This window comes from Anomaloglossus baeobatrachus, chromosome 3 (genome assembly GCF_048569485.1).
Source record: "Anomaloglossus baeobatrachus isolate aAnoBae1 chromosome 3, aAnoBae1.hap1, whole genome shotgun sequence".
Lineage (NCBI taxonomy): Eukaryota > Metazoa > Chordata > Amphibia > Anura > Aromobatidae > Anomaloglossus > Anomaloglossus baeobatrachus.
Window position 1 is genome coordinate 565,749,900 of NC_134355.1, and position 576,716 is coordinate 566,326,615.

The following is a 576,716-nucleotide window of genomic DNA, read 5'->3' on the forward strand; positions in this document are numbered from 1 at the left end:
GTTTCCTCACTGAGGCTCCATGCCTGATGGGATTTCCTGTTGCTGTGAGGAATCCTCTAGTCTGCCAGATAGTGCCAAAATCGTGCACAATGCCATGTGCATAGGCTGAGTCCGTGTAGATGTTCGCTGTTCGTTCTTCCAGAAACTCAATTGCCCAAATGAGGGCAAGAAGTTCTGCTTCTTGAGCAGATATGCGTGGAGGTAGCGGTTGTTTGGCTAGGACTGCATATAGAGTCACTACTGCAAATCCGGTGTGGAACTTGCCTGCTTCATCAGCGTATCTGCTACCATCCACAAAAAGTTCAAAGTCTGGATTTGTAAGCGGTGTTGCCTGAATATTGTGCAGGGGCTTTGCCTCATGTTCAATGAGTTCCTGACAATCATGATCAAATGGTGCGCTGGCACGTTTGTCACTCTCTTCTGTCCTCTCTTCTGTCCCCCCTTCTAAACTTGTGAAGATCAGCAGATCAGCAAGGTTTAGACTTGTAACTCGAGCAAATGAGATGTTTGGGGGTAGCAACAGCGTGCACTGGAGTCTGACTTGTCTTGCCATGGAGAGATGTTTCAACTGCACTTGATTGAGAACAGCATAAATGTCATGGCTGGTAAGGATGGTAGTCGGGAAATCTAGCGAGATCTCAGATGCTTTCTGCAGTATGTTTGAAACTGCTGTAATAGCACGGACACAGGTTGGTGCTGCTCTGGTAACGTTGTCGAGTTGAGAGGAGTAGTACCCGATTATGTGATGTTTGTCCGTCTTCTGGGTGAGTACTCCTACGGCAAATCCTTGAAGCTCTGCTACGAACAGATTAAAGGTGAGATCATAGTTTGGGAGTGCCAGAGCAGGTGCATCAATCACTAGTTCCTTGAGCTTTTGAAAATTTTGTTGAGCTTCTTCTGTGAGGGAGAAAGGAATATTCTTTGTGCAATCATACAGCGGTTGCATGAGTAGCGATGCATTGGGAATCCACTGTCTGCAGAAAGATATTAGCCCTAAAAATCCTCTGAGTTGTTTGAGATTTCTAGGAATGCTTGCTTTCCTGATAACTTCTTGTCTGTCCGGGCTGAGATGTTTTTGTCCCGCAGAAAGGCAATGGCCCAGGAAGGTGACCCTCGTTTTGCAGAACTGCAATTTATCTCTGCTCGCTTTGCATCCTACTTCTGCCAGAAAGGTAAGAAGACTTATTGAAGCCGTTTTACATTTTTCTTCACTAGGGCAACACAGTAGTAAATCATCCACGTACTGAAGAAGGACACAGTGCTCAGGGGGTTCCCAGCCCCGAAGTACATTGCTCATTGCCTGAGTATATAGCGTAGGAGAATGTTGCATACCTTGGGGCAGGCGTGTCCATGTATATTGATTTTGCTTGTGCGTGAATGCAAAGAAATCTTGGCATGCTGGGTCCAGTGGTACTGAGAAAAAAGCATTAGCAAGGTCTATGACCGTGTAATGGGTGGATGTAGCCGGCACCTGTGTAAGCAGCGTATGTGGATTTGGTACAACAGGGGTGAGGGGCTCCAGTATTGAGTTCACTGCCCTCAGATCGTGTACCATCCGGTACGTAACTGGATCACCTTTTTTTACTTGTCTCTTCTTAACAGGAAACAACGGAGTGTTGTAAGGAGACTTAGTAATTCTGAGGGCTCCAGACTTCAACAGTTCTTTTATCTGGTAATCTAGGGCAGCTTCCTGTTGAACATTAAGAGGGTATTGTCTCAGCTGCGGTGGCGTAATTCCAGGTTTGACTGAAACTTTTTCTGTGGGCACGGATAGTGTGCCGAGGTCAGTTTTTGATGTGGACCAGAGTTTTGTAGGAACTTGTAGAAGTACAGGGTCCGTGTTTACTTTACGTGTAACATCAGATTCTGGTTGATCTTCTATCATCTGGAGGGTGCACAGGATTTCTTCTGGGATATCTTCTGGAATTTGCAGGATAGCAGATCCATCTTCATTGTAGACAATCTGAGCTTGTAGTCTTGATAGTAGATCTTCTCCCACTAGGGCATCTCCACCCAGGGGGGACACTAAGAATTTAGACACGAACATGTGTGGTCCCAGTTTCACCTTCAGTGGATGTGTTATTGGGATTATCTGGGCTTGTCCATCAAATCCGGATACTACTGTAGCTTCAGAGGAGATGGATCCTTCAGGCACCAGATTCTTGGGGAGTACGGAGCGAGAGGCTCCTGAGTCCACTAAAGCTCTTATTTCCTTGTTGCCAATGTGAAGGGGGACATGTATAAATGGACCTCTGGCATCCCTATCCCGTGCTGCCGCAAGTCAGGCAGTCTTCTCCTCCTGACTCTCGGGTCGGTTTTGAGTGTCCCTCTTCTTCTTTCTACAGTCTCTGATCACGTCCTCTGACTCCCACAATAGTAGCAGGTCGGTGCCTTCCTTCTTGTACCTTCTGGCTGACCGTCCACTGCTGCTATGAAAACTTTCTTGTTGCTCCTTTTATCCTTTGCGTCGGTTTCTAAGCCACTTGCTTTGTTGACTAGAAGATCTATGTCTTCCATGTTTCTCCATTCTGGGCAGCACGCTTTCAACTTATCTGCCAGAGGTGCATGTATTCCATCCATGAAGGATCTTACCATCAGGCGGCGTATTGCACCCGCTTGTAAGTCCAGCCCTTCATCTGCGAATGACTGCATCAATCTGTAGTAAAATGAGCTGACATTCTCCACAGGACCTTGATGCACTGGTCCCATTGTGCCCTTAGTTCTTTGCTCCTGGGCGCAGAAGAGATTGAGTCTTATCATGAAGTCTTGTCCCGATTCCACATTACGGGTATCGTCCGGAGCATGTCCTGTCAGGTGGGCAGTGAGTTTGGCATACAGTTCGGGAGACATTTTAACTCTACACAAACCTTCCATGTCCAACCAAGTGCTTCTGTAGGAGACCTGTATTTGGTTCAGGTAACGTGAAAAACTGACTGGGTTTCTAGTTGGATCTGGAGCATTTTGCAGAAAAGCCATCTGCTCGGCTGGAGTCCAGGGTACGTAGTCTTCATATGTACGGGGAACTGCATCTCTAGGAGCATCTGGGTTTTGTGGATTAACAGGTGGTCTTATCAGGACTCTTCTTTCCACTACGGGATAAAGAGGCACTGGTGCTGTGGCTTGTAGCTTGTGCTGTGGAGCTCCACAGGCTAGGCATTTTTCACTCCAGTCCGGATTTTGTTGGTCACAGTTTGTGCAGGTCCATCCCTGGGATCCTGCTATTTTTGGAGTCGTTCCAGGAGTAGCTGACAGCTACGGAGGGGGCTGCGGATCCTTATTAGCTTGCTTCCCAGCTTCTTCCCATGTGTCTGATTCTTCATGGTATATCGAACCTTGATCGTGGGCTGTTTTTGCCATGTCAGAAAGAGTTCTGATCAGTTTAGTCCATGATTTATCTGCTATCACTCCTGCTCTAGTAGCTGTTATTGTATTCCATTTGTTGGGGTCCAATTGATCCTTCCCCTTCAATCCAAATGTCTTGAAAACTTCCTTGGACTGACTGGCTGTTCTTTTGCCATGATAACACGTAATGAGATGTTGCAGGGTGCATCCAGCTCTTCTGTCTTTTGATATTCCTTGTCCCATTCTTCGTCTATCTTCTTCAGCTTTTAGACCCTTGAACGTCCTTTGGACTAAACCTACCTATCCTGGAGATACTCAGAGACTAACTCCTTTTGTATTCCTACCTAAGGTGAGGTCTAGAACCACCTTTCCTGGAAATACCCAAAGACTGATTCTTGATGTGTATTCCTACTGAAAGGTGGTGTCCTAACTTCAGAGGGGGCTGAGAATGTTGAATGGCGCTGGGTTACCCTTCTTGTAACAGAGATACACTCTATATCCGATAGCAATGGCAAACAGGGCTATTCCCACTAACACTAGGGCAGTGAATATCACATCCATTGAACAGAGCAGGTACACTATTCCCTTTCAACACTCACTGATGTATGGGATCTATGACAACCAACAAGGACAACAGCACAGAAGTAAAGCGCAGGAGAGCAGACACGCGACACACGGAGAGGCAGAGAAACACAGAGAAACAAACAACCAAACAAAGCACAGAAAACATCAGCTGGCAAGGCTCTCTCAGAGTTCAGTAGAAACCCGCCAATAACCCAGTATCTACTCACAGTGTACCATTTTGCGCGTTGAGGAGAGGGGAGATCAGATGTGGGGAGCATAAAGAGAAGAATAAGGTTCAACTCTTACCTGGCCAGGTGTTTCTGGTCCCCACGTCTGATCCACTCCTCCTCTGAATGGCAATACAGTCCACTGCGTCCTGGGATTACAAACACGGGTCCCTGCTTTTCGGGCGCCAGATAATGTTAGGTTGACCTAACGGTCACAGCTATTGCCAGCGATGCCCAAATGAGAGAGGGTACCGGTGACCCCCCTCTGCCCTCCCTTTAGCCTTCAATGAAAACAGGCAGACACCGTTATACACGTAAAGGCTAGGAGACGTGCGGCTCCCAAAAAGAAACTGTATTGGTATTGTTTACATTACAAAGTTATACAAAGTTGATTAGGGCGTAACTATGCAACATACATATTCATTAATCTACATTCATTAAGGCGTGGATTGCATATTCCCAGCAAGAGAAATTAATATAATGACTTATACTCCCATAATAGTCTATTCCGCCTCTCATTCTCATAACAAGATGTTTGTCAGTCATTTCTAAGTCAAAACATTCTGCGTCCTTGAAGTTGGTCTCATAGTTTATTACGCAAATAAGTCTGGTTCGGTCTTGCCAGGGAGAATGAATTTCTATTATTTTCTAAGTCAGTGAAAAAGGTTAACTCTTTCCTCACATTGTTTTGATGCTGTTTTCCCATGTGGTTTTTGAAGTCGAGCAATTGGTGCATAGTAATATGCAGGAGAGATTCTCTTTCTCTGTTACATCGGCCATGCAATTTTGAAATTAAAAGGATAAGATCTCACAAATGTATAAAAAGTCGTCGCTGTTCTATCCAGAAAACTGCAGCAGCTATTAATAATTTACAAGACAATTTACAGTTTCCTATGGTGAAGTATTGCAACCTATCCATAAAAAAAAATGATGCTATACCATGGATATGTATGCCATCACATTTTTTTTGCAAACCCATAGACTTAAATTGGCATGTTTCATCCCAACACTCAGAAGAAGGCTTTGATTTTTTTTTCACATGCAGATTCAGTCAAGGAAAAAAAAATCACTCATCTGCCCTAATCATTGAATAACATTGGCCTTAGATCTGTCTGTGGGGTGTCCGTTTTTTCACGGACCGAAAATATACTCATGTGAACTTGTGGCCAAATATCGTTTTTTAGGCAAGGCATGCAGCCATTGAACAATCAGATTGAAAAACCACATACACTGCATTCCATCATCAATTTCAGCCACATCAAGGCCATGTCCCTTTGACCTCATCTGGTATTACCCTAAATTATCTGATGACATGTTAGAGATTCTTCAGATGGGAAGCAAAAGAGTAAAATCAATTCAGCACTTGACAATCTATCCAAACTATTTTGTGCTAGTTTTAGCTTTGCTCAGCTTTGGAAAGGTACCTAAACCTCTATATTGTAAAAAGACCCCACCAGCATCCATGGCAATACTAAACAAACTCATAGGCATTAATTTAATTACGACATACCATGCCTTTGTCCAAGCTTACCGTTTTTGACCAGTTATTCAAACATATATTTCTTATAAAAACTAAAGAGTGTGACATACCTGAATGCCATCCTTTTAGATATCCCCTCACTAATCTCTACTGGGCTATAGCTGAAGCTTCTGCTGACCACAACAACTTGACCACTGAGCAGTATTGGCTGGAGCAGCCTGTCACACGATGTCTGTCTCAAAGCTCGCCAAGTGTCAGTGTGACGCCCTGGCACCGCCAGTTGGTCACAGAGGAACACTACACCCCGCATAACATCCTAGCCACCCCCCTCAGGGTAGGAAGGACACACCAGTGGGCGGGACCAGGCGGATTGGGAGCGCCCACCTAGGGGTCTTGAGGATCCGGGGGCGGGAACCAGTAAGTTCTAGTTGGGAGTTGGAGTTTGAAGTTCAAGTTGGAGGAGAGTGAAAGCTGAGCCGAGTGAAGTGTAGCCCGGGTAGTGGCCCTGGTCTACTGGCTAGGTGGCAAGCAGTGGTCCGTGTCCAAAGGCGACAGGAGTCCAGTCGTGGGAAATCCAAAGTGGACCGGCAGAGAGTTGGAGCCCGCCAGTACCGACAGCGGAGATCCGGTCTGGAAACCGTGCACAGGTGGGGTACCTGGACCCTAGTTAGAAGACGGTTGCAAGCCCCTTCTCTAATTAACCAGGCCGGGAGCAAGGTTCCAGACGTTGTTCCAAAGTGTTAGCCCAGATAGAGCGAAATGGCAGCCCACCACGGGGGATAGGGTATCTGCAAACACGCACCGAAATCCCAAGGGTCAGTTTTCGCGGGCACGACTCCCAACCACACCAGCACCTGGAGTGGACTTCCTCGTTCCATATGGGATTGTCCAGAATTGAGAAAGTCACAGAGTGCCGGAGGAAGGGACATCGGTACACCAGCCGGGGGTCGGACCCGAGTACACCCAGACTTGGCAGCCGGCCACTGACACTTTGGTTTACCAACAGACTTGTGTGCAATTATTCAACAGTGAGTACACCAACATTCCCCGGTCCGGCCCGGCGCGCCACCTCCGGCCTGCATCACTCCCCGTGTCCTGGACAGTGATGCTGTTTTTGAATTGCACAGACAGGCTTGAGCTTCGACAAGCTGTACTCTTGTTAGTATTCGAGGTTTCAGAAGATAATTTTTGCTAGCCTGTGGATTACTGTTTGAGTCACATGTTTCAGGAGACCTTTCACAGTCGTCTCCGCTCTTTGTAAGATGGTGGAGCCTGGTCTCTCATGCTGATGATAGCCTTATGCAATCCTGGTCCTTGTGCTTTGATATCTACTTGTTGGTGAACTTCTGTGTGCTGTTTGATGTGTTTTGGAAATACTCTTGGTTTCTGATTATTTCCTACCTTCCTTTAGTTTCCTCCTGATCAAGTATGCTCTATACCTCTGTGAGTGATTGCTGTGAGTTTGAGTTTTTTCCCAGTCTGTTTATTTGTATGGGATTAATCACTCCTGTCCCGGCCCTCTCCTGGGTGGAGGGAGGGGAGTCACTAGACCAGGATTGTACAAGAACTAGGGTAAGGAAGGCGGCCCAAACATCGTCACCATCAGATGTATCTTTGGGATCAGGGTCAGCCAGGGTTCCCTTAGTCTGACGACCAGTTTGAGCTCCCCTGCTCCTAGTGATCCCGTCACACCCTATGACATTATCATCTCCCCCAGTTTAAAATTCAGCATAGACCCCGGAGCCTCACTTTTGAGACAGTTGCAGGTGCTGTCCCTCCTGGTGGCGGAATTAAGGGGGGCTGCTCAACAACAGGTTCAGTCTGCTGCCCTAAAGCAATCTATGGTGTTTGCTGCCAGAACCCAAGCTGCCACTCCCAGTGAGGTTTTCAGGGGATCGTAGATGGTTTGTCACCTTCAGGGAGGTATGTAAATTGTATTTTCGCCTGCATCCTCACTCCTCTGGGAGTGAGGTGCAGCAGATGGGTATTGTGATTTCGCTGCTTAGTGGAAACACACAAGCATGGGCTTTTTCCCTGCCTCCTGAGTCACCTGTGTTTGTGTCAGTGGATGGGTTTTTCTCCATGCTTAGCCTTATCTACGACGATCCAGATAGGGTATCGTTGCCTGAGTCTGAGATCCGTACATTGCACCAGGGAAATCAGCCGGGAGAGGATTACTGCTCTGAATTCCGGCGCTGGTCTATGGACACACTCTGGAATGACCCTGCTCTCAAAAATCAGTTTCTTCAGGGCATGTCCGAGAGGTTAAAGGTGGCATGGGTCATGTATGAGAGTCCTCCCTCTTTTGAGGCAGCTATGTCCTTGGTAATCCATATTGATCACCAGTTCCGTTAAAGGTCTCATAACGCCAAGACTCTCTAGGAGCTGGTGGCTGTACCTGCATTACCATCTGAGGCCTTGCCTCAACCCATGTAGCTTGGTGGGACGTCTTATGGGAGGAGAGAGTCCTCTACTCCTAAAAGGGGAGATACTTGCATTTACTGTAGTAAAAAGAGACAATTTTTTAGTACTTGTCCTTTTTTGCCTACAACAGATCGGCCATTGGAAAGCTGTTAGGTCCAGGGGGATTATGGGATTTCAAACTGGGTCTATGTATTTACTCCACCATGGTGTCTCAGTTCTTTTACCTGCCAAGGTTAAAATAAAGTGCCAAGAGATCACTGTTAAGATTTTTATTGATAGTGGCTCAGGGAAAACATAATTGACAAACAGTTTGCGCGCTCCTCAGGGTTAGGCTATGTTTTCACTGGGTGTTTTTGCAGCATTTTTTAGCTACAGATTTGCCTTGTTTTTATGCAAATCCATGCTAATAAAATGCTGCTTTTTACAGTCCCAAAAAAGTCTTTGAGATTTCTGAAATCCCATGGACACACGCAAAACACGTCAGGATTTTTTCTTGACTGTTTTGTAAACCACCTGCAGTTTTGCTGCATTATGAAAAGAATGAACATGTAAATTCTTTTCAGCGCTTTTGCCACGGTTTTTCAACCTGACAGGTGGACTTGCAGATACCCTGGATCGGTGGGTCTAACCGGGTTAATAAAAAACCCGGTTAGGCCCGGAATTGATCTAGGGTATCTGGCCAGCACTTAAAAAATGGTGGTGGGGATATGGAGATTGGAGAAGGCGCACTATATTTACCGAATCACCAGCGCGGCTGTACGCTCTTGCGGCTCCTCCACTTCCCCGCTCATTACATATTCACTGCTTTCATCTGGGATTGGTTGCAGTCAGATGCGCCCCCAGCATCTGACTGCAACCAATCACAGACCTGGTCTGCGAGTCTAGTGTAGAGAGAATGAGTGAGCCGCTCATTCAGCGGTGACCTCACTCAGGCTATTTATGGTCATAGGTATCGCCAGCTGTGACCGGAAATCATCTGAGTGAAGTGACCGTTGATCATGAGCCCATTCATTCTCTGAAGCTCACAGCGTGCAGTCTTGTTCTATGGCGCCCGCTGTGATCTTCAGATGTAGCAGAGCTGAATCGCCGTTATGACTCGTGGATTATTTCGGACCTGCAGGGGTGTGATTATGGAGTTAATAAAGTGGTGAAATAGGGGCTTTTTTCATTTTGTTTCAAATAAAGGATTTTTCAGTGTTTGTGTTTATTTCTTTTCACTTAGAGATTGGTGTTGGGGGGGTCTCATACATGCTTGCCATTACCAATCTAGGCTTAAGAAAAGAAAGCTAGGCACTGCAAGCCCAGGTGTGTACTCACTGATCTGTGGTTTTCACGTGGAACACTGACCTCCAGCCAATCTCCGTGGTGCTCTGCCAACAGGTGAGAATCCAAAAAGAGCTTCAAAAAAGAAGGAATGGCGGCAACTCACTGGTAGTTATGAAATGGCAAATTTATTGCACAAACTGCGGCATTGTTACAGCAAACACGGGGAGAGGGGGAGTGCACTCCCCCCTCCCCGTGTTTGCTGTAACTATGCCGCAGTTTGTGCAATAAATTTGCCATTTCATATCTACCAGTGAGTTGCCGCCATTCCTTCTTTTTTGAAGCCAATCTATGCTTAGTCGCAGCTATTGATACTCACTCAAGATAAGCATACAGCTGGGGGCTGCAGCCTGTAGCTGTAGGCTTTATCTGTGCTGGGCATCATAATATGGGGGGACCCTACGTCATTTTTTTTTTTTATTTAGTTATTTATTTTTTACTCTACGATAGACCCACAGACTCCAGGGGGTAAGGAAGCAGTGAATATGCATGAGGCTAATGAGCAGCAGCAGAAGTAGGAGGGAGCGCGGGAACAAGTACGGATGAGCCTAAAATGTATGGGCTCCTTCCAGGTTAGTGGGCGTGACCAGCTGGGTTAGTGAGTGTGAACGGCTTGGTTAGTCAGCTTGGCAATGTTTTCTTCCTTCCACTACAATCATCCTTTGCCCCCTGCCCCCCATGTAATAGGGGCCTGTTGAATGACGTCATACATGGAAGGAGCCCATACACTCTAGCATCTACCGGAGACTGGTAACTATAGCGCTTGCTTTACTTTTTTTTTTTCTTTTTACCTTTTTTTTTTTACTACCCGAGTGTCAGATCCAGGTCAATCCCGGCCCAGCCCAGCACTCGGGTACTCTTGAACCCTTGCTGGTTTTGACATCACAGAAAAAAAACGCTGTAAAAACGCCACCAACTGCAGATGACTCCCAGGAGACAATCTGCCACAAGATCAGGTTTTGATCAGGTTTTGGTCAGGAAACAAACGCTGCAAAAACGTCTTGAGTGAACATAGTCTTAAGAGTGCTTTACACGCTGCGACATTGCTAACGATATATCATCGGGGTCACGGTGTTTGTGATGCACATCCGGCGTCGTTAGCGACATCGCAGCATGTAACACCTCTGAGCGACCTATAACGATCTCAAAAGAGGTAAAAATCGTTGGTATTGGAGAGGTCGCTCCAACCCCAAAAATCGTTGCCAGGTGAGTAGCGAGGTTGTTCGTCGTTCCTGCGGCAGCACACATCGCTATGTGTGACACCGCAGGAACAAGGAAACTCACCGTACCTGCGTCCCGCCGGCAATGAGGAAGGAAGGAGGTGGGCGGGATGTTTGGCCCGCTCATCTCCGCCCCTCCTCTGCTATTGGGCGGCCACTTAATGACGTCGCTATGACGCCGAACGAACCTCCCCCTTAGCAAGTAGGCGGTTTGCCAGTCACAGCGACGTCGCTAGGCAGGTAAGTAGCGTGACGGGTGTAAGTGATGTTGTGCGCCACGGGCAGCGATTTGCTCGTGTCGCACAACCGACGGGGGTGGGTACGCTCGTTAGCAATATCGGTACCGATATCGCAGCGTGTAAAGTACCCTTTAGAGTTAGACAAATGATGCAGTCCTATCCTGATCTTTGCTATTGACAGTTCACCTTTTTCCCAAGGAGTATTTAGGGAATGTGCAACAGGGTTAGAGCTCCGCGTATGGGTACTCCATTCAAAGTGCATTACTTGCTATGTACTCAAATACCTTCCTGCACAAATTGTGTTAGGCTTCCCTTGGTTTACATTGCATAACCCGGTTCTAGACTGGAAGACCCGTGACATAACTAAATGGAGCCCATTCTTTAACCAGCAGTGTTTTGGGACCTGTATCTCTGCGATAACCATGAGTATTCCGAAGCCTTTTTCTCAGTTCTGTGATGTTTTCTCTGAAAAGAACTGCCAGGAGCTGATAACTGCACCATAAGGTTGTAGCCATGGGCCACATTACCTAAGTGCAAATTGTATAATTTGTCAGAATCTGAGACACAAGCTCTCAAGGACTATACACTGGGTGCAGAATTATTAGGCAAGTTGTATTTTAGCTGTTTTTGTTTTTTTTTAGATTTGGCTATCTTTTGAGGATATCTGTTTGTGCAGGTAAATATTACAGTGCAGACTTATTAGGCAACTTAATGAAAACCAAATATATTCCCATCTCACTTGTCTATTTTCACAAGGTAAACCAATATAACTGCACACAATTTAGAAATAAACATTTCTGACATGAAAAAACAAAACCCCAAAAAATTAGTGACCAATATAGCCACCTTTCTTTATGATGACACTCAACAGCCTACCATCCATAGATTCTGTCAGTTGCTTGATCTGTTTACAATCAACATTGTGTGCAGCAGCCACCACAGCCTCCCAGACACTTTTCCGAGAGGTGTACTGTTTTCCCTCACTGTAGATCTTACATTTTATGAGGGACCACAGGTTCTCTATGGAGTTCAGATCAGGTGAACAAAGGGGGCCATGTTATTATTTTTTCATATTTTAGACCTTTACTGGCCAGCCACACTGTGGAGTAGTTTGATGCATGTGATGGAGCATTGTCCTGCATGAAAATCATGGCTTTTTTTAACAATACCGACTTTTTCCTGTACCACTGCTTGAAGAAGTTGTCTTCCAGAAACTGGCAGTAGGTATGGGAGTTGAACTTCACTCCATCCTCAACCCGAAAAGGTCCCACAAGTTCATCTTTGATGATGCTAGTCCACACCAGTACCCCACCTCCACCTTGCAGGCGTCTGAGTCGGAGTGGAGCTCTCTGCCCTTTACTGATCAGCCTCTGGCCCATCCATCTAGCCCATCAAGAGTCACTCTCATTTTATCAGTCCATAAAACCTTTGAAAAATCATTGTTAAGATATCTCTTGGCCTAGTCTTGACGTTTTATCTTATGTTTCTTGTTCAAAGGTAGTCGTTTTTCAGCCTTCCTTACATTGGCCATGTCCCTGAGTATGGCACACCTTGTGCTTTTTGATACTCCAGTAACGTTGCAGCTCTGAAATATGGCCAAACTGGTGGCAAATGGCATCTTGGCAGCTTCACGCTTGATTTTCCTCAATTCATGTGCAGTTATTTTGCGCCTTTTTTGCCCAACACACTTCTTGCGACCCTGTTGGCTATCTTCCATGAAACGCTTGATTGTTTGGTGATCATGTCGCGGGCGGGGAGGAGGGTGTCAACGCTGCGCTCTCCCACTGCTCGGGTCCGGCCGCCGCTGCTCTGCGGCTGCTGCTGCTGCTGCTCGGTGACTCGAGCGGCGCTCCTCGCCCGTGAGTGAAAGGGGTTGATTTGTTGGTGGGGGGATTTGATTAATGTCCGTGACGCCACCCACGGTTGTGGTGATTGTGTGGACACCACCGCTGCTCTGTCTGGGGATCCCGGGAGTGGTGGTATGGAGCAGCTAGATGTTGGTTTGCCCCTCCGTGGGTAGGGGAGTTTGGTAGTCCCGGGGCCCGATGATGGGGAGGTCAGGATGGTGGACAGGCGGGTTATGGGGCCTGTGGAGGTGCAGGGACACAGGGGCAGCGCTGTGCCATACGGCACGGAGGTACTCACTCAGCCCAAGGATGATGACACAGTTCACGGTAAACAAACGGCTGGTTGGACGGGTCCCTCGGACGGCTGCGGTGCTGATGTTCCCTGCAGTTAGCGGTGACGGTCACTTCCTTGCACCTAAGTACGGTTCTTTGGTAGCGATGGATTCCCACCGGTACCCCGCTCCCCAGCTTGGATATGAGCCGGAGGAGCCCCTCTCTTGCCCGCAGGCGCTGGCCATGGGAAACTGGTGCCTTGGCGGTGGCGGTGTCTCCCCTTCACGGTCGGACTGTTGCCTTCAATCGGGACTTTGCTGCTGGGAGACCCGGAGGTCCCCTTCACTGACGGATTTGGCAAATTATGGCGACTCCTAGCCTTGCCGGGATCCGAAAGGCCCCTGCCACTGGTGCTGGCTTCTCTTTGTATACCGCTCCGGTACCGCCGGGCCACCACCTGTCCACGGTCCTTTCGGCAACCTCCGATCAGCCTCTCCTGCAGACGGTCACCGCCGTCTGCCAACCTTGCTGTCTCAGTCCGGGGCACACACCCGGACCCACTTCAGGCTTTCAAACTGTCACTTTTCTTCTCTCACTTCCACTCCTGTCACTAGCTCCACTGCCACTTCCTTCTCTCTCAAACTCAACTCTCCGCTGTTTACTCCTTCACTTCCCTAGCTTGACTGCTGGTTTTCCCGCCTCCAGGACTGTGAACTCCTCGGTGGGCGGAGCCAACCGCCTGGCCCACCCCCTGGTGTGAACATCAGCCCCTGGAGGAGGGCAACAAGGATTTGTGTTCTGACCTTGGTGTTCCTGCAGGGAATGTGGGGTGCGTGTGGTGTTGTGACCTGTGACCCCTGGCTTGCCCAGGGCGTCACAATCACGCTTCAAAAGTTTGACAATTTCAAGACTGTTGCATCCCTCTGCAAAACATCTCACAATTTTGGACTTTTCAGAGCCCGTCAAATCTCTCCTCTGACCCATTTTGCCAAAGGAAAGGAAGTTGCCTAATAAGTATTCACCCCTTATATAGGGTGTTGATGTTATTACACCACACCAATGCTCATTACAGAGATTAACATCAATTTACTTAATTGGTAGTTGTCTCTCAAGCATATACAGCTTGGAGTTGGAGTAGGACAACATGTATAAAAATTATCATGTGATCAAAATACTCATTTGCCTCATAATTCTGCACACAGTGTATAATAGAAAATTTGGCTAATGGTCACATTAAGCTGTCTTCATCCCCTGTAGCTGCAGGGGTGTTTTGGCAAAAAGAAGGGTGGTGGAGTGCGTCAGTGTCTGGATTTACGCAAGTTTAACTAGCTTATGGTTTGCGACTCATATCCAATGTCACTCCTTTCAACCCTATTTAACCAGATTTCTGGTGCCACATGATTCTCCAAACTCAATCTCATGGGGGTCAATAATCTAATTTGGGTCCAAGAGGGAGATAAGTGGAAGACGGCATTCAATACGCCGGAGGGTCACTTTGAGAATCTAGTGATGCCTTTTGGTCCGACTATCGTGCCTGTGGTTTTTCAACACTTTGAATGATGTATTTACTCACCTATTGGGAACATTTTTATAATTTATTTTGATGATATTCTCATTTATTTGCGGGATTTTGGCTTACATTTGAAACATGTCAAACAGGTTTTACAGATCCTCAGGGAGAAAAACTTGTATGCTAAATTAGAGAAATGTGTATATGCCATTCAGGAGTCTCTGTTTCTGGGTACATAATTTCCACTTCTGGTTTTAGGATAGACTCCTCTAAGTTGTAAGCTATTATGAAATGGGACCGTCCTGAGAACCTGATAGCGCTGCATCTTTTTTAGGGTTTGCAAAATTTACAGAAAGTTTATTAAAAAAAATTTGACCATTGCAAGAGCTCTGACGGTGATAATGAAAAAAGGTACAGACTTTTCTATTTATTCTCAGGGTGCTTTATATGCTTTTGATTGTCTTAAAAAATGTTTCGCGTCAGCACCGATGGAGACACAGCCGGATGTATCTCTTCCCTTCATCGTGAAAGTTGACGGATCATAGGTGGGGATGGGAGCTGTATTGTCTTAGGGTCCATCTATTGGCAAACTATGTCCATGTGCATTCTTTTCTAAAAAAAAATCTCCAGCTGAACGTAATTATGACATTAGTAATAAGGCGTTACTCGCTATTAAGTTGGAGTTTGAGGAATGGTGGCACTTTTTTTAGGGAGCTAATCATGTGGTTACTTTAATTACGGACCATAAAATTCTCCTTTCCCTTGAGTCAGGAAAATGTCTCACACCAAGACAAGTACAGGGGTCTTTATTTTTGAATAGGTTTAATTAAATGGCCTTACCATTATCATATAAGATCCACAATGTCTTCCACAAGTCTCTGTTATAGAAATTTGTGGGTTTCTGAACACATCTTCCTGTTCCTCCACCTCAGGTCTTAATTGATGGTTCTTTAGAGTTCCATTATCGAGAAGTGTTGATTCTCAGCTTGTCCGTCGCTCGCTACAGTACCTAGTTCATTGGCAGGGTTATGGTCCTGAGGAAAGGACTTGGGTGCCTGCCACAGGTGTCCATGCAAAGTGTCTGGTTAGGGCATTCCATCGCCTGGTCCTGAGGGTTCAGAGGCCCCTCTTAGAGGGTGGGGTATTATCACATTGTATCTGGCTCAAAACTCGCCAAGTGTCAAGACTACTTCTGATGCTGTTCACACAGCAGAATTAGACACCCCAAACAAAGCTGCTTCTGAGTTGCACAGACAGACTCGGGCATTGACAAGCTGTGCTCTTATTAGTAATCAAGATTTCAGGAGTTAATTTCTGCTAGCCTGTTGATTACTGCTTGAGTCACATGTTGCAGGAGACCTATCACAGTTGCCTCCGCCTTTTTTAAAATGGTGGAGCCCAGTCTTCCCTGCCAATGTTAGCTTTATGCGATCCCGGTCATGTGCTTTGATATTCAGTTTCTGGTGAACTTCTATGGGCTGTTTGATGTGTTGTGGAAATACTCTTGTTGTCTGATTATTTCCTCCCTTCTATTAGTTTCCTCCTGATCACGTATTGTCTATACCTCTGTCTGTTTATTGGTGTGGGATTAATCACTCCTGTCCCGGCCCTCTACTGGGTGGTGGGAGGGGGGCCACTAGACCAGGGTTGTTCAGGAGCTAGGGTAAGGAAGGCAGCCGAAACATTGTCACCTTCAGGCATATCTTTGAGATCAGTGTCAGTCTATGTTTATAGTGATCCCATCACACCCCTTGACACCACCGGGGTTGCTGCTCAGAAAATACTATAATAGCCAACCACTGCAGTTGATATCAGTTGTTTCTTTTTTTGGGGTCTGACACAGCTTAGTAGATTAAAGCGAGGGAATCTCTGAAATTACAGCATTCTGGTAATTAAAAAAATTAAGAGCCTGACATTATGTGCCAATAACTACATTTAGGTGAACTGTAGATGGAAAATGGAAGTATTAAAAAATGAACAAAAAATAGTCTTTAAAGGCAATCTGTCTGTTTTTGCTACCCCATCTGAAAGTGGCATAATGTAGAGACAGTAAAATAAAAATTCTGGCCATTGTAAAAACATAGTGAACTAAAATCTGTGGCAGATAAAGACTTAAATAGGGGCAAAACGTGTTAATGATCAATAACAAGAAGAAATTCTCCACAGGTGAGGTAGTGATTGAACTGCTTCATTCAATGCCTCTCTATTGATCTGTGCATCTACGTATATTTGTTTCCTATAGCCCTATAGCAGTAATAAATGGAGGTGTAAAAGCTACAGGCCATTTATTTTTTCTTTCATTGAAAAAACATGATGACATATGGTAAGTATAGCGAGTGAACACTGCATGAGGCATTGTAAGGCTGCTTTCACACCTCTGATTTTGCAGAGCCGGCCAATCCGGCTCTAAAACCTATGCAACGGATGCGGCGACAACTCCGCATCCTTTGCATAAGTTTTTTACATGCGGCCCGTCCGGTTTTTGCCGCTTGCGGCAGGCTACTGAGCATTCGCAGTGGAAAAAAATGCATGCGGCGGCCGGATGCGATGTTTGCCGCAGGACGCTGCATGCGGCGTCCATAGGCATGCATTGCAAATCGTGCCGCATCAGCTAGATGCGGCGCGATGCGGTTTTTTTGCCGGACAAAAAAATGTGCCAGGCAACGTTCCATCCGGCCGCCGCATTGGCTAAATCTGCCGCGTGCGGCAAAAAACGGACTGAACGCAAGCCCATGCGGCACAATACGCCACTAATGTAAGTCTATGCAAAAAAACGCAACTGGCGGCAAAAAAAAAACGGTTGCGGTTTTTCTGCAAAGCGCCGGATTGTGCCGCACAGGAAAAACCGGATGTGTGAAAGCAGCCTAAGCCGCCTTCTTCTTAAAGGGGTCTCCAGCTACTTAATAAAAAAAACACCCAGCATTCTTTAAACTAATTTAATAATTAATACTCAAAAAGTGTATCCCTCTTGCTACCATTCCAATGTGGCTTAGGTCCGATCCTTTATCCCAATACCCCGGTCTTTACACTTGCGGCTCATTGAGGCCAATGGTTGACTGTGAAAGTTACAAGCCTTTTAAACTCTAGACATAATTGGAAGAAAAGAGAATGGTAGGGAATGTAGGCATCAAGGAAACAGGAGTGGTGGGTGGTTGGTTAAATGACTATTTGTCACGAGTGTGTCTTGTCCACATGATACATTTAGGGGATCTGGGATCAGGATGTCTTAATACTTAATTGATCGCAGGTCCTCTGTGGAGTCTACAGATTATTGGAATGGATTTCATATCATTTCATGCTGTAGGGGTTAAGGAATATTTCCTTACTCGCTAAAATTACTCTTAAGGGTGCTTTACATGCTGCGACATCGCAAACGATATATATCGTCGGGGTCACAGTGTTTGTGACGCACATCTGGCGTCGTTAGTGTCATCGCAGCGTGTGACAGCTAGGAGCGACGATCAACGATCGCAAAAACGTCAAAAATCATTGATCGTTGACACGTCGCTACTTTTTATAATATCGTTGGTGGTGCATGCCGCTGGTTGTTCATCGTTCCTGCGGCATCACACATCGCTATGTGTGACACCGCAGGAACGACGAACATCTCCTTACCTGCGTCCACCGGCAATGAGGAATGAAGGAGGTGGGCGGCACATTCCGGCCGTTCATCTCCGCCCCTCCTTTGCTATTGGGCGGCCGCTTAGTGACACCGCTGTGACGTCGCTGTGACGCCGAACGCACTTCCCCCTTGAAGGAGGGATTGTTCGGCGGTCACAGCGACGTTGCTGAACAGGTATGTGTATGTGACGCTGCCATAGGGATATTGTTCGCTATGGCAGCGATCACCAAATGTCGCACGAACGACGGGAGCGAGTCCTGTCGCTCGCAACATCGCTAGCAATTGCTAGCGATTTCGCAGCATGTAAAACACCCTTTAGGCTTAATCACAGCAGCATTATCTTATCACTCCCTTCTACGATATTTACCCACTCCTGGCTTCACTCCATGTCGATGATCGATCATCACTGACCACTTTGTAGGAGCCTGTCTTTGGGTCTTTGGAGAAGCTGCTAGAAGCTGGCTGGGGGTGACTCTGTATTAATCAGGTCTTTCCGTATTTCCGTAGGTTCCCTGGAAATATACGTGGCTTCAATTGTGAATCCAGGATCTGATTCATGGTGCTGTGGTTTGGTCAGCATGAATCAGCTGACCAGTTCCCTTTAAAACATTTTTCCAAATCTCAGAAAGTGTCTTTAAATAAATTTTTTTTTTTTTGTTGTGTTAACATGTTATTTTTTTAATACAAAACTTTACTTATAAAGCAACATTTTTAAAGGGGCAAATATATTTTCCTCATACACTAAGTTGATAATTAGGCGTTTATTGAATAAGTGACCAGAACTTTCGATCTCATACTAGAGCCATTGTATAAATCATCGGTTACATCCCGGCAGAAGTGACTGTTACAAGAACAATAAACTTCAGTATTTGAGAACTTTGCAGTTAGATAAGACGTAGGATGTGTGGAAATGTGTGTGTCACATTAATGATGGGCTTGAAACTCCTTATCACACACTGTAGTGTCTGACCAAAGAGCAAAGGTAGAGCGGTTTAATCTAACCGGGAAATCCGTGATGGGAAGTCGTCTCTTTCATTTCAGAAAATCTTAACTCATACATTTACTCAAGGTTTTAAGGTTTTTTTGGGTCATTTTTGTATTTGGTATCATGACTACTGCCTTGGAATTGGTTGGATTTTGTTTGGGCTTGGTTGGAAGTTTGGTAACTGGAGTCACCTTGTCAAGTGAAAGGTGGAAAACGTCCACTGTAAGCGGCAGCGTGATCACCACCAACATCGTGTATGAGAACTTGTGGAAGAGCTGTGCGACGGCTAGTACTGGAGTCACCAACTGCAAGACGTTCGATTCTCTGCTGAATCTACCTGGTGAGTTCACTATTATATGCTTTCCTTATTGGTACCAGGCTTATATACTTCCCATAGATTTCACTTAGGTCTAGGTGCTATCACTGAAATCTATCCTATTACAGTCTTTAGAGCTGTTCAACTTCTGCGTATTTTTGCAGACCCAATGATCCCTGTAAAATCAAGGAGACATGTCCGATTTTGATCCGAGTAATGGATCAAAGTTGCCAATGTAAGTCTATGGGTTATCATTGTGCCATCCAAGTGCTGTCCATTTTTCATGGTCAGTTTGCTAGATGAAACCTGAGAAACCTCCATGACATTTGTTTTCTGAGAAAAAGTAATGAAACTCTCGCAAAAATGCTGATTAAAAAAAAATAAATCACTGAGAACTAATGTATAACATTCCACCTTTAAAATGTTTAATTATACTTTTGTCTCTGAGCCATAACAAGCAGAATATCATATTTTTTCTTGTCTCAGAGAAATAAGTATTTTTTCATGCTACAAGAATTCCTCTATAAATACAATATTATAATACTATCAAAATACACAGAAATGCTCTAATATTGCTTGAATTTAGCTAATTTTGCACATTGAAAAAGCTTCTACGTAGGAAAGAATATTCCCTAGTTTGAAACTTTGCTGACTAATAAATCCTAAGGGAGTGACCGACTTACAGTTGCCATTTTATAGTCTCCATTGGGTTGTCACATGTGTACCAGAAACATTATTTTTAGAATGTTTCTATAAAGTGAGCTGAAGTAGGATCGATTAGCTCAATTTTTGAATATAGGTGATCCCTGAGATATATTACTGGTGACCAAATTCACATAGGTGTCCTTTATAATAACTCCGAACCCCCCCTCCGTAAGAAAATGCAATACATGTGCACCCATAGTTACAGTACGTTCTCGGAGTCTGTACAAGAAGTCACTGTGACACCACAAGACAAAGCTGCAGGCATTTCAAGGTCTGTATGGAGGATTATTAAGGAGACATTGAGCCAAATTCCTCATTTGTGTTTTTTCTAAAATGAATTTTATTTTTTGTTGTCTTGTCTTGTGCCAAATTTTTCAAAATGTTTCATGCTTCTAATCAAAAATGAAAAAAAAAGTTTTAGTGACTGCTTTAGTATCAATAGTCGCAAAATCATTTAAAAGTCACACATTTATCTAAAAATGTGCCGAATTGAAAACTCCTCTGGAAACATTACTCTAGGCAGGGACTGGAGTCAGATGCACTATCCTAAAAATGTGACATTTGGTAATGGTTAGGGATGATCGAATATCACAAAAATTCGGCAATTTTCGATTTCGCGAATATCTGACGAATAGTTCGCCGCTATGCGAATATTCGATGTGCAATGTAAGTCCACGGGAAACCCGAATAGTTGCTATTCGGCAACTATTCGGGTTTCCCATAGACTTACATTGTGCATCGATTATTCACAAATAGTCAATTAGCAGCGACCTATTCGGCAAATATGGCCGTTGCCGAATATTTGAGGTATTCGATCATTCCTAGTAACGGTCACATTTCATGTATCTATCCAGTACATCTGGAAGTCAATTAGAAATCAAAAAAGACAGAAAATTTAGACAATTTAAATAGTGCTGCAAAACATATAGAGACTAATGTACAAATACCACTAAAAATAAAAAAAAAAATATTCCAGAAAAGTGGAGAAACCACAATGAGGAATTAATTCCTTTTAGAATCACCGCGATAATTCGGCATCCGAGAGAACCTGCGACATTTTCTGTTGGTAAAAAATGTAAAAGACAAAATTAAAGGCCTCGTTTTACTGAAGATTATATAATATAACTAGGTTTTATCATAGAAGAAAAAAAAATTCTCATTGCTCATTAAGTTTGCCTGTAAAGTAAGATGGGTCTAATATTTTAACCAAAAGCATTAGACACCTATGTTAGGAACTACTTGGAGAAGCGTGGATCAATCTACGCTACTGTAGATAAACTGAAAGTCCAATCCGTGAAGTGAATGGAAAGGTGCTTTATTTTCGGAGTGAAACCTCACTCCTTCTTCAGAATAGGCACCGAATTACAACATATAGACAGTGGTATGGTTTAAACAGACAAGGTATAGTGAAAAAAGCGCCAAAGGAACACATGACGTCAGAGTCCAAAGTTATTGGTGGACCAACTGTCATAGTCATAAATACAACAAAACTTTTATTAAAAAATAAAAATTGAGCTTATGAAGCAGAGCGATAGAACAATAGGCCAAAAAAAAGAAAGAAACAAACAGGAATAGAGAACGAAAGATAGAAGAAATAAAAAGGGGAAAGGAAGAGATGGGGACAGAGAGAGGGAGGGAGGTAGAAGGATGAGAAAAAAAGGTTTCGAACCTTTGAGAGTGTTAACAACTATTGATAACGCAGCACCTAGACCAGTATACTGTAATGTCTAGATCTTGGCACAGTAGATAATAGTAGGAGACCAGGTGTCACGCCGCGCTTATCACCAATTCACATCCCAAATAATTATTCCATGTCTTTTGTATAAGCTAGTTACAGGCCAACGCGTTTCAGCAGTCGCAGCCCTCTTCCTCAGGACATATAGCAGTGACAAGGATAATGTCTATATGTCCTGAGGCAGGGGGCTGCGACCCCTGAAACACAAAACCTACAATTTTGACCACCAATCAAAGAAAGAGACCATAACAACAAAAGAACAACCAGGTAGTTGCTCAGTGGGAAATCAATACCTATAAAACTACCTAGAAAAAAATCCAATTGATTTTAGATCAAAATAAATCTTTATTACAAAAAAATACAAGAATACACAGCATTATAAAATGTAGAAATGAGTATATGGCACATGAAAATAACTGATAGTCATATAATATGCACAACTGTCAACGTGAATTTTGAACCATCATAGGTATTTTACATGAAAGCTGACAGTGTGCAATAATATTCACAATCACCCAACAGTGGGAATAATAAACATATCAGGTATTAGCTGTGAAATAAAAAAGAATGGTGAAACCTACATAGTAAGATGACATAGGCATAATATGTTAGCAATGTGGAACAATGTAAAGATCAGTAAGATGGCAAATGAAAAAAAAAATACAAAATAATGGATATGTCAGGGACAAAAACCTGATACAAAAGTAACTAAACTGCCAAATGCTAATAGATGATTATACCACATTGCTACATATTAATAAAGCCTTACCAATGGGAAACCCTGACGCGTTTTGCCGTGGCTTTTTTCAAGGGCATAAGCCACGGCGAGACGCATCAGGGTGTCCCATTGTTAAGGCTTTATTAATATGTGATTGTGAATATTATTGCACACTGTCAGCTTTCATGTAATAATTACCTATGATGGTTCAAAATTCATGTTGGCAGTTGTGCATTGTGTGACTATCAGTTATTTTTATGTGCCATATACTCATTTCTACATTTTATAATGCTGTGTATTCTTGTATTTTTTTGTAATCAAGATTTATTTTGATTTAAAATCAATTGTATTTTTTTCTGGGTAGTTTTATAGGTATTGACCCCTGAAACACGTTGACCTGTACCTAGCTAATACAATAAAGACATGGAATAATTATTTTGGATCTGAATTGGTGATAAGAATCAGCAAAAACATTAGTGCATGCCCTCATCATCTCCCGCCTCGACTACTGCAACCTCCTGCTCTCTGGCATCCCTTCCAACACTCTTGCACCCCTCCAAGCTAACCTAAACTCTGCGGCCCGCCTAATCCACCTCTCCCCCCGCTATTCCCCAGCCTCGCCACTCTGCCAATCCCTTCACTGGCTTCCCATCACCCAACGACTCCAGTTCAAAAGATTAACCATGACATACAAAGCCATCCACAACCTGTCTCCTACTTACATCTGTGACCTTGTCTCCTGGTACCTACTTGCACGCAACCTCAGATCCTCACAAGATCTCCTTCTCTATTCCTCTTTTATCTCCTCTTCCCACAATCGCGTACAAGATTTCTCCCGTGCCTCCCCCATACTCTGGAACGCTCTACCTCAGCATATCAGGCTCTCCCCTACCGTGGAAAGCTTCAAGAGCAACCTCAAGACCTACCTCTTCCAACCAGCCTACAACCTACAATAGCCCTCAGTCCAGTAGACCACTGCGCAACCAGCTCTGTCCTCACCTATTGTACCATCACCCATTCCCTGTAGACTGTGAGCCCTCGCGGGCAGGGTCCTCTCTCCTCCTATACCAGTCTGTTTTGTACTGTTAATACCCTCTTTCACTTGTAAAGCGCCATAGAATAAATGGCGCTATAATAATAAATAATAATAATAATAAGCGCGGCGTCACACCCGGTTTCCTACTATTATCTACTCTGAATACTTTGAGGCTGTAGCTATTTCACCTGGCTACCACGTGTATATAGGAGTTGTGACTGTTGCAACCCCTATAGGTGAGTGCAACTTATTAATTATTATCCTGATTTTTATCTGGTAAGAACCTATGCGCTTTTTGCTCCCCAACTCTTGACTCTCCTGATAGATCTTGGCACAAACAGAATGAAGCAATATTCAGAATCGAATGGTGAAAAATAAGTATAGTATGGGTTAAGATAATAAAAGAAATGTAAAAAATAAAAATTGTTTTTAGCAACAACAAAAATACTAAATACGATATAAAAATAAAAGTATAACAAAAACACTTTTTGTTCCTTAGTTTTAAAAGGTATTTCTATATGTGCATCAGAAAGTAAATATGTGTAAAGATTGGAATTTATAAATGTGAGAAAAATTAATACTGTAGAAAAATAAATGTGAATAATGTGTTCTTCATAGCAACAAAAAGAGAAAGTAAGATGTGACGATAATATAAATATAAATAAATAAATGCACTTTATAACGCTCAAAATATCATATACTTTAATTGCGAGAGAATGAATACTCTTCATCGCCTGGCGACTAATGTGAGTCAAATGGGAATCAAACCAAGGTTTCCAAGCCTTATAAATTATTTGATGTCTATTTTTGTATACCACCCTCCTATAGGAAGCTGCAGTATTTATCATATTGACCCTGTGTGAAATTTGCGGGGATGTTTTATCCATCCATCTCATGGTGATAGCCTTATGAGACAAAAAACATGTTTCCTTGAGAAAAGTGGAAGGGTAGCGAGGCCAGATCTCCTCATCAAGGATTCACAATAAACACACCAAAGGACAGGGTGGTACTGGAGATTGTGTGATCTTGATGAGGATAGCCATGACCACAACACCACAAAAGGTATAAAATCTTCCACCTCTGCCCCACACCTATGGCAATCAATAAAGAACATTTTTTTACTTTGTGCAAAGTTCATGAACTGGGTTAACTATTTTAAAAAATTTGACGAAATAAACAAAAAATACCACAAAATCTGTAAAACTGGCTGATTTCGACTATGTGTGGAATAGGATTTGAAATCCACATATACTGTAATCCATATCAAATATCTTTGCCAATTTTGCCATCTGTAAATATGACCCAAATGTGGATGAACTATTAACGCTCGGGCTACGCGGTGATTTTGGCCATGATGCTGGTTGCAAAGTCAAAATCGCTTTAAGCCACTGCTACTTCACATAGTAATCCATGTGAATGGGGTCATATACAAGTTACAAAAAAATCTAACTGGTTCTGGCTTTTTGCAAGTTGCTTGTTGCCATTACATTATATTGAGTGCTACAATGTGACTGCATTCACCAGCATCATGCTGCGATGTAGCTCACCTTTCACCAGCAAAGATACACAACTTGATCCTCTGCTAGCTTCATATTCATCTTCGATCCTGATCTTGCTGTGCTGGCTAGGCTCAATGCAATCAAGTCTGGCACAGTAGCATCCAACCCTACATTATGCCGTAAGGCCCAGTCAGCACCCGAAGATCCATATCAATGACCGATATGAAGCTAGCGGAGAATTGGTTGGGACGAGACAGATGAGGGACAGGTGAATAATCTTTTATTCATTTTTACTCCTTTCTAGCCCTATAACGAATACAGCAAAATATAGAATTTAAATTTGTAACAAATTTGATTAATTTGGGTGTTGTCTAGCAGACTCCCCCATTACTAACCCAGTAGTTGAAAGGAGAATAAAAAAGTTTATTTGAACAAAAATCCCCAGACTCCAGGACTTGTTCATCAATTTATTTGTTTTTTAAAGATAAAAAAATACAAAAGGTCTGCTGTAATCCATGATGAAGTCCCACGACGTTCCCCAAAAGCGGACCTGAAAAGACATAAAAAGAGAAAATCATTCAATAAATAAAGACAAGAGACAACCTCTTTTCCATTTTATTTCCCTGTCAAAGTCCTAATCCTGGTCCGCCGTAATCCAATTGGGGGGCCCACGTCGATTCCATACTGCTGGCACATTCAATGGAGAACAGAACATTTCCCATTGATTGTGAGAGCAGCCCCTATAGGTACACACACTGTTGTGTGTGCTTCTCTGCAGTAACCTGGACCTCAGAGGGTTCAGCCAAGGTCACGCATGGGCGCCCTTAGCAGTGTGTGTGCGGCCACAGCAGTGATGTCACAGGTTCATGGGTTCATCAGAGTTCACAATGAACTCTAATGCCCTCCTGACGAAACCCCGTCACACCCGCGCTACAGCAGGTGTCGCGGCAATAACGTCACAGGTTCATCGGAGTTCACAATGAACTCTGATGTCGTGAAGTCACTGTCGCGACACCAGCAGTAACGCGGATGTAGCGGGGGTGTCATCGGGAGGTCATCAGAGTTCATTGGATACTCCAATGGACACCCGCTGTAGCGCGGTTGTCACGGGAGTGTTGTCAGGAGGTCATCAGAGTTCATCGAATACTCCGATGACATCCTGACATCACTGCACACACTGCTGGATACTCACCTGTTCCGGTGATGCAGTCCCTGGCACTGCTGCTTCCGGCCCGCGGTGCAGTGCATATGTAATGAACTTAATGAGCGGGGTCGGAAGCAAGTGACAGCAGTGTCGAAGACTGAAGCACTGGAGACAGGTGAGTATAGAAAATCATTTTATATTAAAGGCACATGTTTTCTCTGGTACATGTCACACTGATGTCACACGGAGCACATCAGTGTGAGGGCCGTGTGATATCAGTGCTGCCGGAGAAAAAACAGACATGTCTCCTTGTGTGCGTGCGGGGCCACACGGTGTGTGTGAAAACACGCATATGTGAGTTAGCCCACAGAATAACATGGGTACGCGTGGCATCCGTGTAAAGAACGAATGTCACACGTACCTAATACATGGACGTCTGAAACCGGTCTAAAGGGTACTTTACTCACTGCGATATCGGTACCGATATCGTTAGCGAGCGTACCCGCCCCCGTGGTTGTGCGACACGGGCAAATCGCTGCCTGTGGCGCACAAAATCGCTAACACCCGTCACAGGGTCTTACCTTCCCTGCGATGTCACTCTGGACGGCGAACCGCCTCCTTTCTAAGGGGGCGGTTCGTGCGGCATCACAGCGACGTCACACGGCAGCCGTCCAATAGCAGAGGAGGGGCGGAGATGAGCGGCCGGAACATACCGCCCACCTCCTTCCTTCCTCATTGCCGGTGGACGCAGGTAAGGAGATGTTCGTCGTTCCTGCGGTGTCACACACAGTGATGTGTGCTGCCGCAGGAACGACGAACAACATTGTACCTGCAGCAGCAACGATATTAAGGAAATGAACAACGTGTCAACGAGCAACGATTTTTCACGTGTTTGCGCTCGTTGATCGTCGCTCATTGGTGTCACATGCTGCAATGTCGCTAACGGCGCCGGATGTGCGTCACTAACGACGTGACCCCGACGATATATCATTGGCGATGTCGCAGTGTGTAAAGCACCCTTTAGACTGAGTAGTGTGAGCGTACACTATGTCAGTCTTAATGAATCGGAAACTTGAGCAGTTTTTTTTATTCGGTCTGTTTGAGTGCTGGACTTTACTTTTCTCTCAGCATGGCTCTAGATTAAAATGCTTTCTTAAAATTTACCCCCGTTGTTAGAGCTGGACTCATAAAATGCTCATCTTACTATTTAGATTATATAGCCGATCTCTCATGGATTTTCAATCTAAGCACACCAGCCTCATGAAGTTCTAAGAGATTTATTTAACCCCTTAAGGACTGGGCAATTTTTCATTTTTGAGCTTTCGTTTTTTTCCTCCCCTTATTCAAATAGCCATGCTTTTTTATTTTTCAGTCAATATAGCCAACTGAGAGGGTTTTTTTTGTGGGATAATTTGCACTTTTTAAATGATCCCATCCATTTTAACATATGATGACATGGTAAGCGGGGAAATAATTCCATGAGCAAAAAAGAAATTCTGCAATTATTTTTTGGGCTTTTTTTTTTATTGAGTTCGCTTTACCATAAAATGACCTAGCAGTATGATTCTCCATGTCAATACGATTATGTAGATACCAAAGATGTATAGTATTGTTATTATTTTTTAAATAGTGCAAAAAAATTCAGAAATTTCGAAAACAAAAAATGTTGTGCTTGTGTCGCGACTTTCCAAGAGCCGTAACATTTCAATTTTTATGGATGTGGAGATGTGTGAGGCCTTTTTTTGCACCCCAAGCTTATGATTTTATTGCTATTATTTTGGCGTATATACAGAATGTTTTGATAGCCTGTTATTTTTTTTTTTCAGTTGATACACAGCTGAAAAAACTGCAATTCTGGGGTTTTGATTCTTTTTGGCACGCCGATTAAGGGTCATAAAATAGTGTTCCCCTGTCAATGAGCATAAAATGCTGCTGTCAGAGATTGACAGCTGCATTTAACAAGTTACCAGCTGCGTGCGCAGCGTTGTTCCACCCGCGGCTGTTTGAGGCAGATGCCGGCTGAATAATTCAGCCTTCATTTGCAGGGAAAGATGCAGGCTCAGCGTGCGAGCCCACATCAAAGTCAGGGAGATGTCTAATGACGGCCATAGTATGTCATTAGTTGTAAAGGGGTTAATCTATACTGTTTGTATTGGGAAATCTAGTAACAGATCAAGCAGAAAGACTATGCACAGGTAATGGCAACACCTGTCATCATGCAACATAAGACACTGCTTCACATAACAACTGGCCAAAACTTTTCGTAGAACTGTGGCACACCAGCAGCACGTACATGGTGGAAGTCTGACTGTGTGAACATAACCTATCACTTGGCCAATAATCAGCCAAACAATTATTCACTAGAACACTCATTAATATTCATTGGACTGTATAAATATGCAGCCGATCCGCACCTAATGCACAGAACGCTCATTAGTCGGCTGTTTGGATTATTTATGTGAGACTCAGTCTAAATCATAGTTGTTGGCTTCACATATCCTCGAGTATACAGGGGATATCTTAGTGACAATATACATGCTGTTTGTGAATGATGAAAGTAACAATCGTTCTGCCCCTTTAAAGTTTACATCAGCCCGTGTGAAATGACCTTTGTATCAACTTGTTATATCTCAGATCAGTGCTCATAAATGTACATACGCTGCAAATGTTTTAGCAGATGTGGAAAAGATGCAGGATACTAAGAATACTTTTAAAATTGTTAAAGTGCTAATAGTTAATTTTTTATCAATTGACAAAATGCAAAATTAATGGAAAAAAAAGAAATTTAAAACAATATTTGATGTGACCGTCCTTTGTCTTCAAAACCGCATCGATTGTTCTTTGTACACTTCAACACAGTTTTTGAAGGAACTCAGCAGGGAGGTTGTTCCAAACATCTTGGAGAACTAACCGCAGATCTTCTGTGGATGTAGGATTGTGCAAATTCTTTTATCTCTACATGTAATGCCAGACAGACTCAATCATGTTGAGATCAGAGCTCTGTGGGGCCATATAATGGGGGCCAAGACGATGGGTAGGCACCCGCCTAGGGCACTACCTCCTGCCTCCATGAGGAGGGCATATTTTGGGGGAGTGACATTATTGAATGCCTGCGGCCGCCTGGTTTATTCCTGCGCCCACAGGCATTCACCACAGTGATGGCAGGCCCAGAAGTGAGCAGTGTCAGTGACACAGCTCACCCGTCTCTATGCCTGTGCCTTACGATCTTCACTCTCTCCCTGCACTCACTTGTATTTGTGGCTCTAAGCTGTAAGCACCGCCCGGGACAAGAGTAGAGGAGCTAATCCTGCTCCATAGAGAACTCCAATAGAATGCAGGCTATGCAGGCGTCTGGCCTGCACCCACCTGGAGACTGTGCATGCAGGGGACGTCAGATGGTGCAACGCAGTGACGTCATTGCACACCATCCAGCGACCACAACTATACAGGATGGAAGAAGAAATGCAGCTGCACTAGATGGCAGCCAGGATTAGGTGGGTATAATTTTTTTTTCCTTATGAATGGAGAGATTGCTAGAGGGGCTGCCTGTGGACATATGAGGGGCTAGCTGTGGAGACATGAGGGGCTGACTGTGGAAACATGAGGGGTTGGATGTGGTAGACATACATGTGACAGGCTAGGAGATATACATGGGGCACCCTGTGGAGATATGAGGTACTGGCTGTGGGACATATGAAGGGCTGCTAGATGTGGTGACATACGTGGGGCAGGCTGTGGGGACAAACATGGGACAGGCTGTGGGGACATACGTGGGGCAGGCTGTGGGGACATACATGAGGCAGGCTGTGGGGACATACATGGGGCAGGCTGTGGGGACATACATGTAACTGGCTGCGTAACATATGTGAGGCTCACTGTAGGAACACATAAGAAGGGTTAGCTGTGGGGATATACTTTAGGTACAGCTGGCTGCAGGTGTCGCGGGCGGAGGAGAGGACGCCGCGCTCTCCCACTGCTCGGGTCCGGCCGCCGCTGCTGCGGCCTGCTGCTGCTGCTCGGTGGCTTGAGCGATGGGCCAGATCCCGGGGACTCGAGCGGCGCTCCTCACCCGTGAGTGAAAGGGGGTTTTTGGGTGTGGGGATTGTTTATTGTCCGTGACGCCACCCACGGTTGTGGTGATTTGTTAACACCACCGCTGCTCTGTATGGGGAGCCCGGGAGTGATGGTATGGAGCAGCCAGTTATTGATGTGCCCTCCGTGGGTAGGGGTTGTGGTGCTCCCGGGGCCCAGTGATGAGGTGGGTGATGCAGGGCTTGGTGGGGTGCAGGGACGCGGGGGCAGCGCTGTGCCTTGCGGCACTGTGGTACTCACTCAGCCTGAGACGATAACACAGTTCTCGGTAAAACACACGGCTGGAAAGACGGTTCCCACGGACGGCTGCACTTGCTTTTCCCCAGTAGGTGACGGTGACGGTTCCTTTTCCTGCACCTAAGATGATGATGGTTGCGATGGGTTCCCACCGGTAACCCGCTCCCCGACTTGGATATGGGCAGGAGGAGGCCTACTTTGCCCGCAGGCGCTGGCCCTGAGAAACTGGTGCCCTGGCGGTGGCGGTGTCTCTCTGTAACGGTTGGACTGTTGCCTTCAATCGGGACTTGGTTGTTGGGAGACAGTCGTCCCCTTCACTAACGGATTTGGCAAATTCACGGCGACTCCTAGCCTTGCCGGGATCCAAAAGGCCCCTGCCATTGTTGCTGACTGTTCTTCGTATACTGCTCCAGACCGCCGGGTCACCACCCGTCCGCGGTCCTTCCAGCAACCTCCGAGCAGTCACCCCTGCGGACAGTCACCGCCGTCTGCTGACCTTGCTGTCTCTCAGTCCGGGGCACACACCCGGACCAGCTTCAGGCTTTCTTACTTTTACTCCTTCACTCAAGCTTCTCTCCTTTGCTCCTCTACCACTCCACTTCCTTCTACTTCCACTAACTTTTCTTATCTGCCTGGTTCTCCCACCTCCAGGGCTGTGAACTCCTCGGTGGGCGGAGCCAACCGCCTGGCCCAACCCCTGGTGTGGACACCAGCCCCTGGAGGAAGGCAACAAGGATTTTAGGTTAGCCTAGATGTTCCTAACTGGGGTGTAGGGTGTGGTGGTGTTATGACCTGTGACCCCTGGCTTGCCCAGGGCATCACACAGGGACATGAGAGGAGCAAGCTGTGGGGACATTTATGAGGCAGGCTGCAGTGGTATACATGAAGAAGGATGTGGGGACATACTTGGGGCAGGCTGTAGGAACATATGTGGGGAAGGCTGTGGGGACATAAGAAGAGCAGTCTGTGGGGACATACGAGAGGCTGGCTGTGGGGACATATGTGGGGACATCATATTATATAGAAAACTGTGGGGAACATTATACTGGAGGCTGTGGGGGACATTATACCTGGGCTGTGGGCACATTATACTGTATAGGGGTCTGTGGGGGACATCACAATGCATAAGTGACTGTTGGGGACATTATACTGGGGGCTGTAGAGACATAATACTAAAGTAAAGTTAACAACATTATCCTGTATAGGGGACTGTGGTGACCATATTGTATAGGGGGTTGAGGTAGATATCATACTGCATATTGGTGGGCTGTGGTGAACATAATACTGTATGGTGGGTTGTAGTGGACATTATGCTGTATATTGGGGGGCTGTTGTGAATATCATACTGTATGAGTGACTCTGGTGACCATCATGCTGCATAGGGGGACAGTGTGAAGAGGGGGGGTCCAGTTTGGAGAGGACAACATGGTGACAGTAGGAAGGCATAGTGTGCAATGGAGGCACAGAATGAATATGGAGAGGGGCAGTGTGAAATGGGGCCAAGTATGGAGAGAGATTAACAAGGTTGGGGGGCCGTGTGGAGATATAGAGATTGTAACTGAAAACAGTGGAGATGCAACTGTAACGCCCCTGCAACTGGGTCGTTACAGGGTATTAAATGTTACCCCATTTTTTCCCGGGCAGGAGGAGTGAAGTCCACACACACACTCACATCACGCTGGCAGGAAGGAGTTAATAGCTTTTGCAGCATGTAGTTTGACTCATCCTGTCTCCTTAATGAGCAGGTGGCTGCACACAGGCAGGTTTCCATGACAACTCAAGGGGAGGGGGGCCTGAATAGGAGTGAGTTTAGTGCAGAACACACAGAAAGTTTAGCAGAACGTCAGAGGCTGCAGGAGAGTGCAGACGTCCACAGGACAGCTCCTGTTGAGGAGATGCCACGAGACCAGGGCTGATAACACCTAGAGGAAGGGAATGGAGCTGAGGACTGGGGATCCCTGGAGAAAGTTGTACCCGGTGGCGGTTGGTGGTGTCCGCTACCGGGATGAGAGAGACAGGGAGGCGGCGAGTTCCCAAGATGCTCCATGCCACTGGGAAGGCACTAACGCACACGAAAGGGAGAGACCGCCCGAACACCTCACCGGACCCCCCTTCCTCCTACCTGCCCGGGACCGACCAAAGGCTACAGGCGGCGAGGACCATTACCCGGGTGCGATGTGGAACGGACTTTAAATAAAGTACAACTGGAACCGCACTCCGTGACTGGTGTGAGTAATGCCGCCGCCCTGTGCCCCTGGTGTCCCTGAGGACTGCTGCCCTGGTTCTCATAAACCTCCCGGGACTACCTTGCTCCACCCGTGGGGAGCAATTCCATCCGGCTGCCCGTAACACCTGCCCCAGAGAGAGACTGCGCAGCGGCGGCTGAACACCTGGCCACAAACCATGGGTGGTGCTGCAAGCATCCCCCGTCCCCGTCCCGTACCGTTTCCTGGCGGAGAGCGATGGCAAGCTCCCCAGGAACCCCGTTATCCTACTTCCATCCCCCTTGTAACACTGGACTGACTTTGGGACTTTCCTTTTATTGAAACCCGCCGGGTGTCACGGAAGTCGGGTCGGGCCACTCACAGCCTGACCCCGAATACCACCGGCCCGGTGACCATGCGAGCCCTGCAAGCCCCGGTGCGGGCGTTTCACAACAGCCAAGGTGTGGTTCATAAAGGCAGACGGTGTGGCGGTTATAGCTGATAATGACAGACAGTGGGCCAGTAATAGCTGATAATGGCAGACAGTGTTGTGGTTATAGATTAAGGCGGAGGTCATATACCATTTGAGGCTAACTTAGGTCATAATATGGACAGATATTGTTATGCTGTGGGCATTTTATTAACACTATTATTTTTAAGGGCACTGTTTGAGGATGTGTTTCAGAAGACCAGAGCTAAGGAAATCTGGAGATCTCCCACTATTTGGACTGGCTGTTGAGACCCCTGCTAGCCCATATCCCGTCTTATGTTAAAGACAGTGGGGATTTTGTGTCACTCCTCAAAGAAATAACGTGGCAGGAGGGATACAATCTAGCCACAATCGATGTGGATAATCTATACACACGGATTCCACAGGCTTTGGGGGTAGAGGCAGTAAAGGACATTGTCACACGTAGTGGCAAAAGTCCTTTATTTTGTGAATTTGTTGGCGAAGCGCTGGAATTTGTTTTATAAAAAAATGCCTTCATGTTTCTAGACACACTCTCCCACTATTTGGACTGGCTGTTGAGACCCCTGCTAGCCCATATCCCGTCTTATGTTAAAGACAGTGGGGATTTTGTGTCACTCCTCAAAGAAATAACGTGGCAGGAGGGATACAATCTAGCCACAATCGATGTGGATAATCTATACACACGGATTCCACAGGCTTTGGGGGTAGAGGCAGTAAAGGACATTGTCACACGTAGTGGCAAAAGTCCTTTATTTTGTGAATTTGTTGGCGAAGCGCTGGAATTTGTTTTATCAAAAAATGCCTTCATGTTTCTAGACGGGTGGTATGTACAATGCGGGGGTACTGCAATGGGTACCCCTGTATCATGTGCCATGGCCAACATTTTTTTGGGGCAATTTGAAGGCAAATATGTATATACAGTCAACAACCCATTTTTGAAACACATAAAATACTACTTAAGGTATGTCGACGACGTGTTCATGGTGTGGGATGGGACAGAGAAGGATTTTTCCGACTTTGTTTCCTATCTGAACACCACCAACACCATGAACATGTCGTTTACCTCTACCTTTGGAGGCAATTCCATAAGTTTTTTGGATGTGGAGGTTGGAATTAGTGATGGAGTAATTACAACAAAAATTTACAGAAAACCCACAGCCTCTAATTCTGTTTTACATTATGAAAGCGCCCACCCGCAGCACACAAAAACTGCCTTACCGTACTCACAGTTTTTGAGGGTAAAAAGAACGAACAGTACCAGTGTGACCTTTGAGGAACAGGCTTTTGAATTAAGAAATAGACTCTTGCAACGGGGTTATCCCGATACTATTATCGATGTAGCATATAAAAAAACTAAAAAAATTACAAACGAGGATGGTCGTCTCTGTCCAGTAGCCGACTCAGGAGGGGTGAAAAAGAGGAAAGAAAAGAACACTAGTAACAGGTTCACCTTTAGTTTCAAATTCGGACCCATGTTTGATATTATAAGAAAAACGCTTAATGAGAACTGGCACATCCTAGAAAGGGATCCTGAATTGAAAAATATGACAGTTTCTAAGCCATTAGTTTCCTACAGGAGATGCCACAATTTGAGGGACTTGCTTGTTAAAAACAGATTAACCAGCAAAAATACATGGTTGGAGAAACAGTCTCCTAATGGCAACTTTAAGTGTGGCCAATGCAGGTTTTGTAGTCTACGTTTGACTGGCAAGTCCGTAAAAATTGGTGCACATACACATTATGTTAACCAGTTTATATCGTGTAAGACAAAATTTGTAGTCTATGTAATAGTGTGTCCCTGTGGGAGATTTTATATAGGAAAAACTATCAGATGCCTATATGTCCGATTTAAGGAACACTATAATTCAATCCTGACAGGAAAGGGATCCCCAAGATTGATAACACATATACGTGAATCGCACAATAGCTGCCCTGATGTCCTGAATTTTGCCGGTTTGGAAAGGGTGTCACTCCCATTACAAGGAGGGGACCACCACAAACTGTTGTTGCAAGTGGAGGCAAAATTAATTATAAAATATGGAGCACAGGGCGCATTGGGAATGAATGACCGCAATGACTTATCAGTCTTTTTGTAATGGTTTTTTTTTCGCAAAAACAGGGCATGGTAAAATAGTTGTATATGTTTTATAATTGGTGGGATTATTAACAGAAAAAGATCCCAGATAAGTAAAATCGAGTTGTAATTTTTATTGCATATATAAACCATGTATGAATTGATTTTTGTGAATATTATAATAATTCATACCTCTGTAATATTGTCCGATTTTGTATTATTCACAATGATTGTTTTTATTATCGGTACGTGAAATATATATACATAGTACCTTTTATTGTATTATACACTTCATTTACACTTTTTTTATGTGTGGGGAGGTCACCTGGATGCATTGTCCTATTTAGGGAGGGCTGATCTTACCCCACATGTGGACCCGTGGAAGCCTAATTACAGGCGAAACGGCCGTCGTCCATAGTGAGGGGCCGCATCCAGGTCTCCTCCACCCGCTGATCTTCACACACCTTTTAACTATGCTTATGGAATAAAGATCCGGAAAAAGACATCAGCAGTGGTGCGGTCTTATTTTTTTTTTTTTTTTTTTTCTTCTGTATGAAATCTGGAGAGAAAGCTTTGGCTTTGAAAATTCATCATGTTGTCTGAACAAGATGGAGATGAAAAGAAAGAAACGACTCAATCAGAAAATATGTCACCTATATTGTACCTGGATGTACACTGACAAGCAAAAGGGTAACAATGTGTGAAACCTTTGACTTTCAGGCCCCATATCTCACTATCTACTAGAGTTTTGAGTGTTAGACCTTCATTTTGTAGACAATAATCTTGGCAATTTCATACATAAATTTGACTTGCAACTATTTAGCATATGATTAGTTATGCAAATTCTTGTCATGTAACTGCATTGTTACTGTTTTGCTCCTGGTGTTTGAAAAATCTTTATCTTCCTGTATACTATAAATCACATCCTGATAGCTCAGTGTGTTATTAGGTTGATTCCAAAGTGAAAAGTCACTGATTTGAATCAAGGAGCAACCATGAAGAAGATTTCCCAAGAAAAGAGAAACAGCATCTTCCAACTGATTGATTGCATTCCCTTGGCCAAGAAAATTGCCAAACTGCATCATGTGAGTGCCATTATAGTTGGAAGCATATAAAATGAAGTGCGTCTATTAATTCAAAAGCCAATAGGTGGACGTCCAGACAAAATATCGCAGTCAACAATTCGGCTCATCACAAGGTCTGGCTCGACAAACACGACATTGGAGGTGGATTGTATGCTTCATCATAGTGAGATCATAGACATCCATGCAAACACCATGCAATGCACATTACATCAGTCTGGAATGGTGGCCCAAATAAAGGTGAAGAAGCCATCATAAGAAGTGTCGGCTTGAGTTTGCGTAACAGTACAAAAGTGGAAAATAGAAGATTGAAAAAAGGGTGATTTGGAGCCATGAGATGAAAGTCAATATATTAGGCTCTGATGGTGAAAATGTGTCTAGAAGAAACAAGGTTAAAGAGGGTGCTAATGGACTGAGAAATTGAAGGAACTGTCAAGTTCAGTGGAGGAAGCCTGATAAAATGGGGTTGTTTCACAGCCAAAGGCATTGGATACTTGATCATGATCAATGTTGGTCTCAAAGCTGAATTATATGTGAGCATCCTACGAGACAAGTTATTTCGTACACTCAAGTGCCATGGGTTTGAAAAAGAAAACAAAGCATATGTTGAGATTGGCAAAGAAATGGTTCAATGACAATGAAGTAAAAGTGCTGTATTGGCCACCACAGTCCCCAGACCTCAACCCAATCAAACACTTGTGGGTAGAGTTGAAGAAAAAGCTGTATACATACCCAAGTGAGTTGACGAGTATGCACCAACACTTGGAACATGTAGAAAAGACCTGGGAACAGATTTTGGTTGAGCTATGGTTGTATCTGATCAAGAGCATGCCCAGAAGGATTCAGGCACTGTTGAAACCAAAGGTGGATTTACTAAATAATAATAAAAAATTGAAAATAAAAAAGAATCTACATAACTAATCATATGCTAAATAGTTGCAAGTCAAATTTACGTATGAGATTGCCAATATGATTTGTCTATAAAATGAAGGTAGTCTTGCGTTCAAAGCTACAGAGGATAGTGAAATATGGATCCTGAAAGTCAAAAGTTCAAAACATTGTTACCCTTTTGCTCTTAAGAGTAAATATTTACCTGTGAATACTGACTATGTCTCATCAGTATTGTGGTTCCTGTATGGTCTGCAGTCTGATAAGTTTTGATAACAATTCCCAGCATCTCCTTAGCGCTGTTAAGGACATACTGGGCTCATGATCCTTCCAAATTCCCTTCTGTAAATTTTAAAATGTACATTTTGGCAGGGGTAGGCTCTTTTGATTTACTATTGTATATAGAGTTTGCGTACCCTTAAGGGTGCTTTGCACGCTGTGACATCGCTAGCGATAGCGTGCGTGATAGCTCCCGCCCATGTCGCTGTTTCGTCATGGGGTGATCGCTGCCGTAGCGAACAGTATCGCTACGGCAGCATCACACACGCATACCTGCTTAGCTATGTCACTGGAGACACCGAACAATCTCTCCTTTAAGGGGGAGGTTCGTGCGGCGTCACAGCAGCGTCACTAAGCGGCCGCCCAATAGCAGAGGAGGGGCGGAGATGAGCGGCCGGAATATGCCGCCCACCTTTCTTCCTTCCTCATTGCCGGTGGACGCAGGTAAGGAGATGTTCGTCGTTCCTGCGGTGTCACACATAGTGATGTGTGGTTCCGCAGGAACGACGAACAACCAGCGGCATGCACCACCAACGATATTATGAAAAGGAGCGACGTGTCAACGATCAACGATTTTTTACGTTTTTGCGATCGTTGATCGTTGCTCCTTTTAGTCACATACAACGATATCGCTAACGGCGCCGGATGTGCGTCACGAACACCGTGACCTCGACGTTATATCGTTAGCGATATCATTGTGTGTAAAGTACCCTTTACTGTCATGCATATGGGGCTTATGTTTGCTAGCCCTTGTTCTGTTGTGGTCTGTTTATAAATAAAGGATTTAAAAAAAAAAAGGGACATGCTGGGAATTGTAGGTTCATGAGATACAAATGTAAATGGGTCTGACTTGAAATTACAATTGATTGCTGTACTAAGCTTAAGCTGGTGTCACACTAAACGACAGCGACAACGACGTCGCTGTTACGTCACCATTTTCGGTGACGTAACAGCGACCTTGTAAGTCGCTGTTATGATCGCTGCTTAGCTGTCAAACACAGCAGAAGCAGCGATCATAAGGTCGCTGTGCTACATGTTCAGAGAGCAGGGAGCCGCGCTTAGCGCTGGCTCCTTGCTCTCCTGCAGCACACATCGGGTTAATTAACCCGATGTGTGCTGCAGCTACATGTCACAGTTCAGAGAGCAGGGAGCCGCGCTTAGCGCTGGCTCCTTGCTCTCCTGCAGCACACATCGGGTTAATTAACCCGATGTGTGCTGCAGCTACATGTCACAGTGCAGAGAGCAGGGAGCCGCGCGCACTGCTTAGCGCTGGCTCCTTGCTCTCCTTGCTACAGTATACATTGGGTTAATTACCCGATGCATACTGCAGCCACATGTCACAGTGCAGGAGCCGGCGCTGGCAGCAAGAGCGGAGGCTGGTAACCAGTGTAAACATCGGGTAACTAGGGAAAGGTCTTCCCTTGGTTACCCGATGTTTACGCTGGTTACAGCTTACCGCAGCTGCCAGTGCCGGCTCCTGATCGCTTCATTTCGTCGCTCTCTCGCTGTCACACACAGCGATGTGTGTGTCACAGCGGGAGAGTGACGACCAAAAAATGAAGCTGGACATTCAGCAACGACCGGCGACCTCACAGCAGGGGCCAGGTCGTTGCTGGATGTCACACACAGCGACAGCGACGGGACGTCGCTGCAACGTCACAGAAAATGGTGACGTAGCAGCGACGTTGTTGTCGTCGTCGTTATGTGTGACACCAGCTTTAGTGATGAATTAATGTACTAATGGTGGTTCTAGTCTTCTATTTATTTAATGATAGTGCTTCTGGTGATGTATTCAAGTACTGATTGAGGTTCTGGTGATGCATTATGGTATTGAAGGGTGATTCTAATGCTGTACCCATTTTCTCATAGTGGTTCTAGTGACCTATTTATTTACTGATTATGACTCTGGTACTGTATTAATGTACTATTTATAGCTTTGGTGTTTATGTACTGTGGAAGATTTTGGTTTCATATTCATGTACTGATGATAGTTCTGGTGATGACAACATCAACAGAGCCATCCTCACTACATGAATACATCACCAGAGCCATCAGTAGTACATGAATACAGCACCAGAACAGCCATCCTTACATGAATACATAAGCAGAGCCATTAGTAGCAAATGAATATAGTGCCAGAACAACCATTACTACATGAATACGTCATCAGAACCACCATTAGTACAGGAATATCACACAAAAACACCATTACACCTCAGCATATGAAAACAGCTAGTTACCTGACCCATCAGAACGGAGATTGGGTGTGTTAGATGTCCTTTTAGCTTAGTCTCTGACCCATTTCTTTACTTGGAAGCTGAAGGTTCATCGAGAAGGGCGCATGTGCGGGTGGTTTTTGCACTTTCCTCGCGCCTGCACATTACCATACTTTACTTTGCCCTCCGCCGTGCAGATCAAAGTGTGCATGCGCAGGAGCACAATGGCAGTCTCTCTGGGTGGATGATGCCGAACGAGTCATACACACGAGACTGGAAAGGAGGGCGGCGACTGCACACGATGGAGGAGGCCCCGGACTAAGAACACCACACCAATCGGACCAGATCGCCCCCCCCAGGTGAGTATTAAAAAAATGTTTTTTGTGTTCTACAGAAAGCGGCCTGGGATCTTATATACAGTATTCTGGAATGCTGTATATACGAGCCCACTGGTGGTGGCTGCAGGTTATAAGGGAAATACCTGGGGACAGGTTCCCTTTAATGAATTTGGAGTATGCTATTTCAGCCTACCTCTTAAGAAGACTGCTGTACGCAATGTCAGTCTTAATGAATCTGCGGGCAGTGTGTTGCTTGGAGAAAGTCACCGTTAACCCTGAATTAGGTTTTAGGATGCTATCAAGAATTCTTTCAGATGGGATATTTTTTTAGATGTTTTAGCTCTTCAACAATAATGGCTTCAATGACAAAAACACTTAAATACTTGTGAACAATGAAAATGATGTGCCAATGAGAGAAAATCACCTGTATGGACTCACTAAACTGCTGTCTTGTTTGTCTCCCACAGCTTATGTCCAGGCATGCCGTGCCTTGATGATCATCTCTCTCATCCTAGGACTCTTTGCTTGTGTAATCTCCTTATTTGGACTGAAATGCACAAAATTTGGAAGTAGTAGTGAACACACCAAAGGGAAGATAGCTCTTTCTGGAGGACTGGTCTTTATTTTAGCAGGTACTGTATTTGGTCTACCTATCAGCTGTATTCTGACCAGGGACGGACATATCATTGGTGCAACAAGCTTAGCCGTATAGGGTCCCAAGAGGTTGGGGGCCCATTTCCATCTCCAAAACAGGTGGAATTGTGATTTTTAATGAGCTTTTGGGCTGCGAAGGGCCCAAATCTTGTCATTACACAGGGACCTCTTCTGTCTGTGTCTGCCAGTGATTCTGACCACATCATCAAGTTTAAATTAATTCTTAAAGGTTAATTAAAGAAATTATCTGGGTTTTCAATTGTTTCAATAAGGAAATTCTGAATTAGTAGAAGGTGCAGGGTTCATTGCTCCGGACCCTCTAGTAGCCAGAGCACAACTAGGATTAATGTCTCTTTCTCTGAATTACATAAACAGCTCATCGTTTTGAACAGAAAGCGTACACTGCTTCAGATTTCCAGAGGAGGCTTTACAGGAGCATTTAAGAATTGTTTCCAGGGTCCTCCACAGATTGTAGCTGGGATTCTCAGTGTCACAATATTTGTGATTCCAAGGGGTTAAACTGAATTTGTCAGCAGGTTTTTGCTACCTCATCTGAAAGTAGCATGATGTAGGCAAAGAGATTCTGAATCCAACGGTGTATCATTAGATTACTGGGTGCAACCGTTCTGACAAAATTTGAATTTTTAGCTTTAGTCATGTAAGGGATCCCAAAAAGCTGTCCCACCCACACCAGGCTCTCTATATAGCGGGGGACGTGTTAAACTGCCATGCACTGAGTTTCCAGTCATGTATGCTAAAACAAACATAGCAAATAAACAAAAGATTGGACTGTGACAAAACAGGCATGAATGAACTTGCTGTGTTAACCCTTGCAGCATGCTGGCTTCAGCTTACATAGCAAAAACCTGCCGACAGATTCCCTTTAATGTCTTGAAGGTTAAGAAAAAGTAAAGAGAATTATAACACTGGGGAACAATTTGAAAAAAAATTCTGTTGATTTAGGTTTTTGAGCTGATTTATACTAAAATTGGCATGCTGATTCCAAAAATGTAGTTAGTTTTTTTCTATCACGTCAAGTTTTTCCTCCTCAACTTACCTGCCATAGAAGCACAATTGCACTGATTTCTGTAATAAGACTTGTTATCTGAGTACAATTCGACTCATATAGAGCTACGTGGCAACTTGTAAGAGTAGTCACAACTGAGACAGTGTGGTGAGAGGTGTGTGCAGCTCCCATGTTCATATTTGTACTATTTAAAAAAAAAAACAAACACTTTTTAGGTACAGTAGTTTACATATTTTTGAGAAGACAAAAATCCTATAGTTCAAAAACTTGACGTGATAGAGAAAAACTGAGATCATTTCTGGATTCAGCATCCAAAAATTAATTAAGAACAGTTGTCTGACCTAACTCCTAAAAAATTGCGTTCCCCAGTGTAATCTAATCAACGTCTGGGAAATTAAATATGCAAATTATCTAGAATTCTCTAGAACCCGGCTGTAATAAGACACCAAACCACTAGGTGTCGCCAGGCACACTAGTGGAGAGGATCTTCTGGGTTTGTACACTAGGTGTCGCTAGACACACCTAGTGAGGGGCAGTCAAACAAGCCGGGGTTAAAAGCCAGAAAATAATGTAAATAATAAAAGGAGCGAGCAAAGCTAGAGTCAAGGGACGAGTCTGGGTCGGTAAACAGAGAGGTCACGTAAGTACAAGGGAGCGAGCAGAGTTGGAGTCAGGGGACGAGCCAAGGTTTAGGAGTCAGGGAATCAAGTCAGTTGGGAAATGGATGGGAGGGGAACAGAGGAACAATGTAGTGGAACAAGATCAGGTCAGATTCTTGCTGGAACCAGAAATGTTCACTGCAAAACAGGAACTATCACTAGCAGCATTCTGGGTAACTCAGCTCCCAGATAAAGCGGAGCAATCACCCGGAACGAGGCTTCAAAGAACAGACCCCTCCCACTCCACACAAGACCAAGGAAAAATATGAGGCTCAGCATAAGCTCTGCAGGAGAGCGAAGCACCGCTGAGCAGAGTCATGACACTTACCCTGGCTGCCACTCTCCACAAGGCGAGACATTACCCCTGTCAGAGGTATCTTATCCAGCCAAATCAGATTTCTTGCTTTGCACTGAGGAGAGGAAAACATCCCAAAACGTGTCACAAATAGTGTCTAGTTTGACAATTCTCTTAAGCTACGTGGCAAGGTTTGTTAAAGGGTTAATATTGCATTTTAGGACTGTTACTTCCAACGAGGTGGCACTAGTTTGAGTTCTCTTCCTCTCTGAAGAGACAATTTGAATATTTGTGATTACCTTATTGTCTGGGGGCCTTTTAACAAAAAGTGATTGTCTAAAGTGGACAACCCTTTTAAAACATTATTGGCATAAAAATTATTCTAAGAAGAAACATAATTGTTGCTCAAAAGAACAAATCAGATCCCAAGTCAGCTTACAGCATAGTAATACGTGACAGGTTGAGGAACCGTGGCCCACCCTGGACCACCAAGAATTCCTTTTTTTCTTTGGTTACTTTGGAACAAATAGAAAACTTTCAAGAAGCTTTATTATAAAAGTAGAGGCAGAGAATTTATGTCTGCTGTAGTCTATCATACCATGCCCGACTCCTCCAACCGCTCGGGGTTTATGAATACTTTAGGATTTATGTTTGTTTGAGCCCCGTGACAATGCCATAAATTACAGATTATACACAAATAGGACTTTGCAGGAGAAAGTAGACTTTGCTGACTTTGTGAATGATTTAAGTCCTGGATACAGCCTGTGCCAGGTAAACAGAGCTGAAAAATGCCTGATAAATATTAAATAGAACAAGAAAAAACAGCATTTTGGATCTATGTATTCGTTCAAGTCTGTATTTGTTAACACAAACAATGTCAGCTCAGAATTGTATTCCAGTGAATGGGGCTGAGCCGGAATACTAGATATTGCTCATGCACAATCATAGCGCTATGTCTCTAAAATACAAAATGAGGATGTTTTTCTTTTCAAATCCAAGTATCCAGGGGCAGATTAAGAGTAGCCAGGGCCCCGGGCAGTTTAGAAGGCGAGTGCCCCCCAGCCCCGATGTATCATGTGATGTCACACGATCCATCTTGATAGATATTGTGATAGGTCACGTAATTAACGCACAGGCACGCATCTGCAGACATAAAAAGAGAAAGACAGCAGCGCACAATTTTTTTTTCCTTTATGTGTAGCGTTATACATAACATAGTTCTATACATAATAGAGAAGGGATGGGAAACTCATTTTCCCAATGGGCCACATGATACAGTTCCTTGCAAAAGTATTCGGCCCCTTTGAATTTTTCAACCTTTTCCCACATTTCAGGCTTCAAACATAAAGATAAAAAAATAAAATTTTATGGTGAAGAATCAACAAGTGGGACACAATTGTGAAGGTGAACGAAAATTATTGCTTATTTTAAATTTTTATAAAAAATAATAAACTGAAAATTGGGGCGTGCAATATTTTTCGATCCTTTAAGTTAATAATTTTTAGCGCCACCTTTTGCTGCGATTACAGCTCCAAGTCGCTTGGGGTATGTGTCTATCAGTTTTGCACATCGAGAGACTGAAATTCTTGCCCATTCTTCCTTTGCAAACAGCTGGAGCTGAGTGAGGTTGGATGGAGAGCGTTTGTGAACAGCAGTTTTCAGCTCTTTCCACAGATTCTCGATTGGATTCAGGTCTGGACTGTGACTTGGCCATTGTAACATCTAGATACGTTTATTTGTGAACCATTCCATTGTAGATTTTGCTTTATGTTTTGGATCATTGTCTTGATGAAAGACAAATCTCCGTCCCAGTCTCAGGTCTTTTGCAGACTCCAACAGGTTTTCTTCAAGAATAATCCTGTATCTGGCTCCATCCATCTTCCCATGAATTTTAACCATCTTCCCTGTCCCTGCTGAAGAAAAGCAGGCCCAAACCATGATGCTGCCATCACCATGCTTGACTGTGGGGATGGTGTGTTAAGGGTGATGAGCTGTGTTGCTTTTACGCCAAACATATCGTTTGGTATTGTGCCCAAATAGTTCGATTTTGGCTTCATATGACCAGAGCACCTTCTTCCACATGTTTGGTGTCTCCCAGGTGGCTTGTGGCAAACTTGAAACAACACTTTTTATGGAAATTTTGAAAAATGGCTTTCTTCTTGCCACTCTTCCATAAAGGCCAGATTTGTGCAGTGTATGACTGATTGTTGTCCTATGGACAGACTCTCCCACCTCAGCTGTAGATCTCTGCAGTTCATCCAGAGTGATCATGGGCCTCTTGCCTGCATCTCTGATGAGTCTTCTCCTTGTTTGAGATTACATTTTTGAGGGATGGCCGGGTCTTGGTAAATTTGCAGTGGTATGATACTCCTTCCATTTCAATATGATCGCTTGCACAGTGCTTCTTGGGATGTTTAAAGTTTTAGAAATCTTTTTACTTCTCTACAACAGTATCACGGTCCTGCCTGTTGTGTTCCTTGGTCTTCATGATGCTATCTGTGCTTTAAACAGAACACTGAGACTATCACAGAGCAGGTGCATTATACTGAGACTTCATTACACACAGGTGGATTATATTTATCATCATCAGTCATTTAGGACAACATTGGATCATTCAGAGATTCTCAATGAACTTCTGGATTGAGTTTGCTGCACTGAAAGTAAAGGGGCCGAATAATATTGCACGCCCCAATTTTCAGTTTATTCTTTTACACAAAAGTCAAAATAAGCAATAAATTTCGTTCATCTTCACAATTGTGTCCCATTTGTTGATGATTCTTCACCATAACATTAAAATTTTTATCTTTATGTTTGAAGCCTGAAATGTGGGAAAAGGTTGAAAAATTCAAGGTGGCTGAATACTTTCGCAAGGCACTGTAGGCTGTGAATGTTGGGGAGGGCTGAACCAAAAGGCTGAAATTAATCCTGCTCAATATTAATATAAACATAATAATTATAGTTTTTATTTTATATTAATATTAATTCTATCCCTCAAAATTGAGTGGAATTAAGTAAACTGACACCCCCTATAAGCCCTCATATAGCTCTATATATAGTTTGAGCCCCCACATAGCCTCTAAGCATAAACCCCACTTAGCTTCCTATATACAGCATGAGCCCCATACATAGCCTCCTATACAGTGTGTCCACCGCCATTAACTTGAGAATAGCGGCAGCTATAGGCATAAAAGTGGTGTCTTGGTATAGTAAAGTAGCCATGCGCTACGCAATGAAACCACCTATAGCGCCACCTGGTGGAAAACAACGGCGTTAGCATTTTTATCTTGAAAACGGAACGAGATAGAGAAAAAAAGTTAATTACAAAGTTGTAGGGCATCATCAATTCAATATGAATCGATACTTTGCATACAGAAATGCTATGATTAGAATGTGTAAAACTCACAAGGCTGCGGACGTAAAGCGATACCTCATAGAGACGTTCTCACAAGTCATTGTGTATGGTGGCTGCGTGGAGTGGCCTCCACGCTCACCTGACCTGACCCCATTGGACTTCTTTCTGTGAGGTCACATCAAACAGCAGGTGTATACGACCCCTCCACCAACATTGCAGGACCTACGACGACGTATCATAGATGCTTGTGCAAACGTGTCACCTACCATATTGCACAGCGTGCAGCAAGATACAGTATGCTGTCCAGAGTCCAGATGTGCATTGCAGCTGACGGTGGCCACTTTGAGCATCAAAGTTAAATGAGCGCCATATGCGTGACCAGCATTCAATGTTTTGGGGGGGAGGGCGGGTCATTGGTTTCATATCATAGCATTTCTGTCTGCAAGGTGTCGATTCGTATTGAATTGATGATGCCCTACAATTTTGTAATTCACTTTTTTTCTCTATCTCGTTTCATTTTCAAGATAAAAATGCTAACTCTTTATTTTCCACCAGGTGGCGCTATAGGCATGAGCCCTCACATAGAATTCTATGTACACCATGAGCCCCTATATATAACGTGAGCCCCACATATAGCCTCCTATATAGAGCATGAGCCCCCACATAGCCTCTATAAACAGTATGAGCCTCCACGTATCTTTCTACATACAGTATGAGTACCCACATAGTCTTCTATAGCCAGCATAAGCCCTCACATAGCCTCCTATATACAGTTTAAGCTTCCACATAGCCTCCTATATCCGGTATGAGTCCTCACCTAGCCTTCAATATGCAATATGAACCCCCACATATGCCTCTATATATAGCATGAGCCACCACATAGCCTCATATATATATATATATATATATATATATAGTAGGAGCCCCTAGATAGCCTGCTATATACAGAAGGAGCCTCTACATAGCCTCCTTTATACGGTAGGGGCCCCCCAGATAACTTCCTGTATGCAGCAGGAGCCCTCATATTGCCTTCTATATACAGTATGAGCTCATCCATATCATCCTATATACAGGATGAGCCCTCACATGGCCTCTTCAATACAGCGTGAGTCTCCACATTGCCCCATATATACAGTATGAGCTCCCACACATACCATGCACATTTAAAAAAATAAAAACAACACATAACCACCTCTCTTTCATTCCCATGGGTCTCCACTTCTTGTTGTTGCCGACGCATACATGCTGGCGCCAGCGTCAACCCTGGCTATTGATGTCATTGCGCCGGTGACGGGAACTCTCCTGGAGCTACAATGACTTTACGTATTGCCGGCAATGTAGTTCCATTGAAGCTTCTTGCTTGGAAATGTGCGCCAGAGGAACAGTTGCGAGGTGAGTAAGTGTTGCCACATAAAACATCATAATGAGTGCAATCTGGCCCTTGGCCACCCCAGAGCTATGGGCCCCGGGCCGTAGCCCAGATTGCACTCATTATAATCTGCCTATGCAAGTATCTTTTCTAAGTTTTGGAACAAGCACAGTTAGGGCACGTGCACAGACTTTTTTCAGGTGGTTAAACACTATGAGTTTTCTAGAGGGAAATATTCTTTCTTTGGGGAGTTTTTGAAAAAAAATTTAGATTCCTGAAATGTTTTTGAAGAGTTTTTCCAGCATTTTGAAAAGGTTTTTTTTGTCTGAAGCATTTTTGCAGCCTCATGATTGGACAGTGCCTAGTTTAGAGTGGATTCCATCAAGAGTTTCTACAAGTGAAAAGAATATAGGAAAAAAATTAACTTACTGGAAAAAATAAATAAAAATTGTCATGTGGATATATATTTACCCCTTTTGCTATGAAGCCCATAAAAAAATTCTGGTGCAAGCAATTACCCTCATAAGTCCCATGCTTAGTGAGAGGAAGTTCACCTGTGTGCAATGTAAGTTCCCCGGGAACTGACAGTATATACACACCTTTTCTGAAATGCCACAGAGGCTGCAACACCGTTAAGCAAGAGGCAACACTAACCAAACAACACCATGATGACCACAGAGATCTCCAAACAAGTCAGAGACAAAGTTGTTGAGCAGTTCAAGTCAGAGTTGAGTTCTAAAAAAATATTCCCATTTCTGATGATCCCCCAGAACACTATCAAATCCATTATCATCAAATGGAAAGACCATAGTACCACAATAAACTTACCAAGAGAGGGTCGCCCACCAAAACTCTCATCCCAGGCAAGGAAGGTATTAATCTGCTGGCCTCAAAAATGCTTATTTTAATATGAGGATTATAAGGCCAATATGACATGGAATTTCAAAGTAATCATACAAGGACTAAGTTATTTATTTAGTAAAGTACACAGCTTGTATTGTGAAATCTGGTAACAAATCTTTCATTATTCTCTGCTTGTTGGTAGCTACATAGATGTTGCTCTTGTGATTTCTATTCTAGAAAGTGTAATTTTTACATGTGTAAAGTAATCTGATGTAGGAAAAATGTTCTCTCTTTAGAACTGTCAATGCACTCATCTTCCTTTTCTGAAAATGTTATGATCATGTCGAGCACTCGCAAGATACTTGATTGAGTACCGAGCATCTGGAGCACCCTGATACGCGATCGAGTACTAAGCGTCTGGAGCACCCTGATGCTCGATCGAGTACTAAGCGTCTGGAGCACCCTGATGCTCTATCTAGTATTGAGCATCTGGAGCACCCTGATACGCGATCGAGTACTAAGCGTCTGGAGCACCCTGATGCTTGATCGAATATTGAGCATCTGGAGCACCCTGATACTCGATCGAGTATTGAGCATCTGGATCACCCTGATGCTCTATCTAGTATTGAGCATCTGGAGCACCCTGATGCTCTATCTAGTATTGAGCATCTGGAGCACCCTGATGCTCTATCGAGTATTGAGCATCTGGAGTACTCTGATGCTCGATCGAGTATTGAGCATCTGGAGTACTCTGATGCTCGATCGAGTATTGAGTATATGGAGCACCCTGATGGTCGATTGAGTATTGAACGTCTGGAGCACCCTGATGCTTGATCAAAAACTGAGCGTCTGGAGCACCCTGATACTTGATCAAGTACCAAGTGTCTGGCGCACCCTGATGCTTGATCTAGTCCCGCGCGTCTGGAGCATCCTGATACTCAATCGAGTACCGAACATCTGAAGCACCGATACTCGATCGTGTACCGAGCGTCTAGAGAACCCTGATACTCGATCGTGCACTGAGCGTCTGGAGCACCCTGATGCTCTGTGTACCGAGCGTCTGAAGCACCCTGATACTCAGTCATATACTGAGTGTCTGGAGCACCCTGATGCTCGATCGCACACCGAGCGTCTGGAGTACCCTGATGCTCTGTTGCGTACCGAGCGTCTGGAGCACCCTGATGCTTGACCAAGTATGAAGAAGTGGCGAGCATGCTCACTCATCACTAGTTACTACTCGCATAATGCCACAAGAAATCTCTACTACTACCATATAATTAGAAATCATACATATATACACATACACTGACAGGTACATAGAAACACAGTGATATAAATATACTGACTGACTATACACACAACTCCATAACCTAACACTATGCTCTATTACTATTGTATACAGGACTCTGTTGCCTGGTGCCCGTATCCTGGTATGCAGCCAGTATCACTCAGCAGTTTTTTGATCCTCTCTATGGTGGAATAAAGTGAGTGTGTTTTATATTTTAATAAATTAATAATATAATGTTGTATTATAATGCAAGCACACATTGATCCATAAACCGGTTTAGGTTATTAAAATAGCATAAAAGCGAGTTATTTCCATCCATAAAACATGGGGTATATAGTCTTGTAGAAAAGTTGTCTGTTGGAAGTACAGAAAACGTTGCTTTCTGGAGTATAGGCTGGATAGATGATAGATCCCGTTGTAATAAAAACATATTCAAGCTCCATTGAAAATTATTTTCATTTTATTAGCAAAATGTAACAAATTTCTACTGTTTACAATACACCGATAAATTAAGAATAAAGTAAAACACTCAACAACACTACTAATACAAGTGGCTTCTCCAAATGCAACACAAAATGCCACTTTTACTGACTACTGCGCTCTCAGAATGACTCAATCCCTTCATGACAACTCAGTCGAGCTCCGTCAGCTGTTATGACTGCTGCAGATGTGATCTATAGTCAGACACAAGCTTCAGGCAGACATCAAGCTGGGTTTCTGATGATGCTTATCCCATTCCTATCCCATGACCGCTAGTTCAGTAATATTCTTGGGTTTGCATACTGCAACTGACTTCTTCAAACATTTTCTATGGAGTTAAAATCTGGATAGTCCCGGTAGTACAGCCATTGTTCCTAGAAATTCAAACTTGATGAATATTTAAGAGCAAGGTCAAGATGCAGCACACAGAGGAGGAAGACACAGTGGTTACTCAACTCTATTAGTTAAAATACCAACAGGGGTTGGGAAATAAAAGGCAGGGGAAGGTTATCACAAGGGAAAAATAATTCAGCTTCTGGTTACACTAGAAAGTAACAACAAAGCAGCTCATAAAGATTCAGTCTAACAGAGGCAGGGGAACAAACACGTTAATTCTTGTAGGAAAAAGTATAGATATGTCAAAGCCTCCATCCGTAGTCCCCAGACTCTATACCTTCCGTCTCTATAGGTTACGGTCACTGAATTGCTCAATACACTAAGCTTAAACCACTATCAACACAGTCCCCCACATCAAGTATCGCACGGCTGGGAATAAAGCAACAGCCCGGCAGATTCGAGTCACCCACAGATGGCTATCTTCACTGGCGACGTTTGCGACTTGACCACGTAGTCCGGTCCAGGGGTCTTGACAGGCGAAGTTGGGTCATGGAGGTCTTCACAGCCGAAGTCTGGGTTTTGACAGGCGTAGTGGGGGGTCTTGTGGGTCTAGACAGGTGAAGTCATGGTTTTGACGGGTGTAGTGGGGGTCTTGACAGGCAAAGTTGGGGTTTTGATGGGCTGTCTTCAGGGGCTTGCTGGGCTGTGCGGGGCTTGGAACTTGCGGGCCTTCTCCAGGGGCTTGCTGGACGGTGCGGCGGCTCGAGACTTGCGGACTACCTGTTTCAGTCTACTCCGGAGCTGTCTCTCTGCCGCTCGACTCTTCTGCAGGGGAGACTTCTTTCTTCCCCTCAGCCTACACGTCTTTGTGCTGCCTCTTTTTCACTCCAGAACTCTCCTTCCGGTTGTTTCCCAGTTGCCTCAATCTCCTTCCTCTCTCCTTCCCTCTGATTGAACCGATCCTCCTCTCCAAAGCCTCTCTCCAGGAACAAAAAGATCGCTTTTTTGCTTCCTAGGTAACTCTAGTTCTCTGGCCAGCAGAGGGCAGTGTCTCATCACTAATTCTGCAAGGTTGTACAGACTGGGTCCATATTTCTACAAATATACCACCACTTGATCTCTCGGAACATTCAATGTGTTTGCTATATGTAGATAATAGATATCCTTTTCCTTGTTTGTGAAAGGTAATGATCTCATTTACTAATTTTTTGGACTACTCTCTTGACAATCCAAGGATATTAGTAAACTAGAGGCAGGCATGTACATAGAAATAACAGACGTTTTAATTGGGTTCTCCCCCCAAAAAAATTATTGGCAAAATAGGCAGAGCCATATCTTCCAACTTTTATAGATAGGGAGACAAACAAGTCTTGTGCCATGCAAATGTGAAGCCCCGCTAGTATGTGTCGGTGCAGTACCTTCAGGGACTCCACGTGGATGGAACAGTCTGGTCACAGGTAGGGAACCTTCTTTTAGGATTGTCGTGACGCCACTCTCAGTATTGCGGTCAGCGGGGACCGCCACTGCAGATTAAGGGATGCCTGGGGCTGATGGTGGGTGCAGTCAGTATATTAGCCCCCTGAGAGTGAGGCAAGCCCCAGGCCCCGGTGTATGTGTGTGGGACCACAGGTCGCAGAATGACTCAAACACAGTCCAAGAAGTCTTTCAACGTGTTTACTCACTGTTTGGAGGTCACGGTGAGATGCCCGGGCGACACTGTGATAACCAGGTGGAACCAGGAATTCCAGGAGGCCGTTCTGAGGGTAGCTGTCCACTCGCCTTCCTTGCACTCTTTCTGTTTTAGGAGGATCCTTTGCTTGAAGCGTGGTAGGACCCCTCCAGGGAAGCTGTTACCACCCTGCTCCCCTCTCTCTGGCTCGTCTGCCGGCAGCGTGGCCTTGGTGGGATGGCTTCTGGCCCTGTCCCCTTATGGGCCCGGAGATTGCTGCTTGGCTCAAGCGCTGTGTAGTTGTGGTGAGGGCATGAAGTACCCCCACCTGTAGGTTAAGCAGCTCTGGATGATCTGCTGCCTGTACTGGGGATCTAGTTCCCCTTGTGTGCTCGGATACCGGGATCTCCGTACTCAGCCACCCTTCTCTCTCTGGATGGTTTTCAGGCCGACCCACGGTACTCCTTTCTCCCCCGCTTTCAGCTACTGCACTCCTCAGGACCTGTCTCACACTCTAGAGCTCCTCTGCCCTGCTTCCTCACACTTCAACTTCTTCCTCCAGACTCCCTCCTTCCTCTCTCTCTCTGCCCTGCTTCCTAGCAACCAGCCCCTGAACACACCCCCAGCTGGGAATTGAAAGTTAACTCCTTCTGGCTACTCAAGGGTCCCCTCTGGTAATGTGGGAGGCCTGATCACTATATGTTTGTGTGTGCACCTCATCCTGGCCTTTGGAGATTACCTGGAAGCATTGCTCCCGCATGGGTGCAATACTCTGTGGTGCCTGACCAGGTCAGGGGCGCCACATTCCCCCTTAGTTATCATCAGCACGTCCTCGGGCTGCAAAGACAAGAGAAAGAAAAAGGTAAATACAAACTTTTCCCACACAGGGGCAATTATTTACATTTAAACATACCAGGTACCATTCCACCACCAACCACCCACATGTCCGAACCCCACCCAAAAACCTCCAGGAGGTAGGTCGCCGGTCCTTTTGGTGACCAGGTCTGGGCCATCACATTCCCCAGACCTTTCCTCCAATCTTCCTCTCCTGAGGGGAGTGGTGTAAGGTAGGCCCCATAAACAGGCGTACCCGCTTCCGAGTGTTGGAGGGCAGGCCCCATAAACAGGCGTGCCCCCTTGTTGGTGCAGAGCCATGCCCCTCAACAGGCAGACTCTGTGGTTGATACCAAGGAGGTAACTTTTTACAATGCAAAGTTTGTGGTTAAAGCCAGTTCATAACCAGTGGTCTAACATTTTAAGGAGGTCTCACAATAGTCCTTGTGGGCACATTTCGCTTAAACGTTACTTAACTGTAAACAGGTTAAACATTACATTTCATACAGTCACTTTGAACTAAACTGTACTTTCTCTATAGCGTAATGGGAGCTGACCAAAGTTGCTGCGGGTTGATCTACGCAGTACTATACTGTCATCTGTCTGAGGTTGTGTCCTCCCACCCGATGTATGTGTCTCAATGTGAATAATAGGTGTGCTAGGTATTGATGCCAGTGCATGGTCTTCTGCTTCAGCTACATTTGGCTCTTCCAGGTTCTGAACAGGTTCTTCTGGGTCTCTTACTTCTCTAGATTGAGGGAATGTAATGACTGGAATAACTACTGCTCCATTGTATTGAGGCCAACTTGCTGGGAAATCTCCAAGTACAGTATGGATCATCTTTTCTTTTGGTTCTTGAACTGGCAAAGGGTTGGGAATTTCTTCAGGGATTCTTAGTTGTTCAGGACATTTCTTTAAGCGATCTCTAGAAACGACAGCTGTTGTTTTTCCTCCATCTTTGCTGATAAGGCATGTCTTTTCATTGCTAAGCGTCGATGGTAACACAGTATAGGGTTCTTCTTCCCAGTGATTGTCAAGTTTATGACGTCTTCTCTTTCTTTTGAGAACTATATCTCCTGGCATCAAAGGAACAGCAGGTGCTTTTCGATTGTAGGCTTTTTCTTGTTTCTCACGCTGCTGAGTCAGGCTTCGCTCCACACACTCTTGTACTTTCTTGTATTGGGCTTGGCGGTTGGAATCCCAATCAGCACCTTGTAGATGGTCTTCAGGGGTCTCAACTCCCATTTCCAGATCTACTGGCAATCTCCCTGGTCTGGCCCTCATCAGGTATGCCGGTGTGCAGTTCGTGGAACTCACAGGGATGTTGTTATACATGTCCACTAGATCGGGCAGTTTTTCCGGCCACTGACTTCGTTCTTCTAGTGGGAGAGTCTTCAGAAGGTCGAGAATGATGTGGTTCATCTTCTCACACATGCCATTGGTCTGAGGATGGTAAGGCGTAGTACGGATCTTCTGGCAGCCGTATAGGTTACAAAACTCCTTAAACACTTCAGCTTCAAAGGCTGGTCCTTGGTCAGTGAGCACTTGATCTGGATAGCCATGTGGTCGACAGAAGTGTGTCTGGAAAGCTTTGGCTGCAGTTTGACCTGTCAAGTCCTTGACTGGTACTACCACCAGGAATCTGGAGTAGTGGTCAACCATAGTGAGAGCGTAGTTGTAGCCTTGTCTGCTGGGTGCCAACTTTACATGGTCCAGGGCCACGATCTCCAAAGGCCGTTTAGTTTGGATTGGCTGGAGTGGTGCTCTCTGGCTGTGCTGGTCTTTTCTTCTAAGATTGCAGGGCCCGCAGTTTCGACACCACTTCTCTAGGGCAGATCTCATGCCCACCCAGTAGAATCTTACTTTAAGTAGGGCCTCCAGTTTCTTCCAACCAAAGTGGCCTGCACCATTGTGATAGGCTTCTAGCACCATCCTCGTATCCTTCTGTGGTACAATCACTTGCCACACCTTCTCATGCGTCCTCGGGTCAATGATGCTCCTGTAAAGTTTGTCTTGATAGATGAATAATCGACCCCTCTCCTTCCATAGGTACTGTGCCTCAGGTGGGGCTCCTTTGTCAAGGCTGGCGCCCGGCTGGCTGATCAGTTTCTTTACCAAGCCTACCGCTGGATCATTTTCCTGGGTCTCCTTCCAGTTGTAGTGAGGTAGTGGGTTCAGGGTCACCTCTTGGCGGTTGGCACGCGACTGCCGACACTGTTTTGCTCCATGGCGATGGAACGCTGGCAGCTCAATCTCTTCAAGATCATCTTCATCTTCACCCTCGTCTGCTAGGTGAGGCATCCTGGACAGAGCATCTGCGTTGCCGTTCTTGCGGCCAGCTCGATACTTGACAGTAAAGTCATAATTCGCCAGTCGGGCTACCCAACGCTGCTCCATGGCACCCAATTTAGCAGTATCCAAGTGGGTCAGGGGGTTGTTGTCCGTGAAGACAGTGAATTTGGTGGCTGCCAGGTAGTGCTTGAACCGCTCTGTGATAGCCCATACCATGGCCAGGAACTCTAGCTTGAATGAGCTATAATTCTCCGGGTTTCTTTCAGTAGGCCTGAGCTTCCTGCTGGCGTAAGCAATCACACGCTCTTTGCCTCCCTGCACCTGTGAAAGCACTGCTCCCAGTCCCACATTACTGGCATCGGTGTACAGTACGAATGGCAGACCGTAGTCAGGGTAGGCTAGGATCTCTTCACCCGTCAAGGCCCCTTTCATTTGTCTGAAGGAGTGTTCTTCTGCTTCTCCCCAGTGAAATGGCGGGCCGGAGATCTTTCCTTTCTTCTTTGGGTGGCCTACCAGGAGCTCTTGCAAAGGCGCTGCCATTTTCGTGTAGCCCTTGATGAACCTTCTGTAGTAGCCTACCAAGCCAAGGAACTGACGTACCTCCCGGACGGTAGTAGGTGTGGGCCATTCCTGGATGACTGTGACCTTCTCTGGGTCCGGTGCTACTCCTTCTGCACTGACCACGTGACCTAGGTACTGGACCTTTGGCTTCAGTAAATGGCACTTGGATGGTTTCAGCTTCATTCCATATCGGGATAGTGCTTCAAAGACTTCAGCCAGGTGTTTCAGGTGGTCCTCGTAGGTCTTGGAGTACACGATGACATCATCCAGGTAGAGCAGGACGGTTTCAAAGTTGAGGTGCCCTAGGCAGCATTCCATAAGCCTCTGGAAGGTCCCGGGGGCATTGCAGAGTCCAAATGGCATGCTGTTGAACTCACAGAGGCCCATTGGGGTGGTGAAGGCCGTCTTCTCCCGATCTTCTTCTGCTACAGATACTTGCCAGTAGCCACTAGTAAGATCTAGGGTAGAAAAGTAGTTAGAGGTTTTCAAGGCAGCGAGGGATTCCTCTATCCTTGGCAAAGGGTAGGCATCCTTGTGTGTTATCTGATTTATCCGTCTGTAATCCACACACATCCTCATCGTGCCATCCTTCTTTCTTACCAGGACCAGGGGAGCCGCCCAGGGGCTACAACTGTCCCTTATGACGCCTGCCTCCTTCATGTCCTTCAGCATGTCCTTTGTGCGCTGGTAATGGGCTGGTGGAATAGGCCTATGTCTTTCCTTAATGGGAGGATGACTGCCTGTGGGTATGTGATGTTGCACCCCTTTGATCCTACCAAAGTCTAGTGGGTTCTTACTAAAGACCTGCTCGTATTCCTGCACGACCCTGTAAACCCCATGTTTCTGGTAGTCGGGTGTAGAGTCAGTCCCCACGTGTAGTTTCTGGCACCAATCCTCTAACTGCTTTTGGGAGGTCTCGCCCTCTGTTGAGTCAGCTTGTGTCAGGGGACCTACAGGTGTTATGGCGTCATCTGAGCATGTAAACAGTTTGGCTATGGTAGCGTACCTTGGTAGTCTGGCTTCCTCCTCCCCACAGTTCAACACTCGTACAGGCACTCGTCCCTTGTGTACATCAACTACCCCCCTGGCTGTCAGAATCGTGGGCCAGTGGTCTGAATGAGTGGGCTCTAGTACAGCCTGGTAATCTTGTCCTCTGAGACCTACCGCTGCTCTACACCACATCATCATTTCACTCCGTGGGGGTATCACAATGGGGTTTGCATCCATCACCCGTACACTACCAATCTCACCGCCAGTCTGTTTTACCTGTTGCTTCCTCAGAATGATTCGGATCTCCTTTTGCAAGGCTCTTTGCGACCTGCCCTCAGCACCTTCAACAATCTGGTGAAGCAACAACAACACTTCCCCTAGGCAATTTTCTACGACATTAGTGCCTAAAATCATTTGCGGGTTCCTTTCTCTAATATCAGTGTCCACAACAATCAGTCCTTGTCCCTTCATTTCCTGCCTTCCCACCTTTATGGTTACCTCTTTGACCCCGATCTGGTCTATAGGTTGTCCGTTGGCAGCATAGATGGTGAGGGAGGGGTCCGGTGGTCGGAGATCGTCGTCCGACCAAAACCTCCGATAAAGGACATACGGGATCGTGGTGACCTGAGAGCCGGTGTCCAATAACGCCGGGGTAGGGATCCCGTCCAGGACGATGGACAGGACAGGACGTCCACCCACGTACTGATCACAGCAGCGACTTGGGCCTGATCTTCTTAATCCTGAGGACTGGCCCCCGGCCCCAGGTTTGGCTCGTTTAAAGGCCAGGCCCTTGCATAGTGTCCTGCCTCCTGGCAACGACGACAGATGGGTTGTCCAGATGAGTCATAGCGATCACTGCTCCTGCCTCGGGTTGGGGGACCTCTTCTCCTCCGCATCCAAGGGACGTCCTCTGGGCTGTCAGCTAGCAGGATCCGATGAGGGACTTTGGTTTCTGAGGGCAACTGCATTGCTTTCAGGATTTGTGCGACATCCTTAGTGAGCTGTTGCACCTGGGAGGATAGTGTATTTATAGTCTCTGCTGGCGCGTTGAGTCCTTTTGCAGTTACCAGGGACTGCGAGGAGGATTCCGCTCCTGCAGCCGTGGAACTGGCAGGCCATGCTGGTGCGACGGGGTCTGTGTCCACAGGAGGTTGGAGTGCTTTCACTGCCCTGTCTTTCAGAATGGCAAAGTCCACGTCAGGGTGTTCCAGGGACCACAGCTTCATCTGCTTCCCATCCTCAGGAGAGCGCAGGCCCCGCAAGAATTGTTCCTTCATCATCCGGTTTCCTTCCTGATCACTGACAGGGTCCACCAGCTTGAGAGCCCGTAGTGCAGCCTGCAGCCTGAGGGCATAGTCTCTTATGCTATCTTGGGGCTTCTGACGGCAGTTATAGAAGTCCGTCCTCAGCTCTCCCTCTGTGCGGTGTTCAAAAGCAGCTGCTAGTTTGGCAAAGATGGTCTCAACAGAGCTCCGGTCATCATTGGTCCAGGACTCAGCCTCCAATTCTGCTGCTTCAGTCAATTGTCCCAGCACCACAGCGGCCCTCTGCTTACCAGTCATCGCGTGCATGTCTAGCAGGGTGTTGATCTTCTTCTTAAACCCGGTCAGCGTGTCTATTTTACCGGCGTATTGGGGCAGCCATTGCGCTCCTGGGACATACAGTAAGGAAACTGGCATTATGGGGGAGATTTCGGCCGGCGCAGCTGCGACCGCGGCACCGGCACCAGGCGCTGCTGCGTCCAGCGCGACGGGGGCTGGCATCGCTTGGGCTGCGTCGCCCTGACCAGGGGCATTACCTCCTGCAGCGTCCATTTTTCTTCAAAAATCTGCGCGCGCCCTTTTCACTTCCTGGATCAGAACGCTCTCTGAATTGTGGGGATTCTGGGGCGGCCACACCTCTTCGTGGGCGGTGCTCTTCTCCCTCGCGCGGGCTGCAGCGCGCGCTTTTGAAGATGGCAATATGGCGGCGGTTCAATTTTTGCGGTCGGACCTCTGAGGCACACGGTCACCTGTCTGAACAGGTCTAGTCCTTATCCTGTTCGTGACGCCAGAAGTTGTGAAGCCCCGCTAGTATGTGTCGGTGCAGTACCTTCAGGGACTCCACGTGGATGGAACAGTCTGGTCACAGGTAGGGAACCTTCTTTTAGGATTGTCGTGACGCCACTCTCAGTATTGCGGTCAACGGGGACCGCCACTGCAGATTAAGGGATGCCTGGGGCTGATGGTGGGTGCAGTCAGTATATTAGCCCCCTGAGAGTGAGGCAAGCCCCAGGCCCCGGTGTATGTGTGTGGGACCACAGGTCGCAGAATGACTCAAACACAGTCCAAGAAGTCTTTCAACGTGTTTACTCACTGTTTGGAGGTCACGGTGAGATGCCCGGGCGACACTGTGATAACCAGGTGGAACCAGGAATTCCAGGAGGCCGTTCTGAGGGTAGCTGTCCACTCGCCTTCCTTGCACTCTTTCTGTTTTAGGAGGATCCTTTGCTTGAAGCGTGGTAGGACCCCTCCAGGGAAGCTGTTACCACCCTGCTCCCCTCTCTCTGGCTCGTCTGCCGGCAGCGTGGCCTTGGTGGGATGGCTTCTGGCCCTGTCCCCTTATGGGCCCGGAGATTGCTGCTTGGCTCAAGCGCTGTGTAGTTGTGGTGAGGGCATGAAGTACCCCCACCTGTAGGTTAAGCAGCTCTGGATGATCTGCTGCCTGTACTGGGGATCTAGTTCCCCTTGTGTGCTCGGATACCGGGATCTCCGTACTCAGCCACCCTTCTCTCTCTGGATGGTTTTCAGGCCGACCCACGGTACTCCTTTCTCCCCCGCTTTCAGCTACTGCACTCCTCAGGACCTGTCTCACACTCTAGAGCTCCTCTGCCCTGCTTCCTCACACTTCAACTTCTTCCTCCAGACTCCCTCCTTCCTCTCTCTCTCTGCCCTGCTTCCTAGCAACCAGCCCCTGAACACACCCCCAGCTGGGAATTGAAAGTTAACTCCTTCTGGCTACTCAAGGGTCCCCTCTGGTAATGTGGGAGGCCTGATCACTATATGTTTGTGTGTGCACCTCATCCTGGCCTTTGGAGATTACCTGGAAGCATTGCTCCCGCATGGGTGCAATACTCTGTGGTGCCTGACCAGGTCAGGGGCGCCACACAAACATTAATTACAATCTATTGAAACTCCTAAGTTCCTTAGTGTTTTCAGCCATGATACCACTGTCATCGCCATTATAGGCTATACTACTCACATAAATGCCTTATGCCCACACACACAGAGTATGAAATATACGTGAATCTCTACTCAAAATTGCACCCCACAGTCCCCCCAGATATTTAGTATGATGCCCCCACAGTGCCCTCAACACAGTATAATACCCCACAGGATGAGACCCCTTAGGTGCCCCCCCCCACAGTATGATATCCTCATAATCCTCTACACACAGTATTATTGGCCCCATACAGTATAAAGGCCACCACACAGTATGATGGCCCACACAGCACTATAATCAGTTATAATGTCCCCTACACAGCATTATGCTAACTCAATATGATGCTCTCACAACCCCCACTAAGTATGATAGCACTTCACTCAGTATAATGAGCCCCACAGTCATTTACTTAGTATGATGTCCCCACAGCTTATCCCCCACTCAGTATGATGCCCCACAGCCACTCACTGAGAATGATGCTCCCACAGCCCACCCCCACTCAGTATGATGGCTCTTACAGTGCTTCATTCAGTATGATGGCTCCTACAGCCACTCCCCACTCAGTATGATGACCTTTACAGTGCTTCATTAAGTATGATTCTCCCACAGAATCTCATTGAGTATCATTGTTCCCCACAGCTCTTTACTTAATATGATGTCCCCACAGCCTACCCCCCACACAGTATGATGCCCCCACAGCCCACCTCCACTCATAATGATGGCCCTTACAGTGCCTTCATTCAGTATGATGGCTCCAACAGGTTCTGACATCATATGGTGGCCCATACAGACCCTCACTTAGTATGATGACATCACTGCCCATCCAATACTCAGTATAATGCCCCCCACACCTTCTCTCTTAGTATGATGGCCCTCAGTCAGTATGATAGCCCCACAGTTACTCCCTCAGTATGATGGCCCCACAGCCCCTCACTCACTGATTGTTCCTACAGCCAGTCACTCAGTATCATGCTCCCAAAGCCCCTCACTTAGTATGATTGCCTCCACTCAGTATGTTGGTCCCCACAGCCCCCCACACAGCATGTTGGCTCCCAGTGCCCCTCACTTAGTATGATTCCCCCCAGAGTCTCTCACTTATTAAAATGGCCCTCATAGTCTCCCACTCAGCATGATGGCCCCTATAGCCCCTTATTCTGTATGATGCCCTCCACAACCCGTATTCGATATGATGACCTTACAGCCTCCCACTGAGTATAATGGCTTCTACAGGAACCAACATTAAGGGAAAAAAAACATTGCTCACCTACTCTAGTTCCCTTGGAACTCTGCTTTGGGCTGTGCATTGTGAAGACTGAAGCTCCACACTGCAGGCGTGATATACTGTAGTGATATCTCTGACTCGCATGTGCACGTTGAATGGATCATGGAGTCTTTGGCTACCTGATCCACTATTCTCTTCAACGATATTTCCATGTGATCTACTTCTATGGATGGGATGCCATAGCCTGTGAGGAATGAGTTAAGATTCCTCAGGAACGTTGACAAAAATTGGTATATGCATCACATTTGCAGCAGGACATAACACGCAAAGGACACTCTGCTAAATCAAGATGCTCATCATGAAGGGGTTAAGTCTGAGACTACAGTACTCATTAAAAGTGTCATCTTGCATTGAATTTGGAGAAACCACTTATATTAGTTAAGTTCAGGTATTTAAATTGTTCTTATTGGGAAGAGAAATAGATTGTCGGTCTGTCTGTCTGTCTGTCTGTCTATTGATCAGCCAGATCATGAATAATCTGCAGATACAATATTAATACCATATTTCCCTATCAGGTATGAGCTTGGCACTGCGCTATATATTGGATGGACTGGATCGGTACTGGCTATTCTTGGTGGTTCTCTTCTCTGCTGTTCTTACAAGAAACAGCCAAAACCTGGGAAAAAAGGGTAGGTACAATAAGCACAGAAATATATGTATACATGTGTGTGGTACTCTTGTAAAAGAATTTTATCTCAAAAAGAAGAGCACCATAACAGAAGAAAAAAGATTTAGAGTACGGTAAATGTACAGTACATGTTGTGGTCATATCATGGCAAAGAATCGCGATATATATAATTATGTGTATATACTCTCTCTGTAAGCAGTGCCAGCGTTAGGGTCAGGGGGGAGACTGGGAAATTGTCCAGGCCACCACTCAATTGAAGGCCCCAAGGCCGTACAGCAGGAGCTACACAGAAATTAGCATTAAAAGAATAAAAAATACACATATTTGGTATCGCTGTGTTTGGAAACGTAAGAGCTATCAACATATAAAGTAAATTAATCAGATCGGTAAACAGTGTAACGAAAAAAACCCCATCAAAATTACAATTACATTTTTTTTCCTGCCACAACATTGCACTAAAATGCAAAAAGAGGCAATTAAAACATTATATCTGCCCTGAAACGGTATCAGGGCCCTCAGGCTTCAGTCTTCAGATGTTCATGATGGGTTTACTAACAAACATAAAAATAATCATATCCATAAAATGTAATTAGGGTTCAGTAGCTCCGTAACTCCTGTAGGCAGTTATCAGGCAGGCAGAACTTACAAGGCATTAAGTTCCTCTTACTCAGACTCCAGTTTGTAAAACCTATGTTATTAAATATTTCTAGGTGCTCAGAAACCCCATCTCTTGGTCAGAGTGAAAGTCGTTACAAAGAGTGTCTCTCCCATATGTCTGTGCCTCTGTGTGTGGTTGAGTCTAGAATGTACGGACTCTTGGTGGTGCATGTATATATATATATATATGTGTGTGTGTGTATATGTGTATGTATATATATATATATATATATATATATATATATATATATATATATATGACACAGTGCTGGCCAAAAGTATTGGCACCCCTGCAATTCTGTCAGATAATACTCAGTTTCTTCTTGAAAATGATTGCAATCACAAATTCTTTGGTATTATTATCTTCATTTATTTTGCTTGCAATGAAAAAACACAAAGAAAATGAAACAAAAATCAAATCATTGATCATTTCACACAAAACTCCAAAAATGGGCCAGACAAAAGTATTGGCACCCTTATGCGGGCGTAACACGAGACGATATATCGTGTGATAAGTCGGCGGGGTCACGTCGTAAGTGACACACATCCGGCATCGTTTGATATATCGTAGCGTGTGACAGCTATGAGCGACGGTGATCGAGCAAAAATACTCACCTTATCGTTGCTCGTTGACATGTCGCTCATTTTCAAAAAATTGTTTACGTCCCGCTCATCTCCGCCCCTCCGCTTCTATTGGCCGGCCACTCCCTCCCCTTCAGGAAGTGGATGTTCACCACCCACAGTGACGTCGCTCAGCAGGTAAGTGCGTGTGACGGGGGTTTAAAGACTTTGTGTGCCACGGGCAACTAATTGCACATGACGCACAAACGACGGGGGCGGCTGCGATCGCACGATAGATCGTCTCGTGTGATGCCCGCATTAGCCTAATGCCGGCATCACACGAGACGATATATCGTGCGATCGCACCCGCCCCCGTCGTTTGTGCGTCACGGGCAATTCACTGCCCGTGTCGCACAAAGTCGGTAACCCCCGTCACACGTACTTACCTCCCACACAACCTCGCTGTGGGCGGCGAACATCCTCTTCCTGAAGGGGGAGGGACGTTCGATGTCACAGCGACGTCACACAGCAGCCGCCCAATAGAAGCGGAGGGGTGAAGATGAGCGGGACGTAACATCCCGCCCACCTCCTTCCTTCCGCATTGCCGGCGGCCGCAGGTAAGCTGCACTTCATTGTTCCCGGGGTGTCACACGGAGCAATGTGTGTTGCCTCGGGAACGATGAACAACCGGAGCAGAGAAGGAGGACCGACATTTTGAAAATGAATGATGTGTCAACGAGCAACGATAAGGTGAGTATTTTTGCTCGTTCACAGTCGTTCGGAGGTGTCACACAGTATGATATGTCACACGATGCCGGATGTGCGTCACTAACGACGTGACCCCAACAACATATCGCCCGATATATTGTACCATGTGACGCCGGCATAATACTTGGTTGCACAACCTTTAGCCAAAATGACTGCGAACAACCGCTTCCGGTAACCATCAATGAGTTTCTTACACTGCTCTGCTGAAATTTTAGACCATTCTTTTTTGGCAAACTGTTCCAGGTCCCTGAGATTTGAAGGGTGCCTTCTTTAAACTGCCATTTTGAGATCTCTCCACAGGTGTTCTATGGGATTCAGGTCTGAACTCATTCCTGGCCACTTTAGTAGTCTCCAGTGCTTTCTATCAAACCATTTTCTAGTGCTTTTTGAAGTGTCTTTTGGGTCATTGTCCTGCTGGAAGATCCATGACCTCTGAGGGAGACCCAGCTTTCTCACACTGCACCCTACATTATGCTGCAAAATTTGTTGGTAGTCTTCAGACTTCATAATGCCATGCACATGGTCAAGCAGTCCAGTGCTACAGGCAGCAAAGCAACTCCAAAACATCAGGGAACCTCCGCCATGTTTGACTGTAGGGACCATGTTCTTTTCTTTGAATGCCTCTTTTTTTCCCCTGTAAACTCTATGTCCCCAAAAAGCTCTACTTTTGTCTCATCTGACCAGAGGACATTCTTCCAAAACGTTTTAGGCTTTCTCAGGTAAGTTTTGGCAAACTCCAGCCTGGCTTTTTTATGTCTCGGGGTAAGAAGTGGGGTCTTCCTGGGTATCCTACCATACAGTTCCTTTAAATTCAGACGCCGACGGATAGTACGGGTTGACACTCTTGTACCCTCGGACTGCAGGGCAGCTTGAACTTGTTTGGATGTTAGTCGAGGTTCTTTATCCACCATCCGCACAATCTTGCGTTGAAATCTCTTGTCAATTTTTCTTTTCCTTCCACATCTAGGGAGGTTAGCCACAGTGCCATGGGCTTTAACACTAGAAGTCCCAGAGAGGGATCGTTAAACATTTCTACCATTGGAACCCTATGGAGCTCGAAATTCCTGGGACTTCTAGTGTTAAACTTCTTGATGACACTGCGCACCGTAGATACAGGAACTTTCAGGTCTTTGGAGATGGACTTGTAGCCTTGAGATTGCTCATGCTTCCTCACAATTTGGATTCTCAAGTCCTCAAACAGTTCTTTGGTCTTTCTTTCTGTTCTCCATGCTCAATGTGGTACACACAAGGACACAGGACAGAGGTTGAGTCAACTTTAATCCATGTCAACTGGCTGCAAGTGTGATTTAGTTATTGCCAACACCTGTTAGGTGCCACAGGTAAGTTACAGGTGCTGTTAATTACACAAATTAGAGAAGCATCACATGATTTTTCAAACAGTGCACCCCCTTTTTTATGTTTGGTGTTGCATTATATCCAATTTGGCTTTATGACATTTTTTTTTTCTTCATTGAAGACAAAGTAAATGAAGATAATAATACCAAAGAATTTGTGATTGCAATCATTTTCAATAAGAAACTGAGTATTATCTGACAGAATTGCAGGGGTGCCAATACTTTTAGCCAGCACTGTATGTGTGTGTGTGTTATCAGTGTATATATGTGTACATGCTACGTGTGTATACAGCTGAAACTGAAAGTTTACATTCACTATCTAAAAAGATACATCTGCATGTTTTTCTCACTATCTAACATGAAATCAGAATAAACCTTTCCCGTGTTAGGTAAATTAGGAACCAAAATGATTTATATTTGCAAAATGCCAGAATAATGAGAGAGCGCGAGAGAGAGCATGTTTTAAGGCATTTTTATTAATTTTTGAAAAGTCAAACGTTTACATACATATCATATTTGGTACCATTGCCCTTAAGCTGTATAACTCAGTTCAAATGTTTTGGCTATCGTTCCACAAGGTTCTCACAATAGTTGGTAAGAATTTGGACTCATTCCTCCTTACAGAATTGGTGTAACTGAGCCATGTTTGTATGTTGCCTTGTTTGCACCGGCCTTTTCTGCTTTGCCCATATATTTTCCATAGGAATGAGATAGGGGTTTTGTGATGGCCACTCCAAAACATTGACTTTGTTTAATTGAACCACTTTCTGACCAGTTTGGCAGTATGGTTCTGCTCATTGTCCATTTGGATGACCCATTTATGCCCAAGGTTTAAGTTCCTGGCTGATTTCTTGTGATATATCGTTTCAGTATTGCCACATAATCTTCTTTCCTCATGATGCCATCTATTTTGTTAAGTGCACCAGTCCCTCCCGCAGCAAAACAACATCACAACATGAAACTGTCACCCCCATGTTTCACAGTTGGGATGGCGTTCTTAGGCTTCAAAGATTTTCCCTTTTTCCTCCAAACATATCGACGGTCATTATGGCCAAACAGTTCAGTTTTAGTTTCATCAGCCCACAGGTCATGTCTCCAAAATTAAGGTCTTTGTTCCTGTGTGAATTTGCAAATATTAATCTGGCTTTTTTATGTTTCTTTTGGAGTAATGGCTTCTTCCTGGCAGAGTGGACTTTCAGCCCATGTTGATACAGTACTCATTTCACTATGGATAATGACACAATCTTACCAGCTTCCGCCAGCATCTTCACAAGGTCTTTTGCTTTTGTTCTTGGGTTGATATCCACATGTCTGACCAAAGCACGTTCATCTCTGGTACACAGAACCTGTCTCCTTCCTGAGCAGTATGATGGCTGGATATTCCCATCTTGTTTGTACTTGCGTATAATTGATTGCAGAGATGAACGAGACACCTTCAGGTATCTGGAAATTGGGACAAGGATGAACCAGACTTGTGCAAGTCCACAATTCTCTTCCTGAGATCTTGGCTGCATTCTTTTGACTTTCCCATGATGCTACACAAAGAAGCAGTGTGTTTCAGGTGTGCATTAAAATACATTCATAGGTGTGTTTCTAATTAATTCAGATGTTGCCAATAAACCTATCAGAAGCTTCCAAAGACATGACATCATCACATTGGCTGTGCCCATATTGTTTATAGGCATAGTACTCTTAAGGCCGCTTTACACGCTACAACATCGCTCAAGCGATCTCGTTGGGGTCACAGAATTTGTGACGCACATCCGTCCGCTTTAGCGATGTCGTTGCGTGTGACACCTATGAGTGATTTTAAATCGTCGCAAAAACGTGCTAAATCGCTAATCGGTGACATGCCCCCCTAATCTCGATTATTGTTGCTGCTGCGTGTACGATGTAGTTCGTCGTTCCTGCAGCAGCACACATCGCTATGTTCACAGGAAATTCCCATGATGTCTGCTATTGCTTTAGCTGAAATTCGTCAATTCTTCAGTATGAGATTGTGCACAGCATCAACGATCTCTGGAACAACACCCACTCTCTGTCGTCCAGGATGTTCCTCGTCATTGGTGCGGAAGTGGCCCGTTTTAAATTTGGCAACCCAGTTCTTAATTGTGGAATATGAAGGGCATTGATCCCCCAATGTCTGTGACATATTACCATGAATATGCATCGTGGACTTTCTTTGCAGAAACAAGAATTGTATCACTCCTGCTCTCATTTGCTGTGAATATCGCATTAGACTTCGCCATTTTGTTTTCCCTTGTGCATAGAATACTGTTGCCATAAGCAACAAAACACAACATTTTTAAAACGTATATTAGACAAATAAGGTTTTCATGGGATGTAACACTCGTTACCATAGAAACAAAAAAGAAAATCACAAAGTCAAAGACTTATCAGCAGCCCCTCGTACTACCGTGTATGGAGACAGATTGATCTAATAGTGATCATTCTGTGCCCATCATTCTTTGTCATCCTGTGTAAGGAAGCCAGGAAACAAGCACCAAAGGACTGGAATATTGTTGATTGCACTCAGAATACAACTTGTTGGCATATGTGTGTTGTGTAGCGTATATCAGGTTGGCATATGTGAGTTGTGCAGAGTAAAATCAGGTTGGCATATATAAGTTGTGCAGAGCACACCAGATTGGCATATGTGAATTGTGTAGAGCACACCAGGTTGGCATATTGTAGTGCCAGCGTCCCAGCACTGCAGGGACACTGACTAAGGGTACTTTCACACATCCGGATTTTTGCTCTGCGGCACAATACGGCGTTCTGCAGAAAAACCGCAACCGGCTTTTGTAACGCCGATTGCGGTTTTTTTTGCATTGACTTACAATTAGTGCCGCATTGTGCCGCAGGGGCTTGCGTTCGGTCCGGTTTTTGCCGCATGCGGCAGATGTAGCCGATGCGGCGGCCGGATCGAACGTTCCCTGCAACGTTTTTTGCTCCGGCAAAAAACACCGCATCGCGCCGCATCCGGCCGCTGCGGCGCATTTTTCAATGCATCCCTATGGAGGCCGGATGCGGCGCGATGCGGAAAAAACCGCATCCGGTCGCCGCATGCGGTATTTTCCACTGCGCATGCTCAGTAGCATGCCGCAACCGGAAAAAACCGGACCGGCCGCATGTAAAAACTTATGCAAAGGATGCGGTGTTTTCACCGCATCCGTTGCATAGTTTTCACAGCCGGATTGAGCCGCAGGGCTCAAACCGGATGTGTGAAAGTAGCCTAACTCACCCCTGCGGCCAGCCCGCACCACGCTGCCTGATTACCCCATGATCCTCCACTTGGGTGTCCTCTGCTTCTCCCTCTCGGGCTCTGTGCAAGCTGCACAGGTCCTTCAGGAGTGCTCCTAGGGCATGATCGCCCACCGCTGAACTTCTCTTAAAGGGCCAGCATGTCATTTCCTAAAATACTTAAGGCACTCTCCCACTAGGGAAGTAGCCTGAGCCACATGATTAGCTAGTAGTTTGTTCCCTAGCCACCTAGTTGTCAGGACCTCTTGTCCACTGTCCTAGCCATTGTACATTGCTGTACCCCTGCCCTGCCGATACCCTGTACTTGTCCGTCCCTGCAGTGCTATTAGCCTCAGTCGTCCTGGTGGTTCCTGTAAATACTAGTGACTGTGCCTGTCTGCCCAGGCTGAGCTATCATCCTCAGCCGTCCTGGTGGTTCCTGTCTATACTCGTGACTGTACCTGACTGTCTGGTTGTGCTACCTGCCTCAATCATCCCAGAGGTCCCTGTCTATGTACCGCCCCGCGCTCGGCTGCAGCCGAGCCGCTCGGATCCGGGCTCGTTGGTGGGTGGCTCGAGCGCCTCCGGACCCAGGGTCACTTCACTCTGAAAGGGGGTGCTGGCGCTTTTGGATGGGGGTAGGTAGGTGCACGGCTGGAGCCATGTTTGAGTTTGTGACGCCACCCACGGGTTGTGGTAAAGTTGGACACCATTGCTGCGATTACTGGGCACCCCGGGGGAGATAGTAGTGCAGAAAGATGTTAACGCCTCCGTGGGTAGGGATGATGGCCCTGGGACCCGTTGGGGATAGCTGGGTGGTGCAGGGCGGTGCGCAGCCGGATGGCACTGTTGTACTCACGGTTATTGACACACACAAGTCTCTGGTAAACCAAGTTGATGGTGGTCGGGGCCCGCAGCCGGCTGTGTCTGGTCCCCCACCCAGTTCGGTGGTCTTGGCCTTTCTCCTGCACCGTGTTGTGTACTTGGGCTGCCTGCCCTTCTGACTCGCCCACCCCAGGGCTATGGGACACCCGGTGCCGGGCCGGACTAGTCCGGAGTTTGTCAGTGGTGGCTGGGCCCGACTCCGTGGCCCTGGTGGGGTCAATTAAGATGGCTTCAGTGGGGGTGATTGTTAAAGTTTATAATTTTCGTGACGCCACCTGTGGTTTGCGGCTATTAAGCTGCTGCTGCTGTATGAGGCCTCCGGGGTGATGGAACGGCAGCAATGGTGGTACTGCTCCCCACAGGTGGAGCGGTGCCCCGGGGCAACAGTTGGTGCTTGTAAGTGTCTATGGTGATGTTGGTGTGAATCATACGGTGCAGGGCCGACAGGCAGTGAAAGAAACAGTCACAAACAGTAGTCTCTTTACCTTCTCCTCTTTTACTTTGAGAACAATCCAGTCCTGGGAGACCGTTACAGGTGGTAGAGGGCTCCAGCCGGCCTGGAAGTAACTGAGGTATCTTTTTGGCCAGATGAGTATGAGGCCTACTCCTGTTCTTTCTTTGCTGATATAGGACCCTGCACTCTGGATTAGCAATGGCCCTCTTGCTGCTGGGACCGATGATACATCCCTCTCCCTGTATGGTAGGCTGCGCAGGCCCTCTGTGGTGCTTCTCTGCTGGAGTCCACACCGGGCCCTGGTGATGCAGCTGTACCTTCAGGTTGTTTATGGGCCAGGTGCTTGCAGCTCTCCTGCCCTTCGGATTCAGCTACCAGGGAATATTTTAGGCCCTGGTGGCCACAGACTCCGATGTCCAAGCCTACTTCTTTGCCTCTCTGCAGCTCTGGCCTCCCTGGGCTGAGCTAACCAGCTCCAGCCCCAGTTCACCAGACTGCACACTCTGCGTCTGCTTTCTCTGCTCTCTCCTCACAGACTGAACACTAACTCTTCCCTCAGGTCAGACTTGAGGAATTCTCCCTGGAACTCCAGGTTCAGAGCTCCCCCTGCTGGCCTGAGGGAGAAACTGTGTTGGATGTTGAACTTACTGGCCAATAGCCCTCCCAATTACCTCCAGGCTCAGCATTAACCCTTTGGACGGGCAATGCTGTTGTGGCGACCAGGTCCTGGGGCGCCACACTCCCCCTTAGTTAAACTCAGTACTCCCGGACTGAAGAAACAAAAAAAACAAGGCATAACATGTTAGAACATTTCATCCCATGGTGGGAGGCGCATTTCTTAAACGTTACAACTTAAATAACTATACGAGTCTAGTGTGGCTCCCTGCCGGGGGTCCAATACACTGCTCCATGGGGGACCCACCGCGATAAAACCCCCAACGTAGGCTCTGGGCGTGCGTCAGAGCATTGATGACCCCACTCTATGCACGCCGGACGGGTTTTTCTTCAGGGGTGCTGAGCTCACTGGTGCTAACTATGTACAGTTAAAGTGTTGGCCACCCATAGTCCAGTGGCCCAATTGTCCATTTACTTAATCACCTAAAACAAAAAGCATTTTATACAAGACATTTTAAATAACTATATACATTCTAATAGGTACTTTTTCTTTTTACTCTCTATACCTCGGAGGGGGCTGTCCCCGAGTGCTGCGTTGGGACCTGCGTAGCTCTGGTGTTTGTCCCTGACTACTTGGTGTATGCACTACCTCAATGCTACTGGTAGGCCTAACCCTGATAGGTATACGTGATGGTTGCCTACGTGGTCTGAGATTCGCCGAGGGTATGACAGGTTCACCACTGGCAGGCGGTTGATTCTCCTGTTCCACTGCTGGCGGGACATCTATTGTTGGGACCGACTTGTCTTCAGGTGGATCCGGGACCTCTTCTGCTTTTGGCTCGACCAATTGCGGGAACGTCAAGACTGGTATCACTATAGCATTATTTATTCGGGTCCAAGTTTTGGGGAATTTTCCAAGTATTGTTTGGATCATCTCTTCCTCTTTTTCTTGAATTTGGGGACTTTCTTGTACTTCCTCTACTTCCTTTTGGATTTTGCACCGTTCAGGGCACGCTTTCAGGCGGTCTCTAGAAACTGCTTGATAGGTCTTGCCTTCATCTTTGCTTATGAGACATACTTTACTATTGTCAAAGTTGGAGGGAATAATGGTGTAGGGGTCATTCTCCCACTAATCATGTAATTTATGCGCTCTCCGCTTTTTCTTGAGGACCTGTTCTCCAGGTGCTAAGAGAGTTGCTGGGGCTGTTTGATTGTAGTTATTTTCTTGTCTCATTCTTGTTTGGGACAGGCTCTTTTCTACGCATTCCTGAACTTTGCGGTACTGCTGTTGTCGCTCTGTATCCCAATCTTCTATCTCTTGAACTGCTTCAGGTGACACAGTTCCCATCTCCAAGTCTACAGGTAACTTGCCAGGTCTTGCTCGCATCAGGTATGCAGGGCTGCAGTTGGTCAAGTTTACTGGGATATTATTGTACAAGTCCACTAGATCTGGTAACTTCTCTGGCCATTGGTTTCTTTCTTCCAGAGGTAGAGTCTTGAGCATATCAATAACCACATGGTTCATCTTCTCGCATAATCCATTGGTTTGAGGGTGGTACGGTGTTGTTCTTATTTTCTTACAGCCGTACATGTTACAGAACTCTTGGAACACTTCTGCCTCGAATGCAGGGCCTTGATCAGTCAATACTCTTTCAGGATATCCGTGAGGTCGACAAAAGTATGCCTGAAATGCTCGAGCTGCTGTTCTGGCTGTCTGGTCTTTCACAGGCACTACTACCAGGAAACGGAAGTAATGGTCCACAATGGTGAGGGCGTAAACATAGCCTGACCGGCTTGGTGTTAACCTCACGTGGTCCAGGGCCACCAACTCTAGGGGCTGCTTCGTGACAATTGGCTGTAGGGGAGACCTCTGGCTGGTATCATCCTTCCGCCTCAGGTTACACGGACCACAGTCTCGGCACCACTTCTCGACTGCCTTTCTCATGTGCACCCAGTAGAACCGATCGCGGAGTAGGGTCTCCAACTTCTTCCACCCGAAGTGTCCTGCTTTATCATGGTAAGCTGCTAGGACCATTGGAGCATCCGTCTGTGGGACCACTATCTGCCAGACGAGTTCATTTGTTTGCCAGTTGACATATCTCTTGCATAGCTTGCATTGGTAGGTGAACAGTCGTCCCCTCTCCTTCCACAGCTGCTGGGCTTCTTGTGGAGCATCTGGACCGAGATGGGTCTCAGCTTGTGCTAGCTTTTTTTTGACCAATCGCACGGCCGGGTCACCGTTCTGTGTCTCTTCCCAAATATGGTGGAGTAATGGGTTGACCGAGACCTCGTGCTGGCTGGAGCGCTTCCCTCCTACAGCATGCTCACACTGGGAGACACCTTGGTGATGGAAAGCTGGTAACTCTATCTCTTCGAGTTCATCCAGGTCTTCTCCAGACTCGGGTAAGTGAGGCATTCTGGACAGCGCATCAGCATTGTTATTCTTCTTGCCAGCCTGGTACTTGATGGTAAAGTCAAAGTTAGACAGCCGGGCCATCCATCGCTGCTCCAACGCACCTAGCTTGGCTGTTGCCAGATGTGTCAACGGATTGTTGTTCGTGAAGATGGTGAACTTGGCCGACGCCAGATAGTGCTTGAAGCGTTCAGTCACTGCCCAAACAATAGCGAGGAACTCCAGCTTGAAGGAACTGTAGTTTTCTGGATTGTTTTCTGTGGGACGAAGCTTCCTACTGGCGTAAGCTATCACCTTCTCTCTGCCTCCCTGCACCTGGGACAGGACTGCTCCCAGTCCCACTTTGCTGGCGTCTGTGTACAGTACAAATGGCTGGCTGTAGTCAGGGTAGGCCAGAATTTCTTCTCCCGTGAGATCCCCTTTCAGCCGGACAAAAGATGTTTCTATTTGGTTGTTCCATTCAAATGGAGGGCTTTGCTTCTTAGCCTTCTTTGGCTGGCCCACCAGGAGATCTTGAAGAGGCGCTGCTATCTTTGTGAAACCATCAATGAACCTTCGGTAGTAGCCCACCAGCCCAAGGAACTGAAGCACCTCCTTTACCGTGGTGGGTCTTGGCCAGTCCTTGATTACTGTGACTTTCTCCGGATCAGGTGCCACACCTTCTGCGCTGACCACATGACCCACGTACTGTACCTTTGGCTTCAAGAGGTGACATTTGGACGGCTATATCTTCAGGCTATACTCCGACAAGGACTCAAACACTTCTGCTAAGTGCCTCAGGTGGTCTTCGTAGGTCTTGGAGTAGACTATGACGTCATCCAGGTACAATAGCACGGTTTCAAAGTTGTAATGGCCCAAGCAGCACTCCATCAATCTCTCAAATGTCCCTGGGGCGTTGCAGAGCCCGAACGGCATACAATTGAACTCGCAGAGACCCATTGGTGTCGTGAATGCAGTCTTCTCCTTGTCCGCCTCTGCCACGGGAACCTGCCAATACCCACTGGTGAGATCCAGGGTGGAGAAATAATTAGCTGATTTTAAGGCTGTTAGTGACTCTTCTATTCTGGGTAGTGGATAAGCATCTTTTATGTGTAATGCGGTTGATTTGTCTGTAATCTACGCACATTCTCATTGTACCATCTTTTTTCTTTACGAGCACTAGTGGAGCTGCCCAGGGGCTACAACTATCATTGATAACCCCAGCCTCCTTCATTTCCCGTAACATTTCTTTGGCACGCTGATACTGTACTGGGGGTACGGGGCGGTATCTCTCTTTAATGGGATGATGGTCACCAGTGGGGATTTGATGTTTAACCCCTTTTACCTGCCCAAAATCTAGGGGGTGTTTGCTGAAGACCCGCTCGTATTCCTGTACCACCCGGTAAACCCCATGCTTTTGGTGTGAGGGGGTGGAGTCGGTGCCCACATGTAATTTTTGGCACCAGTCCTCCAGCTGTCCCTTGGAGCCATTGTCTTCCGCCTGGTCGGACGGGATCAAGGGTTCCACTGCTTTGATGGTATTGTTACTGACAGTGTACAGTTTTCCTACGGTGGCGTACCGGGGCAATTTGGCTTCCTCCTCCCCACAATTCAGGACACAGACGGGCACTCTTCCCTTGCGGACGTCTGCTACCCCTCTGGCTATCAGGACTCCAGGCCTGCTGTCTGAATACACCGGTTCTACCAAGGCCGGGTAATCCTGACCCTTGAGGCCTATTGCTGCCCGACACCATATCAACATTTCAATGGGGAGAGGGTCACTTACCCTCACACTGCCAATTTCTCCTCCGGCCAGCTCTACCTGCTGCCTCCTTATCAGGGCTCTGATTTCCCTCTGTAGGGCACGCTGCTGCCCGTAGCTGGCAGTTTCAGACGCCTGCTGCAACAAAATTATCACTTCAGCAAGACAATATCTACAATTATCATCCCATGACATGGCAATTCTACCCGCCCCACTTTAATGGTTACCTCCTTATACCCAATTTGAGGCAAGGGCTGACCATTACTGGCCACAATTGTTAAATCATCATCCAGGCCATGGTCAATGTCTGAATCAGTCCAATATCTTTTGTACAGTTTATAAGGGATGGTTGTTACCTGGGACCCCGTATCCAGGAGGGCATTCAAAAGGATCCCATCCAGCACAATAGGAAGGACCGGTCGTCCTCCCACATACTTGCTGCGACTGGGAGTTGAGCCGGGGTTCCTTACACCTGGGGGTTGGCTCCTGGCCCCAGGTTCGGCCCATTTAAAGGACAGTGTCTTGCAATGTGGCCCGCCTGGCTGCAGCGGCAGCAGATCGGTTGTCCAGTTGAATCATACCGGTCTGTGTCTTTTCCTCGGGTCGGCGGAATCCTCCTTTGCCGCATCCACAGGACGTCATCTGGACTGAAGGCCAACTCGATTCTTGCAGGTGATGGGGTCACTTGCAGAGACTGCACTGTTTTTGCGAGGGCAGCCACTGTCTTGGTCAGTTCCTGGACCTGCTGTCTGAGCTCTGCAGTGGGATCCTTATCCAGGGACTGCGCCTCAGCCCCTGCAGCGGCTCGTGTTGCAGGCACCACCTCTGGGTACGTGATAGCAAGAGGCCGGAGGGGTACTGTGTCATTCGGTGTAGATTCTCTCAGTACCCGGATGGCCTGGTCCTTAAACTTTGCAAAGTCCAGAGCAGGGCTCTGCAGGACCATGATACGCAGCTGTGTCCTGTGGGCGTCTGACAGGAGCCCTTCTATGAACTGCTCAGTTAGGAGTTTGTCTTCTTCACGTACACTCTCTGGGTCCACCTGTTTAATTGCTTTCAGGGCCTCCTGCAGGTTTAAGGCATAGTCCCGTATGCTGTCTGTGGCCCGTTGTTTGCACCCAAAGAATCTCATTTTTATTTCTGCTGCGGTGCGGGTGTCAAAAGTACTCTCTAACTTGGCCAGTATCTGGGTTGCTGTCTTTTTATCTGTATCAGGCCAGGACTTCACTTCACGCTGGGCCGCGCCGGCTAGCTGCCCCATTAATATGCCCACCTTCTGGCTCTCAGTCAGAGGATACACTCTAAACAAGCTGTGCAGCCTTTCTCTGAAGTCGCTCAGGGTATGTGACTCCCCGGAGTACTGCGGCAGCCATTCTGCTCCCGGGATGTACGGCATTGTGAGTGGCATTACCGGCGCTACAGCGGGGGCTGGGGCGACGGCGACTGGGATTGCTTGGGCCGGTGCTGCGGCGTCTCGGGCTATGGCAGCCACCTGCTCTCCCTCTGTGTCGAACATCTTCCTCCCCCTTAGTGGACCTTACCAGGCTCCGTTCACTTTTCAAAATCTCTGCAGAGTCGCGCAGGGTTAACGACCCTCCGCTCTGATGGCGCGCTCCCTTCGCGCTCTTTTTCGGGCACGCCCCCTTTCTTCCTGCACTTTGCAAGCGGTAATGGCGGCGGCAGTTTTTCAACAGTAAAACACAGTCTTTTCAGGCGCACAGTACCCGGTGGGAGCCGGGCACGTTATCTTGTTCGTGACGCCAAGATTGACTCGCCCACCCCAGGGCTATGGGACACCCGGTGCCGGGCCGGACTAGTCCAGAGTTTGTCAGTGGTGGCTGGGCTCGACTCCGTGGCCCTGGTGGGGTCAATTAAGATGGCTTCAGTGGGGGTGATTGTTAAAGTTTATAATTTTTGTGACGCCACCTGTGGTTTGCGGCTATTAAGCCGCCGCTGGTGTATGAGGCCTCCGGGGTGATGGAACGGCAGCAATGGTGGTACTGCTCCCCACAGGTGGAGCGGTGCCCCGGGGCAACAGTTGGTGCTTGTAAGTGTCTATGGTGATGTTGGTGTGAATGATACGGTGCAGGGCCGACAGGCAGTGAAAGAAACAGTCACAAACAGTAGTCTCTTTACCTTCTCCTCTTTTACTTTGAGAACAGTCCAGTCCTGGGAGACCGTTACAGGTGGTAGAGGGCTCCAGCCGGCCTGGAAGTAACTGAGGTATCTTTTTGGCCAGATGAGTATGAGGCCTACTCCTGTTCTTTCTTTGCTGATATAGGACCCTGCACTCTGGATTAGCAATGGCCCTCTTGCTGCTGTGACCGATGATACGTCCCTCTCCCTGTGTGGTAGGCTGCGCAGGCCCTCTCTGGTGCTTCTCTGCTGGAGTCCACACCGGGCCCTGGTGATGCAGCTGTACCTTCAGGTTGTTTATGGGCCAGGTGCTTGCAGCTCTTATGCCCTTCGGATTCAGCTACCAGGGAATATTTTAGGCCCTGGTGGCCACAGACTCCGATGTCCAAGCCTACTTCTTTGCCTCTCTGCAGCTCTGGCCTCCCTGGACTGAGCTAACCAGCTCCAGCCCCAGTTCACCAGACTGCACACTCTGCGTCTGCTTTCTCTGCTCTCTCCTCACAGACTGAACACTAACTCCTCCCTCAGGTCAGACTTGAGGAATGCTCCCTGGAACTCCAGGTTCAGAGCTCCCCCTGCTGGCCTGAGGGAGAAACTGCGTTGGATGTTGAACTTACTGGCCAATAGCCCTCCCAATTACCTCCAGGCTCAGCATTAACCCTTTGGAGGGGCAATGCTGTTGTGGTGACCAGGTCCTGGGGCGCCACACTTCAGCATCAGGAGTCCACTCCCCGGCTTGGTAGATGTCGGGAGAACACTTTTGCGCGCAGACACTGGCCCATGGGATCTCTCTGCCTGTGCGGTGGCTTTCTATCCCCCTCGGTGGGCTGTTGTCTTCAGTCGGGACTTGGGTGGGAAAGGACCTATAGTCCAGACCGCAATCAGTTAATTAACTCAGTCCAGTGGATTCTGGACCTCGTTTCAGGGTCTGAGTACCCCCCTTTGTGCTCCAGTTTCCGAGTCGGTTCCCCGGGTCGGTACCGGCCACTACCCTGTCCCGGTCCACCACAGTTCCACCGAGCTGTCTTCCCAGCTCCTGCACGCTAAGGCCACCATTTGCCTCCTAGCCAAGGTACCAGGGCTCCAACCCTGGCACCTGTCAGACTGCTGCAGACCTGGGCACAGGCCTGCTTCCACTCTCCTTTACTCCTGTCAACTCCTCTACTAACTACCAACTCGCTGTTTTCCCGCCTCAGGCTCTCTGGACTCCTCGGTGGGCGTGGCCAACTGCCTGGCTCCGCCCCCTGGTGTGTCCATCAAGGTGTGCATACCTTATCTCCCCATAGTGATGTTTTTTAGGTTTTTGCACCCAGTTCAGACTTAGAATGGTGTTCCAAACGTTATTCCTTATTTGTTAGTAGTTTTTCGTTTGTGAACCCTCCCCAACCACACCTATTGCCAATCCATATCATACGCATAAATAGCCTGGGTCTCAGCTTCCCATACACGGTAAGTTTTTTAACTGCATGAGAGGACACACACAAGCTAGGGACCCCAACGTAGAGAAATACTTTGGCGTAGTGTTGGGGCTCTATTGCATTGATCAATTCAGTAGCTAAATTTCTCTTGATTCATATGTTCATGGCAGTAATGCAGATTCCATTTTTCACATTTTCACTCTTACATATAGCTATTGGATTTTTCAAGTCAGTATTCACACAGCAGTTTCTGCTATTCCATGTATTCCCCTTACATAGTCACTGGTGTGCATACCTTATCTCCCCATAGGTTTTAAAGTTTGGCTGATGACACTTTATTTGGGGACAGGTGTAGTGCGGGGGTCTATCTGTGACTACCTGGCTAGTCCAGGACGTCACATTTACACTAGAGACTCTGCCTGTTTGCATCTGTGTCTGTCCTTGCCCTGGAGGGGTCAGATTCCACAGTTCCGGTTACTGCCTTGTGAATGGCACCTGGCGTCTGCCTTGCGGTGGGCGCTTAGTCAAACCCCTCCCACTAAAGGTTAAGCCTGGGGCCCCCCTGTGGTCTAGTGGGTCCACTTCTGCTCGCCAATTTACCATCTCCTGCGGCGAGCGTTACACATATGTGAGTTGTGTAAGATACATCAGGTTGGCATATGTGAGTTGTGTAGCATATATAAAGTTGTACAATATATCAGAAATACATTAAGTAGTCCTTAAAGAAGTGGCACACTTTGAAACATTCTTTCATACATGAGCCAGGTTTTTCAGGACAGGTTTCGCAATGAAAAATCGTGTCCTTTCTTATTCGCCTTCTGCAACACACTTTGCACCATTTTTGCGACCTTCCTTTCTTTCCAGATTGGGGGACCTCACAAGGGAAATATTGCCCGGGTACTACATGGGTATCTTCAGTTCCAGAGATACTGGGGCCCTCTCCTTCCTGATTTCCAAATGCTAGGATCTTGATCAATACTTCCTGAAACTGAAGGATTGTGCCAGTCTGGCCTTTCACATTGTGATAGCATGTAGGCATTATACATTGCCATCTGAGGTATGTGTCTGCCGCCCCCGTGCCAGCAGCCGGCGCTGCTCGGGTCCGGACCTTCAGGGTTGGTGGCTCGAGGGTCTCCGGATCCGGGGGTCTCACGGACACGCCAAATAAATGGGGGGACGTAGATGTACGAGCTAGGCCGTAACAAGTTCGTGATGCCACCCACGGTGTGTGGTGAGGTGGAACACCACCGCTGTTGTTATGGGGCACCCGGGGGAGATGTTGTGCAGCAAGTTGTTAACCCCTCCGTGGGCAGGGATGGTGGCCCCGGGACCTGATGGTTCGGTTCAGGGGATGGCGACCGCAAGGGGTGCTAGAGTACTCACGATTAGTAACACACACAAGTTTCTGGTAAACCAAGATGGTTGTGGCTGGTGCCGCAGCCGGTTGCGTTCGGGGTCCCCCCACCCGGCTGGTGGTCTCTATCCTTTTCCTGCACTGCTTGTGTAAGGTGGACGTTCCTAGTATGAAACTCAGGAGTCTGCTCCCGGCTGGATGTGGCCTAAGGAGACGCTGGCCCGTGGGATCTCTGGGCCTTGGCGGTGACCTCTTATCCCTAATTGATGGGCTGTTTTCTTTTATGAGGGACTTTGGGTGGGACAGGACCTCTAGTCCTGGCCTCAATCGGTTAATTAACCAGTTCCAGTAGGTTCTGGTGCTGGCTTCAGGGTCCGAGTACCCCCCTTTGTGCACTGTTTCCGGTTGGGTCCCCGGTGTAGGTACCGGCGGGCTACAACCCTGTCCCAGTCCACCTCGGTTCTGCCGAGCCATCTTCCTGTCTCCTGCTGACGAGGACCACCGTCTGCCTCCTAGCCAGTGGCACCAGGGCTCCTACCCTGGTACTGTTCAACTTGAACTTCACTGCTAGAGCTACCCCTAGCTCCAGCCCACACTCCTCTCCAAACTGAACTCCAAGCTAGACTGTCTGTTTTCCCGCCCCGGGCTGTCTAGACCCCTGGGTGGGCGTGTTCCAACCGCCCGGTCACGCCCACTGGTGTGTCCATCTGTCCCTAAAGGGTATTTTGCACGCTGCGACATCGCAAGCCGATGCTGCGATGTCGAGCGTGATAGTCCCCGCCCCCGTTGCAGCAGCGATATCTTGTGATTGCTGCCGTAGCGAACATAATCGCTACGGCAGCTTCACACGCACTTACCTGCCCTGCAACGTCGCTCTGGCCGGCGACCCGCCTCCTTATTAAGGAGGCGGGTCGTGCGGCGTCATAGCGACGTCACACGGAAGGTGGCGAATAGAAGCGGAGGAGCGGAGATGAGCGGGACGTAAGCATCCCACCTTCCTTTCGCAGAGCCGGCGTTAAACGCGGTGACGCAGGTAAGCTGATGTTCCTCACTCCTGCGGCTTCTCACACAGCGATGTTTGCTGCTGCAGGAACGAGGAACAACATCGTACCTGTCACTGCTGAAAAATTATGGAAATGTCGAACCCTACACCGATGATACGATAACGACGCTTTTGCGCTCGTTAATCGTATCAAAAAGGATTTACACACTACGATATCGACTGCGACGCCGGATGTGCGTCACTTTCGATTTGACCCCACCGATATCGCACCTGCGATGTCGTAGTGTGAAAAGCCCGCCTAAGGGGAGGTGACTAGGGTTTCTGGTCGGCTTTGTGTTTCCTTGTGAGCGAAGGTGTTATGCAGGGGCCTACCTGTGACTACCTGTTTTTTGCCAGGGTGTCACATGTTTATGGCCAGCTTCTTGTACCACACCTTAGCATTGCGCATGGCACTGTGGGGCTGGAGGGCTTTATCCAAGAGATCAATTCTCCCCGTGTTCTTATTGTTGTACCCCAGGACACAGCCATGTATTGGGCTCACGAAAAAGACATCCCTCTTGTCCTACTTGACCACCAGCGTGTTGTCGCTACATTGGGCTCTGCTCTCACCTTTTCTGAACAACTGCCCCTTAGTGTCCTAGGAAATCCTCATTGGTTTATGCGCACAGTACCAAAAGCTGTGATAGCTGTGGCAGAGAGGGATTTTAAGAGGGGGATGTTGGTTTAAAATTTATGTGTGTAGAGGTGATAACCCTGATCAAGCAGTGGGTGCACCAATTACCACACAATTTTCTCACTCACTTCCAGGGAAGGGAGGTATTAAGGGTGTTGAATCCGGGTGTCTTCCCCTTCATAAACCTTACATCTGTGAGTGTACCCCGACGTAATCTCGTACAGTTTATACAATTTTAATCCGTAACTGGCCCATTTACTGGGCAGGTAATACCGGAATTTAAGTTTCCACTTTAAGTGTATTATGGACTTATCTGCGCAGATATCCCTTTGGGAAATGTACATCTCAGCAAATTTGTTGCTGAAGGGATTAATGACTTTTGAAAAGTGGTCAAAGTTGGGGTCATCTCAGGGTGGATACTGCACTATCGTTGAAATGCAAAAAATTTGAGAATGGCCTCAAAGCATTTCCGGGTCATAGCCATAGGAAAAAACTGTAGTTTTATATAAAACATCAACACTTCAATGTTGCCGAATTTCTGGCTTCTTCACTTTACCACTGTGAAGCACAAGCCCTCTCCCTTCCCAACCTTAAACAAAGGCTCCAAATCTTTGGGTGTGAGATCCATAGGAGGTCACTAGCAGTGGCTCATTAGCTGTTCTGGGGCATCTGCATAGACGTCCATTATCACTGAAGAAAGAAGAGGCGGAAAAGGAGTAAAAAATAGAGAAAGGTGGCATCCTCTCCTTCACTATCAGTGTCGGAGGCAAGCAATTTATAAGCCTCCTCGGCTGAATACCACCTTTGGGAAGAGCAGGACATTTTATTTTTCACATGGGTGGTGTGTGTCTGTTGTGCTTTTCACTAGTCTGTGTGTTGGATATCCACACTTTATTTAGGTGTGTATTTGGTGTAAACTTTCTTTTAAAATTACACTTAGGATAGAATGTAAAGAAAAGGATAGAATAAAGAATCTGGAAATAAAAAGTTAACAATAGAACAAAAAGAATATAAAAATTTGGTGTAATAAAAAAAGTTACTAACTGATCAACAGTCAAAACAATTACTGAGCGCTCGCCACTAAATTATGCTAGCTGTATTTTGTATTCAGTACAAAAACTGTAGCATAATTACTACATGAATTTTCCACTAAAATTCAGAAACTACAATTACTAAATGGATGTCAGTAAAATAAATTACTGAGCACCCACAACTACCGTGTTTCCCCGGAAATAAGCCCTACTGGGAGTTTTTGGTCTTTTTGGAACATGCTTAAAATATAAGCCCTACTCCAAAAATAAGCCCTTTTTGCAGTTCGATAATAAAGTATCCAGCCAGCTAACAAAGTTAAAAGATACAGCAGGACACTTCATTAAAGAAAGCAGACACCCCCAAAGAAAGACAGCCCCAAAAGAAAGGCAGCCCCAAAGAAAGCAGACAGACCGGGGGAATTGCCGCGCTCACCAGAATCCGAGCAACTACGGCTGGCAAGTGCCGACAGTGGATGGGCTCTCCCACACGGATCTACGTCACTGTGAGGTCCCTCGCTGTTCCGCTAACACACAATCCCATTGGGTCCAGTATCTATCAGCTCGCATGCACACATATCAGGTACCAGTATTACTTCACTCTCACACACACATATCCTATCGCAGTATCACTTTGCTCACACACACACACACACACACACACACACACACACATATCAGGCACCAGTATCACTACACTCTCTCACACACACACACCCATTGGGTCCCAGTATCATTCCGCTCTCACACACACATCCAATCGCAGTATCCCTCCTCTCTCTCACACACACACACACACACACACACACACACACACACACATATCAGGCACCAGTATCACTACACTCTCTCACACACACACACCCATTGGGTCCCAGTATCATTCCGCTCTCACACACACATCCAATCGCAGTATCCCTCCTCTCTCTCACACACACACACACACACACACACACACACACACACATATCAGGCACCAGTATCACTACACTCTCTCACACACACACACCCATTGGGTCCCAGTATCATTCCGCTCTCACACACACATCCAATCGCAGTATCTCTCCGCTCTCACACACACACACACACACACCCACACACACACACACACACACACACATATATCAGGCACCAGTATCACTACACTCTCTCACACACACACACCCATTGGGTCCCAGTATCATTCCGCTCTCACACACACATCCAATCGCAGTATCTCTCCGCTCTCTCTCTCACACACACACACACACACACACACACACACACATATATCAGGCACCAGTATCACTACACTCTCTCACACACACACACCCATTGGGTCCCAGTATCATTCCGCTCTCACACACACATCCAATCGCAGTATCCCTCCGCTCTCTCACACACACACACACGCACACGCGCACACACACACACACACACATACACAGATTAGGTCCAGTATCCCTCCGCTGTCACACACACAAATATCGGCTCACAGAATCACTCCTCTCTCACTAACTTTGCACAAGTATTACTGCTTCCAGCCAGTAGGGGAAGCGACCACTATGGAATGCAGGGGGAACTGACAGCGACACACGATTTCTGGGGTCTGGTAGGTATGATTCTCCTGGGGGGTGTCTGCCTTCTTTTGGGGGTAAACTTAAAACTGTTTCCTCCAAAATAAGACCTACCCTGAAATTAAGCGCTGGCGCATTTTTGAGGGCAAAAAAATATAAGGCACTGTCGTATTTTCGGAAGAAACATATTATCTAACACTAATTCTGATTCTAGATATTAGTAAAAAAAAAAATTGTAGTTTAAGTGCTACAATGATTTTCCACTAATATTCTGAAACTACAATTACTAAACAGACATCAGTAAAAATAAAAGTTATTTAACGTCCACAACTATCTGACGCTAATTCTGATTTTTTAGTAAAACATAATGTAGTATAAGCCAGTTACTATAGTATATTTTACAGTCCCTAATCTAGCCGACCCACTAATCTAAATGATTTTTATTTGATTCTGTTTTTACATAAAAAAAACAAGAACCAGATGCCAATCAGTGATGGACGTCACTAATCAGTGGCTCAGTGGCTGCAGGATGCACGCATGGATGCGATGCCAAAGGTGGAAAGGAATGGACAGGAAATAAAGTCCTGGTCAAAAGTGATTATGGACGCTGATCACTGATGTGTGTCACTGATCAGTGCTTGGTGGCTGCAGGAGACCCAGAGGTGTTGAAGAAAGAAAGAAAGCCCCAAAACTTCCAAAAGTCGAGCGATCAACTACTAATCAGCACTCAGTGGCAGAAGGGGGGTTGGGAAAGTGGTTGGAGGGGGGGGGAAGAAGGAGAGAGGGATTGGGGTGGATTAGAAAAAAGGAGACAGGAACAGGACAGGAAGGTCTTCTTTCTTCTTTTGTTCATTTGTTCAGTCAGTAACCGCAGCAGAAGTGGGACGCACAGGCTAAAATATTCTGTGGCACCACCAATCCCAGCAGACCCACAGCACACATCTCAAAGTTAGAATGAGGTAGTGCAGAGTGGTGTCACTATGACCTCACTGATTGGTGCGATCGAATGCCACTTCTCAATGATTGGTGCAATCAGATATCATCTTCCGATTGCTCCAATCAGTGCTGGGGCTGATGACGCTGTCATTGCCTTGCTCCAGCCTATGATCGGTGCTGATTTAGTTGGACTTCAGTGTTTCAGGCAATTTCATTTGTCAAAACATTGACATCACTGTGATTGGCTGTTCAGAATTCAACAGCCAATCGTAACTGGAGGGAGAGGGGGGCGGCGAAAATCCCATGGCAATGAGCAAAGGTGCCTTGCTGTCAAATTCAGCAGGCACCTTCCTCTCAAGACTCGGTGACAGGAGATTCCCATCATGTAAGTTTACGTCATAAATTAAGAAGCGGTTAATAATATATTCAAAAAGTTGCCCTACAGCAGGGATTGTCATAAAATTATAAAATAGCTTATATTAGGTCCCCACCGCTCTAGCGCTGCAGCTCCAGTGGTCCTCGATGGTAGTGCAGTGATGAATTCACACACTGTATGTCAGTCATTGTAATACATGCTTGCAAGTATCACCACTGAGGCCTGTGAGTGTCTGCAGCGGTCATGTAAATGATGTCCATGAAATTATCACTGCAGGACCAGTGTGCACCAGTCAAATAACCGTGCTGAAGCAGAGGGGAACTCAATGGCTGAGATCAATTATTTTCTAAAATTTTTGCTATTGAGCAAACTTACCAAACACCCTGGACGACCCTTTTAATTTTACATTCTGCACAATCCATTTTACAGTACTTCATTCAGTATAAAATGTCATCCAGCAGCACATATCTCCTGTTTCCACTCAGTCTCCAACATCACAGTAGCTTCTCCCGGCTCAGAGGCAGGAAGTATCACAAAGCTGTCAACACAGTGAGACAGTGGAGAGCTGACTTCACCCCAGTCTCCAGAATCTCAGCTTTTATTGCTAAATCTTTAAGGCTATGTGCATACTGAGCGTTTTTCGCTGAGTTTTTGCGCATTTTTCGGGTGCATTTTTGGCCTCCAAAATGCATAACTTCACTTCCCCAGCAAAGTCTATGACTTTTCATTTTTGCAGTCCGCACACAACTTTTATTATTAGCTGCGTTTTTCAGCTAAAAAAAAAAATGGACATGTCAATTCTTTCCTGCATTTTACTGGGGTTTTTACCCATGCAATGCGTTGGAAAAACGCAGCAAAATGCAGCCAAAAACGCACTGAAACGAGGTGAAAATGCAGCGTTTTTACCGCTGCGTTTTTGCCGCAGATGCGTTTCTCTGCGTTTTTTGCGGCCAAAAACGCGACGTTTTTGAGACGTGCAAAAACGTCCTAGTGCGCACATAGCCTTACTTTTCCTAATTACTATATACAGTACAGACCAAAAGTTTGGACACACCTCATCTCTAGAACAACTATTGAGAGGAGACTTTGTGCAGCAGGCCTTTATGGTAAAATAGCTGCTAGGAAACCACTGCTAAGGACAGGCAACAAGCAGAAGAGACTTGTTTGGGCTAAAGAACATGAGGAATGGACATTAGACCAGTGGAAATCTGTGCTTTGGTCTGATGAGTCCAAATTTGAGATCTTTGGATCCAACCACCGTGCCTTTGTAGAAAAGGTGAACGGATGGACTCTACATGCCTGGTTCCCACCGTGAAGCATGGAGGAGAAGGTGTGACGGTGTGGGGCTGCTTTGCTGGTGACACTGTTGGGGATTTATTCAAAATTGAAGGCATACAGAACCAGCATGGCTACCACAGCATCTTGCAGCGGCGTGCTATTCCATCCAGTTTGCGTTTAGTTGGACCATCATTTATTTTTCAACAGGACAATGACCCCAAACACACCTCCAGGCTGTGTAAGGGCTATTTGACTAAGAAGGAGAGTGATGGGGTGCTACACCACATTACCTGGCCTCCACAGTCACCAGACCTGAACCCAATTGAGATGGTTTGGGGTGAGCTGGATCGCAAAGTGAAGGCAAAAGGGCCAACAAGTGCTAAGCATCTCTGGGAACTCCTTCAAGACTGTTGGAACACCATTTCTGGTGACTACCTCTTGAAGCTCATCAAGAGAATGCCAAGCGTGTGCAAAGCAGTAATCAAAGCAAAAGGTGGCTACTTTGAAGAACCTAGAATATAAGACATATTTTCAGTTGTTTCACACTTTTTTTGTTAAGTATTTCATTCCACATGTTTTCATTCATAGTTTTGATGCCTTCAATGTGAATCGACAATTTTTAGAGTCATGAAAATAAAGAAAACTCTTTGAATGAGAAGGTGTGTCCAAACTTTTGGTCTGTACTGTATATAATATGTTTGAAAAATGCTTTATATTTTGGTCTCCTGAAGTGTCTCAGGATGTAATAAATCCTCTTTACAGTCATGTGCTTATTACAATGGATTGAATTTTTAAGCTACTACAGAGATATTGTCACGGCCGGGCGGTCGGGCAGACCCAGGAGGTGGATCCACTGGACCGAACTCTCTGAGATGGTGGTAGGGAGTCCGGCAGCTGAAGCACTGATGGGCAGTAGAACAGTCCGTGCAAGAGAAGGCAGCGGAGGAGTCCCAGGGACCACGGAGTCACAGAAGGTGGTCTTGGTGACGTAGCTCAGGTTCGGAGGCCGAGGTGATATCAGGCGGGGTCCGGAACCTCTGGAGCAAGATGACGGGTCACCGCAGGGATCCGGGATGGTACGGACTGTCAGATGGCAGACGGACAGCGTGCAGGGATCAGGACACGGCAGACTGGATGGCGAGGCAGGTACGGCTCTACAAAGACAGATAGGTGAGTACAGGCACATAAACACCAAGAGACCTGACTCCTAGCTCAGGGAACACGAAGATCAGGCCCCGCCCCCTTGGACAATGACCCCCTATATACCCTGTACCTGTGCAACCTCATTTCCTGTTAATGGACGCTGGCCCTTTAAGAAAGGGTCAGTGACCGCGCGCGCGCCCTAATGCGCATGCGCGCCGCCCGGGTGCCAGAAGCCAGGGAAGGAGGCTGCGAGGAGGACGCAGGGGAGCCGGCCAGGTCCAGGGAAGCTGTCGGGCGCCGGGATCGGGGGCCCGGAGCCCTGGGACGGACGGAATCCGGTGACTGGGGAGCGGAGAGCGTGGCAGGTGAGCCGGGGAACGGGGGTGAGGACCCGGGGAGCGTGACAGTACCCCCCCCCCCACGCCCCCCTCCCCGCAACCGGGACATGAAGGCACGGATAAGAGGAGTGCCCACGTTCTCCCTGGGCTCCCAAGACCTATCCTCAGGACCATACCCTTCCCAGTCCACCAGGAAGAACTGTCGACCTCGTACGGTCTTCATGGCCACGATATCCCTTACCGCATAGATGTCATCATCGGCAATAGGAGGAGGGGCCGGACTGGCAGCAGCGGAGAAGGGACCAAGGACAACCGGCTTGAGCAGAGAGACGTGGAAGGAGTTGGGTATCCTCATCGTGGCCGGGAGCTGTAGCTTGTAGGATACCTCATTGATCTTGCTGAGGACCTTAAACGGCCCGATGTAGCGAGGACCCAGCTTGTAGGAAGGTATCTTCAATCGGATGTACTGGGAAGCAAGCCAGACCAGGTCACCAGGAGAGAAACACGGAGGATCCAGACGTCTCTTGTCAGCGTGTTTCTTCATCCGCTGGGAAGCGCGCCCAAGGGACGCTTTGACAGAGTCCCAAATGGTAGCAAAGTCACGAACTGCAGTATCAGCAGCCGGAACATCCGATGAAGGGGATATAGGCAATGGGACGGCGGGCTGGAGTCCATAAACAACATGGAAGGGAGATTCGGAGGATGACTCACTGACGTGGTGGTTATGGGAGAATTCAGCCCAAGGCAGAAGCGAGGACCAGTCGTCGTGATGGGCGTTGACATAGTGACATAGGTATGAGGTCACGATTTGATTGACCCTCTCCACTTGGCCGTTAGACTGAGGATGGTAAGAAGAAGAAAAGTCCAGAGTCACTCCCAGATGTTTGCATAGAGCCCTCCAGAAGCGGGAGGTGAACTGAGTTCCTCTGTCGGACACTATGTGGGATGGAAAGCCATGCAAGCGGAAGATGTGATGTATATAGGCTTCCGCGAGTTCCTGAGCAGAGGGCAGTCCGGCCATAGGAACGAAGTGGGCCATTTTGGAGAATCGATCAACCACGACCCATATGACTGTGTGCCCGGAGGATAATGGCAAGTCCGTAATAAAGTCCATTGCTATGTGTTGCCACGGGACTGAGGGTATCGGTAAAGGCAGAAGACGGCCATGGGGCAAGTGTTTGGGCGTCTTGTTCCTGGCACAGGAGGAGCAGGCAGAGACAAAAGCAGCGACGTCCGTGCGAAGGGATGGCCACCAGTAATGGCGTACAATCGCACCCCATGTTCTCTTCTGACCAGCATGCCCGGCTGTTTTTGAGGCATGACCCCAGTGTAACACTTTTTGCCTGTCGGTATCGGAGACATAGGTCTTCCCGGGCGGTATCTGGGCTAGGGTAACAGGGGCCACCGGAATGATGTTGCTAGGACAGATGATGGGTTGGGTAGTCTCTTCCTCCTGCTCCATGGGCATGAAAGACCTGGACAAGGCATCAGCGCGTACATTCTTGTCCGCGGGTCGGAAGTGAAGCTGAAAGTCGAACCTGGCAAAGAATAAGGACCACCTGGCTTGCCGTGGGTTCAGTCGCTGAGCGGACCGCAGGTATTCTAGGTTCTTGTGGTCCGTGTAGATGATCACGGGATACACTGCACCTTCCAGGAGGTAGCGCCATTCCTCCAGTGCCAGTTTGACTGCCAAGAGCTCTCGGTCCCCGATGGTATAGTTGCGTTCAGGCGCTGAGAAGCCCTTGGAGAAGAATCCGCAAGTCACCATCTTCCCGGAGGAGGACTTCTGCATGAGCACTGCTCCGGCTCCTGAGGAGGAGGCATCCACCTCCAAGGTGAACTGGCGGTTCAACTCCGGACGGTGAAGTACAGGCGAGGAAGCAAAAGCCCGCTTCAAAGAGCCAAACGCGGCGTCGGCCGCAGGCGACCAGTCCTTTGGATTTGCCTCTTTCTTAGTCAAAGCGGAAAGTGGAGCAGTCAGAGCAGAGAAGTGAGGGACGAATTGGCGGTAGTAGTTGGCGAATCCCAGGAAGCGTTGGATTGCCTTCAGTCCAGAAGGAGGAGGCCAGTTGAGAATGGCGGAGACCTTCTTGGGATCCATCTGCAGTCCAGTCTCAGAGATGATGTACCCCAGAAAGGGGAGAGAAGACTGCTCAAAGACACACTTCTCATACTTTGCGTACAGACGGTTCTCTCTTAGTCGTCGTAGAACCAGCTGTACGTGCTCTCTGTGGGTTGGGAGGTCCGGAGAGAAGACAAGGATGTCATCTAGATATACTACCACACAGGTGTAGAGGAGGTCTCGGAACACGTCGTTCACCAGTTCTTGGAAGACGGCAGGGGCGTTACACAGGCCGAAGGGCATCACGCAGTACTCATAATGTCCATCACGCGTATTAAACGCGGTCTTCCATTCGTCACCAGAGCGGATGCGCACCAGATTGTAAGCACCCCGAAGATCCAGCTTGGTGAACAGACGAGCTCCTCTAAGCCGGTCAAACAATTCGGGGATGAGCGGCAGAGGGTACTTGTTCTTAACAGTGATCTGATTCAGACCCCGGTAGTCGATGCAGGGACGTAAATCGCCCTCTTTTTTCTTGACAAAGAAGAAACCTGCTCCAGCAGGAGAGGAGGATCTCCGAATGAATCCCCTAGCCAGGCTCTCTGAGATGTAAGTCGACATAGCCCTTGTTTCGGCTGGAGATAAAGGATATATCCGTCCTCGTGGTGGCGTTGTTCCAGGGAGCAGGTCGATGGCACAATCGTAGGGGCGATGTGGCGGCAGTACCTCGGATTCTTTTTTATCAAAGACATCAGCAAAGGACCAATAAGCCGAGGGCAGCCCCGGTAGGTTCTCAGGAACCGGAGGTCGTCGGATGGGTTGTGTGGATTTTAGGCATCTCTCATGACACGAAGCACCCCAGCGGGTGATTTCGCCAGTGCCCCAGCTGACTGATGGTTCGTGAGTCCGTAACCATGGAAGGCCCAGCAGGATCTGATGGGACATGTGCGGTAGGACGTAGAAGGCGATGTTCTCGGTGTGAAGAGCACCGATGCGCAGTTCAACCGGCCTGGTGGTCCAGGAGATGGTGTCAGAAAGGGGTCTCCCATCCACAGAGGCAATCACCAGGGGCTTGTTGAGTGGGATAACAGGCACCTGGTATTTGTCCACGGTGGCTTGCTGGATGAAATTGCCTGCTGCCCCGGAATCAAGATAGGCCTCAGCCGTGAACCGCGTCTCTCCCGTTGTCACTTGCACGGTCCATGTGACCGGATCGGAGAGAGTCCCAGCACCTAGGGTGGCCTCTCCTACCAACCCTAGGCTTTGGAGTTTCCCGGCCTTTCCGGACAGGAACGGAGGAGGTGTGTGCCCTCACCGCAGTAAAAGCAGAGACCCTGGGCAAGCCGCTCTGCTCTACGTTGTGCAGACTGACGCACTCGGTCAATCTGCATGGGCTCGTGGACGGGACTCCCAGCTGTTGATGACTGAGGTACGGAGGGCTTCTGAGGAGGAGATGAATGCCGTAACGGGCGTCTCTCACGAGATAGCTCTTTGGAGCGCTCCTGAAAACGTATGTCCACACGAGTTGCTAGGGCAATCAGGGCATCTAGGGTGGAGGGCACGTCCCGACCCGCCAACTCATCCTTGATGCGACTCGAGAGTCCCTCCCAGAAGGCGGCTGTTAGGGCCTCATTATTCCACCCGAGTTCTGAAGCCAAAGTGCGAAAACGGATGGCGTATTGGCCCACCGTCAGTGTTCCTTGACGTAGGCGGAGGAGTGATGAAGCAGAGGCAGAAGCGCGTCCCGGCTCGTCAAAGGTGCTGCGGAATGCCTGCAGGAACTGTTGAAGATCCTTGGTCATGGGGTCCTCCTTCTCCCACAAGGGGTTCATCCACGCCAGCGCCTCGCCCTCTAGATGGGACATTATAAAGGCGACCTTGGCTTGGTCGGAGGCGAACAGATGTGGCAGCTGCGTGAAATGAAGGGAACATTGATTTATGAAGCCCCTGCAGGTCTTGGGATCTCCAGCATAACGAGGAGGTGACGCCAAACGGAGTCGGGAAGCATCTGACGAGGTTGCCACTGGTGCGGGGGCCATGGCTTGCCTGGCGGGGGACCTGGGTGCCGCAGGCGTCATTGATGCTTGTAATGTGTACAGGCGGGTGTCCACGGAGGTCATGAATTGCAGCATGCGGGTCTGGACTTCACGCTGGCGTTGGAGTTCCTCTTGCAGAGCCATTAGTGCTGCAGCGGGATCCATGGCCTGATCTTACTGTCACGGCCGGGCGGTCGGGCAGACCCAGGAGGTGGATCCACTGGACCGAACTCTCTGAGATGGTGGTAGGGAGTCCGGCAGCTGAAGCACTGATGGGCAGTAGAACAGTCCGTGCAAGAGAAGGCAGCGGAGGAGTCCCAGGGACCACGGAGTCACAGAAGGTGGTCTTGGTGACGTAGCTCAGGTTCGGAGGCCGAGGTGATATCAGGCGGGGTCCGGAACCTCTGGAGCAAGATGACGGGTCACCGCAGGGATCCGGGATGGTACGGACTGTCAGATGGCAGACGGACAGCGTGCGGGGATCAGGACACGGCAGACTGGATGGCGAGGCAGGTACGGCTCTACAAAGACAGATAGGTGAGTACAGGCACATAAACACCAAGAGACCTGACTCCTAGCTCAGGGAACACGAAGATCAGGCCCCGCCCCCTTGGACAATGACCCCCTATATACCCTGTACCTGTGCAACCTCATTTCCTGTTAATGGACGCTGGCCCTTTAAGAAAGGGTCAGTGACCGCGCGCGCGCCCTAATGCGCATGCGCGCCGCCCGGGTGCCAGAAGCCAGGGAAGGAGGCTGCGAGGAGGACGCAGGGGAGCCGGCCAGGTCCAGGGAAGCTGTCGGGCGCCGGGATCGGGGGCCCGGAGCCCTGGGACGGACGGAATCCGGTGACTGGGGAGCGGAGAGCGTGGCAGGTGAGCCGGGGAACGGGGGTGAGGACCCGGGGAGCGTGACAGATATACAGCCTCTACGTCATACAATAGAGACCCTATCAGGTGCCATATGAAGATGTGCATATAGGGATATACATTTAGTATAGCATACATGGTATACATATGGCTGAGCATGGCATGTTTTTTTTATATGTGAATAGAAAAATCTTGGAGGTAATAATATTACAGGCTCATTGAACTTGAATGGGCTCCTCAGCTTTGTACAAAACAGCTGTAATATGGCAGTGTGTATACCTCTACTGAGAATCTGCATTTACACCCACATGTATTTAAAGCATTTTTTTTTGCTTTCTTGCAGGGGCCCAATATACAACTACAACAAGCCACCTGACGAGTTCATGCAGTTCAAAGAAATGAGAGAAAGTACTTCAACCTCTAAAGCCTATGTCTAGCCCTCGATCAGTAGTCGCTGCAGGAGCCGCATTTAACCATTTTATACTGAATCTTTTTGTTTTTAATATGAGGATCTATGTGTTGTTTTTTAAGTGCTCACCATTGTTACGGGTACACTACATAGGAAAGATAAGAAAAAAGCCACATGTTTGAGATAATTCAGCAAAACTTAGCATTATGTTTTATACCTGGCGAATGTTTCTGTATTTGTATGACATTGTGCATATTGGGGACCAGTAAACATTTTAATGCAGATCAATGATGTTAGCTTCATTATTTATATCAACAACCATTGACTTTATATACGATTTCCATGACTAAAAGCAGAGTTTAAAGTGAAGACCATCCTCAAGAAGTGAAACATCACATACATGTTCCTTACTTTTTTGTTCTTTTACTTGTGGCGGCGAATAGCTTTATGTTTGTGGGTCTTATTCAAAAAATCATACTTGTCAACTGTCCCAGAAGGTCTTAGAGACTCACCGAGAAAAAGGAGCTGTCCTGTAATCCTAAGGCGGGCTTTGCACGCTGCGACATCGGTAACAATGTGTTACCGATGCTGCAGCGATAGTCCCGCCCCCGTCGCACGTGCAATATCTAGTGAAAGCTGCCGTAGCGATTATTATCGCTACGGCAGTTTCACACGCACATACCTGCCGTGCGACGTCCCTCTGGCCGGCGACCCGCCTCCTTCCTAAGGGGGCGGGTCGTGCAGCGTCACAGCGACGTCACACGGCAGGCGGCCAATTGAAGTGGAGGGGCGGAGATGAGCAGGATGTAAACATCCCGCCCACCTCCGTCCTTCTCATTGCAGCCGGCGGCAGGTAAGGTGAAGTTCCTCGCTCCTGCGGCTTCACACACAGCGATGTGTGCTGCCGCAGGAGCGAGGAACAACATCGCACCTGTCGCTGCACCGGCATTATGGAAATGCCGGAGGCTGCAGCGATGATACGATAACGACGCTTTTGCGCTCGTTCATCGTATCAAAAAGGTTTTACACGTTGCGATATCGACTGCGACGCCGGATGTGCGTCACTTTCGATTTGACCCCATCGACATCGCACGTGCAATGTCGCAACGTGCAAAGCCGCCCTAAATGTGTTGGCATATGTAGTGGGTACCAATAAAGCCTGTCTAATAGTGATGGACGAACCAGAAATGTAAAGTTCGGGGTCTGTACTGGACACCTAGTGTCCGTGCATGAACCCCGAACACAGACTTCTCAGGGAAGTTCAAGTTACAGTTCAGGTTCGGCCGTCCGAATAAAAAAAGGAAAAAAGAAGCAAAATGGGGATTAAAGCAGGACAATTATACTTACCAAGTTTCTCCTTAGCTGTCACACTGCTTCTGGGTCCGCTCATTCATTTATTCATCTCATAAATATTTACTGCTTCCTCCACCCATCCTCTGTGACAGCATCTGTGATTGGTTGCAGTCAGACTGTCAGAGTGCCGGTGTCTGTGATTGGTGCCCTCACACTAGCTGTCTAGGTCCCCGAAGTGGAGTGTAAAAATAAATACTTGGAAAAAATGGCATAGGGTCCCCCATTTTTTGTTATTTAGTGCATATAAAGCAGACAGCTGTAGGTTACAGCCCCCATCTGTCAACTTTATTTTGGCTGTGTATCAAAATACCCAAGCGGGGTTTTTTACAAAAATTATTTAAATCAAATTTTAACAAACGGCGTTCTGTCCCCACCCCCAATTTTTACACCCAGCCAAGATAAAGCAAACAGCTGGGGGCTGGTATTCTCAGGCTGAGGAGGTCCATGCCTATAAATAGGACCTCACCCCAGCCTAAAAAAGGAGCCTGCAGCTGCCCCAGAATTGGCTCATCCATTAGAGGCTCCAATCCTGGTGCTTTACCCAGCTCATCCTGATTGCTCTGGTGCAGTGTCAATCAGGGTAATATAAGGGTTTAATGAAAACTGTGATGTCAAGAAATTACGACTGTCATCAAGCCGAGGGTTAGTAATGGGAGGTGTTATGATCTGGCAACCGTGGATAATCACAAAAAATCCCATTAATCAGGAAAAAACAAAACCACAAGAGTAGTAGGAAACTGAGCTGACCACAATCCCCTATCTAATAGACAACACTAGAAGTAGCAGTGGGATGTTCCTAACACACCTAGACACCTCGTCACTGCCTTAGAAACTTGCTACACCTCAAAGATAGAAATGAGGAATCCTAACTTGCCTCAGACCAGTCCCCAAAGAAATAGCAAGCCCCCAACATGCAACAACGGTGATGTAAGAAATCACAATACACAGATAGAAAATATAGATTAGCAAAGGTGAGGCCCGACTTACTAGACACAATAGAACAGGACAGATAACTGATAGTGGCCAGCAAAAAACCCTGCAAAAACTACCAAACTCCTGATAGGAAAAAAATACTAAGACCACACGGTCTCTCCCACTATATCAGGTACTCCTGTGCCAGACACTTTAAACAGAACTGCAGATATAGTGGGAATGAACAAAATCACAGAGCAAATAATATTCTAAAGTGCAAATAATCCAAACATGAACAGGGAGCAAGCTCCCTTTCTTGCTGGAGGAACTGCCCTGCTCACAGAAGCAGAAAGACAGATTCTCACAAACAAGAAACCAAACACAGAACCAAATGGAATAAGCAGAAACAACCTTAAGTGCAATTTCAGCAATTAAGCAAAGAAACTAGCAAACTTATCTGGAGTAGATTCAGGCACAGAAGAAATGGGAGATACTGAAAGGAAAACTCACAGACCTCTTCAGAAGCAGGCACGAAAACATTGTCACCGGCGGCCGCCATGCAGAAAATGCTCTCCTAAATACACTAGGCAGATTTGCAATAAGATTTCCTGGATTCCCAATTAACTCCAACACCTGGCTGGGTCACAGATTCAGACTCAGCTTCATTACCATTCCTGGCCACCATAGGGAGCTCCACACCAGCACCCACTCGGATGACATTCACAACAGGGAGGAATCTATGAGACCCCCCCATTACTAATCATGTAAGTAAAAAGAAATAAACACAAAACAGTAAAAAAAATCCTATATTTAAATAGAACAAACTAAACACCCTCTTTAATTTATTAACTCCCAAAACACCTCTGCATGTCCGACGTAATCAACACCATGATGTCTCACGATGATTCTGGGTCTGCTACATCCTGAGGTCATGCTGTGCAGTCACATTAGAAAACATGACCGAGAATTCAGGCATCAGGGACACACTTTCGGAGCCCAGCTGTGAGAGATGTGATGTCAGTGAGGTCACAGCTGTTGGTTTCCACGTTGGGGAGGGTCATTTTGATTTTTCCTAGGGGCCCCATTGTCTTCAAAATATGGCACTATTTATTGCAAATCTGTGTTCATGGCAGAGGTGAATCTAGGTTTTCCTGCACCCAGGACAAAAATTCAGTTTGGTTCTTCCTCCTATACAGAGTTCAAGCGGTTTGAGTAGTCATCATGTAACCGCACAGATAAAACCATTAAAAGTTCTTTATTTGTATTTCATTAAAAACCAGGTGAGCAGAAAATCTGACACGTTTCTGGTACACAACATGCCCTTAGATCTAGAACTATCTATATATTGGTATTTATCATCATCAGGATCTGAAAGACCCACCACAATATGGTTCCAGGGATTTTTCATTTTATTATTTTATATAAATGTGATAAACTCACTCTTCTTAACAACACCAGAACAGAAACACCATCAATACAGGAAGAAATCACTACAACCACCATCAGTACATCAATATATCACTGAACATAGTACAGCGATCAGTAATGTCAGGACAGCCCCATATCACATAAACCTACAACTAGCAGTATGTTCGTAACAAGGGAAAGGAGATATTATGAGTTGTTAACAGCCAATATTAGACTACAGACCATGCATTAACCACAGACTGATGACACGTAATCAGGGTCACAAGTAGGCAATAACATCCAGCTACCTTACAGATTTCTCAACCATACTGCCCTTTCACATTATTCTCCAGCATTCTGTCCATTGACACTTTTGCCTTCTTATACTGTCCCCTCACACTATCCCCCCCACCATACTGCCCCTTCACATTTTTCTTTTCCCATACTGCCCCTCACATCCCCCCCCATATTGTCTCAGTATTTTCCCTATACTGCCTCCTCACACTATTCTCACCATATGTCACCTCACACTGTTGCCCCCTCATATTGTCTCCTCCCACTATTGCCCCATATTGTTTACTCACACTATTCGTCCACATACTGTCCTCTCACAGCATTACCCAATACTGTCCCCTTACATTTTTCTTCCCCATACTGTCTCTTCACAAATTTTTCCCCATATATTGTCCTCTCACACTACCCCTTCATATTGCCACCTCACACTATCCCCCATACTCACCCCTCACTTTATTCTTACATTATACTGCCCTTCACACTATTGACCCCTCATACTATTATCCCCTTATACTGTACCCTCACACTATTCCTTCATATTGTTCCCTCACACTTTTTTCTCCCATGCCATACCTCCCAACTTTTGAAGAATAGAAACAGCAACAAATTAAGTAAATTTTGACCATGCCCCTAGCCACATCCCAAACCACACCCATTTACATTTCTTTCTACCCTGGCAATAAGGGACATTCAGAAAACACCAGAGACTGCAGGGCATAGACCCAACTCTGGGGCTGTCTGCTGTATCTGGGATGGCTAGGACTAAAGATGAGTGGATCGAATTACAGTGCAGTGTTCAGAAGTCTCATGTGACGCCCCTGGACTATCAGGTCGTCACAGGGTATTGTACAATCTGCCCTCCAGTGCAACATCCACCTCCTTCTTGATTATGGGTCCCCAACTACATGGTGTTGCCTTCATCAGCTAATCAAAATCCTAGGCACACTCTGCACCACACCCACCAGACACACCAGTGAACGGCCTGAGTGGAATAGGGTCGCCCACTTGGGGGGTTGGTTAGGGGAGGTCAGGAGTGTCAGGAGTAGGGAGTTGAGTGTTGGAAGTGAAGGAGAGAGGCGGTCAGGAGCCGGGCTCCTAGGAAGTTATCTAGGTGGCAGATGGTGGTCTGGGCCTAGAGGAGGTGGACCCCTGGTCGCAGGGAATCGTGGCAAGGGGCACGGAACTGTCAAGGAGGACAGCCGGTGGCCTTGCACCATCAACGGGCTGGGACCAGGGCAAAACGGGGTATGTGGCCCCTAGGTCAGGGAGTAGCTTCAGGCAACTTGACAATTTACCCGACGAGAACGGAGCCTTCAAGATCTACTCTCCACCCTCTCCAAAATCAGGGTACTAGCGCAACAAGAGGGATAGGACTTTCCACTAAAACGATCCAGAAAATCCCAAGCGTGAATCCTGAGAGCAAGCTCCCACACTTAGCCATAGTGGGGAGCGGGATCCAGGAAGTTCCATACTACCGGAACCAAGAGAGAAGTAATCTTAGTGCCAGGAGGCAGGTCACGGATCACCAGGCAGAACCATTGGGGACGGAACCCGAACTAGCTCCCCACAGCGGCAGCGGTATCCAGAACTTTGGTTTATCCAGTTGTCGGTGTCAGCTTAATGGACTGAGTGAGTATGCAAGTGACCCCTCTGCACCCAACAGCACTCCCCCTCAACATCAGCGAGTCCTGGGGTATTCCCCCTACCCGTGGAGGGTCATAACACCTTGCTGCCCCGCTCCATCATCCCCGAGTACTCCCCACTGCAGCTGTGGTACTCCAATTACCACATACCACGGATTTCGTCATGAACTCTATCACAATCCACTGTAAATACCCCCTTCATTTGAGTAGCCGCACTACTCCCGGGTCCGGAGACCACTCGAGCCACCACAGATCTGGATCCGAGCAACTCAGCTGCTGGCACGGGGGCGGCACACTCACAAATCTCTTACCTTCCTGAATCCCTACCACAACGTCATCTGTGCATCTTGCTCATCTCTAGTTATGACTTATGGATTAACTTTTTGTTCATTCGTTAACAATGAACAGCCAAAACGTTCTCATTTTTACGTAAGCTTCACTATATGACATTTGGTTTTTAGCTTCTGTAAGGCTGTGTTCACACATTAGATACATACTGTGTTTATTTTTGGGTTTTCTGCAGGATTCTACATGACACTACACTGACAATCTTCTCTGGTTATTGTAATTTGGCTGCTTTTCTTATGCCTTTTCGCTCTCATTTGATGTTTTTGTGCCGCACCTGCAGCAGATCGAACCGCTCGGATCCGGGGGTGATTATTCGTGGCTCGAGGGTCTCCGGACCCGGGGGCTAGGGGCCACATTCGAATGAAGAAAGGGGGGGGCTATTTACAGGGGAGATATTGTTCGTGATGCCACCCGTGGTGTACGGTAATTGGAAGTACTGCCGCTGCCGTTGGGAGCACCCGGGGTGATGGAGTGGGGCAGATAGATGTCGTCACCCTCCAAGGGTAGGGGAAGGCCCCGGGACTCGGGATAGTGGGATGCAGGGTTACTCAGGTACTCACTCAGTCAATATCAGACGCTGACAACCGGGTAAATCAAATCTCGGGGTATCGCTGCCGCTTGAGGGGAGTTCATCCGGGTCCCGTCCCCTATAGTGTTGCCTGATGATCCATGACCTGCCTCCTGGCACTAAGTTTAACTTCAACGTGGTGGCCATGTTGATGGTCTGAAACTTGCCGGGCCCCGCTCCCCACTGTGGCTAAGTGCGGGAGCCTGTTCTCAGGACTCACGCTTGGGATTTTCTGGGCCGTTTATTTCTGGAGCGGGTGGAAACAGATCATAAAGGCTCCGTTCTCCTCAGGTAAATTATCTGGTTGCCTGAAGCTTCTCCCCGACCTAGGGTCCGTGTACCCCGCTGTGCCTTCGGTCCCGGACCGGTGACAGTGCCAGACTGTGTGCCTGGTGGGTGTGGTGCAGGGTATATCTAGGATTTGATTTGCTGTTGGAGGCAACACTATTAGATAGGGACTCAGAACCAAGAGGGATTTGGAATACTGCACGGAAGGGCAGCTTGTGCAGTAGCCTGTGACGACCTGATAGTCCAGGGGCGTCCCATTTTTGGTGCAGAATTAAATTTTGAAGTGTTTTCATGGTATAGAAAAACTTTGATTCTGCACCTAAAAAAGTAACTGCAGTGTTTTACCTGTGTTTTGCATTTTTTTTAGGCTCCACATAGATGTCTCTAGTGAACAAAAAAGGACCAAAATCGCACAGTTCAGTGGCGTCTTTAGATGCACAGTGGTAATTGTTTTCGTGAAACCACATTCATTTTACTTGGACTGTTAAATGCAGCAGAATTTCAGTGCAAGAAAAAAAAAACAGCAGAAAAAATGCAGCATTTACCCTACAAGTGAACACAGCCAAAATGACCATTCAAAGTGGATGTGATTTCATGAGAACTCCAACCTTGGTGTAAAGACGCTTCTGAAATGGCCCCTGACACTTTTCCCCATATTGTGTTGAGGGTACGAATTGGGTAACCTGAAATACCTAGTTCAGCCATTTCACAGACCCGAATATGTATTTTAGTTGATGTAGCCTAACATACATTTTTATGAATGCTTTTGTTTTCTACTAACATATACAGTATATAAATATATTCAGTGATTTTCCTTAATACAAAATGCCAGCTGTAAACCCTCTTATCCCGGGAAAGGTTTTGGGAGAGCCCATCCCACCAGGCTGATGTCTCCCTGGCCTAGTCTGCTGAGCACTGGCAGTGACACGCAAGTAAAGGGGGCTTTATACGCTACGACATCGCTAATGCGAACTCGTTGGGGTCACGGAATTGGTGACGCACATCCGGCCGCATTAGCGATGCCGTTGTGTGTGACACCTATGAGTGATTTTGCATCGTTGCAAAAACGTGCAAAATCTCTCATTGGTGACATGGGGGTCCATTCTCAAAAATCGTTACTGCAGCAGTAACGATGTTGTTCCTCGTTCCTGCGGCAGCACACATCGCTCCGTGTGACACCGCAGGAACGAGGAACCTCTCCTTACCTGCCTCCCGGCCGCTATGCGGAAGGAAGGAGGTGGGCGGGATGTTCGTCCCGCTCATCTCCGCCCCTCCGCTTCTATTGGGTGGTGGTTCAGTGACGCAGCTGTGACGTCGCTGTGACGCTAAACGAACCGCCCCCTTAGAAAGGAGGCGGTTCGCCGGTCACAGCGACGTCGCCGGGCAGGTAAGTATGTGTGACATGTTTGGGCGATGTTGTGCGGCACGGGCAGCGATTTGTCTGTGTCGCACAACAGATGGGGGCAGGTACCCACGCTAGCGATATCGGTACCGATATCGCAGCGTGTAAAGCGGCCTTTAATGTCTCGCCTTAGAAACCAATGGACCTGAAACAACTGAAGCAGGGAGCGGCTGCCATTCTACCCATTATCTCAGAAGGCTTCTCTGAGTCAGCGCTTCAAACTGTTCACATGAAGCCTCATCACGCTTTGGCTCTTTATCAAGAGCAAATCACTAAGATTCACAAGTCGGCCCTGGATGGACAAGCACCGACCAAGTATCTTCCTTCTCATTTAACATCTGAAAAAGAACCACAGACAATCTGTAGCAGATGTTTTTTGGTTATGTGCTGACCTCAAGATAAGATCTAGACTCAAACTTCCTTGGTCAGGACAATGTTCCTTAATGAAAGTAATTATGCCAATCCTAATAGCCCCTATAAATCATGGGGTTACCCTCGAACAGATAAAACAGGTATCCAAGGCTGGAGCCAGAACCCGTAGAGCTGTGTCAAACAATGACCTATTGGAAGACCCCATCTACATATAGATGTAATTGGAGTCCCAAGGTGGGTCCCAGACGAGTATAAGGTCCAAGAACGTGACTAGCACGTATCGATATATTGTAGCGTGGAACGTAAAGTTTCCCTGGGAGATCCCTCGATTTAAGATAAAGGTAGATAGATAATCTTATTAAGGGGGGACTGTGAGGGCCTAGGCTATGAATCAATTGACCAAAATAATAAGATAATATGTCTTTGTATAACCATTGCTTAATTGCTATCATGTATACAAGGGTGCACATCCTGGATTGTAATATTGAAACTAATCATGTTAAATTGAACAAAGCAGGCTGTTGTGAATACATTTTTCAGTTTGGGGTTCCCTCTTGTGGTCAGTGCTGGCAGTGCAGTTGATTTGTTGAATGAAAGCCATACACCTGTGGAGGACTGGCAATCAGGTCTCTCAGATTGGGCTATATAGCTGAGTAGTTTTCTCCTATTACTTGCCGGTGCTTAATGGGTATCCTGTGTGTTAAGGACATTCAGAAACCAGCCCTGCTCTCTACCAGAACTCCTCTCAGATAAGTTAGTCTTGTACCTCTGCTTATTGTTTTCACTTTCTTGTTGTTTTTTTTTCTGCTTTGATTCAAATGCTTGATTCCTATTTTGCCTGTGTGGAGTTCCTGGTGGAATTGGATCATTCCCTGCTGTGAGTGTCTGTATACCCAGCTCCATGATTCTGCAATGTATTGTGTTTTGTCATGCTTGGTATTAATTCAGTCCCTCATCTATATTAGTGTTTTTGGATCCCAGTAACATCAGAGTGCTGATATAGTGGGGGAGTGGCCATTTGTTCTCAGGGTTTTGCCATATCAGACGTGCTGGTATTTTTTAGGGGTTTTACGGCTGTAGACAGTACTTCTTTCTATCCTTTCCTATAAAGATAGTTTGGGCCTCACTTTTGCTGGACCTGTTTTTCTAGCTTTGCATTGTGTTTACCTATATCACCGTAGTCTTTACATATGGGGGGCTATCTATATCTTTGTGGATTGCTCCGAGGCAGATTAGCTTTTCTTATATTTCTATCTGCAAGAATATTTAGTTCTCCGGGTGTGTCGAGATGACTAGGTCATCGTAGGCTCGTCCCACGGCTACTTCTAGTTGTGTGTTAGGATTAGGTCTTCAGTCCGTTAAGGTTCCAGCCACTCTGGTTACTTTGTGGGTTTCTGCATTTTTTGATCCTCCTCGGTCCCTGAATCATAACACAGGCATTCAGGGGGCTAGCTTTGACTGGTCTCTTGAATGTCAGTAACAAGCTGCTGACATATGCACATAGACTTTTGCTTATCTCCAGGTGCCTTATCAAGGACAGTATAGTCTTGTAGGAAATTCTAGCCAAATAAGAGAGTAAAGGCCCAGTCACACACAACGACTTACCAGCGATCCCAAAAACGATGCTACCTAATAGGGATCGCAGGTAAGTCGCTGGGAGATCACTGGTGAGATGTCACACAGTCAGATCTTACCAGCGATGCAGGAACTATACAGGTCGCAGTAGCGACCTGTATAACGATCTCAGCAGTCACTGTGACCCTGTCACACAGTGTCAAACACAGCGATGTGTCCTGCCCAGCAGGACATCGCCTTTGAAGAAAATGGCCTGGATCATTCTGCAACGACTAGCGATCTCACAACAGCGGCCTGATCGCTGGTAGGTGTCACACATAACGAGATCGCTAACGGGATCGCTATTGCGTCACAGAAACCATGACTCAGCTGCGATCTCGCTAGCGATCTCGTTATGTGTGATGGTACCTTAAGTGAAATCAAGTTAGATAATTGGTCAACAGCAATACAAATGTACTGAATGAATTGTATAACTGTGATTGTTTTACAATATACGGGTTAGAAGAGCATTGAGCTTCTCCTGGATAGAGATACGTCTCTGTGTGGTCATTTTTTTTCTGATTCATATACATCTGCACAGTTCTAATCTGGAATCCTCCTCCGAGACCCTGAGAGACCCCTTAGAGGTCTCCCCCAACAGCTGCACCCTCACAATTACTCTCCATACTCTCCCCACACACTACCCCCATACTCTCCCCTCACACTTCCCCCACATACTGTCCCCTCATGCATCCCCTCCCATATTCTGTACCCTCACATTCCCCCATACTGTCCCCTTACGTTCCACCAATAACACTCCTATTTTTTTTTGGCTCTATTGGAGTGCTTACCTTACCACCTTCCAACTACTATGCTGTGCATGAGTAGCATTAACAGTGTGATAAGTTGACATGATTACACTTGTAAACCTCATTGCTAGTGGTCTGAGCTTGTACTCATATCTGGGAGTCAATATTTTACAGGTTCTCTGAGTTGGCTGTAAGTTTGACAAACGGTTCACCGAATGACCAAATCCCATGCTTGAGGGCAGCAAAATGCCACTGCCTGCTAGACACCTCGAACTCCTTAATAAGGCTACTCAATACTCCACAATCTGGTTGCGCCCTGGCCAAATGCTCCGCCTGATCTCCTTCCCAGTTACACCCCTGGTTCATACACCCTTATATTGATAAGCAGAGTCTCTACAGCTCCATGATACAAACCCCTTTTTAATCCTTTAACAGCTTTATAATATAACCAGTTAACTAAAATATTCTCCCCCACACCTAAAAGAGTAAAGATCAAAATTATAAAACAAGTTCAAATGGTAAATATGAAATCCATCCATTCTAGAATACAGAAGAAGCCTAGTATATTATTCCCCCCCATTTATAAAAACACAGCCTTTGTACAACGACCTTAAGGGTGCTTTACATGCTGCAAAATCGATAGCGATCTCATTAGCGATGTGACACACCAGATCGCAGATAAGATCTGCCGAGATCGCACATAGGTCATTTTGTAGCACCGGTCACATGTGCGATCTTGGCAAATCGTATGTGCGATCTGGCGTGTTATATCGCTAACGAGATCGCTAGCGATGTCGCAACGTGTAAAGCACCCTTTAGTCCAAAATATTAAACACAATACAATTAAATACTGAGGGATTGTATTTGATTTTATTTTCACATTATTAGAATAATCCAGGACTAATTATGATGACAAGCTTGTTAGCGCTACGCACATGTGGAGAGGCATAAATTGAAGCATCTGAAAGCCAATAAAAAAACAAGGACCCCCCCGACCAGCATATACCATTTACAGTACTGATATTTTACAGAAATGATTGTGATCCATTTAAAAACTCAATAAAGGACACCACTCATATCTGGTAAAAGATTGATGGTAGTCTTTCTCCAGCTAGACCTCTTCTTCCAATGGTGTTTCTGGTTGTTCAAGTCCTCTTATGTTGGTTATACTATAAAACAATTATGGACTCAACAGCTTTGTTGTAAAGATTTTTCATATGATTCCAACTGGCACCAGAACCCTTCATTTGGTTCTATGGATGGCCGTACTGCTTTAACCGCCTAAAAGAGAAGAAAAAAAAATTGTATATGTACATGAAAATCTTAAGTGGTTGTCCAGTCTTCGCAAAAATGACTCTACTTGGCTGCAGACTTCTGAATCTTGACAGTGAGAGTGTGCATGCTGTCACATTCACCAGCATTGTTGGTTAGAGTAGGTGAGCTAGTGACCGCAAATATGCATTTTGCATATTTCCAGCTATATTCTGACTAGATGTGACTGGCTTCTCTCAAAACAAGTGAATTGAGAGAAGCTGAGCGTATATAATCAGCACGTGAGGGCATGTATGCAAATCATGTATTTGCATTCATGTGACTACCCGTTCTCGCTAACAATAATGGTGAATGATGTCATTGTGTACATCGCATGTTGTCAGGATTCAGAAGTCTGCAGCCACATAGAGGGGATGACCTGGTATAACTTATCCAACCCATGTACTGTTTTTAGTATATATATATATATATATATATATATAGTATATTATATAGGGAGAGGAAGGATCCGGCACTAGTTTCCATAAAATCCATATTCATTGAGAAATATATAAAAAGAGGGCTTTCATTCAATAGAACCAGGAAAACGCAATAACAAGAGGAAAATCCTTTAGCAACAAACAAACGCGTTTCGGATCTTCAAATCCTTATTCATTGTATAAATCAAGGCATGTGTCCTCGGCGTTTTACATCATATCCTGTCTGTCACGTTTATCAACCACCAGTCACCGAAAAGCCTCAGACTGCACTTGTATAAAGTTAAATTCAAATGCATAAATAGCAATACAGATTTATATTTAAATGCATTCATCAGAATATTAAAAGTCACCAATTAGAGTTCTCCGTGTTTGGACAAAGTTCTAGTTGACTTTCCACCGGATCTGCATTCATATAATGACAGTGCAATATCAAAGATCTTGCAAATTATTGACATCCAATATTGTCCTGTATATATCAAATTCATTTGTAGGAGCAAATGATAACCCCTTAGAGAATCAAATGTAAAGTGGAGGAGCAGAGAGAGGGTATCACTGTGCTGCCCTTTACAGGAAAAATACAAAAATTTTGTATAATAAAAGGAGCGATTTTATTTCTACATGTTTCAGGAATTTGAGCCCCCTTCTTTAGGAAAAGAATCACTCATCAGAGTGATTCCTTTCCTGAAGAAGGGGGCCCAGATTCCTGAAACGCGTAGAAATAAAACCAAAATTTTGTATTTTTCCTGTAACTCTGCTTTTCCAGTCTACATTTGATATCTCAGAGGACTGCTGCAGCCTGGTTCATTGAGTTTGATTTGGGCATTGTGACTTTCTCACAACCTTAACAGGTGAGCGTGCTTAGCTTATGTCTACTCTGGTTTTGTTGAAAGTTAAGATGCCATTGAACCTTTTTGTTTTCCAGTTTTTCTATTTCAGAATTATAACCCCTTAGAGAGCAATTGTAATTGAGATTCAGAGATAATTTAGCTCGACACATCTCGTAATCTGCCTGATCTCTTTCAAATTCCGTTTTTTTAAGGTTGTAGTATGATCTTCCAATCTATCAATTTTGTCCTTAATAATCTCATCCCACTCCTTATACTCTTTAGAATTAGAAAATTTGGAGACCGCGGTTTCAATGTCCAAAATCTCTTTTTTAAGGTTCTCCAGGACAATCTTTTCCTGCTCCACTATCAATGATATCAGCCAAAAGGAACAATCATTTAAAACATCCATCCATTTTTGTTAATATTCAGCTGAATAAACTGAAGTGGCCATTTTTTTTAACACGAAGTCCACGTGGGATCATTATATTCTCCAAATAGGAACAAATAGTCGTATAATCCCACCACCTTTTACATTCCTTAATCAATAGATTTTCCAAAGCTCTCATATCTTTGTCTAATTCTGAGGCTGATTGACTTTCAAGGGATTTACTTTTACAAAATATCTGCGCTGCTTTCAACCTCCTGGTATGACAATCCACTCCTCCTGGGTTGGAGGCATGATCTCCAGCAGCATTAATATTATCCTCTTGGAAACTTTGCGACGTTAGGAATGAAAGTGTCTACAATACGTGGGCTGCATGTCAGGGCCATTGAAAGTCAGTATCCGCAGGCATTTGTCCTATGCAGTAAAGAAACGTACAGTCAAATGTTCCGCTATAACCAGACATTTTTCGACTGTACATGGGGAGATACTAGTATGTGCAAAATTCAAGGAATTGAGAAAGTTAAATTACCCGTACGGGGAGGTGATCTTGGTAGAATTTTGCTTAATCGGGAGTCCTGGAGGATTTACTGCTTACAAAGTAGAACACCGCAGGGACTGAATAAAAGGCATGATATTATATTACATTATGATTAGAATAATCATTTTTAATATTCTTATGAATGCATTTAAATATAAATCTGTATTACTATTTATGCATTTGAATTTAACTTTATACAAGTGAATGTTCCAGGACCTGTGGTTTGAGGGTTTTTGGTGATTGGTGTTTGAAACACATGTGATTGACAGGATATGATGTAAAACGCCGAGGACGCATGCTTGATTTATACAATGAATAAGGATTTGAAGATCCAAAACGTGTTTGCTTGTTGCTAAAGGATTGTCCTCTTATTATTGAGTTTCCTGGTTTTATGGAATGAAAGCCCTCTTTTTATATACTTTTCAATAAATATGGATTTTATGGAAACTAGTGCCGGATCCTTCCTCTTCCTATTTACCTCCAGCAGACACAGCTGCCTTCTGTTGCACGGTTCCATGGTGGATGAGTGAGCTGACATTTTGTACTTTTCTGCCTCTATATATATTATATAGCATAGTATATACTGTATATACAGTATAGTATATATATATATATATATATATATATATATATATATATATATATATAAAACAAATCACAAAAGTGAGAACACCCTTCACCCCTCACATTTTTGTAAATAGTTAATAACTATCATGGGACAGCACTGAAAATATAACACTTTGATACAATGTACAGTAGTCAGTGTACAGCTTGTATAACAGTGTACATTTGGTGCCCTCTAAATAACTCAACACGCATTAATGTCAAAACCACTGGCAACAAAAGTGATTACACCCCTAAGTGAAAATGGCCAAATTGTGCCTAATGCCTAATTAGCCAATTTCTCTCCCTGGTGTCATGTGACTCATTAGTATTATAGTGTCTCAGGTGTGAATGGGGAGCAGGTGGGTTACATTTGGTGTTATCACTCACAGACCCTCTCATACTGGTCGCTGAAAGTTCAACATGGCTCCTCATAGCAAAGAATTCTCTGAGGTTTTGAAAACAAGAATTGCTGCTCTACATAAAGATGGCCGAGGCTATAAGAACATTTCCAATACCCTGAAAATGAGCTGCAACACAGTGGCCAAGACCATAAAGTGTCCACTGAGAACAGACCTCGCCATGATCGACCAAAGAAGTTGATTGCACTTGCTCAGCATCATATCCAGAGGTTCTATTTTCAATATAGATGAATGAGTATGTGCCACCCCCGTGGAAGCAGCCGAGCTGCTCAGATCCGGGTTCTTAGTGGCTCGAGGGTCTCCGGACCTGGGGGTCGTGCGGCCACTCAAATGAAGGGGGTATTTACAAGGGATTATAGAGTTTGTGACGCCCCCAGTGGTGCGCGATAACTGGGGTGAATACCGCCGCTGCCGTTGGGGACTTCCCGGGGTGATGACGGGGGGCAGAGAAGTGTTGTGACCCTCCATGGGTAGGGGGAATGCCCCAGGACTCGGTGTGTGGATAAGGCCGTGGGAAACAGGGATCACTCTAGTACTCACTCAGTCCATTAAGCAGACACCGACAACCAGGTAAACCAAATCTCTGGACACCGCTGCCACTGATGGGAGCTAGTTCGGGTCCCGTCCCCAATGGTGCTGTGGTGCTGCCTGGTGATCCGTGACCTGCCTCCTGGCACTAAATTTACTTCTCTGGTGGTCCCGGTAGTGTGAAACTTGCCGGGTCCCGCTCCCCACTGTGGCTAAGTGTGGGAGCTTGATCTCAGGGCTCACGCTTGGGATTTTCTGGACCATTTTGGATGGAAAGTCCTATCCCCCTCGGTATGCTAGTGCCCCGATTTTGGAGCGGCTGGGAACGAATCTTGAATGCTCCGTTCTCCACGGGTAAATTATCGAGTTGCATGCAGCTACTCCCCGACCTAGGGTCCACGTACCCCGTCGTGCCTTGGTCCCGGACCGATGATGGTGCAAGGCCGCCGGCTGTCCTGCTCGACAGATCCGAGCCCCTTGCCACGATCCCCTGCGACCGGGGGTCCGACTCCTCTAGGCCCAGACCACCGTCTGCAACCTAGACAGTTTCCTTATGGGAGTCACCGCTTCCGACTTCCTCAGAGCTCCTCACAGCTCGAGGGCTACTCTCTCACCACCACTCACTACTTCACTCTACTTCAGACTACTACTCACTGACTACACTCCTCACCTCCCCTCCCTGACCCCCAGGTGGGTGACTCTATTCCACTCAAGCCGTCCACTGGTGTGTCTGGTGGGTGTTGTGCAGGGTGTATCTATGATTTGATTTGCTGTTGTAGGCAGCACCAATTTGGTTAGGGACCCATAACCAAGAGGGAGGTGGATACTGCACGAGAGGGTAGATTGTGCAATACCCTGTGACGACCTGATAGTCCAGGGGCATTACAAGTACTGCCAGCATTGATGCAGAGGTTAAAAAGATGGGGGGTCCACCTGTCAGTGCTCAGACCATACACTACACACTGCATCAAATTAGTTTGCATAGATGTTGTCTCAGAAGGAAAGCTCTTCTTATGATGATGCATGGAAAGCCTACTAACAGTTTGCTGAAGACAAGCAGGCTAAGGCTATGTGCCCACGTTGCGTCGAGGCAGTTGCAGTTCTAAACGCATCCTTTGGCAGAAATGGTATTTGCCAAAGTTGGTTTTGACCACAAAAACGCTATAAATATGCTTGCATTTTTACCGCGTTTTTACCGCGATTTACATACTTTTTCATTGCTTAAAGTCAGATGCGTTTTGATGACAAATACACTACTAAATAAAGTTTTAACATTCAAACACTATAATGGAAAAAAAATGATAACAAATATCAAGATTATAATCATAAACAAAATAGCTGATTTTAATAAAATGATAAATGTTTGTTAATATTTATGTATAAAATAATGTTAAATTAATGTTTTTCTTAATTTTAATTGTCGGACTATGTGTGTGTGTAAAGGGACATATGCCTTTAATATAATGTCTAAAACGCAGGCAATTAAATTGTCAAAAACACTTGTTTTCTGCATCCAAAAAGCATGTAAAACGCTAGGATTTTGATGTAGAATGCGTTTTGCATCTTCTCATTGACTCTAATGTTATCAAAACGCAGCTCAAATGGCAAAAACAATTGACATGCTGCTTCTTTAAACGCTGAGTTTTTGCCCAAAAATATGCAAATTAAAAGCAGCGTTTTGAACAGCATGGTGTGCACAAGAAATCCCTATTTCTCATAGACTGCTTGGAAATCAAAACGCATGCATTTTGGCATTAAAACGCTGCAGTTGAAAACGCTGCGGAAAAGCATGTAAAAACGCAACGTGGGCACATAGCCTAAGGACATGGATTACTGGAACCATGTCCTGTGGTCTGATGAGACAAAGCTAAACTTATTTGGTTTATATGGTGTCAAGCGTATGTGGCTGCAACCAGGTGAGTACAAAGAGAAGTGTGTCTTACCTATTGTCAATCATGGTGGTGGGAATGTCATGGTTTGAGGCTGCATAAGTGCTACCGGCAGTGGGGGCTAGAGTTCATTGAGGGAACCATGAATGTTAATATATACTGTGACATATTGAAGCAGAGCATGATCCCCTTGTTTTGGAGACTGGACCACAGGACAATTTTCCAACATGATAATGACCCTAAACACACATCCAAGACGACCACCGCCTTGGTAAAGAAACTGAGGGTAAAGATGATGAACTGGCCAAGCATGTCTCCAGGCCTAAACCCTATTGAGCATCTGTGGAGCCTCATCAAATGAAAAGTGGAGGAGCGTAAGGTCTCTAACATCCACCAGCTCCGTGATGTCTTCTTGGAGGAGTGGAAGAAGATTCCAGAGGCTCCTGTGAAGCTCTAGTAAATACCATTGCCAAGAGAGTTAAGGCATTGCTTGAAAATAATGGCGGCCACACAAAATATTGCCACTTTGGCCACAATTTGTCCATTTTCACTTAGGGGTTTTATCAATTTTGTTGCCAGTGGTTTAGACATTAATGGCTGTGTGTTGAATTATTTAGAGGTCACCAAATTTACATTGTTATATAAGCTGTACACTGAGTACTTTACATTGTATCACAGGGTCATATCTTCAGTGTTGTCCCATGAAAAGATATAATAAAATAATTACAAAAATGTAATAACAATAAAATGTTGGACTTTCATCTTTCACAGTTAATCATGAGATTGCTATACCTGCAAGGCGTCCTTAAGTGACATATTCCTGCATTTTATCAGGTAGGCAATACAGATTGTGGCAGAACGACTTCGCCCATGTTTGCAGTAGACCAGGCACTTCCCACCACTTTTTATAGTAGTGTCTATCAGCTCCACACATTGATCAAAATAATCAGAGAGGTTCTGCAGTGGATGATCAAACACAGGGATACGCAAGGAGTGGACATCACAGTCTGGGAACGGCTGTCTCCTGGAAATGTTGATGCAGCAAGTCACCCCTTCTGAAATGAGAAGATCCTTTTTGCAGGCCGCTCTAGCATTGCTGATCATTAAGGAATCTGTCACTTTAAAAAGTTCTGACATCTCTGAAGGCTTATGTGGAATACGTCAAAAGAATTTTCATGTAAAGATCATGATACCGGAGTCGTGAAAACTACAAATTCTTCCTGGTCCTGTCAATGCACCACTGACTCCGGCTATCTCCTGTCTGAGTATACTGGGGATATTTTAAGATCCTGACTTCTGACAAGTGATCTCAGCTATGGAGAAGGAGTTACTTACTTAATGATAAATATAGACAGCAGGACAGTCTGTACACAATGCATACTGCCACGGTGCCAACTCAAAGTATAGTCCCCACACTTCCTTTTTACATGGCCAATTCCGAATTGCTGCTATGGTGTTTGCGCTGCTGCAGTGTCGTCCATGTGCTGTCTGTGTGCAGTTGTAGTGTGTTGAATAAATAGAACGAAAAAATGTTCATGTTCATGTTCATAAATATCTTAAATCATACTTCAGCTTCATGATGGCTATATTCTACTGCTCTTGTGCACCGGAGTGGCTTTAGAAACATCTGTGCAGATCTCGCCTGATCGGCAGATAAGTGACCACCTTACCAATTCCAGTATTGCCTTGTCCTCTGCTTGCTGTTTCCAGACCCTGCTTCTTCTTTCTTACTTATCATCTTGGCTTTGTCTCCAAATTATGTACCGCCCCGCGCTCGGTCGCAGCCAAGCTGCTCGGATCCGGGCTCGTCGGTGGGTGGCTCGAGCGCCTCCGGACCCGGGGTCACGTCGCTCTGAAAGGAAGCTGGCGCTACGTAGGGGGTTGGTAGGTAGGTTTACGGCTTGGGCCATGGTTTGGGTTAAGTTTGTGACGCCACCCACGGGTTGTGGTGAATGTAGACACCACCGCTGCTGTTTACTAGGCCCCCGGGGACAGTGTTGCGCAGCTAGGTGTTGACTCCTCCGTGGGTAGGGGGATGATGGTCCCGGGGCCCGGTTGTGAGGGTGCGGAAGGATTGGTGTGGTGCGGGGCGGTGCGCGGCTCGAGGGCACAGTTGTACTCACTCTGACAGATACATCGGAGTCTCTGGGAAACCAAAAAGATGGTGGTCAGTGCCCGCAGCCGGCTGCGTCTGGTCCCCCACCCGGTTTGGTGGTCCCCGCCTTTCTCCTGCACCTCGTTTTGTAGCTGTGGACTGCCTGTGCTTCAGCGACGGGAGTCCGCTCCCCGGCTGTGTGTGTGTCGGGAGAGCCCATTTGCCCGCAGACGCTGGCCCGTGGGATCTCTCTGCCTGAGCGGTGGCTTTCTATCCCCCTCGTTGGGCTGCTATCTTCAGTCGGGACTTGGTTGGGGAAGGACCTAAAGTCCACACCTCAATCAGTGAATTAACTTAGTCCGGTAGATTCGGGACCTCGTTTCAGGGTCTGAGTATCCCCTCTGTGCTCCGGGTTCCAGTCGGTTCCCCGATTCGGTACCGGCGGGCTACTACCCTGTCCCGGTCCCTTACGGTTCCACCAGGCTGTGTTCCCGGCTCCTGCAGGTGGCGACCACCGTCTGCCTACTGGCCAAAGGGTGTCCAGGCTACGACCCAGACCCCTGTCAGACGTTTACTCCTCTCCCTTTCACCTCCAAAACTAATCTGCTCTGTCTTTCCCGCCTCAGGCTATCCGAACTCCTCGGTGTGCGTGGCGAACCACCTCGCTCCGCCCCCTGGTGTGAATGTCAAGACCTGAGAGGGGTGACCAAGGTTTTTAAGGTTGGCTGCTGTTACCTTTTTAGGGGGAGGGGTGTTTGTGCAAGGACCTGTCTGTGACTACCTGGCTAGTCCAGGGAGTCACATTCCCCCTTGGTTAAATGCAGACCGTCCGCGGGCTGCCCGACCACCACCGGTTTATTTTTGTAACTGAAAAAATAAAACGGGAAAAAGGTCATGATCCGGGTGACCCATCGGAAGGTGAGGGTAAACGTTACTCCGGGAGACAAATATTTCGGCCTCCAGGCCCGGTTCAAAGATGAACCCCCATCCACGCCGGGGGTCAAACTGCCGGACCTGGCCTTCATGGGTTGGGCCCCGCACCCGATAGGTGGCACTGCGGAGATTCTCTTTCTCCCGAATGGTTCGGGCCAGCACCTCGGCCTTTTGCTTTTCTCGGGCCGCTATCTCCCGGCCCAGCTGGCGTTGCTGCCGCTCCCAATACGGAGTGTCTACCTGCTCCGGGTCTCTCTGTGCGGGGGTTGGGCCCAGACGGAGCTCCCCCGTGCCGGCAACTACCGACACCCTCCTTGGGGAACCCCGCTGTGTCGTGGCCGGCTCTGCTGCTTGGTAGCGGCAACCCCGCAGGACCTCATCCGAGGCCCGGGACCTGGGAGCGGCCAGCGTTACCTGCTGGGCCTTCCTCCGGTCAGCTTCCATCTCCGCCTTGGCCGGGCGGACTGCTGGGGCCTGGATCTCCCGGGGTGCGGTCACTTTTGGGACCAGCGGGTCCACTCCAGGAACGGGCATCTTCCGAGGACTGATCTTCCACGGGAGCGGGATCGGTGCAGGCCGTCCGAGGGCTGCCTCCACAGTCGGGTCCTCACGGGTGGATGGGACGGACTCTGCTGCCGGTGTCGGAGGCAGTGGACCGAGCGGGGAAGCAGCGGCAACCAATACGAGTGGTGAGGGAAGCAAATAATGGTAATAAGTGACGTATGCTCCACCAAATTCACATAAATAGCCGAGCAGAGAGGTGTAAAAAAATGTGGTAACAATTAAAATGTAACCTTTAATAACTATTGTTTAAAAATATAAACCACACAACATAGACGGTTGTAAAACCAACCCAAAAAAAGAGCAGATCTCAATCTCCTAATAATGCCAATACAGGACAAATTCCACATAAAGAGGGGGAGGGGCGGATTCCTCCCTCCATGGTGATAATAATAGAGACAACACTAAACAGGTTGTCAGACACAATTGTTCAGCAGGGTCATATAGACAGAACTTACTAATATCTCACTAGGAAAGAGAGAAACAAAACAATGTTGTCCAATATATAGAGGGGGGAGCCAAAATTATAGCCACACATTACCCCTCAATTGGTAACCATCTGACCTTAGATGCTCCAAGACCTCCCAACGCGTTTCATAATTCGCTTATTCCTCAGGGGATTGTGGTCATGAGGGAGCTGTAAGAATGAGCAAAAGTAGTCAGAGTAGTAACTGAACCTATATAAAGAATCTAGCACATATTGTAAAAGAACGTGTGTCTTTACCTTTAATACAATGGACCTCCAGCATGGTGTGTCTGGGCCTGGCATAAAGCGCAGAGCTTTCAAAAAACCGCCCTTAAATGTCATATGAGTATGTGGGGGTGGCCAAGCCTGACCCAATGAGGTAAAGTGCACACCCCCAGCTGGGCGGAACTCCCAGGATAAAAGACCCAAAGCATGTAAGAGGGATGACACCCCCCTCAATGACGTAGTCATGCTAACGCCGGCATACCGCCCGTCCAAACAACCTCAGGGTGGAGAGTTTAAGGACATCACCGCCCCCAACGGTGACGTCCAATCAATAACATGTGCGCCCCATATACACGCACTTCTGGTCGCGCGATAACTAAGCACAACGCTATGCACAGTTGCCGACCGGATGTGCGGACCACGTGTGCCCGGTCACGTGGCGCTCCAGGAGATCACGCGACCACAGCAGAAGACAGATACACAGCGACGCCCACCACCAGCGTCACGCGCTCAGTGACAGCTGATGGTGCGGCCCCTTTGGAGTGCACACGTGACTCAAAGGGAACACAAGACGCACGTGGGGTTAAACCCATCCTTCACGTTACGCGTCCAATGTGATTACATCCAGTGACATGGATGCGAAAGGATGCACCCCTAACAATGAAGGAGGTGCCAGACACATAGGGGATTCACCCTTTATAGTGTTGCCCAACCAAACAAAGTAATGTTATGCAAATACTTCCCATGCAATAGTAAAGCGCCCCAAGCTACATAGCTCCTATAGATGACACTAAGTGCACGGACTCATGTTAGAGGGATGGACAGGTAGGGGCTGATATAATGTTAATTCAATAAGTTTAGATAATGGTATTAAATCATCCGATGAACAGAGGTGTATTAGGCTTAAAACAATAAGGGCTGAAATAAAATAATACAGTATAATAAGGACGGGAGTTATTTTTACATTTGCAAAGGCCCCATATTAAGCTGAAACAGTGTCCACAATAAGGGATAAATTACAACATGTGCTAGACAAGACTTGTCCTACAATTAAGATCACTAATGGACACAAATGGATGGAATTTAAGGCAGGTATCCCCGAGGGTGCCATCACTGGAACACGGGGAAGGAGACGAATGTACACCTATAATAAGGACAAAAGAAGGGGGACAAAAAAGCCTCGAGATAAAAATAGATACCTAAAAGACCCCTATAAGACCCTAAGATGACTCCTGCCTACCGATGGAGTGTAACAACACCTTAAGGTACCGGGTGCCCCCGTTCCACGGTGGTTATCCCTAGAATCCCTAAAGAGACCCTCAAAACTACAGAAAGCAACCAAAGGTAAGAATCTCATTGAGACCTAATGGTGTCTGCATCTTAAGGGTATGGATCCATCTACACTCCCGTTGGAGAATTTTTCAATCCCAATCTCCACCTCGGGCAGGGTAATTAATCAAATCAATGCCCATAAATGTAAGGCCAGAAATATCGCCATTATGGGCAATTTCTATATGTTTAGCCAGGGGGGTGTCTCTCTTATTGGCTATGTCACGGAGATGTTCTCCGCCACGCCTCCTAAACTCCCTACTCGTCTTGCCAACATATTCAAGGCCACAGCCACATCTTGCCTTGTAAATGACCCCTCTTGAGCGGCAATTGATAAAAGCTTGAATCTGAAAGGAGTCTCCTGTCACAGAACTCGAGAATGCTTTCCCTACCTGGATATGTGGGCACGCAACACAACCGCTACATTTAAAACAGCCCTTGATGTCCGAATGCAACCAGCTGATTTCTTTAGGGCGGCAAAATGGCTGTGAACGACCCTATCACCGATGGAACGGCCTCTCCTATAGGTGCATTTTGGAGAGGCACCTACCACATCTCCGATATCCACATCCATCCTCAGGATAGCCCAATGACGTTCGAGGATCTTACGTACTTCTGTGGAACTATTATTAAAGGTGGAAATGAACCGAAACTTGTCATTAGACGTTTCATCCTTTTTTGCCGAAGGGACCAATAAACTTGTCCTGTCTCTCAATTGAGCTGTATGAAAAGCCTGAGACAGTACATGATTGGGATACCCCCTTTCTCTAAAACGACAGCGTAAATCGTCAGCCTGACAAGAGAAATATAGGGGAGTCGAACAATTCTGGTGTGCCCTCAGATACTGGCCCCTGGGGATGCCTGTCTTGAGAGGTCTGGGGTGATTGCTTTCCCAGCGCAGGAGGGAATTAGACGAAGTAGGTTTACGAAATGTTTTGGTTACAAGGGTCCCATCCGTGTGCTTGGTGACCAAAATATCCAGGAAGGAAAGTTCTTTTTCATTACTTTTTGCCGTAAAACAAAGACCAAGAGGGTTGTGATTTAGATCAGAGACAAATTGAGAAAAAGTCTCCCTTGTGCCCCGCCACAACACAAACACGTCGTCTATGTAGCGGGTCCACAAGACGATACTATCCAAATTCAATGGGGAATCCTCCCCAAAACTCAGGTTCTCTTCCCACCAACCCAGGAGCAAGTTGGCGTAAGAAGGTGCACATGGACAACCCATGGCAGTGACCCTGAGTTGGTGGAAGAAGAACCCATCAAACAAGAAGAAATTCCTGGTAAGACAGAATTCAAGTAACCTGAGAAGCCACAAATTATGTATAGAGAAATGACAGCCTCGTCCCTTTAAGAAGTACTCTACCACTCTCAGTCCATCACTATGTACTATAGAGGAATACAATGCCTCCACATCAATTGAGCACAAAATGGTACTTTCATCAAGCACCACATCCTCAATTTTCCTCAAAAAATCCATTGAGTCCAAAGTGAATGAATTTAGGGCTCCCACGAATGGCTTCAGGATCTGATCCAGGTAAGTACCAATGTTCTGACAAAGGCCCCCCACCCCAGACACAATTGGTCTACCTTTCAGGGGTGTGAGGCCTTTATGAACCTTAGGGAGGCAATAAAAAGTGGCCAGGGTAGGATGTGTAGGAAACAAAAAATCAAATTCATTTTTGTCAATAAGTCTATCTTTTAGACCTTCAGACAGAATTGTTTTGAATTCAGATTTAAATTCATTAAGAGGATTACTCAATAATTTTTTATAGTTGTTCTTATCTGAAAGGATAGTAAGACACATCTCCTTATAATGTTCCACATCCTGAACCACAATGTTGCTCCCTTTGTCAGAACTCTTGATAATGATCGAACGATCACACTCAAGGGTCCGAAGGGCCATCATTTCTGATTTAGTCAAATTAAACGTCTTATGTTTTTTCTTGTGAGCCAAAAGTTCAAAGTCCCTTGAGACCTGCTCAACAAAGACGTCAATGGTAGACTGATCAAACAAATTGGGAGGCATACGTCTGCTCTTATTCTTTAAGGAGGTGAAGGGACCTCCCCACAAAGATTGGGGTCAGACAAATGATATAATAGGCGTATATCTCCCAATAAGGTTTCGGGCACCCCCAACTCCTTACTAGTGCGCTTTTCTTTAACAAAATGTTTGTGCCACTTCAGCTTCCTTGCAAATAGGTGTAAATCCTTGATGCTCTCAAAAAGTTGGAAGTCTGAAGTGGGCACAAACGAAAGGCCCTTACTGAGCACGCACATCTCTTCGGCAGTTAGGGAGCGCGAGGATAAATTCAAGACCTGTGGCTGTCTGCTTGGTTGGATGTCCGGGATTGGCTCCTCAGATAATATCCCTTGTCTAAAAAACGAACACTTGAATTCTCGTTATGAAAACCTCTGCCCCTTCCTCTTCCCCCTCGACCACGCTGTCTCCCTACACCCCCACATACTCATATGACATTTAAGGGCGGTTTTTTGAAAGCTCTGCGCTTTATGCCAGGCCCAGACACACCATGCTGGAGGTCCATTGTATTAAAGGTAAAGACACGTTCTTTTACAATATGTGCTAGATTCTTTATATAGGTTCAGTTACTACTCTGACTACTTTTGCTCATTCTTACAGCTCCCTCATGACCATAATCCCCTGAGGAATAAGCGAATTATGAAACGCGTTGGGAGGTCTTGGAGCATCTAAGGTCAGATGGTTACCAATTGAGGGGAAATGTGTGGCTATAATTTTGGCTCCCCCCTCTATATATTGGACAACATTGTTTTGTTTCTCTCTTTCCTAGTGAGATATTAGTAAGTTCTGTCTATATGACCCTGCTGAACAATTGTGTCTGACAACCTGTTTAGTGTTGTCTCTATTATTATCACCATGGAGGGAGGAATCCGCCCCTCCCCCTCTTTATGTGGAATTTGTCCTGTATTGGCATTATTAGGAGATTGAGATCTGCTCTTTTTTTGGGTTGGTTTTACAACCGTCTATGTTGTGTGGTTTATATTTTTAAACAATAGTTATTAAAGGTTACATTTTAATTATGGTGAGGGAAGCAACATGGAGGGCAGGGGCAGACTGGGTCCCGCAGCCGCGTCAGCCAGTCCCTCGGGGAACGAGGGGCATGGGTCGCTTACCCGCTCTCCAAAATTTGCCTCCACTTCACGTACTCGCACGGCCGCAGCTATCTCCTCCATCTCGGCCACCGCACCTGGGCTTGCAAGCGGCAGCACATTAGCATCGTCCGGGCTTCCACCCACACCGCTGTTCCAGGCGCGGGCTCCGGGGTTGCGGGCTTGCCAGACGGGGCGGACATGGTGCACTCTCGGAGTCCAGGAACCAAATGTGTGGCAGAGTCCTGGAGTCCCTGCCCTCCATCCTTTCGGTCACATGACACTGCGTCTTCACCCGCCCCCCCCTTGGTCTTTTCGCGGCACTCGGTTCGTTTGCTGCCTGGCACTTTCGCCTCTCGACCACGCGCTTTGCTGCACGACCGTGTTCCCAGGGGGCGGGGCTTCAACTCTCGCGCTCTTTTCGTGGGGAAGACGGCTTTGGCGGGAAACTTTGCGCCAAAAGATGGCGGCAAGATGGCGGATTCTGGAATTTTTCAACGGGTCACCGCTGACTTCAACTTCAAGGCGCACGTCACTATGTAAGTCATTAGGTAAGTATCCTGTTTGTGACTCCAGAAGAGTCGATGTGTACCGCCCCGCGCTCGGCCGCAGCCAAGCCGCTCGGATCTGGGCTCGTCGGTGGGTGGCTCGAGCGCCTCCGGACCCGGGGTCACGTCGCTCTGAAAGGAAGCTGGTGCTACGTAGGGAGTTTGTAGGTAGGTTTACGGCCGGGGCCGTGGTTTGGGTTAAGTTCTTGACGCCACCCACGGGTTGTGGTGAATGTAGACACCACCGCTGCTGTTTACTAGGCCCCCGGGAACAGTGTTGCGCAGCCAGGTGTTGACCCCTCCATGGGTAGGGGGATGATGGTCCCGGGGCCCGGTTGTGACGGTGCGGACAGATTGGTGTGGTGCGGGGCGGTGCGCGGCCCAAGGGCACAGTTGTACTCACTCTGACAGATACATCGGAGTCTCTGGGAAACCAAAAAGATGGTGGTCGGTGCCCGCAGCCGGCTGCGTCTGGTCCCCAACCTGGTTTAGTGGTCCCCGCCTTTCTCCTGCACCTCGTTTTGTAGCTATGGACTGCCTGCGCTTCAGCGACGGGAGTCCGCTCCCCGGCTGTGTGTGTGTTGGGAGAACCCGTTTGCCCGCAGACGCTGGCCCGTGGGACCTCTCTGCCTGAGCGGTGGCTTTCTCTTCCCCTCGTTGGGCTGTTGTCTTCAGTCGGGACTTGGTTGAGAAAGGACCTAAAGTCCAAACCTCTATCAGTGAATTAACTTAGTCCGGTAGATTCGGGACCTCGTTTCAGGCTCTGAGTACCCCCTCTGTGCTCCGGTTTCCAGTCGGTTCCCCGGTTCGGTACCGGCGGGCCACTACCCTTTCCCGGTCCCTTACGGTTCCACCAGGCCTTCTTCCCGGCTCCTGCAGGCGGCGACCACCATCTGCCTCCTGGCCAAAGGGTGTCCAGGCTACGACCCAGACCCCTGTCAGATGTTTACTCCTCTCCCTTTCACCTCCAAAACTAATCTGCTCTGTCTTTCCCACCTCAGGCTATCCGAACTCCTCAGTGTGCATGGCCAACCGCCTGGCTCCGCCCCCTGGTGTGAACGTTAAAACCCGAGAGGGGTGACCAAGGTTTTTAAGTTGTCTACTGTTACCTTTTTAGGGGGAGGGGTGTTTGTGCAAGGGCCTGTCTGTGACTACCTGGCTAGTCCAGGGCGTCACAATTATACTTCGGGTCATCTTAAATTCATTGTACTTTTACTCATTTCCAATAGTCCTCCTGATGATGAACCTTGACCAATCGGACCTAAACACTCTACACCTCTCAGCCTGCCATCTTCTGCAGTGCACCTGCCACAGATCAGTGATTAATCCTTGTGCAGTAACTTTGGGATCCCACCAGAAACATCCATATGAAGTCTGAAAAACTCAGGGGTCAGTGACAAACTTGTTACAGCGTAACATGTGCTACCATGGTCGGCAACATCTCCAGTCTTGTCTCCCATCATATCTGGAACATGGTTGGTTGGCAATTGCAAAGGGAGCTGCCAGCAGTGGAGCTTGATTATTTGCCCAAGTGCATTCAGCCTGGCACAACATTCCTCAGACAACCATTAGAAGCCAAGATGTGTAAATGAGTGTGCTGATTTTTCATACCAAGTAAATTGAAGTATTTTGAAAATTTTGTACCCATTTTTTTTTCATTTGCACATATGTAAAATGTTCATCTATCATGTAATTTCCATAATTCCACAACTTTTCCTTTGCAAATTCAATGGAATTGAAGCTAGAATGTACAGTTAGGTCCAGAAATATATGGACAGTGACACAATTTTCGCGAGTTGGGCTCTGCATGCCACCACATTGGATTTGAAATGAAACCTCTACAACAGAATTCAAGTGCAGATTATAACGTTTAATTTGAAGGTTTGAACAAAAATATCTGATAGAAATTGTAGGAATTGTACACATTTCTTTACAAACACTCCACATTTTAGGAGGTGAAAAGTAATTGGACAAATAAACCAAACCCAAACAAAATATTTTTATTTTCAATATTTTGTTGCGAATCCTTTGGAGGCAATCACTGCCTTAAGTCTGGAATCCATGGACATCACCAAACGCTGGGTTTCCTCCTTCTTAATGCTTTGCCAGGCCTTTACAGCCGCAGCCTTCAGGTCTTGCTTGTTTGTGGGTCTTTCCGTCTTAAGTCTGGATTTGAGCAAGTGAAATGCATGCTCAATTGGGTTAAGATCTGGTGATTGACTTGGCCATTGCAGAATATTCCACTTTTTTGCACTCATGAACTCCTGGGTAGCTTTGGCTGTATGTTTGGGGTCATTGTCCATCTGTACTATGAAGCGCCGTCCGATCAACTTTGCGGCATTTGGCTGAATCTGGGCTGAAAGTATATCCCGGTACACTTCAGAATTCATCCGGCTACTCTTGTCTGCTGTTATGTCATCAATAAACACAAGTGACCCAGTGCCATTGAAAGCCTTGCATGCCCATGCCATCACGTTGCCTCCACCATGTTTTACAGAGGATGTGGTGTGCCTTGGATCATGTGCCGTTCCCTTTCTTCTCCAAACTTCTTTCTTCCCATCATTCTGGTACAGGTTGATCTTTGTTTCATCTGTCCATAGAATACTTTTCCAGAACTGAGCTGGCTTCATGAGGTGTTTTTCAGCAAATTTAACTCTGGCCTGTCTATTTTTGGAATTGATGAATGGTTTGCATCTAGATGTGAACCCTTTGTATTTACTTTCATGGAGTCTTCTCTTTACTGTTGACTTAGAGACAGATACACCTACTTCACTGAGAGTGTTCTGGACTTCCGTTGATGTTGTGAACGGGTTCTTCTTCACCAAAGAAAGTATGCGGCGATCATCCACCACTGTTGTCATCCGTGGACGCCCAGGCCTTTTTGAGTTCCCAAGCTCACCAGTCAATTCCTTTTTTCTCAGAATGTACCCGACTGTTGATTTTGCTACTCCAAGCATGTCTGCTATCTCTCTGATGGATTTTTTCTTTTTTTTCAGCCTCAGGATGTTCTGCTTCACCTCAATTGAGAGTTCCTTAGACCGCATGTTGTCTGGTCACAGCAACAGCTTCCAAATGCAAAATCACACACCTGTAATCAACCCCAGACCTTTTAACTACTTCATTGATTACAGGTTAACGAGGGAGACGCCTTCAGAGTTAATTGCAGCCCTTAGAGTCCCTTGTCCAATTACTTTTGGTCCCTTGAAAAAGAGGAGGCTATGCATTACAGAGCTAAGATTCCTAAACCCTTTCTCCGATTTGGATGTGAAAACTCTCATATTGCAGCTGGGAGTGTACACTTTCAGCCCATATTATATATATAATTGTATTTCTGAACATGTTTTTGTAAACAGCTAAAATAACAAAACTTGTGTCACTGTCCAAATATTTCTGGACCTAACTGTATATACAGAAAGAGGACCAATATGATGACATTAGGCAAAAACAATATTGCATTTAATTAACATTATCCAAAATTGTATCATCAATATGATGTTATGTAATCTAATATATAAAGGTATGTATGTTCGCTAAAGCAATCCGCACCGTCGCATTTAGGGGTACTTTGCACACTACGACATCGCAGCTGCGATGTCGGTGGGGTCAAATCGAAAGTGACGCACATCCGGTGTCGCTGTCGACATCAAAGTGTGTAAATCGTTTTTGATACGATTAACGAGCGCAAAAGCGTCGAAATCGTATCATCGGTGTAGTGTCGGTCATTTCCATAATGTCGCGGAAGCGACAGGTACGATGTTGTTCCTCGTTCCTGCGGCAGCACACATCGCTGTGTGAGAAGCCGCAGGAGCGAAGAACATGTCCTTACCTGCGTCCCGCGGCTCATGCCGGCTAAGCGGAAGGACGGAGGTGGCCGGGATGTTTATGTCCCGCCCATCTCCACCCCTCCGCTTCTATTGGCCGACTGCCGTGTGACGTCGCTGTGACGCCGCACGACCCGCCCTCTTAGGAAGGAGGTGGTTCACCGGTCAGAGCGACGTCGCAGAGCAGGTAAGTGCATGTGAAGCTAACGCAGCGATAATGTTTGCTACAGCAGCTATCACAAGATATCGCCGCTGCGACAGGGGCGGGGACTATCGCGCTCAGCATCGCTACCATCGGCTTGCGATGTCGTAGTGTGCAAAGTACCCCTTACAATCACGAAATTTTGCACAGACACCCAATGTGACTCAGGGAACGTCATAGACTATGTTTTGACTGAAAAATTTAACGACAGCTTCTCAGTCCGGAGTTGATCACAATTGAAAGTGCGATCCTCTGCATGGGGGGAGGGGTGGTTGGTGCCAACGCTGGCAACGGGCCCATCTGATTCACGGGTCCCATAGCGGTCACGTGGTAGGCCACCATTGGTGGTTTGCCACTGATTAAGGTCCTTGTGCCCCCTGAAACCCCAGGGCTCACTCACGATTACTGCGACCGCTATCGTACCACCACAACAGCTTGCATCTGATCACACTTGTTTTATGCTGTTAGGAGATGCTGGTCAGTTTTGTTTCTGTCTATCTATCTCTCTATCTACAGGGGCGGACATACCATTGAAGCAACCTGTGTATATTGCACACACATAGGCCCAAGAGGCAAGGGAGCCTTCCACCACCTCCAAAGCAGGGGGTATTGTTCAATATGATGAGCTATTTAACTCCAAAGGGCCAAATATACTGTTCTTGCTCTTGCACAGGGGCCTTTTATATATATATATATATATATATATATATATATGTATGTGTGTGTGTACGGGGGTAAATAGGTGAAACGCCCACGCCGGGGCTTGCAGGGCTCGCACGGTCACCGGGCCGGTGGTATTCGGGGTCAGGCTGTGAGTGGCCCGACCCGGCTTCCGTGACCCCCGGCGGGTTTCAATAAAAATGAAAGTCCGACCGTCAGTCCGGTATTACAAGGGGGACGGAAGGAGGGTAACGGGGTCCCTGGGGGGGCTTGCCATCTCTCTTCCCCAGGAAACGGTACGGGACGGGGACGGGGGTGCTTGCAGCGCCACCCGTGGTTTGCGGCCAGGTGTTAAGCCGCCGCTGCGCGGTCTCTCTCCGGGGCAGGTGTTACGGGCAGCCGGATGAAATCGCTCCCCACGGTTGGAGCGGGGGAGCCCCGGGAGGTTAATGAGACCCAGGGCAACAGTCCTCAGGGACACCGGGGGCACAAGGCGGCGGCATTACTCACAGCAGTCACGGTGTGCGGTTCCAGTTGTTCTTTATTTAAAGTCCGTTTCACATCGCACCCGGGTGCTGGTCCTCGCCGCCTGTAGCCTTTGGTCGGTCCCGGGCAGGTAGGAGGAAGGGGTGTCCGGTGAGGTGTTCTGGGGGTCTCTCCCTTTCGGTGCGTTAGTGCCGTCACCGTGGCATAGAGCATCTTGGGAACTCGCCGCCTCTCTGTCTCTCTCCTCCCCGGTAGCGGACCTAACACAACTGCCACCGGGTACAACTTGCTCCAGGGAACCCCAGTCCTCAGCTCCATTCCCCTCCTCTAGGTGTTATCAGCCCTGGTCTCGTGGCATCTCCTCAACAGGAGCGGTTCTCTGGACGTCTGCTCTCCCTTGCAGCCCCTGACGTTCTGCCTAAACTTCTGTGTGCTCTGCACTAAACTCACTCCTTCAGGCCCCCCTCCCCTTGGTTGTCATGGGGACCTGCCTGTGTCCAGCCACTTGCTCATTAATGAGACAGGATGAGTCATGGACTCAGAACAAACTTCATGCTGCAAATGCTGTTAACTCCTTCCTGCCAGTGTGATGCCAGTGTGTGCTGTGGGGACCCCTCATCCTCCCGCCCGGGAAAAACGGGGCAACATCCAATACCCTGTAACGACCCGTCCACAGGGGCGTTACATTCCTCCAGACCAAAAACGCAACACTCCGGGGTTGCGACAACAAACAACACCACAAAAAAAAACTTTTCATAGATAAACAAATTAACACGTCCCTTTTAACGGGACCCAATAAAGGATAGGAAGAGGCAGGAAGAAAAAGAAGAAGAAAGAGAAGAAAAGCATGGAAAAAGAAACATTTGCATATAAAAAAAAAAAAATTTAATCTTTCTCGAACAGGCCTCCTTATGACGCTCCAGGTACCCAGGTTTAGGGGGAAAAACTCGGTAGTCCAAATCCCGGTACGGGCTGCGGTGCCGGGCTCACCCCTCCGGCCACCACTCGCCAAAGCTCGCACCCGGGCAGTCTGTATCATCTCCCCATCTTCTCCTGGGCCTGGGGAGGCAGGGTTCCTGGCTCCTGGCAAGTGTCCAACAAAGGGGCGGGCATGGATTTTTGCGCCCCGCTGCAGCCCCACCCACAAAGGGCGGGCCAGTCCAGTCCTTGTTGGTACGCATGGCGCCCATCCCATTCTCAATGGACGCCATTGTACAGTCCAAGTCCATTTGTCGCATACCCGCAGCCGCAGGCACCAAAATAAACGTGAGACAATCCAATATTGCAGATGGTATACACAAGACACGTGTCACCCGGTGTTACCGGGTCTTGTCCGGACCCTGCTCGCAGCGCCAAGTTGAAACGCCCACGCCGGGGCTTGCAGGGCTCGCACGGTCACCGGGCCGGTGGTATTCGGGGTCAGGCTGTGAGTGGCCCGACCCGGCTTCCGTGACCCCCGGCGGGTTTCAATAAAAAGGAAAGTCCGACCGTCAGTCCGGTATTATAAGGGGGACGGAAGGAGGGTAACGGGGTCCCTGGGGGGGCTTGCCATCGCTCTTCCCCAGGAAACGGTACGGGACGGGGACGGGGGTGCTTGCAGCGCCACCCGTGGTTTGCGGCCAGGTGTTAAGCCGCCGCTGCGCGGTCTCTCTCCGGGGCAGGTGTTACGGGCAGCCGGATGGAATCGCTCCCCACGGGTGGAGCGGGGGAGCCCCGGGAGGTTTATGAGACCCAGGGCAACAGTCCTCAGGGACACCAGGCGGCGGCATTACTCACAGCAGTCACGGTGTGCGGTTCCAGTTGTTCTTTATTTAAAGTCCGTTTCACATCGTACCCGGGTGCTGGTCCTCGCCGCCTGTAGCCTTTGGTCGGTCCCGGGCAGGTAGGAGGAAGGGGTGTCCGGTGAGGTGTTCTGGGGGTCTCTCCCTTTCGGTGCGTTAGTGCCAATTTTCTAAGTAAAAATACTGTATTTCTAAAGGTGTTATTGACATGAATTTCTCACCCATCCAATCCACATGGACAAAGACATCAAACCATAGCTATCCATAGATTTTATGATGTGCAATAAAGAGAAATAACACAGGGAAAAAATATTGAATGTGCTTACTGAAATGTATTTAATATTTCATACAAAAGCCTTTGTTCGTGATGATAGTTTCAGGAGGCCTCCTATGAAGTTTACCAGTGCCGTATGCTGAAAAACAGCCACGCATCATAATGGTCTCACGTCCAAGCTTCACTGTTTGGTATGGTGTTTTTTGGGTGATTTGCCTTCCGGCCTCCAAACATGGTGTGTATTATTGCATCCATAGAGTTCAATTTTGGTCTCATCTGACCAGACTATAGTCTCCCAGTATTTCACAGACTTGTCTAAAAGCTGTTGAACAAACTTTAAATGCTTTTTCTTGTGTGGCACCTCGGTAATGAGACACCTTTTTATAGGCCGTCAGTTAACCGTATGATATTATTTTTCACTACGTAGAAGGATTGCTTTCTAATTAATGATAGATTTAGCTGGTGTCAAGACTTTACATGGTTTTTTCAACCTCTCTCTCTTCCTGTGTTCCATACATTTTCCTTGTGTCATTTCTCATTATTACACATCACTAATTGTATGGATAGCTATGGTGTGATTTCTTTGCTGGTGTGGATTGAATTGGTTGTTACCGACATCTGGTGAGAAATTCATGTGAATAGCACCTTTAGAAACATATTTACTTCGAAAATTGGTGACGTGTTTGATACCTATTCCACGTGCTATATATACAGTTAGGTCCAGAAATATTTGGACAGTGACACAATTTTCGCGAGTTGGGCTCTGCATGCCACCACATTGGATTTAAAATGAAATCTCTACAACAGAATTCAAGTGCAGATTGTAACGTTTAATTTGAAGGTTTGAACAAAAATATCTGATAGAAATTGTAGGAATTGTACACATTTCTTTACAAACACTCCACATTTTAGGAGGTCAAAAGTAATTGGACAAATAAACCAAACCCAAACAAAATATTTTTATTTTCAATATTTTGTTGCGAATCCTTTGGAGGCAATCACTGCTTTAAGTCTGGAACCCATGGACATCACCAAACGCTGGGTTTCCTCCTTCTTAATGCTTTGCCAGGCCTTTACAGCCGCAGCCTTCAGGTCTTGCTTGTTTGTGGGTCTTTCCGTCTTAAGTCTGGATTTGAGCAAGTGAAATGCATGCTCAATTGGGTTAAGATCTGGTGATTGACTTGGCCATTGCAGAATGTTCCACTTTTTTGCACTCATGAACTCCTGGGTAGCTTTGGCTGTATGCTTGGGGTCATTGTCCATCTGTACTATGAAGCGCCGTCCGATCAACTTTGCGGCATTTGGCTGAATCTGGGCTGAAAGTATATCCCGGTACACTTCAGAATTCATCCGGCTACTCTTGTCTGCTGTTATGTCATCAATAAACACAAGTGACCCAGTGCCATTGAAAGCCTTGCATGCCCATGCCATCACGTTGCCTCCACCATGTTTTACAGAGGATGTGGTGTGCCTTGGATCATGTGCCGTTCCCTTTCTTCTCCAAACTTTTTTCTTCCCATCATTCTGGTACAGGTTGATCTTGGTCTCATCTGTCCATAGAATACTTTTCCAGAACTGAGCTGGCTTCATGAGGTGTTTTTCAGCAAATTTAGCTCTGGCCTGTCTATTTTTGGAATTGATGAATGGTTTGCATTTAGATGTGAACCCTTTGTATTTACTTTCATGGAGTCTTCTCTTTACTGTTGACTTAGAGACAGATACACCTACTTCACTGAGAGTGTTCTGGACTTCAGTTGATGTTGTGAACGGGTTCTTCTTCACCAAAGAAAGTATGCGGCGATCATCCACCACTGTTGTCATCCGTGGACGCCCAGTCCTTTTTGAGTTCCCAAGCTCACCAGTCAATTCCTTTTTTCTCAGAATGTACCCGACTGTTGATTTTGCTACTCCAAGCATGTCTGCTATCTCTCTGATGGATTTTTTCTTTTTTTCAGCCTCAGGATGTTCTGCTTCACCTCAATTGAGAGTTCCTTAGACCTCATGTTGTCTGGTCACAGCAACAGCTTCCAAATGCAAAACCACACACCTGTAATCAACCCCAGAACTTTTAACTACTTCATTGATTAAAGGTTAACGAGGGAGACGCCTTCAGAGTTAATTGCAGCCCTTAGAGTCCCTTGTCCAATTACTTTTGGTCCCTTGAAAAAGAGGAGGCTATGCATTACAGAGCTATGATTCCTAAACCCTTTCTCCGATTTGGATGTGAAAACTCTCATATTGCAGCTGGGAGTGTGCACTTTCAGCCCATATTATATATATAATTGTATTTCTGAACATGTTTTTGTAAACAGCTAAAATAACAAAACTTGTGTCACTGTCCAAATATTTCTGGACCTAACTGTATATATATATATATATATATATATAATACTAGAAGGTGGCCCGATTCTACGCATCGGGTATTCTAGAATTTACGTATTGTGTAGTTAATGTATGATTTTTATTTTATTTATATATATATATATATATATATATATATATATATATATATATATATATATATGTTGTGTGTAGTTACCAAGTGTTTGTGTAGGGCGCTGTACATGTTCTGGGTGTTGTCTGGGTATGGAGGAGGGTGAGAGCGGTGTTGTTTGTGTGTTGCGTTGTGTGTGTTGCGTTGTTTGTGGAGTGCTGTGTGTCTGTAGCGTTGTGTGTGTGTTGCGCGGTTTGTGTGTGTGTGGGGTGTGTGTGTGTGTTTTGGTGGGAGGTATGTTTTGTGCAATGTGTGTGTTGTGCGGCATGTGCGTATATTTGTGTGTGCCGCGGTGTTTGTGTGTTGGGTGTTGTGTGTGTGCGGCGTTGTCTGTGTGTGTGGGTGTCTGTGTAGGGCGGTGTTTGTGGTTCCCAGTGTGTGTGGTGTGTTGTGCAGTACGTGTGTGGCAGTGTGTGTGTGTGTTTTGGGGGGAGGTGTGCACCCCCCATCGTGCTTCATCCCCCATGCTGCGCACCCACCATCGTGCTCCATCCCCCATGCTGCGCACCCCCCATGGTGCTCCATCCCCCATGCTGCGCACCCCCCATCGTGCTCCATCCCCCATGCTGCGCACCCCCCATCGTGCTCCATCCCCCATGCTGCGCACCCCCCATCGTGCTCCATCCCCCATGCTGCGCACTCCCCATCGTGCTCCATCCCTCATGATGTGCATTCCCCATCGTGCTCCATCACCCATGCTGCGCACTCCCAAACGTGCTCCATCCCCATGCTGCGCACTCCCCATTGTGCTCCATCCCCCATGCTGCGCACTCCCCATCGTGCTCCATCCCCCATGCTGCGCACTCCCAACCGTGCTCCATCCCCCATGCTGCGCATTCCCAAACGTGCTCCATCCCCCATGCTGCGCACTCCCCATCGTGCTCCATCCCCCATGCTGCGCATTCCCCATCGTGCTCCATCCCCCATGCTGCGCACTCCCCATTGTGCTCCATCCCCCATGCTGCGCACTCCCCATCGTGCTCCATCCCCCATGCTGTGCACCCCCCATCGTGCTCCATCCCCCATGCTGCGCACTCCCCATCGTGCTCCATCCCCCATGCTGTGCACCCCCCATCGTGCTCCATCCCCCATGCTGTGCACCCCCCATCGTGCTCCACAGTCACACATCAGACAGTATACACGCACACATCTGATCGCATACACTCACACCCCACTTCTGCCTGTGCCCTCCGGTGGGAGGTTCCAGCAGCTGTGCTGCACGCCGTGCTCCTCTGCTTTCTACTGACACGCACACACCCGATCGCATACACGCACACACCCGATCGCATACACGCACACACCCGATCGCATACACCCGATCGCATACACGCACACACCCGATCGCATACACACGCACACACACTTACGATATCGCAGATACGCGCTCACACACTCACAACATCCGGAGATACCACATGCTTCTGGCCATGTGATCCTCCGGCAGGTCCTGGAAGATCACTGTACGCACAGGATCGCCTCGCCACCAAGAAGCAAGCGATATCACGGGATGTTGTGAGTGTGTGGATGCGATCTGATGTGTGTGTGAGGTGTGTGTGAGAGTGAGTATGATCTGATGTGTGTATGTGTATGTGTGTTCTTATGGGTGTGCGTGTGTGTGTGTTCCGCCGCTGCAGGACCTTGATGCGCTCACCTGGGAGCCGGTGTACGCTGGTAACCATGCTATACAATATTACATGGTTACCAGCGTACCCCGCCCCCCGCTCGCACGGGAGCCCACACCAGCGTACGCCGTCAACCCCAGCAATGCGAGAGTATGTGTCGGCTGGGTTGGCGGCGTACGCTGATGTGGGCTCCCGGGGGTACAGCACTCACCTGGGAGTAGGGTCTCCGTGTCGTTTCGGGAAATGCATGCAGGGGGCGGGGCCTGAGCGAACGTGCAATGCGTGAGGGGGGCGGGGCGTAGCCGAGTTGCTAATGTATGCAGGGTGCCGGGGCAAGAGGCCAATCCGTGGGGGGGGCGGAGCCTGGGCTAGCGGCCAATCCGTGCGGGGGTCGGAGCCGAGGCGAACGGCCAATCCGTGCGGGGGGACGGAGCCGAGGCGAGGCGAGCGGCCAATCCGCTGTTTGTCACCGTAAGGACACAATTTTGGAGCAAGACAGACAGACAGACATACAGAATAAGGCAATTATATATATAGATATAAAGCTGTAAGTGTGTATGTATGTATGTGTGTATGTCCAGGATTGGCAGCTACAGCCACAAAATTTTGCACACTCACACGTCTGGACCCCGAGAGCGTCATAGGCTATGTGGTGAGGCGAAATTTTAACCCCGAGCGTTTCAATTTACCAATCAATTTTGCACCTATCTACATAATGGGGAAAAAGTGAAACGAAAAGTGTATCCGCACCGTCGCATTTACAATCACGAAATTTTGCACAGACACCTCATGTGACCCAGGGAACGTCGTAGACTATGTTTTGACAGGAAAATTTAACCCCGCGCTTTACAGTTACTCTCCAAAAAACATGCCTCCATTAAAGTAAATAGAGCCTGGAACTACAGGTTATTAGTAGGAGCTGTGATTGGTTTCTATAGGAACAAAAGACATTCATAGTATAAGAAGCTTATATGTGAGGTAATAAGATGTCGGTGGGGAGATGGATAGAGAGAGACAGAGAGAGACAGAGAGAGACAGAGACAGAAAGGGAAAGAGACAGAGAGATAGAGACAGACAGGGAAAGAGACAGACCTGGAAAGAGACAGATGGGGAAAGAGACAGACAGACATGCAGACAGAGACAGGCAGACAGGGAAGGAGACAGCCAGAGAGACAGACAAAGATAGATGGGGAAAGACACAGACCTTGATATAGACAGACGGGGAAAGAGACAGAGAAATAGAGACAGACAAGGAAAGAGACAGACAGAGACAGGCAGACAGGGAAAGAGACAGACAGGAAAAAACATAGACAAAGAGACGGGGAGACAGACGGGGAAAGAGACGGACCTGGGAAAGAGACAGACCTGGAAAGAGACAGATGGGGAAAGAAACAGAGAAATAGAGACATATAAAGAAAGAGACAGACAGAGACAGGCAGATGGGGAAAGAGACAGATGGAGAAAGAGACAGATGGAGAAAGAGACAGACGGGGAAAGAGACAGACGGGGAAAGAGACAGACGGGGAAAGAGATAGACGGAGAAAGAGAAAGAGGCAGACGGGAAAGAGACAGACGGGGAAAGAGACAGATGGGGAAAGAGACAGACGAGGAAAGAGGCAGACCTTGAAAGAGACAGACCTGGAAAGAGATAGACCTGGAAAGAGACACCTAAAAAGAGACAGACAGGAAAAGAGACAGATGGGGAAAGAGACAGACGGGGATAGAGACAGACCTGGGGAGACAGACCTGGAAAGAGACAAACGGAGCACATTACTTGGCCAATTTAGTTAAATCTGTGTGGAATATCTGTGGTGTTGAAATATATGTTGTGAAATGCTTCTATTAGCTTAGTTTTTGCTTTTTAATAATTACATTTATATCTATTTGTTTTGTGTTTTTTGTGTGCACAATACATTTTTGTTAATACATTTTATCTTGTTATCAGCAGTTATTAACCTGGGCAAAGCCGGGTAGTAGAGATAGTGTATATATATATATATATATATATATATATATATATATACTAGATGGTGGCCTGATTCTAACGCATCGGGTATTCTAGAATTTATTGCGTAGTTAATATATGATTTTTGTTATATACAGTGCCTACAAGTAGTATTCAACCCCCTGCAGATTTAGCAGGTTTGATAAGATGCAAATAAGTTAGAGCCTGCAAACTTCAAACAAGAGCAGGATTTATTAACAGATGCATAAATCTTACAAACCAACAAGTTATGTTGCTCAGTTAAATTTTAATACATTTTCAACATAAAAGTGTGGGTCAATTATTATTCAACCCCTAGGTTTAATATTTTGTGGAATAACCCTTGTTTGCAATTACAGCTAATAATCGTCTTTAATAAGACCTGATCAGGCCGCCACAGGTCTCTGGAATTATCTTGGCCCACTCCTCCATGCAGATCTTCTCCAAGTTATCTAGGTTCTTTGGGTGTCTCATGTGGACTTTAATCTTGAGCTCCTTCCACAAGTTTTCAATTGGGTTAAGGTCAGGAGACTGACTAGGCCACTGCAACACCTTGAATTTTTCCCTCTTGAACCAGGCCTTGGTTTTCTTGGCTGTGTGCTTTGGGTCGTTGTCTTGTTGGAAGATGAAATGACGACCCATCTTAAGATCCTTGATGGAGGAGCGGAGGTTCTTGGCCAAAATCTCCAGGTAGGCCGTGCTATCCATCTTCCCATGGATGTGGACCAGATGGCCAGGCCCCTTGGCTGAGAAACAGCCCCACAGCATGATGCTGCCACCACCATGCTTGACTGTAGGGATGGTATTCTTGGGATCATATGCAGTGCCATCCAGTCTCCAAACGTCACGTGTGTGGTTGGCAGCAAAGATCTCGATCTTGGTCTCATCAGACCAGAGAACCTTGAACCAGTCTGTCTCAGAGTCCTCCAAGTGATCATGAGCAAACTGTAGATGAGCCTTGACATGACGCTTTGAAAGTAAAGGTACCTTACGGGCTCGTCTGGAACGGAGACCATTGCGGTGGAGTACGTTACTTATGGTATTGACTGAAACCAATGTTCCCACTGCCATGAGATCTTCCCGGAGCTCCTTCCTTGTTGTCCTTGGGTTAGCCTTGACTCTTCGGACAAACCTGGCCTCGGCACGGGTGGAAACTTTCAAAGGCTGTCCAGGCCGTGGAAGGCTAACAGTAGTTCCATAAGCCTTCCACTTCCGGATGATGCTCCCAACAGTGGAGACAGGTAGGCCCAACTCCTTGGAAAGGGTTTTGTACCCCTTGCCAGCCTTGTGACCCTCCACGATCTTGTCTCTGATGGCCTTGGAATGCTCCTTTGTCTTTCCCATGTTGACCAAGTATGAGTGCTGTTCACAAGTTTGGGGAGGGTCTTAATTAGTCAGAAAAGGCTGGAAAAAGAGATAATTAATCCAAACATGTGAAGCTCATTGTTCTTTGTGCCTGAAATACTTCTTAATACTTTAGAGGAACCAAACAGAATTCTGGTGGTTTGAGGGGTTGAATAATAAATGACCCTCTGAATAAACTTTTCTCAATTTCAAAAAAAAAAAAAAAAAGAAATAACATTCTTTTTTGCTGCAGTGCATTTCACACTTCCAGGCTGATCTACAGTCCAAATGTCACAATGCCAAGTTAATTCCGAATGTGTAAACCTGCTAAATCTGCAGGGGGTTGAATACTACTTGTAGGCACTGTATATATATATATATATATATATATATATATATATATATACAGTTAGGTACAGAAATATTTGGACAGTGACACAATTTTCGCGAGTTGGGCTCTGCATGCCACCACATTGGATTTGAAATGAAACCTCTACAACAGAATTCAAGTGCAGATTGTAACGTTTAATTTGAAGGTTTGAACAAAAATATCTGATAGAAATTGTAGGAATTGTACACATTTATTTACAAACACTCCACATTTTAGGAGGTTAAAAGTAATTGGACAAATAAACCAAACCCAAACAAAATATTTTTATTTTCAATATTTTGTTGCGAATCCTTTGGAGGCAATCACTGCCCGCCCTATGTCTGGAACCCATGGACATCACCAAAGCTGGGTTTCCTCCTTCTTAATGCTTTGCCAGGCCTTCACAGACGCAGCCTTCAGGTCTTGCTTGTTTGTGGGTCTTTCCGTCTTAAGTCTGGATTTGAGCAAGTGAAATGCATGCTCAATTGGGTTAAGATCTGGTGATTGACTTGGCCATTGCAGAATGTTCCACTTTTTTGTACTCATGAACTCCTGGGTAGCTTTGGCTGTATGCTTGGGGTCATTGTCCATCTGTACTATGAAGCGCCGTCCGATCAACTTTGCGGCATTTGGCTGAATCTGGGCTGAAAGTATATCCCGGTACACTTCAGAATTCATCCGGCTACTCTTGTCTGCTGTTATGTCATCAATAAACACAAGTGATCCAGTGCCATTGAAAGCCATGCATGCCCATGCCATCACGTTGCCTCCACCATATTTTACAGAGGATGTGGTGTGCCTTGGATCATGTGCCGTTCCCTTTCTTCTCCAAACTTTTTTCTTCCCATCATTCTGGTACAGGTTGATCTTTGTCTCATCTGTCCATAGAATACTTTTCCAGAACTGAGCTGGCTTCATGAGGTGTTTTTCAGCAAATTTAACTCTGGCCTGTCTATTTTTGGAATTGATGAATGGTTTGCATCTAGATGTGAACCCTTTGTATTTACTTTCATGGAGTCTTCTCTTTACTGCTGACTTAGAGACAGATACACCTACTTCCCTGAGAGTGTTCTGGACTTCAGTTGATGTTGTGAACGGGTTCTTCTTCACCAAAGAAAGTATGCGGCGATCATCCACCACTGTTGTCATCCGTGGACGCCCAGGCCTTTTTGAGTTCCCAAGCTCACCAGTCAATTCCTTTTTTCTCAGAATGTACCCGACTGTTGATTTTGCTACTCCAAGCATGTCTGCTATCTCTCTGATGGATTTTTTCTTTTTTTTCAGCCTCAGGATGTTCTGCTTCACCTCAATTGAGAGTTCCTTAGACCGCATGTTGTCTGGTCACAGCAACAGCTTCCAAATGCAAAACCACACACCTGTAATCAACCCCAGACCTTTTAACTACTTCATTGATTACAGGTTAACGAGGGAGACGCCTTCAGAGTTAATTGCAGCCCTTAGAGTCCCTTGTCCAATTACTTTTGGTCCCTTGAAAAAGAGGAGGCTATGCATTACAGAGCTATGATTCCTAAACCCTTTCTCCGATTTGGATGTGAAAACTCTCATATTGCAGCTGGGAGTGTGCACTTTCAGCCCATATTATATATATAATTGTATTTCTGAACATGTTTTATAAACAGCTAAAATAACAAAACTTGTGTCACTGTCCAAAAATTTCTGGCCCTGACTGTATATATATATATATATATATATATATAGATGTTGTTGTGTGTAGTTACCAAGTGTTTGTGTAGGGCGCTATAAATGTTCTGGGTGTTGTCTGGGTGTGGGGGTGTGTGAGAGCGTGTTGTTTGTGTGTTGCGTTATGTGTGTTGCGTTGTTTGTGGAGCGCTGTTTGTCTGTAGCGTTGTGTGTGTGGTGCTTTGTGTGTTGCGCGGTTTGTGTGAGTGTGTGTGTGTGGGGTGCATGTGTGTGTTTTGGGGGAGGTATGTTTTGTGCAGTGTGTGTGTTGCGCGGTGTGTGCGTATATTTGTGTGTGCCGCGGTGTTTGTGTGTTGGGTGTTGTGTGTGTGCAGCGCTGTCTGTGTGTGTGGGTGTCTGTGTAGGGTGGTGTTTGTGGTTCCCAGTGTGTCTATGGTGTGTTGTGTGGTGCGTGTGTGGCAGTGTGTGTGTTTTGGGGGGAGGTGTGCACCCCCATTATGCTCCATCCCCCATGCTGCGCACCCCCCATCGTGCTCCATCCTCCATGCTGCGCACCCCCCCATGCTGCGCACCCCCCATCGTGCTTCATCCCCCCCATGCTGCGCACCCCCCATTGTGCTCCATCCCCCATGCTGCACACCCCTCAGAGAGGAGTATATAGGAGGACTATAATAGGAGTATAATAGGAGGAGTAGTAGTCCTGGGGAGAGAGGAGTATAATAGGAGCAGTAGTCCTGGGGGGAGAGGAGGATAATAGGGGGAGTAGTCCTCGGGGGAGAGGAGTACAATAGGAGTAGTCCTGGGGGGGAGAGGAGGATAATAGGAGGAGTAGTCCTGGGAGAGAGGAGGATAATAGGAGGAGTAGTCCTGGGGGGAGAGGAGGATAATAGGGGGAGTAGTCCTGAGGGGAGAGGAGTACAATATGAGGAGTAGTCCTGGGGGAAAAGGAGTATAATAGGAGGAGTAGTCCTGGGGAGAGAGGAGTATAATAGGAGGAGTAGTCCTTGGGGGGAAAGGAGTATAATAGGAGGAGTAGTCCTGGGGGGAGAGGAGTATAATAGGAGGAGTAGTCCTGGGGGGAGAGGAGTATAATTGGAGGAGTAGTCCTGGGGAGAGAGGAGGATAATAGGAGGAGTAGTCATGGGGAGAGAGGAGTATAATAGGAGGAGTAGTCCTGGAGGAGAGTAGTATAATAGGAGTAGTAGTCCTGGGGGGGGGGGTGAGGAGTATAATAGGAATAGTAGTCCTGAGGGGTGAGGAGTATAATAGGAGGAGTAGTCCTGGGGGGAGAGGAGTATAATAGGAGGAGAAGTCCTGGGGAGAGAGGAGTATAATAGGAGGAGTAGTCCAGGGGAGAGAAGCGTATAATAGGAGGAGTAGTCCTGGGGGAGAGGAGTATAATAGGAGGAGTAGTCCTGGGGGGAGAGGAGTATAATAGGAGGAGTAGTACTGGAGAGAGAGGAGTATAATAGGAGGAGTAGTCCTGGGGGGAGAGGAGTATAATAGGAGGAGTAGTCCTGTGGGGTGAGGAGTATAATAGGAGGAGTAGTCCTCGGGGGAGAGGAGTATAATAGGAGGAGTAGTCCTGGGGGGAGAGGAGTATAATAGGAGGAGTAGTCCTGGGGGGAGAGGAGTATAATAGGAGGAGTAGTTCTGTGGGGTGAGGAGTATAATAGGAGGAGTAGTCCTCGGGGGAGAGGAGTATAATAGGAGGAGTAGTCCTCGGGGGAGAGGAGTATAATAGGAGGAGTAGTCCTGGGGGGAGAGGAGGATAATAGGAGGAGCAGTCCTGGGGGGAGAGGTGTCTAATAGATGGAGTAGTCCTGGGGGGGTGTATAGGTGCCCAATGTGTGCGGGGGCGAAGCCGAGCGGCCAATGTGTGTGGGCGGCGGGGCCGATCGGCAAATGTGTGCGGGGGGCGGGGTCGAGTGGCCAATGTGCTGTAATGACGTAATTTTGTAGCAAGACAGACAGACAGAATAAGGCAATTATATACAGTACTAGAAGGTGGCCTGATTTTAACACATCGGGTATTCTAGAATTTATTGTGTAGTTAATGTATGATTTTTGTTATATATATCGATGTTGTTGTGTGTAGTTGCCAAGTGTTTGTGTAGGGGCTGTAAGTGTTCTGGGTGTTGTCTGGGTGGGGGTGTGTGTGAGAGCGTGTTGTTTGTGTGGAGCGCTGTGTGTGTGTTGCGTTGTTTGTTGAGCGCTGTGTGTCTGCAGTGTTGTCTGTGTGTGGTGCTGTGTGTGTTGCGCGGTTTGTGTGGGTGTGGGTGTGGGGTGCATTTGTGTTTTAGGGGGAGGTATGTTTTGTGCAATGTGTGTGTGTTGCGCGGTATGTGCGTATATTTGTGTATGCTGCGGTGTTTGTGTGTTGGGTGTTGTGTGTGTGCGGCGTTGTCTGTGTGTGTGGGTGTCTGGGTAGGGCAGTGTTTGTGGTTCCCAGTGTGTGTGTGGTGTGTTGTGCAGTGCGCGTGTGGCAGTGTGTTTGTGTGTGTTTTGGGGGGAGGTGTGCACCCCCATCGTGCTCCATCCCCCATGCTGCGCACCCCCCATCGTGCTCCATCCCCCATGCTGTGCATCCCCATCGTGCTCCTTCCCCCATGCTGCGCACCCCCCATCGTGCTCCATCCCCCATGCTGCGCATCCACATCGTGCTCCATCCCCCATGCTGCGCACCCCCCATCGTGCTCCATCCCCCATGCTGCGCACTCCCCATCGTGCTCCATTCCTCATGCTGCGCACCCCCCATCGTGCTCTATCCCCCATGCTGCGCACCCTCCATCATGCTCCATCCCCCATGCTGCGCACCCCCCATCGTGCTCCATCCCCCATGCTGCGCATCCCCCATCGCGCTCCATCCCCCATGCTGCGCACCCCCATCGTGCTCCATCCCCCATGCTGCGCACCCTCCATCGCGCTCCATCACCCATGCTGCGCACTCCCCATCGTGCTCCATCCCCCATGCTGCGCACTCCCCATCGTGCTCCATCCCCCATGCTGCGCACTTCCCATCGTGCTCCATCCCCCATGCTGCGCACTTCCCATCGTGCTCCATCCCCCATGCTGCGCACTCCCCATCGTGCTCCATCCCCCATGCTGCGCACCCCCAATCGTGCTCCATCCCCCATGCTGCGCACCCCCCATCGTGCTCCATCCCCCATGCTGCGCACCCCCCATGCTGCACACCCTCCATCGTGCTCCATCCCCCATGCTGCGCACCCCCCATTGTGCTCCATCCCCCATGCTGCGCACTCCCCATCGTGCTCCATCCCCCATGCTGCGCACTCCCCATCGTGCTCCATCCCCCATGCTGTGCACCCCCCATTGTGCTCCATCCCCCATGCTGCGCACTCCCCATCGTGCTCCATCCCCATGCTGCGCATCCCCCATACTACGCACTCCCCATCGTTCTCCATCCCCCATGCTGCGCACCCCCCATCGCGCTCCATCCCCCATGCTGCGCACCCCCCATCGCGCTCCATCCCCCATGCTGCGCAGCCCCCATCGTGCTCCATCCCCCATGCTGCGCACTCCCTGTCGTGCTCCATCCCCCATGCTGCGCACTCCCCATCGTACTGCATCCCATGCTGCGCACTCCTTATCGTGCTCCATCCCCCATGCTCGGCACTCCCCATCGTACTCCATCCCCCATGCTGAGCACCCCCCATCGTGCTCCATCCCCCATGCTGCGCACTCCCCATCGTGCTCCATCCCCCATGCTGCGCACCCCCCATCGTGCTCTATCCCCCATGCTGCGCACTCCCCATCGTGCTCCATCCCCCATGCTGCGCACTCCCCATCGTACTGCATCCCATGCTGCGCACTCCTTATCGTGCTCCATCCCCCATGCTGCGCACTCCCCATCGTACTCCATCCCCCATGCTGAGCACCCCCCATCGTGCTCCATCCCCCATGCTGCGCACTCCCCATCGTGCTCCATCCCCCATGCTGCGCACCCCCCATCGTGCTCTATCCCCCATGCTGCGCACTCCCCATCGTGCTCCATCCCCCATGCTGCGCACTCCCATCGTGCTCCATCCCCCATGCTGCGCACTCCCCGTCGTGCTCCATCCCCCATGCTGCGCACCCCCCATCGTGCTGCACAGTCACACATCAGACAGTATACACGCACACATCTGATCGCATACACTCACACCCCACTTCTGCCTGTGGCCTCCGGTGAGCGGTCCCAGCAGCTGTGCTGCACGCCGTGCTCCTCTGCCTTCTACCGACACACACACATCCGATCGCATACACGCACACATCCTATCGCATACATGCACACATCCGATCGCATACACGCACACATCCGATCGCATACACGCACACACCCGATCGCATACACGCACACACCCGTTCGCATACACGCACACATCCGATCGCATACACGCACACAATTGATCGCATACACGCACACACACGATCGCATACACGCACACACACGATCACATATACGCACACACACATTGACGATATCGCACATACGCTCTCACACACTCACAACATCCGGAGATACCACATGCTTCCGGCCATGTGATCCTCCGGCAGGTCCTGGAAGGTCACTGCACGCACAGTATCGCCGCCGAGAAGCAAGCGATATTACTGGATGTGAGTGTGTGGATGCGATCTGATGTGTGTGTGAGAGTGTGATCTGATGTGTGTGTGTGTGTGTCTGTTCTTATGTGTGTGTGTGTGTGTGTTCCGCCGCTGCAGGACCTTGATGCGCTCACCTGCTCCCGGTCGGCTTCTGGTGAGTATGATTAGGGGTCTTCTTTCTTCTCTCTTCTGCACATGTGTACCGGGAGCCGGTGTACGCTGGTAACCATGCTACACAATATTACCCGAAGTGTACCATGGTTACCAGTGTACCCCGCCCCCCGCACGCACGGGAGCCCACACCAGCGTATGCCGGCAACCCCAGCAATGCGAGGGTGTGTCGGCTGGGTTGCCGGCGTACACTGGTGTGGGCTCCCGGGGTTACAGCACTCACCTGGGAGTCGGGGCTCCGTGTCGGTTCGGGGAATGCGTGAGGGGGGAGGGGCCAGGGCGGGCGTGCAATGCGTGAGGGGGGCGGGGTGTGGCCGAGTTGTCGGCTGGGTTGCCGGCGTACGCTGGTGTGGGCTCCCGGGGGTACAGCACTCACCTGGGAGTCGGGGCTCCGTGTCGGTATGGGAATGCGTGCGGGGGCGGGGTCAGGGCGGGCGTGCAATGCGTGAGGGGGGCGGGGCGTGGCCGAGTTGCCAATGCGTGCAGGGGGCCGGGGCGAGAGGCCAATCCGTGTGTGGGGCGGAGCCTGGGTGAGCGGCCAATCCGTGTGGGGGGGGCGGGGCGGAGGCGAGGCGAGCGGCCAATAAGAAGCTTGTCGCGGTAACGACAGAATTTTGGAGTAAGACAGACAGACAGACAGAATAAGGCAATTATATATATAGATATATATATAATATTATACAGTTAGGTCCAGAAATATTTGGACAGTGACACAATTTTCGCGAGTTGGGCTCTGCATGCCACCACATTGGATTTGAAATGAAACCTCTACAACAGAATTCAATTGCAGATTGTAACGTTTAATTTGAAGGTTTGAACAAAAATATCTGATAGAAATTGTAGGAATTGTACACATTTCTTTACAAACACTCCACATTTTAGGAGGTCAAAAGTAATTGGACAAATAAACCAAACCCAAACAAAATATTTTTATTTTCAATATTTTGTTGCGAATCCTTTGGAGGCAATCACTGCCTTATGTCTGGAACCCATGGACATCACCAAACGCTGGGTTTCCTCCTTCTTAATGCTTTGCCAGGCCTTTACAGCCGCAGCCTTCAGGTCTTGCTTGTTTGTGGGTCTTTCCGTCTTAAGTCTGGATTTGAGCAAGTGAAATGCATGCTCAATTGGGTTAAGATCTGGTGATTGACTTGGCCATTGCAGAATGTTCCACTTTTTTGCACTCATGAACTCCTGGGTAGCTTTGCCTGTATGCTTGGGGTCATTGTCCATCTGTACTATGAAGCGCCGTCCGATCAACTTTGCGGCATTTGGCTGAATCTGGGCTGAAAGTATATCCTGGTACACTTCAGAATTCATCCGGCTACTCTTGTCTGCTGGTATGTCATCAATAAACACAAGTGACCCAGTGCCATTGAAAGCCATGCATGCCCATGCCATCACGTTGCCTCCACCATGTTTTACAGAGGATGTGGTGTGCCTTGGATCATGTGCCGTTCCCTTTCTTCTCCAAACTTTTTTCTTCCCATCATTCTGGTACAGGTTGATCTTGGTCTCATCAGTCCATAGAATACTTTTCCAGAACTGAGCTGGCTTCATGAGGTGTTTTTCAGCAAATTTAACTCTGGCCTGTCTATTTTTGGAATTGATGAATGGTTTGCATCTAGATGTGAACCCTTTGTATTTACTTTCATGGAGTCTTCTCTTTACTGTTGACTTAGAGACAGATACACCTACTTCACTGAGAGTGTTCTGGACTTCAGTTGATGTTGTGAACGGGTTCTTCTTCACCAAAGAAAGTATGCGGCGATCATCCACCACTGTTGTCATCCGTGGACGCCCAGGCCTTTTTGAGTTCCCAAGCTCACCAGTCAATTCCTTTTTTCTCAGAATGTACCCGACTGTTGATTTTGCTACTCCAAGCATGTCTGCTATCTCTCTGATGGATTTTTTCTTTTTTTTCAGCCTCAGGATGTTCTGCTTCACCTCAATTGAGAGTTCCTTAGACTGCATGTTGTCTGGTCACAGCAACAGCTTCCAAATGCAAAACCACACACCTGTAATCAACCCCAGAGCTTTTAACTACTTCATTGATTACAGGTTAACGAGGGAGATGCCTTCAGAGTTAATTGCAGCCCTTAGAGTCCCTTGTCCAATTACTTTTGGTCCCTTGAAAAAGAGGAGGCTATGCATTACAGAGCTATGATTCCTAAACCCTTTCTCCGATTTGGATGTGAAAACTCTCATATTGCAGCTGGGAGTGTGCACTTTCAGCCCATATTATATATATATATAATTGTATTTCTGAACATGTTTTTGTAAACAGCTAAAATAAAACTTGTGTCACTGTCCAAATATTTCTGGACCTAACTGTATGTATATAGATACAGTGCCTACAAGTAGTATTCAACCCCCTGCAGATTTAGCAGGTTTACACATTCGGAATTAACTTGGCATTGTGACATTTGGACTGTAGATCAGCCTGGAAGTGTGAAATGCACTGCAGCAAAAAAGAATGTTATTTCTTTTTTTTTTTTTTTTAAATTGTGAAAAGTTTATTCAAAGGGTCATTTATTATTCAACCCCTCAATCCACCAGAATTCTGTTTGGTTCCCCTAAAGTATTAAGAAGTATTTCAGGCACAAAGAACAATGAGCTTCATATGTTTGGATTAATTATCTCTTTTTCCAGCCTTTTCTGACTAATTAAGACCCTCCCCAAACTTGTGAACAGCACTCATACTTGGTCAACATGAGAAAGACAAAGGAGCATTCCAAGGCCATCAGAGACAAGATCGTGGAGGGTCACAAGGCTGGCAAGGGGTACAAAACCCTTTCCAAGGAGTTGGGCCTACCTGTCTCCACTGTTGGGAGCATCATCCGGAAGTGGAAGGCTTATGGAACTACTGTTAGCCTTCCACGGCCTGGACAGCCTTTGAAAGTTTCCACCCGTGCCGAGGCCAGGCTTGTCCGAAGAGTCAAGGCTAACCCAAGGACAACAAGGAAGGAGCTCCGGGAAGATCTCATGGCAGTGGGGACATTGGTTTCAGTCAATACCATAAGTAACGTACTCCACCGCAATGGTCTCCGTTCCAGACGAGCCCGTAAGGTACCTTTACTTTCAAAGCGTCATGTCAAGGCTCGTCTACAGTTTGCTCATGATCACTTGGAGGACTCTGAGACAGACTGGTTCAAGGTTCTCTGGTCTGATGAGACCAAGATCGAGATCTTTGCTGCCAACTACACACGTGACGTTTGGAGACTGGATGGCACTGCATATGACCCCAAGAATACCATCCCTACAGTCAAGCATGGTGGTGGCAGCATCATGCTATGGGGCTGTTTCTCAGCCAAGGGGCCTGGCCATCTGGTCCGCATCCATGGGAAGATGGATAGCACGGCCTACCTGGAGATTTTGGCCAAGAACCTCCGCTCCTCCATCAAGGATCTTAAGATGGGTCGTCATTTCATCTTCCAACAAAACAACGACCCAAAGCACACAGCCAAGAAAACCAAGGCCTGGTTCAAGAGGGAAAAAATCAAGGTGTTGCAGTGGCCTAGTCAGTCTCCTGACCTTAACCCAATTAAAAACTTGTGGAAGGAGCTCAAGATTAAAGTCCACATGAGACACCCAAAGAACCTAGATAACTTGGAGAAGATCTGCATGGAGGAGTGGGCCAAGATAACTCCAGAGACCTGTGCCGGCCTGATCAGGTCTTATAAAAGACGATTATTAGCTGTAATTGCAAACAAGGGTTATTCCACAAAATATTAAACCTAGGGGTTGAATAATAATTGACCCACACTTTTATGTTGAAAATGTATTAAAATTTAACTGAGCAACATAACTTGTTGGTTTGTAAGATTTATGCATCTGTTAATAAATCCTGCTCTTGTTTGAAGTTTGCAGGCTCTAACTTATTTGCATCTTATCAAACCTGCTAAATCTGCAGGGGGTTGAATACTATTTGTAGGCACTGTATATATATATATACTAGTTGTATTACCCAGCATGAACAGGCTAGGTAAAAAGCACTCTACTCACAGGAAATATCTCAAAATCTAACAAAGTTTATTGAATTGCGCAAAACATCAATAAAAACAATTAAAACCAAGACACCTATCAAACAGATCTCACAACAAGGAGTTGCACCTCAGAAATTAATGAATTATCATGCAAAGTATTGTTAATAAATATATCTGAGTACCAATAGCGGTGCAAAACCTGAAAATAAACCAGATATTACCAGATGATGAAATACCGACTCAATAAGAGGAAGGCAAAAATGGAAAAATATCACCTAAAGTGAGCTAAAGTTATGTGATATTTTTCCATTTTGCCTTCCTCTTATTGAGTCGGTACTTTCAATTGTATTAGCATCACAGTTGCCAATACAATTGACAGCAATGATGAGAGGCGCTCTACCTTTCTGATCATTCTCCTGCTGTGTCTGTGCTCTGACAGCTCAGCACAGTGGAGCACGATGAAGTCACTATTGCGCGCCTGCTGTGCTGAGATGTACAGAGCGGTAGAACAGTGAATGCGGTGAGGAGATCGGAACAACAGGGGAATGAGGAGAAGTGAGTATGTACTGTATTTATTCATGGTGCTAGAGGCAATGGGGCTACATTAAACGATATGGGGGTTGTATGCTACTACATGGGGGCTGCATACTATATGGGAGCGCCTAATACTATACTATACTTTATACAACACCACCATCTCTGCAGCTCTCGAATCAGCTGCACCCCTCACACACACAAAAACCCGCACAATCAACAGACAACCCTGGCACACGAGCCAAACTAAAGAATTGAGATGGGCTTCCAGAATTGCTGAGCGCAGATGGAAGAGGTCTCATTCCACTGAGCGCTTTGTCACATACAAACAGGCCCTCACCACTTTCAAGTCTGCACTCACTGCTGCAAAACAAACCTGCTTCTCATCTCTCATATCCTCTCTATCTCACAACCCCAAACATCTGTTCAACACTTTCAACTCTCTCCTCCGTCCCCCGGCACCACCTTTGTCTCCTCTCATCTCAGCTGAAGACTTTGCCTCTTTCTTCAAGCAGAAGATTGACAACATCAGAGCAAGCTTTGGCCCACAATCACGACAGCCCCACCTTACAACTATTCAGCCTTCTTCCTCCAAATCCAGCTTCTCCACCATGACAGAAGATCATGTTTCCACTTTACTCTCAAGATCACATCTCACAACCTGCCCGCTTGATCCCCTCCCATCCCACCTCATCCTCAATCTCACCACAGTCTTCATCCCATCCCTAACCCATCTGTTCAACCTATCACTAAGAACTGGTGTATTCCCTTCATGCTTTAAACATGCCTCATAGTTTCATAGTTTTTAAGGTTGAAGGGAGACTCTAAGTCCATCTAGTTCAACCCGTAGCCTAACATGTTGATCCAGAGGAAGGCAAAAAAAAAACCAATGTGTCAAATAAGCTCCAATGGGGAAAAAAATTCCTTCCTGACTCTACATCCGGCAATCAGACTAGTTCCCTGGATCAACACCCTGTCATAAAATCTAATATACATACAGTTAGTTCCAGAAATATTTGGACAGTGACACAAGTTTTGTTATTTTAGCTGTTTACAAAAACATGTTCAGAAATACAATTATATATATAATATGGGCTGAAAGTGCACACTCCCAGCTGCAATATGAGAGTTTTCACATCCAAATCGGAGAAAGGGTTTAGGAATCATAGCTCTGTAATGCATAGCCTCCTCTTTTTCAAGGGACCAAAAGTAATTGGACAAGGGACTCTAAGGGCTGCAATTAACTCTCCCTCGTTAACCTGTAATCAATGAAGTAGTTAAAAGGTCTGGGGTTGATTACAGGTGTGTGGTTTTGCATTTGGAAGCTGTTGCTGTGACCAGACAACATGCGGTCTAAGGAACTCTCAATTGAGGTGAAGCAGAACATCCTGAGGCTGAAAAAAAAGAAAAAATCCATCAGAGAGATAGCAGACATGCTTGGAGTAGCAAAATCAACAGTCGGGTACATTCTGAGAAAAAAGGAATTGACTGGTGAGCTTAGGAACTCAAAAAGGACTGGGCGTCCACGGATGACAACAGTGGTGGATGATCGCCGCATACTTTCTTTGGTGAAGAAGAACCCGTTCACAACATCAACTGAAGTCCAGAACACTCTCAGTAAAGTAGGTGTATCTGTCTCTAAGTCAACAATAAAGAGAAGACTCCATGAAAGTAAATACAAAGGGTTCACATCTAGATGCAAACCATTCATCAATTCCAAAAATAGACAGGCCAGAGTTAAATTTGCTGAAAAACACCTCATGAAGCCAGCTCAGTTCTGGAAAAGTATTCTATGGACAGATGAGACAAAGATCAACCTGTACCAGAATGATGGGAAGAAAAAAGTTTGGAGAAGAAAGGGAACGGCACATGATCCAAGGCACACCACATCCTCTGTAAAACATGGTGGAGGCAACGTGATGGCATGGGCATGCATGGCTTTCAATGGCACTGGGTCACTTGTGTTTATTGATGACATAACAGCAGACAAGAGTAGCCGGATGAATTCTGAAGTGTACCGGGATATACTTTCAGCCCAGATTCAGCCAAATGCCGCAAAGTTGATCGGACGGCGCTTCATAGTACAGATGGACAATGACCCCAAGCATACAGCCAAAGCTACCCAGGAGTTCATGAGTGCAAAAAAGTGGAACATTCTGCAATGGCCAAGTCAATCACCAGATCTTAACCCAATTGAGCATGCATTTCACTTGCTCAAATCCAGACTTAAGACGGAAAGACCCACAACAAGCAAGACCTGAAGGCTGCGGCTGTAAAGGCCTGGCAAAGCATTAAGAAGGAGGAAACCCAGCGTTTGGTGATGTCCATGGGTTCCAGACTTAAGGCAGTGATTGCCTCCAAAGGATTCGCAACAAAATATTGAAAATAAAAATATTTTGTTTGGGTTTGGTTTATTTGTCCAATTACTTTTGACCTCCTAAAATGTGGAGTGTTTGTAAAGAAATGTGTACAATTCCTACAATTTCTCAGATATTTTTGTTCAAACCTTCAAATTAAACGTTACAATCTGCACTTGAATTCTGTTGTAGAGGTTTCATTTCAAATCCAATGTGGTGGCATGCAGAGCCCAACTCGCGAAAATTGTGTTACTGTCCAAATATTTCTGGACCTAACTGTAACTGGTAATATTATATTTTTCAAGAAAGGCATCCAGGCTCTGCTTAAATGTTAGAGGAAAGAGAAGCGGCAAGCTTTTAAAGTGCAAAAAATGTAACAGGTTTTATTCAGACAAGTGACATTTCATTACAAGGTTAAAAACACTTAAGAACAGAGACCATGATTATAAATAGCAATGCCCTATTTCCCCCCCTATCCCAACACACATGTATATATATGTAAACATAGACATGGAAAGTATAATAACTGTATCAGGGCAAAAAGACCAAATTAACACATATTCAATTCAATGTTAAAGCCAATATTGCTGGTAGATATTGCAAATTGCCCAGAAAGATTATTGGGGAAAACATCCCACTGGATGGGGAGGAGGGCATGGAGCCAGAGATGAATAACTCTGATAAATAGCCAAATGAAGTCTCAAAGCAACCCTAAGACCAGCCCAACGTACGTTTCAATGACGATTTTCTTTATCTTCTTCAGGGGAAAAAGTGCTGTAATGCATGCCCACCAAATGCTGGTTTATAAATGCGCGCCGCTGCAAACAGGAAACCCCGGAAGTGACGTATCGGCGCATGCGCAGGCCGCCGAAGCCGGACCCAAGCGTCAGTAAGCCGTCACGCCACATAGCGCATGTGCGGGAGCCGGGACGCGTCTCCATGGCTCCCGCGCAGGCGCGCGGCGTATAGACGGCAGCGTTGACACAGGGGAAGGCAGCGCGGACCGCGCACGCGCGCAGAAACAACCGGGGATAGATGTATCACACTGGTGCAGGGGCGGTGAAAAAAATCATTACAGGAAAAACTGTATATCCAAAGGGGCAGAGGTAGGAGGTTTCTGTGTATATGTGACAATGTCTTTCTCATCCTTCCCTCCTACACCGCTGCATAAGTTGTAGAAAAAGGTCACTGTTTATCCTGAATGAAAAAACAAAAATAGGCGATATTATTGATGGGCTAATGGAAACATAAAAAGGGGATATGTGCAATATAAGTAAAAACAAGGAATGAAAGAATGGGAGACATAGAATCAGCACAGAGGAGCAAAAAATTGCCATTATTTACATTATTTACATATTCTTTATCATTCATTAAGGAGCAGTCCAAAACCAAAGCCACCATAATAGTCCAATCTAAAGGAATGACGAGTAACTGATTGACTTATTTAGTCCCTTTGGGACCAATGTCCAATGTGTCCAGAACTGAGATCCATTTTGCCTCACATTGTGCCAGGCGTTTTTTGAGGTCACCACCCCTGATACCCCCATCTATGACATCAATACCCCTCACTTTCAAATGAGAGGGGTCGCAGGAGTGGTGTAACCTAAAATGCCTGGGTAAGGTTTTCAAGAGTGTGACATCTGTTGCCGAACTAGCCGCAGAGATGTCCCTCACATGTTCCCTGACCCTAATACGGAACTCCCGTGAGGTGAGGCCGACATAGGTCAGAGGACATGTGCAGGTCGTGAAATACACCACGTGCGTGGTATTGCACGTGATGTGTTGCTTGATGGTAAATGTATTTCGGCCATCAGAAGAAGAGAAAGATGTACTTCGGAGTATGTTGCTACATGCCACACAATGGCCGCAAGGGTAACAACCCCGTAATGGACTCCTGTGGCCAAAGAAATTTGGCTTGGGAGGAACATAGTGGCTCCTCACCAGATGATCCTTTAAGTTTTTAGCCCTCCTCGGGGTCATCAGGGGGTTCTTAGGAAGTGTCTCAGCCAAAACAGGATAAGTTAACAGTACGGATCAATGTTTTCTCATAATGTCACGCATAGTAGTCCATTCCTGGCTGAACGTTCCAATGAACCTCACCGCAGAATCTGATTTATTGGAATCCCTTGGGGCATATTTCAGGAGTTGTGCACGAGGTGTTTTTTTGGCCCTATTGTAGCCTCGTTGTACACTTCTCTTGCTGTATCCTCTATCCAGGAAGCGATCCCGAAGGTCTGCTGCCTGCGCCTCAAAGGAGGCATCTGAGGAGCAGATGCGCCTCATCCTTAAAAATTGCCTCGTCGGGATGGCACGTATAACAGGTGGATTATGGGCAGATGTGGCATGTAGCAACGCATTAACGGATGTATCCTTACGGTATACATCCGTTTGGACTGATCTCTTATTATCAATTTGAATCTGAATATCCAAGAAGTCAATCTCATGGTTGCTACTTTTATGGGTTAATTTAATATTAAATTTGTTAGAGTTAAGTTGCCACATAAATTGATCAAGTTGCTCCGCTGAGCCCTGCCACACAAAAAGAATATCGTCTATATATCTTAGCCAGCACTGCACATGGCCGCAAGCCTCCACGCCCCCATCACCAAATACCAGCCTCTCTCAGTACCCTAGGAAGAGGACGGCATATGAAGACCCTCGACATCCGCAGTAACGATCAACATGTCGTCCTCCATAAAGATGCCGTCAACGCGCCCCAGGACGTCCGTCGTGTCATGGACATAAGAGGGTAGTGTCTCTACTATAGGTTTTAGGTAATAGTCTATAAATCGACATATAGGCTCACACAAACCCTCTATGCCGGACACGATGGGACGCCCAGGCGGGTTGACAGCATCTTTACGGATCTTAGGTAGAACGTAAAATGTAGGTGTTTTGGGATATTTTTTGCACAAACCTTCAAGCATTTTTTTGGTGATAATTCCCTCCTCATGAGCCCGTGTCAGAATCGCAGTGAGGTCCCTAGAAAATCCAGCCAAGGGACTGCTCGGGAGTCTACTGTACGTCCCTTTGTCACGTAATTGCCTTAGAACTTCACGTTCGTATTTTTCGTGAGAAAGAACCACAATATTCCCCCCCTTGTCAGCGGGTTTGATGACTATATCCTCATAGTTCTGTAACTCAATGAGGGCCGTCCGCTGAATATGTGTCAAATTATCACCTCTGCGTTTAGTGGGGATCTTTCTAAAATCTTCGCTGACCAGCCTTGTAAAAATTTCAACAGCTGGACTCAGAGAAAAAGGGGGGAATTTTGTGGATCTTGGCATAAGGGACTGAGGAAACGCACCTGCAGATGTATGTTCCTGCTCCTGGAGGAGATCTTCCAAATTTTGAATGGCGACCTTTTTCTACAACTTATGCAGCGTGTTCCAGTCGCAGGCCTAGGTGTAAAGAGATCTTTGGAAAGGTCTCTGTACTGTCCCCTCATATGTTTATACATTGTGATTAGATCCCCCCTAAGCCTTTGTTTTTCCAAACTAAATAACCCCAAGTTTAATAACCTGTCTTGGTATTGCAGCCCACCCATTCCTCTAATAATCTTGGTCGCTCTTCTATCAACCTGTAAGATTATGCTATTTATAACCTTCTATACTTTTGCTTTCAAAAAGCCTCCATTACACTCATCCTCAAAAAGCCCTCCCTTGACCCTTCCTCTATGTCAAACTATCGCCCCATATCACTTCTCCCCTACGCCTCAAAACTACTGGAACAGCATGTCCATCTCGAATTGTCCTCATACCTCTCTTCCTGCTCCCTCTTTGACTGTCTACAATCTGGCTTCCGACCCCATCATTCCACTGAAACTGCCCTAACTAAAGTCACTAATGACCTACTAACCACCAAAGCCAAGCGACACTACTCTAGCCTCCTCCTCCTGGACCTGTCTTCTGCCTTTGACACAGTAGACCACTCCCTTCTACTACAAATTCTCTCATCTCTGGGCATCACAGACTTGGCCCTATCCTGGATCTCTTCATACTTAACCTACCAAACTTTCAGCGTCTCCCACTCTCACACCACTTCCTCATCTCGCCCCCTATCTGTCGGGGTCCCCCATGATTCAGTTCTAGGACCTCTGCTGTTCTCAATCAACACGTTCGGCCTGGGACGGCTCATAGAGTCCCACGGCTTTCAGTATCATCTCTACGCTGATGAGACGCAGATCTACCTCTCTGGACCTGACATCACCTCCCTACTAACCAAAATCGCACAGTATCTGTCTGCTAGTTCATCCTTTTTCTCTGCTCGATTCCTAAAACTGAACATGGACAAAACAGAATTCGTTATCTTTCCTTCTCCTCACTCAACTTCCCCACCTGACCTATCCATCAATGTCAATAGCTGCTCACTTTCCCCAGTTCCACGTGTTCACTGCTTGGGAGTAACTCTAGACTCTGATCTCTCTTTCAAGCCACACATCCAAGCCCTCTCCACCTCCTGCCACCTCCAACGCAAAACATTTCCTGGATCCATACATTCCTTTCCCAAGAAGCTGCAAAAACCCTAGTGCACTATGTGGACTATGGGGAGTGTATTATAATATATGGTGGACTATGGGGAGTTTATTATAATATATGGAGGACTATGGGGAGTGTATTATAATATATGGAGGACTATGGGGAGTGTATTATAATATATGGTGGACTATGGGGAGTTTATTATAATATATGGAGGACTATGGGGAGTGTATTATAATATATAGAGGACTATGGGGAGTGCATTATAATATATGGTGGACTATGGGGAGTGTATTATAATACATGGAGGACTATGGGGTGTTTATTATAATATATGGAGGACTATGAGGAGTGTATTATAATATATAGAGGACTATGGGGAGTGCATTATAATATATAGAGGACTATGGGGAGTGCATTATAATATATAGAGGACTATGGGGAGTGCATTATAATATATAGAGGACTATGGGGAGTGCATTATAATATATGGTGGACTATGGGGAGTGTATTATAATATATGGTGGACTATGGGGAGTTTATTATAATATATGGAGGACTATGGGGAGTGCATTATAATATATAGAGGACTATGGGGAGTGCATTATAATATATAGAGGACTATGGGGAGTGCATTATAATATATGGTGGACTATGGGGAGTGCATTATCATATATAGAGGACTATGGGGAGTGCATTATAATATATGGTGGACTATGGGGAGTGTATTATAATATATGGTGGACTATGGGGAGTTTATTATAATATATGGAGGACTATGGGGAGTGCATTATAATATATAGAGGACTATGGTGTTAGGGCCAGGTGGACGGGCAGACCCAGGAGGTGGATCCACTGGGCCGAACTCCTTGATGATGGTAAGGGGTCCGGTAGCTGGAGCACTACAGGTAGCAGGAGAGTCCGTGCACAAGAGTATAATGGAGAAGTCCCTGGGACCACGGAGTCACTGATGGTAGTCCGGGTGACGGAGCTCAGGTTCGGAAGCCGAGATGATGTCAGGCGGAGTCCGGAACCGTTGGAGCGAGATGACGGGTCACCACAGGGATCAGAGATGGTACGGACTGTCAGGATGGCAGATAGGCAGCGTTCGGGGTGCGGGATTCGGCAGGACCGGATGGCAAGGCAGGATCGGCTCTAGAAGAGAGAGAGGTGAGTATCTCACAGTAACACAAGGAGACCTGACTCCTAGCTTGGGAAACACGAAGAACAGGCCCCGCCCACTTGGACACTAAACCCCTTTATACCCTGTACCTGTGTGCATCATTTCCTGTCAGTGGACGCTGGCCCTTTAAGAAAGGGTCAATGACCGCGCGCGCGCCCTAATGCGCATGCGCGCGGCCCGGGTGCCAGAAGCCAGAGCAGGAAGCTGTGAGGAGGAAGCAGCAGAGCCGGGCTGGGGCTGAGAAGCCGACGGGCGCCGGGAGCGGGGACCAGGACGCCTGGGAAGCGCAGGCAATGGAGGCTGGAGAGCGAGGAGCGGCGGAGACCGGACCGAAGAACCGGGGAGCGAGGCAGGGGAGCCGAGGAGCGTGGCAGGTGAGCCGGGGAGCAGGGCAGGGGACCCGGGGAGCGTGACAGTACCCCCCCCCACGCCCCCCTCCCCGCAACCGGGACAGGAAGGCACGGATCAGAGGAGTGCCCACATTCTCCCGAGGCTCCCAGGACCTATCCTCTGGACCATACCCAGCCCAGTCCACCAGGAAGAACTGTCGACCCCGTACGGTCTTCATGGCCACGATATCCCTTACCGCATAGATGTCGTCATCGGCAATAGGAGGAGGAGCCGAACTGGCAGCAGCGGAGAAGGGACCAAGGACAACCGGCTTGAGCAGGGAGACGTGGAAGGAGTTGGGTATCCTCATCGTGGCCGGGAGCTGTAGCTTGTAGGAGACCTCATTGATCTTGCTGAGGACTTTAAACGGCCCGATGTAGCGAGGACCCAGCTTGTAGGATGGTAGCTTCAATCGGACGTACTTGGAGGCAAGCCAGACGAGATCTCCAGGAGAGAAACACGGAGGGTCCAGATGTCTCTTGTCCGCGTGTCTCTTCATCCGCAGGGAAGCACGTTCAAGGGACGTCTTGACAGAGTCCCAAATCGTAGAAAAGTCACGGACTACAGCGTCAGCAGCAGGAACATCCGAGGAAGAGGATACAGGTAAAGGGACGGAAGGCTGAAGTCCGTAAACGACATGGAAGGGAGAGCTGGAGGAGGACTCACTGACGTGGTGGTTATGGGAGAATTCAGCCCAAGGAAGAAGCGTGGACCAGTCGTCATGATGGGCGTTGACGTAGTGACGTAAGAAGGAGGTCAAGATCTGATTGACCCGTTCCACTTGGCCGTTCGACTGAGGATGGTAAGCTGAAGAAAAGTCCAGAGTCACTCCCAGATGTTTGCAGAGAGCCCTCCAGAAGCGGGAGGTGAACTGAGTTCCTCTGTCGGACACAAAGTGATGGAAAGCCATGCAAGCGGAAGATGTGTTGTATATAGGCGTCCGCGAGTTCTTGGGCAGAGGGCAGTCCAGTCATAGGGACGAAATGAGCCATTTTAGAGAATCGATCCACCACGACCCATACGACTGTGTGTCCGGAGGACAATGGCAAGTCCGTAATAAAGTCCATCGCAATGTGTTGCCACGGAACTGAGGGTATAGGCAGAGGCAGAAGACGGCCATATGGCAGGTGTTTGGGCGTCTTGTTCCTGGCACAAGAGGAGCAGGCAGAAACAAAAGAAGCGACGTCCGTGCGAAGGGATGGCCACCAATAATGACGTACAATCGCACTCCATGTTCTCTTCTGACCAGCATGACCGGCTGTTTTCGAGGCATGGCCCCAGTGTAACACTTTTTTCCTGTCAGTCTCAGAGACATAGGTCTTCCCGGGCGGTATCTGGGCCAGGGTGACAGGAGCCACCGGAATGATTTTACTAGGACAGATGATGGGTTGAGATGTCTCCTCCTCCTGCTCCATGGGCATGAAAGACCTGGACAAGGCATCAGCGCGTACATTCTTGTCCGCGGGTCGGAAATGGAGCTGGAAATCGAATCTGGCAAAGAACAAGGACCACCTGGCTTGCCGTGGGTTCAGTCGCTGAGCAGACCACAGGTATTCCAGGTTCTTGTGGTCCGTGTAAATAATAACGGGGTACACTGCTCCTTCCAGAAGGTAGCGCCATTCCTCCAGAGCCAGTTTGACTGCCAATAGTTCTCGGTCACCGATGGTGTAGTTGCGTTCAGGCGCTGAGAAGCTCTTGGAGAAAAAAACGCAAGTCACCATCTTCCCGGAGGAGGACTTCTGCATGAGCACTGCTCCGGCTCCCGAGGAGGAGGCATCCACCTCCAAGGTGAACTGGCGGTTTAACTCCGGACGGTGGAGTACAGGAGAGGAGGCAAATGCCCACTTCAGAGAGCCAAACGCGGCGTCGGCCGCAGGTGACCAGTCCTTTGGATTAGCCCCCTTCTTGGTCAAGGCGGAGAGAGGAGCAGACAGAGCAGAGAAGTGAGGGATGAACTGGCGGTAGTAGTTGGCGAATCCCAGAAAGCGTTGGATTGCCTTCAGTCCAGAAGGAGGAGGCCAGTTGAGAATGGAGGAGACCTTCTTTGGATCCATCTGCAGTCCGGTATCGGAGATGATGTAACCCAGGAAGGGGACAGAAGACTGCTCAAAGACACACTTCTCGTACTTGGCGTACAGACGATTCTCTCTCAGTCTTTGTAGAACCAGCTGCACGTTCTCTCTGTGGGTCTGGAGGTCCGGAGAGAAGACAAGGATATCATCCAGATACACCACCACACAGACGTAGAGAAGGTCCCGGAAAACGTCGTTCACCAATTCTTGAAAGACTGCTGGTGCGTTACACAGGCCGAAGGGCATCACGCAGTATTCATAGTGCCCATCGCGAGTATTGAACGCGGTCTTCCATTCATCCCCAGAGCGGATGCGGACCAGGTTGTAGGCACCCCGAAGATCCAACTTGGTGAACACACGAGCTCCTCTAAGCCAATCAAACAATTCGGGGATGAGCGGCAGGGGATACTTGTTTTTCACGGTGATTTGGTTCAATCCCCGGTAGTCTATGCATGGGCGTAAGTCGCCTTCTTTCTTCTTAACGAAGAAGAAGCCTGCTCCAGCAGGAGAGGAGGATCTCCGAATGAATCCCCTTGCCAGGCTCTCTGTGATGTAGGTAGACATGGCCCTTGTCTCAGCTGGAGACAGCGGATATATCCGTCCTCGAGGAGGTGTAGTTCCCGGGAGCAGGTCGATGGCACAATCGTATGGACGATGTGGCGGAAGTACCTCTGATTCCTTTTTGTCGAAGACATCCGCGAAGGACCAATAGGCCGAGGGCAGTCCCGGTAGGGACTCTGGAACCGGAGGTCGTCGGATGGGTTGTATGGTCTTCAGACAGTTTTCATGGCAAGAAGAGCCCCATCGGGTGATTTCACCAGTGCCCCAGCTGACTGATGGCTCGTGTGTCCGTAACCAGGGAAGTCCCAGCAGGATTTGATGGGACATGTGTGGAAGGACGTAGAGAGCGATGGTCTCGGTGTGCAGGGCACCGATACGCAGTTCGACCGGCTTGGTGATCCATGAGATGGTGTCAGAGAGGGGTCTCCCGTCCACAGAGGCAATCACGAGGGGTTTGTCGAGTGGAGTAACAGGCACCTGGTACTTGTCCACCGTGGCTTGCTGGATGAAATTGCCTGCTGCCCCAGAATCGAGGTACGCCTCAGCCGTGAACCGCGTCTCTCCCGTTGTCACTTGTACAGTCCACATAACCGGGTCTGAGAGAGTCCCAGCACCTAGGGTGGCCTCTCCTACCAACCCTAGGCTTTGGAGTTTCCCGGCCTTTCTGGACAGGAGCATAGCAGGTGTGTGCCCTCTCCGCAGTAGAAGCAGAGGCCCTTGGCGAGCCGCTCTGCTCGGCGTTGTTCAGACTGCCGCACACGGTCGATCTGCATGGGCTCGTGGACGGAGACACCAGATGCCGTTGACTGAAGTACGGCGGGCTTCTGCGGAGGAGAGGAATGCCGTACCGGATGTCTCTCACGGGACACTTCTTTGGATCGCTCCTGAAAGCGAATGTCCACTCGAGTCGCTAGGGTAATCAGGGCATCCAGGGTGGACGGTACGTCACGGCCAGCCAGCTCATCTTTAATTCGACCCAAGAGTCCTTCCCAGAAGGCGGCGGTTAGAGCCTCGTTGTTCCACCCGAGTTCCGAAGCCAAGGTGCGAAAACGGATGGCATATTGCCCCACCGTCAGAGTCCCCTGACGTAACCGGAGAAGAGATGAGGCAGACGCGGAGGCGCGTCCGGGCTCGTCAAAGGTGCCACGAAATGCCTGCAGGAACTCCTGGATGTTTGTGGTCACAGGATCCTCCTTTTCCCACAAGGGGTTCATCCACGCCAGTGCCTCACCCTCTAGATGGGACATGATGAACGCGACCTTGGCTTGGTCGGAGGCAAACAAATGCGGCAGCTGCGTGAAATGGAGGGAGCATTGGTTTATGAAACCCCTGCAGGTCTTGGGATCTCCGGCGTACCGGGGTGGTGAGGCCAAACGAAGTCTGGAAGCATCCGAAGAGGCTGCCACGGGGGCTGGAGCCGTGGATTGGCTAGTGGAAGCCCGAGATGCTGAAGATGTAATTGACGCTTGTAGCGTGTTCAGGCGGGCGTCCACCGAAGTCATGAAGTTCAGCATGCGGGTCTGGGTCTCACGCTGGCGTTGGAGTTCCTCCTGCAAGGCCGCTAGTGCTTCAGCGGGATCCATGGCCTGTTCTTACTGTTAGGGCCAGGTGGACGGGCAGACCCAGGAGGTGGATCCACTGGGCCGAACTCCTTGATGATGGTAAGGGGTCCGGTAGCTGGAGCACTACAGGTAGCAGGAGATTCCGTGCACAAGAGTATAATGGAGAAGTCCCTGGGACCATGGAGTCACTGATGGTAGTCCGGGTGACGGAGCTCAGGTTCGGAAGCCGAGATGATGTCAGGCGGAGTCCGGAACCGTTGGAGCGAGATGACGGGTCACCACAGGGATCAGAGATGGTACGGACTGTCAGGATGGCAGATAGGCAGCGTTCGGGGTGCGGGATTCGGCAGGACCGGATGGCAAGGCAGGATCGGCTCTAGAAGAGAGAGAGGTGAGTATCTCACAGTAACACAAGGAGACCTGACTCCTAGCTTGGGAAACACGAAGAACAGGCCCCGCCCACTTGGACACTAAACCCCTTTATACCCTGTACCTGTGTGCATCATTTCCTGTCAGTGGACGCTGGCCCTTTAAGAAAGGGTCAGTGACCGCGCGCGCGCCCTAATGCGCATGCGCGCGGCCCGGGTGCCAGAAGCCAGAGCAGGAAGCTGTGAGGAGGAAGCAGCAGAGCCGGGCTGGGGCTGAGAAGCCGACGGGCGCCGGGAGCGGGGACCAGGACGCCTGGGAAGCGCAGGCAATGGAGGCTGGAGAGCGGGGAGCGGCGGAGACCGGACCGAAGAACCGGGGAGCGAGGCAGGGGAGCCGAGGAGCGTGGCAGGTGAGCCGGGGAGCAGGGCAGGGGACCCGGGGAGCGTGACATATGGGGAGTGCATTATAATATATAGAGGACTATGGGGAGTGCATTATAATATATGGTGGACTATGGGGAGTGTATTATAATATATGGTGGACTATGGTGAGTTTATTATAATATATGGAGGACTATGGGGAGTGTATTATAATATATAGAGGACTATGGGGAGTGCATTATAATATATAGAGGACTATGGGGAGTGCATTATAATATATGGTGGACTATGGGGAGTGTATTATAATATATGGTGGACTATGGGGAGTTTATTATAATATATGGAGGACTATGGGGAGTGTATTATAATATATAGAGGACTATGGGGAGTGCATTATAATATATAGAGGACTATGGGGAGTGCATTATAATATATGGTGGACTATGGGGAGTGTATTATAATATATGGTGGACTATGGGGAGTTTATTATAATATATGGAGGACTATGGGGAGTGCATTATAATATATAGAGGACTATGGGGAGTGCATTATAATATATAGAGGACTATGGGGAGTGCATTATAATATATGGTGGACTATGGGGAGTGTATTATAATATATGGTGGACTATGGGGAGTTTATTATAATATATGGAGGACTATGGGGAGTGCATTATAATATATAGAGGACTATGGGGAGTGCATTATAATATATAGAGGACTATGGGGAGTGCATTATAATATATGGTGGACTATGGGGAGTGTATTATAATATATGGTGGACTATGGGGAGTTTATTATAATATATGGAGGACTATGGGGAGTGTATTATAATATATAGAGGACTATGGGGAGGCATTATAATATATAGAGGACTTGATAGTAAGAGAAGGGGTGTTAGTTAGGATGTGGCTTATACTCTTCGCTGTAAGTTGACATGAAGTAATCACGTATTTGAATCTTCTTTTTTTTTTTTCTTCCTGTAAATTCTCTTGTTTACTTTAATAAAGAAAGATTAAACATAATATATAGAGGACTATGGGGAGTGTATTGTAATATATAGAGGACTATGGGTAGTGCATTATAATATATGGTGGACTATGGGGAGTGTATTATAATACATGGAGGACTATGGGGAGTTTATTATAATATATGGAAGACTATGGGGAGTGTATTATAATACATGGAGGACTATGGGGAGTTTATTATAATATATGGAGGACTATGGGGAGTGTATTATAATATATGGAGGACTATGGGGAGTGTATTATAATATATGGAGGACTATGGGGAGTGTATTATAATGTATGGAGGACTATGGGGAGTGCATTATAATATATGGAGGACTATGGGGAGTGCATTATAATATATGGAGGACTATGGGGAGTGTATTATAATATATGGAGGACTATGGGGAGTGTATTATAATATATGGAGGACTATGGGGAGTGTATTATAATATATGGAGGACTATGGGGAGTGTATTATAATGTATGGAGGACTATGGGGAGTGCATTATAATATATGGAGGACTATGGGGAGTGCACTATAATACATGGAGGACTATGGGGAGTTTATTATAATATATGGAGGACTATGGGGAGTGTATTATAATGTATGGAGGACTATGGGGAGTGCATTATAATATATGGAGGACTATGGGGAGTGCATTATAATACATGGAGGACTATGGGGAGTGTATTATAATGTATGGAGGACTATGGGGAGTGCATTATAATACATGGAGGACTATGGGGAGTGCATTATAATACATGGAGGACTATGGAGAGTTTATTATAATATATGGAGGACTATGGGGAGTGCATTATAATATATGGAGGACTATGGGGAGTTTATTATAATATATGGAGGACTATGGGGAGTGTATTATAATATATGGAGGACTATGGGGAGTGTATTATAATATATGGAGGACTATGGGGAGTGCATTATAATATATGGAGGACTATGGGGAGTGTATTATAATACATGGAGGACTATGGGGAGTTTATTATAATATATGGAGGACTATGGGGAGTGCATTATAATATACGGAGGTCTATGGGGAGTGCATTATAATATATGGAGGACTATGGGGAGTGTATTATAATACATGGAGGACTATGAGGAGTGCATTATAATATATGGAGGACTATGGGGAGTGCATTATAATACATGGAGGACTATGGGGAGTGCATTATAATATATGGAGGACTATGGGGAGTGCATTATAATACATGGAGGACTATGGGGAGTGCATTATAATACATGGAGGACTATGGGGAGTGCATTATAATATATGGAGGACTATGGGGAGTGCATTATAATACATGGAGGACTATGGGGAGTGCATTATAATACATGGAGGACTATGGGGAGTGCATTATAATATATGGAGGACTATGGGGAGTGTCCAACTTTGCATCGGGGCCCATCGAACTTTAGTTACGCCACTGTCTATGACATTCCCTGGGTCAAATGAGGCAACTGTGCACAATTTCGTGATAGGAAATGTGAGGGTGTGGATTCCTTTAGTGGACACACACACACACACACACACACACACACACACACACACACACACACACAATCAGCTTTATATAAGATGTATATTTTGTGCATATAATAAAACAAACCTGCAGCACTCCATGGTTGTAGTGTTCGGAAAGCACTATAATAATGTGAACGGAGCCTAACACATAACGCTGCCTAGCACTTAAAGCTGTGACTGAGTCGAAACATCAAACAGAAACTTTACTGGCATTCATGGTGGCAATAGTCGGTGCAGTAAGCTCGGCGGCAGCGCTGCTAAATGTAACAGCGCGAATAATTCCATCTCTGTAGAAGCGGTGCCCTTAACAGACATGGCCGCTACGTGAGCACGACGTCACTGCCGAGCGACTGCTTACCTGGTGACGTGAGTAGTTCTGCGTCCATTGTTAAGGCATCGCGCTCCTGACGTCACTGGTACCTATGGCAACCACGGTAACATCGAACTAAGCGCCTGGTGAGTGGAAAGTTCTTAGAAAGGAGATGGTGGGAGTTGTAGTAATGTAGTAATTCAACAGCAGGAGGCTGCAAGGCCCCCACGTCTAAAGTCACATCACACTACCTCCTGTTTTATCTATTTTTTTTGCGAGTACATACTATAGTATATATATACATGTGTGTGAGTATATACTGCGTGTATGTGTGTATATATATACATATACATATATATATATATATATCTATATACTTACATATGTGTGTGAGTATATACTGCGGGTGTATATATATATATATATATATATATATAGATATATAGATATATACACACATACATATGTGTGAGTATATACTGTATATATATATATACACACAAATGTGTATGTACTGTGTATATATATATATATATATATATATATATATATATACTATATATTAGTAAAATACATTCATGTTGCTAGTCAGTAAATTCATTTTTTCCTGGACGTTTTTTCTCTTTTTGTAAACGTGGGCAGTTCTCTATTTCTTTGTATTATTATATATTTTAAATTTTTATTTATTTCTTTATTTAGTTGATTTTTTCTCATTTTGTTCATACATGTTGTGTCGGTCAGCGTGACAATGTCGGGGTTATTCATTACTAGACAATTCTATCTAGCATGCAAAAGTGTCGCCAATAAACTAACGAAGCAGATCCTCACACGGAGCCTCCCGGTGGTCACATGACGTTGTCATGTCACGTGAGTGCTGCAGTCAGTCAGTGGCCACCGATCGGCTACAGCTTTCACATTTCCATCTTCTGTGTGCTGTTTTTTTTATGACAAATGACAAAACTGTAATAGACTATAATGTGAACACCCTGCAGGTGACACTGGGGCCTTTAGCTCGTACCAGTCTTAAGGCCGGAGTCACACTTGCAAGTACCTCGCGCGAGTCTCACGTTGCATCACTCGGCGCAGCTGCACACTCTCCTGACAGGAGCGGGTCGGTTGCATGTATCTCTATGCAGCTGAGATGCTCCTGTCAGGAGAGTATGCGTCCGCGCCGGGTGATGCAACGTGAGACTCGCGCGAGGCACTTGCAAGTGTGACTCCGGCCTTAGAGTGTAATGGGGAGGAGCGCAGGCGTATCTGCTCAGCTTATAGGGCCGCTCTCACATCTGCGTATAAAAATCCGCCCCATTCACATCCAGAGAAGTGCGACAAGTGAAATCCGTTTGGTATACCACCTCATGTGAGTGCAATGTGAGTGTGTGAATACTTTCTCTTCTAACATCCATATGACATGCGTTTTTTTCTCAGCAACTATTATTCTACAACCATTTACAGTGTTCAATGCTACAGAATGATAATGCATCTATAAAAAAGGATCATTGCACTGACACTTTATGGACATACGTGTGGTGTCTGATTTTTCTCGCACCCATTGACTTACATTGGCGTATCCGATCCAAGTGTAGCATGCTTCGATTTTTTTTTCAGTCCGGTTTGAGCTGAGGAAAGACTCACAGATCTGCTCTGCCTCACTGACAACATTGGGCCAAGTGCAGTGCGATTCTTCTCCCATACGCCAGTGTGAGAGCGAGGCCGAAATCACAGACGTCACTAGATAATGCCGCTTACCAGCAGTCCCCTCTCTAATCAACCCTATGGAAAATGTAGCAACTAGGAATCAGACAACAATGGTCACGAAGTCCTGTTTTCTCCATTTTTACTATAAATATATGTAGTGATCTTCATAATCCACAAACTACAACTTTTATTATTATTATTATTATTATTATTATTATTATTATTATATTCTAGCCCTTACAGGTCTGCAGGTGCTCTGGTTTGCTGCACAGACATTACATGTGCTGGCTTGGTATGTTTTTTCTATTATTCACAGTTGAGAGTAGATGTAAAAAAAAAAATCTCAGCTTCTGAATTTGAGAGAAAACTCCACTGTGTGTAGAAGGGGGAAGCATGGTGGCTCAGTGGTTAGCACTGTATGGTAGCTCAGTGGTTAGCACTGTATTGTGGCTAAGTGGGTAGCACTGTATGGTGACTCAATGGTAACACTGTACGGTGGCTCAGTGGTTAACACTGTAGGTAGCTCAGTGGTTAGTACGGTATGGTGACTCAGTGTTTATCACTGTAGGTTAGCTCTGTGGTTATCACCTAGCACTGTATGGTGTCTCGGTGGTTTAGATTGTAGGTGGCTCAGTGGTTAGCACTGTATAGTAGCTCAGTGTTTATCACTGTATTGTAGCTCTGTGGTTATCATCTAGCACTGTATGGTGACTCTGGTTAACATTGTAGGTGGCTCAGTGGTTAGCACTGCATGGGGGCTCAGTGTTTATCACTGTATGGTAGCTCCTTGGTTATCATCTAGCACTGTATGGTGTCTCAGTGGTTAACACTGTATAGTGTCTCACTGGTTTGCACTGTATGGTAGCTCTATGGTTATCACCTAGCACTGCATGGTGGCTCAGTAGTTAACTCTGTATCGTGGCTCCGTGGTTAGCACTGTATGGTGACTCAGTGATTAACAGTTTATTATGTCTCCATGGTTAGCATTGTGTAATGGCTCATTTGTTAGCACTGTATGGTAGCTCATTGCTTAGTGGTTAACACTGTAGGTAGCTCAGTGGTTAGCACAATATGGTGACTCAGTGTTTATCACCTAGCACTGTATGGTGGCTCAGTGGTTAACATTGTAGGTGGCTCAGTGGTTAGCACTGTATGGTGGCTCAGTGTTTATCAATGTATGATAGCTCCATGGTTATCACTTAGCACTGTATGGTGGCTCAGTGGTTAACACAGTAGGTGGCTCAGTGGTTAGCACTGTATGGTGGCTGCGTGGTTAGCACTTGGCACTGTATGGTGGCTCAGTGGTTAACACAGTAGGTGGCTCAGTGGTTAGCACTGTATGGTGGCTGCGTGGTTAGCACTTGGCACTGTATGGTGGCTCAGTGGTTGGCACTGTGTGGTGGAATACAAGCAATTATAATAAATCACAATGTACAAACAATTGAGTGCATAGCAGATAACCTCCATATGAAGCGCTGCTGCTGGGACCATTTACTAATAATTAACAATGAGGCGTCATAGTGAGCAGTGTGCCCTGGTGTAAAGCCGTCCTCGTAATTAATAGAATTTATCTTCATAAAAGTTTTTCTGTTGATTGATTTTTGCAAAAATCTTATATATGAGATGTGTCATCAGTAAAATAAATAAAGAACTTTATGATCACAGCACCTTTCTCTAATAAACATTACAAAGCAGTTTTATGACCCTTCCTGTATAGCACCAACATATTCCTTAGCCCTGTACACAGATTGCTATTCATACTGATTGATGTCTAGGATGGGGCTCATTGTCTGTTTTTCCCATCCCACACACATTAAGACAAAATAACGTAACCGTATATGTTATCTTTAGTGTTGGGGGAACAGAAGAAACCTGAAAAACCCAAACAGGGAGAATATACTCCTTCTAGACGTTTCATCCGTCAGATTCATTGCAGTAGAGAGGTGTCACCTGATCGGAGCTATTGGGCGTCACCTCCATTGCAGCCATGTACAGTAGGTGTCTCGGTGATAATGTACTGCCGAGAACAATGACAAGCAAGCTTTTAACTGAGTGATCATCAGCCTATTAACGCTACATGATTATCGGGACATAAGCGTCTATAGGCCTGCTCATTTCCGATAATCGTGTAGTGTAAAAGTGTCTTACTCTACAGTATGTAAAAAGTCCAAAGGAAAGTTCTGAAAAAGCAGATGTCATTCTTTGGTTCTTTGGTCTTTATAACACCTGTCATATTCCATCAAACACAGATCCGTGTAGAGGAGAGGACATGTCACAGGAAGAAGACGACAGTCATGAAGAACCATGTGTAGAAATAAAGCTGGATGACCTTGAGGGACTTGTAAAGCTTTCTAGAGAAGATGTTTTAGGTGAGCACGATCAAGAGGAACTCAAAGAGGATCCATCTGATGATAATACTCCTGAAGACCATGATGCTAAAGGAGCCGCGGTGGTATCAGATCATCAATTAGACTTGGATGAACAAAAATTATATTGGGGTTTAGAAGATCTAAAAACTCAGCAATGGTCTGATGGCTCCAGCTACAAAGGACACATGGCCCTGAATCTGAAGAAAGGCTTCGGAGAGTATAAGTGGGCCAATGGAGAGGTTAGTGTAGATATCAGATTGCAGAAACGCTATTAGCCTGATGAGTAAGAAAGTTGTAAAATGGATAATAATATTTCTTAAACTTATTAAGTAAATACATTATGTATGCTTATATTTCAGACCTATGTTGGTGAATTTTACAAGGATCATCATCATGGAAGGGGGATTTACACGTGGCCTGATGGCTCCAAGTTCACTGGCACATTTTATCTTAGCCGGAAAGAAGGTTACGGGACCATGACATTTACTGATGGCAGAAAATACCAGGTGCTTATGTACTAAGAGGTCACTGTACTTGTACCGCCCCGCGGTCTCGCCTGCGGCCGCCGAGCCGATGGCTCGAGCCTCTCACAGACCCGGGTGTCACGTCGCTCTGAAAGGAGGTAGTGGCGGTGCACGCAGGGGTTTGGTGGAATAGGTAAAGTTCATGACGCCACCCACGGGTTGTGGTGATTGTATGGTGGACACCACCGCTGCCGTTGACTAGGTCTCCCGGGGACGGTCTTATGCAGCTCGGTGTTAACTCCTCCGTGGGCAGGGGCGATGGTCCCGGGGGCCCGCGGAAAGGTTGCTGAGGGCTAGGGAGCATGGGCGTACTGGACGTGGGTGCGGTGCAGTGCGGTGCGCGGCCCGAAGGTACTGGTGTACTCACTCTGGCACAAGACACTGGAGTCTCTGGTAAACCAAGCGGCAGAATGGACGGGGCCCGCAGCCGGCTGCAGTGTTCTCCCTGGACGGGTTGGTGATGGCTGTCGTTTCCCTGCACCTGTGTTGTGTGGATGTTGACTCCTGTGCCTGGACACTGGTAGTCCCCTCCCCGGCATGTAAGTGTCGTAGGAGCCCGTTTGCCTGCAGACGCTGGCCCTTTGGATCTCTTGCCTTTGGCGGTGGCACTTATCCTGGCTGGTTGGGCTGTTGCCTTCAATCGGGACTTGGGTGGGAATGAACCCCTGAGGTCCAGACCGCAATCAGTGAATTTGATTATCAGTGTGGCTACTAGCCTAGTCGGGGTCTGAGTACCCTGCCTGGTGCTTGGCTTCCAATCGGCTCCCCGGTTTGGTACCGGCGGGCCACCGCCCGACCCCGGTCCTATGGTTCCACCGACCGTACTCCCAACTCCTGCAGACGGCCACCACCGTCTGCCGACCTTGCTGGAGGTGCCTGGGCACCGACCCAGACACCAAGCAGTTCCACTGGTGGGCCTGGTCCCAGGTCCGCCGGTGCGTGTCTTTTCTCCTCTCCTCTCCTTTCTCCACTCCACTGCTCCACTGCCCTCAACTGTACTGTTCTGCTGTCTTTTCCCGCCTCCAGGCCTGTGAACTCCTCGGTGGGTGGAGTCAACCGCCTGACTCCGCCCCACCTGGTGTGGACATCAAACCTGGAGGGTGGCAGCAAGGGTTTTTGTGTGACTGGTGTCACCTGTCTGGGAAAGGGGTGTGTGTGGTGTTGTGTTTGTGACTACCTGGCTAGTCCAGGGCGTCACATACTAATGCAGCACAATATAGTACGCTGCTTCATTCTCTTATCCGGAATTTGCTTCTTCTTTTCTTCTTTTTCCAAAGATCATCTCATAAAATGCTTTAAGCCACTCACTACTCATTCACATAAAACTGATTCTCCTTCTTTAAAGAAATTATGCAACTTTCTGGGAAGGCAACCCCATGATAACCTGGTTTCTGCGAAAGTTACCCGTGCTTAGGGTACCCATGATAGTGCCAGCCACAATAGCCCCTAAGCACTGTTCATATATTCAGAAATGATTGACACTATTGGCAAAGGCTCTGTGCCAACTTCCTCAACAGTGGCATAACTATAGTCCTATGGGCACCAGGGCAAAATTTTGATGTAGCCCCTCCCCCAATATCACGATGTTTTGCCTATATAGACATATAAAGACATTTATAATGCCCTCTTTGTCTTCCCATCCATTAATAATTATTTCCATTGTTGCCCCAACCATTATTAATGTCCCTCACTGTGCCACATGCACTAATAATCTCCCCCAATGTGGCCCCATAAACTATTAATGTCCCGCAATGTGGCCCCATAAACTTATGTATGTCTCCCTTTGTGGCACCATATACTTACAGTATAATGCCCCTCATTCTGCTCCCATACAGTTATGCTGTGCCTCGTCTTGGCCCCCTTACGCTTATAATGTCTCCTATTTCTGACTCCCATACACTTATAATGGCCCCCATCTTGGCCCCCTTACGATTATAATGTCCTCTATTTCTGACTCCCATACACTTATAATGGATCTCATCTTGGCCCCCTTACACTCATAATATCCCCCATTCGGACTCCCATACACTTATAATGGATCTCATCTTGGCGCCCTTACACTCATAATATCCCCGATTCGGACTCCCATACACTTAAAATGTCACTATTCTGGCCCCAGTGTAGTTTACTTGCCCCCATTCTGGTCCCCATACATTTATAATGCCTCCGTACAGTATAAAGTCTCCAATATACTTATAATGCCCTCATTCTGTCCCCCATATACTTATAATGACCCCACGTCACTTGCTAAATGTGCCAAATACTTTGATTGTTAATATCCTTACAATAAAGAGGTGAATTAAAAAAACCCAAAACATTTTATTTCACTCCGCAGTCATTATTGCATGGTGTGTCCAATTCAACACGAAACATTAAGGCTATGTGCCCACGCTGCGGATTTCGCGCGGATTTTGCCGCTGATTTACCGCGGATTTCCTGAAAATCTGCAGCAGCGGCACTTCCAAGCCATTTCAATGGCATTTTGGAAATGCTGTGTCCATGCTGCGGATTTGCCGCGGATTTTGATCCGGAAAAATCTGCAGCATGTCAATTATTGTTGCGGATTTTGGTGCGGATTTTGGGTATAGAATGGGGAAAAAAAAAAAATCCGCATCAAAATCCGCGGTAAATCCCCGGCAAATTTGCGGCAAAAATAAGGTGCGGATTTGCCGCGAAAGTCGCGGATTTTCATGAAGAAAAATCCGCAGGTACATTCTACCGTGGACACATAGCCTTAGTGAAAGGTTCCCTTTAATGTATTAGGCTATGTGCCCACGGGACTCTGTATCTGCGGATTTTTCTGCATCAAAATCCGCAGCTTTCCCCCGGAATCCGCACCTTTTCATAGGTGCGGATTTTGTGCGGATTTGACGCGGATTTGTTGCGGATTTGACACGGATTTTGTTGCGGATTTTGCGATTTTCTTTTTTAATTCAATTGAATAGGCAAAATTCGCACGAAAATCCGCAACAATAATTGACATGCTGCAGATTTTTCTGCACGAAAATCCGCACGACTTCCGCTGCGGAAAAATCCGCAGTGTGGGCACAGCATTTCCCAAATGCCATAGAAATGGCTGGGGAGTAGCTGTGCTGCAGATTTCTGGAAAATCCGCAGCTTTTCCGCGAGAAACCCGCAGCAAAATCCGCGCATTTTCCGCAGCGTGGGCACATAGCCTTTGCCTGATGGAAATTGTAGGTGTATTAGAAGTCATCCCAGATTTCCATTCCATTTATAAAGGCACTCACCCACCCTATATCATATATGAATGAGTCTTAATATACTGAGGTCATTGTGGATTATGTTGTCTCATGAATAATCATTACCATGTCATGTCTCCTCTTTTGGCAGGGACTCTACAAGGCAGATCTGCGCTTTGGACCAGGTGTTGAGAGTTACATCGACGGCTGTCAAGATGTCGGCCTGTGGATGGGTCAGCACTTGTTCAGACTGTGTACTCGGGTACCTGGATCTGTTTCCATGTCGTCTTTTCCAGAGATGTGTCCTCATTTTAATGAGGATTTATGTAGTGATAAATATTATACAGAACTCCCGGGAGGAAGATTGGAGGATCCGTTTGAATATAGATACCAGATCCTACTTAAAGATGATGACAACTTCACACTCTCCGATAAGATCTACTCCTACTCAGTAGATACAGACCACCTTCCCATCACAGACTCTCAGCACCGGGAGTTTGACAGCAACTTTTATCGAGATGGTAACCCCCGAGAGGAGGCTGATGACTGCACGTTTGACAGTATGCACAGCCTCAGTAGTGTGAAGGACATCTATCTGCAAGTTATCAAGCACAGGTACGTACTCTTCAGGTTGTAGCTTTGAAGAAACTCGTCATACCCAAGTTTGTCATACACTTTGATATTAGATTGTAGATTCAGCTTGTCTATATACTGTAATGCTCGCTGATGGAGGTGGTACTGCAGCAAGCTGGAGTGGACCCACTGGACTACAGGGAGTCCCCGGGCCTAGCCTTAGGTGGGGTAGAGGACCAGGACTGTGGCAGTTGACCCCCTAGGACAGGGGCGGACACAGGAGCAGACAGGAGTCTCTCAAGTGCAAACAGGGACCACCAGCGTGGCTCAAGGATGACCGCACAGGCAGGATGGATAGGCAGAGTCACTAGCAAGGCAGATGGCACGGCCAGGACGGGCAGGCAAAGTAACTAACGAGGCATATGGCATGGCCAGGACAGACAGGCAGAGTCTCTAGCACCAGCAATGCAGGATGAATTAGTAGCAGGTACAGGCAGGGACAAGACTGGAACCAGGGGTCAACAGGGCAAGAAGGGCTGGGACCAGGTACAGACAGGAACAGGGTTGGAATCAGATGCCAACAGCCAGGAGAGGCTGGGACCAGGTACAGGGCAGGACAGGACTGGAACCAGGTGGCTTAGGCCTCAGGACAGGCTGGGACCAGTTACAGGCAGGAACATGACTGGAACCAGGCGACAATAGGCAGGATGGACTGGGACCAGACACAGGTGGGAACAGGACTGGAATCAGGGGCTAAAAGGCAGGACGGGCTGGGACCATGTACATGTGGGAACAGGATTGGAATCAGGTGCCAAACAGGCAGGACAGGCTGGAACCATGTACAAGCAGGAACAGGACTGAAATCAGGTGCCAATAGGCAGCACGGGCTGGAACCTGGTACAGGCAGAATAGGTACAAGCGGGACATGACGAGACCGTACGGGACGGACAGGGTAACCTGACAACTAATTAGACATAACTCCCTGACTAAGGAGTTGAACAGATACCTCCCCTAGTGGGAACATGTCTTAAATACCCAGTTCCTCTCAGTGATAGGCTGAGATGCACTTCAAAGAAGTGGCCCTTTAAGAGACTCGAGGAGGGGGAAGGAGGAGGCACCCACATGGAGGAGCGCAGGGAAGCCGGACAGCAAAGAGGGAGCCGGCCAGTGACCGTGCGTCCCTGCAGGAGAGGAGAGCAAAGAGTGCAGGGACGCAGCACTACACATACCATGAGGAAGCAAGAACTTGACAGGTTGGACTTGATTCTACTTTTCCCAGGACATAAACAGTACCAGAAGTGACTGACTGTCTGTCACTTGTGCAACACCTATTATTGAAACAACACATTGGGAGGTATAGCTGTTCAGTTATAGAGTTCAGTTCATCTTATATAATATTCTAATATTCTGAGATAATGACTTTTGGGTTTTCATTGTCTATAAGCCATAATCATCAACATTAACAGAAATAACCACTTGAAATAGATCACTGTGTGTAATGACTCTATATAATATATGTGTTTCCTTTATGTATTAAATTACTGAAATTAACTTTTTGATAATATTCTCATTTAGTGAAATGGACTTGTATTGTATGTTGCTGTAGGTGAATTATATAACTATTACAAAAAGGAGAATCTTGGTGAATTTACATACTATCTGGTCTTGTATTGCATCCTTTTTGATAAAATGTTAAATATTCATTGATCTATTCAAGCATTGAGTCTGTCTGGAAAATAGAACCAACTGCTATCATCTCACGATTGAAACCAGTTAAAGCCTGATTTACACGGGATGACCGATTGTGCGATTTCACAATCGATTTTACCCGCCCCCATCGTTTTTGCGTCACGGGCAAATCGTTGCCTGTGGCGCACAAACTCGTTTAACCCCCGTCACATGTACTTACCTTCTGGACGACCTCGCTGTGGGCGACGAACGTCCACTTCCTGGAGTGGGAGGAACGTTCGGCGTCACAGCGACATCACACAGCCGCCGGCCAATAAAAGCGGAGCGGCGGAGATGAGCGGGACATAAACATCCCGCCCACCTTCTTCCTTCCGCATAGCCGGCGGGTGCCGCGGGACGGAGGTAAGCTGCTGTTCATCGTTCCCGGGGTGTCACACGGAGCGGCGTGTGCTACCCCGGGAACGATGAGCAACTGGCGCCATGTTAATTAAACGAGATTATGAAACCAAGCGACGAGTGCACGACTCACGATTTGTGAGCGATACTGCGTCGCTCGGAAGTGTCACACAGCCTGACGTCGCAAGCGATGCCGGATGTGCGTCACAAAAACCGTGACCCCGACGATCTATCGCACGATAGATCGTCTCGTGTAAAGCACCCTTAAGGTTTTGGTCCAGACCTTTCAGGCTGAATAAGGAATAAAACCTGATATGAATAAAATGATAAGTAATGTATGTGCTGAGATATTCGGCGTGTAGTAGACATTCCTGAACTGACGATATGGAAAGAAAAATCACTCGCCACTTATAAGTCATATTCTTATTCCATTAGAAACAGACCAGAACATTTTGACTGGAAGATTTGTTCAATTATGAGAGATGAACGGGAAAAATTTGGTCCAAGAGGTCCACGTGAGCGCTCCGCTGAGAGGCTCATAGAGATGGCTGGTTTGGGAGATTTGGAGACCATTTCTACAATCCTAAGACATGGTCTAGCCCATGTTGATGTGTCTGATAATGGTGGACAGACAGCTCTACACGCTGCGACGGTGAGTAGCCATATACAGTTTCTGTTCCCTACTTGTAAAGGATGAGTTTACTATTAGAGAGGTGGTTCACTACACAGCATAGTGGCCACACATTAATGTAAAGCTCATAATGAAGGCTTTTCTCAAATACCTTGTGTAGTCAGTTGTGCTACTGCGGTCTGCTCATCCCCATCACGTGACCTCCGGGTTCCGTGACCTCTGAGATCCAGTGATGTCACATCAACTTCCAGTTGACTCAACATCACCGAGCCCGGCCCCAGTGTTCATGAGTGACTGGGCTGTGGGCAGAGTTTCACCACTCGTCACAGCCCAGCATCGTTCCTGCTTGCAGCAAAGGAGAGAGAGCGCGCGAGATGCTGGGCTGTGACGAGTGGTGAAACTCCGCCCACAGCCCAGTCACTCACGGAGACTGGGGCCGCCTTAGTGATTTTGGGTCAACTGGAAGTTGACGTGATATCACTGGATCTCAGAGGTCACAGAGCCCTGGGGGTCACGTGATGGGGATGAGCGGACCACAATAGCGCCGCTCAGAGGCATAATTGACTACACAAGATATTTGAGAAAAGCCTTCTTCATGATGTTTCCAACGATGTGTGGCCACTATGTTGTGTAGTGGACCACCTTTTTACTATGGATGTGTCATTTGTTTTTGAGGTTTAGTCAATGATATTTTTTTATATTCCCTTGTGAGTATTCAGATAACGCTTGTGTTGGACCTGAGAGTCTGCTCTGCAAAAATAAACTCTATTTTTAACTGTAAAGATATGTCATATTTCTATGTATCAGTATATTCTGCTCTAGCCATAAATAACTAGACAATTCCTAAGGTTTGGAGTCTACTTAAAACAATGCCTAATTGTTAGGTTTAAATGATCAGTAGTCTTCTATTTGTAATAGATCCAGTATAAAAAAAAATAATATGATAAAAATATATAAAAATACTATGGTATGGTATGTCCAACATCAGATCCCTATCTTTGATGCAGGCTCAGGAGCTGAGCCCGCATCATTCCCAGCAGATACGGGCCTAGTTTGTTATTTTGCCTCCAACAGCCTCATGTAGACTTGAGCTGTGCCTGCTGCTAAATCCTTAAATACTGCTGTTAATCTCCGCATTGAAAGTGAGGGAACGGGGGGAGGCGCAGTATTCCTTGTGTCAGTCATCCCCTCTTGCATTGCGATCAAGGGGTACTAATAGTTGCAATGGCAGCCATGATTTTGCTTCTGCAAAGACACATTTCTGGCTGACGGTTATAGAATATAGTGATTTTTACTGTATACTGCAATATAATGGTATAATAGTATAAGTGACCAGACGATCTCAGGTTTAAGGTCCCTTATAGAACCAATAAATAAAGTAAAAAAAAAAAAAAGTTTTAAATATATAGAAAAAATATATAAAAATATTTATCACTCTCCTTTTTCTCCCTCATTAAAAATAAATAAATAAAATAAATAAATTAAAAAAAAATGTTGTATCGCTGGGTCCATAAAAGTCTGATTTATAAAATTAATTAACCCATCAGTAAACACAGCTACATCGATGAAAAAATGAAAATGGGGGGGCGGAGCCGGACATGGCTGAGTGAGGACGCTACTTGCTAGAGCTCCTCTAAATAATCCCCCATAGAACCGGTTTATTAGCCACAATGGGCAAATCTGCAGTAAAAAAGAACAAGCCCGGTAAGCCCAGCACCTCGGGGAAGCCTCCTGCACCCCAGGGCACCATCGGGGCCTATTTAACACGCTCCCGGGAGCCTGAGACCGGCTCACTGCCACAGAAAGAGCTGCGGCCTACAGGGCCTGAAAGAAGCCCTGCCACAGCGCCAATGAGGGCAGCAATCCAGGGGACCCAGAGAAGGGGTGAGGAGATGGAGATCCCCCGTGGCCCGGGAGGACCCTCCGATAGTCCAACGGCAGCGGCAGGAGCTGATGTACCCCCTGCAACTGGGACGGCATTACCTCCAGCGGTGCCATTCCAAGATGGCGGCCGCGATCCTGGGACGCTAGCAGGCAGCCTAGGGCTGGAGGACAGGTTTCCCGCGGCAGCGACCCTACCTGCATCACCCTCCGTTGTGCCTCCGCTGCGTCCGGGCGGCTCCGGCGACATGCCTGCAGCCGTACATCTTGAAGCTGGGAGTGCGGCGTGCGGGAGCGGGACGCATGGGTGCTCGGGCCCAGGAGATGACTCACCGCTGCGAGCCCGAGCACTGAAGAAGCAGACGGCACAGGGAGAAGCTGCAGCTCTGACACCACCGCTCGTGTCCACACAAGTAAGCGCAGGGACCAGAGGTGAGGAGGGAGCAGCAGTAAACCCTGCGGGCCGGCTGTACTACAGGAATCAGGTACAGGGCCCACAGTTAGACCTGGGGAGCGGAGTGCACTCTAGTGGGGGGAACAGCACCCCCAGTCACTCACCAAGAGCTACACAATCCTCAGGGGGAGCAGGCAATGGAGAAGGGCCACCTACATCTCAAATGGCTACCAATGAGCCCTGGGGGACACCTCAGAGAGAGGCGGATTCACCAGATACCTGGTCCACTGGGTCCTCTTGGGCTGAGAGTCCGACAGCCACCGTCAGGGACCTAGATAGGGGCCCATTAATCCCTGTGAATGGGGGACCCAGAATACTGGGGGCACCCCCAATACATCTCACATCTGCACCACAAGTATGGGACGGCATCAAAAATCCCCAGAGCACGCAGACGCTGACATATGGACCGGCCCTTCAGGACTCTTTTTACGCATACCCAAATATGTTTCACGCGGCCGCCTCAATGGGCGACGAGCGCCCGGCATCTCTGGCAGACCTACGGTCCCTGTTACAAGCAATCCCCACCAAGAGTGACATTGCAGCTCTGGCTAATCAAGTAGTGGCGGAGTGCAAACAAGAATTTATTCAGCTGAGACAAGATCTCTCTTCACTTACTCACAGGGTAGATACCCTGACAGAGCAACAATCTGATTCTCAGGTATCTATCCGATCTATCCAAGAAACTGCTGAAAACCAATCTAAGCAACTATTTGCCCTTCAGCAGCATGTGGATGACCTAGAGAACAGAAACAGACGAAACAATCTGCGGATTAGAGGTCTTCCGGAATCTATTGCCGCCCCTGATATCCCTGCTGCTCTTCGTTCCATCTTCAACAATTTGTTAAAGAGGCCACCAGGAGCTCCCCTTGAACTTGATAGAGCCCATAGAGCTCTACGCCCTCTGGATCCGGATGACTCCCGCCCAAGAGATATCGTATGCAGAGTACACTTTTTTGCTGTAAAAGAGGCCATTCTACAGGCAGCCAGGAGAAAACAGAACTTATCATACAATGGCTCTACCTTTCGCATAATGCCTGACCTCTCACGACACACTCTGGCCCAACGTGCGACTCTTAAACCCCTCCTTGATGTCTTGAAAGAGAGAGATCTGCCATTCCGGTGGGGATTTCCGTTTTCCCTATCGGTACAGAAGGACTCCCGATGGATGACCCTGCGTTCTCCAGAGGACCTCCCGGCTTTTATCAAGAGTCTGAATCTGCCTGCAATGTCTATTGCAGCCTGGCCGACTACACTACTCCAGCCGTGGGTGCCCAGGGGACGGCCTACCTCCTCTAGACCACCTCCTCCTACTGAGTCCAGCAGGGGGTTGCCTCCGAGAGGAGAACGGGGTCGCAGGGCGGGCCGCCCGCGTTAGCTGATCCCGAGGAAACCAAAGGCTGACAACACCTGTATGACTTATACCTCTTACAGTAATGAGGCTCACGTGGCTTCCACATGATACCCTCCAGTCTATTCATAGCCCGTATCCCATAAGAATTTATTACCTTTACCGGTGTCTATGGTTATCCATAATGTTTTTTCTTTCTTAGTATATATGGAGCTCTGCTCGGATATGTCGGACTTCCTTTTTCCCCAAATAGGTTGGGATCCTCTGTCCTGCCTAGATGAGGCGGATATGTTCCCTAGGAACGTTTGTTCGGATTCAGTTAACTATGCTAGGCTTTTTTTGCCTGTTGTTCTTCTTGTTTTTTTCTCTTTCTTCCTTTTTTTCACACTACCTCTTACTTTCCTCAAGTCTCCCCTTCTCCATATCTTCGGCGGCCGGGCTGAACGTGTCCGATTCTCTTTCTTAAATATCTCTAATGACTTATTCTCTTATAGATGGCGGACTTAACCATAGCTTCTTTCAATGCCAGGGGCCTCAATGTTCCGGAGAAAAGGACACAGATATTGTATCATCTTCATAAACAGAAGGTGAGAATAGCGTGTTTACAGGAGACACACTTTAAACAAGGACATGCCCCTATTCTTAAAAATAAATATTACCGGACATGGGTATCCTCGGATAACCCTGACTCCCGCTCAAAAGGTGTGGCAATAGCCATCCATAAATCCCTCCCACATCAAATCATAAAGTGCACGACAGATAGTCTTGGCAGATACATTATTCTATCACTGAGGGTGGGGACCCACATCTTCACGATAATTAACGCGTACGCCCCAAATCAAAAACAGGATAGTTTTATTTCCCGCCTGATCAGTACCGCGATCCCCCTGATACAAGGTACGGTGATTTTATGTGGGGACCTTAATATCACCCTGGACCCTACTTTAGACAACTCAAAAGGGAAATCCAGTATTGCATACACCACTATCAAACGAATTAAAAAAGCTTTACTACGCATGCAGCTGTTCGACACCTGGAGAATACAACACCCATCGGACAGAGACTACAGTTTCTATTCCCACACCCAGGATTCATATAGCCGTCTTGATTACATACTGGTACAACATAGCGTGCTCCCTTGGGTCCAACACACGAGAATGGATAATATATTATGGTCAGACCATGCGCCGGTATATTGCACGATTGAGATCCCCTCCCTTACGGCTCCTAGGGGGTCGTGGCGTCTGAACGAGTCATTGCTACTGGATGAGCTTTGCGTCTCGGATATCCAGACCTCCATTGCAAGATTCATGGAGGACCACTCAGTAGATGACACAGCCCCCACGTATAAGTGGGAGGCACTGAAATGTGTCCTACGTGGCATTTTTATTAAGCATGGGTCTCGAATCAAGAAAGAGAAAGCCCAAGACATAGTAAAAGCTCTTCATAGGGTATCTGAGCTGGAGCTCATCCACAAGCAAGCTTTATCGGCCACGAACTTACGGGCACTCCTACAGGCTAGATTCGAGGTTAAGAAACTGCTTGATTCCTCATATCAGCGTTTGATACAGGTAGGGAAGGGGAAGTTTTATGAATTTGGGGATAAACCCGGCAGGTTGTTAGCAAACGCGTTGAGGGAGGGCAGAGCTCACACCCTCATTCCCTGCATCAAGAACTCACGCGACGAATTACTTTACGCCACCCCAGACATCTCAAATACCTTTCATGACTATTATTCCAAGTTGTATAATCTACCTGTCGAGCCCCATAGACCGAGTGATGTAAATCCCTCAATGCCCTCACCTTTTAGATGTCCCGACAGTTCTATAATAGACAACCTGGAAAGTCCATTTTTACTGGAAGATTTATTGGCAGTGATTCGCGATACCCCGGGCAATAAGTGTCCTGGCCCTGACGGGTTCCCCGCCAAATTTTATAAATCCTTCTCGGAACAATTAGCGCCTCTAATGCTCCTTTCCTTCAATTCAATCTCGGACTCAGTCCCCTTTCCGCCCCACTCCACCACAGCTCATATTTCCCTAATTCAAAAGCCCGGAAAAGATCCCATGACATGTAGCAGTTATAGACCAATATCACTACTTAACGTAGATTTAAAAATTTATGCCAAGCTTTTGGCAAACAGACTTAGCCCCTTGCTCCCTAACTTGATCCACCTTGATCAGGTTGGATTTGTCCCAGGTAGAGAGGCAAGGGACAATACCATAAAAACCCTGGATTTAATCCAACATGCACACAATAAAAAGCTGCCCATGATGTTACTGTCTTTGGATGCTGAGAAGGCTTTCGACAGAGTCTCCTGGCAGTCGTTATCACAGACCCTAGACCATATAGGCCTGGGGCCAGTTTTCTCGTCTAAAATTATGGCGTTATATCACTCCCCGACTGCTCTCCTTAGGATTAATGGCACTCTGACGAAACCCTTCTCCATCCGAAACGGGACACGACAGGGTTGCCCCTTGTCACCGTTACTATATGTATTAGTCATGGAACACTTGTTGTCAGCCATCCGGGCTAACCCAGACATACGGGGAATTAGGATTGCCAATCGGGAGCATAAATGCGCTGCTTTCGCCGACGATCTTCTGGTATATTTAAGTAGCCCCACCACATCCCTCCCGTCCTTAATGTTGGAACTAAACCGGTTTAGTAAGTGGTCCAATTTTAAAATTAATTTTGATAAATCAGAGGCCCTAAATATCTCCTTGCCCCAATCGACTGTAAATGTTATAAAACCAAACTTCCCCTTTAGATGGCCACCCCATGGTAGCATCGGATACTTAGGCATCAAGATTCCATCTGACCTATCCAGACTCTTTCAATTAAACTACCAGAGTTTTCTGTCACGGCTCGAGGGGGATCTGACTCGGTGGCATGGGGGCACTCTTTCATGGTTTGGCAGGATCAGTGCACTCAGGATGACGGCCCTCCCGAGATTGCTATATTTGCTGCAGACGGCCCCGGTCTATGTACCGGCAACCTATTGGGCCAAGATGCAGCGCATGTTCGGTAGATTTGTCTGGTCTGGAAGACGCCCTCGTATTGGAAGTGGCGTCTTGACTAGGACCAAAGGTGCAGGAGGAACGGGGCTGCCCGATTGTAGGCGATACTACTTGGCGGCAGCTCATGCCAGGGTTTTGGATCTTCTACATAATTCTAGCTCTAAACTGTGGGTTAGCCTGGCACAAGAAATATGCCCCTTATCAATTCCGACCCTGCCGTGGACCTGGCCACTCCTCACCAAACATAAGATTGAGATGTCTTATAGCACCAAGCAGACTCTGAAAACGGTGCACTCTGGGCCGTCACGTAATCTCCTGATCCAACCTAGAGGGCCCCTTATGCCACTGACGGACAACCCGGAGTTTCTGCCGGGGGCATCATCCAACAATTTTCTAGGAAGCACGAAATTGAACCCCTTGAGGTTAAATCGAGTGATTCCGAGGGGGTCCATTATCCCACTTCAGGAGATAGTAGAGAGTTGTAATTTTAAACTACGGTTTCATTTTGAATATGCCCAACTCAAGCACTTCTTGACTTCCCAAGATACTATCATGACTCACCCCTCACCCCAAACCCCTTTTGAAAATCTATGCACTGGTTCCTCTAATACGCGCCATGCTATATCAAAGGTGTACAAGCTTCTGACGAGTACAGTAGAGGCGTCGCCTCCTCGCTTCTGTAAAGCTTGGGAGTTAGAGCTCAACCAACCGATTACCGGGAGCCAATGGGAACGTTGTTATCGCCTGACCCACAGGTCCGTGATTGCCACTAGGATGCAGGAAACTAGCTATAAAATACTTTCCAGGTGGTACAGGGTTCCGGCGTCTCTACACGCGTGGTGCCCCGAAATACCTGACTCTTGCTGGCGATGTGGAGCCTCGGGAGGCACCATGTCCCACATCTGGTGGCACTGCCCGAGCCTGTCGGTCTTTTGGAGCAAGGTACTGGCAGCCATACGGGGGGCCACAGGAATTGTGGTCCCCAGTCGCCCGGAGGCAGTTTTACTGTATATCTTTGACGTATCAGAAAAGGTTTTTAGGAAATCGATCCTAGGCCACCTCCTCCAGGCCGCCAAGACCGTGATTCCTCGGCGGTGGAAAGATCCTAACCCCCCGACGGTAGATGAGTGGATAACAGAGGTAAATGTTATTCACCGCATGGAAATGGTGATGGCCCAATCTCGAGGGCAGACGGTGGAAACGGCCTCCAAGTGGTTCCAATGGGACTCCTTCTTGTCTAGTAAAACACTTCTTGAACTACTTTAACCTCCGGACGGGGGGCACTCTGGCCTTTTCTTTTCCAGATAGTTCACACCGCACTTTTGACAAATTTTCAGCTCAACGGACATTGCATCAGTCCCGGTCGCCTCACTCTGCTTTCTATTCTCTCCCTTCTCTGCACTACCCCTATTTCTCTAGACTCTGTGACTTCCTCTTGTTTGAATATCTTCTCCTTGATTTATCGTTTTATTGTTGTGTTTTTTTTTAAGTGATTATCTATGTTCCATTTATACCATCCATAGAATGTTGCGAAGCCGGCGAAGGCTTGGTTTAGCATTAACTTCTGATCTGTTTCATTTGCAATAGTATGGATGTATGTTCTAATTTTGTATTTCCTGGAAAATTAATAAAATCTTAAATTGGAAAAAAAAAAAGAAAAAATGAAAATGTTTTGAGCTTTAGACCATTTCAACGACACAAGCGGAAAAAGTGAAAAAATAAATAATAAAACATCAAAATATGGTTCTTTTGTCCTTTTGAAAATATATTTAAAAAATATGAAAAATAAGCATGTTTGGTAATGTCTCGTCTGCAAAAGTCAAATCTACTGTAAATATAAAATTATTTCACTAGCACAGTAAAGATCATAATGCAAAAATAGATTGGTATTTTCAGAATTGTTCTCTTTTTTTTGTCATTGCATCACTCCAAAAAGTACCATGAAGAGCGATCGAGATGTATGTGCCCCAAAATGGTACCATTAAAATCATGAGCTCAGCACACAAAAAAACAATCCATCTCTATCCATGAAAATTAAAGAAGTTACGGCTCTCACAAAGCAAATATTTTTATCTTACAAATTACTGCGTTTTTTTTAACCACTCACATAAAAGAACACAATATAAGTTCGGTATCGCCATTAAGACCTGAAGAAGACCTACTGCTTTGAAAACAAAATAAAAAAAAAAGGTGTCGTTTCCACCATTGCACCACATTTGCAATTATTTCCCCTGCCCCCCTTTCCAATACATTGTTTGGTAAAATAAATGGAGTCAATGAAAACTACAACTACAATTGCGACTTGCAATAAAGAATTTCTCATGTGTCTATGTTGATGGAAAAAAAAGAAGAAAAAAAGGGGAAAAAATAAGGAAAAAAACCACAAAAGTCAAAATTTTCCTTACTGGAAAGGGTTAAACATCCCATAATGAACAGTGCAGAGGCTCACAGAGATGGTTATTACATTCCCCAGATTTCACAATCCTTAGTACATTCCTGAGAGGTAGTTACAAGAGATACAGTGTTTTCCCGAAAATTAGACCTACCCCAAAAAAACACAACTGCCTTTATTTCCCTTTTCCCTCTATGTGGTAGAAGATGTTCTGCTATAAATAGTGTGTGGCTCAAGAATTGCCATCTAGTATGCTAACAAGTCCTCTTTCAGGTAAATGGCCATAATAACGTAATTAACCTTCTTCTTGACAATGGAGCGGATGTTAACAAGAGTAATGATGAGGGACTACCGGCTTTGTCCTTGTGCCTGATTCTTTTGTACAACACAAAGTCATTCTGGCCTAATGTGGCTGAGCGAAATCTCCTCGTGTACAAGGTCAGTATCATTTTCCTTACCCTCATATAAGAACCAGTGTAATACGCAGCAATCAGCGCTGGCACACAGAATGAGCAGCACGTATTCATCAAGTCAATGTACCGTGCATATAGGGTAGAAGAGTTTCTGATAAGTGCATACTTCTGATAAAGGATGACATTTTTACAATATGCTTGAAAATATAATATAGTTCTAGTCTTATAATATATTCCGATAATTCAGTTACTATCAAAGCTGTTTTTTGCTAGAACTCTTTTATCTGCCTAAAGGCCCCATTACACGCAACGACGGATCTAACGATATATCGCCGGGGTCACGGATTCCGTGACACACATCTGGCATCGTTAGCAACGTCGTTGCGTGTTACACCAAAGAGCGGCCGTTAACGATGGAAAATACTCACCAAATCGTCCTTCGTTGACACGCCGTTCATTTTCAAAAAATCGTTGATTGTTGCAGGACTCAGGTTGTTCATCGTTCCCGAGGCAGCACACATCGCTACGTGTGACACCCCGGGAACGACGAACTACAGCTTACCTGCAGTCGCCGGCAATGCGGAAGGAAGGAGGTGGGCGGGATGTTACAGCCGCTTATCTCCGCTTCTATTGGGCAGCCGCTTAGTGACGTCGCTGTGACGCCGCACGAGCCGCCCCCTTAGAAAGGAGGCGGTTCACTGGCCACAGCGACGTCGCTAGGCAGGTAAGTCCGTGTGATGGCTCCTAACGATAGTGTGCGCCACGGGCAGCGATTTGCGACGGGGGAGCTGGTCAGCGTTGATGGCAACATGAATGGAGCTAAATAGCAATCCTGGAGGAAAACCTATTAGGCTGCAAAAGACTTGAAACTAGGGAGTAGGTTCACCTTCCAGCAGGACAAAAACCCTAAACCTCCTGCCAGAGCTACAATGGATAGTTTATATCAAAGCATATTCATGTGTGTGAATGTGTGACACCCTGGACTAGCCAGGTAGTCACAGCCCCATGCACTACACCCATCCCCAAATAAAGTGACAGCAGCCAACCTACTAAACCCTAGTCACCTCCCTCTGGGTTTGATGTTCACACCAGGGGGGGGCGCCAGGCAGTTGGCCACGCCCTCCGAGGAGTTCACATGCCCAGAGGCAGGAAAAACGCGTTAGATTAAGTTAGGGAGTGAAGGAGTCAAGTTCAAGAGCAGACCTGGTCCCAGGTCCCAGGTCTGCTACTGTCTAACACCAGTGTCCTGGGTGGGAGCCCGGGCACTTTGGGTAGGAGGCAGACGATGGTGGCCGTCTGCAGGAGTCGGGAAGACAGCCCGGTGGAACCGTAGGTAGCTGGGACAGGGTATTAGCCCGCCGGTACCGAACGGGGGAACCAGTTGGAAACCGGAGCACAAGTGGGGGTACACAGACCCTGAAACGCAGTCCCAAATCTACCGGACCCCGTTAATTAACTGATTGAGGTCTGGACTTTAGGTCCTTTCCCACCCAAAGTCCCGAAAGAAGGCAACAGCCCACGGATTCCGGATAACGGCCACCGCCAAAGGCCAAGAGATTCAACGGGCCAGCGCCTGCGGGCAAACGGGCTCTCCCGACGTACACGCCGGGGAGCGGGACTCCCGTCGCTGAAGCGCCGGCTGTCCATTTCTACAAAAAGGTGCATGAGAAAGACGGACACCATCAAAACCATCAACCCGTTTGGGGACCGAAGCAACCGGCTGCGGGCACCGACCATCCTCCGTTTGGTTTACTAGAGACTCCTGTGTGTTTGTCCGAGTGAGTACCACAGTGCCTGCGGGCCGCGCACCAACACTGCACCATATCAACCGGGTCCCGGGGCCACCACCCCCTGCCCACGGAGGGGTTAACATCACAAGCTGCCCCCAACATCTCCCCCGGGGTGTCCCGTAACCGGCAGTGGGGGTGCCTACATTCACCACGAGCCGTGGGTGGCGTCACGAACTCTAATCTAAACAGAAAACCCTTTCAACACGCCAGCCCCTTGCAGAGCGACGTGACCCTCGGTCCGGAGGCGCTCGAGCCACCGACACACGAGCCCGGATCCGAGCGGCTCGGCTGCGGCCGAGCGCGGGGCGGTACAAATGGCTCAGTCACAGCCCAAGCCTACATCCCATTGATATAATTTGTGACAAGATTTGGAAATTGTTGATCACAGACGCCTCCATCCAATCTCACTGAGCTAGAGGTAGTGTGCAAAGAGGAATGGGAAAATGTTTCAGCCTCTAGATGTGCAAAGATGGTAGAGATATCCCCCAAAAGACTTGCAGCAGTAATTTCAGCGAAAGGTGGTCCTACAAACTATTGACTCAGGGTGGGGAGGTTAATACAAATGCACGTCACAATTTTTTTAATTGTTTTTAATATTTAGAAAACCAGTTATCATTTCCTTTACACCTCACAGATACCTGCTATGTGTTAGTATATCACATAAAATCCCGATAAATTCATTTAGGTTTGTGGGCTGTAACGTGAAAAAATGTAAAAAAGTTAATGGGGTATGAATACTTTTTCTAGGCATTAGTTTGACTGTTACCAATATTATCAGTGTCTTCATTTTGTACTAATTTTATTCTGACATTACAAGTACAGGGAGAAAAAAATACCTTTACATTGGACAGTTCTAATAATGGGGACTGTGCGGACAATGAGACAGGCATGGAGAAGAATGGTAAAATATCTCCGTTGTCTGATGAATCTCACCAAACATCTGTTACTTACAAAACTGGAGCAAGTTTAGAAAATGAACAAGACGATTCCACGATTGATCATCACAGGTAAGAGGCAGCGGGAAATCTGTACCTGGGAGGGTCATATTTTAAAGGTGTGGTCCAACAATGTATAACCGGTGGGGGTTTTGCCCCCTCAAACAGCCCCCTGCACCCCCAACTATTAGCAGAATGAATGGTCTGTAGCAATCTCTAAATCCGTGCAGCTCCGGTATCTGTAGGCACAGCTCCATACATACATGTCTTACCTGCTGCTGGTGCGATGAATGAGGGCGAGTCTGGCTGAGCTGCAGTAAAAGGCTCAGCCACAAGCATACACACGCCATGGTGTTTGAAAGTTGGTTATTAGTGAGGATCCCAGCATTAATTAATTAGCTTAGAAAAAAAGACGTCTCAGAGGAGATCTCATTTATATGTATAAATACATGTGTGGTCAATATAAAGGACTGGCACATGACTTATTCCTTCCAAAGAAAATACTAAGGACCAGGGGGCACTCACTGCGAGTGGAAGAAAAGCGATTCCAAAAGCTAAATAGGAAAGGGTTCTTTACAGTTAGAGCAGTCAGACTGTGCAATGCCCTACCACAAGAGGTAGTAATGGCAGATACTATAACAGCTTTTAAAAAAGGGCTGGATGATTTCCTCAGGACACACAACATTGTTTGTTATAAGTCACTTGTTTTTGCTTCCATTTTTCATGAGCTGAACTGAGAGATCTGAGACTTTTTCTTTGTACACAAAAGGCTTTTTTTCTGTCAAAAATTATGACATTTTTTTTCTAAATCGGTGTTAGTGAGCACTTCTGCTTTGCAGAGATAATCCACTCATCTCACAGGTGTGACATATCAAGATGATTATTAGACAGCATGATTATTGCACAGGTGCACAGCCACAATACTGTAGATGTCACAAGTTTTGGGGGAACATGCAGTTGGCATGCTGACGACAGGAATGTACACCAGAGCTGTTACCCGTGAATTGAATGTTCATTTCTCTACTATAAGTTGTCTCCAAACGTTTCAGAGAATTTGGCAGTATATCCAACCGGTCTCACAACCACAGACCAAGAGTGACCACACCAGCCCAGGACCTCCACATCCAGCATCTTCACCTCCAAGATAGTCTGAGTCCAGTCACCCGGACTGCAACAATCAGTGCATAACTAAAGAATGTCTGCACAAGCCGTCTGATACCATCTCAGGGAAGCTCATCTGCTGCTCGTTGTCCTCATCGGGGTCTCCACCTGACTGCAGTTCGTCATTGTAACCGACTCAAGCGGGCAAATGCTCTCATTCAATGGCGTCTGTCACATTGGACTAGTGTTCTCCTCATGGAAGAATCCCGTATTTCACTGTACAGCGCAGATGGCAGACTGTGTGTATGACATTGTGTGGGTAAGCTGTTTGTTGATGTCAATGCTGTGAAATGAGTGGTGGCGGTGAGGTTATGGTATGGACAGCCATATGTTATGGATAGCAAACATTGTGCATTTTATTGAGGCCATTTTGAATGCTCAGAGATCCCGTGATGAGATCCTGAGGCCATTGTTCTGCCATTCATCCACGACCATCATCTCATGTTGCAGCTGATAATGCTCGGCCCCATGTTGGAAAGATCTGTCCACAATTCCTGAAAGCCGAAAACATCCCAGTTCTTGCATAGAAGCATACTCACCGGACAGGTCACCCATTGAGCAGATTTGGGATGCTCTTGACAGCGCATATGACAGTGTTCAGGTTCCTGCCAATATTCAGCAACTTCACAGCCATTGATGAGCAGTGGACCAACAATCCACAGGCCACAATCACTAACCTGATCAACTCTATGCAAAGGAGATGTGCTGCTCTGCGTGACAAAATGGTGGTCACCAGATACTGACTGGTTTTCTGTCCCCCTACACCTCAATACTGTAAAACTGCACATTTTACAGAGTCCTTTTATAGTGGCCAGCCTAAGGCACACCTGTGCAATAATCTTGCTGTGTAATCCGCATCTTGATATGCCACACCTGTGAGGTTTATGGATCACCACAAAGAAGAAGTGTTCACTAATACAGATTTACACAAATTTGTAACCAATATCTGAGAGAAAAAGGCCTTTTGTGTATAAAGGAAAAGTCAGATATTAGAGTTCAGCTCATGAAAAATGGGAGAAAAAACAAAAGTGTGGTTTCTATTTTTGTTCAGTGTAGATCATTAAGGAGTTTTTCCCATCTTATAGATGGATATTGTCGGATTATAAAAACGAGCCCTTTTGGGACTTCCGGTTCCGGCGCTGTGATGTGAGGACGCGGGAGACAGAGCTCCGCACGTTCCTCAGCCCCACACACCGACTACAGGAGCCCCACGGCCGGGGGAGGAGGCGGAGAAGGGGAGGTGAGGAGCGGGAGGTGACCGTGCATGGAGCGGTACCTCCTCCGGAGCGGTGGCAGACAGCTGGAGCAGGGTGCTGCAGAGAAAGCAGTGCACATGGAGCGCAAAATGGCGGCCGCGGGCCGCGGCGGTGTGCAGGGAGGTGAGCGGGGACGGATGGAGGAGGAGGAAGGGGAGCAGCTGAGAGAGCAGCAAAGAGCTCGGCAATACGTGCAACAGGCAGCCGAGCAGCACTAACAGCAGGCAGCCGAGCAGCACGAGCAGCAGGCAGCCCAGCAACTCCAGCAGCAGACAGCCCAGCAACTCCAGCAGCAGACAGCCCAGCAACTCCAGCAGCAGACAGCCCAGCAGCACCAGCAGCAGACAGCCCAGCAGCACCAGCAGCAGACAGCCCAGCAGCACCAGCAGTAGACAGCCCAGCAGCAGATATCCCAGCAGCACCAGCAGCAGACAGCCCAGCAGCAGACAGCCCAGCAGCACGAGCAGTTCCCAGGCCTGCAAATTGATTATGACCGTCTGGCTGGAGCAGTGGCAGTGCACCTGGCAGACAAGATCAAAGACTCTCTAGAGGCTATGGTGGGGGCAGTGCTAGCACCCTTAAAGGAACAGATCGCACAGCAGGGAGCCAGGATGTCAGAGATGGAGCAAAGAATCTCTGACACAGAGGACGAGGTGGCAGCATTAAAGGGGCAGCTGCAGGAGATGGAGGGATCCCAGGCCATGAGAGACAAACTAGAGGATCTGGAAAACCGCTCCAGAAGAAGCAATTTAAGGCTGGTGGGTTTGCCGGAATCTATAAGCATGCGGCAATTGGACAACATATGTGAAGCAGAGCTCCCCAAGGCGCTAGGTCTAATGCACAAATGCAGGGTGGAAAGAGCGCACAGAGTGGGCCCTGTAAGAGAGCGTCCAGGCACAGGAGGAACAAATGGGAAGGAAGACAGCACGGGAGTGACGGGACCAGCCAGGCCGCGCCAAGTGATAATAAAATACTTGGAATACAAAGACAAAGAAGAGATACTACAAGCGTTTAGAGGAAGGAGGACCCCACTGTCTCTACAAGGGCATAAGGTGCTGATCTTCGGTGACTACTCGGCGGAGGTTACACGCAAAAGGAAAGCCTTCAGTAAGATTTGTACAGCGCTGTATCGTAAAGGCATAAAATTCCAACTGCTGTATCCTGCAATACTGAGAGTAACAAGACGTGATGGATCCCTTTTTGCGACGAAAGACTTGAGTGAGGCGGAGAGATGGATGGAGAAGATGGAGAACAGAAACCAGACGGAGGACTTCCTGGAGAGGCAACATACTCGGCAAGGAAGAGAGGAGGAGAGCCGGGCATCGGGCCGGAACGACAGGATGGAGGGGAAGGAGATACATGCAGGAAGTCCAAAAGCAAGGAGGTCGCCGTCGCGTTGGCCTGGAGGCCAGAAGAGGGGAGCGCCATGAGAGAGGCTGCAGGGAGAAGAATCGATATTTTTGAACTGAACTGAGGGGCCCAAGAGAGAGGGGACTGACGGAATGCAGGGGATGAGTAACATCTACTGTTTATTATTGCATCTTTACTTTCTGCTTCCGCTTCCTACTTCCTCTTCCGCCTCCCCTTCCGCTTCCTGCTTCCCCTTTCACTACCTCTTTCGCTTCCTACTTCCTCTTCCACCTCATATTGCCTCTTCCACTTCTCTTGCACTTCCTTTACCATCCCATCTACCTCTTCCTACTTCTTTTTCCACTTCCTCTTCTAATTCCTACTTCCACTTCCTACTTCCGCTTCCACCTCCTACTTCCACTTCCTCTTCCACTTCCTACTTACTTTCACTTCCTCTTCCACTTCCTACTTTCACCTCCTGTCCCACTTCCTCTTTCACTTCTTACTTCCTTTTCCACTTCTACTTCCTCTTTTACTTCCTTTTCCACATCCTACTTCCTCTTTCATTTCCTCTTCCTATTTCCTCTTCCACTTCCTCTTTCACTCCCTTTTCCACTTCCTACTTCCACTTCCTCTTCCACGTCCTCTTCCACTTCCTTTTCCACTTCCTACTTCCTCTTCCACTTCCTATTTCCTTTTCAACTTCCTCTTCCACTTCCTCTTCCTACTTCCTCTTCCACTTCCTATTTCCTTTTCCACTTCCTCTTCCTACTTCCGCTTCCACTTCCTTTTCAACTTCCTACTTCCTCTTCCACTCCCTTTTCCACTTCCTACTTCCTTTTCCATTTCCTTTTCCACTTCCTACTTCCTTTTCCACTTCCTACTTCCTCTTCCACTTCCTTTTCCACTTCCTACTTCCTCTTCCTCCCCCCCCCCCTTGTAGGCTTTTCCTTTCTTTTCTCTTCAGTTCCCCTCGCCTCTTCAATCTATATGGACCAAGGTGCCCTGCCCCATCGGGGGTGTAGGGGATCCTAACATCTATGGGGGACCGGGTTTCTCTTTTTAGTATCTACTGATAAATCGCTCTTCTGGTAGCCAGGTCACTTATGCTGATGGGAGGTGAAGTGAAATTGAGACCAGAGGTAACAAATAATAGATATGGGCAATGAGGGAGGGAGTATTGTATGCTGGCACGGCTATTGACCAGGAAGGCCTTGCTCTGGTGTGTTAGATAACAGAACAATGGGGGACAGGCCATATGTAAATGTTAATTAGGGGGCTGAGAGGGGATTGCGGAGCCAGGAGCATCACAGAAAAAATGGAAGTGACGAGACATTTGATTGTAAAGGGGGGGACAGTTGAGGGGTTGTTAGTTGACCATAGATTTAGGTTGAATAGTTGGGTTCAGGGAAAGCAACGCTATAAGCACACCGAAAGAAAACTGAGGGCAGTTAGGGGGGGTAGCCCACACACAAGGTTGCGCCCAGGCAATACATAGTTGTCAGTACGCAGCGGAGTTAAGGCAGGGAAAAGACCAGGGAAAGGCGCCAAGACACACACAAGTTAGAACATATAGCGACATAAATGTCCCGAGATGTTGGGATAATGGTTAAATTAGTCACTTGGAACGTAAAAGGTTTGAAGTCTCCACATAAGCGCATGATGATATTACGACACCTTAAAAGACTGAAGGTAGATATCGCACTACTGCAGGAGACCCACCTGCAAAAAGGGGATTTTTTTCGTATGCAAAAATTATGGGTGGGGGCGGTAGTCGGGTCAGGATCCCAGGGAAGGAAGGCAGGGGTAATGATCTTAATAAACAAACACTTTACTCACGAAATAGTGTCCCAAGACAGTGATGATGGTGGGAGGTACATACATATCAAATTAACTAGCCCGCAGGGAGAGTTTAGTATACACAATATATACGCCCCTAATACCGAACAAAAAGCCTTCTTTGACTTTATCACCAACAAATTGGGAGTGGATGTAGACCCAAATAAGATAGTGGGGGGAGATTTTAATGCAGTAGTTTCGAAAGAGGAGGATAGGAGGTATGGCAAGGAACAAGGTAGGCAGAGTAGGAATACAAAGGGTTTGATGGCCAAATTATTGGAAGACACAAATCTGCAGGACAGTTGGAGAACGCAACACCCATATGAACGTGAATTTACACACTACTCACACCCACACGAAGCATGGTCAAGGATTGACTTTATGTTAGTAGACCAAAGACTCTGGCACAGGGTCAAGGATGTAGACATAGAGAACATGGTTATATCCGACCACAGCCCGGTGACCTTAGACTTAAATGACAGAATACAGAGGGGCTCGGATTATATATGGAGATTTCCATCATTCTTACTCAAAGATAAAGATTTTATTAAAACATTAAAGGAGTGGTGGGAGGAATATTGCGGCACTAACAGCGGGCACGAGGAAGAGGCAATGCTATTCTGGGAAACAGCGAAAGTAGTATTAAGGGGGAGACTGATGGGGCATGTAGCCAAAATCAGGAAACAGACGCAAAAACATTACCAGGAGGCAAGCACTAGTTTGAGAGAGAAACACACAAGGTACCTAGAAAACAAATCCCAAAAAGCAAAAGAAGAGTGGAAGGAAGCAAAACAAGAGTTTGACATGTGGGTAGGAAAACGAGAAGAACTAGTAAGGTCTCAGCAGGAGGTTGACTTGCACCGATTTGGCAATAAGGCAGGTAAACTGCTGGCTAACCTGGCAAAGGGAAGACGACCGTTGACGTTAATAGCTAGTATGACAAGACAGGATGGGACCAAATCGGCGAATCCGCAGGAGATCAACCAGATCTTGGGGGAATACTATGCCAAACTATATAGTAAAGGGGATGAAAATAGAGAAGGAGGGAGGGAGTGGCTAAAGACATTAGGACTTACACAAATAACCGAGGACGAACTGACTAGACTGAATGCGGACATCACAATAGAGGAAGTGCAAACAACAATAGGAGAACTGAGTATACATAAAGCACCGGGGCCTGACGGGTTCAATGGGGAATTCTATAAAGTACTAAAGGAGGAAATATCACCAACGCTGACACGTATGTTTAATAAAATGTTAGGGGGTACGGGAATGTCTAGCCACCTTAACACTGCATATATAAGACTTTTACCCAAAGGAGACAAAAATTTGGACAATCCAACGAATTATAGACCAATCTCACTAATCAACCAAGACCTTAAACTAGTGGCCAAATTGATGGCCAATCGATTAGCAGAGATATTACCAAGGCTAATTTCTCCCGCCCAATCGGGGTTTGTAAAGGGGAGAGCAGCCGTGACGAACGTAAGAAAGGCCATGATAGTAATGGACGCCATCAGACACAGGGATCTACAAGGAGGGGAATTTCCAGCCATGATCACGTTGGATGCTGAAAAAGCGTTTGATGATGTGCAGTGGCCATGGCTGGAAACAGTCCCAGATAATATGGGCTTCAGGGGAGCATTCAGAACATTTATAGGTATACTATATGCAAACCCTCAGGCAAGAGTGGCGACACCCGGATTTTTGTCACGACCCTTCTCTTTGACCAAAGGGACGAGACAGGGGTGCCCGCTGTCTCCTCTCTTGTTCAATCTAGCCATTGAGCCATTATCAAAACTGATCAATGGAGGAGACTGCTTTGAGGGCATTAACATTGGAATGGAAAAAGTACATTCAGCTCTATTCGCGGACGATATCTTATTATTCATGAATAGACCACAGAATCACCTTTTAAAAACAATACAAGAGATAGAGAGATTTGGGTCTATGGCAGGTTTTAAATTGAACAAGACAAAATGTGAAATACTGTTTCTGAATGAGCGAACCATGTCATCTCTGAAAACCTATGGAATAGGGGATAACATATGTGGGATACCGATAGCAAAAACCCACCTTAAATACCTGGGGATCCAGATGGGACGCCAGCCTGCCTCCATTTATGAATTAAACTTCAAACCGGTATAGAAAATAGAACGAGAGCTAAAGATGTGGGAGGGGCTGCCGCTATCCCTGCTAGGTAGAAACCACCTCTTAAAAATGATGAGTTTCTCGAAGCTGCTATACCCAATGCAGACTATCCCCATATTATTAAAGCATGCGGATGTAAATAGACTGAATGAAGCATTTACAAGCTTCCTATGGAAGAGAAAAAGACCAAGAATTAGGGCGGAAAAACTAATGCTACCACTGGAAAAGGGAGGAATCAAGATGCCAAATGTGAGAGGCTACAACCTTGCATGCTTGATGAGGCACGTAATAGACTGGCTGAGGAAGACAAATAGCTATTCTAACATAAAATTGGAAAGTGAGTACTGTAGACCATGGGACTTGGGGGCAATATTACACACGTCATTGGCCAGTATTCTGAGGAAAATTAAGCACTCCCTGGTATGTAGAGATACGATAATGGCGTGGAAAGCAGTGAGGAAAAAGTTTAACCTGTCCTGGCGAATCTCCAAATACCTAAATATCTGGAATTTTCCGGAATTCCCAGCAGGGAGGGAAAACAAACTATTTCTAGAATGGAGAAATAAGGGGATCGGTGGGGTGAAAGATCTGCTCCATGAAACGGAACATAGATGGTTGACCCTTGAGGAGATGGTGAACAGGTACGGGCTTTCTCCATTCCAAATCATACAATACAAACAGGTGGAAAAGGGAATAATGGGACTATTGAGGGATGTTAGAAAAGAACAGGTAATGAATGAAATGGACCAATTTATAATGAAGGATAAACAGGAGATTACTATCTCCTCCCTGTATAAAGATCTGAGAACAGCACTGGTACCACTGCACTCGGACCAGGTCTGGGGAGCATGGGCACGACAACTAAAAGATACAGAGGCAGGGGAAAAGATACAGCAGGGATGGATGAGGAAGGAGGTGATTAATGAGGGCTGGAGGGACACACAGTTTAGATTAATGCACAGAGCAATTTATGGTTTTAACATCCCCACCAAGCAGACTATGAATAAAATAGAACATTGCCCCAAATGTAAACAGCCGAAAACGGACTTATACCACGGGATTTGGCTGTGCCCAGAAAGTCAGAAATTTTGGGGAAAAATGAAGACCCTTATAGAAAAAGTATGGGAAGTGGAAATGGAACTAGACCCATTGTTATGGATTTTCCTCCACAGGACTAAAGAAAAGGAAGGAGGAGGAGATACACGGGGGACCACGATTCCAAGACTCTTTCATAATATTGCTATGATAGGGAAAAAGGCCCTACTACGCAGATGGCTCGAGGAATCTGTTCCATCAGAGGAGGAGGTGGTCAATCAGATTAAAAAGCTGCTCAATATCGAACAGTTGGAAGCCGAAAGAAATAAGGACGAACTAACGGGAAACTTTTTTAAAAAATGGAAGAGATTTATAGTACAACAGTATGGAGTTGCAGAAATACGGAAAGTGGTATCTCCTTTCACTAATACGGAATGGTATCTACTGGGAGACTTGCAAGGCACATTGGGAAAGCTGAAAATACACACGCAGTAGAGACACGACAGTAGGGCGAGACGAGGGTTTCAGAGAAATAGGGCTTCAAACGGGAATCAGAATATAGAGGAGCTGTGTGTTCTTTTGCGACTTATACCTGGTGTTCAGCGTATTAAAAATGTTGGGGGGGATAAAGTGGGAATAAAAGAGGGTGGGTTAAGACAAGGGTGGGTAAATTGGTATGGTGAATTTATTCTTGTTCAAATGTTAGACATATTGTAATAATTCTGAAAAATGCAATAAAAATTTATGTTTAAAAAAAAAACGAGCCCTTTTGTAATTTGCTACTTATTAAAATTTGCAGCCGTTTTTGAGATCTTACCACTTTTAGTTTTTTGTTAACTTGTTACCTAGAAGACCGACCACTTCTGCTGTCTAGCTTGTGAGCACTGCACTGAAGCTGGTTGGATTAGTACAGAACAGTGCGATCCGGAGCGATCTTGACAGCTTCCAAACAATGCTTACAAGCTCAATAGAAAAGAGCTTGTAAGTACTGTACACATTCTGAAGTCTAGCAGTGGTGGTCGGTCTCTAAGGCAACAAGCTGTAAACAAAGGAGAAGTATCAGTATCATTTTTCATTTACAGCAGATGTATGGTGGTATGGTGAGCCGTAACTTTGTCACAATATCATCTGTTTGCTCGGAGGCTCAGAAAATTGATCTGCATGGATCAGCTGATCGGGGTGATTCCACATTTTCAAGGAATGTTTTCTTGATGAGATAACCCTTCTGATTTTACATGGTGCTTTCTGATTGTGTTAGTGTCCTCAAGTCTATGCAGCGCTTTAAATCAGGGTTGCACAGCTGCTACCTTCCAAAACGGTGCCACACTTGTCAACTTCTTGTGTGTGGTATTGCAGCATAGTCAAAGCTATTTTAATGGAGCCAAGCTGCATTACCAAAAACAACCAGTGGACAGGTGTGGCACTGTTTTTGAAAAAAAAAAAACAAACAACCCCAAAACATCTATTTATGTAACTTTTCTTTGCCGCTATCATTTCCTATTGTTTACCTTCTCAATCTAAAGTGCCATTTACATATGACGACTTCTTACATGAGTTTTCTTTGTAATATTAGTGTTTATTATCCTAGGAATAAACACCTACGCTCCACCATGAACCTGCTTCTCCTGCGAGGCGCTGACCCTAATATCTGCCGTATTCCTATGTACGCACTTTTCTTCGCTGTTAAAGCTGCGGATGTCGGCATGGTGCAGCTCCTTCTCAGATGTGGAGCCAGGACTGATGTCCGTTTGAAGACACAGGTAACTCCATCACACGGGTTCACTCTGAGAAGCCAGAGCCACAAATACAGATGTGATCGCTGGAAGCTCCTGCATCTCAGTGTGACCTCTGCACCATGGCCGTCACATACCATTAATAGCACTGACATCCTACGATACGAGGCTCTGTATGGGGGGGATTTGTGCTGCCAGGTAAGCAAGAAAATATGAATGCTCAACCTTACTAGTCATATTTTATAGGGCTATCCCTTCATAGAAAAAAAAATCTAAAAACTGTATCAGTTGTAAATTTGCAAAGTAAGAAATATTCACCCTGTGATCCAGCGGTGATACCCCCTGATCCTCATGATCTTTGGTTACCAGCGACTGGCATGGGGCCACTGCAACCAGTCAGTGGTTTCAGCGGTCAAGTGCCGTAACACTGACTCAGTAATATGGCATGCGACCACCATTGCCACTGATTAGCTGCAGTTTTGACGTGCCGTCTAATTGTTCTAAAAGACCAGGATGGTCTCCAGACCTACTGCACTGGATCTCCAGGGGTAAGACGTCAGTTTACTTTATTTCTGTAGGTTATCACATCTGCTTCACTTTTATCAAAGGCTGACTATATCTTTAATACAGAATTTTCAAAAGAGTTTTAATGTCCTGACATTATAAAGTGTATGTACAGTCATATGAAAAAGTTTGGGCACCCCTATTAATGTTAATTTTTTTTCTTTATAACAATTTGAGTTTTTGCAACAGCTATTTCAGTTTCATATATCTAATAACTGATGGACTCAGTAATATTTCTGGATTGAAATGAGGTTTATTGTACTAACAGAAAATATGCAATCAGCATTTAAACAAAATTTGACCAGTGCAAAAGTATGGGCACCTCAACATAAAAGTGACATTAATATTTTGTAGATCCTCCTTTTGCAAAAATAACAGCCTCTAGTCGCTTCCTGTAGCTTTTAATGAGTTCCTGGATCCTGGATGAAGGTATATTTGACCATTCCTGTTTACAAAAAAATTCCAGTTCAGTTAAGTTTGATGGTCGCCGAGCATGGACAGCACGCTTCACATCATCCCACAGATGTTCAATGATATTCAGGTCTGGGGACTGGGATGGCCATTCCAGAACATTGTAATTGTTCCTCTGCATGAATGCCTCAGTAGATTTGTAGCGGTGTTTTGGATCATTGTCTTGCTGAAATATCCATCCCCTGCGTAACTTCAACTTCGTCACTGATTCTTGCACATTATTGTCAAGAATCTGCTGATACTGAGTTGAATCCATGCGACCCTCAACTTTACCAAGATTCCCAGTGACGGCATTGGCCACACAGCCCCAAAGCATGATGGAACCTCCACCAAATTTTACTGTGGGTAGCAAGTGCTTTTCTTGGAATGCCGTGGTTTTTTGCCTCCATGCATAACGCCTTTTTGTATGACCAAACAACTCAATCTTTGTTTCATCAGTCCACAGGACCTTCTTCCAAAGTGTAACTGGCTTGTCCAAATGTGCTTTTGCATACCTCAGGCGACTCTGTTTGTGGAGTGCTTGCAGAAATGGCTTCTTTCGCATCACTCTCCCATACAGCTTCTCCTTGTGCAACGTGCGCTGTATTGTTGACCGATGCACATTGACACCATCTGCAGCAAGATGATGCTGCAGGTCTTTGGAGGTGGTCTGTGGATTGTCCTTGACTGTTCTCACCATTCTTCTTCTCTGCCTTTCTGTTATTTTTCTTGGCCTGCCACTTCTGGGCTTAACAAGAACTGTACCTGTGTTCTTCCATTTCCTTACTATGTTTCTCACAGTGGAAACTGACAGTTTAAATCTCTGAGTCAACTTTTTGTATCCTTCCCCTGAACAACTATGTTGAATAATTTTTGTTTTCAGATCATTTGAAAGTTGTTTTGAGGATCCCATAATGCCACTCTTCATAGGAGATTCAAATAGGAGAACAACTTGCAAGTGGCCACCTTAAATACCTTTTCTCATGCTTGGATACACCTGCCTATGAAGTTCAATGCTCAATGAGGTTACAAAACCAATTTAGTGCTTTAGTAAGTCAGTAAAAAGTAGTTAGGACTGTTCAAATTAAGAAATTGATAAGGGTGCCCATACTTTTGCACCAGCCAAATTTTGTTTAAATGCGGATTGCACATTTTCTGTTGGTACAATAAAGCTCATATCAATCCAGAAATATTACTCAGTCCATCAGTTATTAGATATATGAAACGGAAATAGCTGTTGCAAAAATCCAAATTGTTATAAAGAAAAAAGATTAACATTAATAGGGGTGCCCAAACTTTTCATATGACTGTAATGTGGCAGCTTGTGAGAACTGACCTGCCATTGTTTTGAGGCAATCATACACATTAGATAGCTAATGGCTAATCTATCATTCAGCTGAAAACTATCTCTCCGCCATACACAAGAGAACTCAGCTCTGTAAGTGAAATGCCGTCAGGCTCCTCTGTCCCCTCTTAATATTCCTCTGTCCTCCTTCATTCTCATCTGTCCTCCTCCAGACTCTTATGCCCCTCCTTCAGACTCCTCTGCCCCTCCTCCAGTCTCCTCTGTCCTCCTCCAGTCTCCTCTGTCCTCCAGTCTCCTCTGTCCTCATATAGTCAGCAAAGCAAAGGTATTAAACAATTGTGGTCACAATTAAAATGTAACTTTCTTTGTCGCTCCATTGGGAGACCCAGACAATTGGGTGTATAGGCTATGCCTCCGGAGGCCGCACAAAGTATTACACTTAAAAGTGTAAAGCCCCTCCCCTTCTGCCTATACACCCCCCGTGCTCCCACGGGCTCCTCAGTTTTTTTGCTTTGTGCGAAGGAGGCAGTCATGCACGCACAGCTCCACAGATTAGTCAGCAGCAGCTGCTGACTATGTCGGATGGAAGAAAAGTGGGCCCATATAGGGCCCCCAGCATGCTCCCTTCTCACCCCACTCTTGTCGGAGGTGTTGTAAGGTTGAGGTATCCATTGCGGGTACGGAGGCTGGAGCCCACATGCTGTTTTCCTTCCCCATCCCCCTCAGGGCTCTGGTGGAAGTGGGATCCTATCGGTCTCCAGGCACTGAGACCGTGCTTCATCCACAACTCCTGGGAGCCTGATGGATAGGAGCCGGGTATCGTTCAGGGACATGGCCCTGCTACTTGGAGGTACTCTGTGTCCCCGTGGGGACCGAGCACAGCAACACTCCAGCATTGCTGGGTGTGCTAGTGCACCGGGGACCGCGGCGCTGACCGGGTTAATGTGCCATTACACACTCAGCATCGCTGAGTGTGTTTATGTAGGGAGACTACCGCGCTGACCGCCGCCGCCATGTTTAACACTAAGGCGCGGCTGGGACTTGTAGTGCGCCGGGGACTTCCACGCGGCCGCGCTTTTACGGCGGCCGCGTTTATTACTCGAGTCCCCGGCTTTTTGCGGCCTAGTCTTTCTTCCTCCCGCCCACAGCCCTGACAAGCAGGGGAAGGGCGGGAAGCTGCACAGGACGAGCAGCACTGAGGGCTGGAGCATGCTTTGCATACTCCACCCCCCTCACTGTGCACAGTGCGGGCACCAGTTCCCGCACTTTCTGGGTCACGCCTACGGCTCCCTCCTCTCCTCAGGACATTCCTGTCAGCTCCTTGAACGCTGCAGAGGGGGACAAATTCTGACAGACCCAGGCAGGGACCCTGGTGGCCTCACAACCGCTTTAAGCGGGGGGCATGCAGCATCTGTGGTGCTAGCCACATTTCTGCAGGAGTGTAATTTTAAATTATATGTTTATAAGATATACTTTACACTTTATGGTGCACAGTTGATTCTGGATATATATATTGTGTTGCTCAGGGAAGACAACAGCATGGCGCCCATAAAAGGCAGGAGTGCCAAACACAGGCTTACTATGCTGCCTGCGCCCTCAGTTGGACCAGCAAGGTCCCCCCGGGATGTCTCATAGATCCCAGAGTGAGGTCTCTGATACAGACCCCAGCCCCTGACCGACTAAGCGAGCTCGCTGGGAAATCCCCTCGACATCTTCATATTGGTCAGGGTCTCAGCGGGGGAACCTCTGGTTGATGAAGCGGAGACAGTTGATCAGGATTCTGATCCTGAGGCCGCTCTCAATCTTGATACGCCAGACGGGGACGCCATAGTGAACGATCTTATTGCGTCCATCAATCAAATGCTGGATATTTCTCCCTCAGTTCCTCCAGTGGAGGAGTCAGCTTCTCAGCAGGAGAAATTCCGTTTCAGGTTTCCCAAGCGTACACTGAGCATGTTTCTGGACCACTCTGATTTCAGAGAGGCAGTCCAGAATCACCGTGCCTGTCCTGATAAGCGTTTTTTTGTAAGCGCCTTAAGGATACACGTTATCCTGTTCCCCTGACGTGGTCAAAGGTTGGACTCAGTGTCCCAAGGTGGATCCTAGCCTGGCGGCTAGATCCATACTTGCAGTGGAAGATGGGGCTTCACTCAAAGATGCCACTCACAGGCAGATGGAGCTCTGGTTGAAATCCAGCTATGAAGCTATCGGCGCTTCTTTTGCCCCAGCATTTGCAGCCGTATGGGTGCTACAAGCTATCAGCAGGTCAAGCGCAAATTGACGCAGCCACACAGACGTCGGCATTTGCGTCTTACGCTATTAATGATGTCCTGGTCTCTGCGAGCCGTACGGCGGTTGCATCCGCCAATTCGGTGGTACTCCACAGGGCCTTGTGGCTACGGAAATGGAAGGCAGATTCTGCTTCCAAAAAAGCGCTTAACCAGTTTGCCAATTTCTGGCGACCGATTGTTTGGCGAACGTTTGGATGAAATCGTCAAACAATCCAAGGGAAAGGATACATCCTTACCCCAGCCCAAACCAAACATACCCCAACAGAGGAAGGGGCAGTCGAGGTTTCGGTCCTTTCGGGGCGCGGGCAGGTCCCAATTCTCCTCGTCCAAAAGGCCTCAGAAAGATCAAGGGCACTCCGATTCATGGCGGTCTAAGTCACGTCCTGAAAGACCACCGGAGGTGCCGCTACCAAAGCGGCTTCTTCATGGCTTTCGGTCTCCTCAATCCGCATCCTCGGTCGGTGGCAGGCTCTCCCGCTTTTGCGACACCTGGCTGCCAAGGGTAAAAGACCGTTGGGCGAGAGACATTCTGTCTCACGGTTACAAGTTAGAGTTCGCCTCTCGTCCCCCGACTCGATTCTTCAGGTCATCCCCGCCTCCCGAGCGAGCCAAGGCTCTTCTGCAGGCGCTGGGCACTCTGAGGGCAGAAGGAGTGGTGGTCCCTGTTCCTCTTCAGCAACAGGGTCAAGGTTTTTTCCCCAACCTGTTTGTGGTTACAAAGAAGGACGGGTCTTTCCGTCCTGTCCTGGACCCGTAACTGCTCAACAAACACGTAAAGACCAGGTGGTTCCGGATGGAATCCCTCCGCTCCGTCATCGCCTCAATGTCCCCAGGAGATTTCCTTGCATCGATCGATATCGAAGATGCTTATCTCCACGTACCGGTTGCTCCAGAGCACCAACGCTTCTTGCGCTTCACCATAGGAGACGAACACCTGCAGTTCGTGGCACTGCAGTTCGGCCTGGCTACAGCCCCACGGGTTTTCACCAAGGTTAGGGCTCCCGTAGTAGCGGTCCTCCACTCTCAGGGTCACTCGGTGATCCCTTACTTGGACGATCTGCTGATCAAGGCACCCTCTCAAGAGGCATGCCAACACAGCCCCGACGCTTCTCTGGAGGCTCTCCAGAGTTTCGGGTGGATCATCAATTTTCCAAAGTCAAATCTGACACCAGCCCAATCGCTGACATATCTTGGCATGGAGTTTCATACCCTATCAGCGATGGTGAAGCTTCCGCTGATCAAGCAGCGTTCACTACAGAAAGGGGTGCAATCTCTCCTTCAAGGTCAGGCACACACCTTGAGGGGCCTCATGCACTTCCTGGGGAAGATGGTGGCAGCAATGGAGGCAGTCCCTTTCGCGCAGTTTCACCTGCGTCCTCTTCATTGGGACATCCTAACCAAAGCTTCCCTTCGGGGGTGGCTTTCTTCCCACTTCTTTATCGCATGGGAAATCCTTCCTACCCCCATCCTGGGAGGTGGTCACGACGGACGCGAGTCTGTCAGGGTGGGGAGCAGTCTTTCTCTGCCACAGGGCTCAGGGTACGTGGACTCAGCAAGAGTCCTCGCTTCAGATCAATGTTCTGGAGATCAGGGCAGTGTATCTTGCCCTAAAAGTGTTCCAGCAGTGGCTGGAAGGCAAGCAGATCCGAATTCAGTCGGACAACTCCACAGTGGTGGCTTACATCAACCACCAAGGCGGAACACGCAGTCGGCAAGCCTTCCAGGAAGTCCGGCGGATTTTGATGTGGGTGGAAGCCTCGGCCTCCACCATCTCCGCAGTTCACATCCCGGGCGTCGAAAACTGGGAAGCAGACTTTCTCAGTCGCCAGGGCATGGACGCAGGGGAATGGTCCCTTCACCCGGACGTGTTTCAGGAGATCTGTTGCTGCTGGGGGAGGCCGGAAGTCGACCTAATGGCGTCCCGGCACAACAACAAGGTCACGGCATTCATGGCACGATCTCACGATCACAGAGCTCTGGCGGCAGACGCCTTAGTTCGGGATTGGTCGCAGTTTCAACTCTCTTATGTGTTTCCTCCGCTGGCACTGTTGCCCAGAGTGTTACGCACGATCAGGGCCAACTGCCGCCGCGCCATCCTCGTCACTCCAGACTGGCCGAGGAGGTCGTGGTACCCGGATCTGTGGCATCTCACGGTCGGCCAAACGTGGGCACTACCAGACCGACCAGACTTGCTGTCTCAAGGGCCGTTTTTCCATTTGAATTCTGCGGCCCTCAACCTGACACTGTGGCCATTGAGTCCTGGATCTTTGCGTCTTCAGGATTATCTCAAGAGGTCATTGCCACTATGAGACAGGTTAGGAAACCAACGTCCGCCAAGATCTACCACAGGACGTGGAAAATTTTCCTGTCATGATGCTCTGCTGGGGGTTTTTCTCCCTGGCCTTTGGCCTTGCCCACTTTTCTGTCCTTCCTTCAATCTGGACTGGAAAAGGGTTTGTCGCTCGGCTCCCTTAAGGGACAAGTCTCAGCGCTCTCTGTGTTGTTTCCAGAAGCGCCTAGCCAGACTTCCACAGGTACGCACGTTCCTGCAGGGGGTTCGTCACATCGTTCCTCCTTACAAGGGGCCGTTAGAACCCTGGGATCTGAACAGGGTGCTGATGGTTCTTCAGAAACCACCATTCGATCCATTAAGGGATATTTCTCTCTCACGCCTTTCGCAGAAAGTGGTTTTCCTAGTAGCAGTCACTTCACTTCGGAGAGTGTCTGAGCTAGCAGCGCTGTCGTGCAAAGCCCCTTTCCTGGTGTTCACCAGGACAAGGTGGTTCTGCGTCCGGTTCCGGATCATCCAGTTCACCAATGTGAAAAGGATCTGCACTTGTTAGATCTGGTGAGAGCACTCAGACTCTACATTTCTCGTACGGCGCCCCTGCGCCGCTCGGATGCACTCTTTGTCCTTGTCGCTGGCCAGCGTAAAGGGTCACAGGCTTCCAAATCAACCCTGGCTCGGTGGATCAAGGAACCAATTCTCAAAGCTTACCGTTCTGCTGGGCTTCCGGTTCCCTCAGGGCTCTAGGCCCATTCTACCAGAGCCGGGGGCGCGTCCTGGGCTTTGAGGCACCAGGCTACGGCTCAGCAGGTGTGTCAGGCGGCTACCTGGTCGAGCCTGCACACTTTCACGAAACACTATCAGATGCATACCTATGCTTCGGCGGATGCCAGCCTAGGTTGATGAGTCCTTCAGGAGGCGGTTGCCCACCTGTAGGAAGGGGCCGTTTTTACGGCTCTATTATGAGGTATTATTTTACCCACCCAGGGACTGCTTTTGGACGTCCCAATTGTCTGGGTCTCCCAATGGAGCGACAAAGAAGAAGGGAATTTTGTTTACTTACCGTAAATTCCTTTTCTTCTAGCTCCAATTGGGAGACCCAGCACCCGCCCCTGTTTTTTTGTGTACACATGTTGTTCATGTTGACTGGTTTCAGTTCTCCGATATTCCTTCGGATTGAATTTACTTTAAACCAGTTTATAATTTTTTTCCTCCTTCTTGCTTTTGCACCAAAACTGAGGAGCCCGTGGGAGCACGGGGGGTGTATAAGCAGAAGGGGAGGGGCTTTACACTTTTAAGTGTAATACTTTGTGCGGCCTCCGGAGGCATAGCCTATACACCCAATTGTCTGGGTCTCCCAATTGGAGCTAGAAGAAAAGGAATTTACGGTAAGTAAACAAAATTCCCTTCTTTAATATTGAAATTTTAAAAGAATTTTTCTTATACCACACAACATAAATGGTTGTAAAACCAACCAACTAATTGGAGCTAGTATTTAGGCTCCTATCATTACCCAGTTAAGGACACTGTATAACCGGTAGTAGTAGTCCTACCGGAATAACACCCGTTGAGACAAAAGAAAACGTTGTCCCATATGTGATGTATAGATTAGTAATCCACAGCATGAAAAAACATTCAGCAGGAGTGATCCCACCAAGATAGCAATATTAGAGACCCAAGTGTTACTGTCTCCCAAATAGTATACACAATCTATAAGCCACAGCGATAAATAACCATAGTACGGTCTCACTGTAAAGAATGAAACAAAAACTTTTTTGTTGTCCAGTAACAGGGGGGGCGCCAATCAGCCTCACAATACCCCTTAGCTGGCAACAATCTGACCTGATATTTTCTTAGACCTCCCGACGCGTTTCTTAATTTATCTTAATCCTCAGGGGACTGTGGTCAAGAAATTACAGCTGCAAAAATAAATAGTATAATCAGACTAAAATAATGCAAAGGATTTACCAAAAAGTTCACAAAGCATTCTCAAATATGTCTCCTACCTACCTTCCTTAAGAAGACGGACATCCACCATGCTGTGTCCGGGCTGGTATAAAGCACTAGGCTTTCAAACTTGCCGCCCTTAAATATCCTGTGGGCGGAACGCCCCACTTATCATAATTACCACCCCCAAAAACGAGAGTACCGTCCCTCTGCTAAGACTGATCGGCCGTTGGCCAATGAGCAGAGAGGTGTGACGCCCACCGTGGTGTCTAACCACAGCAAGTGGTGGACGTCACACAAGCCTTGCCCTTAGGGACCAATCAGCGCCATAGACGGAGAACCGTCCCTCAGTGACGTCCCCGCATATGGCGGTCATGTGATCCCTGACATCACGCCAGCACCGCCCATCACATCCTTGCCAATAGTGCCATGTGACCGGAACTACACAGAGTTTAAGTGCACAAAGCGGTCATGTGAACCGCCCATGTGACAACCGTCCATGTGACAGCAGGCCGGCGTCACCCAATCTGTCTTTAACCATAACGCCACGTGACCGGAACCGCGCGGAATCATTCGGCGCACATCCGGGCGCCTGACAGCATGCTAGCAACGTTGGTCTCATTAGTACTCATAGTGCCGTGTGACCGGAACTACATAGAAATTCCCGGCACACATAGCGGTCACGTGATCCGCCCATGTGACAACGAGCTGGCGTCACCCAAGCAACCGGAAGCGCGCGGAACTACCCAGCGCACATCCGGGCGCACGACACAGCAACGAATCAGAACGTCACCAGGGCACCGCCCATCACCGAATCACATGACCGGTCACCAGGACCGCTGTCACAGTGTACATAGAACGCCGATAGTTATAATGGAACCGGAGACGCATAAACAAACTGCGTCCCCCCAACCATCATCTGGGCTGAGATCTTGTCACATGAGAAACACTATAATAAGAAGGTGCTATGATGTTTAACAAGGGGGCATAGCATATGGAGTAAGCTTGGCAGGGGGGGTGGGGGGTTGCTTGAAATGTGTAATGTAGGGAGGGGTTGAGAATACTAAAACTGTCCTAAATAACACAAGGACACACAAATTGGTGTGTTAGGGACCCTCAGGGACAGCCACCGTGGAGCGGGGGCACCCGGTACTTTAAGGTGTTGTTACACTCCGCTGGTAGGCAGGGGATTGATAGGGCTGAGTAGGGACTGCTACAGGGGGCCCCTACATGAACATCTCGCTCAAAACTCCTCCCTCCCCTGTTCTAAATCTATACTTGGGTATTTCATTTGCCACTTGCCTCGTGTCCGTGTCGATTGTGTCTATTGTGGGTGCCTGCCTTAATCCAATTTGTGTGTCCTTGTGTTATTTAGGACAGTTTTAGTATTCTCAACCCCTCCCTACATTACACATTTCAAGCAACCCCCCACCCCCCCTGCCAAGCTTACTCCATATGCTATGCCCCCTTGTTAAACATCATAGCACCTTCTTATTATAGTGTTTCTCATGTGATAAGATCTCAGCCCAGATGATGGTTGGGGGGACGCAGTTTGTTTATGCGTCTCCGGTTCCATTATAACTATGGGCGTTCTATGTACACTGTGACAGCGGTCCTGGTGACCGGTCATGTGATTCGGTGATGGGCGGTGCCCTGGTGACGTTCTGATTCGTTGCTGTGTCGTGCGCCCGGATGTGCGCTGGGTAGTTCCGCGCGCTTCCGGTTGCTTGGGTGACGCCAGCTCGTTGTCACATGGGCGGATCACGTGACCGCTATGTGTGCCGGGAATTTCTATGTAGTTCCGGTCACACGGCACTATGAGTACTAATGAGACCGGCGTTGCTAGCATGCTGTCAGGCGCCCGGATGTGCGCCGAATGATTCCGCGCGGTTCCGGTCACGTGGCGTTATGGTTAAAGACAGATTGGGTGACGCCGGCCTGCTGTCACATGGGCGGTTGTCACATGGGCGGTTCACATGACCGCTTTGTGCACTTAAACTCTGTGTAGTTCCGGTCACATGGCACTATTGGCAAGGATGTGATGGGCGGTGCTGGCGTGATGTCAGGGATCACATGACCGCCATATGCGGGGACGTCACTGAGGGACGGTTCTCCGTCTATGGCGCTGATTGGTCCCTAAGGGCAAGGCTTGTGTGACGTCCACCACTTGCTGTGGTTAGACACCACGGTGGGCGTCACACCTCTCTGCTCATTGGCCAACGGCCGATCAGTCTTAGCAGAGGGACGGTACTCTCGTTTTTGGGGGTGGTAATTATGATAAGTGGGGCGTTCCGCCCACAGGATATTTAAGGGCGGCAAGTTTGAAAGCCTAGTGCTTTATACCAGCCCGGACACAGCATGGTGGATGTCCGTCTTCTTAAGGAAGGTAGGTAGGAGACATATTTGAGAATGCTTTGTGAACTTTTTGGTAAATCCTTTGCATTATTTTAGTCTGATTATACTATTTATTTTTGCAGCTGTAATTTCTTGACCACAGTCCCCTGAGGATTAAGATAAATTAAGAAACGCGTCGGGAGGTCTAAGAAAATATCAGGTCAGATTGTTGCCAGCTAAGGGGTATTGTGAGGCTGATTGGCGCCCCCCCCTGTTACTGGACAACAAAAAACAAGTTTTTGTTTCATTCTTTACAGTGAGACCGTACTATGGTTATTTATCGCTGTGGCTTATAGATTGTGTATACTATTTGGGAGACAGTAACACTTGGGTCTCTAATATTGCTATCTTGGTGGGATCACTCCTGCTGAATGTTTTTTCATGCTGTGGATTACTAATCTATACATCACATATGGGACAACGTTTTCTTTTGTCTCAACGGGTGTTATTCCGGTAGGACTACTACTACCGGTTATACAGTGTCCTTAACTGGGTAATGATAGGAGCCTAAATACTAGCTCCAATTAGTTGGTTGGTTTTACAACCATTTATGTTGTGTGGTATAAGAAAAATTCTTTTAAAATTTCAATAATAAAAGTTACATTTTAATTGTGACCACAATTGTTTAATACCTTTGCTTTGCTGACTATCTGATTAATTGGTAAGCAACGACACATCCTTATCCTCTTTCCTCATCCAGTCAACTTTGTCCTTCTCAAGTCTGCTCTGTCTTCCTCCAGTTTCTTTTGTCCTCTTCCATTGTCCTCTTCCAGACTGCTCTGCACCTTCTCCAGTCTCCTATGTCCTACTCCAGTCTCCGCTGTCCTCCTCCAGTCTCTCCTGTCCTCTTCCAGTCTCCTTTGTCCTCCTCCAGTCTCCTCTGTCCTCCTACATTCTTATTTGTCTTCCTCCAGTCTCCTCTATCCTCCTCCAGACTCCTCTGTCCTCCTCAATTCTCATCTGTCCTCCAGTCTCCTCTGCCCCTCCTACAGATTCCTCTGTTTTTGTTTAGTCTCCTCTGTCCTCCTTCAGTCTCCTCTGTCCTCCTCCAGTCTCCTCTGTCCTCCTCCAGTCTCATTTGTCCTCCTCCAGTCTCCTCCATCCTCCGTCCTCCTCCAAACTCCACAGTCCACCTCCTCAGACTCCTCTGTCCTCCTCCAGTCTCCTCCATCCTCCTCCGTCCTCCTCCAGACTCCTCTGTTCCCTCACCCTCCTCTTTCTGACTCCTCTGTCCTGTAACTCCAGACTTTTCTGGCTGCAGCTTATCTCTGCACGGTGGAACTGTAATATACCAACCCTTCGCTTCTCCATCATCTGTTGGGGAAGACCCAAATTAGACTCTTGGATGATGCCACTGTCACCTACTGTCTATGGAGGTCTTTGGCCTACAGCTGATTTATTCGCACAGGGTCCCTGATGGTTAGTGTACATGACCTGCACAGTGTGGAGTATTTCTATCCCCTGGCTATATTCTATCATACATTTCCAGTCCATTTATTGACCTTTCTAAAATTGCATTGTCTAAAGGCACAATGTGGCGCCCTGGGCAAGCCAGGACGTCACAAGCACTACACCAACACACCCCACACTCCCGGTCAGGCACACCAAAGTCAGACAAAAACCCTTGTTGCCTTCCTCCAGGGGCTGATGTTCACACAAGGGGGGTGGGCCAGGCGGTTGGTCCCGCCCACCGAGGAGTTCACAGTCCTGGAGGCGGGAAAAGCAGGCAGATCAGTTTTGAAGTGGAAGTGAGAGGAGTGAAGTGGCAGTTGAGGAGCCTGAAGTTGGTCCGGGTGTGTGGCCCGGACGGATCAGCAAGGTTGGCAGACGGTGGTGACCGTCTGCAGGGGAGGCCTATTGTAGCTAGCCGTAAGGACCGTGGACGGGCGGTGGCCCGGCGGTACCGGACCGGTACGCAAAGAGAAGCCAGCACCATCCGTCAGGGGCTTACAGACCCTGACAAGGCTAGGAGTCACCGTTGAATTTGTCAAATCCGTTAGCGAAGGGAACCTCCGGGGTTTCCCAGCAGCCAAATCCCGACAGAAGGCAACAGTCCAACCGAGAGAGGGAAACACAGTCACCGCCAAGGCTAAAGTTCCCAGGGCCAGAGCCTGCGGGCAAAAGGGGCTCCTTCAGCACCCATCCAAGCTGGGGAGCGGGTTACCGGTGGGAACCCATTGGAACCGTACACACTACATAGGTGCAGGGAAAGGCAGTCACCATCAACCTGCCGGGAGGTGAACCACCGCAGCCGTCTGTGGGACCCGTCCATCCAGCCGTTTGTTTTACCGGAGACTCTGTGTTCATCATTGGCTGAGTGAGTACCACCGTGCCGTGTGGCACAGCGCTGCCCCCGCGACCCTGCACCTCACCAGGCCCCGTAGCCCGCCTGCAATACATTCCTACCCCCTCATCGGGCCCTGGGACAACCAACCCCCTACCCACGGAGGGGAGAACTAACATCCAGGCTGCTCCCTGTCATCGCTCCCGGGATCCCCGTCCAGAGCAGCGGTGGTGTCATCAATCTCACCACAACCGTGGGTGGCGTCACGGACAATATCAAATCCCCACAATCAAATCCCCCCTTTTCACTCACGGGCGAGGAACGCCGCTCGAGTCCCCGGGATCCGGCCCACCGCTCGATCCACCACCGAGCAGCAGCAGCAGCAGCCGGACCCGAGCAGTGGGAGAGCGCAGCGTCCCCTCCTCCGCCCGCGACACACAACATGGTGATTAGTTCTTAGCATGTAATGTATGAAGAAGACCTGACTCCAGTGTAATATGGTCGGCTGCTGAATCCCATCCTTAGAAACTATTAAGCAGTGCGATGGGAATTATTGGACTGTTCAGCATGATTACTGGTGAGGACAGATTGCCATCTCTTTTTCCATTACAGTGTATAGACTTTGCTGCCAGCTCCATATATTGTGATCAATGACTTCTGCCGTTCATTAGTCGTGGGCATAACTTGTCCTATGTAGATAATTCTGATGGTGATGAATTCATTTATTAAATCCCATGCTTTTCTTCTCCTGTCCCAGTGCATAATCAATAATGGTGCGGCTCATCATTGCCTGATGAGTATTACTGCAGATGTAATTTAGCTGAGGAGATGTCTTGGGTGTGTTATGCTCCGGTAGGGATAACGTGACTATACATTATATTCCGCAGCATGGCTCCCTTACCCCTCTACACATAGCAGCAGCTTTACCGGTGGCTGAAGGCGTCCGCATCACAGAGATTCTGCTGCATGCTGCCGCAGATCCGAATGCCAGCGCCGAGGATGAGGACGACATGTATGATCATGACAGGGTATGGTATATCAGTGCTGCCAGGGCTCGCGGGGACATCTCATTAGTGTGCAGGAGATAAATAAAGCATACAGGATGAAGATGCGTCTGTCACATAAAGATGGAGCACGCGGATCAGATGTTCCTTGGAGATTTCTTGCGTTCATTCGTAGGAGACCTGCGGTGGCCACGGTTGGTCTCCATCAATGAACACAGATTAATGTCAGATAAACCCAGTGTTCAGCAGCAGATACAATTCCCAGAGAAAAGCAATGTCCTCAGGTTGGGGCTCCAGGAGTATTTGATGCTTCTGCTTGGTGTCATTTCTTCTCAATACTAATCCCTATAGATTAAGACCTTTCTGGGGCCTGTCAGGCTGTCGGCTGTCTCTCCACCCTCTTGGTATACGGCGCTGCTATTTCAGCACACTACTGTATAATATTATTAAACCTTTTACATCTGGTTATAGCTTCTTAGAACATATTTCTTCAATATTTAGAAAAGTTTATTTTTTTTCTTTAAGAATAAATTAGACCTAACCTCTTTGGGCCCCATTCAATATTGCATTTGCTCCTTTATATTGGGAAGATGCAATGGAGTTGTCAGTCATAGTTATATGTTTCTATGAATTGCCATGAGAATTTCTCCAAGTTTTTAGGAACAGATTTAATATACTGTATATCCAGTTTTCTAATTTTCACACCGCCTCTTTCACACGTCAGTGATTCTGGTACATATGTTACTGGTTTTATATGTACCAGAATCACTGACCTATGCAGACCCATTAAAATCAATGTGTCTGCGCACACATCAGTGATTTCTCAGTAAGGCTATGTGCGCACAGTGCGTTTTTCGCGGCGTTTTTGCGCGTTTTTCGGGTGCGTTTTTGGCCTCAAAACTGCAGGACTTTGCTTCCCCAGCAAAGTCTATAAGTTTTCATTTTTGTTGTCCGCACACATCTGTTTTTTTTACCTGCGTTTTTGAGTTAAAAAAAAAAAATGGACATGTCAGTTCTTTCCTGCGTTTTTCTGCGTTTTCCGCCCATGCAATGCATTTGAAAAACGCAGCAAAACGCAGAGATCAAAAACGCAGCAAAACGCAGCCAAAAACGCACCAAATCGCAGCAAAAACGCATGCGTTTTTTTATGCGTTTTTTCGACGCAGGTGCGTTTTTGTGCGTTTTTAGCAGCCAAAAACGCGCAAAAACGCAGCGTCAAAAAGACGTAGTGTGCGAACCTAGCCTAACCGTGTTTCCATGCGCCACACACACGTGTCCATGTGCTCTGCATAGAGATGTCCCACAGACCACACTGGTGTGATCCATGAAACACGTACCAGAAAAACACGTACATTTAAATATAAAGCTTGTTAAACTCACCCATCTTCAGCGATGCTGTCTCCGGCTGCTGCTGTCTCTACGTCCAGGCCGGCTAATTATACTCATACATATGCACTGCACAGCCGACCTGGAAGTAGCTGCAGAGGGGAGACAGCGGCGGCCGGACACAGCATCGCAGAAGATATCAGCACCACGGACAACAGCGGCGTGGACAGATGAGTATAGTACCTGATCTCTGTGTGCTATCACGAATAGCACATAGAGATCACACATGTGCCAAAAACACGGCACATGGAGGGACATACGTACTTTAACACGTCAGAGAAAAACGTGTGTTTTTCAATGCATGTGAAAGAGGCCTTGCATTAATAAAAAAAAGGCAAAAACTGGCTACATCTGTAAGAATAGCAAAATCAATATAATTTACCGTAAACTGGGGCAGATTTACCAATGCTGTGTAAATATTAGTGAGTGCAAGCTTATACTACACAGTCTTAACCCCTTAGTGACTGGTCTCAGATAAAGGCGATACAAGTCAATTTTTTTTTTACCCGAAAAAAATCCACATAATTTTGGAATCGCTAACCTGGAGAATCATGATGCCATATCATTTTTGAAGGACAATGAAAACTATAAAAAACAAAAATGCAAAAAATAATTATTTTTCTATTTTGCCTGCTTTCACAGAATGTAGTAAAGTAAATGGTGTCACTCAAAACTATACACCATCCCCGCATAAAAGAAGTCCTTATACAGTTATGCCAAAATAAAAACTATGATTTTTGGAGAAGGAAAAAATGAAAGTGCAGTAATGAATAATTGCTTGGTCCTGAAGTGGTTAAAGGGAACCTGTTATGTCAAATACCACTATTAACCTGCAGATATGGGGATAGCAGCAGGCTTAGGCTAAGTTCACATTTCCACTAAAATCTATCAGTCACAATCCGCTGCTCTTGTAAACAACGGAATCCGTTTAGCGGATTCCGCTGCTCCCATAGACTTGTATGAGCAGCGGATTGTGACTGATGATGCTGCGTTGCACCCTCCGCCCGACTGATCAGTCGTGGAACGACTGACCGCCGGGCGGGGGGCACGCAGCATGTAACGTTTTTTGAGCAGCGAGATCCGTCGGATTTCGCTGCGCATGCTCTCTGGCTCCCTGCACACGTCACCAGCTTTGGTTGGTTACCCGATATTTACCCTGGTTACGGTGCAAGGAGCCAGCGCTATGCGGTGTAGGCCCGTAACCAAGGTAAATATCGGGTAACCAAGGTAAACATCGGGTGCTTTGCTGTTACCCGATATTTAGGCTGGTTACGTGTGCAGGGAGGCCGACACTTCCCCGCTACATACATACATACATACATACATACATGCATGCACATACACACACTCACTCACACATACACTCACCTATCCCCAGCCATGCAGACCGCAGCACTTCCACTGACATCCTCAGCGCCTGGCCCCGCCCCCCGCTCGGCTCCGCCCCCTCCCGCATTCAGCATGTGTGTATACTCACTCACTCACTCACTCACTCACCTGTCCTGCAGTCCCTGCGGCACTGACGTCCTCAGTGCCACAGCCCCGCTCGGCTCCCCTCCCCCCCCCCGAACTCCGCCCCCCGCACACAACGGAATCCGACAAAGAATTCTGTTCTTTGTCATCCGTTGTACAGCGTTGAACAGCGCATCAGTCACATGCGTCAAGCGACGCATGTGACTGATACAAAACAACGGAAATGTGAACTTAGCCTTATAGAGCTCTAAAACTGCTTGACCGCTTTACTGAAAGCTACTGGAAGGAAATTACCTTTATTTCTCCAGGTAGCCTCCAGCTTTCAGTCATAGAGGTGTGGCCTGAGCAGCTTCAGTCACCACTCTATATACAGTGAGTGGCAGCTGTTACCGCCCCGGTACTGACTGACAGCCCACAGTGTATCAGTACAAGCGGCCTGACGATCAGTGCGATCAACTGATCACTATGTACTGAGTGGGTTGGTCACACCTTTATGACTGAAAGCCAGAGGCTTCCAGGGGAAAAAAAGTTAATTTCCTCCCGGTAGCCCTGCTTTCAGTAGAGTTGTCTGGCAATTTTAGTGCGCTGTTTATTAACCCCATATCTGCAGGTTTATAGCATTTTTTGACTATTTTTGATTATTGGTTTTTCTAACTACGGGAATCTTTAAAGCGTTAATTGTGTCTCATGACCTGATGACATAGTTGTAGGGTGTGCAACCACTTTATAATTTGTGATATTCCAACCTCTGACACCTCCTCTAACTCTGGCAATATAGAGGCCACCGCAGCGATGGGACCACTTTTTTCATGTGCAGCTCTGGGCTAAGCCGCTGTGCAGGGAAACTGCGGCCAGGTCCATTCACTTTCACAAAACAGCAGTGGGATTCCCAGCATTGCTGGGGAGGGGAAAAACATGTTAAAGGGCCAACGTGGCAGATTATTGCCGCAATCCCATTATCCTGGGGATCAGAGGTGGGTCCATTGTTCAGAACCTATCCCAGTGATATACCATGGCTTATTGAATTTGCTAGATACAGATTTTAATAGAAAAACTTACTTTACTTTCATAAGTCAAGTGACATGTAACCCAGTGGTGGTCACCCAGATAAAGTGGTTGTTTTGCTGTCAAGAAATGATTGGCTTTAGCCTTTAACTCAATCAATGTTCCTGCAGGGGGAGATAAGCGGCACCTTGCTTGGGTTTTCTATGAAAGGCGGCGTTGAGTCAGGTCTTCCTCTGTATAGCTACTTTGACAAGAGCCCCTGCGTATTAGAGGAGGGAGGACGTACCCCCCTGCATGTGGCATGTGAACGTGAGGACAACTACAAGGTAAGCTGCCGGCAAACCTCATATCGTGTTGGTTGGTACAATTAGGGGTTTGGAGGTTGGCAATACCTGTCCCTTTTATAGTCTAAACATAATGTGTAATTTGTCTTTTACCTTTTGCAGTTTGCCAGGGATACCATTTCCTTACTTCTTGCCCACAAAGCCAAGATCAACACCCTATGGAGCGGTCACTCTCCGCTCTCTTTGGCCATTGCCAGTGGAAATGACTTGGTGAGAGATCCCCAAAAATTCCCTTACCGCTTCAGATCATTAGCGTTTATGTTATGACTGTTATGTATGGTTTTTACTGTGTTGCGTTTCCTGTTTTGTTCTATATGCTAAACATACACAACATCATTTCATTGCCATTTTCCAGGCTGTGAAAGAACTGCTAGCTAACGGAGCGGACCCTAACCTGGCCCTCAGCAGAGGAGTGGGCAGCGCTTTATGCACAGCTGTCAACATTGATTATGAGAAGAAAAGAACCATAGCGGCAAGAATAGGTTTGGTAAGACTGATCATCCATCAAGGGGAACGTGTTAGGCTATGTGCCCACAGGAGATCGTACCTGTGGACTTTTCTGCAGGTGTTTCCGCAGGTTCACGCTGCAGCTCCCCGGAATCCGCAGCTATCCATTGCTGCGGTATATCTGCGGAGTTGTTGCGGTAAACCTGCGGAAACAGTGCTGATTTCATGCGGAATTCCCGCCCTGTATCTCCATAGTGGAGGAGCGGGAATTCCGAAGATAGTTCCATATAAATAGCAGATATGCAGTTACGTGCGGCTTCAGGAAATCCGCAGCATTTTCCGCAGCCGCAAATACCGCAGCATTGATACAGCACTCCCCAAATCCCATAGGATAACATGGGGAGTGTCTGTACTTGCGTAAACCTGCGGATTTATCTGGAAAATCTAGAAAATGAGTGGGTTTTCCGTGGCAAAATCCACAGTTACTTTCTTCTGTGGGCACATAGCCTTAGGGCGGCTTTGCACGTTGCGACATCGCACGTGCGATGTCGGTGGGGTCAAATCGAAAGTGACGCACATCCGGCGTCACTTTCGACATCGTACTGTGTAAATGCTAGATGATACGATGAACGAGCGCAAAAACGTTGTTATCGTATCATCGTTGCATTCACCGACATTTCCATATTGCCGGTGCAGCGACAGGTACAATGTTGTTCCTCGTTCCTGTGGCAGCACACATCGCTGTGTGTGAAGCCGCAAGAGCGAGGAACATCTCCTTACCTGCCGCCGGCGGCTATACGGAAGGAAGGAGGTGGGTGGGATGTTTACATCCTGCTCATCTCCGCCCCTCCGCCGCTATTGGCCGCCTGCCGTGTGACGTCGCTATGACGCCGCACGACCCTCCCCCTTAGGAAGGAGGCGGATCGCCGGCCAGAGCGACGGTCGCAGGGCAGGTGAGTGCATGTGAAGCTGGCGAAGCGATAATTTTCGCTACGCCAGCTATCACAAGATATCGTACCTGCGACAGGGGCGGGGACTATCGCGTGCGACATCGCAGCATCGGCTTGCGATGTCGCAAAGTGCAAAGCCCGCCTTAGAATGAGACTCCATAGACACTCACTCGCTCTGTTCTAAATCCTCTCATCTATCTGTTCCCTAGTAGTTTTACTCTCCCATGTCAGTTAACAAATAGTGTTACCAGTACCCATAATACAAGACTCCAGAGCAGATTATCACAGCCCTGAGGCAAAAGAGAACACGCTGTAAAGCAGAGGTGTAGTGTAGACTGAGTGTGGTCTGGATACATAATTTGTTACCGTAGATTTTATTGACTGTACTTACAAATCTGATGATATGTGCAGAATTTACCCAAAAAGGGGCTTACAAGCAGATGAAAGGCTGACCATAACGCCCAGGCAGATCCACTATTATTTATTTTTCTTTATTTTCTGCCTCATAGAATAGGGAATGGGTCCCAATATAATGCCCACATAACTTAACAGGTCTCATACTAGACAACCTCATTGCTGGATATGACATTGATGACGCCCCTCCCATTGCCGGCATATACAGTGCTCGGCATAAATCAGTGCACCCAGTTTAAAAAGTAAGATTTTAATACATATCTCACTGAATACCAGAACAATTTCTAACATTTTGACAAGACCGAGTTTCATAGAACATTTTTATAACCCATAAAATAAAAGTCAGATTAATAATACAGTATAAGGCCTTGTGCCCAGATGGTGGTTTTTTTTTGCATTTATTATGCTTTTTTTCTTTGCTTACCTTAATCAATAAAAGCAAGGAATAAGCCTCCCAGCAAAGTCTATGAGAATCCTGACTTGCTGTGCACATGCTGCTTCTTTTTTTTTTTTTTGCAGATTTTGTTGCTGAAAAAAGAAGCAGCATGTCAATTGTTTCTGCTTTATCACTACAGTGGATTATAGCGCAGCACTTCGCCTCACACACCATGCATACAGCATGGCGAGTGAGGCTCTCCATAGCTCAGTAACCCACTGTCGTCATGATGACAACCAACGGTTACTATGGCAGCAATCGGGTCCCTGTGATCGCATTACAGGGACCCGATTGCCGGGGAGAGGTAAGTGATTCCTCTCCCTGTCTTCTGTATGCTGCAATTGCACTGATCACAGCATTCAGGGGGTTAAACTGCCGGGAGCAGCTCAGTAGACGATCTTAGGGTTACAGCGCCCGAAACCCCGCGATCACCTAGGCTAATAAAAACACAAAAAGCAGGAAAACACGTAAGGGAAAAAACGCGCAAACGCAATAAAAAATGCGCATTTTTTTCACATATTTTTTTCTTGTCAAAACATGCACACAAAAAAGTGTGCAGAAAAGAAGGACACAAAAAAGCAATGTGGGCACATAGCCTACATTTCATTACAAAATCTTCAATTTTACTCAGATTATTTGATGTAAAAATGAGTACACCACACAACCAAAGGTTCTACATGTTTTTTTTATGGTTAGGCATGGAATGAACAAGTGGGCGACTTATTGCAACATTTAACTTTTTCCATTCTTTAAGAATGACCTCTTTTAGAGCTTGGATGTTGGCTGGAGAGTGATGACAATCTGTCTTTTCAGAATTCCCCATAGGGGTTTTGATTGGGTTCAGATCAGGAGACATACTTGGGCACTGAATCACTTTCATCTTCTTCTTCAGAGATGCAACAGATGTGTGTTTTTGATCATTGCCATGATGGAAAAATGCACATTTAGCAAGATACTTTATCACTGTCACCAGTGAGGGGGCATACAGAACCAGAGGGCAGAGCGGTGCAGTGAGCCTCTTGTCTGCACCAAGGGTGCACAGAGCACCCTCATTATCATATCATTAGAATTTTTGATTACACTTCAATTTCACTCTACAATGCCATGTGCTTAACTTATACTATCAGTTTGGGTTGACTGACCCCCTTATAATGCATTGTATCAGTCCAAGACTTGAAGAGAGTTTATGTCATAGCTCTATTTTCACTGTTGTCGGACATGAACGCTTTATTCTGTGGAGGCCAATTATGTTTTTGTTCAGCTGGAGCGTCTTTCAAGCCTAACCTTGGCATTGCATTATCTGCTGAGGGCACAAAGCTTGGTATCGCAATATCCTCAGATCATAAAACTTCAGACGTTCAAGCATCACCAGGGGGAAGTTCTGTCTATTGTGGACTTCAAGGCTTTCACTTACATGCCCTTGGCCAAAAATTCCTTCATAGACCTTCCTCTCTCCAATGCATTGTCATATGAGTTTTTGTTGATCATTTGTCCTACCTTTGTCTCCATGACAGAACTTTTCTTCAGGGAAATTTTCCACATTTTTCCTTGTCCTATCTGATTGTCTTGGTCGCTTCATCCAAACATTTTCAAGAATTACTTTTCATCATCTTGTCTTTGCATCAGTTTTTGAGGATTATTGCTTTTTTTTAATGAGGATCACTAGGTTGACCCACTTTTTTCATGTTTCTTATAGATGCCATCAATGAGATCTTTTCTATGAAAAAATGTTTTTCCGCAATATATAGCCATATAAGTCCACTTTCTAGACCAGGGTGCACAACATTTTTTTGGGCTGAGGGCCACATTTTCATACTGAACCAATCCTTAGGGTCACAAAAAAATGTACAGGACTACTTACAAGGATGCAACACAATAATCACCGTCAGCACATAAATGCAGCACCAGCACCACTGTCAGTACATGATTGCAGCACCAGAACCATCCGCAGTAAAGGAATGCAGCCACAAGACTACAATCAGTACATGAATACATCTACAAGCTTAGTACAGAGATCAACTGCAATGTGCGGTCAGTTCCATACGCATTTGTATCATATGAACCTACAACTCCATTACACTTAAACCTCTGCCAAATCCATACAGTCCTTGCCCGTTCTCATAACTCCATGCTGTCCTTCCATGCTCCCACAACTCCATATTGTCCTCCCACGTTCCCACAACTCCATACTGCCCCCTCATGCTCCCAAAATTCCATACTGTCTTTCCACAATCCCATAACTCCATACTGTCCCCTCGCGTTCCAACATGTACATACTGCCCCCATTTCTCCCAAAACTCCATGCGACTTTTTGAAAAATATTGTCTCAAATATTCTAAATTTTCCCTCTCGCATCTTTGGAGTTATATCATGTATGTAAGTTATTTTTGCGGTAATTTTTCAATATTTTAGAAAAACTTGCAACCTTTTGAGCTAAAACATGTTAGGCCAAAAATGAGCATTTTTTATTTTTGCTAAATTCTTGAACCACACATGCTATTTTGAAGAATCTGGCACAAAAAAAAAGTCAACGAAAACCATAGGATGACAAAAGAAAAGTGACTTAAAGAGAAAACGCAAAGAATGAAACAGGCCCTTAAGCCTGCTTTACACGTTGCAATTTCGCATACGATTTCGTATGCGATTTGCAGCGCCCCCATCGTATGTGAGGCCCCCGTCACACGAACTTACTCGTCCATTCGACCTCGATGTGGGTGGCGAACGTCCACTTCCTGGAGTGGGAGGGACGTTCGGCGTCACAGCGACGTCACACGGCAGCCGGCTAATAGAGGCGGAGGGGTGGAACTAAGCGGGACGTAAACATCCCGCCCACATCCTTCCTTCCGCATTGTGGGCCGGGAGCCGCAGGACGTAGGTAAGATCTGTTCATCGTTGCCGGGGTGTCACACACTGCGATGTGCGCTACCCCGGGTATGATGAACAATCTAACGTGCAATTCTAGAGACAGGTACGATGTGTATGCGATGAACGTTGTACCGTTCAATTGCACGTACCTGTCACACACTGCAATGTACCTTATGATGCCAGATGTGCGTCACTTACGACGTGACCCCGCCGACACATTGTAAGATACATTGCAGCATGTAAAGCGGGCTTTAGACTGTTACCTTGATTGAAATTACAATTATTTGCTTTAAAGGGAATCTGTCACCAGGTTTTTGCCACCTAATCTAAGAGCAGCATACTGTAGAGACAGAGATCCTGATTCCAGCGATGTGTCACTTACTGGGCTGCTTAGTGTAGTTTTGATAAAATCCCTGTTTAAGCAGCAGTACATTATCATTAGAGGACTATTTGGCCTGCTGCCAGGTAGTCCAGCATATTCATGAGCTCTGTATAACTGCTAAATTTGCAGCAGAGAAAACATTGATGTTATCAAAATGACAGCAAACAGCTCAGTAAGTGAAGCATCGCTGGAATCAGGGTCTCTACATTATACTGCTCTTAGATGGGGTGTAAAAATCTGATTTCCGTTCCAATATTTTATTGATATAAAGTATTCCATATATCTAGATTTTATCCCTCTAGTAGAGGTTATAAGATACATACTGTTACCTTTGTGACCTGGTTCATGGCCTGTCCACTCAAGCAAGAGTGGAACTTGCTGTTGCCGGCAGCTTCCATTTGTGTTCCAGTGACTGTGGGCATGGCAATGACTTCATGCGTTGCAATAGCACCGACACCGATGAAATCTGCCGGCCACTGTGCGCTGCTACACAGGAGGACGCTGCATGACATGGGAGCCAGGGATGGTGAGTATAATGTTGTTGGTTTTTGCATTAGACAGAACGGAAACATATTTCCCAGGATGGGGGCATATATACAAGGAAAGGGACGGTATATAACAGGAGGGGGGACAGTATATACCATCAAGGGCCCATGATTGGGACAGTATACACCAGGAGGGCTCCAGGAGGGGGACAGTAGATACCAGGTGGAGGACAGTAGATACCAACAGGGGCCCAGGATGGGGACATATATACCAGGATGGGGATATTTTTTACCAGGATGGGGTTATACTGTATATAAACCAGAATGTGGGCTAGAATGGGGAACATATATACTAGGATGGGGGAGATATATGACAGGATGGGGGACATACTTACAAGGATGGGGGACAAAAAAAAAGATTGGTATCCGCTCACCTGTAGCCAAAGGAGGGGTCACCGTAACCCAGGACTCGTGCAAGGGAAAGGGTATACTGGCAATCCAGATTGTAGACAGAGGGTAATCCAGCAACAAAGTCCGAGGGATATTAAAATCCAAAAATTTTATTAAATCAAATTAAAATCCATATAAAAAAAGGTCCAAACAGGGTATAAACAACTGTCAGAGAGGATGCATTTCCAACCCAATGGTTCTTAAGCCCACTACACACGCTTCAATATATCTCACAATCCGTCGTTGGGGTCAAGTTGTAAGTGACGCACATCCGGCATCGTTTGTGAGGTATCTGCGTGTGACATCTACGTGCGATCAGGATTGAACGCAAAACCGTTGATCGCAAACACATCGTATCATTCTCTAGAATTGAGCGTTTTGTTGCACGAACCTAGTGAATTGTAACGTGTGACATCCCTCATACGATTTTGGTGTCTGATGCTATGTGCGCAGGTGTGCGCTCTGCACCGCAGCTTAAAAAAGGTCCGCTTCAGAGCGCAGCTGAAAAGCTGCGTTCTGAAGCGCCTCACAATGTCTGTCATTCACTAATCTCTGTCAGTCCGTCACTATCTCTGTCCCTCACTCTCTGTCCATGTCAGTCTATCCCCCTCTCTCATATACTCACCGATCCCCGGCGCTGCACGGCGTTCACACTGCTCCGGCGGCTTTTACTGTTTTGAAAAAGCCGGCCGCCCATTAAACAATCTCGTATTCCCTGCTTTCCCCGCCCACCGGCGCCTATGATTGGTTACAGTGAGACACGCCCCCACGCTGAGTGACAGGTGTCACACTGCACCCAATCACAGCAGCCGGTGGGCGTGTCTATACTGTGTAGTGAAATAAATAATTAAATGATTTAAAAAAACGGCGTGCGGTTCCCCCCAATTTTAAAACCAGCCAGATAAAGCTATATGGCTGAAGGCTGGTATTCTCAGGATGGGGAGCTCCACGTTATGGGGAGCCCCCCAGCCTAACAATATCAGCCAACAGCCGCCCAGAATTGCCGCATACATTATATGCGACAGTTCTGGGACTGTACCCGGCTCTTCCCGATTTGCCCTGGTGCGTTGGCAAATCGGGGTAATAAGGAGTTATTGGCAGCCCATAGCTGCCAATAAGTCCTAGATTAATCATGTCAGGCGTCTATGAGACACCCTCCATGATTAATCTGTAAATTACAGTAAATAAACACACACACCCGAAAAAATCCTTTATTAGAAATAAAAAACACACACATATACCCTGGTTCACCACTTTAATCAGCCCCAAAAAGCCCTCCATGTCCGGCGTAATCCAGGATGCTCCAGCGTCGCTTCCAGCTGTGCTGCATGAAGGTGACAGGAGCTGCAGAATACACCGCCGCTCCGGTCACCTCCACACAGCAACTGAAGACAGCCGCGCGATCAGCTGAGCTGTCACTGAGGTTACCCGCTGTCACTGGATGCAGCGGTGGCCGCGGGTAACCTCAGTGACAGCTCAGCTGATCGCGCTACTCACCTCAGTTGCTGCGTGGAGGTGATAGGAGCGGCGGTGAGTAGCGCGATCAGCTGAGCTGTCACTGAGGTTACCCGCGGCCACCGCTGCATCCAGTGACAGCGGGTAACCTCAGTGACAGCAGCTGATCGCGCGGCTGTCTTCATTTGCTGCGTGGAGGTGACCGGAGCGGCGGTGTCTGCTGCAGCTCCGGTCACCTCCATGCAGCACAGCTGGAAGCGACGCTGGAGCATCCTGGATTACGCCGGACATGGAGGGCTTTTTGGGGCTGATTAAAGTGGTGAACCAGGGTATATGTTTGTGTTTTTTATTTCTAATAAAGGATTTTTTCGGGTGTGTGTGTTTATTTACTGTAATTTACAGATTAATCATGGAGGGTGTCTCATAGACGCCTGACATGATTAATCTAGGACTTATTGGCAGCTATGGGCTGCCAATAACTCCTTATTACCCCGATATGCCAACACACCAGGGCAAATCGGGAAGAGCCGGGTACAGTCCCAGAACTGTCGCATATAATGTATGCGGCAATTCTGGGCGGCTGTTGGCTGATATTGTTAGGCTGGGGGGCTCCCCATAACGTGGAGCTCCCCATCCTGAGAATACCAGCCTTCAGCCGTATGGCTTTATCTGGCTGGTTTTAAAATTGGGGGGGACTGCACGCCGTTTTTTTTAATTATTTAATTATTTATTTCACTACACAGTATAGACACGCCCACCGGCTGCTGTGATTGGGTGCAGTGTGACACCTGTCACTCAGCGTGGGGGCGTGTCTCACTGTAACCAATCATAGGCGCCGGTGGGCGGGGAAAGCAGGGAATACGAGATTGTTTAATGGGCGGCCGGCTTTTTCAAAACAGTAAAAGCCGCCGGAGCAGTGTGAATGCCGTGCAGCGCCGGGGATCGGGGATTGGTGAGTATGAGAGAGGGCTGCTAACTTCAGTAACTTAGGAGATTAGCGGTCACCGGTGAGTCCTTCACTGGTGACCGCTAATCAGGACGCGACACAGACAGAGCCGAGCATGACCGTGAAGTCGGGTGAAGTTCACCCGAGTTCATTCTGACAGTGCGGCTCTGTTTGTGTCTGCTGTCATCTGCCATTCAGCTCTGCTACATGGCTGTCTGTGCCTGCTGTTAGCGGCCATGTAGCAGAGCTGAATGGCAGATGACATAGTAAAAACGCATCCCTACACATTACACACGCTTGGCAAGTCAATAAATAAAAAAAAAAAAAGGTGCCCAATGCATACGTCACAGAACACATGATCTAAAGGATCGCACACAAAATTGATCAATTTAACATAGACTACTAACGCTCGTGTGACAGCAAATGAACGACCAACGTGCAATCTCATAAGATCCCGTATGCAACCTGGGCGTGTCACATCGCAAATGCGATTGTACAACTAATTGCAACGTGTAAAGTGGGCTTTAGTCAGTCTCTCACTGACTGACTAAGAGCCATTGGGTTCGAAATGCATCCTCTCTGACAGTTGTTTATACCCTGTTTGGACCTTTTTTTATATGGATTTTAATTTGATTTAATAAAATTTTTGGATTTTAATATCCCTCGGACTTTGTTGCTGGATTACCCTCTGTTTACAAGGATGGGGGGTATATATACCAGGATTGGGAACGAATTTACAAAGAAGAAGCCCAGGATGGGGGACATTAGAACAGGGTGGGCGACATTACTACATAAATGGGGGGGGGGGGGCGGCAACTCATATGTCTTTATAGGATTTAGAATGCTAAATGTATACATACATATACATACAGTACAGACCAAAGGTTTGGACACACCTTCTCATCTCTAGAACAACTATTAAGAGGAGACTTTGTGCAGCAGGCCTTCATGGTAAAATAGCTGCTAGGAAACCACTGCTAAGGACAGGCAACAAGCAGAAGAGACTTGTTTGGGCTAAAGAACACAAGGAATAGAGATTAGACCAGTGGAAATCTGTGCTTTGGTCTGATGAGTCCAAATTTGAAATCTTTGTATCCAACCACTGTGTCTTTGTAGAAAAGGTGAAGGGATGGACTCTACATGGCTGGTTCCCACCGTGAAGCATGGAGGAGGAGGTGTGATGGCGTGGGGGTGCTTTGCTGGTGACACTGTTGGGGATTTATTCAAAATTGAAGGCATACAAAACCAGCATGGCTACCACAGCATCTTGCAGCGGTATGCTATTCCATCCGGTTTGCGTTTAGTTGGACCATCATTTATTTTTCAACAGGACAATGACCCCAAACACACCTCCAGGCTGTGTAAGGGCTATTTGACTAAGAAGGAGAGTGATGGGGTGCTACGCCAGATGACCTGGCCTCCACAGCCACCAGACCTCAACCCAATCGAGATGGTTTGGGGTGAGCTGGACCACAGAGTGAAGGCAAAAGGGCCAACAAGTGCTAAGCATCTCTGGCAACTCCTTCAAGACTGTTGGGAAACCATTTCCGGTGACTACCTCCTGAAGCTCATCAAGAGAATGTCAAGAGTGTGCAAAGCAGTAATCAAAGCAAAAGGTGGCTACTTTGAAGAACCTAGAATATAAGACATATTATCAGTTGTTTCACACTTTTTTAAGTATTTTGTTCCATATCGTTTCATTCATAGTTTTGATGTCTTCAATGTGAATCTACAATTTTTAGAGTCATGAAAATAAAGAAAACTCTTTGAATGAGAAGGTGTGTCCAAACATTTGGTCTGTACTGTACATCTGAGCAGCATAAGGGGTCCAAATGTTGTACCAGGATCCATAGAACTCTAGTTATGCCACTGCGCTCAAGGTGCTATGGTGGTTTGGTAACAGATACTTTCTGGGCACAATGTTGGATGGCAGGTCACTCTCACCCACTTGCTTTAATTCCTGCTTATTATTTTGCGACATCTGACCCGGTGGTACAAAGTCATCCGCATGCAGTAGCCACGTTCTGCTTTCCTCTGGCACCTCCTGCTCCCGCCTCGTCTCCTGACTTGTTATTCGAGTTGTCTCTTAGTCACAGTCTCTCGCTGTTGGGAACTATTCTGTCTACTGTACTCTGGTAATTCCCTTCAGAGGCTAAATCTCCTTTTTGGGGTTAATAAGCATTCTGCAGACTCTTTGACAAGGCAATTATCAGCAATGACACCTTTCCCTGAGCGGGAAAAATTGTGTCATGGAAAGAGTCGCGTGGTGCGATATACTGTAACAGTAATATGAGTAATATGTAGTGATAGAGAACACACACCGTGTGATAACAGAACCTTAACCATAAAATTTGCTTACTAAAGAGTTGTGTCCATTTTGATTAATAGTTTTAATTTAAGAGTATTCCCTGGGTTAATTTATTTAATTAAATCAGTAATTGTATTGCCAGGGCTGGGACAGTCATGTAATTAATACATTGTCTATGGGACACTCGCTAAGCAGAACAGAATTCTCTCACCGGCTCTAAACAATGTGTATTCTTCAGCCCTGAAAGGGAATATTTAATCAGAAAATAACCTATTATTTAAGTCTGTTTTTTATGACTAAATTATTTTTTTAGTAATGTGTATTATTTTTTTTTTTACATTCTTTTATATCATAATCTGTTTTTTAAACTTCTATTTTAGACATCCTTTTCTTTACAGAAATCTCTTCAGAAGTCTCATTATCATCACAGGCATAATTACAAGGAGGTGTTACCTGTTACACACTGCTGATAACACAGGATCTGCCAATCACAAATAGCCAATAGCACGGCTGATCCTCACCCTAAAGTGGGCTTTACACACAGCGACATCGCTAGCGATGTCGCTGGTGAAAGCACCTGCCCCTGTCGGTTGTGCGTCACGGGCAAATCGCTGCCCGTGGCGCACAACATCGCTTACACCCATCACACATACTTACCTGCATAGCGACGTCGATGTGGCCGGCGAACCGTCTCCTTTCTAAGGGGGTGGTTCGTTCGGCATCACAGCGGTGTCACTAAGCGGCCGCCCAATAGAAGCGAAGGGGCGGAGATGAGCGGGACGAACATCCCGCCCACCTCCTTAATTCCTCATTGCGGGCGGCCGCAGGTACGGTTATGTTCTTTGTTCCTGCGGTGTCACACATAGCGATGTGTGCTGCCGCAGGAACGATGAACAACCTGCGTCCTGCAACAGCAACGATAATCGGGAAAGGAACGACTGGTCAACGATTAACGATTAGGTGAGTAATTTTGATCATTAACTGTCGTTCCTGCGTTTCACACGCAACAACATCACTAACCAGGCCGGATGTGTGTCACGAATTCTGTGACCCCAACGACATCTCGTTAGCGATGTCGTGTGTAAAGCCCGCTTTAGAGTAATGATAGGGTACAGGGCTGGCCTTACCCTGACTGGTGCCCTGTGCAAAACTACCCTTTGGTGCCCCCACCCTATTAATTTTTTTACCCAGTTTCCTTAGGAGGCCATTTTTTTTATATCCTAAGAAAAGTGATCTCTTCAAATGTACAATAAACTCCTCCAGATTTGTGCTGGAGAATCTGCACCTCAAATCCACATTAATGTCACCACGCCTGATCTCGATCCTATAGGGGTCTTCTGATTTCAACAATTTATGCTGTATCCCTGGATATTATATCATGGATGGTACATGCGGATCTCACCAATGGTGCGCACATGTATCTGGAGAATGAGGCGCTGCCGCTCTTCGTGGAGAAATTATATAAATTCCTGTACACTTGGATGGGAGATCTGTCATTTCTGGACTGAGAGTGGCACAAGCCGTGGCCCCATTGGTGGGATCAGCATCTACTATACAAATCCTGTGCATAAATATACATGATACCAGACAAGGCACCATGGAGCCAGCGGCCGATGCTGCGTGTACTCCGGACCAAAAAGTCCAAACTACAGATGTTAAAGGGGAATGTAAGAAATTAGAAAAAAAATCTCTGCTTTCTACATAATAAAGAGTCTTCGGGTTATATGTGTTGCTGCCTCTCAGCTCCATTGACCTGAACACACTGAAGTGAAGTACAACATACATACCATAAGGATGGGGAGCGCTGTGTATGTGCCACTGCCTCTCAGCTCCACTGACCTGAACACACTGAAGTGCAGTACAACATACATACCATAAGGACGGGGAGCGCTGTGTGTTTGTCACTGCCTCTCAGCTCCACTGACCTGAACACACTGAAGTGCAGTACAACATACATACCATAAGGACGGGGAGCGCTGTGCGTTTGTCACTGCCTCTCAGCTCCACTGACCTGAACACACTGAAGTGCAGTACCACATACACACAATGAGGGAAAGGCACTGTGTATGGAAGAACTATTGCATATATACTGTAATCCCTTTATTAATCAGTCTGGGCTCACACCAGCTGGCAATGCTGCAAATAATTTTATTGGAAACATTGTAAGATACGTCCATGCCGAATATTCAGCTTCTCCCTGCTCTGGTGCCCTAGACTGACCAGTGTCTCCACTGGGTTTGACATTCTGCACATTGACCGGATCTCCAAAGTGTGTAATATACGCTGTCAGAATTTCATTTGCCAATTTTGAGTGGTCGTGTGATTGCTCACAAGTGATTTGCAGACCCGAGGTCATTGGCAGAATTACATCTCCTGCTTCTCTCATTGTTATAACGTTCAATTTGAGAGAATCAGGAGGAGACGTCATTCGGCAGATGACCACACATTGCAAATCACATGTGAGCGATCAGATGACAATCAGCAAGTGAAATCCTAAGAGAGCACATATTACACACCTTTAGGATATGGTAGGTCGATATTCAGAATTACATTACATTACACATTATATGTGACAGGGCATATGTAGGGTATATAATAAATATATATGTATCTATTACCCCCTACACATGCTCTGCACCCACTCTGACCGCAGCTGCAGGGCCCACTGATATCACGTAACAGGCTCTGCCTGATGTCATTACACCTATCCGGGACCCACAGCTGCAGAGCAAGGGCGAAACAGGGAGCCAGTGGCCAACTGCGCCTCAATGGTGTTCAACCATGTATCCAAGGAAATAGCAATGGCCACCATCACCCACAGCCCCAGTCGTTATACCACTGCATAAGTTACACCATATACATGGCGCATACACAGATCTAATACGGTATATAAAGCTGAGTGTATGTGTGTGTGTGTATGTATGTGTGTATGTCCGCTAAAGGAATCCGCACCGTCGCATTTACAATCACGAAATTTTGCACAGACGCCTCATGTGACCCAGGGAGTGTCATAGACTATGTTTTGACCGAAAAATTTAACCCTGTGCGTTACAGTTAGTCTCTAAAATCCTGCCGCCATTAAACTGAATGGAGGTGGGAGCTATAGGTTTTTAATAGCAACTGTCAGTGGTTGCTATAGGAACAAAATAAACTGTTAGTTGAAGCTTATGCGTGAGGTTATATAATATCGGTGGAGAGACAGAAAAAGACAGACAGACAGAGACACAGACAGAGACAGATGGGGAAAGAGACAGGCAGACAGCCCTGGAAAGAGACAGCCCTAGAAAGAGACAGACGGGCAAAGAGACAGACGGGCAAAGAGACAGACGGGCAAAGGGACAGACGGGCAAAGAGACAGACGGGCAAAGGGACAGACGAGGAAAGAGACAGACGGGCAAAGAGACAGACGGGCAAAGAGACAGACGGGCAAAGAGACAGACGGGCAAAGGGACAGACGGGCAAAGGGACAGACGGGCAAAGGGACAGACGGGCAAAGGGACAGACGGGCAAAGGGATAGACGAGGAAAGAGACAGACGGGCAAAGAGACAGACAGGCAAAGAGACGGATGGGCAAAAAGACAGACCTGGAAAGAGACGGGCAAAGAGACAGCCCTAGAAAGAGACAGACGGGCAAAGAGACAGACGGGCAAAGAGACAGACGGGCAAAGAGACAGACGGGCAAAGAGACAGACGGGCAAAGGGACAGACGAGGAAAGAGACAGACGGGCAAAGAGACAGACGGGCAAAGAGACAGACGGGCAAAGAGACAGACGGGCAAAGAGACAGACGGGCAAAGAGACAGACGGGCAAAGAGACAGACGGGCAAAGGGACAGACGGGCAAAGGGACAGACGGGCAAAGGGACAGACGAGGAAAGAGACAGACGGGCAAAGAGACAGGCAAAGAGACGGATGGGCAAAAAGACAGACCTGGAAAGAGACGGGCAAAGAGACAGACCTGGAAAGAGAGACGGGCAAAGAGACAGACGGGCAAAGAGACAGGCGGGCAAAGAGACAGACCTGGAAAGAGACAGATGGGCAAAGAGACAGCCCTGGAAAGAGACAGCCCTGGAAAGAGACAGCCGGGGAAAGAGACAGCCCTGGAAAGAGAAAGCCCTGGAAAGAGACAGACGGGGAGAGACAGACGGGGAAAGAGAAAGACGGGCAAAGAGACAGCCCTGGAAAGAGACAGCCGGGGAAAGAGACAGACCTGGAAAGAAACAGACCTGGAAAGAGACAGACGGGGAAAGAGACAGACGGGGAAAGAGACAGACGGGGAAAGAGACAGCCCTGGAAAGAGACAGCCCTGGAAAGAGACAGCCCTGGAAAGAGACAGCTGGGGAAAAAGACAGACCTGGAAAGAGACAGACGGGGAAAGAGACAGACAGACCTGAAAAGAGACAGACCTGGAACGAGACAGACGGGGAAAGAGACAGACGGGGAGACAGCCCTGGAAAGAGACAGACCAAGACAGACTGGGAAAGAGACAGACAGGCACACACATAGAGACAGACACAGAGATAGAGAGAGACAGATAGACACAGAGATGGAGACCGGTAGACTGATACAACTACAGACAGAGATAGAAATAGTCAGAGACATAGACATAGACACAGACAGACAAGGAAAGAGAAAGACAGAGAGACAGACAGACAGCGACACACAGACAGAGACTGGGAGAGAAACAGTTACTATCCCGGGCAACGCCCGGGTACTACAGCTAGTACTATATAAAAGATAGATGGCAGCAGGTTTGGACTGGAGTGTCTGGGGTCCACAGGAGTTAAATCTAGAGGCCACACTACAACTATATACAAATACCTGCAGGAGCCCCCACATAGCCTCCTATGTACAGCAGGAGCCCCTACACAGCATCCTATGCTCAGCAGGAACCCCCACACAGCCTCCTATACACAGCAGGAGCCCCCACACAGCCTTCTATGCACAGCAGGCACCCCAACATAGCCTCCTATGCTCAGCAGGAGACCCACACAGCCTCCTGTGCACAGCAGGAGCCCCCACACAGCCTTCTATGCACAGCAGCTGCCCCAACATAGCCTCCTATGCTCAGCAGGAGCCCCCATACAGCCTCCTATGCTCAGCAGGAGCCCCCACACAGCCTCCTATGCACAGCAGGAGCCCCCACACAGCCTCCTATGCACAGCAGGAGCCCCCACACAGCCTTCTATGCACAGCAGGAGCCCCCACACAGCCTCCTATGCACAGCAGGAGCCCCGGCGCAGCCTACTATGCACAGCAGGAGCCCCGACACAGCCTCCTATGCACAGCAGGAGCACCGACACAGCCTCCTATGCACAGCAGGAGCCCCCACACAGTCTCCTATGCACAGCAGGAGCCCCCACACAGCCTTCTATGCACAGCAGGAGCCCCAACATAGCCTCCTATGCTCAGCAGGAGCCCCCACACAGCCTCCTATGCACAACAGAAGCCCCGGCGCAGCCTACTATGCACAGCAGGAGCCCCCACACAGCCTCCTATGCACAGCAGGAGCCTCGGCGCAGCCTACTATGCACAGCAGGAGCCCCGACACAGCCTCCTATGCACAGCAGGAGCCCCGACACAGCCTCCTATGCACAGCAGGAGCCCCCACACAGTCTCCTATGCACAGCAGGAGCCCCCACCCAGCCTCCTATGCACAGCAGGAGCCCCCACACAGCCTTCTATGCACAGCAGGAGCCCCAACATAGCCTCCTATGCACAGCAGGAGCCCCCCACACAGCCTCCTATGCACAGCAGGAGCCCCGGCGCAGCCTACTATGCACAGCAGGAGCCCCGACACAGCCTCCTATGCAGAGCAGGAGCCCCGACACAGCCTCTTATGCACAGCAGGAGCCCCCACACAGCCTCCTATGCACAGCAGGAGCCCCGGCGCAGCCTACTATGCACAGCAGGAGCCCCGACACAGCCTCCTATGCACAGCAGGAGCCCTGACACAGCCTCTTATGCACAGCAGGAGCCCTGACACAGCCTCTTATGCACAGCAGGAGCCCCCACACAGCCTCCTATGCACAGCAGGAGACCCCACACAGCCTCCTATGCACAGCAGGAGCCCCCACACAGCCTCCTATGCACAGCAGGAGCCCCCACACAGCCTCTTATGCACACCAGGAGCCCCGACACAGCCTCCTATGCACATCAGGAGACCCGACACAGCCTCCTATGCACAGCAGGAGCCCCCACACAGTCTCCTATGTACAGCAGGAGCCCCCACACAGCCTTCTATGCACAGCAGGAGCCACAACGCAGCCTCCTATGCACAGCAGGAGCCCCAACACAGCCTCTTATGCACATCAGGAGCCCCCACACAGCCTCTTATGCACATCAGGAGCCCCCACACAGCCTCCTATGCTAATCGGTACAAGGCGGTCTGATGGCTGTTTTCGAACTGTGATTGGTGAGTCTCTGTCCCCTCAATTGCCACCCTCCAGCCAAGGTTGACGTCACTGATATTTCCTATGTCACAGAGTTTGCCCAACTCTTGCTCCTGCACAGAAGAGAACATGATCTGTGCAGTCAAAGCAGGTTGCGTGGATGAAGTCAGCGACATCAATCCAGGCCGAAAATAGTCATTAAGAATTCTTTTGCTTTTATGCAGTAACAGATAATGTAATCTAACTTTACATTGATCCTAAAAGACATATAAATGATTACATTATTGTTAATGGGTTTTCTCAACTTTTAATCCATCCTTAAAAATACAATATGTGACACTGGCAAAATCATACTGACATAAAAGGGCTAGCGGTGAGGATACTGTGTTTCGGCAGAACGCAGAAGACATTCCGCCGAAACACGTTGTCCTCATCGCTAGCCCTTTTATGTCAGTATGATTTTGCCAGTTTCACATTTTGTATTTTTAAGGATGGATTAAAAGTCAATTTTGTATACATACCATTTCCTTGGAGTCTGGGCTGGATCTTTTTTCTCATTTTTCCGCTTCTAATAAAAAATATGAGTTTCGTAAGACCTGTAAGGTTTCCCTGTGGTCAACATAGTAGAAGGAGAGTCTGTAGGCCGGTTTTACACATTCAACATTAATGTTAAAGTGAACCTGTCAGGTGCAATATGCACACCGAGCCACGAGCAGTTCTGGATGTATATTGCTAATTCCTACCTAACTTTCCCTGTATCTAGTAGCAATGATAAAGAGATCTTTAGAAAAAGTATTTCTAAAGATCCTTTATAACATGCTAATGAGGCCAGCGACTAGTCACAAGGGTGTTAGTTCCCTTGGCTAGTCAGCCCCCTGTGGGCGTGCTAGCATGCTAATGAATACACAGCGTCAGAGGAATTGTCACTCCCAACTCTGCTGCCACCGCTGGTTTTCAGCTCAGTGCGCATGATCAGAAGTTCCAGACTTCCAGTCATGCGTACTATGAAGCCAGGTGTACGCATCTCAGCTTCAAACTGGTGTAGTGCGCATGACTGGAAGTCCAGGGACGTTCTGATCGTGACCACTGAGCCGAACACCAGTGGTGGCAGCAGAGGTGGGAGTGACCATGCCTCTGAGGCTGCGCATTTGTTAGCATGTCAGCACGCCCACAAGGGGTATGCTGACATGCGAAGGGGGCTGACTTGTCAAGGGAAGTAACGCCCTTGTGACTAGTCGCTGGCCTCATTAACATATAATAAACGATCTTTAGAAATACTTTTTCTAAAGATCTCTTTATCTATGCTGCTAGATACAGGGACAGTTAGGCAGGCATTAGCAATATACTAAATATTGCACTTGACAGGTTCCCTTTAAGAGTACAGATGTCCACACAGACCGCGGGTCCCCTGATCCGAACTCGGCAGCCTCATAAATGCTTATGAAGCTGTTGATTTCAGGTCAGAAGACCCATAGAGGTCCAGACATAGTCATCCATATTTAGATCCTGAATGTCGGATGTATAAAACAGGACTTAAGTTTCAAGGTGGAGCCGCCATAGATCTGACATGTTTTTTTCAAACACATTCCACAGATGTTCGATGAGATTGAGATCTGGGGAATTTGGATGTCACGTCAACACCTTACTCTTTGTTATGTTCCTCAAACTATTTTCACTGTGTGCCAGGACTCATTATCCTGCTGAAACAGGCCACTGCAAGTAGGAAATACTGCTGTCATGAAGAGTTGTACTTGGTCTGTTAAATGGTTAAGTAGGTGATACATATGAAAGTAACATCCACATGAACGAAAGGTATTATTGCAGACCCTTGCCAGAACATCACTTTACCTCCACCGGCTATTCTTCTTTCCATAGTCCATTCTGATCCTTTAATTTCCCCAGACATGTGAAACAAGAGCACCTGGCCGTCTACATGACATACAGTAACAGAATCTATGATTCATAAGACCGGGCTTCTTTTATTGCTTCTTGGTCCAGTTCTGATGCTTTCATGTTCACTGTAGGAACATTTATAGGTGAAGGGTCAGCTTGAGCACTCTGACTGATCTGCAGGCTATACTCATAACACAATAAAGGGGGTTTCCAGGCTGAGAAGAAAAGTCTGCAGTGACCCTATGTGCACACTGTCATGATTCCCCTGTATTTCCATTCTGTGTGGTCACATGACTACTAACTCACCCAAGGGAATCTTGACAATGTGCGCACCTCACACGGTCACAATTCTACAGTCACGTAGTGTGACAGCTGTCTTTGTTTCTCATTAACTTCATTAAGAAATTACTATAGACCATCAGACTAATATACCCAACTTTTAGGGGTACTTTGCACGCTGCGACATCGCAGGCCGATGCTGCGATGCCGAGCGCGATAGTCCCCGCCCCCGTCGCAGCAGCGATATCCTTGTGATAGCTGCTGTAGCGAACATTATCGCTACGGCAGCTTCACATGGACTCACCTACCCTGCGACCGGCCTTGGGCGGGATTTGCACACTACGATATCGCAGGTGCGATGTCGGTGGGGTCAAATTGAAAATGACGCACTTCCGGCATCGCATGCGACATCGTAGTGTGTAAAGGCTCGATGATACGATTAACGAGCGCAAAAGCGTCGTAATCGTATCATCGGTGCAGCGTCGGCGTAATCCATAATTACGCTGACGCGACAGTCCGATGTTGTTCCTCGTTCCTGCGGCAGCACACATCACTGTGTGTGAAGCCGCAGGAGCGAGGAACATCTCCTACCGGCGTCACTGCGGCTTCCGTAGGATATGCGGAAGGGAGGAGGTGGGCGGGATGTTTACATCCCACTCATCTCCGTCCCTCCGCTCCGATTGGCCGCCTGCCGTGTGACATCGCAGTGACGCCGCACGACCCGCCCCCTTAACAAGGAGGCGGGTCGCCGGCCAGAGCTACGGTCGCAGGGCAGGTGAGTCCATGTGAAGCTGCCGTAGCGATAATGTTCGCTACGGCAGCTATCACAAGGATATCGCTGCTGCGACGGGGGCGGGGACTATCGCGCTCGGCATTGCAGCATCGGCCTGCGATGTCGCAGCGTGCAAAGTACCCCTTACAAGTGTCAGTGTCACCAACAATCGGTGTTATTCTCTTCACCTGTCATTGGGGGGAATCTTAAAAAACTAAACCTTATTTTGCCCCCCAAAAAAGAAAAATGATCTGATATTTGCAAATTGAAGAATAAGAAGCAGATTTCCTTCAGAAGTCCCTTTAGTGAACCTACATTTGGCTATGTGCGCACTAGAAAGTGACTATTTCTTAGGCCTCTTTCACACGTCCATGTCTCTGGCACGTGTTTGGTCCATTTCCTCACGTACCGGAGACACGGGCACACGTAGACCCATTTAAATCAATGGGTCTGCGCTCACGTGCGTGTTCTGCCATGGACCGTGTGTACGTGTGGAGCATACGTGTGTCATTGTGCTCCACACGTAGACATGAAAATAATAAAAAAAAAATTTACTCGCCTTCTCTAGCCCTGCAGTCTCTGCCGCTGCTGTCACTTGCTTCCGACCGCCGCTCATTATGCTCATTGCATATTCACTTCACTGCATCCGGAAGCAGCAGCAGCGGGAAGTCGGCAGGACCCTAGACCGAAGATCAGCACCGCGGGCAGCGAAGCCAGGGACAGGTTAGTAGAAAGTTCCTGTTCTCCGTGTGTTATCACGGATAACACACGGAGAACACACATAGGCAATAAACACAGCTCACAGAGGGCAAAACGCACCCCTGACACGTCCGTGAAAAACATGCGTGTTTTTTCACGGATGTGTGAAAGAGGCCTTAAGAAAAAAACGAACCCCCTGAAGGAATCCCGCACCCGCGGTAAAAAAACGCACCAAAACTGCAACGAAATGTGCATACAGTTTGTTGCGTTTTGGTGCGTTTTTTTGTGGATTTACCGCAGATTTTCCGTAAGTTGGTACCTGCGGACTCCTACCATTTTCTACGGAAAAGAAGTGACATGCTCATTAATTCCGCAGGTAAATCCGCGGGTATAAAATAATGCAGTGTGCGCACAGTATTTTTTAAAACCCTTAGGATTTGCTGGTGAATGACTGCAGCAATGTAGACACATTTTCTGCAGCAAATCCACAGCAAATCAGCATCGTGCGCACAAGGCCTTAGAATTGGACTCCCTGCCCCTACTTAATGTTATTCTTAGAGGGGGCAGCAAAAAAGTAATGATAGATTTTCCTCAATTTTCTTAGGATGTGTTCACACATGGCCAAATATGATTGTGGTGTGCTGGGTAAAACAACGTGCATTTTTATGTAAGATTATATACAGTCAGGGCCAGAAATATTTGGACAGTGACACAAGTTTTGTTATTTTAGCTGTTTACAAAAACATGTTCAGAAATACAATTATATATATAATATGGGCTGAAAGTGCACACTCCCAGCTGCAATATGAGAGTTTTCACATCCAAATCGGATAAAGGGTTTAGGAATCATAGCTCTGTAATGCATAGCCTCCTCTTTTTCAAGGGACCAAAAGTAATTGGACAAGGGACTCTAAGGGCTGCAATTAACTCTGAAGGCGTCTCCCTCGTTAACCTGTAATCAATGAAGTAGTTAAAAGGTCTGGGGTTGATTACAGGTGTGTGGTTCTGCATTTGGAAGCTGTTGCTGTGACCAGACAACATGCGGTCTAAGGAACTCTCAATTGAGGTGAAGCAGAACATCCTGAGGCTGAAAAAAAAGAAAACATCCATCAGAGAGATAGCAGACATGCTTGGAGTAGCAAAATCAACAGTCGGGTACATTCTGAGAAAAAAGGAATTGACTGGTGAGCTTGGGAACTCAAAAAGGCCTGGGCGTCCACGGATGACAACAGTGGTGGATGATCGCTGCATACTTTCTTTGGTGAAGAAGAACCCGTTCACAACATCAACTGAAGTCCAGAACACTCTCAGTGAAGTAGGTGTATCTGTCTCTAAGTCAACAGTAAAGAGAAGACTCCATGAAAGTAAATACAAAGGGTTCACATCTAGATGCAAACCATTCATCAATTCCAAAAATAGACAGGCCAGAGTTAAATTTGCTGAAAAACACCTCATGAAGCCAGCTCAGTTCTGGAAAAGTATTCTATGGACAGATGAGACAAAGATCAACCTGTACCAGAATGATGGGAAGAAAAACGTTTGGAGAAGAAAGGGAACGGCACATGATCCAAGGCACACCACATCCTCTGTAAAACATGGTGGAGGCAACGTGATGGCATGGGCATGCATGGCTTTCAATGGCACTGGGTCACTTGTGTTTATTGATGACATAACAGCAGACAAGAGTAGCCGGATGACTTCTGAAGTGTACAGGGATATACTTTCAGCCCAGATTCAGCCAAATGCCGCAAAGTTGATCGGACGGCGCTTCATAGTACAGATGGACAATGACCCCAAGCATACAGCCAAAGCTACCCAGGAGTTCATGAGTGCAAAAAAGTGGAACATTCTGCAATGGCCAAGTCAATTACCAGATCTTAACCCAATTGAGCATGCATTTCACTTGCTCAAATCCAGACTTAAGATGGAAAGACCCACAAACAAGCAAGACCTGAAGGCTGCGGCTGTAAAGGCCTGGCAAAGCATTAAGAAGGAGGAAACCCAGCGTTTGGTGATGTCCATGGGTTCCAGACTTAAGGCAGTGATTGCCTCCAAAGGATTCGCAACAAAATATTGAAAATAAAAATATTTTGTTTGGGTTTGGTTTATTTGTCCAATTACTTTTGACCTCCTAAAATGTGGAGTGTTTGTAAAGAAATGTGTACAATTCCTACAATTTCTATCAGATATTTTTGTTCAAACCTTCAAATTAAACGTTACAATCTGCACTTGAATTCTGTTGTAGAGATTTCATTTCAAATCCAATGTGGTGGCATGCAGAGCCCAACTCGCGAAAATTGTGTCACTGTCCAAATATTTCTGGACCTAACTGTAGGTTTTTGTGATTTTTTTTTTAACAAATGAAGTACATTTTGGTAAATATTTTATTATATCTTTTCCTAGGACAACACTGAAGATATGACACTGATACAATGTAAAGTCGCCGGTGAACACCTTGTATAACAGTAGAAATTTGATGTGGCCTCTACTGTAAATAACTCAACACACAGCCATTAATGTCTAAAATGTTGGCAACAAAATTGAGTACACCCCCTAAGTGAAAATTGCCAAATTGTGCCCAAAGTGTCAATATTTTCTGCACCAAATCTACATATTCTGGTAGAAAAATCACCGAAAACATGGTGTGTTTTTGGTGCTTTTTTTACATGCGTTTTTTCCATACATTTTTCATAATTAAGTCAATGGGTGAAAGGACTGAAAATTGCAGGCAAAAACTAACAAAGAATTGACATTCTTCAGATTATTTTCTGCACCAAATCTGCAAGGAAAAAATAAGAAATGTGCGCACAATACTTCAGAACTCTCACTGACTTTGCTGGCATAAGGATAGTCATGCAGATTTGTCATAAAACTGCACCAAAAAGCGCACGTGGCCTAAAACTAAATTGCATCATGCAGTGGCTTCTAATGCCAGCAAGATATTGTCATTAGGGATGATCGAATACCTCAAATATTCGGCTTCGCGAACATCCGACGAATAGGTCGCCGCTATGCGAATATTCGATGCACAATGTAAGTCTATGGGAAGCCCGAATAGTTGTTATTGGGTTTCCCATAGACTTAAATTGCGCATCGAATATTCGCCAATAGTCGAATAGCAGCGACCTATTCGGCAAATATTCGCAAAGCCGAATATTTGAGGTATTCGATCATCCCTAATTGTCATGTATTTAAAGAGGTATGAACTCGCCTGACAGGGATGTTATATAATCATTTTACAAAGTGTGAGGATAGTGTCTACAAACCTCTGTGGAATATGATGGTGTGATATAAGTAAAAGAAAGTTAGAAAAGCTAAAATGAAGAGCCACAAAATGTATAAGGGGCCTTAATTATGAGTAAAGAATAAAATAATTAAAGGGAACCTGTCACCAGATTTGGTGACTATAAGCTGCGGCCACCACCAGTGGGCCCTCATATACAGCATTCTAACATGCTGTATATAAGAACCCAGGCTGCTGTGTAGAATGTAAAAATCTAATATATAAAGCTTAGTGTATGTATGTGTGTATATGTGTATGTTTGTATGTCCGCTAAAGGAATCCGCACAGTCTCATTTACAATCACAAAATTTTGCACTGATGCCTCATGTGACTCATGGAACGTCATAGATGATGTTTTGAGGGGAAAATGTAACCCCGCGCTTTACAGTTACTCTCCAAAAAACCTGCCTCCATTAAAGTCAATGAAGCTAGGAGCTGCAGGTCATTAATAGGAGCTGTGATTTGTTGCTATAGGAACAAAGGACATTCATAATATAAGAAGCTTATGTGTGAGGTAATATGATGTCAGTGGGGAGATGGATAGAGACAGACAGGGAAAGAGACAGAAAGAGACAGACAGACGGGGAAAGAGACAGACGAGGAAAGAGTCAGATGGGGAAAGAGACAGACAGACGGGGAAAGATACAGACAGATGGAGAAAGATACAGACAGACAGAGACAGGCAGAGACAGACAGACAGACAAAGAGACAGACAGGGAAAGAGACAGACAGGTAGAAAAGGAAAGATACAGACAGAGACAGGCAGCGACAGACAGACAAAGAGACAGGGGGAAAGAGACAGACAAAGAGACAGACAGACAGGGAAAGAGACAGACAGACAGGGAAAGAGACAGACAGACAGGGAAAGAGACAGAAACATAGGGAAAGATACAGACAGATTGGGAAAGATACAGACAGACAGAGACAGGCAGAGACAGACAGACAAAGAGACAGACAAAGAGACAAACAGGGAAAGAGACAAACAGGCAGACAGGTAGAGACAGACAGACAAAGAGACAGACAGGGAAAGAGACAGACAGGCAGACTGGGAAAGATACAGACAGACAGAGACAGGCAGCGACAGACAGACAAAGAGACAGACTGACAGGGAAAGATACAGTCAGATAGTGAAAGATACAGACAGACAGGGAAAGATACAGACGGACAGACGGGGAATGATACAGACAAACAGAGACAGGTAGAGACACACAGACAAAGAGACAGACATAGAAACAGACAGACACAGATAGACACAGACAAAGAGACAGTCACAGACAACGAGAAAGACAGGGAGAGAGACAGACAGGGAAAGAGAGAGACAGATAGGGAAAGAGATGGAGAGACAGACACATAGGGAAGGAGACAGACAGGGAAAGTGCAGACACAAGGAAAGTGACAGACAAAGAGATAGAGAAAGAGAGAGAGAAAGCGACAAATAGAAACTGGGAGAGAAACAGAGAGACAGTTATTATGCCGGGCAACGTTGGGTACTTCTGCTAGTTACTTTATAATACTCACCTGAGGGGTGGTGCGGTGCAGACTGGTCGGATGGATGTCTCCATTCCCCGTTACCGGCGTCTTCTCTTTCGGCCATCTTTGTCCTCATTCTTCTGAAGCTTGGGTGCATGACGCGTCCTACGTCATCCACACTCGCTGGCACTGAGGTCCTCAGGCGCACTTTGATCTGCCCTGTGTAGGCAGATGTTAGAATGCTGTATATAAGAGCCCACTGGTGGTGGCCGCAGCTTATTGTCACCAAATCTGGTGACAGGTTCCCTTTAAAATCATTTAGGTATGAGAAGAAACATCTAAGGGGGACCAAGATTAACGTGTACGAGTACATAAATGGCTCATAAAAAGTATGGTCAAAAACATGTAAAACCCCATCAAAAGACAAGGGGGCGCTGCTTCTGCCTGGAGAAAGAAAGTTTCCAGCTCTAGAGGAGACCGAATTATTTCCCGTCAGAACCACTATTCTGTGGATTAGACTACCTCAGGAGCTTGTTAAAGGGGAAACCTTTGATGGTTGTCAAAAAAGGCTTAAATTCTTTTTTAGAAGAAAATATCATAAATATTCCTGTAAATGTTCTTTTCTGAATGTTTTCTCCAGTGTATAAACAATTGTAATCAGCAGAGAGAGATTAGCTTTTTGGGGCCAACTGCATTGTGCATTGTGGCTGTCCATATACCCTTCTCCTTGCCCTTTCCCAGCCTTTAATTTAGATTGATGGATGTTTTTTCTTTTTTTCAACTGTACTACTCATATAACTATGAAGACTTCTTATTTTAATTGACAGGTGGATAGAATTGTAAAAGCTGGTGCTAATATTCTGATGCCAATTCCTATTGGGGAAGGAAAACGAACGTCGCTGGGTACAGCCACTGACTGTGCCTATTTCAAGTACTTCCAGGTAATTTTCTGCATTAGATGGTAAATGACAACTTACTAATTAATTACTGTACTTTTGTGACTGCTGGATACATACAAGTGTAGAATGCAGAAAATAGGAAAAAGACATTTCTTCAGAATATGAGCCGTGGCTTAGGCATGTGGAGCAGCTAATATCGCTTTGACTTTCCCAGGTAGTATCTACCTTCCTGATGTCCTAGGGTTGAAGAAGGGGTTAAAGGTTTACCTACACCAGTGGTCTGTTGGACGTTAGACTGGTATATGTGGTGTTCCTGAACGATGCAGACTTTTTCCTCTACTACTGCTTGTAGAAAGTGCCTTTTTAAAACTGGCAGTGGGTTTGGGAGTTGGTTTTGATTCCATCTTCAACCCGAAAAGATTCAGCTAGCCCACATTTAATAATACCAGTCCATAGAAGTTTGACTCGAAGTGGAGGTATGTGCCCGTCACTAATCCAGCCATGGATCCATCCATCAAGAGTCACTCTCATCTCATCAGTCCATAAAACTTTGAAAACATCTATCTTCTGTCTATCTTCTGATATTTCTTGGCACACTCTTGAGGTTTCATCTTTTGTGTCTTGCTCAGTGGTCATTTTCAGCCTCCCTTATCTTGGCCATGTCTCTGAGCATTGAACACCATATAGTGCAACACGTCTGTGTGCTTGACGGTCCTAAACTCTTCCACCTCAAACTCAGCAGCCTCACGTATGTCTATACGGTTGCTGAGATTATGTTGGGTATCCACCGGAAAAGTCTGTAAACATCCTTATGACTTTTGTTTCATAAATCAATAGTACACATGAAAATAAGCAACTTTGTAATGTATTTTATAAGGCAAATCTGCTTCTCTGTCCTCCTGGACTGATCTTTTACTCTCAATTCATGGGTAAAATCTGTATTCAGTGAAGAAAGACTTTGTCATTACTGAGATAGGAGATGGCAGTTGGTGCTTTTACTATTTTATGAAGAGGGGAGGGGGCGGAGCTAGACACAAATACAGACGTTCTGTGGCTGATTCCATAGAACTTTATCAGCACCAACTGCCATCTCCTATCTCAGTAATGGGAAAGCCTACATTTACTGAAGACAGATTTTATTCGTAAATTGAGAATTTTGAGAAGAAGAGATCAGGAGGAGAAAGAAGCAGATTTCTCTAATAAGATAGATTTCAAAGTTTTTTCTTTTCACAACTACTATTGATTTATGAAAAAAACCCTTAAAACAAAGATTACTCTTTAAGGACATGAAACCAATATATGGATTTTCCTTGGTGGAAAAAGGAGAGACAGGAGCAATTTCTGAGAGTAGTAAATTAGACATGTAAAACCAGTTGTAGAAAATGTTCTCACCTGGTCGAGTTCTGTGGTGGGCACAACTCCAGCTGTGGGTGCCGCCAGCCTGTATAGTATGGGAGGCTTCTCCATGGAGGGTTGCAGCAGAGCCAGAAGTGAAAAGACCCCAGATATAAGGTGATTCCAACATGGAAGAGAGGAACTTTCGGTCAGCGCACTACTTCAGTTTGAAACCGAAACGTGTAGTCCCGGCTTCATAGTGTGCATCACCGAAACTCCGGGGTCATGCGCACTGAGCAAAAATTCAGCGTCGGGTGGCGATGGCGGCGGAGAGGTGCGTGAGATCATCCTTTTACGCTGCATATTCATTAGCATGTTAGCACGACCACAGAGGTGTACAAACATGCTAATAGAGCCAACTAACAAGGGAAGCAATGCCCTTGTGACTAGTCCCCTCGCTCATTAGTATATCATAAAAGATCTGTAGAAATACTTTTCTAAAGATCTCTTTATCTGTGCTAGTGTATACAGGGACAGTTAGGCAGGGATTAGCAATATGCACCCAGTAAAGCTCATGGTTCTGGGTGCATATTGCTCCTGAATGAGTTCAATGAGTTCCTGAGTTTTGCGGACCCACGGACAGGACCATCTTTTCAATGTCTTTTGTGTAGGATCGGATGGCACACGGAAGCACCTCCGTGTACATCCGATCCTACAAAAAAAACACATCGGATGCCGTATGTCTGTTCCGTTATTATGGAACATGTCCTATTCTGTTCCGTAATAACAGACCGTGACTCAATACAAGTCAATGGATCCGCAAAATCCCTGGAAGCCGCACGGAAGCACTTCCATGTGACCTCCGGGTGCCCGTGCAGTTTGTGTCCTGCTCCCCCGCCAGCCCCGCAGCTCCCCGCACTGCAGCGTGTCAGCATTTGCCCGCACTGTAATGTGTTAGCATATGCCCGCACTGCAATGTCAGCATATGCCCACACTGCAGCGTGTCAGCATTTGCCCGCACTGCAATGTCAGCATATGCCCGCACTGCAGTGTCAGCTTATGCACACACTGCAATGTCAGCATATACCTGCACTGCAGTGTGTCAGTGTCTGCCCGCACTGTAGTGTCAGCAGCTTCTCACACTGCAGTGCAGGCAGCCGCGGGGATGACGAGCGCTGCTGTCAGGAGGTTAGATGAGATCATTACCTGCTGTGACGATCTCCTGCTCTCCTGACGTCAGCGCTGTCACTGCCTTCCATTGCCCGCCGCATTCTCACATCACGTCTCGCGGGCGGCCAGAGACTGTGACTAGCGGTGACGTCACGGGCTCCCGCGATTCTTCACTGTGAACGCGGCAGGCATAGAAGTCAGTGACAGCCCTGACGTCAGGAGTACAGGAGATCGTCAAAGCAAGTAATGATCTCATCTAACCTCCTGACAGCAGCGCTCATCATCCCCTGCTCTCCCAGCCAATGGGTCACATTCTGTTCCTTCATTGACTGGGACATTGACTATGGTATGGATCGTCGTGGGACCCCCTTATTGGATTACGCTGGACCCGGATTTGATTGTTCTTTTCAATAAATTGGTGAAAGAGGGAATGTTTTGGGAGTCTTTTTTCAAATAAAACTTTTTGTCAATTTTTTTTTTTATTATTGACTGGGTTGGTGATGTCAGGTATCTGATAGATGCCATGACATCACTAACCCCATGGCTTGATGCCAGGTGACATTACACATCTGGTATCAACCCCATTTATTACCCCGTTTGCCACCGCACCAGGGCAACGGGATGAGTTGGGGCAAAGCACCAGGATTGGCACGTCTAAAGGATGCACCGCTTCTGGGGCGGCTGTAGCCTGCTACTTTTAGGCTGGGGAGTGTCCAATAACGGTGGACCTCCCTAATCTGAGAATACCAGACCACAGCTGTCCGCTTTACCTTGGCTGGTGATTCAATTTGGGGGGGACCCCGTGTTTTTGTTTTAAATTATTTATTTAATTTAAAATTACAGCATGGGGTGCCCTCTGTTTTGGATTACCAGCCAAGGTGAAGCTGCCAGCTGTGGTTTGCAGGCTGCAGCCGTCCTCTTTACCCTAGCTGGCTACAAAAGTATGGGGTACCCCACGTCATTTCTTTTTTAAATTATTTATTTAAATACAAGGCTAAGCACCCTTTAGTGCCACATGAAAGTCACTAAAAAGTGCCAGCTTAGAATATGCAGGGGGTAGGACATTATATATGTCTTTCTCATCTATCTATCTATCTATCTATCTATCTATCTATCTATCTATCTATCTCTTTATTCATTCATTCATCCCTCTATCTCTAGGTCTCTGTATCTATCTATCCATCTCTATATCTACTCATCTATTTATCTTTCTTGCTGCTTCTGTTTTTTGCGGTCCGGAAAAAAACGGAAGGCACACGGAAGTCACACGGATGCCACACAGATGCATCCGTGAAAAAAACGGACCGTTTTTTGCGGCCTGCAAAAACGGAACGGTCCTGTGAATGTAGCCTTAAGCAAGATTTTCCCAGTATCTTGGCTGTTATTCTGAAAAATAGTAGGTTTACACTGATAATGTTTTTTGAGATCTAGTAACAGCTAGTGAGAGCAAAATCCACCATAATATGAGGATTAGCAAATACAAGATGAATTAGGTGTATACGTGGTGTATGTAAGAACATATTCTGTAGATGGTGTATAACTAAATGATAACAATTAGTATTTATTTTCTTGTGAATGATAGTACATAGTTTACATGATAACTGGTATATTGCAGGATAAGAGGATAGCGCACACACCGTACCATGCCTTGCTACCAGAGGAGCGGGACACCTACAACGCTAGGAAGCAGCTATTAGAGCACTTGGGAAAGCACACTCGGGAGGGAGTCGTAGCAAAGGAACAGGAGTGGGCGAAGGAAGGCATCGTCCGTAAGCTGCACCCTTACATTTCCATTACTTACTGTACTTGTGATGATACAAATGATCTGCTACTAAACCACTATATTGTTTTTTTTTGTACCAAACTACTCTCAGGGACACACATTAACTGAAAGTGGACAACCTCTGTAAATCCGTCACCAGGTTTTTGCCACCTACTCTGAGAGCAGAATAACATAGTGGCAGAGATCCTAATTCCAGCAATGTGTCACTTACTAGGCTGCTTGTTGCAGTTTTGATCATATCAGTTTTTATCAGCAAGAGGACTAATACATCTGCTTTTATATAGTTCTCCATATTCATCAGCTCTGTATAACCCTGCCTCCACCACTGACTGGTAACTTTCTGCTTCTGCAGAGTATAAACAAATAACTGCCAATCAGTGATGTGGGCGGAGTTATACAGAGCTCAGCATTCAGGGAACTGGTTAATCTGTAGCAGAAAAAACGGTCATTTTATCAAAAGGACAAAAAGCAGCCCAGTAAGTGACACATCTCTGGAATCAGGGTCTCTGTCCCTACATTATGCTGCTTTCAGATGCGGTGGCAAAAACTTAGAGACAAATTCACGTGAACTCTTTAAGGACCCTGATTAATCAAAATATTCCGTATAAGTCCACCTTAATAATTATATTAATCAAAGAATACCTTTAAAAACCAGGAAGCGGTTCATAAAAAGGGATTGGTGTCTTTTCTTTAAAAATATTAATTTTTATTCAAAAGTTTTTTAAAAATACATGTAATAAATGTTCAAAAAGGTATATATAAAAGGACAGGATCAAATAACCTATAGTAATGCAGCAACGGTGAAACAGAAAATATAAATATTCAGTGTATTGACCAAAACATGTAAACGTCCATTAATATATAGCATAAAGAATAAATGATAAAGTGCAAAGTGCTTTTCTTTATATAAATCACTATATATGTATGGTAATAAAGTATGAAGCAAAAATAGCATATTGAAATAAAGTGCCAGTGAAGTGCAAGAAAGTGTTGCTAGATTCAATATACCTTAGTAATGGTCAGGAATGTTCTGTGTACCGCAATGTCCCGACGCGCGTTTCAAGCATGTTTTCTTTGTCGCTCCATTGGGAGACCCAGACAATTGGGTGTATAGGCTATGCCTCCGGAGGCCGCACAAAGTATTACACTAAAAGTGTAAAGCCCCTCCCCTTCTGCCTATACACCCCCCGTGCTCCCACGGGCTCCTCAGTTTTTTGCTTTGTGCGAAGGAGGCAGACATGCACGCATAGCTCCACAGATTAGTCAGCAGCAGCTGCTGACTATGTCGGATGGAAGAAAAGAGGGCCCTTAACAGGGCCCCCAGCATGCTCCCTTCTCACCCCACTCTTGTCGGCGGTGTTGTTAAGGTTGAGGTATCCATTGTGGGTACGGAGGCTGGAGCCCACATGCTGTTTTCCTTCCCTATCCCCCTTAGGGCTCTGGGTGAAGTGGGATCCTATCGGTCTCCAGGCACTGAGACCGTGCTCCATCCACAGCTCCTGAGGACCCTGCTGGATAGGAGCCGAGTATCGTTCAGGGACATGGCCCTGCTACTTTGAGGTACTCTGTGTCCCCGTGGGGACTGCGCACAGCAACACTCCAGCATTGCTGGGTGTGCTAGTGCACCGGGGACCGCGGCGCTGACCGCGTTTGTGCCATTATACACTGCAGCATCGCTGAGTGTGTTACTGTATGGGGACTACCGCGCTGACCGCCGCTGCCATTGTTATCACTGCGGCGCGGCTGGGACTGTTAGTGCGCCGGGGACTTCCGCGCAGACCGCGCTTATACGGCGGCCGCGCTTATAACTCGAGTCCCCGGCTTTTGGGCTTAGTCTCTTTTTCTTCCCGCCCCCAGCCCTGCCAGTCAGGGGAAGGGCGGGACGCTGTACAGCACGGCAGCACTGAGGGCTGGAGCATGCTTTGCATACTCCACCCCCCTCACTGTGCACAGTGGGGCACCAGTTCCCGCACTTTCTGGGTCACGCCCACGGCTCCCTCCTCTCCTCAGGACGCCGGCAGCCATTCCTGTCAGCTCCTCGGACGCTGCAGAGGGGAGACAAGCTCTGGGGGACCCAGGCAGGGATTCTGGTGGCCACACAACCGCTTTAAGCGGGCGGTAAGCAGCACCTCGGGTGCTGGCCCCACTTGGTGCAGAAGTGTATTTATAGTTTATATGTTTACAGGCTATACTTTACACTGTATGGTGCACAGTTGATTTCTGGCTATATACCCTGTTGTGTTGCTCAAAGGAGACAACAGCATGGCGCCCACAAGAAGCAGGGGTGCCAAAACACAGGCTTACTATGCTGCCTGCGCCGCATGTACAACCTCGCTACCGGCAGGTTCCACTGACCCTCATTGTGTGCACTGCTCGGCCCCTGTGGCACTTACTCAGCCGGAGCCTCTGCTAAGGGGGGCCCAGGGGGAACAACCAGCTAACACTGTCCAGGTGACAGGGACGGAGTTTGCAGTTTTTACTGACAGACTTTCTGAGACTATGGCCAAGATTCTAGAAGCTTTGCAGTCCAGACCGGTATCTCAGACCATGGGCACTGTGGAATCACTGCCCCCTGGTTCCCCTCAGTCGGAACAACAATGTTCCCCCGGGGTGTCTCATAGATCCCAGGGTGAGGTCTCTAACACGGACCGCAGCCCCAGACCGCCTAAGCGAGCTCGCTGGGAAATCCCCTCGACCTCAAGACTCTGTTCAGGGTCTCAGAGGGATGACTCTCTGTATGATGAAGCGGAGTTAGCTGATCAGGATTCTGATCCTGAGGCCGCTCTCAACCTTGATACTCCTGATGGTGACGCCATAGTGAATGATCTTATCGCGTCCATACATCAAATGTTGGATATTTCTCCCTCGGCTCCTCCAGCGGAGGAGTCAGCCTCTCAGCAGGAGAAATTCCGTTTCAGGTTCCCCAAGCGTACAACGAGTATGTTTCTGGATCACTCCGATTTCAGAGAGGCAGTCCAGAAACACCGAGTTTGTCCAGATAAGCGTTTTCCCAAGCGCCTTAAGGATACACGTTATCCCTTCCCCCCTGACGTGGTCAAGGGCTGGACTCAGTGTCCCAAGGTGGATCCTCCAATCTCCAGACTGGCGGCTAGATCCTTAGTTGCAGTTGAAGATGGGGCTTCGCTCAAGGATGCCACTGACAGACAGATGGAGCTCTGGTTGAAATCCATCTATGAAGCTATCGGCGTGTCTTTTGCTCCAGCATTCGCAGCCGTATGGGCACTCCAAGCTATCTCAGCGGGTCAAGCGCAAATTGACGCACTCACACGTACGTCTGCGCCGCAAGTGGCATCCATAACTTCTCAAACGTCGGCATTTGCGTCCTACGCTATTAATGCTGTCCTGGACTCTGCGAGCCGTACGGCGGTTGCAGCCGACAATTCGGTGGCAATACGCAGGGCCTTGTGGCTACAGGAATGGAAGGCAGATTCGGCTTCCAAAAAGTCCTTAACCGGTTTGCCATTTTCTGGCGACCGTTTGTTTTGTGAGAGGCTGGATGAGATCATCAAACAATCCAAGGGAAAGGAAACATCCTTACCCCAGGCCAAACCAAAATTACCCCAACAGAGGAGGGGACAGTCGAGGTTTCGGTCCTTTCGGGGTGCGGGCAGGTCCCAATTCTCCTCGTACAAAAGGCCCCAGAAGGATCAGAGGAACTCCGATCCATGGCGATCTAAGTCACGCCCTAAAAAGACCGCTGGAGGTGCCGTTACCAAGGCGGCTTCCTCATGACTTACGGCCTCCTCACACCGCATCCTCGGTCGGTGGCAGGCTCTCCCGCTTTTCCGACATTTGGCTGCCACAGGTAAAAGACCGTTGGGTGAGAGACATCCTGTCTCACGGTTACAGGATAGAGTTCAGCTCTCGTCCTCTGACTCGATTTTTCAGAACATCTCCGCCTCCCGAGCGAGCCGATGCTCTTCTGCAGGCGCTGGGCACTCTGAAGGCAGAAGGAGTGGTGGTCCCCGTTCCTCTTCAGCAACAGGGTCACGGTTTTTACTCCAACCTGTTTGTGGTTCCAAAGAAGGACGGGTCTTTCCGTCCTGTCCTGGACCTAAAACTGCTCAACAAACACGTAAAGACCAGGCGGTTCCGGATGGAATCCCTCCGCTCCGTCATCGCCTCAATGTCCCAAGGAGATTTCCTTGCATCGATCGATATCAAAGATGCTTATCTCCACGTACCGATTGCTCCAGAGCATCAGCGCTTCCTGCGCTTCGCCATAGGAGACGAACACCTTCAGTTCGTGGCACTGCCGTTCGGCCTGGCGACAGCCCCACGGGTTTTCACCAAGGTCATGGCTGCAGTAGTGGCGGTCCTCCACTCTCAGGGTCACTCGGTGATCCCTTACTTAGACGATCTGCTGGTCAAGGCTCCCTCTCAAGAGGCATGCCAGCACAGCCTCACCGCTACTCTGGAGACTCTCCAGAGTTTCGGGTGGATCATCAATTTTCCAAAGTCAAATCTGACACCGGCCCAATCGCTGACATATCTTGGCATGGAGTTTCATACCCTCTCAGCGATAGTGAAGCTTCCGCTGAACAAGCAGCGTTCACTACAGACGGGGGTGCAATCTCTCCTTCAGGGTCAGTCACACCCCTTGAGGCGCCTCATGCACTTCCTGGGGAAGATGGTGGCAGCAATGGAGGCAGTCCCTTTCGCGCAGTTTCACCTGCGTCCTCTTCAATGGGACATCCTACGCAAATGGGACAGGAAGCCGACGTCCCTCGACAGGAGCGTCTCCCTCTCTCAGGCAACCAAAGCTTCCCTTCGGTGGTGGCTTCATCCCACTTCATTATAGAAGGGGAAATCCTTCCTACCCCCATCCTGGGCGGTGGTCACGACGGACGCGAGTCTGTCAGGGTGGGGAGCGGTCTTTCTCCACCACAGGGCTCAGGGGACTTGGACTCAGACAGAGTCTTCCCTTCAGATCAATGTTCTGGAGATAAGGGCAGTGTATCTGGCCCTAAAAGCGTTCCAGCAGTGGCTGGAAGGCAAGCAGATCCGAATTCAGTCGGACAACTCCACAGCGGTGGCTTACATCAACCACCAAGGAGGAACACGCAGTCGGCAAGCCTTCCAGGAAGTCCGGCGGATTTTGATGTGGGTGGAAGCCACGGCCTCCACCATCTCCGCAGTTCACATCCCGGGCGTGGAAAACTGGGAAGCGGATTTTCTCAGTCGCCAGGGCATGGACGCAGGGGAATGGTCCCTTCACCCGGACGTGTTTCAGGAGATCTGTTGCCGCTGGGGGATGCCGGACGTCGACCTAATGGCGTCCCGGCACAACAACAAGGTCACGGCATTCATGGCACGTTCTCACGATCACAGAGCTCTGGCGGCAGACGCCTTAGTTCAGGATTGGTCGCAGTTTCAACTCCCTTATGTGTTTCCTCCGCTGGCACTGTTGCCCAGAGTGTTACGCAAGATCAGGGCCGACTGCCGCCGCGCCATCCTCGTCGCTCCAGACTGGCCGAGGAGGTCGTGGTACCCGGATCTGTGGCATCTCATGGTCGGCCAACCGTGGGCACTACCAGACCGACCAGACTTGCTGTCTCAAGGGCCGTTTTTCCATCTGAATTCTGCGGCCCTCAACCTGACTGTGTGGCCATTGAGTCCTGGATCTTAGCGTCTTCAGGATTATCTCAAGAGGTCATTGCCACTATGAGACAGGCCAGGAAACCAACGTCCGCCAAGATCTACCACAGGACGTGGAAAATATTCCTGTCGTGGTGCTCTGATCAGGGTTTTTCTCCCTGGCCATTTGCCTTGCCCACTTTTCTGTCCTTTCTTCAGTCCGGATTGGAAAAGGGTTTGTCGCTTGGCTCCCTTAAGGGACAAGTCTCTGCGCTCTCTGTGTTTTTTCAGAAGCGCTTGGCCAGACTTCCACAGGTACGCACGTTCCTGCAGGGGGTTTGTCACATCGTCCCTCCTTACAAACGTCCGTTGGAACCCTGGGATCTGAACAGGGTGCTGATGGTTCTTCAGAAACCACCGTTCGAGCCAATGAGGGATATTTCTCTCGCACGCCTTTCGCAGAAAGTGGTTTTCCTAGTAGCAGTCACTTCACTTCGGAGAGTGTCTGAGCTAGCAGCATTGTCATGCAAAGCCCCTTTCCTGGTGTTTCACCAGGACAAGGTGGTTCTGCGTCCGGTTCCGGAATTTCTCCCTAAGGTGGTATCCCCCTTTCATCTCAATCAGGATATCTCCTTACCCTCTTTTTGCCCTCATCCAATTCACCAATGTGAAAAGGATTTGCACTTGTTAGATCTGGTGAGAGCACTCAGACTCTACATTTCTCGTACGGCGCCCCTGCGCCGCTCGGATGCACTCTTTGTCCTTGTCGCTGGCCAGCGTAAAGGGTCACAGGCTTCCAAATCAACCCTGGCTCGGTGGATCAAGGAACCAATTCTAGAAGCTTACCGTTCAGCTGGGCTTCCGGTTCCCTCAGGGCTGAAGGCCCACTCTACCAGAGCCGTGGGTGCGTCCTGGGCTTTGAGGCACCAGGCTACGGCTCAGCAGGTGTGTCAGGCGGCTACCTGGTCGAGCCTGCACACTTTCACGAAACACTATCAGGTGCATACCTATGCTTCGGCGGATGCCAGCCTAGGTAGGCGAGTCCTTCAGGTGGCGGTTGCCCACCTGTAGGACGGAGCCGTTACGGCTCTATTATGAGGTATTATTTACCCACCCAGGGACTGCTTTTGGACGTCCCAATTGTCTGGGTCTCCCAATGGAGCGACAAAGAAGAAGGGAATTTTGTTTACTTACCGTAAATTCCTTTTCTTCTAGCTCCAATTGGGAGACCCAGCACCCGCCCCTGTTTTTTTGTGTACACATGTTGTTCATGTTGAATGGTTTCAGTTCTCCGATATTCCTTCGGATTGAATTTACTTTAAACCAGTTTATAATTTTTTCCTCCTTCTTGCTTTTGCACCAAAACTGAGGAGCCCGTGGGAGCACGGGGGGTGTATAGGCAGAAGGGGAGGGGCTTTACACTTTTAGTGTAATACTTTGTGCGGCCTCCGGAGGCATAGCCTATACACCCAATTGTCTGGGTCTCCCAATTGGAGCTAGAAGAAAAGGAATTTACGGTAAGTAAACAAAATTCCCTTCTTCTTCAGGATATGCTGCAAAAAAAACCCTTTTGAATAAAAATTAATATTTTTAAAGAAAAGACACCAATCCCTTGTTATGAACCGCTTTCTGTTTTTTAAAGGTATTTTTTGATTAATATCTTTAAGGACCCTGCAAATTTTCATTTTTGCTTTTTAGTTATTTCCTCCCCTTCTTCCAAGAGCCATACTTATTTTATTATTCCATCAACTTGTTTTTTTTGTGGGACAAGTTGTAGTTTTGAATGACCATTCATTTTAGAATATAATGTATCGCAAAGTGAAAAAAAAGTGAGATATTTAGGTGAAAAAATTGCAATTCTGCCTTCTGGGTTTAGTTTTCACTGAGTTCATTGTGTGGGTAAAATGACTTTGTAGTATGGTTTTATTTATAGTTTAATGGTTCAAAAATATTTTTGGTTTGTGTCCCCATTCTCTCAGATCCGTATCTTCTTTATTTTTCGGTTGGTGGTACTGTGCGAGAGGTGTTTTTTTTTTTTGCTGAACTACCATGTTTCCATTGATTTTTGTTGCGTAACTGAAAAATGGCAATTATTAATTGTTTTGTTTACTGTTTGGGTAAAATTATTTTTTATTCTGATAGATTGGGCTTTTATGGGCACGTCTAAGTTGAATATGAATGTTTGTTTTTTTATTTCTTAAATTCTTTTTTTTTTCTTTTAAAAATGGTAAAACTTAGCAGTGATTTGGAATTTTATGTTCATTTTACATTTTTTAAAACTTTATGATTTTTAGTTTTTTTCTGCCTTTATTATCCCCCAGAATGGACTTAACATGTGATTAGATTTGTATATTACCATACTGCAGTATTATAATAATGTCGGTCATGTATGGTTGGGCTTCACAGGAGTACCCCGATGGTGGTAACGTGGGCATTCGCCAGGCCTGCCGCTGTTTTTAGATAATTAAATGTACTATTAAACTGTTTTATTCAACAAAATGATTGTATCTCTTACACTAGGAGAGGCAAACACCAGGGGAAGTACAAAGGTGACTGCTGGTGAAGGGAACACGCCAAAAAGACGGTGAGGTGGCCTCTTATCTGTCAGCGTCTTCATGCAGTCGTGCTTTCATGCAGTCTCTGCTGACAACCTTTGCGTTTCTGTTAATAGAACTTTCTTCAAGTATTGCTACCAGTGTGGCCGCTCTGTTGGCGTCAAGCTTTCTCCATGCCTCCGATGTTACTCTGTATTCACTTGTAGCAAACAGTGCAAGAAGAAATCATGGGAAGTACACAAAGATGAGTGTCAGCAGCGCACAGGTGAGCACCGACATGACAGCAACATTTGCCTTTCTTAGGCCCCCTTCAGACTTCCATGATTCTGGTACACATAACATCCGTTTTCGTACATACCGGAGACTCGGCATATGCAGACCCATTAAAATCAATAGGTCTGCACAGACATCGTTGTTTTCTCATGGACGTGTGTCCATGTGCTCCACACGTCGACATGTCCGTTTTTCTCCGGCAGCATCGGTGTCACACGGACCACATACTAATGTGATCTGTGTGACACGTACTGGAGAAAACAGGGGTCTTTGAAATAAAATGATTTTCTATACTCACCTGTTCTCAGCGCTGCTGTCACTTGCTGCCCAGGCTAGCTCATTATGCTCATGCACATTCACTGCACCGTGGACCCAGAAGCAGAAGCAGCACCGGAGACAAGTGAGTATAGAAGTTCCTGCTGTCTGTGTGTTATCACAGATAGCACACTGACAGCACACATGGAACACTCACACATACGCACCCACACCACAGACCATGAAAAACATGCGTTTTTATCATGGATGGGTGAAAGGGGCTTAAAGAGGTGGAACTAGATCCTGGTTTCTGAGCCAGGCAGCAGCCTTAAATGGGTTGCCACTACTGGACAGCCTCTTCATTAGCAGCTCCACTTTCCACCATAAACTAATCTGTATACTTAAGCGGGCTTTACAAGGGAGCGATATCGGTGACGATATCGCTATCGTGCGTACCCGCCCCCTCTTTTGTGCGACACGGGCATATCGCTGTCCGTTGCGAACAAAATCGCACTCCCCCGTCACACTACTTACCTGCCCTGCGACGTCGCTGTGACCGGCGATCCGCCTCCTTTCTAAGGGGGCGGTTCGTTCAGCGTCATAGCAGCGTCACTGAACCGCCACCCAATAGAAAAGGAGGGGAGGAGATGAGCGGCCGGAACCTCCCGGCCACCTCCTTCCTTCCTCCTTTTCCGGTGGAGGCAGGTAAGGAGATGTTTGTCGTTCCAGCGGCGTCACACACAGCGATGTGTGATGCCGCTGGAGCGACAAACAACATCGTACCGTCCCTGCAGCGATATTATGGAAATGAGCGACGTGACAATGAACTATGATATCGCACGTATTTGCGCTTGTTGATCGTCGCTCATTTGCGTCACACGCTGCGATGTCGCTACCGGCGCCGGATGTGCATCACTAACGACGTGACCCCAATGATATATCGGTAGCGATGTTGCAGCGTGTAAAGCCCGCTTTACTTCCCCTACTGATGCAGCTTTGTTTTCCCCCTGCAGAAAAGCAACATTAACTTTTGTCCCCCCCGCCAGTGCTTGCTGATTTGCTGCAGCCTCTGAAATAATAATAAAAATCTGCAGCCGGTCGGAGGAACATTGTCGGTCTGGGAAGTAATTCTACAGGTTTTTATTCTACAATGGACAGAGGAATTGTTAAGAAGGGGTTGACCAGTCCCTGGATGGCCCCTCGATCGGTCATTGCAGCTGATACAAGATAGTGGGCCGGTCATAGAGAGTCCTGTTTTGTCAGATTGACACATTAATTACAATGCATCCATTCTAATCCTGCAGTCATGTATTGTTCCACCTACTCTACATTTTTTTTTAACTTCCAGCCAATATAAGGTGGCAATATGCCTTAAATAGCTGTCAGCTGACCACTTGTTTGGCCAAGCTTGCAAGTGTTCTGAGTTTAGAGAGGGACATAATCTGCTAACAGACAGTTCTGTTTTTTGTTTAGTTTTTTGGGGAAAGGATTGTGCATGTTGAATTCTGATGCTTGACCCTTCCTGAAAGTCTGGATTCTGAAGTCCAACATTCCTCTAATATGTATAATGCATATACTGTACCTTTATTCTTTTGCAGTTCTCTTACCTCTTTTAAATATCATCCTATACCCTATAAAACATTTCTGGCCACCTTAACAGATGATTGGAGAACCATAAAGGCACATGCCGTGTTTCCCCGAAAATAAGACCTCCCCGAAAATAAGACATAGCAGGAGTTTTCAGCGAGGCTTAACACTAGAACTACTGGACTCGTGACACCTATATAGAAATACATGGTGCAAAGTAGTCAAAATGACTACCTCAGTAGTTCTAGTGTTAAATATAAGACATCCCCTGAAAATAAGACCTAGCAGGAGTTTTCAGCGAGGCTTAAATATAAGACATCTCCTGAAAATAAGACCTAGTCGCGGTTCAATAATGAAGTGTCCATGCAGCGGTAAAAAAGTTAAAGAATCCTGCAGGACACTTCATTATAGACAGCGGACACCCCCTAAAGAAAGAAGATAGAAGACCCCACAATCATACTCACCAGATGCCAACTGGGAGCAGGGGAGTGCATCAAGGTCCCGCGGCAGAACATGCACATCAGATCACACACTCACACACTACATCCAGCGATATCGCTTGCTTCTCGGCACGCGTAAGGACCTGTAATGCTATGCACTGTGCAGTGAGCTTCCGGGACCTTGCATCACATGGCTGGAAGCACGTGGTATCTCCGGATGTTGTGACTGTGTGCGCGCGCGCAATTGTACAGGTATGTGCGATTTTGTGAGTGTATGCGATCGGATGTGTGACTGTATGCTGTCTGATGTGTGAGAGTCTGCAAGAGGAGGATGGCGTGCAGCACAGCTGCCTGGAGCGCCCACCGGAGATCACAGGGAGGAATGATATGAAATGTGATGTGTGTGTGTGTGCGTGCTATCTGATGTGTGAGTGTGTGTTCTGAAGTATGTGTGTCAGTCAGATGCAGGGGAGGACAGCGTGCTGCACAGGGATGAAAGGGATGAATGATATGGAATCTCATGTGTGTGTGTTTATATGAGTATGCTATCTGATGTGTGAGTGTGTGATCTGAAGTATGTGTGTCGGCCAGACGCAGGGGAGGCGTGCAGCTTACCTGCTGGGAGATCTGGGAGACATACAGACGCCCGGGGCTGGTAAGCATGACGATCCTGGGAAGGGGGGGGTCTGCTTTTTGTGGGGGGTAAACTTACCCCGAACCATGTCTCCGATCTAGTGCTTTTTATGGGGCAAAAAAAAAAAATATATAATACAGTGTTTTGTTTTTGGGGAAACAGGGTAGATGAGCAGAGAAGCTGATATTAACCCCTTCACGACCGCGGGCAGTAAAATTACGTCCTATTTTAACGTGACTTAACGACCAGGGACGTAACTTTACTGCCTAAAGTTCATTTGATTGCCGTGGCCATAGCAACGGCTTTCAAATGATGTCTCCAGCTGTTTCTTACAGCAGGGGACCTTTGCTTGACCCCAGGGGGGGCGGCATCGCCACCCCCCATCGACGATCGATGTGATTGGCTGTTCAAATCTGAACCGCCAACCACATCGTTCGCACTAATTTCGGCAAAAATAATACCTGAATTAGTGCGATACTGTGAGATCCGGCTGTGAGGTGCTGTAGCAGCTGCAGCATATCATAGGTGGACCTCAAACATGTCGCCCCCATCCCCTGCAGCACTGATTGGAGCGATCGTGCTATGACGCGCAATCGCTCCAATCAGCGTGCAGTGGGGCGGTCTGATCTGCAGGTGGCCGCCCTCCCCAGGCCTGTGCTGGTCTGGGGAGCCTCCCCCAACATGTCTGCAGCGTGGACTGGCTGCTACTTGTGGTACCACGCCACCGCTGCTGCTGCCGCCGCTGATGTGACTGCTGCTGCTCCACGTGAGTACTGTGCTCACATTGCAGCCTGTGCGCGCTCCCATTATGGCCCCTGCGCGCTTCCGTTATGGCCCCCTGCGCGCTCCCGTTATGGCCCGTGCCCCCCTGCGATCTTCCCCCCTCCACGCCCCGATCTGCCCCCCCCGACTTCTTGATCTGCCCCCCCGCGATCTGCCTGCCTCCTCTGTGATCTCTATTCTGCTTCCTTCCTTCTTTGCTTCTCCGGTATCCCACTCTGCTCTCCCCCTCCCCCTCTGCTGTCCCCCCGACGTCCTCTTACCTGCCTTCACCGGGTCGTCCGAGGTCTTCACTGGCCCGATCATATCTGCCTCCATCGCTGGGTCCTTCCTGGGTATTCTGCAGAGCTGTCCAACGTCCTGCCTGCTGTTCCTGTAAAGCTTTCCATCTCGCTTGCCTTCTGTTCCTCCTGTAGTTCTTCTGGTCAGTGATCCTCCTCTGCTAATCCTCTGGGTACTGTGAGTATCACTTTTTTTTTCTTTCTGTATCCCCTGTCCATTTTTACACCTCATCCGTTCGTGCGTCCCGCCGAGCGCTAATCAGGGATGCAAATAACGTATCTGCATCCGTGGTCCGTTTTCGGCGGGACTTTTTTCCCGTATCCCCGGCGCTTTTTGTATCGCATCAGTCCGTGCGTCCCACCAAGCGCTGATCAGGGATGCACATAACGTATCTGCATCCCTGCTCAATTTTTGGCGTGACTTTTTTCCCGTATCCGCGACGCTTTTTGTATTGCATCTGTCCGTCCGTCCCGCTGAGCGCTGATCAGGGATGCACATAACATACGGATCGGCATCCCTGCTCAATTTTTGGCGTGACTGGTTTTTTTTTTCCGTGTCCCCAATGGTTTTTTTATCTCATCCGACCGTGCGTCCTGCAGCGGCCGATCAATGCACCTCGTCTGAAGGTTTGAAAAGTCAAATGGCGTTCCTTCTCTTCTGAGCCCCGCCATGCGCACAAACAATTGATTTCCACCACATATGAGGTATCTGCGTACTCAGGAGAAATTGTACAATACGTTTTATGGTGCATTTTTTCCTGATACCGTTGTAAAAAAAAAGCTACCTGATTGATGCAAAAATTTTGTGGTTAAAAAAAAAAAAAAAATTATTTTCACGGTTCAACGTTACCAACTTCTGTGGAGCCCCTGGGGGTACAAGGGGCTCACCAAACATCTAGATAAATTCCTTGAGGGGTCTAGTTCCAAAATGGGGTTCTTTGTAGGGGAGCTCCACTGTTTAGGCACCATAGGGGGTCTCCAAACGTGACATGGCGTCCACTAATGATTCCAACCAATTTTGCTGTCAAATGGTGCTCCTTCTCTTCTGAGCCCCGCCATGCGCCCAAACAATTACTTTCCACCACATGTGAGGTATCTGCGTACTCAGGAGAGATTGCACAATACGTTTTATGGTGCATTTTTTTCCTGATACCCTTGTGAAAAAAAAGCAACCTGGTTCAAGTAACAGGTTTGTGGTGAAAAAAAAAAATGTATTCATGGCTCAACATTATCAACTTCTGTGGAGGCCCTTGGGGCTCGCTAAACATCTAGATAAATTCCTTGAGGGGTCTAATTTCCAAAATGGGGTCACTTGTGGGAGAGCTCCACTGTTTAGGCACCATAGGGGGTCTCCAAACGTGACATGGCGTCCGCTAATGATTCCAACCAATTTTGCTGTCAAATGGTGCTCCTTCTCTTCTGAGCCCCGCCATGCGCCCAAACAATTACTTTACACCACATGTGAGGTATCTGCGTACTCAGGAGAAAATGCACTTTAAATTTCATGGTGCATTTTTTCCTGATACCCTTGTGAAAGAAACAGCTACCTAGTTGAAGCAACAGTTTTGTGGTAAAAAAATGTTTTTTTCTTTTCACGGCTCAACGTTATAAACTTCTGTGCAGCCCCCAGGGGTTCAAAGTGCTCACCAGACATCTAGAAAAATTATTTGAGGGCTCTAGTTTCCAAAATGGGGTCACTTGTGGGGGAGCTCCATTGTTTAGGCACAACAGGGGGTCTTCAAACCCGACATGGCGTCCGCTAATGAGTCCAGCTAATTTTGCACTCAAAAATTCAAATGGCGCTCCTTGCCTTCCGAGCCCTGCCATATGCCCAAACATTTGATTTCCACCACATATGAGGTATCTGCGTACTCAGGAGAAAATGCACAATACATTTTATGGTGCATTTTTTCCAGATACCCTTGTGAAAAAAAAGCTACCTAGTTGAAGCAACAGTTTTGTGGTAAAATCTTTTTTTTTTTCTTTTCACGGCTCAACGTTATAAACTTCTGTGAAGCCCCCAGGTGTTCAAAGTGCTCACCAAACATCTAGAAAAAATATTTGAGGGCTCTAGTTTCCAAAATGGGGTCACTTGTGGGGGAGCTCTATTGTTTAGGCACCTCAGGGGGTCTTCAAACCCGACATGGCGTCCGCTAATGAGTCCAGCTAATTTTGCGTTCAAAAATTCAAATGGCGCTGCTTCCCTTCCGAGCTCTGTCATGCGCCCAAACAATTGATTTTTACCCCATATGGGGTATCAGCGTACTCAGGAGAAAATGCACAATAAATTGTATGGTGCACTTTCTCTTTTCTCCCTTGTGAAAATGAAAATTTTATGGCTAAAGTAACATTTTTGTGTTAAAAAGTAAAATTTTCATTTTTTCCTTCCACATTGCTTTAGTTCCTGTGAAGCACCTAAAGGGTTAATAAACTTCTTGGATGTGGTTTTGAGCAGTGTGAGGGGTGCAGTTTTTAGAATGGGGTCACTTTTGGGTATTTTCTGTCACCTCGGCCTCTCAAAGTCACTTCAAATGTAATGTGGTCCCTAAAAAAAATTATTTTGTAAATTTTGTTCGAAAATGAGAAATTGCTGATGAACTTTGACCCCTTCTAACTTCCTAACGAAAAAAAAAATTGTTTCGAAAATTGCGCTAATGTAAAGTAGGCATGTGGGAAATTTTATTTAGTAACTATTTTGTGTGACATATCTCTCAGATTTATGGGCATACATTTTCAAAAAGTTTGAAAATTGCGAAATTTTCGCAAAATTTCCTAAATTTTCACAAATAAACGCAAAAAATATCGGCCTAAATTTACCACTGACATGAAGTACAATATGTCACAAAAAAACAATCTCAGAATCGCCAGGATCCATTGAAGCGTTCCAGAGTTATAACCTGTCAAAGTGGCACTGGTCAGAATTGCAAAAGAAGGATTTTTGTGTACTCACCGTAAAATCTCTTTCTCTGAGTCTTCATTGGGGGACACAGGACCATGGGTTATGCTGCTGTCACTAGGAGGCTGACACTAAGTAGACAGAAAAAGTTAGCTCCTCCCCAGCAGTATACACCCCGAGCCGGAGGCGGGCTCAATTCAGTTTAATGCACAAGCAGTAGGAGGAGAACCAAAACAAAGACCTATAGATAAGTCACAGTAAAAATTATAACCAAGTCGCCGTGCGACAAGTGGCCTGGAAATCTGGACCACTGAGGCGATAGGCAGGCAATATGTAACACAAGACAAACAGGGTGGGTGCTGTGTCCCCCAATGAAGACTCAGAGAAAGAGATTTTACGGTGAGTACACAAAAATCCTTCGTTCTCTATCGTTTCATTGGGGGACACAGGACCATGGGACGTCCAAAAGCAGTCCCTGGGTGGGAAAAGAGCAAGCACCGGAGATAAGTAGGAAACATCTTCCCCCTGTTGGGCTTGACCCAGACCTGCAATTACCTATCCTGTTACAGTTGTGTTACCGCCGCCCGCAAAAACCTACACCAAGACTGGCCTCTGCCGATACCTGGGTGTGATCATGGTAGGACCTAGTACAGGTATGCAGACTAGATCAGGAGGCGACCTCGCGGACCTGGCCGGTCGACGTCCGAAGTCTAATCGACTAAGATGCTCCCATTGCACGGGTATAGTGCGCCTTCACTGCCCGCGGCGGGGATCCGTTCTTCCTGCGGTGGGCCTCAACTCTAGCGGAATTGGAGCCATGTGGCAATCTTGGCCTTGGACGCCGGCATGAACTGACTGTCGGGGTCACCAAAAGGTGCGGTCCTGATGACATAACAAAAAACTGAGAGCTCGTATCAGGGCCAGAGTAAACAAGGCCCCTTTCAGGCTGAGAGAAGGACTAGAACAGAATGACCGAAACCCAATCTCCCTCTAGGTGGAACGGCGAGACAGCCCCGGACCGAAGGCGGGGTCTGGCCGGAGCACCCCCCCTGTGCAAGTGGAGGCCCAGAAAAAGGAGGAGAAAACGACCAGAGAGGACTGCCCGCCCTGATGCCCTTCGTAAAAAACGTGATGGCAACGAGGAACCCACTTTCCAAAACAGGTGAGAACCGAAGGACACTAGGAAAGAAAAAAACAGGATACCCTGAAGCGAACCCCTCGCCAGATCTAGGTCCCACGTCTCTAATGGATGACGATACAGTAGAGTCAGAAGGGTGACTCCCTGGGTGAAAGTCCTGATTTGGCAGACGAGAAACGAGAGGCTTCTGAAACCGAATAGATAGAGCAGACACCTGGCCCTTAAAGGGACGCGCGAGAGACCCGCATCCAGACCTGACTGCAAAAATGTCAGCAATGACGAAAGGGAGAAGGAGCAAAGAGAAGAGCAGATGTGCTCCTTACACCACCGGAGGAACTCTCCCCGTGTGGAAATAGATTTTCGATGAAAACTGGCTGTCCGGCCTTAAACATTGTGTTTATCGCTCCTGTCGAAAGGCCTGTCTGAGCCAGTAGCCGGGATCCACTAGTAAGGTCGTCAAATTAAGGACCTTTGAGTCTTGGTGGAAGAGAGGGCCCCGACACGGAAGATCTGGAGGGTCTGGAAGGTGCCACGGGGCAACTGTGAGGAGCTGAGTGAGATGTGTGAACTATGCTCGTCTGGGCCACTCTGGCGCCACCTTCTGCCTTGATTCTTTGGAGAAACCTTGAAATCCTGGAAGGCAGAGGGAAGATGCATGGGAGCCTGAACTGGCTTCACGACAGTGCGAGGGCGTCGACACCTAGGCCAGGTGGAGGGAGCACCACTCGATGAACCATGGACCTGATAGTTGAATCGAGAGGCCATTGGGTCCCTGACCGGAGTCTTCCTTCGCTGAAAATCTGGCTGGGGACTTCTCTGTTGAGGAACCGTCTGCAGAGGGCCGTTCCATTGTCCACGCTAGGGATGTGCACTGCTGAGATTAGAGCGCGAAGAGATCCGGCCCAGTGCAAGGTCCTCATGACTTCACCCATTGCCATGATACTCCTTGCGTCTTCCTGGTGGATGATGCATGCCACCACTCCGGCATGGTCAGACTTGAATCTGACTGGGCAACCCAGTACACGGTGCTGAAATCGTAGCCGGGCTAGCCGGATGGCTGAATTCCGGAATGTTGAGTGAGACAATACTCAGGGGTGTCCAACAGCTTTGTGCTGCGGGAATGGAGAGGCACACCCCAGTCTTGGAGATCGGTGACGGTGACACTATCCTCCAGAGAAGAAGAAGAAGAAGAGAAGGGACTCTCCCTAGGGAGGTTGCGAAGAATGGTCCACTTAGGAAGGGAATGGCGGGTCATTCGATATATAGACGGGACCAGCGGTCCATAGCAAGGAGAGATTTGACCCCCTTCTTCATCAGGGCCCGCTGAAGGGGTCGAGGATGCAAGGACTCGCATACCAAGACCAATGGAAAAAAAACGGGTGCGGATGGCAGAGAGTACGGAGGCCTCGGTGCAGGGAAGAGAACCACTCTTGTGCGAGGAGTACCTGACCTTGGACGGTATTGAATACAGTGTCTAAAGGGATGATCCGCCGGGGCGGGGTCTGAGAAGACCTTTCCCGAAAGATCGGCTACTCTAGAAGCGAAAAGGCGACGATGGCTATCTACACACCCAGACGACAGCCCTTGAGGGAAGAACTTCTGACCACCAGGTCGTACCAGGGCGGAGTGACCATAATAGCTCTGGAGTGTAGGATGGGCATGGCAGCCGCTATGATCCCTGTAACGACCCTTAAGCAAGTAAGTGGTCCCTTGCCTCGCAAGGTGGATGAGCTATTGGTGGGATAGAGGCGCCTTGAAAGGTTGAGGCGCGACAGGACTGGAACCGAGCGGTGGAGCGACGCACCCGCATGCGTCTGGGTCGATGTTGGGTAGGGGAAGAATCTCTTCCCTCAGGTGGCCTAGGGGACCAACTGGACTAGCCCATTTCCGAAGGGACGCTCCCCTAAGAGCGGAAGGGAGACCAGCAAGAGAGGTCGCATCCGTATTCCAGATCTTGAGTTAGAGTGCTAAACGGATGGTCACACTGCTGCTAGAGGCTTAGACCGAGCCGCTGGCAGACGCCCGGGCTGTGTTGAGAAAGTACTCACCGAAGATGTCAACCAGTTCTGAATCGGCAGAGATGGAACGTAGACCGCTGCGTAGGGTGTCCGGAGTCCCTGAGAGACGTCACGTTAGGGATGATAAGCCAGGTGGAACCCTGGCGGGTCGATCACAGGGGAGCATGCCCCTTCTCTCCGGAGCCCTTTGAGGAAGGGATAATGACAATGACAAGACTTACCGCTGGTAAACGTCATGCCTGGTTGTTGTCTGCCATGACGCAGTAACCAGGCGAACTACTGGATGTCCACTGCATACATCATGGGTCCGCCAGAAAAGTCTTAAAGGAGACCTGTGTGCTCAGAGAGGAGAAGAGGACTCACCGTGCTCTTATGGTCTGACTCACCGCTTCTACCAGGCTATTCGTCATGCGCCGAACCTCTGGCGCCTGCTCGGAATCCAGCAGAGGTAGTACACCTGGGTCATCACCAGAGGGGTTGGAAGGCTTCCGGCGGAGCAGAAGCTTGGACCTGGGAATAAAGGAAAAACCATGGGGGGGCGCTGAAGAGACCAGGCGGGTCCGCTTCGAGCCGTGGATAAGGTCCCTGGCACAGGACTCACCTCCCCCTGTGAGTGCACGGAGAGAAAAAGGGCTGTCCGTACCTTTATGGCTTGACTCACCATTTCTACCAGGCTATTCGACATGCGCCGAATATCAGGCGCCTGCTTGGAATCTAGCAGAGGCGGTACGCCTGGGCCATCACCCGAAAGGTCGAAAGGCTTCCGAAGGAGCGGCCGTCTGGACCTGGGGATGAAGGTGAAAACTCCCCGAGGGGATTGCGCCAGTCCTGTGGAGGTATGACAGAGCGTCGGCCAGGGACGCAGCGTATGCGCACCGACCCGAGGACGTCAGCGAGGGGATTTATGGCTTGAGACAGGGGCGCTAACCAGCCGGCCGGGGGGGGGATACCAGGACCTGCGGTGGCTGTAATCACTAATCTGACATGATTTGGGTGAATTCAAAAGTTGAGATATTATTCTGTGAATATATGTTGATTTTAAAAACCACCGTTCCCTTCTAGGTGTATGTATCTATCATGTCAACAAGTTGCCCGATAGCACCTGTATAATTCAAAATATCTATATATCTATATCTATCTATCTATCTATCTATCTATATATATATATATATATATATACATGCATACAATAATAAACTCAACCTCTGATAAAACACAATTCCTGTATGATTGTGGCTCTTTTGAGGGCTTGTTTTTACTGTTATAAATGGTTGCTGCAGCTTCCGCAATCCGCACACCGGGAGTCCTATTTTTTTTTTTTTTTTTTTTTTTTTATTTAGGGAAGATGGACGCCGAAGGAGTCTGGAGAGCGGGAAAAACACATCCACCTCCCCCCCTGTGATGCCTGGGGCAGAGCGGAGGGCGGAGACGGACGGCCGGCAACCAATAGCGCTGCAGTGAAGGGCGGGCCTGGGACACTGGAGACAAGGCCGGAGCTGGGGCCTAAATTTTGGGGCTGCCGGCGCGCAGGGAAGTAGAGACAGGCGGTCCTACCTGCAAGCAGTGGTGGCGCAGCAGCGATGACCGGAGCGCCAAGAGGGAGGTCTGCGCGCGCCGCCGACTGCTGAGACGTGGCTGGGGGGCAGAGCGTCTAGGCCGTGACCGGGGCCTCAATTTTGTAGCCGCCTGGAGAAGAAGGTAGGAGAAGATCGGTCCTAGCTGATCTCGGCGGCGCCGGCCCAGAGATGGATGCGGTGCAGGCAGGGCGCCCAGCCCCTGCCTGTGTGCAGTGCCCCCGTCCTGGAAGACTGCTGGCTCCGGGGGAGCAGCGTTCTGAGGCAGGGAAGTGGACATCATGATGGGGGTAAGGAGCCCCCCTGCAGGAGAAGGCAGCGATGCGGGCCCCATCGGATTTCAGACGTGCTGCTGAGGTCCCATCCCTGCTGTATGCCTCTGTACGCCTTTTGGGGTGATACCGCAGGGCGAATCAGGGGTGGCCATGAGGTGTTTCCCACACGAACAAACCCGGCAGTGGTACCACGGGACTGAACGGGGGAGAGGGCCCAAAATCTCAAGCCCCTGCGACCCTGGGGAGTGGTACCCACAGGGCTGCGGAGGAAGAGTGATGAAGAAAATACCTGCAGAAAACGAGAAGACAGGTATGAGAGCGATGAGCGGCGCCGAAAAGGAAAAAAAGTGCAAAAATCAAATGGCTGAGGGGGGCCGAGATGGCCCACATCAGCCTCCTACGACACTAAGCTAAAACTGAATTGAGCTCGCCTCCGGCTCGGGGTGTATACTGCTGGGGAGGAGCTAACTTTTTCTGTCTACTTAGTGTCAGCCTCCTAGTGACAGCAGCATAACCCATGGTCCTGTGTCCCCCAATGAAACGATAGAGAAAAATGACCCGGTCATTAGGGTGTTTTAGTGGCCGGGGGTGAAGGTGAAGTTAACATCACATTACTGCAGTGGTCAAACTTCAACAAAGAGCAGTGGTGTAACTACGGTAGAGTCCAATGGTCCTGTGAAATTTGGGCATTGCCTGGAGTGGCCCGCCCCCCTCCTTTTCCCTCCCTACCTGACTTAGTTTTTACCCCTCATCAGTGCAATGCAGGAAATCTAATTTAATGAGAGGCCTCTGACTGTGGGTATAATGGGGAATGTTCCTCCTTGTGTAGACTACCAAGCCAGTGTAAGGCAAGTATTTATCAAGTATTCAATATATATATTGATCTTGGCCAGCGCATACGTGAAACAAGGAGTATCCAAACTGCAGAACTGATGGTAAAGTGATGGAAAGAGGTTTATTTTTTATACTTTTAATGCTTAATTTCTTTCTAATTGAAGGGAAAGTCAGTGGCAAAATGCTTTCAGGCAAAGGGAGAACAACCAGTCCCGAGAGAAAGACCAGTCCCGAGAGAAAGACCAGTGCTGGGAGAAAGACCAGTCCCGAGAGAAAGACCAGTGGTGGGAGAAAGACCAGTCCCGAGAGAGAGACCAGTCCCGAGAGAAAGACCAGTGGTGGTAGAAAGACCAGTCCTACAAAGCATCTAGATGCTAAGAAAGACTCCTCAGGACGTGATGTTTATGGTGACAGCATTCCAAATACTGGCGAAAACTACAGTTTTAATTAAGTACATCTACTTACATGACCGTTCTTTGCTCTTCTTTGCATTATTACCAGTTTGTGACGCTTTATTTGTGATGTAAAGTCATACAAACTATAACACATAAAGCCTCGTGTGATGTATGAAAGTAGCCACACATTTTGCTAACTTGCTTTGGAGTTTTCAGAGGTTTTATAGAAATGGAGGGAGCGACGCATATGTGAACAATTATCCACTTAACTGCACGCAACAGGATCCAGTTTTCGAAACACACGCAAGACCAATCTAGCACACAACAGGACCCAGCTTTTTATACAGACACAGGACTCATCTAGCATGCAACAGGACAAAGCTTTTCACACAGACGCAGCACCCATCTAGCACGCAACAGGACCAAGCTTTTGACACACAGGACCCATTTAGCACGCAACAGGACCCAGCTTTTGACACAGACGCAGGACCCATCTAGCATGCAGCAGGACCCAGCTTTTCACACAGATGCAGGACCCATCTAGCATGCAGCAGGACCCAGCTTTCTACACAAACGCAGGACCCATCTAGCACGCAACTGGACCCAGCTTTCGACACAGACGCAGGACCCATCTCTGATATTTATGGAGTATTTTGTCAATATGCCATTAATATCCCAGATGTGAACACCCCTTTAATGAAATAAACTCAAATGTTTTTCTAATCTTAAGATTTTATTTTAAGGGGTTATCAGAGTCCATGTAACTAAATGTTAATTCTCATCAACATAGATGAATATTTTTAGTGCTTGTAAAAATAAGAAATGTTTAAATGTACGACTTTTTCAAATTTGCAGCCATTCATGAGATCTTAACACTCTTCCCTTGTTTACAGCTCATTGTCTTAGGGGGATCAGTCTCCGCTTCATCTTGCGAGCACCACGCTGAAGCTGGCAGGGATTAAGAAGTAGCAGGACAATTCACCAGCTTCAAAAAAGTGCTTACAAGCTCAGAAGTCAGAGATTGTAAGCACTATGCATGTTCTGAGGTCTAGCAGTGGTGGTCGGTCTCCAAGACAACCAGCTGTAAAGAAAAAAAGTGTTCATATTTTAAGAATGGCTGAACATTTTTTTTCATAAGCAATACATTTCAAAAGGTATTTCCAAGCACTATCCCACATCACCCACTCATGAAGGTGGGAATAACAGTTTAAAGATTTGTAAAACTGATGAAACATTGTAGTACTTTATATATTCCAATTTTCAAGATCTACTGTATTGAGCTGAGGGGACAAAACCTTTTTCAGGATCATGTATAGATGGTTATACCATATAAAAGCTATGCACTATTTACAGATAATGAAAGCAGCAAGGAATTAAATGACAAAATATATTAGAGAGCCACATATTTTTTACACTGGTTATGTGTGCAGGGAGCCAGCGCTAAGCGGTGTATGCTGGTAACCAAGATAAATATCGGGTAACCAAGCAAAGTGCTTTGCTTATACCCGATATTTACCCTGGCTGTGCAGGGAGCCTGACACTTCCCCGCACTCAGCATGTACTCACACACACACACACACACACACACACACACTCACCTGTCCCCAGCCCTGCAGTCCCCACGGCACTGACGTCCTCAGTGCCACGGCCCCGCTCGGCTCCACCCACCCCAAACTCTGCCCCCTCGCGCTCCGCCCCCCCGCACACAACGGAGTCCGACAAAGAATTCTGTTCTTTGTCATCCATTGTACAGCGCATCAGTCACATGCGTCAAGCGACGCATGTGACTGATGCAAACAACGGAAATGTGAACTTAGCCTTACTGAGAAATCAGCATTTAATTTAGTATGCAAATTAGGTTAAAGATCTATTTGTAGATCTGAAACCTTTGTCACTCCTGCTCTATTCCTCGCCCAGCACCAACTCTCTCCTGATTGACTGTTGGATCCTTTGCCTGAAGTCACACAGCTTAGAGACAGTCAGGCAAGTAGGAGACGGCGGGGCTGAGAATAGAGCTGGAGTGACAGAGGCTTTAGATATACCATAGTTCTTCAGACTCATTTGTATATCAATTCAAAGCAATTTGTCAGTGCTGGAGGAGCGAACCGACCATGTAAAGATGTGGCTGGACTTGTCTTTGAAAGACCTACGTGTGCATATGAGTAGTTTGGGGAGTGAAAGCTTTGTTCCAGATTCCCTTTAATTTCACATACAGTATTTTATATAATGGAATTTTCTTGGCAATTCCTTTTTTTGGGGAGGGGCAAATACACTACGGAGAGATATTCCATTACAGTCTGAGTGAACTATGACTAAGCATTTAGGTTTGTGCTGGTTTTTTTTTTGGGGGGGGAGTCTGTTGTGTAAGGATTTTGTTTTTTTGTTCTGGTGTTTTCTCTATCAGAGAAGATAGGAGGTTGGGAAAAACTAATGTATTCAATGACACTAAATAGAAGGCACTTCCAAAAATGAAGCTAAAAAAAAATCATGTTACATGTAAAAATGCAAGTCTTTTTCCTACTGTATGAAATACAATAAAACAAAAGTAAAAGTGTTAAATCAGTATTTCGGAATATGAAGAACATGGCATATTCATTCCCAATATGGTGCTCCCCCCATGTCTACAGGTTGTATTTGGAGTTGCAGTTCTGCTCCATTGAAGTGAATGATGCAGCGCTACAACATGATGCCATTGACAGTCATGACGATGTTGATGGAAGGAGACAGTGATGTTTTTAATGATGTAAAACCCATTTAAAGTTACCTGACTTTAAAATTGCAGGTAAAATAACACATTTATTTGCTGCAGAGCTGACATCGGTAAGGTCAGCATGTTCCTGCTGTGGCCAGTGATTGACTACACTCTAATGATGTTACAAGCCATGCACGTGCCATGGCACATACACGTGTCTGGATTATTAGACTATTACTACCTGCCGATCATGCACACATCTTGGCAGCTTTGCAGGTCGTAATGTCATTGACACCATGTACTTTTGCTGCGGAAGTGAGACATCTTGGATGTGGTCGGGTCACCCCTTTAAACTGTTTTATTTTATGCTTTTCTTTAACACATTCGCACACACTTGGCAAGAAATACTCAATTGAAGAAAATAAAAAGTTATCTGCGGACCACATGCTGTAGAGGTTAAAAACATATCAATCATGTCTCTCCTATCAGGCTGTGTTCTGTTTACTTAAACTAAAGGCTTTATCATCTAGTGATTATCACTGCTGGACTACAATGTCACACACACATCAGTCCAGCACGCCCTTTGTGAGGTGACTGACACCTCACTGTCAATGTACAATCTCTATAGAGAGCCTGGTGTGGGCAGATGCAGCTCTCAGCTCTGCTACATGCTAATTAAAAGTTCTCATTGTGTCAGATCAGCTGCACCCAGTAATCTAAGTGACACATCATTAGATTCAGGATCACTTTGCCTACCTCATCCTGCTCTCAGATGAAGAAGCAAAAGCCTGCTGACATATTCCCTTTAATAATGTCCGTTTTGATGTATCGGGCCCAATATCTTTATTGGTTTACCAACACCGACTACCAACTATATCATCCTTCTCCGGCTTACTGACCCAGGTGAAAGTTTTCGGAGTAATCATTGGTCCTGTTCAGAGATCGGTGCTTTCTGCTGAATCAGAGAATTGACAAAATAAAACTCCCAGTGACGTATATGAAGAAAAATGTATTTTATATAGAAACCAGGAAAATTGCATACATTGCTCCTTTGTGCTTGTCAGCGGTGTATGTATAGAACGGTATGTCTTTGCACTAATAAATATTTTACAATTTTTTTGCAATTTTATTTTTAATTTTAGAAAAGAGACACAATATTAGTGAAGTTTTATGTCACTTTTAACATTTTTTCCCTATCAACCAAAGGAAAAAACAGCCAGATATGGTTTATCTGTATCAGAAAATAAAATACACGCAATTACAAAAAATGTACAGGTATGGAGACAGGTTGAGCCTGCAGAAGAGCACAGTGTTATAGAGGCCTGATCTCCAGCACTCCTTTCCTTTTCTTTCCATTTTCATCTACTTCCAAATACAGAAGGAGGTCAAGTTTATTTAGGGAGAAGAGTTACTGCATTCCCTTTATATAACAGTTCACAGAGGTTACCACCTGGCAACATGTGCCACAAGCAAAGCGGCAAGAAGTAGTAATAGATTCCATGAGTTGAAGCTGGCATTTCCATTCAACCCTGGTGAATTCTCTTTTCGGACTACATGCGTTTGTGTGTGTATTACGGTGTTGTCTCCAGAAGCTGTTTTGATGCACACAGTATCCGAGCAGCCATCTCCGCTCCCCGAGCCGCTGATATCATCACCTGCGGAGAGAAACAGAGAGGTTAGTGCTTGATGACACCCAGGTTAGCCAAGGATCCCCATCCATCATCAGCTCATCAAACCCCCTAATTTATCAGATGATGTCTTTTAGGCCAGTATCACACTTGCGAGTGCCTTGCGTGTAACTCATGCGAGTCTCTCACAGCATCACCCGTCACGGCCGCACACTATCCAGACAGGAGCGTTTCAGCTGCATAGAGATACATGCAACCGACCCGCTCCTGTCAGGAGAGTGTGTGGCCATGCCGGGTGATGCAATGAGAGACTCGCGAGAGTTACACGCAAGGCACTCGCAAGTGTGACTCCAGACTTAAGCAGAGTCTATAAATTGGTTGACTTGCAAGATAGTAAAGGCAGTGGATGATTTTGGTTTGTCTGAAGAACTCTGCTTCTAACAAGACTGAATACTCCAGATAGCCGTCTACCACACACTCATTTGGCCCACAGCTATACCAAGATTTCTCCATAAACTACTCTGCCAGGAACAAAGCACTGCATACATTAGAAAGTGTAATGTTCTATTTTTATGGATTCTTAGATAAAAAAAACATGTAAACAAAAAATCTGAGGCACAAGGAGCTCATCAGGGGCCAACAGAAGTCAGCAGTCAGCATACGAAGTACAACACAGAGGCCGAGTTGGCTTGTGTGTATGTGGACCAAGTATCATTTAGAGCATTTTTTGGGGAGAAATTGTTTTCTACAAAATGAAGTGCTAATTGAGTGAATCTGATGTAAACCAGTCTATATAATATATAAACCAGTCTACATATACATATATACATAAACTATATAATAGCTTATAATCTGGAGACCACTCATAGTGAAGCAGAACGGACCTTTTTAAACACCCTGCTGCCTAATGCAAAGGCTTTTAAGGTATGCTGCTCTTTATGAATGCAATTCTCTCATATCAGTTCAGCATAGCTGCATGTAAGCTCATATAATTGGTATCCCCAGACAAAAGAGCAAAACCCACACTCAGTGAAAGAAGAATATGCATTTGACTATGGCATCCCGGACAGGATATCTGTGATTTGATCAGCAGGAGAAGTTAACACCTCTGTGTTCCTGTAGGAGATGGTCAACTACGCCCACTCCTACGTAGAAGTATATATATATATATATATACATACATATATATATATGCACTTGAATCATATAAAACCTAGGATGTAGCAGAGCTGGACACGTGCGGCGTTCATTTTATAGTGAGAAATTGTATTTGATAATATACATGCTTAGAGTACTGTAAGTAATGTGTAATGTAAAATGCTGGCCCCCCCCCGTGCTGTATCAGGCAGAAGATGTGGTATAGCGAGCCAGGAGCATGGTAGTTTAGAGGAAGGATAGATGAGATGTTTAGTGTAGTGTAACTAGCGACCAAGTGTGCAGGAGTGGGATGTCAGTTGTAGTTAGTTTGTTATAATAGAGCAGGAACACAGGCAAGTAGCAGAGTGGTTACCAGGGAGACGGAGACAAGGAGAGAGTAGTGAGCAGTGAAGGATTAGGGAAAGCAGGAAAAAGAATTCAGTGAAGTGGCAGAAGTCCTAGTTGTGCGGACCGGGCCTAGAGCTAAGGCCTGTCCAGGAAGGGAGGAATCCTCCCATGCGTCATGACCTCAACCTGCGGAGCGGCTGAAGAACGTCCTAGGGACGGTGGGACGTCTGGGCATAGAGAAACCGCCGACGGGACCCAGAACTGCTGAGATGTCCAAGGGCCCAAGTGAGACACAGCAGCAGCAAGGAAAGGATTCGGGTGGGAAGAAGTACACATAGGACTCAGCAGCTAGAGGATTGTTCCCTGGGAGAGTTCCAGTAAGATAGAAATTCCCTACCCAAAAAATAGCAACAGCATGAGTGGCCCTGCGGGTCTGAGGCAAGAAGTGTGGTGATCTCCAATAAGTAAATCCTGTTGGTTTTACAAGGAGGCTTGTGTGTGCTTGCCTTGCCGTCTATGACGAGGACCCAATAAATCAAGATGGAGGCAACACCGGATGTAATTATAAGTGTCTCATGCCCCAACGGGAGCATCAACAGACATACACATTTAATGGATCAAGGGAAAGCACTGCCGGTCATCACCTGGCTCCCCTCTTCATTCCTGTGGGATCACCATTAAACTCTGGAATTACATTTTATACTGTTGTCTTACTTGTGTCTTGGAAATCCACGTCATTTCCATTGTAGGCATTGCGGAGACGATTGGTCATAATCTTCAGCTGCATGATCTGCTGACGGATGGTCATGTCAGGCTTTGTAATATCCACATCAATCTCAGGATTATTTATCTGGTTGGCGAGTCCACTGCCCATACGCTCAGGCATGTACCTAAAAGAAAATGTACAATGTTGAAGAGTTCCGAGGAAATTAGATAAAAACCTGGATCCAGCTGCCTAATATAACCAAGCTTTACACAAGCAGACTGACCTTGCTCTCGCCATTCCATTCCAGCACTTGTCTTCATTTCCTGGACCAGCAATAATCTTTTCACTGCAGAATAAGTTCGGTAGAGATACCCAATAATCTTGAACTTCACTGAGTATTACCTTCACATCTGAAACCTTTAAAAAAAAAAAATATGTCATCATTAATTTTGGTATATTGTGTTAGTGGTTTAATTATTAGGATTCTTTATTGACCATGTGCATCTAAAATGGTTGAAATTAAAGGTAACTATTCTTAAATGAATGTCCCCAAGCCTCACACTACACAAGTGTAGATCATCAGAACACATGGTATCTGGCCATGGCTACACAATGTCTCTCGCTCTTCCTGAACCATTTATCCGTTACATGGCCTGTACATTCTTTTCCATAAGAATTGCATAGGGCTACATTTCCCGTGAGGTAGTTGTTGACGAATTCCTCCACAGTGCATAGGTGACAAAGTAATAATATTACAGACACCAAAGTATCATGGATTGGAGGTATGGATTCTTAACATGTACATGATCATGTAGTCCGTAGTCTACTCATAAAAGGTCACAGAAACCTTGTAAATTTCGATATTTAAAAAAAACAAAGTTGCAAAGACACTGATAAATCCATCATTTTTGCATAGAAGTCTTTTCCATAGCTAAACTCATTTTCGATTTTTGTTTTTGCATCACATTCTTGTTTGTCCAGACTGTGTACACTAGAGAAGAAGCTGGGTAGCGTTAGAGGTCTATCATCACAGCCTGCATAATATAATTTCTCGCCAACTTAATAGCTATAACTCTTGAAAGATTTTGCTTTGCATCATTTCTTGTCTGGTCTCACTAGAAGTACCCTCGAGAAGAAGCTGGCCAGGAGAAGAGCTGGATCATTATAGTCTACATAATAGAATTTCCCAACTTAATAGCTCATGTGTGAGTGATGCCTCATTTACTGTCTGTCCTGACTATGAGTGCCCAAGAGAGGAAGCCGGGCAGAAGAAGAGATGGATTGTAAAAGGCTGCAAGGAAACATTTCTCTGAGAGGGTCTATATGGAACCATGAATGCAATCTTTTAATCAAATGCACAAAAAAAACCCCCCAAGTTTTTAACTTCATCTTGGAAGTGCCGGATTGTTTTCATTTTCTGCTACTAGCTTTTATAGTCTTTACCAAGGAGGTATTTCATATAGGGTAATTTTTGCAGCAAAGTCTAAAAGAGACGCCCTCAAAGAAGTCAAGGCCATAAAAATTGCCACCAAGTCACAGACCGCTCCTGCTAGCGATTCACCCGCTTCGGCTGACATTGCAACACTGGAGCGGTGGCTTCTCAACCGCTCTGCTCTGTTGACGGGCGTGACTGCAGACATCATGCTAGGCGCTAGTTAGGCAGCAGAGAACCGGCTGTTAATCAGCATGATTATCTATCCCGCCCAGTCTACAGATCAGAAAAGAAGCCTCCGTTCTGTTGACTATAGCCTGTAGGAGCAGTCTTTGTGCTGGCGAAGAACGGCGCTGGGCACAACAGGTAGATAGTCCACAGCAACCTTCCTGTTCGTGCTTAGGCACAATTTTTTTTTAAGTTCTGGATATACCCTTTAATGGGTTTATCTGGGACTATTTAAGTTCTTTTTTACTATGGGCCTAAAGGCCACGTCTCACTAAGCAACATCGCTGCTGAGTCACGGTTTTTGTGATGCAACAGCGATCTTGCTAGTGATGTTGCTGAGTGTGACATCCAGCAACAACCTGGCCCCTGCTGTGAGGTCGCTGGTTGTTGCTGAATGTCCTGGACCATTTTTTGGTGGTTGCTCTCCCGCTGTGAAGCACAGATCGCTGTGTGTGACAGCGAGACAGCAACAACTGAATGTGCAGGCAGCAGGAGCCGGCTTCTGCGGACGCTGGTAACCAAGGTAAATATCAGGTAACCAAGAAGCCCTTTGTTTGGTTACCCGATATTTACCTTAGTTACTAGCGTCCGGCGCTCTCAGGCTGCCAGTGCCGGCTCCCTGCACACGTAGCCAGAGTACACATCAGGTAAATAGGCAAAGCGGTTTGCTTATTAACCCGATGTGTACTCTGGCTAGGAGTGCAGGGAGCCAGCGCTAAGCGGTGTGCGCTGGTAACCAAGGTAAATATCGGGTAACCAAGTGCTTACCAAGCGCAGCATCGCTTCCACACGTCGCTGCTGGCTGGGGGCTAGTCACTGGTCGCTGGTGAGATCTGCCTGTTTGACAGCTCACCAGCAACCCGTGTAGCGACGCTCCAGCGATCCCTGCCAGGTCAGGTCGCTGGTGGGATCGCTGGAGCGTCGCTTAGTGTGATGGTACCTTAAGAACTAACAGGTAGGTAGTTGCTAACTACCTGCCTGTTTTGCCCAGTGCCAATTTCTGCTAGCCCAGAGTGGTGACAGACCGCTCTTTTCATCAATTCAGTGGCTTCCACTGACGTCACATTGACAGAGCAGTGACTTCTCTTCTGCTCTGTTGACAGAGTGTGACTGCCGACTTAATACTATTGACAGCTGGCTCCCTGCTGCCTAACTGCGGGGAGCCAACCGTCAATGATCAGGACATTGGCAATAATGCACCATGGACAGAGTATCCCAGAAGAGGAACAGCTGCTCTGTTGACATGGAGCAGATACCTCGCCGGCAGGAGCAGTCGTTGACCATTCTGTGCTGGCCCCGGGTAGAACAGCAAGCAGTTAGGAAGTGCATGCCTGTATTTTTTTTACTATGGGCCTAAAAACTAGGCCCTGGATAAGTCCTTTAATAGCATAACTCTTAATATTTTGTATTGCAACATATTTTGGTCTGTCCTGATTGGCAATTCCCTAGAGAAGATCTAGGCAGAATACTAAGAAGTGAAACATTAAATGCTTTGTCTGGTGTATCTAGTATTGCAGCTTGCATAAAACATAAAACAGCCCATAGACACAGTAACAATGTTTATAAAAAGGGTCTTTTCTACAATCTAAGGAAATCTATTACTATTGTCTTATGACAGACATTTAATCACATATCTTGCGAATTATTCATACATGTTTGTCATGAGACAAGCCCTTTAAGCAGTATAAGCCAAGCACATAGCGGAAGGTATAGGCCCTATAAAAATTGGGCCTGTATTGCTGTAATCGCTGCCTCGATCCTACAGAAACTGAGGTGTATTCAAACTTTCTCAGTGCACCCTTGGTGTGGTCAAGAGCTCAGTGCACTGTTCCTCCCACACTGGTGATTGAGGCTTGCGTAGACCGAGCACTGTCTGCCCAGAAAGCTCAGGCAATCTAGCACTGTCATTAACCAGTGAGGAAGTTTGGGCCATACAAAACCCGTGGGCAGAACAGTGCACTGAGCCTCTTGGCAACACCATTATTAGATTATTCAATTAAGTTTTTGTTTCTGCAGAACAGAAGCCGCAATTAGAAGACAAAGTGTTTCTCCAGACTTGGGTTGCAAGTCTGCAGTCACTATGTGACTGCAGACTTGTGACTCCTCACATTGTGCATTGTACTAGCTTGTCAGTATCCTGTCCAGTGCTGGGATCTGGTAGCCACAAGTATGTGATTTGCATACTCCAGGCCACATTCTGTCCAGACGTGTCCAGCTGCACTCAAATCACTTGTATTGAGTGAGGCCGAGCATGTCTAGTTGGCATATGAGGGCACGAATGCAAATTGCATACTTACTTACTGCATGATCCCAACGCCGACAGGATAATCTTGACAGCATGCACTGTGCACTGTAAGGATTCACAAGTCTGCAGTAATGCAGAGAGGCTGCAGACTTCCACCTCAAGCCTGGACATTCCCATTAAGGTACATTTTTTTTTATAGGGGCTATATCCCATAAAAGCGATCTGCTTCGTTTATACTGTTAGTTTGGGCTAACAAACACTCTTATGCATCTTCTAACATGGCTATGCCCGCTGCATATTAAGGCTAGTTTCACACTTGCGTTGAAGGTATCCGTTGCATTGCGTTGTGTGACGGATGCAACGGATGTGTTGCATATAGTGGCACAACGGATGCAATAGGTGCTGCAAAACAACGGAATCAGTTTTGATTTTTTTTTTTTTTACAGTTTACCGGCGGCAGACTATTGTGAACGATCAGCTGATTGCTCACAGCAGCCGGTCACCGGGTGATCAGCTGATCGCTCCCAGTAGCCAGCCGCCGGGTGATCAGCTAATCGCTCCCAGTAGCCGGCCGCCGGGTGATCAGCTGATCGCTCACAGCAGCCGGCCGCCGGGTGATCAGCTGATCGCTCACAGCAGCCGGCCGCCGGGTGATCAGCTGATCGCTCACAGCAGCCGGCCGCCGGGTGATCAGCTAATCGCTCCCAGTAGCCGGCCGCCGGGTGATCAGCTGATCGCTCCCAGTAGCCGGCCGCCGGGTGATCAGCTGATCGCTCCCAGTAGCCGGCCGCCGGGTGATCAGCTGATCGCTCCCAGTAGCCGGCCGCCGGGTGATCAGCTGATCGCTCCCAGTAGCCGGCCGCCGGGTGATCAGCTGATCGCACCCAGTAGCCGGCCGCCGGGTGATCAGCTGATCGCTTGGCCGCCGAGAATGTGTGCGGGGGGCGGAGTGACGAGTGGGTGGAGCCGAGCGGGGCCATGGCGCTGAGGACAGGTGAGTGTGCGTGTGTGTATGTATATGTGTGTGTGTGTGTACATACATGCGGAGTGGAGTGCGGGAGGGGGCGGAGCCAAGCGGGAAGTGTCGGGGCTCCCTTCACACGTAGCGAGGGTAAATATCACCTTTGACACTATGGTTTGGTGAGGGCTGGCAGTAAGGACCTGACTGAAGACGATCATGTCCCCTGAGGAGTCTTAGTGACGAAACGCGTCGGGACGCCGGGATGTCATCAGGGTCAGCATAGGGGTCCAGCTTGAGACCTAGTTGTGGTCCGTCCTTGTTAGGACGGAAGTCTGGGGCAGCAGTCTTTTGTTATTTTGTATCCGATAGGTAGTAGGGCCAGTATATGGCGGACATATCCACTACTCAGGATCTAGAGACTCCGTGTCCCTCCATCAAAAGGGATTGGGTGAGACCATTCCTTTCTTAATACCTTGAAATTGTTTGCATTTCGTCTGTTTATATGACTGACCATTGTCAGCGAATGGAGTGCATTGTAATGTTATTGCTTTTTTAGGTATTATTTTGTATATTGCGTTTTTTTGTCAATTGGACCACTGTCCTTTGCCTACAAGCAATACTTCTTTCCTTTATGTATGTTTAGTTTTTTTCATGTGTTTGTTATTCTAGTGGCCTCACTGTATGCGCTTGCCTATTTGGGCTAGCCCACATGACCAGGGTGTTATCACCTCTTACAGTGATGGCTTTCAGTACCTAACTTGTGCCTTTGGAGTGAGATATTTGCTCCTACAAGTTTAGGAATAAAGGTAATTTTTATGCTGAATTTGTACCCTAATTATAATTGGATTGCTATTTTGTTACCCGATATTTACCTTGGTTACAGGTGCAGGGAGCCAGAGAGGGTATGCACAGTGAAATCCAACGGATTGCGCTGCTCAAAAAAAGTTATATGCTGCGTTCCTCCCGCCCGGCGCAGCGTCAAAATAACGACGCTGCGTTGTCCAGCGGATGCAATGCTGACACTTGCGTTACAGTGCGTCGTCCATGCAAGTCTATGGAGAATAGCGCAGTGCGTTAACGGAACGCAAGTGTGAAAGTACCCTAAGAGTTGTGTGCAATGTGTGATCTATAAGATTATTCTTATTTATAATTACCATCCTTTTTTCTTAAAGGGAAACAATCATTATTGGTCCACATGGATTCAGCAGGAGGCCACATGTGCACAGTGCTCGAGGATCCTCTCAGTTGCCCTGACAGAGTGACACATGGTCCCTGGCACATTCTGCTGTTTAGTTTCACTAATACCAAACAAATGGGGGATTCTGATGTAAGGCACAAGTTACACATTCCGCGAGCACAATTCCAGGCACACAGCTTGTCTGATCACTTCTGAGAAGTCAGAAATCAAACATCAAAAACATTTCTAAGATTTTTGAACAAATCACTATGAAGTATGTAACCAGCAACAGAATTTAAAGCGCCTCCAAAATACATCTTACTGCTTTGTATTTGTGCCCAATTTTCAGCACATAGTAATTTGCCCTTTAAATCTTGGCTCTGGGTGGGGAACACTTGGGAATAAGCTTATAATAATAATTATTTTATAATGTACAGTCTGTCAGTTATTAACATGTCCTCAGTAAGCCATAAAGTGTCAGTGCGAAGTATTCTGCACTGATCAGCTATCTAGAAGCCAAAAATAACAGAACAATAGACTGCGGCTACAACTAAACCAAAACAGGGTTCAGTCTCTGCCGCGTACAACTGATTTTGGCCCGTCTTTAGCATAAGTTATGGGTTGGATTTAAGTTTGGAAATAAACTCCGATCACAGGAGCTACATGTCATCAGCATTCTCTACTAATGAGCAAGACTATGCGCAGACAGGAGGATTTTCTAGAATAGATTTTAAAATTGTTACACTAGGGTTTAGGTGCATTTTAGGAAATTGAGCTTGTCAGCTGGAAATGAACAGAAATCCTTCCATGGATCAACAATTAGATATTAAGCCTTAAAAGATGTGATCTCTCCCTGTCTCTCTCTCTCTCATATATACAGTGGTGTGAAAAAGTGTTTGCCCCCTTGCTGATTTCTTATTCTTTTGCATGTTTGTCACACTTAAGGCTATGTGCGCACAGTGCGTTTTTCGCGGCGTTTTTGCGAGTTTTTCGGGAGCGTTTTTGGCCTCAAAACTGCAGGACTTTGCTTCCCCAGCAAAGTCTATGAGTTTTCATTTTTGCTGTCCGCACACATCTGTTTTTTTTACCTGCGTTTTTGAGTTAAAAAAAAAAAAAATGGACATGTCAGTTCTTTCCTGCGTTTTTCTGCGTTTTCCCCCCATGCAATGCATTGGAAAAACGCAGCAAAAGACAGAGATCAAAAACGCAGCAAAACGCACCAAATCGCGGCAAAAACGCATGCGTTTTTTTATGCGTTTTTTCGACGCAGGTGCGTTTTTAGCGGCCAAAAACGCACAAAAACGCAGCGTCAAAAAGACGCAGTGTGCGAACCTAGCCTAAAGGTTTCAGATAAACCAAACAAATTTAAATATTAGACAAAGATAAAACAAGTAGACACAAAATGCAGTTTATAAATAAAGGTCTTTATTATTAAGGGAAAAAGAAGTCCAAACCTACAGGGCCCTTTGTGAAAAAATGATTGCCCCTTTCCCCTGAAAACATAAATTAACTGTCGTTTGTCACATCTTTGGGAAGCAGAGTTCAATTTTCCTAGCCAAACCCAGGCCTAATTACTGCCACACCAGTTCTCAATCACTTAAATAGGACCTGCCTGACAAAGTGAAATAGACCAAAAGATCCTCAAAAGCTAGACATCATGCAATCCAAAAAAATTCAGGAACCAATGAGAAAGCAATTGAGATCTATCAGTCTGGAAAAAGGTTATAAAGCCATTGCTAAAGCTTTGGGACTCCAGCGAACCACAGTGAGTCATTATTCAGAAATTGTGAAAACATGGAACAGTGGTGGACCTTTCCAGGAGTGGCTAGAAGTCAGAAATTACCCGAAGACAATAGAGATGACTCAAGATAATCCAAGAAGGAGAATGAAGCGGCAGCTCAACCTGGTGGTTGGAAAACTTTTAATCTGTATTTACAGCAGACAACATATACTGGAGTGGAGGGGGAGGTGCGGAGACGGCAGACTGACGACAGCCGTTTCGAGTGGACTCGTCAAAGCGCTAGCCACAGCGCAAAACGGCTGTCTTTTTGTCTTTGAATAGCGATGACTCATCAAAGAGGTTACAAACGACCCCACAACAACATCCAAAAGAACGTGCCTCAGTAAAGGTCAGTGTTGTTCATGACTCCATCATAACAAAGAGACTGGGAAAAATGGCCTGCATGACAGAGTTCCAAGTCAAAAACCACTGCTGACCAAAAAGAACATAAAGGGTCGTCTCAGTTTTGCTAGAAAACATCTTGATCATCCCCAAGACGTTTGGGACAATACTATGTGGACACACGAGACAAACGTTGAACTTTTTGGAAGGTGTTTGTCCCATTACATCTGACGGAGAAGTAACAGCATTTCATAAAAGGATCATCATACCAACAGTAAAATATTAAGATATAGTGGTGGTAGTGTGATGGTCTGGAGCTGTTCTGCTGCTTCAGGACCTGGAAGGCTTGCTGTGGTAAATGGACCCATGAATTCTGCGGTCTACCAAAAAATCCTGAAGGAGAATGTCCAGCCATCTGTTTGTGACCTCAAGCTGAAGCGCACTTGGGTTATGTAGCAGGACAATGATCCAAAACACACCAGCAAGTCCACCTCTGAATGGTTTAAGAAAAAAAAATTAAGACTTTGTAGTGGCCCAGTCAAAGTCCTGAAATTAATCTAATTGTGATGCTGTGTATGACCTTAAAAAGGCAGTTCATGCTCAGAAACCCTCCTATGTGGCAGAATTACAACAATTCTGCAAAGTTGAGTGGGTCAAGATTTCTCAAGAGTGTTGTAAAAGACTCATTGCCAGTTATCACAAACACTTGATTGCAGTTGTTGCTGCTAAGGGTGGCCCAACCAGTAGTTAGGTTTAGGGGGAAATCACTCTTCCACACTGGGGCCTGTAGGTTTGGATTTCTTTTTCCCTTAATAATAAAGACCTTCATTTATAAACTGTATTGTGTGTTTACTTGTGTTATCTTTGTCTAATATTTAAATTTGTTTGGTGATCTGAAACATTTAAGTGTGACAAGCATGCAAAAGAATAGGAAATCAGGAAGGGGGCAAACACCTCTCCACACCATTGTGTTTACATATATATACACCAAGTATATATATACCAAGTTTACTTTTAATCATCAAAATCCAAAACTGAATGCACAAAAAAAATATCTAAATCTAATCGATATTTAGTGTTATTGCCCTTTGTGCAAGTGTACATGGAAGAGCAGATGTGGTTTTGAAGACACAGTTTTTGAAGGAAATCGCAGCCAGGTTGTTCCAAACATCTTGGAGAACTGGAAGTGATGATTTGGCTCCTATCTCTGATTTTAACATCATCGAGTCTGTCTGGGGTTACATGAAGAGACAGGATTTGTACAAGCCTCATACAAAGAAGCTCTGCGGTTAGTTCTCCAAGATATTTGTATCAAATCTCCCTGCCAAATTCCTTCAAGATCTGTGTGCAAGAGTAGCTTTAAGAACTGATGGTGTTTTGAAGGCAAAGAACGGTCAGACCAAATATTGATGTGATTTAGATTTCGCTTTTGTTCATTCATTTTCCAGTTTGTTAATTTATAAAAGTAAACTATTAACACTTTTATTTTTTAAAGCATTCTTACGTTACGTTTTTTTTCCACACCAGCTTAAAGCCTGCTTTACACGCCCCCATCGTATGTGTGGCACGTTCAATTTGTTGAACGTGCCGCACAAACGATTAACCCCCGTCACACGTACTTACCCGTCCATACGACCTCGATGTGGGCGGCGAACGTCCACTTCCTGGAGTGGGTGAGACGTTCAGCGTCATATCGAAGTCACGCGGCAGCCGGCCAATAGAAACTGAGCAATCATGGGAGAAGAGCCTTGGTGAGAGAGGTAAAGAAGAACCCCGAGATCACTATGACTGAGCTCCAGAGATGCAGTAGGGAGATGGGAGAAAGTTCCACAAAGTCAACTATTACTGAAGCCCTCCACCAGTCGGGCCTTTATGGCAGAGTGGCCCAACAGAAGCCTCTCCTCAGTGCAAGACATATGAAAGCCTGCAAAAAACACATGAAAGACTCCCAGACTATGAGAAATAAGATTCTCTGGTCTGATGAGATGAAGATAGAACTTTTTGGTGATAATTCTAAGCGGTATGTGTGGAGAAAACCAGGCACTGCTTATCACCTGCCCAATACAATCCCAACAGTGAAACATGGTGGTGGCAGCATCATGCTATGGGGGTGTTTTTCAGCTGCAGGGGCAGGACAACTGGTTGCAACTGAAGGAAAGATGAATGCGGCAAAGTACAGAGATATCCTGGAAGAAAACCTCCAGAGTGCTCTGGTCCTCAGACTTGGCTGAAGGTTCATCTTCCAACAAGACAATGACCCTAAGCACACAGCTAAAATAACAAAGTAGTGGCTTCAGAACAGCTCTGTGACCATTCTTCACTGGCCCAGCCAGAGCCCTGACCTAAACCCAATTGAGCATCTTTAGAGAGACCTGAAAATGGCTGTCCTCCAACGTTCACCATCCACCTGATGGAACTGGAGAGGATCTGCAAGGAAAAATAGCAGAGGATCCCCAAATCCAGAATCCCAAGAAGACTCATGACTGTACTAGCTCAAAAGGATGCTCACTACTGAGCAAAGGGTCTGAATACTTATGACCATGTGATATTTCAGTTTTTCTTGTTTAAAAAATTTGCATTTGGATAAAAAAGTAAAAAAAAAAAAAAAAAAGGTTTCTCCATTTAATCAGTCCGTGAAAATTGGACAGCAACAGTATGACACCAGGGTGCAGTCCAATGTTTTCCATGGACCCATAGAGTTGCATTGCCGATCATTATCGGACATGTCACCTCGGACCACTCGGTCGGTGGGAACAGTGTGCACAGGTCATAGAATAATATGGGTACGAGTGCGATACGTCAATAACACATTGTGTGCACAGCCATCACTGTTCTGAACCTTAAAACACTCACGACTTCTCTTTCTTTTTTGTTACTGTTGGCTCCTTCAGTCTGGGTCTACGTCACTTACCAGGTTGTCCATGCTAGGAATTGTGGATTTATCTTCTGAAGCTGCTTTTCCTTTTCTCTTTCTCTCCTCTGCCTTGGAACCTTTGTTAACCTTTTTGGGATTTCCACAACTTTTTAACACCTGCAGAACGTAAAACAGACCATGATGACATTTAATGTAAAGAATAAGGATAATGGGCAAATTAACCAACCACTGTCCTATCAACTAGACCTCTGACCAACCAATGGCAAATCACTGTGGTACCTCTGTGCGATATTAGCAAGCCATGCTCGGCTGCTGAAATCCAATAAAATTGGATGTAAGGAGCAGCATATACAAGGCCAACTTTAAAGTTACTATTAATAAAGCTGAGGGTTGCGGATCCTTATTGTAAAAGGTAGGACATGCGCCTATTGGACATTTATGGCGTGTCCAGTAGATATGCCATTAATGTCTAAGATGGGTATAAAACGTTAAGCAAATTTGAGAATATGTCCCATCAGAATAATCTATCAATATATGCACCATTAAAGTCATACATAGAATAATGAACCAAGAGTCACACCGTACTGACTGCCGTGTTCAGTATCAACTGTATTTGAAGCATGAATATAAAGGAGGACAAGGTTTGTAAAGTACAAGATATAAAAACCTTTTTTGTAACAATATAAATCTTAAAATCACAGGATGACAGAATAACAAGTGTGAGGAGGAAGGATAGACAAAAAGGACGTAAAGAGCACAAGGCGTTAAAGATCTAAAATAATTTCCCAAAAATAATTATAATTAAAGTGCCACAATATATGCCTATAAAGGGGAAGATGCTATTAACCCAAATTAAAGTGCTAAGCAATACTAGTAAAACAGACCCAGTCTGCCAAAGAGGGAAAAGATCCCATAGGTAAAAAATAGTGTCCCGGATATGTCTGCAGCAATGCGACTATGTACACATACCTGTGGAAAGGGAGACTGGGAATAATGGGTGAAGAAGCCCAGCAAGGAAATGCCTCCAACGCACGTTTCGCTGTAGTTAATACAATTTACTCATGGGGAAGTAAGTCCATCAGAATAATTTCTGGCACTTTGACCCTTCTAAAACACTGGCCTGGTGCATGGTAGGTAGGAAGATATGCATAGGATGGGATACAAGGAGCTCAGGAACGTCTATCATATCATGTCCATTTTCTGTCAAGTATGGACTTCAGATTACATCAATGCTCAGCATTTACCTTATTTGTTATGACCTCCTTGTTCTCCTGCATATGGGTTATGGCCTCAGAGATCTTTGTGTGAATAGTTCCCACAATGTTCTCCACACCAGAAACTCCATTAAACTTGCCGGCCACCAGCAATAAGGATTCTACAAGAGGTAAGGAGAGACAGCCACCATTATTCCATCACTTAACTTACTCAACTTCTTTTTGTTATCTCGATTTGCCTCCTTGGACCCAACAATCTCTTATTACCTGGTCAGACTAATATATACAAGAGCAAATCGATCAATATTATGATATGAAGGACAATTTACAAAGAGAGAACAAGCCGATGTAACCTGCTCGTCTGCAATATTCGCTTTTCTGTACGGTTACTATTCTTAGAAGATGAAGGCCATATTTTATATTATAAATTGTAAAAAACAAGAATACAAATGTACAAAGGTCAATGTGCTGAGAAAGCATCTCTGTAATGTGTAATCAATTGTGACCATGAGGTTTCCTAGCCATTAATGTAGGTCAGAATAATGATCCCAGATCCCATGGTCTCAGCACAGCGTTCCATATATTAACATATACAGTACGTCTCCAGGCGCTGGGTACACCGCCATGACTGTGTTCACACCATAACACTGGTCAAGCACGCACCAGCTATTTTGATTCACGGATTTTAGTTCAAGGATCTGGAAAAAGGTCTGAGTGTTAATTTTATTCTGATTGATTGGGAGAAATGCGAACTCCAGACCTAATCATGGGTCATAATAACTACATGCGTCGCCCATGGGATTCTAATTAGAATGGAGTAATGAGGTTTCAAGTGACCTGAAAAGAAGCCAAAAGAGAGGCAAGACTACACGACAGGCCGAAAAATGCTGATCTTACTTTCCTGAATTTTATTCTGTCTTACATAACTTCATTTAAAAACATAAATGGGGTTTCCTAGTTCCATGTCTTATTAGAGTGATGGCCATGCATGCACACCTCCACTCTATTCATTGTCTATGCGACTGAAAGAATGCCAAGCGCAGCAATCTACTTTCTCCATCAGTCCCATAGACAATGATTGGTGTGGTAGTGTGCATATGTGACCAGCCTAATACATGAGGTGACGTCTCAGTTTGTGGGACAGCTCCTTTTCTGATGCCACCCATGTACCATGGTGCAATCACTCACTACTCTGTGAATAGAAAGATGGGCCATATGATTACTAAAGTATTGCCCAACATGTCCCATGGCCCAAAAGGATTGATCTCATCTTTGTATACATACCTAGAGTCTGTGGGGAATGAATTCCAACCTTTGGCAGTTAAAGAAAAGTGGGTGTTGCTGGTTCTGAATATGCTGGAGGATGACTGGGAGGAAGTCTTGGAATCGCCTCTAAGGTCTCCCCGTCAGTTAACAACAAAATGATACAAGTCTATATAGTACACTAGGCATATCTCACCCCACTGAGGTTGTTTAAGATACAACGCCTAGAGACGTCAGAGTGTCCGTGGTGTTATGGGGAGGACGCAGGCTTCGTCCATATGATCTGGGGCTGCTCGGTAATCGCTGGCTTTTGGCGTGAGGTGGTAACGCTTCTGTCCTCCCTGGCCTCCTTCCCTATACCTCTTGATCCACTACTCTGCCTGTTTGGAGTCTTGGACAAGGGAATCTGGTCTCATCACAACAAAATATTTCTTCGGGAATCCCTATTTATGGCCAGGAAACTTATTGCCCTGCGATGGATGGATGGATGGGCAGTTCCCCCCCCCCCCCCGACGATGCATGCATGGGTGGAGCTAGTAAATGCGGTGCTCCCCTATGAATGGACAGTGTATCAAAATAGAGGTTGCCCTGAAAAATATAAGGTTTGGGAGATGTGGAATTCCTCTCCTCTGATTCGCTATTCGCCTAAGTGTAATAACTGGATTGCCCGTTTGCGCTTATATTTTAGTAAATATGTATATTATGGTCTGATATTAACGGTGAATGCTCCTTGATTGGTGCCTATGGCAGAAATGGTCACTGTGATATTGTTATTATGTATTCTATGTTTCCTTCTTTTGTTCTCTGTGTCTCATTAAGGTGCATATGCACCCTAGGTACCAGGAACATGTGTATCTCATTACAGAATACTTCTACAGTTTCACATGTGAGCATTGTACATATCCTTATTTTTACCTGGTTTATCTCTGTTACTTAATAAACAAATTGTAAAAAAAATAAATATTTCCCAACATGTTCTGATAATGCATATACTATCCATTTCTCACCTTGACCATCATACAATCACAAAATATTTGACCGTTTATGACTCGCTCAAGTCTTATTACAATTATGGGATGGAGTAAAAGCCGGGCGGCTGTCACCTGCTCATCTAGATGTCTGACCACTGCACTCACCAATCAGATTCCTCCACTCCGGGTCTAAATCCGCTTGATTAGCCAGACATCCTTGCATGACGTTCCAGCAGTAATTGTCACACAGCTTTATATTGGAGTGGCCGCGACAGAGAGGACAATACATCAGCTTCATGACCTCACGTGTGCATTCTCGACTCATAGGGACCTGAAAGCATAAAATACAACCGCGTATTATAGATCATGTCTAACCCGGAAAAATAACATGTCACTGCTCTGCAAACCTGATACACTGGGCACCATTACTACTGGTGGGGTGCCAGATTCTGGCTGCAGCATCTTTTTGGTGGAAAAATCAGTTTAGATACATTTATAATGAATTGCACCAAAAAAAAACCAAAAAACAAACCGGGACGCACAACAATGAGCAGTAAGAGACTATGCGCACAGGGACCTGTTACTGATTGTTCGGTGTGTATGGGAACTGCACCCATCCGCAAAATGTAGGCAGTGTAAATCCAGCTTTACAAAGGACCGTCTTAAAAAGTGGCTCATGGGGGATGATACATTTGCACCTTTAGATATTTTATTCTCGTTTTAAACTATCTACTGTTTGCTTTACACCAAAACACTTTCCTGCGTCCAAATTTTATTTAGGCCATTTCCCCTGAATGGTTCATCACATTGTCCCTTGAAGGAAGTGCACAATGGGGCGCTGATCCAGAGAAATTGTCTGATTGCCATATGTGGAGTCAGGAAGGAATTTTTTCCCCTAGTGTGGCGCTTACTGTCTGCCCCATGGGGGTTTTTGCCTTCCTCTGGATCAACATGTTAAATTAGGTCATGGGTTGAACTCGATGGACTTAAGTCTACCTTCAACCTTAAACACTATGAAACGATGAAAGTATCTAAAAAACAAATAGCTGTAAAACATGATGTAATATTATGCATCAAATTTCCCCACAGTTAGGTCCATTTTTCGCCAAGCTTTATGCCCAAACACATTAGTAAATCCATTCTAATGGATCAGTTTGTGGACTCTAGGGTTCCGCGACTGCAACATATAAATTGAAAATATCCAATAGGGTCGGATTTTTTGGGACTTGATTGTTGAGATTACAGTTCCCTAAGGATACCGTCACACTTTAGCGACGCACCAGCGATCCCACCAGCGATCTGACCTGGTCAGGATCGCTGCTGCGTCGCTACATGGTCGCTGGTGAGCTGTCAATCAGGCAGATCTCACCAGCGACCAGTGACCAGCCCCCTGCCAGCAGCGACGCGTGGAAGCGACGCTGCACTTGGTAACTAAGGTAAATATCAGGTAACCAAGGGCTTGGTTACCCGATATTTACGTTGGTTACCAGCGCACACCACTTAGCGTTGGCTACCTGCACTCCTAACCACAGTACACATCGGGTTAATAAGCAAACATTTGCTTATTTACCTGATGTGTACTCCGGCTACGTGTGCAGGGAGCCGGCACTGACAGTGTGAGAGCAGCGGATGCTGGTAATGAAGGTAAATATCAGGTAACCAAGAAAAGGGCTTCGCTTGGTTACCCGATATTTACGTTGGTTACAGCTTACCGCAGGCTGCCAGACGCCGGCTCCTGGTTCCTGCACATTCAGATCGTTGTTCTCTCGCTGTCAAACACAGCGATGTGTGCTTCACAGCGGGAGACAAACGTCAAAAAAATTAACCAGAGCAGTGTGTAACAAGCAGCGACCTCACAGCAGAGGCCAGATCGCTGCTCAGTGTCACACACAGCGAGATCGCTAATGAGGTCACTGCTGCGTCACAAAAACCGTGACTCAGCAGCAATCTCGCTAGCGATCTCGCTATGTGTGAAGCACCCCTAAGGGTTCATTGCGACCCCATTAACCTTGTATTGCGCTGTGATGTAGCAGCTATATAGTGAGCTTTATTGCTGCCAAAGTCACTGTGTAAGGCTATGTTCACATTTCCATTGTTTAGTATCAGTCACAATCCGCCGCTCTGATAAACAACGCAATTTGTTTGGCGGATTCCGTTGTTTCCCATAAACTTGTATGAGCAGCAGATTGTGACTGATGACTCTGCGTTGCATCCGTCACGCGGTGCATCAGTCGTTTACTGACAGTCGGGCGGGAGGGACGAAGCATGCAACATTTTTTGTTGTGGCAAAAAAACGCACCCCGCAGGATTCCGTTGGAATCCGTCAGGAGGCATAATGTAAGTCTATGATGCAGGATTCCGTTATCCTGCGTCACGCAACGGATTCCAGTGCAGGAATCCGTCACGTTTTACTGAGCATGCCCAGCAGAACGTCCGAAATCATGTAAAATCAGTTCCTCCCCCCTCCCCTCCACGCAGGTTTTATACTGAAATGACCGCCCGGCGGCCGGCTTTTCAGAGAGATCAGCTGACTGTTCTCTCTCTCAACGGAATCCGCTTTCTCATGACAAGAAATTCCATGTGTTGTCACCCGTTGTACAACACATCAGTCACAAGCGTTAAGCAACGCAGGTGACTAATGCAAAAAACGGAAATGTGAACATAGCCTAACCCAACCTGAACAATACACCGGAGAGCTGCTTTATTCTATAGAATGTAGTATTTAATGGATTCTTGGTTGCTGGTCAGAGGAGCGAGAGGATGGCTGGAGGGTGAGAGGGATGGGATAATCTCATTAGTAGCTTTGGCTTCACTGTTTAGTGAAAAGGCACAATATTTGGGTTAGAATAGAGCAGAAAAGTCTGATATAGATCTTCTAAAATAAAAAAAGGAGCATAATAATGGAGCATGACAACCACGCCAAGGTAGAGGACATGTGACAATGTATACATGAATATTTTTAGTATTCATTTTAGTTTTTGATACATTGGATCCAAATATTCACATAAATATGTGCGCCCGAAAGATGCGGAAATTAATGTGGATGTTGGTTTAAAGACAAACTGTAAAATTAAAACTCTCAACATTTCCTAAATAACCTAAATGTGTATACGTTCTGGTTTATTTCATTTAGGTAAAATGGTCACATGGATAAGGTTACCTGGATTTCAGCCACCCAGGCCTGGACGGTTAAGTCTAGCCCCCGAATCATGCTCTGCAAGGATAACCCTGAAACAACTGTCTGCAGACGATGAGGTTTGCTACAGGGTCAGAGATCAGCTCCTATGGTAGCTAAGGACACAGCAATTTTCCTCTTAAAGGGAATCGTTCAGCAGGTTTTTGCTATTTAATCTGAGAACAGGACAATATAGGGCAAGAGAGCCTGATTCCAGCGGTGTGTCATTTACTAGGATGTGTGCTGCAGCTTCAAAACAATCAGTGTTTTATCAGCAGAAGATTATCACTACAAGGCTAGGTGTCATGTGCAGAGCAGTCAGGCTAATCTGTGTAATCCTGCCCCATCACTGATTAGCGGTTTGCTGACAATTCACAGTGTACACAAGAAGCTGCCAGTCAGTGATGGCCGGGGTTAAGGCCACGTCTCAGTAAGCAACATCACTAGCAACATCGCTGCTGAGGCATGACTTTTGTGATGCAACAGCGATGTTGCTAGCGATGTTGCTGTGTGTGACATCCAGCAACAACCTGGCCCCTGCTGTGAGGTCGCTGGTTGTTGCTGAATGTCCTGGACCATTTTTTAGTTGTTGTGTTGTGAAGCACACATCGCTGTGTGTGACAGCGAGAGAGCAACAACTGAATGTGCAGTGAGCAGGAGCCGACTTCTGCGGACGCTGGTAACCACGGTAAACATCGGGTAACCAAGAAGCCCTTTCCTTGGTTACCAGATATTTACCTTCGTTACCAGCGTCCGCCGCTCTCACACTGTCTGTGCCGGCTCCTTGCTCCCTGCACACATAGCCAGACTACACATTGGGTAATTAACCCGATGTGTACTCTGGCTAGGAGTGCAGGGAGCCAGCGCTAAGCGGTGTGCGCTGGTAACCAAGGTAAATATCGGGTTGGTTACCCGATATTTACCTTAGTTACCAAGCGCAGCATCGCTTCCACGTGTCGCTGCAGGCTGGGGGCTGGTCACTGGTTGCTGGTGAGATCTGCCTGTGTGACAGCTCACCAGCAACCCGTGTAGCGACGCTCCAGCGATCCCTGCCAGGTCAGGTTGCTGGTGGGATCGCTGGAGCGTCGCTTAGTGTGACGGTACCTTTATACTCAGCTCAGTAATTTGAGCACTGCTACATCTAGAACAAAGAAAAACAGTGATTTTAACAAAACTACACCAAGCATTCCAGCAAGTGGCACAGCTCTCTGCCGCTACATCACGCTGGTCTCGGGGTACATAGCAAAAACCTGCTGACGGATTATCTTTTAAGAAAAACTAAGTTGCATATCTTTTTATCACTGAGCCTTTATACCATGCTAAACAATATTCTGCAGATGAGAAAACTGGCCTTAAAACTCACTGATCTATTTATTTTATCGCTCTGGTTTCGTCACTGAATGTCTTGTGACAAGTTGCAGAATAGGTGACCGGTACAAACAATGAAATCTGCTCCGTGAAGTGGGAATATGTGATTTTGGCCTTAGAAGTACGATATTTCTTAAGTAACCCATTGACTATAGAGTGGTCTAACACTAGCCTGTCTCCATCCCCGTGTGATCCCCTCTAAAGTTACTTGTGCCTTCAGGGAGTGCGATAATATCATACAAGGGGAGAAATGTGAAGATGGATATGATGACATATAATCCATACAATAGACTTATAATAAAAGTATAAAAAATTGCAATGTGTCCAATGTATGCAGCGTGGACAGGACACACTGTGACCACATACCTGGGTGACCTTCCTGACGATATCAGCGGCAGCGCCCAGTCCCTGGACAAACGATCGGGCAGCAATAAATGCCCTTGTTGCCTTTAATTTCATTTCCCGTGGAATGTCCCCAAATGGCTTGAGCTGGTCATACTGCTTTGCCAAGCAGTCCAAATACTCGTAAGAAAAGGTGAACTGTGCGTTCTGTGTCTTGAACACTCTCTCCAGTAGATGGCTCCAGAACTCCGTCAGGGCCTCCTCCAGATTCACTCCGGAGCCGCGGTAATACTGGCGCAGCTCTATGTACAAGTCTCTGAAGATCTTCCCATCGTTTTGGGTGTAAAGTTCTCCATATAAATTGGGAAACGTGTCCATGAGAATCTGCTCGGATTTATTCAACAGATCCAGAAAATATCCTGGAAAGGACAGAGATATACATGAGGAATGCTATGGAAAAACTGCTCTACGATCACTGTATGGAGCCATTTATGATTATATGCATAGGCTGAAACCCTGACAATACTTTTCATTAAAGGGTTTATCCCACCAACATAATGTATTAAGTATCCACAGCATAGGTGATAAATATATATATGTGGGGGTCCGTCTACTGCTACCCTTGCAAATCAGGAGTGAACATAAAGCAGTAGTGAGCTTGTGGGACAACTGCTCTATTCACTGTCTATGGGAGCAATGGACACTCGTGCACTATCGCCCCCAGAGTGCTGGTTATGGATGCACACTACCACTCCCGATCTCGGAACATGTGGGGCTCTAACGGTAAGACGCATGATTATAAATGTGTCATCAATCCCTTAGGTAAATGATATTAGCGGGATCACCCCTCTAAACAATGACTTTAAATTATATATATATTAAACAGTTTATCCCTTTCTTAAAAGGAAACATGTCAGTAGCATTAACTCATTTATTTCTGGGCTTCAACACAATAATAATAATACTTTAATAAAAACAAGCTACATGGCTCACTGGTCGTTGTATGCGTGACAACATTAGTCCACGCAAATATACTCTGCTAGGGACATACTGCCAATTTGTAAAAAAGCTTTTGTCAGGCAAGCCTAGTATATCCTAGAACTGTCAGGCAGGTATACTGTGACTTAGAAATAGTTAGGCAGGCATAGGATACCATAGCCGTAGTTAGGCAGGCATAGGATACCATAGCCGTAGTTAGGCAGGCATAGGATACCATAGCCGTAGTTAGGCAGGCACAGTATACCATAGCCGTAGTTAGGCAGGCACAGGATACCATAGCCGTAGTTAGGCAGGCATAGGATACCATAGCCGTAGTTAGGCAGGCATAGGATACCATAGCCGTAGTTAGGCAGGCACAGTATACCATAGCCGTTGTTAGGCAGGCACAGGATATCATAGCTGTAGTTAGGCAGGCACAGGATACCATAGCCGTAGTTAGGCAGGCATAGGATACCATAGCCGTAGTTAGGCAGGCACAGTATACCATAGCTGTAGTTAGGCAGGCACAGGATACCATAGCCGTAGTTAGGCAGGCATAGGATACCATAGCCGTAGTTAGGCAGGCATAGGATACCATAGCCGTAGTTAGGCAGGCACAGTATACCATAGCCGTAGTTAGGCAGGCACAGGATATCATAGCTGTAGTTAGGCAGGCACAGGATACCATAGCCGTAGTTAGGCAGGCATAGGATACCATAGCCGTAGTTAGGCAGGCACAGTATACCATAGCCGTAGTTAGGCAGGCACAGGATATCATAGCTGTAGTTAGGCAGGCACAGGATACCATAGCCGTAGTTAGGCAGGCATAGGATACCATAGCCGTAGTTAGGCAGGCATAGGATACCATAGCCGTAGTTAGGCAGGCACAGTATACCATAGCCGTAGTTAGGCAGGCACAGGATATCATAGCTGTAGTTAGGCAGGCACAGGATACCATAGCCGTAGTTAGGCAGGCACAGGATTCCATAGCCGTAGTTAGGCAGGCATAGGATACCATAGCCGTAGTTAGGCAGGCACAGGATACCATAGACGTAGTTAGGCAGGCACAGGATACTATAGCCGTAGTTAGGTTGAGCTCTTTAGTGAAACCATGCATATCATGAGAAATCTCACTAAAGAGCTCAAGATGAAGTATAACGAGTCTGATTTCCACCCACATACACAATATGGACACTCATATATTCTACACTCTTTTGTTGCTTTTACTGGTGATCACATTTTCCACGAGAAGATTACTATGAATTATAAACACTGATCAAGTCCATAGAATCTAAAGGCCCCGTCACACTAAGCAACATCGCTGCTAACGAACAACTTTTGTGACATAACAGCGATGTTGCTAGCGATGTTGCTGTGTGTGACATCCAGCAACAAGCTGGCCCCTGCTGTGAGGTCGTTGGTTGTTGCTGAATGTCCTGGGCCATTTTTTAGTTGTTGCTGTCCCGCTGTGAAGCACAGATCGCTGTGTGTGACAGCGAGACAGCAACAACTAAATGTGCAGGCAGCAGGAGCCGGCTTCTGCGGACGCTGGTAACCACGGTAAACATCGGGTAACCAAGAAGCCCTTACCTTGGTTACCCGATATTTACCTTCGTTACCAGCCTCCTCCGCTCTCACTGTCAGTGCCGGCTCCTGCTTCTTGCACATGTAGCTACAGCACACATCGGGTAATTAACCCAATGTGTGCTGTAACTAGGAGAGCAGGGAGCCAGCGCTAAGCATTGTGCGCTGCTCCCTGCTCTGTGCACATGTAGCTGCAGGACACATCGGGTTAATTAACCCGATGTGTGCTGTAGCTACCGTGTTTCCCCGAAAGTAGGACCCCCCCGAAAGTAAGGCAGGGTGGGGGTTTCGGGGGGGTCCGCCAATGTAGGGCACCCCCCGATTGTAAGGCAGGGTAGCGGGGGTGCCCGGGGAATGTAAGGCCGCCTATGGGTGGTGGTCGCGGCGTAATGTATACCTCCTCCGGTGAATGGCCCCCGCAATCTCGCCAGCCTGCGGCGCGTCCCGGGTCAACGCTCTTCCTGCTTGATGCTGATTGGCCGATCAGCCTGTTCGTCACAGGCTCCCTGCTGGCCATCAGCTCGAGCTGTGATTGGCCAGTCAGCCGGCTCGCAGCTGATTGGCCGAATCAGCCGCGACGTCACCGCCTGCAGGCTCGCTCCCATTGGTCCAGCGTCCCCGGCGTCCCCTGCAGAAGGAAAGTAACGGTAAGTTACTCTCTCTCTGTGTGTGTACGGTATGTGTATGGGGGCTGTATGTGTCAGAGTGTGTGTGTGTGTGTGTGTGTTTTACCGGTACGATATGTGTGTGTGTGCCGTGTGGGTCTGTACGGTACCGTATGTGTCAGTGTGTGTGGTGGCAGAGTGGGGGGCAGAACCACTGTATGGGGAGGCTGCAGGGGGGAGGATGGGGTGGATGCCGGACTCTCAAACAATGGGGAGGCTGCAGGGGGGAGGGGGGAGGGGGAAATTGTTATTTTTTTTTTCCAATGTAAGGCCTCCCCCGAAAGTAAGGCAGGGTGGGACTTTTGGGGGTAAAATTAATGTAAGACAGGGCCTTACTTTCGGGGAAACACGGTAGGAGAGCAGGGAGCCAGCGCTAAGCATTGTGCGCTGCTCCCTGCTCTCTGCACATGTAGCTGCAGGACACATCGGGTTAATTAACCCGATGTGTGCTGTAGCTAGGAGAGCAGGGAGCCAGCGCTAAGCATTGTGCGCTGCTCCCTGCTCTCTGCACATGTAGCTGCAGTACACATCGGGTAATTAACCCGATGTGTGCTGTAACTAGGAGAGCAGGGAGCCAGCGCTAAGCGGTATGCGCTGCTCCCTGCTCTCTGCACGTGTAGCTGCGTGCGCTGGTAACCAAGGTAAATATCGGGTTGGTTACCCGATATTTACCTTAGCTACCAAGCGCAGCATCTTCCACGCGGCGCTGCTGGCTGGGGGCTGGGACACTGGTTGCTGGTGAGCTCACCAGCAACTCGTGTAGCGACGCTCCAGCGATCCCTGCCAGGTCAGGTTGCTGGTGGGATCGCTGGAGCGTTGCAGTGTGACATCTCACCAGCAACCTCCTAGCAACTTACCAGCGATCCCTATCAGGTTTGATCGTTGTTGGGATCGCTGGTAAGTTGTTTAGTGTGACTGGGCCTTAAGAGTATAATGCAGGAGACATGGCTCAGTTTTTATCAGCTTCACTTCTCCCATATAATGGACTGATTAGTATATATGTTGATGTATTGTCATATAAAAGATTCTTACTGTCAAAGTTTCGGTTCTGAGTGAAGAGCAGGCCCTGGACCGACAGGCTGGATTCCCTCAACGAATTGTCAAACTCCATTTTACTGATATTGGCGAAGTTCTCTTCCATCTCTGAGGTGCAGCAGGTGTATCCTTGTGGGCAAATCCTCAGGTGTTCACCTAGAAGAGCAGATAAAAGTATGACCACGTCTGCCACAACAGCACGATGGAGCAAATTTCTCAATGGAATTCTCAAACAGTTGAGGCCAGGGATGTACATGGAAGAGCAGGGGCATGAACCCTTGCATCAGACCAATCTGGACTGTGGAAAAATGCAAACATCCCCAGAAAAGGTCACAATTGTCTTCATCAATGTGATCTGGTAAAAGTGATGTGTCTAATCTGATCACATTGAGATCTCCACATCCTTGGCGCTTAGGCCGGCGTCACACTTGCGAGTGCAAAATCGGACCGAGTCTCATGCTAGAAAGTAGCATGAGCTCTGTCCAAGTGTTGATCCGTGAACAATGCAACTGCAATGCGATTCTGTGATTTTTCACATGATTGTAGTCCGTGTGCAATCCGTGTGTGAGCCGTATGGGATCTGTTTTTATTCTCAGCAGCTATGTCATCTGCCATTCAGCTCTGCCACATGGTCGCGGACAGCAGACACAGACAGAGCCGCACAATCAGAATGAAGTCGGATGAACTTCACCCGACTTCATTGTCATTCGGCGGCTCAGTCTGTTTGTCATGGCCTGATTTTCGGTCACCGGTGAAGGTCTCACCGGTGACCGCAAATCCCCAGAGTGACTTAAGTGATCTGCGCTATCAGCAGTGCCGTCACTGAGGTTACCCGCGGCCACATATCTCAGCGGGAGGACTTCAGCTGTGGCCACAGGTAACCTCAGTGACGGCACTGCTAATAGCGCAGATCACTTCAATTGCTGCGGGGAGCTCACAGAGAGCGGTCGTGGTCTGTGACCGCTCTCTGTCAGCTTCTGATGTAGCAGAGCTGAAAGCGTCATGGGACCTCGGTGGATTACGTCGTACCTGGAGGGGTATTTGGGGGTTTAATAAATTGGTGAAAGAGGGTGGTTTTTTGTCATTTATTTCAAATATAGGATTTTTTGGTGTATGTCTTTATTTTCTTTATCATACAGGTTAATCATGGAAGGTAGCTCAGGGAGACGCCTGCCATGATTAACCTAGGACTTAGTGGCAGCTATGGGCTGCTGCCATTAACGCCTCATTACCTCGATTGCCACCACACCAGGGCAAAATCGGGTTGAGCCGGATACAGTCCTGGGACTGTCGCATCTAATGATGCGGCTGCTAGCTGAAATTGTTTGGGTGGGAGGCTCCCCATAACGTGGGGCTCCCCATCCTGACAATACCAACCTACTGCCCTATGGCTTTACCCTGACTGGTATGAAAATTGGGGGGGACCGCACGCCGTTTTTTTTTAAAAATTATTTATTTATTTCATTTAGTGCACGATATAGACCCGCCCACCGGCAGCTGTGATTGGTTGCAGTGAGATAGCTGTCACGCAACGTGGGGGGGTCTCTGACTGCAACCAATCATGGGCGCCGGTTGGCAGGGAAAGCAGTGAATACTAGATGGAATAATGAGCAGCCGGCTTTTTCAAAAGAGGAAAAGCCGCCGGAGCTTTGTGACAGCCGTGCAGCGCCGCGCTGGTGATTTGGGATCGGTGAGTATAAGAGAGGGGGGGAGAGGGATAGACCGACAGACAGAGAAAGAGACCGACAGACAGAGAGAGAGAGACTGACAGATAGAGATTGACCTACATCGACAGACCTCACTCATTTCCAGTGTTTTCTGCAACGTGCGATAAATGTATATAGAAAAACGCATGTCACTAGGATGGTGTGTGTGCCGTCTGTGTGACATCCGTTTTTTTTCACGCACCCATAGACTTTCATTGGAGTGACTCGCATGTGAAACTCACCAAAACGCAGCATGCTGCGATTTTTTTCTCAGTACGATTTGGACTAAGAAAAAAATAGCAGATCGGAGCTGCCTCATTGATTAACATGTGTCCGAGTGCAATGCGAGAATTTCTCGTGCGAGTTAATCACAAGTGTGACTCCAGCTTTACTGTCATTACTGTGCTCGGAGAAGATCGAGGCAGCATTTGTCATATATAGCGCTCTGCATCCAGATCAGGTAGCGTGCATTATTCCCTGATACCCGAGATAGATCCAGAGCATTAAATGTAATATTATTATTATTATTATTTAGTAGTAGTAGTAGTAGTAGTAGTAGTACTGTAATATTGTTTGTTATTTTTTCCCCTGTATGACGCTCCTTTTTTATGATTGGTCAACATCATACACGGGAAAAAGTAACCACCCATAGACAAACATCTCTGCCAATGCCCCTTGGCTCAAAACTAAAAGGCCAATAACTCCATAATGGAGAGGAGAAATAAAAAAACAAAAAAAAAAAAAACACGTTACTTTTCAAATCTTCAGTTCCTTTATGATAATGTAACCAGCTTATAAAAAAAAAAGGCCGTGACCCCGACGATTAACGATATCGCAGCGTGTAAAGCCCGCTTTAGTCTACTTCTGTACAATGATTTTGCTTTACATACAATCAGAGCAGGAACATGCTTTAGAAACCACCATACATTTATCACAAGACGTACAATATTTTAGAAATACAGTATGTTGCAGACATTACTCAGATTAATGAGTTTGTATATAACTGCAGAACCTGACCTCAGCAACAGTATTGATAAACTAACCCCGGAGCATAAATCAGACTGCAGCTCTGCTGCCAATGATCAGATTCACTTACAATGGCTGACTGAGATGTAATCCTTGCAAATTCGGGAAACTCTGAAAACCTTTATTCATCACCCTGTTAATTGCAGCACAAGAAGCCCCGATGCTAATGACATGTGCCGCTTTACTTAACTGTATGAGGAAAGCTTGCATGTCCGGTAGTATCACTCACACAGCTGAATAGTGCAAGCATGGCGCACATCATCCATAACGCCAGTAGTGATGAGTGGGCACAAAACATTTGCTCAACTAAAATAGTGTCGCATCTAGAAGAGGCTGAAGTGATCGGCATCCCCCTCTACACAAGTATTCTGATTACTGCAATGAGAGATATATTATTATAGATGACCCCAATCTAAATGAGTTCACTGGAGGAAATACGATCCAAGCACAATCATTTTCCATCTAATAGAAAATCATTGGAGTGATACTTCAACATGATTCTCTAGCATTTCCAAAGGTTTTTGCAATATACAATTATGTCCTGTTACCTCCCCTCCACACATCATCTAAATCGGTAACCACCTCCGATTACAGATTTTGCAGGAGTCAGTTAAAAGTGAATCTGTCATCAGGTTTGTTTTGCCACCTTTCAAACATAATATAGACACAGAGACCCTGATTCCAGGGACATATCACTCACTTGGCTGCTTGTTGTAGTTTATCTTCTCTTCAACTCTGACAAGCTTCTCTGCCCCTGCTGAAAAATAGCATCCCCACAGCATGATGCTGCCACCACCACGATTGACGGTGGGGATGGTGTTTTCAGGGTGATGGGCAGTATCAGTTTCCGCCACACATAGCATTTTGCAATTAGTCCAAAAGTTCTACTTCACTTTCATCTGACTAGAGCAATTTCTTCCACATGCCTTGCAGGGGACACAGCTAGCATGTGGAATAAGGTGCTCTAGTCAGATGAGATCAAAGTAGAACTTTTTGGGCTAAATGCAAAACACTAAGGTTTGGTGTAAAAACAAACCCTACACAATTACCTGGAAAAAAACAAAAAAAACACAATCCCCACTGTTTCCCGCCACTTGAAAACTAGGCCCACCCACCTGCATCAGATCACGTGCCCCTGGCCACATGATCCGGCTCATTTAAAACAATGTCCTGGCTCCTTTCCTCCATACACACGGAGCTCTATAGCACCCTATAAGACTAATCTATCACCAGGGTCCGGGTCCTCCATACAGGTGAGCCGTCATCCTGTTTTTGCCTTCTCATCTCCCTTTTCTTTCTTCTTTTCTCCTATTTCTCCTTCCATACCACATGCCCCCAGTGTACCCACCATCTTCTCTACAATTGTACTACACTTTTCCATTTTACCATGCTTACATGTACTTTTGCTACATGACTCCAGTGTATAGCCCAATGTTACCACCCATTGTCATATTTGCTGATAAATGTTACCCCATTATTTAGACATATCAGTTATTGACCACATATGTTGTCTCCAGGGATCCTGTATATATGTATATACCATTATTCTCATTATATTTATTTGAGACTTATTATTTACCTTATGTACTCTTCTGCTATATTTTGTATATACTTTTTATATGTTGATATGATTTAAAGCGTACCTTGATCTAATTGTAATTACTGAAAGAGTCACTACTTACATATACTATATATATATATATATATATATATATATAATGACTCTAAGTAATAAGTTTGGAAAATGTACAAATATATATATATATATATATATATATATATATTTGTACATCTTCCAAACTTATTACTTAGAGTCATTTTATATATATATATATATATATATATATGTATATGTAATGAATAAGTAATAAGTTTGGAAAATGTACAAATACATACATACATACATACATATACATACATACATACATACATATATATATGTATATATATATATTTGTACTTTTTCCAAAGCAACGGTTTAAAAAAAAAAAAGATTTTGCCAAATTGAAGTGTCACATTAGTCGCAATCAAGGAGCGCTGTGCAGTGAATATTCTCCACTATTATCCCACTGGCTATACAGCCTTGTTTTAATTTAGGCCCTTTGCGGTTGTGAATAAAGATAAGCGAACCTGATGTTCGGAAACCAACTTCCAAAAAAACAAAGTTCGGGTTCTAAGTCAGAGTGAGTTCCGAGTGTAATCCACTGAAGCGAGCAGCGCTGTGCTTGGGTATGAGTGATGCTCAGCCCAGTGCGAGCCGCGTGCAGTGTTTGATCGGCTCACACTGGGGGTAAAATCAGCGTGATCTGAAGGAATGTGCACACCTGCAAAAAAATAAAATAGTAATTTGAAAAACCCCTTACACCCTACCCCAGAAATATTCTGCTTATGGCTGGCTACATGTAGGCGGAGACACGAATTGCCCAATTACTGACTTCCATTGAGGTTCAGATCAGGTCAGAGTCACAAACTGAACCTTATCTAAGGTTCGAATGTGCCCTGCAAACCAAACCTCCAAAGGTTCGCTCATATCTAGTTGTGACCATTTCTGTGCATTCTTCGAGGTGTTTTTCAGTAGTTTTTAAAAACTTTTAACTCTATAGGTTTAAGCCGGCCATAACCATTAGATGGCAGTAAGCAAAACAATACTTCAGCTTATCGTTTGCCCGACATTCGGCAGAGCGCTCGTGTTCTCCAGAACAATGCGTTTGGAAGTCCAATATTGGACATAGTTGGAGGAAATGTCAGACAGCCATCAGTCGACCAACACCCGTATACACATTACACCGTCGACCATTGATATTGAACCCTTTCATAGAATCATAGAATGGTAGAGTTGGAAGGGACCTCAAGGGCCATCGGGTCCAACCCCCTGCGAGTGTTTTTCCTAAATCATCCCAGCTATGTGTTTATCCAGTTTCTGCTTGAAGATTTCCATTGATGGAGAGCTCACTACCTCCCATGGTCGCCTGTTTCACTCCCTGACTGCCCCCATTAAACATTGTTCCTAATGTCTAATCTGAATCTCCTTCCTTTTTAGTTTCATCCCATTGCTTCTTGTACTTTTCTGAGTTCACCTGACATCAGTCAAATGTGTCGTTGAACGCCAAGGAAAAGATCCCTTTCTTCCGTTTCTGTATTAATACTTTCCAGGAGTATCAGTAAGGATGATTGGATGCAGGTCCTTAAATTATAGAAAACCGCTCCAGAGTATTGTGCCTTATTGCACAGCCCTATCAGGTGAGTAAATAGCTACAAAGATTATACATTCAAGGTCTTGCCTATAATTAGTCTTTTCATACTGTATAAGTAAAAAATTAGCATGGAGGCTTCCCAGGTAGGTAAAGTGTTAACAGGCAGATTATTACAGGCACATGCACCATCTCTCTGTTTAATTAAATCCTCCCACAGAGATGTGTTGATTTTAATTTCCCCTTAGACAGTTTGTCATCACCAGACGTTCGCTTCTTTTTTCTGACATTACAATATTTCTTTGTCAATTAATAGAATCAAATCCGCGGCCGCCTCTGTCTGAAGCAAATTATCAAGGACAATTATCTATGAGACAGTTCATTGTGGCCTTTGATCCAATAGAATACTGTGTCTTCCGCCAGCCGCTGCGCAGGAACTCAGCACAATATCATTACACGGGAACTTTATTAAATCCTAATGAAATGTGAGGTCAGAGTCTCAAGAAAAAAAAAATGAATTCTGGGAGACGAAAATCTTCCTGTAGACAAAAGCTGCACCTTGTCTGACATTCTCCTTCTCACCGTTACATCTCGGATTCCATTTGATCCGTGCCCTCGCTTTACAGCGGGATAAATGTGCGTCTCACACGCGCTGCTCACTTCTATATAAATAACCGACGATACCTCAGGAGCGCACCTTTCTATAAAGATCATATACAATGTCGGGGATGCTATAGTATTCTGATTACAAAAAGAAGAAAACTGAATAAAAAGTTTAAAAAAATAATCATTGTTAAGTATTATTTAATGCTTAAAAAGTAACAATTTTTTTTCATAAATCAATAGTACACGTGAAAATAAGAAACCTTACAATATAGGGTATCTTAGTAGAAAAATCTAAAGGCCGCTTTACACACTGCGATATCGTGACCGATATCGCTAGTGTGGGTACCAGCCCCTATCGGTTGTGCGACACGGGCAAATCGCTGCCCATGGTGCACAACATCGCGCGGACCCGTCACACTACTTACCTGCCCGGCGATGTCGCTGTGACTGGCGAACCGCCTCCTTTCCAAGGGGGCGGTTCGTTCAGCGTCACAGCGACGTCACAGCAGCGTCACTGAACCGCCGCCCAATAGAAGCGGAGGGGCGGAGATGAGCGGGACGTAACCTCCCGCCCACCTCCTTCCTTCCACATTGCGGGCGGGATGCAGGTAAGGAGAGGTTCCTCGTTCCTGCGGTGTCACACGGAGCGATGTGTGCTGCCGCAGGAACGAGGAACAACTTCGTTACTGCAGCAGCAACGATATTCGAGAATGGACCCCAATGTCACCGATGAGCGTTTTTGCGAAGATGCAATATCGCTCATAGGTGTCACACGCAACGGCATCGCTAAAGCGACCGGATGTGCGTCACAAATTCCGTGACCCCAACGAGATCGCTTGAGCGATGTCGCAGCGTGTAAAGCGGCCTTTATTCTTTCTCCTCCAGGACTGATCATTCATTCACAAAACGAAATCTGTCTTCAGTGAATACAGACACTCATTACGTAGATAGGAGATGGCGCTCCTAAACGTCTATAGAGAAATGTAAAGATATGTTCACACGTTGCTTTTATTCTCTGCTCTCTTGGCAGTAAAAATGCTACTTCCAAAAAGCAGCGTTATTGCACTTCTTCATTGCGTTCTACAGTAGAAAAAAGCTGCAAAAAGGCTGAAAGAATTGACATGTTTCTTCTTTCAAAAAAGCAGCACGGTCAGGAAAAAAAACACAAGTGTCCGCAGATTTCTGAAATCTCATAGCTTTTCCTGGTACTGTAGAAAGCAGCTTTAACTTGCGTGAAATAAAAAACACTGCAAACAACTGCAGTAAAAAAATGCAACGTGCGAACATACCCTACGGGTGCGTGCCCATGATCCGTATTTGCAGCGTTTTGGACGCAGCATGCTTCACCTGCGTCCAAAATGCAGTGTTGTACAGTATAAGCACAGTGGATGGGATTTCTAGAAATCTTGTGCCCACTGTGCTTTTTCTGCAGATTGTCTCTTTCCTCATTGGAGGGACAAACTCTAGTGCCACCTATTAGACATAACAATCCTAAAAGTCAAAAGTGGCTTTTTAAACAAGCATTTTGATAAGACTTAGGGGCACTTTGCACACTACGACATCGCAGGTGCGATGTCGGTGGGGTCAAATTGAAAGTGACGCACATCCGGCGTCGGAGGCGATATCGTAGTGTGTAAATCCTTTATGATACGATTAACGAGCGCAAAAGCGTCGTAATCGTATCATCGGTGTAGCGTCGGTCATTTCCATGAATTGGGAAATACCGATGTTACGATGTTGTTCCTCGTTCCTGCGGCAGCACACATCGCTGTGTGTGAAGCCGCAGGAGTGAGGAACATCTCCTTACCTGCGTCCTGCGGCTCACGCCGGCTATGCGGAAGGACGGAGGTGGGCGGGATGTTTACGTCCCGATCATCTCCACCCCTCTGCTTCTATTGGCCGCCTGCCGTGTGACGTCGCACGACCCGCCCCCTTAAAAAGGAGGCGGTTCGCCGGCCAGAGCGACGTCGCCGGGCAGGTGAGTGCATGTGAAGCTGCCGTAGCAATAATGTTCGCTACGGCAGCTATCACCATATCATCGCAGCTGCGACGGGGGCGGGGACTATCGCGCACGGCATCACAGCACCGGCTTGCGATGTCGTAGTGTGCAAAGTGCCCCTTAGGATTTATACCAGATCAGAATACCAATTTGCAGACATGGTGTTTCAGGGTGATTGCCCCTCGTCAGTGCAAAGTGTGGGCATCTGATCTGGCTTATGAAAAGCTATGTGGGGACCACGGGGAAGACTCTTCTCCTTATGGAGACCTGACAAACCAGTCTGGCTGCCAGTGAGGGGACTTATAGCTGCAATGCCCCTCTTGGAATTATTCAAATTGTCCCTCCAGTGAGGAAGGAGACAAACTCTAGTGCCACCTATTGGAAGTAGCAATCCTAAAAGCCAGATCAGATACCCACACTTTGCACTGACGAGGGGCAATCATCCCAAAACACTGTGTCTGCAAATTGGGATTCTGATCTGGTATAAATCCTAACGCGGGCTTTGCACGTTGCGACATCGCAAGCCGATGCTGCGATGTCGCATGCGATAGTCCCTGCCTCCGTCGCAGGTACGATATCTTGTGATAGCTGGCGTAGCGAAAATTATCGCTACACCAGCTTCACATGCACTCACCTGCCCTGCGACCGTCGCTCTGGCCGGCGAACCGCCTCCTTCCTAAGGGGGCGGGTCGTGCGGCGTCATAGCGACGTCACACGGCAGGCGGCCAATAGCGGCGGAGGGGTGGAGATGAGCGGGACGTAAACATCCCGCCCACCTCCTTCCTTCCGTATAGCCGCCGGCGGCAGGTAAGGAGATGTTCCTCGCTCCTGTGGCGTAACACACAGCGATGTGTGCTGCCGCAGGAACGAGAAACAGCATCGTACCTGTTGCGGCAGCATAATTATGGAAAAGTCGGAGCCTGCAGCGATGATACGATAACGACGCTTTTGCGCTCGTTCATCATTTCATCTAGAATTTACACACAACGATGTCGAAAGTGACGCCGGATGTGCGGCACTTTCGATTTGACCCCACCGACATCGCACGTGCGATGTTGCAACGTGCAAAGCCGCCCTAAGTCTTGTTTAAAAGGCTTGTTTAAAAAGCCACTTTTGACTTTTAGGATTGCTACTTCCAATAGGTGGCACTAGAGTTTGTCTCCTTCATCACTGGAGGGACAATTTGAATAATTCCCAGAGGGGCATTGCAGCTATAAGTCCCCTCACCGGCAGCCAGACTGGTTTGTCAGGTCTCCATAAGGAGAATAGTCTTCCCTGTTTTTTCTGAAGCAAACACTGACCTGCGGAGCGTCTTTCCAGGCCACAGCATGTCAATTGTTTGCTGCGGAATTGCCTGCGTCCTCTGTAGGGAGAAGACAGCAAGGAGACCGCAGCGCACTCAACCCTGATCGTGGGTACAGTCAGCTGCGGTCTCCTGCGTTCACCTGCGGAGGAGACATGTGGCCCCGTTCTGAATGCAGCGAGTCCTGATCGTGGGCACATACCCCAACTGTGGTTTCAGGAGCACTTGCAGCAGAATGCCTGTGTTGGTCTCTGGCTCCTCCTCCTCAGAGACATTTAAAACCTTTAAGTGTCATGTCCTATCTTAGTAATGTGAAAATCTGTCTTCAGAGAATACACATTTAACCACTGATTTGGAAAGATCAATCCAGGAGGTTAAAGAGCTTTCTCTCATAAGATATATCACAAAGTTGCTAATTTTCATGTACAATATTGACTTGTACAAATGAAAACGATGGCTATTCTTTAAATTTGACAAAAAGATTAATCCAGACAGTCCTCATTACAGCTAGGGGTGAACATTGAAGAAACATTGGACTGCTCAAGAGTCAATTGATTATCATCCCTTTTTTTTCCATTGTAAAGCCGTTTATTCTGTTTAATGTATACATTAGCAGTTCTTCCCAATGTAACTACCAACATGTCCATAGTCGAATATTAGCAAAATGAAGGGTAAAAATAATATGCTCAGCTGACATATATTGAGATACCTTTTCTAACTACTCGTAGTTTGAAAGGCATAGTTTATAGTGATGAGCGAGTATGCTTGTCACTACTTGGTACTCGCACGAGTATCGCTGTACTCGGGCTACTCGGCGGGTACCGAGTAATTTCGCGATACTCGTGCTGTACTCGTGGTCTTCATCCCTGCATGTTGGCGGTCTTTTGAGAGCCAGCCCTCATGCAGGGATTTGCTGGGAGACCACTGCCATGCCATAGCCCTGTTAGTTGTGGAATTGCAGTGATTGGCCGGCCTGCACAGCGTGACCGAGCCTTTATACCGGCGGGCGCGCTGTGCTCTGCACACAGCCATCTCGTATTCCCTGCTTTCCTCGCCCACAGGCGCCTATGATTGGTTGCAGTGAGACACGCCCCCACGCTGAGTGACAGCTGTCTCACTGCACCCAATCACAGCAGCCGGTGAGCGTGTCTATACTGTGCAGTGAAATAAATAATTAAAGAAACCGGCATGCGGTCCCCCCAATTTTAATACCACCAGATAAAGACATACGGCTGAAGGCTGGTATTCTCAGGATGGGGAGCCCCACGTTATGGGGAGCCCCCCAGCCTAACAATATCAGTCAGCAGCCGCCCAGAATTGCCGCATACATTAGATGCGACAGTTCTGGGACTGTACCCGGCTCTTCCCGATTTGCCCTGATGCGTTGGCAAATCGGGGTAATAAGGAGTTATTGGCAGCCCATAGCTGCCACTAAATCCTAGATTAATCATGTCAGGCGTCTCCCCGAGAAACCTTCCATGATTAATCTGTAAATTACAGTAAATAAACACACACACACACACCTGAAAAAATCATTTATTAGAAATAAAAAACACAAACCAATTCCCTCGTAACCAATTTAATAAGCCCCAAAAAGCCCTCCATGTCCGGCGTAATCCACAGACCTCCAGTGTCGCTTCCAGCTCTGCTGCATGGAGGTGACCGGAGCTGCAGCAGACACCGCCGCTCCTGTCAGCTTCACACAGCAACTGAGGTGAGTAGCTCGATCAGCTGCTGTCAGTCAGGTAACGCACGGCCACCGCTGGATCCAGCGGTGGCCGCGGATAAGCTTAGTGACAGCTCAGCTGATCGCGCTACTCACCTCATTTGCTGTGTGGAGCTCACAGGAGCGGCGGTGTCTGCTGCAGCTCCGGTCACCTCCATGCAGCAGAGCTGGAAGCGACGCTGGAGGTCCGTGGATTACGCCGGACATGGAGGGATTTTTGGGGCTTATTAAATTGGTTACGAGGGAATTGGTTTGTGTTTTTTATTTCTAATAAATGATTTTTTCATGTGTGTGTGTGTGTGTGTGTGTGTGTGTGTGTGTGTGTGTATTTACTGTAATTTACAGATTAATCATGGAAGGTTTCTCGGGGAGACGCCTAACATGATTAATCTAGGATTTAGTGGCAGCTATGGGCTGCCAATAACTCCTTATTACCCCGATTTGCCAACGCACCAGGGCAAATCGGGAAGAGCCGGGTACAGTCCCAGAACTGTCGCATCTAATGTATGCGGCAATTCTGGGCGGCTACTGACTGATATTGTTAGGCTGGGGGGCTCCCCATAACGTGGAGCTCCCCATCCTGAGAATACCAGCCTGCAGCCGTATGGCTTTATCTGGCTGGTATTAAAATTGGGGGGACCACACGCCGTTTTTTTAATTATTTAATTATTTATTTCACTGCACAGTATACACACGCCCACCGGCTGCTGTGATTGGGTGCAGTGAGACACCTGTCATTCAGCGTGGGGGCGTGTCTCACTGCAACCAATCATAGGCGCCGAAAAGCAGGAAAGCAGGGAATACGAGATTGTTTAATGAGCGGCCGGCTTTTTCAAAAGAGGAAAAGCCGCCGGAGTTTAGTGAACAGCTGTGCAGCGCCGCGGCAGTGATCGGGGAACAGTAAGTATGAGAGAGGGGGGAGACTGACCGACAGACTGTGAGAGGGGGACAGACAAGACAGAGAGAGACCGACAGACAGACAGAGACCGACCGACGGACTGAGGGAGATAGAATGAAAAAAAAAAAAATGACCGACATCGCTAGTAAAAAGCACAAAGAAGGGAATTTTGTTTACTTACCGTAAATTCCTTTTCTTCTAGCTCCAATTGGGAGACCCAGAGAATTGGGTGTATAGCTTCTGCCTCCGGAGGCCACACAAAGTATTACACTTAAAAGTGTAAAGCCCCTCCCCTTCTGCCTATACACCCCCCGTGCCTCACGGGCTCCTCAGTTTTGGTGCAAAAGCAAGAAGGAGGAAAAGTTATAAATTGGTTCAAAGTAAATTCAATCCGAAGAAATTTCGGAGAACTGAAACCATTCAACATGAACAACATGTGTACACAAAGAACAACAGCCCGAAGGGAACAGGGGCGGGTGCTGGGTCTCCCAATTGGAGCTAGAAGAAAAGGAATTTACGGTAAGTAAACAAAATTCCCTTCTTCTTTGTCGCTCCATTGGGAGACCCAGACAATTGGGACGTCCAAAAGCAGTCCCTGGGTGGGTAAAGTAAAACCTCGTAATAGAGCCGTAAAACGGCCCCTTCCTACAAGTGGGCAACCGCCGCCTGAAGGACTCGCCTACCTAGGCTGGCATCTGCCGAAGCATAGGTATGCACCTGATAGTGTTTCGTGAAAGTGTGCAGGCTCGACCAGGTAGCTGCCTGACACACCTGCTGAGCCGTAGCCTGGTGCCGCAAAGCCCAGGACGCACCCACGGCTCTGGTAGAATGGGCCCTCAGGCCTGAGGGAACCGGAAGCCCAGAAGATCGGTAAGCTTCGAGAATTGGTTCCTTGATCCACCGAGCCAGGGTTGATTTGGAAGCCTGTGACCCTTTACACTGGCCAGCGACAAGGACAAAGAGTGCATCCGAGCGGCGCAGGGGCGCCGTACGAGAAATGTAGAGTCTGAGTGCTCTCACCAGATCTAACAAGTGCAAATCCCTTTCACATTGGTGAACTGGATGAGGACAAAAAGAGGGTAAGGAGATATCCTGATTGAGATGAAAGGGGGATACCACCTTAGGGAGAAATTCCGGAACCGGACACAGAACCACCTTGTCCTGGTGAAACACCAGGAAAGGGGCTTTGCATGACAGCGCTGCTAGCTCAGACACTCTCCGAAGTGATGTGACTGCTACTAGGAAGACCACTTTCTGCGAAAGGCGTGAGAGAGAAATATCCCTCATTGGCTCGAAAGGTGGTTTCTGAAGAGCCATCAGCACCCTGTTCAGATCCCAGGGTTCTAACGGCCGCTTGTAAGGAGGGACTATGTGACAAACCCCCTGCAGGAACGTGCATACCTGTGGAAGTCTGGCTAGGCGCTTCTGAAAAAACACAGAGAGCGCTGAGACTTGTCCCTTAAGGGAGCCGAGCGACAAACCTTTTTCCAATCCGGATTAAAGGAAGGAAAGAAAAGTGGGCAAGGCAAATGGCCAGGGAGAAAAACCCTGATCAGAGCACCAAGATAAGAATATCCTCCACGTCCTGTGGTAGATCTTGGCGGACGTTGGTTTCCTAGCCTGTCTCATAGTGGCAATGACCTCTTGAGATAACCCTGAAGACGCTAGGATCCAGGACTCAATGGCCACACAGTCAGGTTGAGGGCCGCAGAATTCAGATGGAAAAACGGCCCTTGAGACAGCAAGTCTGGTCGGTCTGGTAGTGCCCACGGTTGGCCCACCGTGAGATGCCACAGATCCGGGTACCACGACCTCCTCGGCCAGTCTGGAGCGACGAGGATGGCGCGGCGGCAGTCGGACCTGATCTTGCGTAACACTCTGTGCAACAGTGCCAGAGGAGGAAACACATAAGGGAGTTGAAACTGCGACCAATCCTGAACTAAGGCGTCTGCCGCCAGAGCTCTGTGATCTTGAGACCGTGCCATGAATGCCGGGACCTTGTTGTTGTGTCGGGACGCCATTAGGTCGACGTCCGGCATCCCCCAGCGGCAACAGATCTCCTGAAACACGTCCGGGTGAAGGGACCATTCCCCTGCGTCCATGCCCTGGCGACTGAGAAAGTCTGCTTCCCAGTTTTCTACGCCCGGGATGTGAACTGCGGATATGGTGGAGGCTGTGGCTTCCACCCATAGCAGAATCCGCCGGACTTCCTGGAAGGCTTGCCGACTGCGTGTTCCGCCTTGGTGGTTGATGTATGCCACCGCTGTGGAGTTGTCCGACTGAATTCGGATCTGCTTGCCTTCCAGCCACGGCTGGAACGCCTTTAGGGCAAGATACACTGCCCTTATCTCCAGAACATTGATCTGAAGGGAGGACTCTGGCTGAGTCCAAGTACCCTGAGCCCTGTGGTGGAGAAAGACCGCTCCCCACCCTGACAGGCTCGCGTCCGTCGTGACCACAGCCCAGGATGGTGGTAGGAAGGATTTCCCCTTCGACAGAGAAGTGGGAAGAAGCCACCACTGAAGGGAAGCCTTGGCTGCCCGAGAAAGGGAGACGTTCCTGTCGAGGGACGTCGACTTCCTGTCCCATTTGCGGAGAATGTCCCATTGAAGTGGACGCAGATGAAACTGCGCAAAAAGGAACTGCCTCCATTGCTGCTACCATCTTCCCTAGGAAGTGCATGAGGCGCCTCAAGGGGTGTGACTGGCCTTGAAGGAGAGATTGCACCCCTGTCTGTAGTGAACGCTGTTTGTCCAGCGGAAGCTTCACTATCGCTTAGAGGGTATGAAACTCCATGCCAAGATATGTCAGTGATTGGGCCGGTGTCAGATTTGACTTTGGAAAATTGATGATCCACCCGAAACTCTGGAGAGTCTCCAGAGCAATGTTCAGGCTGTGTTGGCATGCCACTTGAGAGGGTGCCTTGACAAGCAGATCGTCTAAGTAAGGGATCACCGAGTGTCCCTGAGAGTGCAGAACTGCTACTACTGTAGCCATGACCTTGGTGAAGACCCGTGGGGCTGTCGCCAGGCCGAAAGGCAGTGCCACGAACTGAAGTTGTTCGTCCCCTATGGCGAAACGCAGGAAGCGCTGATGCTCTGGAGCAATCGGTACGTGGAGATAAGCATCTTTGATGTCGATTGATGCTAGGAAATCTCCTTGGGACATTGAGGCGATGACGGAGCGGAGCGATTCCATCCGGAACCGCCTGGTTTTTACGTGTTTGTTGAGCAGTTTTAGGTCCAGAACAGGACGGAAGGATCCGTCCTTTTTCGGCACCACGAACAAGTTGGAGTAAAAACCTTGACCCTGTTGCTGAAAAGGAACAGGGATCACCACTCCTTCTGCCTTCAGAGTGCACACTGCCTGAAGAAGAGCATCGGCTCGCTCTGGGGGCGGAGATGTTCTGAAGAATCGAGTCGGAGGACGAGAGCTGAACTCTATCCTGTAACCGTGAGACAGAATGTCTCTCACCCAACGGTCTTTTACCTGTGGCAGCCAGGCGTCGCAAAAGCGGGAAAGCCTGCCACCGACCGAGGATGCGGTGTGAGGAGGCCGAAAGTCATGAGGAGGCCGCTTTGGGAGCGGTTCCTCCGGCGGTCTTTTTAGGACGTGACTTAGACCGCCATGAATCGGAGTTCCTCTGATCCTTCTGAGGCCTTTTGGACGAGGAGAATTGAGACCTGCCCGCGGACCGAAAGGACCGAAACCTCGATTGTACCTTCCGTGGTTGAGGTCTGTTCGGTTTGGACTGGGGTAAGGATGAGTCCTTTCCCTTGGATTGTTTAATGATTTCATCCAATCGCTCACCAAACAGGCGGTCGCCAGAAAATGGCAAACCGGTTAAGAACTTTTTGGAAGCAGAGTCTGCCTTCCATTCACGTAGCCACATGGCCCTGCGGACTGCCACCGAATTGGCGGATGCTACCGCCGTACGGCTCGCAGAGTCCAGGACAGCATCAATGGCGTAGGACGCAAACGCCGATGCCTGAGAGGTTAAGGACACCGCTTGCGGAGCAGACGTACGTTGTGACTGCATTAATCTGCGCATGACAAGCTGAGATAGCTTGGAGTGCCCATACGGCTGCGAATGCTGGAGCAAAAGACGCGCCGATAGCTTCATAGATGGATTTCAACCAGAGCTCCATCTGTCTGTCAGTGGCATCTTTGAGTGAAGCCCCATCTTCCACTGCAACTATGGATCTAGCCGCCAGTCTGGAGACTGGAGGATCCACCTTGGGACACTGAGCCCAGCCCTTGACAACGTCAGGGGGGAAGGGATAACGTGTATCCTTAAGGCGCTTGGAAAAACGCTTATCTGGACAAGCTCGGTGTTTCTGGACTGCCTCTCTGAAGTCAGAGTGATCCAGAAACATACTCAATGTACGCTTGGGAAACCTGAAACAGAATTTCTCCTGCTGAGAAGCTGACTCCTCAATTTGAGGAGCTGGGGGAGAAATATCCAACACCTGATTGATGGTCGCTATAAGGTCATTCACTATGGCGTCACCTTCAGGTGTACCTAGGTTGAGAGCGGCCTCAGGATCAGAATCCTGATCTGCTACCTCCGCTTCATCATCCAGAGAGTCCTCCTGCTGAGACCCTGAACAGTGTGATGAAGTGGAGGGAATTTCCCAGCGAGCCCGTTTAGGCGGCCTGGGACTGCGGTCCGTGTCAGAGGCCTCACCCTGGGACCTATGGGTCACCCCGGGAGCACTTTGCTGCTCCAACTGAGGGGGGCCTGGGGTCAATGATTCAACAGTGCCCGGGGCCTGAGTCACCGGTCTGGACTGTAAGGCTTCTAGTATCTTAGCAGACCATTTATCCATACTCTCAGACAGTTTGTCAGCAAATACTGCAAACTCCATCCCTGTCACCTGGACAGTGGTAGCAGGTGGTTCCACCTGGGCCACCAGTAGCAGAGGCTCCGGCTGAGTAAGTGCCACAGGGGCCGAGCATTGCACACAATGAGGGTCGGTGGAACCTGCCGGTAGTATAGCCGCACATGAGGTACAGGTTGCAAAGTAAGCCTGTGCTTTGGCACCCTTGCTTTTTGCGGACGACATGCTGTTGTCTCCTCTGAGCACAATCCAGGAGGGTATATAGCCAAAAATCAACAGTGCGACCGTACAGTGTAAATGTATAGCATATAAGCATATATATATATGTACACTTCGGCACTCAGTGGGGCCAGCACCACAGGTGCTGCTTACCGACCGCTCAAAGCGGTTGTGTGATCATCAGATTCCCTGCCTGGGCCTCCCAGAGCCGTGTTGTCTCTCCTCTCCAGCGTCAGAAGTGCTGACAGGAATGGCTGCCGGCGTTCTGTGGGGAGGAGGGGGCCGTGGACGTGCCCTAGAAAGTGCGGGAATCTGATGCCCCACTGTGCTGAGTGAGGGGGGAGGAGGATACAAAGTATGCTCCAGCCCTCAGCGCTGACGTCCTGTGCAGCGTCCCGCCCTTCCCCTGACTGGCAGGCCTGGGGGCGGGAATATGCGATACTAGGCCGCAAAAGCCGGGGACTAAAGTTATAAGCGCGGCCGGCAAATAAGCGCGGTCGGCGCGGTAGTCCCCGGCGCACTAACACACCCAGCAGTGCTGCAGTGTGTATGGCACAAGCGCTCCATGCGCGGTCCCCCAAGGGGACACAGAGTACCTCACAGTAGCAGGGCCTTGTCCCTGACGATACCCGGCTCCTGTCCAGCAGATTCCCCAGGGGCTGCGGAGGGAGCACGGTCCCCGTGCCTGGAGACCGATTAGGATCCCACTTCACCCAGAGCCCATTAAGGGATGGGGAAGGAAAACAGCATGTGGCTCCTGCCTATGTACCCGCAATGGGTACCTCAACCTTAACAACACCGCCGACCAGAGTGGGGTGAGAAAGGAGCATGCTGGGGGCCCTGTTATGGGCCCTCTTTTCTTCCATCCGACATAGTCAGCAGCTGCTGCTGACTAAGATGTGGAGCTATGCGTGGATGTCAGCCTCCTTCGCACAAAGCATAAAAACTGAGGAGCCCGTGAGGCACGGGGGATGTATAGGCAGAAGGGGAGGGGCTTTACACTTTTAAGTGTAATACTTTGTGTGGCCTCCGGAGGCAGAAGCTATACACCCAATTGTCTGGGTCTCCCAATGAAGCGACAAAGAAACGTGCGTTTTGGACATCGGAGTGCCACACAATGTTTTCACGTAAAATCTTTCATGTAATCTCAAAAAGTAACATACACCAGCTCTATCTCACTATTGGGTATGTGCCCTTAACATTTCCGCCATGAAAATTCATTTTGGAGTCATTTTGGAAGGTTTTCTGGTGAGTCCGTAAAAATGGCGTAAAACTCGGACAAAATTGTTCACAGCTGTGACTTTTGAGTGATAAATGCTTCAAGGGGTCTTCCCCATGCTGTTGCCATGTCATTTGAGCACTCTAAGACTTTTGTGACATTTTTAGGGTTTCTACATGCTGCCGGGGGTCATTTCAGAAAAATACTCGGGTCTCCCATAGGATAACATTGGGCTCGGTGCTCGGGACGAGTACACGAGTATCTTGGGATGCTCGGCCCGAGCCTCGAGCACCCGAGCTTTTTGGTACTCGCTCATCACTAATAGTTTATACTCAACACAGCCCATACCAAACATAGGGAGGGGATAGTAATGCAACCTAGCCTATACCTAACATAGGGAGGCGATCTTAATGCTAAACAGCCTATATTTAACATAAGGAGAGGATCGTGATGCAACACAGTCTATACCTAATATAGGTAGTAGACAGTAATACAACGCAGCCTATACCTACCATAGGAAGCAGACAGTAATATAACAGCCTATAGCTAACATAGGGAGGAGACAGTAATACAATACAGCCTATCGGGCAGGCGACACGGTGGCTAAGTGGTTAGCACTGCAGCCTTGCAGCGCTGGGGTCCTGGGTTTGAATCCCACCAAGGACAATATCTGCAAGCAGTTTGTATGTTCTCCCCGTGTTTGCGTGGGTTTCCTCCGGGTACTCCGGTTTCCTCCCACACTCCAAAGACATACAAATAGGGAATTTAGATTGTGAGCCCTAATGGGGACAGCGTTCCTGATGTATGTGAAGCGCTGCGGAATATGTTAGTGCTATATAAAAATAAAGATTTATTTATTTATTACACCTACCATAGGGAGGAGACCGGATCTAAAATGTATGGGCAGATTCCAGGTTACTCCAACAGCCAATCACAGACACCCATTCTGTGTGACAGCGTCTGTGATTGGCTGTTGGGTCCCTCACACATATAGTAGTGTAAAAATAAATAAATTAAAAAAATGACAGTGCGCTGTGGTATTTTTGATTTTCAGCGCAGAAAAAGCAGACGGCTATGGGCTGACACCCCCATCTGCCTGGCAATCAAAATACAGGAAGCCTGTTATTTTTTTAATTATTTAAGAAAATAATAATAAAAAAAAATGTGTGAGCTACCGTCGTATTTTGATTGCCAGTCAGTTAAAGCCAGGCAGCTGGAGGCTGAGATTTTCAGCGTGGTAAGGCCCAAGCGTTCTGGGCCCCCCACGCTAAAAACCGCAGCCCGCAGCCGCCCCTGGAAATGGCGCATTGTTGCTTAGCGCCATTTCCAGGCGCTTTACCCGGCTTTTCCAGCGGCTCTGATGGCGGTGGCACGCTGGGTAATAAAGGGGTTAATACCAGCTTTGTATTCTCAGCTGGTACTAAGCCCGAAATTTATGGTGTCACGCCAAGTTAGAAATGGCCACCATGAATTTCTAGTAAACAGTAAAAAAAAAAAAACACAACACATCGAATTTTTTATTAGAAACAAAAAAAATATTTAGAGATTCCATCTTATTATAAAACAAAATCTTTAGCTTAGCTTCATCACTCTGTAAAGACAAGCGTCTATAGAGAGCGAGAAGCAGGGAAAGCCATGTCAGCTTTGCTTCATCGCTCTGTACAGAGTGAGAAGTAGGCTGACACTGAGGGTATGATTTCACTTGTGTATGACTCGTGCATGCTCACATTGCATCAGCACACACGGCCTGACACTCTCCAGACAGGGGCGGCTCAGCTGCATGGAAATAAATGCAGCCGACCCGCTCCTGTCAGGAGAGTGTGTGCCGTGTCGGGTGATGCGATGCAACACTCGCACAGTAACAGCCAAAGTTCAATCGAGTCCATGAGCCATTAACTTGGGTGAACCCTGATCTCACCGTGAACATAGCCGAAAACAGCCGAAGACTGCCAAGTGACGAGCAGTGAAATGAATACCCCCGGAAGTTAACAGGATCTTCGATGATGTCAAAGCCATGTGACCAGTCTGTAAGCCAATGTCTGTACAACATTCACTCCAGATTGGTTACATGGCTATGACTGCATGGAAAGTTCTTTAGTCAGTGGTGCTACAGTAATGATTGGACACGGAAGCTGAAGCGGCCTGGAGACAGAGTCTGCAGGACGCATTGCGGGACCTGTAAGTATAATCAGAATGTTTTTTCTGTTTTTTTACAGCCCATGGACCCGAACTGTAACACGAGCTTCCCAGGAAAGCTCGCGTTCGGGATCGTGTGCACAAACACTATGTGTTCTGTACGAACCCCGGACCTTACAGTTCGGGTTCGCCCATCACTATATATTAGGTGATTTGTCTTCATTCCTGTAAAAAATAGCTTTCAAACCTCTGGATTTCTGTAGTCCACTTTCTTACCTACATACCTACAGCTGCATTGATAGCAGAATGTACTTACTTGGAGTACTAAATTTGGCAGTGAAAGCGTCAGCACTAGGGATAAGCGAACCCGAACGGTAAAGTTTTGGGTTCGTACTGGTCACCAGGTGTCCAGGTCTTAGATTCGAACATGAACATGGACTTTAAAAAAGAAAAAAAAAGTCTGTCTGAATTTGGAGCTCGGTTTCTGTTTGTATGCTAATAATGTTTTGTTGAAAAGCTGCAGTGCAGCCAATCAACAAGCTTTACACCATGTGGAGGTTGCCTGTACAGTGCTGTGAACAAGAAAAAAAAAATGACATGGGCTCCTGTCTATTTTGATAACGAGTGCAAGTAAAGCAGACAACCCTCAACTGTCAGCTTTACCTTGGCTGGTTATCAAATAAAGAGGGAATCCCATGTCATTTTTTAAAATTATTTAAATAAATAATTTTAAAAAACAGTGTAGGGTCCCCCCTATTTTTTATTACCAGCCAAGGTAAAGCGGACAGCTGGGGGCTGGTATTATCAGTCTGGGAAGGCCCATGGTTATTTGGCCCTTAGCAGCCTAAAAATCGCAGCCTGCAGCCGCCCCAGAAGTAGCGCATTTATTAGATGTGCCGGTACTGGGTCTTTGCTTGGCTCTTCTTGACTGCCCTGGTGCGGTGGCAATTGGGGCAATACTTTTGGATTGATGTTAGCTTCGAATTGACAGCTAACCACAAGCCCAGGGGTTAGTAATGGATAGACGTCTATCAGACACCCCCATTACTTACCTGGTATATACAGAGTTAAAAAAACATAAGAGAAAAAAAAAGTTATCTGAATAAATATTCCCCCCAACTCCTCATTCCAATGTAATTCAATTGGGAAATAAAGACATCCCCACATTCCCCAATTTATGAAATAAAAATAAATCCTTGACGTTCCCACATACTGCAATGATATGTCCGACATTGGTATGTCCAATGATATGTCTTGACGTTCCAACATACTCCAACATACTCCATGATGCCCATTGATTCCTATGGCGCGTCGTTCTGAAAACGTTCTCAGAATGAGGCGCCATAACTCACTGGTAGTCAGCAGCAGGTATGGAATTTCTCATGAGCCCTAATAATTTAGATTAGAGGATAGAGCTAGATTAGGGACAGTAAAACTATACTGTACTAATTGGTGTCTGCTACAGAATTTTTTTACTGAATATAGTCAGCGTTGGCATCAAATAGCGACGTCGCTCAGTAATTTTGTTTTTACTGATATCTATTTAGTAATCGTAGCTTCAGAATTGTAATGGAAAATTCTTGTAGTTCTCACAATAAAGTTTTTTCTGCTGCGTAGATTTACAGTTAGCGTAATTTAGTTGGCCTAAAATCCAACTTAATCATTTTTAAAAGTAAACTCTCACAGATGAGGTAGAAATGATGAAGTTTTGAGACCTTGTCATTCACATGGGGATAGTGAACTTCGGCAATATTGGAGTGTTGCTGTTTAATATAACACTCCAGGTTTCCGCATGGCTATGACCCGGAAATGCTTTGAGGCCATTCGCAAATTTTTGCATTTCAAGGATAATGTAGTGTCCTTCTAAAGATGACTACAACTTTGACTGACTTCAAAATTCGGTCGGTCATTGATCATTTCTGCAACAATGATGTGTACATTTCCCAAATGGACATTTGTATAGATGACTCCCTAATGCTCTTCAAGGGGAGACAAAAATTGCGACAATACTTGCCCAGTAAAATGGCAAGGTAGGGAAAAAAGTTGTACAACCTGTGCAAGAGTACCTCATTGTACACCCACAGAATTAGGGTTTATGAAGGTAAGTACACCTGGATTCAACACCCTGAATGCCCCCTGTCCTGGGAGTGAGTGGAAAAATTGTGTGGGATTTGGTGCATCCACTGCTGGATCAGGGTTATCACCTCTACATAGATAAGTTCTACAACAGCATCCCGCTCTTCAGATCAATCTATGCCTACTGTGCAAAAGCCAGAGAGGACTCCCTAGGACGCTAATTGGGCAGCTGTTTAGAAAGGGTGACAGCAGAGCCCAATGTAGCAACAACGCGCTGGTGGTCAAGTATACTGACCATGATACAAGGTGATGGCAGCACCCCCACCGCTGTACGAGGTACCTCTAAACTGGTCTGCACACCACAGTGTGTTGTGGGGTACAATAAGAACATGGGAGAAGTTGATCTCTGATTCAGTCCCATACGGAAATCTAAGGTGTGGTACAAGAAGCTGGCCGTGCACATTGTACAGATGGCAATGTATAACGCTTCCATGCTATGACGATGTGCAGGCCAGACCTTCCATCACTTTGAGGAGGCAGTGATAAAGGTCCTAATATTTGGATGTGAGCAAGGCGAAGGCCCCAGTACCTCTGGAACTGAAGGTGTCCATTTAGTACCAGGGCAACATTTCCCAGCTGAGGTTTCACAATCTAGAAAGAAAGGAAGGTCTCAAAAAAGGTACAAAGTGTGTTACAGAAGTGGGATAAGAAATTCATCACTTTTCAGTGGGAACCCTGCCCGACAATCCTAACCTGTGTTTAAAATAATGTTTTAACGTACACCACTCATCCATGGACAGCTAAATGTATTTCTGATTTACTGCACGACTTGATGTACTTTACACAACTCACATTTGCAAACCTGATGCACTTGTCACGGGTGGGGGCGCAGACCACGGCAGGGGGCTACTCGAGGCGCTCGGATCCAGGATCGTGGCTGTGGCTCGAGTGGCAGCCGGATCCGGAGCTCATGCAGCAGCCCGTCACCCACAACTGAATAAAGGGGTTATTTACAGGGGAGAGTTTGTCAGTGACAGCACCCGTTGGTTGCGGTGAGTGTTGGTGACACCGCCGCTGCATTGGTATGGGGTGCCCGGGGCTGATGGAGCGGGGCAGCAGGATAGTATCCCCTCCACGGGTAGGGGAGGTGTTGTCCCAGGGCCCAGGTGTAGGTGGAGTGCTGGAATGCAGTTTGCAGGGTTGGACCGGATGATATTCACTGTTTGAATAAAGTCACACAGAGTCCAGATAGTAAACCAAGTGCCGGATACCGGTAGCCTCCAGAGGGGTGTGCTCGTGTGACGCCCTGAACTAATCAGGTCGTCCCAGGTAGTCCCATGCACACACACACACTCTCCCCTTAGAAAGGTGACAGCAGCCAACCTACAAACCCTTATCACCACCCTCCAGGTTTGATGTCCACACCAGGGGGCGGAGCCAAACGGTTGGCTCTGCCCACCGAGGAGTTCACAGGCCTGGAGGCAGGAAAAACAGAGAGGTCTAGGTAAATTAGCTTTGACAGTGGAGGAGAGAAGTCAAGTTCAAGGGCAGACCTGTGACCAGGCCTGCCATAGTCTACCAGGTGTCTGGGTTGGAGCCCAGTCACCTCTGGCAAGGAGGCAGACGGTGGTGGCCGCCTGCAAGAGCTGGGATTACAGCCGGTGGAACCGTAGGGACCGGGGTCGGGCTGTGGCCTGCCGGTACCGAACCGGGGAGCAGATTGGAAACCGGAGCACCAGGAGGGGTACTCAGACCCAGTACCAAGCCCAGAAACCACTAGGCTAAGTCGAATCAACTGATTGAGGACTGGACTTTAGGACCTTTCCCACACAAGACCCGACTGAAGACAACAGCCCAACCATTAGGGTAAAGCCACCGCCAAGGCATAGAGACCCAAGGGGCCAGCATCTGCGGGCAAACAGGGCTCTCCCGACACACAGCAAGCCGGGGAACGGACTACCGTTGCTTAGGGATAGGAGTCATAAAATTCACATTAAAGAGGTGCAGGAGAAACGCGGAAACCACCAACCTGTTAAGGGGAAGCTGCAGCCGGCTGCGGGCACCGTTCATTATCCCGTTTGGTTTACCAGAGACTCCGGTGTGTTATATCATAGTGAGTACACCAGTGCCTTTGGGCCGCGCGGCACCGCACCAGCACCCAGCACGCACCCATATCCTCCCTCGGGCCCCCGGGACCATCACTCCCCTTCCCACGGAGGGGTCAACACCAAGCTGCGCAACATCATCCCCGGGATTCCTAGTCAACGGCAGCAGTGGTGTCCATCTATTCACCACAACCTGTGGGTGGCGTCACGAACTTAAATCCCCTACAAACCACTGCAGCCCCGGCCGTGGAACTGCCCACTGAAGTCCCTGCGTGTAGCGCCAACCCCCCCTTTCAGAGCGACGTGACCCCCCGGGGTCCGTGGAAGAGCTCGAGCCACCCACCGTACGAGCACGGATCTGAGCGGCTCGGCAGCCGGCCGAGCCCGCGGGGCGGTACACTCGGGTCCCACACACCGGTGAACAGAACAGGGGCCCTTCCTCCTGCACGCTAGTTTGTTGTCTCGTGTGTTAACTAATCCGCATGAAATGACAAAAGTCTACTCCCGGTGTCTTTGCTGTGGGAGCTGTGGCCCGCGAGATCTGACCCTTGGGATCTTTGCAGGCACTTGCAGACGCCCTATCCCCTGCGTTGAGCTTCCGTCTCGCTCTATCTGGGTTGCTCGTGGGACAAGACTTGGAATCTTGTCCTCTGCTGGCTAATTGACAAGGTGCTTGCAGCTGTCCTCGCCCTAGGGTCCAGGTACCCCGACTGTGCACGGTCTCCAGACCGGATTCCCGTTGTCGAAACCGGCGGGCTACAACCATGCCCCGGTCCACTTAAGGTCTCCCGCGACCAGATCTCCGTCGGGTGTGGTCCTGCTCTGCCGTCTGCCACCTAGTCAGCTTAGGTAGTCTGGGAGCTACAACCCCCGACTACCACTTCACTCCTCTCACTTCCTCTGTCTACTCAGTTCTGTCTTGTTCCCTGCCCTGACACCTCAGGACCCCTAGGTGGGCGTCACCATCTGCCTGGCCCCGCCTACTGGTGTGTCCCTATTGTCCTGGGGGGTGACTAGGCTTTTGTGGCTGGTGTATGTACCTGTGTGTGGGGTTGTGTTGGTGGGCCAAGGAGGAGGGAATCCTGCACCTGGAAAATGGATGCAGTCATCTGTGACAACCTGATTTTGTCAGGGCGTCACACACTCTACAGAACTCACATTTACCAAACTAATGTACTATACACAACTCACATACAGTATGCCACAAGATTAAAAAAAAAATAAATAAATCACATATCAGGAAAGCACTAGATCTTTGGAGGGGGTTTTATACTGTCTTGGCCCCTCAAGGGCTCTAAAAATGCAAAATGGCATTACCTACCTCTCGAAGAGACTTAAAATGTGATGGCAACCTAAAAGAAATGGTTGGGTAAATTTTGTTGGATGAATGAGAAATTGCTGATAAACTTTTAACCCTTCTGCCTAACAAAAAGAATGGTGCTGATGTAAAGTAGACATGTGGGAAATGTTACTCGTTATTTATTGTGTGTGACATAGCTTTAGGGGCATAAAAAAAAAAATTGAAAAATTGTGAAATTAAACATATTTCTGATATTTTCACAAATAAGTGCAAAAAAATATTGTCCTAAATTTACCACTAAAGTACAACGTGTCACGAAAAAAATCTCAGAATCACCGGAATCCGTTGAAGTGTTCTCGAGTTCTAACCTCATAAAGTGACACTGGTCAGAACTGTAAAATTTGGCCTGATCATAAAGATAAAAATAAGGGTGGAATGAAAGGGTTAAAATAAATATTTGAAGGAAATATTATTAGAAATAAGTCTCTGAATATCTTTATTTAGGAATTTCTTTATAAAGTGAAGCTTCCTTCTGATCCCAGGCACCTTTTAAATTACCATTCTAGGACAAGTTTCTGTGATTACCCTCAGACAAAGAATAGAATTTTCTAATTAAAGGAATTTCTATAGAATGACCTTTCATTTAGTTATTTATTATCAGAAAACCCCTTTAAGGCCTCTTTCACACGTCCGTGAAAATCATGCACGTTTTTCACGGACGTGTCAAAGGTGCGTATTGCCCTCCGTGAGCCGTGTTTATAGCACTACGTGTGTTCTCTGTGTGTTATCCGTGATAACACACGGAGAACGGGAACTTTCTGCTCACCTGTCCCTGGCGTTGCTGTCCGTGGTGCTGATCTTCGGTCTCCGGTCCTGCCGACTCCCCGCTGCTGCTGCTTCCGGCCGCAGTGAAGTGAATATGCAATGAGCATAATGAGCGGGGGGTCAGAAGCAAGTGACAGCAGCGGCAGAGACAGCAGTGCTGGAGAAGGTGAGTAAAGTTTTTTTATTTTCTTCTCAGATACGTGTGTTTTCTCCGATGCGTGTCACACGGAACACATCTGTGTGGTCCGTTTCCGTTCCATGTGACACCCGTGATGCCGGAGAAAAACTGACATGTCTACGTGTGGGGACACACGGTCTATAGCAGAAAATGCACATGAGCGCAGACCCATTGATTTTAATAAAAACACAAAAGAAAAAAATCAGCTCACCGAGTTGTTGTGATCCGCTGTATATCCAGGGCTGCGCACGGAAGGCTGGGCTGCCATATAAGAATCAAGGAAGAAGAATTTCCAGCGCGGTCCAAATTCTCATATAAAAAGTCATCTTTATTGATTAATCCATAAAAATAGGGGTTTACAGGCGGTCAGCAAGATACATAGATATTAGTAGGACCCCACAAAGCTACGCGTTTCGACGTGAGTCTTAATCATGCTCCATGATTAAGACTCACGTCGAAACGCGTAGCTTTGTGGGGTCCTACTAATATCTATGTATCTTGCTGACCGCCTGTAAACCCCTATTTTTATGGATTAATCAATAAAGATGACTTTTTATATGAGAATTTGGACCGCGCTGGAAATTCTTCTTCCTTCATTGATTTTAATGGGTCTACATGTGCCCGTGTCTCCGGCACGTGAGGAAACGGACCAAACACATACCGGGGACACGGACGTGTGAAGGAGGCCTAAGAAGGAGATTATGTATGAGTAAATGTCTAATGTATAAAACGTATTCTAATATTTATGCATCTCTACACACAACTGTCCGCGCTGGTACATTTAGTGCACACACCATCCCGGCTCTGTACTGGCAGCTCCCTAGGATTCTGAAAAATGTCCTTAGAAAACACATTTATGCTTCTATGGGGAAGAGAAAGACAAGGACGTATTATGTCCTCGCTCTATTAATGGTACCAATTTACTCCAGACCATGCTCTTCCAAGAAATCAATAATTTACACCAAGTTATATCATCTAGAAGCAATTGTGACTCTCTTCTCTTTTCCCCTTTTTTTACAAAGCTCTATCTGTATGGCCACCTTAAGACACAACTGCTATACTGCTTAGCTTCTTCTTTTTTTTTCTTCATAATTTGTATTTGTGTGTTAGGCCCAGAGAACTTTTCATATAGATTTTTCCGCATATATAGAAAATCCATACCTCCTGTGGAACAAAGAGCAATTTAAAGTGATTATCCCGGAGCAGTCAGTCAGGTGAGCTCTGTGCAAGGGCACCCAGTCTATGCACTGCTCCGGAATTAGAAACCTACGGCATATAGGCACGGGGAACAGACTCATAAAGGTCATTTATACAGTTACAGGCAGATACACTGATCACTAATCTTACCCTTGAATCTTATTCTATCCGCATTTAAAGGGAATATGTCAGCATAATTTCAGCCCCAAACAATTATATGTTCATGTAGCTCTTTCAAAGACAAGTCCAGCAATCCTTTACGAGGCAAGTCCACTCCTCCATTACTGAGAAACCATGGTTTGAATTGATCTAGAAATAGCTCTTCACCATAATTTGCATATCTGTACCCTCTGTCACACCAGCTCTATTCCTCTGCTTTGCCTCTTCCTGTTAGACTGACAGCTTCTTTGCCTGAAGTCAGACAGCACAGAGGCTGTCAGACAATAAGTACAGTACCAGCGGTCACTGGACGGGGAATAGAGCTGGAGTGACAGAGGCTACAGATCTACCATAGCTCTTCAGACTCATTTGCATTTCAATTTAAAGTGGTTTTCACTATTTAGAATTGCTGGCCACATCAATATAGCATTGAGATACAAGGCTTCTCTCAAATACCTTGTGTTGGCAATAGTGACAGTGAGCAGCACTATTGCGGACCACTCATTCCCATCGAGTGACCCTCGGACTCCGTGACCTCTGATGTCCAATGATGTCAAGTCAACTTCCAGTTGACATGACACCACCGAGGCCGGCCCCAGTCTCCCTGAGTGACTGGGCTCTGGGCGGCGTTTCGCCGCTCGTCACAGCCCAGCATCTCCCTGCTCTCCTTCACTACAGAGGGCCATAAGCAGGAGCAATGCTGGGCTGTGACGAGCGGTGAAACGCAACCCACAGCCCAGTCATGGTAATGTCAGGTCAACTGGAAGTTGACGTGACCTCACCGGACATCAGAGCTCACAGAGCCCGGCGTTCATGCGATGGGGATGAGCACACCGCAATAGCGCCACTCACAGGCACTACTGCCAACACAAGGTATTTGAGAGAAGCCTTGTTTCTCAATGTTATATCGATGTGGCTTGGAAAACTAAGTACTAAACCACCTCTTTCAAATGATTTCTCAGCAATGGAGTGGACAGGCCATGTAACAGTATTGCTGACTTGTCTTTGAAAGGCATGTAAATAGTTTGGGTGTTGGAATCTTGCTGATAGATTATCTTTCAGTTGATATACAAAGCAATCCAATAAATTTTAAATGTACATACAAAAATATCCATTGAGAAAAAGTTTTAAAAGGTGTTTTTTTTTAAAGATTCCTGGCTGTGTCTTAGGGGTACTTTGCACGCTGCGACATCGCTAGCCGATGCTAGTGATGCCGAGCGCGATAGTCCCCGCCCCCGTCGCAGATGCAATATCTTGTGATAGCTGCCGTAGCGAATATTATCGCTACGGCAGCTTCACACGCACTTAGCTGCCCTGCGACGTCGCTCTGGCCGGCGACCCGCCACCTTCCTAAGGGGGCGGGTCGTGTGGCGTCACAGTGACGTCACACGGCAGGCGGTTAATATAAGCGGAGGGGCGGAGATGAGCGGGATGTAAACATCCCGCCCACCTCCTTCCTTCCGCATAGCCGGTGGAGGCAGGTAAGGAGATGTTCCTCGCTCCTGCGGCTTCACACACAGCGATGTATGCTGCCGCAGGAACGAGGAACTACATCGTATCTCCTATTGGTGCGACATTATGAAAATGGCCGACGCTACATAGATCACCGATTTATGACACTTTTGCAATCGTTTATCGGCGCATCTAGGCTTTACACGTTGCGACGTCGTTACCGGCGCCGGATGTGCGTCACTTTTTTTGACCCCGACGATATCGCAGCAGCGATGTCGCAACATGCAAAGTACCCCTTACTCTTCATTTTAAATTTGGTCAAAGATACTTCAGCCTATTGGGATTTACATACAAGACCTTCTAATCGCCTGAAGAGGCCACCAAGAGGTAGACCTCTGAGCAGATAGAGCCGTTTCAATTATTCAGCCCTTCTGATTAGCACTTAACCTAAATTAAAGTGATCCGCCCTGGTGACAGATGCCCTTTAATAAGCCAAGTATCGATCCAACCTTTGCATATATTATACTGGCAATAAAGATAATGATTTTCCTTACAGATGATAAATAATAGGTTCTTGATTTGCAAAGAAACATTTCAAATAATTGTGTCCCACAAATGAGCAGATAAATCATCCCAATGGTATTGACAGTGCACACGCCTGATCACCTACTGATAATCAATGGGCGGTATGCAGATCTGTCTCACAGTGATTCATGGCTTCTCAGATTGTCAAATCTATGATGAGGTCACAAGGCAACGACTAAAGATTTTACCAGTTGGATATATTCATATTGGTGCCACCGACTCTGATCTCCAAAAAGTCCTACTTTTATCAGGGACTCATGGACATGGCAAAGCTGAGTGCACGAAGCCTGGATGAGAAGGTGCAAAGTGGAGAAATACTGCAGCTGTGTGCACGAGCCCAACGAATATTTGCATTATTAGGGCTCATGCGCACACAACTGCAGAATTTTCTGCAGCGATTTGACAGCACATTTCATCCGATTTCATGCGCTCTGGCTGCTGCCCCCACCATAGACAGAGCGGGAGCTGCATCCAGAATGCACAAATAATTGACATGCTCATTTTATGAACGCACAGATTTGGGTCAAAATCTTAGCATCCAAATCGCTGCGTTCATAAAAAGCAACGTGCGCACGTCTCATGCACAATCTTCATAGATTGTGCAGGGGGACGCAGAACGCATGCATTTACACTGCAGTGCAATACGCAGCGTAAATGCATGCTATTACACAATGTGCACATGAGCCCTTAGGCAAAACACATTTTTTGGGGTCTTACAAAACAACAATAAACTGACTTTGGACATCAGAGTAAAGTCATCAGAGTCCACTGTGCCTGAAGTGACCCGGCAGCGATGTACTGTGCAGGGGGGTGATCCAAATTTAGGAAAACGAGGACTGAGCATGATGAACTGTTACCTGCCATATGGTCAGTCCTTTACACTACAGTCATGGCCAAACGTTTTGAGAATGCTACAATTTTTACAAAGTCTACTGCTTCAGTTTTTCTAATGGCAATTTGCATATACTCCAGAATGTCATAAAAAGTGATCAGCTTAACAGCAATTACTTGCCAAGTCAATATTGGCTAAGAAAATGAACTTTAACCCCCAAAACACATTTCAACATTATTGCATTCCAGCCTTAAAAGGAGCAGCTAACATTGTTTTAGTGATTGTTCCATTAACACAGGTGTGGGTGTTGATGAGGACAGGGCTGGCGATCAGTCATGATTAAGTAAGAATGACACCACTGGACACTTTAAAAGGAGGCTGGTGCTTGGTATCATTGTTTCTCTTCAGTTAACCATGGTTATCTCTAAAGAAACACGTGCAGCCATCATTGCTCTGCACAAAAATGGCCTAACAGGGAAGAGTATCGCAGCTACAAAGATTGCACCTCAGTCAACAATCTATCGCATCATCAAGAACTTCAAGGAGAGAGCTTCCATTGTTGCCAAAAAGGCTCCAGGGCGCCCAAGAAGGACCAGCAAACGCCAGGACCATATCTTAAAACTGTTTCAGCTGCGGGATCGGACTACCAGCAGTGCTGAGCTAGCTCAGCAATGGCAGCAGGCTGGTGTGAGTGCTTCTGCACGCACTGTGAGGCGGAGACTGCTTGAGCAAGGCCTGGTTTCAAGGAGGGCAACAAAGAAGCCACTTCTCTCCAGCAAAAACATCAGGGACCGACTGATATTCTGCAAAAGGTACAGGGAGTGGACTGCTGAGGACTGGGGTAAAGTAATTTTCTCAGATGAATCCCCTTTTCGATTGTTTGGGACATCTGGAAAACAGCTTATTAGGAGAAGAAGAGGTGAGCGCTACCACCAGTCTTGTCTCATGCCAACTGTTAAGCATCCTGAAACGATTCATGTATGGGGTTGCTTCTCAGCCAAGGGAATCGGCTCACTCACAGTCTTGCCTAAAAACACAGCCATGAATAAATAATGGTACCAGAATGTCCTCCAAGAGCAACTTCTCCCAACTGTCCAAGAGCAGTTTGGCGCCCAACAATGCCTTTTCCAGCATGATGGAGCACCTTGCCATAAAGCAAAGGTGATCACTAAATGGCTCATGGAACAAAACATTGAGATTTTGGGTCCATGGCCTGGAAACTCCCCAGATCTTAATCCCATTGAGAACTTGTGGGCAATCATCAAGAGACGGGTGGACAAACAAAAACCAACAAATTCTGGCAAAATGCAAGCATTGCTTATGCAAGAATGGACAGCTATCAGTCAGGATTTGGTCCAGAGGTTGATTGAGAGCATGCCAGGGAGAATTGCAGAGGTCCTGAAGAAGAAGGGTCAACACTGCAAATATTGACTTGCTGCATTAACTCATTCTAACTGTCAATATAACCTTTTGGTACTCATAATATGATTGCAATTATATTTCTGTATGTGATGTAAACATCAGACAAACACAATTAAAAACCAGAGGGCAACAGATCATGTGAAAAAATAATTTTGGTGCCATTCTCAAAACTTTTGGCCATGACTGTATGTTCACAAGCAGCGTTTATGCAGCTTGTTGATTTTTTGCACTCTCGTTACGTAACAAGGGTTAAAAAGAAAAAATGTTGAAATAATCTCTGCATACTTCCATAATGCTGCAGTTCTCAAATTCTGCTAGGAACAGAACAAAAAAAGACAATCATGTGCATGAGATTTCTATAATCTCCTAGCCTTCACTAGTACTGTAAAACGCAGCTTCCATTCTGCAGGAAACAAAAAACCTTCTGAGTGTGACTATAGCCTCATTCTCCATAAGGCCAGAGTCTTGAGACGCAGGGATGGCCACTGCTTGGATTCACATTTCAGGTTTATGGAGGAGTTGGCAAAGATGGCGTCTCATTCAGTATGTGCTTTTCCTTTCCATGTTAAAGGGAACCAACCAGCAGAATTGTCATATATAAAGTAAAGTCAGTGCTATACCTGGATGCTGAATGTAAGCATACTTTTTGTTCAGAGATTGGATGTTTTATTTCAGAAATATGAGCAAGTTAAGTTCCAGCAATGCCCTGCTACATGATTGACAGGTGCAACAGGAAGGGAAAATGTAGGTCGGGTCTTGCTATCTATTGCCGTCTCTATCTGCTGCCTGGCCTCTGTAGATGCTAGACTGTATGGGCTCCTTCCATGTAGGAGTTATTTCTGTCATGTGATAGGAGCATGTTCAAAATGCAGCCCATACACTCTAGCATCTATCAAGTAGTGATGGGCAGTCCGGCTCTTTTTGGTGATCCGACTCCCTATTAAATTTATATGTTCACCCTATGTGAACACATATTTAAGCTGGTGTTAATGTGGCCAAAACCCCACCTGCTCACTTTCAAAACCCAACCCACTTGCAATTTGCTAATTAAATTGTTGAGTGGGAGGGCTTTTTCAGGGTTTCATTTGCTGAACGCCCAAATTTTAAGCCCAATGAGAGCCATTAATAGAATTTAATGGCTCTTACCGGTGTGCCGGCTCCTGTCGTTCACAGCAGGGAGCTGGCTCTGTGTCGTATCGGTCGCGACCGACATATCACTACTACCAAGGCCACGCATATAGACAGGGGCATGCATAGATAGCAAAAACCATCCCACATATTCCCTTCCTGTTGCACCTGTCAATCAAATACCAGGGCATGGCTGGAATTTTACTTGCATATATTTCTGTAATAAAACATCCAATCTCTGAAAAAAAGCTATGCTTAGATTCAGCATCCTAGCACCAGTATAGCACGGGCTTTACTTTATATATGACAATCCTGCTGGTTGCTTCCCTTTAAATCTTTTCGATTTGCTTCCCTCATTTCCTGCCAAGGAAATTTGGACTGCAGTAAACGTTATGTTTTACAGGCAGTTTTTGCTTACAGTGTTCTTTTCTGTTTTATTAAAGTGGACCGGTCACTAAGTCAAGTGGTCAATTTATTTCCATTTTACCACTGAGTATTCTGATTTTTTTTTTTTAATCCACTACATATATCCTGATATACCGGCCTCTTATTTAGTGGTCATTTTTATGGGTTTTTTTTCCAAGGAAGTAGTGCTAACGTGATAAAAATGCAGAGCCACCTAAGGCTATGTGCCCACATAGCAGATTTGTGTGCAGATTTTCTGCACACAAAACTGTATATTTTGGCTGGAAAAATGGAGCAGAAAAACGCACCTTTTATATTGCGTTTTTTTCCATACTTTTTTTTGGTGATTGCATGGGTTCCTGCGCTGTACCCCCGCAATCGCTGCCGGGTATCCAGCTGATGTTACAGCTGAGACTCGGCTCTCACTGCCAGGAGCAGTGCCAGTGTCGCTCGCGGCAGTTTAACCTCCTAAATGCTGTGAACAAAGCATTCAGGAGGCAGGGAGAGGAATTGCTTACCTCTCCCTGGCAATCAGGTCCCTGTAATGCGATCACAGGGACCAGATTGCTGCCATGGCAACACTGGGTCATCACCATGACGACCCTGGGTTACTGAGCTATGGATCGCCTCACAGACCATGCCGGATGCATAGTGTGTGATGCAATGTGTCACTGCTCAGAGTGCAGCACTGACAGAATCCACTGCAGTGATCAAGCTCGAGCTCTGCTGTGGATTAGACCTGCAGGAAATAAATGCAGAAAGATTTGACATGATGCTTCTTTTTTCTGCACCAAAATCTGCAAGGAAAACATCTGCAACATGTGCACAGAATTCAGGATTCATGCTTTGCTGGGATGAGTTTTTCCTTGCAGAATTTATTAAAATCTGCAAGAAAAAAAAAACGCATGAAAATATTGGAGGTAAAAAACTCAAATACTCAGCATGTGCACGTGGCCAAATGCTTGTCCTGATCACAATAGAGACAACTATTAGTAATTAATTCTGAGGATAATCCACTCACGCAATACCGAGCCACAGTTACCTGCCTGGGCATATTTCCAAGGGTGCACGAGCTGTTAATAAGGCAAAGTCCCTAAGGGGCAGCGAGCAGAGCAGAGACAATTGTTTTGAGTCTATCAACATAAACAGAAAACAGAACTGCTTTTAATAGCTCATCAATCAATTAAGGGCACACTGCTATCTGTAATTAAGCATGCGAGTGCAGTCATAGAAAGATCCATTACACGCGCTCATTTCTACAAGGCTACGATTTCCGCACTTTGCAAACAACGAGGACGAGCAGTTTCCTTCAGATGCCCTTTAACAAGTCTATCTCAGGGCTGTGTGGATAATCACAGCGGTTGCCCTTACGATATGAATTATTTCACCTACATACCCTGTGTGCAGAATTATTAGGCAAATGAGTATTTTGATCACATGATATTTTTTATACATGTTGTCCTACTCCAAGCTGTATAGGCTTGAGAGACAACTACCAATTAAGTAAATCAGGTGATGTGCATCTCTGTAATGAGGAGGGGTGTGGTGTAATGACATCACCACCCTATATAAGGTGTGCTTAATTATTAGGCAACTTCCTTTCCTTTGGCAAAATGGGTCAGAAGAGAGATTTGACAGGCTCTGAAAAGTCCAAAATTGTGAGATGTCTTGCAGAGGGATGCAGCAGTCTTGGAATTGCCAAACTTTTGAAGCGTGATCACCGAACAATATGGTAAATAGCCAACAGGGTCACAAGAAGTGTGTTGGGCAAATAAGGCGCAAAATAACTGCCCATGAATTGAGGAAAATCAAGCGAGAAGCTGCCAAGATGCCATTTGCCACCAGTTTGGCCATATTTCAGAGCTGCAATGTTACTGGAGTATCATAAAGCACAAGGTGTGCCATACTCAGGGACATGGCCAAGGTAAGGAGGGCTGAAAAACGACCACCATTGAACAAGAAACATAAGATAAAATGTCAAGACTGGGCCAAGAAATATCTTAAGACTGATTTTTCAAAGGTTTCATGGACTGATGAAATGAGAGTGACTCTTGATGGGCCAGAGGCTGATCAGTAAAGGGCAGAGAGCTCCACTTCGACTCAGACGCCAGCAAGGTGGAGGTGGGGTATTGGTATGGGCTGGTATCATCAAAGATGAACTTGTGGGACCTTTTCGGGTTGAGGATGGAGTGAAGCTCAACTCCCAGACCTACTGCCAGTTTCTGGAAGACAACTTCTTCAAGCAGTGGTACAGGAAGAAGTCGGTATCATTCAAGAAAAACATTATTTTCATGCAGGACAATGCTCCATCACATGCATCCAACTACTCCACAGCGTGGATGGCCAGTAAAGGTCTAAAAGATGAAAAAATAATGACATGGCCCCCTTGTTCACCTGATCTGAACCCCATAGAGAACCTGTTGTCCCTCATAAAATGTGAGATCTACAAGGAGGGAAAACAGTACACCTCTCGGAACAGTGTCTGGGAGGCTGTGGTGACTGCTGCACGCAATTTTGATCGTAAACAGATCAAGCAACTAACAATCTATGGATGGTAGGCTGTTGAGTGTCATCAGAAGGAAAGGTGGCTATATTGGTCACTAATTTTTTGTGGGTTTTGTTTTTGCATGTCAGAAATGTTTATTTCTACATTTTGTGCAGTAATATTGGTTTACCTGGTGAAAATAAACAAGTGACATGGGAATAAATTTGGTTTTTATTAAGTTGCTTAATAATTCTGCACAGTAATAGTTACCTGCACAAACAGATATCCTCCTAAGATAGCCAAATCTAAAAAACCCACTCCAACTTCCAAAAATATTAAGCTTTGATATTTATGAGTCTTTTGGGTTGATTGAGAACATAGTTGTTAATCAATAATAAAAAAAAAATCCTCTAAAATACAACTTGCCTAATAATTCTGCACACAGTGTACGTGTTCTTGGTTATTTCCCATAGACTTTTGCCTATTCAAGTTATTTCAATCTAATCTGCAATTGTATGGATACAGTCAATTATGTGTCATCTACAGTACTGCCATAACAATTACCAGGCATTAATCTGAGGGTTAACAGAATAGTGGAAGAAACATGTATAAATCAGGAATAAAGGATCCTCAAGAAGGAGACAGGGAATTATTTCATGGAGTTAAACCAGTCAGTTGGGAAATTGATTGCTGATCTCAGGGGGTCTCATCATTGGGACCGCCATCAGTGCCGAGGACAGGCCTGTAAAGTGATCCACTTGAGGGTAGATGGGCATGCACATGTCCCACCACTCCGTTCAATGTCTATGAGATTACTGGAGATAGCCAAGTACAGTGTTAGGCCTTGGTTCAAATCAAATCTTTATTTTTATATAGTGCTAAAATATTCCGCAGCGTTTACATACATCAGGAACACTGTCCCCATTGGGGCTCACAATCTAAAGTCCCTATCTGTATGTCTTTGGAGTGTGGGAGGAAACCGGAGAACCTGGAGGAAACCCACGCAAACACGGGGAGAACATACAAACGCCTTGCAGATGGTGTCCTTCGTGGGATTTGAACCCAGGACCCCAGCGCTGCAAGACTGTAGTGCTAACCAGTGAGCCACGTGCCGCCCAACTTGTGTTTTGCACGGATGAGTGCAATTCAACAAAACATTGGGTTGCTCTCACTAGTGCAAAACTATGGGGCAGTGTCCATCTGTGATTGATTTCTCATGCCATATCGGCATAAGAAATGAATTGCAGTATGCTGCGTTTGGCAGAGAGTCTTGGCTCACACGCACCCATACAAGTGTATGAGTGCGTGTAAAACATCACACTGCACTCGCATGTCAACCAACCGCAGTGCGATGTACGCAGAGACAGGCCAGGGAGGAGATGGAGAGAAAGTGCTCCCTCCCCCTTCTCCGCAGCTGTGACCCGATCGCAAGATCACATCACAGTCGCATGACCCTGGGCTGACGCTCGCACCAGAGGGTCATTAGCATATCGCTTCCAATGCTCTCACATCAGAAGCTCTGCGCAAGTGGTACCGTACCCTAACAGCATTTTTTCATCATGCACAAACACAAGCCTGCAGCCTATTAGCTGATGCCCATACTATTAGATCAGGCAGGCTGCCAAGCCGTACTCCATCTGTGCACCATACAGGGATAGGAACTCTAATATGCATAACCTAACAGTAAGGGGCCTGGCTGTATCCTGTACAAAAATAATATGAGGTTTTAGTTGGTATTATGGCCAGAATACGGAAGCCTACAACCCTCGTCACGGGAACCTTATGCTTGTAGGTCCCTACACTAAATATAAAAATAGCAACAAAAAGAGGAATAATATAGGAATATTAGAGTTCCTGTCCCTGTGTGGTGCAGAGATGGAGTACGACTCGGCAGCCCGCCTGATCTAATAGTATGGGCGTCACCTAATAAGCTGTGAGCTTGTGTTTGTGCATCTACATGTGTGAACAGTGCTCTATGCAAGCCAGCAAGTGTGTAGTTTTACCATCAGCAATCGCCTCCTCCATGTTTGGATGTGTGGGATTTGCTCCTCCTGCACCTGTGATGCCTCCACTTAGTAGGGGCTTAGCTGTATGCAGGTAGAGTACTAGTTTTGGCCTGGGCGATGTATACCTGCAGCCCCATCTTTGCTGTAGGTAATGTAAAAATTACCTCGTAATAGGACTCTGTTCATCAGCATGATTACAGCGATAATATGTCCAGTTTTATTATTTTAGTCGTGGAGAAAAAAAAAAATGAAGTTCGGAACAAAAACATTTTCCAAGACCTGTCACATTTTCATTTTTCAATCGATGGAGCTGTGTGATGGCTTATTTTTTGCCGATAGATATGATGTTTTAGATAGATATGATGTTTTAGATAGATATGATGTTTTAATCACTTGATACAGCATTTTTTATTGTATTACAGCGACTAAAAGAAAAAAAAAAAACTTAAAATCTTGGTGTTCTTGAATTTTTTGTTTTTTTGTTTACAGGGTTTACCAATCGTGTTCATTATTTTGAAATTTTGGCAGATTGGACTTCTGTAAAAGCGGTGATACCACATGTGCATACCTTTACATTTTTTTGTTACCTTTATTTTTAATGGGGGAAAAAATGGGGTGATTTGAACTCATGTTTTATTAAAAATATTTTTTAGTTACTTTTCACGGTTTTTTTTTTTTTTTCCAAAACTTTTTATTAATTTTCCAATTTTTTATAAACATAACAAGATATTCAAGGTTACGCAAGGAAAAACATTTGTCTGACAATATGTGACATAATAGGGTGCAATGCCCCAACTTGATATTTTAAACTGATTATCTGATTGATATGGTCTCTATTAAACCAAGGCAAAAGTACTAAGAAATAACAGACGCGATACAAGTCAATTAGAGTCATTAAGCCCCTAAGCCAACCCCGAATGCTTCCAAATTTTCTGGCACGTCTTGTGGCTACCTTAGCGTCTCGTCTCCCTTTCCTCCGGAACCCACACCTCCGTGATTTTCAATTTACCCAGTTTGTCCTGGATATCATTCAGAAGGTACCATTCCGATTGTATAAAAGGTGTCATCAGATTATTTATTTCTCCCTGAGTAAATTGACTTTCAATGAAATTTCTCCATTTCCCAAAGAACTTGGGTGTCAACCTGTCTTTGTCCGTTTCCGCTTCCACTTTCTCCAGCCTCAATAAATTATGTAATTCCCCGATGACCTCTTTTATGGATGGTCCCTCCCTTTGTATCCAATGCTTTAATATGGACCGTTTGGCTATCACGGCTATGTCATGTACTATTGTATATTTCTTCTTTCCCGGCATGTCCGATCCCCCTCTTACTCCTCCCTCAAAGGAATGGAAAATCCACACCATTAGCTCTAGATTTCCAGAAATTCCCCATGTTGCCTGGACAAATAATCTAACTTGATTCCAGAACCTGTGAATTTCCTTACACTCCCATAGTCCATGTAGCATATCTGTTTTTTCTCTTTGACATTTAGGACACCGCATATCTCTTCCCGGAATGTTGAAGCCCATAATAGCCCTGTGTAAAATTCTAAATTGGGTGTCTCTCCATCTCTCATTGGTAACATGTTTCCGCATCTGTACCCATCCCTTCAATATATCCCCTACAACTTCCTGCCCTTTCAATTGTTTCCCCCACGCTGTTAGAGTACGGCTATCCTCCCCAGATATAAGCATTCCCCGAAATGTTCGGTAAATTTTGGAAACATTTACACTTGCTACATCACTTTCCATAAGCTCATCAATCAAACTCTTATTCAATTCCTTTCCAAGCTCCCCCAAATCTACAAATACTCCATGCTTCAGTTGTTCATACTGGATGATATGTGAGCTATTAAGTTCATACTTGTCAAGCACTTCCCGTCCTGTCAGCCACCTTCTCTCCTCCACATTCATGACATCCTTCATTCTCTCGACGCCCTTCTCTTTCCATCTAGTAAATAGCTTATTTTCCCGTCCCATGGGAAAGTTCGGAGATGCCCAGGGATTTAAGTACTTAGATACTTTCCATGACAGTCCCAATTTCTTTCTTACCAGTTTCCATGTTAGCATAGTGTCTCGGAATAAGATTGAGTTCCTTATATGCCCATCCGCCCTGGACAATGGGGAGTGTAAAATGGACGCCAAATCCCACGGTGATGCATACTTGGCTTCCATGCCATAGTCTGAGTGCCTGCTTGTTCCTCTCAACCAATCAAACACATGTCTCATTATACACACCAGGTTATAACCCCGAACATCCGGGAAACTAAGACCTCCTTCCTCCGTTGACTTCATCAATGTTCGTAACTTTATTCTAGGTTTCCTTCCCCGCCATATAAAATCCGCATACGCTGAGTTGAGCCTATTTACGTCCCTCAGTTTTAGCAATATCGGGATCGTCTGGAATGGGTACAACAGTCTAGGAAAGCTCATCATTTTTATCAGGTGGCACCTTGCCAGTAGTGGTAGAGGCAGACCCTTCCAACCCTTTAGTTGTGCTATAATTTTCCTAATTAGTGGGCCATAATTCATCTCGTAAATTGATTCCACCGTTCTTCCTATATGAATTCCCAGATATTTAAGTGATGTCTGTGCTATAGGAATGCCACATATACAACCATCCCTTACATTCCCCCCTTTTAGGAACAGGATCTCACACTTTTTTTTATTCAATTTGAATCCTGAGACTAATCCAAATTTTTCAATTAGGGCTAGAGTCTGTGGCAAATCCACGCTAGGGTCCCCCATATATAGTATGACATCATCGGCAAAAAGTGCTGTCTTTATTTCAGTTCCCCTTACCTTAATCCCTTTAAAACTATTCGGGCCCTGCAATATTCTTGACAATGGTTCAATGGCCAAGTCGAATAGGAGGGGAGATAGCGGGCAGCCTTGTCTTGTTCCCTTCATCAAAGGGAACACGTCTGATAAAAAACCTGGAGTGTGTACCCTAGCTCCTGAGTTAGCGTAAAGATTCCTAATGTAAAGCCTCATTTTGCCTACAATCCCTGTGGCCTCTAGTACTTTGTCCAGCCAGCTCCAATTTACATTGTCAAACGCTTTTTCTGCGTCGAGTGTAACTAGAGCGGGTCTTGCCCCCCTCTCTATCTGATCCAATCTCACCGCATCCACCACTAGTATTGTCTTCCGGATATTAGTGACAGCATTTCTCCCTTTAATAAACCCTACCTGATGCTCTGTAATGATCCTTGGAAGAATCATGGCCAATCTATTAGCCATAATCTTAGATATTATTTTTAAATCCTGGTTTATAAGTGATATGGGTCTATAACTAGAGGGATCATCCAGGTCTTTAGTTCCCTTAGGGAGTAATTTGATATATGCTACGTTTGAATTTTTAGGAATTTCCTCTCCTTCCAAAAATGCATTAAATACCGCAGTTAAATCTGGCGAGATCAGATCCCTCATAGCCTTATAAAACTCGCTGTTAAAACCGTCGGGGCCTGGTGCCTTGTTGGTGTTAAGCTCCCCGATTGTTCTAGTCACCTCCTCAACTGTGATATCTGCATTTAGGTCACTCAGATCTTCCTCTGTTACGCTAGGCAAGTGCGCTTGTCTTAACCACTCTGCCTCGTCAGTCATGTCATTGTTTCCTGGCCCATATAGTTTTCTATAAAAATGTCCCAGCAATTTATTAATTTCCTTAGGATCTGTGGTCACCTCCCCCCCCTTTCTTTTTAGTTTGGAAATCACTGTCATTTTCTTGCTACCCCTTGCCAAATTTGCCAGCATCCTCCCCGCCTTGTTGCCAAATCTATGTAGCTCTGCTTCCCTGTGCGACCAAAATAATTGTTCCTTTTTTTTTGCCCATTCGTCGAACCCCCTTTTTGCCTCCAACCATCTGTCTTTCGTCGTGGGAGATCTATTAGCCAAATACTTTGTGTATGCTACCCGCACTGCTTCACTCTGGGCATTATAATTCTCATTGGTCTTCCTTTTGATCATGGCCGCATATCCAATCAGGCGACCCCTCAAGACCGCTTTTGCCGTTTCCCAGTATAGCACTGGGTTCCCTTTGTGTTCCTTGTTTTCCTCTGTGAATTCTCCCCACCACTCTCGTAATACCCTGTGGAAATTATCTTGTCTGAGAAGAAATGATGGAAATCTCCATATGATATCTGTACCTCTCTTGAACTGCTCTCTGATACCCAATCTCAACGGACTATGATCAGATATCACCATGTTTTCTATCACACATTCTTGTGCCCGATTAACTAGGCCTTGAGAAATCCAAAATTGATCAATACGCGACCAGCTATCATGAGGATGCGAGAAGTGTGTATATTCTCTATCATGCGGGTAAGCTAATCTCCAGATGTCCTTCAAACCCACGTCTTCTAATGTCACATCCCTATGGTCCGGCCTTCTGTCCACATCCCCTGTCCTCTCCTTCCCCCTCCTCCTGTCTTCAGCTGAGTCTGGAACTGTGTTAAAATCACCTCCTACTATGATGTTGGTCTCCCCATCTGCTAGTATGCTGGCCTTTATGCCATCATGAAATATGCTCTGTTGGGAGTTTGGACCGTAAACATTATAGATACTTAATTTACCCGCTGGACTAATGATTGTTAAATGCTGCCACCGTCCCTGGTCGTCTGCCTCGTGTGTCACTACTTCATGGCTGAGCTGTTTATGTATTAGAATCATTGTCCCCGCTTTCCTACCTTGTGCCTCTGCCCCATATACAGTACCCACCCAGTATTTCTTCATGCGGAAAAAGTCCTCCTTCCTCAAATGCGTTTCCTGTAATAATGCAATATCTGTTTTTAGTCTTTTCAGATGTCTTAGTATCATTGCTCGTTTGTTAGGAGATCTCAAGCCTTTCACATTCCATGTAGTTATTTGTACCATATTTGCCTTTGTATTTTGCTCTTACTACTTCCTCCCCTGTGGGCCCTGAACTCACAAGAGACGAGACAATTATTACCAGGTATAGAATTTGCCCCCCAGGCTTGATATATCTTTTCCCCACCTTGTATGTATAACAAATATAACAATAAACAAGTAACTGTAGAACACGTTTTCCCTTCTGGGAAATTTTTGGCTCTTTTCGCCATGCTGATGTCTTCCCCTTTTCCTAGCCAAACTGTTGAGCTCCCTAGTCACCCCCCTTAGAGTATACGTTCTAGCCCCGGATTCACATGAGTCACATGAACAAGCCTTAAATAATGGCAAAAATAGTACAGTATGACAAAAACTCTATAAGGACTTCAAGTCCAACTTAGCTCTATTTTCTGGTGGTCATCCCCGCACTCAGAGCAGACAGATCCACTTCATTTACGCCTGGAAGTCGTTCCTGGACAAAGGCGAGTGAAAGTAAGAATGAAAGTGAATCTGGAAGTGGAACTGAAAGTAAGCGTGAGACTGAATATGCGAGAGAAAAAGAGTGAGACAGAGCGCGTGAGGTACTGAAAGTGAGCGTGAGACTGAAAATGAAACTGAGTATGAGAGTGAGTAGAAACTGAAAGTAAGCGTGAAACTGAAAATGAGACTGAATATGTGAGGGAGGGAGAAAAAAAAAAAAAAAAAAAAAAGTGTGAGAGTGTGAGACTTTACGTTAGGAGTAAGACTGAAAGTGAAACTGATAGCAAGCGTGAAAGCAAAACTGAACATGAGAGAGTGAAATCAAGAGAGTGATAGAGTGCGAGAACAGGACCAGCAATATCTAGTTCAGTTCAGTTATCATGAACCATTTCCAACAGTTAGTCTCTGTGTTCCGAGCGAGGATTATTTTGTTGTTTTGGGCTCAATCTCCTTTCCTCTCTACTCTCCACCCGCGATTGCTCCTCAAAGCTTCTCGAGTCTTTCCCTGGGCCTCTTGGAGATCCTCCTCTGCTGGTCCCTTCTCCATTGTTTCCTCTTTTTTGTCCATCAGCCCGATTCTTATCTTGTTCTGCCATGAGAGTACGCTCTGCTTCTTTAAAGTCTTTGTAATATGCAAACGAGCCATTAAGATTTCTGACTTTCAGTGTGGCAGGGTATAGCAGTTGGCACTTGACTTTTTTGTTATACAGGAATGAACATACTTTGCTGAATTCTTTTCTCTTTCTGGAGACTTCTGCTGAATAATCGCCGAAAATTAGCAGTCTGTTGCCTTGGTAATGCAATGGTCGCTGTCTGTCTCTAAAGGCCCTCAGTATTTCCTCTTTATGTTTATAATCAAGATATTTGACTATCACTTGTCTAGCCCTCATCGGGGCTTTCTTGTTTGGGTTTGGATCCTCTCCCCTATTCGCTTCTTGTTGTCTCAGTGGTCCCACTCTGTGCGCTCTTTCCACTCTGAATTTAGCCTTAATGCCCAGGGCCTGAGGTAACTCCTGTTCACATATGTTATCCAGCTGTCCCAAAGATACCGATTCTGGCAGCCCCACAATGCGCAGATTATTTCGCCTCGATCGGTTCTCTAAGTCTTCCGCTTTATCTCTCAAATAATCGTTAGATTTCACTAGAGCTGCTATTTGCTCTTGCATAGCCATTATTTTCTCCTCTGAGTCAGATATTCTCTGCTCTGTTTCTGCCAGTCTAGATGCATGTCCACTAATCTGCTTTTGCATAGCTGCTAGGGATGTTTGTATGGCTGTTTCAATGGCCACTTTAATCTCTTTTGACAGCTGTGATGTCACTTCGGCAGCCAATTTTTTATAATCAACATTGAGCTCTTGTGCATGCTTGTCTTGGCCTGCAGGTGGTGCTGGTTTCTTAGTTCTCTTATTCTGAGCTGGGGATTTTCCACCCTCCCCCATTTGTTTACAGTATTTAGATAATGGTGTGGCCGGCAGTTTCTTGTTTGCTTTAGAAGGAATGTTACTGTTTCTGACATGCAGCTTCTGCTGGCATTTATCATGATTAGACACCTTATATTGCATGTCTAAGTGATCAGTCCGTTCTCCTGCGTCTCTGGCCACTCTTTGCTTGCTGCACTCCTCCTCCTCCTCTCTTTCTTGTTCCTCCATGTCCCCTTCCTCTATCCATTGTGTTTCTCCCTCTGCAATCCCCTGCAGCGATTTCTCTCCTGCTCCATCCTCCCCCGACCCCCCGCTCTCATCTCCTTCACTTCTCCCTCTCCTGGCTTCCATTACCACATCTTGCACTGGGGACTCTGGCTCCTCCTCCATCAGGCTTGTAGGTGCCATGTCAGTCTCCTCTTCTCCCCGCCGGCAGTCAGGATCTCCACTCCTGCAGGTCCCCTCACCACCACCAGCACTCCTCAGTAAGTACCGCTCCATAGCTGTGTGCTTCCTGCTACCAGACGTGCTGCTCTCTGCTCGCTCACTTGCCCGGGTATGCTGTTTATCGTCGGTTTCTCAGAGGGGTGTCGGGAGCTTCTCCTCTATGCTGCCTCCTCAGCCAGGACCGGAACAGGAAGTCACTTTTCACGGTTTTTAATAGGGGACTATAACCTGCGATCATCTGATCGCTTGTGCTGTATACACAATGCCACTGCATTGCTGAACATAGCAGAAATCACATTCTCCTTTAAAGCTCGGACACAGGCAGGTTTCAAAGGAACGCTGCTATGATAAGCACGCAAGTCTGTAGAAGACCCCCCCCTTCTGTCGTACCAACCCATCAGCGACCCGTGATTACGTCACAGACGCATCGATAGAAGCCAAAAATGGCGCACCCCTATGCCGTTGCGTGTTAAATACTGCTGTCAGTGTTGGACAGTGGGATTTAACAGGTTAACAATTGCGGGCGGAGCTCTGGTCCACCGGCGATTGTTAGAGGAAGGTCCTGGTTGTAATACATGGCTATTATCTGCTGGGTATAGGGGCGAGCTCAGTGTGGGCTCATGTTCGATAATAGCTAGCAAAATTATGGTAGACTTTAAAATAGAACTTTATCAGTACTGCGTATAAAAGATGTGCACTTTAATAACAGGGGTGTCCGGTCACAAGATATTGGGATAAGTCCTTAGTTCAGCATGATCAGATACTCGTGGGGAGATTTTCAGCAGCATCCGTCAGCAGCCGCTACATAGCTGTGTACTGCATCTGTAGCGCCCCTGAGACCCTCAGGGCACTACATGGAACTGCATCCTCTTGAGGATGCAGGACCTACCCCCTGGCACCTGAAGTACTAGTGCCGATACCACCAAAGCACAACCAAAATCCTAGTCTCCACTCCACACCGGGCATAGAGGGTTAACCATGTAAGGGGATGGTCGCCATGGAAAGGAACAAGTCCCTGGGATTAGCAGCCTGCTGGGAGGGGTCAGCAGTCAGTCAGTAGAGTATGTGGCACACAGAAGAGGTGTGCGGACGTGCCTGAGCTGGGTCCGTGCAGCGGTGACCCGGGGGCACAGGAGAGAGGTTGCCAGGACGGGTACTGGAGATACCGCTGGGACCGGAGCACGCACGGGGCACAGGGCCCTAAATCAGGTGCCAGTTCTACATGGCTTGATAAATACCTGCCCGGTGAGGACACCTTTACGGACTTCACCGAACCAAATAATCCAGGGGAATCAGCAGTAAACTAGGATCGGGGTTCGGACACTTACCTCCCGGCAGGGTCCTCACTGCCCGCTATACGGAGGAGACTGTACCCCAAAAGGGACAGTCGGGCCCCAAACGCTCCACGCTACGGGGACCCAACCAACAGAGAGTGTCTGGGACAGAGCAGCCTGTGTCACTACATTGGCACTGATACTCCAAGGGACCGAAACCAGCAACTCCTGGGTCCAAGTGAGTAGAGACTCTTAAAGACAACCTGGAATGGTCTCCGTTATTATCCCTCATCATCTCCCAGGCACGCCCTACCTGCAGAGGGCCTAACACCATTGCTGCAATCACCACCAGCTCTGGGAGTACCCACATTTAGCAGCGGCGGTTCTCTATCCTTAACCGCAACCCGCAGGTGGTGTCACATGACATTAACTCTATTCACCACTGTAAATATCCCCCCTTACAAAAAAGGGGCCCAGGGCACGGGACCGGGCAACGGCCACCAGAGTGACATTCCCATTTGATACCGCCCGGGACCCCCTTTCCTGGGCGCTACACATCTCCGGCATTGTGGTTACATCCCCTTGACCAAGGGCTTATAACGGTTGATCAACAGGGGTGCAGGGTGTCAGAACCCCATCCGATCTGATATAGGCCATCAATATCAGATCTCTGAGAGTCCGACACCTGGCATCCCTCTTACGTAGGAAGTGTCCAGGACCCATCGACCGCAGCTACACATTAAATGAAGATGGGGAACTCTGTTAATGTGTTTACATCCAGCCGAGGCTAGAGTTTATAAGCACTGACGGGTGGTGGGTGTGCCAGATGTCGAACCTTCCCATCCGATATTGTTAAGTTACCCTAAGTAAAGGTCATCAATATCTTGTGACTGGACAAGTTTAAACGCAAGTAAAACTTGTTCTCGTTAATATAGAATATGGAGTCATAAAGACAATGCTCCATGGAAAGAAGATGGAGATTAGCTGTCCGATAGGAGGAAGACAACTGTCTTTTTTAATGCCATCATACTGCAAAGTTTCTTATATTCACTTGTACTACTGCTGTATTCAAAGTCTGTTGAAATGTAATTATTGACATTCTCCCCTGTGATGTGCCATTATGCCTCTCAGCTGCCTATTTTTAGGGCTACTGTTCATTTAGGGGCAGTGGAGCCTTTTGGCCCCTGAGGCACAAGAACTCGACTTTATTCTTGACACTGCTCATAAAATATCTCCTAGTGGCTTGGCCAGAAATCTGGGAGCTCTAGTATAATGAAAAATTAAGTATCTACAAAGCGTATTAAACCTGTCTAAAGTTACAAAAAAAACTTACTAAGAACGCTCAACAAGGACAGTGGAGCTGGGCTTCCTGCCATACCTTATATAACATGCTCCTGGGAGTGTGCTCGAGACTCGCAAAATCCTTGAATTAGGCTGTTTATGACTCTGTATATGAGGCAGAAGAAATGCATGAGGCCAACCCAAACTAAGGCAGATTGACATGGGAAGAGGAGCGAGCACATGAAAAGCACTTGTGAACAATACGCTTGTTGTCTGTTTGTATTGTATACTGTAATTAATCAAGCAATCATTGTTAACCATGGTGAATTAGAAAGGGGGAAAAGCTGTCTCGCCAATTGACCCTAAAGTGCAGTCACTTGCCTGCAGTCAGTATAGAGCATGGATGGAGAAATCATTTATTTCAGTAGTATTCATTCCTACATCAATAGGCCGATATTGTATGCATGGGGGCCACATCTCACAAGAGGGATAATCACACACAACCCCTCACAGATAAGGACCCAAAAAGTCAATGAAAATTCAATACTGAAAACTTGTGCTATTTTCAGACAAGCATCATGTAAAAGGGCTTTTTTTATTTGTTGAGTGTTACATCTGAATAAGAAGCGCAAAAATAATAATAATACAAAAAAATCACATTCATAAACCTGAAGATTCATAAACCAGTGAATTGTGTGACTATTTAGCTCACATATGGTTTGACATTGTGCTTAGCAGTTTCTAGTTTTCAGATCTAATTTGTTAGTTAATGTGATAAACAGACAATGTGTAACCTCCTGTTAAAGGGCAGGCACGCTATTTCCAGGAAATGCTTGAGAGGCACATGTATTTTAGGCACCCTCCCATCAGGGGAGGTGCCTGTGCAATGACCTTAGTTAGTCAGTCTTCAGTCTGCTAGCTAGTTGTCAGGTTCCCATGCTCCTGCCCCATTATCCCTGTGTCCGTTACCTGTAGCTGAGTTCAAATACCTATCTTTCTCTGCCATGCACACCATATTTGTCTGTACCCCCGTTTACGACAGTCATCCTGACTGTACCTGCCGATACATATGTCCATACCTGAATTCATCACCTGCCCTGGGGATCAGCTGCAACAGTCCTGGTCCCTGCCCTAGGGGTGTTACCTGGTGTCCGCCTCACGACAGGCGCTTAGTTAAGCCCTTCCCATTAAAGGGTAAGCCCGGGTCCTCTAACTAACCCCACTCACTGCCCCTACACCAGCTGCAAGCATTACATACCTGCTGCTTCAGGATAGTAATGACATCTATTCTCTTTAACAATCAGCAAAACTCAGATGACTCAAATCCTCTTGTTTAAAAAAAAGAAACAATGGTGCCTAATAATCCATTTTCTATCAAGTATTCTCAAAAGCCATAGAAAAATATATAAAACATGACAAAAGCCCAAAATAAAATGTTCGTATACAATCTGCTATAACTTTGTAACAAGGCAAAGTTTCTCATGGTTTCTCTCTGGTCAGTCGGCAGCTTCCACACTTGTGATATGCCACATAAGGCTATGTGCGCACAGTGCGTTTTTGCGTGTTTTTTGGGGTGCGTTTTGGGGTTCAAAACTGCATGACTTTGCTTCCCCAGCAAAGTCTATGATTTTTCATTTTTGCTGTCCGCACACAACTGTTTTTTTAAACTGCGTTTTTGAGCTCAAAAAAGAAAATGGACATTTCAATTATTTCCTGCATTTTTCTGCGTTTTCCCCCCATGCAATGCATTGGAAAAACACAGAAAAATGCAGAGATCAAAAACGCCACTAAACGCAGCCAAAAACGTACCAAAACACGTAAAAACGTATGAGTTTTTACCGATGCGTTTTTTGCGCGTTTTTGCAGCAGGTGCGTTTTTGGCGGCCAAAAACGCACAAAAACGCAGCGTCAAGAAAACGCTGTGTGCGCACATAGCCTAATACTGAATAGTGCTGGATTAGGAGACTTTCTGGATTTTCGATCTCAGATTAAATGAATTTCACTGTACAAACAAGTGTTAAAATATTTTAACAGTTCCTGACTTTGATCTGTACCAGAGGATTAACAATTGCTTGTTATATTTTAAAGGTTTCTTTAAAAAAAAAAAAAACAACAAAAACCCTCCCACATGTAATTCATTGCAGTAATTTCTAAATTCACATGCATGTTCTTCTACTAAAGAAGCCGCTAATTGGAATGATGCAAAAAATGTTAATGAATTGGTAGTGGCCTTAAATCATCAGACGCCAGACATCTTGCCATAAGCGTATAGACAAAGCTAGACCTTTTATCTTCAGACGGTTTCAGAATTTTTAGATAAAATCATAGCGATGTGAAGAAGGATAGATTGTTAGCATGAAAGCAGCTCTGTGCTATTCTGTACAGGTAATGAAAATATGCCCCCCTTAAAAGTGTAATACCCTTGGTGAGATCAGTGATTTTAGCGCCACTGGTAATGGCCATTTTAAATTAATTGAGCAATTAGGATGTCAATAAGACCTGCAGCCCGCGTCTCCATAAATGACCATGGTCAATAGTAGACCACTGCGCAACCAGCTCTGTCCTCACCTATTGTACCATCACCCATTCCCTGTAGACTGTGAGCCCTCGCGGGCAGGGTCCTCTCTCCTCCTATACCAGTCTGTCTTGTACTGTTAATGATTGTTGTACGTATACCCTCTTTCACTTGTAAAGCGCCATGGAATAAATGGCGCTATAATAATAAATAATAATAATAATAATGGTCATGGCTTCAGCAGCCATGGTTGAAGTACCATCAGCGAGTTCTCCGTAAATGCACAGGAGCACATCTGTACCTGAAATCATGAATGTAGAGCGTCACTGAATGCGCCAAGATCATCTGCCTCCTGAAACCGCAAGCCACCTCCATGACACTCTACGGCCAGTCAGCTAACCTTCATGTATTCACCATAACATTGTTTCTGGAAATGTCCATCTGGGATGGTGGTTCTGCCTTATGACTAACTGGGACTTTCAGAGGTTTTCCAGAACTTTCATATGCTGCAAGTGCGTAGTGGCTGTGAGTAGTAGTGCAACGTCCTACACAAGTGAATGTGATTGAACTTGCAGTACCATTTCTGGTATTAAGCTTAAAATCAGCTGATTGTTATAGATCATAGGAGTCAAAACCCACTGAAGACCTCACCTCAGTGTAGATCATTAATACTATAATGGAAGATCTTTTCAAAATGGAACATAAAATAAAGGCTCTAAATATATACCTTCTACAAAACGTTTTATTTCTATTCTTCTTCTTGTAAATGGTTTCTTAGACTTGTCCTCTAAAATGGAATGCCGTCATACCTCGTTACATTATTATTTTGAGCCCTATTTTTGGTTCTGTTGACATCTCCGCATCTATCGTATGATGGATGACTTCTAAAATTTGCCATTGTCAACAAGTACATCCAAGAGTGGTCTGACGTTTGTACAGCAATTTATGCCAACTCTGCTATACCCAGGCCACACAGTCCAACCCTTCTGAATTATACAGGAGGTGGCCAAATTAAACAATATTTTTCTAAAACACGGGCAAAACCAAACATATCCTCATCTCAAGCTGCAACATGGTCCAAAAAATGATTGAGTCAACTAATGTGGAAAAATACTGCATCACAGCTCAGACTGGGAGTGAGTTAGTTTCACTAATAGGCTATGTGCGCACGTTGCGTAAATTCATGCAGTTACGCTGCGCTTTGCAGCGCAGCGTAACTGCATGCGTCCTGCGTCCCCTGCACAATCTATGGAGATTGTGCAGGGGCCGTGCGCACGTGGCGTCTCAGAGCGCAGCGCTTCGGCTACTGCCGAAGCGCTGCGCAAAAAGAAGTGACATGTCACTTCTTTCCTGCGCTTTGCCGGCAGCTCCTGCTCTGTCTATGGCAGGAGCTGCAGGCAGAGCGCATGGAATCGGCGCTCACTACGGACATTTCTGCAGCGATCTAAAGCGCACATGTGCTCTTCAGATCGCTGCAGAAATTTCTGCAGGCTAGTACGCAACGTGCGCACATAGCCTGAATTTATTTCCAAATCCTACTAGGGTGAAAACAACAAGATAAGCCAACAAAATGTCAACCGGTGACCTAATACCACGACATCGCCCAGTACTAGAGGACAGCAAGACAGAGTAAACTGTCTGATATACTTGAGTTTGGGTGTCAGTGACAAATTCAATCACGGCATTAGCTGCGATTTCTAATTGTGCAGTTATAGCAATGGAAATTACTAAATTCACGTCCTTATTTTTTTAAAACTTAATTATATGATGTACTCATGTATTATTCTGGTGTCAAGTGCCACTATGGCAGTGTCCTCCACATGCCGTGTACATGTCCCCAGCTGCTTGGTACATGACCTAATGATCATCTCCTCAAAGAGTAGCGTCCATACAGGAAATGTTGGTCACATCTCATCAAATATATGCAAAATATTCTGAAGGTCAGGGTTACATTAGCGTACAGCATTGGATATAAGAAAATTTAATGAAATAAGCTAATGACACTTGAATCAAACTCTGTTGCGAGTGTGAGCCGTGTGTTATTATACTGTGATCCGATTCTCTCACATGTGAGAATTTGAGCAGAGGTGTGGAGAAGATGGAGAAATTAATTTCTACATCGTCTCCATTTTCTGTCTCGGTCTCTATCAGACTGCACTTGAAAGATATGAGTGATGCTCAGCCCTGTGCGAACCGCGTGCAGTGTACGATCGGCTCACATTTGGGTTACAATCAGCATGATCAGATGTAGTGTACACACAACCCCCCCCAAAAAATAAATAAATAAACCCCACATACCCTGCCCCAGAAGTGTTTTGCTTACGGGTCATTTGCCAGGGCTGAGCATCACTCATATCAAAGCACAGCACTGCTTGTTTGAGTGGTTCGTACTCGTCACTTGCTTGAACCCAAACCTTGTTTTCTTTAGAGCTCGGTTTCTGAACCTCAAACCTCATATTTACCCATCTCTAACCCCAGCCTAAAGCCTGCTTTACACCATATGATCCAGCATACGATATTGTATGCAATCATACCAGCCTCCATCGTATGTGCGGCACGTTCAATTTGATGAAAGTGTCGCACAAACGAGTAACCCCCCGTCACACGTACTTACCCATCCATACGACCCCGCTGTGGACAGCGAACATCCACTTCCAGGAGTGGGAGGGACGTTCGACGTCACAGCAACGTCACGCGGCAGCAGACCAATAGACGCGGAGGGGCGGAGATGAGCGGGACGTAAACATCCTGCCAACCTCCTTCCTTCCGCATAGCCGGCGGGAGCCGCGGGGCGCAGGTAAGCTGCTGTTCATCGTTCCCGGGGTGTCACACACTGCGATGTGTGCTGCCCCGGGTACGATGAACAACCTGACGTTCAATTTTTAGGAATTGAACGACGTGCATGCGATGAACATTTTACCGTTCAATCGCAATCGCACGTAGCTGTTACATGCTACAATGTAACTTACGATGCCGGATGTGCGTCACTTACGACGTGACCCTGCCGACACATCGTAAGATATATTGTAGCGTGTAAAGCGCCCTTTAGACAACAGTCAATTCATAGGACCCAATCCATCGGCTATGTCAGTAATTTGTGACGGTTGGACAGAAGCCTTCGGAACCGCCTTTTACCAGATGACATCCGCAGCTCTTCCTTTCATTAGCCGTCGTGGCGTGATATCAAATGTGCGTCAAGTTGCAACAATGATGATACACCAGGCTCACTAATCAAAAGAAGATCCATGGAACCTGAAAGTTAGGAGGCGGTTCTCATAGCTCCTGTCTAGTGGTCACAGATTATTGACATGGTCGATTGACTAGGTTTTGTGAATCAATTTGCACCAACTCTACTTAAGACCAAAAATGATCTTTTTCACTTCTATTGCTCTTGTAAAATAATCTGTGCTAGATTCTCATACAAAATTGTACTAGATATCACTGATAATACCGTCTTTACATCCTCCAATCCTCAAAGATGTCTTCTGCAACTCCGATTTTTGCCGTCTTTTCAGCTCTGATGGCTACAGGGCAGGTACAACGTACTGTGGTCCGCCTTGATATCTCAGCTCACTAGTAATTATGTGTGACTTGCTCTACTTTTTATTGCCGTTCACGCTGAACTTGACTGCTGACCTCATGATTCAACTAATCTTTTCTTCTGAAGTACACTTCACTCCTCTAATTCAATGTATAACCTAACACATTTCACTTTGGGGATAGATAAGTGTCCAAAGGGAAAAAGTAAATGCCTTCCAATTACCTGCAAAAACAGTATTTCAGCAGTTGTAAAAAGCTCCGTCATGGGACTTGGACCACTGCATTATTTTCAGTAGCTCATCCCCATCAGGTATGTAATGCGAGGATACCGGTCAGATGTGTGATTCTGTCTGTCACATGCATCTTGTATATAACATAAGTCTTTTAAATCCAAATATCATCTTCATGGTATTTAAAGGGGTTTTCCAGGACTAGACAAAATTATGGCCCCAATTTATTACATGTGTATTGGTTTGTATTTTTTAAGTCACTTTTCTATTTTGTGGCATTTGTTGCCATTTTTTGCCTCAAATTCTAAAAAAAAAAAATGGGACACTTTTTGAAAATTCGCAAATAATGAATCGGCTGTAAACACCTTGAGACACTAAAATCTACCCAGCACTCAATGACCATGTCTCCAGCTCCAGGGAGATTCCACAGTGCTCGGGCCGGCAGCACTGTCCTACCGGCCTTTTAATTTCTTCTTGCACTGCAAGCACGCAGCGTTCACTATTGAATGCTGGGGCACATGCTGTGAAGGGTTACGTCCTGACATTCTCTAGAGGCACTCTGTGAGTGGAACTAGCTCACGATGTGCTCCGATCCCACACATGAAGACTGCAGCAGCAGCCCCAGTGTCTCCTGTGATATGTGCACCAGTCCCAATGTGATGTACAGTGCTGGCTAAAAGTATTGGCACCCCTGCTATTCTGTCAGATAATACTCAGTTTCTTCTTTAAAATGATTGCAATCACAAATTCTTTGGTATTATTATCTTTATTTAATTTGTCTTCAATAAAAAAAAATGTCATAAAGCCAAATTGGATGTAATTCCACACCAAACAAAAAAGGGGGTGGACAAAAGTATTGGCACGGTTTGAAAAATCATGTGATGCTTCTCTAATTTGTGTAATTAACAGCACCTGTAACTTACCTGTGGCACCTAACAGGTGTTGGCAATAACTAAATCACACTTGCAGCCAGTTGACATGGATTAAAGTTGACTCAACCTCTGTCCTGTGTCCTTGTGTGCACCACATTGAGCATGGAGAAAAGAAAGAAGACCAAAGAACTGTCTGAGGACTTGATAATCCAAATTGTGAGGAAGCATGAGCAATCTCAAGGCTACAAGTACATCTCCAAAGACCTGAAAGTTCCTGTGTCTACGGTGCGCAGTGTCATCGAGAAGTTTAAAGCCCATGGCACTGTGGCTAAGCTCCCTAGATGTGGAAGGAAAAGAAAAATTGACGAGAGATTTCAACGCAAGATTGTGCGGATGGTGGATAAAGAACCTCGACTAACATCCAAACAAGTTCAAGCTGCCCTGCAGTCCGATGGTACAACAGTGTCAACCCATACTATCCGTCGGCGTCTGAATGAAAAGGGACTGTATGGTAGGATACCCAGGAAGACCCCACTTCTTACCCCGAGACATAAAAAAGCCAGGCTGGAGTTTGCCAAATCTTACCTGAGAAAGCCTAAAACATTTTGGAAGAATGTTCTCTGGTCAGATGAGACAAAAGTAGAGCTTTTTGGGAAAAGCCATCAACATAGAGTTTACAGGAAAAAAAAAAAAAAAAAGAGGCATTCAAAGAAAAGAACACCGTCCCTACAGTCAAACATGGCGGAGGTTCCCTGATGTTTTGGGGTTGCTTTGCTGCCTCTGGCACTGGACTGCTTGACCGTGTGCATGGCATTATGAAGTCTGAAGACGACCAACAGACTGTGCAGCATAATGTAGGGCCTAGTGTGAGAAAGCTGGGTCTCCCTCAGAGGTCATGGGTCTTCCAGCAGGACAATGACCCAAAACACACTTCAAAAAGCACTAGAAAATGGTTTGAGAGAAAGCACTGGAGACTACTAAAGTGGCCAGCAATGAGTCCAGACCTGAATCCCATATAACACCTGTGGAGAGATGTCAAAATGGCAGTTTGGAGAAGGCAGCCTTCAAATCTCAGGGACCTGGAGCAGTTTGCCAAAGAAGAATGGTCTAAAATTCCAGCAGAGCATTGTAAGAAACTCATTGATGGCTACCGGAAGCGGTTGTTCGCTGTTATTTTGGCTAAAGGTTGAGCAACCAAGTATTAGGCTAAGGGTGCCAATACTTTTGTCTGGCCCATTTTTGGAGTTGTGTGTGAAATGATCAATTATTTGATTTTTGTTTCATTCTCTTTTGTGTTTTTTCATTGCCAGCAAAATGAATGAAGATAATAATACCAAAGAATTTGTGATTGCAATCATTTTCAAGAAGAAACTGAGTATTATCTGACAGAATTGCAGGGGTGCCAATACTTTTGGCCAGCACTGTATATACTCTAGCTCCAGTGTCTCCTGTGATATATATGCTACAACCCCAATGTCTCCTATGTACTGTAGATGCTCTAGCCCCAGAGTCTCTTACGTAATGTATATACTCCAGCTCCTGTGTCTACCTGTGATCTATATGATCCAGCCCCATTGTCTCCTAAGTAATGTATATGCTCCAGCCCCAGTGTCTTCTATGTGATGTATATACTGCAGCTTCAGTGTCTCTGTTGTAATGTATAAACTCCAGCTTCAGTGTTTCCTGTGATATGTTCCAGCCCCATTATCTCCTATGTAGTGTATATGCTCCAACCCCAGTAGGAAGGGTTGGATCCAGCACAAATTCCAGGTTAAATAAAAAATTAATTTTCTTTATTGGTTCACTTTAAAAATACATGAAGACCGCAGATGGAAAACTTTCAAGTCATAGGTAGCCTTAAGGACTAACCAGTGGATCTCCTGCACCCTTAGGATCAAGCAGGACTGGGTGACAGGTGAGCTGATTCTCCCTTTTCTTCATCCAGCCCCAGTGTCTCCTATGTAATGTATAAACTGCAGTTTCAGTGTCTCCGTTGTAATGCATAAACTCCAGCTCCAGTGTTTCCTGTGATATATATATGCTCCAGCCCCATTGTCTCCTATGCACTGTATGGTAGAGAAATGAACATTCAAGTCAGATGCAACAGTTCTGGTGGACATTCCTGCAGTCAGCATACCAATTGCATGCTTCTTTGAAATCTGCGACATCTGTGGCATTGTGCTGTGCGACAGAACTGAACATTTTAGTGGCCTTTCATTGTGGACAGCCTATGGCACACCTGTGCAATAATCATGCTGTCTGATCAGCATCTTGATATGCCGCACCTGTGAGGTGGATGGATTATCTTTGCAAAACAGAAGAGCTCACTAACACAGATTTACACAAATTTGTGAACAATATTTAGATTAAAAGGCCTCATGTATATAAAGTCTTAGCTCCTGACAAATGGGAGAAAAACAAGTGTTGTGTTTATACTTTTCTTCAGTATACTTAATTCAGCATCAAAATCACAAACACCTTCACTTTCTTTTTTTACAAACAGGGCAGAAAAGTACCAGATTTTTATGGACTATCTTGGAATTTCTGTACAGTTGGCAAAATTGGGGAAAGGGCCCCAATATGCAAATGAGAAGGTATAACAATGCACCAAAGGCTCCTCATCTGCATAGCAATGAAAAGTTATTTTCTCAGGCACAGTGCCAGCAACAAGTACAGTGGTAGTGTGGTTCTTATAGGGGCGAAGTCCCCAACATAACAGTATAGCCCAATTAAAATGCATTTTGGAGGTGACAACCGCCCCTTAAGCCCAGACTTGAGTAAATATTTCAACAGGTTACTTCATAAAACTCTTTTGCAATCTCTCTTTTCCTCTTAGAGAACAGACTGAATAATCAGATAAAAGAAGAATATGAAGTAGGACAATATATCTTATCCATGGCTTCGATGCCCCGGTTTGCGGTGACTAACAGGTGGATGTTCTGCTAGGCATCACCACTTTTTCTGCATCACATCCAGATCTCCATACACTTTTTTTGCAATTAAAGACGTGATGTGGAGGTTGCATCTGTCTCTCCTGCTGTAGGTCATGGAGAAAGCGGCCATACGTGGCTCATGTGTGATATAGGCTCATATCAAAAGACAGTACTGGATATCGCAGTGTTATAAGGAGTTGAATCACTGTGTGTCATTTTTTAGGGAGCTGAAGTGTTAATAATGTTATGTGTGAGATTGATATGAATGCAAATGGATGCGGTGTCTTCTGAGCTGACAGCCCTGAGAAATCTTGGTAATGTTCTTTTTTTCCAGCTATTTGTGTTTGAACGAGCAGCAACGTGTTTTGCACAGATGGAATGTCCTCCCCGCTCTCAGATCTACATCAGCGCAGAGAGAAAGCTTAGATACCCGGCAAAGTGACGAGCACGCGAGAGCTCAACTGCCGCAGCCAAGTGCAACACAACACGTGAAATGCAGGTGTTGCAGGCGAGGGACAGACCTCGGCAGGGGGATTGTTCGAGACGCTCGGATCCGGGCGGTTGCTGTGGCTCGAGTGGCAGCCGGACCCGGGCTCGTGCAGCCGTCCGTGGCCCACAAGTGAAAAAAGGGGGTTATTTACAGGGGATAGCTTGTCAGTGATGCCACCCGTGGGTTGCAGTGATTGTTGGTGACACCGCCGCTGCCTTAGTATGGGGTGCCCAGGGCTGATGGAGCGGGGCAGCAGGATGGTATCCCCTCCACGGGTAGGGGAGGTGTTGTCCCGTGGCCCAGGTGTAGGTGAGTGCTGGGACGCAGTCTGTAGGGCTGGACCGGATGATAGTAAACCAACTGCCGGAAACCGGTAGCCTCCGGAGGGGTGTGCTCGGGTCCCGCACACTGGTAGACAGAACAGGGGCCGTTCCTCCTGCACTTTGGTATTGATGTCTTGTGTGTTGACTAGTCCGCATGAAACGAGGTAAGTCCGCTCCCGGTGACTTTTCCGTGGGAGCTATGGCCCGCGAGAGATGACCCTTGGGATTTTTGCAGGCACTTGCAGACACCCTATCCCCCGCGATGGGCTTCTGTCTCACTCTATCTGGGCTGCTAGTGGGACAAGACCTGTAATCTTGTCCCCTGCTGGTTAATTGGAAAGGTGCTTGCAGCTGTCCTCGCCCTAAGGTCCAGGTACCCCGACTGTGAACGGCCTCCGGACCGGATTCCCACTGTCGGCACTGGCGGGCTACAACCCTGCCCCGGTCCACTTAAGGTCTCCCGCAACCGGATCTCTGTCGCCTGTGGCCCTGCTCTGCCGTCTGCCACCTAGTCAGCTCAGGTAGTCCGGGAGCTACACCCCCCGACTACCACTTCACTCCTCTCACTTCCACTATCCAGACTTAACTGCTCTCCCAACTCCAACTGTCGTGTTCCCTCCACTTAACACCTCAGGCGTTACCATCTGCCTGGCCCCGTCCACTGGTGTTTCCCTATTGTCTTGGGGGGGTGGCTAGGCTTTTGTGGCTGGTGTTTGTACCTGTGTGTGGGGTTGGGTTGGGAGGCCAAGGAGGAGCAATCCTGCACCAGGAAGATAGATGCAGTCATCTATGACACCCCGATTTTGTCAGGGCGTCACACAGGCACCTCCAAAAAGTGTATGCCGCTAGTGAACCGGTGTATATTTGCAGAGCAGTAGTGACTACGTAGACGCCAAGCCAATATCTGTTCAGTGGCCTATCTCTGAGCTTTAGCATTATCAATCCTTGTTGTAGAATGTAAAGAATGGGGTCGTATTCACACTTGGCATATGGACTACATTTTTCCACTGTTGCGCAGGAAATCTGTAGTGTTTAACAGTTCAAGCAAAGTGGATGTGAATTCATGATAACTCCTGCCCATTGTGCGATTAAACATGCTGTAGAATTGTGTGTTTTACCTGTCATCAGGTTTTCACAATATAAAAGTACAGCCAGCATCTTTAATGCCACTTTCATAGCATTCTATTAAGTTGTATGTGTATTACCAATCCCCTTTGCTTAGCTCAAAAAAGATCTTTGTTTATACCCACAGTGCAAGCGGTCCGGTCCGATGTGAGTCTTTAGTTGTGATCTGGTGCATTCTTTCTTTCCGGTTTCATGTGGATGACATGTCCTACATCATCCATACATTGCCTCCCAGTTATGCTCCTGCGCAGGCATACTTGGCTTTGCCCTACTGTTGTGCGCTTGGGCCAGAAAAGCCAAATGAGTGCTGATTATGCAGAAGTAAAGGTGGCGCATGCACACTACAGTGCTTTGCCCTCAACAGTCGAAGTAGATCAGGAACCAAATTAAAGTGGAACTTTCATTGTGCTGCTGTAGCTATGGCATAATCCAAACGAGCAGAATTATAGGTGTTTTTAGTCAACGCGTTTCGAAGTGTCTCGACACTTCAGGAAATCCACCGATATGAAGAAGGTTATATCGGTGGCTTTCTTGATGAAGTGGGGAGACACTTCGAAATGCGTTGAATAAAACCACCTATAATTCAGAACCTTTGGATTTAAGTCATATCTACAGCAGCAAAGTGAAAGTTCCACTTTAATTTAGGTCCTGATCTACTTCGGCTTTTGAGCGCGTGGACTCTACAGCAGCTGATTACATGCCTTAATTCTAAAAGGTGAGCACAATCCCTCTTCATCCTCATGTTTGTTGGGTAAGACCCTATTGCGCTCTCTTTCTCCAGCTTTTATTTGTCCTCAACAGGGCAAAGCCAAATACGCCTGCGGAGGAGCACAATAAAGGAGGCAATGTGGGGATGACATAGGACATGTCAGTCACATGAAGAAGGGAAGGAGTATGGCGATTGTAGGACAAGAGGAGGTGCCACATCAAGACCAGAGACGCCCATGTACTGCACCGCGCCACCTATGGATATAATAAGCGCGGAATGGCGACTTACATACAGATAATAGAATGTTGTAAAAGCGGCCCTAAAATGTGGTCGCCATACTTTGCAGTAGGCAAAACTGGTGACCGTTTCCCTTTAAAGTACAGAATCCCAGAGTTTCCGCACTAAAATACATTAAAAATACACTGCATCATATCTGCACCAGAAAGATGCAAAGAAGCAATGAAAGATAAAAAAAAAAAAAAAAACACAGCAAAAATTCAATAATCAGAGAAGATTTCTGTGTATTTGGATGTTGAAAAGATCCAGAGTTTCGTACATGGGAAAATGGCTTTAGATTGTACCACAAATTTGTAGATCTCTTTGGTTAAGAGAAAAATTAAAGTGGATCTCGAATATTTTATCATGTTACACACAAAACAGGAGAATAGTAATAGGTGTAGGGTGCCACCAGTAACAGAGGTCCTGGAATTAAGGAATGAATCAACTTCCACTCAGCACTGACGTACGTTTCCCAAACCACCAATAACTCCAACAGAGCGATAACCATGTATGATGGTCGGAGAGACACATTACGGTAAATTGGTAACTATGGTATGTCTTTGTTCAATATCTAGGATCTGACACAGAAGAAAAGATGGAGGTCGATTGTGAATCTTTAGTCATAAATGTATTAGTTCAGATGGATGAAATGACAATGTGTCATTGGTTTCCAATGCCTGGTGGAAAAAAAAAAAAATGTCAGCTCCAGCCCGATTCTCCATTTAGGATAATAATGGATGACAAGACCACCAAGTGAACATCTGTAGAGCCGATATAATTGGGTACAATATGTGACTAGTAACAATTAGGAAAAGCAATAGACAAATACTGTGTATTTGAATAAAAAAAAACATGTACTCCTTGATAACCAACAATGTGGGATCGTACAGAAAGTCATCCTGTGAGAACGAAGATTAACCGCTAATGCGCCAATTGACCTCTTCAACGATTACTTTAATATCTGACTATTCTGCTCAATCCAAGTGCCATTCTGAAGACTTGAACTCTTCTCCGCAGTTTGACACCAAATTATAGGCCACTAAATTGAAAGCCATCATCTGGGAATTCCCAGTCATGCACTTCCCAGAGTGCCAGCTCTCTACTCGCCTGTCCCTCATATTTATAGATCGAACACTTAGACCTTCATTTCATTACAAAAAGAGCTGAGGAATTATAGAACCACTAATAATTAGCCGCTCCCGAGATCCATAAATATGACCCATAACTCAGCCCTCGGCTTTCCTATTATATCACAAATTGCATTTCAAATTGATTTCCATGACCTCATCCAGAAGTCTACAGCTCCCTGCCATGCAGACACCATTAGCTCACACTGGAAGACTTCAAAAGCCATTCTGCTCGCCTTTCATCGCTTCATTCTTTAAGAAAACCTCCCAGACAGGTCTCGAAATACAGAATAATTGTCATAAAAGTGTTTGAAATAGGAGTGAAAGGAAAGCAGCTCGGTAGCCCGCAGGCAGGTAACACATGAACAGCCAGTGACATGAAAGGGTCAAGACTAGCTAGAAGAACACGCCCAGGTGTATAAATGAGAGAATTAAGCCCACCAGTGCCGAGTACAGGGTGACATTACATGTATAGCATCATCATTACAGGCTAGACATGGGCCAGTACAGTGATCTCCCACTCAATTCAATGGACAGTGTGTGTCCATTTATCTATGTTTAGTCGCAGTTCCAGAGGTGGCCTCACTTTTCCGGTTGACACCTCGGGATCAGTATGCTTCCAATCTACTGCTATATCTTAGTGATCTTACATATTCTCAGACTACCGTGTTTTCAGTGGCCATTTCATTGAGGTAATGAAAGGATGACAGCACCGAAAATATAAAATTAGAAACAAAATCCGGCATGGGTTTCATGACAAAACCTTGATTTGCAGAAAAATCTGTATGACGATTGCACTGTGGATCTCAAAATAAAGATTGTCAGTAGATTTCATCCCTGCTGCATGGAAAGTGTGTGAACAACAGAGTTGCTCATGCTTGACCTCCGCTCATTCTGACATGGCTTTGCAGAGCCTACCTACATAGGATAGTGATTAACTGACTGACAACTGGGGTAAAACCATTGGGACACGCACGGAGGCAGAGAACGACCCACATTTAAGACCTCTGCTTCCTTTTTGTGACAGATCATTCTTGAGTACAGCAACATAGGCCTAGTTGTGTCCAGTCTAAACAATCCTCTGTGCGCAAGAGTGTGGACTGCAGAAGATATATACTACTACACTGAATATACCAAATTTAAGAGTCAGGGCAAGAGATTTATGCGGCTTCTTATGCATTTAGCTCCCAGAGGATTGCCTAGCTCAATACTTCATATCAATTCATTCTCTAGGAGACTGATGGAGATAGTTGAGCACTGTATTAGTCTATCCTCTTCCGGCACACAGTTCAACTATCTTTGGCACACTCATTGAGATTGAATGGAGAGGAGGGGCGCATGGTCAAAGTATGGTTTAGTTAGACAGGGCTCTGTAGAACCTCATTCTCGGTTCAGTGAGGGTCTAAGTGGTCAAACCCCCTTGTTATTAATAAGTTATCCCCATTATATGGAGAGTAGGTCTGACAGTCTCATTGGACCGTAAGTTTAGAATTGAAGTGTCACGTCATACTCAACTATTTACAGGAACACCAAAGAAAATCAGTAAGTGTAAAAATATCAAGCTAAGCAATATTCTGTGATCTGAAAACATAAAAACTGTATGAATCTCTGTCTGGTCTGTTAGCTACTATATATTCAGTGTAGGTAATATGGGTCAACTCCAGTCCAGCTCTTTATTTCTTGGGGTACTCAAGAATGCCCTCTTTCACTGATCGCAAGACGATATCTAGAAAATGGTTAGGAATTAGTAAATTGCAACTCTTCAATAGTGCCATTCAAATTAGATAAGAAAATCCCTTTAATCTGAACCAGATGTGGTCACCCCTCTCTGCACATACACAGATAGTGAATGTTCTTGTAGACCGATATCAACTGCAACAAAACTGTCAAATTCAGGGCAGTTGCTTTTACCATGTCCAACACGATCAGGTGAGAAAAAGGGTCTTTACAAATTGTTGGAAAAGCCATATTTCAGATGTTTGAGATTGGGCTCCTGGCTATCCCAACTGAAGAAAATAAAACTGTGTTGTCCATTCAATGCAGGACGCTGACTGACTGGTATATCTGAGCCTCACCAGAACCATTGACTGTCTCCGCATCAGCCATAATAAAGAACACGGCTTGCTTAGCTATTGAAATGATGTAGACCTGTGTCGGGACTAATGCAGATCAGGAAGGAAAGAAGCCCTGAAAATGGGTACTGGGGGATGGGGTTTTGAAAAGTAACTGGATGATATGTCCAAGTAAACATTTTGGACAGTATCTACCAAGTGCTTGAAGCCCCATATATTCAATGATGTTGAATGGTTCCTCCCAACTCTCCCCTGACAGATGATAATGGGGGGCAGAACAATCAGGACATTTGCATTTCAGTGGTAAACCAGCCATAAATTATGAATACAATTTCAAGGGCTCATTCATGATATACCACAAAAAAGAAAAAAAAACCTCCAGTGTCTATATCTGTATACAAATAATGTGCATAGCGACAACATGGCATACTAGGTATACAAAGTGTGTATTATGCTGTATAATCTCACCACTCTATGGTACAGTGTATGATAAGATAAGCAAATCATGAGCAATTATAAAACATAACCTTTAATTTATACCAAGTTGAAAATATAAGTGATGAATAACCAGCAATGGACATATAAATAAAAAGGACCCATTTTCTCTTAAAGGTACACCTACTTCCCAATGAACTTGGAGTTATAATCAACAAATTTTGATAGAGGGTCAATAACCAGGAGCGGACATATCATTGGTGCAACCTGTGTGCGGCCCAGGGGGTGAGGGGGCCATTTCTACCTCCAAAAGCAGGCAGAATTGTGCATTATGATGGGCTATTGGACTGCAAAGGACCCATATATTTTCCTTGCACAGGGGCCCTTTTATGTCTGTGTCTGTCAGTGTCAATAACATATGTACTAGTAAACACAGTGGTAAGATAAAACAAAATTGACCTCTTATCACATGATTATTAATGTGTGAGACACGGAAAAAAATAAAAAAACAAATAGAACAGTCAACCAAGCTTGAAAAGGACCTATGGTAGGTCGAAACATTACATTCAGGGCAGAATAATGAAGCTATGAGATTCCTTCACCTGCTCTGGATGTTGTCAATCTTTATCTATTGATTTATCCTGTCAATTAGATTCCTTGTATTTTTTGAACGGTGTATCCACCTATTTTTTTTGACTTGTCCTCTTCTAATGTCCTGTGTTTAGTGATGCAAGTCTATCCACGAATGCACCCAGTTACTCTACCGAACCTTGCCACATGATGAAGACGTCATCAATATAGCAGCCCCACATGTCTGTTTTCTCAACACACCTTCCCCATCCCCTGCAAATAGCATACTGTCCTCCCACCAGCCCAGGAGCAAGTTGAAATACATGAGAGAACATGGGTTCCCCATAAGCTGGTGGTAGAAAACACGGTCAAAAATGAAGAGGTGTTTTGTAAGACCGAATTCTAGTGTCAACAGAAGAAAGTCATTATGTGCCGGAAAATGGTATCCGTGCATGGAGAGAAAAAACACCGCCTGAAGACCCTTCTCGTAGGGTATTGATGAACACAGGGCTTCAACCTCAATACTGGTAAGAATGCTGCCTTCATTTACTGAGATGTTCTCCAATTTCACTAATAAGTCTGTGGGGTCCATTGTGTATGACTGCAGAGATAAGACAAAACTTCTTAGACCCTGATCAAGATGCTGACCCAGATTCTGACAAGCTATCAACCCCTGAAACACGGTCTCCCCTTTAGAGGATTCAAACCCATGTGAATTTTCGGGAGACTAGAAAACGTGGCAATTACGGGGTTAGGGATTATTAAATAGTTGTGTCTATTTTTGTCAAGTACCTTATTCTGGAGTCCATTGTCTAGAATAACTTTCAATTCTTTAAGGAACGTTCTGGTGGGATTACTCTGAAGCATGGCATATCCCCTCTTGTCCTGTAGAAAGTTCAAACACATCCTACAATATTTGTGTGAGTCAAGAGCCACCACATTGCCCCCCCCCCTTGTCAGATGGCTCATTGACAATTTGGGGGTTCTGCTCAAGACTTTTAATGGCTAGAATTTGTTCTCGACTGCAGTTATACTGATAAAACAAGTGATGGTGATGTTCTGTGTGTTTTTAAATCCCGGGACACCATATTGACGAATACATCCACTGCCGATAAATCTTTCTGAGGTGGTGGCATCTTTGTGCTTTTCAGTTTAATGAATGGGCGAATGCCTAATGTGGTTGGACTAAATTCAGCTAAACTGTCCAAAAGTCTCACATCTGGCAGCACGTCTGGAGAGATGCCAAATTCATTACTCAAATTTCTATCCTGATTGGAGGAGTGTTTTCACCACTTCAGTTTGCAGGAAAACAGATTAAAGATCCTTGATGGAACAAAATAGATCAATATCAGAAGTGAGAACAAAAGAGACTCTTTGATAATACTAACATTTCTGTTACATAAAGGGTACAGGTCACAATAGATTGATGACCTGTAGACCTATAAATCGGGTTTGAGGCTCTTGTGGGGCTTAACCAGTTCCGGAATGGGTATGCAGTGTCTAAAAACGGACCACAGTTAGCAGGAAATCTGTACTTCGTCATGTGTTGACCCTACCCTTTGCCCTTGTTTTTCTTGTTTCTTCCTCGATTGTTTGGGTTTTTTTTATTTTGCTATTGGATGTCTCAGTATTAGTTAATACTGGGTCAACCTCTGTGTCTAAATGTAATGTTTTGTTCAAAAACAAAAAAGTTTTGTTCTCCCTGAAATCTCTTCCTTGACATGATGAACATATGTCTGTAGGACAGCAACCTACAAGAAAGTTTCTGTCTATCTGATCAAGGTCTTCATCCCCTGGACAATCATGAATAGGTGAGATTAGTCTATGTTTTAAAATCATGTGATGAGAGGTGAAAGGGTTATTCCCATCTCCAAGATCCTATCCTAATATGTAGTAGGTGTAATAATAATATTAGCAAATACCTCCAATTAGAAATGTAGTATAGTTCTTTTGTCTCACTCATGTTCAGGACATGGCAAAACCTAAAGGCCGCTTTACACGCTACGATTTATCTGACGATATGTTGTCGGGGTCACGGTTTTCGTGACGCACTTCCGTCATCGTTAGCTACGTCGTTGTGTGACACCTACGTGTGACTCCGAACGATCGCAAATAGGGTGAAAATCGTTGATCGTTGACACGTCGTTCAGTTTCAAAATATTGTTCGTCGTTTGGAACGCAGCAGACATATTGCTACGTTTGACACCCTGCCAACGACGAACAACATCCACACGACCGCCTTGGTCAAACAATATATCGCTGAACGATGTAGCGTCGATTGTGAGATGTGTACGTGTGACCGCTACAAAACGACCTATGAGCGATCTCGGCAAATCGTAACAACGATCTGGGCGTGTCACATCGCTAACGAGATCGCTGGCGATATCGTTGTGTGTAAAGCAGCCTTTATGTACATGTGTGCAATGCCCTGAACATGAGGTAAGAGACGTAGTGAATCAGAAGAACTATACTACATTTCTAATTGGAGGTATTTGCGAATATTATTATATTGTTACACCTACTAAATATTAGCATAGGATCTTGGATATGGGAATAACCCTTTAATTTTGCTTTATCTAACCTCCAGTTTATTACTGCATCAGTTATTGACCATCTATGATAGAGTTTGTGGCTATAACTATTTACATTGTGGAGTAGGGGTACCTTTAAGAATAAAAAAGGATCCTTCATATAATTGTCCTTCAATGGTTTTTTATCACTTATATTTTTAACTTGATATAAATTAAAGGTTATGTTTTATTTGCGATTTGCTTCTCCTGCATTTATCATGCGAGTAAATTGGGGAATTCTTTTACACAACATTTGTGCTTGTCTATTACACAGTGTATGACTATACTACATGCTTCTTGTGCAGACTGGAGAAATATTGAATAGTTGCTTGTAAGGCATATGTCCTCGAGTTAACTAAATAAAATAATGGAACAGGATGGCTCAGTTTGACTAATTTTCCAAAAATGGATATGGTACAAAAGGGACGCAGATACTAATTATAAGCATACTCCATAAGGAGACATCTATTCCTTTGATAGTTATGATTTTATCCACGACTGACTGTGTCGAGGTACAATGATGCATTGTTTATAGTAGGTTACATCACACCGATGGCATATGCCATGCACCTGATCATCAAAGTAGACATGGCGACCTCTCTCAGGACATGTGTCTTCTATCACTGACTCGTCGTGTCCACATTCCGCAGATAAGATCTGAGCGTCTGTCCAAACACACGTCTCAAAGGTATGCAAACTTATTAAGGAGCGATCCGATAGCACCACGTTACACTGAAGTATCACATGAGAGCTGATGGTCCCCATCCCAATGACCAATTCCCATACACTTTACCGCCCCATTAGTGACCTTTATTGCACAAAACACATGTGATCTCATATATTATTCATCAAATGTCGGCTCTTGCGCAATAATCCCCCCGAGAATACAATGAGGCTTTTATTTTCAGGCCAAAAGATAAAACTTAAATAATGTGGAGATATTTTGAGGACCTACCAATCTCCTATAAGACAGTTGGAGTTCCAAGAACCTAAAACAAATTATTTTAACCCCTTTATCTCGGGAGGTGAATGCATGTTTTAGTAAATGGATGGTCCAAAGTATCTGGTGCCTTTCAGATGTTTTCTGATTGTAAACCTAGATTTTTTTGTAAGTGCATACCACTTGTGGTTAGCTGGAGGAGCTTCAATCATAAAAGCATTAACACACATGTTACAGCAGGGTTTTTATTTAACCTGTTCGAAACCAACCCTTTATTATAACCTCAAGACAAATCTGTGTTCTCTGTCTTAGCGCCCAAAACTAGTACATACTTGTCAATTCTTCCACAATGTCCGGAAAGCAGCTGGACTCCCTCATGTGTTGGCAATTCTCTTTGTGAATAGTCGAGGAGGAGAAGAAGTGTGTCCTTGAAAACGGCTATCCAAAAATCTTCACCTATTTCTCATGAGCTGAAAAAAGTTGGCAAGGTGGAACTAGTAATGTCCTTAAATTGTTCAAATTAGAAGCAATAAATTGCATCGCATCGCTAACGAGATGTCGTTGGGGTCACGGAATTCGCGACGCACATCCGGCCTCGTTATCGATGTCGCTGCGTGTAAAGCGCCCTTTAGAGTTGTCGAGAATTGACTTGCACAACCCAGTCCATTGCCCACGTCAGTTAGTTGGTGTGCATCAATTCGCAAGACCCAGTCCATCTGCCCTATCGGTGATCTGTTGCCGCTGGATGGGAGCCGCTTCTTACATGGCGGCATCTGTTGCTCCTCTCAATTAGATGGCCTGGCCAGCTACTCAAAAGAAGAGCAACTCATGCCGCCAAGTAATAAGCGGCTCCCATCCAGCGGCAACAGATCACCGATGGGGAAGATGGACCGGGTCTTGCAAATTGATTCACACCAACTAATAGAAATAATAAAAGACTGTTCCCACACTACAGTGTTATAGAGTCTATACCTTGCAGATATCCCAGTTTTAATTGTTCAAGATTTGATGTGGTTTTAGGTGCAGAATAATGACAGAATATTAACTATGGCACACATTCCAAAATCGGCAGCACACTATTCCACGTGCTGCATAATATCCCTTTATGATGACAATGGGGATAAATGTAGAGCAGAGCTGCCAGATTTGCCACAGAATTTCCTAAGAAAATCTTTGAAATGTCAAGACACCCTAAACTAAACAATAGTGGGAATATAAAAATAAAATCAATACAGAATTTGTCAGACCATTGTGCCAGGCACACAGTAATACCAAAAATACCAAAGCCACAATACACATAATGTAGTTGAAAAGATAGCAGTGCCCACAGAGCAGTCACCTCTAGAACAGTGCCCATACTCATATGGCAGCCAGTAGGACATATACTAATGTGCCAGACAATGTAATACAACACCAATCTCTCCATGTATTGTTCTCTGATCTCACACATCAGTTCAGACACTACAATTTAGGAACAGATGAATGAAAAGAGTGATCTGTTGCATCAGTTATCCAAAGGGAAGTAGATTGTAGGGTCCATTAAGGTGGGTTTACACACTGCAACATCGCAAATGACATCGCTGTAACGTCACCGGTTTTGTGACGTAATAGCGACCTCCCCAGCGACATTGCAGTGTGTGAAACACATCAGCGACCTGGCCCCCGCTGTGAAGTTGTGATCGCTACAAATCGTTCAGGACCATTCTTTGGTCCTTTGTTTCCCGCTGCTGTGCAGCAAAGTCTCAGTGTGTAAAGGGGACTTTACAGCGACTTCGTTAGCGACTTCCCTTTCAAAAAGCTGCTTTACAACGTCCCCAATGACTAGCTAGGTCGTTCTGCAGGTCCGGATCACTGTTGCGTCGTTGGCCAGATCTGCCTGTTTGACAGGTCACCAGAGACTTTGTAGCGATCCTGGCCAGGTTGGGATCGCTGGTGGGATCGATAGAAAGTGTCAGTGTGTAAAGGGGCCTTTAGGTGTCCTGTCCTACTTTTAGAACAGAAAAAGTCAAGCATGAAGAACATTTTATTCCGTTCTAAAAATCAGAAGCCATTTGGATGCCATAGTAATCAGTGGGGTACCTCTGCGTCTATGTGCCTAGATGATGCTGTGGATTCCTAAAATGGACTGGACAAATGTAGTATCAAAACAAACTCTTTCGAAAAAGAAGAGCCGCAAAAGCAATACGAGAACAAAAAAAAACCTGCAGTCATCTCTTGAATTCCCCCCCAAAATTAGGGCAGAGACCCTTGTGGTCGCCCGACGGACTTTATTTACCGGCTTACCATGGCACGTGACCGCTGCAGTAAATAATTAGCTTCAGAATTCATGTGCTATATTTATTGGCATCACTGAGAAGATATCCATTTGAGTGTACCTCTTCTCTAATTTAGGAGACTTTACTTTTTACCTTAAATGGGGTGGTTCACTACTCTGCAATAGTGGCCACCACATCCCTGTAAAACTGATAGAGAAGGCTTTTTAGACACTTAGAAATCTATTTGTGTAGGTAGAAAATCAAATATAGAACCAGTATACTACCTCAATTTAAATCTTATAAAAACACTATTTATTGAAATTCATTTAAAATTCAAAAAAGTTCCACCTGTGAAAAAAATGACACACAGAACACATATATCAGGACCATGGAATGACTCCAAAGTATCTGCCCACAGGAACCAAAAACCAATTAATTCATATGTTGATAATAGTCCTGCCCAAGATCAGATCTAAATGACCCTCACTCTTTCTCTCCTCTACCTGCCAATGGAGGTGTGACATAAAGTCACAGTTCACCCTAAAGGTAATGAGGTGCCCCCATTCCTCGGCGGCTTTCCCTTCTACAGGTATCCCTAGTCTCCCTCAACTTATAATGTAAGCTAGGGGTACTTCATTTTTTAGAGGGGAAGATGGAGAATTAAACTTATCTGAGAGATGAGTCAAAAATTAGTAGTCCCTCAGCAGTCCATTCTTTTCATAATGTGCAGGCATCCGAGCTTTCCATGGTCCTCAACCCAATAACATAGATACACATAGTCTCAGTCTCAACGCGTTTCTCCCCAAATGATTAGTCAGGGTTCATCAGGAGACAAAATGAAAGATAGCTGGCCCAATCGCCTGTGGAACAAACAAATATCAGAACCCCAAATCTAAACCACACAAAAACAGAGTCCCAGAAACACATGGAAGACATACCTGATAGCTGTTAGGGGGGCTACTCATTTAGCAGCACACACCTCTCCTTGTGGATATGTATAATGGCCGCTTTACCATGTGCCTCGCCCTCCTTAAATTGCCTCAAATTAGGGGCTGGCCCGTTCAATCACCGCCCCCAGGAACGCCCCATTAGAGTGGGACCTCCTCGATGTATACATCACATGCAGATAATTAGCTGCCATCCTCCTGGGCAACCACCCCCACAGGCATCCCGTCCCCTAGGAAACCGGATGTATGCTACACGTGCAATCACCATTTTTTATAACCGGAAGTGACATATAGTCCAGATCATCGCATATCTCAGCTCACGTTGCCCAGGTGGGCATCGCCCACTATCATCTAAGGGCACGGACCATCCCCAGTCAGAATGACGATTACCTTCCATAATTACCCCGTTGCTCAAGGACCCCGGAGGTATACAGCACGTGCATTCGCCATGTGGACGAAACCGGAGCCCAACCGGAAGTAAACAGACCCACGTGACCCGCCCGAGTCACGTGGCTCCAGGATACCACGTGATCGGATCATCATATCTTCCTCCCGGCACAGGATGGGGAAACCCGGAAATGACGTGCGATCTGAGACGTCACACACCCCAAACCGGAAGTGAAAAACCTCACGTACGGGTCAAGTGACTAAAAAATACCACGTCATCCGGTCTTCACGTCCTCCTCCCAGCACGATATGGGGAAACACGGAAGTGACGTACGATCTCGAGATGTCACACATCCCAGCTCACGCCGCCCAAGTGGGCGTCGCCGCCAATAACCTGACAGCGCGGGCCGTCCCCCATACACTCCCCCCACCTGATTCAAAAACCCTCAAATCCTACACATAGTATTGATCAAATTCAAATCCAGGCCCCAACCACAGCCTCTAAGTACTATACAAGGGAAATTGAATATAGACGATAGACAGTTCAATCATCCCAATATATCATCAATTCACATAGAGACCTGAGGTCACACCGATAATATACAGACCCACATGTTCCCTCCTGATAATATAACAGGACAAGCCATGATACCGGGCAATATATATCAAAGGCACATATCGACCCTATGTTCGAGGGGAATTGGAGGTAGGGAAGGGGGGGGGGGGGAGGGGGTGGGGGGTTTTGGGGGGGGGGGGGGAAGCCAAAGAGACCACCAAAGATAATCACTGCAATGATGTTAACATCCATAAAGTTGTTTCCAATACGTTGGTTCCCATAAATCAGCATCCCACATAGGTTCAGAGAATGGGGTAATATAGATGAATACAGATTAATTGAAAATGGGATGGTGAAAAATAATTCCACTCATCCAAACATGACTTCTTCTTTTACGGAAGGATATTAGCCTGGCGGGTATAGATAGAAATTTATTCTGATGCAGCCTAGGGTATTTTATCTCTTCTGGACAGACGCCACCTATAGAAAACAACCGAACGTCAGCTGTTCATTCAGACCTTTTGGATGTACACAGTCAAAGCGGTATATCCATTTGGTCTCCTTTTGTAGCAAAAGTTTATTCCAGTTGCCTTTCCTAATTGGTTCCGGGACCACTTCAATGACTTTAAAGCTTATGGAGTTCAGATTTCCCCCGTGCACTTGTCTAACATGTCGTGAGATCGAGGTATCCCTTTCATTTCGTACATCCCCCAGATGTTCCCCGATCCGCTTTCTCAGTTCTCTTTTCGTTTTCCCAATGTAGTCCAAGGGGCAAGTGCATTTGGCCACATAAATAACCCCCTCGGTACTACAATTGGCAAAATCACGAATGTCATATTCACGATGCGTACATGCCGACAATACCTTCTTCCCTGGTGAAATCCAGTTACAGAATTTACATCGTCCGCACCTATAAACTCCATTCACCTTCCTATCCAGCCATGTCCCTTCTTTTTGTGGGGCTTGATAAAGACTGTGTACTAACCTATCCTTTAAGGACCTCCCCTTACGAAAAGTAATCATGGGCCGTACCCCAATGAAATCCTTTAGGTTCGGGTCCGCCCTCAAAATTCCCCAATGTTTGTCCAAGATTTTGAAAACCTCCCGGTTACGACTATCAAACGTACCAATCACCCTTGTGATGTTCTCCGATTCCTCCCTTTCTCTAGCTACTAGTAGCTCTTCCCTATCTCTCAATACCGCGTGTTTGTATGCCTCTTTAAGGGGACCAGCCGGATACCCTCTTTCAGTGAACCTCTGACAAAGATCTCCCGCCTGTCTGTAAAAGGCGTCACTCGTGGAACAATTACGTTTCAGTCTTAAATATTGGCCCTTTGGTATCCCTCTTTTTAACGGCTCAGGATGGTGACTGGTCCAATGTAAAAAACTATTGGTTGCAGTCTTTTTTCGAAAAACCTGGGTTTCTATCTGCCCCCCAGTTCCCCTCATCAGAAGGACATCCAGAAAGGCCATTTGGTCAATGCCTATATCATAGGTAAATGACAGACCTATATCGTTCCTGTTCAGGTGTTTCACAAAGTTCTGAAAGGAGCCGACTGTCCCGGTCCAGAGGACCAGGACATCGTCGATGTAACGGCCCCAGTAGACGATATGTTTTATCCATTCCGAGTGCGGTTCCTGGAACACCATGGTGTCCTCCCACCAGCCCAGGTAAAGATTGGCATACGATGGGGCGCAGGAGCACCCCATCGCAGTACCCCTGAGCTGGTGGTAGTACCTCCCATTAAAGATGAAAAAATTATGGGTCAAGATGTGTTCCAACAGTTTTAAGGTGAACCTACTATGTTTCTCGTAATGGGTACCTCTGCTATCCAAAAAATATTTAACCGCCTTCAGACCTGAATCGTGCGGGATGGAGCTATATAAAGCCTCTACATCTATTGAGGCAAAAATTGTATCTTTATTGATCATCACTCCATTGATCCTCCTCAAGAGATCACTTGTGTCCCTGAGGTAAGATGACAAAGAAACCACGAATGGTCTGAGAATGGAGTCCAGGTATACACCAACGTTCTGAGTAAGGGAATTGATCCCTGCTACAATGGGTCTCCCTTTTAAGGGGGTAGTCCCCTTGTGAACCTTAGGTAGTGTATAGAACGTTGGTGTAACCGGAAACCTCTCGTGCATAAAGTCAAATTCATTTTGTGAAATAAGGCGATCTCCGAGTCCCTCGGACAAGATGTCCACCAATACTTTACTGAATCCTACAGTTGGATCCCGTTCAAGAGTCGCATAGCCATCATGATCACGTAGGATAGAATAACACATTTTCTGGTAAATGTTGTGATTCATGATGACTATGTTTCCTCCTTTGTCCGAAGGCTTGAAGATCAACTCTTTCTTTTTGACAAGTATTGACAAAGCATCTAGTTCGAATTTATTCATATTAGGGGGGAAACCAGTTCTCACATCAGACAGTGCTTTAAGATCCTCAGCAACCACTTTGAGAAAAATATCAACACTGTCCAGGTCCCCTCTAGGAGGTTGTTTTTCACTCTTTCTTTTGAGGGTAGTAAACGGTCCCTGTCCTGGTTGTCTAAGACTCTCATTATCCAAATCTATCAGATTTTCAAATGTTTCCCTATCTTCTGGTGTAATACCCAAAAGATTATACTTAGAAGATTCCGTTGTTTTAAAGAATTTCTTCCACTTCAGTTTCCTCCCAAATAGGGCCAAATCCTTGGTCCAATTAAATGGGTCAAACCGCTCAGTGGGCACAAAAGATAGACCCCTCCTCAGAATACTCATGTCTAAGGCCGTCAGGGTCTGTCCAGATAGGTTGATAATGTGGTTGTCTACTTCCTGTCTCTCCTGTTCGGGTTGGAGTATTGCTCCCGGGGTCTTAAATCGTATGGTAGGGTTTTCCCCTCTAAAAAAGAAGGCTGGCCATCTGACACAGAGGGCACAGAGGAAGAAACAGAGGCCAAAGGTGGCGCTATAGGTCCCATTCCCTGCCATCTGTTCCTATTGCGTCTCTGCCTCCTCCCACGGGGAAAATTCCTAAAGTCACCTGGTATCCCCTTATACCTCTCCGAGTCCGATGACTCTAAATCGGAAGAAGATGGGTCAGCACGTGGCCCAGTCCCTTCTGTCAAGAACCTATAGGCGGTTTTTTCTTTGAATTCCCCAAGGTCCTTCACAAAATTATTATGCTTCCTAGTTTTTAAGGTATTATGGAATTTCTCCACGGAGCTTTGTAAAAACCTCTCTCTCCTTTCAAACTCCGGATCAGTCTTATATTTCAAAACCGCCTCCCTTTTTTCAGCTAGCTTAGTAGAGGTTTTATCCAGGGTCAACTTTTCCTCCGTGAGTAATAATTGCATGAATCGTATTGATGTCGCTTTTGATTCATTTTCCCATTTTTCAAGTAGGTCTGCACTTCTTGATCTCAATGCCGGTGCTACTGTGATACGCAGGCCCTTTGGTACAATCCCTTGTTTGATGTAGTTCTCAAGGGATTGTACCTCCCACCACGATTTAATGTTTTCCCGGAAACAACTATAAAGTTCATTAAACAGTTGTTTCAGGTTAGTGACTCCCCCTGAATACGTGACGTCTGTCCTGTCCGAAAACACCCTATCTACATCCGATAACCAAGTATTAGTATTAAGAGGTTCAGATAGAAAACCCGCCATCAGTTATACTCAACTTTTTAGACACTTAGAAATCTATTTGTGTAGGTAGAAAATCAAATATAGAACCAGTATACTACCTCAATTTAAATCTTATAAAAACACTATTTATTGAAATTCATTTAAAATTCAAAAAAGTTCCACCTGTGAAAAAAATGACACACAGAACACATATATCAGGACCATGGAATGACTCCAAAGTATCTGCCCACAGGAACCAAAAACCAATTAATTCATATGTTGATAATAGTCCTGCCCAAGATCAGATCTAAATGACCCTCACTCTTTCTCTCCTCTACCTGCCAATGGAGGTGTGACATAAAGTCACAGTTCACCCTAAAGGTAATGAGGTGCCCCCATTCCTCGGCGGCTTTCCCTTCTACAGGTATCCCTAGTCTCCCTCAACTTATAATGTAAGCTAGGGGTACTTAATTTTTTAGAGGGGAAGATGGAGAATTAAACTTATCTGAGAGATGAGTCAAAAATTAGTAGTCCCTCAGCAGTCCATTCTTTTCATAATGTGCAGGCATCCGAGCTTTCCATGGTCCTCAACCCAATAACATAGATACACATAGTCTCAGTCTCAACGCGTTTCTCCCCAAATGATTAGTCAGGGTTCATCAGGAGACAAAATGAAAGATAGCTGGCCCAATCGCCTGTGGAACAAACAAATATCAGAACCCCAAATCTAAACCACACAAAAACAGAGTCCCAGAAACACATGGAAGACATACCTGATAGCTGTTAGGGGGGCTACTCATTTAGCAGCACACACCTCTCCTTGTGGATATGTATAATGGCCGCTTTACCATGTGCCTCGCCCTCCTTAAATTGCCTCAAATTAGGGGCTGGCCCGTTCAATCACCGCCCCCAGGAACGCCCCATTAGAGTGGGACCTCCTCGATGTATACATCACATGCAGATAATTAGCTGCCATCCTCCTGGGCAACCACCCCCACAGGCATCCCGTCCCCTAGGAAACCGGATGTATGCTACACGTGCAATCACCATTTTTTATAACCGGAAGTGACATAAATGCACTTGCCCCTTGGACTACATTGGGAAAACGAAAAGAGAACTGAGAAAGCGGATCGGGGAACATCTGGGGGATGTACGAAATGAAAGGGATACCTCGATCTCACGACATGTTAGACAAGTGCACGGGGGAAATCTGAACTCCATAAGCTTTAAAGTCATTGAAGTGGTCCCGGAACCAATTAGGAAAGGCAACTGGAATAAACTTTTGCTACAAAAGGAGACCAAATGGATATACCGCTTTGACTGTGTACATCCAAAAGGTCTGAATGAACAGCTGACGTTCGGTTGTTTTCTATAGGTGGCGTCTGTCCAGAAGAGATAAAATACCCTAGGCTGCATCAGAATAAATTTCTATCTATACCCGCCAGGCTAATATCCTTCCGTAAAGGAAGAAGTCATGTTTGGATGAGTGGAATTATTTTTCACCATCCCATTTTCAATTAATCTGTATTCATCTATATTACCCCATTCTCTGAACCTATGTGGGATGCTGATTTATGGGAACCAACGTATTGGAAACAACTTTATGGATGTTAACATCATTGCAGTGATTATCTTTGGTGGTCTCTTTGGCTTCCCCCCCCCCCCCCCTCTAACCCCCCCTCCCCCCCCCCCCCCCCCCCTTCCCTACCTCCAATTCCCCTCGAACATAGGGTCGATATGTGCCTTTGATATATATTGCCCGGTATCATGGCTTGTCCTGTTATATTATCAGGAGGGAACATGTGGGTCTGTATATTATCGGTGTGACCTCAGGTCTCTATGTGAATTAATGATATATTGGGATGATTGAACTGTCTATCGTCTATATTCAATTTCCCTTGTATAGTACTTAGAGGCTGTGGTTGGGGCCTGGATTTGAATTTGATCAATACTATGTGTAGGATTTGAGGGTTTTTGAATCAGGTGGGGGGAGTGTATGGGGGACGGCCCGCGCTGTCAGGTTATTGGCGGCGACGCCCACTTGGGCGGCGTGAGCTGGGATGTGTGACATCTCGAGATCGTACGTCACTTCCGTGTTTCCCCATATCGTGCTGGGAGGAGGACGTGAAGACCGGATGACGTGGTATTTTTTAGTCACTTGACCCGTACGTGAGGTTTTTCACTTCCGGTTTGGGGTGTGTGACGTCTCAGATCGCACGTCATTTCCGGGTTTCCCCATCCTGTGCCGGGAGGAAGATATGATGATCCGATCACGTGGTATCCTGGAGCCACGTGACTCGGGCGGGTCACGTGGGTCTGTTTACTTCCGGTTGGGCTCCGGTTTCGTCCACATGGCGAATGCACGTGCTGTATACCTCCGGGGTCCTTGAGCAGCGGGGTAATTATGGAAGGTAATCGTCATTCTGACTGGGGATGGTCCGTGCCCTTAGATGATAGTGGGCGATGCCCACCTGGGCAACGTGAGCTGAGATATGCGATGATCTGGACTATATGTCACTTCCGGTTATAAAAAATGGTGATTGCACGTGTAGCATACATCCGGTTTCCTAGGGGACGGGATGCCTGTGGGGGTGGTTGCCCAGGAGGATGGCAGCTAATTATCTGCATGTGATGTATACATCGAGGAGGTCCCACTCTAATGGGGCGTTCCTGGGGGCGGTGATTGAACGGGCCAGCCCCTAATTTGAGGCAATTTAAGGAGGGCGAGGCACATGGTAAAGCGGCCATTATACATATCCACAAGGAGAGGTGTGTGCTGCTAAATGAGTAGCCCCCCTAACAGCTATCAGGTATGTCTTCCATGTGTTTCTGGGACTCTGTTTTGTGTGTTTTTGTGTGGTTTAGATTTGGGGTTCTGATATTTGTTTGTTCCACAGGCGATTGGGCCAGCTATCTTTCATTTTGTCTCCTGATGAACCCTGACTAATCATTTGGGGAGAAACGCGTTGAGACTGAGACTATGTGTATCTATGTTATTGGGTTGAGGACCATGGAAAGCTCGGATGCCTGCACATTATGAAAAGAATGGACTGCTGAGGGACTACTAATTTTTGACTCATCTCTCAGATAAGTTTAATTCTCCATCTTCCCCTCTAAAAAATTAAGTACCCCTAGCTTACATTATAAGTTGAGGGAGACTAGGGATACCTGTAGAAGGGAAAGCCGCCGAGGAATGGGGGCACCTCATTACCTTTAGGGTGAACTGTGACTTTATGTCACACCTCCATTGGCAGGTAGAGGAGAGAAAGAGTGAGGGTCATTTAGATCTGATCTTGGGCAGGACTATTATCAACATATGAATTAATTGGTTTTTGGTTCCTGTGGGCAGATACTTTGGAGTCATTCCATGGTCCTGATATATGTGTTCTGTGTGTCATTTTTTTCACAGGTGGAACTTTTTTGAATTTTAAATGAATTTCAATAAATAGTGTTTTTATAAGATTTAAATTGAGGTAGTATACTGGTTCTAGAGAAGGCTTTTTCTAAATACTATGTTCAGCCAATTCTGCCTCTGAGCGGTGCTATTGAGATCCTCTCATCCCCATGAAGTAACCCCTGGGCTCCATGACCTCTGAGATCCGGTGATGTCAGGTCAACTTCCCTAAGTGACTGGGCTGAGGGTGGAGTTTCATCACTCGCCACAGCCCAGCAGCACTCTGCAGTGAAGGAGAGCACACGCGAGATGCTGGGCTGTGACGTTGGGCTGCGATGAGCAGTGAAACTCTGCCCACAGCCCAGTCACTCAGGAAGACAGGGGTCGGGCTCGGAAGTTGACGTGACATCACCAATTCTCAGAGTTCCCGGAGCCTGGGGGTCACTTCATGGGGATGAGTGAACCACAAGAGCGCCACTCAGAGACAGAATTGGCTGAGCAAGGTATCTGAAAAAAAGAGTAGTGTAGTGCAGAGTAGTGAACCACCCCTTTAAGGTAAAACTGAAAGTCTCCTAAATTAGAGAAGTACACTCAAATGGATATCTTCTCAGTGATGACAATAAATATAGCACATGACTTCTGAAGCTAATGGTTAACTGCAGAGGTCACGTGCCATGGTAAGCCGGTAAATAAAGTCTGTCAGGCGACCACAAGGGTCGGTTTAACACTTCATGTCTCATAGGGATATAGAAGGCTGTCGAATATGGGTCAAGAGCCCAGCGGCCGGATCGTACTCAGACCCTGAAAGTCTCATGTGTGACCTAAGTTAGAGGAACTCTTTCAGAAATAAATTATCATTACTTCAGAAGTTAAAAAAAAAAAAGATACAATAATGAATATAATGAATTGACTGGCCTTATAATGGAGTCTGGCGTTTGATGTGTCACTTTTATTGTTCCCAATTTCTATGGCAGTTTCTCTGTAGATGAGGACACAAGATGCTTTTGTAGAAGTGTTTGCAAAGACTAAAAAAATTGTGCGCGCCCTTCGGAATGCATTTGCCAGACAGGCAGGTGCGCACATATCTGAGTGGGATGGTTTTTGGCTAATATCTAATCCTTTTTGCAATTATTCTGTACCATGGTGTCATGAAATGATTGCGGTCTTGTCATAAGAACATCTGATGCTTCAGCAGCAGATTAATAAGCTGCAGTTTATGGATATTTCTTCAAGATACAATTAAAGTGATATGTTCCACGTACAGGAAACAATGGGGGTCTTTTCACGTTCCCGCTCAGGCGGCTGAGCAGTTAGGCTTGCCCTGACACCCTTTCTCTTTGAGGGTCTAAAAATTCAGTAAATGCTCAGCCTAATCAATTCCTAAAAAGGCCCGAGCCTGACATTCAGCACTCGTCTTTTTCTACTGCTAATACCTCTTGCTATTGAGTTTCCACCCAGCATTGTTACTTTTTTGTGTCTGCTCGCTACTACAATAGCTGACAGGTCCCTTTGTTTCCTGGTGGCTTAGCGCCATTAATCTTATATTCTGCTCCAGGGGTGAAAAGACCAGTTAAAAGTTTTCCATGAAATACCTGATCCAGAGCACACCAGTACTAAATGTCCCAGGAAGAATAGAAGGAGCATATGGTCTGTTTCATGTGAAATCATCAGAAGGCTTCTGACAGCTCCCGATGTCTGAGGTAACATCGCGTCCCTTGTGCCTTACCACTAAATCCCAGTGGAGCACCAGTTAGTGAGCACCTTGTATTGAGCAGGAGACCGAGTGTCAACATCCTCCGAACCGCTTCTCTCAGACAATTTGTTATTGGCCGAGATTTTGAATATAATTGATGAAGCTCGAAGGTTCGCAAGGAACCTAGTAATGTCATGACGTGTGAGATCGGGGATGTGACGCTAAGGCCTAAGCCACACGGCGAGAAAATCGGTGCGAGTGGAGTGCGATAAAACATCGCATTCCACTCGGACCAATTCTAGCCTGTGTGTCAGCACACATGAGCGATTATTTTCTCAGCCCTAATCGGACCGAGAAAACAATCGCAGCATGCTGCGATTGTAATCCGAGACTCTTTCTCTCGCACCCATTCAAGTGAATGGGGCGAGAGAAAAATCGCACTGCACTCGCGGTACATCGGTGTACCGTGCGTGCAGAGCGAGAATGTCTATAGCCGGCTACACAGGCGAGAGGGAGAGAAATCCCTCCCTCCCCTCCTAGTGCCGGCCCGCCCCCTGCAGCTGAGGTCTGCTCGCACGAACGGACCTCAGTTGCAAGGACACAAGCATGAGACTCGGCTCTGCTGTACTGCCAGCACGAGCCGAGTCTCATGCAAGGGGATCGCAGTAGTCCCCGTGTGGCCCCAGCCTAATGGTCACTTCTTACAACCTACAGAATAGGTCACTCAAAAAGTATGGAAATTACAGAATGAGGCCTTTTTTTACTTCTCATTTTTGCTCTATGTTTGGCATATGCCCTTATATGCCTCAGATATCCATAATATATGGCAAAAAAGTGCCTATTAAGCATAGTATGGACCAGTAATTTTGCAGTACGTAGTGGCATGGTAGACATACATATATATATATATACACATACACACACATACATACATACATACATACATACATACATACATACATACATACATACATACATACATATATATATATATATATATATATATATATATGTAAGCTACGACTGGTCTACTTTGGAGACATCATTCGAAGAGAGAAGTTACTGGAAGGACATCATGGTTGGAAGAATAGAAGAAACAAGGCAAAGAGGAAGCGACCCAATTGCTTTATACAATTACAATAACGGTAGAGAAGACCATGGTGGACCTATCTAGACTGCACAAGATCGGTTTTCCTAAAGAGCGTTCATCCATCAAGTGGCCAAGGCTTAAGATCGAGCTAACGCCATAAAATATATATATATATATATATATATATATATATATATATATATATATATATATATATTGTGAGGTAGCACGGTCGGCTGCGCAGCAGAAGACACGGGATCCAGGCATTAAGGTTCACAGCACACGGTTTTAATGTCCAAACAAAAGTCCATAACAAAATACATGTGCCTCTCCAGCAGAAAACTCAGGGAGTTCTGTTCACTCCCTCACACCTGGCACACCTGCCCTTGTTCCTGATTCTATTTAACCCTTCCTTCAGCCTGTAGGGAAACAGCATTAACCCTATAGTGGATTTACTTTCTATCATGGAGTGAGCACAACCGGGGCGAGACATACCGGCCGTCATAGATAACCCCGGTCACAGTCTCACACACCCCCCCCCTCAGTTCAAGCGTGCGGGGTTGAACTCCAGCCATCAAACACGGGCCGCGGAACAAGGCATCGGCGTTGCCCTGCAACCCACCGGCCCTATGTTCAACCGTAAACCGGAAGTTCTGCAGAGAAAGGAACCACCGGGTAACCCGGGCATTCCGTTCCTTGGCGGACCTCATCCAGACCAGTGGAGAGTGATCCGTCACCAAGCGAAACTGCCGTCCCAGCAGGTAATAGCGTAGGGACTCCAAGGCCCACTTGATCGCCAGGCACTCCTTCTCCACTACGCTATAATTCCGCTCGGGAGGGGTGAGCTTCCTACTTAAGAAGGTGACGGGGTGTTCCTCCCCCTAAACCACCTGAGACAGCACTGCCCCCAGGCCGCCCTCCGAGGCATCAGTCTGTACTATGAACTCCTTCCGGAAATCAGGGTTGACCAGAACGGGCTGTCCGCACAGGACCTCCTTCAGGGCCCGGAAGGAGTCCTCGGCCTGCGGAGTCCAGCGCACCATGACGGACTTCTTGCCTTTGAGAAGGTCCGTCAAGGGGTCTGATAGTCCCGCAAAATCTTTTACAAACCTCCTGTAGTACCCCACGATACCCAGGAAGGCCCTAACCTGCTTCGTGGTCAGGGGTCTAGGCCACTTCTGGATCGCCTCAACCTTGTTAATTTGGGGCTTAATCACTCCTTGGCCTATCACGTAGCCCAAGTAGCGGGCTTCCGTGAGTCCCAATGCACATTTCTTGGGATTGGCTGTCAATCTGGCTGTTCGAAGCGCGTCCACCACCGCTTGTACCTGTTCCAAGTGGGTCTGCCAATCGGAGCTGTAAATAATGATGTCATCCAGGTACGCTGATGCATACGCCTGGTGGGGTTCCAGCACTAAGTCCATCAACCTCTGGAACGTGGCCGGAGCGCCATGTAACCCAAAAGGCAAGACAACATAGTGGAAGAGACCCTCCGGCGTAACAAAAGCGGTTTTCTCTTTGGCGGACTCCGTTAGTGGCACCTGCCAGTACCCCTTGGTCAGGTCGAGCGTGGTAAAATATCGCGCCTGTCCCAGCCTATCAATCAGCTCATCCACCCGGGGCATGGGGTAGAGATCGAACTTGGATATTTCGTTCAATCTCCTAAAGTCATTGCAGAACCTTAAGGAGCCATGTTTTGGTATTAGGACAATCGGACTAGCCCATTCACTCCGGGATTTTTCGATGACCCCCAGGCGTAACATTGTCTTTACTTCCTCCGATATGGCTTGTCGTCGAGCCTCCGGTACCCGGTATGACTTCAGGCGTACCTTCAGGTGGGGCTCGGTGACAATATTATGTCGTATCAGACTGGTCCTATCGGGCAGCTCGGAGAAGACATCGGGGTTCTGCTGAACCAACCGTCTGGCCTCTCGCCTCTGTGTCTTGGTGAGGGCTTCTCCAATCCTTACTTCCGGTTCGTCCTCTCCGGAGGTCGCTGGAGCCGGATGTGAACGACCCGAAGAGGAGGGAGGTGGGGAAAAAACAGCCATCAGGCTTTCCCGTTCCTGCCAAGGTTTTAATAGGTTGACATGGTATATTTGTTCAGGTTTCCGCCTACCAGGCTGCAATACTTTATAGTTAACCACCCCTACTCTTTCCTTTATCTCGTAGGGGCCTTGCCACTGAGCCAGGAATTTACTCTCCGCCGTGGGGATTAATACCAACACCCGATCCCCGGGTTTAAAGGTCCGCACGGTGGCTTGTCTATTGTAGCGGCCGCTTTGCGCGGCCTGAGCCTCCTGTAAATGCTCCTTCACAATTGGCATGACCGCGCTTATGCGGTTCTGCATACCTAAAATGTGTTCGATCACACTTTTATGGGGGGTGGGCTCTTGTTCTCATGTTTCCTTTGCCAGGTCCAACAATCCCCGGGGATGTCGCCCGTATAACAATTCAAAAGGCCAAAACCCCGTGGATGCCTGTGGCACCTCTCGTATGGCAAACATCAAATAGGGAAGCATCATATCCCAGTCTTTCCCGTCTTTTGAAATCACCCTTCTTAGCATGGTTTTCAGGGTTTTATTGAAACGCTCAACTAAACCGTTCGTTTGAGGATGATACACAGACGTACGCAACTGCTTAATCTGGAGTAGCCGACATAGCTCTTTGGTCACTTTAGACATGAATGGGGTCCCCTGATCCGTAAGGATCTCCTTGGGCAACCCCACCCGGCAGAACACAGCAAACAACTCCCGAGCTATAAGCTTTGCTGCAGTATGTCTGAGAGGTATCGCCTCGGGATACCGGGTGGCATAGTCAACGATCACTAGGATGTGTTGGTGCCTTCGAGCGGACTTTACGAGGGGCCCCACCAGATCCATCCCTATCCGTTCAAAAGGGACTTCTATAATGGGTAACGGTACCAACGGACTGCGAAAATGGGTCAGGGGTGCGGTAAGCTGACACTCCGGGCAGGTTTCGCAGAACCGTTTTACCTCCCCAAAGACCCCGGGCCAATAGAACCTTTGCAATATTCGCTCCTGCGTTTTCTTGACCCCTAGGTGGCCACTCATCAGGTGTTTATGAGCCAAGTCGAGGACCCGCCGGCGATGCGGCTGGGGCACCACCAACTGTTCTACCCCCACGCCCCGTATTTCATCTACCCGGTAGAGTAAATCCTGTTTAAGAGCGAAATGGGGGTACCTTACCTGGGCACCGGGCAGCTGTGCCACCCCGTCAACTACTGTCACCCGACTCCGAGCATGTATTAACGTAGGGTCCTGCAGTTAGGCTGTCCCAAACGTATCCGGGGACGCCTCCAACTCCGGGATGGGCTCGACCGTCTCAGCCTCTCCTGCCAATACCTCTAGGGGCGACCTATCGGGTTCACACTCTGTCCCTATCATGGTGACCCCTACGGCAGGTGTCCCGGATTCAGGATTGTAGGGCTCAGGTCCCGGACCGACCAATATCTGAGGGGACTTAGGGGGTCCCCTCCATAAAGTCCAAAAATAGGGCAGATCCCTTCCTAGGATCACGTCATAAGGAAGAGTGCTAAGAAGTCCCACCTCATGTTGCACCTGACCGCAAGGTGCTGTGATGGTGACAATCCCCGTGGGATAGTCGCGGCAGTCCCCATGTATGCAAACCACCCCCACGGTGCGTCCTGTGGCCTTTACTTTAGCCCTCAAGGTGGATCGCACAAGGGTCACTAAGCTTCCGGAATCCAACAATCCTGTAACCGGACATCCATTCACCTGTATTTGGCACAAGTGGGGCTCCGTCTCTGGGGAGACCAGGTCAGCGGTACACACCACCTGAGCATACATTGAACCCCGCCGGGTAACCCCACAATCCATGGGCTCCGTGGTGAGTGGACACTGGGCTTCCATATGTCCCACCCGCTGGCACCGCCAACATCTAATGGGGACGGAAACCCCCTTGACGGGTTGTCGTTTAGGGTACAGAACCTTCCGGACCTCAGGAATGGCGGCCGCGGCCTCAGACGGGACGGTAGGGGACTCCTGCACCGTTGTCAGCGGTGGGTCCTTGGCCCTAGGCTTGGAGGGGCCGGACCGACGGGCGGTACGCAAAGTCTCAGTGTCCCGTATCAAGTCCTGCGTAGCCACATGCCGCTCTACCAGGGACACTAATTGGTCCAGGGTACTCGGGTCACCCTGTCCGACCCACCGTTGAACGGTGACGGGTAAAGTGCGCACAAACCGATCCACTACTACCCTTTCCACCATTTGCACCGGGCTCAGAGTGTCAGGCTGCAACCACTTTTTTACAAGATGCAACAAGTCATAGGCCTGGGAGCGTACGGGTTTGGCTTCCTCATAGAACCACTGATTTACCCGCTGAGCCCGTACATAGGTATTCACCCCCAACCGAGCCAGTATTTCGGCTTTCAGGGTCACATAGTCAATGGCGTCCTCGGTACAGAGGTCCAGGTACGCTTTTTGGGGTTCCCCCGTCAGATAGGGCGACAATACCTCAGCCCACTGCGGGGTCGGCAGCTTTTCCCGCTCGGCCACCCGCTCAAACACCGCCAGGAACGCTTCCACAAATCACACGGGGTCATTTTTTGCAACGCTTGTCTCACCGCTTTCCGGACGCTGCCGTCGTCACCCGGTCCCGGGGTTGTTGCTGCCGGTCCGGCACGGATCGACTTGGCCAGGAGAACCATCTGTTCTTGGTGCCTTTTTTCCTGCAATTGCAAGGCTTGCTGCTGACGTGCATTGGCTTGATCCATCTGTTCTTGGAGTTTTTTTTCCTGCACTTGCAAGGATTGGAGCAGGTGTGCATTGGTCTGTTGCTGCTGTGCATTAGCCTGAGCCAAATGCTTTAGTATGTCCTCCATGGCGTCGCCGGGTTTGGGCTGTAGTATAGCCGCTCGAATCCAGGACATGCGCAGCTGGGTCACCAGGGATGGATGCTACACCTCACCGGCTGTCATGCCTGCCGATTCTCCACCATATGTGAGGTAGCACGGTCGGCTGCGCAGCAGAAGACACGGGATCCAGGCATTAAGGTTCACAGCACACGGTTTTAATGTCCAAACAAAAGTCCATAACAAAATACATGTGCCTCTCCAGCAGAGAGCTCAGGGAGTTCTGTTCACTCCCTCACACCCGGCACACCTGCCCTTGTTCCTGATTCTATTTAACCCTTCCTTCAGCCTGTAGGGAAACAGCATTAACCCTATAGTGGATTTACTTTCTATCATGGAGTGAGCACAACCGGGGCGAGACATACCGGCCGTCATAGATAACCCCGGTCACAGTCTCACAATATATATATATATATTATTATTATTATTATTATTTATTATTATAGCGCCATTTATTCCATGGCGCTTTACAAGTGAAAGAGGGTATACGTACAACAATCATTAACAGTACAAGACAGACTGGTATAGGAGGAGAGAGGACCCTGCCCGCGAGGGCTCACAGTCTACAGGGAATGGGTGATGGTACAATAGGTGAGGACAGAGCTGGTTGCGCAGTGGTCTACTGGGCTGAAGGCTATTGTAGGTTGTAGGCTTATATATATATATATATATATATTTATATATATATTTTTAACAGGAGCCTATTTGTACTAGATGCCTGTTCAGTAGGGTAGGTCTCACACTTTCCATTGGAAGTATTTATCAAAATATCGTCCCAAAGTATATTTCTCTTTAGAAAACAGCATAAATGGCCACATTTTTTTAATGCAATAAAGATAGTACAATTTTCATCATGTTTGCACCGTTTCCTCACCAAAATTCATATTGGTTTTTGAAACTGCTATTCATGTACATACCGTATACCTTTAGGGTACGTGCCCAATATCGAGACGTGCTGTGTACTGGATGCGGCGGGTCCTGACCTGCGAGGCAGCGAGTCTCCTGTGCAGCTGTAAGTGCGTCTCGTTATAACATTACATGACAACTGGAAGCAAGTTCCCAAATTGTGTTTGGTCCCGACACTGTCTGTAGCATGGCAATGCTGGATATATCCTAGGGGCCATTAATATAATATATACCCATCTAGATAATGTACGTCAGCTTAGATTAGAGGAAAGAAATATTCTATAACTCCTAAGTAGATCATGTTGGCAGAAAGGCTTAATGGAATTACCTTTAAAAGGGTATTCCAGCAATCACCAATAGAAAGAACCCACAGATGCAGAACATGTAAAGGTTCTGTACAGGGCATGTAGGCACCATAGATGGGGTTTGCTGTTCATTCTCCGTTATATAGACATCTGCTTCCATAAATGTTTGTGGAGTCTATGCCAGAAAAGCACACCCGTCTGGATTTGGCCTGGTAACTGGTAGAGGTCAGTATACTAGAAAAATGCTATATAATAGTGTAGCAGACTGTGCTATTGATTCTCATGCAAAGTCCAATTAAAAAAAACATGTACAGTACAAACCAAAAGTTTGGACACACCTTCTAATTCAAAGAGTTTTCTTTATTTTCAGGACTCTGAAAATTGCAGATTCACATTGAAGGCATCAAAACTATGAATTAAAACATGTGGAATGAAATACTTAAAAAAGTATGAAACAACTGAAAATATATCTTATATTCTAGGTTCTTCAAAGTAGCCACCTTTTGCTTTGATTACTGCTTTCCACACTCTTGACATTCTCTTGATGAGCTTCAAGAGGTAGTCACCGGAAATGGTCTTCCAACAGTCTTGAAGGAGTTGCCAGAGATGCTTAGCACTTGTTGGCCCTTTTGCCTTCACTCTGTGGTCCAGCTCACCCCAAACCATCTCGATTGGGTTGAGGTCTGGTGACTGTGGAGACCAGGTCATCTGGCATAGCACCCCATCACTCTCCTTCTTAGTCAGATAGCCCTTACACAGCCTGGAGGTGTGTTTGGGGTCATTGTCCTGTTCAAAAATAAATGATGGTCCAACTAAATGCAAACCAGATGGCATAGCACGCCGCTGCAAGATGCTGTGGTAGCCATGCTGGTTCAGTATGCCTTCAATTTTGAATAAATCCCCAACAGTGTCACCAGCAAAGCACCCCCACACCATCACACCTCCTCCTCCATGCTTCACGTGGGAACCAGGCATGTAGAGTCCATCCGTTCACCTTTTCTACAAAGACACGGTGGTTGGATCCAAAGATCTCAAATTTGGACTCATCAGACAAAAGCAGAGATTTCCACTGGTCTAATGTCCATTCCTTGTGTTCTTTAGCCCAAAAAAGTCTCTTCTGCTTGTTGCCTGTCCTTAGCAGTGGTTTCCTAGCAGCTATTTTACCATGAAGGCCTGCTGCACAAAGTCTCCTCTTATGTGTCCAAACTTTTGGTCTGTACTGTATACTTTGGAGCCCCGGTTGATGTACAGTGAGCCGATGTCTGGTATTCTTCACAGGCATTTGTTACGCTTTTTAATCATTTTTATGATGTATCAGTTAAACGAATACCATTATGGTCCATCATTGACTGACGTCAGGCATCCATCACTGCCATTTACGTAAATGTTAATTTATCATGTGTCTTCTTGTCCAGTATTGTATAAACCATAAGGCCTAGCTTAGCTGAAACGCGTTGGTTTGTTTCTTTTATACCTTCAGATTCATTTTTACTGTAGTAATAAAAAATTAAATTTTATTTTGTCATCCACCATTGTGGTCGGGTTACTGCCTCGCTGGACATTCAATTCTCTGTTATCTTACATACTGTGCCCAGGTGTGTCCGTGTGATCTACAGGAGCCAGGAAATGAGTGAATTGGGTGAGCTGACATCTTTATCTCTGGTTGTGTATTAATGTAAATGTTGGGAGCCTTTCCATTATATATTGCTTATACAATAAATGGCAAAAACACAATGTTGACAAAGCACAAGAGTGTGACCCACTAACAGATCTGGCAAATCCATGAATAGCATGGGTGGCCATTTACTTCAATGGCAGCCATATAATGCAGCATTTCCCTTAGGCTTGTTTCACACGTCGGTGATTCTGGTACATATGTGCTAGCTTTTATACTTACCAGAATCACTGACCTATGCAGACCCATTATAATCAATGTCTCTGCGAACACATCAGTGATTTATCACTGACCGTGTCTTCGTGTGGCATACACGCGTTTCCGTGATTGCCGCACGGAGACATGTCCGTTTTTTTCTGGCATCACTGATGTCCCATGAACCACACTATGGTGTGATCCGTGAAACACGTACCAGAAAATCATGGACATTGAAAATAAAAAACATTTTCAACTCACCTTTTCCAGCGACGCTGTGTTCTGCCTCTGCTCTCTGCACCTTCCTGGCCGGCTCATTACGTGCATATTCATTATATCGACACAGCCGACCCGGAAGCAGCTGCAGAGGTCACACAGCGGCGGCCGGATGCTGCACCGCGGGACTCTTCAGCACCACGGACAGCAGGAGAGGGGACAGGTGAGTATACCTCCATGTGCAATCACGGAGCACGGATGTTTCGCAGATTGCACATAAACAACCCACATGTGCCATGAATCACGGCACACGGAGGAACATATGCGTGTTTAACACGTCAGTGAAACACGTCTGTTTTTCACTTACATGTAAAACAGGCCTTACAGCGGCCTAGAGATAGAGGATAATCCTCCTCGCAACCAATAGCTTTAACGCCTGCACCCCCGGGCGATTTTCCATTTTTCTTTTCTCCCCTTCTTCCAAGAGCCATAACTTTTTTATTTTATTGTCAATAAAAGCCATATGAGGGCTTGATTTTTGTGGGACGAGTTGTACTTTTCAACAACACCATTCATACTGCCCCATATTGTACTTGAAGATGGGGAAAAACATCCTAGTGCTGTGAAATTGCAAAAAACTGCAGTTGCATGATTATTTTTGTAGTGTCTTATTTAACGTGTTCATCATTTTGAAAAACTGACCTCGCATTATGATTCCCCAGATCAGTACGAGTTCGTAGATACCAAACATGTATAGTTATACTTTTATCTAACTGGTGAAAAAAATGCAGAAGTTTGTCTAAAAAAAGAATTGCAGTTTTGCACCATTTTTTAAGACCCGTAGTGTTAATGTTTTGGGGATCTGGGGCTCAGTGATGGCTTATTTTTTGCGTCTTGAGCTGGCATGTTTAATTATACCATTTTTGTGTAGATGCGATGTTTTGATCGCCTGTTATTGCATTTTAATGCAGTGTTGCGGAAACAAAAAAAATGTAATTTTGGTGTTTGGAATTTTTGTCTTGCTACGCCATGTACCGATCAGATTAACTGATTTTCTATTTTGTAAGATCGGGCATTTCTGAACACGGCGATACCAAATGTGTATTATTGTTAATAATAATAATCAACAACAACAACATTATTATTATTGTTTTATTTTCAATGGAACAAAAGAGGGTTGATCAGAACTTGTGGGCTTTTTTATATTTTTTATTTTTTTTTTCCTTTTATTGATTTTACTAGTACTCTTGGGGGACTTCATGCTGGCTGATCGCTTCTGATGATCAGTGCCATGTGTCAGCATGGCTCTGATCAACAGAAATGCTCTCCTGCGAGGGCTGGCACTCTGCTGGCATTCACAGGAAGTGAGAAATGACAGCGGCAGGAGTCATCATCTGACCCTTTGCTGTCATGGCAACAGCAACACCATGGTGCCCCCAGATCGTGTCACAAGGCCACTGATTGCGGCAGGGAATGGAGTAATCCCAACTGGAGCGCATTAAATTTCGCTGTCGGAGTATGACAGCACGGTCTAAGGGGTTAAAAGGCATTGGTGAATCTCTGATCCACCTGCGCCTGTAAAGCCAGCTTTACACCTTACAATTAGGTGTGCGATCTTGTATGCGATGTGACACGCCCAGGTCACATATGCGATTGAATGAGATTGCACGTAGGTCGTTCATTTGCTGTCACACGTGCGTTAGTAGTCTATGTTAAGTTGATCAATTTTGTGTGCGATCCTTTAGATCATGTGTTCTGTGACGTATGCATTGGGCACCCTTTTTTTTTTTTTTATTTATTGACTTGCAAGCATGTGTAATGTGTAGGGATGGGTTTTTACTATGTCATCTGCCATTCAGCTCTGCTACATGGCCGCTAACAGCAGCCACAGACAGCCATGTAGCAGAGCTGAATGGCAGATGACAGCAGACACAGACAGAGCCGCACTGTCAGAATGAACTCGGACTCACCGGTGACCGCTAAACTCCTGAGTAAGTGAATTGAGCAGCCCTCTCTCATACTCACCGATCCCCGGCACGGCGCTGCACGGCATTCACACTGCTCCGGCAGCTTTTACTGTTTTGAAAAAGCCGGCCGCCCATTAAACAATCTCGTATTCCCTGCTTTCCCCGCCCACCGGTGCCTATGATTGGTTACAGTGAGACACGCCCCCACGCTGAGTGACAGGTGTCACACTGCACCCAATCACAGCAGCCGGTGGGCGGGTCTATACTGTGCAGTGAAATAAATAATTAAATAATTAAAACAAACGGCGTGCGGTCCCCCCCAATTTTAAAACCAGCCAGATAAAGCCATACGGCTGAAGGCTGGTATTCTCAGGATGGGGAGCTCCACGTTATGGAGAGCCCCCCAGCCTAACAATATCAGCCAGCAGCCGCCCAGAATTGCCGCATACATTAGATGCGACAGTTCTGGGACTGTACCCGGCTCTTCCCGATTTGCCCTGGTGCGTTGGCAAATCAGGGTAATAATGAGTTATTGGCAGCCCATAGCTGCCAATAAGTCCTAGATTAATCATGTCAGGCGTCTATGAGACACCTTCCATGATTAATCTGTAAATTACAGTAAATAAACACACACACGCCCGAAAAAAATCCTTTATTATAAATAAAAAACCACAAACATATACCCTGGTTCACCACTTTAATCAGCCCCAAAAAGCCCTCCATGTCCGGCATACTCCAGGATGATGTAGCGTCGCTTCCAGCGCTGCTGCATGGAGGTGACCGGAGCTGCAGCAGACACAGCCGCTCCGGTCACCTCCACACAGCTAATGAAGACAGCCGCGCGATCAGCTGAGCTGTCACTGAGGTTACCCGCTGTCACTGGATGCAGCGGTGGATGCAGCGGTGGCCTCAGTGACAGCTCAGCTGATCGCGCTACTCACCGCCGCTCCTCTCACCTCCACGCAGCAACTGAGGTGAGTAGCGCGATCAGCTGAGCAGTCACTGAGGTTACCCGCGGCCACCGCTGCATCCACCGCTGGATCCAGTGACAGCGGGTAACCTCAGTGACAGCTCAGCTGATCGCACGGCTGTCTTCATTTGCTGTGTGGAGGTGACCGGAGCGGCGGTGTCTTCTGCAGCTCCGGTCACCTCCATGCAGCAGCGCTGGATGCAACGCTGGACCATCCTGGAGTACGCCGGACATGGAGGGCTTTTTGGGGCTGATTAAAGTGGTTAACCAGGGTATATGTTTGTGTTTTTTATTTATAATAAAGGATTTTTTCGGGTTTGTGTGTTTATTTACTGTAATTTACAGATTAATCATGGAAGGTTTCTCGGGGAGACGCCTGACATGATTAATCTAGGACTTATTGGCAGCTATGGGCTGCCATTAACTCCTTATTACCCCGATTTGCCAACGCACCAGGGCAAATCGGGAAGAGCCGGGTACAGTCCCAGAACTGTCACATCTAATGTATGCGGCAATTCTGGGCGGCTGTTGGCTGATATTGTTAGGCTGGGGGGCTCCCCATAACGTGGAGCTCCCCATCCTGAGAATACCAGCCTTCAGCCGTATGGCTTTATCTGGCTGGTTTTAAAATTGGGGGGGACCGCACGTCGTTTTTTTTAATTATTTAATTATTTATTTCACTACACAGTATAGACACGCCCACCGTCTGCTGTGATTGGGTGCAGTGTGACACCTGTCACTCACCGTGGGGGCGTGTCTCACTGTAACCAATCATGGGCGCCGGTGGGCGGGGAAAGCAGGGAATACGAGATTGTTTAATGGGCGGCCGGCTTTTTCAAAACAGTAAAAGCCGCTGGACCAGTGTGAATGCCGTGCAGAGCCGGGCCGGAGATCGGGGATCGGTGAGTATGAGAGAGGGGGTAAGAGGGATAGACTGACATGGACAGAGAGAGAGGGACAGAGATAGTGACGGACTGACAGAGATTAGTGAATGACAGACATTGTGAGGCGCTTCAGAACGCAGCTTTTCAGCTGTGCTCTGAAGCAGACCTTTTTTAAGCTGCGGTGCAGAGCGCACACCTGCGCACATAGCCTCAGACACCAAAATCGTATGAGGGATGTCACACGTTTCAATTGACTAGGTTCGTACAACAAAACGTCCAATGTATGAGGAATAAACAACGTGTATGCGATCACCGTATTTTCGTTCAATCTTGATTGCACGTAGGTGTCACACGCAAATAAGTCACGAACGATGCAGGATGTGCGTCACTTACAACTTGACCCCGACGACGGATTGAAAGATTTATTGAAGCGTGTAAAGCAGGCATTAGCCTTACATGTCTGCGGATCAGATCAGCAGACATGTGTGGGGATTACAGCGAGCTTGCCGTGGTAACGGAACAGAGACAACCAAGGACGTACCACTAGGTCCTTGGCTGCAAAGAGGTTAAAGGGAATCTGTCACCAAGTTTGTGCCACCTAATCTGAGAGCATTGTGACGCAGAGACAGAGATCCTGATTCTAGTGATGTGTCACTTACTGGGCTGCTTAGTGTAGTGTTGATAATCTACTGCCAATTAACCAGTGATTTTATCATTAGAGGACTACTTGGCGTGCTGCCAGGTAGTCCAGCATATTCATGAGCTCTGTATAACCGCTAGATCTGCTGTAGTGAAAACATTGATTTTATCAAAATAACAACAAAAACCTCAGTAAGTGACACATCGCTGGAATCAGGGTCTCTGTCTCTAAATCATACTGCTCTCAGATGGGGTAACAAAAACCTGGTGACAGATTCCCTCTAAGAGAAGCGCTCCTCACTGCACATCCCATTATATGCTATATACTGTTACATTGCACAGATGTTTGCACAGAGGTCATTGCTTATGATTTGGCTGAAATAGAACTTGCATGGATGCAACATAAATTTGGACTTGGTTTTACGGCCAGGATGTTTATTCAGATTGTGGTTGGACGGAATAAAACATGGAGCTTCCTGGACGAGCAGCGTCTGTGCCCTCTGTTTACTAACACGGCTTACTTCACTGCCGCCAAGAGAACAACACGGACAGACAAGATTATTTTTATCGTGCTCGGATACGGCATTATAACTATCTGTATCGTTCTTATTTTACGAGTTTCATGGATAAAATGGAAAATGTCTCTAATGGTGACACTAATGGAAAAGAGACCGAGTATCATTGTCACTCATGTTAGGAACCCCTGTGCACACAGATATGCCTATTATAGAAATTCCAATTTCATGATTCCAGAATGTTCTGTTAACCGCATTGCCAACTTGTCTGTACATAAACCCCTGCTCGCGATCACTACACCCGGTAAGGGATGACGAATAGAATGAAACATATTAACCCATAAACAACAAATCAACAATTTGTATGGTAGAAATAGAGGCAAACATCTGATTGGTTAAAGGCCGCTTTACACGCAACGGCATCGCTAACGAGATGTCATTGGGGTCACGGAATTTGTGACGCACATCCGGCCTCGTTAGCGACGTAGTTATGTGTGAAACGCACAAACGTCCGTTAACAATCAAAATTACTTACCTTATAGTTGATCGTTGACGCATCGTTCCATTCCCAAATATCGTTGCTGCTGCAGGTACGATGTTGTTCGTCGTTCCTGCGTCAGCACACATCACTATGCATGACACCGCAGGAACGAGGAACAACCTCGTACCTGCGGCCGCCCGCAATGAGGAAGGAAGAAGGTGGGCGGGATGTTTGTCCCGCTCATCTCCGCCCTTCCGCCTCTATTGGACGGCTGCCGTGTGACGTCGCTGTGACGCCGCACGAACCACTCCTTAGAAAGGAGGCGGTTCGCCGGCCACAGCGACGTCGCAGGGAAGGTAAGTCCATGTGACGGGTGTAAGCAATGTTGTGCGCCACGGGCAGCGATTTGCCTGTGACGCACAACCGACGGGGGCGGGTACGCTCGCTAGCGATATCACAGTGTGTAAAGTGCCCTTAAGGCAGTGTTTCTCAACTCCACTCCTCAAGACTCACCAACAGATCATGTTTTCAGGTTTTCCTCAATCAGGTTTTCAGCCTTTCATTAATGTTGCACAGGTGATGGAATTATTACTTGTCTAATATTGAGGAAAACCTAAAAATATGATCTGTTGATGGGTCTTGAGGACTGGAGTTGAGAAACACTGGGTTAAGGGTAATCGATAGAGTGGAACCTCCAGTAAGTGTTAATTGAGAGGAGGTAGCCGGTTGACCGGCCTTCTATGTGGAGCAAGTCGGTACAACGAATGGGTGGCTTTTTATCGTCACTACACTCTGGCTCGTGGAGATATATGGACTAGTGATGGGCAAGCAGTACCATGCTTGGGTGCTGGGTAGTTGTTAAGAGCTGTTGGATACTCAGCTAGACGCGATTCAAGCACTCAAGCATAGTAGAAGTCAATCGGGGAATCGATAATTTTTCTGGGCAATCTTCTCGTCGTGTAGTGGTACAGTTGCCTGAGACCTACTGCAGGTTGTAGGCAGTATGAGGGGTTTCTCCAGCAGGTTCTTCCCCTAATGCAGCCCTAGACTGACTAGTGTAGGGATAAGCTGCCTTGGACTACAGATGAGCGAACCTTTGGAACTTCAGTTTGCCATGTACATTCAAACCTTACAAAAGTTTCGTTTTTGATCCAGACTTTATCAGAACTTCAATGGAAGTGAGTACTTGGACAGTTTGTGGCACCACCCACATGCTGCCAGCCCTAAGCAGAATATTTCCAAGGAGCGTGGGACTAGGTTTCTCAAAAATATTTTTTTTGTGTGTGTGCTCACACTGCATCTGATCACACTGATTTTACCCCAGGTGCGAGCCGAACACACACTGCACGCGGCTCACACAGAGCTGAGCATCGCTCATACCCCAGCACAGCGCTGCTCGCTTAAGTGGTTTGCACTCGTAACTCACTCAAACTTTGAACCTGAACTTTGTATTTTTGGAAGTCAGTTTCCAAACCCGATCTCCGAACATCGAACCTTAGGTTCGGTCATCTCTACCAAGGACTAGTCATCCACATAGTCCTTGGCCTACTTTTCTAAGTATGTTTTCTCTTGCAGCTGCGTATGTTTTCTACTACAGCATTTAATAGCACAGCCAGTATGAGATTCAGGCTGCCCATAGTTCACTGCCAGGTTGACTGTTCCACCAGCGAGAGAGCATTAGACGAGTCGGCTCCCCATACACCTTCATCAGGTCTTGGGTATTGCTCTTTGTTCTTGGTTTCCTATTCCAAGCAGTACAAGTCTTGCCTCTTGTCTCCGTTCCTCAGGCGCTCTGCAGCTCAATGATTCACACATTCTCCACTCCTGTACTCACTCCTCTGATAACCTCAGGGGGAAATCTCATACCCTTGATGACTTCCTCGATTACAGATTTATTTGCTTGTTTCATCTCAATTTTCCCCCCACAGCTACTTTTCCTCATTAATCAAGACACAGAAATCAATCTGAAGCTTTGTCTTGTTAGTGACAAAGTCCCCCACTATTCACAAATGATCGAGTTTTTCGAACACTATAGTTTTCTGCATGAAATAGTAAAACCAAAGAAAAGAGCGCACATTTCTCCTAGATCCTGATTAATAAAGCATTGGGCAAACGGACTGAGCTTAAACAACACTGAATGGTAAATGTCAGCAACTCTCAGGAGCAACACATAGAGAAGATTACCGGCAGCAGTAGCTTCATCTCCAGCATTGTCATAGCAGATCATTGCTTGATGGTGATCACCGACCTGGATATTATGAACCTGCTGGAGTATGGCTAGTTTCACACTTGCGTTGGACGGGATCCGTAGCAATGCGTTGTGTGACGCATGCAACGGATGCGTTGCATATAGTGACACAACGCATGCTACAGATCGTACAAAATAACGCAATCCGTTGTAGTTTTTTGTCCTTGTCTTTACACATCTGAGCATGCGCAGTTGTGTAAAGACAGCTGCGTTAACGGAATCCATCAAATGACGCATTCTAACGGAATCCGCCACCAGTGGCGTCCATTATAAAAACAACGGACGCCAAACGGATTCCTGCAGGTTCCGTTTTTTTTTACACTCCGCCAAGCGCAGAAAAACGTTACATACTGCGTTCCATCCGCCCGACGCAGCGTCAAAATAACGACGCTGCATCGTCCAGCGGATGCAACGCAGACACTTGCGTAACAGTGCGTCGTCCATACAAGTCAATGGAGAATAGCGCAGTGCGTTAACGGACTGCATTATTCTCCATAGTGACGGAATGCGCTGAACGCAAGTGTGAAACTAGCCTTAACGAGATGAAAAACTGCAAACCGGACAAAGAACATGTGACCGTAAGGCAGCGTTCACACCACTGTTAGGACATTCATATTGACTGATCCTAAAAACGTAACAATCATCCAAAATATAGAACTAATGCAAACAGAAACAGAGGGACCCTTGATTCTTAGGAGATAAATTTAGGATACTTTTTGTGTCAGTTGTTAGGAAAGAAAAAAAAAAATTACCGCGCTTTTTCTTCAGGTCTAATAGTTGATTACTAGCAGAAACCGGAGGGACCTCAAATCAATGAGGTCCCTCTGGTTTCATTTCCATCAGCTGTGCAACAGATCTGCTTGAGACATTAAATATGTTTGTTCCTAAGAATTGACCAAACTGAAGGTCTGAACACAAGTGAGAACATAGCCGTAAAGGGGTACTCTAGGGAGATAATAAAAATATTCTAATGGCCATGCCATGAGATTCACAGGTCTGTTTCTCACCCTCACAGTAACTGTAATTTAGTGTGACGCTAGAGCTGCTCCTTGGTGCTCCCCCTCCTCCCTGGAATATTACATTACACATGAGGGGTTCTGCTCCCTTCTCCAGGTAACAGCCAGCCCCCTGATAATAGCTGCTTCTGTGCCCCCAGCTCTCGGACTACAGGGAAGCAGCTATTATCAGAGGTGCGGCTGTTACTAGCGGCATGGAGTAGGCCACGCTCCCTGTTCTGAGACTGCAGAGAAGGATCTATTATCAGGAGTCTGGATGTTACTACCATAGCAGCTATTATCAGAGGGCCGGCTGTTACTAGCGGCATGGAGTAGGACATGGCCCCTGTTCTCAGGCTGCAGAGAAGCAGCTATTATCAGAGGGCCGGCTGTTACTAGCGGCATGGAGCAGGTCTCCTGATATGTGATATAGCATCCCAGAGGAGAGGGGGAGCCCTAAAGAGCAGCTCCAGCATTACAATGAATTACAGGTACCGTAAGGGTGGGGAACAGAACTATGGGTCTCATGGCCATTATAATAATTTTTTTTTATCTCCCTGGAGTACCCCTTTAAGGAATATGTACAATATGGTAATCCTGCAGCTCACTCAGGGCAGTAAACAAACAAAATACAAGGTAATAAGACCTAAAATGACCAAACCTTATTGATATACTATTAAATGCATGTCTAAACATATTTAGAAGGCAAATCATGCACACTATACCTAAACGTAAAGACATGTTCTAAGTTCCGCAAGGAAGAAAAAAAAAAAAGTGTCCACAAATGGGCCGGAGGTGTAAAGATGATAAAACAATAACAATTAACCTGTTAAAGTGCCAGGTGATCATGTGCAGCAGTCACATCATTAACATGAGCTATTCGCTGAAGCCAAGTGAACAATGTTTCATAGGACAAACTGAAGCAGCATGATATAGGGCCAGAGACCCTGATACCAGCGATCTACCCCTTACTTTGGATTGCTGAAGTTTTGATAAAATCTGCTGCACATGTAGCAGTTCTCTGAATGCTAAGCTCCATATAACCCCACCAACACCACTGATTGTCAGTTTTTTGTGCCCACTATGCATAGGCAGAAAGCTGCCAATCAGTGATGGGGTGGGGTTATACAGAGCTTCTGAATATATTTGACTACCTGTCAACAGGTTTACTAGTCCTCTGGTAGCAATCTGCGGAGAAATAGTGATTATATCAAAACTATAGCAAGCAACCTAGTAAGTGATACATCACTGAAATCACGGTCTTGGTCCCTACATTATGCTGCTCTCAGATTGCGTGGCAAAAACAAAGACAGATTCCCTTTAAAAGGGTAAGCAAAGGTTCTTTTATTAATTTTATCACATGACCTCCATTGATTTTTTTTTTTACTGAACTTGAAAAGTGTCTTTACCATAAAGAATGTATAGCAGTAATCCCTACATGTCTTCCTAGGGTGGCAGTCAGTGGCACAGTGCTACGTACTGTTACCCTGGAGTCCATTCTTCAAAAGGCCAACCAGGGTCCGTCTACATAGAGTTCGTATGTTCTCTTTCCAATTTGTGTTCCCCAGTCTCTGCCCATGTTGGAAGAAGATACCAATAGGCTAACTGGTGTTTTAGGAAATTGGCCCTAGACTGTGACCTCCATTAGGGATAGAGAGTAATGCTTGTGATTACCTTCTCGGTACAGAGCTGAAGACTATGCTGAAACTATATAAATCACAGGGGTAAAAATGGTGGTGGTGAAGCAGCACAAAACTACAGCCCACTGCAACGCAATAAAGCATATGTACTAATGGATCTTATATAATCGTCCTAGAACGACTCCTATGGATGACCGCAATGGAATAAACTGCAGAACTAGATGTGCCAATGAAAGGGCACCTTATAGAGTGTGTGTGCATAGACAATAGTAAGCATCCCTGCCCCTCCAGGATGATAAGTATGAGTGGGCATTCATCAGTATTTGTCATCTGCTCCATCTTCATTATAGCACAATGTGGCATGGCCTGACTGCAACCTGCTGGGAATTGGTGTTATATCCTGACTAGTGATGAGCGAGCACTGCCATGCTCGGGTGCTCCGTACTCATTTAGAGCAGATGGATGCTCGGATGGGCTCGACTCAAGCACCCGAGTATAATGGAAGTCAATGGAGGAAATCGAGCAATTTTCCAGGAAATCTTCTGGAAATATACTCGAGTTTCCCATTGATATCCATTATACTCGAATACTTGAGTCGCGTTCGTATGAGCACCCATCTGCTCTAAATGAGTATGGAGCACCCGAGCATAATACTAATCATGCCCTATCAGTAAAGGTGGCCACACATCAAATACTGCATTTATTGACAGCCCATTGGCAGTCTCAGCTTATTTTGGTTAGATCTCATGTTAATCTTATAGGACTGGTCATAACAGGCATTGGATACTGGATCTCCAATAGTCTCCAGATAAATATCTCATGTTTATGGCCAGAGAGCGTCTTTTGTTCCATCAATATGTGCATAACAAAACTGAATGACTTGGTACAATCTTCACCTTGTCTTTCGAAAGACTAATATCCAGCAGATTAGGGGGTTCATGACACCTGTTGCTGTGAGGCCCCCATATAAATTAAACTAACAATGGCAGTTAGCGATTGAATCAGCCAACAAGCTGATGTGTATGGGTGCACCCCATGGATGATTGTTTAAAGAAGCACTCCTATTAAAGTTGTTATCCTCTTAATACATTGAAATCATCATATTATATAGCACTGTGTACTTAAAATTGCTCGTTTTGCGCTTCTACCCAGTTAATTTTTCTCTTTTCCATTAGGTCTATGATATCACATGATTAAAAACAGACTAGCTAAATCCTTCTAAACGTTATGTAGAAATAGGAAGTTTATTTTCCCCGCACGAGTCAGCAATAGAACTACAAAGTGTTTTCAGTGACTTAGGTTTGTAATTCAAATGATGTAGACCTAATGGAAGACAGAGGAATAGAAACAGGATAAAAACTTTGATAGGAGTGCTTCTTTAAGAATTGGCCATGTTACATTTTGGACTGCCGATTCTTTTGATCTCCAGAGAGACGCTGACGCCACAGACGTCTGGCAATGGCTCTCATACAGAACGCAGGAGCTCTCGGCCAAGCACTGGGAGAGCCAGGAGGATAGCTACCAGCTGAACGATCGTCTGAATGATGGCTTGGCCAACAGCTATCAAAAGGTAGGGGGATGTTACAGTCAATTCCATGGAAATAAGATGCTACAGATTAAGGGGTACTTTACACACTGCAACATCGCTAGCATCGGCTAGCGATGCCGAGCGCGATAGTCCCCGCCCCCGTCGCACATGCGATATGTGGTGATTGCTGCCGTAGCGAACATTATCGCTACGGCAGCTTCACACGCACATACCTGCTCAGTGACATCGCTGTGACCGCCGAACAATCCCTCCTTCAAGGGGGAGGTGCGTTCGGCGTCACAGCGACGTCACCACGACATCACTAAGCGGTCGGCCAATAGAAGCGGAGGGGCGGAGATGAGCAGGACATAACATCCCGCCCACCTTCTCCCTTCCGCATTACCGTCGGGACGCAGGTAAGGAGATGTTTGTCGCTCCTGCAGGTTTACACAGCGATGTTTGGAGCTGCAGGAATGACAAAACATCGTACCTGCGGTCGACCCGACATTATGAAAATGTCCGACGCTACACAGATCACCGATTTTCAACGCTTTTGCAATCGTTTATCGTCGCACCTAGGATTTACATGTTGCAATGTCGCTACCGGCGCCGGATGTGCGTCACTAACGACGTGACCCCGACGATATTTCGGAAGCGATGTCGCAACGTGTAAAGTACCCCTAAAAGATGCCTGTCTACAGCTTTCTAATATATGAGAGTCTTAACTTAAAGGCATAATTTTGACCAAATGGTCATAACCAGAGCTATGGTAAACTGAACAGAAATCCACTTTAAACGGAACCTGTCAGCTGATATATGCTGCCCAAACCGCGAGCATCATGAATCAGCCACTAGTTATACGATCACAGCTATGGATGTGTAAAGGAAACCTATCAGGTCCAATGTGCACCCGGTACCATGAGCAGTTCTGGGTGTATATTGCTAATCCCTGCCTAACCAACCCTGTATACACTAGCATAGATAAAGAGGTCTATAGAAAAAGTATTTCTAAAGATCTTTTACCGTATGCTAATGAGTGAGGGGACTAGTCCGCTGAGCGTTAATTCCCCGGCCAGTCGCCCCCATTAGCATGCTAGTACGCCCCTGTGTGTTATCATGGTAATAAATTCGCAGTGTCAGAGGATGATCTCACTCACCTCTCCGCCGCCATCGCGTCTGACGCTGGAGTTCGGTTCAGTGCGCCTGACCCTGGAGTTTGGGTCATGCGCACTACTTCAGTTTGAAGCCAGGACGCGTACACCCAGCTTCATAGTGCGCATGACCCAAACTCCGGGGTCATACGCACTGAGCCAAAATCACCTATTGAGTGAGGTCATCCTGTGATGCTGCATATTCATTAGTATGATAGTACGTTCCTGTGGGTGTACTATCATGTTAATGGCTGCGACTGGCCGGGGAACTAACGCCCAGGGGACTAGTGCCCTCGCTCATTAGCAGAAGGTAAAAGATCTTTGGAAATACTTTTTCTATAGATCTCTTTATCTATGCTAGTGTATACAGGGACAGTTAGGCAGGGATTAGCAATATGCACCCAGAACTGCTCGTAGTTCTGGGTGCATATTGCACCTGACAGGTCCCCTTTAACTGAAATGCGTATAAGCATAAGAGAATATATCACTACAGAACTGGTAACCCTGCTGTCATGTAATCCTCTATATAACCCAACCCCCACCACTGATTGGCAGCTTTCTGCCTATGCACTGTATACACAAATAGCTGCCACTCTATGACATGGTTGGGGTTCTATAGAGTCTAGTATCACGAGAACTAGCAGATCTGAAGCAAATAAAGTGATTTTATCAACACTACGGCAAGAAGCCCAATTGATGAACTGCTGAAATCAGGGTGCCTACCCCTAGTTTATGCCATTTTCAGATGGGGCAGCAAAAACCTGGTGACAGATTGTCTTTACCCGATTTCTATATTTGCCAGAATTACCATTATGAGTATTTGGCACATAAAGTCATATCAAGTATTTTTTTTTTATTTGTTTAAAACACTCCTTATGCTTTGCTCAAAAAGATGTCGTAACTTAAAAGGAAAGAGACAGAGCCAACGTGCCAGCAAGTGCCAAAACTTTACCTTAAAGGGAACCTGTCACCACGTTTTTGGCCTATTATCTGCGGCCACCACCACTGGGCTCTTATATACAACATTCTAACATGCTGTATATAAGAGCCCAGGCCGCTGTGACAACATAAAAAACACTTTATACTTACCTAACGGTCGCACGGTTGGCCTTGTGGGTGTCTCCGTTGTCCGGTGCCGACGCCGCCTCTTTCGGCCATCTTTGTGCTCCTTCTTCTCTAGCCGTGGTGCATGACGCGTCCGACGTCATCCACACTCGCCGGCATTCAGGTCCTGAGCAGGGCAGATCAAAGTATTGTAGTGCGCCTGCGCAGGACCGGCGAGTGTGTATGACGTAGACACGTCATACACACAGGCTTCAGAAAGAGGATGAAGATGGCCGAAAGAGGAGGCGCCGGCATCGGAAAACTGAGACGCCCATATGGCCAACCGCGCGACCGTCAGGTAAGTATTATAAAGTGTTTTTTATGTTCTTACAGCGGCCTGAGCTCTTATATACAGCATGCTAGAATGCTGTATATAAGAGCCTGGTGGTGGTGGACGCAGATTAGACTGCTTTCACACATCCGGTTTTTGCTGTGCAGCACAATCCTGCTCTTTGCAGAAAAATCGCAACCGTTTTTTTTTGCCGCCGGTTGCGTTTTTTACACATAGACTTTCATTAGTTCCGGATTGTGCCGCATGGCCTTGCGTTCGGTCCGGCATATTTAGCCCATGCGGCGGCCGGATGGAACGTTGCCTGTCACGTTTTTTTGTCCGGCAAAAAAAAAACCGCATTGTGCGGCATCCGGCCGATGCGGCGCTTTTTCCAATGCATGCCTATGGACGCCGGATGCGGCAAAAACCGCATCTGGCCGCCGCATGCGGTTTTTTGCACTGCGCATGCTCAGTAGCGTGCCGCAACCGGCAAAAAACGGACGGGCCGCATGTAAAAACTTATGCAAAGGATGCGTTTTTTTTCGCCGCATCCGTTGCATAGGTTTTAGAGCCGGATTTAGCCGCACTGCTAAAACCGGATGTGTGAAAACAGCCTTATAGGCCAAAAAAAAGGTGACAGGTTCCCTTTAAGAAGAGTTGCACAAAGTAATAAAACCAAGAGGAGGTATAAAGTTAGAGAGAAGTTTCTGAAGATGTGAATCCAGCGGGAATCATTGTGATACAGTTGATGCATTTCCAGAATGTCTAATCTAAGTGTGACATGTCCAGAAATTACCCAGGATCAATGTGCCCCATAAGGTGGATTTTAGCCCCTGTCCCACACACCATGAAAAGAAACACTAAGGATGGAGAAACTTGTATCCTAACCAAGCGTCTGTGTCATCAGCCCCATAAATAAGTCCAATTAAATCAATGACTACCACATAAAGCTGACCTGACTAACTTATAACACTGCCCAGAAGCATTCAGCGAGGCACACAAAGGCCAAATAATGAACAGTAACAACCTTGTAATATGCAGAGGACATCACTTTGCGCTCCATGTTTAACTATTTACCTTCACCGATGAGCAAGGGAGTGTATGGCGTTACTGTATCTCGAGAAGTTCCAAGAACCGAAATACAGCGCAATGCCAAGTATGTGTCATTGGCCTGACATCAACCTAATGCACACAGCTACATGTCTGAGCAGGACGCTGCCGGTGAGCTGCCCGTCTCTACACACCTGGAATCTGAGCAGAACATAGAGAAAAGCTGTCAGCCTCGGTACACAGATGAAATCTTATTACAGAACACACCTATAAAATGTCAATCAGGGGCACCAACTTCAAAAAGACTGTGAGAGCTCACCTGAGATGTCAGGCAGGGTATGCAGGTGAGATCCTTCTGATAACTCACCAAAGATGTCAAACTAGAGGTATACAAATGTGAAGAAATCAGGTAGAGGAGCTCTATGGAGTGTCACTGAAGAATTTTATAACCTTGAGATGTTTTTAGAACATATTTTAGGCATAACTGAGGAGCTGAGATCACAAAACATACCTAAACCTGAAGAAGTGTCTGCTACATATCACGGGTGATATACAACAAGGTATCATTAGGTAGAACATTCCGTCACAATCTTCAATGACCAAACCCTGGAAGAAGACATTATGAAGAGGCTGAAGGGCTAATCTGAGCTCTAGTTGATTGAATCATTACTTCTTCTGTCAGGGAACCAACCTGAAAGACCAATTTATAGGAAACTGCAGTATAATGGCACCCTAGACGAGGACACTACCTCCACTGATGAGGCACTTATGGGAGAACAAGGACAGAGGCCTCATACAATGGGCTGCGAAACTCCATCCATTGTGATCCCAGATCAATTATTCAATCTGAGCTTTCTGAGCAGAGTTTATTCTCCATATTGCCGCCTTATGAAGTAGTTGAGCCGGGTATCTCCATCACATGTAACAGCGCACAATGTTACAGTGTGGGGTTGCGATATCTTATGTTGCACCTATGACTATATATTGGGTGGCATCTTCTGGTCTCCTAAAGACCCTGTATTTATCGTAACCCAAAGTTCTTCTATCTAATCCTATATTATCTGTATGTTCTCATTGTAGACGTGTCATGCATTGGCATTTAACCGGCAGAAGACTGCACTTATTGGTGGTTTCTGGAGCATTTCCTTCTCCCTGTGACCCCCCCATTCCCATACAGCCCCCCAGAGCAGCACTCACCTGATATCTCGGACTGGGGGACTCCGCTTAGGCTGAAGCTTTTGGCACTATACACCTGTCTCACTGCTTCACAGCTCTTGGCTTTGTTCCCCATCTCTCCAGCTGCCCAATGCACAAAGAAGACAATCCCGAGATGCCACCACAAATGCCCACATGGCCACTCCATGTCCTCAGTGGATGGGATACGCAGTGAGGCCAAAAAATAAACTTGTGGAAGTAAAATATATTGATCACAGGCACAGGCAGCAACATGCACAGTTCACCAGGCAAAAAGCCCTTGAGATCTTGTCCTGTATGGCTCAGGGCAGCTCACAGTGAAAGCACCAGCTAGCACATCATGAAGGTGGCTGCAGGGCATTCATGTGACATCAGGGGCACAGGGGACCCCAGGATATGAAGCAGGCAGGGGGGCTGGCACAGGGCATGTCCAGGATGTGGAGGCTTCTACATGGAGGCAGTGAGTGCAGTGCACTGGAGCTGTGACTCTGGAGCCAGGCAGCTGCAATGACTCCAGGGAGGAGGATGCTCAGCCTGTGATGCTGGGGTGTAGTCCTTTATGGGGGGAATGGAGTAGAGTGAAGAATTGCCAGAGCTCACAGGACAGTGGCGTCCAGCTGCAGGGACCACACAGATATCACAGCTGGGAGAATGCAGCCTGTACCTGCTGCCTCCAGACTACAGCAGTCAGTGAGCAGGATCCTCCCCCATTGGGGCTCAGCAGGTCCCTTCTGTGAGGGTCACACAATGTAGTGATGTCCACTCTGGCACTGACTGAGGACACGTCAGGCTGCACAGTGCTGGGCAGGGGCGCTGACCTGCGGCTCTCGGCTCAGGCTGCTGCCGGCTCCGGGGACGATGCTGCAGCAGAGGTGGATGATGCTGCGGACTGCCCGCTCCCTCCACAGACTGAAGCGGCCACTGAGCGCTGCACGAGCACATTGCGGAGGATCAGCCAATCACAGGCGGCGGCACATGGCGGCTCTGCAGCACAGTCATCTGTGTGCTGGTTGGCTGGTGGCGGCCAGAGGTGGGAATGGAGGGTGCGAGGTGGAGAACTGAGGGTGTGAGGTGGGGAATGGAGGGTGCGAGGTGGGGAATGGAGGGTGTGAGATGGGGAATGGAGGGTGCGAGGTGGGGAATGGAGGGTGTGAGATGGGGAATGGAGGGTGCGAGGTGGGGAATGGAGGGTGCAAGGTGGGGAATGGAGGGTGCGAGGTGGGGAATGGAGGGTGCGAGGTGGGGAATGGAGGGTGCGAGGTGGGGAACTGAGGGTGTGAGATGGAGAACTGAGGGTGTGAGATGGGGAATGGAGGGTGCGAGGTGGAGAACTGAGGGTGTGAGATGGGGAATGGAGGGTGCGAGGTGGAGAACGGAGGGTGTGAGATGGGGAATGGAGGGTGCTAGGTGGAGAACTGAGGGTGCGAGGTGGAGAACTGAGGGTGCGAGGTGGGGAATGGAGGGTGCGAGGTGGAGAACTGAGGGTGCGAGGTGGAGAACTGAGGGTGCGAGGTGGAGAACAGAGGGTGTGAGATGGGGAATGGAGGGTGCGAGGTGGGGAATGGAGGGTGCGAGGTGGGGAATGGAGGGTGCGAGGTGGAGAACTGAGGGTGCGAGGTGGAGAACTGAGGGTGCGAGGTGGGGAATGGAGGGTGCGAGGTGGGGAATGGAGGGTGCGAGGTGGGGAATGGAGGGTGCGAGGTGGAGAACGGAGGGTGTGAGATGGGGAATGGAGGGTGCGAGGTGGGGAATGGAGGGTGCGAGGTGGAGAACTGAGGGTGTGAGATGGAGAACTGAGGGTGTGAGATGGGGAATGGAGGGTGCGAGGTGGAGAACTGAGGGTGTGAGATGGGGAATGGAGGGTGCGAGGTGGAGAACTGAGGGTGCGAGGTGGAGAACTGAGGGTGCGAGGTGGAGAACTGAGGGTGCGAGGTGGAGAACAGAGGGTGTGAGATGGGGAATGGAGGGTGCGAGGTGGGGAATGGAGGGTGCGAGGTGGGGAATGGAGGGTGCGAGGTGGAGAACTGAGGGTGCGAGGTGGAGAACTGAGGGTGCGAGGTGGGGAATGGAGGGTGCGAGGTGGGGAATGGAGGGTGCGAGGTGGGGAATGGAGGGTGCGAGGTGGGGAATGGAGGGTGCGAGGTGGAGAACGGAGGGTGTGAGATGGGGAATGGAGGGTGCGAGGTGGGGAATGGATGGTGCGAGGTGGGGAATGGAGGGTGCGAGGTGGAGAACTGAGGGTGTGAGATGGGGAATGGAGGGTGCGAGGTGGGGAATGGATGGTGCGAGGTGGGGAATGGAGGGTGCGAGGTGGAGAACGGAGGGTGTGAGATGGGGAATGGAGGGTGCGAGGTGGGGAATGGATGGTGCGAGGTGGGGAATGGAGGGTGCGAGGTGGAGAACTGAGGGTGCGAGGTGGAGAACTGAGGGTGCGAGGTGGGGAATGGAAGGTGCGAGGTGGGGAATGTAGGGTACGAAATGAAGGGTGCAAGATAGGGAATGGAGGGTGCGAAGTGGGGAATGGAGGGTGTGAGATGTAAGGTGCAAGATGTGGAATGGAGGGTGCGAGTTGGAGAACGGAGAGTGCGAGATAGGGAATGGAGGGTGCGAGGTGGGGAATGGAGGGTGCGAGGTGGGGAATGGAGGGTTCGAGGTGGGGAATGGAGGGTTCGAGGTGGAGAACTGAGGGTGCGAGGTGGAGAACTGAGGGTGCGAGGTGGGGAATGGAGGGTGCAAGGTGGAGAACTGAGGGTGCGAGGTGGGGAATGGAGGGAGCAAGGTGGAGAACTGAGGGTGTGAGATGGGGAATGGAGGGTGTGAGATGGGGAATGGAGGGTGTGAGATGGGGAATGGAGGGTGTGAGATGGGGAATGGAAGGTGCGAGTGGGGAATGTAGGGTGCGAGGTGGGGAATGTAGGGTGCGAGGTGGGGAACTGAGGGTGCGAGGTGGGGAACTGAGGGTGCGAGGTGGAAACAGAGGGTGCGAGGTGGGGAATGGAGGGTGCGAGGTGGAGAACTGAGGGTGTGAGATGGGGAATGGAGGAGGTGGGGAATGTAGGGTGCGAGATGGGGAACGGAGGGTGTGAGGTAGGGACCTGAGGGTGCGAGATGGGGAATGGAGGGTGCGAGGTGGGGAATGGAGGATGCGTGATGGGGAACGGAGGGTGCGAAGAGGGGAATGTAGGGTGCGAGGTGGGGAATGGAGGGTGCGAGGTAGGGACCTGAGGGTGCGAGATGAAGAGTGTGAGGTGGGGAACGGAGGGTGCGAGATGGGGAACGGAGGGTGCGAGGTGGGGAATGGAGGGTGCGTGATAGGGAACGGAGGGTGCGAGGTGGGGACCTGAGGGTGCGAGATGAAGGGTGTGAGGTGGGGAACGGAAGGTGCGAGATGGGGAACGGAGGGTGCGAGATGAAGGGTACGAGGTGGGGAATGGAGGGTGCGAAATGGACAAGTGAGGGTGCGAGTTGGGGAATGGAGGGTGCGAAATGAAGGGTGCGAGGTGAAGAACGGAGGGTGCGAGGTGAAGAACGGAGGGTGCGAGGTGGGGAATGGAGGGTGCGAGATAGAGAACGGAGAGTGTGAGATGGAGAATGGAGAGTGCGAGATGAAGGGTGATATTTTGAAATTAAAGGTGCAAGGTGGGGAATGCAGGGTGCGAGATGGGGAATGTAGAGTGCGAGGTGGGGAATGAAGAGTGTGAAATGAAGGGTGCGAGGTGAGAAATGAAGGGTGCGAGGTGGGGAATGGAGGGTGCGAGGTGGGGAATGGAGGGTGCGAGGTGGGGAATGGAGGGTGCCATGAGAGGAACGGAGGTGGCAAGGTGGCAATGTATGGTGCAAGGTGGAGAACGGAGGGTGCAAGGTGAGAATAGAGGGGTGCGAGGGGGAAATAAAGGCTGTGAGGGGAAGAATACGGGGTGCGAGGTGGAGAACACAGGGTGGAAGGTGGAAATGAAGAGTGCGAGGCGGGAATTCAAGGGTGTGAGGTGGGGAATGGAGGTTGCTAGGTGGGAATGAAGGGTGCAAGGAAGGGAACGGAGGATGAGAGAATGGGAACGGAGATTACTAGATATGGAATGGTGCAAGGTGGGAATAGAGGGGTGTGAGGTGGGGAAGAAAGGTTGCAAGGTGGGGAATGCAGGGTGTGAGGTGGGGAACGGAGGGTGCGAGGTGAGGAATGGAGGGTGCGAGGTGAATAATGGAGGGTGCCAGGTGGGGAATGAAGTGTGCCAGGTGGGAATGGAGATTGCCAGGTAGGAATGGAGGGTGCCATGCTGGAATGTATAGGGCAAGGTGGGAATGGAGGGTGCGAGGTCTGGAACGGAGGATGCGAGGTTGGGATTGGAGGGTGCCTGGAGGGAATTGGGGGTGCAATGTGTGGAATGGATATTGGGAGCTGGCAATGGAGGGTGCGGCTTGAAGATTGACAGGTAGGAATGGAAGGTGCAAGGTGGGGAATGGATGGTGGGATCTAGAAATGAAGGGTGCGAGGTGGGGAATGGAGGGTGTGAGCCCTCCATTCCCACCTCATACTTTCCATCCCCCACCTTGGTGGGAATGGAGGAGGGAAAGTGGAGCATCTGCACCAGAATATAAGCTGTGTATACCTCTATATAGTATGTGATTGTGCCACACAGCAGCCTCGCTGTGCATGGACCATAATAACAAATCCTGTGTGTTTTATGTAAAACTCTCAGCGCAGGGAAACGCCAATTCTGCACTGATAACATTGTGTATGTTGCTATTTTATGGTACTTCTTATTTATCATTGTGGTTTATCACTAGAAAACCGAATATAAGATTGCAACAACAACCGAGTACACAGAAGAAAATGCAAGCTCATATTTATTTTATTCTTTCTTTTCACCTTTCTTCCCTTTGTTTCTTCTTACCCTTCCTTTCTTTTCCTCCTTCTTTCTTCTGTAATTTTTTTCATTATTTCTTTCCATCTTTTTTCCCTTCCTTCTTACCCTTTCTTCCTTTCTTTCTTTGTTTCTTTCTTTCTTTGTTTCTTTCTCTCTCTCTCCCTCTCATAATATGGATGCAGTTTATAGACCCAATCATGGCTGCAACAGACGAGGATCATGGTTCTATAGAACATAACTCGGATTACCATAGAATATAGTGATCTGTGTTTGACTTAGAACCGTGGATGTCCATGTGTTGTGGCCTTAATATAACCTTCTGAAACCTGCCCACAGAATGGAGCAAAGCTCTAATATCACTTGTGATAGCTATCTAATCCATCTATCTATCCAACTAATATTAATATCAGAAGACCTGGAACATGTAATATGTATTTTAAAGACCTAACCAGTATGAAACACAACTGATTATTTAAAGGGCTATTCCAAACTCCAAGATCCTATCCCCATATATAGTAGGTATAATAATATTAGCAAATACCTCCAATTAGAAATGTAGTATAGTTCTCCTGATTAGCTATGTTACTTGCCTCGTGTAGGCATGGCAGCAGCCTAGATATCCAGGGTTAAAACCACTAGCAACTAATTGTCAATATATTTGTAATCCTAACCAAAGATACCTGAGCTACTGCCACGCCTGCACATGAGGTAAGTGACATAGAGTCATGGCTGATAGCGCTAGCATCCTTGAAATTTCTCCAGAAAATGAAGTATATCTCTCAGAAAATTATTGCCATTAGACATGTTTTGTTATACATATGTTTATTTCCTTTGAGTGTTTAGGAAAAAGCCAAAAAAACAAAGGAAAATCTAATATATAAAGCTCAGTATGTGTGTGTGTGTGTGTGTGTATGTCCGCTAAAGGAATTTGCACCGTCGCATTTACAATCACGAAATTTTGCACAGACACCCCATGTGACCCAGGGAACGTCATAGATTATGTTCTGACGGGAAAATTTAACCCCGCGCTTTACAGTTACTCTCCAAAATCCTGTCTACATTAAACTGAATGGAGGTGGGAGCTACAGGCTATTAATAGCAACTGTCAGTGGTTGCTATAGAAACAAAATAACTGTTAGTATAAGAAGATAAGTGTGTGAGGTAATAAGATGTATGTGGTGAGACAGATAGAGAGAAACAGAAAGAGAGAGACAGAGACAGACGGGCAAAGAGACAGACATGGAAAGAGACAGACCTGGAAAGGACAGATAGGGAAAGAGACAGCCCTGGAAAGAGACAGACCTGGAAAGGACAGATGGGGAAAGAGACAGCCCTGGAAAAAGACAGACGGGCAAAGAGACAGACCTGGAAAGAGACAGCCCTTGAAAGAGACTGCCGGGCAAAAAGACAGCCGGACAAAAATACAGACGGGCAAAGAGTCAGGTGGGCAAAAAGACAGACGGACAAAGAGACAGACGGCAAAGAGACAGACTGAGAAAGAGACAGACTGAGAAAGAGACAGACTGGGAAAGAGACAGACGGGGAAAGAGACAGACCTGGAAAGAGACAGGCAGGGAAAGAGACAGACAAAGACAGATGGGGAAAGAGACAGACGGGGAAAGAGAGACAGACAGACAGAGATAGAGAGAAACAGACAGACTCAGAGATGGAGACAGATAGACTGATACAAATAGAGACAGAGAGATAGAAACAGACAGAGACATAGACACAGACAGACAAAGAAAGAAACAGAGAGACAGACAGACAGCGACTGAGAGAGAGACAGAGAGACAGTTACTATCCCGGGCAACGCCTAGGTACTACAGCTAGTTGGATATAAATTCACACAAAAATCTAAAAATGGGCGGACAAAATTATTGGCACCCTCGACTTAATATTTGCTTGCACACCCTTTGGAATAACTACTGCAATCAATCCTTACTATAACCATCATCAAGCTTCTTCCACCTCTCACCTGTAATTTTGTGACCACTCTTTTTTTTTTGCAAACTGCTCCAGGTCTCTCCTTTTTGAAGATGCCTTCTCCCAACATCAATTCATACCTATGTGCACCCCCATGAAAATAAAAAAGCCTATATTCACGTGCGGTGACTGTGTGAGGTTCCAGGTGTTGGAACGCGCAATGCTGGGGCTCATGTGACATTTTGATTCACGAGCCCCACGACCAATCACCGATGGCTTCAGTCTCGCACACCTGTTACTTGCCACAAGTGAACAAGCTTCACATGCTTAAAACAATGTTGTTTAACCCAATTTTGGAAAGGTGGCAACAATTTTTCCTGCCCATTTTTGGGGTTTTGTGTGAAATTATGTCCAATTTGCCTTTTTTATTCAATGCTATTTTGTTGTTCCAATACACACACAAAAATAAACATTTGTATTACATAACATCTGTAATTGCAACATTTTCTGGTAGAAATATTTCATTTTCTGAAAAAGTTTCAAAAGTGACAACACTTTTAGCCATGACTGTTGCTAATCAGGAGAACTGTACTGCATTTTTAATTGGAGGTATTTGTTAATATTATTATTATGTCGGGTACATATTGTCGTATGATTTTCGAGATGGTAATACTCCTTTAGCACTGGAAGTCCCAGGAATTTCGAGCTCCATAGGGTTCCAATGGTAGAAATGTTAAATGACCCCTCTCTGGGACTTCTAGTGTTAGGCCCTCTTCACACTTCCGTGTCTCCGGTACGTGTGACGTCCATTTTCACACGTACCAGAGACACACACGTAGACCCATTAAAATCAATAGGTCTGCGCACACGTGCGTATTTTCACATGGATCGTGTGTCCGTGTAGAGCATACGTGTGTCCGTGTGACATCAGTGTGACATGTACCGGAGAAAACCACGTTTCTGTGAAGTAAAATAAATTCCTACACTCACCTTCTCCACCACTGCTGTCTTTGGCCCTGCTGTCACTTCCGACCCCAGCTCATTATATTCACTGCACCGAGGATCGGAAGCAGCAGCAGCGGGGAGTCAGCAGGGCCGGAGACCACAGAAGACATCAGCACCATGAACAGCAGGGACAGGTGAGCATAAAGTTCCTGTTCTTCATGTATTATAACGGATAGCACACGGAGATCACTCATGTGCCAAAAAGACGGCACATGGAGAGCCATATGCACCTTTTACACATCTGTGCAAAACGTGTGTGGTTTTTCACAGACATCTGAAGGAGGCCTGAAGCATATACCACTATTAATGTTCTGCTGAAAGAAATTATATTTTACAGCCTTATAAGCATATTAACTAAAAAAGTCTGCATTAACAGTGGATGATGAAATGACAGCAGCAATATAGGCATTTTCTGATATAGCTATGATCAGAGAGTGCAATTGTGGCGCCCTTGAGGCTTCAGTCGCCACAGGGTACTGTACTGTACTGTACTACACTTATGATGTAGTAATCATCCCGGATAAGGAGAGGTTAATAGCTGGTGTTTCTCACATTCACAAACCACACACAGGCGCTTTCCCACTGGGGAGATGGCCTGGGGTAGATAGGGGGGTTGCCATCACGAAGCTTGGGACTTTTCCGGTCACTAGGACAGCCACCAGGGGGGTGGGCACCACTTGGGGAAAAGGGCAGGAGCATCTTCACACTTAGGCAGTCAACCCCGGGCATAGTCTTCTTTTACTTCACACTTCTGGCAGCGCCATAGGACCCGCGGCTTGGAGTAGGTAGTTATTACAGCTACACGGGATTCCAGGGTCTGTGGAGAGTGCAGGAAACACCCGCAGCCAGTTCCACATTCCACATACACTGGGATTGGAGGGACCCTGAGCAAAAAGGACTCAGTGGGAACACCGGTGGTGACCTCAAATTGCTCGGGATCATCTGGGGGCTAGTACGGCGGAGTACCGGGACTGTGAGTAAAGAAACCTTGAAACTTGAGACTGGATCTGCCTGTCCTTGCCGGCGCCGTCACCCCGCACTTCGACGCCAACTGCCGCTACTCCCCTCATCATCCTCCGCGGGGCCCGCTCCACCTGTGGGGAGCAGAAACATCTTAGTTGCTACAACCATCCGCCCTGGAGGACAGCGACGGCTAATCCCTGGCCGCGTACCGCACGTGGCGTCACGAGACAAACTATTCCCATCATCTCCTCCACCATCATCCTGCCTTTTATTGTACACCTCGGGGCCACGAAGCCGGACAGGGCCACCCGTGACATCCCCAGACCCGACATCAGGGCCAGCGACGAGTAAACGGTTAACCCCTTGTCCCGTGGGTGTTACACAATCATGGAACCTAGACTTTTGTGCTCAGAGTAAAGGCCATTTAACACACAGAGATAAATCTTTGGCAGATCTGTGGTTGCAGTGAAATCATGGACATATTGCTCCATTTGTACACAGCCAGAAACCTGGCACTGATTGTCCACAATTTCACTGCAACCACAGATCTGCCGCAGATTTATCTCTGTGTGTAAAGTGGTCTTTAGGCTGCGTTCACACCACCAGCATTTTGAGATTCTGTATGTTCTGTTGATTATTATAGAGTCCGTTCGGGTTTCCTTATGTGGCAGTTTTTAGAATGAAAAATAAGCTGTGTGTCACTGGAGATTCAAAAGATACAGTGTAGGTCCATAGTAGACTGTAATTACTGTATTATTGATCAGTGTGACACAAATCAATAATATGTCCTCATGCATGAGCTTATTGTTTCAGATTGCCTAACCCTCTCTACTCTGATGTCAGTGTATCATAGAAACAGAATGGTAGAGTTAGAAGAGACCTCCTGGGTCATCCCGTTCAACAACCTGCTCACAGCCGGATTCACTATACAGTGGGTACGGAAAATATTCAGACCCATTTACATTTTTTACTCTTTGTTTCATTGCAGCCATTTGGTAAATTCAAAAAAGATAATTTTATTTCTCATTAATGTACACTCTGCACCCCATCTTGACAGAACCCCCCCCCCCCCCAGAAATATATACATTTTTGTAAATTTTTTAAAAAAGAAAAACAGAAATATCACATGGTCATAAGTATTCAGACCCTTTTCTCAGACACTCATATTTAAGTCACATGCTGTCCATTTCCTTGTGATCCTCCTTGAGATGGTTCTACTTCATTGGAGTCCAGCTGTGTTTAATTAAACTGATAGGACTTGAATTGGAAAGGCACACACCAGTCTATATAAGATCTCGCAGGTCACAGTGCATGTCAGACCAAATGAGAATCATGAGGTCAAAGGAACAGCGCAAGGAGCTTAGTGACAGAATTGTGGCAAGGCACAGATCTGGCCAAGGTTACAAAAGAATTTCTGCAGTACACAAGGTTCCTAAGAGCACAGTGGCTTCCATAATCCTTAAGTGGAATAAGTTTGGGACCACCAGAACTCTTCCTAGACCTGGCCGTCCAGCCAAACAGAGCAATTGTGGGAGAAGAGCCTTGCTGAGAGAGGTAAAGAAGAACCCCAAGATCACTGTGGCTGAGCTCCAGAGATGCATTAGGGAGATGGGAGAAAGTTGCACAAAGTCAACTATCAGTAAAGTTGGGCTTTTATGGCAGAGTGGCCCGACGAAAGCCTTTCCTCCGTGCAAGGCATATAAAAGCCTGCATAGAGTTTGCAAAAAAAAACACATGAAGGACTCCCAGACTATGAGAAATAAGATTCTCTGGTCTGATGAGACGAAGGTAGAACGTTTTGGTGATAATTCTAAGTGGTATGTGTTGAGAAAAGCAGGCACTGCTCATCACCTGCCCAATACAATCCCAACAGTGAAACATGGTGGTGGCAGCCTCATGCTGTGCAGGTGTTTTTTAGCTGCAGGGACAGGACGACTGGTTGCAATTGAAGGAAAGATGAAAACGGCCAAGGACAGAGATATCCTGGAAGAAAACCTCTTCTATAGTGCTCTTGACCTCAGACTTGGCCGAAAGTTCACCTTCCAACAAGACAATGACCCTAAGCACACAGCTAAAATAACAAAGGAGTGGCTTCAGAATAACTCTGCGACCATTCTTTACTGGCCCAGCCAGAGCCTGACCTAAACCCAATTGAGCATCTCGGGAGAGACCTGAAAATGGCTGTCCACCAACGTTCACCATCCAACCTGACAGAACTGGAGAGGATATACAAAGAAGAATGGCAGAAGATCCCCAAATCCAGGTGTGAAAAACTTGTTCCATCATTCCCAAGAGGACTCATGACTGTACTAGCTCAAAAGGGTGCTTCTACTCAATACTGAGCAAAGGGTCTGAATACTTATGACCATGTCATATATCAGTTTTTCTTTTTTTAAAAATTTGCAAAAATTTCTACATTTGTTCTTTTTCTGTCAAGATCGAGCGTGCAGAGTGTACATTAATGAGAAAAAAATTGAACTTTTTTGAATTTACCAAATGAGTGCAATGAAACAAAGAGTGAAAAATGTAAAGGGGTCTGAATACTTTCCGTACCCACTGTATCATCCCACACAGATGTCTGTCCAGTCTCTGTTTGAAGACTCCCATTGGAGGGGAACTCACCACCTTTCGTGGCAGCCTGATCAACGTGTGGATCACCCTCAAAGTTTTTTCTAACATCTAATGTGTGTCTCCTCCCAATCAGTTTAATCCCATTGCATCTAGTCTTTCCTTGTGCAAATTAGAGATGAGCAAACCTGAGGTTCGATTATCGAACTGAACACTAACTTAAAAAATCAAGGTTCGGGTTCAGGGTTCGCATGCTTTATGTGCGAACAACGCGGTGCACAGGTATGCTTGGTGCTCAGCCCTGTGCGAGCTGCTTGCAATGTTTGAACAGCTCACACTGGGGGTAATATCAGCATGATTACATGTAGTGTTCAACCCAAAAAAATGTTTGAAAAGGACCCGCCCACCTTCCCCCGGAAGTGATCTGCTTATGGCTGGCTATTTGTGGTCAGTGACTTGCTTCTGGTCAAGCTCGAGCCAGTGGAGGCTCGGCTTGTTTGCTGCTTCGAACCGAACCTCCACTGCTCCACGGAACCGCTTATCTCTAGTGCAAATGAGAATAGGGTTGATCCCTCTGCAGTGTGTCAGCCCTTGAGATATTTGTAGACAGATAATAAGTAATACACCGTGTGCAGAATTATTAGGCAAGTTGTATTTTTGAGGATTTTTTTTATTATTGATCAACAACTATGTTCTCAATCAACCCAAAAAGACATAAATATCAAAGCTTAATATTTTTGGAAGTTGGAGTGGAGTTTTTTGTAGATTTGGCCATCTTAGGAGGATATCTGTTTGTGCAGGTAACTATTACTGTGCAGAATTATTAGACAATTTAATAAAAAACAAATATATTCCCATCTCACTTGTTTATTTTCACCAGGTAAACCAATATAAGTGCACAAGATTTAGAAATAAACATTTCTGACATGCAAAAACAAAACCCACAAAAAATTAGTGACCAATATAGCCATCTTTCTTTATGATGACACTCAACAGTCTACCATCCATAAATTCTGTCAGTTGCTTGATCTGTTTACGATCAACATTGTGTGCAGCAGCCACCACAGCCTCCCAGACACTGTTCTGAGAGGTGTACTGTTTTCCCCCCCTGTAAATCTCATATTTTATCAGGGACCACAGGTTCTCTATGGTGTTCAGATCAGGTGAACAAGGGGGCCATGTCATTATTTATTCATCTTTTAGACCTTTACTGGCCAGCCACACTGGAGTAGTTTGATGCATGTGATACAGCATTGTCCTGCATGAAAATCATGTTTTTCTTGAACGATACCAACTTCATCCTGTACCACTGCTTGAAGAAGTTTAGATAGACTGGATTCTTCTGTTCCTTCAATAGCACAGTGAAGATCAGTTGATATTATATTTACTTCCTTAGAGAAAACAGATGCAAAATAGGAATTTAAAAGTTCGAACTTCTCTACATCATTTTTTACCACTTCACCATTTTCATTCTGTAAAATTCCTATAGCAACCTTTTACTTTTCTTTTACTTTGGACATACCCCCAAATCCCTTTTTATTGCTTTTGATCTGTCTTGCAAGCTTTAATTCATTAACAGTTTTAACTAATCTGATGTGTGCTCTGCAGTCTCAGCAGATGCATTATATTCTTCTTTTGATATTCCACCCTCTTTCCATTTGATAAACATTTATTTCTTCCTTTTCAGCAAGTGTTTAAGTTCTGTGTTCATCCATCCTGGTCATATTAAATGCTTCCTATTCTTCCCTCTTTTAGTGATTACTAACGATTGTTCTTTGAGAGGTCCCCCTTCACACGTCAGTGATTCTGGTACATATGTTACTGTTTTTATACATACCAGAATCACGGACATACGCAGACCCATTAAAATCAATGGGCCTGCGCACACATCAGTGATTTCTCACTGACTGTGTTTCCATGCAGCTTACATGTGTGTCCATGTGCTCCGCATGGAGTCAAATCCGTTTTTTTCTGATGTCCCACGGACCACACGGTGGTGTGGTCCGTGAAACAAGTACCAATAAAATCACATACATTTAAAATAAAAAGCTTTTTAAACTCACCGTCTCCAGCGACGCTGTGTTCAGACGCTCCTGTCTATGCTTCCAGGCCAGCTAATGATGCTCATACATATGCACTGCATAGCCGACCCGGAAGTAGCTGCAGAGGGGAGACAGCAGCATCCGGAGACAGCAGGAGACTTCTTCACCACGGACAGCAGCGGCGTGGACAGGTGAGTATAAGTGCCTGATCTCCGTGTATTATCATGGATAGCACACGGAGATCACACGTGTGCCAAAATCACGGCACACGGTGGGACATATGCACCTTTATCACGTCAGTGCAAAGCGTGTGTACTTTTCACTGACGTGTGAAGGGGGCCTTGAACATTGAAATAATGGTGTTCTACTGGTATCAACTGAGCAAAGGTCCAAGGTGCAAAAATGTTGCGTCCAAAATCTCACACAGAAATGTATAAATTTGTATTAAAAATTGTGTTAGTTACCTTCATTTTATCTTTCACTTTTAAAGGTCACTACATGATTAGGATGAGCATCTAACCACTCTAGCCAACTGCAGCCAGTCATAGGCTCCAGTTTTCATACATCTGTATGAACCCATCAGAATGGATATGTTCTGGCTGTATAAACACTGCTGCCAATCACTGCAGTAAATACATGAATCTCTACACCAAAAGAGTAAACTCAGAGTCTGGCAAAGACATAGGTAATCCCTGGTGAGGAGCTAGTGCAGATTGGCAGGTGACTGTGTGTGTATGTGCGTGTGTGTATGTGCGTGCGTGTGTGTATGTGCGTGTGTGTATGTGCGTGCGTGTGTGTATGTGCGTGCGTGTGTGTATGTGCGTGTGTGTGTATGTGCGTGTGTGTATGTGCGTGTGTGTGCAATTTTAATCGTAGGTGCACTTCAACTATGACAGACAGAATTCCCCAAAAATCCAGAGAATCACATTTTATGATTTTTAAATAAAGTATTTGATAAAGTAGAAAAACAGAACTTAATATTTGGCACAGAAACCTTTGCGATTACAGAGATCAGACATTTCCTGTAGTTCTTGACGAAGTTTGCCCACACTACAGCAGGGATTTTGGCCTACTCCTCCATACAGATGTTTCAGGTATTGGAGCTGTTGGTGGACAGCATTGAGTTTCAGCTCCCTCCAAAGATTTTCTATTGTGTTCAGGTCTGGAGACAGCTTGCACTACTCCAGGACCTTGAAATACTTCTTACAGAGCCACTCCTTAGTTGCCCTAGCTGTGTGTTTTTGGTATTTCCATGCTCGAAGACCCGGCCATGACCCATATTCAATGCTCTTACTGAGGAAAGGAGGTTGTTGGCCAAACTGTAAAATGTAACCTTAACAATATCGTAACCAAAAATTTATCATATTTTCCGCAAGTGAAGTCGCAGGTATTTTGCTAGTATATATATATTTATGATCCATACTGTGACCTATTTCGCAAAGAAAGGTGGACAAACCATTTATTATTTCTTTACCATGGTGTCGTCTGACTTTTTTTCAGATGCATACCATAACAGACCTAAATTGTCTGCAGTAACCCACACAGTGATCTCACTAGTGATGTCGCTGGTGAAAGCACCCGCCCTCGTCGGTTGTGCATCACGGCCAAATCGCTGCCCGTGGCGCACAACATTGCTAACACTTGTCACACATACCTGCCTAGCGACGTCGCTGTGGCCGGCGAACCGCCTCCTTTCTAAGGGGGCGGTTCGTTCGGCATCACAGTGGCGTCACTAAGCGGCCGCCCAATAGAAGCAGAGGGGTGGAGATGAGTGGGAGAACATCCCGCCCACCTCTTTCCTTCCTCATTGCGGGTGGCCGCAGGTATGATGTTGTTCCTCGTTCCTGTGGTGTCAGACATAGCGATGTGTGCTGCCGCAGGAACGAGGAACAACCTGTGTCCTACAACAGCAACGATATTCGGGAAAGGAACAACCGGTCAACGATCAACGATTAGGTAAGTAATTTTCATCGTTAATGGTCGTTCCTGCGTTTCACACGCAATGACGTCGCTAACGAGGCCGGATGTGCATCACAAATTCCGTGACCCCAACAACATCTCGTTAGCGATGTTGTTGCGTGTAAAGCCCCCTTTACATCCCATTTAGAGTCGATAGTGCTTATATTTTATATTAGAATCCTTTCTTTTCTACAGATACAAAGGATTCTAAAATATTTAGTTTATGCGCGATCAGTATTTCTAGTAATGGTGCATGATTCACTATACATTGCTAAAACTGATAAGGCAGCAAAAATAAAGAAACACTGCTGTCACAAGCAACAAGAATTTGCCGACCTTCTTACCCAAGCAGTCACTATCCATTACTGTGTGGATATAAATATATGAAGACACAGACATTTCTAGCAGGCACTAGGCTCTAAAGAAAAAAAAGGGTTGCCCTCTGACCTGTCCAATCTGACAATGACCTGGTCATTCCTCTCATGGCTTCTGCACTCCGACCTCTTTTGTCTGTGGGGGTGAAATATTACAAATTACTCGACATATTACTATGTAAGTAAATGGTAATGGGATGTGAAAGAAAAAATCTAAACATTCATGAATATTTATCACTGAATATCTGTGTCTGGAGTGTTAAAATGTATTTCACAAACTGATAAATCATCACATTTCCCATATTTTCATGGCTAACTAAGTGTTATTTGCAAAGTTGTAGAAAAGAATTGAATGTTATGTTATTTACCATTTTGGGAGAATTTAGAGACAGACAGAACTGTAAAGGCCACTTTACACACAGAGATAAATCTGCGGCAGATCTGTGGTTGCAGTGAAATTGTGGACAATCAGTGCCAGGTTTGTGGCTGTGTACAAATGGAACAATATGTCCATGATTTCACTGCACCCACAGATCTGCCAAAGATTTATCTCTGTGTGTAAAGTGGCCTTAAGTCCCATCATTCGCTGCCATTTGTCCAATGCAACATAGATTTAAAAAGCTTGTACCTATGACTTGGATAAAGATCTCTCTATACTAGTATTTATTTATTATGCATTGCTTCTATAGCGCTATCATATTCCGCCATGCTTTTTACAGACATCATCATCACTGTCCCCATTGGGGCTCACAATCAAAATTCCCTATCCAGTATGCAGAGGTGCATCTAGGCTTTCCAGCACCCGGGGCAAGAATTCAGTTTGGCACACCCCCCCCCCACCAAGCAATGTGGGTGGTGGCCATGTGACCAGTCACTCATATATGATTTGCATACACAGTCATGTGGTAACGAGCTTCTCTTAATAATTCTCTCAATGTTCAATGAGAAACGTATGAAGAAAAGCTAATTGTCGCATGCAAGTGAAAATTACATATGAGTGGAGTGGCCATGTGGTGACCAGCGAGCAGAGCTGAATTGTGACAGTGGGTATATTACACGCTGTTAGAACTGAGGATACTACACTACTTAATTTTGTAATTAAAGGGATTGTCCAGATTAGAGATGAAAGTCTGCAGTGAATCTATTCGTGATTTCAGGCTTTTGAATTCTGCTTTGGTGCCAGTGACGAGAGTAGACGATCATGTGAGCAGAAGTATGAGATTTGTACACTTCTGGCCACATTCTGGTTTGATGTGTCTGGCCTCAGTCAATTCATTTTCATTGAGCATGTCTGTTCAGCACGTGACCACATCTATGTAAATCGCATACTTGCAGCTTCGTAAGCTCCCACTGTCACTTCTGGCATCAGTGTGTCTGCCGCAGCTCCAGTCACCTCCATGCAGCAACGCTGGATGCGACGCTGGACCATCCTGGATTACGCCGGACATGGAGGGCTTTTTGGGGCTGATTAAAGTGGTTAACCAGGGTATATGTTTGTGTTTTTTATTTATAATAAAGGATTTTTTCGGGCGTGTGTGTGTTTATTTACTGTAATTTACAGATTAATCATGGAAGGTGTCTCATAGACGCCTGACATGATTAATCTAGGACTTATTGGCAGCTATGGGCTGCCAATAACTCCTTATTACCCCGATTTGCCAACGCACCAGGGCAAATCGGGAAGAGCCGGGTACAGTCCCAGAACTGTCACATCTAATGTATGCGGCAATTCTGGGCGGCTGTTGGCTGATATTGTTAGGCTGGGGGGCTCCCCATAACGTGGAGCTCCCCATCCTGAGAATACCAGCCTTCAGCCGTATGGCTTTAGCTGGCTGGTTTTAAAATTGGGGGGGACCGCACGCCGTTTGTTTTAATTATTTAATTATTTATTTCACTGCACAGTATAGACACGCCCACCGGCTGCTGTGATTGGGTGCAGTGTGACACCTGTCACTCAGCGTGGGGGCGTGTCTCATTGTAACCAATCATAGGCGCCGGTGGGCGGGGTAAGCAGGGAATACGAGATTGTTTAATGGGCGGCCGGCTTTTTCAAAACAGTAAAAGCCGCCGGAGCAGTGTGAATGCCGTGCAGCGCCGGGGATCGGGGATCGGTGAGTATATGAGAGAGGGGGATAGACTGACATGGACAGAGAGAGAGGGACAGAGATAGTGACGGACTGACAGAGATTAGTGAATGACAGACATTGTGAGGCGCTTCAGAACGCAGCTTTTCAGCTGCGCTCTGAAGCAGACCTTTTTTAAGCTGCGGTGCAGAGCGCACACCTGCGCACATAGCCTCAGACATCAAAATCGTATGAGGGATGTCACACGTTTCAATTGACTAGGTTCATACAACAAAACGTCCAATGTATGAGGAATAAACGACGTGTATGCGATCACCGTATTTTCGTTCAATCTTGATTGCACGTAGGTGTCACACGCAAATATGTCACGAACGATGCAGGATGTGCATCACAACTTGACCCCGACGACGGATTGAAAGATTTATTGAAGCGTGTAAAGCAGGCAACTTGTCAGACGGCACAAGACTTTATTCAAGAGATTGTCCACTACTTTTAACACTGAAAGCCTTTCCTTAGGATAGATCCCCAATGTCTGATTGGTCGGGATCCGGCACCTGGCACCCCCGCCAATCACCTGTTCTAGGTGCCGTGCCGGTGGTGGCAGGTGGCCGGAAGTGCTCAGTTCTGGATCTGCTCCGTCTTCAGATAGTGGCAGCAGGTTCCTATTAAAATCAATGAGGTGGACATGCAGTACCCGGCCGCGGACACCATCAGAGGACGGAGCAGATCCAGAAATAAGCATTTCCGCCACCTGCATCCAGAATAGCTGATCAGTGGGGGTCCCATTGCGCTCACATCAGAAGCAATGCGCAAGTGGGACCCAGGCCTAATGATGGTTGTGTATCACAAATAAACATTTACATTCAGGTACCTTATAGATGATGTTGTCTCTGAGTCGTTTCTTTCTATTCACCTTGTCCTGACGCCATGATGACTTTTCACATTCACATCTCATCTCTGCAGATTTCCATCTTCTCCGGTCTTCTGCAGCACATCCCATCACGATGCCCCTAAAATAGCAGAATAATTATAATACTTCTATTTAATTCATATTATATTTTATAATTCATACATCCCCCGCATCCTGCCTCTCCCCATACATCCCCCCGCATCCTCCCTCTCCCCATACATCCCCCCGCATCTTTCCTCTCCCCATACATCCCCCCGCATCTTCCCTCTCCCCATACACCCCCCCGCATCTTCCCTCTCCCCATACATCCCCCCGCATCTTCCCTCTCCCCATACATCCCCCCGCATCTTCCCTCTCCCCACACATCCCCCCGCATCTTCCCTCTCCCCATACATCACCCCTCCTCTTCCCTCTCCCCATACATAATCCCTCATCATTTCTCTCCCCATACATAATCCCTTATCATTTCTCTCCCCATACATCACCCCTCCTCTTCCCTCTCCCCATACATAATCCCTCATCATTTCTCTCCCCATACATAATCCTTCATCATTCCCTTGCTTCTCATATTGTATCCTTAAATCCATCCCTCCACTATCCATAGTGCACACAAACTGAGCCTTCCCCCATCCCCCACTCACACTGTTTCCTCATGTATATCCTACTTCATCTCCCCCTTCCTTGCTTCTCCTATTGTGTCCTTAACTTAAATCCATCTCCCCATTTTGTGTCCACTCCACACCCATCACTCTAATCTTCCCCCCTTCCCCTAATTACACTAAATCTTCAGCTCCACTGGAGCACTTTGAACCAACGCCGCACCTTTGCAGGGCCGCCGTGTGATGTCAGCAGCGTGACCAGCTGACCGGATCACGCTGCTCACGTGTCCTGACACGGAAGTGCCGGCGGGCAGGGACAACGCCGCGCCTTTACAGGGCCGCCATGTGATGTCAGCAGCGTGATCAGCTGACCGGATCATGCTGCTCACGTGTCCTGACACGGAAGTGTCGGCGGCCCGGCACTTGCATAACAATGCATCACAGGCAGCCGGCGCACTGCAGCAGGGTAAGAAACAACTAGTTTCCGGTCCCGGGAGGCGGCATATGCTACCGCCGGGAGAAACCTCGGACCGCTGCCCGCATCAGTCAGTCTGACTGCGCCCCCCTGACACTTGCGCCCGGGGCAGATGCCCCGCCAGCCCCCCCTCTAGTTACGCCCCTGCAGTATGTCTTTGGAGTGAGGGAGGAAACCGGAGAACACGTCGGAAGCTCATACAAACACAGGGAGAACATACAAACTCCTGCAGATGTTTCACTTGGTGGGATTTGAACCCAGGACCCCAGATAAGATGATAATGGCCATACATCTGCAACTATATGTTAATAAATGTAATTGGGAGCTGATAAAGAGTTCATATAGTTCAAAAGAACCCTAAAATACAATACAGCTTTGGCTTAGTTTGGGTCTTTCTAATGGGGCCATTAATTCTCAATAACAGAGCATGTTTGGGTTAAAAATTAATCCTTAAAATCAAGAATCCACCAATGAAATACATACAGTTCGTGAAGACAGGCCATATGGCTCCCATAGAGCTCTTCGGGGCAACCCAACCCTTGTTGCCTCATCCACTTGCTCACATTCCATCAAATATTTTCTGTCTGATTCAATTCAGGAGACTGTTATGGTGACTCCAAAGTCTTCCAGGACTACTTGTGAAACCAAGCTTGATGGACTTTGACGTTTACTTAGGATTATCCTCCTGCTGGAAGATCCAATGAAGGCCAAGCTTCCGCTTCATCACAGATGAGATGACGTTTTCTCCTAGGAATACCTAATATTTGATTGAATCCTTACCCTCCAGAAAAATCAGGTTTTCAGTACCAGAGGAAGCTAAAAAAGCACCAGAGCATCAGAGAGCCAACACCATGTTTCACTGTAGGCAGGGTGTTTTCTTCAGTCTATGATTCATTCTTCCTGCTCCAGAAACAATACACCTGAAAGTTCTAGTCTTGCTTCATCTTTTCACAGAACCACAAAACTTCCTTGGCTTATTTATATGGTTTTGACTATGCTGGAGCTGACTTTTAATGGTCACAGCGGGTGGACTGCCACCGATTTCGAAATTGTCATGTATCCTTTGAATTGGTGATAACTTCTATTCACTGGCCAATAATATTAATAGTAATAATAATTAATAGTATATTGTAAAAATTGGATTACTTCTGTATATTAAGTCCACTTTTGGTTTTGGATTACAAATACTGTTGCAAAATACTGACGAAAATACTACAGTAGTACATTAATTTTAGGCTTTAAGACAATAGTTGTGGCGGTGTGCAGACCAATAAGATGCAATATATTGTAAGAAGTTTTTACCTCTTTTAGATTCCACAGAGTAAAGGCCCCGTCTCACGCAACGACATCACTAACGAGATGTCGTTGGGGTCACGGAATTCGTGATGCACATCCGGCCTCGTTAGCGACGTCGTTGCGTGTGACACGTACGAGCGACCGCTAACAATCAAAAATACTCACCTTATCGTTGATCATTGACACGTCGTTCATTTCCATAAAATCGTTGCTGGTTCAGAACGCAGGTTGTTCGTAGTTCCTGAGGCAGCACACATCACTACATGTGACACCCCGGAAACGACAAACAGTAACATACCTGCGTCCAGCCAGCAACGAGGTGGGCGTGACTTTCATGCGGCTGCTCTCCACCCCTCCGCTACTAATGGACGCCTGCCGTGTGACATCGCTGTGACGCCGCACTAACCGCCCCCTTAAAAAGGAGGCTGTTCGCCGCCCACAGCGACGTCGCTAGGAAGGTAAGTAGTGTGACGGGTACTAGCGATATTGTGCGCCACGGGCAACGATTTGCCCGTGACGCACAAACGACAGGGAGGGTGCTTTCACGAGCGACATCGCTAGCGATGTCACTGCGTGTAAAGCCCCCTTAACTCACAAACCAGGTTTCGATTCGGGACAGGAGCATTCATCAGGCGCACACCTGATGAAGTCTTAAGGCCCATTTACACACAACGATATCGCTAACGAGATATCATCAGGGTCAAGGTGTTGGTGACGCACATCCGGCCTCGTTAGCGATGTCGTTGTGTGTGACACCTTTTTGTGATCAGTAACGATCGCAAAAAGGTGTCAAATCGTCGTGTACACGTCGTTCATTTTTAATAAATCGTTCCTCGTTTGGAACGCAGGTTGTTTGTCGTTCCTGCGGCAGCACACATCGCTATGTGTGACACCGCAGGAATGAGGAACATCGTACCTGCGGCCGTTGGCAATGAGGAAGGAGTGAGAAGGTGGGCGGGTTGTTCCGGCCGCTCATCTCCGCCCCTCCGCTTCTATTGGGCGGCTGCTTAGTAACGCCGCTGTGACGCCGAAGAAACTCCCCCTTTAAGGAGAGATTGTTTGGCGGCCACAGCGACGTGAGTGAACAAGTAATTGCGTGTGACGCTGCCATAGCGATATTGTTCGCTACGGCAGCGATCACCCCATGACGCGCCACCGACGTAGGCGGGTGCTATCGCTCGCGACATCGCTAGCGATGTCACAGCGTGTAAAGCCCGCTTTATGTCCGGAGGTGAAAACTGGTTAATGAGCAATTCTGAGAAACTATTAAAATTAAAAACTTATTGCCATATATTGCATGTGAATGGGCAGCGCACCGGCACTGCAACTATTGTCTATACGCTTTTAACCCGAGCTCTGCAGTGCGTTCTCTGGTGCCATCTCCCATTTAATAGAGAGATCTACTTGCTGTTCACCATTTTCCACTGTACCACCTGAGCACCACGAGAAATCGCACTTATCTAGTTTTAGGCTTAAAGACATTAAGTTGGGTGGGCAAATATATTTTTTATCAGTAGAAAAGTTGTAAATGTATTCCCTGTAAGGTCCGACAACCCAGGTGTCAAGATGTGATTGCAGGTGTCACGTCAGGTACGCGAGGACTCCTGGGGAGACATGGCTGGCATTCCTGGCCACAATTCCATCTATTTATATTTATTTAAGGATTCCTTTGCATCCGTTCATTCATACATACCTGTGGCTAGGCTTCAGTGTTACCCTGGTTTTCAGGTTGTATGCATTTATGCTGTTTTAGGCCTCTTTCACACGTCCGTGAAAAACCACGCACGTTTTTCACGGACGTGTCAAAGGTGCGTTTTGACCTCCATGAGCCGTGTTTATGGCACACGTGTGCTCTCCGTGCGTTATCCGTGATAACACATGGAGAACGGGAACTTTCTACTCACCTGTCCCTGGCGTTGCTGTCCGTGGTGCTGATCTTCGGTCTCCGGTCCTGCCGACTCCCCGCTGCTGCTGCTTCTGGCCCGCAGTGAAGTGAATATGCAATGAGCATAATGAGCGGCGATCGGAGGCAAGTGACAGCAACGGCAGAGACTGCAGGGCTGGAGAAGGTGAGTAAAGATTTGTTATTTTTTTTCTCAGACATGTGTGTTTTCTCCGATGCGTGTCACATGGAACACCTCCGTGTGGTCCGTATGTGGGCCGTGTGACACCCGTGATGCCGGAGAAGAACAGACATGTTCACGTGTGGAGCACACGGGCACACGTATGCTCCACACGTAAACACGGTCCATGTCAGAATACGCACGTGTGCGCAGACCCATTGATTTTAATGGGTCTACGTGTGCCCGTGTCTCCGGTACGTGAGGAAACGGACCAAACACGTACCGGAGACATGGACGTGTGAAAGCTAATATTCCTGACCAGGGTCTCACCTTTTCCTCTTTCTTGACTGCGCTTTAATATATGGATATATGGTACTGTTGTGTGTTATATATATGTAGACATCATACAGTACATCAGCACATGATTTACATTTTTGTTTACCAGTCGGGGACAATTTGTTGAACTTATTGTATATTGCATGCATTGTTCCCCAGGTCTCCTTATGTGACTGTTTTTCATTTAAATGTTTGTATTTTGTAGTTTTTTTATGGTGTGTTGGTGATTTCTTGATATACAGTTAGGTCCAGAAATATTTGGACAGTGACACAATTTTCGCGAGTTGGGCTCTGCATGCCACCACATTGGATTTGAAATGAAATCTCTACAACAGAATTCAAGTGCAGATTGTAACGTTTAATTTGAAGGTTTGAACAAAAATATCTGATAGAAATTGTAGGAATTGTACACATTTCTTTACAAACACTCCACATTTTAGGAGGTCAAAAGTAATTGGACAAATAAACCAAACCCAAACAAAATATTTTTATTTTCAATATTTTGTTGCGAATCCTTTGGAGGCAATCACTGCCTTAAGTCTGGAACCCATGGACATCACCAAACGCTGGGTTTCCTCCTTCTTAATGCTTTGCCAGGCCTTTACAGCCGCAGCCTTCAGGTCTTGCTTGTTTGTGGGTCTTTCCGTCTTAAGTCTGGATTTGAGCAAGTGAAATGCATGCTCAATTGGGTTAAGATCTGGTGATTGACTTGGCCATTGCAGAATGTTCCACTTTTTTGCACTCATGAACTCCTGGGTAGCTTTGGCTGTATGCTTGGGGTCATTGTCTATCTGTACTATGAAGCGCCGTCCGATCAACTTTGCGGCATTTGGCTGAATCTGGGCTGAAAGTATATCCCGGTACACTTCAGAATTCATCCGGCTACTCTTGTCTGCTGTTATGTCATCAATAAACACAAGTGACCCAGTGCCATTGAAAACCATGCATGCCCATGCCATCACGTTGCCTCCACCATGTTTTACAGAGGATGTGGTGTGCCTTGGATCATGTGCCGTTCCCTTTCTTCTCCAAACTTTTTTCTTCCCATCATTCTGGTACAGGTTGATCTTTGTCTCATCTGTCCATAGAATACTTTTCCAGAACTGAGCTGGCTTCATGAGGTGTTTTTCAGCAAATTTAACTCTGGCCTGTCTATTTTTGGAATTGATGAATGGTTTGCATCTAGATGTGAACCCTTTGTATTTACTTTCATGGAGTCTTCTCTTTACTGTTGACTTAGAGACAGATACACCTACTTCACTGAGAGTGTTCTGGACTTCAGTTGATGTTGTGAACGGGTTCTTCTTCACCAAAGAAAGTATGCGGCGATCATCCACCACTGTTGTCATCCGTGGACGCCCAGGCCTTTTTGAGCTCCCAAGCTCACCAGTCAATTCCTTTTTTCTCAGAATGTACCCGACTGTTGATTTTTCTACTCCAAGCATGTCTGCTATCTCTCTGATGGATTTTTTCTTTTTTTTCAGCCTCAGGATGTTCTGCTTCACCTCAATTGAGAGTTCCTTAGACCGCATGTTGTCTGGTCACAGCAACAGCTTCCAAATGCAAAACCACACACCTGTAATCAACCCCAGACCTTTTAACTACTTCATTGATTACAGGTTAACGAGGGAGACGCCTTCAGAGTTAATTGCAGCCCTTAGAGTCCCTTGTCCAATTACTTTTGGTCCCTTGAAAAAGAGGAGGCTATGCATTGCAGAGCTATGATTCCTAAACCCTTTCTCCGATTTGGATGTGAAAACTCTCATATTGCAGCTGGGAGTGTGCACTTTCAGCCCATATTATATATATAATTGTATTTCTGAACATGTTTTTGTAAACAGTAAAATAACAAAACTTGTGTCACTGTCCAAATATTTCTGGACCTAACTGTAATAAAGAATTCTTAGGTGTGAATATCAATAGTGCAAAGCTTTTTTTCTTCTCTTCTTGCATATACTTTTTTGCATGATATAGTACCCTTTCTTAATTATTGGCCATGTACCTCTTCCTTGTTTCTCAGACTTCTGGGGAGTGGAACAAGACAAAGGATACAACAGGGTAGCAATACAACAGAAGGCCCTGGCGCTAGGGAGAGGGGAGCAGGGTCACCTCCTAACACTCACCTGAGGCTGATCACTGCACCTCCTCAGGCGGGTCCTTCACCCTGTTTACCGTCCTGTGCCCAGGCTCTCAGGGTAAATGACGAATGTGCACTAAAGTGGATCTGCAATCAACAATACGCTGTGACCTTCTGATCCCAGATCCCCACCGAGATCACATCAAACCGTGACACACTTATGACACCAGGACCCTTTACTATAAATACCAGAATTAAGTTAACATGGTTTGCTAGAATGTTAGTGTCGCGGGCGGAGGAGGGGACGCTGCGCTCTCCTACTGCTCGGGTCCGGCTGCTGCTGCTCGGTGGTGGCTCGAGCGGTGGGCCGGATCCCAGGGACTTGAGCGGCGTTCCTCGCCCGTGAGTGAAAAGGGGATGGATTGATTGTGGGGATTTGATTATTGTCCGTGACGCCACCCACGGTTGTGGTGATAATGGTGACACCACCGCTGCTCTGGACGGGGATCCCGGGAGCGGTGACAGGGAGCAGCTTTGTTGTTAGTTCTCCCCTCCGTGGGTAGGGGGTTGGTTGTCCCGGGGCCCGGTGATGGAGTAGGGATGGATGGCAGGTGGGTTACGGGGCCTGGTGAGGTGCAGGGTCGCGGGGGCAGCGCTGTGCCGTACGGCACGGTGGTACTCACTCAGCCCAATGATGAGGACACAGTTCTCGGTAAAACACACGGCTGGAAGGACGGGTCCCACAGACGGCTGCGGTGTTGTTTCTCCCGGCAGGTTGATGGTGACTGCCTTTCCCTGCACCTATGTACGGTTGATGGTTCCGATGGGTTCCCACCGGTAACCCGCTCCCCAGCTTGGATATGGGCTGGAGGAGCCCCTTTTGCCCGCAGGCTCTGGCCCTGAGAAATGGTTGCCTTGGCAGTGGCGGTGTCTCCCTCTGTTGGTTGGACTGTTGCCTTCTGTCGGGACTTGGCTGTTGGGAAACCCAGGAGGTTCCCTTCACTAACGAATTCGGCAAATTCACGGCGACTCCTAGCCTTGTCAGGGTCCGTAAGCCCCTGCCAGATGGTGCTGGCTTCTCTTTGCGTATCGGTCCGTCCACGGTCTTCACGGTAAGCTCTGATAGGCCACTCCTGCAGACGGTCACCACCGTCTGCCAACCTTGCTGATCCGTCCGGGCCACACACCTGGACCAACTTCAGTCTGGTCCTTTACTACTTCCCTCCTTCCACTTTCACTCTACAAACTAAAACTGAGCTCTTTTCCCACCTCCAGGACTGTGAACTCCTCGGTGGGCGGGACCAACCGCCTGGCCCACCCCCTGGTGTGATCATCAGCCCCTGGAGGAAGGCAACAAGGGTTTTGTGTCTGACTTCGGTGTGCCTGACCGGGAGTGTGGGGTGTGTGGGTGTTGTTCTCTGTGGCCCCTGGCTTGTCCAGGGCGCCACATTAGGACCCCTAAACTGCTAAGCCCAACACTTCACACTTCTCAATCGTGGCTGTATCTGGTACAGCATCGCACTTTGTGGTCATCACATTACCAAGGGCTGGGAAGCTTTTGGAAGACTTGGTGCTTGTCTGCACAATGTCTGTTGTACTCTTCTTCTATACACCCAAATACCTAAACCATCTAATAATGCAGCTTCTGTGTGACCAGAAAGGGCAGGGCTGAATTTACTAATTTTCCAGAATATTAGACTAACTGCTCAACTTTTTTTCCATTTCCCAGTCCAAAAAAAAAAAAATAGGAAAAAGTGATGTTGTTCTCAACTCTTGATGACCATCTACTTATCTAGTTGACATTGTAGTAAATCCTACTGGCTGATATGAACGCACCGTATAACCATAATTGTCGCTCTGAGAGCAGGATCTGTTTCTAGAACTGGGACGTCTGAGGGGAATCCGATTTCTTCTTGCTTACCCGTCAGTAGATACAGATATTTAATTCTGTTGCTGTGTAGACAATATAGATCTTGTAGATGGACACATACTCCATATAGTGTCCATATACAGTTAGGTCCAGAAATATTTGGACAGTGACACAAGTTTTGTTATTTTAGCTGTTTACAAAAACATGTTCAGAAATACAATTATATATATAATATGGGCTGAAAGTGCACACTCCCAGCTGCAATATGAGAGTTTTCACATCCAAATCGGAGAAAGGGTTTAGGAATCATAGCTCTGTAATGCATAGCCTCCTCTTCAAGGGACCAAAAGTAATTGGACAAGGGACTCTAAGGGCTGCAATTAACTCTGAAGGCGTCTCCATCGTTAACCTGTAATCAATGAAGTAGTTAAAAGGTCTGGGGTTGATTACAGGTGTGTGGTTTTGCATTTGGAAGCTGTTGCTGTGACCAGACAACATGCGGTCTAAGGAACTCTCAATTGAGGTGAAGCAGAACATCCTGAGGCTGAAAAAAAAGAAAAAATCCATCAGAGAGATAGCAGACATGCTTGGAGTAGCAAAATCAACAGTCGGGTACATTCTGAGAAAAAAGGAATTGACTGGTGAGCTTGGGAACTCAAAAAGGCCTGGGCGTCCACGGATGACAACAGTGGTGGATGATCGCCGCATACTTTCTTTGGTGAAGAAGAACCCGTTCACAACATCAACTGAAGTCCAGAACACTCTCAGTGAAGTAGGTGTATCTGTCTCTAAGTCAACAGTAAAGAGAAGACTCCATGAAAGTAAATACAAAGGGTTCACATCTAGATGCAAACCATTCATCAATTCCAAAAATAGACAGGCCAGAGTTAAATTTGCTGAAAAACACCTCATGAAGCCAGCTCAGTTCTGGAAAAGTATTCTATGGACAGATGAGACAAAGATCAACCTGTACCAGAATGATGGGAAGAAAAAAGTTTGGAGAAGAAAGGGAACGGCACATGATCCAAGGCACACCACATCCTCTGTAAAACATGGTGGAGGCAACGTGATGGCATGGGCATGCATGGCTTTCAATGGCACTGGGTCACTTGTGTTTATTGATGACATAACAGCAGACAAGAGTAGCCGGATGAATTCTGAAGTGTACCGGGATATACTTTCAGCCCAGATTCAGCCAAATGCCGCAAAGTTGATCGGACGGCGCTTCATAGTACAGATGGACAATGACCCCAAGCATACAGCCAAAGCTACCCAGGAGTTCATGAGTGCAAAAAAGTCGAACCTTCTGCAATGGCCAAGTCAATCACCAGATCTTAACCCAATTGAGCATGCATTTCACTTGCTCAAATCCAGACTTAAGACGGAAAGACCCACAAACAAGCAAGACCTGAAGGCTGCGGCTGTAAAGGCCTGGCAAAGCATTAAGAAGGAGGAAACCCAGCGTTTGGTGATGTCCATGGGTTCCAGACTTAAGGCAGTGATTGCCTCCAAAGGATTCGCAACAAAATATTGAAAATAAAAATATTTTGTTTGGGTTTGGTTTATTTGTCCAATTACTTTTGACCTCCTAAAATGTGGAGTGTTTGTAAAGAAATGTGTACAATTCCTACAATTTCTATCAGATATTTTTGTTCAAACCTTCAAGTTAAACGTTACAATCTGCACTTGAATTCTGTTGTCGAGATTTCATTTCAAATCCAATGTGGTGGCATGCAGAGCCCAACTCGCGAAAATTGTGTCACTGTCCAAATATTTCTGGACCTAACTGTATTATATTCTGCACTGATTTCCGTGAGAATCTGTGATCAGCACTCATAATTACTAAGATTTGAAAACCTTTCTATGTGAATGCTGTCATGATTTTGTTTCTCTTTTCATTATGACGTGAAAATTTCTGTTTGTCAGTAAATTTACTGACATTCTGCAGCCATGCCCCCAGGGTGTCCTAACATAGCAGCTGGAGAAAAATCTTAACCCAGAAAATGTGGTGTTCGGAAATAGTGTTATTTCCCTAGTACAGAATGCAAATGCTGCAGCTGTTGTGGTGTACGGCAATGTGAAAGATCTGTGCAGATGTCTGTGATCATTGCTTTGAAGCCACGAAGTTTCATAAACTGACATACTAGAAGAAACGCAGCGCCCGTGGCTGTCTGAGGGCTTAGCATCACGGGTACGTATTCGTGCTGCCGTCCCCATATGTCCATCACAAGCAGAGTTCTCAAACACTACAGACAATATCCACCCACCTAATCATAAAGGACATGATGTACATAAGACTTGATTTCATGCAAATAGTCATATTGGATCCATGTAACAAGATGCAGGCCTATGTCCCTATTTCACATTACCACATGAGTGAATGTGGGCCAAGATAGATTTAAGGAAGGAAAGAAACTAAAAGAAAAATTAAAACTACTTCAAAGCCCGGCTTATGGCAGCTTACAGACACTAATTCATGTCATATTGTGCATCTTACTACTAAGACCGTCTTGTATGAGCTATATTTATTTGCATCTTGGTCGGGCTGCCCTTATGCCATATATAAGCTTTATATCAACTTACAATTTATCCATGAACTAGCTATAGTACCCGGCATTACCCGGGATAGTAACTGTCTCTCTGTGTCTCTATACATCCCTCTCTCTCCATCTCTCTCCCTGTCTGTCTCTCTCCCTTTTCGCCTCCCTCTCTGTCCATCTATGTCTCTTTATCTCTCTCTATCTCTGCCTCTCTAGCTCTCTGTCTCTCTTTCTGTCGCTGTCTGTCTGTCTCTCTCTGTCTCTCTCACTGCCTGTATGTCTCTGTCTCTTTATGTCCCTCTCTCTGTCTCTCTGTTTGTCTCCATGTCTGTTGTTTGTGTCTATGTCTGTCTGTATCTATCTCTGTGTGTTTCTATCTGTCTGTCTGTCTCTCTGTCAGTCGACCTGTCTGTCTATCTGTCTTTCTCTGTCTCTTTGCCTGCCTCTCTCTGTCTATCTCTCTGTCTATGTCTGTTTCTATTTGTCTGTCACTCCATCGAAATCATATTACCTCACACATAAGCTCTTATACTAAGAATGTCCTTCTTTGACTATAACAACCAATCTCAGCTCCTATTAATGACCTGTAGCTCCTAGCTCCATTGACTTTAATGTAAGCAGGTTTTTTGGTGAAAAACTGAAAAGCGCGGGGATAAATTTTCCCCTAAAAACATAGTCTATGACATTCTTTAAGTCAAATGAAGCAGCTGTGCAGAGCTTCGTGATTGTAAATGCGACGATGCAGATTCCTTTAGCGGACATACACACACACATACACTAAGCTTTTTATATTAGATGTGATTGATATTGCAACATTTGGACTACATATACAGAGTAAAGTCATGTGCATAGAGGCTTCTCGGCAGCACACGGAATCCGCATTGTTCCTAAATATGGAGTTTCCAACGCACCTTGCATTGCGTCCAAATCAGAACAAGCAATAGAAGTTATCAAGATGGGGATGTTATGTGCCAATCTCGAACCAAAGCCTCTTGTTATGAGGTGTGCCCAGTTTCTTAAAAAGCACAAGACTCTTGCACTTCTTTTAGGTTGTCATGCTTGGCGCCATTTTCAACTACAGGTATTCTAGTTTTCTGGTGTACATTATGGTACATTTCTCACAGGGTGGTTACCCTGCGCATTTTAGAAAAGTTATGGAGATAGTGCAAAATGTCATAAAGCCGAAATTAGTGCCTTAACATGGAAGTGTGACCGAACCACTAGGCCACGTTCACACATTGAGTATTTGGTACATTTTTTACCTCAGTATTTGTATGCCAAAACCTGGTGTGGGTGAACAATCCAGAAATGATGCCTGTGTTTACCGTATTTTTCGTTTTATAAGACGCACCGGATTATAAGACGCTCCCCAAATTTAGAGAAAAAAAAAACAAAAAGCCAAAGGGTCCGTTTTATAATCCGGAGGTGTCTTACCGGAGGGGGGGGGCAGCGGTGGTCACAGGAGGCAGGGGCAGTGCTGGAATAGGCGATGCTGCATGTTGTGCAGAGGGGGGCCCAGATACTCACTGCGGGCTCCGCCGCTGCTCTGTCCTGGAGCTGCAGACTCTGCACTTTCCTGGGGCACCGGGCTCTGCTCCGTCCTGGGGCACCGGGCTCTGCTCTGCGCTGTGGCTTCAAAGAAATGGAGGCCCGAGTCAGCGCCTGCGCTAATAAGAGCTTGGGCTGAGATCTCCATCTGCGCATGCGCCAACTCTGGGCGCCATTATTTGAAGTACTCGTCACCGCCGGCCGAACAGATGCTTGCCGCCGCAGCTGCAGATGCCGGCCATACAGATCCCCGCCACTGGTCGCACAGATCCCCTCTGCACAGAGCCCTGCAGCCCCGGCATAGAGCAGCGCACGCAGCACAGCACACAGCATTGCCCCTACCTCCTGTGACCCCTCTCCACCATCCCCTGGTAAACTACATTCGGATTTTAAGATGCACCCCTCATTTTCCTCACAAAGTTTTGGGAGGAAAAGTGCGTCTTATAATCCAAAAAATAAAGTATAGTTTACTTTTCTCTGATTGTTCCACTCCTGGTTTTGGCTTACAAATACTGAGGTAAAAAAACTCACCAAATGCGCACATGGTCTTAGGCCATGCTCCCATAGGTAAAAACTGTACATTTTTTTGCATTAAGCTTTTCTGCATGTCCCTGCAGATGTCCGCAGCAAAATATAGGAGTAATCTACTCTGAGTATTGTTTTTTTGTTGCCTTTTTTTGCATTTTTCTATTTATATTGCGGATTTGATGCAGTGTTTCTTTAACCATTTCAATACAAGGCTGTTTATCCTCGTTCCCGATCAGGCACGTTTTGGGTTTTTCCATACTTACAATGTAAAGAGCTGTAAAAAAAAGTTTCTTGTTCAGATATTCAAATAATTTTTGCTCCATTTATGTTGCTATTAGTTTATTACACTCTCTTTTATATAGTTTTTTACTGATACTGGATAATAAGGGAAATGTATATGTCTTTCACTTTTTTTTATTGCTGCGAAGAATTACTAAAATATTTTTAAAATTTGCTCCCTTCTCCATAATAATTATTTGTATAATTATTATATATATAAAATATATAATATTATATATATATATATATATATAATATATATAAATATATATATTTCTCATATATATATATATATATGAGAAATGTTGTTTGTTTTTCACTTTTTATTTATCTATTTTTTTTCTTTTTATATATCAATTTATTTTACTTTGTTTCACATATTGTGCCCCCATTAAGGTCATAAAAAAACTTTGGGGCACATTTCAACATTTGAATACTATTTTTTTTTCTACCTGATTTTTCCCTGTAACCGAGGTAAGTATATTTGAACAAGTTCTAGTAGAAATTTAGTCTCGTAGCTGTATTGCAGAGCTGAGCAGGGTCTCCTAGGGCCCAACAGCTTCTGCTTCTTCCAATACCTATCAATCCCATAACTATTGCTTACGGAAGACGAAGTACCACTAACGCTTAATATTTTTCTTATTCAGTCGTGTCTATACATTATGAGGCCCTCTTCACACGTCCGTGTCTCCGGTACGTGTTTGGTCCGTTTCCTCATGTGCCGGAGACATGAGCACACGTAGAGCGATTCAAATCAATGGGTCTACGCTCACGTGCTTGTTTTGCCATGGACCGTGTGGGGCATACGTGTGCTCCACGCGTAGACATGTCCATTTTTCTCCGGCATCACGGGTGTCACACGGACCGCACGGATGTGATCGATGTGACACGCACCGGAGAAAACATGTGCCTGTGAAATAAAAATAATTTCTATACTCACCTTCTCCAGCGCTGCTGTCTCTGCCGCTGCTGGCACTTGTTTCCGACCGCCGCTCATTATGCTCATCGCATATTCACTCCACTGCGGGCCGAAAGCAGCAGCAGCGGGGAGTCAGCAGGACCGGAGACCGTAGATCAGCACCACGGACAGCAACGCCAGGGACAGGTGAGTGGAAAGTTCCTGTTCTCCGTGTGTTATCGCAGATAACATAAACACGGCACACGGAGGGCAATACGTACCTTTGACACATCCGTAAAAAACGTGCGTGGTTTTCACGGACATGTGAAAGAGGCCTTAGAGAAGGCAGAATTTGTAATAAGCTGTCTCTGCTTTCTACATTAGGAGTCCAGCTGTGTCTTATATTGTCTTGAAGATTTTCTCTATTCTTTTATTTTCAATTTAGGTCTCTGTGTGGTGCTAAGTAGATAATATTATCCTTAGACATCATACTTTCTATTTGATGCCTAAATAATTATATGATATTTTTAACCCCTTTTGCTCTTGTGTGTTCATGGTAATAGTATTAGTAACGTTTATTGGATGTGTATTTTATTAATTCTCCTCTCATCTAAACTGTCTATGCATTCGCACTTTCACAGCAATGAAGTCTAAATACTATTGCAGCATGCCACCATACGTTATCCTGCATCATGTTTTTTCTTGTATTTTATGCTTTTATTGTTTATTTTTATTATAATATCAGATTTTTCTGTTTCATTTATACACAGAAGAAGAGTCTCTTTGTTGTGTAAGATAATACTGTATTTTCTAGAAAGACTCAATATTGTTTTTGTTCTTTTGTCTTTAAATTTCCACCATAGTTGCAATCAGTATCTTTGTATAAATCACTTTTTGTTTTGTTTTGTAATAGCAAATTGGGACACTGATCATATGTCGGACACTGATTCCAAACTTTTAGCGCTGGTTGGGTCTTTCGTTAGAGAAATTGAAGTTTTGAATATAATTTAGAATAAATCGGTAAGTTGTCAGTCACTGAAGCTCCCTATCTGGCAGCAGATGAGCGGTACTTTCTAACCAGCTGTGTCATAAAAATATATTAAAGTGAACCTGTCAAGTGCAATATGCACCCAGAACCAAAAGTAGTTCTGGGTGTATATTGCCAATCCCTGTCTAACTGTCCCAGCCTATAGTAGCATAGCTAAAGGGATCTTTAGAAAAAGGATTTCTAAAGATCCCATATGATATGCTAATGAGCGCAGCGACTAGTCGCAAGGGCGTTACTTCCCTTGACTAGTCGGCCCCCTTAGCATGTTAGTATGCCCCGTTGGGGCAAGGAACACAACAGGGAGGTCCGTGATACTGTTGTGGTGAAGTTTAAGGCCGGAATTGGTTACAAAAAGATTTCCACAACTTTAATCCTACCAAGAAGCACTATGCATACGATCATATTGAAATGGAAGGAGTATCATACCACTGCAAATCTACCAAGACCCGACCGTCCCTCAAATATTTCATCTCAAACAAGGAGAAGACTGATCAGAGATGCAGCCAAGAGGCCCATGATCACTCTGGATGGACTGCAGAGATCTACAGCTGAGGTGGGGGAGTCTGTCCATAGGACAAAAATCAGTCGTGCACTGCACAAATCTGTCCGTTATGGAAGAGTGGCAAGAAGAAAGCCATTTCTCAAAGATATTCATAAAAAGTGTCATTTAAAATTTGCCACAAGCAACCTGGGAGACACACCAAACATGTGGAAGAAGGTGCTCTGGTCAGATGAAACCAAAATCGAACTTTTTGGGCACAATGTCAAACGATATGTTTGGCGTAAAAGCAACACAGCTCATCACTCTGAACACACCGTCCCCAGTGTCAAACATGGTGGTGGCAGCATCATGGTTTGGGCCTGGTTTTCTTCAGCAGGGACAGGGAAGATGGTTAAAATTGATAGGAAGATGGATGGAGCCAAATACAGGACCATTCTTGAAGTAAACCTGTTGGAGTCTGCAAAAGACCTGAGGCTGGGACGGAGATTTGTCTTCCAACAAGACAATGATCCAAAACATAAAGCAAACTCTACAATGGAATGGTTCACAAATAAACATATCCAGGTGTTAAAATGCCCAAGTCAAAGGCCAGACCTGAATCCAATTGAGAATCTGTGGAAAGAGCTGAAAACTGATGTTCGCAAACACTCTCCATCCATCCTCACTCAGCTCCAGCTGTTTGCAAAGGAAGAATGGGCAAGGATCTCAGTCTCTCAATGTGCAAAACTGATAGACACATACCCCAAGTGACTTGCAGCTGTTATCGCAGCAAAAGGTGGCGCTACAAAGTATTAACTTAAAGGATCGAATAATATTGCACGCCCCAATTTTCAGTTATTTTTTTTTTTTAAAAGTTTAAAATAAGCACTAAATTTCATTCAACTTCACGATTGTGTCCACTTGTTGTTGATTCTTCAGCATAACATTACATTTTTTATCTTTATGTTTGAAGCCTGAAATGTGGGAAAAGGTTGAAAAATTCAAGGGGCTGAATACTTTCATAAGGCACTGTATATGTGTGTATATTGCTTTTATTTTAATTTTTTTCTGTGATTTTATAAAACTCCATCTAAAATCTTTGTAACACGTTTGTGTTATCTTTCATCTATGATGTTATAGAACTAGAAATTATTTTATATTTTATGTTTAATTACATGAGTTATAGATCATCTGATCTTTTATAATATAAAAGTGTAATATTCTATGATGCAAAGTCTTTTCTGTAAAACTGCATAGTATGAAACACAAATGATCCCGTGCTGTGTGTGATAATACTGACACCCATGCACAACAAAGATATAAAAGTTATGTCACCGCACTTCTACAATGGGCTTTTCTGTCTCAACATTTTACTCACTGACAGTTTATGTCTCTCCCTGACAGCTGTGCGGTGCTCACATTTGCTCCGTGTAAATGAACTATGTCACTGAGGAAACTGATTGATATATTTGATCTATATGACAAGTTTCTTCTTCTTGTTTTTTTGTGATCCCTTCTGAGGATGCTGTATATACATTTTTTCAGTTATTTTGGATAAATGGTTTTATAGCCACAATCACATAAAAATCCTACAGTAAATGTGTATGTGTATATACTGTATATATATATATATATATATATATATATATATATATATATATATATATATATATATATAAACGAAATGATACATGGTTTTCTACGTCATTAAAAAAAAATTAAAAAATTATCTTAAAATTATGACTTGCATTTGTATTGAGACCACGGATGTACTTAAAAATCATGGAGCTCCATAGCAGAAGTCCTTATTGTCGCCCCCAACAAAAAAATAAAAAATAAAATTCGGCAGGGTCACAGAAGAGCATATTCCACAACTCTGCAGCCCTTACAGCTTTATAACTTTATCCCTGACCTCTCTGGTGTGTTCCTTGGTTTTCATGATGCAGTTTATGCTCTAATGTTCTCACCTCTGAGATATTCACAGAACGGATACAATTCACCTGTGTAATAAATTACCGACATGTGGACTTAATTTACTAATCAGGGGACTCCTGGAGGCAATTGGTGACCTAGGATTTTATTTAGGGGTATCGGTTTACAGGAGGCTGAATACAAATCCATGTTACAATTTTTTTATTTATAATTTTAAATTATTTATACAACCATTTATCATTTCCTTTACACTTCACAAATACTTGCTACTTTGTGTTGGTTTCAAGCCTCGGATTTAATCAAGTGGCCTCCTGTGCTCTAGTGCGTTTCCCTTTCCACTGAGGCATGGTGAGGTTCGGTTGCTGTCCAGGTTCTGAACACTTTGTACAACGAGAAAGAGGAGAGGTTGGATCCAGCACCAATTCCAAAAATAGGGTAAAAAAATCCTTTTCCTTTATTAATACATTTTAAAATCCATATATGAAGACTGTAGATGGAAAGTTCAGGTTATAGGTAGTCTTAACGCGTTTCGGACTTCATAATAAAAACAAAAAAGAGTCCTTAATCATAAGTCTTTGCATCTGAACACTTTGTGTATGTGTGTTCATTGCTCTTCTGTTAGTAGGAGTATGAGGTGGAGCGAGTACTGGGTGCCAGACACGTCAGATGCTGATTGCAGTGTCTTGATAAATGGAAGGCTTTCTTTCCAGAGGATAAAACCTGAGTTAATGCGGAAGATCTGCATGTGGATTGTCTGGTATTATCAGTGAAGTCAGAGGCTGGGTATTTCAGAAGGTCCAGTGGCCCCTCGTGGAAGTGGGGATAGTGTCATGCCTCAGATTTGATCTAGCGGACTCCTGTGCTGTGGTCCATTTCCCTCTCTGCTGTGTATCAGTTAGGTTCGGTTGCTGTCTGGGTTCTGAACACTTTGTCTCTGTGTGGAAACTTTGTATGTTTATTGCCTTTCTGCCAACAAGTACTTCTTATGCACTTTAATCTGCCCTATCACCTGGCAGTGTAACTATTTAACACTTTCATTTCCCGCTGGTGATATTTTTGAAATGGACCCTGCTTGGAACTACAGCCTGTTTGTTTTGTGCTTCTCCTGGCAGAATATGACTTTAGCTTTCCTTATTTTACTCTGCACCTTCCACAGGATTCTTAAGGAGGTACGGGGAACCTTTAATGGTATCTTAGCATCTTTCTGATGGACACCTCATCTAAGTATGTCAAAAGGCCAAGCCCCCCACCAAGGGGTGGACATATCGCCAGTGCAGGCATTGCAGCTACACCAACATCCAGAGGTGGAGGACTGTAACTATTTCAGCTGATGTTTATTACAGCTCTCTGTGCCGCAATACACATCACCGACCAATCAGAGGCCAACAGCTGACATCGGCATGTCCCTAACTGTGTCTCTGAATGTATGACAAGGACGTCATGTTCTGATGTCACTTGGACGCCAGCTGCTGAAGAGGCTACTGTGCAGGGTGGGCTCAGAATAAGGGGAGGAGAATCGTTGTTTTTATGTGTTGGACAAAAGCGGCGCACATTATCCCAGGGATGGGGCACATTATCCCAGGGATAATTCCAAAATGGGGCACATTAAACAAGGAAGGAGACCACAATGCGGCACATTATCCCAGAATGGGGCACATTATACCAGGAAGGGGAGTAGGATTGGGCACAGTATACAGGAAAGGAACAAGGATGGGGCACATTATACAAGGATGGGGTAATAGAATACCAGGTAGGAGACCAGGTTTGGGAACATTATACAAAGAAGGGGACCAAGAGTAGACACATTATATCAGGATGGGGCAAATTACATTAGGGATTGACCTAGGATGGGTCACATTGTACTAGGATTAGGCATATTATGCCACGATGGGGCACATTATACCAGAAAGGGGACCATGATGGTGAACATTATATCAGGGATGGACCCAAGATGTTGCACATTATGCCAGGAAGGGGCATAATATACAGCAAAGGAACCAGGATGGAGCACACTATACAAGGAAGGGGACTAGGATGGGCACAATATACAGGAAGGGAATCAAAGATGGGTCAAATTATACCAAGAAGGAGCCTAGGTTGGGAGACACTATCCCAGTAAGGGGTCCAGTATGGGGCACATTATTCTGGAAAAGGCAATGGTAAATGTTTCCCTTCCTGGTAAATGTACCCTATCCTGGCATGTTTTCCCCATCCTGGCATGCATGTTTTCCCCCATCCTGGCATGCATGTTTTCCCCATCCTGGCATGCATGTTTTCCCCATCCTGGCATGCATGTTTTCCCATGTTGGCGTGCATGTTTTCCCATGCTGGCACTGCCCTCCCATCCTGGCATGCATATTTTCCCATGCTGGCACTGCCCCCCCCCCATCCTGGCATGCATATGTCGCGGGCGGAGGAGGGGATGCTGCGCTCACCCACTGCTCGGGTCCGGCTGCTGCTGCTGCTGCTCGGTGGTGGCTCGAGCGGTGGGCCGGATCCTGGGGACTCTAGCGGCGTTCCTCGCCCGTGAGTGAAAGGGGGTGGTGTGGTTTGGGGATATTGTCCGTGACGCCACCCACGGTTGTGGTGAGGTTGTGACACCACCGCTGCTCTGGACGGGGATCCCGGGAGCGATGACAGGGAGCAGCTTGGATGTTGGTTCTCCCCTCCGTGGGTGGGGGGGGTTGGTTGTCCCGGGGCCCCGGTGAGGGTTAGGGATGACAGGCGGGTTACGGGGCCTGGTGAGGTGCAGGGTCACGGGGGCAGCGCTGTGCCACACGGCACGGTGGTACTCACTCAGCCAATGAATAATGCGAAGTCTCCGGTAAAACAAACGGCTGGATGGACGGGTCCCACAGACGGCTGCGGTGTTTCTCCTCCCGGTAGGTTGATGGTGACTGCCTTTCCCTGCACCTGTGTTGTGTTTACGGTTCCAATGGCTTCCCACCGGTAACCCGCTCCCCAGCTTGGATGGATGCTGAGGGAGACCCTTTTGCCCGCAGGCTCTGGCCCTGGGAACTGTAGCCTTGGCGGTGACTGTGTTTCCCTTCACGGTGTGAGCTGTTACCTTCAATCGGGTCTTGACTGCTGGGAAACTCCGGAGGTTCCCTTCGCTAATGGATTTGACCGGTTTTACGGCGACTCCAAGCCTGGTCGGGGTCCGTAGGCCCTGCCGAATGGTGTTGGCTTCTCTTCGCTCCCCGATCCAGTACTGGTGGGCCACCCGGTCCTTACGGTTCACATCAATCTGCCTCGCCTGCAGACGGTCACCACCGTCTGCCAACCTTGCTGTATGTGCCCGGGCCACGCACCCGGACATGGTCAGTCTCCTCTACTACCACTTCACTCTTCCACTTCCAAACTACACTGACTTCCTTTTCCTGCCTCCAGGACTGTGAACTCCTCGGTGGGTGGGGCCAACCCCCTGGCTCCACCCCCTGCTGTGTACATCAGCCCCTGGAGGGAGGCAACAAGGATTTGTGTTTGACCTAGATGTGCCTAGCCGGGGTGTGGAGTGTGTTGTTGCAGTACCTGTGACGTCCTGGCTTGTCCAGGGCTCCACACATATGTTTCCCCATGCTGGCACTGCCCCTCCATCCTGGCAAGTATGTTTCCCGATGCTGGCACTTCTCCCCCATCCTGGCATTCATGTTTCCCCATGCTGGCACTGCCCCCCCATTCTGGCAAGCATGTCTCTCCATGGAGGGACTGCCCCCCCCATCCTGGCATGCATGTTTCCCCATGCTGGCTCTGCCCCCCCATCCTGGCATGCATGTTTTCCCATGCAGGCACTGCCCCCCTATCCTGTCATGCATGTTTTCCCATGCTAGCACTGCCTCCCCCCATCCTGGCATGCATGTTTTCCCATGCTGGCACTTCCTCCCCCCATCCTGCCATGCATGTTTTCCCATGCTGGCGCTGCTCCCCCATCCTGGCACAGCAGCACACAAGTTAAAAAAAAACACACACAACTCACCTTCCAGTACCCGTTCCACCGTTGCACGCTGCTGGGTTCTCAGTTCTCGCACAGCCAGAAGACGTCATTACGCCGGCGCCGCTTACTGACGCTCCTCCGTCTCCTAGGCAACAGACCTGCGGCCCAGGAGAGAGGAGTGTCGGATCGATATTTCTCCTCGCTCTGACACTTCTTCTCTCTGCACCAGCATTTCAAAGCAGCAGGATCAAGCGACAGCACGTGTGCCAGCAGAAAGGGCTCTGTGTGCCCAGTCTGGCACGCGTGCCATAGGTTCGCCATCACTGGTCTAACCAAACAGAGATGAAACAACCCAAAACTAAGCAGATAGGATGTTAGTGTGGCGCCCCTTGGCTTCAGGCGTCACATGGTATTACGCCACTTCTCAGGGGTAATATCTATCCTGGGTTAGGAGGGGGTTAACTGCAGGTGCCTTCACAAAACACACACACACACACACATATACAACAGTGAGGTGCTTTCCAACAGGGGGTTGGATTATGGCAGACAGGGTAGTTAGCCATCACGAAGCATGGGACTTTCCCCAGTCGCTAGGACAACCACCCGAGGGCAGGAACCACATGGGGTAGAAGTAGGCGCAACCATCACACTTACATCAGACCGTCCCGGGCACAGCTTGTGATAACATCTAGCACTGACAACTGGAGTTAGTAGTTCTCTCTCTTTGTGGGCCCGTGGCTTGGAGCAGGAGGCTCGGCCTTGGTTCCGGATAGCAACCAAGGGACACTTCACTATCCGACTATCCAGGATCGGCTGGAGCCCATTGTGGCAGAGATCGGTACTCTAGGGCAGCGCCTGAACTACTTGTGAGTAAAAGACCTGGAATCGCAGCCCCTGCCTCTGCCTCTCCTTTACTGGCGCCGTCGCCCAGCGCTGCGGCGCCAATGGGGACTACCACCACCCCCGTCCGGCCTCCATTATTCTCCCTTGGAGTAATCCCGCTCTGCCTGTCGTGAGTGACACCATACCGGCTGCGACCCTCACCATCAGCCCCGGAGAGCAGCACCCGCAACGGCGGCCCATCCCTGGCCGCGGACCACAGGTGGCGTCACGATCATAAAAGACTTTCCTAATCGTCACTACCACCCCCATCCTCCATCCTGCCTCCTGTCCACCCCTTTTCCTTACCTCCTGTACGTCTCAGGGTCACAAAACTGGGCCAGGACAGGCCGTGACGACGCAGAGCATCTGCATCCCCGACCCGACGATGTGTCGGGTGAAAGCCCCCTCGACCCCGGGGTGTTACATCAGCGGTAAGTTGCTTGTTGTAAAAATTGGGCAGCACACTAACACATCACAAGAATACACTAATGTAACCTTATTTTGTATAGCACAGTTCCTTAGTATATAGTATACTGTCTTGTTATATACAGCACTGACTTTAATTACATATTTTCCTTTTTATATATATATATATATATATATATATATAACACTGTCCCTTATTACATAGCATTCCCTCAACTTAAGTATTGTGTTGTCCCTTATTATAGTGTCATCTCTTGTTCTGTATAGCAGCGTCCCTTACATAGCCTATTTTTGTTATTCACAACGCCCCTTCTGTTATGTCACCCTCTCTTGTTAGATATAAAATAACTGCTGATGGAGGAGTATCTGTCCAGAAGAACAGTCCATCAGCCTCCTCCATTAGAAAAGAAGCTTTCCCATGTTCCATCACCAGTCATTTCACTTTGTATGTAACAAGAAAGGATACTAAAATAACAAAAGAATCCAATCTGTAAGGTACGACGATGTACATAGCAAGGGAGGGCACTTTGTAAAAATGACGGTAATATACATAATGAGAGGACACTATGTAATATATACACAGTTTATATAATCTGTGGCTTGGGCGTTATAAAATAAGAGGGGCCCAAACACATTTCATGCACAGGGGCCCCAAGCTGTCAGTGTCTGCCCTTGCCCCCACCATCAGATCTTTATGGAAAATCTACTGAGCAAACAGAAATCATTTAAAATCATACAGAAAACTTATTTTTTTTCAACCAGACAAGATACATACACTCATAGTTTATAGTAAAATGCAGGGATCGGAATATTTCCATTTTTCCAAACATTTCATATGGGTTGGCGAGAGCTGCCGTGTATGATCAGATGCTGTTTGATGGCCACGCTTTCTTTTTGGCAGACAACTTGTTTTCCGATCTTCTTTTATGTGCCCTGTGGCACTGCCTGGCATTCTTTATTCAGATATGAAGAGTTTCTGTTTCCTTTTTTATTTTTCCTGATTCATCACTGTCCTCAGAATAATTATTAGCAATGGTTATATTAGAGGGCATCTTATCCGATAGCAATGTTGCGTTTTCTTGAGTATTTTTTCCCCACTCTCCTCGAGGACAGCATATATTGGTAGGTCCACTGGCTTTTTTAGTATTTAAGAAACAATATAAAAGACCGACACCTCCACTTCTGTTTTTAAAGGGAACCAAACATCAGGATTTTCGTGTATAAGCTGCAGCCAGTGCAGTACTGGCACTATCATGCACAGTGTGTACATACCATCAGGGGGCAGCTCGGGTGTTTAGGCAGTGAAATACAACTTTATAAAGTTTGAAATTTCGTGCACTTTTTGATTGACGTGTGCACCTCTGCAGATAATGTCCGGGCGGGTTATGCACGTGTCCCCCCCCCCCCCCGCGCCGCCTGTTCCTCCCTCCCTCCCTCTGGCTGTATGTAAATATCTAATCTTCAGAAACATGGCGCCGGAGTGGGCCTCTGCGCATAGCGCTTATCTCCGGCGCCATGTTTCTGAAGCCCCCGCATTACACAACTTGGTGTCTGAGAGGGCGGCGCCACAGCGATGTCACACCGGCTGGTGTGTTGGCCCGGTGTCCTGGGGCGGCACGATACAGGAGCAGCAGGTAATCGCGTCCTCCGGTCAGCTGTTCTGTCCTGTTCTAATTGCGCGCGCTCCCGCGGTCACAACGGGCTGTGAAGAAACGAGGGCGCATGCGCCGCCCTCTCAGACACCAAGTTGTGTAATGCGGGGGCTTCAGAAACATGGCGCCTGAGATAAGCGCTGTGCGCAGAGGCCCACTCCGGCGCCATGTTTCTGAAGATTAGATATTTACATACAGCCAGAGGGAGGGAGGGAGGGAGGAACAGGCGGCGCGGGGGGGGGGGGGGGAACACGTGCATAACCCGCCCGGACATCAGGAGAGAGGGAGAAACAGGCTGGTGGGGGGGCGGGGAACTCCTGCATAACCCGCCCGGACATTAACAGAGAGGTGCACACGTCAATCAAAAAGTGCACGAAATTTCAAACTTTATAAAGTTGGATTTCACTGACTAATCACCCGAGCTGCACCCTAATGGTATGTACACACTGTGCCTGATAGTGCCAGTACTGCACTGGCTGCAGCTTATACACGAAAATCCTGATGTTTGGTTCCCTTTAAAGATGTAATTAAGAAAAAAAAAAAAGGGAAGTGGGTTCAACGTGAACCAAAGCAGCAACAAAGGTCTTGTCATTAATTAATCGCCAGTCACCTTAAGATGCCAGGTGGTAGGTCCTTGCAGATCTTTACTTCTTGCTACAGTGATAACATCGAATTCAAGGGATATGCAAATCTATGGTTTTAGTGGATCCCTTCTCTGGACCAATGATTGGCTATGGCAGTCATATGTGATAGGATATCAATGCAGTGACTGTAACTAGAGTGTTTTAACGTCAGTGTCTCCCAGTTGAGTTTTGCCAAAATGGGTGGAGCTGGGACATGGCAAAGGTGACAAAGGAGTGTGATGCTACTGTTTGTCTAATTCATGAGGAGCTGTGATGTTCCTGTGGCGCCCCTGACCCGGTCAGGCACCACTGAGTACTGCACCTGTCGCGGGCGGAGGAGGGGACGCTGCGCTCACCCACTGCTCGGGTCCGGCTGCTGCTGCTCGGTGGTGGCTCGAGCGGTGGGCCGGATCCCGGGGACTCGAGCGGCGCTCCTCGCCCGTGAGTGAAAGGGGGGTGGTGTGGTTTGGGAATATTGTCCGTGACGCCACCCACGGTTGTGGTGAGATTGTGACACCACCGCTGCTCTGGACGGGGATCCCAGTTGCGATGACAGGGAGCAGCTTGGATGTTGTTTCTCCCCTCCGTGGGTAGGGGGGTTGGTTGTCCCGGGGCCCCGGTGAGGGTTAGGGATGGCAGGCGGGTTACGGGGCCTGGTGAGGTGCAGGGTCGTGGGGGCAGCGCGGTGCCGCACGGCACGGTGGTACTCACTCAGCCAGTAATTTACACGGAGTCTCTGGTCAAACAAACGGCTGGATGGACGGGTCCCACAGGCGGCTGCGGTGCTTTTCCCCTGACCCAGTTTAGTAGTGTAAGTCCTTTCCTTCACCTTCGTGTACGCTCCTCCTGCGCTCCGGTTTCCAGCTGGCTCCCCGGTTCGGTACCGGACGGGCCACTACCCTGTCCCGGCTACCTACGGTTCCACCAAGACTGTCTTCCCGGCTCCTGCAGACGGCCACTACCGTCTGCCTCACTGGCTACACGAGGGACCTAGGCTCCAACCTAGTCCCCAGTCTGTGTCTGCCTCTCTGCAGACCTCCTCTCTCTTCTTCTGCCTGGACTTGTTTGAGCTGGTTTTTGCCTCAGGCCAGCTAGACTCCTCGGTGGGCGTGCCTATCTGCTTGACTCCGCCCACCTGGTGTGTCTGTCTGAACCCGAGGGAAGAAATCAGGTCTCACTGGGGATGTCTGCTGTGAACTGCTGGGGGTGGGGGTGTGTGTGTGTTGTTACCTGTGGCCCATGGCTTGTCCAGGGCGCCACACACCCATGCTGGGACAGTACTTCCAGGTAATCCTAAGGGCTAGAACGATGTGTGTACGCACAGACACATAGCAACCAGTTCTCCCACTCCATTAGATGGGACCCTTGGGCAGTCTCCAGAGGGGTCTGGCCTTCAATTCTTGTCAAGGGGTGTAGCGGAGGGGCTGGGAGCTAGAAAGTGCAGAGGTTGTCAGGAAAGGAGTCGAGCGAGCCAGTCTGGTAGTGGTGAGTGGCGGTCGCTAGGGGATACGCTCGCAGCCACTAGTCAGACCCTGCACGAGGGTAGTAACCGTTGGTGGGGGAGAACGGTCACTTGGTAGTTAGAGTACGGAGCTCCTGGTGACTAGGCACGTACGGGGTACAGGTCTCTAGAGCAGACTCCAGTTTAACTATCTGCTAAACCTGCCGGTGAGGGGAACTACAGGTACCTCACCAACCTTAGAGTCCGAGCCTCAGCAGCAACTCAGGGGCCCATAAGGAGACAGAGCCTGGAGCCATTTCACCTGGTCCACGCTGCTGACAAACGGGCCAAACACAGGGAAGAAAAGGCAGTTGCGACTCCCTGGATAGATCCCCATGGTACCTCAAGTCAGGGGTTATCCGAATAAAGAAGTGCTAGGAATGTGAGCTAACAGGTTACCCTCAGACTGGCCTGAAGAAGTCCTGGTTCAACCTGGTTCATCACAGCAACGCCCGGGTTAGCTCACAACAACACCTACGTGAGTAAAAAGCAGTTGAAAGACTTTTTGGACTGAGCCTGAATTATTCCGGGACCTGCTACCCTGCTCACCCGAGCGCCTGGGGCCTACCTCACTCACGGGAGGCTACACGATCTGGCTGCAGACCCCATCAGCCCCAGACACTCTTAAAACCTGCAGCGGCGGTCATTTACATCACTAACCGCAAGCCGTGAGTGGCATCACGACATATAACAAAACTAACGTACCTTTTGCCATATTGAAGAAGCCCTGCGGTGTCCCTGAAGAGGATCAGCATCCCTGGAGCGTCACATTCCCTACATCAAAAATCTCCACTCTCACTTGCAGAGGTGGCGCTTATTTCTGAACGCTGCTGGGTACTCTGACACCGAGCATTGACAGTGCGCCATTCTCTGTTGCCACCTCTGCTGATATGAGCTTGCAGCACAAAGCAAACTGTCACTGGGCAAATCGCACAATGATAGCACGCAGCGACGCAGCAGGGACCAGACTAGCCACTGAATGAGTGTCACTAATGATGCCTCTTTTCAGGGAATGGGCAGAGGCTGTGGCAGTGACTGTTTAATGCAGCCATATTAGAAATTCATTTAGATTGTGTCAATAAATAACTGAAAATGTCTTCTACCTTTGGACCACTGTTTAATCCTTCTAAGTACACTTGCATACAGCTTCTGAAGGAACTCAACAGAGGGTTGTTCCAACATTTTAGAGGACTAACCATTGATGTAGGCTCGTGAAATCCTTCTGTCGCTTCATGTAATACCAGACAGATTTGATGATTTTAAGATCATGGCTTTATGTGGGCCACATAATCATTTACCATAGGTGTTTAACATATGGTCAAATACAGCCCCTGAGGTTGCTTCATGTGGACCACAGGCATTGTAGACACCCTGACTATTGTGGCCCATCCCATAGCCGCCTACGCCAAAGCTTTTTTTCAACTGAATGTACATCCTTGTTTTTCCCCACATAATTGATTGGGCATTTACATGTGGCCATATAAGCCAGCCATGAAGTCTTACAGTTAGCAAAGTCATGAATATAATAGGTTCAGCCCGTGGAGGCACAGGAGAACATTTTGCATGCATTCATCCAGATACAGAAAATGCAATTCCCACATCAACAAAAAAAACCCGCACACCCGTCTATTCAGCCAGGTAGCCATTGGAGATGGTTTTTGGTAAATACTATGTACCAGGTAATCTCTCAGTGAACAACCTTTTCTGAATTTGATACTAGGTGTTGGTGCAATTGCCCCCTTAAGATTTAGATCTGATAACAGAATACTCTAATGTCTTTTAAGTAGCAGGATTGCTTTCTAATTACCGATAGATTTTAGCTGGTGTCATAACTTTCCACAGCTTTTTTGTATCTCTCTTTGTGTATGTGTTTAATTATTTTTGTCTTGTATACTCATTTCACCCACCGTGTGTGTGTGTGTCTATATATATATATATATATATATATATATATATATATATATATATATATATATATATATATATATATATATAATTATACCGTGTTTCCCCGAAAATAAGACCTCCCCCGAAAATTAGACCTCCCGGGAGTTTTCAGGGAAGCTTTAATATAAGACATCCATTGAAAATAAGACCTAGCCGCGGTCAATAATGAAGTGTCATGCAGCGGTTAAAAAGTTAAAGACACTGCAGGACACTTCATTATAGACAGCGGGCACCCCCAGAAGAGAGAAGACAGAAGAAAGAAGACCCCCGATCATACTTACCAAACGCCGACAGGGAGCAGGTGCGCGCATCAAGGTTCTGCAGCGGAACATGCACGCACACACACACACACACATCGCATCCACACACTCACCACATCCAGCGATATCGCTTGCTTCTCGGCGGCGATACTGTGCACTGCAGTGATCTTCTGTCCCGGGCGGAGGGGCGCGCTCGCCACGCTCGGGTCCGGGGCTTCTGCTGCTGCTGCTCGGTGGCTCGAGCAGTGGACCGGACCCGGGGACTCGAGCAGCGCTCCTCACCCGTGAGTGAAATGGGGATGGTATGTTTAGGGAGATTGTTCGTGACGCCACCCACGGGTCGTGGTGATAATGGCACCACTGCTGCTGGTAACGGGGGATTCCGAGAGAGATCGCAGGGTGCAGCTGAGATGTTGTCCCCTCCGTGGGCAGGGGTTGGTGATCCCAGGGCCCAATGGTGTAACGGGGAGGCCGATGGCTGGGGTGCAGGGACTGCGCGGCGCGGTGCCGGACGGCACTGGTGTACTCACTCAGACAATCACTGACAGAGTCGTAGGTAAACCAAAACGGCCGGATGGACGGGTCCCGCAGCCGGCTGCTGTGTTGTTGTTGTGCTCTCCCCGGACGGCTGATGGTGGCTGTCTTTCCCTGCACCTTGTAGAAAGTTCTCGACTCCTGTGGTTGCCCACCGGTAGTCCGCTCCCCGGCGTATAGGTGCCGTAGGAGCCCGTTTTGCCCGCAGGCGCTGGCCCTTGGATCTCTAGCCTGTGGCGGTGGCTGTATATCCTCTCTGGGTGGACGGTTGACTTCAATCGGGACTTGGTTGTTGAGAAACCCCTGGGGTTCCTGTCACATTTGGATTTGACTATTGACGGCGGCTCCAAGCCTTGTGGGGGTCCGATGGCCCTGCCTGTGTGCTTAGCTTCACTCCGCTCCCCGGTCCAGTACCGGCGGGCCGACGCCCGACCCCGGTCCTTACGGCTCTGCGGAGTTCCACCAACTCCTGCAGACAGCCACCACCAACTGCCAACCTTGCTGTCAGTGTCTGGGCTCCAACCCAGACACTTCAAGTGTTCACTCCTCTCACTTTCACCTCCAAGACTGAACTGTCACTTTTCCCGCCTCCAGGCCTGTGAACTCCTCGGTGGGTGGGACCAACCGCCTGGCTTCGCCCCACCTGGTGTGGACATCAGATTCTGGAGGGAGGCAACAAGGGTTTTTGGTTTGGCTGGTGTATCTGCCTAGGGTGGGGGTGTGTGTGTTGGTATGTATGTGACTACCTGGCTAGTCCAGGGCGTCACACTTCCAGGACCTGCCGAGGATCACATGGCCAGAATCATGTGGTATCTCCGGATGTTGTGAGTGTGTGAGCGCATATGTGCGATATCGTGAGTGTGTGTGAGTGTATACGATCGGATGTATGCGTGTATGCTGTCTGATGTGTGTATGTGTGTGTGTGTGTGTGAATGTATGCGATCGGATCTGTGAGTGTCGGCAGAAGGCAGAGGAGGACGTCGTGCAGCACAGCTGCTGGGACAGCCCACAGGAGGGCACAAGGAGAAGTGGTGTGTGTGTTTGTGTGTGTGTTTGCTGTCTGATGTGTGACTGTTCTGATGTATGAGTGTCGGCTAGACGCAGGGGAGCACAGCTGCTGGGAGTTCACAGGGAGAAATGATGTGGAATGTGATGTGTGTGTGGTGTGTGTGTGTGATGTGTGTGTGTGTATGTCTGATCTGATGTCAGCCAGACGTAGGGGAGGCGTGCAGAGTACCTGCTGGGAGATCACAGGAGGATCTGGGAGCCATATAGACGCCCTGGGCTGGTAAGTATGATGATACTGGGATGGGGGGGTCTGCTTTTTGTGGGGGGTAAACTTACACCCAACCATGTTTCCTCGAGAATAAGACACCCCCCTGAAAATAAGACCTAGTGCTTTTTTCAGGGCAAAAAAAATTATAAGATATGAATATAAGTGTCTTATTTTCGGGGAAACAGGGTATATATATATATACATATATATATATATATATATATACTGTATATATATATATATATATATATATATATATATATATATATACACACAGAAAAGATAAAGGGTAACAATGTTCTCTACTGCTGTCTTTCAGGCTCAGCTTTGAGCGTGAGACTACCTTCATTTTATAGACAATCATCTCCGCTATCTCATACATAAATTTGACCTGCAACTATCTAGCATATCATTAGTTATGCAGATTATTGTGATGTCACCGCATTGTTACTGTTTTGCTCCTATAAATTTAAATTAAAATTTTCATTATTTTGTTAGTATTTTGTAAACCCAAGTTCAGCTTTCACTGCTTGATTCCTTCTGGGCATGCTCTCAATCAGATTCCAGCATGTCTTTACCAAAATCTGATCCCAGGTCTCTTCTACATGTTCCCAATGTTGGTGCATACTGGTCGACTCACTTGGGTGTGTATACAACTCTATCTTCAACTCTACCCACATGTGTTCGATTGGGCTGAGGTTTGGGGACTCTGGGGGGCAATCCAGCACCTCTACTTAACTGTGATTGAACCATTTCATCACCAATCTCAATGTATGCTTTGGGTTGTTGTTTTGCTGGAACACTATCTCGTTGTTTTCATACCTATAGTACTTGAGTTTACGAAGTAACTAGTCTGCTAGGATACTCACATATTCTCTCAGCTCTGCATTAAAACCAGCATCAATCCTAGTCAAGTATCCAACACCCCCATATCATCAGGCGTCTTCCATCGAACTTGACAGTTCCTTTAATATCCGTTAGCCCCATTTTCACTTGTTTCCAGACGCATTTGCACCCATCACAGCCTATTCTATTGACTCTTGTCTCATTGCACCAAATCACGCGTTTCCAATCTTCTACTGTCCACATTTCGTACTTCTTTGCAAACTGATGCTGACACTATTTATGACTTTATTGAAGTCGAGACTTCTTCACCTTTTTTCAGGCCACCATTCCAGACTTGTGTAATGTGTATCGCATGGTGCTTCCATGGATATGTGATCTCATTATTGCAAAGCATACCAGCCACCTCCACTGCCGTGTTTGTTGCGCCAGAACTGGTAGACCTTGTGATGAGCCAAATTGTTGACTCCAATATTTTGCATGGACATCCACAGCCTGTCTTTTGAATGGATAGATGGACTTAATTTTGTATTCATCAAACTGTCATGACACTCACATGATAAAGTTTGGCAGTTTTTTTGATGAAGAAACAGCCATCAATGAGCTGGATGATGCTATTTCTCTTTTCTTGGGAAGTCTTCCTCATGGCTGCTCCTCAATTGAAACTAGTGACCTTTTGCTTGGGAATCAACCTAATAAAACACTGAGCTATTAGGGAATGTGAGAACAGGTTGTAATATGTAGTATACAGAAAGAAAAAAAAAATCAAACAGCAGAAGCAAAACAGTAACATGACAAGAATTTGCATAGCTAATCATATACTAAATAGTTACAAGTCAAATTTATGTATGAGATAAGATTGTCTACAAAATGTAGGTAGTAAAAAGTTCAATACATTGCTACCCCTTTGCTTATCACTGCATATGTATTTGTGTGCGTGTGTGTGTGTGTGTGTGTTGTGTGTGTATACGTACAGTGGGTATGGAAAGTATTCAGACCCCTTTAAATTTTCACTCTTTGTATCATCGCAGCTATTTGGTAAATTCAAAAAAGTTCATTTTTTTCTCATTAATGTACACTCTACACCCCATCTTGACAGAAACAAAACAGAAATGTAGAAATTTTGGCAAATTTTTAAAAAAAGAAAAACTGAAATATCACGTGGTCATAAGTATTCAGACCCTTTGATCAGTCTTGAGTAGAAGCAGCCTTTTGACCTAGTACAGCCATGTGTCTTCTTGGGAGTGATGCAACAAGTTTTTGACACCTGGATTTGGGGATCCTCTGCCATTCTTCCTTGCAGATCCTCTCCAGTTCCGTCAGGTTGGATAGTGAACGTTGGTGGACGCCATTTTCAGGTCTCTTCAGAGATGCTCAATTCGGTTTAGATCAGGGCTCTGCCTGAGTCGGTCAAAAATGGTCACAGAGTTGTTCTGAAGCCACTCATTTGTTATTTTAGCTGTGTGCTTAGGGTTATTGTCTTGTTAGAAGGTGACAGGTGTGTGCCTTTCCAAATCAAGTCCTATCAGTTTAATTAAACACAGCTGGACTCCAATGAAGGAGTAGAACCATCTCATGTACTGTGCACGACAAGGGCTTATTTGTAATTTTTAATTCTGCAACATTCACTGCGTATGACTCCATAGGTGTTCTCCAGAGACAAAATCATCACTACCCACGTACTACGTAGATGAACTCAGAGGGGTTTACTTTCCAAAATGTGGTCATTTGAGGGGGTTTCTATTGTTTTGGCACTTAGTTGGCAGACTCCAGTTTCTGAGCCCCTATTCTAGGATAATCTGTGCTCCAAAAGTGAAAAGGCGCTCCTTCCCACCTAAGCTCTGCTGTGTTCCCAAGCAGTACTTTACAGCCACATGTGGGTTATTTTCACACTTTTTTTACCTATTCTTTTGAAAATTGTAAATCTGGGGTTAAATATGTAATTATTTTTTCTTCACCATCCAATAGTACAACATTTTGGGACTCACCTATGGTTTCAGTATGCTCACTGCACTCCTAGATGAATTCATTGAGGGGTGCAGTTTATAAAATGGGGTCACTTGCGGAGGAGCTCCACTGTTTAGGCACATCAGGGGCTTTCCAAATGCAACATAGTGTCCACTGATTCCAGACAATTTTGCATTAAAAAAGTCAACAGTTTTCCACCACATATGAGGTATCGGTGTACTCAGGAGAAATTGCCCAACAAATTGTATAGTGCATTTTTTCTTGTAACCTTTGTGAAAATGTATAATTTTGGGCTAAAGCAACAATTTTGTGGGAAAAAGTAAAATTTTCATTTGTTTTCCTTCCAAATTGCTTTATTGCCTATGAAGCACCTAAAGGGTTAATAATCTTCTGGAATATGTTTTTGAGCAGTCTGAGGGGGTGCAGTTTTTAGAATGATGTCAATTTTAGGTATTTTCTGTCACCTAGGCCTCTCAAAGTCACTTCAAATGTGAAGTGGTCCCTAAAAAATGATTTTGTAAATTTTGTTGGAAAAATTTGAAATTGCAAACGAAGTTTGACCCCTTCTAACTTCCTAACAAAAAAAAGATGTTTCAAAAATTGCACTGATGTAAAGTAGACATGTGGGTAATGTTATTTAGTAACTAATTCGTGTGACATATCTCTGGTTTAAAGGCATAACAACTCAAAGTTTGAAAATTGCAAATTTCCAATATTTTTACAAATAAATGCAAAAAATATTGTCCTAAATTTACCACTAATATGAAGTACAATATGTCACGAAAAAGTAAAACAATCTCAGAATCACTGGGAATCCTTTGAAGCATTCTAGGGTTATTACTGCAAAACATGACACTGGTCAGGATTGTAAAAAAAATGGTCAGGTCATAAATGTAAAAACAGGCTTGGAGAAGAAGGGGTTAAGTAATTTGATTTAAGTAAAAGCAGGATCAAACTATTGTTGAGGAAGGCTATTGGATCAGATCAAATACTTAATTAACCTTGAGACGTAGGGGATTGTGGGAAATCACTGATGAAACGTATTATTTCACCTTACATAGTTTGTTCAGATACATACACGTGACACACATCAAAGATGGCTGCCGCTTCCTGGCCTCTACACACTGCCCTGGTATGCAAGAAATGTAGGGAATGTCCAGATGTAAGAAGATCACCATATAAGGAGAAGACCCACTGGCCAACTTCATGGACCAGCCCATAGATGATGTCACAGATACGCCCACTGATGACATCATTGATCTACCCACAGATGACATCACGGACCAACCCACCAATGACATCACAGATCAACCCACTGACAGGTCCATGGACTAACCCACTGCCCATAGGCATATCCGAGCATGCCCATTATAGACCTAACCACGCCCTGTACCAATGTTTATATAAGTCAATGCTCTGTTGAAATAAAGCAGTTGGAGCCGCACCGTACTCTGATCAAGGAGAGTTTACAACCGACTTTTTGTCTGGTGTTATTATTTTGTGCATGCACTTGATCCACACCAATTAGGTCAGGAGCAGGCAAGTAGTGAACATTTCAAAGTGTTCACCCTAACACTACCACAATGTTTCCTACTCTCTACTGAAGTACCATATGAGGTATGTAATGAGTGAAAAACATCTACCCTACTGATAGACAACGTTTTGGAACTGTTGGTTCAGGTGAGAAGGGTGTAGGGTGGGGAGCACTGACTCTCATTGAGTAGACTGTTTGCAATAGAAAAGCATACCATCAATATCAAAGGAGCAACCAGGACAATTGCTCTACTATCTTGAACTATTTAATTTAGTCCTCGAGATCACAGTGCTTTATACATTGCTTTTCCATTACCGTCAGCCTAAAGAGCACTTGAGCACTGCAGATTAATTTTCAAAGCCATTGAAATAAACAAACAGGGTGGATAATACTGACTAGACAGGCAAGCTTTTTGTATTAGGTTCATGCGAAAGCTCATTTTTCCAAAAACACAATTGTACTATAAGTAATAAATACAGTATCTATTAGCAAGTAGTGGTGCCGTGACTATAGACATGAATCTCTTTGCAGCCTCAGCCATAACGGAACTGTAACTGTCTTCTAGAAACAGCGCTATGCATGCTCAAAGGTTTTGTCAGGTAGTGCTTTTCTCTAAACTCTAATCCTGGGGTTTGTGTGGGATTGCATCTCAAGTGGACAAGATTTGTGCTGGTTCTAGGAAACAGGCATCTCTGTATTACACTAGGCCTGGGGCGCACAATATATTTTGGTCCAGGAGTCATCCTGAACCAATCAGAAGGGTCACATAAAAATGTAAGGGAGAACTTACATTCATACATCAACAGAACCAAGTTTTGCGTATTTATGAAGAATTTGCAGTGTTTTTGCAAAAAAAAAAATAAATTCACTGTGAACAGAGTCAACTTACAATGAGTTTTTGGAGCAGAAACTCAGCTAAATCCTCCTCATAATCTCCAAACTAAATTTTGATAATTTTTCTTTTTTTGTTTTAACATGAAGAACATTATGGATTGATACATGATCAGAGCCTCCATCAGTACAGGAATACATCCTGCTTAGTACAGTGACCAACTGAAGTTCCAGGTCAGTCCCATTATACAGTGGAATGCAAAAGTTTGGGCACCTTTGTTCAAAATAACTGTTAAGGCCCCGTTACACGCAACAACATATCTAACGATATGTCGTCGGGGTTACGAAATTCGTGACGCACATCCGGTGTGATTAGCGACATCGTTGCGTGTATCAGCTCCGAGCGAGTGTTAACGATCAAAAATACTCACCTTATCGTTGATCGTTGACACGTCGTTCAAATCCCTAATGTCGTTGCTGCTTTTGAATGTAGGTTGTTCGTCGTTTCTGAGGCAGCACACATTGCTACGTGTGACAACCCGGGAACGATAAACAACAGCTTACCTGCGTCTTCCGGCAACGTGGTGGGCGTGTCGTTATTGCAGCTGCTCTCTGCCCCTCCGCTTCTATTGGACGGCTGCCGTGTGACGTCACTGTACCGCCGCACGAACCGCCCTCTTAGAAAGGAGGCGGTTTGCCGCCACAGCGACGTTGCTGGGCAGGTAAGTCCGTGTGACGGGTCTGAGCGATGTTGTACGCCACGGGCAGCGATTTGCCCATTACACACAACCGACGGGGGCGGGTGCTTTCACCAGCCTGCATGTAAAGCCCCCTTTATTGTGAACTGTTAAGCAAGTTGAAGATGAAGTTATCTCTAAAAGGGATAAAGTTATAGATTACACATTTCGGTTATATTTTAGGTAAAAAAAAATATTTTCATCTTTTACATTTTTAAATTAACAAAAAAGGAATATGGACCAATGCAAACGTTTGAGCACCCTGCATGGTTAGTACCTAGTAGCACTCCCTTTGGCACTTATAACAGCTTGTAAATGCTTTTTGGAGCCAGTCAAGAGTCTTTCAGTTCTTGTTTGGCTATGTCTGCACTTTGCTTTTTACCTGCTTTTTTGCTGCTTTTTCAACTGCAGCGTTTAATGCCAAAATTCATGTGTTCTGCTTTTCAAGCAAAGTCTATGGGAATTTGGGTTTCTTGTCCGCACTTTGCTGTTCAAAATGCTGCCTTTTTGTGGCAGAAATTTGGGCAAAAACTCAGCTTTTCAAAGAAGCAGCATGTCAAATGTTTTTGCCATTTGCGTTTTGAACTTGCAAAGCAGAGTTTTTGCCCAAATTTCTGCCACAAAAAGGCAGCATTTTGAACAGCAAAGTGCGGACAAGAAACCCAAATTCCCATAGACTATGCTTGAAAAGCAGAACACATCCATTTTGGCATTAAACGCTGCAGTTGAAAAAGCAGCAAAAAAACAGGTAAAAAGCAGGTAAAAAGCAAAGTGTGGACATAGCCTAAGAGTGATTTTCATCCATTCTTCTTTGGAAATGTCTTCAGTTCTGTGACATTCCTGGCTCGTCTTGCATGCACTGTTGTTTTGCGGTCTAGCCACAGATTTTCAATGATGTTCAGTTCAGGGGACTGGGAGGGCCATTGTAAAACCTTCAGCTTGTGCCTTTTGAGGTCGTCTACTGTGGATTTTGATGTGTGTTTAGGATTATTATCCATTTGTAGAAGCCATCCTCTTTTCAACTTCAGCTTTTTTACAGATGGTATTTTGTTTGCATTAATAATTTATTGAAATGTCATTTCAATATTATTCCACCTTTTTTGTCAACTGTATGATGAAAAGACAGTTGTTTCTTCCTTTTATTTATTTATTTTTTTACGGTGTTCACTGATGGGGTTAGCTAGTGTGACAGTTTTCTAGATTGGGCTGTTTCAGATGCAGCAATACCAAATATGTGCCAGTTGTGATCGCGCCGGGCACAACTCCTGTGCCTGAACAATCTCCATGATGTACCCTAAATGTCCTTGGTCGGGATCGGACTGACCATCAGGATGTATGGGGGTATATGCAATGTTGGGAAGCGGTTAAAAAATCTGGCATGATTTCTTTGGTGATAACAAGAAATCTACCCTAGGCTCAGCGCTGATTGTATCATCCATGCCGGTACCTATTCCTTATGTTTTCATTGGGCAGCACCACACATTTGTTGTGGGCGCCACAGGGTAACAATGCTGCAGTCCTACATAATTCCTGGGACTATTGTTGCTGTTTATCTTGGGAACTAAATAGTTTATTCATGAATAGTATTGAATTACTTCTTGCTGTGAGCTCTGCATGGGGCTCTTCTCTATTTATGCTCCTGAACTTTTATTTTCCACTGCCAGTTATTAGTGCTCTTAATCTGGACCACATCTCAGTGCTCATTTCCTGCAGATTTTCTTGTTATGCCTTGGTAATTATTGACCTTTGCCTATTTACTGACTTATCTACTGCCAAACAATTTTGACTCTTGCTGTCCTCCTGGTACCGATCTGGAGACCTGACCATTACTGCCCGCCTGCAACACCGGTTTCTCCAGGGACTTATCCCAGGGTCCCTATGTAAGTCCATATTCCTCTAAAGGAGTTAAATGTTGAAAGCCAGGTCTCATATGGGACCTGATAGAGTAGCTAGTGCAAAGCCTGTCTACGTGAACCATTTAAAGATCAGACAGGCACCTATCGATAGAGCCTTGTCACAGAATAACAGCAAATTTATGGATCACCTCTAAGCTGTGGTGGATTACATTGTTCCAAGTTCTTGCACAATGATTTCAGCATCATTACACCACTCAGTCCCAAGCTACTGTAACACCTTCCTTGAGCATTCTGAAACTTAAGGTTAACATGCTTGATCAATTTTTCATGTAACCATATTTTTTTTTTTTCCATTACGGAATACTGTAGGTTGACCTCTAGGCTTGGACTTTTTCCCTAACCCCTAATGCTCCATAATTCTCCACTATTCACTCATTTTATGAGATCTCATGGCTCCTAACTGATGACCCTGACTGAGTAGCTTTTGTAGAAAATAAATGACAAATTCTCCTGCTAGGGGTGATGTAATGCTGAGGAGTACTGTACTGAGTTTCGGCACTGGGCCACAGACTCACAGTGGAATGGCCAAGCTCTTTGCCATTCAATTTGTAACAGGACATTCTGAGCAAATCAACATGTTAGTACAGTTCCCTTCTCCTAGGTCCCTTTGCTCAGCCATTTTTCCTGGCAATCCATCTCAATAGGCTGTAACATGAACATAGACTCTGCCCCTCCACCTAAGACTAATACACTAATTGTGAAGCCCATGCAGATTGGGGAGACTCACTCCCATCAACAACAAAGAATCAAGTAACAGGAATTGGCTGTTGATCTTAACTGTGGAGAATCCGAATGTCAGGTGCATGACTTCTAAGGAAATCGACCTCAAGAAAAACTACAGCGCAAAGGTGGGCTTTGGAATACCCACCTAGTTGCACAGGTATTTCCCTATGATTCAGAAAAAATGATTGCTCCCTGTTTGGATATCTTATCTAGAAAAATCGTTGTTACTTAAGGCATTTATTGATTGCAGTTATGCAGCAAATTTTGTTGATGCCAAATTGGCAACAGATCTTGGTTCACCCTTGCTAAAAGTATGAAAGTCACTGCTATTGATGATACACCAAGGGACAATAAAGTTTGTCGCGAAGGAGGTGCCCCTGCTTGTTGGTACCCTATAGTCTGGGCGTGCCCGGGTAATGTATATTTAATCAGGCAATTGACTGGCACTGGGGAAATATTATACACTAGCTTGTCAACCTCACCCAGTGGTTTGTTTGAAAATCTGTTAGGCTTGCAAATTACTTTCATAAATGTATGAACATTTTTTCCAAGATTGCAAAACCAATGACTGAGTTGACTAAGAAGAGGGCAGATGTAGTAAACGTGGAGCCAGGTACAATCTCTGCCTTCATTGAGTTAAAAGAACATTTGTCATTTGACCCTCTATTGGTCTAAACTGGCCTAGAATGTCCTTTCATAGTGGAAGTATAAAACTCAGAGATTGGAGTTGGAGCAATATTGTCTCAGTACATCTCTCACTCAACACTATTCATGTGCCTTTCTTTTCAAGAAAGTTTTCATTTTAATTATGATATTGGTAATCGTAAATTGTTGACAATCAGGTAGACCTTCAAGGAATGGAACAACTTCCTTGAAGGTGCCAAATATAAGGTCACTGTTATCATGGACCACAAAGATCTTACGTACCTTGAATCAGCCAAAAGTCTAAACCTTAGACAAACTATGTGGGCTTTGTTCTTCTCTAGGTTTAATTTTTTTGTGGTGACATTCAGACTTTGTAATAAAAAAATTAAAGCCGACACTCTCTTCTGAAGTTTCTGTCAAATTCAAGCTGCAGATTCTGAACAAGTTCCTATTCTAGCTGAGGGTAAAGTTGTGTCCTTGGCATGTCTAGCTCTTGTTGAGGAGTTACGTAATTCTTATGAGTCCATGACACTCATAAGAATAAGCTGCTGTCACTGAGGTTACCCGCGGCCACCGCTGGATCCAGCGGTGGCCGCGAGTTACCTGACTGACAGCAGCTGATCGCGCTACTCATCTCATTAGCTGCGTGGAGGTGACAGGAGCGGCGGTGTCCTCTGCAGCTCCTGCCACCTTCATGCAGCAGAGCTGGAAGCGACGCTGGAGGTCCGTGGATTACGCCGGACATGGAGGGCTTTGTCGGGGTTAATAAATTGGTAATGAGGGAATTGGTTTGTGTTTTTTATTTCTAATAAATGATTTTTTCGGGTGTGTGTGTTTATTTACTGTAACCTACAGATTAATCACGGAAGGTATCTCGGGGAGACGCCTGACATGATTAATCTATGACTTATTGGCAGCTATGGGCTGCCAATAACTCCTTATTACCCCGATTTGCCAACGCACCAGGGCAAATCGGGAAGAGCCGGGTACAGTCCCAGAACTGTCGCATCTAATGTATGTGGCAATTCTGGGCGGCTGCTGACTGATATTGTTAGGCTGGGGGGCTCCCCATAACGTGGAGCTCCCCATCCTGAGAATACCAGCCTTCAGCCGTATGGCTTTATCTGGCTGGTATTAAAATGGGGGGGGACCGCATGCCAATTTTTTAAATTATTTATTTATTTATTTCACTGCACAGTATAGACACGCCCACCGGCTGCTGTGATTGGGTGCAGTGAGACAGCTGTCACTCAGCGTGGTGGGCGTGTCTCACTGCAACCAATCACAGGCTCCGGTGGGCGGGTAAAGCAGGGAACACGAGATTGATTAATGGGCGGCCGGCTTTTTCAAAATAGTAAAAGCCGCCGAAGTTTTTATAACAGCCGTGCAGCGCCGCGCCGGAGATCGGGGAACTGTAAGTATGAGAGAGGGGGGGAACTGACCGACAGACAGCTAGAGGGACAGATAAGACAGAGAGACCGACCGACAGACATAGAGACCGACCGACGGACTGAGGGAGAGAACGAAACAGAAAAAGAAAAAAGAGCGACATCACATGAAAAAAGCACAAAACGTACAGGGAGCAAACAGAGATGCGTCCGTGTCACTCGGACGTGCGCACAGACCCATTGACTTTCATTGGGTCCGTGCTGCGTGTTGCGTGCAGAAAACGGACATGCTGCCGTGCAAAACGCACACAGGTATGGATCAAGGACACGGACAAACGGACATGCATCAAAAACGCACGTGGAGCTTTTATCATACAATAACATTGGTGCACGTTTGGCCGTGTCTCCAGTATACACGGAAACGGACCAAACACGCACGTGTTTCATGGATGTGTGTTTCAGGCCTAATAAAGGGGGACAGATCAGATAGACTAAGCTTTGGTGTTTGTGGTTATACATCAGAAACATCAAACTTAAGGCCTCATCCCCTAAGCTGGGACCAAAGATCATTGATCTTTATGAGATAACCAAGGTTATCAATCCAGAAGACTCCCATTTGAAACTCCTTGTACCCTCGTTCCGCCTATGCAAACTGTTAAATACCCCCCCCACACACACACACACACACACACACTTGTTTTAAAAACAGACAGTCTTAAATATCAACTAGAAAAAAAAAAATTACTTCTCGGATAGTAACGGGGTCTGTACAATAATTATTCACAAGGAGACTATCTATTGTTAGTAAGTAATCAGTGGTCTCTGAGTGTAAAACACATAGAACTCCATATAAACCACTGAAAAAAACAAATTTAACACAAAAGTATCAAAATCTTTATTATAACATGATTAAAAAACATAAACACAAAAGGACAAGATTAAAATTAATACATCAGGTGTGATATAAAGGGTCTACCCCAGCTACTGCAAGGAGTACAAAATCGGCATTATGAAATCATATCATTATATATACATGATTATCAATATTTTATTAATCCAAATTTCATGTATTGAATATACAGGACAGAAACAAGTATATCTGCTTAGTATTGTCCAAAATAATCAATATACCCAATCAGTATGGAATCAAGCTGTCTAGAAATTGATAATCAGTGCAAACACTAAGGGGTACTTTGCACGTTGCGACATCGCTACTGCGATAACGTTGGGGTAAAATCGAAAGTGACGCACATCCGGCGCCGGTAACGATGTCGCAACGTGTAAAGCCTAGATGCGCCGATAAACGATCGCAAAAGCGTCGTAAATCGGTGATCTGTGTAGCGTCGGACATTTTCATAATGTCGCACCAATAGGAGATACGATGTTGTTCCTCGCTCCTGCGGCAGCACACATCGCTGTGTGTGAAGCCGCAGGAGCGAGGAACATCTCCTACCTGCGTCCACCGGCAATGCGGAAGGAAGTAGGTGGGCGGCATGTTTACGTCCCGCTCATCTCCGCCCCTCTGCTTCTATTGGCCGCCTGCTGTGTGACGTCGCTGTGACGCCGCACCACCCGCCCCCTTAGGAAGGAGGCGGGTCGCCGGCCAGAGCGATGTCGCAGGGCAGGTAAGTCCGTGTGAAGCTGCCGTAGCGATAATGTTCGCTACGGCAGCTATCACAAGATATCGCATCTGCGACGTGGGCAGGTACTATCGCGCTCGGCATCGCTAGCATCGGCTAGCAATGTCGCAGTGTGCAAAGTACCCCTAAGCCCAAGCTGTATACTGGGTTAGAATTCTGCCATGATTTCCCCATGTGTTTAAAAAAATGCATTAAATGTACCATCACAAAGATAATGCACATGAGGTAACCATGTTAATCATACATTAAAGAGTCAACATTATAATCTATTTGCAAGGCAGAAACCCTTACAACCCACAGTGTATTACCTATGCTGAGGCAGACCCACACACCACTCCAACGATTGTTTCTCGTTAGCTTCGTCAGGGAGTGATGTGAGGGAGTATCGGTCTGCTTTAAATAGCGCTTACACAGCTGTGTCTATCAAACTTAACAAGCACTTCCTTATCGGACGCTGTTGTTACGGATGCACGGCGCCATCCCCCCTGCCCGGAGGCGGGGCACGTCATCAGATGCGACAACGTCGCCGCCGGTGATGCGGCCATACCACAGAGGTGGGAGGAGGGAAACTGCGCTTGCGCGCAGCGGCGTCAGTGCTTGGTATGCTGTGAGTATAGAAGAGCTGACGCCATATTGTTGTAGGTCAAAGATTTAATCAGGCATCCCTAACATGGCAGTCGCCATATTACTAGATTAAGGCAAACTCAGAGATTAAGTTGTTTTATCCTTGGTTTGTAGGATTGACAAAGCATCATAAACATACAGTATATATATATTAAGAGATTCAAGCATTTTTTGCTTTTTGATACAACGCTGTGTTTTATATGGCTTTCCTGATGAGAATTATCTCATGTAGTGGTTGGTTATATGAATGTGAATGACAAATCATGGATCTATAGGTGCGTCAGCTCCAACGTTATTTATTATATCAAGTTTATGAAATGACTAATCAATTATTGATATTCTTATATGTGACATTTACAATGCTTGTGTCGCGGGCGGAGGAGGGGACGCCGCACTCTCCCACTGCTCGGGTCCGGCTGCCGCGGCTGCTGCGGCCTGCTGCTGCTCGGTGGCTCGAGCGATGGGCCGGATCCCGGGGTCTCGAGTGGCGCTCCTCGCCCGTGAGTGAAAGGGGATTGGTTTTTGGGATAGTTTATTGTCCGTGACGCCACCCACGGTTGTGGTGATTTGTTGACACCACCGCTGCTCGGTATGGGGATCCCGGGAGTGATGGTATGGAGCAGCTAGATGTTAGTCCTCCCCTCCGTGGGTAGGGGGTTGGTTGTCCCGGGGCCCAGTGATGAGGTGGGTGATGAGGGATGGCGGGGCTGATGCAGGGCTTGGTGGGGTGCAGGGACGCGGGGGCAGCGCTGTGCCTCACGGCACTGTGGTACTCACTCAGCCTGAGACGATGACACAGTTCTCGGTAAAACACACGGCTGGAAAGACGGTTCCCACGGACGGCTGCACTTGCTTTTCCCCAGTAGTTGACGGTGACGGTCCCTTTTCCTGCACCTAATGTTTCTGTGTTGGTAGCGATGGGTTCCCACCAGTTACCCACTCCTCGGCTTCAATCTGGGCCGAAGGAGCCCCTCTCTTTGCCCGCAGGCGCTGGCCCTGTGAAACTTGTGCCTTGGCGGTGGCGGTGTCTCTCTACAACGGTTGGACTGTTTCCTTCAATCGGGACTTGGTTGTTGGGAGACCCAGAGGTCCCCTTCACTGACGGATTTGGCAAATTCATGGCGACTCCTAGCCTTGCCGGGATCCGAAAGGCCCCTGCCACTGGTGCTGGCTTCACTTTGTATACCGCTCCGGTACCGCCGGGCCACCACCCGTCCGCGGTCCTTTCGGCAACCTCCGGTCAGCCGCTCCTGCGGACAGTCACCGCCGTCTGCTGACCTTGCTGTCTCAGTCCGGGGCACACACCCGGACCAGCTTCAGGCTTTACAAACTGTCACTTTTTCTGTCACTACTCTCACTGTCCTCCTTTACCACTTCCTTCTACTTCACTCCCCTAGCTTGAACTGCCTGGTTTTCCCGCCTCCAGGGCTGTGAACTCCTCGGTGGGCGAAGCCAACCGCCTGGCCCACCCCCTGGTGTGGACATCAGCCCCTGGAGGAAGGCAACAAGGATTTTTGGTTAGCCTTGGTGTTCCTATCTGGGGTGTAGGGTGTGGTGGTGTTATGACCTGTGACCCCTGGCTTGCCCAGGGCGTCACACTTGAATCTCTTAATATATACTGTATATATGTTTATGATGCTTTGGCTTAAGGGTGCTTTACACGCTGCAACATCGCTACCGATATATTGCCGGGGTCACGTCGTTAGTAACGCTCATCCGGCGCCGGTAGCGACATCGCAGCATGTGACACCAAGGAGCGACGATCAACGATCTCAAAATCGTTCAAAAACGGTGATCGTTTACACGTCGCTCCTTTCCTTAATATCGCTGCTGCCACAGGTACGATGTTGTTCATCACTCCTGTGGCATCACACATCGCTATGTGTGAGACCGCAGGAACGACGAACATCTCCTTACCTGCGTCCACCGGCAATGAGGAAGGGAGAGGGTGGGCGGGATGTTACGTCCCGCTCATCTCCGCCCCTCCGCTTCTATTGGCCGGCCACTGTGTGACACCGCAGTGACGTCGCTATGACGCCAAACGCACCTTGAGGGAGGGCTTGTTCGGCGGTCACAGCAACGTCGCTGACAAGGTATGTGCGTGTGACGCTGCCATAGCGATAATGTTCGCTACGGCAGCGAGCACCAAATGTCGCACGAGCGACGGAGGCGGGTGCTATCGTGCTCGACATCGCTAGCAATCGCTAGCGATGTCGCGTGTAACGCACCCTTTAGTGTTTACACTGATTATCAATTTCTAGACAGCTTGATTCCATACTGATTGGGTATGTTGATGATTTTGGACAATACTATGCAGATATACTTGTTTCTGTCCTCTGTATATTCAATATATGAAATTTGGATTAATAAAATATTGATAATCATGTATATATAATGATATGGTTTCATAATGCACGATCTAGATTCGGCCTTTTTTTTTTTTCTTTCACTCTCTCTCTTCTCCCCATTGACATATATGGGGCCGGATTCCAGATCGGATCCGGACTTCTTTGTCAACCCGCTGCTGATCCGCTGGACCCGGAGTCCGCTCAACTCTAGTTATGGACCATTCTTAGGGGATGTGCGCACGTGTGCGTATTGCATGCAGTTACGCTGCGTTCTGCACTGCAGCGTAACTGCATGCGTCCTGCGTCTCCAGCACAATCTATGGAGATTGTGCAGGAGCCGTGCGCACGTGGCCTATTAGAACGCAGCGATTCGGCTGCTGCCCGAATCGCTGCGTTCTAAGAAGTGACATGTCACTTCTTTCGTGCGGTTTGCATGCTGTCTATAGGGAGAGGCAGCATGCAGAGCGCACGTTCTGTGCCGGCACCAGGCGCTTCAGAATGGAGCTTTTCAGCTGCGCTCTGAAGCGCACCTTTTAGGTGCGGTGCAGAGCGCACACGTGCGCACATAGCCTTAAAACCATTAGTGCAGACAACAACACTGCAGTCCTGTTTAATTTCTGGGAGTTTTTGTAGTTAGATTCTGTAGTCAGGGAAGGTTAGGAAACATTTAATACAGCCATAATACAAAATAGTTGAGTTTGGGGCAAGAAATACCGTAGATAGAGATTTAGATTAAAATTTCTTCAGCCTTTGGACCACCACTTTATACTCCTGAACCTCTGACCCCCAGTGCCAGTTAGTAGTGCTCTAAACCTTGTTCACACTTCAGTACACAGTTACTACAGTTTATCTTGTTAGTCCTGTTGTTAACTTCAGCCTGTTTTTTCACTTTTCTACTGCCTGATGACTTTATTCCTTGCTGGCCTTGCTTATTCCTTGGGCAACCTGACCTTTCTTGCCAGCCTGCACTTCCAGAAAGCAGTTACTCCGAGGACTTTGCCCAGGGTCCCTGTGTATGTCCACATCCCGGCTGGTTGCAACAATTATCCTATGTGAGGAGTATAAAGACTTCTGCACTTTGCTAAATTAAGCTTTTTCATAAGCCACTTAAAATGTTATCCATTAATTAATGAGACAAAAATAGGTGTATTGTAATGTTTTAAATGTGAAAAAATAATTTCCTCTTAACTATAAGAAAAAAAAAATCCTTTCTTGGTCGTAACTGTTTTGCTAATTACAAAATTATTAAACAACTACAAAGTCTTTTTAGCAAGCCTTCCAAAAATGACCTCCTTTTTTTCCGAAGAAATAACAGTTGCACGATTTTAAATGTGTAGAAGTTTTGTCACAAAGACTATAATATCGTAAGGAACTGGGGCCCCTAAGCTGTTCCTCAAGCTAGGGCGCCCTATGCTATCCCTAATCTTAGGGATACTTCTGATGGTGGAGAGGCCTGAGTCTCTTTCCTGGCCTTGCTGTTGACCAGTCCTGATCTGATTCCTCAGCCCCCCCCCCCCATGCAGGCACTGGACAGGAATGTGGTGAAAACCACAGATAAAGAGAGACAAAGCAAAACCAAAACTCTGTCACACAGCACGCACACACAAAGCTAAAGATAATAAGAGGTTCAGGAGGAAAAACAAGAGCGGGAAGGAAGCTACAAAATAACAGGGGTAAACTCCACAACCACACCAAGCAAAGAGCACAACTTTCACCAGTAAGTCTGGGACACCACATCCCATAGACCAACTTAGAATAAACTATAGCTGGCATGGGTGGAAGGTTTCAACCAGCTTAAATAGGAGGGAAGCAGATGTGATAGCCCTCCCCACAACATGTGACCAAAAGAGCACGCAGACCAGCAGAAATTAAGCATATGTGCACACACTGACGTTTTGGTGCAGGAATTTTCTATACCAAAAAACGCTCCTTGTGGCAGAAAAACACACCATGCACTTTTTGGTGTTTTTTTGTGCCAAGTGTTTTTGTGACATCAAAGGCTGGAAGGGCTGAAAAATGCAGGAAAAAAATTCAACAACACTTGACATTTTATTCTGCACCCAAAACTGGAAGGAAAAAAAAGAGCAATGTGAGCACAGCACTTCAAAATTCTCATTGACATTACTGGCATAAGGCTAGACGTGCAGATTTGGGCAACAAACTGCACCAAAAAAAGACATAAAAAACTGCACCGTGTGCACAAGGCTTAACTCTTGCTAACCTGCCTATGAATCAACACACAGCAGGTCAACGCCAGCGTTTGCCTATGTTGATCCCAGACACCAGAGAATCTGCAATTTGAACAGCGCCCAACGACACCATGACAGTTGCTGAACTTTGTGCAAAAGTTTTTGTAACATTATGGGTGTTGTTATCAAGCCCTTTAAAAATGTACCCCTCTTTTTAAAACTGTTTTACTGACCAATACTTACTGCAATGAAAGGTTAGCTCTTTAATACCTGCGGGATGGCATTTCTTTGACCAGTGGTATACCAAAATACCCCAATATACGAAAAGAGGATGTACTGTACATATAATTGTGTGAAAATCCACATTTTCATGAATATTTTTGGATCAAAAGTCGGGACTGTCCCATTAAGAGAAGGACATTGGCAAATATTACACTAGGGCAATAAATAAGCACAAGAGTATTCAAAGGATCAATGTTTCCAACTAACTTTACTTTCTCCACATCTATGAGAATGGAGTTCTCAAAAATAAAGGGGGCTTTACACGCAACGATATCGCTAACGATATGTCGTCGGGGTCACGGAATTCGTGTCGCACATCCAGCCTCGTTAGCGACGTCGTTACGTGTGACACCTATGAGCGAGTGTTAACGATCAAAATTACTCACCTAATCGTTGATCGTTGACACGTCGTTCATTTGCCAAATATCGTTGCTGGTGCAGGACGCAGGTTGTTCGTCGTTCCTGAGGCACCACACATCGCTACGTGTGACACCCCGGGAACGACGAAAACAACGTATCTGCATCCTGCCGGCAACAAGGTGGGCGTGTCGTTAATGTGGCTGGTCTCCGCCCCTCCGCTTCTATTAGTGGGCCGCTGTGTGACGTCGCTGTGACAGCGAACAAACCTCCCCCAGAAAAAAGAGGTTGTTCGCCGCCTACAGCGACGTCGCTAGGAAGGTAAGTATGTGTGACGGTACTAGCGATTTTGTCCGCCACGGGCAGCGATTTGCCCGTGACGCACAAACGACGGGGGCGGGTGCTTTCATGAGCGACATCGCTAGCGATGTCGCTGCGTGTAAAGCAGCCTTAATAGCTGCTAATAGACAGACCATCCCTTTATTATATGATGATTCAGTTTTTCACCTTATCCATTGACTGTCATTAGATGAGATATAATAGCACATCAATGACTTCCATAAGATCAGGCAATGCTATTCTCAGAAATAGACATGTTTGAAATAAAGTAGGGGTAGACATTTTCCTATCTATAGTCTAATTGAGGATCATTATAATTAGCCTGTCTCTGGCCATTTACATCTGAATATATGGAGCCATATGATGCGTACAGCAGACATGTTGACTGTTCTTCTGTTAAGAAAGAAAACGGGAATTTCAATAAGTACACAATGATAGGTAAGTTGTCATGACCTGATACCTGGTGGCTGGCACGCAAGTCTGATCTTACAGTATATGACGTTTTTTAACATCTACCCAGGCATGGAATCAATATATATAATTGCGTTATTCTGTCTGTCTTGCTTCAAAATGACGTCATTACAGTGACAACCGTCGCATTGGCCGCTCAGCTCGGCCCGGCCCCGCCCCCGACACACGTTGGCCGCTTGGCCCCGCCCTGCCACACGTTGGCCGCTCGGCCCCGCCCCCAGCACATGTTGCCCGCTCGGCCCCGCCCCGGCACACGTTGGCCGCTTGGCCTCGCCCTCGGCACACGTTGGCCGCTTGGCCTCGCCCTCTTCACACGTTGGCCGCTTGGCCTCGCCCCCTTCACACATTGGGCACCAATACACCTCCCCCCACGACTACTCCACCTATTAGACACCTCCCCCCAGGACTACTCCACCTATTAGACACCTCCCCCCAGGACTACTCCACCTTTTAGACACCTCCCCCCAGGACTACTCCTCCTCTTATCCTCCTCTCCCCCCAGGACTACTCCTTCTATTATACTCCTCTCCCCCCAGGACTACTCCTCGTCTTTTCCTCCTCTCCCCCAGGACTACTCCTCGTCTTATCCTCCTCTCCCCCAGGACTACTCCTCCTATTATACTCCTCTCTCCCCAGGAATACTCCTCCTATTAGACACCTCCCCCCAGGACTACTCCTCCTCTTATCCTCCTCTCCCCCCAGGACTACTCCTTCTGTTATACTCCTCTCCCCCCAGGACTACTCCTCCTCTTATCCTCCTCTCCCCCAGGACTACTCCTCCTATTATACTCCTCTCTCCCCAGGACTACTCCTCCTATTAGACTCCTCTCCCCCCAGGACTACTCCTCCTATTAGACGCCTCTCCCCCCCAGGACTACTCCTCCTATTAGATGCCTCTCCCCCCAGGACTACTCCTCCTATTATACTCCTCTCCCCCCAGGACTACTCCTCCTATTTTACTCCTCTCCCCCCAGGACTACTCCTCCTATTATACTCCTCTCCCCCCCAGGACTACTCCAATTATACTCCTCTCCCCCCCAGGACTACTCCTCATATTATACTCCTCTCCCCCCCAGGACTACTCCTCATATTATACTCCTCTCCCCCCATGGCTACTCCTCCTATTATACTCCTCTCCCCCCAGGACTGCTCCTCCTATTATACTCCTCTCCCCCAGGACTACTCTTCCTATTATACTCCTCTCCCCCCAGGACTACTCCTCCTATTTTACTCCTCTCCCCCCTGGACTACTCCTCCTATTATACTCCTCTCCCCCCAGGACTACTCATATTATACGCCTCTCCCCCCCAGGACTACTCCTCCTATTATACTCCTCTCCCCCCAGGACTACTCTTCCTATTATACTCCTCTCCCCCCATGGCTACTCCTCCTATTATACTCCTCTCCCCCCAGGACTGCTCCTCCTATTATACTGCTCTCCCCCCAGGACTACTCCTCCTATTATACTCCTCTCCCCCCAGGACTACTCCACCTATTATACTCCTCTCCCCCAGGACTACTCCTCCTATTATACTCCTCCTATTATAGTCCTCCTATTATACTCCTCTCCTGAGGGGTGCGCAGCATGGGGGGTAGAGCAGGATGGGGGGTGCGCAGCATAGGGGGATGAAGCACGATGGGGGTGCGCAGCATGGGGGGGGTGAAGCACGATGGGGGGTGCGCAGCATGGGGGGATGAAGCACGATGGGGGGTGCGCAGCATGGGGGGATGAAGCACGATGTGGTGTGTGCAGAATGGGGGGATGAAGCACGATGGGGGTGTGCAGCATGGGGGGATGAAGCACAATGGGGGGTGCGCAGCATGGGGGGATGAAGCACGATGTGGGGTGTGCAGCATGGAGGATGGAGCACGATGGAGGTGCGCAGCACGGGGGATGGAGTACGATGGGGGATGCGCAGCATGGGGGATGGAGCACGATGGGGGGGTGTGCAGCATGGGGGATGGAGCACGATGAGGGTGCACACCTCCTCCCAAAACACACACACACACACCGCCACACACGCACCGCACAACACACCACATACACTGGGTACCACAAACACCGCCCTACACAGACAATCACACACACAGACAACGCCGCACACAGAACACCCAACACACAAACACACACAAATATACGCACACACCGCGCAACACACACACACTACACAAAACATACCTCCCCCCCAAAACACACACACGCACCCCACACACCCACACAAACCACGCAACACACACAGCACCACACACACACAACGCTGCAGACACACAGCGCTCCACAAACAACGCAATACACACAACGCAACACACAAACAACACCGCTCTCACACAGCCCCACCCAGACAACACCCAGAACATTTACAGTGCCCTACACAAACACTTGGCAACTACACACAACAACATCTAAAAATATATCAAAAATCATACATTAACTACATAATAAATTCTAGAATACCCGATGCGTTAGAATCGGACCACCTTCTAGTATTAAATAACCATACAATCAATCAGTAGATGCCACCACTAAGAATTGCATGTATTTGCATGGCACGCCTATTACATGGTGGTGTTACATTTTGGGATAGACCCTAATGGAAATGTGTCACCAGAAAAGATGTCTGTTTTAAAACAAGATTTTTTTAAAAAAATATTTTGTCTGGTTTTGATTTTTCAATTTTCCATATCTATCTATCTATCTATCTATCTATATATCTATCTTGTAATTTTCACACTGGTCATTAGGCTTATACTAGACTCACTATTATTTCAGTTTCAGAAGACTTTTCAGCCATCCTATTATCATCACAGACAGGCAACACCTATATAGACAGTAAATAACAAAGGATCTACTATTCATAATATGTGATATCACAGCTCACCTCCTCTCCTTCTCTCTTCACAGTGACCTCTGCCCAAGTAAGAGAGTGCTTAGATTATTATTATTATTATTTATTATTATAGCGCCATTTATTCCATGGCACTTTACAAGTGAAAAAGAGTATACATAAAAACTAGTACAACAATCATTAACAGTATAAAACAGACTGGTACAGGAGGACCCTGCCCGCGAGGGCTCACAGTCAAGTGAAGCTTACATGTCCACATTGATCTGAACCAGACTATTATTGCTAATGTTCATGTACCCGATAGGAAATTCAAGTCTTAAATTTGGTTTACTGAACAGTGTTTTTTTTTTTTTTTAAATATTGGTAATGATCAGGCTATAATGATCGTGCTCAAAGAGGGTGTGACCGCGACTGGGCCCGTGAGAGAGGGTAGCCTACCGACACCAATTTCACCCAGATTCAGCTGAAATATATTGTAGTGCATAGACCTACTGGCTCCCTGCCCTGTAAGGCCCGTTTCACACGTCAGTGAAAAACACTGACGTTTTTCACTGGCGTGTAAAACACACACATGTCCCTGCGTGTGCCGTGATTCACGGCACACGTGGGTTGTCTAAGTGCAATCCGGGCTCCGTTCTCCGTGGCCCGTGATTGCACTTAGAAATCAACTCATCTGCGCCCGCTCTCCATGGTGCTGATCGCTCCCGCGGTGCAGCATCCGGCCGGCGGTGACCCCCGCAGCAGCTGCTTCCGGGTCGGCTGTGTCGCGCATCATGAATATGCGCGACAATAATGAGCCGGCTCAGAAGCAGCAGGGAGAACGGGCTGCAGAGGACATCGCTGGACGCCGGGTGAGTAAAAATGATTTTTATTTTAAAAGCACGTTTTTTTCTGGCACGTGTTTCACGGACCACACCACTGCGTGGTCCGTGGGACATCAGTGATGCCAGAAAAAAATGGACATGTCTCCGTGCGGCAATCACGCACACGCGGGTACGCCGCACGGAGACTTGTGCAGTGAAAAATCACTGACGTGTGAGCAGACCCATTCATTATAATGGGTCTGCGTATGTCAGTGATTCTGGTACGTTTAAAAAAAAGCACAAACCTCCCAGAATCACTGACGTGTGAAAGGGGCCTTAGGCTGAGCACATACAGCGAGTAAAACGGAGCGAGTGGAATGCGATAAAAAATCGCATTCCAGCCAGACCCATGTTAAGGCCCCGTCACACTAAGCAACATCGCTAGCAACATCGCTGGTAACGAACAACTTTTGTGACGTTGCTAGCGATGTTGCTGTGTGTGACATCCAGCAACAACCTGGCCCCTGCTGTGAGGTCGTTGGTTGTTGCTGAATGTCCTGGGCCATTTTTTAGTTGTTGCTGTCCTGCTGTGAAGCACAGATCGCTGTGTGTGACAGCGAGACAGCAACAACTAATGTGCAGTGAGCAGGGAGCCAGCTTCTGCTGAGGCTGGTAACTAATGTAAACATCGGGTAACCAAGAAGCCCTGTCCTTGGTTACCCGATATTTACCTTTGATACCAGCCTCCTCCGCTCTCACTGCCTGTGCTGCCGGCTCCTGCTCTGTGCACATTTAGCTGCAGCACACATCAGGCAATTAACCCGATGTGTGCTGTAACTAGGAGAGCAAGGAGCCAGCGCTAAGCAGTGTGCGCTGCTCCCTGCTCTGTGCACATTTAGCTGCAGCACACATCAGGCAATTAACCTGATGTGTGCTGTAAGTAGGAGAGCAAGGAGCCAGCGCTCAGTGTGCGCTGCTCCCTGCTCTGTGCACATTTAGCTGCAGCACACATCGGGTTAATTAACCTGATGTGTGCTGTAACTAGGAGACTGGGGGCTGGTCACTGGTTGCTGGTGAGCTCACCAGCAACTCGTGTAGCCACGCTCCAGCGATCCCTGCCAGGTCAGGTTGCTGGTGGGATCGCTGGAGCGTCGCAGTGTGACATCTCACCAGCAACCTCCTAGCAACTTACCAGCGATCCCTATCGTTGTTGGGATCGCTGGTAAGTTGCTTAGTGTGACTGGACCTTTACTCTATGGGGCAGCTCCCATGATTGATTTTTTTCTCACCATTAATTGGACCAAGGAAACAATCACAGCATGCTGTAGGTGGAATCTGATTTCTTTTCACTCACACCCATACAAGTCTATGTGTGCGAGAGAAACATTGTGTAGTGCCACAGGGTATTACACCACTTTTCAGGGGTAATATCTATCCCGGGTCAGAAGGGGGTTAACCTGCCGATGCCTTCACAAAACACACACAAACAACAGCAAGGTGCTTGCTCACAAGGGGGTTGGACTAGGGCAGACAGGGTAGCCAGCCATCACGAAGCATGGGACTTCCCTGGCCGCTAGGACAACCACTGGGGCCGGGCACCACATGGGGTAGAAGTAGGCGCAACCATCACACTTGAGATAGAACCTTCCTGGGCACAGCTTGGGATAACACTTAGCACTGACAACTGGAGTTAGTGTTTCTCTCTCTTCATGGGCCTGTGGCTTGGAGCAGGAGGCTCGGCCCGAGTTCCGGATAGCAGCCGATACTTCACTAAAAGACTGTCATGAGCACTGGTGGTGACTGCCGACAGATCCGGGATCGGCTGGAGCCCATCGTGGCAGAACACGGTACTCTGGGGCAGCGCCTGAAAAACCTGTGAGTAAAAAGACTTGGAACCGCAGCCCCTGCCTCTGCCTTTCCTTTACCGGCGCCGTCGCCCAGCGCTGCGGCACCAACGGGGACTACTACCACCCCCGCCATCCTTCCGGGGTAATCCCGCTCCGCCTGTGGAGAGCGCCAGCATCCCGGCTGCACCAAACCTCTGCCCCGGTGAGAGCCCATGCAGCGACAGCCTCCATGCCTGGCCGCGTACCACAGGTGGCATCATGACCCTAATAGATTTTCCTACCCTCCTACTACTACCTCCATCCTCCCTACCACTGTCGCGGGCGGGGGACAGACCACAACCGGGGGGCCAATCGAGGCGCTCGGATCTGGGCGGTGGTTGTGGCTCGAGTGGCAGCCGGATCCGAGGCTCGCGCAGCCGTCCGTCACCCACGAGTGAAAAGGGGTTATTTACAGGGGAATAGTTTGTCAGTGTTGTCAGTGACGCCACCCATGGGTTGCGGTGAGGGATGGTGACACCGCCGCTGCCTTGTATGTGGGTGCCCGGTGCTGATGGAGTGGGTCAGCAAGGTGGAATCCCCTCCACGGGTAGAGGAGGTGTAGTCCCGGGGCCCAGAGGATGGTGAGGGATTGCAGGGAGCAGGCAACCCACAGTTTGTTGTCGTGGTGCTGGATGAGCTGATGCTGATTTGGACAGTCAATAAACACACACAGTTCGTATTGTAAAGCAAGTTGCCAGTGACCGGTAGCCTCCCGCAGTTGCATTCGGGTCCTACACACAGATATACAGCCAGGGGCCCTTTCTTCTGCACTTTCTGTCTGTCTCTCTTGTCTGGACTAGTCCGCTTGAAACGGCCTCCGGACCGGATCCCCTCTCTCGGCACCGGCGGGCTACAACACTGCTCCGGTCTGCCTCAGGTTCCCCACGACCGGATCTCCATCGCCGGTGGCCCTCACTGCCACCTAGTCAATGTAGCTACTCCAGTCGTCCGGTGGTCCTGGGCTCCAGCCCCGACTACCACCCTCTCCAGCGAGCTCCAACTCTCTCCTGTCAGCTCTCCACTGACTACAGCTCAACCTAAACTCTTCTCTGTCACTTCCTGAGCTCTTCCCCTAGGTCCCTCCCATTGTCCTGGGGGAGGGGGAATAGGCCTGATTGGCTGGTGTATACCCATGTGGGGACTGTGTTGGTGCAAGGAGGAGAATGGCCTGCACTTTGGTGGATTTGTGCAGGCTCTGTGACAACCTGGTTTTGCCAGGGCGTCACATTCCCCCTTGGTAGAATACAGCCCGTCATCGGGCTGTCCGGCCACTGACGTTTATTTTTCTGCTTCTGCAATTGAAAAAAAAAGATAACAAGTAAACCATTTCAAAACATTTCATTCCCCAGAGGGAAGGCACATCGTCAAATGAAATAAAAAAACATTTTTTAACTTTACGAAACTGTCCTGAGGGAAAGAGGTAGCCGGGTTCCACTACTAAGTCCATAGAACAACATTTTGCAACCGCTGCCAGCGCAGCCTCCCGTGTAGCTGCTATCTTCTCTTCGGCTCCCAGCCGGGTAACTTCTGCACCATCCTCCACGGAACATGAGGACGTTTAACAAGGATGCAGTCCTTAAACAGTCACCTGGTAACTTTTAACTTGTAAACAATAGAACATTTGAGTAGCTTACTGTTGCTGTGCCTCCCAGTATGGGGCACGGTTCCCGTGCTACGACTCCTGCTCGGGAGCCGGGACGGCTGGCATCGCAGGGTCTACCGCTCTTGCGACTGGAGCGGGACCTGCTGCTTCTCCGTCATCCTGCAGTGCCGCGGGAGCCGCGTCTCCTCCATCACCATCAGCCGCCGACATCTTTCTGGTCTTTCTCCCTTGGTTTTCGACAGCAGTCTCGCGAGACCCACTGTCCTTTGCAACTTCCTGCTCTGGAGATCACCGGGTTGCGCCCGCGTTCTTGGGGAGCGGAGCTTCAGATTCGCGCCATTTTTGGGGGAAAAAGATGGCGAGGTTGTTTTTGGCGCCAAATATGGCAGGCAAGATGGCGGCAGTCCGAAAATTTTTAGCATTTCACGGTTTACAGTCCAGAAAAAGCGCACTTCACCCAGGTTAGTAGATGGGTTAAGTATCCTGTTTGTGACATCAAGATGACGCGGGCAGGGACAGACCACAACCGGGGGGGGCGCTCGAGGCGCTCGTATCCGGGTGGTGGTTGTGGGGGTTGGTGATCCCGGGGCCCAGGGGAGAGATGTAAAGTGTAGGGCCCGGTGGGCACAGGGACGCGGGGGCAGCGCTGTGCCTTGCGGCACTGTGGTACTCACTCAGCCTGAGACACGGACACAGTTTGTACGGTAAACCAACGGCTGGTAGGACGGTCCCACAGACGGCTGCACCTGCACTCCGGTAGGTGACGGTGACGTCTCTCTTCCTTGCACCTGTGTTGTCTGATGGTAGCGGTGGATTCCCTCCGGTTACCCGCTCCCCGACTGCAATCTGGGCCGGAGGAGCTCTACACTTTGCCCGCAGGCGCTGGCCCTGGGGAAACTGGTGCCCTGGCGGTGGCGGTGTCTCCCCGGTAATGGTCGGGCTGTTGCCGTCAATCGGGACTTGGTTGTTGGGGGATCTACGTCCCCTTCACTGACGGATTTGGCAAATCTGGCGACTCCTAGCCTTGCCGGGGTCCGAGAGGCCCCTGCCCTGGTGCTGACTGTCCTTCGGAACACTGCTCCAGACCACCGGGCACACAGCCAACGGGGTCCTTCCAGGAACTTCCAAACGGTCCCCCTCCGGACAGTCACCGCCGTCGCTGACCTTGCTGTTCTGGCCCTCCACAAAGCTGGGCTCTCAGGCTTTCTTTCCTTCTGTCACTTTACTTGCTTTTCTCCTTTACACTTCTCTACTTTCACCACTTTCACTTAGCTGTTTACTTCCTCACTTCAGCTCCTCACACTTGCCCTCCCTGGGCTCTCTCCACTCCTTCCACTTCCTCCTCCCTGACAGAACTGCACTCTTGCCCTGCCTGGGCTAATCTGCTGTTTACTCAAGCCCTGCCTGGGCTACTCTGCCTGGAACTTCCTGCCTCCAGAGCTGTGAGCTCCTCGATGGGCGGAGCCAACCGCCTGGCCCACCCCCTGGTGTGCATCAACAGACTCCTGGAGGAAGGCAACAAGGATTTCTGGTTAGCAGATGTGCCTACCTGGAGTGTGGGGTGTGGTGGTGTTGTGACCTGTGTCCCCTGGCTTGCCCAGGGCGACACATTCCCCCTTAGCAAAATGCAGACCGTCCGCGGGCTGCCGTCCTACACCGGTTTTATTTCTCTGTAAAAAGGGGATAACAGGGTTAAGCAAAAACATAAATACATTTTTAATCAAAAACTCTTCCCAAAACGGGAGGCACATTTTCTTAAACGTTGCAACGGTTTACGGCTACGGTTTCCGCTCTCTCCCACCCAAGCAACCTGGCCCTGATGCTGCCCCTAAAGCCCAGGCAGCACCCCTTGACCCACAGTCCAGCACAAGTTACCCGAGCGGGATCTGTCCTTCCCTCCAGAGGGTAGCCACCGGTTCCTTTGGTGGCTGGGCCCTAGCCTGCTCTGCTCAGGGCCCTCCCTCCAACCTGCCTCTCCGGAGGCGGCATTGCGGAAACGGTAACGGTAACCAACATATTTACAAGCCACTTAACGTTTGTGGTGCCCTGCAAGTTCACGGGCTTGTCCATGGATAGTCCCCATGCATTTTAAACGGTCCCCACGGGGACAACGGTGCCGGCTCCTGCCGTTTCAATCACAAGCAAATCAGGTGAAAAACTCGGTATAATCATTTTCTTCTTATCATTTCAAACTTTTAAACAAACAACAACTCAGTGGTGGTCCCAACGGGGACTGGACAACGGTGCTCCGCTGCCCTACTCGTACTTCTCAGCTGAGGCGGACCCATCCTCTGCCACCAGCACATCAAACATGCACTGACATGCCTGCGGTGACAGGGGCACCTGGTACCCATTTCCACCGGTACGCGGGGTATGGACGACCACTGGGGCTCCGACATAGTAGGAACGCTCACTTGCTCTTTCAACTGCAACAGCGGACCCAGGGCTGGGGCAGGAGTCGTCATCTCTTGTTCCTGCGTCAGGCGGGTTGCCGCCAGCTGCCGCAGCCTCCTGTTCTCCAGCCTCCAGCACTTCAGCCCCTTCTGCGGTAGCACGGAGCAGCAGATTAGGCGAGCTGACATTAAGGCGCCTCATGAGCAACGGCAAGGGTGATGCATAGGCCGAGACCAGGCCGGGCCCCTCAGCCGCAGCGGCCGGTCCTGGTAGGACATAGGGACGTGGGTCACCAGTCGGTTCTGCTACATCCATTCCCCCTCCGTACCCCGGGGCACCTGTAAGCAGCTCCTCCACCTCGTTGGTCCACCGCTCCATCATCCGGAAGATCTGCTCCTGCTGACGCCGGTGGAATTGCATCACCCAGGCCTTCATCCAGGCCACGGTCCCAGGCTCAGGGTCTGGCACAGTCACTGCTGGGACTTCTGGCACTATGCTGTGAAGGGGCCGCGATTCCAGCGGTTCCTCCTGATGTACTTCAGAGACGTCCCGTACGTCTGCAGCCGGCTGGTCCGCCGGAGCGGCTGGGCAGGGTATCGCTACCGGTTGGGCAGGTAGCGGGCCTAATGGTGGGGTGGCAGCAACTATTGCGGGTAGCAGGGAGAGAGGTAGGGTGAGCGGAAGCCGGCCGGGCCCCTCAGCTCCAACGGCCGATCCCTCAGGAATACAGGGGCGTGGGTCGCTTACCCGCTCCTCCAAATCCTCTTCTACCTCGCGTCTCCACATAGCAGCCACCACGTCCGCCATGTCGGTCTCCCACTCCTCCAGGAGGAGTTGCATATGAGCCTGCAGACGGTTACTCAGCGGAACGGTCCGGTTCGCTCAACCACGTCGCCGTGCCGGGCGCGGGGGCTTCTTCGTTGGGAGTTGGATCGTACATCTCGGCAATCGTGCCTTCCAGGAACCCGGTATTGCTGCAGAGTCCTGGCGTCTCTGCTTGTACAGCCGCAGCTACATGCGTCCAGCCGCCATCGCGTCCCCCTTAGCTCTTTCCGGCCCCTCCTCTCTCGGGGCGGGGTTTTGCCTTCGCGCCTCTACTGCTCGAGAAGACGCTCGAGCGGGAACTTTTCGCGCCAAAGATGGCGGCTTCTGAAATTTTTCTGCCGGATACCTCCGGCGGTAACAAGGCGCACCTCTACCAGACGGCAGAGCGGTAAGATCCTGTTCGGGGACACCAAGTTGTCGCGGGCGGGGAGGAGGGTGTCAGCACACCGCGCTCACCCCTTCTGCTCGGGTCCGGCAGTTGCTCCTGGTGGCTCGAGCCGTGGGCCGGATCCCGGGGTGTCTCGAGCGACACTCCTCGCCCGTGAGTGAAAGGGGGGATGTTTGTTGGGTGTGGGGATTGTTATAGTTCGTGACGCCACCCACGGTTGTGGTGATTGCACCACCGCTGCTCAGTATGGGGGTCCCGGGGATGGTGATGCGGAGCAGCCAGGTGTTGTGTTGCCCCTCCGTGGGTAGGGGTTGGTGATCCCGGGGCCCAGGGGAGAGATGTAAAGTGTAGGGCCCGGTGGGCGCAGGGACGCGGGGGCAGCGCTGTGCCTTGCGGCACTGTGGTACTCACTCAGCCTGAGACACGGACACAGTTTGTACGGTAAACCAACGGCTGGTAGGACGGTCCCACAGACGGCTGCACCTGCACTCCCGGTAGGTGACGTCTCTCTTCCTTGCACCTGTGTTGTCTGATGGTAGCGGTGGATTCCCTCCGGTTACCCGCTCCCCGACTGCAATCTGGGCCGGAGGAGCTCTACACTTTGCCCGCAGGCGCTGGCCCTGGGGAAACTGGTGCCCTGGCGGTGGCGGTGTCTCCCCGGTAATGGTCGGGCTGTTGCCGTCAATCGGGACTTGGTTGTTGGGGGATCTACGTCCCCTTCACTGACGGATTTGGCAAATCTGGCGACTCCTAGCCTTGCCGGGGTCCGAGAGGCCCCTGCCCTGGTGCTGACTGTCCTTCGGAACACTGCTCCAGACCACCGGGCACACAGCCAACGGGGTCCTTCCAGGAACTTCCAAACGGTCCCCCTCCGGACAGTCACCGCCGTCGCTGACCTTGCTGTTCTGGCCCTCCACAAAGCTGGGCTCTCAGGCTTTCTTTCCTTCTGTCACTTTACTTGCTTTTCTCCTTTACACTTCTCTACTTTCACCACTTTCACTTAGCTGTTTACTTCCTCACTTCAGCTCCTCACACTTGCCCTCCCTGGGCTCTCTCCACTCCTTCCACTTCCTCCTCCCTGACAGAACTGCACTCTTGCCCTGCCTGGGCTAATCTGCTGTTTACTCAAGCCCTGCCTGGGCTACTCTGCCTGGAACTTCCTGCCTCCAGAGCTGTGAGCTCCTCGATGGGCGGAGCCAACCGCCTGGCCCACCCCCTGGTGTGCATCAACAGACTCCTGGAGGAAGGCAACAAGGATTTCTGGTTAGCAGATGTGCCTACCTGGAGTGTGGGGTGTGGTGGTGTTGTGACCTGTGTCCCCTGGCTTGCCCAGGGCGACACAGAATCCCCTCCACGGGTAGGGGAGGTGTAGTCCCGGGGCCCAGAGGATGGTGAGGGATTGCAGGGAGCAGGCAACCCACAGTTTGTTGTCGTGGTGCTGGATGAGCTGATGCTGATTTGGACAGTCAATAAACACACACAGTTCGTATTGTAAAGCAAGTTGCCAGTGACCGGTAGCCTCCCGCAGTTGCATTCGGGTCCTACACACAGATATACAGCCAGGGGCCCTTTTTTTTCTGCACTTTCTGTCTGTCTCTCTTGTCTGGACTAGTCCGCTTGAAACGGTCTCCGGACCGGATCCCCTCTCTCGGCACCGGCGGGCTACAACCCTGCCCCGGTCTGCATCAGGTTCCCCGCGACCGGATCTCCATCGCCGGTGGCCCTCACTGCCACCTAGTCAGCGTAGCTACACCAGTCGTCCGGTGGTCCTGGGCTCCAACCCCGACTACCACCCTCTCCAGGGAGCTCCTCCTGTCAGCTCTCCACTGACTACAACTCAACCTAAACTCTTCTCTGTCACTTCCTGAGCTCTTCCCCTAGGTCCCTCCCATTGTCCTGGGGGGAGACTAGACCTGATTGGCTGGTGTATATGTGATACCCTGGACCCCCAGGGTCACAGAATAACATCATACGCACACACCCCCTCCCCTGGTCAGGAACACCCGTCAAAAAAAAACCTTGTTGCCTCCCTCCAGGGTCTGATGTCCACGCTAGGTGGGGCGGAGCCAGGCGGTTGGCCCCACGCACCGAGGAGTTCACAGGCCTGAAGGAGGGAAAAGTAGTCAGTTAAGGAGTAGTCGAGGTGGAAGTTGGAGGTAGAGAGTCGAGTTTTGGAGGTTGAAATGGAGACTGTGTGTGTCTGGGTCGGAGCCCAGGCACCAACAGCAAGGTCGGCAGACGGTGGTGGCCGTCTGCAGGAGTTAGTGGAAGTCTGCGGAACCGTAGGACCGGGGTCGGGTGGTGGCCCACCGGTACAGAACCGGGGATCGGATTAAAGCTAAGCACCAAGGCAGGGTACTCAGACCCCGACTAGGCTCGGAAGCCGCCGTAACGGTCAAATTCTCTGATTGCGGTCTGGACCTCAGGGGTTCATTCCCAACCAAGTCCCGTCAGAAGGCAACAGCCCAACCCGTCCGGATAAGAGCCACTGCCACGGCGAGAGATCCAAGGGCCAGCGCCTGCGGGCAAACCGGGCTCTCCCGACACGTACAAGCCGGGGAGCGGACCACCCGTGGGAATCCATAGGGGTCAAACAATTACACACAGGTGCAGGGAAAGACAGCCCCCATCAACCCGTCCGGGGAGAGAGAAGACATCGCAGCCGACTGCGGGCACCGTCCATCCGGCCATTTGGTTTACCAGAGACTCTGTCATTGACTACCTGAGTGAGTACACCAGTGTCATCCGGCACAGTGCTGCATCGTAACGCTGCCCCGCTTTCGCGCTGCCTCCCCGCATCGGCACCTGCACCTATCCCCTACTCACCAATCCAACCCATCCAATCGGGGCCCCGGGACCAACAGCCCCTACCCACGAAGGGGCCAACACCTCAGCTGCTCCCCGCCATCGCTCCCGGGAACCCCCATTATGAGCAGCGGTGGTGCCCACCATCACCACAACCCCGTGGGTGGCGTCACAACCGATATCCCACCACCAAACCTCCCCCTTTCACTCGTGGGCGGGGAGGCGCTGCTCGAGCCCCGGGTCCGGCCCCGTGCTCGAGCCACCGAGGAGCAGAAACACCGGACCCGAGCGCCAGCGAATCCCCAGACGAGCGGCGTTCCCAGAACCCCTCTCCGCCCGCGACATATACCCGTGTGGGGACTGTGTTGGTGCCAAGGAGGAGAATGGCCTGCACTTTGGTGGATTTGTGAAGGCTCTGTGACAACCTGGTTTTGCCAGGGCATCACACCACCATTTAACCCTACTTCCTGTACGCCTCGGGGCAATGGAACTGGGCCAGGCCACCCTGTGACGACGCCAAGGATCTGCACCCCCGGCCCGGTAACGAGTAGGTTAAAACAACTCCCCATGGGGCGTTACAATTCCACTTGCATTACACTGGTGTAATGCGAGTGCAGTGCGAGAATGGTATTAGCTGACAATGGATGAGATAGGGAGATTAATCCCTCTCTGTCCTCCGCAGCACCCCCTCCTCTGCGGCTGTGCTGCAATCGCAAGATCGCATTGCAGTGGCTTGACAGTCGCATGACACTCGCCTTAAACTCCAGTAGAGCGGGAGCCAAGTGTCATGCGATTCACTCGCATTAATGACCATGTGGCCCCAGCCTTACACATGCTGTTGACCAACCATGACAGGCGGCACATAACAGTAATGTGCTGCCCCCATGTCAGCAGACAGGCTGCTCTGATACGGATCTGCAGTGGCTCGAGGAGTTTTTCGGACCCGGGGGTCGCGCAGACACTCAAATAAAAGGGGGGCGTATATGTACGGGGATTGCTGTGGATACTTTGTGACGCCACCCACGTTGCGTGGTAATATGGAGTACCACTGCTGCTGTTAGAAAGCACCCGGGGGCGATGGAGTGGCAGCTGGTTGTTTAACCCCTCCGTGGGTAGGGGTGGATGCCCCGGGCCTCAGTGTCCAGGACACGGGGAGTGATCTAGGCCGGAGGTGGCGAGCCGGGCCGGACTGGGGAATGTTGGTGTACTCACTGTTGAATAATTTCACACGAGTCTGTTGGTAAACCAAGGTGTCAGTGGCCGACTTCTGCGTCCGGGTGTACTCGGGTCCCACACCCAGCTGGTGTACCGATGTCCCTTCCTCCGGCACTCTGTAATTTTCTCAATTCTGGACGACTCCATATGGAACGTGGAAGTCCACTCCCAGTGCTGTTGGGGTTGGGAGTCGTGCCCGCGAAAACGGACCCTTGGGATCTCAGTGGGTGTTTTTTCGGATACCCTATCCCCCGCGGTGGGCTGCCGTTTCGCTCTATCTGGGCTAACACTTCTGGAACAACGTCTGGAACTTTGCTCCCAGCCTGGTTAATTAGAGAAGGGGCTTGCAACTGTCTTCTCACTAGGGTCCAGATACCCCACCTGTGCATGGTTTCTGGACCGGATCTCCGCTGTCGGTACCGGCGGGCTCCAACCTTGTCCCGGTCCACTTTCGATTTCCCGCGACTGAACTCCCGTCGCCTTTGGACACGGTCCACTGCTTGCCACCTAGCCAGTAGACCAGGGCTACTACCCTGGCTATCCTCCATTAGGCACAGCCTTGACCTCCACAGTCTGTCACTGTCACAGACTCCTCTCCACTTGAACTCCAAACTTTTAACTGCTGTGTTCCCGCCCCCGGATCCTCAAGACCCCTAGGTGGGCGCTGCCAATCCACCTGGTCCTGCCCACTGGTGTGTCCTTCCTACCCTAAGGGGGGTGGCTAGGATTTTGTGGCAGATGGTACCTGGTGTGGGATGGTGTTATGTGGAGTGTAGTGCTCCTCTGTGACCACCTGGCACCAGGGCGTCACATTGACATAATGGTCTTTCTGTGCTGGCATGTACAATAGAAGTCAGTTGCCAGCTTCTGCACAGGGCTACAGGGCTGTAGAGGATGCCACACGTCGTGGGAGCAGAGGAAGGTAAGAATAATTGCTTGTTGGTTTTTTTTTTAAATGTACTGGAGAAGAATGGAAGGGGGCCAGGATGGGAACATTATACCAGGATGGGGGATATTAGTACAGGACAGGGGACCCATGACAAAATAAATTAATATTGAATGGAGGCCCAGGACAGGAGACATTACAGGATGGGGCCAGGATGGAGAACATTATTATAGGACAGGGAAAATTATTACAGAATGAGGATTCAGTACAGGGGATTTTATTACAGAATGAGGGCACAGCACAGGGGACATTATTACAGGATGGAAGGCATTTTTAGAGGATGGAAGGCATTATTGCAGGATGGGAGCAAGGAAGGAGGACATTACTACAGGATAGATGGACATTCTTAAAGACGGGGGCCAGGATGGGGGCCATAAGTACAGGATTGTGGGAGTTATTATGTCGCAGGCGGGGAGGAGGGTGTCAGCACACCGCGCTCACCCCTTCTGCTCGGGTCCGGCAGTTGCTCCTGGTGGCTCGAGCTGCGGGCCGGATCCCGGGGTGTCTCGAGCGACACTCCTCGCCCGTGAGTGAAAGGGGGGTGTTTGTTGGGATTATAGTTCGTGACGCCACCCACGGTTGTGGTGATGGCACCACCGCTGCTCGGTGTGGGGGTCCCGGGGATGGTGATGGGAGCAGCCAGGTGTTATGTTGCCCCTCCGTGGGTAGGGGTTGGTGATCCCGGGGCCCGGTGAAGAGATGTGAAGTGTAGGGCCTGGAGGGCGCAGGGACGCGGGGGCAGCGCTATGCCTTGCGGCACTGTGGTACTCACTCAGCCTGAGACACGGACACAGTTTGTACGGTAAACCAACGGCTGGTAGGACGGTCCCACAGACGGTTGCACCTGCACTCCCGGTAGGTGACGGTGACGTTTCTCTTCCTTGCACCTGTTTGACTGATGGTAGCGGTGGATTCCCTCCGGTTACCCGCTCCCCGACTGCAATCTGGGCCGGAGGAGCTCTACACTTTGCCCGCAGGCGCTGGCCCTGGGGAAACTGGTGCCTTGGCGGTGGCGGTGTCTCCCCGGTAATGGTCGGGCTGTTGCCGTCAATCGGGACTTTGTTGCTGGGGGATCTGCGTCCCCTTCACTGACGGATTCGGCAAATTGGGCGACTCCTAGCCTTGCCGGGGTCCGAGAGGCCCCTGCCCTGGTGCTGACTGTCCTTCGGAACACTGCTCCAGACCACCGGGCACACAGCCAACGGGGTCCTTCCAGGAACTTCCAAACGGTCCCCCTCCGGACAGTCACCGCCGTCGCTGACCTTGCTGTTCTAGCCCTACACACAGCTGGGCTCTCAGGCTTCTCCTTCTCTCTGCTCTGTCACCACTTCTTGCTTTCCTCCTTTTCCACTTTCCTTTCCTTCACTTTCACTTCTGGTTGTTTCCTCTAGCCCCTGCCTGGGCTACTCTGCTTCTTTACTCAAGCCCTGCCTGGGCTAATCTGCTCTTCACTCCTTCATGTCCCTGAGCTTTCTGCCTGGTTACTTCCTGCCTCCAGAGTTGTGAGCTCCTTGGTGGGCGGAGCCAACCGCCTGGCCCACCCCCTGGTGTGCATCACAGACTCCTGGAGGGAGGCAACAAGGATTTCTGGTTAGCAGGTGTGCCTACCTGGAGTGTGGGGTGTAGTGGTGTTGTTATCTGTGTCCCCTGGCTTGCCCAGGGCGACACAATTACAGTATAGGGGCCAAGATGGAGGACATGATTACAGTATCATTGTCTATCTGACCAACATGCTGGTGGGTACCAGGTCCAAATTTTGTCCTGGGGCTTATAGGACGGTATTTATGCCCCAGTAGTGATATGAAACAAAGCTATAAAAAATAAATACATTTAACATAACCTGATTGATACACTAGGTCACTTTCTGATGACACATTCTCTTTCATGCATCAACCATTCCTAATATGCATTTCTTGGCACACCACATTACTATCAGTCACTAGTTACATAATATCTATGGGCATCTGTACATGAAAGAAGAAAGGGTTAATAGACGTTAAATGCACAAATTGTAATTAAGCTATCTGGCTGACAGCTGAAAACCTTCTAATGATGTGCAATGTGTAGAGTGAAGTGGCTGACCATGCCACAGCCTGCCCTTTATCTCAGCCCAGTCCTTCTGCTAGTCAGCTGCTAGCCCTGTGTGCCTGGAGTCAGCTGCTTCTGTGGGATTATCCATCAGCAAAAAATAGAGAGATGTCTGCATGCGGGGGGAGGAGGCAGACGTGGTCACTGCCACTACAACCCCATCTGTGGAAAGCTGAGACCACCTCACCACATGTGTGGGCACAGGGCAAGCTGGCAGGACGCATTACTAAGCATGAGTCGTAAAGCATTATTTTATTTGCCTTATTAATGTCTGAGCCAGGCTGCCTTTATCGAATGTAAGTTGTTGGTTCCCTTGGGTCCTGTCCCGACTGACTGTCTACATTGTGTACATTCTGCTGATCCTTGTACACACTCACACTACTCCTATAATAAGCTTTGTGCAGCTGAAAAAGGAGGAGCCGCCACTATTTCATCAATCGACAGGATGACCCCGAGCCATTGAGGTCTCAAGACAATTTCACATTATTGTTACCTAACCATGCTGCTAGTATAATGAATGATGAGCCAACCTCAGGGCAGACATACCATTGGTGTAACCTGTGAAGCCACACCAGGGCACGGGAGGAAAGGGGGCCACTACCACCTCCAAAACCGCAAGAAGCCTCTGTCACAGAAACTATACTGGACTGCAAAGGGCCCAGATACTATTGTTCCACATGGGCCCTCTTCTGTCTTTGTCCCCCCCTGCCCAACATGGTTAACTATGAATATCAGAATATGTTCATGCTATTAAAGGGTTAATCCCATCTTCATAGATGGATACTGTCAGATAGTGCTTGTAAAAGCAGCCACTTTTGCAATTTACTGCTTACACGGAACAAAAATACAAACACTTGTTTTTGCTCCTATTTGTCATGAGCTGAACTTAAAGATCTAAAGCCCGCTTTACACGCTACAATATATCTTACGATGTGTCGGCGGGGACACGTCGTAAGTGACGCACATCCGGCATCGTAAGGTATGTTGTAGCGTGTGACAGCTACGTGCAATTGCGATTGAACGTTAAAACATTCATCGCACGCACGTCGTTCAATTGCTAAAAATTGTACGTCAGATTGTTCAATGTTCCTGAGGCAGCACACATCGCAGTGTGTGACACCCCGGGAACATTGAACAGATCTTACCTGCCTCCCGCGGCTCCCGCCGGCTATGCGAAAGGAAGGAGGTGGGCGGGATGTTTATGTCCCGCTTATCTCCGCCCCTCCGCTTCTATTGGCCGGCTGCCGCGTGACGTCGATGTGACGCCGAACATCCCTCCCACTCCAGGAAGTGGATGTTCGCCGACCACATCGAGGTCGTATGGACGGGTAAGTACGTGTGACGACAAATAATCGTTTGTGCGACACGTTCAATAAATTGAACGTGCCGCACATACGATGGGGGCGGTTACGATCGCATACGATATCATATGCTTAATCGTAACGTGTAAAGCAGGCTTTAGACTTTTTCTATATTGTTCACAAAATTGTGGAAATTTGTGTTAGTGAGCACTTCTCCTTTGCAGAGATAATCCATCCACCTCACAGGTGTGGCATATCAAGATGCGGATTGGCCAGTGTGCCTTAGGCTGGCCACAATGAGAGGCCACTCTGAAATTTACAGTTTTACAGTATTGGGCAGGACAATGACAGAAAACCAGTCATTATCAGGTATGACCGCCATTTGTCTCACACAGAGCGAGACATCTCCATTGCATAGAGCTGATCAAGCTATTGATTGTGGCCTGTGGATTGTTGGTCAGCTCCTGTTCAATAGCTGTGAAGTTACTGGATATTGGCAGGAACTTGAACACCCTGTCGTATACCCCGATCCAGGGCATCCCAAACCTGCTCAATGGGGGACATGACCGGTGAGTATGCTGCCATGCAAGAACAGGGATGTTTACAGCTCCCAGGAATTGTGCACTGATCCTGGTGATGGTCCTCTGGATCTCATCACGGTATTTATGTGCATTTAAAATGGCTGCAAGAAAGTGCACCTGTGTTCATTGTCCATAACACACCCCTGAAAGTACCATAACCCCACCGCCACTGTGGCGCCTTGGCCTAGCCAGGTCGTCACAGATAACATACAAACACCCCCACCCCCATTAGACAGGGACGCCAGCCAAACAAAAACCCTTGTTGCCTCCCTCCAGTGTCTGATGTCCACACCAGGTGGGGCGGAGCTAAGCGGTTGGCCTCACCCACCGATGAGTTCACAGGCCTGGAGGTGGGAAAAGTGTCAGTTAGAAGTGAGGAGTAGAGAGTTGAGTGTTGGAGTTTGAAGTGAGAGGAGCAAGCACTTGGGTGTCTGGGTTTGTGGCCCAGGCACTGACAGCAAGGTTGGCAGACGGTGGTGGCCGTCTGCAGGAGTGGTGAAGCAACGCGGAACCGTAGGACCGGGGTCGGGTGACGGCCCGCCGGTACCGACCGGGGAGCGAAGTGAAGCCAGCACACACAGGCAGGGCCATCGGACCCCGACCAGGCTTGGAGCCGCCGACAATAATCAGATCCGAATGTGACTGGAACCCCAGGGGTTTCACAACAGCAAAAGTCTCGATTGAAGGCAACCGCCCACACTGTGAGGGTATACAGCTACCGCCTAAGGCTAGAGACCCAAGGGCCAGCACCTGCGGGCAAACGGGCTCCTCCGGTACCCATACACTGGGGAGCGGACTACCGTTGGGAATCCATAGTAGTCAGAAGGAGCACATCAAGGTGCAGGGAAAGACAGCCGCCATCACCTGTCCGGGGAGAGATACTGCAGCCGGCTGCGGGACCCGTCCATCCAGCCGTTTGGTTTACCGAGGACTTTGTACCTTTCTTGCTGAGTGACTATACCCGTGGCATCCGGCACCGCGCCGCGCTGTCCCTGCAACCCTGCACCTCGCCAGCCCTGCCTCCCCGTCAAACATCACTGGGCCCCGAGACCACCGACCCCTACCCACGGAGGGGGAAAACAACATCCCAGCTGCTCCTTACCATCGCACTCGGGATCCCCGTCATCAGCAGCGGTGGTGCCTATCTTCACCACGACCCGTGGGTGGCGTCACAGACTAAATCCCCCAAACCAACCACCCCTTTCACTCACGGGCGAGGAGCGCCGCTCGAGTCCCCGGATCCGGCCCACCGCTCGAGCCACCGAGCAGCCATCGCAGCAGCGCCGAACCCGAGCGTTAGCGAGAGCACAGCAGCGACGGCATCCTCCCCGCCGCGACAACTTGGCGTCACAAACAGGATTTAATCCCTCTACTTACCAGTGGAAGTGCGCCTTGTGATCTCCGCTGGCGGTGTCCGGCCGAAAATTTTGAAGCGCCGCCATCTTGGTGCGAAAATCTCCCGCTCGAGTGTCTTCTCCGAGCAGGGAAGGCACGAAAGCGAAGCCCCGCCCCCAACAAACGGAAGTGCTGAAGAGTACCAAGGGGGGACGGGAAAAAGATGTCTGCGCCCGACGGAGCTGTCGGAGGAGTGGCGGTCGCAGCCGCGGCGGCATGTAACTAGCGCTGCAGCGTGCAGGGATGCCAGGACTCTGCTGAAACACGTTCCTGGATGCAGCCGAAAGATGTGCCAGGAGCTCCAGGCCCAAGTCCACTGCATGCTGGCAAAGTGGATGTCGGAGATGAAGGGCCTGGCCGCAACCGTTTGGGCATCCGAAGTGGAGGTGGTCTCAGAGGAGCTGGTAAGCGCCCCATGCCCCTATGTCCCTGAGGGATCGGTCGATACGGCTGAGGGGCCCGGCCTGCTGCCGTCCACCACGCTACCTCCCTCACTGCCCATGCCCGCGGCCAACGCCCCGACCGACCCGTTACCCCTGTCACCGGAAGCGGAGCCCGCATCGTCTGAGAGAGAGGGCCCAGACCTGCAACCCCCGGGCCTTACCTTTGTCACCGCCCTAGCACCCGTCCCGACTTCCATCCCGACTGCGACGGAGATGACGACGGCCCCGGCAGTCCGCCCGGCCGCAGCTGAGGCGATCCTCGACCAGAGGCCAGCACCGCAAGTCCCGTCAACCGCTCCCAGACCCCGGGCCTCGTCTGAGGCACGGCGGGGATGCAGCTGCCAGGAGGCAGAGCAGGCCACGTCACAGCGGGGTCCCTCATTATCGAAGGTACCGGTCGTAGCTGGCACGGAGGGACTCTGTCTGGGCCCATCCCCCACACCGCCTGAACCCGAGCAAGCAGAAGGTGCTCCACACCGGGAGCGGCAGCAACAGCAGCTGTGCCGCGGGATTGCTGTTTAAAGAGGAGGAAAAGAAAAGTTTTTGTCCCCGTTGGGACCCTCAGCACTTTGAATGAACACTAAATCAAACCGAGTTTTTCATCTGATTATCTGTGTGATTATTCCGGCCATTGCCGGCAAGTTGTCCCCGGAGGGACCCTGTGTGCTTTTTACCCCCCCCGCATGAGAGACTACTCATGGACATGGCCGAGAACTGGCAGGCCACCCACGAACTTGTGGGCTTGTAAATAAGTTGAGGGGTGATTTTCCATTGGTGCCGCCTCCGGAGAGGCAGATTGGAGGAAGGGCCCACAGCAGCAGGCTGGGGCCCGGCCATCACCAGGACTGGTGGCCATCCTCCGGGGGTCAGGGGTCCCCCAAGGACGTGGGGTCCCTTGAAGTGACAGCCGGGTGCGAGAAACCGTACCCGTTCCCGCTCGGGCAGCCTGAACCTGGACTAGGGTCAAGTGGTGCTGCCCACTTCTTAGGGGCAGCATCAGTGCTAGGTTGCTTGGGTGGGAGAGCGAAGACATCCGTCCGTCCGTTATTATTAAAAATGTTTTATATGTGTAACGTTCAAGTGTCCTCACAAAAATACTTATGTTTGAAAATGTTTACGTGTTATTTATATTTTTTACAGTTTTGAAAAGAAAAATAAAACCGGTGATGGACGGGCAGCCCGCGGACGGTCTGCATTTCACCAAGGGGGAATGTGGCGCCCTGGCCTAGCCAGGTCGTCACAGATAACATACAAACACCCCCACCCCCATTAGACAGGGACACCAGCCAAACAAAAACCCTTGTTGCCTTCCTTCAGTGTGTTATGATCCGGAACCATGGAAGATCACCACAAATCATTGGCAAAAAGGTGACAAGAGCATTGGCAACTAATCTGGCCGCCATCCCCTTACTAACCAACACAACTAGAAGTAGCCGAGGGGTGAACTAACATCCTGTGCACCGCGAACCCGGCCGGAGAACTAACTATCCTAAAGGTAGGAAAGATGAATAACTCTCTGCCTCAGAAAATAGACAAGAATAGCAAGCCCCCCACATTAAAAGACTGCGGTGATATAGGAAAAACACAATACACAGGTAGATGACAGGATTAGCAAAAGGTGAGGCCCCCGCTGACTAAAATAGGAAAAGACAGGAAAGGGACTGATGATAGCCAGAGAAAAACCCTGCAAAATACCAACTTCCTGATAGTACAAAAAGGCCCTCAGATCGCTCAATCTGAACTCCGTCCTATACCAGGTGCCCTTGTCATACCAATGAACAGAAAACAAGAATTATAACAAATTCAACAAGCCATAAACACATGGACCCAAAGGAGCTATACTCCACACAGAACTGCAGGGAGTTCCTCAACAATCCACTGAGGGGGAAAATCCCTGGAAGGAAATAAACTGAAACCAACCACAACAAATGACAAACCCAGATAAGCAAAAGAACCAGGCAATAAATAAAGAGCAAGAACTTATCTGGAGTGGATGTGATGTAGAGCAGGATTAAGCAGGCTGGAGATACAAAGAACAACTGACATCCGGCAACAGCCTGCAATCAGGCCACGACTTAAATAAGCAGAGAGTTAGGAAAGGAAACACCCACTGCACAACACACCTGGTCTCTGTCCAAACCCTTCCTGGCCACCAGAGGGAGCCTCCCAGCAGCCAAGACATAACTAACATTCACAACACCAGTGTCTGATGTCCACACCAGGTGGGGCGGAGCTAAGCGGTTGGCCCCACCCACCGAGGAGTTCACAGGCCTGGAGGCGGGAAAAGTGTCAGTTAGAAGTGAGGAGTAGAGAGTTGAGTGTTGGAGTTTGAAGTGAGAGGAGCAAGCACTTGGGTGTCTAGGTTTGTGGCCCAGGCACTGACAGCAAGGTTGGCAGACGGTGGTGGCCGTCTGCAGGAGTGGTGGAGCAACGCGGAACCATAGGACCGGGGTCGGGCGACAGCCCGCCAGTACCGACCGGGAAGCGAAGTGAAGCCAGCACACACAGGCAGGGCCATTGGACCCCGACCAGGCTTGGAGCCGCTGACAATAGTCAGATCCAAATGTCACTGGAACCCCAGGGGTTTCACAACAGCAAAAGTCCCGATTGAAGGCAACCGCCTACACCGTGAGGGTATACAGCTACCGCCTAAGGCTAGAGACCCAAGGGCCAGCGCCTGCGGGCAAACGGGCTCCTCCGGTACCCATACGCCGGGGAGCGGATTACCGTTGGGAGTCCATAGTAGTCAGAAGGAGCACATCAAGGTGCAGGGAAAGACAGCCGCCATCACCTGTCCGGGGAGAGACACTGCAGCCGGCTGCGGGACCCGTCCATCCAGCCGTTTGGTTTACCGAGGACTTTGTACCTTTCTTGCTGAGTGACTATACCCGTGGCATCCGGCACCGCGCCGCGCTGTCCCTGCAACCCTGCACCTCGCCAGCCCTGCCTCCCCGTCAAACATCACTGGGCCCCGAGACCACCGACCCCTACCCACGGAGGGGGAAAACAACATCCCAGCTGCTCCTTACCATCGCACTCGGGATCCCCGTCATCAGCAGCGGTGGTGCCTATCTTCACCACGACCCGTGGGTGGCGTCACAGACTAAATCCCCCAAACCAACCACCCCTTTCACTCACGGGCGAGGAGCGCCGCTCGAGTCCCCGGATCCGGCCCACCGCTCGAGCCACCGAGCAGCCATCGCAGCAGCGCCGAACCCGAGCGTTAGCGAGAGCACAGCAGCGACGGCATCCTCCCCGCCGCGACAACTTGGCGTCACAAACAGGATTTAATCCCTCTACTTACCAGTGGAAGTGCGCCTTGTGATCTCCGCTGGCGGTGTCCGGCCGAAAATTTTGAAGCGCCGCCATCTTGGTGCGAAAATCTCCCGCTCGAGCGTCTTCTCCGAGCAGGGAAGGCACGAAAGCGAAGCCCCGCCCCCAACAAACGGAAGTGCTGAAGAGTACCAAGGGGGGACGGGAAAAAGATGTCTGCGCCCGACGGAGCTGTCGGAGGAGTGGCGGTCGCAGCCGCGGCGGCATGTAACTAGCGCTGCAGCGTGCAGGGATGCCAGGACTCTGCTGAAACACGTTCCTGGATGCAGCCGAAAGATGTGCCAGGAGCTCCAGGCCCAAGTCCACTGCATGCTGGCAAAGTGGATGTCGGAGATGAAGGGCCTGGCCGCAACCGTTTGGGCATCCGAAGTGGAGGTGGTCTCAGAGGAGCTGGTAAGCGCCCCATGCCCCTATGTCCCTGAGGGATCGGTCGATACGGCTGAGGGGCCCGGCCTGCTGCCGTCCACCACGCTACCTCCCTCACTGCCCATGCCCGCGGCCAACGCCCCGACCGACCCGTTACCCCTGTCACCGGAAGCGGAGCCCGCAGCGTCTGAGAGAGAGGGCCCAGACCTGCAACCCCCGGGCCTTACCTTTGTCACCGCCCTAGCACCCGTCCCGACTTCCATCCCGACTGCGACGGAGATGACGACGGCCCCGGCAGTCCGCCCGGCCGCAGCTGAGGCGATCCTCGACCAGAGGCCAGCACCGCAAGTCCCGTCAACCGCTCCCAGACCCCGGGCCTCGTCTGAGGCATGGCGGGGATGCAGCTGCCAGGAGGCAGAGCAGGCCACGTCACAGCGGGGTCCCTCATTATCGAAGGTACCGGTCGTAGCTGGCACGGAGGGACTCTGTCTGGGCCCATCCCCCACACCGCCTGAACCCGAGCAAGCAGAAGGTGCTCCACACCGGGAGCGGCAGCAACAGCAGCTGTGCCGCGGGATTGCTGTTTAAAGAGGAGGAAAAGAAAAGTTTTTGTCCCCGTTGGGACCCTCAGCACTTTGAATGAACACTAAATCAAACCGAGTTTTTCATCTGATTATCTGTGTGATTATTCCGGCCATTGCCGGCAAGTTGTCCCCGGAGGGACCCTGTGTGCTTTTTACCCCCCCCGCATGAGAGACTACTCATGGACATGGCCGAGAACTGGCAGGCCACCCACGAACTTGTGGGCTTGTAAATAAGTTGAGGGGTGATTTTCCATTGGTGCCGCCTCCGGAGAGGCAGATTGGAGGAAGGGCCCACAGCAGCAGGCTGGGGCCCGGCCATCACCAGGACTGGTGGCCATCCTCCGGGGGTCAGGGGTCCCCCAAGGACGTGGGGTCCCTTGAAGTGACAGCCGGGTGCGAGAAACCGTACCCGTTCCCGCTCGGGCAGCCTGAACCTGGACTAGGGTCAAGTGGTGCTGCCCACTTCTTAGGGGCAGCATCAGTGCTAGGTTGCTTGGGTGGGAGAGCGAAGACATCCGTCCGTCCGTTATTATTAAAAATGTTTTATATGTGTAACGTTCAAGTGTCCTCACAAAAATACTTATGTTTGAAAATGTTTACGTGTTATTTATATTTTTTACAGTTTTGAAAAGAAAAATAAAACCGGTGATGGACGGGCAGCCCGCGGACGGTCTGCATTTCACCAAGGGGGAATGTGGCGCCCTGGCCTAGCCAGGTCGTCACAGATAACATACAAACACCCCCACCCCCATTAGACAGGGACACCAGCCAAACAAAAACCCTTGTTGCCTTCCTTCAGTGTGTTATGATCCGGAACCATGGAAGATCACCACAAATCATTGGCAAAAAGGTGACAAGAGCATTGGCAACTAATCTGGCCGCCATCCCCTTACTAACCAACACAACTAGAAGTAGCCGAGGGGTGAACTAACATCCTGTGCACCGCGAACCCGGCCGGAGAACTAACTATCCTAAAGGTAGGAAAGATGAATAACTCTCTGCCTCAGAAAATAGACAAGAATAGCAAGCCCCCCACATTAAAAGACTGCGGTGATATAGGAAAAACACAATACACAGGTAGATGACAGGATTAGCAAAAGGTGAGGCCCCCGCTGACTAAAATAGGAAAAGACAGGAAAGGGACTGATGATAGCCAGAGAAAAACCCTGCAAAATACCAACTTCCTGATAGTACAAAAAGGCCCTCAGATCGCTCAATCTGAACTCCGTCCTATACCAGGTGCCCTTGTCATACCAATGAACAGAAAACAAGAATTATAACAAATTCAACAAGCCATAAACACATGGACCCAAAGGAGCTATACTCCACACAGAACTGCAGGGAGTTCCTCAACAATCCACTGAGGGGGAAAATCCCTGGAAGGAAATAAACTGAAACCAACCACAACAAATGACAAACCCAGATAAGCAAAAGAACCAGGCAATAAATAAAGAGCAAGAACTTATCTGGAGTGGATGTGATGTAGAGCAGGATTAAGCAGGCTGGAGATACAAAGAACAACTGACATCCGGCAACAGCCTGCAATCAGGCCACGACTTAAATAAGCAGAGAGTTAGGAAAGGAAACACCCACTGCACAACACACCTGGTCTCTGTCCAAACCCTTCCTGGCCACCAGAGGGAGCCTCCCAGCAGCCAAGACATAACTAACATTCACAACACCAGTGTCTGATGTCCACACCAGGTGGGGCGGAGCTAAGCGGTTGGCCCCACCCACCGAGGAGTTCACAGGCCTGGAGGCGGGAAAAGTGTCAGTTAGAAGTGAGGAGTAGAGAGTTGAGTGTTGGAGTTTGAAGTGAGAGGAGCAAGCACTTGGGTGTCTAGGTTTGTGGCCCAGGCACTGACAGCAAGGTTGGCAGACGGTGGTGGCCGTCTGCAGGAGTGGTGGAGCAACGCGGAACCATAGGACCGGGGTCGGGCGACAGCCCGCCAGTACCGACCGGGAAGCGAAGTGAAGCCAGCACACACAGGCAGGGCCATTGGACCCCGACCAGGCTTGGAGCCGCTGACAATAGTCAGATCCAAATGTCACTGGAACCCCAGGGGTTTCACAACAGCAAAAGTCCCGATTGAAGGCAACCGCCTACACCGTGAGGGTATACAGCTACCGCCTAAGGCTAGAGACCCAAGGGCCAGCGCCTGCGGGCAAACGGGCTCCTCCGGTACCCATACGCCGGGGAGCGGATTACCGTTGGGAGTCCATAGTAGTCAGAAGGAGCACATCAAGGTGCAGGGAAAGACAGCCGCCATCACCTGTCCGGGGAGAGACACTGCAGCCGGCTGCGGGACCCGTCCATCCAGCCGTTTGGTTTACCGAGGACTTTGTACTTTTCTTGCTGAGTGAGTACACCCGTGCCATCCGGCACCACGCTGCGCTGTTCCTGCAACCCTGCACCTCGCCAGCCCTGCCTCCCGTCACAACATCACTGGGCCCCGGGACCACCGACCCCTACCCATGGAGGGGGAAAACAACATCCCAGCTGCTCCTTACCATCGCTCCCGGGATCCCCGTCATCAGCAGCGGTGGTGCCTATCTTCACCACGACCCGTGGGTGGCATGACAGACTAAATCCCCCAAACCAACCACCACTTTCACTCACAGGCGAGGAGCGCCGCTCGAGTCCCCGGATCCGGCCCACCGCTCGAGCCACCGAGCAGCCATCACAGCAGCGCCGGACCCGAGCGTTAGCAAGAGCGCAGCAGCGACGGCGTCCTCCCCGCCTGCGACACCACCATGGGCCACTCGCTTCACAACGTTGACATCAGCAAACCGCTCAACCCACACAACCGGTCTGCCATCCACCCAGAACAGTGAAACCCCGGTATTCATCTGTGTAGAGAACACTTCTTCAATGTGCCAGACGCCATCGAATATGAGCACTTGCCCACCCAAGCTGGTGGCAAACTGCAGAGGACCCCGATGACGACGACGAGCGGCAGAGGGGCTTCTCTGAGCCAGTATCTGACAGTTTGTGCAGAAATTCTTTGGTTATGCACAGATTGTTGCACTCCGGGTGGCTGGTGTCAGACGATCTTGGATGAGAAGATGCTGGATGTGGAGGTCTTGGGCTGGTGTGGTTACACGTGGTCTGGTGTTGTGACGCCGATTGGATGTATTGCCAAATTCTCTGAAATGCCTTTAGAGACAGCTTATGGTAGAGACATGAACATTCACTTGACGGGCAACAGCTCTAGTGGACATTCCTGCAGTCAGCATACCAATTACACGTTCCCCCAAAACTTATTACATCTATAGTATTGTGCTGTGTGATAAAACTGCACATTTTAGAGTGGCCTTTTATTGTGGCCAGCCTAAGGCACACCTGTGCAATAATAATGCAGTCTAATCAGCATCTTAATATGCCACACCTGTGAGGTGGACGGATTATCTCAGCAAAGGAGAAGTGCTCACTAACACAGATTTAGATAAATTTGTGAACAAAAAAAAAGGTCTTTGCACATAGAAAAAAGTCATAGATCTTTGAGTTCAGCTCATGAGAAATGGAGCAAAAAATAAGTGTTGCGTTTATATTTTTTTCAGTTTATTAAAACTTGCCACCATTCTAGAAATATTAACACATTTTTGTTCTTTTGTTTACATCTCATTGAGAGACCGACAGGGATTAGAAGGAAACCGAGCTCCAGAAGCGATCCTGGCCAGTGTTTACAAGCTCAATAGCTTTTGTAAGCGCTGCACTTGTTCTGCTGTCTAGGAGCGGTGCTCGGTCTCCCATGCAGCAAGCTGTAAAGAGAAGAAAAGCGTTAATATTTCAAGAAAGAATACAAATTTTAATAAGCAGTAAATTGTAAGAATGCTTTTATTTGCAAACAGTACTGTCACTGCCAAAAGTTTTGACACTGAAACAAATTGTGGTTTTCACACGGTTTGTGGCTTCAGGGTTTTCACATTTTTAGTCAGCTGTTTCTATGGTTACTGGAGTACAGTTTAAGCATTTCATAAGTTTCAAAACTTTTACTGACAAACAGAAACTTTGTGCAAAATCTCAATATTTATAGTGTAGGCCCTTTTTTCTCAAGACATCTGCAATTCGCCTTCGCATGCATGATATCAGCTTCTGGGCCAAATTCTAAGGCGGGCTTTACATGTTGTGACATCGCTAGCAATTGCTAGCGATGTCCAGCGCGATAGCACCCGCCCCCGTCGCACATGCGATATGTGGTGATTGCTGCCGTAGCGAACATTATCGCTACGGCAGCTTCACACTCACATACCTGCTCAGCAACGTCGCTGTGACTGCCGAACTATCCCTCCTTCAAGGGGAAGGTGCCTTCGGCGTCACAGCGACGTCACTATTCGGCTGGCCAATAGAAGCGGAGGGGTGGAGATGAGCGGGACATAACATCCCGCCCACCTTCTCCCTTCCGCATTCCCGTCGGGACGCAGGTAAGGATATGTTTGTCGCTCCTGCGGTGTCACACACAGTGATGTGTGGAGATGCAGGAACGACAAACAACATCGTACATGCGGTCGACCCGACATTATGAAAATGAACGACACTACACAGATCACCGATTTTCAACGCTTTTGCGATCGTTGATCGTCGCACCTAGGATTTACACGTTGCGATGTCGCTACCGGCGTCGGATGTGCGTCACTAACGACGTGACCCCGACGATATATCGGTAGCGATGTCGCAATCTGTAAAGCCCCTCTAACTGAAGACAACCAATGTTTGCACAGTTAGTGCGTTAAGTTTATAACAATCTGTGTTTTTGTTTATTCATCAACTTTTTGAGGTTTGACAACAGGATTTTACTGCCCCTGGACCCAAAATTTCAATGCTTTTTTCACCATGTCACTTAGTTATCACTTTCACCTTGCGCAAAAATGCATTGTTCATCACCAGATTGCTCCTGGATCATTGGGAGTAGTTGTGCTTGGAGTATGTTTAAATACCATCTTTTATACATTGCAGTGTTCTTAAGGGTGCTTTACACGCTGCGACATCGCTAGCGTCGGGGTCACGTCGTTAGTGACGCACATCCGCTGCCGGTAGCGACATCGCAGTGTGTGACACCAATGAGCGACAATCAACGAGCGCAAAAATGTGTAAAATCGTTGCTCGTTGACACGTCGTTCATTTCCTTAATATCGTTGCTGCTGCAGGTACGATGTTGTTCGTCGTTCTTGCGGCAGCACACATCGCTATGTGTGACGCCGCAGGAACGACAAACATCTCCTTACCTGCATCCACCGGCAATGAGGAAGAAAGGAGGTGGGCGTGATGTTCCGGCCGCTCATCTCTGCCCCTCCTCTGCTATTGGACGGCTGCCGTGTGACGTTGCTGTGATGCCGAACGAACCGCCCCCTTAGAAAGGAGGCGGATCGCCGGCCAGAGCGACGTCGCAGGGAAGGTAAGTCCGTGTGATGGGTGTTAGCGATGTTGTGCGCTACGGGCAGCGATGTACCCGTGTCGCACAACCGATGGGGGCGGGTATGCTCTCGCTAGCGATATCGGTACCGATATCACAGCGTGTAAAGTACCCTTTAGGCCAAATTTGGAGTCAGCCCACTCCATGGATGAAAAGCCCCCACACATAAATGGTCTCAGAATTGCTTTTCTGTTGCCATCTGTAACGCTTGCTGCTGGTGATGGTAAGGCGGCAAGCAGTAGAGGACCCCCTGGACTACAGGGCGGACCCAGGCTTATCATTTAATGGGAGGGGCATGATTAAGTGCCCCCCGCGAGGCAGACACCAGGTGCCACTCCCAGGGTAGTGACCAAAACTGGGGCAGCTGATCCTCAGAAAAGGGGTGGACACAGGTGCGAACTGGCAATGTCTAGTGCAGACAGGGTCCACCAGATCGGCTGAGGCAGAGTCACAAGTGTAGACAGAGACCACTGGGACAGCTGAGTCAGATAGCATGACAGTGATGGACAGGCAGACTCACTAGTGTAGACAGGGACCTCCGGGACAGCAGGGACAAGGTAGATAGCATGGACAGGCACCGGGAATACTGATGGGACCAGGAAACAGGAATAGGAAAATGTACACTGGTACAGACACAGACACTGGACAAGGGGATCTGACAACTAGCTAGCTAGAGAATAGACCACTAACAAACTAAACACGTTGCCCAGGCACCTCGCTTAGTGGGAGAGTGCCTTAAGTACCCAGTGCCTCTCAGCGATAGGCTGAGAGGCAATTCCAGGAAATGGTGCTCTGGCCCTTTAAGAAAGAGGCAGCTGTGCACTCATGGGCCCTAGGTGCATTCCCAAGAGAACTATGTGGCAGCATTCACAGACCCCTGGGAGGAGGAAACAGAGGGTGCACCTATGGGGGACCTCGGGGAAGGAAGGCAGCCTGTCATGGGCAGCCTGCAGCAGTAAGACGGCGTTCCTGCTGGAGAGCGTAATGCAAGGATGCTGGAGCTACAGCATGATGCATTAATCATTGTAGTACTCACCTTTTTCTTCTCTAGACAGTCATTATGGTAACAAGGTGGCATCAGAGAAAATAACTTTACAGGAAGTATAAGGATTGGACTATACAGTATTGGGGTCAAGTATTTTTCTTCAATGCAGCTCCTTCTGATCATTTGGGACATGTGCAAGAATCAGGGGCAGAACATTCGAGATTGCAGTGTTCGTGACCGAGCCTGGAGGTGCAGGGGGTCCACCAAACCAAAACCCCTGTTTCAGCTGGGTGTGCGCTCAAGGGTACACATCCACCTGAAATGCTTCGTGGTGTAAAGACTCATTGGGTTATTGTACTGTAATACACGCTGCCGGCCAAACAGAAGCTGGCAGCTTTCCTCTGCATCCAAGAGACTGAGGGCAGCACATGACAATAACATCATGCATTGCCATAGCACCGTCGCCGATGAAAGCTGCCGGGCACTGCATGCTAGCTACACAGGAGGACGCCGCACAGTGTGGGAGTCGGCGAGGGTGAGTACAATGGTGTTTTTTTGCGTTAGACATATTTACCAGGATGGGGGATATATATCTCTGGAGGGGGACAGTATATACCAGGAAGGGGTACAGTATATACCAAGAGGGGCCTAGGAGTGGGACAGTATATACCAGGAAGGGCCTAGAAGGAGTACAGTATATACCAGGAGGGGGACAGTTTATACCAGGAGGGGCCCAAGAGGGGGACAGTCTATACCAGGAGGGCCTCAGGAGGGGGACAGTAGATACCAGGAGGGGGACAGTAGATACCAGGAGGGGGACAGTATATACCAAGAAGGGCCCAGGAGGAGGACAGTATATACCAGGAGGAGGACAGCATATATTAGGAGGGACCCAGGAGGGGGGGAAGTAGATACCAGGAGGGGGACAATATATACAAGGAGAGGTAACAGTATATATCAGAAGGGGGATAGTACATACCACGAGGTGCCCAGGAGGGGGACAGTATAAACCAGGAGAGGGACACTTTATACCAGGAGTGGACAGTATATACCAGGAGGGCCTCAGGAGTGGGGCAGTAGCTACCAGAAGGGGGACAGTATATTCCAGGAGGGGGACAGTATATAACAGGAGGGCACCAGGAAGACAGTATATACCAGAAGGGACAGTGTATACCAGGGGGGCCTTAAGAGTGGGACAGCAGATACCAGGAGGAACCCAGGGTGGGAAGATATATACCAGGATGGGGACATATATACCAAGTTGGGAGACATTTTTACCAGGATGGGGCTATATATACCAGGATGTGGCTTAGAATAGGGAATTTATTTAACAGGATGGGGACATGTATACCAGGATGGTGACATATGTACCAGGATTTGGACAGACATACTAGGATGGGAGACATACATATCAGGATGGGTGACATATATACCAGGATGGGGAACATATACATCATGATGGGGACATACAGTATATACCAGGATGGATGACATACTTACCAAAATGGGGGCATATAAACCACAATGGCGTCATATTTACCAGAAAGGAGCCCAGGATGTGGTACCATGGAAAAGGATGGGGGACATTACTACATAATCGGGGGGAGGGGTATGTCGTTATAGGATTTATAAAGCTAAATGTATACATACATATACATACATCTGACCAACATGTGGGGGGGGGGTAGGTCCAAATTTTGCACTGAGGCCCATCGAACTCTAGTTATGTCACTGGCAAGGATGTCTCGTATCCAGACATCCTCTAAAAGCAAGTTCTTTCAACAATCCATGAGCAATTGGTAATGAGCAATGGTTTTCCCAGCATGACGGAGAGCGTCAGAAGGCAAAAGTAATAACTAAGTGGCTGTTACGTCCCAACTGGAGTCCACTCCAGCGACATCTGCTTCAATCACCACTGTGTTCCTGCCATGGTAATGCTGGTGATGGGAGAGGAGTTGATGCCAGCGGCGCTGATGGGCGCAGGCTCTGCTCATCCAATGGGCTGGGATTCCTTGGGATCTGCAGTACCACTGGCTGACTGTAGGTGGCATGTGTCTTCCAGCTACAACCAACGGGAAGATACCACACTTATTTCCCTTCCTGTCTGCTGACCACTGCTAGAGATAGTTCTGTTTTTCTGGTTCCTGTCCCGCCCTGTTCTGTTTAGTGATTCTGGTGTTCTGACTCCTTCTTGTTTCCTAACTACCCTCCTGCCTGCTGTTTATGTACCTTGCTGTCCGTTCCGGATTTGACGTCTGCTTTGTTTTCTGATTACATCCTTGCCTGCGTGATTCTGTCCCTATTTTGCATTTCCCCCTTTCGACCCTGCCTGGCTACTACTCTTATCAGACTGCAGCCTACCACTGGTAGTGATCTCTGGGGCCCTGTGTAATTCCAAATCCCTGTATAGGGGTTAAAGGGTTTCAGGTTCTCTGAGTCCTGCTTTGTAAGTGGCTTTCCTCTAGCCTGTCCATTACAGCCAATCTGAGTCTGTGGATCCAGGCAGGCGTTACAGTGGCCTTGTGAACAAAACATTGAAATTTTGGGTCCATGGTCAGGAAACTCCACAGACCTTAATCCTATTGAGAACCTGTGGTTAATCCTTAAAAACTAGGGCACAAACAAAAACACAAGAATGTGTTGTCATCAGTTAGTTATGATTTGGCCCGATTTGGCGCTGAAGCTGATATCCAGTGTGGCAGGGCGATTTGTAGAAGTCTTGAATATAAGGGTAAACACTGTAAATATTGAGTCTTTGCATAAACATCATGTATTTGTCAATAAAAGCTTAAAAACTAATGAAATGCTGATAATTATACTTCAGTAACCATAGAAACATCTGACTTAAAGATCTAAAAACACTAAAGCTGTAAATAGTGTGAAAATCAGAATTTGCATCAGTCTCAAAACTGTTGGGCACAATTGTATCTGCTAATACCCATGTATGAAGATAGAAATAACCTTTTAATATGAAAACTAAAAGCAAATATTTTCTTTAATTTGCCATTTTTCATGTGTGCTGCTATAAAGAGATAGTTTGCAAGAAATTAGGAAAAAAACACTAAGCCACCAGCCACCAAGTAACCAACTATGCGCAGCATTCTTGCTGGTGCTGTGTAGAGCAAAAAAAAAAAAAATCACAAATATACATTTTACAAATAATTTCTCTTCAATAAAAGCATTGATTAAATAGACCACGAGGTGAACAATCTGGCTTTTAGAAGAATCCTGTAGATTCAATTCGAGGCCAGGAATGCTGCTGCCAGATTTACTTGCCAGTTCTGTAGTTGTAAAATGCAAGGGAGCCATGGGACATTGGGAAAATGTGAGGATAATTTATCACTGCGCTACAGTATATATTCTTTTATTAATTGAATGCAGATAGTGAAGCATATTTTTTTTTCTAATTCCAATTTCTTTTTGATATATATTGACTGATTGACTATGACTGATTTTATCTTTTTACTGATCTGCAACTTAAAGGGAACTCATCAGGTAAAAAAAGGCTATTAACATGAAGAAATAGGGTTAATCTACAGATTAATAGTGTTCTGAAGCTGTGCGGCGCGGGCACCGAAAGCCTTGCAGCCCGGAGGAAATGCCATGGGTGTGACCCGCTCTATGAAGACCTTTGGCAAGTCTGAGACTAGCAGCTCACAATGTCTTATTATACGCAGGTCTACAGCTTGTATTTAAGTGTATCTACTTTATTTTGGTGTTGTAGGGGTTAAGGACTATTAAAGTTGCGCCTCAAAATTTTAAAGTAACATCATAACTCGGTCCTAGTGGACCACCCAAAAGCGAAAACATTACCTTATGATTGCTTCTAGGATCATGAAGCTTCATGAGGTTCCTTCCGATGTGGTATCATCCCAGTTTGTCTCGAATTTTGGAGGGTTTATTGTTCTCGTCTGGGGGTACATCTATCTTTTTCCTCATCATTTCATCCTGAATCCAATGGGCAGACTAAATGCTTAAATTAAAGTTTGGAGACTTACCTAAGGTGTTTTGTGTCCGATAACCAAGAGACTTGGTCATCTTACTTACCTTTGGCTGAGTTTGTGTTAAATAATTGGCCCAATGAATGCACTGGCAAGTCACCCTTTTTTGGAGCCTATGGGTTCCATCCTTAGTTCTGTGTTTTCAGTGGGGAGAAGGCTTCAAGGGAGGAAAGATGTTCCTCGTTACTCTCTATAATATGGAGTGGAGTACTGAACAACATGAGGGTTATGGGGGATAGTGTTACGTCCGGGTGGTGGAAACTCTGGACCGTACACCGGTTTCCCCTGAGGAGGCAGCCAGGCTGGTCACCCCGCCAGAGGGTCTTGATGCACGGCAGCCGAAGCACTATCGGTAGTCAGACAGTCCGTAGGAGAGCTGGAAAGGTGGACGTTGCTGAACACACGGAGTCCTGGACGGTAGTCCGGGTGACGAGGCTCAGGGTCCAAGGCCGGGTTGAAGGGTCAGGCGGGATCCGGAACCTGCTGAGCGATGGGACGGGTCACCCAACGGAGCCAGGGACTGGAGACTGGCGGAGCTGCAGAGGTGGTGGAACATCCGCCGAAGTCACCGTCAGGGTACTGTAATGGACGTGGTTCGGAGCGGCTGGCGTGGCAGGACAGGCTCTACGAGACAGGACAGGGTTAATACAGAGCAAAGCAATATGGGGACCTGAACGCCTAGTCTACCAAACACGTAGAACAGGCCCCGCCCACAGGAAGGAGAATCCTAATATACCCTGTACCTGTCTATGCAATTTCCTGTTTCTAGGTGTTGGTCCTTTAAGAAAGGGTCAATGACCGCGCGCGCGCCCTAATGCGCATGCGCGAGGCCCGTGTACCAGAAGCCAGTCCAGGGAGCGGTGCAGAGGAAGCAGGAGTGCCCGGCTGAGTGTCCCACGTCGCAGAGGAGCGCCGGGAGCGGGGAGCTGGACGCATGGAGGGTGCCGGCGAGGAAGAGGAGGCCGGGACCGGAGTGGTGAGCAGGGGACGCCGCCGGGGAGCGGGGAGCGGGCCATGGGGACCGGAGAGCGGGGCACGGGGACCGGGAAGCGTGACAGTACCCCCTCCCCCACGCCCCCCTCCCCGCAACCGGGACAGGAAAGCACGAATCAGAGGAGTGCCAACATTCTCCCGGGGCTCCCAGGACCTATCCTCGGGACCATAACCCGCCCAGTCCACCAGGAAGTATTGTCGACCTTGCACGGTCTTTATGGCCACGATATCCCTTACCGCATAGATGTCATCGTCAGCGATGGGAGGAGGAGAAGTACCGAGACCAGCGGAGAAGGGACCAAGGACAACAGGCTTGAGCAAGGAGACATGGAAGGAGTTGGATATCCACATCGTGGCCGGGAGCTGCAGCTTGTAGGAGACTGCATTAATCTTGCTGATGACTTTAAACGGCCCGATGTAACGAGGACCCAACTTGTACGATGGTAACTTCAATCGGACGTATCTGGATGCAAGCCAGACCAGATCACCTGGGGAGAAACACGGGGGATCCAGGCGCCTCTTGTCCGCATGTCTCTTCATCCGCAAAGAAGCACGTTCTAGGGAAGACTTGACAAAGTTCCATATAGCTGAGAAGTCCTGAACCAGAGCATCTGCTGCGGGGACATCGGAAGCCGAGGATACTGGCAACGGAACAGAAGGCTGAAGTCCGTAAACGACCTGGAAGGGAGAGCTGGAGGTGGACTCGCTGATGTGTTGGTTGTGGGAGAATTCAGCCCAAGGTAGGAGCGTTGACCAATCGTCATGATGGATGTTGACGTAATGGCGCAGGAAGGAGGTCAGGATCTGATTGACCCGTTCCACTTGGCCATTCGACTGAGGATGGTAGGCCGAAGAAAAGTCCAAGGATACTCCCAGATGTTTGCAGAGAGCCCTCCAGAAGCGCGAGGTAAACTGAGTTCCTCTGTCGGACACAATGTGTGCGGGGAAGCCATGCAATCGGAATATGTGCTGTATGAAGGAGTCAGCTAGCTCCTGGGCCGAGGGCAGCCCGGCCATGGGAACGAAGTGAGCCATCTTGGAGAAGCGATCCACCACAACCCATATGACCGTGTGTCCGGAGGATAAGGGTAAGTCCGTAATGAAGTCCATTGCAATATGTCGCCACGGAACGGAAGGAATGGGCAGAGGCAGAAGACGTCCATAAGGTAGGTGTTTGGGTGGCTTGTTCCGGGCACAGGATGGACAGGCTGAGACGAAGGTTGCGACGTCTTTACGGAGGGACGGCCACCAGTAGTGACGGACAATCGTACTCCAAGTCTTCTTCTGACCAGCATGTCCGGCGATCTTCGAGGCATGGCCCCAGTGCAGGACTCTCTGTCTATCAGTATCTGAGACATAGGTTTTCCCAGGGGGTATCTGAGTTAGAGTGACAGGAGTCACCGGAAGGACTTTACTAGGGTTGATGATGGGCTGGAACGTCTCCTCCTCCAACTCCACGGGCACGAAGGACCTGGACAAGGCGTCTGCCTGCACGTTCTTATCCGCAGGCCGAAAATGGAGTTGAAAATCAAATCGAGCAAAAAACAAGGACCAGCGGGCTTGTCGCGGGTTCAGTCTTTGGGCTGAACGCAGGTACTCCAGATTCTTGTGGTCCGTGTATATGATTACAGGGTATACCGCTCCCTCCAAGAGGTAGCGCCATTCCTCCAAGGCCAGCTTAACAGCCAGTAGTTCCCGATCCCCGATGGTGTAGTTGCGTTCGGGTGCCGAGAAGCTCTTGGAGAAGAATCCACAAGTGACCATCTTTCCGGAGGAGGAGTTCTGCATCTGTGTCGCCCTGGGCAAGCCAGGGGACACAGATAACAACACACACGCACCCCACATTCCCTGCAGGTACACCAGCTAACCCAAAAATCCTTGTTGCCTTCCTCCAGAGGTTGATGATGCACACCAGGGGGTGGGCCAGGCGGTTGGCTCCGCCCACCGAGGAGCTCACGACTCTGGAGGCGGGAAGAAACCAGGCAGTCGAGCCCAGGCAGGGCAAGAGTGAAGGAGTAGTCTAGACAGGGTTAGAGTAAACAGCTAAGTGGAAGTGAAGGAAGAAAGCAGTAAAGGAGGAAAGCAAGTGAAGTGGCAGTAAAGAAAGAAAGCCTGAAGTTAGTCTGTGGCTGTGTGCCCAGACGGAGTCAGCAAGGTCAGCAGACAGTGGTGAAGATCTGCAGTGGGACTGTCTGGAGGTTGCTGGAAGGGCCACGGAGGCTGTGTGTATCCGGGGGTCTGGAGCAGTATACAAAGGGCAGTCAGCACCAGAGCAGGGGCTTTCGGATCCCAGCAAGGCTTGGAGTCGCTGTAAATTGCTAAATCCGTTAGTGAAGGGGACGTAGATCCCCCAACCAGCAAGTCCTGATTGACGGCAAAGGTCCAACCACAACGGGGAAACACCGCCACCGCCAAGGCACCAGTTTCCCAGGGCCGGCGCCTGCGGGCAAAGTGTGGAGCTCCTCCGGCACAGATTGCAGTCAGGGAGCGGGTAACCGGTGGGAATCCACCGCTACCAAACAGACATTTCAAAGGTGCAGGGAAGAGACCGTCACCGCTAACTGCAGGGAACCGCAGCACCGTGAACCGTCCGAGGGACCCGTCCAACCAGCCATTTGTTTACCGAGAACTGTGTCGTGTTTACTGGCTGAGTGAGTACCTCAGTGCCGCAAGGCACAGCGCTGCCCCTGCACCCCTGCACCCCACTGGGCCCCGGGATCACCAACCCCTACCCACGGAGGGGCAACACAACAACTGGCTGCTCCACATCACCATCCCCGGGATCCCCACATTGAGCAGCGGTGGTGAAATCACCACAACCGTGGGTGGCGTCACGAACTATAACAATCCCCACACCCAACCACAAAACCCCCCTTTCACTCACGGGCGAGGAGTGTCGCTCGAGAAACCCCGGGATCCAGCCCACCGCTCGAGCCACCACTGAGCAGCTGCCGGACCCGAGCAGAAGGGGTGAGCGCGGTGTGCTGACACCCTCCTCCCCGCCCGCGACAACTTGGCGTCACGAACAGGATCTTACCGCTCTGCCGTCAGGTAGAGGTGCGCCTTGTTACCGCCGGAGGCATCCGGCAGGAAAATTTCAGAAGCCGCCATCTTTGGCGCGAAAAGTTCCCGCTCGAGCGTCTTCTCGAGCAGTAGAAGCGCGAAGGCCAAAACTCCGCCCCGAGAGAGGAGGGGCCGAAAAGAGCTAAGGGGGACGGAAACAAGATGTCTGCGCCCGACGGAGCCGCTGGAGGAGCGGTGGTCGCAGCCGCAGCGGCACCCGCGGATGAGAATGGGCCTGCCCAGGTCCCGGTCGTACCGGCGGGAGGTGCCGCGGCCCCCGCGCTTGCTCCGGTCATGCCGTTTTCCTTGCCCTATGCGCCCGGAGCTGCCTGGCTACCGCGGTATGACGGGAAACCGGATGCCCTACAGGCCTTCCGGAAAAAGCTTAACCCGTTGCTAGAGCTGTACCCCCTGACTGATAAGCAACGTGCAGCGATAGTACTAGGCCAGTTAACCGGTGCGGCGGAGCAGGAAGCGGAGACCTGGGCCGAGGGGGACCGGCTCTCTGTAGCCACCATCTTCGAGAAGCTACAGACTGCCTTCGAGACCCGGACTGAAGCTGAGCTGAGGATGCAGTTTTACCAGTGCCGGCAACGAGCTGGAGATAGCATTCGGGACTATGCTCTACGTCTGCAGACCGCCCTCCGCACGCTGAAGCGGGTGAACTCTATTAATGAGGCGGATAGCAACAAGATGTTAGTGGAGCAATTTGCGCAGGGGATGAGGTCCCCTGAGGATCGTAAACAACTCCGGCTGTGGGCCCTGGAACACCCTGATGTGGACTTTGCTGTGTTAAAGGAGCGGGCTATCAAAGCACTACAGCCCCCAGCTGCTGAAGTTCTGGAACCCGTCCCTGTTGTGGCGGCCTCAGCCAAACCAACCTCTTTAATGCCTGCAGCCCCGAGCAGCACAGTAGAAGAGCTAGCAGCACAGGTCCGTCGCATGGACGGAGACCTTGCCAAGATCCTTGCTGCGCTACAACCTCTGACCAGATCTCAGCCTCCAGTGCAGATACAGCTTGCTGACAGTCCTGAAGATGTTCCCTGGATGCAGCGGAGAAGCGCTAACAACCCACGGAGCAGACCCCCAATCTGCTACAAGTGCCGTAAGCCGGGCCATTATTACCGACAGTGCCCGTTAAACGAGCAACCCCTGGGGCCCCGGGCCAATCCTCAGGAGTAGAACACCATGGCCCCCCGGACTGGTGAGACCGATATGTCAGGGCCCGCCCTATCATCCCCGTGGCTGTGGACGGCATACCAGTGATGGCTCTCTTGGACACTGGATCACAGGTAACTACCATACCGTACACGTTGTATCAGCAGTATTGGGCCACAGACGAGCTGGCGCCTCCAGACAATAGTATAAATTTGATTGCCGCTAACGGACTTCCATTGACCCAGGTGGGGTATAAACAAGTGGCTATGACAGTGGGGCAAGGTGAACTGCAACACCAGGGTATGATTGTGATCTTGAATGAACCCAGTGATCATAACCCGAAAATAGTGCTGGGAACCAATGTGATGGAACACTGCATGGCTGATGTGTTGAACCTATTGCAACAGCTAGCCGCCACAGCGGCGGGGAGCCGGCAGAGGGCTGTGCAGCGTGAGATCCGCGCCCTGATGTACCGCCAGCATGTAAGCTCAACAGGAGGGGAGATTGGTGGAGTGAGAGTGATGAATGTTGCTCCATTGACTGTGCCCCCTAGGAGTGAGATGATGATCTGGTGTAGGGCAGCAGTAGGGCCTCAGGGGCGTTACTACCCTGCGATGATGGAGCCCATGCCCTCCGAACACTGGCCCACTGTAGTGGCCGCCCGAGGGGTGGTAGATGTGAAGAAAGGGAGAGTGCCCATGAGAGTGTTGAACTGTGGGGAGGAAGAAGTCAGGCTCCCCCGGTATGCCACCATTGCCAAGCTGCTCACCCTGGACCCTCACACTATCCATGAAGCCAGTCCATCCACACTCCCACCCACCCCCAGCACTTCCCCACCCCAGGGGGACACAAAGGAGTGGCACCAACAGCTACATGTAGGCACTGATGATACCCCTACACATCACAGGGCCGGGGTACACAGGGTGGTGCAGGAGTACGAACAGGTTTTCAGTAAGCACCCCCTAGACTTTGGGCGGATCAAGGGGGTCCAACACCACATTCCCACAGGTGAACATCCCCCTATCAAAGAGAGGTATAGACCTATTCCCCCCGCACATTACCAGTGTGCCAAAGATATGTTGAGGAATATGAAGGAGGCAGGGGTTATTCGGGACAGCTGTAGTCCCTGGGCCGCTCCGTTGGTACTGGTCAAGAAGAAGGATGGTACCATGCGGATGTGTGTGGACTACCGGAAGATCAACCAGATAACCCATAAAGATGCCTATCCCTTACCTCGTATTGAAGAGTCTTTGGCTGCACTGAGAACTGCAAACTACTTCTCGACCCTTGACCTCACCAGTGGATACTGGCAAGTGGCCGTGGCCCCAGAGGACCGGGAGAAGACCGCCTTCACCACCCCGATGGGGCTCTGCGAATTCAATAGCATGCCGTTTGGGCTGTGCAATGCCCCTGGGACCTTCCAACGGTTGATGGAGTGCTGTCTGGGACATTTAAACTTCGAGACCGTCCTGCTGTATTTGGATGATGTGATTGTTTATTCCCAGACGTATGAAGCCCATCTGGAGCACCTGGCCGAGGTGTTCGCGTCCCTTGCCAAGTACGGGATGAAGTTGAAGCCCTCAAAATGCCACCTGCTGAAACCCAGAGTGCAGTATCTAGGGCATGTGGTGAGTGCGGATGGTGTCGCCCCCGACCCTGAGAAGATTACTGCCATCCAGAGCTGGCCGAGACCAACTACAGTGAGGGAAGTAAGGCAGTTTCTGGGTCTGGTGGGGTACTATCGGCGCTTTATAAAGGGGTACACGAAGATGGCTGCCCCCATGCAAGATCTCCTCGTGGGACAGACCAAAGGTGGTAGACCCATTGGAACCCCACTGTCGTGGGAAGACAAGCATGAGGAGTCCTTTTGCCAGTTGAAGGCGGCCTTGACCGGAGAAGAGGTCCTGGCGTACCCTGACTATGGGCGCCCGTTCATCCTCCACACGGACGCCAGTAACGTGGGGCTAGGAGCGGTCCTATCTCAGGTCCAGGATGGAAAGGAGAAGGTGATTGCCTACGCTAGCCGAAAACTCCGGCCGACCGAAAGGAATCCCGAGAATTATAGCTCCTTCAAGCTCGAGCTATTGGCGTTGGTATGGGCTATCACGGAGCGGTTCCGCCACTACTTGGCGGCAGCAACCTTCACCGCATTTACGGACAACAATCCGTTGACCCATCTAAACACGGCCAAGTTGGGCGCGCTGGAGCAGCGGTGGGTAGCCCGGCTAGCCAACTATGATTTCACCATAAAGTACCGAGCTGTTCGTGTCAACATAAATGCTGATGCACTCTCCCGGATGCCCCATTTGTCAGAAGAGGGGTGCGAGGATGACGACCTCGAGGAGATCGAGTTGCCTGCGTTTCACCAGCCGCCTACTGAGAGGGTACAAGTATGCCAGCAGAGGGTAGATCTGGACCCGCGGCCCAGTCAAGAGTGGCAGGACGCCCAGGACCAAGCGCCGGCTGTCCGCCTTGTCAAGACTCTGGTGGAACAAGGTGCTATGGGAATAGACCCTGCTGCTCCAGCCGAAGCTCAACGCTTGTGGAAAGAACGAAAACGGCTTTACCTACACCAAGGGAGGCTGTACCGTGAGCTGATCAACCTGAAGACCCATGAGAAGATATGCCAGTTGATCGTTCCTCAAGCTGAGGTCGCTACTGTCCTGCGGGCATACCATGATGGTGCTGGCCACTTCGGGTGGAAGAAGCTGGAGATGCTATTGAGGGAGCGGTTCTATTGGAGTGGGATGCGTGAATCGGTGGAAGCCTGGTGTCGAGAGTGTGGTCCTTGTACACTGAGGAGAAAGGACGAGACTAGCCAGAGGGCACCGTTACATCCCATAGTCACCCATCAGCCGCTGGAGCTGGTTGCCCTGGACCATGTCAAGCTCACCCCTAGCCGAAGTGGGTACACCTACGCATTGACCATGGTAGACCACTACTCAAGATTTATGGTGGTAGTCCCCGTTAAGGACCTAACTGGTCGAACCGCTGCTCGAGCGTTCCAGGCTTATTTCTGCCGACCCCATGGGTACCCCGAGAAGGTGCTGACTGACCAAGGCCCGGCTTTTGAAGCAGAGGTGTTTCACGAATTCTGCCAGTTGTACGGCTGCAAGAAGATCCGGACCACTCCGTACCACGCCCAAACCAACGGCATGTGCGAGAAAATGAATCACTTGGTCCTGGGGCTCCTCAAGACGCTACCGCTGGAAGAACGGAACATGTGGCCGGAAAAGCTACCTGACTTGGTCGACATGTACAATAATATCCCGTCCAGTTCGACGAAGTGCACCCCAGCGTATCTGATGAGGGCTCGGCCTGGCCGCCTGCCGGTGGATCTGGAGATGGGGTTGGAAGCCCCGGAAGCACTCCCTTCAACGGCAGAGTGGGAAAGTCGGAGGAGGGCACAGTACCGGCAAATCCAGGAGTATGTGGAGAAAAACCTCAGTCGAAGTCGAGAGCAGCAGGAGCACCGGTTCAACCAGAAGGCGCCCGCAGGTCCTTTCCAGCCAGGAGATGTGGTGCTGAAACGGAAGAGAAAAACCCACAAGCTGGATGATCAGTGGGAGCAAGTCCCTTATGTCATCCAACCCACAGAATGGGGAGATGGGAAGACCTACCAGATCAGTCGTGACCAAGGGGACACCCTAGCCACAGTTTCCCGGGACCATCTAAAAAAATGCCCCCCAGCGCTGAAGGCAGAGGCTGAAGTACCGGTTCCTCCACCAGTGGAGAAGGCAGCAGAGGTAATCCACACTGTAATGGGTGACTTCCCAGCAGACTGGCCTACACAGTACGGCGCGGTGATTCTTCCAGTGATACTGTTCCCACAACCCGTGGATGAAGAAGTAGTGGAAGCGGTTAACCGTGAGCCAGAACCAGTGCCAGTGCCCAGGGATGAACCTGTACCCAGCCCCCCTGCACCTCCGCCTGCTCCACACTATAGCAGGGAGGAGGAACCGATTGTTCCCTCTACCCCACTGTCTAGCACCACTGACACCGGGCCCCGAAGGTCCACCCGTTCCAATCTAGGTAGACCCCCACTTAGGTACAGGGAGACCGTTCTATGAGTGAAAGGGGTCCGCAAATGTAAAAGAGTGTTGCTGTTTGTTTGAAAAAGTTTAAAAAGTTTGAAATGATAAGTGAAATTACCGAAGAAGTCACCTGATTTGTTTGTTGATTTGCCTTGTGATTGAACCGGCAGGAGTTGGCACCGTTGTCCCCGTGGGGACCGTTTAAGTTTAATTTGCATGGGAACTATCCATGGACAAGCCCGTGAACTTGCAGGGCACCACAAACGTTAAGTGGCTTGTAAATATGTTGGGTACCGTTACCGTTTCCGCTATGCCGCCTCCGGAGAGGCAGGTTGGAGGGAGGGCCCTCAGCAGAGCAGGCTGGGGCCCAGCCACCAAAGGAACCGGTGGCCACCCTCTGGAGGGGAAGGACAGATCCCGCTCGGGTAACTTGTGCTGGACTGTGGGTCAAGGGGTGCTGCCTGGGTTTTAGGGGCAGCATCAGGGCCAGGTTGCTTGGGTGGGAGAGAGCGGAAACCGTGACCGTACACCGTTGCAACGTTAAAAGTAAATGTGCCTCCCGTCTTGGGAAGAGTTATGATTAAAAATGTATATAATTTACCGTTTATAATGTTATACCGTTTTACCTTTTCAGAAAACAAAAAGGAAAATAAAACCGGTGTTGGACGGGCAGCCCGAGGACGGTCTGCGTTTTGCTAAGGGGGAATGTGTCGCCCTGGGCAAGCCAGGGGACACAGATAACAACACACACGCACCCCACATTCCCTGCAGGTACACCAGCTAACCCAAAAATCCTTGTTGCCTTCCTCCAGAGGTTGATGATGCACACCAGGGGGTGGGCCAGGCGGTTGGCTCCGCCCACCGAGGAGCTCACGACTCTGGAGGCGGGAAGAAACCAGGCAGTCGAGCCCAGGCAGGGCAAGAGTGAAGGAGTAGTCTAGACAGGGTTAGAGTAAACAGCTAAGTGGAAGTGAAGGAAGAAAGCAGTAAAGGAGGAAAGCAAGTGAAGTGGCAGTAAAGAAAGAAAGCCTGAAGTTAGTCTGTGGCTGTGTGCCCAGACGGAGTCAGCAAGGTCAGCAGACAGTGGTGAAGATCTGCAGTGGGACTGTCTGGAGGTTGCTGGAAGGGCCACGGAGGCTGTGTGTATCCGGGGGTCTGGAGCAGTATACAAAGGGCAGTCAGCACCAGAGCAGGGGCTTTCGGATCCCAGCAAGGCTTGGAGTCGCTGTAAATTGCTAAATCCGTTAGTGAAGGGGACGTAGATCCCCCAACAAGCAAGTCCTGATTGACGGCAAAGGTCCAACCACAACGGGGAAACACCGCCACCGCCAAGGCACCAGTTTCCCAGGGCCGGCGCCTGCAGGCAAAGTGTGGAGCTCCTCCGGCACAGATTGCAGTCAGGGAGCGGGTAACCGGTGGGAATCCACCGCTACCAAACAGACATTTCAAAGGTGCAGGGAAGAGACCGTCACCGCTAACTGCAGGGAACCGCAGCACCGTGAACCGTCCGAGGGACCCGTCCAACCAGCCGTTTGTTTACCGAGAACTGTGTCGTGTTTACTGGCTGAGTGAGTACCTCAGTGCCGCAAGGCACAGCGCTGCCCCTGCGCCCCTGCACCCCACTGGGCCCCGGGATCACCAACCCCTACCCATGGAGGGGCAACACAACAACTGGCTGCTCCACATCACCATCCCCGGGATCCCCACATTGAGCAGCGGTGGTGAAATCACCACAACCGTGGGTGGCGTCACGAACTATAACAATCCCCACACCCAACCACAAAACCCCCCTTTCACTCACGGGCGAGGAGTGTCGCTCGAGAAACCCCGGGATCCGGCCCACCGCTCGAGCCACCACTGAGCAGCTGCCGGACCCGAGCAGAAGGGGTGAGCGCGGTGTGCTGACACCCTCCTCCCCGCCCGCGACACATCAACACTGCCCCGGCTTCTGAGGAGGAGGCATCTACCTCTAAGGTGAACTGGCGGTTCAATTCAGGGCGATGGAGAACCGGGGAAGAAGCAAACACCTGTTTCAAGGAGCTGAACGTGGCATCGGCCGCCGGTGGCCAGTCCTTAGGATTAGCTCCTTTCTTAGTCAAGGCAGAGAGAGGCGCAGTCAAGGCAGAGAAGTGCGGGATGAATTGCCGATAATAGTTCGCAAAGCCGAGAAAGCGTTGGATAGCCTTCAGTCCGGAAGGAGGAGGCCAGTTGATGATGGCAGACACTTTCTCTGGGTCCATCTGCAGGCCAGTGTCCGAGATTACATAACATAACCCAGGAAGGGAAGAGATGATTTTTCAAAGATGCACTTCTCGTACTTGGCGTACAGACGGTTCTCTCTAAGCCTCTGGAGAACTAGCTGCACGTTCTCTCTGTGGGTCTGTAGGTCCGGAGAGAAGACCAGGATGTCATCCAGATATACTACGACACAGACATAGAGGAGATCTCTGAACACGTCGTTCACCAATTCTTGGAAGACTGCCGGAGCATTACACAGACCAAAGGGCATGACACAATACTCGTAGTGCCCATCCCGAGTGTTGAATGCGGTCTTCCATTCGTCTCCAGAGCGAATGCGAACCAGGTTATAGGCCCCACGGAGGTCCAACTTTGTGAATACACGAGCTCCTCGGAGCCGATCGAATAGTTCGGGGATAAGTGGCAGAGGGTATTTGTTTTTTACGGTGATCTGGTTTAATCCCCGGTAGTCAATGCAAGGGCGCAGATCACCTTCCTTCTTCTTGACGAAGAAAAAACCTGCTCCGGCAGGGGACGAAGATCTCCGAATGAACCCCTTAGCCAGGCTCTTGGTGATATAAGCAGACATAGCCCGTGTTTCAGCAGGGGGCAAGGGGTATATCCTTCCTCTAGGAGGCGTAGTTCCTGGCAGTAGATCGATGGCACAGTCGTAGGGGCGATGAGGCGGTAGTACCTCTGACTCCTTTTTATCGAAAACGTCTGAGAAGGACCAGTAGGCAGAAGGTAGTCCTGGTAGAGACTCTGCAACCGGAGGTCATCGAATGGGCTGGATGGATTTCAGACATCTCTCGTGACACGAAGAGCCCCATCGGGTAATTTCACCTGTACTCCAACTAACCGACGGTTCGTGTGCCCGTAACCATGGGAGTCCCAGCAGGATCTGATGAGACATGCGCGGGAGGACGTAGAAGGAGATCTTCTTGGTGTGCAGGGCACCGATCCGTACTTCCACAGGCTTGGTGATCAGTGAGACGGTGTCAGAGAGGGGTCTCCCATCTACAGAGGCGATCACCAGTTTTTCTAGTGGGAGGACAGGCACCTGGTACTTATCCACCGTGGCCTGCTGGATGAAGTTGCCTGCTGCTCCGGAATCGAGATACGCCTCTGCCGTGAACCGGGTCTCTTCTGTAGTGACTTAAATAGTCCAGGTAACGGAGTCTGAGAGAGTCCCAGCACCTAGGGTGGCCTCTCCTACCAAGCCTAGGCTTTGGAGTTTCCCGGCTTCTCGGGACAAGAGCGTAGCAGGTGTGTACCATCACCGCAATAGAAGCAGAGACCCTTTGCTAGTCGTTCTGCTCTGCGTTGCTCCGACTGCCTCAGGCGGTCAATCTGCATGGGCTCGTAGGTAGACGCGCCAGGTGACGCCAACTGGGGAGCGATGGACCTCTGGGGTGGAGAGGTGTGCCTTATCGGACGCCTCTCGCGGGACACCTCTTTGGATCGTTCCTGAAAGCGAAGATCCACTCAAGTCGCTAGAGCAATCAGGGCATCCAGGGTGGAAGGCACGTCACGACCAGCCAGCTCATCTTTAATACGACCCGAGAGTCCCTCCCAGAAGGCAGCGGTTAGGGCCTCGTTGTTCCACCCTAGTTCAGAGGCCAAGGTACGAAAACGAATAGCATATTGGCCCACCGTCAGAGTCCCCTGACGTAGCCGGAGGAGGGATGAGGCAGACGCGGAGGCGCGTCCGGGCTCGTCAAAGGTGCTACGAAAAGCCTGCAGGAACTCCTGGATGTCGGTGGTTACCGGATCCTCCTTCTCCCACAAGGGGTTCATCCAAGCCAGTGCCTCTCCCTCTAGATGGGACATCATGAACGCGACCTTGGCTTGGTCAGAGGCAAAAAGGTGCGGCAGCAGCTTGAAATGGAGGGAGCATTGATTTATGAATCCCCTGCAGGTCTTGGGATCTCCAGCGTACCGGGGAGGTGAGGCCAAACGGAGTTTGGAAGCATCCGAGGAGGCTGCCACAGGAGCTGCGGCCGTGAATTGTGCAGTGGAAACCTGAGATGCCAAGGACGTAGCAGTTGCTTGTAGCGTGTTCAGGCGGGTATCCACAGAAGACATGAAGGACAGCATGCGGGTCTGGGTCTCGCGCTGTCGTGTGAGTTCCTGCTGCAAGGCCGCTAGTACTTCGGCGGGATCCATGGCCTGTTCTAGCTGTTACGTCCGGGTGGTGGAAACTCTGGACCGTACACCGGTTTTCCCTGAGGAGGCAGCCAGGCTGGTCACCCCGCCAGAGGGTCTTGATGCACGGCAGCCGAAGCACTATCGGTAGTCAGACAGTCCGTAGGAGAGCTGGAAAGGTGGACGTTGCTGAACACACGGAGTCCTGGACGGTAGTCCGGGTGACGAGGCTCAGGGTCCAAGGCCGGGTTGAAGGGTCAGGCGGGATCCGGAACCTGCTGAGCGATGGGACGGGTCACCCAACGGAGCCAGGGACTGGAGACTGGCGGAGCTGCAGAGGTGGTGGAACATCCGCCGAAGTCACCGTCAGGGTACTGTAATGGACGTGGTTCGGAGCGGCTGGCGTGGCAGGACAGGCTCTACGAGACAGGACAGGGTTAATACAGAGCAAAGCAATATGGGGACCTGAACTCCTAGTCTACCAAACACATAGAACAGGCCCCGCCCACCAGGAAGGAGAATCCTAATATACCCTGTACCTGTCTATGCAATTTCCTGTTTCTAGGTGCTGGTCCTTTAAGAAAGGGTCAATGACCGCGCGCGCCCTAATGCGCATGCGCGAGGCCCGTGTACCAGAAGCCAGTCCAGGGAGCGGTGCAGAGGAAGCAGGAGTGCCCGGCTGAGTGTCCCACGTCGCAGAGGAGCGCCGGGAGCGGGGAGCTGGACGCATGGAGGGCGCCGGCGAGGCAGAGGAGGCCGGGACCGGAGTGGTGAGCAGGGGACGCCGCCGGGGAGCGGGCCATGGGGACCGGAGAGCGGGGCACGGGGACCGGGAAGCGTGACAGATAGGTACAAATGCATGGCTGATAAAAGACGTTCATCAGGTCTGGACCTATGTGTGGATGATTACACATAATTGTCCACTAGGAATATCAAGTTGAAAGTTCAATCTAGGTTCATCGGTCCATATAAAGTGATTGTGTCACGGGTGTGTCGTGGGTGACATACAGTTATGTGATTTCTGGCCGTAGCAGGTCACAGCGTTTGGTTGTGCAAAATGCTCTATGACTTTCCATTGTTCCTGCTGTCAGTATTAATTGTAAGACATAGCTTTCCTGTTGGATTATCATCTGTATCCCTTTTGGACCCAGCAGGAGCTCACCTTCCACCCAGCTGCTGATCATCAGTAATTTCTTGGTGCTTAAATACCCCTTCCTTCCTTGGACTGATGCTGGTGATATTATTCAGTTCATGCAAGCCCTAGTTGCAAGCAAGTGGCTTGTATTTCTCTGTGGTATCATTGCTGAAAACTTTGGTGAACTTCTACCTGAGTCATCTGTAGATAAGTAGTTCATGCATTTTCCCCTGTGTGTCTTCCTTGTGTCTTCTATTGTGTTTAGTGAAGTTGACAAAGAACTCATCCGATCTGTTCCCTATTTTAGTAACAGCACTAGGGATACCTAGGGTCTGGTATCTGGCTCAACACATAGGTGCGGAACCTGTGTATGGTGATGAGGGACCCTAGGGACCAGCAGTAGGTTTGGTCAGGGGTCACCATCTTCCCTCTCCCTAGACACAGGGTTTCCCTTCCCTTTCGCCATGCGCTTGGTACTTCCCCATACCTAGCATGACATATTACCGTCATTAATTCTGTGGCCTTTTGACTTGAGCTAACCCCCTCACTTAAGATACATAAAGTTTTTCCTAGGTCGTTGCTCAAGAAATTTGACTCGTCTCTGGAGCCAACATCATTACCAGAGCCTCCAATGATTGTTGATGGCAGGCTTGAGTTTCAGATGGAAAGAATTGCAAATTCTTCTTTGGTTCACAGTTTTGTCCAATATTAGGTACACTGGAGGGGTTATGGCCTGGAAGGAAAAGATATGGGTATCGGCATCAGAAGTGAATGCAAATGGATTGGTGAGTTCATTCCATGCTTCTCATCCAGACATGCTCAGTCCTAGGAGTCCAGAGGTCCCTTGTAGAAGGAGGAGAACAGTCATGGGTATTTCCCGCTCTGGGAAGACCTCTGGAGAATCTGTGATCTGAAGCTGTCTGGCGCGGGCACCGAGGCCTTGCTGCCCAGAGGAAATCTCATGGGTGTGCCTTGCTCTATGGAGCCCTCTGGTGAGTCTGAGACCAGAAGCTCACAACACCTTATTATGTGCAGGTCTGCAGCTTGTCTGAGTGCATCTACTTTCTTTTGGTGCTGTAGGGGTTAAGGACTATTTCCTATCTGGCTATCCTTTGTAGCCTTAATCTCAGGTGCAGTTCTTTGTTACCACTCTACCTCGCTATAAAAAGTCATGTGTCTTACCATCTGATGCCAGTTATAAATTCTCATTCTTATGCTGTCCACTTTGGAAAGAGCCAGTCTCTGGAAGGAGTTGAGGAGTCGTGACAATTGCAGCTGTGTTGTTTAGATGCTTTGGAGGAGCTTGGAGTGTTTTTCTATTTGTGTCTATTTTTCCCCTCTGTCTATCTTCCTTTCCTTATGTTGTATTACTCTCGCTCCCGCCGGTCTTCTCGCCGGTCTTCTCACTAGCTAGAGTTGAGGGTAATCAACGGCCTAGGCACATGATGACGACAGAGGGAAGCACCTGTATAAGGAGTGACGTTAGGGAGCGTAGGGTAGAGACTCAGGTGACTGCAGACGGTATCCCTCTTCAGTCTATCACCAGGGCCTTTCTTCTAAATCACTCACGTTGTTACTCCTGTATTGTGCTGCACGCTGGGCATCTGTACACTCCGGCGTGACAGGAAATCAACTTAATTCCTACTAGCAGCGTACGGCTTTAAGTCATTGTCATGGTACTGGCACATTATGGGCCATAGTGTGCCGCGGCTGTAACCGCGCCTCCAGCAATGACTGACAGCCATTTCAGCATTAGAGCCAGCTGTCAGTCAGTGGCGGGAGCACATTTACAGCCACCACTCATTATGGCCACTACGTGCTGGCACCACAGCGATGACTGAAAGCCAAACGCTGCCAGTAGGAATAAAGTTAATTTCCTACTGGCAGCAGGTCTCTCGGTGCCAGCACTGGGCAGCCTCAGAATGCTAATGTGTCACCCAGGAATAGGGGGTGCCCAAAACCGGGCCAATGGGGTCGCTTCTAGGGGTATCACGGTAGCGTGACCCGGTCTGTGATCCCAGGCTCCACAACAAAGAAGAAGGGGAGTATGTACAGGGGAGATTTTCTGTGATGCCACCCGTGGGTTGCGGTGATGAGATGGTGGCACTGCCACTGCCTCTGGGGACCATGCCCGGGACTGATGGTGTGGGGCAGCAGGGTGGGATCTCCTCCACGGGTAGGGGAGTTGTAGTCCTGGGGCCCAATTGGGAGTTGTAGTTGTGGCAGGGCTTGCAGGGATAAGCACACTTACAGTTCAGTTGTCCTGGTGTTGGAGGAGGCTGCTTTCATGTGTAGGGTTAGGAAACACAGAGTCTGTTTTGTCAACCAACTTGCCAAATGGCCGGTCACCTTTGGCGGGTGTCTTCGGGTCCCACACCCAGATGTCCAGATGTACAGCCAGGGCCCTTCTTTCCACACTCTCTGTCTGTCTCTTTCTTGTCTGGACTAGTCCGTTTGAATGGCCTCCGGATCGGGTCCCTCTCCCAGCACTGGCGGGCTACAACCCTGTCCCGGTCACCTCAGGATCCCCGCGTCCGGATCTCTGTCGCCTGTGGCCCTCACAGTCACCTAGTCCGGTAGTCCAGGGCTCCAACCCCGGCTACCACCTTCTCCCGGGGAGCTCCACGCTTCCTCTGTCAATGCTTCACTGACTACTGCACAACTGAAACTAAAACTCTCTCCACTTCCTTAGCTCCTCTCTCCCCCCTCCCTTTTTCCTGGGGAGGGGGTGAGTAGGGCCTGATTGGCTGGTGTACATCTGTGTGGGGATTGTGTAGGTGCCAATGAGGATTAACTCTTTCTGTTACTACCTGGTATTAGAACATAGTTTGTTTTACTCAATATTATACATAATAAAAAATAATAATTATACTACTAGTAATAATAGTAAAGGATCACAACAGGAAAAAACACTAACTTTACTTTTCTGTGTGAACTCTTTCTGTGACTACCTGGTTTTGCCAGGGCCTACACTCCCCCTTGGTTGAATATAGCCCGTCCGCGGGCTGTCCGGCCACTGGCGTTTATTTTAACGGGAAAAGAAAAAGTTAACACATTACAACCATACATCTTCCCACATCGGGAGGTACGTTTGCTTAACTATTAACCATCCTGCCACCCCCCACCTGCTGTGCAGATGGCCTCCTCTGGGAACTTGAGGACATTCAACAGAGGTGGAAGTCCATAAAACAGTCATTCTTTAAACTTGCGGGTAGCCGTACATGTTCCGCTACCACTGCTGTTGCTGCCGCCACTCCCAGTACGGGGCACGGGTTCTGTGGTCTGCCTCCTGCTCAGGAGCCAGGCCCACTCGGATGCCCTCAGCGCCGGCTACAACAGGCCCTGCTAACTGCCAAGGGCCCCATCGCTCAGTGGCCTCCTCCTCCTCTCTGCAGGTGCACTCCTCCGGCTGCTCCACAGCCGGGACAGGGCATTTGGGAGCGGCTGGCGCTGCAGCTGGGGGCGATTTCAGGATGGGTGCTGCCATCGTTTCGGCCGGGCGGACTGCCGGAGCCGACGTCAACACCGTTGCGGCCGGGCAGACTTCCGGAGCCGACATCATCATCATTGCGGCCATGCTCGGGGCTGGGTGAGATGTCATTGGGGTTTCAGCCTGGCTCGGGGCCGGACGGGATGTCATCGGGGTTGCAGCCTGCTGTGACATCTTGCTGCTCTTGTGTCCAGGAACGGAATTTTGCAGAGTCCTGGCATCCCTGCACTTTACAGTTCCAGTTACATGCCACCGCTTCTCTGCCCACCCCCCCTTGGTCTTTTGTGAGCACTCCTTCCGGCCGTGTTCCCAGGGGGCGGGGCTTCAACTTTGCGCCGTTTTCGGGGAAGAAGATGGTGCCATTGTTTTGGCGCCAAAAATGGCAGGCAAGATGGCGGCAGGTCAAAATTTTTCAAACAGTTCACGGATTACAAGGTGCACGTCATCCACGTCACGGATGGTGTAAGAATCCTGTTCGTGACGCCAAAATGTGTTGCCCAGGGATAGGGAGTACTCAGAACTGGGCCAATGGGGTCGCTTCTAGAGGTATAACGGTAGCGTGACCCGGTCTGTGATCCCAGGCTCCACAACAAAGAAAAAGGGGAGTATGTACAGGGGAGATTGTCTGTGAAGCCACCCGTGGATTGCGGTGATGAGATAGTGTCACCGCCGCTGCCTCTGGGGACCATGCCCAGGACTGATGGTGTGGGGCAGCAAGCTGGGATCCCCTCCACGGGTAGGGGAGTTGTAGTCCCGGGGTCCAATTGGGAGTTGTGGTGGTGGCAGGGCTTGCAGGGATCAGCACACTTACAGTTCGGTTGTCCTGGTGTTGGATGAGGCTGCTTTCATGTATAGGGTCAGGAAACACAGAGTCTGTTTTGTCAACCAACTTGCCAAATGGCCGGTCATCTTTGGCTGGTGTCTTCGGGTCCCACACCCAGATATACAGCCAGGGCCCTTCTTTCTACACTCTCTGTCTTTCTCTTTCTTGTCTGGACTAGTCCGTTTGAATGGCCTCTGGATCAGGTCCCTCTCCCAGCAAAGGCGGGCTACAACCTTGTCCCGGTCGCCTCAGGATCCCAGCGACCGGATCTCTATCGCCTGTGGCCTTCACAGCCACCTAGTCCGGTAGTCCAGGGCTCCAACCCCGGCTAACACCTTCTCCTGGGGAGCTCCACGCTTCCCCTGTCAGTGCTTCACTGACTACTGCACAACTGAAACTAAAACTCTCTCCACTTATTTAGCTCCTCTCGCCTCCTCCCTTTTTCCTGGGGAGGGGGTGAGTAGGGCCTGATTGGCTGGTGTACATCTGTGTGGGGATTGTGTAGCTGCCAAGGAGGATTAACTCTTTCTGTTACTACCTGGTATTAGAACATAGTTTGTTTTACTCAATATTATACATAATAAAAAATAATAATTATACTACTAGTAATAATAATAAAGGATCACAACAGGAAAAAACGCTAACTTTACTTTTCTGTGTGATCCTAACAGCAAAGGATGTGGAGTCTCAGTAGTTCACCTTGCCCAGCAAGGAACGTCATCGATGTCCTGTAATGGCTGAATTTATCGATTTGTTTTTAATGGTCGAGAGTGATGAAGATAGTTTCATTTATTGCTGACCTTTGTCTTTATTTACTCTGACCATTTATTGTCCACCAGACATAGTAAGAAAACTAATGTATATCTGCCATGGCTCCATTAACCATGGAACGCATATCTCGGGCCTCACAGGCCTGCTAGGTTACTTGTTTTCTATTGTAGATTTCTATGGTTGCGCATTCTAGGGTTAAGAAAAGTTAGTACAGATCCTAAGTGTAGAAGTTGAGAATCTATGGACAGGTAGAAGCCAAAGTGAGTTCCAGACCAAAATGAAGCCAACCCTTCCATTTCCTCTTTCTGTTAGATAAGGAAGCGGATACATACAATTGTAGAAATAAAAAATACAACAGTTACCCCAAAGAGAAGAAATAACGGAACAACATTGTCCAAACGGTTTCTAGTGGTTAAAATTGACTTGACAGCATCCACCAATTTTTTAAAATTTTGCCATTTATTGGTTGACGATTTGAAGAGCAACCAAGGGTCAATCACATGTATGTACCATATGGACCAGATGAAGTAGTGAAGAATAGCTGTAGATACTGTAAATACAAAAGTAGGATTCTGCAGAAGGATTTTTTTAAGCATCCACATGATTACAGTGCTGCTCACATCCGAGATCTGTGATAACCAGCGATGTTTTCCCAGCAGATATCAACTTTTGATGACAGTGACAAAATGAACAGCCAGCGCATTCACACAATTACTGGGAATGTAAGGATGGGATCGCTTGTGAGATATCATGTCAAGTGACGGCCAGGACAGACTTACAATACAAGTTACAATCATTTCTTGAAATACCTTCAGGTTTTTGGAATTGAACCATTTTTCACTTCTGCTCTGAATTATTTTAACAGAGATTATGACAGGGCACCGTTGGCTAAAATGATTTTGACACTTACTTCATCTGTCTTATAAGTGGAAATCATTTCGCGGCTGGCATATTAGAAGGATCAGTTCTCACCGTGGAAATGAGTCAGACCTGGAGATCTCTGTAAATCCCTCTGCACTGCCTGAATCATTGGAAATGAAATTATATCATATCATTTTCTTTTACAGGGTGCGGCAGCAGGTTCTGCTTGGCTAATTCTTAGCTCCATATGATCATGAAAGAGCAGATTCTATGTAGATATGCTGATTGACTTAAAGGGGTGGTTCACTAGGTATTTTTCCAAGGCACATTGATATTATGTTGAGAAACAAAGTTTCTCTCAAATACCTTGTGTTGCAAATAGTGCCTGTGAGCAGTGCTATTGCAGTCTGCTCATCCTCATCGCATGACCCCTGGGGCTCCATAACCTCTGGGATCCAGTGATGTCAGGTCAACTTCTAGTTGACCTGATATCACCACAGCCGACCCCATCTTCTTGAGTGACTGGGCTGTGGCGTTTCACCGCTCATCACAACCCAAGGTCACAGATCAGCATCTCCTTGCTCCCTCCTCCTTCACTGCAGAGCACCGCAAGCAGGAGTGATACTGGGCTGTGATCCTGGGCTGTGATGATAGGTGAAACACTGCCCACAGGTCAGTCACTCAGGAAGACTTGGGCTGGCTACGGTGATGTCAGGTCAACTGAGAGTTGACCTGACATCACCGGACATTAGAGGTCACGGAGCCCAAGGGGTCACGAGATGGGGATGAGTGGACCACGATAGCGCCGCTCACATGCACTATTGGCAGCACAGCCAACACAGACTGCAGCGGTCACAAGCTGTAGTTTTGACATCACCACTGTTATAACAGCAAAGACCAGGCAAAGAGGCTTTGATGGAGTAAAAGGGGTAGGTACTGATAATTGTACAATTTTTCCCATAACTGAAGCTTGAAAATGGAACACCATTTTAAAGGAGATATTAAGTTATTATTAAGGATGATCACATTAATGCAAATTTCCTGTGATCCACAGGTCATGGTGAATTCACATAATCAGCAATTGAATTTACAAATTGTCATAAAGCAATCTGTCACCATTTTATACATTGGGGAAGATTTCATGGGTCACAGAAAGCGCAGGCTTCCTTAAAATTTCTTCCAGGTATGACATCACAAGGTTTGGTACCACGAATCAGGAGAGACTATCATACCCTGTGTTTTATAGTGTTTACCCAGTAGTTAGGATCGCTGGTTGCATGCACTTAAAAATTGGATTCATCACTTGCTCTGGGACAATCTCTCCTTGAGTCTCTCACTTCGAAATTACTGAGGCCAACTTTCTGATAAACACATTGAAAGAAATTGCATGCACTTCTTAGAGACAGAGCATTGGACATATCGATTCAGGACAATTAAAGCACCTGCAATTTGTTGCAATTTTTTTCACGCAAATGGAATTCTTAAAAAAATGTTGCTAAACTTGGAGAATTCGAATTTCAAAAGGTTCGATTAACTCTAGTTAATATATAATCTTAGATTAGTGACAGTCATACAGGACATCTCTGATCAAGCTTGCAACATGAGAGGTTTAAATTTATAAATTCCATAAATTTTAACTTCACATCATGCATTATTTCCATCTTCTTACTATGGCCGCCTGTACCTGCTGCTGACACCAGTGCAGGGAAAGGTAAGTAAGGTTTCCAGATGGGGACTGCAAGTTAATGAAAAACAGGCAGGAAATACAACGTGATAACTGATTTATTACTTTTGACTTCCGTTTTCACAATGGTAAGACGACATTGAGATGACTGTATTGTGAATGCATAGTAACATCTGTATTATGACCACAATACCAAACTACAGACACTAAATTACGATCACATTAGAGCCATCTGTAACCAGCCTGAGTCTGCGTTTCTATACTTCAGCATCTAGATGGGGTAATGACAACAAAACCCAAGATAGAAACAAAGTAATAGTACACATAAAGAACAAGTGTAAAGCCAGCCTTCCACATCAAGGTTTTAACCCAACTGGGATGGTCTCTATTCTCATAATATTAAATCCTTAGCGTAATGACAACTTAAGAATTTTAATAACCAACCTAAACTATGATAAAACCCTCAGGGTATGTGCATATGATCAGGACCTCCTGCATCCTGGATGTGTGACCGCAGCTGCTTGTGCCCACTATCAGTTGTGGTCGCTTACTGTCTTCTCCCTGTGGAGAACATTCACGTATTTGCAGCCAAAATTGACATGCTGTGGCTCGGGAAGTCGCACCGCAGGTCAGTTTAAGCTGCAGGCAGTACATGCACAGTGGGCATGGTATTTCTAGAAATCCTATCCACTGTGCTTGTACTGTACAATGCAGCGTTTTGGATGCAACTGAAACACAATGTATCCAAAACGATGTGAACACTGTTTGTGGCCATGCAGCCTTAGGGTATGTGTCTTTAAAATTCCAGTGGATCTGACGATGTTTTCCTAGGTGAAGCGGCTTTAAAAAAAATCCCTGCGTAATTTATCCAGAAATTGCTTTAGTATTATAATGCTCGATGATGCGGGGAGTTGACTCACTGGGCCACACACAGAGAAAACCTAGAGTGGCTTGACTATGGAATCTCACCAGGTTTTCACCAGAGCTTCTACAGGGGAGCGTGTTGTGCTGCAGGTGGAAACCAGATGCCACTCAGGAAAACTGGTGCTGCGACACTGACAGTTACTGATATAGTAAGTGCAGCCGGGATGGCTGATGCGGCAGACCGATATGGAACGATGCAGCACTGTCCGTTATAGCAGGCTTGACCGATAGGGTACGATGTATCAGCAGCCAGTATAGCAGACTTGGCCAACAGTGTATGAAGCAGCAGGGGCCGGTATAGCAGACTTGGCCAACAGTGTATGAAGCAGCAGGGGCCGGTATAGCAGACTTGGCCAATAGGGTACGATGAAGCATTGGCTGGTATAGCTAACTTGGCCAATAGGGTATGATGCAGCAGCAGTGGACGGAAGGTACTGCATTACAGACAATATTAGTACAGAAGGTATTAGCAATGTTGAGCACAGCACAAACAGCAGCAGAAGCAGCTCAAAAAAGGACTTTTAGTTTTAGGTTGCAGCAGCAAGGACTGTAAACCAACAATCCCTGCCTATATGCCTTTAATGCAAAACTAATTCACTATCCCTTCTCCATGCAACTCTCCCTACACTAAACACAGTTAAGACCGGTATTAATAGGGAATAGAATAGATGTAGGACTGAAAAAGACTTTTGATTTTATGTTGCAGCAGCAAAGACTAAAACGCAATAATCCCTGCCTATATTCTTTTAATCCAAAACTAATTACATAGTTACATAGTTTCATAGGTTGAAAAAAGACCTAAGTCCATCTAGTTCAACTTTCCTCCACTAATTCTACATTTTGTCCCTAAGTCACTTATAACCAACAATGTGGTGTTGTGATACCAATGTGATATGACTGAAGAATGAGTGTGATAAGATAGGAATCCTAATCAAAAGATGGTGATCACAGGTCTTATTGATCCATCCAAACTCAGTATCAGAGAAGTGTCATCTGGTTGACCGTATTTCACCATGATGAAGAGTATGTGTTAGCAGGTCTTGAACAAACCACTATTATGAGGAAGGAATGCTTACAGTTCAACATATGCAGGAAACCAGTGGTTAATTGGCAACATGTGTAGGAAACTAGCAATGTAAAATTCATGGCTAATTGCAACATATGCAGGAAACCAGTGGTTAACCAGCAAAATGTGCATGAAGCTACTGGTGCCCACAGCAGCGTGTGGTCAGGTTACATGACCATGACTCAGCAACACATGCTGGTCACCAATTGCAATACTCAGTGCACATGACGACCAAAATGTACAAAGTTTGGTATAAAAATACAGGGCTCGCTCAGTGAGACAGGGACGTTTCCAGGACGCTCAAAGTGGACACACAGCGCCTGTGATGCAGAGGCCGGGTTGTTTTCCTTCTCACTAATCGAGTCCCTCCGATGAAGAAGGAGTGCTACAATATACGGTAATGTTGATGCATATTTCTGTTATTGTATAATATTCTATGACTATAAAATAGTGCTAATGCCTATGTACCATTGATTATTCATGTGCTATTAAAATAAATAATATCTTGCTATAAAGAATCTTAGTATTCGTGCCTGATTAGGATATCAGTGAGCCCTTCATAAGTACGGGCTTTCAGCCCCTTTTTAGGAGAATTTAGCAAGACATAAATTGGCGTAGTCGGCAGGATTACTTCTATAAGAAGTAATTAACGATTTTTTGTAATTTAGAAATTAAAAACATATATTTGGCAAATTTTCAGATTTTTTTTTTCAATCTTTTTGCAAAGTGTCAAAATGTTCAGAAAACGTAAGGATAGTCTTAAGAAGGTTGTTGTAGAGATTCCCGGCTGGACTGAGGCTCCCTACAATCTAAAGGCTGCTTTACAAGCTACGATTTCATATGCAATCTCGTATGCGATGCGAGACGCCCAGGTCGTATATACGATCTGAAGAGATCGTACATAGGTCGTCTCTGAGCCGTCACACATGCATATTCTATACGATGCCACATCGATCAATATCTCGTTAGATCTACCGGACCGCAGACAGGGATAAATGATTAACATTGCACGAGTTGCGTACGCCTTATAAAGCATGAATTCGTTACGCAGTTGGTACCACCAATCATAGCAGTGGGCGTGAGGCATGGTGTGGAGAGACACGCCCGCGTCGCATATGACGTACATAATAATGATGAGGCTCGTCGTTGTTAGGGTGTCACACGTATCAATATACCGGTTTCGTCGTGTATGCGATCAACGTTTTTGCGCACAATCAGGGTCGCACGTAGGTGTCACACGCAACGACGTCACTAACGATGCCGGATGTGCGTCACTTACGATGTGACCCCGTCGACATCTCGTAAGATATATTGTAGCGTGTAAAGCCCGCTTTATAGCACATGAATTGGTCAATTGTGGATTGGCAGAACAATGGCAGGATAAGCTCAAGGGTAGTGAACCTACTGATTTTGTGAATGTACTCAGTAGTGTCCCTGTGAAAGCAGGTGTGGTAGTGTCTTTAGGAAGGCGCATCTGGATTTTGGCAAGTGCATATCGCGCGATGCATGAGCGTAATCTAAAGATGCAGAAGAAATGTTCCCAGATGGAACAAAAGATGATAGAATTAGGTGGCCAGAAAATAGTTCTGGAATGTAATACCCGACTGTTGAAGGATAAATTGGAACATCATCAGAATGTGGCAGAAAAAGCTGCTGTAAAAATTGCTCAAAATAAGTACAAGAAAAGAAGAGAAAAAGCCAAATAAAACCAAGGTACATAAAAGTATCGCCTCAGCTTCTGTAAACTGGGATCCCGATACTTGGGATGGGGATGTGTGGGATTCATCTTCATCATCTGATGAGGAGGATTACCATAAAGGGAGGATTCAGGCTAACCCAGTAAGGAGGCGCCTAGAGAGGACAGGGAATGAGATCATCCGGGAACATGTCCTGGATGGTCAGGGAAATCTGCAATATGACGAAGATGGTAATGCTATCACAAATGAGAGAACGATTTCTCATGTAAAGAATCGAGTAAACATTGAAGATTACTCTCAGGGAGAAGTTGATAGCATTTTAACACAGTTTAGACAAAAACCAGGAGAAGGAGAAATTCCCTGGTTGGTCAGGATGCATGATCTGGGAGAAAGTGGAGTGCACTTTGACGCCGGAGATGTGGCAAAATTTGTCACCATGTCTCGGGACCCAATAATTCAGAGATCAATAAAAAATTATTTTGTTGATCATAATGAGCAAGGCAGTCAAAACTTAATCATGATCTTAGCCCATGCTTTTCTGGACAAATACCCATCAGAAGCAGACTTTCCTATCAATGATAAACCTTGGTATACCTTAAAAGATGGTATGGAACGGCTGAAGGAAGAAGCAATGAGGAATGCTCTTCAGGGTACTTTACACGCTGCGATCTCGCTAGCGAGATCGCAAGCAATCGTACCTACCCCATTCTAAGGGGGCGGTTCATGCGACGTCACAGCGACGTCAAACGGCAGGCGTCCAATAGAAGTGGAGGGGCGGAGATGAGCGGGATGTAAAATCCCGCCCACCTCCTTCCTTCCGCATTGCCGGCGGGATGCAGGTAAAACATTAAAGAATTGGTAGAAACTGGGGTAATGCGCCCTACTACTACCGCATGGAATAATCCTGTCTGGCCAGTTAAAAAGAGTGATGGCTCCTGGCACATGACAGTTGATTATAGGGAGTTAAACAAGAATACTCCTCCTTTGACAGCTGCAGTTCCAGATACAATAACAATTGTGGAAAATATTCAGACTCACTCCGGAACTTGGTATGCAGTAATTGATTTGGCAAATGTTTTCTTTACTATACCTATAGAAGAGAAGGCTCAAGATCAATTTGCATTCACTTGGTTAGGGAGACAATATACCTTTACCAGGTTACCCCAAGGATGGCTATATGGCCCCACAGTCTGTCACTGGACGGTGGCAGAGAATTTGGATGGATTCGATCTACCATCAGAAATGCAGATCTCACATTATATCGATGATATAATGATACAAGGACAAGATGCGCAAAGTGTGAAAGATCAATTGACAAAACTGGTTGCTCATATGAGGAGTAAAGGATGGGAAATCAATGATGCCAAGGTTCAAGGACCATCTCAGGTGGTAAAATTTCTAGGGATTCAGTGGAACAAGGGGCACAGAGAGATCTTGCCCAATGCCAGACAGAAAATTATTAATTTTCCGGTCCCTAAATCCAAACAGGAGACTCAGTCTTATATTGGATTGTTTAGTTTTTGGAGACAACATATCCCTCATTTGGGACAAATATTGGCTCCTTTGTACAAAGTAACGAGGAAAATATATGAGTTCCACTGGGGAGAGGAACAGCAAAATGCGTTTGAGATGGTCAAGGAAGCGATATAACAATCTGTGAATCTATGGCCAATGTTGTCAGGACCCATGGAGCTGCATGTGTCAGTTCAACATATGTATGCCAATTGGTCACTTTGGCAAAAACAAGGGGAAAAAAGAGTTCCTCTTGGGTTTTGGAATAGAAAATTACCAGATGCTGGAGAAAAATACACTCCTTTTGAACAGCAATTGTTAGCTTGTTATTGGGCTCTGGTGGAGACAGAACAATTAACCATTGAACATGAGGTATTGCTGAGACCAGCAATACCCATAATGCAGTGGGTATTGTCCAATCCTAAAACCAATAGGGTGGGGCACACCGAGGAACAAAGTATCATTAAATGGAAATGGTACATTTCGGAAATGGCCAAGAAGGGAGAAGGCGGGATCGCCACTCTACATGAGAAAGTGGCAGAGGTAGCTGAGGAAACATCTTTTCCCATCAAAGCTGCCATGCTAGAAGAATCCCCGGTGAAGTGGGGGAAAGCATATGAAGATTTAAGTGAACAACAACAAACATATGCATGGTTCACAGACGGATCAGCTCGTTATCTGAGTGGGAAAAGGTTGTGGAAAAGTGTTGCATATAATCCCAGATTGGAAAAATTTCTGTCAGTAGAAGGGGAAGGCAAAAGTAGCCAATATGCAGAACTCTATGCCATATTCTTGGCATTATCTTTTGAACACGGAAAAGTGTCATCTTTATACCGATTCTTGGTCAGTAGCAAATGGATTAGCCACATAGGATGGAAAAAACACAATTGGTTAATTCCTGGAAAAGAGATTTGGGGCAAGGAAGTGTGGCAAGACATTGAAGAGATTATTCAATTTACCAAGACCACTGTATTTCATGTCGATGCTCATGTCCCTACTGACTCACTTGAACATTTGTTTAATTCAGAAGCAGATAAAGCAGCAGCCATCAGACAAGTCAGTTCAACAGTTGACAAGGAAAAAGAGGCATGGTTGCAAGGTACAGTTGTTTGGGCACACCAGAAAAGTGGACATTTGGGAGAAAAAGCCACTTACAGGTGGGCTCAAGAAAGGGGTGTGCCTCTTACTCTTGATATCATTAAAGAAACCATTCTACACTGTCCAGTGTGCCAACATTCACAAAAGAGGGAGGTTCCACATACAGTAATGGGACACATAGGTCAAGGACAAATACCTGCGCAAATTTGGCAAATGGATTTCATTGGTCCATTGCCAGAAAGTAGAGGGTGTAAATACGTCTGTACTGCAGTAGACAAATACTCAGGTTTGATGGTGGGTTTTCCCTTTAAGGCAGCAACCCAGTGGAGTACTGAGAGAACTTTAGAAATCAAGGTACTGATGCTAAATTTGGGAAATGAACCTTTGATCTTGGTGAAACACCAGAGGGTGGCTCAGATGTTGATAATTCCAATAAACCTGTCTGAGATAAGAGAAGGAACTGCCCCGGCAGAATTAAAAATACGGGGTACTAAAGGTTTTGGATCCTCTAATATTACAAATGTAAGAGCAAAAATATGGATTCAAAACCTCCAAGGACCGCCCTCAGAGGCAGAGGTAATAGCGATCGGAAAAGATTGTACTCTCCTGATAATGAGACCAGGAGTGGAGAAGTGGGAATATGTTGCACAAGAAAAATGTTATTAACGAGAATAATAGTGTATCTCTATTTGCAGATGGTGTTGTAAATAAGCGGAATCCATGGTATTGGTTACTGGGAAGAGCTCGATAGTGATGAGATGGAGAAATTCCTGTGTTTGATGTTTCCTTCTTTGGTCGTTGGATGGACAAGTCCACATCAGGAGGAACCTATGGCGAATAAATTTCTGATGCACCATCACATTTTAACTGATGCGCTGAACAGTAGCTAACACACAGATTGTTGGATCTGTACACATTCTCCGGTTACAGCCAACAGTATCCCTTATCTGGCTACCCCAGTATTGATGGAGGAAATCTTAAAGTGGAAAAGTTGTTCTGATCATCTTGCTGATAAAGACACTCGAAATGTTCGCCTATGGAATGCTACAGTACCTATTCCCGTAGTGGGATGGATCAATCTTCCATGGTGGCAAGGCAATTTGAGTGGAACAGTAACCAATTTACAATATCTGGATTTTAAGGGAGGAATTTGGGTACCAAGAAATGACTGGACTGACTAACCTGGGATTCTCCCTATGGAGAATATAAAAATAAGTTTTGGGACAGCTGTAAATACTGTAGATGCTTTTAAACCAAGCTTAGTGGAAAGGACAATTCATGATATGTTATGGCCTTATGCCAATATGTTCATAAATGGGTCTAGCGAAACTTGTAGTAACATATCGGGAAATCTAATGTGGAATGATTCCTCTGAATATCGAGCAAATAAACGACCTGTACTAACCCTGATGCAGGATACTATAGCCTAGTTGGACAACAGCCCGGGTGATGTTTGTTATCAAATGTTAGTATTTTCGTTGACTTGGTTCATTGTTTGGTTTTGCAACACGCGGCTATATGGGATTTACCTAGAGGAATGTATTGGTATGATCTTCCTGTAGTAGAATACTGATGATGGAAAATAATCCCTGGGATCAAGGACCGATTGTGATACCAATGTGATATGACTGAAGAATGAGTGTGATTAGATAGGAATCCTAATCAAAAGATAGTGATCACAGGTCTTATTGATCCATCCAAACTCAGTATTAGAAAGGTATCCTCTGGCTGACCCTATTTCACCATGATGAAGAGTACGTGTTAGCAGGTCTTGAACAAACCACTATTGTGAAGAAGTAACGCTTACAGTTCAACATATGCAGGAAACCAGTGGTTAACCAGTAACATGTGCAGGAAGCTACTGATGCCCACAGCAGCGTGTGGTCAGGTTACATGACCATGACTCAGCAATCACATGCTGGTCACCAATTGCAATACTCAGTGCACACGACGACCACAATGTACAAAGTTTGGTATAAAATTACAGGGCTCGCTCAATGAGACAGGGACATTTCCAGGACGCTCAAAGTGGACGCACTGCGCCTGTGATGCAGAGGCCGAGTTGTCTTCCTTCTCACTAATCGAGTCCCTCCGATGAAGAAGGAGTGCTACAACATACGGTAATGTTGATGCATATTTCTGTTATTGTATAAGATTCTATGACTATAAAATAGTTCTAATGCCTATGTACCATCATGTGCTATTAAAATAAATAATATCTTGCTTTAAAGAATCTTAGTATTCGTGCCTGATTAGGATATCAGTGAGCGCTTCGTAAGTACGGGCTTTCAGCCCCTTTTTAGGAGAATTTAGTAAGACAGGTGTGTACTGAGGAAATCATCCAGACCTTTTTTAAAAGCTGTTATAGTGTCTGCCATCACTACCTCTTGTGGTAGGGCATTCCACAGTCTTACTGCTCTAACTGTAAAGAACCCATTCCTATTTAGCTGCCGGAATCGCTTTTCTTTCATTCGCAGTGAATGCCCCCTGGTCCTTAGTATTGTCTTTGGAAGAAATAAGTCATGTGTCAGTCCTTTATATTGACCACACATGTATTTACACATATAAATGAGATCTCCTCTGAGACATCTTTTTTTCTAAGCTAATACACTATCTCTTCTCCAGCAGCTCTCCCTATTCTAAATGCAGCTAAGAGATGTATTAATAGGGACTAGAATCAAATAGATGTAGGACTCAAAAGGACTTTTTGTTTTGCATTCCTGCAGCAAGGACTGTAAGGAAATAATCCCTGCCTTTATGTCTTTAATGTAAAACTAATACACTATCCCTTCTCCAGCAATGTTTCCTACACCAAATGCAGGTAAGAGCAGTATTAATAGAGAATAGAATAGAATATACTTTATGTAGTCCTCAAAAGGATTTTTGTTTTTAGGCTGCAGCAGCAAGGACTGTAAGGCAATAAATCAATACAAAAGATTTAGCAGGCTCACAACTCAGTGATTTGGATCCATAGGTGCTGGGATGAAGTGGCTGGAATCCACAATTCAATGCAAGAAAAGGATGAAGGAATCCCTCACACCATTCCTCATAAAATTCTTTAAGACTTTATTGACACATGAAAATGCGTGAGCGGAATACACAATTTTAAAGAAGGATCTTAATGTGTCAATAAAGTCTTGAAGAGTTTTATGAGGAACGGTGTGCGGGATTCCTTCATCCTTTTCTTGTAAGGTAATAAACCCTGCCTATATGCCTTTAATGCGAAACTAATACAATTCTCCAGCATCTCTCCCTACACTGTATTTGGGATAGAGAATGCTAAGCATGGCGTCACTGTGTCTTATATAGACGACCATTTACTGCCACTTAGTATTCTACTCATCACAGATTTAGCCTGGGTACCCTACAAACCTCGAATTAAGGTATTAATGATTTATTTTCCCGATACGGTTCTCACCATTTTTTGTATTTCTGTGTATCCCAGATTTCACAGGCTCATGTTAATCCCCGAGTTGACTCTTTATCGCTAGTATATTCCATATTGGTCTGCAATTTTTCCCCCTTTTTTTGTGCATCTATATGAATGAGGGAGTTTTTTACCCCATAAAGATGAGGTTCATTTTATGGAGGCACCCGTATTACTGTGTTTTGGTTATATTCCAATAGGATTAACCCACATTTCACCTGGCATTTACTCCTGGGACAGACGTAATAGCCAAAGTTTTTGACTGGCTTGGGTAGGTTATTATACCCCTCATTATTTTCCCCTTTCTTTTTTCACAGACCTCTATGCAATGCTCTTCAAACCCATCTGTCATACCTTGCCCTAACGACGGCAAGGATCACTAATAAAACATGCAACAGTTCCTCATTATTTTCAACCTCAATGACTTTTTTTCTTTTTTTCAGCATGTTCCTGGGTTTTACTGGAATACCTTACCTCTTCAGCAGTCCTAATATACTTTTCTATTATATATATGTTTGTTTCCCTTTGGTGAGTCTATATTTATCTCTGCTAGAACAGCACCTGGCAACACACACATTGATACCTTCTATTCACTGTCCACCCTTCATATGTATTAAGTTTACATACTATTTAAACCTATCAATGGTCCTTTTTTTACTGTGTTACCTTTTCTCTCAAATACGATTGCCTGCGACTTTATCATTGGTCACCTACTAAGTAATTATATCACCGATGTCTTCAATTCTGTATATGTTATGACTGACTTTTCTGTATGTCATTATAATGATGTTATATAATTTTTCCAATGTCAAAAATAATAGTCTGATGTACATATTCATGATTATTTTTGTTATCTTTTTCGTGTAGACAGTCTTTTGAGAAAGATAATTCTGTCGCAACGTCAAGATTTCTGTCTGTATAGTACTCGTGGTCGCTTGTTGGACTTCTATATCCTTAGTTCATATCGGACTGAATAATTATTTGAATAAAACTATTTAACTATTCCGTTAAGCACATCAGCTTTTTGACTTCCATTTTTTTTCCCATACATTCATATTGAGTGCTGGAGTTTATTTCTGCTTATATGATGACGCCATACGGCCGGCCAATTACAGTAAAGGGTGCTTTACACGCTGCGTCATCGCTAACGATATATCGTCGGGGTCATGTCGTTATTGACGCACATCCGGCGTTGTTAGCGACAACACAGCGTGTGACACCTAGGAGTGACGATCAACGATCGCAAAAACGTCAAAAATCGTTGATCGTTGACACGTCGCTCCTTTTCATAATATCGTTAGTGGTGCATGCCGCTGGTTGTTCGTCGTTCCTGCGGCAGCAAACATCGCTATGTGTGACACCACGGACCTCCAGTGTCGCTTCCAGCTCTGCTGCATGGAGGTGACAGGAGCAGCAGAATACACCGCCGCTCCTGTCAGCTCCACGCAGCAAATGAGGTGAGTAGCGCGATCAGCTGCTGTCAGTCAGGTAACTCGCGGCCACCGCTGGATCCAGCGGTGGCCGCGGGTAACCTCAGTGACAGTAGCTGATCGCGCTACTCACCTCATTTGCTGCGTGGAGCTGACAGGAGCGGTGGTGTATTCTGCTGCTCCTGTCACCTCCATGCAGCAGAGCTGGAAGCGACACTGGAGGTCCGTGGATTACGCCGGACATGGAGGGCTTTGTCGGGGTTAATAAATTGGTGATGAGGGACTTTGTTAGTGTTTTTTATTTCTAATAAATTATTTTTTCGGGTGTGTGTGTGTTTTTTAACTGTCACTTACAGATTAATCATGGAAGGTATCTCGGGGAGACGCCTGACATGATTAATCTAGGACTTATTGGCAGCTATGGGCTGCCAATAACTCCTTATTACCCCGATTTGCCAACGCACCAGGGCAAATCGGGAAGAGCCGGGTACAGTCCCAGAACTGTCGCATATAATGTATGCGGCAATTCTGGGCGGCTGCTGACTGATATTGTTAGGCTGGGGGTTCCCCATAACGTGGAGCTTTCCATCCTGAGAATACCAGCCTTCAGCCGTATGGCTTTATCTGGCTGGTATTAAAATGGGAGGGGACCGCACGCCGTTTTTTTAAATTATTTATTTATTTATTTTACTGCACAGTATAGACACGCCCACCGGCTGCTGTGATTGGGTGCAGTGACACAGCAGTCACTCAGCGTGGTGGACGTGTCTCACTGCAACCAATCATAGGCGCCGGTGGGGGGAGAAAGCAGGGAATACGAGATTGTTTAATGAGCGGCCGGCTTTTTCAAATTAGAAAAAGCCGCCGGAGCAGTGTGAACGCCGTGCAGCGCCGGTGATCGGGGATCGGTGAGTATGAGAGAGGGGGGGACACTTCAGTCACTCAAGGGATTAGCGGTCACCGGTGAATCCTTCACAGGTGACCGCTAATCAGTACACGGCACACAGACAGAGCCGCGGCATGACAATGAAGTCGGGTGAAGTTCACCCGAGTTCATTCTCATCCCGCTACTCTGTCTTCCGACATGTAGTAACGACATTTTGCATCACACACGTACATTTCACACGGGCAACACACACACATGTCAGTTATTTCACTCACGCACACACGGACATTCCACACGCACATACGGCTAGCATACGGGATACACACGCAGGCCACACATACCATAAAAACGGACCTAAAAAAACGGAAAACGGACCTGAAAAACGGCCTGTTTTACACGTGCGTGGTTTTCAAGGACGTGTGTTTTAGGCCTCACACGTTACAATTTCTCATGCGATCGCATTTGTGATCGCATCCGCCTCCATCGTTTTTGCGGCACGGGCAATTTCTTGCCCGTGTCGCACAATGCTGTAACCTCCCATCACACGTACTTACCTTCCAAACGACCTCGCTGTGGGCGGCGAACATCCACTTCCTGAAAGGGGAGGGACGTTCGGCGTCACAGCGACGTCACACAGCGGCCGGCCAATAGAAGCGGAGGGGTGGAGATGAGCGGGAACATCCCGCCCACCTCCTTCCTTCAGCATTGCCGGCGGGACACAGGTAAGCTGTGTTCATCGTTCCCGGGGTGTCACACGGAGCGATGTGTGCTGTCTCGGGAACATTGAACAACCGGACGTTCGATTTTTAGAAAATGAGCGATGTGTCAACGATGAACAAGAAGGTGAGTATTTCTGCTCGTTCATAGCTGTCACACGCTACAATATCACTAACGATGCCGGATGTGCGTCACTTATGATGTGACCCCGCCGACATCTCATTAGATATATCGTAGCGTGTAAAGCCCGCTTAACTTGCGTCCACCGGCAATGAGGAAGGAAGGAGGTGGGCGGCATGTTCCGGCCGCTCATCTCTGCCCCTCCTCTGCTATTGGGCGGCCGCTTAGTGACGCTGCTGTGACGTCGCTGTGACGCCGAACGCACCTCCCCATTAAAGGAGAGATTGTTCGGTGTCTCCAGCGACGTCGCTAAGCAAGTATCTGCATGTGACGCTGCCGTAGCGATATTGTTCGCTACGGCAGCGATCACCACATATCGCACGAACGTCGGGGGCGGGTGCTATCGCTCGCAACATCGCTAGCAATCGCTAGCGTTGTCGCAGCGTGTAAAGCACCCTTATGTGCGCATGTGTGCTTTTTTCATGCTTTTACGCTGCGTTCTGCACTGCAGCATAAAAGCATGCGTCCTGCGTCCCCAGCACAATCTATGAAGAGTGTGAAAATTTCATCCGCATGTTGCGTTTTAGAACACAGCGTTTCGGCTGCTGAAATATTTTGCAAGAACGCTGGGTTCTAAAAAGCAACATGTCACTTCTTTTGTGCATTCTGGATGCTTTTCTCACTCTGTCTATGGCAGAACAAGCATCCAGAACGCATGAATTCCGCATGCACAATGCTTTCAAAACGCGAAAGGCTGTGTTTTGAAACACACATGAAGTGACTTAAACGCTGCAGAATAGAACGCAGAGACGTGTGCACGTACCCTAATGCCAGTAGCCAACATAGCTATGGCATTACTGTAATCGCCAGGCAATCCCCACATGTTTAGTGGCTGAAAAACAGCCGCAAAACAAGCAGAGTGGGGATTCCAGCATGGCGCTTGAGCACCAATGATACCTAATTGAGTATCAAGCATGTCCGAGCACCCGATGCTCTATCGAGTATCGAGCAGTTGCGAGCATGCTCGCTCGCTCATCACTAGTATGTATAAATCTGGCCGATACACTGCAGAAATTTCCATGGCCGAAATTCTTTCCATGCCTCTAAATGGGATTATTTCTGCAACATCTGCCTGGGATTTAGTTTACAAAACCTATTTAGATGTGTAGGGTGGATTTCAGTGGCAGAATTTTCTGCAGTATTCTTATATCATGTATGCTAGTAGAGAGGAGCAGGTATGACGGCTAGTACAATATAAAAGGCATGCTGTATAACAAATATTAGAATGAACGCGGGATTAGATGATTAATCCCTGCCATATTTGCCATTGTGCCGTCTCTACCCACTTCTCTGCGCTCAGTCATGCTGTGCTAAGGTTTCACCACTGTAGATTTTCAGCGTCGCTCAGATTAACACGTTTATTTGCAGATAATACCATGAGCAAATGTTAATCTTTCCTGATTATTTGCTGCTCTGTGTCCAACTGTTGAGGTCACAGTCTGTCTAACAGCATCAGCATGTTCAGTGCCTGTGCAGAGCAGCGCAGATTACACTGCCTATGTCCTTTGCTGTTTGCATTTGGCCCATAGGAGAGAACAGTACACTAAGAATCCCATGAGCGGCCTGGAAATAGCTGAGGCAGCTGGTCTTGTGGTCAGCGCTAAGTTACTGTATAATTGGCCGTCTGTGGAGCGGGATGTGGCCACTTCTTGTGTTTCCAGATGGCAAGAACTACAAGTCAGCATTTCTTCATGGGATTGAAGTATGTCAGGTATGTTGTGATGAAGAAATAGGCTCTCATGTAGTACAGCATGGTACAGGAGAATGGTCTCCATACCCACAACATCATAAAAACCTAAATATATACCCTCCGACTGTAACAAATGAGTATTAATATGCCGCCTTTTACCATTGAATTTTCCTCCTTCTTTCCCGCACTCCTGCATCCTGCGCACAGGGCCACAAAGAGGATTTCCCATGAACAAACTTAATTTTCATCAATAGATCTTGGAATAATAAGTTCCCCAATTGGATGTGTTTAACATTTTATTTTACTGTGCTGAGATAATCTTATATATGTGACCCTGCTCACTGGTGGACACAGACAGAAATGGGCCCCTGTGCGAGAACAATATATGGGCCTTTTGCAGCCCAAGAACTCATCAAACTGCACATTTCCACCTGTCTTGGAGGTAGAAATGGGCCCCCTGACCTCCTAGGCCCCTGTGCGTCCAACCCAGGTTACACCAAGAGCCCGTGTCCCTGCTATGTACTAAGTAGTAGCTGCTTATGACCATACAGGTACATGGTCTGATCATACCACAGCTCCTGTACCAGGAAGATTGTAAAAACTTACAGCACGGGACCACAAATAATTCTTCCTTTGAGGTAAAACATTTTTTTTTAACAATAGGCAGGGAACTGTTTTACCTAACAGAAAGCATCATCTATGATCCTGTGCTGTAATGTCTTTATATTCTTTTGCGTCCTCCCCTGTCCAGGAAATGTGGTATGATCAGACCATGTCCATGTACGGTCAGACACAACCATTCCACAGTTCATAGCAGGGACACATATATAGAATTATCTCAGCACAGAAACATTTTTTTTTAAACACATCCAATTGGGGAACGTAATATTATTTCAAAATCTGTTGATTAAAATTAACTTTAAATTTAACTTTGTGGGAAAACCCTTTTAAGTCCCATTTTTCATCCATAACTCCTTAATCTACTGTTAAATGAACCACCAGAATATTTTGGGGCTGGGTCACCAATCATATTGCCTGGTTTTAGAAATCTTTAGAGATGTTTCAGTTTTAGAAAAAGCAATACTACTGTCAAGAACAAAAAAATACGTGCTTTACTATGAAGCTTATGCAGAAGGAGGTCACATTTGGTTGGTCCTGTCCACAAGGGCAAGACAGGGACAAAGGTTAGACAAAGTAAGCAGCTGCCTAAGGAGTCACTAAGGGTCACAGTTAGGTTTCCATTTCAAAGCCTGTCTGATATATAACTGTACATTTATATATATATATATATATATATATATATATATATATATATATATATATATATATATATATATTAGACATATTGTCAAACTGGAGTACCAGGGCTTAGCAGTAGTGACGAGGGAGTGTGATCGCCACTGCCCGTTACTTGATTGAGCATCGAGGGCATTTTCTGGCGTAAGCTGAGTACCAAGTATAATGGAAGTCAAAGGGAAACTCGAGTATTTTTAAACAGTGATATACGATGCTCAATCGAGTAACGAAGAGTGGCGAGCATACCCGCTCATCACTACTTATCAGTAACACTGACTCTGGGATCCACTGTTCAGTTATATGCAAATATTACATTATCCTCATTCACAAATTTAGCTATGCTTCTATTTAATAATAATCTGGATAATTTGTTAAATGAATGAAATGCTGTTTCTGTCAGTATATAGTGAATCACATGTATTGTGTCAAGTACTGCTCCTATTGTGAAGTGAGTGGCCCACCTAGGAATTTACCTGTCCCCCAATGGGCCAGTCTGAGTCTGGTTACACACACAGCAAAAATATTTATTTTCAGGAAAAAACCCTGAAAGTTGTAAGCTGAGTAAGAGCCAATTCATCATTATCAAGCTAAAATTTAGTGATCTATGGTGGTGATGGGGACGACCACCATATCCATTACCAATAAGGATATAGTAAACTAACAATGTATCTTATGTAAAGAGTAAGGAGGGAAGTTAAGGACAACCCCATTGGTGGATGGAAGGTGTAGCGCTGGCGTCCCTGGAGAGACGCAGACTTACTCACCGTCCCGGCTGGATCATGCCCTCCACCATACTCCACCGGCCATCCATGTGTCCTACTGCCTCCTTTCCCTCCCGGGGCCTGTGTGCGCAGCCAAGGCCTCCTTGGAGTGTGCTTAGGGCATGTGCACCACGGCACTCCTTTTAAAGGGCCAGCATGCTAATTCCAGAAAATGCCTCCCAGCCAGTGGCTGAGAGGCACTATGTATTTAAGGCACCCTCCCATTAAGGGAGGTGCCAGTGTAACTCCTTGAGTTAGCCAGTGTCCTGTCTATCTAGCTAGTTGTCAGGTCCCATTACCCTTGTGTCCGTCTCCTGTACCTGAGTCTGCCTTCGCATACCATTTTGTCCCTGCCATGCCCACTATACCTGTCCGTACCATCCTGCCTGTCTGTCCCAGACATCTCACCCGTACCTTCCTGCATCTGTGTCCGTACCCAAGTCAGTCTCCTGTCCTGGGGGTCAGCTGCCACAGTGCGAGTCACTGCCCTGGGAGTGGTACCTGGCGTCTTCCTTGCAGTGGGCGCTTAGTTAAACCCCTTCCTCTAAAGGGGAAGCCCGGGTCCCCACTGAGGTCCACCAATCCTGCTCGCTGCCCCTACACCGGCTGAGAACGTTACAGAAGGTGTGCTATGATGATGACATTATAATTTTTTGGTTGAAATAAATACACTTGATTATTTGAGGCACATAGCAAAGATTTTGGATTAAACCTGTTAACAGATTCTGTTGTGGGAGACAAAATGGTGGCCTAAGTAAGGGTGGTTATTACATTATCTACAGATGTGAAGAACTTTTCCCCATGCTTTCTTACAGGATAGCCACTTTTTCACATTTTCTTTACCAGACACAGAAGTCAGAAATGAGCTGATGTCTGCCTGGGAAATCCCTGTGTTTCAGACATAGGACTTTATTAAATGTCTCTCTGATTCCACAATGTTTTGCCAGGTATCATATAATTGTCATTTCTTAGGAAAACTGTGATTTTAACAGCTACGACACAACGCCAACACTCGGGGCCTGTCCAGACTGCACTGCAGGATCAGACAACGAGAAGCCACATCCTGTCTAAGATGCCAGTCCGTGTATCCACACAGAAAATAACATATCATCTATTGTGAAGATATGAATTACATACTGCATGTTCTCCAACATGGAACAACTCATCTCTCATGCCTCTCTGTAATTTAAAGCTTCAACAACTATTTCTAATTTTACCAAGTCAACCCTTTTTCCCTGGCAGACATTGTTGCTGAAATCTATGGAATTTAAGAAACCCTCAATCTTTAAAAAAGACAATTTGTCTTCATCTTACCCTTCTATTTCTGTATGCCACCCTTTCAAAACAATAATTACCAGGAAATTACAGGGTTCTATAAAAAAAAAAAAATGAATTAAGTACTGTTCTTTCATACCTTAAATATTTCATTGGTTCCCGGCTTGGAAAACACTGGCTGTGTGCTTTCATCCAGGAGTCGGCCTAGAGAAGTGGTTTCACCGTGATGTGAATTTTCCATCTTTCCATTTGTATATTTAAACTACGTCCATGTGGAAACTTGTGGAAGCTTTTTCTTCGGTTGATGAATTTTGTATAAGATTTTGATAAAAAAGAAAAGCAATCAGATGGCACCTTGCTTACAGCGGAGCAGAGGTTAAAGATGATTAAAGGGACTTCACCATACAAAAAGTAGTTATTAAATTTGTGTTTAAAGGGGATTTTTCTCCGGGTCATTACTTGCAGGTTTTAGGTGTTATTTTATTACCACTGCTCCTCTGATTTTTTTTTTTTTTTTTTAAATCCTTCATACAGATACGGGTCTTTTTATTTAATGGTAATTTTGTAGTCTCTAAACAAGGGGGCTTTGATCACAGGGTAATATTGCAAAGCATCCTAATGTCCCGTCTCCAGAGAATCCTGTCCTGTGAGACACATCCCTTTCATAAATACCATAATAATTTGCCCTAAATAAAGAGGCTCATATACCTTAAAGGGAACCTGTCACCAGATTTGGTGACTATAAGCTGCGATCACCACCAGTGGGCTCTTATATACAGCATTCTACCATGCTGTATATAAGAGCCCAGGCCGCTGTTTAAAACATAAAAATTACTTTATAATACTCACCTAAACAGTCAGTTCGGTGCAGAATGGTTGGATGGGTGTTCTCCTGTACCGGTGCCTCCTCTTTTGGACATCTTTTTCCTCCTTCTTCTGAAGCCTGGGTGCATGATGCGTCCTACGTCATTGACGCGTCCTACTCGCCGGCATTGAGGTCCTGTGCAGGCGCACTTTGATCTGCTCTGAGCAGGGCAGATTAAAGTATTACAGTGCACCTGCACAGGACCTCAATGCCGGCATGTGTGCATGATATAGGACGCATCATGTACTCAGGCTTCAGAAGAAGGAGGAAAAAGATGGCCGAAAGAGGAGGCGCTGCACCCGGAGAACGGAGACACCCATCTGAACATTCTGCACCGAACCGACCCCTTAGGTGAGTATTATAAAGTCATTTTTATGTTCTAGACAGCGGCCTGGGCTCTTATATACAGCATGTTAGAATGCCGTATATAAGAGCCCACTGGTGGTGGCTGCAGCTGATAGTCACCAAATCTAATGACAGGTGCCCTTTAAATCCTATGGCGGATTTTAAAAAAAGAGCAAAAAAACAACAACGAACATCGAAACACTCAGTGGAGCAGCAGCAATAAAATAAGAACAAAAATGGCAACTTTTAACCTAGTGATGGGTCTTCTTTAAGGAGTTAGACATTGGCACTGTCTAAACCATATGATGGAATGTGTGTTGATCGCCTCTAGAATCTGTCAACTTTGTGGAAATAGAGTCAAAATAACTCCCTGCCATTTCTTTACTTAAGAGTCCAATGGGTGGTCCTATTCAGTGATTGACAGCTATGTCTCTATGCCCATGAAGTGATGGCTGAGAGGCCAGCAAAGATGCAAGATTATATTACAGAAGACAAGACGGAGTTACAGGAACAAGGGGAAAGCTTTATTTACAAGCAGGATAGAAGCGTTTATGCAACTGCACAGAAATACAATTGGGCAACAATCTGGTTTAAATACACTACGATCCCTAGCTGGTGCGCGCCAATGATACGTCGCCCCAACTATTACAACTATAAGTACAACAGTGAAAGTAAGTAAATTCAGTATCAATGACTATACTATGCTACCACCTAGCTGGCCTTGCTACTCAGGGCTGCGCAGATACCATGCCCTAACTACTGAGGCCTATGCTACTCCCTACTAAGTGCACATGTGACGCCTGACACCGCAGATAGTCACACATAGGCCCCCGCATAACAACTTCCCTCACCTAGGTTACACACAGCCAACCAGAAAACCCTAGTCACCTCCCCCAGGGAAAGACAGGCACACCAGTGGGCAGGACCAGACGAAAGGAAACGCCCACCTAGTGGTCTGGAGAGCCCGGGGTGGGAAAAAGGAGTAAAGGCCGCTTTACACCCTGCGACATCGCTAGCCGATGCTAGTGATGTCGAGCGTGATAGCACCCGCCCCTATCGTACGGCCGATATGTGGTGATCGCTGCCGTAGCGAACATTATCGTTACGGCAGCGTCACACACACATACCTGCTCTGCGACGTCGCTGTGACCGGCGAACCGCCTCCTTTCTAAGGGGGGCGGTTCGTTCAGCATCATAGCGACGTCACTAAGCGACCGCCCAATCAAAGCGGAGGGGCGGAGAAGCAGGACGAACATCCCGCTCACCTCCTTCCTTCCTCATTGCTGGCGGGACGCAGGTAAGGAGATGTTCCTCGTTCCTGCGGTGTCACACACAGCGATGTGTGCTGCCGCAGGAACGAGGAACAACATCGTTACTGCAGCAGCAACGATAATTGGGAAGAGGGGGGGCATGTCACCGATTAGCGATTTTGAACCTTTTTGCAACGATTCAAAATCGCTAATAGGTGTCACACACAACGACATCAGTAAAGCGGACGGATGTGCGTCACAATTCCGTGACCCCAACGAGATGGCTTTAGCGATCTTGTAGCGTGTAAAGCCACCTTTAGTTTTCAAAAGGAGAAGGAGAGTGGTGGAGTGAGGAGTAAGGGTGAAGTCCAGGCCTCTGCTATAGGCCTGAGGCTGAACTGACAGGTATCAGGGTCGGAGCACGGAAACATTGGCTAGGTGGCAGACGGTGGGCCCGTAGCTAGCAGGAGACTGGAAGACAGCTCGGCAAATCCGAGGTGGACCGGGACAGGGTTGGAGCCCTCCGGTACCAACACCGGAGACCCAACAGGAAACCATGCACAGAGGGGGTACTCGGACCCTGAAGCCAGGACCAGAACCAATGGCCTAGCTAATTAACCGATTGAGGGCAGGATTATAGGTCCTGTTCCAACTTAAGTCCCGAAAAGAGACAGCCACCCACAGAGAGGGATAGGGCATCCGTCACAGCCTGTAGATCCCATGGGTCAGCGTCAGCGGGCACGGCTCCCAACAGTATTACCGGGAGCGAACTCCCGAGTTCCAGACCGGGAAGTCCACAACACTACAGCACAGTGCAGAGGGAAGAGAGACGGACCACCAGCCCGGGTGGGGGACCAGAATACACCCGGCCGCGGCGGCCGGCCACCATCACCTTGGTTAACCAAAGGACTTGCCTGACTTCTTTCATTGTGAGTAAGCTGAGACTCCCTGGTCTGACCAGGCGCACCGGTCCCTGCCATCACCGTCCCCTGCACCAAGTCACCGGTCCCAGGGCCACCATCCCCACCCACGGAGGGGTTAACCACAAGCTGCCAACCTATCGCCCCGGGTGTCCCACAACAGCAGCGGTGATGCCACATCTCACCACACACCGTGGGTGGCATCACAGACAGTTTACTACCATCCCCGTACAAATACGTCCCCTTTTAGTCGGAGTGTCTGCGCGACCCCCTGTCCGGCAGGATCCCTCCAGCCGTACCATAGATTCAGATCCGAGCAGCACCGGCTGCTGGCATGGGGGCGGCGCACACACAGAAGTAAAGACTTATGGTACCAATGAGGGGGGACCAGTCCACACCCGGGGTATCGATCCCATGATGTACGTCAGTGCTCACTTCTTCTGGTAAGACAGCGAGGGACTTTTCTTCTCTTACGGAGCTAGGGTATCTGGAAACCTCCAGATGACATCTTGTCTTCGGCTAAGACTGGCGGCCTCAGGGATATCTTCTCCATTAGATTATCACTCAACAGTGACCAGGGAACAGTCTTTGCCCGGCTCACTATACTCTCGCAGCCGGCACCGTATCCTGTCTTACACCGTGGTTCTCAAAAACCTCATAGGCAGCGTCTCTGTCCACCCCCACTCAGGCGGACCAACCTCTCCTGTTACTACTTTCAGCTCTTCTCCCGCTCTTTTCCCACACTTTTCGGCAGGGATAGTTCAACCTCTCAGCTCAGGGAGAGAGGAAGTGCGGGCTGGGTCAGCCAGTCCGTGATACACACAACAACGGGGAAACAATGTCTCTTAAAGTCAAATCACTCTCAACCATTCGTAGGCGTGCTACCCAGTACAGCCAGTGAGGGAAGACTGTCAATCATTGATAGGACCACCTACTGGACTCTCTGATTAGAAAGGGCACGGATGTAAATCTATGGCATGCTATTCATAAATAGGGATGCAAGTAAAACTTGTCAAGTTTGTTTAAATTTACTAATCAAAATCAGACTTAATTTGTTTTGTTTGCTGTTTTTCTTGTTAAACTCCTATGTTGATTCAGACCTCAGATCAGTTATCTACTTGTCGACCAGTAGTCGTTTACTGAACTGTTTACACAAACTGACAAGATGTTAATGGGAACAAAATAATTGCTAGGATAGTCTTTCCCCCTCACATTATCATGTTATCAACAGCAAGTCCTCTGTTTACTCGGGACGTCCTCTGTTTACTCGGGACGATGTGTGGCTGATAATGAATTTTATGGATGTATAAAAATCATTGCACCAGACAAACGAGCACTTTGCTCTTCTGTCAAATTATTGCCAGCCTGTTTAAACAGGCCGATAATCTGTGCCGAGTGTTCCTAAAAGTGTTGGTGATTATTATTATAATTTTTCCACTCCTGGTTTTTGGCTTTCAAATACTGAGGTAAAATGCTCATCAAATACTGAACGTGAACATGGTCTTATTAGCATAATCAGAATAATAATGGCATCATAGCAATCTCTGAGTCATACCAAGTTCCATTGAATGTTGTATCACTGAAGTACTTGCCTATCTAAGCATTGCTAAAGTGCACTATATGGCCACTGGTCCGGGGTCCTGCTAATCTTTTGGCTCAGAGGTAATGGCATGTGTACCGCCCCCGTGCGAGCAGCCAGGCTGCTGCCGCTGCTCTGATCCGGATCCGCGGTGGCTCGAGGGGTCTCCGGACCCAGGGGTCGCGTGGCCCCTCAATTAAAAAGAGGGGGGAGATATATACAGTGGGATTTTGGAAAGTTCGTGACGCCACCCACGATGTGTGGTAATATGAGGGACCACCGCTGCCGTTGGGGAGCCCGGTGACGATGGTGTGGCAGCCTGATGTTTAACCCCTCCATCAGTAGGGGTTTGGTGTCCTGGGGCTCGTTGGTGTTAGATGGTGTTTGGGTGCCGTTGGGGAATAGGTGCAGGGGGTTTCCGATGTACTCACTCAGTCCCAGAATAACCACACCGACAGCTTGTAAACCAAAGTTCCGAGCACCACCGTAGTCTGCGGGGAGCACGCCTGGATCCATGCCCTCGGTGTTGTTGTTGGTCTGTGGCCCTATCCATGGCACTTTAGTCTCACTTAGACCCGTTGGTATGAAACTCTCCAGGTCCCGCTCACTTGTATGGCTAATGGAGTGAGCTTCCTCTCAGGGTTCACGCGTAGGATTTCTTTGGACTGTAGTGGGAAAGTGCTATCCCATCGGTGCGCTAGTACCCCGATTTTGGAGCGGGTTGGGGATGACACTTGAAGTTTACCCCCGTCGGGTAAATTACCAGAACGCATGAAGCTACTTTCCGGCCTGGAGTCCACGTACCCCGTCTTGCCGTGGCCCCTGCCCGGTGATAGCTCAAGGCCGCCGGCTGCCCTCCTCGGCAGTCCGTGCCCCTTGACACTGTCCCCTGCGACCGGGTTCCAGCTCCTACCAGGCCTAGACCAACGTCTGCCACCTAGTATACAGGAGCTCTCTTCCGTGGCCTCTCCTCATGAGAGCCACTTCACCTCCTCTCTCCTTCACTCTCAACTCTCAACTGTCACTGACCTCACTTTCTCCTTACCAACCCCCCTCCTGTTTGCCCTGTACCTAGCTGATATTCCTAAAACAGTGTCACGGAAATTTGGATATGCCAATGACTGGGCACTTGCTATGGTTAGCAAAACAATGGAAGAAGCAGAGGATGTTCTTACAAAAGATCTTAGTGTAATGGGAAAGTACTTCCGACAATGGAGATTAAAACCTAACCCATCAAAAACGGAAGTTTGTTGCTTTCATTTACACAATGCAAGTGCTAAGACTGAACTTAAAGTACAATTTGAAGGCCAATCTGTTAAACACAATTTCAATCCTAAGTACTTAGGTGTAACCCTTGATAGAAGTCTAACTTTTAAATCCCATCTGGATAAATTAGCACAGAAACTGAAAGCACGTAATAATATTATTCAGAAACTTTGTGGATCCTCCTGGGGCTCGGCAACATCTGTTTTGAGAACATCTATTCTTGCCCTGGTGTACTCTGCTGCAGAATACTGTGCTCCAGCATGGTTAAATAGCTGTCATGTAAACTTAATTGACACTCAGCTGAACAACTCTTTGCGTATAATATCTGGTGCTATTAGACCTACACCTGTTCACTGGTTACCTGTGTTGAGTCATATCGCACCCGCAAATCTAAGAAGACAAAAGCTTCTACTAAAAGAATACACTAAAGCAGTGAATAATGAAAAACTTCCAATAGACCAAAATATCAGAGATGTTACAATACAACAACTGAAATCAAGACACCCACCCATCCGAACTGCAATCACCTTGCATGAACAAGACTTCAATTTAGAGGAGAAATGGCGAGAACTTTGGGTCAATGTAGTAGACAGTGATCCCCAAATGTTCCCTAATTTACAAAACCCTCCACCAGGCTTCAATCTACCAAGGAAAACATGGGTTACTCTAAATCGTATCAGAACAAACTTTGGTGTCTGTGCAGATTTTATGTATAAGTGGGGAAAATATGACTCTCCGACCTGTGACTGTGGAGCAGATCGTCAAACTATCCAGCAAATTGTTGAGGAGTGCCCCCTGAGATCCTACCATGGTGACAAGAAGGATTTCTATATTGTAAATGATAACGCCATTGCATATATAGAAAATCTTGATATTCAAATTTGATTTTTATCCTTTTGATATTTTTCAATCACTGTCTATTGTCTGGTGTTTATTTTTATATGATGGTAAGATATACGTTCATACGATTAAATAAATACCAACCCCCCATGTGGGTGGCCCTATTCCCTTCAGGCCCCCCAATGGTGTGTCTGGCAGGTTCAAGTGGGAAGTGTTCCTAGGATTTTTATTGGACTAGCTGTGAACAACACCAGAGGACTGGGATCCGTTAACCAAGGAGGGTGGATTCTGTGCAGAAGGGCAAGTTGCACAATACCCTTTGACGACCTGATAGGCCAGGGCGTCACACATGCAACTAAACATCAAAATATATAATGTATCAGGGAAAACATTAACAGAAGATTATTTAGTGTTGACATCAGTTTAAAGATGATCTGCCACCAGGTCAAAAATGGTCAGTTTTTGCTCCTCTTTTATTCCCTCTGCTCCCCTCAGTATTCCAGTTTTTTATTTTTTCAAATCTGACCGAAGGTTCCAGAGAGGCAGTGCTATTTTTATGGCCTTTTTCAAGGTTGCCATGGCTCCCTGGATTCTCTGGGACGTTTCTTTAGGTTTCTCTGCATAATTAACCCGTGAGCTCCACCTCTTTAGCAAAGATCATAATGATTTCCGCTAAATAAAAAGACCCACATCCCTGGAATGCTAAAACAAAGGGCAGACTACTCATGGGAGCAGCAGGAATATAATTAGTGCAAAAACATTTTTAACCTTGTGACAGGTCCTCTTTAAAGGGGTTATCCGGCTTCTTTTGACTTTTTTTTTTATTACACTATTGGGCTACATTGAGGCAGGTAAGAGAAAAAGAACTGGAGCATTCAAAGGGCTGCTTATAAAACATCCAAAACTTTATTGTACATAAATATTAAAAGTAGGTTTCAATTGTTACATATATGAAAGTGCTATTGAAGAACAAAGGTGAATAACCACAAAAAGTATGGGGAGCAGAGGTGAAAACCACCCTAGTAAGGGGAAGTAAATTAGACAGGGACCAGGAGAAATAGGTAGGTATTCATAAGTGGCCAGCAGGTATGGCGCCCCTATCCTGACATGGTATATCACAATGTACAGCCCAATCACCGTCAGACCATTGGACCAGGGCAGGGGCACCAAAGCGCAGCCAGTCACCTAGAAAGAGTTAAGTAACAGTCCCAGAACTTACAGGAAAGTATAATAGACAGGGACCAGGAGAAATAGGTAGATATTCATAAGTGGCCAGCAGGTATGGCGTCCTTATCCTGACATGGTATTTCAAGATATACAGCCCAATCAGCGTCAGACCATTAGACCAGGGCAGGGGCACCAAAACGCAGCCAGTCACATAGAAAAAGTTAAGTAATAGTCCCAGAACTTACACATGATGATGAAGGTGGTCACCAAAGCATCCCACACCAGAGAAAAGGAGCCTTTGGCGTTGATTTTGATGCGAGATGTGCTTTGGTTCAATAATATTGTGTCGATTGAGGCAGGTAAGTAGATAGTGAGCACTTAACTGCCCTGCTGTCAGCCCCTCTCCCCCAGGTCAGAGTGGTCATGTGACCGCTCCTGCCGTGATTATGCTGCTTCCGGTCATTTCATGTCAACATGGGCTGGACCATGTTGACATGCAAATCTGGAACAGCATGTTGCCTCCCTGCTGGGTGGCTACAGTGCGATGAGCCCCGCCCCCCTTCCCTGCACCCTCCCACACATTCCCCCGCACTCCTTACTCTCCCTCCACCTGCACTGCTGTGGGGTCCGTGACCTGGGGGAGGGGCCTGGCGGCGGTTGCTGTGGTGTCAGCGCCAGCACCGGGCCCCCTGCTCAGGATCGCACATTCAAATGTACCGGCATCACAGATCACAGATGCCGGTACATTTGAAAGTGCTGATGAGAAGCAGCGCAGCGCTGCTTCTCATCACTGTCCCGCTGTCTGTGCTCTCTTCAGGACTGCGGTGACGTCACTACTGTGCTGATATGTCCAGAGCACAGACTGCGCGTGAACGTGCAGGAGCGGCAGAGCAGCGGGGACCGAGGACGGGTGAGTATGTACTCCCTACATGTGTTCCCTATGGGGGTAGGGGGGGTCGGTGCAGAGCGCCGTGTGTGCATGCGGTGAAGAGCCATATGTGTGTATGTGCGGTGCAGAGCCATATGTGTGTGTGCGGTGCAGAGCCATATGTGCGTGTGTGCGGTGCAGAGCCATATGTGCGTGTGTGCGGTGCAGAGCCATATGTGCGTGTGCGGTGCAGAGCTCGATGTGCGTGTGCGGTGCAGAGCCCGATGTGCGTGTGCGGTGCAGAGCCCTATGTGCGTGTGTGGTGCAGAGCCCTATGTGCGTGTGCGGTGTAGAGTCCGATGTGCGTGTGCGGTGCAGAGTCCGATGTGCGTGTACGGTGCAGAGCCCGATGTGCGTGTGCGGCGCAGAGCCCAATGTGCGTATGCGGTGCAGAGCCCGATATGCGTGTGCGGTGCAGAGCCCGATGTGCGTGTGCGGTGCAGAGTCCGATGTGCGTGTGCGGTGCAGAGTCCTATGTGCGTGTGTGTGGTGCAGAACCATATGTGCATGTGTGTGGTGTGCAGAGCCATATGTGCGTGTGTGTGGTGCAGAGCCTTATGTGTGCGTGTGGTGTGCAGAGCCATATGTGCGTGTGCGGTGCAGAGCCCGATGTGCGCGTGCGGTGCAGAGCCCGATGTGCGTGTGCAGTGCAGAGTCCGATGTGTGTGTGCGGTGCAGAGTCCGATGTGCGTGTGTGTGGTGCAGAACCATATGTGCGTGTGTGTGGTGTGCAGAGCCATATGTGCTTGTGTGTGGTGCAGAGCCATATGTGTGCGTGTGGTGTGCAGAGCCATATGTGCGTCTGCGGTGCAGAGCTCGATGTGGTGTGGGGTGCAGAGCCTGATGTGGGGCTGTTATTTGCAATGCTGTAGTGATACCAGGTCAGGTGTTGGGGAAGAATACTGACAGGGAATGTGTGTGCAGGGGGCGGGCAGGGGGCGAGGCTGGACACTGAGGCCGGGCAGGGGGAGGGGCTGGACACTGAGGCCGGGGGTGGTGCCAGCTCTGACTGAGGTTTTGCACAGGAAGTGGTCAGTTTGCTTGTGCTGAATGTAAACAAGGAGCTGCAGAGAATAAAGGGTGAATTCAAGAGGAACAAAAGTTAGAAAACAAAAAATAACAATGTAGGGGTGTTTTATATGACAATACAGCACAGATTAGCTTACCAAAAAATTTTGAGTTTATGTCGGACAACTCCTATAAGGGGTTTTCCCCACGATTGATAAATGTCTGACAACTTGGGATGCCACCTCTAGTTTCCCCACTGATCACTAGAGCAAGATTCCTGAGCCCCCCTTCATCCTCAGTGCTATAGGTAGAGGTTTGATCGAGCATAAAGAGCAACAGAGACCTCCATTGATCAAGCATTTATCTATTATGTGGTTAGGTGATAAAATATCTTTGAATGATTCCTGAAAGTAACATACATTACTGGACTTGCTCATCAGAGGACTCAAGGATCTACAGGTTTTGGTTCATAGTCTAAAAAATTATTAGATCTTATTAGGTCCTGTGTGTACAATAATAATAATAATGCTGGGAAGTATGGAGACTTTAGTTGTGACACAGGTCACGTCACCAAAGATTTCTTTGTTGTTGCTATAACAGATCATAATGCAAGTTAATGGGAGCTCATCGCAGCCTTTAATTTAACGAGACAAAAAATCACAAAACAAATTTAACAACCAGTTGAATTTTTAGCCACTTGACTACCACAGTTGTGACACTTGTGGAATTCAATTAGACCCCATTCTGTGGTGGTGTAGCAGCATCATAGAACTATCTTTGGTTGGACAATCTGAGCAGTAACCAAAGTCGCCATGTAGATGACGCACCCCAGGGCTTTGGGGAACTCGGTCCCGGGCCTTGTATTCACTGGATTGTATCACAGGTGGCCGTTGCCTGGTTCTGTGATCCTGGGGGTCACTTAAGCCCGCTACACACGCTTCAATATATCTCACAATCTGTCGTTGGGGTCAAGTTGTAAGTGACGCACATCCGGCATCGTTTGTGAGGTATCTGCGTGTGACATCTACTTGCGATCAGGATTGAACGCAAAACCGTTGATCGCAAACACATCGTATCATTCTCTAGAATGAATTGAGCGTTTTGTTGCACGAACCTAGTCAATTGTAACGTGTGACATCCCTCATACGATTTTGGTGTCTGATGCTATGTGCGCAGGTGTGCGCTCTGCACCGCAGCTTAAAAAAGGTCTGCTTCAGAGCGCAGCTGAAAAGCTGCGTTCTGAAGCGCCTCACAATGTCTGTCATTCACTAATCTCTGTCAGTCGGTCACTATCTCTGTCCCTCACTCTCTGTCCATGTCAGTCTATCCCCCTCTCTCATATACTCACCGATCCCCGATCCCCGGCGCTGCACGGCGTTCACACTGCTCCGGCGGCTTTTACTGTTTTGAAAAAGCCGGCCGCCCATTAAACAATCTCGTATTCCCTGCTTTCCCCACCCACCGGCGCCTATGATTGGTTACAGTGAGACACGCCCCCACGCTGAGTGACAGGTGTCACACTGCACCAAATCACAGCAGCCGGTGGGCGTGTCTATACTGTGTAGTGAAATAAATAATTAAATAATTAAAAAAAACGGCGTGCGGTTCCCCCCAATTTTAAAACCAGCCAGATAAAGCCATACGGCTGAAGGCTGGTATTCTCAGGATGGGGAGCTCCACGTTATGGGGAGCCACCCAGCCTAACAATATCAGCCAACAGCCGCCCAGAATTGCCGCATACATTATATGCGACAGTTCTGGGACTGTACCCGGCTCTTCCCGATTTGCCCTGGTGCGTTGGCAAATCGGGGTAATAAGGAGTTATTGGCAGCCCATAGCTGCCAATAAGTCCTAGATTAATCATGTCAGGCGTCTATGAGACACCCTCCATGATTAATCTGTAAATTACAGTAAATAAACACACACACCCGAAAAAATCCTTTATTAGAAATAAAAAACACAAACATATACCCTGGTTCACCACTTTAATCAGCCCCAAAAAGCCCTCCATGTCCGGCGTAATCCAGGATGCTCCAGCGTCGCTTCCAGCGCTGCTGCATGGAGGTGACCGGAGCTGCAGAAGACACCGCCGCTCCGGTCACCTCCACGCAGGTAATGAAGACAGCCGCGCGATCAGCTGCTGTCACTGAGGTTACCCGCTGTCACTGGATCCAGCGGTGGCCGCGGGTAACCTCAGTGACAGCTCAGCTGATCGCGCTACTCACCGCCGCTCCTATCACCTCCACGCAGCAACTGAGGTGAGTTGCGCGATCACCTGAGCTGTCACTGAGGTTACCCGCGGCCACCGCTGGATCCAGTGACAGCGGGTAACCTCAGTGACAGCAGCTGATCGCGCGGCTGTCTTCAGTTGCTGTGTGGAGGTGACAGGAGCGGCGGTGTGTGCTGCAGCTCCGGTCACCTCCATGCAGCAGCGCTGGATGCGACGCTGGACCATCCTGGATTACGCCGGACATGGAGGGCTTTTTGGGGCTGATTAAAGTGGTGAACCAGGGTATATGTTTGTGTTTTTTATTTATAATAAAGGATTTTTCGTGTGTGTGTTTATTTACTGTAATTTACAGATTAATCATGGAGGGTGTCTCATAGACGCCTGACATGATTAATCTAGGACTTATTGGCAGCTATGGGCTGCCAATAACTCCTTATTACCCCGATTTGCCAACGCACCAGGGCAAATCGGGAAGAGCCGGGTACAGTCCCAGAACTGTCGCATATAATGTATGCGGCAATTCTGGGCGGCTGTTGGCTGATATTGTTAGGCTGGGGGGCTCCCCATAACGTGGAGCTCCCCATCCTGAGAATACCAGCCTTCAGCCGTATGGCTTTATCTGGCTGGTTTTAAAATTGGGGGGAACCGCACGCCGTTTTTTTTAATTATTTAATTATTTATTTCACTACACAGTATAGACATGCCCACCGGCTGCTGTGATTGGGTGCAGTGTGACACCTGTCACTCAGAGTGGGGGCGTGTCTCACTGTAACCAATCATAGGCGCCGGTGGGCGGGGAAAGCAGGGAATACGAAATTGTTTAATGGGCGGCCGGCTTTTTCAAAACAGTAAAAGCCGCCGGAGCAGTGTGAACGCCGTGCAGTGCCGGGGATCGGGGATCGGTGAGTATGAGAGAGGGCTGCTAACTTCAGTTACTCAGGAGATTAGCGGTCACCGGTGAGTCCTTCACAGGTGACCGCTAATCAGGGCGCGACACAGACAGAGCCGCAGCATGACCATGAAGTCGGGTGAAGTTCACCCGAGTTCATTCTGACAGTGCGGCTCTGTCTGTGTCTGCTGTCATCTGCCATTCAGCTCTGCTACATGGCTGTCTGTGTCTGCTGTTAGCGGCCATGTAGCAGCGCTGAATGGCAGATGACATAGTAAAAACGCATCCCTACACATTACACACGCTTGGCAAGTCAATAAATAAAAAAAAAAAAAAAGGTGCCCAATGCATACGTCACAGAACACATGATCTAAAGGATCGCACACAAAATTGACCAATTTAACATAGACTACTAACGCACGTGTGACAGCAAATGAACGACCTACGTGCAATCTCATAAGATCCCGTATGCAACCTGGGCGTGTCACATCGCAAATGCGATTGTACAACTAATTGCAACGTGTAAAGTGGGCTTTAAAAAGGGGAATTGTAAAAAGGGAATAATAAAAATAAAGTGTTTTTCATGACGCCACTTGTGGTATGCGGCTATATGGGGAAAGCCGCCGATGCAAAGTCTCTCACTGCTGGGGTTGGTGGTATTAGGCAGCTTAAAGGGAACCTGTCAGCAGAAATTTCGGCTAAAACCTAACAGATTCCCCCTCTGCAGCTCCTGGGCTGCATTCTAGAAAGGTCCCTGTTAGTATTGTGCCCCCTTTCTGACCAAAAAAAAGAAAAGAGTTTATATAGAGGTACCTTTTTGGCTTCGGATTCTCTAAATGGGACACGGGGGCGGGCTGCCTGATGGCCGTTATTCTGCCCCCTGGTCCTGTATGCCGCCCCATCGCTGATTTCCATACTTCTGGACGCCGCCCACTGCTCCAGCCATCCCCGCGCATGCCCAGTGCTCATCTCTCGTGGATGAGCACTGTGCCCAGTGTCACCGCTGGTGACGTGCACGCAGGGTTTAGATTATGGGCGGTGCTGTGATGTTTATTAACAAGCAACCGCCCATAATCGCAGGACCGCGCTTTCCCCCTCAGCCTGCTTCTTTCTGCGCAAGCGCGCTGCTGCTGACCTCACGTCACCTTTTTTTTACTGTATTCGCCGGTAATCTTCTCTCCGCGTCTCCTCCTGATCGGTGTTGTTACTGCTCCGCGCTCTTCCCATCTATTTCCTGCCTCAGGGCAAGATGGGAAGGAGGTGACGTGAGGTCAGCAGCAGCGCGCTTGCGCAGAAAGAAGCAGGCTGAGGGGGAAAGCGCGGTCCCGCGATTATGGGCGGTTGCTTGTTAATAAACATCACAGCACCGCCCATAATCTAAACCCTGCGTGCACGTCACCAGCGGTGACACTGGGCACAGTGCTCATCCACGAGAGATGAGCACTGGCCATGCGCGGGGATGGCTGGAGCAGTGGGTGGCGTCCAGAAGTATGGAAATCAGCGATGGGGGCGGCATACAGGACCAAGGGGCAGAATAATGGCCATCAGGCAGCCCGCCCCCGTGTCCCGTTTAGAGAATCCGAAGCCAAAAAGGTACCTCTATATAAACTCTTTTTTTTGGTCAGAAAGGGGGCACAATACTAACAGGGACCTTTCTAGAATGCAGCCCAGGAGCTGCAGAGGGGGAATCTGTTAGGTTTTAGCCGAAATTTCTGCTGACAGGTTCCCTTTAAATGTGATGGCCCTCCGCAAGTAAAGCTAGGCCCCAGGGGAGGATGATGGTGGTTGTAGTATATTGATGCAGAGGTGTAGAAAGAATTCAGACAACACAGGGGCTGCGGTTTAACTTGTGCTTTACTCACTGGTTTGGAGTAGCTGCAACCCGGCTGGTGCTGGTTTCTACCAATCCTGTATTCTTTTGGTCCCAGTGCCGGTGTAGTGACCTGGTGAGCTTTACTTCCATGCACCCGTCTGTAGTTGGTGGGTCCCCGTGGCCTGGAGCATTTTGGGGGTTCCCTCCTGATGTCTCTGTCCTGGACCATATGGCAGGCAGCTTGATCCACTCTTGGGTCGGACCTCTGTCCCCATTCCCAGGTTCCCTCTTTGCTGCTGTGCCCCGGACACTAACGTCGGTAAGGTCCTTGATGGTCCCCCTCACAGGGCAGATTTTTATCAGGTGAGCCTGAGGCGTCTTCCTGAACTAGGGCTCTGCACCCCGCCGGTGTTCGGTCCAGTGAGTACTCACACCATACTCTCCCTGGCAACGGTACTCTTTTTACTCTAACAGTCACTTTACACTTTCCGCCTGTGTACTGACTTCTGACTTAACATCTTACTGACTGAACGTCTAACTGACTTCTGTCTGACAAGATGTCCATCTCCCGTCACTCCACTGACTAGCCCCTCCTCCTCCTAGGTTTCTGACTAGTGGATTGGATGAGTCCCAACCAATAGGTGGCCATCCATCAGTTCCGTCTCTAGCCTGTTAACCAGTCTGGGGAAAAGGGCGTGGATTTGTGTGTGTTGTGTTGTTTTACCGGCACTGGTCTTCCAGGTTAGTTGTAGTACCCTGTGCTGTGGCACCTTACACTCAGGGCCGCTACATAGACCCTGACTAAAAATTATGGTACAAATAAAATTTGACTCACTATATCTTAGGCCCCCTTCACACGTCCACATTTCTAGTATGTGTGGGGTCCATTTTTACAAGTACAGGAGACACATTCACACTCATACTAAATAAAAATCTATGGGGATCTTCACACCTCCATGCTATGACACGGATTGTGTGTCGCTGTGAACCACATGTGTGTCCATGTGATCCACACAGAGACACATCCAATTTTTACCATCAGCACGGATTAAATGGGTCAATAGAAGTAGCACATAAATGACATCCATGTAACAACTGTATGTGTGGCGCCCTGGACTAGCCAGGTCGTCACAGGTAACACACACACACACACACCCACCCCCCAGACAGTTACATTAGCCAGACACAAAACCCTTGTTGCCTCCCTCCAGGGTCTGATGTCCACACCAGGTGGGGCGGAGCCAGGCGGTTGGCCCCACCCACCAAGGAGTTCACAGGCCTGGAGGCGTGAAAAGGAGTAGTTTAGTTCAGGAGGTTGAAGTGAGAGGAGTAAAGTGGAGAGTCTCTGGGTTGGGGACTACCGTTGGGGACCCATCGTAGTCAAGACAGTACACAAAGGTGCAGGGAAAGACAGCCACCATCACCTGTCCGGGGAGAGGCACTGCAGCTGGCTGCGGGACCCGTCCATCCAGCCGTTTGGTTTACCGGAGACTTTGTGCATCAATTTCTGAGTGAGTACACCCGTGCCATCGCTGTCCCTGCAACCCTGCACCTCACCGACCCTGCCTCCCCGTCTCACCACCGGGCCCCGGGACCACCAACCCCTACCCACGGAGGGGGAAAACAACAGCCCAGCTGCTCCTTACCATCGCTTCCGGGATCCCCGTCACCAGCAGCGGTGGTGCCCACCTTCACCACAACCCGTGGGTGGCGTCACGGACTAAATCCCCAAACCAAACCAACCCCCTTTTCACTCACGGGCGAGGAGCACCGCTCGAGTCCCCGGATCCGGCCCACCGCTCGAGCCACCGAGCAGCAGCAGCCGCAGCGCCGGACCTGAGCATTAGCGAGCGCTGCGTCCCCTCCACCCGCGACATATGCCATCCGTGTTACATGAACCAGAATTAAATGCATTTAAAGAATTACTGACATTTAAGTGTTAAAGATGTCCAAAGATGATAGAGAGCGATATATAGATATAGAGATTATAGATTTTACTACTATTAACCAAATAAATAAATAATTAAAAGAAAAAAATTATGTGCCTTCCCTCCCATTTTTAATGACCAGTCAAGGTAAAACAGATATCTAGGTGTTGATATTTTCAGGCTGGGAAAATCCATAGTTATTGGGCCCTTCCCAGCCTAAAAATAGCAGCATGCACCCTTCCCCAGAAATGGTGCATCACATGAGATGATCTAATTCTGACGCTTTGCCTCCGCTCTTCCTTATTGCCCTGGTGCAGTGGCAATCGGGTTAATGGTTTATGGGGTTGATGTCAGCTATGTAGTGTCTATTATACACCCCACTAGTTGCCCAGTAATCCCCAAAAAAGACACACACTCACAAAAAAAATAATTTATTTCAATTAACACTTCGTGAAACTTTCCCTCGTTTACCATTTTTTTAAAAAGGTAGGAGAAGGATGCTCCATAGACTTTGTTCGTCAGATTTGCTCTGGACAGCGTCGGATCAGCTGGAATTTTTTTTTCTTTTGAATAAAGTGGTGAATGAAGGTAAGTGTCTTGTTTTTCATATATTTTTATTAAAATAGGGTTAACAGAAAAACATATCAAATCCACACAATCAAGATGTTATTATGCGTAGCATACCATTATTTGAATACATGTGGAGATCTATTGTATGAATAAAACTTTTTTATCAGGGGGGGGGTATATGAAAAAGAAGGGAGAAGGGAGGGGGGAGGGGAAGGAAGGTAAGTGTTGTTTTATTTCTGTGTGTATGTTTATGGGTTTTTTCTGATATTTTTTTTGACTATGGCGGATTCCCTAGACTACGGCGAAGCTGCAAGGTTTTGTTTTAAGAAAATGGTAATCAAAGGAATGTTTTGTGATGTGTTCGTTGAGAAAAAAAAACTACTTTTTTTGTGGGTGTATTTTTTTGGATTTCTGGGTTAGTAATGGGGGTGTCTGATAGACACCTATGCATTACTAACACCAGGGCTTGATGCCAGCTAACATTACAAAACTGACAGCAACCCCAAAGACCATTACCCCGAATGTCACCATAAGGCTGGAGTCACACGAGTGTACGGCATCGTATGCGAGAGCATCGTATGCGATATGTTAATGACCCCCTTCTTAGGCTCTGCTGAGAGCCTGAGCCGAGTGTCATGCGACTGTGGTCCGATCTTGCAATCGGGTCACAGCAACGAAGCTGAGGGAGGACGCTGTGGAGGAAAGGGAAGGGTTAATCCCCCCATCTCCTCCATTGTCAGCCTGTGCATATATCACACTGCACTGGGATAACATCCGAGTGCAGTCCGATGTTTCTCTCACACCCATTCACTTGAATGGATGCAAGTGACACGGCTCTCGCAGAAAATCACAGCATGTTGCGACTTTTCTCGCATCCAGTATTTGGATGCGAGAAAAGCTGACCAACTGCTCTCCCTTGTTGACTAACATTGGTCAGAGTGCAATGCGAGATTTTCTCGTTTTTCACACTTGTGTGAGCGTACCCTTACAGGGCAATCAGGAAGAGCCAAATCAAAATGGCAGAATTGGCATATCTAATGTTATGCATCACTTCTGTGATACATGGGGTTTTTATTTTTAGGCTAGGAATGGCCTAGTAACCACCTTCCCAGCCTCATAATATCAGCCTGCAGCTGTCTGCTTTACCTTTGCTGGTTATCAAAAATGGGGAACCCACCTTGTTTTTGTCTTTCAATTATTTATTTATTTGGTTAATAGCTATAAAATCAATCTATTTATCTGTCTATCTATCCATCTATCCATCTGTCTGTCTGTCTGTTTGTCTATGTTTGCACATCTTTACCACATAAAAAACATTCATTTTAGTGTCATGCGTTTTTTTCCTGTACTTGTCACACGGACGGCACACGTACCGGAGACATGTACACACAGACAGTACATGGATCACACGCTGATGACACATACATACACAAACATGACCATATGGATGGTCAAAACAGAACGTGCCCCATGTACTTTTTTTTTTTTTTTTTAATGGACGTGTGAAGGGGGCCTTATATAGAGGGAGGATGGACCCTAAGAATCCTTTCCTCTGGTTTCCAAATAGGACTATAAATTGTTAAATTGCTTCTATAATCTCGAAACGTTTATTTGAATGCAATATAATGTCTTAATACAGAACGTAGGAGCCAGCGCAGTTACGTGATCCTCTTTTTTGACAATTACAGTGTGACTAGCTCTGTACCCTATACTTATAGGTTACCCACAGTCATTCTCAGTGTGTGCCAGCTTCTCCTATAAACTTTGCAGAGTAAGAGTATTATTAGAAGACTTATGAAAGCAGAGACTGTATAAGGGATGTGTGCGCACCGGCCACTGCTCACAGCTGTCCTGAATCCCTTCCGCTTTCTGGCTATACTTCCCCTGAGTAATTATTTATCAGGTTATTTCAGGCTTGTGGAGTTCAGATGTGTCACAGCTGCCTGTGGTTACCATGTCTAATACAGACATTATAGAAGGTCCTGCGGTAAGCACAAATCATACCACAAAAACATAATACCTGATGATGCACTCTGTGCCCTGTGTCATGCATTCACCCTCGTAGCGGGATACGTCGCGCTCTGTCTGCACTAATAATGTGTACTCTGTGCAGTTAATCATGTACAAACCGCAGGACATTAAGACATTAGGGAGCCTTGGGGGCGAAGAAAGCATTTGTTTGTCTTCTTACGGCATATCAATATACTGTAGTGTCTCAGAGGAAGAAGACAAAAACACTAAGAGATAATATTTCACGTGGCCATTATTCATTGTGTTGACCTAGCCAGTATACAGTAAATCCGATGGAATTAAATGTTGGACCCCCAAGTATAAGTATGGGATATGGGACCCCAAGTATAATGTTGTGGGATACAGCTTACATTCATAGGCCCAAAAGCAAAGTCAGAAAATCTCCCACCAAATGAAAGGGGTGATACAGACACTTTAGTGCAAATAAAATTATGAGCACATGTGAGGATGGCTCAGAGTTGTAGTCATGGGTGAAGGACTCCTTAGCCAGTCTCATTTGGTTGTCCGCCACCTTTGCAGAGCAAGGTTGAAGGGATTGGTTGCAGTGATCCTGGCTGGGTGTGTGGTCTTTGTGTGTTCAAGCAATGCCTGTGATTAGGCGTTTTTGCAGACTACGAGTCACAGAAGCAGATACGAATCTCTTTAACAGTCTTTTAGTCAACATTACGCACAGTACTTCCAACACATCGTTACTACGGGCACAATACTTGACCAAGTTCTTTACAGTAGAATCGACTTCAAGGCATAGTTTTACTGTAGACTGCTTCATCATTACTAGTGCTGCTATTTGTCCATTCTCGTCCTCACGACATCACAGTTACACACAATAATGTCATATAGTCCTCACTGACCAAGGTCTCGTCCAACCAACAGGGACCTGTTCTCTATAACGGTGTAGACCACCTTCAGACTCGCCTTGTCTACTGTGATTTCAGTGCCGACCTTTTCCCCCAGGTCTATGAATAGCATGTACTTGAAGACTAGTACCACTGAAGTTAGTACTAACCAAGAAACCTCTGTACAGTTCTGGCCTGGTACTCACTTTGTGGGAATGGAGGGGACCCTCTACTTATCCCCGACTAGAGCCCTTCCAAGTATTCTCTGTTCCCGGTTTGACCCTGAGGGTCAGGTCACGGCTGTACATTTCTACTTGCTATACTAGTACTATACAGTGCTATACTATACCCACTAGTCCAGTTTTCCACACTCTAACCACTACTGTCTAAACCAGGATGGAGTCCGACTTCATCCTGCAGCTGGCTCCTCATCCTGTGGGCAACCTACAGAGATTAATTGTTCCTTGCCTGTTCTAGTCACCAGGTAGACGTATGTAAAACGTGGCCACTAGATGGCCACACTTATACTTTATGCCTAAACACACTGCATGCATAAATGAGGTGTGCCGCCCCCGTGCCAGCAGCCGGGCTGCTCGGATCTGGATCCGCGGTGGCTCGAGGGGTCTCCGGACCCAGGGTTCGTGCGACCACTCAAATTAAGGGGGGAATATTTAAAGGGGGTAGTGTTATATGGAATAGTTTGTGATGCCACTCGTGGTGTGTGGTAAGGTAAAGTACCACCGCTTTAACTGGGAGTAACCGGTGGCGATAGAGTGGGTAGCCAGGTGTTTAACCCTTCCACGGGTAGGGGGAATGCCCCGGGACTCGGAGATGGTGACTGGGAGGTGCCGTTGGGGAGGTAAGGGTCACTTGCGTACTCATTCAGTCCAATAACGCTGACAGTGACAACTGTAGTAAACCAAAGTTCTGGACACCGCCGCCGCTGAGGGGGAGCATGCCTGGGTCCTGTTGCTGTTGGTGTTGCCTGTTGATCTGTGACCTTTACCTTGGCACTTTGTTTCTCACTGGTTGGTGCCTGTAGCCTGAAACTAGTCGGGTCCTGCTCCCCAGTATGGCTAACTGAGGGAGCTTGCTCTCAGGGTTCACACTTGGGATTTCTTGGACCGTATTTGTGGAAAGCCCTATCCCTCTCGTTGTGCTAGTACCCCGATTTTGGAGCGGGTGGAGAGCGGATCTTGAAGGCTCCGCTCTCGTCGGGTAAATTGTCAGGTTGCCTGAAGCTACTCCCTGACCTAGGGTCCACGTACCTCATCGTGCCCTGGTCCCAGCCCGGTTATGGTACAAGGCCGCCAGCTGTCCTCCACGACAATGCCGTGCCCCTTGTCACGATCCCCTGAGACCGGGGGTCGAGCTCCTACCAGGCCCAGACCAACGTCTGCTACCTAGTAACTTCAAGGAGCCCAGCTCATGACCTCCTCTCACTTTCACCTCCAACTTCAACTGAACTGCTCCTGACACTCCTGACCTCCCCTTAACCAACCCCCCAAGTGGGCGACCCTATTCCACTCAGGCCGTCAATTGGTGTGTCTGGTGGGTGTGGTGCAGAGTGTTCCTAGGATTTCGATCAGTTGGTCTTTGGCAACACCATTTGGTTAGGGACCCGTAACCAAGGAGGAGGTGGATATTGCACAGAAGGGCAGAATGCACAATACCCTGTGATGACCTGATAGGCCAGAGCGTCACATAAACACAGTTCACATTATTGAATACTTAGTGCAAACACACTTAAGGAGACTAATTCCAATATAAAAACTAATTTTTATTGAAAGATAAACATACAATATAAAAATGTGCATTTTCCATATAGTCAATAATGAGGTAGGTGGATTAACTCACACCCACCCACCTGGTAAACTAGCCACATCAACCCATCTTTACTCCATGAGCTAAATAGTAAATACTAGATCTAGTGAGCTTATAATGGAGAAACACTACAGGATCAAATAGTCCAATATAGAGACAAATTGTTCAAGACTTACCCATAGTATGAAAATAGAGGGTCTAAGCTGGCAGTCCCAGAGTGGGTGAGTGAGCAACCTTTCTCCCGGATGCGCGTTATCGCAAATGCTTCATCGGCGGGGTGCAGGCAAGTGGAACAGTTCACATTATTGTAATTGAATGGCGTTCGGTGTCTTCAGGGCAGGAGCATACAGGCCTAGTCCACCATCTTACACACAATCGGTCACCTTAAGAGGTACAGTCTTTGAGATTATTTTTATTTTTCCATATTTTAGTGGTTACGTATAGTTAATAAAATTGCACTAAGTTGTAGTCTGTAATCTTAATTTCTTCATTCATCCCCACACTGTCATGGGGTGGGACAGGATCACTAGGAACAGGGGAACCTAAACTGGCACTCAGGCTAGGGAAACCATGGCTGACCCTGATCCCAAAGATACATCTGAAGGTGTCGATGTTTGGGCCTCCTTCCTTGCCCTAGCTTCTGAACAACCATGGTCTATCAAGATAAAAAACTGGAGAAGAACGGGTTTAATGCTGCGCTAAAAACCACAAGCGTAAGTATAATAAAACAATGTTCTTTTATTTAGGCAATTCCTTCGCGTTTCGGAGACATATCCGCCTCCTTCCTCAGGGGAAAAAAAGAGGAAGGAGGCGGATATGTCTCCTTTGGCTTTTAGCGCGGCATGAAACCCGTTCTTCTCCAGTTTTTTATCTTGATAAACCGCATTTTAAACGGGGCCGCTGCTGGACCACCAAGGCACTCATTTACGTCTATAAAAGGGTTGTGACTGGCACAACCCGATCAGGTGAGTGCATTACTTCTCTATCTTTATTCACCCAGTAAATCGGGTACGACTCTATTGCACCTTTTCTCTCCCAAATTAAAGCTCTTCAACCCTGGTCTAGTGACCCCTCTGCCTCCACCCAGGAGAAGGCCGGGACAGGAATGGTAAATCCCACACAAATAAACAGACGGGAGGGAACAAAACTCAAAATCACCGCAATTACAGAGGTATAGACAATATGTGCTCAGGAGAAATTGAAAGGAAGGGAGATAATAATCAGACAACACAAGAGAATTTCCACAACACACCAAACAGCACAAAGAAGTTCATCAGCAACTGGATATCAAAGCACAAGCACCGGGATTGCATAAGTGAAGGCAACTGTGACTCAAGTAGTAACCCACAGCCTAGCAGAAAGTAAATCCTGCAAGCTTGATTACTAACAAGAGCACAGCTGGTCGACGCCCAAGTGAAGTGGAGTGTCTGGCTCTGCTGTGTGAATAGCGTCAGAAGTAGCCATGACACTAGGTGAATTGTGAGCCAGACATCGTGTGACACAAACCACCTAATATCAAGTTTGTAGCCTAATCCAAGTTTCAGATATTTCCCTTGTGGGAGTGTCCCTCCCTGTAATACATGCTGTATGTGATCTCCAGGTGTATTCCGGTTGCTACTGGTAACTTGTTTTGATATATAAGCACACTTCCAATACCTCTCTAAATCTCTATATGATTCCCTGTAGCCTTTTTTTCTGAACCCTCTGAGATACTTTCTCCCTTTTCCACTGCAGATCTGTATAAAATCATCTCTCCCTCCCTCCTGCTAACAGTAACATTGAAATAAAGGAAGAGTGAGAAAAATGAGCTTTAGCATTTAAGAAAAAGGAAAACCATTTCTGTGTAAAAACCGACCGGTGGAGTACAAAGTACAATGCCGATTGCACTCACCTTCTACTATTGTGCTGGCTGGCACGACTCTGTGAGGTCGCGTGAACGATGTCCCCTCACCTCCGATCCGCCGCAGGGTGAATCCAAGCTAGAGTTAATGCCACTGCAGCCCTTTGCTCTGCTGAAGTAGTTTTTCAAGCCTCCGTCGGCTGCGCGGTCCTTGGATCGCGCTGCTGCACTGTCCGCCCGCTACCTGACCGAGAGCTAATTAGACACACAAAGATTTAAAGCACAAAGGGTGGTAATCTGGGTGCTGCACAGATCCAAACCACACCAAATGGAGGTTTAACCCTTTAAGTGCACAATGCGTTTCCGGGACGGTACGTCCCCTTCATCAGGTGTTGAACAGGCAGTGCTTGATCTGCCTTACTATACTCAAAATTAATGTCTGTATCATCTCTAGTTTTATTTTTTTATGAATTTTTTCACAATTTTAGATACACAATCCTTTTGACGCATTCTTTTACTTTTATGAAAGGCGTTTTGAACCAGATTCCTCGGATAACCTTTCTCCTGGAATCTCCGCCTTAGAATATCAGATTCAGCTACTGTACTGCCCCAGCGCCAGCAGCCGGGCTGCTGCTCGGGTCCGGATCCGCGGTGGCTCGAGGGGTCTCCGGACCCAGGAGGGGTCGTGCGGCCACTCGAAATAAAAGGGGGGTATTTACAGGGGGGCTGTGCGTTTAGAGTTCGTGACGCCACCCACGGTGTGTGGTAAGGTGGAGTACCACAGCTGCTGTTGGGAGCGCCAGGTGGCGATGGGATGGCAGCCAGGTGTTTAACCCCTCCGTGGGTAGGGGAATTGCCCCGGGGCTCGATGATGGTAGTTAGGGGATACCGTTGGGTAGGAAAGGGTCACTGCGTACTCACTCAGTCCAATAACGCTGACACCGACAACTTGTAAACCGAAATTCTGAGCACCGCTGCAGCAGGGAGGGAGCACGCGTGGATCCCGTGCCCGATGGTGTTGCTTGTTAACCTGTGACCTTTCCCTTGGCACCTTCTTTACTGATTGGGCCCTGTAGTATAGAACTAGTCGGGTCCTGCTCACCCGTATGGCTAATGGAGTGAGCTTGCTCTCAGGGTTCAAGCTTGGGATTGTCTGGACTGGATATTGGGAAAGTCCTATTCCCTCATTGCGCTAGTACCCCGATTTTGGAGTGGGTGGAGAACGGATCTTGAAGGCTCCGTCCTTGTCGGGTGAATTACCAAGGTTCTTGAAGCTACTTCCCGGCCTAGGGTCCATGTACCCCGTCGTGCCCTGGCCCCTGCC

General features: G+C 47.3%; 3 protein-coding genes and 1 long non-coding RNA gene across 5 annotated transcripts; 2 read left to right on the forward strand and 2 right to left on the reverse strand.

The window, feature by feature from the left end:
- Nucleotides 1-19,058: 19,058 nt before the first annotated feature.
- Nucleotides 19,059-93,442, forward strand: LOC142295558 (claudin-15-like). The gene is made up of 5 exons (XM_075338661.1): nucleotides 19,059-19,396; nucleotides 40,559-40,723; nucleotides 49,693-49,774; nucleotides 61,739-61,852; nucleotides 93,093-93,442. The coding sequence occupies exons 1-5, from the start codon at nucleotides 19,180-19,182 to the stop codon at nucleotides 93,184-93,186; spliced, it is 672 nt and encodes a 223-aa protein (XP_075194776.1). The 5' UTR covers nucleotides 19,059-19,179; the 3' UTR covers nucleotides 93,187-93,442.
- Nucleotides 93,443-162,654: 69,212 nt separating this feature from the next.
- On the forward strand, nucleotides 162,655-271,565 carry ANKMY1 (ankyrin repeat and MYND domain containing 1). Of its 2 annotated transcripts, XM_075340923.1 has the most exons (17): nucleotides 162,655-162,691; nucleotides 166,493-166,851; nucleotides 166,972-167,118; nucleotides 170,488-170,951; nucleotides 173,430-173,646; nucleotides 182,994-183,158; nucleotides 185,746-185,930; nucleotides 196,239-196,410; nucleotides 210,794-210,934; nucleotides 214,945-215,100; nucleotides 215,221-215,328; nucleotides 215,474-215,605; nucleotides 241,870-241,983; nucleotides 246,062-246,215; nucleotides 254,348-254,411; nucleotides 254,499-254,647; nucleotides 267,532-271,565. In XM_075340923.1, exons 2-17 carry the CDS (start codon nucleotides 166,513-166,515, stop codon nucleotides 267,816-267,818), a joined length of 2,994 nt encoding a protein of 997 aa, XP_075197038.1. In that variant the 5' UTR covers nucleotides 162,655-162,691; nucleotides 166,493-166,512; the 3' UTR covers nucleotides 267,819-271,565. The 2 variants fall into 2 exon arrangements, with proteins under 2 accessions (XP_075197038.1, XP_075197039.1); XM_075340924.1 differs by lacking the exons at nucleotides 162,655-162,691; nucleotides 166,972-167,118 and having other exon boundaries at nucleotides 166,591-166,612.
- On the reverse strand, nucleotides 271,453-407,095 carry GPC1 (glypican 1). The gene is made up of 9 exons (XM_075340925.1): nucleotides 406,178-407,095; nucleotides 297,906-298,064; nucleotides 293,671-294,065; nucleotides 288,927-289,092; nucleotides 286,558-286,688; nucleotides 285,350-285,469; nucleotides 274,557-274,690; nucleotides 274,282-274,457; nucleotides 271,453-272,109 (listed from the first exon to the last, which is right to left on the reverse strand). The coding sequence occupies exons 1-9, from the start codon at nucleotides 406,341-406,343 to the stop codon at nucleotides 271,898-271,900; spliced, it is 1,659 nt and encodes a 552-aa protein (XP_075197040.1). The 5' UTR covers nucleotides 406,344-407,095; the 3' UTR covers nucleotides 271,453-271,897.
- Nucleotides 407,096-418,322: 11,227 nt separating this feature from the next.
- On the reverse strand, nucleotides 418,323-452,701 carry LOC142295559 (uncharacterized). The gene is made up of 4 exons (XR_012751492.1): nucleotides 452,561-452,701; nucleotides 424,829-424,967; nucleotides 421,947-422,009; nucleotides 418,323-418,889 (listed from the first exon to the last, which is right to left on the reverse strand). It is a non-coding gene; the product is annotated as an uncharacterized LOC142295559 (long non-coding RNA).
- Between the last annotated feature and the right edge of the window lie 124,015 nt (nucleotides 452,702-576,716).

What these genes read in the sequence shown, in the direction of transcription:
- LOC142295558 (XM_075338661.1), top strand. Translation starts at nt 19,180, where the DNA reads ATGACTACTGCCTTGGAATTGGTTGGATTTTGTTTGGGCTTGGTTGGA. An exon ending in ACTGGTCTTTATTTTAGCAG is followed by an intron (nt 40,724 to 49,692) that starts GTACTGTATTTG and finishes TATTGTATACAG; the next exon opens with GACTCTGTTGCCTGGTGCCC. An exon ending in CCAAAACCTGGGAAAAAAGG is followed by an intron (nt 61,853 to 93,092) that starts GTAGGTACAATA and finishes GCTTTCTTGCAG; the next exon opens with GGGCCCAATATACAACTACA.
- ANKMY1 (XM_075340923.1), top strand. Translation starts at nt 166,513, where the DNA reads ATGTCACAGGAAGAAGACGACAGTCATGAAGAACCATGTGTAGAAATA. An exon ending in ATGTCCGTTTGAAGACACAG is followed by an intron (nt 196,411 to 210,793) that starts GTAACTCCATCA and finishes TATATTCCGCAG; the next exon opens with CATGGCTCCCTTACCCCTCT. An exon ending in AACGTGAGGACAACTACAAG is followed by an intron (nt 215,101 to 215,220) that starts GTAAGCTGCCGG and finishes TACCTTTTGCAG; the next exon opens with TTTGCCAGGGATACCATTTC.
- GPC1 (XM_075340925.1), bottom strand. Translation starts at nt 406,343, where the DNA reads ATGGAGTGGCCATGTGGGCATTTGTGGTGGCATCTCGGGATTGTCTTC. An exon ending in AGGAGGTCATAACAAATAAG is followed by an intron (nt 285,470 to 286,557) that starts GTAAATGCTGAG and finishes TACGTTCTGCAG; the next exon opens with GTGTTAAAAAGTTGTGGAAA. An exon ending in TTCCTAGCATGGACAACCTG is followed by an intron (nt 274,691 to 285,349) that starts GTAAGTGACGTA and finishes TTTTTTTTAAAG; the next exon opens with GTTTCAGATGTGAAGGTAAT.